The sequence below is a fragment of the Rhamphochromis longiceps genome, linkage group LG8 (assembly GCF_057381845.1).
Source record: "Rhamphochromis longiceps isolate RC_006_pf linkage group LG8, R_longiceps_female_GT1.1, whole genome shotgun sequence".
NCBI lineage: Eukaryota > Metazoa > Chordata > Actinopteri > Cichliformes > Cichlidae > Rhamphochromis > Rhamphochromis longiceps.
The window spans coordinates 25,187,690-25,661,243 of record NC_140564.1 but is presented as its reverse complement, the minus strand read 5'-3'; the positions used below and the strand labels follow the sequence as shown (position 1 = coordinate 25,661,243).

At 39.8% G+C, this 473,554-nt stretch overlaps 12 protein-coding genes across 25 annotated transcripts; 7 read left to right on the top strand and 5 right to left on the bottom strand.

Annotated features, from left to right (window-relative positions):
• Positions 1 to 5,606: 5,606 nt before the first annotated feature.
• On the bottom strand, positions 5,607 to 8,356 carry LOC146663789 (uncharacterized). The gene is made up of 4 exons (XM_085415315.1): positions 8,240 to 8,356; positions 7,171 to 7,313; positions 6,305 to 6,469; positions 5,607 to 6,230 (listed from the first exon to the last, which is right to left on the bottom strand). The coding sequence occupies exons 2-4, from the start codon at positions 7,225 to 7,227 to the stop codon at positions 6,141 to 6,143; spliced, it is 312 nt and encodes a 103-aa protein (XP_085271441.1). The 5' UTR covers positions 7,228 to 7,313; positions 8,240 to 8,356; the 3' UTR covers positions 5,607 to 6,140.
• Positions 8,357 to 19,921: 11,565 nt separating this feature from the next.
• On the bottom strand, positions 19,922 to 77,791 carry ptprea (protein tyrosine phosphatase receptor type Ea). Of its 6 annotated transcripts, XM_085416715.1 has the most exons (23): positions 77,679 to 77,741; positions 61,388 to 61,444; positions 51,922 to 52,176; positions 36,648 to 36,725; positions 35,948 to 36,038; positions 35,396 to 35,469; positions 33,249 to 33,293; positions 31,892 to 32,028; positions 30,928 to 31,018; positions 29,553 to 29,629; positions 29,375 to 29,411; positions 29,173 to 29,270; positions 27,460 to 27,579; positions 26,270 to 26,433; positions 25,833 to 25,968; positions 25,533 to 25,682; positions 24,599 to 24,692; positions 24,332 to 24,408; positions 24,070 to 24,204; positions 23,726 to 23,851; positions 21,645 to 21,796; positions 21,367 to 21,502; positions 19,922 to 21,240 (listed from the first exon to the last, which is right to left on the bottom strand). In XM_085416715.1, the coding sequence occupies exons 4-23, from the start codon at positions 36,718 to 36,720 to the stop codon at positions 21,166 to 21,168; spliced, it is 2,088 nt and encodes a 695-aa protein (XP_085272841.1). In that variant the 5' UTR covers positions 36,721 to 36,725; positions 51,922 to 52,176; positions 61,388 to 61,444; positions 77,679 to 77,741; the 3' UTR covers positions 19,922 to 21,165. The 6 variants fall into 6 exon arrangements, with proteins under 6 accessions (XP_085272841.1, XP_085272840.1, XP_085272842.1 ...); XM_085416714.1 differs by lacking the exon at positions 61,388 to 61,444 and having other exon boundaries at positions 77,679 to 77,791; XM_085416716.1 differs by lacking the exons at positions 61,388 to 61,444; positions 77,679 to 77,741 and adding an exon at positions 67,367 to 67,388.
• Positions 77,792 to 78,980: 1,189 nt separating this feature from the next.
• On the top strand, positions 78,981 to 80,629 carry clrn3 (clarin 3). The gene is made up of 3 exons (XM_085415314.1): positions 78,981 to 79,282; positions 79,724 to 79,909; positions 80,053 to 80,629. The coding sequence occupies exons 1-3, from the start codon at positions 79,051 to 79,053 to the stop codon at positions 80,328 to 80,330; spliced, it is 696 nt and encodes a 231-aa protein (XP_085271440.1). The 5' UTR covers positions 78,981 to 79,050; the 3' UTR covers positions 80,331 to 80,629.
• An 18,372-nt stretch (positions 80,630 to 99,001) lies between these two features.
• foxi1 (forkhead box i1) lies at positions 99,002 to 100,890 on the bottom strand. The gene is made up of 2 exons (XM_085416713.1): positions 100,166 to 100,890; positions 99,002 to 99,883 (listed from the first exon to the last, which is right to left on the bottom strand). The coding sequence occupies exons 1-2, from the start codon at positions 100,761 to 100,763 to the stop codon at positions 99,348 to 99,350; spliced, it is 1,134 nt and encodes a 377-aa protein (XP_085272839.1). The 5' UTR covers positions 100,764 to 100,890; the 3' UTR covers positions 99,002 to 99,347.
• A 13,855-nt stretch (positions 100,891 to 114,745) lies between these two features.
• Positions 114,746 to 318,815, bottom strand: dock1 (dedicator of cytokinesis 1). 2 transcript variants are annotated; one of them, XM_085416710.1, is made up of 52 exons: positions 318,601 to 318,815; positions 294,312 to 294,395; positions 293,953 to 293,993; positions 293,761 to 293,816; positions 292,869 to 292,965; positions 289,917 to 290,065; positions 289,178 to 289,313; positions 286,908 to 287,065; positions 286,574 to 286,655; positions 285,936 to 286,071; positions 284,688 to 284,760; positions 282,086 to 282,225; positions 280,574 to 280,699; positions 278,961 to 279,085; positions 276,000 to 276,098; positions 275,495 to 275,567; positions 269,462 to 269,565; positions 268,708 to 268,891; positions 254,531 to 254,628; positions 252,774 to 252,863; positions 251,900 to 252,000; positions 251,679 to 251,807; positions 249,726 to 249,834; positions 245,162 to 245,232; positions 243,626 to 243,732; positions 236,968 to 237,095; positions 232,048 to 232,143; positions 178,390 to 178,491; positions 176,520 to 176,614; positions 162,301 to 162,379; positions 161,220 to 161,320; positions 155,968 to 156,026; positions 155,125 to 155,273; positions 153,281 to 153,366; positions 150,650 to 150,806; positions 149,925 to 149,965; positions 149,480 to 149,570; positions 146,771 to 146,890; positions 145,496 to 145,585; positions 144,662 to 144,766; positions 139,143 to 139,284; positions 137,316 to 137,397; positions 135,439 to 135,523; positions 132,628 to 132,714; positions 131,076 to 131,252; positions 128,668 to 128,751; positions 123,321 to 123,458; positions 121,084 to 121,226; positions 120,417 to 120,615; positions 118,213 to 118,387; positions 117,478 to 117,629; positions 114,746 to 115,628 (listed from the first exon to the last, which is right to left on the bottom strand). In XM_085416710.1, the coding sequence occupies exons 1-52, from the start codon at positions 318,641 to 318,643 to the stop codon at positions 115,533 to 115,535; spliced, it is 5,670 nt and encodes a 1,889-aa protein (XP_085272836.1). In that variant the 5' UTR covers positions 318,644 to 318,815; the 3' UTR covers positions 114,746 to 115,532. The 2 variants fall into 2 exon arrangements, with proteins under 2 accessions (XP_085272836.1, XP_085272837.1); XM_085416711.1 differs by having other exon boundaries at positions 282,086 to 282,165.
• insyn2a (inhibitory synaptic factor 2A) lies at positions 191,696 to 222,682 on the top strand. The gene is made up of 4 exons (XM_085416712.1): positions 191,696 to 192,182; positions 203,099 to 204,332; positions 210,478 to 210,549; positions 222,445 to 222,682. The coding sequence occupies exons 2-4, from the start codon at positions 203,104 to 203,106 to the stop codon at positions 222,626 to 222,628; spliced, it is 1,485 nt and encodes a 494-aa protein (XP_085272838.1). The 5' UTR covers positions 191,696 to 192,182; positions 203,099 to 203,103; the 3' UTR covers positions 222,629 to 222,682.
• A 1,904-nt stretch (positions 318,816 to 320,719) lies between the features above and the next one.
• On the top strand, positions 320,720 to 339,446 carry lg8h10orf90 (linkage group 8 C10orf90 homolog). 5 transcript variants are annotated; one of them, XM_085416706.1, is made up of 12 exons: positions 320,720 to 320,828; positions 321,181 to 321,288; positions 321,407 to 322,174; positions 324,711 to 324,774; positions 326,993 to 327,084; positions 328,994 to 330,215; positions 332,516 to 332,668; positions 332,994 to 333,118; positions 333,488 to 333,659; positions 334,547 to 334,610; positions 335,577 to 335,664; positions 337,415 to 339,446. In XM_085416706.1, the coding sequence occupies exons 3-12, from the start codon at positions 321,593 to 321,595 to the stop codon at positions 337,451 to 337,453; spliced, it is 2,601 nt and encodes an 866-aa protein (XP_085272832.1). In that variant the 5' UTR covers positions 320,720 to 320,828; positions 321,181 to 321,288; positions 321,407 to 321,592; the 3' UTR covers positions 337,454 to 339,446. The 5 variants fall into 5 exon arrangements, with proteins under 5 accessions (XP_085272832.1, XP_085272834.1, XP_085272835.1 ...); XM_085416705.1 differs by having other exon boundaries at positions 320,731 to 321,288; XM_085416708.1 differs by lacking the exon at positions 332,516 to 332,668 and having other exon boundaries at positions 320,729 to 321,288.
• A 942-nt stretch (positions 339,447 to 340,388) lies between these two features.
• Positions 340,389 to 420,071, top strand: adam12a (ADAM metallopeptidase domain 12a). The gene is made up of 23 exons (XM_085416703.1): positions 340,389 to 340,887; positions 353,018 to 353,139; positions 357,871 to 357,944; positions 379,521 to 379,599; positions 384,589 to 384,665; positions 386,661 to 386,847; positions 393,528 to 393,593; positions 394,183 to 394,254; positions 394,656 to 394,825; positions 395,820 to 395,904; positions 397,433 to 397,581; positions 403,854 to 404,031; positions 407,920 to 408,009; positions 408,189 to 408,384; positions 408,477 to 408,585; positions 409,111 to 409,309; positions 412,438 to 412,515; positions 414,126 to 414,234; positions 414,459 to 414,594; positions 414,853 to 414,967; positions 416,077 to 416,337; positions 418,070 to 418,245; positions 418,328 to 420,071. The coding sequence occupies exons 1-23, from the start codon at positions 340,782 to 340,784 to the stop codon at positions 418,395 to 418,397; spliced, it is 2,904 nt and encodes a 967-aa protein (XP_085272829.1). The 5' UTR covers positions 340,389 to 340,781; the 3' UTR covers positions 418,398 to 420,071.
• A 1,195-nt stretch (positions 420,072 to 421,266) lies between these two features.
• On the top strand, positions 421,267 to 428,618 carry dhx32a (DEAH (Asp-Glu-Ala-His) box polypeptide 32a). The gene is made up of 11 exons (XM_085416702.1): positions 421,267 to 421,771; positions 422,388 to 422,581; positions 423,827 to 424,199; positions 424,289 to 424,528; positions 424,613 to 424,706; positions 425,062 to 425,211; positions 425,773 to 425,964; positions 426,147 to 426,287; positions 427,712 to 427,902; positions 427,990 to 428,177; positions 428,420 to 428,618. The coding sequence occupies exons 1-11, from the start codon at positions 421,511 to 421,513 to the stop codon at positions 428,616 to 428,618; spliced, it is 2,223 nt and encodes a 740-aa protein (XP_085272828.1). The 5' UTR covers positions 421,267 to 421,510.
• Positions 428,323 to 432,650, bottom strand: bccip (BRCA2 and CDKN1A interacting protein). 2 transcript variants are annotated; one of them, XM_085416698.1, is made up of 7 exons: positions 432,467 to 432,649; positions 432,109 to 432,183; positions 431,941 to 432,021; positions 430,941 to 431,030; positions 430,637 to 430,824; positions 429,867 to 430,035; positions 428,323 to 429,651 (listed from the first exon to the last, which is right to left on the bottom strand). In XM_085416698.1, exons 1-7 carry the CDS (start codon positions 432,605 to 432,607, stop codon positions 429,481 to 429,483), a joined length of 915 nt encoding a protein of 304 aa, XP_085272824.1. In that variant the 5' UTR covers positions 432,608 to 432,649; the 3' UTR covers positions 428,323 to 429,480. The 2 variants fall into 2 exon arrangements, with proteins under 2 accessions (XP_085272824.1, XP_085272825.1); XM_085416699.1 differs by having other exon boundaries at positions 429,489 to 429,674; positions 432,467 to 432,650.
• A 237-nt stretch (positions 432,651 to 432,887) lies between these two features.
• On the top strand, positions 432,888 to 436,107 carry uros (uroporphyrinogen III synthase). 2 transcript variants are annotated; one of them, XM_085416700.1, is made up of 10 exons: positions 432,888 to 433,011; positions 433,466 to 433,537; positions 433,625 to 433,708; positions 433,799 to 433,895; positions 434,032 to 434,106; positions 434,964 to 435,038; positions 435,145 to 435,228; positions 435,359 to 435,444; positions 435,523 to 435,621; positions 435,720 to 436,107. In XM_085416700.1, the coding sequence occupies exons 2-10, from the start codon at positions 433,475 to 433,477 to the stop codon at positions 435,840 to 435,842; spliced, it is 786 nt and encodes a 261-aa protein (XP_085272826.1). In that variant the 5' UTR covers positions 432,888 to 433,011; positions 433,466 to 433,474; the 3' UTR covers positions 435,843 to 436,107. The 2 variants fall into 2 exon arrangements, with proteins under 2 accessions (XP_085272826.1, XP_085272827.1); XM_085416701.1 differs by lacking the exon at positions 432,888 to 433,011 and adding an exon at positions 433,027 to 433,171.
• Positions 436,108 to 436,248: 141 nt separating this feature from the next.
• Positions 436,249 to 440,524, top strand: mmp21 (matrix metallopeptidase 21). Of its 2 annotated transcripts, none has more exons than XM_085416697.1 (7): positions 436,249 to 436,637; positions 436,745 to 437,666; positions 438,196 to 438,335; positions 438,441 to 438,582; positions 438,719 to 438,973; positions 439,063 to 439,235; positions 439,675 to 440,524. In XM_085416697.1, exons 1-7 carry the CDS (start codon positions 436,485 to 436,487, stop codon positions 439,978 to 439,980), a joined length of 2,091 nt encoding a protein of 696 aa, XP_085272823.1. In that variant the 5' UTR covers positions 436,249 to 436,484; the 3' UTR covers positions 439,981 to 440,524. The 2 variants fall into 2 exon arrangements, with proteins under 2 accessions (XP_085272823.1, XP_085272822.1); XM_085416696.1 differs by having other exon boundaries at positions 436,251 to 436,637; positions 438,716 to 438,973; positions 439,675 to 440,522.
• The last annotated feature ends 33,030 nt before the right edge of the window (positions 440,525 to 473,554 follow it).

Here is a 473,554-nt window from a genome sequence, read left to right as displayed (position 1 = left end):
GCACGATAAGCATTTTCCTATCACACACTGCTCCTTTGGCTGCAGTACTACTGTGACTTTGAGGATGTATTTAGGTTAGGGAAGAAACGATATTCTATGTGTGTTGAATTTGTGTCACAGGACCCAGATTCACTGACTGACTGATTGTGTACCCCACTTGTTTGTCCTCTGCTCAGTCCAGCTACATGTCTGTTTAGTGCAGTTGTGTTGGACTGCTGATCTTTTTGGCGAGAATTCAAAAATTCTATAAGTTATTACAGTTCAAATACTACAATATTCCACATTTCATTAATGGCTGTATGTCAAATTATGGTTGAATTTCAACACCAGCCACCAGCTAGTTATCTTAACATAATGAAAAGTTATATTGAAAACATCGGCAAAACCACACCAGGTTTAAATTTGAGTAGCATAGCTTTGGCAGAGCTGCACTGTGTCCAGTCTTTATTTTGTTTAGATTCCTCCCAAAATGTTTTCTCTGACCACTTGCAGCTGTGCTCTGTAATGATTTGATTCCAACATGTACGTCAAGCTTGTGCAGAGTACACACATTGACTTGTATCAGAATGACCAGACCTTCATGTTCACCTTCTAATTTCAGGAGTCTCATGGTTTGAGAATGTGTAGCTTCCCTGCTTAAAGTGAAACCAGCTGGAAGTGAATGATCACTGCTGTTTGAAGTATTCCATTCAACGTGGGAGCAATAAATATATATTTTTTTATCTCATATTCCATAATCTTCAACAGCATGAAAACTAAAAGAAAAGGGAATACGTTTCCTGAGATACTGTCAACTTGTTGACCCGTACACGCAAAGTAGTAAGGTCTTTCACAATACATTGTTTACCAATTTTACAAATTGCTTGAAAGTTTAGAACAATAATTCAGAGACAGACCACAGGATGAGATGGGAAATAGGAGCTTAAAATATTTGTTAGTCCACACATTAGTTTAGCAGTCACCGAAACATGACAATCAATAAATAGACTCCCACTTTTGTAATTTTTCCGTCAATGAAGCAGCACAGTAATAAAACAGAATATATTGCATTCATTAAGAGTTGACATGTAATGAGGGTCCCAATCTAAGAGCAGCTCCTATAATTAGTTTGGTCTAAAAAGCTAAAGTGAAGTCTGGTCTGTTCTGTCTGTTATGCCCCAAAAAAATTCAGTTTCTGATTTTCTCTACTGGCTGAGTGAGGCCAAAAGATAGTTTACTCAAAACTGTGGAAGTGGAGTCATGCTAAGTCAGGAGTCAGGAGATCAGGTAGACGGGGGCCAGACGTTAGAGCCTGAAGGTTAAAGGTCACAAGGAGGAAATGCCAGCTATTAAATAGCCCGAGCAGGGGCAAGTTAATGACACCCAATGTCTGTTGTGGACAAAATTTATTGAATAACCTAGGTCTGAAGTTGTGGGATTTGTTATCTCATTTGGTTTCATTCTGTTTAAGTTCTCACTTTATTCTTTTCCCCCCTTATCAGAGAACTCTAGGTCATTTGTTACTTTAATGAACTGCCTAATCTTGAATCTGTCTAAACCTACTGAACTGGCTCCAACTAGGAAACCAGTAAGGATCTGTGATTTGCTAAAGAATGTTTCTCTCTCTCTCCATGTGTGTGTTTCAGTTCTTTCTACTCTGGATGGCAGGTGCCTGCTTAGGCTCCTCAAAAGCTGCAGTGTCTTCCTCTGACCTTTTACTTTCTGCTCTGATGTCTGACCTTCCTCCACCTCATCCCTTGCTAGCAGTAAGACTGACCCCCGTTCCACACTGAGTGAAATTCTTTCTACCTCATCCTGCCATCTGCTTTATGGAGTATAGACACTGGTTGAAAATGTGAGGTAGGAAGTGCTGCTGTCCGGGAAACAAAGGACACCGAGTAGAAGTTTTGTTTTGGAAGTTTTTGGTAACATTACTGTGCATTTTTGAAACTGTACTAAATCAAAGTCAAGACTCTCAGATTGAAGAAACAATTTGAGTTTAATTGAATGACTTTATAAATATAGCATCCTGGTTGTAATTACCTGGTTTTAAACAAGTCCTTATTTTAAAACTACCAGCAAAAACAGTTAAAATTACAATTTTGGCTTCAGTATTTTACTGTGGGGGAAGTTGAACCAAGCTGTCCTTGTCTGCAGTTAATGTTCTACACACAATAGGAGTCTGTAATGTTTTAGTTCATGAATCATTTTGTTGGGGATTTTGGAGGTTAATGGGGCACATTAACCATTTTTGTTTACAAAAAAGTTTTTTTTAAAAAAAAAATGGTTAAAGTGCCCCACTTCAATAAAACCATCAAAGATGACTCCTAGCACTTCTAGTGATGTCAGCTTTAAATCAAGATATATCGTCTGTCCTGTTTGATACAACAAAACTGCAGTCAATATTATAATACAACAGGAAATGAGCTATTCTCTTTGTGGCTGGTTTGCATTTTTTATTACAGTGGCAGTCTAAATTCACTGATATAAAACAGTTGTGGTTTCTTAGCATCAGATTCAACATACTTGATCATACTTATTTTAAAAGGACATCTGTAGCAGTTAAAGGTCTTAACTTGGTTATTCTAAGTCATTTTACTTCAGTGAGGCAAGAGCTGGAATGAATTTCCCATAAAACATCGTGCCCTCCCTTTGACACATCTTAATATCAAGGTCCTCTGATTTCAGAGTGTCACACCTATTCCTCATTATGTGTTAAATTGAACCCAGATATAAGCACTCTCTGGGAATGCCAGTAAGTCCACTCCTTTATGTCCTCTGACACTGGGTGTAGAAAGTAATTTAACATAGTGTTAGCTAGGCGAGGAGGGTGGGGGACAGTAACAGTTTGATCCGGGTTGAAATGAAAAGAACGCCAGGAAGAGGTATTTAACACAAAATATATTTTTATTATAATCAATTAACTCAATATTCATATAAACAGTAACAACAAAAAGAGACAGCAACGCTGCTTTAATGATAAATCAGACAGGCCAACCCAAAGAGATGGTGACCACTTCAACAAAGAAAAATATAAGGCTTCAACAGAAAAAGACAGCAACGCCGCTATTAGCAATAACTAGGCAGGCCAAACAAAATAATGGAGGCCACAGACACTTAGGGAAAACCACTGCTCAGTTAAGAGCTACTCACAAAGAGCCACACATGGTGGGACTGGTCACACGCAGCAGGCCTTTTCCACACCTAGACCAGTATCACACACTGACCAGCACAGAGGAAAACCACCAGAAACCTCTCCCCACTGCTCCTACCACTCCACACTGTAGGCAGGCCACGCACACACCTGGCACTCAACACAGCAACACCAGAGAACACCACCCTCCCACATCCAGCCCATCCCCAGCTTATATAACCTCAGAGAGGTGATTGCTGACTGGGCCCAGGTGGTAAATGAGGCTGATGAGCAGCAGCTGTGCCCTGGGGAGAGAAAAGAGCAAGAGAGAGACAGAGGGGTGGAGCAAGAGAAGAGGCGGAGAAAAACACCACAAGGGCTTCGGAGCGTGATGTCACGGGGGTGGGCGTGGAAAGGATTTTGGCCCGATTCACCATTTTGGGGGTCTAAGCTAGGAGCGATAGCATAGCCATGGTTCGTACTTGCTGTGTGCTCGGCTGCAATGTTCGATCTTACGACCGGCACGGGAATAAGGTTGGATTGTCTTTTTATGCTTTCCCAACCTGGAAGCAACGTGAAGGAGCTCATGTATCGGATGTTACCAAACGAAGGCGTCTAGCCTGGATAGCAGCCGTGAGACGAGCTGATATCAAGTTCTGTTATGTCTCCAGATATCAGCTGGTGTGCTCACGACATTTTCATTCCGGTAAGTTCTAAATATGTTCTTATCACACTTTATAGCTGAATAATATTACCGTTGATGGTCTCGGAAGTTATAGAAATTGCGATCAAACATCGAATGGAGTGACTTTGCAGACATATGTGCTATGTAACGATTCGCTAATTGTTTCGCACAACTGTAGGGAAGCCTGCCTATGAAATGGATCAAACATACCATTCTGGGCTCTTGTGTTGCAGTCTTGTGCGTTCCTCAATAGCTTCTGCCTGTTCTTCAGTTACTTTAGCTGTGTTTATGTACTTTACGCAGTGCAGTTGTAGCTCGGTAAGGCCAAGGGACTGTGCACCTGTGCTGTGCAAACACGCCAGAGACAGTGGTAATGTGGATGACTGTACAGTGTGTGATGTGTAGTATTTCTCCAATCCAGACAAACACACTGCTTTATTGTGTTTTTGAAGTGTGTCTAACACTGGTGACAACTCCTCAAACGTAGCAGAGGGAATCTTTCTTTTTGAAGGACGGCTTCTTCTGCCTTTCACCACAGACGGTCCGTTTATATTTTCATCAAGAGGGAGGACACTGATTGGCGTTAATAATTTGCCCGATTATCAATGTGTTAATTTGCATCTACTATACAATTATGGGCACATAATATGATAACGATATTTTAACAGTTCAATGATAAAGATTTAACATTAATTATGGTGGGGGGTGGAAAATGGCTATTTCACTCGATGCACTCCAGCTGACTTACCTTGGTATGAATGACGACGTACTCAGATTTTGGCGGCTTGAAAATAGCCAAATCTTGCACCCAGCCATTTGTAAATTGGATATGCGCCTCCAGTGACTTGTAATTACGAAACTGGTTCGCAGTGTAAGCACTTACTCCACAAACAAGATAGGTGAAGATATCGGGGTAGGACAGTGGCGGTAAGTCGTCTGGGTCTTTACTCCACTGCCGTATGTCGTATGGGTCCAGATTTGCGATGCACTCTATTTTTTTCAAATACCGCTGCTTCGCCTCTGGACGCAATCGATCTCTATACCGTCCGTTTTCTTTCGAGCTGCTTTTAAGCATGTTTCTTGTCGTAGTCGCCGTTCCAATACAGTGTATTTGTTTGGATCGTAGACCCCGAAAATGGAGCTGCGCTTCCACAATGCATTGCGGCGTGACGTCAACTCCGAAGCCCTATCAGGAGGCCCAGCTACACTGAGAAAAATAAAGGTGCCAACTGGAACCAAAAGTGGTTCTTTAGAGTGATGCCATAGAGCACAGGTGTCAAACTCTGGCCCGCAGCCTAATTATATTTGGCCCGCGAAGCCATACCAAATTATTATTAGAGCTGGCCTACTGGTATTATACAGCTAATATATATATTGTTTAGTATTAAGCTTTGCTTGTTCCATATTCAGTTTTTCAGCAAAACTTGTTTGAGTCCATAAGAAAAGATTCATTCTTATATCTGGAGGAAGATTTTTTTTTTTTTTTAATAAATATTAACGTTAGCCCGCGACTTTGTTCCAGTTTTGAATTTTGGCCCACTGTGTATTTGAGTTTGACACCCCTGCCATAGAGGAACCTTTTTTGGTGCCATAGAGGAACCTTTTTTGGTGCCACAAAGAACCTTTCAAACAATGGTTCTTTGAAGAACCATTTCTTTCAGTGGTTCATTGAAGAACCATTAAAGGTGCCCCAAAGAACCAACAAGAAATGGTTCTTTGGGGCACCTTTAATGGTTTTTCAAAGGACCTTTTTAAAAATGGTTCTTTAAAAAACCATTTTAAATCTTTCAAAATAAAATGCATCATAAATTGAATTTGAGCAGGGTAAAATAAATACGAGCACAGCATAGACATATATTAATGGTTTGTCATTTTGTAGTTACCAAAAGACAAAAAGGCATTTTAACCCTCAGCACAACATCACTACTAATACATGTCACATATTAGTGTTTTAAACAGTAATAATTAAATATATTTGCTATACTATAAATAAATATAAATACTATAGCTACAGATAACACAACAAATAATACATGTATTGTTTAATTAATAAAACATCAGAAAGTGATAAAACACATTAGAAATAGCAATAGCTTCATAACAGACCAATAAATCAACACATTTTAATCAGCAGATGTTTGCATGTTCAGTAAAAACATTTCAACAAGTTTATGATTAAAATGATCAATGAACTTCAGCCTTACGCTATGTAATGGACGTTTCATGTTGTACTCATTGTCCAGTTTAGGACAATGTCTCTGATGTATGTATCATATCAAATATATGTCATATCAAAACAAGCCCACACCTGCAGTTGTTTCAGTTTTTCACTGGTGTTTCCTGTCAGCTGGTCAACCTCACATCCATATCAGCCAACCAAACGACAAGTTCCTCCCTTTGTGCTTCAAACCCCTCCCACTCTGAGACAAGGAGCTGAAAGAGAGAGAAAAGAGTCAATTATAAAGAAGAGAGAAAAGTGAAACCCTCAGAAGGTCTGACTCGCATACCTGCAGTTGACCTGTGATGGACTCCAGTTTGGCGTTCACGTCATCCCTCGTCGATGCCAACAGCCGAGTCTGCAGGGTGCCCTGAAAGAGCTGAGTTAATGTTCGACTCCTCCTGGTCAGGCTCTCCAGCTGGATGAGCAGAGGTCTCCCCTCTCGCCGCCGCCTCTGAACACAGAAACACAAATTGCATCTGAAGCAGGAGGAGCAGATTTTTTTTGCTATTCTTTTCTAAATCCAGGCTTGATCACGTGGAGGTATTTGGAAAACTTTTTTGGCCAGTGGACGACTGTTGTCTTGCAGAAAGTCAAATCAAACATATGCGATACACAATCAATTCACAAGAACACATTATAAAAAATAAATCCAGTTCTTGCCTGATTTCAAGTGAAATCTGCATCAAATCAGGGTGACAGAAGTAAAACAAGTGCACAAAGCCTCACTTTGTACAAGCCTGCTATTACAGTTCTCCTCTATGCAGACGACTTTCCTGTTTTCAAGGCACAACTTGGATCTGCTGTACGAATCTTATGGATACACACTAAATGAAACAATAGTGTGCATGACTCCAGATTCTGATCCCTCATCCTAATATGGTCCCAACATAGCAACAGCAATAAAGCAAATGTTGAGGCTTCAAAATACAAAGTCCATAAACCAATGGCTGACATGGGTTTTATCATAAGGGTGATAAATATACAGATTTCAGTCTGTCTTAGAGATTTGATGTTCATTTACCTGCAGATGCACTATACGTGCCTGCTCCATGGTTTTTCACAACATTTTGCACATCACTATTTAATACAGGAAGTAGGTGAACTAAAACAAGTCATCTTTCTTTGTGAGAGGACCATATTAATGAAACAAACCTCAATGACATCATAGGGATCCCTAAAGATGCTCCTGCTGCTTCTCTTCCTCCTCATCCTAAGCTTCCTTCTCCTTGTCCTCGCCTTCCATCCAATTGTAATTCAACCTAATTGTGTTTCTCCTCTTCCTCATTTTGTTGGAGCTGTGAACACAATGTGAATCTGGATTAATTTGTGCAAACAAGAAAAATCTACAGCTTTTTGGTCAGAGGTGCTCTTGTGATTTAAGCCGGGTAGAGTAGATTTATGTGTTGATGCTACCTGCTTCAGCTCTGGCTGCTGAGTGATATTTATACCCTGGCTGGATTACAAACTTTAACCATGTGCTGAACTTTGGCCCAGCGTTGATACCTCTTGTTAGTATAACGACCTCTTCTTAGCTTGTATGTATGATGTATGATGGTGGATAAATGAAATATACAAAAAATTAACTGTATTACAAAAGAACATCTATCTTGGAAACATCAAATGACTGGAGCATAACTTGTCAACTAGTCCGAAACTAAGTTATGCAGGAACAGTCAAAGACACACCTTCTCATGTCACATTTCTATTCATTTCTATATAATTCGATTAGACAATAAAGAGTTATCTAATCTAATTATTCATTCAAAACTCTTATGCATAGCTGTATTTTATACAGCTCATACAGAATTCAAAGTACAGGTTCATGTGAGTATTTAGTGTACGGCTCAGATCTACAGAATTTCAGAGTTTCTAGAGCAGACACAGAGCTCACGCCACAACAGGCTTCAGGCGCCATTTCAGTGACTTTAACAATATATTAAATTTTAATTTCGGTCTAGCTGACATTAAGTTATGTACGCAGCACGCAATTGAACCACATATTTTAGAAGCCAAAGGTTCAAATTAGCTGGGAGCACCTTCACTTAATTATAACAGTGGTTTTGTTAGGAAAACAGTTTCTGTATACCAGATACTAAATTGCGCTGACCTCAACGGCTAACTTATCTAGCTAATCGCTACTGTTAGCACAACATTAACAGCAAGCTACAATGACGAGTAACAAAAACAAAACAGTAATAAGGTTTTAATGAAAATGTTTTACCTTTTCTAACAGTCCCAGAATCCACAGCTTCAAAGTCCAGCAGGTACTGAAGACTGTTATCCGTTTCGCTGTCACCGTCCGTGAGTTTTTTTTCCCCAAAAGGTCAAGGCCCGCCGCTCGCACACTCTGTCTGCGCATGCGCATCCCAACGACCGACCCCCTCCGTCCGCTCCCGGGAGGTTATAGTATGACGTGTTCTGACGTCACTCTCCCTGTCATTTATTTGGCTCGAAACACATATTAACAAATTGCTCAGTGATGAACAACTACTCAGATCATTTACCTAAGCTGTGCTTTGTCAAAACGAAGTGTGTGTTCATTACACTGACATTCTGTTCTGCAATTGTTATTTACTTGTATTTTATAATTTGACTTTACATACTGCTGGGTGGTTTGTAAAGTTTACAATAACTAGTATTATCATTATGCTATATTTTCAAAAATATATAATAATCTCAAAAATAATGCCTTGGAGTAGAAAATAGTAATGCTTTATTAAAATTTAAAACTAAAGTACAGTATTTGAATGTGTGTATTGTGTCTACTGTTTGTTAACTCACCATATTTATAATGTGTTTGTGGGGTTAGGGGTGTGTGTGTGTGTGTGTGTGGGGGGGGGGTTAGGGTCTTTAGGCTTTGGCCCCCACCCCTGCCACCAGTATATTTTTAAGCAAATATTTCTAACTTTTATTTGAATATTCAGTTTCCTACCATCTTCTCTTAAAGGGTAATTGCCAGGTAATCCGCCCTCCCCCTTCCCACACACATGCACGCAAAGAAAACACACAGTATAATTCACAGCCTCGTTATAGTGAGTAAATATTTATGCCATTTACACCATCAAACTTAGATTGCTAAGGATGAAGAACCTTTTGTTCTTTAAAGAACCATTTGTAATAGCTGAAGAACCATCCACAAAATAAAAAGGTTCTTTGACGTATGATGGTTCTTTAAAGAACCATGAAGACATCTGAAGAACCATTTAAGAACCATAATTTTTCTGAGTGTAGGGTCGTAACACATAGTTTACTTTAGTTACGTTTTTCAAACAATTTTAAAGTTTTAACACAAATGATGAAGATGTGATTGATCACAGGGTTTTACAGAAATTTAGAATAAACATTTTAGAGATTGTAGCTGTTTTTTTTTATACATGATCTTCCATTTTCAGAGACTCAAAAGTAATTTGACAAATTACTCGCCTCACCTGATTGACAACTCCCCTCATTATTTAGTGATAAATAAAGTGTTAAAGTTTGAATGTATGGTAGCTGTTCACTGGAACTGTCAATATGTCCAAAGACACGCAAGTTTTGATGAAAGTGAAGAAAGTGATAGCAATCTGGTGACAGCAACAGAAATCTGGTTCCTTATGTTACATTGAAAAGAAGGAATGCACTTTGTAGCTCAGAAGCACCAGAAGGCTTAGAGGAGCTAAAGTAGGTGATCACAGAATTCTGTCCACAAATTCATTCAAGTCCAGGAAAATTACTTGGGACAGTGCTTCAAAGTTCAAATAGATTGTGACCCAAAGTAACCCAAGAGTTTCTCAAAGCAAAGGAATTGTATATTCTTCAATGGCCAAGTCAGTCACCTGATCTCAGTGCAACAGAGCATAGTTTTCAGTTACTCAAGACAAAGCTGAAGGTAGAGAGACCCACAAACTAGTAGAAAGTGAAGGTGGCTGTAGTGAAAGTCTGGCAGAGATTTTCGTGGCAGCAAACCAGTGATGTCAACTGGTTCTTGACCTCAGGCAGTCACTGACAGCAAAAGATTTTTATCCAAGTATTAAAAACAATCCTTGTATTTAAAGTCATGCTAGTTTGTAGGGGGTATCTCAGAGATGGAAAAATAACATTCAATATAAGACTGATGGGATGTAAATACGATGGACAATGAAGGAAGTGGAAAGCATTCCGAAGTGGCACCAAGAAAACAACACAACAAGAAATGTGCATGGAATAGATGGAAAAGAAATGTAAACTCCAGCCTGTTTGTATGTTTGTTGGTTTGTAATTTTCTTTACTGTTTTTTTTCTTTTAATGTTAACTAAAAGTAATTTTAAGAAATTTAAAGTTGGAAATAAAAAAATCATGCTAGTTTATCCACTTACTTTGAGGCTTTGTATAAAAATAGCTGACGAAGCTAATGTAATTATATTTATTACAGTTTTTCTCAGTCACTTTGGTGCGTTTCTCAGATCAGAATTGAAATTCTCATAACTATTAGTTCAACCTCCACAACACTCAGTCATTTGTGCACATCATAGTAGCAATTTCTCCTCTCTGAACAAACTGCAAATGATTTTGGACATGAATCAGTTGTTTCCATACATTTCCCTGCTGCTTTCTGACATTTCCATTTGCTTATGTCATGTCAGTCAAAAGTAATCATACCTATGGATGCTGAATAGTCGTTCCCAAAAAAACTAATAGTCATACATCCATTGCTTGAGTCATCACACACAAAATTGTTGAACTAGTTATCACATGCCAAATATTGGCCATCTGTCAAGCAAATCCTATACCTTTCTGTATCATTTTCCCTGGAAATGTCTCCGAAATTGAACAATTGATCTCGGGTGAATTACAGCTGTCACTCATGAGGAGGCGTGTGAAAGTTTAGTTGTAACCAATGACAAACAACTTGTTCACTGTCAATTATGGATGAATCCTGTGAATCCCCAATTGGCAAGCATATATAAACTGCGCAGGAGCTAGTGTGTACCATTTCTACACTTCTGTGACACAAAATGGAAGGTCAGCGCCGTGGAAGAGGGGTGAGGATGCGGGGAGGAAGGGGAAGGGGAAGAGGCAGAAGAGGCAGATATAGGCGGATTCCTAATGAAATAAGGGCTACAATTGTGGACCATGTTGTCAATCACGGCCTCACCATGGAGGAGGCTGGTCGAAGGGTGCAACCCAATATTGGAAGAACTACTGTCAGTTCAATCATTCAAACATTCCGTAGGGAAAACAGGTATGCAAACAGTAATACACTGTACTGTACTGTGCCATCTCAGACACATCACATGTTACTGTACTGTATTTGCAATTTCACAAAAAGTTCACTCTGCACCACATAGGATTGTAAGACAACCTCGCGGAGGCGGAAGAGGGCCCCTTTTTACCCCACAGCAAGAAGAAGCCATTTGTGCAATGGTCATTGCAAACAATGCAATAAAGCTGAGAGAAATACAAAGCGCTGTCATAGAGAATTACACGGTATTTGGCAATATTGAATCTGTTTCAATTTCAACAATTGACAGAGTACTCAAGAAAAATGAAATCCACATGAGCAAATGGCCCTGCTAGCAGCCATGGATGCAGCATGTGACGACATCACAGCAGGGTCCTGCAGAGGATGGATTCACCACTCCAGGAGACACTTTCCTCGCTGCATTGCGAGGGATAACATCTGTTGTGATGTAGATGAAAATATGTGGCCAGACAGACAGGAACGTCTGGATGTGCCAGAATGATTTACTGTACTGTTACATGTGCTGTTTATTGTTCACATTAGTGCACAGCTCTACCAAATGGGTGATTTTATGTTTACATGTATTCTACAGTGCACAAGTGACTGTAGCATATTTTTCTTTTGCACAATTCTGTAGGATTACAAACACTTCTACACAATGGAAATGTGAAACGTACGTATTCAGTGTCTCAGTTACTCCCAAGACTCCCATAACATCTACAGTGACTTTACTGCACATTTCAGATGGCTGTACAGGTAGGCCATAGTGCTGTCGTCAGCATTTTCAGGTGTCACCAATTGTTTTTGCAATGGGAAACACTGAAATTATAAACTGTCATAGTGGAAACATGACAATGCCATTTGACTATCTTGTTCATAAAGATGGTGTCAAGACTTTTCATTTTGATGGCACTGACAGTTTCATTGACATGGATACTTGCTTTTGAGGTATGGATAATCAATTCTGTGCATGTGACGTGCTTTTGCAGGCTATCCACTAGGTTTTGCAGTTTACACTAATTGTTTTGGGAAATGCACTAACTGCTGTGCAAATGTTAATGGTGTTCTGAGAAACGCACCAAAGCGACTGAGGAAAACTGTAAACTCAGTTAAAGCTGAGAATCGTTACTTCAGTAACATCTGATGAATTGTTAAGACTGTGCTGAATCTTTTGAGGGGGAAAAGCAAGCCCAAGCTTTCACCAAAATTTTGATGGTGCCCCTTTTCCTATTGTTTACATATGTTTTGAGACCAAAGCCATGGGCACACTATTGCCTGTTACCTATGTAGGCAGATTCTCATGTGGTTTATTCCTCTGCGATATTTCAGATGACACACTTTTAAGAATGCTTCAAAACACAACTCTAGTGCTCGGTGACAAGTTTCTTCTTTATGATGAATTTTTTAGTAGAACTCCAACATACTGTCCCTTTCTGTTGGTGTATTCACTAGCACACAGATAGATAGATAGATAGATAGATAGAGAGAGAGAGCCTCAAATGGCTTTTACTAACCTTTCCAACTCTGTTTCTATTTCTAAACATTTTGGTTCCAAATTGGGCAGCTGGTTCATCAGTGCATCCCCTGGAATTCCTAAAAAAGAAACTTGAAAGCATATTAGCCTGATATGGCAGAGGAAGGAGTAGGATAACACAAGTAACGCACTTTAGAGGGCATCGTGTCACATTAGCATTCCAGTAAGAGCTATCTGATTGAATTACAGTCAGACTGTTTTGTTTTTTTCTGCAGGAAGACCCTGTGCTGTGAAGGAGAAAAAAAAGAGGAAGAGGGTGTGTGAGAACAAATCTAACAGCAATGCATTATCAAGCCAGTGAGGATCCCGTAGGATAGACAGATGCTCTCCTGTCAGACAGACAGACAACAGGATCTCCGGTTCTTTCCTCAGATATTAATGGTACACATCAGAGTAACTTTGTGCTGAACATTGGGTGGGGGTGGGGGGGGGGGTGTCAAGATGTCTGTCCAAATAACTCTGGGTTAAATTCCCAGATGATTAAACATTCAACTATTTTGCTGGCAATAACAGAAATGAGTAAAGAAAATCAACAGAATATTTATGAAAGATAATTCATAATTTTATTGGAGGGGTTATATTGGTTGGGTTTGATTATTGGGGGGGTCGTAACCCCCTAACCCCACTGGAAATTATGCCCCTGATGGTACAGTTTCCGTGGTTTACCCTGTGCCTGTCTGTTTTCATCAGACACGGCCACACTGACGCTACAGAAAATTGCGTTCTAATACAGTTGCTCCAAGATCTTAAACAATGCTACTGTAGCATGCGAAATTAAACCAGTCTCCTTTTTTTACTTTAGCTAAAAGGGATTTCATTCTTAACAGTGTTAGAAGTATAGCTTTATGAATGAGAAAGTCGATGGCTAAAATTTGTTAATCATACTTGCCCTGTCTTTTTGTTTAACACTACGTTTGTTGAAATTTGTGGTTTTAAGTAGAATATCTTCCCACTATGTACCATATTAGTATCAGTTACTTTTCATTTAGTGGCAAAATTTTGATTTATTACTTAATCATCACTAATTAAAGGGTGAATACAGTGATTACAATTTTTGTGACCGTCATTGTTAGCAGCTTTTAGCCTGTGGTTGACTGAATTTTTCTGTTGTACATTATTTTCTTATTGTTTGAGAAATCTGAATTTAAAAAAGAAATTGCCTATTTATCTCAGTTAACTATCTGTTTCAAGTACAGCTCCAGGTCACAGTCCATGACAAACCAGACAGCTTTGAAAATGTGAAGGTACACTTGTATTCATATGTGCCCAAAATAGCTTCAATGCCATCTGATGTGCCATCAGATTTCTTTGAATTGTACTCAGAGACCAAGGCATTCCTACAACCTGTTTGTGGTTTGTGGTGGCGTATACTTTGCCTCCAACAAATGGCCTTGCTGCCTGCTGGTTCCAATCCGGTGCTCTTTTGATGTAGCCAAATTTCACTCAGAAGGAATGTTTTTGTTTTCGAGTGCCTCTTTAGCTTTCTTGGCACCGTGTTAGCATTGGTCAACAGCTGGTACACTAGAGCTGGAGGCTGTTAACAGACCAGCTGAAGCCATAATATGAGTATTTTTTTCTACAATATTTATTGTTGTCATTGTTGTTGGTTTATTAAAATAATCAAATCCCTGTTGTTATTAAATGTGCTTTATAAATAAATAAATGAAATGAAATTACAGCATTTACATTTATGTTAGACTACTTTTAACTAAGTGTTTTAGCCTACTGGTTCATGACATGTGTATTAATTTAACTCTATTGGAAGTGAAAACTTCCTTTTATATTTATTTAATGAAGGTAACGGTGGTCCCCGTGGTAATCGGAGCACTAGGTGCGGTGACTCCCAAGCTAGGCGAGTGGCTCCAGCAGATCCCGGGAATAACATCGGAGATCTCTGTCCAGAAGAGCGCAGTCCTGGGAACAGCTAAGATACTGCGCAGGACCCTCAAGCTCCCAGGCCTCTGGTAGAGGACCTGAGCTTGAAGGATAAACCGCCTGCAGGGGTGTGCTGGGTGTGCTGGGTGTTGTATATATGTATATGTATATGTATATATGTGTATATATATATATATAAGCTCTGACTTGTATTATGTGTATGAGTCTGTGGTCTGGGAGAGTCCTGTAACTCTCTGTCTGCAAAATACAGTCAATAATGTTGGGCAATGAATTATATAGTTACTTCTTGAAAAAGATAACTTAGTTTTGCAAACAACAAAGTTTTTTGCTGTTCACCTAAAAATGCAGCCAAGGAATTTTTTTTAAAATAAACATTTCAAACTATTTACAGAACAATCAGGTGTTCTGCATCAAATCTGATGCCACACAAATTATTTGGGTCACTCCAAGAAATAATTTCTGTCCACTATGAGATAAAGGAGAACAACAGCCTGATACCTGCAGGCCCGAGATGTATCACTCCTGGCAGAGAGTGCTTTCAAGCACTTTCCTTATAAAACTCAGTTTTTACCGTTGCTTCCCACAGTAAACATAAACAATGATAATATTCAGGGGGAAAAAAAACATTGCATATATTTTTATCATAACTCTGGTTTTACGTGGCCTCAACACAATTTAAAAACTGCTATAAAGTCCACACTTTTTCTGTCAATTGTTCCGTCTGTCCTGCTCACATCTCCAATGGTTGTACACGTTGTCATTAACGTGGCTTCACTCCACATCAGCCACACCGCTTTGTTAGCTAAAACACTGGTGTCGGCACATAAGGACGCTGTCATAGCCTGTCAACAACGTTGATTAGCTGCGTATATACTGTAGACACTCACTGTCACCTCTCTCCTGACCTCCTTTGACAGTGATTTTAACCACAATTTTGAGTCCTTGATTTATCACTTCCTAGGACCTGTTCCCACTGATTATCAATTTCCAGTACTTATGTATTTTGGCATAGCATACCAGCCTTTTCTTCCTGTTTTCCTTGCTTAAGAATGGTTTCTTGACTGCTGCTTGAGTTTGAGTTTTAAATACTGTTAAATTCAGTTGTTTTCCACCTTTCCTTCTGTACTTCCTTTGTGGAAAGCATTAAATACCCATAATTTACCATAATTTCTATGAAATGCTGAAATCTCATTGTTGGTTCAAAGAGTTGCTTTGTTCAGGAGATGTTTTCAAAGGAACTTGAGCTTGTTTTGGACAAAGTGACAGAACTAGTGACAAGACTTTTTTTTTGACACGTACTCAGTATAATCAGAAGTTATTTTCCAAAGCTACATATGAAAGCATTTCAGCAGAGAGGTCACATCTCATGTCATCCTGCTTGTAAATGGCTCATGTTCCATATTATACTAGAAAGAAAATGGAAGGCACTGTGAATGACAAAATAGAATTAGCTTGGGGTCAACCAAAGTAATGGAGTCAGTTAGGGGGTTAATACATAATTCATGTGACTTCTTCACTCATCCTGACCTTTTTTGGGCAGCAACTCTTCCCGCTGAGGATTGTTACCATGGCACTGGTTGCCCGAGGAAGTTGTCAACAAAGAGGCTTTTTGTCTCTTGTGTTTTTTTCTGAAGGATAGGAAATGTAATTGTTTGACAAAAATAGCCTAACTTTACTCCTCCCTGAATGACTGGTGACAGCAACCTTTTGCTATGTAAGCACACATACAGAGTTTAACAAATTTAAGCAACCACCACCTTGTCCAATATTTATGCCACAGCTGCTGTAAATTAACAGTATTGGAAATTTAAAAAAATATTTTATGTTTCTGTTATACCTCTAGATCCATCTTGCATCTGGATACAATGTGTAACATATTAGATCAGGTGTGTCATCTTGATTATGAGATCTATGACTTGAATATTAGACTTCCCAGAGCTTTTCCTTTAAAAAAAAAAAATTTAAAGAAGCTTCTAACTAGCAAATGCACATTATCTATGTTTTATCAATAATACGGCAGATGGGACCAAAATCTCTATTTGAAATGAGCACATCTTTACCAGTGTTACAGAATTATACTCCAGAGGAATATGTGTAGCAATTGGGTGTAGTGATCATAAATGGTGATCAAAAACTGAAGTACCCAGAACGGGATCAAATAAAAGATGTTTTAGAGATTCAATTAAACATAAATTTGTAGACAGCATTCAGAGAGTTTCCTGGTTAGATGTTTTATTAGAAATGGAAAATGTTAGTGAAATTATTTTTGCTGTTTTTGGTGAAATATCATACACCATGAATGCCAGAAAGTCGGAAATATTAGCCATATATATGGCTAATATTTCTACATATTCAGATGATGCAACAGTATACATGTGAAGTCTATTTGAAATTATTGGACCATGCATGGCCCTCAGACTAAGTTGGAGTGCATTTATCAAGAGAAGAGGTGCTTTATTACAATTTTCTTTTCACATAAAGCGGAAATCTGTGTGTAACAGCTTACATGTATGATGTAGTAGAACACAAAACATTATTTACTGTTAGATCCCAAGCCAGCTGTGTGTCAATAAAGATACTGTTATTGTGCCACATTTGTAAATATGCATATTGCTCTGGGTTTTCTGCCGTGTGTGAAACTGTAATGAAGTTATGCACTAGGGCTGCTGAAAACCTTGCCATGAGTTATTTTCTAAAGAAATGACAGGCACATCGTTTCTTGGCTTTGTAAGTGATGGAGGAGCTGCTGTGATTGGCCAGTAGAGAGGAGCTGCTGCAGTTGTGGGTGAAAAGATAAACCGTCATTCACTGCATCATTAAGAGAACATGCTTCTGTGATGTTGTAAAACATGTTAGAGACCAGAGATATTTTCACAATGACTCGCAAATTCCAAAAGTCTGCTGTTGATCTCAGGAAGTGGGTGTCTCCTATAGAGATTTACAACTGTGTGAGGAAGAAGAAGGAAATGACGCACTGAAGGAAAGCAGAAAAAAGTCTCCTATCAAAGCAGACCATTTCTACAGAGTGTAATAGTAATATTAATCACATTATCAGTATTATTTCAGGACTTGACTGCAAACACTGAATGAGGACTGAGTAAAGAACAATAGGACAGAGTCAGAGTGTTGGCACTGTGCTCACAGCTTTGAGACATCCAGCCAGTTGTGCACTCCTTCTGATAACATCTCCCCCGCTTAGTCCAAATAGAAAAAGAAAAATGATGAAAAATATTATTGCTTTAATACCCACAATTATTTTGTACAGAAATGCACATAACAGCATAGAGGGATATGATTATTCTAGCCCCAAACTAGTAACCCGGGAAACCCAAAAAATTTAATTTGGTGTAAGAAAAGGAAAAATAGTTTTTCAAATGTATGTATTTGCTATGACTTTCGTAACTGCAGGTAGAAATTGTTAACATGAATTGATATCGCAATAAATGTATAATTTTCACAATGCTCACCCTGATATGGGGAATAATTTGTGTTGTAAGGAGCTGTTTTGTTTGTTTTACATATGTTTTTGGTATGGTGTTGTATGCCTATGTGTAGCTTGTTGTAGTTTCTTTTTTGATGATGTGCAGTTACAGTTAATGGGGATCAATGGCCCCTTTAATTAAAAACTCTTTACATATAGATTGAGGCGTACTGCCCCCTGTTGGCTTAAACTAAATATACAAGTTAAAAAAAATCTGACTTTTTTCATTGTTTATAGAATGGAAGTGTAGGAAGAGTAAGGAGGGACAAACAAAACCTCTTTGTTACTGTGTATGTTTTGAATTAGTTTGAGGTTTTCGCTTTCTTTTCTTAAACAGTCTTTTGTATAGACATTGACATTACAGTTTTTCTCTGATGTTTGCATATTAGTGGCTAGTGTTCGTCTGTGGTATGTCTCCACTGTTGCTTAAAAAGAGAAGGTAAACTGCACACTTAGAAATTTTTATTGTCTTACGATTCACATAAAATGGCGTTAACGTCATGGCCTTCCTGTATGTTGCCTTCCTGTCATCTTGAACTAATCAATCCATGCTTCTCTGAATTAAACAAGGAATTGTCTCTGACAACTCAGATCAGCAGTTTCTGAAATACTCAGACTGGCCTGTCTGGCACCATCACATTCAGAGTCACTTAAATCACCCCTCGTCTATATTCTGATTCTCAGTTCACACTGAGTGCCTCCCACGTGGTTGGCCGAGTTAGATATTTACATTAAGGAGCAGTTGAAAAGGAGTACCTAATGAAGTGGCCAGTGTTTATATGTTTTTCCTGCTTTAAGTAAAAATGTATGCTGGGAAATGCCTATTGTTGTGCAGACATCCAGGGCTCTAGGAACCAGTCCAAAGTGCTCTATACAACATGCCTCAATCATACGTTCACATTCATACAAGAGTCAAACATTCACACACATTCCTTCAGAGAGCAACTTGGGGTCAGTACCTTTCCACAGGATATTTGGCATGTGTACTGTAACAGCCAGGGATCGAACCACCAATCTGAGTAGTAGATGATCTGCTCTATCTCCTGAGCTTGAGCTAGGTAGATTAATAGTTTTTGGGTTGTGTGGGGTTTTTTTGTTTTGTTTTTTTAGAAGTAAGATACAACATATAATTATGTGTAAAAACCATGGCAAATAGTTGATATGAAAGTTATAGTACTAATTTACAGTTAAAGTGCAACTCTGTTATGTAGAGTGAATGCAGCATTTTCTCCACACAAATATCGCATTAAGAACACCCCGCTGTCACTGATTCAAAAGCAAAACAAACAAACCAAACTGGCAGCTTAAGCTGTCTCCTGTGTATCTCACCTAAATTTGAAATGAAACATAAAAGCTGTTGCATATTGAAGACATTTTTTTGAGACACCCGCAGCATTTTCAGAAGATTTTAATATTGCAATTTGCATTTCAAAGACACTGAGAGTCAAAAAAGGGATAGGCAAAGGCAGAGCTGTAGGTTAAACAGCCTCTCCTCGAGTTTCTCAAAAAGGGTGCACGGACAGAAAAGGAGCTATGGGAAAAATAGACTTGGGTTGTTTCTTGTGCTTAACCTCACATCTCCCACAGACATATACATTTAGCGCACGAAAATATGACCAATCACTTGACAGGTTCTTGCTGTTCAGCGAATTTCACAATGTTAGCACTTTGTCATGTCAGCCTATATTTACATACAGCATCAACAAAATTGCTAATGGAGTACCAGATGGATTTACCTCAGAAAAATGCACAGAAAAGCTCAAACATTCAGATACTTTCAAAAGACTCAAACTCCACTGGACAGTTTTTATTTAAAACATTCTGCTTCCTCATTTTTACCACTGTGCCAAAACAAACCAATGGAATCTAAAAGATGTCAAAGAAGTAGACGTAGATATAATGGGCTGTTTTTGTTTCTCTGGCATTAGACAGGCACTGAAGCACCACATTGGTATATTGTGGTTTTTGCCATTACAGGACTGAGGATTAATGATGAACTTCTATTACTTCCCTGTATAGTGACTGTGCATCGTAAAATTATACTGCAATTACTACATTTGGAGACCACACTTCCTGTCTTTAAAAAGTACATATGGCACTAATTTGTGTAAAACTCTAGTCTAAAATACAAATAAAGCAGTAAACATGCTCTTCAGTATTACAGGTTCTTGGTAAAAGGCTTAGTTGTGTGCTTGTTAATGTGCAGCCACTTTAGCAAAATGCTTTTTGCTGTCTACAGACAAAAGGCAGACTCTAGTTATGTTACATCCATGTTCACTGCAGTTACACGACCTTTTGAGGTACAAAACGTTAAAGTTTAAGAATCTTTTGCGATTCTGCTACGTCTGTTGAACTTCTGCCTCAGTCCATATTTTAAAAAAACAAACTAAAACCTATGTATCGTCACCTCAGCCTTTGGTGCGTAACTTTATGCCCTCTGCATTATGGTTGATGTGATTCATTCATTCATTTTCAGACACCGTTTCCATTGGAAAAAGCATCACAATCGTGATGGCCATGTAGCTCGAGGAGAATGAAAAACAGTTTCAGTATCACCTCTAATCTCAGAAGTCATCAAAATGAAAGAATGTATGTGTACAATTAACTACAACATAAAACAAATATTAACATTCCTGCCATCTTCTCCAAATAAAAGAAAGGAATGTCATTGTCAATACATAAATACATTTACAATAACTACAGCTTTTAAAAATATTATGTGGTCAATCCAAAATAACACAAACATTTAAAGTACAATATTATACAACAAAACTAAAATCGGACTCTGAAACAACACTTCATGATGAAGAAATGATCATACATGTTGTGAAATATACATTATTAATCTAGCTTTTTCATTTACAATTCTCATCGACTGACATACCATATATTACAGCGAGAAAGGAGCTGGAGTTAATGGTAGGACAAGTGCATAGCAAAATAGAAGATTATTTTAACCAAGTTAAGGAAACGCATAAAACTGACAAACTGGCTTTAGAAAACAACATTTAAAAACCGTGTTTAAGGCAAATCTCATCATTTAAAATTGGCATAGTCTGAGAAAATGTCAACAAAGTCTTGTACCACCCTGTAGCAGAAGTCATATTGTTCCTGTGGGACGGAAAGAAAACAAAAAAGATGGTTAAAGATGGACACATAATTGCCTACAAAATCAGCGACACTCGAGCTAAAGCGAGACATTTTTCTAGTGCTTTTAAATACTTGGGAACCACTCACCACTGTTTGGACCATGTGAGGCCTCTGCATGCGTAAACTCTTCACAGTTTGAAACACGTCCAGCAGGCCTTCTGCCTTGACTCGCTCCAAGATATTGCTCAGTGCAATGAACGTACCTGTTCGCCCTGCACCAGCACTGCAGGACACACAAAGCACGAACAGTGTTTGCAATGCAAAAATCCTTCTATATTTTATATTGTCAGATAAAAAAGAAGACAACAAATGTGACAAGGTAAGTGTATATAATATTTATATGAATAGAGTTCTATGTGTTGTACCTGCAGTGTACAACAATGGGGTGGTTCCCAGACTGCTGCTGCTGTTTCTGCACTGCGGCGATAATGTCGATCATGCCTTTCCCCTCGGCCGGGATTCCGATCTCTGGCCAGCCGTGGAAGTGGAAGTGCCTGATCATCCTTGTCTGCTTCTCCTTTGAGAGGAAACCCACAGGCGGTTGAGAGATCATAATATCGTTCAAATATGATTTATTAGCAGCATATGAAAGCGTAATGGCAAGTGTGACGTCAGTACAGGTGAAACGTGCAGCAGACGAGTGGTGGACATATGGGTGAGGCCCAGGGAGGCAGGAATGTACTACAAAGCCTCTGGGAGGTGAGGCGGGTCGAATTAAATAAAATATATGAGATGGGAGGCTCCCGCTTGATAACCCTAAACACTTCCTATCCTTATTTTTCCCTCTGGCAGCCCAGAGAGCTCGATATACTCACTTAGAGATTTGTTGCTGTTAGCCAATTGTATTAGAGCCTGTCTAGCTTTACAAAGATAAAAATACTTTCAACTTTCTAAAAAAAATCCTACTCATCTTTTAACTAACACTCTACTAAGCAACTAATCTGTCATTTCACTTGTTGATATCTTTATACCATTTTCACTCACATCTGTAGTTTAAATGATTTGAAAATCATTGCAATACAGCAATTTAAAAAATATATAGTACACCTTTATTCAGTTGTAAGGTTTTATGTATCAGGACATAATAGAAAAAAAAACCTTGTCCGTAAGAGGTTTGAAAATCGGGTAAATACAAGCATACATGACAAAACATCAGCAGGGATCTTAGGTAAGCAGCTGCTGCTGGGAAGGGCTATAAGTTCATTTACAAACACTAAACTACAGTGAGAGAGATTGCTGCTGTTATTGGTTTTAGCATTTAAAACACTCGATAAATGAAACGAGACAATACATAGTTTGTCCACCAGAGGGTACACACATATTCTCTGTAATTCATAACGTTGTGTCAATAAAACGGTAGTATTTTTAAACTGCATCACTATATCGTCTTAGTAAGGACCAATGAATGAAACAAATCTGTTTGTTTCACGTCTGTAAAAGGTAAAAAATTATCTTCAGATATACTGACTTTCTTAAAAAAAAGAAGAAGAAAAAAGAAAGAAAATCACCAAATCATTATCGGTATCTCTCTGTCAAACTTTAGATCACAACATTCAACACAGCCACCAATCTTCCCACCAGTGGATCTCCCAGCAAATTCATAACATGAGGACATCTGCCCAAAAGCTAAAGCTGGAGCCACATTAGCTCATGCACAGCAGATATTCTAAAAGTGATTGGCTTAAAAAAAAAATCATACAGAAAGTGTATGATTGATGACTAAGAACCATTCTGAAAATGATTCTTAGTTATTTTACCGACTGTTTCTACAGTTTGGCTTAGTTTTCTTTAAATGACGTGGTGTAAATAACGTGGTAGTGTTCATCTGAGGTCCTATTTGCCTAATTTTAAGACGTGCTAATGGCAAGATGCTTTTAATTATTTATTTTTTAATTTTATATCCTTATCCTTATTTATTTGATACCCCTGAGCCACAGTCGCCCCGTGGCTCAGGGGGTTGGGAAGCGCATCTGTAACCGGAAGGTCGCCGGTTCGATCCCCGGGCTCTTTGTCCTGGTCGTTGTGTCCTTGGGCAAGACACTTTACCCTACCGCCTACTGGTGTTGGCCAAAGGGCCGATGGCGCGATATGGCAGCCTCGCCTCTGTCAGTCTACCCCAGGGCAGCTGTGGCTACAACCGTAGCTTGCCTCCACCAGTGTGTGAATGTGAGAGTGAATGAATAGTGGCATTGTAAAGTGCTTTGGGTGCCTTGAAAAGCGTTGTATAAATCCAATCCATTATTATTGGGTAAGAATTCAGAAGTTGTAATGGAGTTATGTTGTGTTGTGACACTTGTTCAATTTTCATATTCTAAAAACCAATTATTTTATATAAAGGAATTGCATGAAGGATCAATAAAAGCCTTTATTTCACGATAACTGATAAAGATGCAGAGCAGGCGTGTTACATTTGCCTGTATTGATAGGACAGGTTTAATTTGCTTACCGGAACAAAGGTGAGTACCAAGTCTCGTAGGCTAAAGGTTTCACACAGGGTGTCTCCCTTTAGCTCTACTGTGTAGTCTCCATAGGAGACTGAGTCCTCTGTCGGCCAGTACTGGCAACATTTGTCCTGCAAAACAGATGAACATTTGTTTACTCACAGCGATGAATAAAAGAAACTGTAGTTTAACAAGTTAAATACTTCATAAATATGAACTTAAATAAATGTACAGTTTCGTGACAAAGGCAGGAAATCAGAACTGGGACGTTTTATGTTGTGTGTATTTATTGTGTTTATTAAAGCCATCAATCATAGCTGGCTTGCAGCGATTAGTTACTGCAGCTTACCTGCTCCCTCTCCTGGAGCTCAGTGAGCATGACTATGGAGTGACATTTCCACTCCCACACCATTCTCCAAAAATCCTCCACTGTGTGCTGCAGAGGGCCCTGTGTGGCAATGTAGTAGTCCTTGTGTCTGTAGCCCTGAGTCAAATCAAAATATAAAGGACTTTATCAGTATAATATAAAGCTTCATCGGTACAATTATTTGTGTTAACACAAATACCTTAAAACCTCAGAAAGACCAAATTAGGAAATACAATATGCTCACATCTATAAAAGACGCATTGACATAGTCTGTGTACTCTTGACCTCTTCTCATGGAAAGAATTACTCTGTTGAAGTCATCTGAAATGGAAACAGTACATCATGAACACGCAGATTAAACTCAAAAACATGTTTACATTAGTAGTATGGTATTGTAAGTATTGCAAGGGACAGAATTAGAAAAACATTCTAAAGGCAGCTGCAGGCAATGTAATCTGCAGCTCAAAATTTGACATAAGTTGGTTATTTATATGGATTTCATCTTACTTACAGGGAATAATTTGCAGAACTCTGTTCTTCTTCATGTTGGCTGGGAGGTTTCCTGTTCTCATGTTCTCTTTCATTATGCGCATGTTAGTCAGTTTCTAAACAAGGAAAATCTAAATGTTACAACTTTATAAAATATTCACCGTCCTTTGGTTTATGAATCAAAACAGGGGAAATAAACTAAGCTGCAGTATTGATGATAAATCATAATGACCATTCTGTAGCACAATTGAATTCTCATGCAGCAATAGAGGAATGTATGCAAGTCAGGTTTATATGTGCAGTGGTGTGCTGATTTTTGTTTTTTTTTCTTTCACATATTTCAGATACGTTTAGACAAAGATAACCAAAGGAAATAAAAAGGCAGTTTTACATCATGATTTCATTTATTAAGAGTAAACCAGCTATCTATGTGTACGTGTCTTGTCTAAACCTAATAACGGACTTTGACCATTTGTGATCATTTGCAATGAGTTGGTCTTCTTTGCTGATTTTGAAGAAGAGTGGTTTCAGATCATCAAAATTTGCTTGATCTGTTTGATATGAAACATGTGACAAATATGCAAAAAAAAAAAAAAAAAGAAAGAACTGGGGAAGAAGCTAAGTACCTTTTGACTGCACTATATGTTCTTAGAAGTGATATGACTGAAGGGGATTGAAAAAGCTAGAATTTCTTTTGCATTGATTATTAGTGTATATTTTTAGTGCCTGCGTGGGCAGGTTCATAGTTTCCAGAACCTTCACATGCTTCATAACATTTATGAAAAGTGTTTCAATAACTGACAAATAAAAAGCTTAATAAGTTAAAATGACTAATAAAGAAACAACTGCATTTTTGTTAGGTTTTCTTTAGAGATTTCTAAGTTTAGTCTGTAATATTGTGTGAGCGTTTGTTAGATGGGATCCTTTATGGGTCTGAATGTAAAAAGAGGTTCTACCTTAAACTCTTCCTCCAGGCCAATCCGATCACCATCATTAAAGGTGTTGTGCAGTTTCTGCAGATGACCTTCCAGAGAAGAAACATCCAGTTCTGTGTCTCCATAGAGGTAGTATTCAAGCAAGGCCTGATAGATGAATGAGTACTGCATCTGGAGTGAAAATACACACAGATGAATAACACACACTATGCATGGGCCTAGTTGCAGATGATTTACTGTAAAGGATAATTCACATGTCCCACACACATGCCAGGTGTTAGCGTTACGTCATGTGGCTAACATAATCCTTCCCCAACTCACATCTGTCTGGATGAGTTGCGAGCGCTGCTCTCGTATCTTGGAGACAAACCCAAATACGTCAATTTTCTGCTCTGCGTGCATCATTTCAATCATGGCATCTATTACAATGAAGGTTCCCGTCCTCCCAACACCAGCACTGGAGATGGAAAACAAATGACACACTGAGCTGAGTGAACCATAATCCTCAGCTGACACTAGCACGTTAACAGACATCAGGAGGGAACAAAGCAACATCTGTGCTTGTAAACACATGTATTGCAATAGTCACTCCAAATGTTTCCATCTTTAGCAGAGAGATTGCTTGCCCACACACATACAAAGGGGATTTTTAAGCATAATACACTGATCTCCACAGAAACAAATTGGATAATTAAAACCATTAGGAGTAAACAGTAAAATACTGAACATTAGGCTACATTAGCTCAGCTCTCGCATACCTGCAGTGGACCACAATGGGCCCAGCGAAGTCTGGATTTACTGACTTGACCTTTTTGAGAAATTTGAGCATTCCAATTGGGGAGAAAGGAACTCCAAAGTCAGGCCAGCTGGTGAAATGGAGCTGGGTGACCAGGCGGGGAGTCTTAGCGGCGTCACTGGCCTGCTAAATAGACACAAGAGGGGGGGAAAGCCATTATCTCTTGTTGGTTGAGCATTCTGTTGAAGATCATTATCAACTCTGTCTTACTCCCAAACCAGCTAGGGAAGCAAAAACAAACCCAATAATTGTTCCTCTAAGACGAATTTGGGTCAAAGTGGTCCGACTGTTTGACTTCATATTTAATGTATCATCTAGTAAGAGTATTAGAGTTTGGGGGGATTTATATATTATAATGGTGCACTGAAATCCTTGCAGCAGTCTAGAGTAATTTTAGTTTTTCATATACTTGCAGCTTTATCATTTTCTGTTGGGGATCTTTGGATCTGTTACAGTGGCTCCAAAATAAGTAGAATGTCTGGATAGAGTTCTACTAAGTTATGGGAAGCGTCATAAGGCTTTAGTGTATTACTATGTTATTTCAGCATATGGGTAACAGAACCATGTTACCCCTAAGAATACTTGGGAAAACTACATTAACATGACATTAAATGGTTAAAAGTAGTTATTAAGTATATCAAAGCAATATCACAAAAAGTAAGTACAAATCTTTTCCAGTTTCATTTGCTACTCCAATCTGTTAGCGATGTAAGTCTCAAAAGGGGAATTTCATTTATGTTCTGTGGTTGCATGACAAAGTGCAAGGTTTTTGTGAAAGTGTTAAGAAAACTGTACGTGAGATTTCAGTTCCCAGTACCACTTAGCTCAAGATTGGTTGTTTTATGGGATTGGTAAATCTGGATGGGTGGTGATAAATACAATATATTGCTGTGATAATGGATGGATTCTGGTTTATTATGAGTGGTGGAACTTTGTTTAATTCTAGCCAAGTGTTGCTGACAAGTGCTACTATTGAGTGTTATGTATTGAGTTTAAAGACTAGACAGGAAGCTGTTAACGCTAACCAGCGTCATGGTGGCAATTGATTTTATCCATAGTTCTGGATATATTTGCTATCAGAAAAAAATAACCACAATTTATAATGTATGCATACTATGTGCAATAATAACAGAGTCAATGGTCAAAACTTACATATTGCACACAGAACTTGCGTATGGTGTAATCCACCAGGACTGTGAAGTCATCGACCGCTACCCTCACATTTCCGTAAGTCCAACAACCCTGGTCTGGCCAGTACTGGTAACATTTGTCCTGCAGAGAGATGATATCCATTAATATTAGTATTCATTTTTACTGATCTACATAGCAAAACTGATTCTCTGGCTTTTGCCATCTTAAATATAAAGCTGTGTCTTTGTAAGTGGTGCAGTGATGGAAATTAACACGATTAGCATGTTTTTGATGGCAGGAGAAAACCAAATCTCCCAGAGAAACCTGGTTCAAACCCAGGACCCTCTTTCTATAACCACGGAGACGCTGTGCTGTAATGAATAAATGATCAAAGCAACTGTCTGTGACACATCTAAAAAAGTTTCCTTTATTAAGACAAACGGGTAACTTGCATGACTTCCGTCTGTAAGCAAGCAGTTAGTATATGAGAGCGGTGAAACCACTCCATATCTATTTTTACTTGATTATGATACTACCTTGGACGACTTTATCTCACACGTTATATGACAGCTGATTTGAACACATTAACACCCTTTTTAATACTTCCCTATTTTTATCGATCCTTTGTTAATAAAGTCGCCTTTGCTCACAGTAAAAACACTTCAAGTACTGTGCTGTGAAAAAGTATTTACCCGCTTCCTGATTTTAGTGTTTTGCATATTTACCCTACTTCAGATCAAAAAAATCTTTAATGTTAGACAACAATAATCCAAGTAAATACAAAATGCAGTTGTTAAAATAATGATTAAAACCTCATTCCATTTATTAAGGAAAAAAGCTATAAAAACGTACCTCACCACGTGTGAAAAAGTAATTGAATCAAGAAATACCTTAAATAGAACCTGTTTAATAAAATGTGGTACGCTGAGAGCATCATGCTACGATCTAAAGAAGCATATATCAGTCTGGAAAAGGTTACAAAGCCATTTCTAAGGCTTTGTGACTCCAGTGAACCATTATTCACAAGTGGAGAAAACTTGTAACAGTCATGAACCTTCCCAGAAGTGGGTGGCCTACCAAAAGTACTCCGAGTGCACATCGCAGACTCATCGAAGATGTCATAAAAATATCCCGAGCAACATTTAAAGAACTGCAGGCCTCACTTGCTTCAGTTAAGGTCAGTGTTCAAGATGAGGGAAGATATAAGAAAGACACTATCCAGTGCAAACGTTTTGTAAAGTTTGTGTACAGTTACATATTGTATAAAAACATTGCAGCATTTTCTAAGTAGATCAACAGTCAACCATTTCTCACATAGAGCCAGGTAGGTTTGGATAGCTTTTTTTTTCCTTAATAAATTCAAAACTACATTTTGTATTTAATCCGGTTATTTTTGTTTAATATGGAAATTTTTTGATACAAAACATGTAAGTGCAACAATAAGAAAGTAAAAAAGAAATCAGGAAATCAGGAACAGGGAAAATACTTTTTCCCTTAACATGTAGCAGAGAAACAGGCATCAGACAAGATAACATCATCTGACACCACCTTTGACCACAACCAATGAAATCTATATTTAAATGTGCTTAAGGGAAACTTTACTTTTCACTTCCCTTGTCCAAAATGCTGTTAGAGACGAGAGTTGGTGGAAGAAGCAAACACTGTAGTTATAGCTGTAGAGACCACATGACAACTGAAGCACTCCCGTTATGAACAACGTTTAAAATCACTTACTTCTTTTCTTTCTTTCAGATTTGTCAACATAACAACGGTTGATACTTTCTGCTCCCAAATCATCCGCCAGAAATCTGCTACGGTGTCTTCTTTTGGACCTAACAGATCCCCCCCCAAAAAAAAATTTAATTAAACCACAATTTAAAACTAAAAATATATATAGAGATAATTATGTCATGTTTCTAAATGCCCTATAGCTTACCTTGTGCGCCTATGAATTTGTTCTTTTCCGTGAAACCCTATTTTTTTAAAAATCAAAAATAAATATAGGATTAATAATCTTCACTGTTTTTCACCTGAAATGGTAAAGATCAGACAAGTATTTAAATGCTCAAGAGTTCAAGCTCAAATTCACTATTTTGGCACAAAAAAGGACTCACATCAATATAAGAGGCATTCACATAGTCTGAACAGGGATTTCCCTCCAGCTCTGTTAACACCACTCTAGAATGATCATCTGCAATGAAAAGTACCACAAATTTAGCAAAAATGTAACTTTTAAATCAGTTTACAATGTGTATCATTACTACATTATTAAAAATGATTATAAAATATATATATTGAGAAATATACTTTTGCTTTCTTGGAGATGGCTGGATGAGAAGATTAAAGCATGTCTGTGCAGTCTGAAGCCACAATCAGCAGACTGCCTGACTAATTTGGCATTAAGCCTTTAAACAAGCAGTAACTTTTTTAAGGCTCTTCTGGTTTACTGTCATTTGTTTACACTATTTGTATATATTTACAGCAGACCCGTATTCCCTTAAACCCGGAGAAAGCTGAAAATGCTGCACTCAGTGTATGTTCAAGTGATTCCCAATGTCATCATTTTGGTATTTGGTCTCCATTTAAGAAGGCCTGAAACAGTTTTCTCTCAGTGGAGTCTGTTGAAGTACAGTGACCTGAGTGTTTTTGATGGAATTGGATGTTTTGGCTCTGCAGAGACAACGCAGCTGCTTGTTGATAGCACAGAGACGTACTGTGATTACTGATCTGCAGAGCTAACACAGCAAGGACTATATGAAACGCTATGACATAAGAACCGTAGAATGTAACCACCTTTGTTCTTACAAATTTGTTTACCACTTCCCCTTGAAATTAAGCAATTATTTATATTTTATACTATTCATCTGTGGCTCTTGGGCAAACCTAGTCTCATTATAAATTCTATAAAACCTGTATTTCACAAATCTGGCTTCCAACAATCACTAATCTGTCTTTAACGTGGTCATAGCTCTGACTGTGTCAGCACAGCAGCCCCTCCAACCTGCTGTTCAAACTTTCAGTTTGCAAGGTGCAGCCAATCATAATACAGCTGGGTGGGGGGTGGAGCTACACCAAGGCCAAGATGAGGATGAGGATTATTCTGAAGAGTCCAAAAATAGAAACATGGCTCCGTAAAAGTATAGGAAGTATATATTTCAAGTCTTTGTGATAGGGTGACTAGAAGGTTTGTATTAAAATAAGTGGTAGCTCTTGCCTTGAAAGCAAATGAACATGTTTCCATGGAATTCAAACCATTTATTTAAGGTGAAGAACAGTTTAAAAAAACCTAAACCGTGATGCATTGTGAAAATACAGCAGAAACCGCAAGTAAAAAAGATTTGTGATGAAACCACTTCATTGCAACTGCACACACAAACTCTTCTGAAGAATCTACTGTAGCAAGGGAAACAAGAGTGTTTGAGGCATGTGACACATGGGACAGGAAGCTTGTAGGTGTGACTCAGAAAACTGAACAGAAAGTATACTCACAGGGAAGGATGTTGGGGTATCTGTTCTTCTCCTTATTTTCTTCCTTGTTTGCTTCTTCGTATGTCCCTTGGGGATTACCCCCTGGCAAGGACTGCAAAATAAAATGATAGTTTTGAATATACGCGCACATAATGAAAAATGATTCGTCAGCAGCTCACGGCCAGTGCATTGTGTTCTGCTCTATGCAAGGCTTTGTTCAGCCTTAGTGTAGGCACTTCCTCTGCTGCCTGCCATAAACAGTTCTCCATTAAAAGCTGAGAACTTCAGCTTCCTCTGTCTGTACTGATAAACCATCTAAATGAAATCATACTTCAATGTGTTAACATAAAGCATGAATCATACTCTTTATTTTGACACAAATTCTAAATCATAGACACATATAGACGAAGGGGTATTTTTTCCATCTGTGTGGGTGTATGTATCAGACCAGTATCAGATCAGTTATGTGTCATGGGAGGTGCAATAAATAAAGCTCCCGTAGTTTTCCCTGAACAAAAATACACATGTAAGTCATGGTTTTGAACTCTTGCTCACATATGAACATGGAGAACATTACAGTTATGGGAAAACCCTTTCAGTCCAGTTTTGGATAGTTTGTGATAGTTTTGTTGCCACAACACAGATATGACCAAGTTTGACCATTGTAAATCATTTCACACAGTGTTACTGAGTAACACTGCGTGAAGGTTTAAAATGTAAGTAACTAAATTTCACTGGTAAATCATGCATAGAATTAGAGGTGGGGAGGCACTTGCAGTGTGTTTAAAAAAGGAAAAAAGTGAACCAATATTTCAACAGACCTACAAATGCACATGAATGCACCATAATAGCCCTGCCTCACATGCCTGATGTAAGCATCACTCTGATTGTTTAAACCACACAAAACTGCTTTGTGACTACCGTTAACTACCGCTAATCTAACTTCCAGGAAAAAAATAAAATAAATAGAAGTGGGGCGGCTTACATTGTACTCCTCCCTGAACAGCTTGCCATCATCAGCTGAGCGGAGCCTGTATTCCTCCTCTAGGTGGTCAACTGGGATGGGCAAGTATGTCTTGGAGGCAGAAGAGGATCTGGGCAGAAGAACCACCGTCTGTTGCTCTGTGGGGAGAAGAGACAGTGGGTTTATCACCCAACCTAAGCTGATTTCTTTGTTTGGTTTTAATATTTTGCCATTAAATTATTTGTTGTGTTCAAATAAAATTTACATTAGCATCATTCAGCTTAGTATTTAAAAGTTGTCTGCTATTAATAAATCAAATTGGTGTCACTGTGATATTTAGCTATGTTAAATGAGTAGTTGAATGTAATTCAATGCAAAACATTTGATTTGGTTTATTTAGAAAAGTGGTTCCCAACCTTTTTGTCATGTGGCAAGGGAATCATATCTCAATTACTGATTTCACTTTAGGGGGTTACTTTGCACAACCTATATAATATTATGCAATATACTAGTTTCATATGTTTTTTTCTACAGTTCACCGTATGATTACCACTCTAATTTTATCAGTAATTTTAGGCAAATCATTGGTTTAACTAATAGCTAATACTTTATTTTATCAGATCTCATTGGCTAACTATTTTGACTGTCTATTAGCTACTTTTAGACACATGCTGTAGTTACTTAAACACTTTAAATAGCTAAAGCACTTATTTGCTAGTGTTACTTCCATAATTTCAATGGTATACTAGCTCCTTTTAGCTGACATCTTGAATGTGTATCTGTTAGCTGCCTTTAGCTGACTATGTTGACAGCTTAATTATTAGCCATGCATTTCAGCTCTCGCTAACGTTATTTTCAGCTGTAATTTCAACAATTTGTCTACTTCTTTGTGGTATTATGACCATTTATCCACTCCTTTTAGCTGTTTACACTATTCTAGCCTATTAAATAGCATTACATATTCTGAAGACTGTCTGACGCTATTTAGTAAAAGACTAGACTAGTTCAGTCTACAATAGCGCACCTTGGGACTGAAGCATATCTGGTTGGGAATCACTGAATTAGTTTACTGAACTGCTTTACAATGAATCAAAAAACAAAATCATGACCAAACTGCTTTTCACCCATATGTGATGCTGGTGCGTGTTTGCTAAACAGGAAACAGAGTGCAAGTACTGGATGATCACCACACATCAGACATTAAAACCCAAAAAACCCAAAAGGAACCCCAGGGAGAACCCATTTACACCATCCCACAGGTTTGCCAGCGCACTGGCAAGGCATTCTGTTAGCGTCACAATTTGCAAAATACAGACTGGAAAAGTACTGAGAGAGGGTTAGTAAAAGGTTCCTGATACTGCCACCCTGTATACTTGACCTGGTGGTATAATGGTGTATAACGACTCAGTACTGTGTCCAAGCTCTAAAACATAACACACACATCACATCACTTGTAACACAGACATGTACAGAGGACAACACAGCACTGTGATCAAGCATTGCATTTCATTCATTGTGATAATGTAATCCTCATAGATGTACTGTGTACAAATAAAAAACTTGTATGTATATACACTCAGAGGCCACTTTGTTAGGTACACCTGTTGAACTGCTTATTAACAAATATCTAATCAGCCAATCCCATGGCTGCAACTCAGTGCATTTAGGCATGTAGAAATCCTTAAGACAATCTTCTGAAATTCAGGAAGAGCATCAGAAAGGTGATTTCTGAGATTTTGAACGTGTCATGGTTACTAGTGCCAGATGGGCTGGTCTTTTCCCTCACAACCATCTCTAGGGTTTACAGATAATGGTCCAAAATAGGAGAAATTATCCATTGAGCAGCAGTTCTCTGGAGTAAAATGTCTCATTTATTTAAGAGGTCAGTGGAGAATGGCTTGATTATTTCAAGCTTATAGAAAGGCAACAGTAACTGAACCACTTGTTACAACCAAAGTACACAGAAGATCACGTCTGAACGTACAAAATGTCGAACCTTGAAGCAGCTAGACTACAGCAGCAAAAGATCATATACAGTGTCACTCCTGCCAGCTAAGAACAGGAAACTGTTACTACAATTCACACAGTCTTACCAAATTTGGACAATGGAGGATGATGAGTCTGGACTTCAATGATATTTGGATGGTAGGGTCAAGATGGCATAAACAGCATGAACAACAAACACAAACAACAAGCATGGATCCATACTGCCTTATATCAACAATTCAGGTTGGTAAAGCTGTGTGGGATATTTTCTTGGTGCAGTTTGGGCTCCTTAGTACCAATTACCACTGTTTAAAAGCCACAGTCTGCCTGAATATTATTGCTGACCATGTTTATGCCTTTATGACCACACTGTACCCATCTTCCAATGGCTGCTTCCAGTAGGATAACATGCAATGTCACAAAGCCCAAATCATCTATAACTGGTTTCTTGAACATAACAATGAATTCACGGTACTTAAATGGCCTCCACAGTCACCTGATCCCAATTCTGTTGCAAACGTTTGGCATGTAAGAAACAGGAGATTCACATCAGCCAAAAAGTCAACAACAACTGTATGATGCCATCAGCAAGGTGCCAAAATCAAAATGCTTCTGGCACCTTGCTGAATCTAATCAATGAAGAATTAAAGCATTCTAAAAGCAACAGGAAGTCCAGCCAAAGACTAGCAAAGTATACCTAATAAAGTGACCAGTGAGTGTATAATGAATGTAGACAACAATAAGCGATAAAATTTAAAAAAAAAAAAAAAAAAAAAAGCAATACAGTGTATATTTTATAGTTTCATTATACAGACATATTACTTTAATTAATCAATCTTTCAAATCGTGTAGAATTTAGAATTAAAAAGCAATTAAGTACTACACTTCCCTATCGAGTGAAAGTTTCAGTTTCATATAAAATACTTTTGTAATATGACACCGTTTCATGTTTAAAATTATTGTGATCGGCAGCAAGATGTCAACAAGATATAACAACAAATTTGGGGTGTGTTGTGTATTTTGTTTCCCCTTAGCTCAGTGATATACTATTTCCCATTTGGATAAATACAACATGCTCTCTACATTCCTCTGTAGCGTTAGACAAAAATATACTTCCAAAAGAAGATTGAAACATGTTCAGTGAGTTCAGCAAGTTTCCTGTAAGAGCTGATAGGTCCTGTCATGTGGTACTTTACATGAAACTATTATGATGTCGCTACAAGTTGTCAAAAACTGCTCAGAGAGAAGAACTACCCTTTGTACCAATAACGTTCCAAACTAATCTTACATACGCTGTCAAAAAGCTATACAAAGTGGTAAAGATAATAGAGCGTTTTGTTTTTCACATCAACCACAGGAAGTTTAAAACAACCACAAGGCAATGGTGGGACAACCTGCATATACAGTTACAAATATAAAACCTCTTTGCAGCTCCCTATCGATGCATATCTTAATCTCTAGCCTGTTTTTCACTTTAAGTTTCTGTTTCTATGCACCACGTTTTAACTCTACAACCTACAATGTGTCTCACAGTGTTACCTTGTTCCTCCAGGATGCCATTTGGTATCTTCTTGTCAACTGTTGTGACTACAGCTTTCCTCTGGTTTTTTAACCTGCAAGGAAAAGAACAGAGACGTTACCGCGATGTAAAACACAAGAAAAGATGATGACATGGTAAAATCATCTACGCTGTTTTCGTTTAACCAAAGTTCTTCATTGTAGTTAAATTATAACATCTGCCAAAAGATAACCTTGGAAAAAAAGCTATCCAACCTACCATCTGAAACTTGAGAAGCTATTTTTTCTCATTAGCTGATGTCAAGGAGAGACAGAGTTGTAGTCTGAATGCGGTACAGAATTTGTTATTCACTCTGTTAAGTTGCCTACTTCTACTGTCACAGTCTTTTCTGTTCGAAGCATGAGAGGGAGTCAGCCTACAGCACTTCCTGACGGGGCTCCGCCTTAATGACTAAAGGAGGAAGTGTTTGTCACCGGAGCTCTGCCCCTGAGCCTGGCTAATAGCCAGTGAGTGAAGAGCAGGGAGAGGGATAAGGTGAAGTAACTGAATCCCAGCAGGGTGGGAGTTTTTACCTGAGGAAGTACCAGGCTAGCAGTGCGATGATGAGCACCAGCAGGGACACAACCAGCACAGTGGAGATGATGTATTGGTTACCTGTGGTTTCTGTTTAAAGGAGAAGGAAAGTCACAGCCAGGGGTCATGTAACACCACCAACAAAGAAACAGGAAGAGGGGGCAAGACTGATAATATATGTGCCTGTGTGCGCAAATGCTCTGCAGCATTCATGTGTGCATCACATGAACTCATCACATAAATACTTGATGAAGCAAAGCACCTCCAGTAAACTCTTGTGGCCACAGAGCTGATTTAATAACTGGCCTTAGCAGTATTTTGTCTATAGAGATAAGCATCAGCATATTTCATCCTCCTGGAGTGTCGATCAGAAAACAACAGACTCTTAGAGTGGCGACTCAACCAAGAGTCACAGCCACACAGCCGACCATTATCTGTGTTTATAAAGATGTACAATAAGCCTTAAATTACTGTCCAGGGTTCCTGAAGTTCACTGTGATCTGGTAATAACAAGGCTGTGTAAGAAAAAAAGGCTATTATCAAGCTGATGCCTGCATTGCAGAAGATGCATTATAATTATATCTTATGGAAAAGCACCGAGTGCAGTGTGTGGGGATGGGATCTGGTCGCTGTCACAGATTGTTGAGTGCTGTGCAGTCTCACAGATTAAGGTAGAAGTGACCTTGTTTGTGCTCTTACCGTCATTACTGTTGTTGTTCACTGTTGTGGAATTGTTTGCTGTTGTTGTCGTGACAAACAAAAGTAGAACCATTGTGACTGCAGAAAAACAAAATGAAGACGGATATTAAATTTAGTGCCAGACATGCCTGCAAACTCAAGATTCATGTGGATGTGGGAGTTGGATAATATCACTATTCAGAGGAAACAAAAGCCATGGTTGGTTGATATGAGGCTCATTTCTTTATTCATGACCGTTGCTTTCAGGAATGTGCTCATCGGTGCAAAGTTCGCTGGGACACAATGGAACAACACACTCATATCCTGGTCATTCATCAGTGCTGTCATAAAAACCCCAGTGTAATGCCAAACATGTCCACATGGTGGCACAATAGACCAGTTTTTTTTTTTTATTGTTCTTTGTTTTGTTTTTTTTAAATCTGGTAAAAAAAAATAACATAGTTCCTTAATAAATCCAGCAATAAAGCATCCAAAGGTAATACACAGGCCAAGGAAAAACACATCCTTTAAAGCTTTCATTTAAAGTAATTTCATATGAAAGGGGTTTCACATGATGGTTAAGGTTATGGCAGCACAATTATTACAACCATTTCGACTCATCAATGTATTTTCAGATTAGGAAAGAAGTTAGTAGTCTTAACAACTGTTTTCCTTCGGCAGTTTCCAATGCAATTCAATTCCAGGAATAGGGCTTTAAAGTTAAAGAAACCTCCCACAGTCACACCCCATGTGTGCCAGCAAAAGCACTAGATGTCATATGACGTTGAGCTATAAATGAATGTCCTATCCAAGTTGAGAGTACGATCACGAGGCATGAAATCAAGCGACGCACACCAAGAGGTTTCACAAAAAACATTAGATACTCTTCCTTTTGTCACCTTCACTGCTCGCAAACGCAAATGTTTGTTCAAATTCACAAATATACAAGACTTGCACACACACACAGATTTTCAGATTGTCCTTGTACAGTGACATCCAAGAGTCGCAACTGAATTATCTTTTTGCCATTCGTAGATGGAACCAGATAATTTAATTGATTCTAATGTTTGAGCAGTCAGACTGGATTCACATCGGACTGATTTAAGCACCTCTTTTTAAAAAAAGGAAAGAAAAAAGAAAAAAAAACTACTGGTGGGATTTAAAAACCAATAAGCCTTGAGATGTTTCCACCTTTAAAAAGTTTTTTTTTTTCACCAAAGCATTCCAAAAGTTGGAATTTCAGCAAAGGGCACCAACACAGAGCTTCTATCACACCATAATGAAGTGTGCGCTTTCTCTCCCCAAGGCTGCAGGTGTGCCTGGGAGAGAGAGCGTATGTGTGTGTGAGGTGGAGCTTTGCAGCTGCAGTGAAAAGAAAACCCAGGCCAAGTGCATAGTCAATGAAGACACTGTGTTGAAGCCTCCACGCTGTGCCGCAGTGTCCTGTAATGGGTCCAGGCAGGACACCAAAGGAATGCTGAGGCAGCAGAGCAGAGACACTGACCACAGTGGGGAGAGAAGGCGCAGAAGGTCCAGGTCAATAATATTTCCTGGAGCAATTAATAAACCCTGACATGTCAAGCCCCTGCTCTGTGGGGAAGACTGATGAGAGAATTCTAATGAGAAAAGAGGAAGAGGAGGAGCCCCTCCCCACCCCCGTTTCTCCAGCTCTGTCTTTGCTCTTATCCCCCTCTTTAAGGTCTTCTCTGCAAATGTCACAGGCTCGGATGAGGGGGGAGGTTATTGAGTTGAGTTTGTACAGTGTGTGAATCCTTGGGGTAGGCTTGGTGTATCTGTGATGTGGAAATAGATTTGCAGCACCATTTGGGACTTTCCTCTACACAGGCTGCACTGAATTTTATGTATCCTGCTTCTGTCTGTTTGTGTATACGATGGCTCAGCAGGGACACCCAGCGGAGTGCTCACAGCCAGGCCTATGGCTGTGTCTTGTGGTTAAGTGTTGCTGCTTCTTCTAAGCTTCTCCCAGTTCATGGCTCCCGTATCATCTCCAGAGATGTCACCCTGTCGTGTTTTTGCCTCCAACCCCCTGTGTGACTCAACTACTCCTTTGGGACTACATGCTGTTCAGCTTCTGCTTTCCAGCTTTTCCCGTCTTGTCGGTGCAGTGGTCTCCTGTCTGACCTCATTAGCATCTTTGAGGAGATCACCAACTTCCTTTCCTCTCTTTTTGTGAGGACATTTCTCACACTATTATACTATTAATAACACTACCGACTATTACTCTGGATAGCTAACTCAGCAAAAAACAGCTGTCCTTTAGTTAGGGTCAGATCCTAGTCAAACAGTTATAATCACATTTTGTGTGCTCTCATCTGTGTATTGTCCTTTGTGCATTTACCACTCAGCAGCTAGCCACCAACCGTTAGCCATAAAGAAAATAGGTCATGGGAGATGGAAGCTTCGGGGAGGGGGGGCATCTTTATTTTATTATAGGAGACATGTCCAACTAGCTTTGGGGAAGGGGATTGTCTTGGCCAGCTAGACAGCTACTCATTTCAGTGGCATGCATGACCCAGGTTACCGAAGCATAGAGTTACCTCTGTGGCATATTTGCTTATCCTGGGCTACAGAATGGAAGGCATCAGCTATAGAAAAGGAACAACTTGTGTAGATGGGATGTGATAAAAGTAGAGGATGAGATTTCTAATATAAATCAATGCAATATTAGTTAAGCACCATCTGTGTATGTGCTGGAATACTGGAAAAAGAAATGCTTACTATATATTATGTATATATATCTATGTATAATAATATTATAAAAATAAATCACATTTTATGCTTACTCTAGTATATTCCATTTATCCTATCTGCGCTGCTTTACCACACACATCTTTTTAAAAAAATGAATGCTACATATAGTGGACTGGGCTAGTGGACACTGACAGGAAAGATAATGTCATTGCTCATATTCTTTGACAGAGTGCAAAGGCTGATTTCTGGCTCTAACTCATGTATCTTTCTGTGGTTTTGTGCAACTACAGGAAATTGTTTAATATGAGGCACACTATATGAGAGTAAGTTAAAGAGAACATGGAACATGTAATTTACAGAGAAGTTACAGCAGGAAAAATCAGTATCACATCAAATTTTTAAGCTCGCACTACTTTCTTGATTTTTCTAATAATTTGTTTTTTTTGTTGCTGTTTTTTTTTTTTAAATCTATTAAGAAGTTTACGGTCACTGTCAAAACCGAACCTTATTTCCTTAGCATGCCTACATATTAGTGGGCACAATCCTTGTTTCAGGAATTAAGTGCATTTAAGGCCAATCTGAGACAGCAAAGTCCTTTAGGGAAAAATGTCTTTTTTGCGTTTTCTCTACCACAACTGAGCAGGGAAACGCTAAACAAGATTTTGTGTTAACAGAACTATAAATTTACCAACTAATTTTAGGCAAACTTAAATACAAAAGACCCAAATTTGACATTTCTCGTAAAAATCCTGTTAGGAAGGAATTACTTCACAGCTGAGTTGGTTCAGGCATCTGCTTTGAAGGCTTTCTAGCAACATTTCTTTAGAGATTTTTCAGGAAACTCTTTAGAGGGATTACATATCTAATTTGGTCTTAGAATGCCTTGGGATCTCAGGAGGAAATGACAACCATTGCTATGACACAATATGTCTGAATAACCTCGCCTACAGCACTTTGGTCAACCTGTGTAGTTAAATGTGCTTATAAATAGATTTACTTGACCTGACTGTTTCCTGTATATGTTCGTTGCCATATAAGAAATCATTTTATCATAATACCATAAAACTGATTCACCTAAAAGTCACCACTATGGAAACTGTTAGCAGAGACCTTTGGCACGTGGTGTGCACTGTGTGAGTCACAACTGATTTGACTGATTATACCCTGCTTCCTCTGAAAACCAGCGTACTTCATAACATACGCACACATGCCCAGATATCAGTAAGACAAATCACACAAATATAAAGATCTTCATTCTAACTCTAAAAATGAAAAGGAGGCCCCCTGGTTACATGAGTGGTAAAAAATATTGTTGTGAGGCAACAAGATCAATGACCCCTGGCTATGAGCTAACAAGGCGTGGGAACGTGATAGCTGGATTGTGTTCACATCTTAATAATGCGTGGCTACAAGATACAGATTCTGTTGTTTACAGACCACAGCTGGAGAGCTCTGTAGAGATAATATCGCGTGAAGCAAAAACATCTTGTGGCGACACGGCAATATTTTCCCTATTCATGTCACCAGGGAGGCTTTGTAAAAAGGCGATGTGGGAATTCTGAGTCATGGTGAATCTATTCCCAAATCAGTAGTCTGATAAATGTTTTTCCCTGACACAGTTGTGTTTTGGAGGATGAGCTATTGCTCTCTGTGGAATTGTGTTTTCCTTGTGGTGTGCTCCATGGTCTGCCATTCTTTCAGTCTAGGTTAAAAAAAAAAACACCACAGAAGTGACATAATGATACCCCTGGTCTTCCATTGTCTCACTAATTAGCCCTAGGATCTTAACTGTCAGAAAGACAAGCTTGTTACAATTAGAAGATAAGACAGAGAAATTGGCTGTCCTTGCATTTGACAGAAACGGTGTTCTCGGGACTGTCAGTTCTACTGAACGTGGCTTCTCTGGGCACAGAGTCTCTCTGTCCATTCAGATACATCAGCTTGGGAATTCAGAGAATGGGTTGTGGGTGTAGGGGTGATGTGACAGGCTGAAGAGGCGGGAGGTACACTGTGTCCTTCGAGCAAAATAATGCCAGACTGTTTACCCTTTAGGCCACAAGTTTTTTTTATAGCCAAAATCTGCAGGGCAGATTATTAAAAAGGGGAAAAAAGTTATCTCAGGCCTTCTTTTCATTGCTTCCTGCACAGTCCTGCTAAACTTAAACATTATCAACTTATTTATAACTCAGAAATGCCCTATTTAAGACTACATTTTGGGAGAAAATTAAACAATCAATACCAATCTCATGTCTGTCAGTTAATTTAACCTTCTATCACAAAGGTTAGCTTAGCTAAAGACAACGGGAGAGACACTGTGCACACCACAGTCGTGCAGGTGCTAGTGTCGAGCCAGCCTGTACTTCAAGAGATTTGATAACCAAACACCACACAGTAGATCAAACTTTGTATCCAGCAATTTTACCAGATTTTTGACACAAAATACATGAAACGTCTTCAAGCTTGAATACAGTTATTAGACATAGTGCAGCTCGGACTAAATGTAAGTAAGCATGTAGATAAAAAATTTAAAAAAAATCTACATCCACCAGTTGAGTCCAACTAACACAATTTTCAACATCCATGTGGACATTTGACAGCCCGATGGTGTTTTCTTCTGACCAAGTGCACTTGTACACTGAGATTTTATTTTACAATGCAAAGTAAGAAAGCCCTTCAGGTATTGTTACAGGAATGTCGCCTTGTCCCTGGTGTCCACAGCTGCTTTTGTACGTGTCTGCATCAGTGTACAATACCCACTTAAAGCCAACACTCTGCTATCTGTGACTTCACACTTAAAAGAAATCTTCTCAAACTTCCTACTAGAATATTAACCTGTGTCACAAAATATCAAAATATTTATACTGAATGTACTCATTTACACAATAAATACGACCATAAATATAAGTAGGTGATACTTTCTTATAATAAATTCTGGAATTTAGAAATCAGTAGAGCTCTGTGCTGGATGATAATAAAATAAGTAAATTATATGCATATCTGCAGAATAATGCGCTTTGGGTTTTTGCTCTGTGCATGTGTTATTGTGGTAAAAAAACATCACTAATACAGACGCGGTTAGCAGGGGGCAGTGCCAACACACTTAAATTGTGGTTGTTACAAGAATAAAAGTGATCAGGTGACTTTGTGCATTTTCTTTTTTCGGCTGCTCTTTTGCGGTAGTACCACAACAGAACTCAACAAACACTATTCATCCAGAAAGCTGCAAGACCTGTCCTGTGTGACATGCTGTGGTTAGTTCTGTGTCTGTGTAAAGTTTTTACTGTAATATTTTGCCATCGGGGCAGAAAGGTGCAGAAAAAAGGAATAGGTGTGAAAATAAACGGTGATATTGCAAGTTGTATGATTATGTTTCGCGGTGTTTGTGGACTGAAACCTAGAATAGTTCAGCTGCTCTATCAATTTTAATCATTTCCTAAAATGTTTATTCTGTAGTGACAACCCAGCTTTTGGCGAAATGCAATAAAATGTTATGGTGTTTGGGTACCTAACTTATAGAACGTCATAAAGCCCCTAAATGTGCAGAATGCAAGTGTTAAATCAACCAGTTTTGACCAGAAAACACGGTCAACAAGTTGACACTTTCTATTTGAGTAAGTCGGCCTGTGACACGTCTCGCTGTCTCTGTGGTCTCAGTCACTGGGGAGCTGCAGTGTATAAACCTGAGCTGGGTTAGCTATTTAAAGGACAGTGCACTACATTCACAGCATTGACAGAGGAAATGGTGCTGGAGTGTCCATCTGTGCACACAGATGTGCAGAGGTTTCTCGCGCAATGTAACCTAGTTACACAAGGTTTTCAATGTTTTTTTTAAAACTTCTGCTTCTCTTTGATTTCAAGACAACATACAAGGTTTTAAACTCTGACTGCTTCACGATTTACTCCATGCAAATGTTTAAAATGAAACTGCAGGAGCCCGGTCTTCTCCATTTTTGACCCATTAGAATCCGGTATAAGATTTCAGTTATTATACCACCAGTTTGTTCCAATATGTATAAAGGTGTTGTTCAAATTGTGTTTCCATGGCAACCTGATCAGCAATGCTGCCACCAGCGTGGCACCTGTTGGATGTTGCACATGTACGCTTCATTTTTTTTTTTTAAAGAAAAGAAAATCCTGCACAGAGGCACTAAATGAAAAACTGAAAAGCTGATGTCAATCCAGCCTTTTGTTTCATAAAGAAAAGTGCCTTTTAGTAAAAAGTGTAAGAGAGAGTTTTAACATTTAACATGCCCAGACACAATTCATGACCCCTGGTTATGGGCACTTTTATTTCTGTTTCATATTTATTTAACGTTAAAGTCTAGACACTGATTTACATATTTGCCTGCAAGTCTTACTAAAATACACAAAATCTCTGTCAGTTTTCTCAAGACTCCAACATGATCAGGAGTTAAGCAACCAAATCTGGCACAAATCTTAGGCACTTGAAGGTTCTTATCCATAGCAGATATTATAACATCATGTTGCCTAGCAACCACCTACTACTGTGTCATGTTATAAAAACACTGCATTGTCATTTATCATATCGCATTTTCATTTCATGGCAATAAAATCTCATTTACACCCACAAAACTTGAATATTATGATATCTGATATATTAGTATGCCGCCACATTGCCTGGCAACCACATAACAATGGTTGAAAATTGCTAAAATGATGTTTATGTGGTAGAAGAGGGCAGGATCATTCAGTAGTAAATGAAAATATTCTGATTCTAACTAGAATCACCTTTCATGTGTGCTAAAATGCAAATTAATAGCATTTTAATGAGGTCAGGTATCAGTCAGTAGAGGTCTAATGAAGGCTAATGAAAATTAGAAAACTGGGGGAAAAAGTTTCATTTACTGGGTGTAAATTTAAGTTCTGTTCTATACGGAACTTATGATAAACCATACGTTTATCTGATTCCTTGATCAGCTACAGATTCTAAGTCAATTAAAAGTTGAACATGTGTCAAAACTGAAGTATAACAGCATGAAAAAGGGAAAATGGTAAAGCCATTCACCACACTACTGGTCCTTAAAGTATGACAGTCTAAAGTTGCAAGTGTTGCAGCACATCTAAAATCCAGAAAATCCACAAGGGACCCACCCAATCTTACATCTTCACTCCATCCGAGATAGAGTTCCTTGCAAGATTACCAGCTTTAATTTACTTTTTATATAAATGAATAAATTACCTTGAATATGTAACTATACATACTTGATCAATTTCAAACTGAATTTCTATTGTTACTGTGGCCCACAAGGGGGCCCCGAGTCACACTTTTGGAATCACTGGTCTAAATTACACCAACTAGGTTCAGTGCAACCAGAGACAAGTAAAGATAAAGCCATTTATATTAATGTTATTAGTTTAGGAGTAACAAGCAGTGCAGAGTAACAAAATGCACTTCAAAGAGTCTCTAGTCAATCAAGGACATGGAATGATTTCTGGTTTATATTAGCACAGTGTGCTAAAGGTATCAAGATAAGATAAGTCCAGCTTGGTTGCTCACTGTCACTGTATATAAAAGATGAGTGTAGCCATCATGACATTGCCCAAGTCCTCTTTTAAGCTTCAGCTGACTGGCGTCATCTTGTATTTGTGAACACATGTCACAAGAAACAGGTGACTCAAACTGAAAAAGCAAGGCATACTGCAGGCTCATACAGGAACAACTGTCAATCACATGGTAGGCTCACCCTTAAACATAACCTTCTTTACTGTAAATGTGACCATAATTTACAAAATCAACACAATTTTGTATTAAATGTTAATCCTAACTATGAATTGTGACCATAAATACATCAAGGAGGTGTTTCCTGAGGTAATTTTATCAGACTTCAGTCCAATGTGCCTTCTCTTTGCAACCCCTGGCTGACCATTAGAAAGAATGCACGTTTGAGACACTGGCTATAATTACAAACCATTCAGCACTGAATGCATTAAGCGTCCATCAAGTTTAAGAGATTATAAGATGCAGTTCAGTACTTTGACACACTCTGCGGTATCTCACACTATCTATAGCACCATTTTACAGTAACAACTCTAGCTCTGCAGCACTGCTCTCTTTGCAGAGTGGGTTTCTCCCCTCTTGTGTTCCTAGCATTGTCATTAATCAGTTTGTGCCTCCTTTCCCAAGGCGCTCAGATGCCGTGGTAGCGGTAATGACCTTGGGGACCCGCTGGCTCCACTCCGCAGTGTCAGCCTTCTACCTCTATGTGAACAAATGTATCATCTCCTACAGAGATCCAAGCTGTGTGAAAAAGCTTGCACTTGTTTATCCTGTTACGTATAAATGCATAAGGCATTGTGTACTTAGCAAAATAGCAAAGAGAAAACCCTGTTACCCATTGCCAGGGGAAGAGAGTTATAGCTGGTTGCCAGGTTGAGGCCAAAATATCCTGCTGACTGAGACGTGGCCGTTTCTATGCCTGACCCTAAAGCAATGCCATTAGAGTGCCCTACCTAAAAATAAGAGCTTTTATCTGCTACATATTAGTTAAAAATAACACAGAGTGAGATCAGAAGCGATTATTGATAATCCTCTTAAAAACATTCTGGTCATAACATATCAGAGTAGCTCAAATTTAGCATAGGACTTGATGTCTCCAGTGTTTATAGCATTTAGAAGCTGCCGTCACACTCTGGTGAGGCCTTGAAACCAAGAGCATAATTGGTAGTAAATATTTACTCCAGTCTGGTGTCTGCAGCATACGCCACATCTGAGCGTACACTTTTTGAGTCTCATTTAGTCAGCGTGTTCACACAGCCATACGTGTCACACACATGCACACAGTCACAGTTAATATTTTCCAAAGAGCCAGTGGGTTTTTAATCATTTCAGATCCACAGATTTGCACGCCTGCACAGATACTCTCCATGCATAAGTTTCTACACCAAATCTGTTAACAATTGGCAGGCAAGGCGACACTGCCTGCCATGGAATACAAACACATGGAGCTACAATAAGGATACATGGGAAACACATGTGCCGGTGCCCGTTTGCGAACCACCGCGTCAGAAATAATTTTGCTAGTGGTCGATCATCAACAACATGTGTGTCTATGCGTTTGTCTGAGCAGGTGAAAAAGGCGCCCTGTGAGACTCTCATCATGTCCTCCCAGCCCCTTATATCTTCCAACCTGACAGAGTTGAACACCGCAGCATCCATCTTTCTCCCATCCTGACACCTCTGGGATGTACCTCCTCCCCTCTTTCAATTATTCGGAGGCAGGGCAATTATGGCCTCGAATCAGAGCCACCTATAGTCTGAGTAATGCATGGCAGCTGGGCTGCAAGTGACAAAACGGGCTTGTGACACTTCTCATTGCACAGCAACTTGGTGATTATCCCCTCTCTGCTATGAACAGGCAAAAGACATGCAGAAGGAAAGAGAGACAAGAAGATAGGTAGCAGCTAGTCAGTAATATGACATATAGCAATCTTTTTGTTAACCTGTAGGGCCATTAAAAGCACAAAGTGTAACATATAGTGGTCAAATAAGGACCTAAATTACTGTATATGAGGCAACCATTTGTTGGGTTCTTTGTATTTGAGTGTATGCTCGGCCTACATTACTTGAAAATACATGACTTCCAAGATAATTATGGTATTTATCAATCTGCATCCATCATGAGAGTCAAGAGGTGATTAAGCGGGGAGAAAGCAGCTCCAGACTCCATTCAGAGGCTCTACATGACGACATATTTAGAGCTCATGCTATATTATGTTTGCTTTTAATAGAAATTGTCTTATACTGAGATACTGTTTAGCAGTGGAAAGCTATTGCTGTCATACAAAGCTTCTGCACGTCCACACAATAATAATTCAGTTAGATTCTCTTTTATGGGTCTAGCTGTTCTGATGCATTTAATAGAAAGAAATCAATTGAGAAACTTCAGCCTTTCTGAGTCTAAGCCTCAGCAGTTGCCTTTATTCAGCAAACATCTCAGCAAAAGCTATAAAGAAAATGATGACTACCGGTCACATTATGGAAAGTTAACCTCCTTAACTGACTGTAAATTTGTTTTGGGAGGTTTTATGGTCAATAAAAGTGATTAGACAGGTGAAGCTGTAGTTACATGTGGAAAAACAACAGCTGAGTCAGATGCCATCTGGGAATCAGGTTTTAAAGAGTAATTCGGCCAAACAGACTCCTTCCCCTGACAATGTATGCCTCATCCCTATGTCATGTTATCCAAGCGTAGAAATAACAGGCAATTGAAAAATCCTGTGGGAAAGAGCAAACCCACTTCATTCAGATGAACTCAAATAAAGTGCAGTGTTAGTGCCTGTAATGATGAGTCCACAAAGCTTTTCTTCTGGTATGGGAGTTATTTAACATCCGCACGGACACAAAGACTTGGATTAAAAACAGACCTAGCTCTCAGAGGAAGAATGCCCTCCAGAGAAGGGGGTGTTCTTGCACAGAACCCCATTTTTTCAGACACAGACAGAAAGATAACCACACTCCTTTGGGATCTTCACAGGGCAGACAAGATCTATCCCCCAAAATATCCTTTCATTACCACAAGAAGGACGGGGAGGAGGGAGTGAGGGCAGCAGTGGAGAAACAAGTGATAAGCACTGCTGCGGGAGAACAAAAAGCCACTTGATTCTGAGCGAGGAAAAGAGAGGAGGGACCAGAAGGGATAAGTGAAAGGCTCACGCTGAGAGGATGAGGAGCCTGCCTCTGCTGCTCTGCAGAGATTGAGCAGATGTGTCTGCTCGGTGCAGACGCAGACCTTAAAATCCTTCTCTTTAGAACAATCCTTTCAATAAGAGACACCATGACTGTCTTTCGGTTTCTATCATGTCTCTTGACTGTCTGCAGGAAGAGCTAAATTTTACTCTTGCACAGTTCCAGTTGCCATAGCAAAATTGCTCCTCAATGAGAGATGTTATTCATCTTCAGGAATAACAGTCAATTGAACCTGGTGACAAACATATAGAAAAACAAAACACACCAGTCTTTTGTGGCATAATCCTGAATTTAGAAAGTCAGAATGTGCACTGACTGCTTTCTTCTTCTTAAAAAGAAGAAGGCAACACTCTTCCTTTTAAGAGAAAGTAAAAGAGGAAGCGTACTAATTATGTTACCCAAACTTGAACCTAACAAATTTTCACAATCCTCTTTCACGGGATCACTGCCTCTGCTGAGCATATTATGAGCACCACTTTGTTGATTAAGATTGTGTAACCTTTTTGTTTGGCCTGAATCCTATAGAAATATGAGTCATTCACTGAGGCCTTGGGCACCATAGTGAGCCTCATTGTCCTTGCTCCTAAGCAGGCTTGTTGCACAAGTGAGCAAACACACATACACACACACACGAGCCTAAGTCGAAAGCCTCTTGGAGAGTTCGCTCCCGTTTGGAAAAAGGAAGTGCAACATCCAGTCTCCGTATTGCTGACAAAAGCTTGTTGAGACCAGGCCAGTATGGTAGCTATCCTGTTGCTAATAACTCTTGACAGAGGTATGACAGTGCATCAGAAACCATAGAGGTGGCCATGACATACTGGGTATCACTAAATCTTGGCAACAGACAAACACTTTTGATCAGCAGGTCACAAACGTAACAAATAGGTGAGATCTCGGCTTTGCTAATGCCTACACCCATGAAATGGGTCGGACAGCTGTGGAGCATTACTGATAGAAGTTTACACACTGTTTGGGAATAATTTCCATATCTGCCTTTTTTCAACTTTGAACAAAAACAATGCTCTGAACCAGGTGAAAACAAAAGTCTATGCACAATTATTCTATGACCATGGCCTGTTTTTCAATCGTGAAAAGACATTTGAAAGCTGAAAAGCTATAAGAGACTGTAGCAATGTGTAGCTAGGGGGGAAAAATGCTTTGATACAAGTTGAAAGGGCATTACAACCTTCCAAGAAGAAAAAAAACGTCCTTGCCGTTATGGAAGCAGTTCAAAAGTTCCTATAAAATGCAATTTTCCTCCTTCAAATCAACTCTGGAAGGTTCAGATTCCCAGCACCTGACACGTACAATCTGGGTCATACTACTAATAAAAGCTACTGTTTTCGCACATAATTCGTTGTGTATGTAGGGCTACATGTGTGTGCATGTCGGTGCTTATGTGTGTGTTTCTGCAGTGTAAGCACATGCTGTCCTCCATCTGCTGTTTGATAGAGACTGTTTCCTTTCCTGTGCAGCCAGCCAACCAGCCGGCCTTCCTGTACTGCTCTGCTCCAGAGAGGAAACGGGAGCAAGAGAGACACACACTCTTTGCAAACTCGCTGGATAAGATACGTGCACATGCATTTGCAGCTGGAAGCACAATGATGATTTAACCACGCATTGTACCACAAAAACGCATGTAGATAGTCTCTCGATTCTCTCTCTCTCTCTCCTTCCTCCCATCTCAGGCTTGTCTTCCTTTCTGCCCTTGACTGTATTGTTCTCCTTTTCCTTATTTGAATCACCATTACTCACTACGATATTTCAACTGCACAAAAACAAAGCAGAGTGCCAAATAAAAGAAAAGTCAAAAGCATGGATTTTGTGGCGCTTTTGCAGCTGTAAAATCTGCAGTAAGTTACAGGATCTCCTCTCACTTAAACAACTGAAAATAAAGAGCTCTGCTACTGCAAAGAGGTACAAACAGTTAACTTTACCTGACATATTTTACCTCACCAGATAACAGGATATTGATCCTTTTTCTTTTTTACTTATCACCAAAAGTTTCTTGTAACTGCTTCACTCATACTGAGCAAAGATTTAAAGCGGTGACCTTTGATTTAAGTGTCTAAAATGTTTGTTTTTACACTTTCGTGGTGGTTCCCCCCATGGTTTACCTTTGTGTGCATTGTGTCTTTGTTTTACAGTAAATAAGTTCTATATTAATTTAATTTGTGGTTATGAGTGCATGACTATTTGTCTGCACTGCTGTGTGCATGTTGTACACACATGAACTAGATGGGCAAGTAATGAAACACATGTGTGGTTAACCAGCCGGTTACCAGTCAGTCTGATTCGAATCCCTGGCCTATCGATTGGTTCACGTGCACCAGGTTTGCTAAAAACTTTGGTTCACGTGCACCAGGTTTGCTAAAAACTTTTAGCATCTTTATATCTTATATTTTTATACTCGTGACCATTAACATGTGCTGTCTCTATTACATATGGTTTAGCTCACTGGGTTGAGCAGGTGACTCATATATAAAGGTAATGCAGAAGGCCCCGTTGTGGTCATAACACATAAGTGGTAAAAGCAAATAAAGCCCTAAAAATATATTTTAAAAAATGCTACTGGTTAGCTATCTAATATGAAGAACATTAGATGTTGCTCTTCCATATGTGGTTAGCTGCTGGAATACTAATCTTGGATGTGTTTGCAAGCTTCTGTAGTTAGCCAGTGCACCTACAAACATAAATCTATTCTACTATAATAAAACTTGAACATTGTAAAAAAAAAAAAAAAAAAAAAAAAGCTTAGCTTTTTGACTTCGTAAAAGAGTTTTCCCACTCGTCCTCTGTAGTTTTTTTGCCTCGTTAAAGGCTCTGTTGTTTGGTCTGTTTTCTTTACCCTGTTTTATGCATCTCACCACCCCTCAGCTTTCAAGCTTTGTGCACAATACAATATCAACTGTGAGCCGCAGGACTTAATTGTCATCTGTATCAAAGGTGGACAAGACCCATTCCTTTTTGTCTGGATTCACTTCCATGCCTGTCTTCATTAGTTCTCCTCTCATGCCTTAAGCAGTGAGTCTTCAGTGTTAGCACTGCGGACTTTAATGTCACAACATGATTCTGCAAGCAAAAAATATGAGGTTCATAATACTTTTTAAAGGGCAAGACAATCAAATCTAACCAGAACAAGGTGCTAATCAGGTTTCTCTTATTATTATTACAAAAAAGTGACTTTGATTCGTTCCAGACTCCTGGTTGCATGCAGGGCTTTTCTTGCTAAGAGATTCTTTTTTCCCCAAAGACATGCTTGTTAGGTTAATTGGTGATTCTAAATTGGCTGTAGGTGTGATTGGCTCTCTGCATCTCTCTCTGTGAGCTCTGTGATACACTGGTCATCTGTCGAGGCTATACCCTGCCTCTCACCACATAACAGCTGGAACAGGCTCCAGCCCCTCCTGACGTTCACTCATTGCTTTTAACTTTAGGTGAAACGATTGCACTTATGTGCTTAGTCTACTCCCTAAAGTCCATTTTCAGGCAGAAAAAAAAAAACCTGGCAAATTCATACTGAAAATACAAACGAAAGCATTTTATACTCTTTATATTCATACCCTTTTAATTTGCACTAAGCTGACCAGGCTTTAACAGCAATGCACCATGGTGCCACTTCCTGTTTGCACTGTTTACTAGCTGACGCAGACAAAAGCTGGAGCCATGAATATCCAGATTGAGGAAGTCACGGAATGGCCAAGATGCAATGCAGTAAAAGGTCTATTAATATACAAAGAAAATGAAAAGCCCTGTACCAAGCAAAAGATGTGAAACACTAATCTCAACAGTGAAAAGATTTTTTTTAAACATAAGTCAGCAGCTGCTATACAGTACAAATGGTCAGATTGCAAAGGTCACAATGTGCTGAATTACCTGGATGAGTTTTAATTCAGTGTAAGCCTTTCCTCGTATCCATAATAGCAGGTCACATGGTTCTGATCGATTCGAGTGGTCACATTGTTGTAGTTATCTCCAGGGAGTAGTTAGACAGAAGAAGGCATGTTGGAGTGACGTGAATCCCTGGATCACTTGTGGGTCTCAGCTTTTCACTTCCAGGAGTTTATCAAGCAGGAGTCAGCCAAAATGTTTGAGGAGCAGCACTGTAAGCCTTAAAGGGATTCTCACCACCTTTATTTTAGGAGAGAGGGAGAAGGACACAGAATACATTAAACAACTGACAACAAAGAGAAACATGAGGACGAGAAGCTAGAGGATGAGGAAGGGGTGATGTAGTTCCAGTCTTAAGCAGAAATGGTATGTGGCAAGCAGGAGAGCACAAATTTCAGAGGATAGCCTCCTCAAAGTAATGAGTATATGGTACTGTATATAGACAGTAACACCTTGCCTTTCATCCATAATGATGCTATTTAGCTTTGATGTAAATTGAGAAGAAAGCATGAACACTGTCTTCATAAAAAAAAAAAAAGAAGAATGGTGGAGATGGCACAAAGTCCAAGACAGTGGTAATGGATGGCTATGCACTGAATCCACACACACTGGGAAAAACTTTCATTAGTTTATTTTTGGGAAGTCCCATTTTGCAAGCCATCTATAATACAAATTACTCTTTCAAAACACTTGGTATCCCAGCTCACCTTATTTGCAAATTTAAAAAAAAAGGCTCCACATCTTTTCTATATGTGCCAGAAATGGAGCATAGGTTTACATAAATCCACCTCCTGTATGTCTGCCAACACATTTTTAACAATTTCAGTCTGAATGTGTGAGAAAACCCTCCGTTACCCATGGGAGACCTGAAAGGAGGGTATAAAGAAGGAGGGGAGGATGGGTGAGGAAATGGGGACAAGGAACATAATTTATCTAACTGAGAATCTGGGGGAAGCTTTTTTTTATGTGGAAACCTTATAAATAAAGTTTCACCTTCAGCTGAAGGATTCTTGGATAAAACTTTAATTCTTAAAAATCACATTTCTAAAAAAGAAAGAGAAAAACACAAAAACACAGAAGAAAAGAAAAGATTTCAGCAGTTTTCACTTGATAGCGATGGGGAGCATGCATGCCGAGTGGTTGCTATGGTGACTGTCACGTCTAGCCGTGCGAAAGGAAGGTGCGGATGGAGGGGTTTCTCTCCCTCTCTCTGGCTGTTACAATAAACTAATAGAAACATCTCCTAAAGCCCTATCCTTGTTCTGCCCTTTCCCACTGGAAAACAGGCAGTCAACATTTGCTGTAATAAATGAATTGCCACACTTCAGGATTCCCATGATAATCAAATAACAGCACAAGCCAAAACATCCAGATTCAGGAAGGACAAAGTGGAACAGAAACCAAATTCCGCCCCCAAAAAGGAAATATCATATTGTTAAGTTTGCACAATATAGTTTTAGATTATAACAAAGTTCCTGGGAAGCACCATGAGAGACTGCTTTAAATCTCATATCGTCTCAAAGTGCATAAATAAATAATATAAGGTCTGACAGTGTGGAGCCAGATCAAGAAAACTGTTGAATAATAGAAGAACCTTCCTGTAATGCAATCAGATGCAGTGCATCACTGAGAGCAAAGGACTGCAAACCGTGAAAGCTGCTAAAAGCAGAATACAAACGTGTACAACTTTGTACGTGTAAAACTGAATTACTGTGAAAAGCAGTAATACATCAAAAATTTTGTGTCAGATACAATATTTAACTCAATCTCTTACGGGGCACATGAAAAAGGCAAAGTATGCATAGTTGTGACAGGTGGGGGGAAATACGATGAAGTGAGTCAGTCAATCGTGCGTGCACATTTTATTATTGTTATTTAAAAAAAATGTCTTGTTCTCCACTACAGCTGCAAAATGAATATCATTTAAACTAAAGCAAGACCAATATAACCAATTGTATTTAGCAAGCCAGGTTGTCCGTGATGACTGCATACAGCTCTCACTTCGTCAAACAGCGCATGCGATAAAACAGCCCATAAATAATCAGTCGTACTTGTCAGATAAAATATGCTAGGGTACGAAATCATTTGCACACCTAGAGAGGTATAAAATACATTCTGAGCTCAATATGCATTATAAGTAAACACAGCCAAAAGGTCATGTGTTCCACAAAGATACGCAAACAACAGCTCGGCTACTGGGATTAAAAGCAAATAGAGTTAAAACTATAGTCAAACAGGAATATATATAGAAAAGAAACTTAATAAAAAAAATCATCTTCCACTCTGATGTTCATCTCAGCGAGGAACAGATTGTGCAAGTGCAACATATGTGCTTTTCCTGCAGGTGTAAGATTTACAGCTCTGCACCAAATCTCGCATACAGCTGTCATTTTCCCTGCCAAAGCCTGTTAAGTTCAACCCAAATAGAACCAAGGTGACAAACAGCAGGTCAAACACAGATGGACACCAATATGTATGTAGCAGACATCTTTGACTCATCTACCTCTCCAGGGTTGTGGTCAATCAGATTAGAGCATCACACTGAGATTTCCGAATACACTAACACAAATCCAATTATAGAGATAAGCTCTGCGGGCAGCTACTCCCATCACACACACACACACACACACACACACACACACACACATACACATAGAATGAGAGAGGAGAGAGATGTCACTTCACCCTAGCTGCTATCGGGCCCCAGCATCAGTCCAGCACAAAAGTCCTCTCTGACCTGCCACTATGTGTCACTTCCAAAAACACAAAGCCTCTATGAACAGTTCACAACTTTCCCAAAGACTGATACAGACTGATTCATTTCCAAGCAATAAGGAAAATATGACCTTTGTGTCACGGTTCTGGGTCAGTTTGACCCAGTATTTTGAGTTGTTATGTTTTGGTTCATTTTTGAATGATGGATTGTTCTTTATGTTTCTCTGATGCTTTGTTGGGTTTTATGATGAATCTGTGTTTCAGTTATTTTGGTGTGTTTTTGCATTATGGATTGTTTTCTTATTCTCTTGTAGTGCTTGTGGTGATGATGATGATGATGATGATGATGATGATGATGATTTTCATGTTTCTGTTTATCCATGTTTAAGGATTTGTTGTTTCATGTATAGTTTGAGTTGCATGTGTTATATTCTGTCTGCCTCTCTGTCTGCGTCTTTGTTTAGTGGTTTCTTGTTTCCTGTTTTATTGTGAAGGTCTGTGTCTCATTTGAGTGTGTTCAGTTCTACTGCTCCCCTGTCTCGTTAGTCCAATTTCTCCCAGCTGTGTCTCCCTCCTGTTGCCCATTCCCTGATTACCACCCTGTGTATATTAGCCCTGTTTTTTCCTGTGCTCAGTGTTGTGTCATGCCATCAGACTTGCCTGTGTGTTTCAGTTTCTAGTGATTCAGTGTCAGTTCATGTTTTGTCACCAGCAATAAAGCTGAGGTTTTTGAGTTTCAATTTAGTGTCTGAGTCCTGCATTTGGATCCACCTCTCCATCCGCCTGCACACAGAGCCCTGACGCTTTGAGTATTTTCTAAGTGCTACATAATGGAAATTATTAAAAGACGGTGGTAAACTTTAGAAGTTAAGGCCTATAGGAGATGAGAGCAGTTTAGCAGCTGTTTTACAAAGTGTTATAGAAATGTAAAAGTGAGAAGAGTGGCAAGGTGCACTGTGATTTATGGTGTTTAGAGTCAAACTTGAAAGGGACTAAAATCAGCCTTTATGAGAACTGCAGCAGCAGAAACGATAATGAATGGCACTTCAGAAATAAAAGCATGTGTGCCAGCTCTCTGATCTGTTATGAATGGAGCCGTGTCCCTGATTAGCCGTCACCACACTGTTGCCTTAATAATCCAGAGCAAGAGGTCAGGCAGGAATGAAGAGTGTGATTTTGTTATCCGATACTCCCTCGCCTATCTGTGTCACTTCCAAACACACCGGTGGATCTTGGCATCCAGGTTTGATGAGCACCAGTAAGTGGCCCTCAGCCAAAGTAAGCAGGATATGAATGTGATAAGATCATATAGCAGCTCTTCCAAACTTGGCATTTGGAGTTATAATCAAGTATCTCAAAATTTCCTAAAGGGGCCAGTCAGGACTAGATCCTTTACAGACAGACTGTGGATGACCACATTGATACTGATATTTATTTAGTGGACAGCTAAATGAGAACTCTGATTTAATACGCACCTGTGGCTCTCTCAGATCGATAATCAATACCGTGATAGGGCACTAAATTACCCAGAGCTCAGAACAATTGAGCATCTGTGGGGTGAGATGGAAACAATGAACTTAAAGCTGAACTTAATATAGCAGAAAATAGGTTATTTGCAAGATGAGGATTCGCTGAAGCAAGGCCACCTTTAGCAGAAACTAACACTAACCCTGTGTGTTTGGTCTGCCCAGATTTTCCACTTCATGAATGATTATCCCTTCATTTAAACCTTTTATTTGGGTCCCACATTAGAAAGAAAGGGACATAAGTGAATGTAAATATGAAATGCCAAAATGCACACAGAAACCAAAATCAGACAGAACTGAAAGAAAATACAGCATACTTTGTTGAGATATGGGTCACGACCGCTAATTCATTTTTCCTTTGATTTCTGTGGAGATCTTTGGTGTCCTTTCAGATATTAATTTAAGATATTTCTAATCAAATTAGTTTCACAATGACATACGTTGTTTGTTTTTAGAGAAATTTCTGAGCATCTATTGGATGCTTTGCCCTAACAAAGAAAACACAATCAATGGATGAAACCTAATAACTGTATCTGGCTTTTTACATAGGGTAGATCAAAGTTTCCCCTTCTCTATTTGGTGACTGTGGAGTAATGTTAACTAAAAAATATGAAAAAAACTAAAATTCGATGAGGAAAAAAACTTTTATTCAACTAGAATAAAAATACAAATTTAATGTGAAAAAAAAAAGAGAACTGAAAGGATTTTGTGATAGGAGGAAACAAGGAGTCAGGTCAAATTTGTTATCACAGCTCGCCAGATGAGGTGCTGATGGGCACGTTCATTGAGACTTAACTGAAACTAAACAAAATGTAAAACAAAAAGTCAAAATGAAACTAGAACTGTAATACAAATCAATAATAATTCTGTGGTGCCTCAGTTTTCCTGTTCTAAGCTGAGAGAATAGGCACTATATATATATATATATATATATATATATATATATATATATATATATATATATATATATATATATATATATATATATATATATATATTTATATTGTGTGTGTGTGTATGTCTTCTTGACCATGTCTACATGCCTAAAAGCATTGAGTTGCTGTCACATGATTGGCTAATAAGAGATTTGCATTATCCTTAACAAGCCATTTAATATGTGTACCTAATAAAGTGGCCGGTGACTGTGTGTACACACATATGCACATATACACACAGACACATCTGTGAGTAAAATTTACATTTTAAATGAGCAAACTGTTTATATGACTCTTTTTAATTGTATTTCATTCGCCTAAGCACCTTAAATTATGGATTGAATTGTGCATTTAGCCCGTCTGTAACAGCAAAAAAAAAGAAAAGAAAAAAAGGATCAGTCTGGACAGCCTGTCAACCAAATTTTCAGCCACACAACCCAGACACAACGTGACAGACATAACAGCTGCCCAAAAAACCTTTACAAATCCTCAGTTCATTATAAGTACAGCATGTAAAAACAGTTATTATTTAGCCTTCTATCCAATAATCCGACACACATCGCCACAGTGGCAGTGTCTGTCTTCCCTTCCTCCTCTCACATCCTTCCCAAAGTTGCTCTCCCAGGAGCCTGGGAGCACCTCAGACAGAACTGGGTTAAGATTATACAAGATCCCAGCTGAGAATTCCCTGCAAAATATAAACTCCGTGAACCCCAAGTGGTAAATATTCATGAGAAACAGAGAAACAGTGGTATTCCAGCACGAGAGGGAGCAAACACATCGCCACACACAGGCATCTACAAACCATCTTCTAGTACAGACAAAGCCTAAAACAACCGTGAACAGTAGACTGACATTATAGGGCATGTAAGAAACATATACACCTACACAAGGGAGGAAAAAAACTCTTGAGGATTTCTCATGCTGTGTGTGTGTGTGTGTGTGTGTGTATATATATATATATATATATATATATATATATATATATATATATATATATATATATATATATATATATATATATATATATATATATATATATATAACGGTGTATATATAACGGTATATATATCTGGCTACAGCACAAAAGCCACAAGTCATGTCTATCTGCGCAACCTTGTCTGGGAACTGAGATGTTTCACATGCTAGAGAGGAAAAAAACCACCAACGCCTACACGTTTTTCGCAAGAAAACTGCCAAAAATAGGGAGTGGGAAGGAATTTTTAAAATGTCTAGCTGTGATTTAATATATAACAATAACTGTTCATTTATCCACTTTACACTGTTGCTACTGAAAAAGGGGGAAAAAAAACATAGTTCAGGCTGTCTATCAGATGCCAACATAAAGATATGGATCAAATCAAATCAAAGTATCCAGTAAAGAAAGTCTCAAAAGAATAACTAGTCACTATTTTTAATTAAATTTAAAAAAAAAACAAAAAATCTTATGTAATCATCTGTGGTTACTGCGGGGGGGAAAACCATATGAGTGTGTACGTGAGCCTTGTAAAAGTCTTTTAAATGATTAGTAAGAGGCACAAGTGCTATATTTATATCTAATCTGCTGCATGTCTAGAATACCTTTCACAAAACTAGTGAAAGGTACATTCTTGATGTGGTGTGCACGTACATAATCCTATCCAAAACCTCAACACCACTGTCCAGCTTGTGGGGTAAATCTAACTCTTTTGACCACTGGTCAGGAGTACTCCCCAAGCATCACATCACTGTCATTGTATGCAGCCGACTCAGAAAACCTGCAGTCCACAAGCAGGAAGAGAAACAACAGATCATATCCTGTGTGTGAACTGTGGTTTACAGCAAAAAGTGGGTGGGGGTGTGTAAAATTAGCTGGACTGTGAGAACTAAAAAGAGTGAGGTTGAAAGAAGAGACAGAATGGCCAATCAGATGAAGGAACATAAAAGAACATGGGGAGGAAAAGCGCTAGAGCCATTATTGGTTCAGCTTTGAGTGACTGTTGAGTGTAAAAACACTGACTAAACTAACACATCTCTGCCTCAGCATTGGCTCAGCTGTACAGCATATGAAGCCACGTTATAAAACCGAATAGCTCAATAAAACTGTGTACTTTTGAGCTATGACAGTAATATTTATTTGTGGGTGTGCCACACAGTCATAGGCCAAGAATTAGTTGTCTAAGATTACTCATGTTGTAATAAAATCGAGTTAAAAAATACCAGACGAGTGACAAAAAAAAGGCTAAATTGTTCCAATACACACAAGCAAAATCCTAGGGGTTTAAAATTTACAGACGTTTCATCATAATGATCCACTTACCTCAGAAGGAAAAAATAGCTTGACTTTTAGCTGCTACATACTGCACAATGTTCACCGTGTATACAGGCTGCATACAAAGGCTGTATATAACAGCTTGTACATTTTTTGTAGCATCTAGTTTAGCGTTACAGCCAAAGTCATCATGGTTTTAGAAGTAATGAACATATTGTAAGCTTTCTTAGCAATGAGCATATATAGACTGTGTGCAAACATTTTTTCTGGCTTTTCTACAAACATGGACGTCATTTGGGTTTGCTATGCTTTTGGAGACAGACTCAACTGGCCATTCAAGTTAGTACACTTAGTGTTACCAAGTGGGTGCAAATATTCAGTTTATTACTGCAATCTGGGTGAAAAAAAGCTGTCTGCTGCAGTTAAACCAATGCCACAAGAACGCTTAAACTTTTTAAAGTAAAGTTTTATATAATGTGATCGATTGTTTATATAAAAGGTTCTGCTCATAGGCACTTAAATGATTTCCTGCTTGGATACCGATTGATCTAATTGGCCTCTTCTGGATGTGGCCCATCTTTCCTCTGTCTAAGCTAAAAAGATGAAAGAACAGCTGTGGAAAGCATGGTGTAATAACCTGCAAACTTAAAAGCACTCAAGTCAACTGTGGGATCACCATGCAACAGCTGGACACCCCTATATGGTCCTAACCAAAGTGTGTTTTCAGACAGGAAGTAGGAGATGATGGAAAGAACATCCTGGAAATCTAAGTCAACAGGATATGGATGATTTGCAGGATAACGTTCAATGCACTCAGGAGCAATGAGTAGCCTGAAAAAAAGTTCTGAAACCTCTTTGAATCTTTTTCTTCAAAAGCATCAAATCAGCTGATCTGGTTTCGAGCAAAGCACAAGTAAATATTGCAATCTAGTCATCAGACGGAGATAACCTTGCATCCCCCACCCTACTCTCCTTCCAGGAAGGAGTGATGTAAATGTTCTGTAGTGTGATCACTTGACATGCAACATGAAACGTGTAGGAGGAGATCTGCCCCAGCCTCGAGGGCTAGCAGATCAAATATGCAGGATGCATGGACCACAATGTCAATAATCCTGAAAATAAAAATAATGATAGTGTTGCATCCTGATATCCCAAACAGACCTGAGAGATTTCGGCCTAGTTCTTCAGGGTATAGCATTTACTGGTTGCCACAACTTAATTAATATCAGAAATAGGATTTCTTCTTGGATTGCAAATCATACAGATGCTCAGATTACAGATGCAAAGCCACGGCATGTTACTTTATGCTGTTTTTTTTATCTGTGTTGCAGTGACCTACAGGGAAACAAAGAGGTGGGAGAGGGGCTGCTGTACCCTCTTTAACAGGTAACAGGAAATTGGCCATTCAGCATATCAGCTACATTAGCTGCTCCAGTCAGCCTGCAGACTGATGGATGGCAAGTCACACTCGAGCTGCGACACCATTGATTTCCTCCTCATAAAACCCAAGACTGCTGATTCAAGATAATGCTACATTTTTAAAGGCTTTGCTGTGATATTGCTGCGATAAATTCAGAAGATTAAACTGATAAACAAGCTCAGACACACTGACCAATGAGATTTATTTCCAGTATAGTGATTTATTTGTCTGGTGCTGTTCATTATTTATTTACAGTCTATCATCAAATGTGTACTTTCATTTCTAGTGTGCTTTCTGCTGACTTCTAAAGAGATTATTCACAAGGCTGGAACATTCCTGCTATGAAACACTGGTGTTGTTGTCAGTAAACTGGAATGTTTCCTAGTAATAAACATATCGAGAGCCTTCATATTGTGTACTCCCAGTGAAGTACAGTCCCACTTAATGACATTTTTCACAGTACTTATCATGTCACAAAGTATTATGCTTCCACTGAGCTTCCACCGATTAAAAACGTCTTAATATTATCAGAAATATAACACAATACTTTGATTTTTACAGCACAATAAATGAGTGAACTCAGTGGTATTGGTCGTCTCCTTACTGCAGTGGTCTTGGTTTGATTCCAGGCCTGGTCAGTGCTGCATGCCGCCCTCACCCTCTAAACCATTTCCAGAAACAAAAAAGGCAGTATGTGGTGAGTGCAGACACTCTTTATACAAGCACCACAGAAGCTTGAGGTTCACTTCCTGACAGCAAGAACATGAGCTCATTTGTTTGCTGTGTTTCATGTAGAATACAGTGCAGTTCAGTGTGCGTTTCATTTTCTAGTGCATGGACAGTTTTTGTGGTTGCAGGTTTTGAGTCGAGTAAAAATGCCATTTATTTGATTAAGGGAGACTTGTTGTTGTTGGATGCTCGTAATAAAAACAGCCAAAGTTTAAAATAATGTAGACGTGATCGTCGTGAGCTAACTCAGTCTTCATACTGCTTTGAACGCTCTGTTCAGGCATTCTTTTTGTTCATTGCGCTCTTTAACATTACTGCGTGTGGATAGCTTAATTTGGTCAATGGTTCCCTTAAAGGGTAAACGGGTTATTTTGAATCATGAAAATATGCTTTAGTGGAGTTTAACAAAAAAAATAGGTTAAATATGACCTTTTATTCTCAATTTTAAGTGTGGAAAGCCGTTTTTATGAATACCAACGTGAAAACATATTGTGGCTAGGCACAGTGTTATTACTAAGTTGTACCCAGTCATCAGTCTTGGCTTTATTAAATAGGATGTTATAGGTTGCGGGCTTGTCAGACAGTCATGCTATCTGTCACAGGGATTACTGGTGTGAATCGTTGCGAAGAGCTGTAAACAAAAGGCCCCACGTGCACAGCTCTGAGAACAGAAGATAAGAAAGTGTAGGAGGGATTCTGGTTGGAGGGGGGGGTTACTGATCACTGTGCCAAGCTAGGAGCTGTGTGATGGATTTCGCACACATCTTCTCATCTATCTCTGAATCCCTTTGTGATGAACAAAAAGCAAAAGAGCCCCCTTCTGAGTGCATTCTGATGAAGAGGAGCACTATTTTACCATTCATGTCATTTGCCCTCAATGCACATTGTGCATGGGTAAGCAAACACACCCCGTGGTGCTACGGGGTACAATTAATGTTTTTCAGGCACATGGGTCTCATGCTGGAATATTTTCAGGAATGGAAGAAAACCAAGGACATGAAGCATTTCTCAAAGCTGCTAAAATTCAAAGTGAATCTATGGATATATCTGGCAAATCCAGCAACAACATAGAGGTGCATTGTCTGTCGGTATCGGCAAGTGCAGCATCTTGGCGGTACAAAAATCTGAACAGAGTAACGCTTGCCAAATGACATAAGCTGAAAGCAAGCCCCCTCCATTTTTAGAATTAGTGACATTACACAAGCAAATAACAACAGAGATGCCATGTCAGCCTCTCTGGAGGGTCAAAAATGCACGGATTAGACTGTCATTAATACTGAATCTGGATTATAACAATCCTGAGGCAGCTCAACTGCCACAGATTACTTCTATCCCAGCAAGGGCAATGACAGACAATGGCACTTTTTGTTCTCCTAGAACTGACAGTACCGCACAGTAACAAAGAGAGACTCATTTCTAATAGGGTCAGGAGTGATTAGACAAGCGGCAGAACTGGCAGCTCATAGAGAGACCCAAGATCTCCCAAAATCCACTAGTATCAGACAAGATTTGTCAGATCGATTGATGACCTAACTACAATTAGCCTATTAATGCAGCTTGCCGTTGTAAAACAAGTTAAATTATCAGCCTACCCTTTGAAGATGTTTTATTACAACATGACGCTGTAGTGGAAACAGATTTAGTATTAACACAACACATCTTTGCAGGACCACTTAGCTTTGATACAAATGGCACCCGTCTGTCTAGACATCATCACATATCTTGTGATGACAGCCCACCCATTTTGGCTATTGTGATTGCAGTCATGCTTTTGATGCATTATTTATTAGCCTCCCACAAAAAAGTCTAAGAATTTTACCCTCAGTTCTAATAAACTGAACCACAAATTTAAACGCTGAAGCTGATTACAGTGTCGTAACGCAGTTGTTTACTTTTCTACATCTTTAAAGCTCAGAAATATAAATGACACAAAGGTCGCCTTTACAAAGTATTGTGTTGTTCTGGCATAAACAGCACCCATTTTCCTTTCTTATGGCTTCAAAGAGACATGTAAGAAGAGGGAACTGGGAACAGGATAATCTCTAGCATTAAAACAAACTCTTGTTCTAATATCTGGGACTTCATTAGCATTCTTTCACTCAAACTAAAAGGCGTTGTTTCAGTGGAAGACACAAGATAGAAGGAAACAAAGTGGAGATACAAAGGGTATCAGAGGGAGTTGGTACAAAAAAAGGCATGAAAATCTAAAGCCTGAGGAGGTAAAGAGGGGGAAGTGAGACAATCTCAGAAACAGACAGAGAGAGACAAAAAGAAGGAAAGAAAGAGGGAATACAGATCAGTCAGTGTGACCTGTCCTTGCCCCACAAAAACAAATGACATCAGGGTGGCTGCCAATCAGCTGATGTGACTCAGAGAGGCTGTCAGAATTCACTCCAGCTTTATTTTCCTGTTCCTGACACTTCCCTGTAACTTTTATAAAAAGGAGACAAATGGGTAACTGTAATCACACTGCACATTATTGTAAACTGAACTCAGCTAACAGTGTTTTAATTACTGAATTTTTAAAAATCTGCCTTCTGATAGAATCTAATTGTTTCATTACAATAAAAACCCACAGCCTTTTTATTCTTTGTGCAAAAATATAGCTTATGTAAACCAATCCGGCAACCGTTTCACTCCAATTCATGAGTAAATGCAATTACTCTGGTTAATGTGGCTTGCTTTAATTAGACGCATCTTTGGTGACAATGCAAAAACCATCACAAATGGCAGCGCACCAGGAATTCTCAATGACTGCCATTTAGAAGCCGACAATCTCACCGTCCTCTTATTGAGTGGAATCACTGTTTAGCTTTAGAGCAAACCAGAGATGAGAGGCCGGCTTTTGTTTACTCTTGTAAGGAATCAAGGACACAGCATTTCTAACGTTTTGTGCAAATCATCACAGAAGCTTGAAAAGTGACAATTATTCAGGCAAGGCTTAGCAAAACGATCCATTTTTGTTGCATTCTGAACTTTTAGCAATTTAATCGTAAATATCAGATCTGTATATTTGTGTTATTATTTTGTAGCTCGACTATGAGTTTATCTGAAAGTTCAAAATTTGATTGTGTATAAATGAGATGTGAACAAAACCCTTTGTTTAAATTGGAAAGGGAAATCCTCTCAGTGCTACACACTGGGGAATGCAGATATAGAAAAAAATCATTTCTTGTGAGAACCCAGAGGTTGAAAGTAAAACATGCCCCTGCTAATCAAGTTCTCCTCTGCTCCAGAACAACAATTTGAACACGTTTTAATAGTCGGTTTCTATAGAAACAGATCAATGCTGATTTCAATGATAAAATGCAGTTGAAGCCCTTAAGAGAAAGTTTTACTATTGCAACATCTTTCACTAGAAATAAAATACAAATTAATCAATTCTGTAATCCACTGCGCCTGAATTAACATTTCAATGAATACAGTAGGGGGCATCATTTCCTTGAATGAAAAAGGTTTTTTTTTGTTTTTTTTAAAAGCAAACGCCTGAATCAGCAACTTTAACCGTCTTCTAATGATATGCAGTGTGTTTGAGAGTGAGATAGATGATGTGCTACAGATATCTCATCTATACTTGACAAACTGGGTGTGCAAAAGTGAAAGAAAGTCTAGTGATAAGGGCCCACAGTAGAATATATTTACTGCATATTAGTAAATCCAGACAGCAAAACTGTGTGTAATTATGACATATTTAGTCTCCTTAAACAATGTAATTTGGAAGTGTGAGTGACAATTAAACTCTCTAAACTTTAGAGAGACCAGCATATGCCATTTTCAAATACGGACTGCAGCCCTGAACTATTCTAGATGTCACCCAACAGAGGTGCTGAGGTGTGAAGATGTGAGAAAGCAAATGTCACGTGAGGTTTGATTGGACATCAAACGGTCTTCAATCTGCAAGCTCCCCAGCACCAAAGAGTGCGTGTAAGCCAACTGAACACAATAATTAATTATCAGTTGAATTACCAGTGAGAAAGCAATGTTGTGTGCGCAGTTTCCTGCACATCGTCTTGCCAGAACTATCACCTAAACCAAAACTGAAAGTTCATGTGTGAAAAAGAGGTTGTTCGATTTCTTATTTTGATTTCTCAGCAATCAAACTACTGTAATGTCAAATTTAGAACAGGGAAAGTTGCAACTCTTCACATTTAAAAGCAAATATTTGTGCTTTTTGTGCAATAAAGACGTCAAAATTGGTTCCTTATAAAAATGCTTATGGGGCATATGTAGATTTGCCAAGTGCTAACTAACTGTATACATAATTCTCCCAAAAAAAACCCACAGAAATGAATTCAGGATCAAAATGTAAAAAGGCTGGCATCCCCATGACGTCTCTGGGGGAGGGAACCCGGAAACAGAAACCCCCCGTTGACATCACCCCAGCAGGATTTAAAGGAAACCTAATTGGACATATGCAAATGAAAGATGTGTTAAAAATTCCTCTTTATCATTGGGGGATGCATTTTGGCACCAGTTACCATAGCTCCATAAATTTCATCTTCCCCAGCTTGGGCTTGTTGTATGATGTCAAATGTGCATCCACTCCCTATTTTCTTTCTCTCTGCGTCTTCATTTCCCTTCACAGCGTACACCCAACCCCCTTCCATATTTTGACAAGAATCAATTACAGACACAGGAATGCAGGATGAAATGTGTGGCCTGGAGCATGTAGGATTTTATATCAGACCCCACACCGGTATGGTAGTAACGACAAGGGTGGGGAAACTATAAAAACAACCCTCTGCTTCACCTTGATTACCACGCTAACGTTTCCAGTAGCTTGATATTTCTGGTAGCCAGAAGTATCAAGCTACTGGACGTGCACTAATGAAAAACAACCAAGCAGATATGTAGGAGTTTTGGCTTTTTTACAGGATTAAAGTGCACAAGCGCCGAAGGACCAAACACCTGCTGGTGCAGCTACACATGAGAAACAGTGTGCCACTCAAGCTGAACATGATGAAAATGGACTCCAACTAGTCTGCACTAATGAGTTTTTGCAATGAAGCTGAAGGCATCTCTATGGCTAACTAAGCAGCTAACTAGTCCCCTGCTGTGGCCCAGCTGCTGGATGCGATAGTACAGCGATGAACTGGCAGAAGTACAGAGCTCTTTTTATTTATTTCCTCTTGTAATTTAGCCAAGTTGGACAGACATCACTGATGGCTCAGAGCGCATGTGTCAGATTTGGTTCAAAATGCTGCTCAGCACACAACAGACTCAACATTTACCTCGTATCAGATTCGGCCCAGCAAATAAACACCGCAGCAATGCAAAAAAGGTTAGCATTTCTTTGATGGCATGCTGTGCTTCAAAGAAAACCAGCAGTCCTAGCCTCTCTTGTCTTCCTCCTCATCTTACAGTAGGCAGTCATAAAAGACTGCAAATGAGGGGGTTTCTCAGTATGTTCAGAGAGCAAGGCATTTTCCCTCTCAAGGGAAGACAGATCTGATGATCAAATCCTTTCCTGTCTCCTTGTTGAGCCCCTCTCTCTGCAACGGAGCGCATTTCCCTCTCTAATGCCAGCCATGTGTCACCCACTACTGCCAAACTGTTTTGATAAAAAGCCTAACTGCTGAATGTAGGAAACAAGGAAACAAATATTAGATAAAATCCATATGTTCAATATCTAAAACAATAGAGTGGTATAACAATGATGAAAAGCAAACAAACACCCTTTTCCACTTCTTTTAATGCATTTAAGCCACAAACATCCCCAGGGAAAATAATATAAACTGTGAAGCATAAATGAGGTCGTGTTTTCAAGTAGGACGAATGACATTTGCAGCCGAATAACAAATTTGTTATTTTGCAAAAATAGGCCATATAGCGTAGCAGCATTAAAAATACATACCCCTATGGTGTATATTTGTCTTTTGCTTAGTCTCCAGATGCAGAGAGAATGAACGTGGGGAGGAAGAAGTTTCGAACAATCCTCAGTTCACCAGCGGTAAAATAGACGTTTGTGTGAAGAGCCACCCACTGACTAGGCTTGGCCCACAAAGAGACTCACTGTGAAACTCGGCCCTGAGACACATCATTATTATGATCACCCTGATCTCCAACCTCATTTTACTCCTTGCCATGATTCTCCATGAGAGAAACCACTCTGCTTTTTGATGACTGACTGTGATCCCTGCTCCCTGTTAACTGCCACACAACTATCTAGCTCTATGAGACATTATGAAACAGGCAGGCCACGAAAGCAAGCCGCCAAATACAGGAGGAAGCAGTCTGCTAGCACGCATTGCTCACTTATTATCACCATATGTTGCAATCACTGTATCTCCAGGGCTTGTAGTGCATCAGTGAGTGAGGTTGTTATCAGCTCTAGAGCAAATGAAAAGCATTTCCTTTACATCCAAGTTGTTGGCTCTGGAATACGATATGCATTTTTTGAAAATGATGAAATGTCATTAGAGGGGGATGCCTTAGTTTTACTTTCCATACAACAGATTTTTTCAGAATAAAAGCATGCTTTTCCTAGCCAACAGAATGTATTTAAACTAATGACATATGAAAAAAAATACACCAACATAGTGTTGTTTTGTTTTTTATTCTCACAAAAAAACATCTTTTTGAGAAAAGGTGCAGACAGAGCTGAAATAACTATCTAATCTACCAATCAAGACACTGAATCAGCAACCATTTTAGCGATCAGTTAACAAACTGAATCATATTTTAAGCAAAAAGGTCAAACATTTGCTCTTTCTAGCTTCTCCTCTTTGAGGCTTTGCTGATCCTCTTTCCATTTTTCTGTTTTATATCAATAAACATCGGAGGCATGATCTAAAAGACAAAGTCACATTGTAATTTGTATTTTGTGTACCAACATTCTGAAGCCCTGAGTTTAGCTATTTGACTGTTGCCCACCACATTTGGATGCAAACATTTGACTGACTGTAGCACTTGGTAGCTGAATTGTTAGCAAGATGCATTCTTTACTTCGTATAATATTAAATCTTTATTCTGGTGTGTGGCTACCTTAATAGGTTGCTACCACTTGGCCAGGCAATGTAATTCTGAAACACATCACATTGCCTGGCCAACTGGTAGCAACTTGTAAAGGTAGCCACATACCCTGAATCATATTCTTCTTTCTATTTTATTGTAACTTTTAATTGTAAGTTACAAAATAAACATCATGTTGTATGAAAAAGACTTTTTATTGAGCATATAAATGTATAAAGAAGGTGTTTACTGAAGTTATCATTTGTGAGATATAGCTACTTTTTGTAAAGTTTATAATGTAACCCAATGTTTATTTTAGGTACCCAGCATTTAAAAATAACAGATATTTAGCTTAAACACAACAGTTAACCTGCTGATTGAAAATAATGAGTAGAAGTCAAAATAACCAGTTATAGTTTTATAATATCACGAATAAACATTTTTAAATTAGATTCTTAACTTTTACAGCGATGCGATTTGTGGTTCTGTGGCTTGTCTCCACTTTTGTATCTCACTTGGCATCGAAGCTGACAGTAATTATGAAAAACAAATGTCCTTTCATTGTAAGCAAATGGTGTAGATGTGGCTTTGTCTGTGACTGAGCACAAAAAAGCTTTGGCAGCGTTTGGGGGAGTGTTATTGTTGACAGTGTGCTTTCCCAGTGGGAAAACATACTGCATGACCAAATGTTGCAATGATCAGACACAGACAGTACGGCACAGTTTTGCTCATTAGCATAAAAATCTTTCTGGATACAAATCAAGAGAATAGACATGGAATTATGAGCTGCAAGTCATTCAAAACACTCTAAAGTCTAAATGTTTCAGCAGTTATAGATTAGATTTCCATAGCTGAAGGTCAGTGGGACAAAGTCATGTCATGGCACGTATTTTCTTACATAGATGAATCAATGCAAACTACCCCCCTAGAGCACGATGCCTTCTATACTCTCACATCTAAATTATTATTGATGCCTTTGCAAACTGGTGATTTATTTTCTAATGGAAAACATCTCATGTGATAACACCTCAAACAGCTATAAGCACATTTTTGAGGAGCAGACCAGTGATTATATTACCCTGTAGAATTGTTACAGAAAGGCTGGAGTGAAAATATAGCACATGCTTCATGCTTATCAGCACAGACTACATGTTGGCTAACCCCTGACTGTTGTTTCACTGCAGCATCGAACTGCTGAAACTCATTTCAACACAATCATCATAGTCAAAAAAAGAAGAAGCCTCGACACTATCCAGCCTCCCAAAGTCAAAAGTTAAAAGGTGCTTTTAATGAACGAGATCCAGCCTTGTTCTACACTCCACATCTTTTCAGCTCGACACAAAAACTGACAACCCAGATATTGAATTAATGCTCGTCTCTGTCACTGGAGGCCTTCGTGATGATCAGCACATTTGCAATTTTTACAAGTCTCAGCATACCAATGTTAAAAAGAAACCCAGGAAAGGCTGTGACTCTGAAGGAATAAAATAACAGCGTGACTCTGATTTTTTTTCTTCACATAGTCAGCTAATAAAAAATTACTTGTGTGTTAAAATAGTTGTTCTGTAGTTGTTGTGAAGCGATCAAAGAAAATAAGCCATCCTTTTAAATTACCCCATTGTATTTGGGTGAAATTGTTTGCTGGTGTTATTCCAGTGCCGTCAAACTGCATCATATTTCTGAAAACACACAATGAAAATATTGAAGGACTGACATAATGATCACAAACAACTCCCTGTGCAGCAGCCTTGAAAGAATGAATAGGAAATGAGCTTCTTTAGTAAGCATCCATTATTCATTAAGCACTGTATTCCTCCATGTCGACACCCTCTGTAGTGACACAGCCAAACCATTATTTCCTTATTCTCACCATCACTCACTCTTTCTCTCGCACCAGTTACACCCAGCTTTCATGTTATCGCCATACGATCAGCACCCAAATGCTTTACACTAGATAAACTCTACAACACGCAACAACTAGTAAACTAACTGCACTTGATGTTAGCTGAAAGAGTAGCACCCGGCAATAATGTTTTAGTAAAGACAAGAGCCACTGCAACTGAGCAGTTTATGGCGATGCAAAAGAAAGGCTATTGCATATGCTGACATATTGCAGAGAATAAACCTACCTGACATTATACAGGACTGATAACATAAGTCACAAGATCGTGTGAGCCCTTTGTAAATTGTGCTGCAGAAGAGATGAGATAAGTTAATCATGCTTTCTATATGCGCTATCATCACATGCGACGCAGCCACTTTTAGACTCAATTAAAAGCCACTTAAAATGCATCTAAGCAAAAATATGGAAGTTCAGTACAGGTTGAAATTTAAAAAGAAGGTAATTCCAGATACTATTTAGAAACATCACTAATCTCCACACACAGACAGGGGGAAGGTTCAGTTTTGCGTTATTCTTTTTCTTTTTTTTTAACTCTGGAGACATTGCACATTATCATAAACATCGAGCTATAATGGAATGTGTAGGTGTAACATCTGTGGACCCAAGATGACTGCATCTTGAATCACGCTAAGAATAAACAAACGAGCCTGGAAAGATATCCTCAAAAGCCGAGTCTTTTTTCTTCTTAGCTGCCAATGTGAACCCAGCCTCTACGCTGCCCTTTGTTTTCCATCGAAAATCTAATATTTGTTTTTCCAAGTCATCCATTCGGATAAAGTAAAATGGACTGAACATGTTTTAAGCCAAGAGCGGTATATGTTTGCTTTCCCTTCAGCTAAGTCACGCCACAGTGTGCAGGGAGTTAATCTCTTCTGGGCTCCACCCTACCTGCACTGAGCAGGTCACCGATTTAGGAAGCCATTTTTCAGCTAAAAATGCTTAATTTTTATGTTAGAATCATATCTTAAGAAACTGGCCAGCTGAGCCTTGTGATTATTAAAAAATACATTTTGTCCATCTGCTGCACTTCCTGCAAAACACAAGCCAGCACCAGCATAAAGACACTTAAAAGATTACAGAAATATGTGTATACCATTGTCCAAAAACCCTGTCATCTAAAAGCGTTGTGGTCTACTTTGTAAAGCTCTTATGTATCAACTTCCATAAACACAACTAAAAAACTATGCGTTGTCTGGGGTAGGTAACACCCGCATTACTACTTGTGGAGTGACATAATTCTGTATGTCCCTGGGCTATATTCTCTTATTCAAACCAGGTGGGCCGAACCTAGCGGTCTGTATCCTAAAATGAATAGTAAGGATCATGAGATGGTTACATAATAATTGTTTTTGCACAAACTCAGTTTTAGTTTCTCCTGAGGCTCCATCTTTGAGGTAAAAAGCTTCCTTACTGATGCTTACAATCCAGGGTCATGCTCAGGATGTAACCTGTGATACACCATCACAAGTAGACATTATTTCATACTAACTGCTAAGTTGTGTTTCCTGTCCTTGAATTTTTCCACTGCTGTTTCTAAGAGCACAAAGCCATCACAAACCCCTGTTAAATTAGCAGGCTAAACAGTTTTGCTTGAAAATGACTCACATGATTAATCAGTTATCATTATCATCATGCCAGTGAATAATCATTGTAGGTACACATAATTGAGGTGCATAAATGAGACAGGAAGCAGCTCTTTTAGTGATTTTGTTTTTTTCAAGGGGAGGGCCTAAATAATATAATTTTAAAGTCTCTTCTTTTGTGTCTCATGTGTTCAGCTCCACTGTTTTTTTCACAGGGCCAACTTACAATCCTCCTTTGAACAGAGGTGAGTGAGCTCCGAAGCATCTGAAAAGAGGCAACTTTGATCTCTATCCAGCTGTTTCAATGCTTCAACTATCCAGCTGACTCTTTAACACAGCTGACAGTAAACAAAAGCAAATTTCCCCAACTTCAATTTGGCCTTACAGGGACGCTAAAATACTTAGATTCTTATCTATCCCACTGAAGCATCTGATCAGCCACAAAATCCATTCTTGAGCATGGCAACAACATCCAAGACTGAGTCATAAAGATATCTTCAGCCACAAAAACAACAAGGAGTCATGCAGCAAGAAGAGACACAAGCGACTTAGAGCAACTTAACACTATATGAGCAAAAGTATTGGGTTAATCTTTGAATTCAAGTGTTTTCTGTCTAATTGCCGCATGTGTATAAAATCAAGACCCTGAGCATGCAGTCTGCCTATGCAAACAATTGTGAAAGAATGTGTCATTTTAAAGAATTCAAAGAATTTGAGTGTGGTACTGTAACAGGATGCCGTCGATGCAACAAGTCAGCCATAAAGTGCCAGACCATATAATGTTACAGAGCGGGTTTGCTGAGTGCTGAGGCACATTGTACGTAAAACGCTCCAACACTCTGCTAACTCAATAACTGAGCTCCAAACCTCGTCTGGTATTAACATCAGGAGAACAACTGTGTGCTGGGAGCTTCATGGCATGGGTTTACATGGTATATATGGACTTTGTTAATTCTGCACTGGGGGCATTTCAGTGATTACAGCAGCACAAGGGTCAGGAAGAAAAAAATCAATTAGAGATATATTAAAAATATAAAAATAGAATAATTAAGCAGACTAGTGTACCATACTATGTACAAATGGTTACTATATAAGACAAAATACACTAAAATATCTTCTTTTTACTTGCACATAAGGTGCAGTGGAAGTAGTAATGGATACAAATGTATTTTTTAGCTTCTATTTATCCTATGTGGGTGTTGCACAGTCTGACTGCTGTCGGGATGAAGGACCAACGAAAGCACTCTGTCCTACAAAGTGGCTATAGCAGTCTACAAGTGAAGGAGCTGCTCAGGGCCTCGTCTCATGCAGTCTCATGCAAGGCATGAAGGGTGTTGTCTGTAATGGACATCAGCTTAGCTAACATCCTCCTCTCACCCACATCCTCTATATAGTCTAGAAGGAATAGCCAGGACAGAACTTGCCCTATTTACAAGGCTATTTTCCTGTCCTTCTCTATGCTATCAGCTCCCCAACAGACAACAAGATTGCAGAAGCCGTCATTGTGTCGTAACAGGTCCTCAATAATGTCCAGAGAACCCAAAAGACCTCAGGCTGCCCAGCAGATGGAGACGACATGTGGCCATGCCATGACGGACTAGGTCCTGGAGATATGATACATAATGTGTAGTGTACTGGGCATTGCTGTGTGATACCCAGTACTTTTGCTCATATAGTGTATGATTACAGAGAAAAGACAACAATAGCAAAACAAGATTTCTTTAGTAGAAATCCATTGCCAGGGAAAGTAGTACACACAAAAATTGAAAAACAAAAACAAAAAGCAGACCAATCAGGAAGTGGACGTGGCTGTCTGCATCACTGTTTACAAAAAGTCTGCGTTTCAGTCAGACAAAAACAATCTTTAACTTTTCAGACTAAACGTAGGCCAGCAGCATTTCTGACAAGTCGCTCTTTTTTAAGGATGCCTAAAACACAGTAGTGGTGTGTATACTGGGCCAAAATGTACTGAAAGTTACACACTTTAAAAACAAAAGTATGTTAGCAAGGCTGTACCCTGAACTACATGCCAAATTAGGCTATTACAAAAAAAAGGAGCGGCAACCTTGAATGTTAACATGATTAAATGTTTTTCACTTATTTTAAAAAAAAGATGTTGAGTCTCTTCGTTTCCTTGCAGCTGTGCTGGTCTGGGGTGTAACAGATCAGGTGGTGAGGACTGTTGTGATTCAGAAAGATACAAGTGCAGGTACCAGTTTGTTCAGCTTGCAGTTTGTCTGCCCTTGTAGCAGCCACGTGTTTAATCCATGTAACAAGGCCTCCTTCCATGGAAAACCCTTTGTGTGTCATTTAAGTCCCAGCTCACTGAGGTTACAGGCCTGGCTGTATCCTACCAAAGCCCTACAGCAGGAAGCAAAACACCACTAACATGCCGTTTCTGCTTTTTTAGTTTGACTGTTATGTCAGTGCTTTCAGTTACAGTTTGCTTTAACTGTCGATTGAGCTCACATCTAAAAACAGAAGATCTATACAGTTAATCCTCCCCATTACTTTTCATTTATGTATTTGGATGTAAAATGGAATAGCAGGGTTAAAAGCAAGGGTTAATTTTCCATCTTCTCTCACTGCATGACTAAAGATATGTTTTCTCATTATTTAGTGTTTTCAGGATGAAGCCAACATCTAGAAGGAAGACTGCAGGGTTTGAATTCTGCAACATTCGCCGCAAGCACAAACAAGCCTACGATTGCAACATGCTGCAGCTTAATGGGATTCAATAAACTTCCACCAAGGAAAGCAGAAAAAATAGCAGGTTGGATACAAATACTATCTGCATCAAAAGGAAGATCTTACTGTGACAATTCCCATGCCTAATTCATTAGCCCTTTTTCAAGGCTATGATCATTTCCGCTGGCAAATATCTGATGAGTTCTGGGTCAGACCAGACTCATCCCTAAATGTTTCAACTTTATACCAATTAGTTCCTTCTCCGCCTACTTGAAAAGAGCGTGAAAAAACATGTGCTTGAAAAAAAAAACCTTCAAGCAGAGTGCAGTTAATGTATTTGCAGTCTAGGAGAGAGCACAACATGATGTGTCAAAGTTAAGCATTTCCAGAACTTAAGAGAGAAGTGGCAGATAGTTGAATTGGCAATTTAAGGTTTATATCCAGCAAGCTGTTAGAAACTACAGGTATGGACATCACACTCCTACCCACCTCACTTTGGATTTCATTAATCATCACATCTGTTCATTTCACGCAGCACACCCACACTAAAAGGCACTTACATTCACCACATTCCAACATACCATGTTTTCAGTTCTATCTATAGCAGAGCAGAACTAGAAAAGAACATCTTGGCGGTGATAAAAACACCAATTAAATGTAAGCTGGCAATAACTGCTGCAGCTAGTAACTGTTGAGTAGTTACGAGACCAAGGCGCTATTACAAACAACATATACGCGCTCTCACACTTATTTCTCGAGATATAACAAAGAAGGAGGTACAGAACATACCACGGACAGGGCCTTTTGATTATGCCAGAGATTAACTTACATCCGGTATCCTTCAGCAGAGCAAGTACAAATTACCCTCAACGAATAGCGTTTCGCTCGAGTCAAATATGAATAGCAAGAAGATGAAAGCCAAATCAATCTGCCAGCAGCACTCAGCAGTCAAATGTTATTTCTTCCCGCGGCCTTACACAGACTCATTTGTCTTGGCGAGCACAAACTATTTGTTTATTTCATTGCATCCTCATTAGCTTCTGCCAGAGCAGTGTCAGAATCTTCCTTGGGTCTATGCTGTATAATTTAAATGAAATTCAGACACAGACTGTCTACATAAGAGACAAAAGAGAAGATAAATGAGCATTAAGGAGAACATGTTGCATGACAGCTGCATTAATATTGAACCAGCAGAATGATGCAAGGTGTGTTACAAAATAAAAAGAAAATGAAGCAATACAGACACATTACAGTTTATTTTTCAAATTTAACAGAGACCCTTTATGCGTTTTCCTATTTCTGTCATACATATAGAAGATATTCATATTAAAAAGCTGTCGGTATGTGCAGTTAATCACGAAGAATAAAAAACCTCGGCCTCAGACTGCTCTAGACAATCTGTTTCTGTCATCCCAGTCACAAAGCTCCTGCTGGGAGCAGAAGTCCTGGCCACTAACAGATCAAACCTTCTGTTTGCAACGGGCGACCAATCAGGAAAAAAAGCTGGCTTAAAAGGAAGAAGATGAAAGTTAAAAATGGCTTGTTTCAGACAGCGTATGACCTAAGGGTTTGCACCAAGGCCTTATATAAAGTGAATACAGAATACAGTGCAAGAATCGAGCATAATACCTTCCCTCTAAGAATTTTTCTCTGGTTTCTAGAGAACATGTAATTGATTTGTCTTTCATAGTCTAGTAGCAAGAAAATCTTGGTAGGTCCTCAAAGAACTAACCTTTGCTTGACAGAGTATTCAGGTTTGTCTGGCAAGATCCTTAAGCTCCTTTATGTTGTAATGAACCAGATATTACAGACATTTGTTATTTTCGATACTAATCCAAGTTTATTCTGGAGGCGGCTCTACTCAGGCTGTAGAACCTGGCTGTGTCAGGATGACTAACAGACTTAATACAAGTAACAGCACCTCTATAAACTTGGCTAATGTTATGGCCCAAAATAGTGTGTAGTGACAGTACAGTGGCAGCTTGGTCCACTGTAGGCCAAGCAAGAAATGAAAAATGTGACATGAAAAGCATGTAGAATTAATTTCAGTGCAAGACTACAAATCTGTTTCTGCGTGGTGTTTAAACTGAAGTCCATCCATCAGTACAGGATGTCAAAGTGACCGCTCCTGTTGAAGGTCAGCAGAGCACAAACTCAATTGTTTCTCGGTTCATTTAATTTTTAATTTCCATGGTCTGATAAGAATCAAATGCCAAATACAGCACAGCATCTTCCCCCTTGCATTGAACTGGCAAACTGCCACAAGCAATCTGCTCCGGGGATGCTTATTTTTTGCTGGCCCTGACCTCTAACCTCCCAGGGGAGAGTTCTTCCCTTTGGGGATTAATGTCATTTCTGGTGATCATTACATTAAAACCAATGTTCAAATGCTTCGGAGCCAACAGAGCATTCAGCAACCAAATAACATTAAACTTGAGTCAAATTTTAACCTGACTCAAAAACCTGGGTCCTCCTATGACTGCAAGTCTAAGGAGACCATTCATGATATCTGAAGTAGTAATGCAGCCGTGGTCACCGACATGTTGAAACTGGCACAACTGCAGCCCACGTAAGAGTCAGCTAGCAAGTATGAAGACAAGAATGATCATTTTTATTGTTATGGTTTCTAAATAAAAACATGACGGTTAAACAAGGTAGAAGGGGGAGACTAAACCCCAAGACAGGGGATCAGGATAAAACTCCAAACGCTTGATCCATTAACCCATATTCACTGACGCACCGGGTTGACAGAAGTCGCTGCAGGTTGTCAAAAGGAGAGCTCAGAGCATTTAAGCACACGATAAACATGGTGACTTCTACGAGGAATTCACTCACTGCAACGGTAAAGCTGAATGCGCACCTGAAATGGACGCTAAATGTGAAAATTCCACGCGCTGCTGTGCGTAACGGACAGGTAACACGGCGTTTGACGTGACTGGGAAAATGACTGAAAATTTGGATGTTTCCCTCACCTCCTCGATATACAAGTGTCCGGGTGCAAAAAAGACGATGCAATGCCATAAAGGAATCTCATCACTCACCTTAGATGGCTTTAATATTCAGTCCTGAGCGCAGATTGTCTTGGAAAAGCCGAGGCGACGCTTCAGTGTTGCCGCCTGTCACCGGGAGGGAGGAGTTTGTGTTTACTCCAATATAACAGAGCTGTCAGCAACCGCACGGATCCTCTCTGTTTTTGGCGAAGAGAGGGAGCCGCAGTCTGGCCACAAACTTTATTACAACGTGTGTGTAGGACTTCTGCATTACAGATTCACTTTTTTTGTTTGTTTGTTACAAAGTCGTGTGGTTCCTTCTGAAGGTGTGCTTTATCTTAATAGGATTACATTTTACAGTTAATACTAGAGATGAAACGAGGGGGATTTGTGATTTAAATAAAGGGAATGAATTATGTATAATTTTTTGAACTGCAACAATGGGTGATAGACCGACACAAGAGTCTTTTGTTAATATGAGCAAATACACGTTCAAAGAATTGAATGCGTCATGGTTTAGGGGAATGGAAAAAAATGATTCTCTCGATCATTGTAGCTGCTTATCTGTCCTTATCAGGAGGCATGTATCCCTGCCCTGAGGTTTATAGCTCCAGTCATACTGGAAAAGCAGAACACTCTTCCTGTCTATTCTCAGAAAGCAGCAAATAGCAAAAAAAACTGTGAAATGTGATCCACAGTGAAACACGCTAATCTGATTTCTCTGTAATTTTGACATTTTATATAGTGTAAATGTGATTTATAATCTGTGACACTCCCCTGATAGCTTTAGTGCTTTATTGATGACGTATGCGTGTTATTAAGTGACAGCCCTCTTCCAGTAATTTTCTTTCTCATGCAAGATAAATAATTCATCTGCAATAAGTTTTATTGCCCTGCAATATCAAGGAAAGGACTTTGAAACCAAAGGCTGCAAACGTTTTTTTTAATAAGTCCAGCAGAAGGTGTGTGAAGTTCCTGAATTACAGGATCAAGAATCCTTGAAAGATTTGACATATTTCTTTTACATGTTTTGAAGTTGTTGGGTTTTGTTTGGCTCAGATCTTCAGATTCATCATCTGCACTTTACAATAATTTACTTCAAAAACAAATAAACTGTATATTTCTTCTTTTCTTTTTTTTTTACATGACAATGGCATGGCACCAGGATTATTGTTGGTGAAACAGGTGTCTCTACTATGACAACCAGCTCCATGTTTCCCTTCAAACCAAAGGTCGCAGCCATAAACATGACATTTTATGACCAGCTATCTATATTCCCCTCCAACAAGGAAGGTAAATGAGAATTACTTAGAGAATCTTTAGAGGCTCAGAGGACCTTGATCTCATTCTGTGGCTTCACCAGAGCTTTAGAGAAGAAACTCTGGGATTCGTGTTTAACTAGTGTAACTGGAATACAGTGATAATGCCTTCCACAAAGAAGACTCTGCATTTCATATCAAGTGCTTTGGCTACATCTATATCTGTTGGGCTTATTGGATATGGCATGTCAACAAAGTGGGTTATAACAACCATGGAGTGCGCACGAAAGGCTACTGGTTTGTACAATGGATCTGCTGAGATCACCTTGGCCCTTTTTGATGGAATATTAGAGAGATCCTCCTGCCCCCTGTTTGGAGCTACAGATACATTCCAAGGTAATTTTCAAAAGTTCAACCAACTAGAAACAGACTCAAACAACAAAGTTCTCTCATATATCTCCACAATGGTAACTGTTTTTATTTTAGTTTAATAAATTTCAGTCGCTGACACATCCTACCTTCAAGCAATGGGGAAAATTAAATTTAATTTGATTAATTTTGACCACCAGCTTCTGGTCTTACTCTAGAATCTGTGTCGCTCTTAGTGTGCATAATGAAAAGAACACACTGTCAACAGTTTTTCCTTCTGACACAAGCTGTTATGATTAGAAGTCCCAGACAGATATCTCAAAATAAAGACAAATGCTATCAAAACTTCCATCGTGAAGGAGAATGAAACTGCTCGGGCAGTTTTACCAGCCTCTTGTACTCAATAAACATGGAAGTTCAGTACAGCATTAAATGTAGGACCATAATAACATGTGTTTCTGTGTTTAGTGATTCCTACATTGGCAGGAAGAGAAGTTGCTTCAGTAGTCCTACACGGTCTGGTTTTGTGCCTTCTTGCCCTCTGTCTGCTGTTTTCGGCATGCAGCATCCTCATCTCTCTCTACAATAGTGTCAGCAATCCTTATGAAACCTACATGGGGCCTGTTGGAGTCTACATCTGCAGCTCTCTCAGTGGTAAGTGACTGATATGTTATAGCAGTAAGCATGTTGCAGTTGCACAAGCGGAAGTGCTGGGGCATTTCCATGAAAAAATAAGGTGTGATTTTTGTTCTATTCTTTTGTTTGTGATATTTCTAATGCTACTTATTCTCCTGCAGCATGCTTGTCTGTGATAGTCCTCATCCTGTTTGTGGTGAACATCAGTGCGACCAATATGGCAGAAACCTTTGTAGAAAAGTATACTGAGGGTGTTCCAGTAGCCCTGAAGGGAAAGGCTTCAGTGATGCAGGTAGGATATTACCTGGTCATCCCTTACACAGTGCTCTCTCTCATTGCCATCGCCTTGATCTACACATATGAACATGCAGCCTACACACGCAAAAAAGAGCAGCAGAAGCCTACAGAGGATGCACCCATGGACTTAACAATGTATTAGTGCAACAGAGACCATGGAGTTTTCAATACCACTGATATATTAAAGACTTTCTCAAGAAACCTACTGTAATGAAAGATAACCAACTGTGGTTATACACAGTAAGGTCTGGATACACGGTAAAGCCTTGTTCATTGTATGATAGATTTATAATATTTAGTCTTACTATATCAGGAATAGTCTGGTTGGATCAAGTACCTTACACTTAAATGTCATGTTTTGAGCAACAATTATGTAATTTCAGCATTTTGATCAAATTTGATATCAAGGTATGACAGTGCAAAGTGTTTGCTGATACAGTAAAAATATTACCATGTAAATTTCTTTTCATTCATATGTTTTTGAAATTCCATTCTTAAAAAATAACTATTTATTCTGTTTGTTTGTTTTTTTTAATTTTGTGTAATCTTTTTGGATTAAATGTATCAATTTAGTTTGTTTTTTCTTTTTAAAAAAACCATCATTGTAATATAATCATCACAAAACATGCTTTACAGATTGTCAGGCAGACAAAACCTCAATGATTTTACTGTGTTCTGTGTCCATTAACATCAGCTTGCAAAATAAAACATTAGAAAACATGAATAAAGTGATGAGATTGGATTGATTTTACTTGAAAAAATGAATTTTTGCAATTTAATGTTATGCATTTACTGCGGTACTGCATTACAGATTCACTACGAACAAGCAAAATGATTACATTTATTGGAAAAATCTAAAGAGCGAGTCAAAAAAAATGGATGAACCCACTGAGGGGGGTTTTACTGATGTCTGCTGCCCTCTATCTCTGAAATTATGTAATTGCAAAGAGATGCCAACAAGTCAACAGTTTCAACCGGGAATAAAAGAAAAGGGATTTGTTTTCAGTTAAAGTCTCTCATTTGCTATTATGTATTGCTGGCACAATCATTTGAAGGCTCGAATTTATCTTTAGAAGGGAGAATTAAGGCACACCCAGTCTACCCAACATGGATTAGACCACTGGTACCCACCTTTTCATTGGTTCTGGTCCACAGACCTGCCAATAAACTTGATAACTGAAAAGCAGCATGTGTTCTGTGATACTTATTTCTTCAGTCAGTTTCTATATTACCTTTGGTTCTCCCTGTTTCAATCAACTGCATTTATCTAACTACTGTTTCCACTTGGAGTCAGTGTGAATATATATTTACACCGCACATAATTATTTATTCTACTTTCCAGTAAATGTGCTTTGCCAGCAGGTAACTACACAGCTACTTACCTTCTGAATTACTACAGAAGCCATATGGATTACCTTTCTTACCTTCATCAATTCATGGCTCACCAGTGAAGCGGTGCTTAAGTTGAGCCCTTTAAACTCCAGTGATGCAATGCATCTTAACTGTATCCTTTTCCACGTGAGACCTACTACAGAAACCCCTGATGAGAGATAAAGATTTATTACTCAACTGTTTAAAACATTTCAAAGGGCTGGAAAAATCGCAGCCGATGCTGACCAACGTATTGATGGTTACAAAGCTTGCAGATTTTGTAAAAACATAGATCACAGATAGATCTTGCTGAGAGTTGGCGCCTATTGTCTCCTGGATCTTCGGGCATTCTCACAGCTGTGATTCACATGGCTGTGTTGACATGAGAGCAAGGGTGAGGTGTCCTGTTACCGTTTCCCCTGTCCCATCACTCAGGGCCTAAAGTCTGTTTGGACATGCCCTTTGCAGCACCTCTCAGCCCTGCAACGCCTTCTATCTGCCTTCAAAAGAACCACTCTTCCTTAAAGTCTCACACTTCAAGGGACCTGTGGAAGGATGCAGCAATTTGCTTTGTTGTCGTCAGCGCGAATATGTATTAAATTTCATGCATTTGCATGCTTTCTGCAGAGACATGTCAGGCCTGACAGAAATTCTGTTAGTAGAGCAAGAAAACTCACCATGCTTTTTGAGGTGAAAAAAGCCAGTTTTTAGTCTAAAAAACAGTCATTACCTTTCAAATTGTAGCTTATGTTTTATAACATGCCACCAAATAGCTCCTGCCAAATATCCTTCTTGCAGAGTGATGTAGACTGACTTAAACCTGCAGCTGTGACAAGGACACAGTGTGAAGTTGCGACAGGTTGTGTTCTCCAGAGGAAGCCACGTCAAAGCATGTTTCAGCACAAAACCGCCTGCTGTGAAGATGACAAGCCCTTCACAAGAAAGCACGGATTTGCCAGCCATTAGAGACCCTTTTAGTTTATGTTTTACTTTAACTCTGACAGAATGCAATAAACCTGTCTTGATCTCTAAAATGATCATTTATTTATTTAGTTAGTTTCAGTTAGCAAATATATATACAGCTTCAATCACACTTTCACTTTCAGTCATTTCAAGTTGATACACAGTAGAATTCCTCAGTTCTGAACATCAGCTGGTTTAACAGCAGCCAGAGGAGAGATGTTTAACTGTAACTATTACTGCTCTTCCTCTTTGTGCACTGAGGTGTGGAATAGCTACTAATAACGGATTCTTCTTGCCGTTTGCTGTGCAAACACTGACTGAATAAAATCAGTGATGGACGGTAATCTCTTCCTCTCTGCATACTCTCGGTCTCAGAGCTGACCAGAATGGATAAACCTGGGATTAGGCAGAAGCCCTAAGCCCTGACCACTCACTCTGTGTGATAGGATTAAAGCAGAAACTTTTGTACCTGTGAAACATTATCCACTAAGGTCCTGAATTACAGAGGACTGTGAAACAGACACCTCCAGCTGCGGGGAAGTGGGGTCACACATTCAGCCATGTCGAGTAAACGGTGGTAGGCCATAGTAGAACGGGGGAAGGCCTGGCCACCTTCCACTTTTAGGAACATATTGCTGGCAAGTGAGCAGTATGGTGAATACATGTAGGAGTATAAAACTTTCTACTCTAGTGAAGAACTCAAATAGCTTTATACAACATGTCATATTCACCCATTATTTTGTGCAAGAATTTTTTTCTACATCTAAGATTAAACGTTCACACACACTCAAACCACCAATCTTCAGATTAGCTCATGACCTGCTCCACCTCCCGAACCACCACCCCAAAATAATAATAATAATAATAATAATAATAATAATAATAATAATAATAATAATAATAAGAAGAAGAAGAAGAAGAAGAAGAAGAAGAAGAAGAAGAAGAAGAACCACCAAGTGGTACAAACAAAATAATAAAGCTTATCAACCCAAAAAATAGAGTCATGTGCCAAGACTCGATTATTTGATGTCGTGATTACAGTGGCGTGACTTTTTTCCCTCCACTGTGGCAGTAAGGTAGGTGTGTCTATCAAGGTGTGCCTCCCTGTTGCATTTCTCTATGATGTAATGAACTTTTATAGCGCTGGTGGATCTGTAATAAACTGTATTTTATGAATTTGTTCTGTCGACACAGAAAAGCAGCTCTATGTGATTTCAAAATTGTTTTTTTAATGAATTTGGACATAAGTTGGATTTTAAGACATTTTAATGGATGCGCATGGCTTTGAGTCTGTCTTGCTCTGATCATAAGGTGTTCTCACACTCAACTCGACTGTGTGATATTGGAAGGCAGGCTGGTTTCTTACTTATCTCCATCATTAATCTTAATTTGTCAGAGAAGGCTGAGGTGAAGGTGGCGGGAAAAAAGAGAAGAAGGAGGAGGAGGGCTGAAAGGTAATTGCACCCCTGCTGCTCCATTATGGTGTCATTCCTCTGTTAACAGAAGATAAGATCTTCCCCAAATCACCTGAAGCCAATTCTCCACTTTACCTGCACAGACAGAGAAAAGGAGAAAAAGACAGAAAGGGTTTTTGGCTCAGTCTCGCCCAAACAGCGATGGAGACAAATTGATTTAGTCACTCTGTGTAGAATCTTACTCGCCATTTTGTCTGTATGGTATTTGTATCTATACCTACAAGATGCAAATTGTTGACATGTTACAGCCAGAGTGATGGATGGATGCAGGGTTGACCACTTTCTCTGCCCCATGCCGCATGACACTATGGTTGATTAATGTGGTCTTGATTGGCGGGTGCGATCACTGGTTCAAGGAAGGATGGATACATTTAACCTACTGACACAACACGAGGTTCAGTTGAATTGGAGCCATTTGACCCAGACACAGAAACAGTTAACATCAAAAACAGTCAGTCAATCTCATAGGGCTTTTTTTTTTTCATTAAAGAACATGGCAGGACTTTCAGATACTGTTCATCTACTGTAGGTAGGTTTTTACCTCCATATGTCCAGTTTCCACATTTTTTTAAGGACACACTGCACACCGTGACAGGATATGTTAAGTTTTTGGCTAATAGTTCTTTGGGAATCAACTTGTTGGTGCAAAAATACTCTTTTATGTCTGTAAAACTGATATCTTTAACAGGCTGCTAATAAGAAAGTATCTGCAGATTCTTTTGAAGGTTCTTTGATAAGATGTTTTATATCCCTTGAGTATGGTGTCTAATTTTTCCTTCTTATCCTTGAATGATTCGTGATTCATTCACTGGCAATGACATAACAAACGAAAACACATTTTTCTGAAAATGGTCAAGTACAACGACTGGAATAAAGAAAGAGTTAAAAAAAGAGTCAGTGTCCAAAGAAGAAGTCCAAAAGACTTTAAGAAAAAGTATTTTTTAAATTAAAGGACAGTCTGTTTCTGTGGAAATAAAATATGAAGAGGTGAGTGGTGGCTCAACTTTTGCACGGTACTGTGTATCTGTCAAGAAACTTTTCTATATATATAGCACACATTGCTTCTCTTCCAAAAGTCACTGAATTTTTAAAACAAAATATACCAAGTCTACATAATCACACTTTTTACACAGGAGGAAAACCTTTCAGGATAGTGAGGTACTCAAGCACAGCTCAAGGGGGCAGCATACAATAACTAGATCAACTGAATGAAACAAACCCCTTGACACCTTTGTTACCATAGATGCAGATTTGTAGCCAAATACCCGGGAATTGATTATGGGAATAGTTTTTAATTGTTATACTTTTTGCATGAAATCACATTTAAGAGTAAATAACTTCAATTATATATGTGGAATAGGCTTGTGATGTTCCAGAAAACATGTGGGATCTTAGCAGTTTTTCATTTCCCTTCATGTTTTCACTTTTGAGGTTATTCTCTTTCTCAGTGAGATATTACAAGTCTTCTGTTTGAAGGAGCGGCCCTAAGAGTCACTGGAGTGGGACACAAATCCATAGATCATAAACACTCAGCTGTAATTCTGACACTCCGTCACAGATAGCAAGCTGCTCTCCAATCCATATGGTCATAAAATTACAGAGATTCCAGCAGTCTGCACCCTTGGACAGGACATATAAATTCTCGCCTGCCTTACAGTATTTTCTTACCCTGGTTTGGGAATGAAACACTTTTCTGTGCAAAGAATCTGTGCAGTTTAGCCAAAAAAAAATGTGCAAAAGCAATGTAAGCTTTAAGGTAACAAATAATACATGCAGGGAAAAAAGTTGTTTCTTATATTTTTATGTCCAAATAATAGTTTAATTTGGGTTTTTTAATCCATGTTGAACTGTCAAAGCACTCAAAATGTCATGTGATCGGCTCCTGTCAAGGCTCTCAGAGCCTCTGAGTGTGTTTTACAGAAGCCAGATGGGGAGAAGTACCAGAATAAAGTGCATCAAGTGCCCCCTATTGTGCTTCATGAATGGATTAAAGGATTTGCAAAGGTCTGTCATAAGGCCTTCAATCATTGCCACACCTGCCTGAAATTTACAGCACCGACTGTAGGGGGAGGGAAGAGCCTTTGCGATGTTGTCACAAGGAGTATAACTTAATCTGTCAAGTCATTCAGCTTAACATCAACACCTTGAGCAACAAGAGCAGAGATTTAAACCATGACATAAGACACTGCAGATTATCACAGCGCCTCGGTCGATGAAGTTCATGTTTGGGAATGTTGCTGCAATTCAATACTTTCACACTCCATTATTCATCAGGTTTTCCACATCTCGTCTGCTGAGTTGCTGTGGCATTTTAACTTGTGATGCAAAGCCTTGAAAGCTGCAATCACGCGTCTGTCTTTCTAAGAAACAGAGGTTCTTTGAATAAAGTCGAACTTGATATTGCTTTTTAAATTTCTAACTTCTGCATAAGAAACAATGCAGCTTCTCTTCAGGAGACAATGTCCCGTGTCAGATGTGGAGACATGGTGTCTGATCAGAAATCCTCAGGGCTGATTGCATGTACATGAAACAATTTGTCAGCCAATATAACCGACTGACCTCCTGCTGACCACAGCCATGACCTTTATCCACTAAAAGATAAATGGGGCTAAATTTAATATTCTTTTTGAAGTTATAGCCTCTCCAGAAATAAATAAACTCTTATATTTCAATGTGAAACAACTGACATAGACAAAGCATAGACAGCATGAAGCAATTGGCTGTATGTAACCTGTTTCCCATTCTACCTGAGCTTTTCCTTCACCCACTCATTCCCTGATTCTCAGCTCTGTCTGAGCTATCAAGCAAAAAGCAAAATGACGTTGGAAACCGCCATCTTTAATATACAGTTGCAACCACCATCTTTAACATACAGTCTTTGTTAAGAATCAAGAGAGGTGGCTACGTGCAAAACAAAAAAGTTCATCTGTAAGTAGGTTATTCGAAGCATGTCGAAGCACAGTTTTTACATATAATACCAGACTGATCAGCCAGGCCAATGTTAGTATTTTTAACAAAAAAATGCAATAGGTATGAAGTGATTTGCAGTGGTTTGCCCACCAGATAGCAATGGCAAATTAATTGTTTAACATGAAATCTGTAACTTGGTTCTAAAATCTAAAAGTGCTTCTCTGTGTGTTAATGTCATGACACATGAATATTGGATTTTTGAAACAATTCCAGTGTCAGCTTCAAAAATCAGTTGCCCCATGCATACATGAAGTGAGGCATGAAAAATTATGCACAGGAACATGCACACAAAGCACAAAGATTAAATAGGAAAAAACTCAGCCATGCGCAAAATATATTAAAAGTAGTCTAAATAAAAGCTGGATTTTTTGTGCTTTTCCCTAAAAAAAAAAAACCAGCCAAAAGTAATAATGGTGGAGATAATGCTCCCTGACCTTTCTTCACCCTCTGTGTCAACTCATCACCTCCTAGTTGGATGTCAACGAAGGGAAGAAGAGCAGAGAGGGGTGAAGTGGGAAAGAGGTAGAAGGGGAGCGGGCTGGCAGGAGATGGATGGGGGTGGGTGAAGGGATCACCTTGCCAAATCCGCTGTGAAGGTCTCTGTTCTGTGCACTTAGTGTAGCAGCCGGAGCCAACACCTAGCAATGTGTAGGTCTCCCTGGGGCGACACTCAGGCCCTGGCCTCCCTGCCATTGTCATCTGTCCGTCTCTCAGCCAGTCTCTCCGTCCACAAATCTTGCCTGGAGGAAACTTACTTCCTCCTTCTGCATTCTTCCTCCCTCCATTACCCCCAGGAGGAGCAGGAGATGTGTTGGAGGGAACTCCCATGCAGGGTCAAGGGAGTATCGATGTCGAATCCTTAATGTCCGCATCTTACCACTAATTAGAAAATCTATCAAACAATATCAGACATAATAAACGAGAAAAAGCATATCCTCACATTATTTCAGCTGCTGAATATATGCCAGTGACATAAGAGTGATAAGATGTAATCACACCTCACTGACTGGAATGGCAAATATGTCATCGTCCTGAGACAGGGTCTAACCGGGCCATTTCAATGAGTGCACCCATGTCAGGGTGATGTATGGATGCAGTAACACAACCTCTGTGAAGGCATAGGGGGGAAAATGCTGCACTGCCAACCTGCTTCTCAGATCCTGAGCAGGAGAATGGGGGCTGCATGTAAACATTTAAGACGCGTCACTCATTTCTCCTCTGGTGATTTATAGCCAGCCTGGATGCTCACCCTACCAGTACTTATGTGTAAAAATCTGACAGAAAGCCCCACTAGGGGTCTAAATTTATTTAAAAACTTACATATAAATAAAAGTGATGAAAATAGACATCAGATAGCTAAATAGAAAGGTCAGTCATTCTGCTTTTAACACTCTGGATTACACCTTCAGAGGTTTGTCTGACAAAACCCTGCCCTTTGGCTGGTTATACATTTTGTGAAGCTTGGTTCTCTTAATGGAAATGGCTTGGGAACTCATTTGTGAGTAACAGCAAGGGAAAAAAACTAAGTCCTGGAGGAATTTCTTCCCCTGGGGATCCTTAAGTGATGTCCATCTCCTCTCAGTCATTCAGAGCTGAAACAGGAGAATGTGCCTGACACTTTGAGAGCTCTTAATCAGGATCTCTTAAGAAATCTGTTTTATCAGAATCCCACTGTGTGTTTAAAGATTCAGAAAGGCAATTAGCCATGCAGATAGTATGATTTTTTTTAATGTGCTTACTCCTGTTTTGGGGATGTTGTCCTGTCAGTGTGCAGAGTGCATATTTGCATTGTGAACAAAAGGCTGCAAAAGATTTTCCTGAAAAATAAAATATTGCTCTGTGAAAATTTTGAATGCAGTGAAAACATCACGTATTAGCAGTCGGATTCCAATTCCTGGGAAGTACAAGCCATCCAATTTGCATAAGAAAATTAAATCTTTTAAATTCCGGTTTTCTGAATGTAGTTTTAGTTCACAGCATAAAATAGTCAGGAAAAATTGTTTACTGTTTAAAAACTCATTTAAAGAGAAACAACTGGGCAAATCAATAGCTTTATAGTTACTCTAATTTTAATCAGTGACACAACCTGCCCAGCAGAGGTCCCCAACCCCTTTCCTCCCTCTAAACAGAAACCAAAAACCTCTCCATGCCAAAGCAGCATAGAGACAGAGGATCCTAAAGCACAATAAAATAGGAGATGTATGGGAACCATTGAGGTAGAAATGTCTGCAGTGATTTATCCCAGCGTGCCTTTCCCAGTTTCGACTCAGACATGCCTACATGTGAAGATTTAAATGTGAGATACAGGTGAGGAAATTCAAGATGACCCCGACTGAAACTATGAAATATGGGAGCATAAATGTACATTCTGTCAAAGAGGGTAAAATATCATGTGGGTAACACATACTGTACCATAGAATGAACCCCTGCCAGCTCCTGGAACAGTGCCCATACTGTGATCTGGGAGTATTTGCTTGCTGTATTCTCAAAAAGTTGCTCATTTTATACCCCGCCCCACAGGATGAATCTCTAGTTCATTACCTGGATAACACGAGCAGAAAAACAGTTTAGTAGGTGACTCCAAACATTATTGCCTGTGCCTTTTTAAAGGCTTTCTAATCCTTTAAGTATGACACAAATACTTAACAAAGGAATGCTTCTTCTCTGTGATTAAGCACAACCCGCTGAGAAGAGGCTTCTACTTGCCATAAGATGTCAAAATAATCAGCTCAAAATGCTCAGGAGCTGCTTTGCCTCAAAGAGCTGGTCATGATTTGTGACAAAGCCAGAGTGTGTAACCAGGAAAACAAGGACGGTGCGAACCAACAGTGATAAAATAAACAGCCAAATACACACTGGGTGAAATATATAGCTTATATACAGGTTTCCCAATCTTTTCTGACAATTTATAGAAAAAAACTGATTATTCATGGCAGTTCTGATTTTGATTGTCACATTTTTCGAAGTTCCTTTTTTCTCTTGTTCTTAACTCTTTATTTTGTGTTTTTTAACAGGTGCATGAAATTGACTCATTTTGCAAGTTGAAGTCAAGCACATAACATTTTACATTATGAATGACTTCAATTCTAAACTGCAGCAGAGGTGACCATCACCCAGGAAGGTTATTAGAATATAAAATTTCTCAAGCCATCCCCTATGTGAATCTCCGATGCCGTTTACTGTAAACTAAAGTCGATCCTGACATGCAGGTGCTCTTCCCTCTAACTGTGTTGTAGGAAAGTGAGAAAAGGACTGCATGTAATCCACACCTGAGAGAGGAAATCAGATTGTCTCAAAATTGAAATCATCACTTCATACGCAGATCTGTTAAGCAATGTCAGGCTTTAATTTAGCCTGAGAATCTTCTTTCCCAGATATTCATTCAATAAGTTCATATCTGACTTATTTAACAGCCTTTCACGGCAGAATGAATGAGCACTTGGGCTCTGTTGGAAAGCCTTGAGATATATGATATTGACTTTGGCAGAGTAGTGTAATCAAGTAAGCGCTATATATCTTTTCTTGCACTGACAGTTTCCCCTGCTCTAGCATGAGGCTGGCTTTTAATCAGAAACAACAGCGTACATCCGATCAGGCTTTTCACACCAGAACCAGGGCAGTGTCATGCTGCTACAACATCAACATTATCTCAAAATACCAGTTTTTGCCCATAATATCTGGAGCATTTTTGGGGTTATCTCAGTAAATGAGCAATCCAATTCATGGAACACACACACACACATAGGCTTTCATGCATCTGCAGTCAAAAACACATGCAATTATTGCTTCTATTACATCCATGAGCAGCATGCTTCATCTGAAGATCATTTTAAACAGTCTGCTGTCTCTGAGGTCTATCTGTGCACTTTAGCAGGTGGCTCTTTTCATTAAACCTAAATGCCCGATGGCTGTGCTGTTCATTAAAGGCTGTCCAGTAATATGGGCCTGAGATGATTGCCCCTGCAGTGGTTAAATATAGTGGTTGGACAAGGCCTCTACCACCGTGTAATGAAAAAAGTCAGTAGAGCCGGGGCTATTACGCTGTCAGCGCTCATACCATTACAGACCATTAAAAACATCACAACTCTCTGATTCATCCTCATTATATTTATTGGATAGATGGCTTGGTCTAATTGTAAAAGCAGTCCGACCCCTGCATAGTTCAACATGTGTCATCTATGTGTAGCCATGCAGGCACTCTGTGTTACTGAATAATAGCACAGAGGGTCTGATCAATTCAAAACAAAGATGTGCAATTATGATATATTTAGACTTTTAAAGATGTGGAACTTGCACCGTTTTTGTGTTCATTCCATAAAACAAGAGAACAAAGCTGTAAATTTAGTCATTAGTGCTGGACCCACATGAGCTCCCAGTGTTGACATGTACGCACAGGGCAGTGTGCCTGGCTTATTTAACAGAACGGAAATTAACCTCTTGTCACCTTCCCTTAATCACAGTCTTTCCACAGCGCTATGCATCCACTTTTGACACTGCTGGACTACAAGGGCTACCTTTTCCAAAGGGTACCTTAAAAATCCAGCTACACATGCTTCAACACCAGAGAAGTCCTGAGATATACCCAAACAAAGCATCCTCTGACTGCTCATTTGTGAAGGTCGTTAAAGTCTAATCATATTTAAATGACTCTCAAAGAGGCGTTTGAGCAGATCACCAGTATGCAGATGGGGGAAGAGGGGAACTTGCCCTCCAGGACTTGTTCTTTTGTCTTACCTCCTGGTTTGAATCCCCTGTGGGACTGTAGACATGTCATGACACATCAGCCTGCAGACAGAGAGCTACCTGACTGGGACAGGGACTGATACTACAGCAGACAGGCAGACTACCTTTATAGACACCCCCTAGATACACCCCCACCAAGCCACCTACACACACATACACTCACACACATTGCGATTTAAATGTTGAACACAAGAGCTATTAGCATAATGATAAGATGTAGTGACACCTCCCTTTGAATTCTACCAGGTAGCCTTGAAGCCGAGTGTAATGAAAGGGATAATTATATAATTTATACAGGGAGGGTCACTGACAGCTAAACAAAGCTATTTGGCTAAGGTCTGACCTACCTAATTAAGAAACAGTCCCCGTCAAATCTTTGACAGGGACATCAGTCTTGATGTCCCTGTCAAAGATTTGATCACTGGCAGTTTAAAATACATAAAAATGAATGTTGTCCAGCAGTTTTTAATAGCCCATAAGACACATAGTCTGCATATTTTTTCTAATCCAAAGAAAACTACTTAGTATTTTTCTGGATTAAAGAAGCCTAAAGAAAACAATATTACGTTGTCACAATCATTCACTTATTCATTGGCTTTTAACAGCTTTCCAAATGTTTTAACGACAATTTCAAATCCTACTTCACACTGAGATTCGTGGGGGGGGGGAGCCCCCTTAAAAGCATACACTATAGGTTATAATGCAACATATAATAAAATCACTAATGACCATGAAACGTCCCCACTTTGTTACTCACATTTAATTTTATTAATTATTTTCAAATGGTATTGATTTATTTTTCTTTTATTTGAAGATAGAATTTTATATAAATCACATTATGAACACACCTTAAGGACAGAAACAGGAGTGAAAGTTTGGTAAGTGTATCACTGAGACTTTTGGCAGACAGTAAAAGAAAAAATGATTTTTAAAAAGCTGCTTCCTGTGTTTTATTGGATAATACAAAATGTAACTAACGGATGAGAAACACCTTTGTTGATTGTTTTGATTATTTTTTCATATTATTAAAACCAAACAGACCACAAATCTCAAAATTAACTAACACTGCAAGAAAAACACACACACAGCTGACTGAAAACGACACTGTGGGATTATCTAAGTCCTACAAATCACTAAATGCTTTTTTCAAATCACAAAGTATAATTATACTCCGACTCTCAGCACAATCCACTGCAATTTTTGTAATTTATGCCAAGCTCTCCTCTGTGTCTCTAAGAAAAGCGAGTATTTCTTTAATGCTTGTTTTTTTTTGTTGTTGTTCGGCTCCCCTAAGATAAATGTGCTGTAGTCAAACCAAGGGCATGAGAATGGCCCATTAAATGGCACAATAATCAGCACACCTCTCATCGTCATTAGTTAAATACAGCCCTACCCTGTCAATGTTTTAATTGCTCCTTTGTGTCCCTCAGATTATCTCAGGCTTGTAAAAACCCATTTTCTCTCATGCTGAATAAAAAACGGCCTCTTTGTTAAGTGGGGGCATGTCAACACACTTCTCTGGATGATGTTGGCCTCTCGGCTCTGCTGTCAGCATCGGTGTTGAGCGGACAGACACACATAAAAACATGCATGGGTGTGCGTGTGCGTGTGTATCCTGAATTATGTCACAGTGCTGGAATGCCATCGCATGACAAAAGGGAAGAGACTGTATTAAATGAGTTAGAGCTACACGGCATTGGAGCAAGACACACACAAATAACACAGACACACACAATTCGCTTGTTACATACAAACACAACATGGGCAGCAGTGCCACACTGTCGGCAATTTAGCGTGTTAATTGAGAAGCTTTTGCAGCAGAAGCAGAGAAGACTCTCTATCCCGGCAGCATGCATGTCGTGTGTTTATAGTTGACACCCAAGCTGTTTGGGGTTGATAGACTTCAATACCAGAGTCAACACATAGCACTTGCTGTGTGCTGATGCTTGTTTAAACACTTATCTGGCAAACATGTGTCTTCTTTCTGCTTCTTGGATTGCTGCTGCACAAGCCAAGCTGATTTTCATATGACTAGTGTCTCTCTATTTCCCCTAAACAGGAGAAATAGAGGAACCCACACAAATAGAAATCCACATATCACTTATATTTTACAGTATTAAAAGAGGGAACAATCCTTGATCTGTACAAAAACTTTAGTGTGTCAAGAATCATCAGCAATAAAACAATAAATGTTGATAGGAATCACTGACTGTGCGATTGAGGTGTAATTACCTTCTTAAGGGGGTGATCAACCTATTAAAGTATTACATCTTGTTGATTAAAGCACTTTAAAAGCACGGCCTTTCTTTCCCTCCCCTTTAAGATGATAGCAGCTGGCTTAGAAGAGAGCCAAGGCCTTGAAGTGTGGGCTGGGATTAGTACCATAGCAAACACAAAAGGAGCATTTGAAGGGGGCATGCCTGTCTCTTTTGAAAGGCTATCATTTAGAGCCTTCAGCCATAGATCATCTGCAGTTTACATGGTGAAAACTTTAAATGTTGATCATACCCATTATTTGTCTCTGTGAGGGGTGCGTTTGATGGTTTAGGCCAGGGAAGGCTCCAAAGGTCTCCGAGCTTCAGTCTGTCTCCCCACTCCTGTCTCTCTATTGGTATGCATCCCTCACAATAGAGGCAGGAGGCAGGGGGTCTCATTAGGGGCCGGGGGAGAGCTGTTCTGGGAGGGAGCAGTCGATGAATTCCTCGGGGCAGATGCACCATCATCACACAGCAGTGAAGCTGAAGAAAGGAACATGGGAAGCAGGTGAAACGAAATAATTCTCACTGGCGTTCTGCAAACTTTCGTGCAGCAAAACACAACTCGCAAAAACACAAAATGTCTTGCGGAAAGACGTGTCTCGAAATACAGAGGTACTCCAGGTGGGCTGCGTCTTTTAACAGCGGGAACTTCCTCCGATGTGACTTTCAAACTGAGAGATGGCTTCCTTTAGAACTACTGACAATGACTGACAAGTGGAACAGAGGTAGCTATTTTGAGGGTCCCCTGAGTACCAAATGATGACCTGACTTCCGTCTTGCCACCAAAAGTGCAGGCTGGAGTAAGTTAAATGAATTCCCTCTGGGTAGCTACTTCCTCTGTTATCTGTCACCACTTCCTGTCTGTAAGGGGCAGGTAATGACAGCATGCAGGTGCTGCAAGCCGGGTGGTATCACTACAAAGTGTCAGAAGCACAAAACATGCCATTTTTCCCTAAAACAATATTACATTGTTTAATTTCTTGTTTAAATGCATCCATGTGCTCAAGCAATCACAATTCCAAGTTTTTGTGCGAGGTCAGATGGACCCTTATCATGTGAAAGTAGTCCCTAAACCAGGCTAAAATGATTACACATTGGCTGTTACTCAGATATTTGCTCTGCTGCACTGCACAGAGAAATTGATGTTCCACGAACCCTGGATATTGTTCTCGGAAGGTCACGGTTTGGAATTTCATGTAAGTGATGAATGGTTGCAGATTCACTGAGAGGCTTATGAGTAAGTCTTTCAGTGTACTGAGATAATCAGGAAATATAGCTGAAAAAATATTCCGCTGTGATACTTGTAATTTTTTTCTTCTTTAATTACTTAAGGTTGGCTTCAAGCGAGCCAGAAACAGACGTAAAACTTGTTAGAAGCATCAAATGATTGAAGCAAGCTTTCTTTTCTGGATTTCCAGCAGTGTGTAAAAACACTGCCATGGTTTGTTATGACAAAGGTCACGGATAAAGGATGATCTGCCTACAGTTCCCTAATGCGAGAACAAAGACTTTTTCAAAATATATTCCAGCAGTAGAGTGAGCAGGGGATAGGTTACATTGTTTTGGGGATAGGTTTTCCAGACAGAGTGATGTGAAGACAGGTCCTGGCTGTGGATTTACTGGGACTCGTTCTAGTCTGTTAATCCTTGTATCTCTTTGACTCTTTCAGCAGGTTCCTCAGCTGGAAAGCCTCATGGGGCTCTGAAGTGGCTTCCTTTCCTGTGTTCGCCATTAATTTTCAAATGAGCCAGTTTCCACTGCTAGAAAAGAGGAAAAATCAAGATTAAAATAATCTCAGGAAACTCCATGCACGTGAAGAAAAATACCAAATCAACATGGTGCAAAAACAAGTTGAGAAAATCTATTTTTCCCATCTTTGATAAGACTTAACAGCTGCTTATAATATACTAAAATCAGATTTTTTTACAAAATTAGAAAAGAAATGAAAAAAAAAACTACATGAATACTTTATCAAGTGTGGTTAGAATAGTTGTCTTGACATTTTCAATGTGCTCTCAATAGCTGAACAATTTGCACTGAGATGACTCTTGTTCTGTATAAAATCATCCATATGGCTGCTCAGCCAGAGCCAGGATCCCATGCTATTAGCGGCTCAAACATCAGTCTTTTTATGGGCCTCAGACGGGGAATGATGAAACCAAATCAGGTCATGCCAATTGATAGACATTCTCCTCAGCTATCACTTGCACACACAGTCCTTTTAAAGTAAAGTCTAGAGAGCTGCCTCTATCTTTACAGGTGTAGCGTTGCTTCCCCAGAAGCTGTCATCATATTGTTCAATGAAATATTTAACTTCCTCAAGAGATTGAGCTGTAATATAAGAAATCATCCCTATAATGCCCACTGACTGCTACAAACAGATGTGAAATTTCAAAGTAGACCCAGACTCTGTTTAGCCCCCCCATGGACGAGCTATCATGTTCTTCACCGAGGTCAGACGCACAGTCTCCCTTTTCAAATTATACCCCTCAGATTTGTCTGTTAGGTAGTGTTATATGGGCTGTGGAGAATTAAAAGGCTCTGATTTTATTTGAAATTCCCGGTGCTTTACAAAGTAATCATTTCCCATACAAAGTACATCTAAAAGCTACGCTAAACCTCTAAACCACAGAAGTAAGCCTACAACACATGGCATGGGAAAAATAAATAAATAAATAAATAAAAATGGCAGATTATGGGGAGATTAAAGGTTGTACAGCTTGTTATCTTTGTGTATCAGTCGAGATCTTGGTTGACAGCTGATGGGAGTTATCTGGAAATGATACATCACTACTTCATGTCCCTCACTGACTACTGTCCCAGGCAGCAGACATCAGCACTCCTGTTGTGATTTTTACATTAAATAAAATTAAATGAAATTAAAACAGGGGAATATCTTTATTTATGCATTTATTTATGTAACTCTTCAGCTGGATTCATCGTCATTCAATAAAACACAGTAAATGAAGAAAGCTTCCCAGTGTATCTAGTCCCATATAGAGAAAGAGAATTAAAATAATCCAATGTTGAAACACTGACTCCTTCAATTATGAACCACCCTCACCTTTCGAGACATGACCCTTTGAGGATGGAACCCATCATTATGGATTTAGCCCACTAGGCATGGGGATTGAGGCCACCCTTATGCTGAGGCATTCTCCTGAGTCTCAGTCTTTATTCCTGGAGCAAGGAGCCCTCAAGCAGGTAGACATGGCCTGACTGATATTCATGTGGGCCAGGTAAATGTGCCCTTCAGGCATGGGGCACTGGAGCATTACTTTTCTGAGAAATGGGAAGGTGAGGCAAACTTGGAAAGCAAGGAGATGTACTCTGCAGTTTGCTGCATCCACACTCATATGGTGGTGCTTTAATAGTAGTTTCTGAGAAAGCATTAATACTAGCCAGACCACCATGGAGAAATACTCAAGTGTGCACAACTTTATATGCAAATGTTAAAATGCAGTTTAGCTGCCAAAAATACTCAGAACATTATATTTTATTCTAATGATGCATTAATGGGTAATAATGCTAAACTACTTTATATACTGCAGGGTAGCTTAATATAAAATAATACATCATTATTTATCAATTGGTTGCTCTAGTGGGGGAAAAAACGTATCTTAATACAATTTTAAATAATACTGAATTACTGAGTCTAAGAAGTTGAGAACAGAACTAAGGGATCAAGAAATTACACCATGAACAGAAAGGCCTGAGAATATAAAAGGCTCTATACTCTATTCACTAGATGTGATGAGGATTTCAACAGAAAACTTGTTAGTGTGAGAACCTCCTGTATGACAAAAATCCCCTTTGTCTGATCCGTGGCCCTGCTCCACAGATAATGGAGCAAAATGTGGCCTGAGGGAGATAATTTGTTCCCAGATCTTCAGGTCGCAATATTTTCATTTGAGCCCAGGAGGGGACCTCTTGAGTTGCCAGCTTCCATTGTGTTCCAACAAGGGGCACAAAAGTATTGTCAATTAATTTTTCCAGACCATGGAGCGCCTGGGTGAATTCAATTATCAACCAATTAAGAGGTGTTTCCTTTTATTTACAGACTTTGATTCCGTGCGTATCCATATTGTTTGAAAATAAGACAGACAGACGGGTATAAAATCACTTGAACATTTTCCCCGCATGAGTTGTTTAATAGCCTTTCCCCCCAATAGCAGCCTTTCTGTTGTGTCCCCTGGGTCACAAGCACGACAAAAGCGCATTACATGCTGCTGAACTCTCTCGTCAGTTGTTTGGCGGATGCTCCTTCACAGTGCTCTCCAATACAAACAAAAAGCCCTCACACAGACAGTCGGCCTTTTGCGTGACAAGACTTTGGGAATAGATGGAGACAGGTGGAATATTCAGTAAAAGAAAAATGAAGGTTGAAATCAAGCAGTCTCAGTCTGAGTCAAATCCAGTCCAGACAAAAAGCTGAACTTCTGAACCTCATGGAAGCAAGCTAAAGGTCTGATTACTTGTTAATGGGTCTATTGGAAGTGACAAGCGGAAAATATCTCTGTCTTACACACTTTACAGCTTACAGCTACTTGACTTCAGATTTCCTGACAGACCATCAAATATTTGTACAACTTTATGCTTTCATGGATTTGAGAACCTAATGAGGTTTTGTAAAGCTTTTTTAAAATATATTTATATATATATCTGACTGAGACTCTGAGCAACAGTGAAGCAGGCGCTCCAAAATACTTTGAACTTTACATCTACAAACAAAGCAGGGGCGAATCACACACTAATAAATAATGGCCCCATGTGCTGATGTTGATACATCATCAATGAATGACCCTACAGCAGACAACATGGTGTCCAAGGAAACACATAAATGTATTTATTTTGAGGAAAAATCCAGAAAAAGTCTGAAAATGCTTTGTACTGCCAGATTCACGTGGGGAATAAAACATAGTAACTCTCATTAATTATATAGAATTTCATACAGTCAAAGCCTTGACTATTTCTGACTAGTGCATCCAGCTCTCCAGAGGAAAAACAGGAAAATGACACATAAGCCTTGAATATGGAGTTCAAATAAATGACTTTTATTCAAACATAGAGGACACAAGTTTAAATAAAACACAATTAAGTCTAACATACATGGTTCTTCTTATGAAAATAATTTCTGTACATAGGCATCTTCTTTAAAGACTAACTGGTCCAATCCAGCTGCTACAGTGTGTTGTTTTTTGTTTTGTTTTTTTAAATCTACCCATCAGATCTCAGTGGGAAGATGCACTGACAAATTTTCTCAGTTTGAGAGAGTCACTGTGATAAACACCAGTTTAGTTCCAGTAGTCATACTACAAGGTGGCCAACCACACCAGAAAATTAGTATTAACGGGTGGTTACATAAGAACTGTGAGCAGTCTACACCTCTGTTCCTTCCCGGTTGTATATGAGGTTATTCACACTGAAATGGTTGGAGAGGCTCTGCACTGATGTGTAATAGTTCATTCTGCTGTTGTCAGAGTTCAGAGGAGAGATCACAGAAGGCGAGTAGGAGCCCAGTCCAGACATGCCCTCTCTGGGCTGAGATAGTCCCCCGACGTGCCCGGAGCCGTAGTCTCCACGCTCTACGCCCCGGGCCCCGTCGCTTCCCCCGCTGCTCGCCAGGATCGAGTTCACGCTGGATGAGAAGCTGCTGAAACAGGGGCTGTGCTCCGCGGAGGGAGACGGGGACGACTTGGGCTCAGTGGAGGCCGGAGAGCCGTGCAGGCTGGGCGGGGAGGCACTCAGGAGGCTGGCAGTGTCGGCGAGCTTGTGTGCGCCGTCTTCAGATTTAAGTGGAAGAGCTGTGCTGTCAGCTCCGTTCAAATCTGATCTCCTCTTTCTCTTACGCCTGAAGTTCCCGTTGTCGAACATCTTCTCACAGTTTGGGTCAAGAGTCCAGTAGTTTCCTTTACCTGTATAAGAAACAGAAGAAATAAAGAAGGGGGGGATGAAAAACGCTGACATGCGAATACTTTGAATTCAAATTTGTTCCTGCTCACAACTGAACAGTTCACTTGACTTTTCACATTAAAATCTAAAAATAAATAAATAAATAAATAAAAATCAATAATTAAACGTCTCTGGTATTTCAGAAATACTTTTGATAAAGTTTACAAACAAAAGTAGTAATGATTCTCTGATATATAATCACAGAAAATTATGAGAGGTTTATAAAAAAAAAAAAAAAAACTCACCAGGGTCATCCTCGTCCCGTGCCACTTTTTTGAAACAGTCGTTCAGTGACAAGTTGTGGCGAATTGAATTCTGCCACCCAGCTTTGCTCTTCTTGTAGAAAGGGAAGTTATCGGCCACATACTGATAAATCTGACTGAGAGTCAACTTTTTGTCCTGGGCATTTTGTATGGCCATCGCTATCAGTGCGGAGTAAGAATAAGGTGGTCTAACCATTTTGAAGAGCTCCTGCTGGCTGGATATGGATAGCCATCCCAGGTCTGCTCCACCAAACCCGGTGGGAGGCGGTAAGAACTGCCTCTGGTTAGACCCGTATCCAGACTGAATATAAGACGTGCCGTTGTTCCCTTGAAGATAAGGAGAAGAGTTGATGCTCGGTCCGTTTAGCCATAGGTATGGGTTTGTAGAGGGGGACGAGTACTCTCCGAGGCCGTAACCGGAGGGGTGAGTAGGCGGCCTCTGAGTGTGATGGTGATGCAGATTCTGCTGGTAAACGCCGTAGTTGTCGCAGTACACGGCCATGTCCAGGAGCTCTTGGGCGCTGTGGTGCTGAATAGGGCTGCTCTGTGGGTTAGATGGTTGGTGTCCAAAAGCATTCATAATCCGCCTTAAACAGATTCCCCAAACCTAATTTCGTCTCTGTGTCTCTCCCTCAGGACAGAACTTATTCGGAGAAGCAGGAGTATTTATGCGCAGCGCCCGGGTCCTCCACAGGTAGCCCATTGAAGAAAAGTTTTGATTTGGTCACACCCCCCTTCTCTGTCTTGCTACACCCAACTCACCCAATCTCCCTATCAATGAGCATCGATACTTCTTTTAAATGCAGCGACGAACTTCGTGTTAATTGTAAAGTATGCCCACATTAAGGAACGTTAGTGGTTTCGAACTTTCTCAATAACGACGCGTAATTACGCACCGCTGCTTAAATTGGGTGACAGTGTATACAGACGTTACAAAAGGAATCCTTCGCAAATAATCCAAAGTGAAATACAAAGCACGGTTGTGGCACGATGTTAATAATTGTTCCTTACTAGAATAATATTTTTTATTGAATTTTCTTTAATATTGTGATCAAAACTGCAGGTCACAAACGTATCTCGTTTAAATCAGTTTCGTTTAAAACTTGGTATCCGTGTCAGACTCAAACAAGGAAGTTCCACGTGCTTAAAACTTAAAAAGAATTTTGTTTGCAATAAACACTTCACAAGTGCCACAAGTTTTGTGTCAACAAGTGACTCGTGGAAAGCATACTCACTGCAAGCTCCCCAGGAAAACGGGTTATAGCTGCACTGCGAATTAGGAACAATTATATTTCTAATTATGTCATTATTTAATTATTCTGCATTATCAAAATTTGACTATATTAGGCTACGGGGGCGGGGTCACTTTTTTCTACTAAAATTATTTTATAGGCACTTTTGAGAAAAACAGGAATAAGGAAAAAAAAACACATTCCATTCACTTACATGTACATACAAGTATAAAGGTATATAATTCTACCGAGAGAAGCACACAGAAACTAAAATCTGGTCCAGAACTAACTTATTTGGTGTATTTGCTTGGAGGGAAATCACCTGGTGGTGTGTAGCCGACCCAGACGGGGGGCTGCAACAGCAGGCAAACGGTCCTTGTTTCGACTGACGGGAAAGTGGAACAACTTTAACAGCATCGATACTACAGGCGTCCAGAATGTGAGGTTATTTCCAGTTTAAGTGCTAAAAATCAAAACCTAACTGCGCAACCATGACAGACAAATCTGTGCTGCACCATTTATTTCTTAACACTGTGTTTAAAACCTTTCTGGAACTTAACAGGCCAATAGTAGCTGAAATCTATTCACTGCAATAATTCGCGTTCGCCTTTTTTAAATGATAAAAGTAGCTCAAGAGTTTCAACGTTTGAGCTGCGATTTCTTTCATAGCTCGCTGACACAGCCGAAGTTTGAATTTCAAGCGAATCTAACACGTTTTTTTTGTTTTATTTTTTTTGTTATTGTTAGATTATTATTTCATCTGAATTCTTTAGTCGCAGTTTGCTGCCGGACTCCTGCACTAATCGGCAGAACATTCCTCCTCTCCATGACCTTGATGTAATTGTTTGGCTCCAAGGTGTTGTCCCGACCACAGGCTTTACAGCAGTGGCAAGCAATTGGCTCCACGGGGGAGGAGTGGCATTTAACCCCCAGATGAAAACAACACAACCTGTTAGGTGTCTAACGAGTACAGCTAATTACTGCTGACTCGAAATCCCAATCTCAAAAATTCAAGCAAACTCTGCAAAGATCTGTATTTACAATTTACAGTACCTTCTGGTACGCCGTGACGTAATATCTGTAAGTGAATAATTGGGTTTTTAAAGTGCCACATGTATGACTAACACTGAAGATGTCAGGTGTGGCTCGACGTGACAACCTAACCTCCCTAATCCCCAACCTCCATTCGGTTGTAAAATAATAATGCTGGGCCTTTTTTTCAGGTTGGGGGGTGGAAGGGTTCTTTTGCTCGCCCATGTCTGTCTTCATCGCCTGTTTCCTCAAGCTTTGTAAGGTCATGGGAGCTATTCTCTAGGATTTCGTGTCAATCATGGAAAGGTCAGAGAGGAAAGACGGAGTCACACAAGCTTCAGTTTAAAATCTGCGCTGCAGGTGATGGGAGAATGGAACATTCTGCTTCTTCTCTATTCGCTCTGTTTCAGCACATTTTACCACTGCATTTGCAGCTAAACACATGCTGGGAGCAACAAAAGCCTTTGGGGTTATCTGCTAACTGTTACCGGGCAAAGATGCACTTAAGACCATTAAAAACACAAAAGAATATGATACAAATATTAATTTTGACTGTGCAAATAAGGTGACTTTGTGCAGGCGGGAGCTTGTCCTTCTCAGCGTCTCCCCCTAGTGGACGAGTGAAGCAAAACTAGCAATAGAACTGTCGGTTTTAGTGCCTATTAATGTGCAGCCCGCACGCCAATGCGAAAATAACAGGCCTTTTTTCCCTTCTTGCTGAATACTTTGCACAAAGCTTTCTCTGACAGTGTGCAGGAGATTAAATACAATTTAAGTGTTCTGATCTCAAACTTGGCAGACAGAGTAACAGTATGGCACCAGAGCATCTTTCACTTCTGCACTCAGTGGTCTTTTTTCTTCAACATGGCACATCCACTGCAAAAAAGCATTTATAACAGGATCTCTAGCGGAGGTTTGTGCTTTTTCTCAACTTCACTTCTAGGTTTTAAAAGGGTTAATAGGGGATAACTTTAAGAACAATGTTGCACTGTACCATCTATCTATCTAGTTTATATAGCACCGAATTAGCTCTTGTTAGCACATAAATGTGAAAGTGTCTCAGGATATTCACTCTCCTTATGTGGCCCAACTGGGAGAATCTGTTTTCTTTGTAATTACATGTTCATCTCTGCGAAGTCCCCTCTGACCACTTACTGTTTGGCCCTGACAGTCTGCCTCCAGGAGCTAGGCAGGCAGTCTAGAAGATTGCACGCTGAGAGAAATACAACCAGCTGGGCCTTTAGATTCAGTCTCCTCTGAACCTCTGATTTACGTCTCTACTACTGATTACATCCTTGGAGAGAACAGACTTTTCTGGTTTCTGAGAGCCAAAATCATAGCTATGCTGGGTTCACTGTCAGCTGCAGGCAGCTGAGGTATGCTCTAATCACTGTATCCTAGCGTGGTGTATAAAATATCTAAACATATAACATATCTAAACTAGGCACAGTTAGAATTTTGTTAAATGTGATTGTAAGCAGGAATTCCAACTGTTTCTACGACTACGGTTTCACGTCGGTTGCTAGTCTTGTCAAGACTGTTAATATCGCCTCATTATATTAAACAAGGCTAAGTTGATGTCACTTTGGTAATTGCTCATCTAAACAGTGTTTAGATGGCTGCACTAACTGTATTCTCCAGATGAGGGCAGCATTACCTTAAACATGGTACAGTTCAGCATTGCTAAACAAACCAAAACCACATCAGTCATGCTGTGCAGCCCTCTGGAAAGCAACATACATCAAACCCCAGAATCTGATTAGTGTATTGATTTTAATGGCACAGAACCCAGGAATTTATTGGGGAAGTGATGAAAACTGTTTGGAACATAACTCTCTGAATGCACTTTAATGGGTTTTTTTCCCTCTGACATTTACAGTTTGACAATTTTATTTCCACTGTGTATTATGTACATTAGTACACACAACAATAATACACATTCTGCATGGGAAAGTTCAAGAAAGACAAACGTAATTGCGCTTAAAAAACAACACGGGATTCTGTGTCCATCATGCAACAATTCTTATTAACTACTTTTGCTTGAATATTACTAACAAAATTTAGATTTACCATTTCTCAAAGCTTTTTCAGAGTAAGTAACTCTGGTACAGAAAGATACAGGTGAGTTAGAATGCAAGTGGCAACCTCTGACTCTCTGGCTCCAAACCCAATCGACTCCTGTGTCAACATGGCCAAAAAAAAAGAGTATAGTTACAGCCTCGTAGGAAAAAATGGTTTCGTTGTTTATAACTAATATAATTATAACAGGGAATAAATAAAAACAAAATAGTTCAAGTTTTATTATCACTTAATGCAGGAAGGGTGATCACTTTAACTGACAGGTGGATGTCTAAATATGCATCTGCAGATGGCAGCTCTCTGCTAATGTGATTCACAGATCTAGCGAATGGCTCAGGGTGAGGTTAACTGCTCTGGCAGCTTTTCCAAGACACCTGCATCTGTATGTGATGCACCCTAACATTTAATGCACCTTGCTAAACTAGCACGCTAGCATTAGCTAATAACTTAGCACTCCACCCTTTCATCATAATATGGTAATTTTAGATGCAAAAAAATAAACGTGGTAATAGTCAAGATTCTAAAGCTGAAGCTTTAAATTAGGGCTTCACAAATTAATCATGACGACTGTGTCCATCTTTTATTTACAGTTTATGCTTTAAAGTTGGGCGTAATCACTGGCATGTGTGAAAAGCAGATTAAACAGTGAAAAGGGAAGAGAGGTCCCAGCTCTCAATAGAATCTCAGTTGCTAGTAATATTAGCTGGAATCCATGAAAAGATTTATCTATTTGATTTTTATGAAACACTTGTGAATAACCTCAAAAGTATAGACACAAGATCACAAGTCCAAATGACCCAGATTTGATTGACTGATTCAATTCAATACTCTGTCATGGGACAACACGTCTGTAGCACTTTTTAGTTATTTCCATGTGAAGCTGAAAATGGCAGGGAACTCTGCTTTCTCATCAAACCACTTCTCCACCCCCGATCTCTAGGTATGTTTCCTAGCAACACATCCTTCTGACTGCCTGGGAAAACCCAGTGCTTCATAATAGGCTCAGCTAATATAGATCAGCACCACTTGGCTCTCTCCCTCAAATCTAGATAATAAACGTGTGTACTGAATGTACATTTTGTATTTAGTGCTGAATGCAGCACAAAATAGCAGCTGCACTTACAGCCTGAGATTTAAAATGCCATCAGTTCTCTCCTGTGCTCTATATATTCACTGTCGACTGGTCTCACAAGCGCTTTTGATAAGAGTGATGGAGTGTCTGTCTGGAGTGTGTAAAGTTGGAGGCAGTACAGAAAAACAGCATTAAAGTGTTCAATCAAAGGCTTGTCTCATGGCTGCCAGTTCAGGTGTTTACTTTATAAAGTTTGCCCACAGATCAGAAACATGCTCACAGGAGTGTGTTCATTCCGTTTAATTAAAAAAAAAAGAATACTCATCAGTTTCCTCAAGTCCACAGCAACGTTCAAGATGCTTTTCTTCTCTAACTCAGAAGCAAAATTGTTGCAAACTGATTTTGGTTCTATCAGCTATCCAATGACAGAATTTAAAATTTACTGGTAGAGGAGTCCGTTGAGGTTAATTGGGTTAATTTGGCCATGAGGATGAAATACCTTATTGTGTCTCATAAGCAGTCCAAAAGCTCAAAACACACACACACACACACACACACTCAATTGCAAACTGCAAACTTTTACATGTGAAAGCATGGCTCTATTAAAATGTCTCACGTTTTTACTTCAAAGGTTAATTAGTGATTTAATTGATTCATGTTTCCATAGCTATCTCATGCAGCTCTAATTTAGAGTAACAGAGACATGCAACTAAAACTCTGTCTTCATATAATTAACATAATAGTAGGTTAATTCTACGAAGGCAGGCAGTTAAATTATGTTTTCAAAGAAATTAATCCATTCATTAATCCACAGTAAACATTATACTGATGGGAGTAGTTGCAGTGACTCAGTGATGATGCTTAGTTTCACATTTCTCCAGTGCAATGGAGAAGCTATTACAATAGAGCAGCAACACCACACCACTTGTTCTCCTGACACAAGTGATATTTGCTCTGTCGATGAACACAATTCATTCAGTCAGTTTACTGAGGCGCTCAGTGACAACTCTGCAGAGATAGAAGCGGCCTTATGGTTCTTGCATGACGCTATCTGTGACAGCTACATACAACACTGCACTGTCATGTCGACGTCTATCGACTGCTGGTGAAGTGCCATGTTTGTTTACAAGGAGGTACAGCACGCAGCTTTAAAACTAGAAGGCACTGGGCTTCTATTCAGGTTTAGTGTTATAGAGACAATCGTCTACACGTTTACAACGATTTCACGACATTTCCTTTTATACTGGGAGGAGACTGCTGAGTTGAGAGTTGACCTGATGATGATCATTGAAGCTCTCCAAAAAGGAGGTTAAACCAAAGAAGGTCATTGCTGAAAAGGCTGGCTCTTTGCAGAGCATATTAATGGAAAGCTGACGGAAGGGTGCGGTGGGATGACCGCAAGCTTGAGAGGATTGTCAAACAAAGTTGATTCAAGAACTTGGGGGAGTTCCACAGGGAGTGGACTGACACTGGTGTCAGAGCAGCAAGAGCCACCACACAGGAAAGGAGCTACAGCGTTCACATTTCTAATATGCAGCCATTCCTTGAACAGAGGCAAGATCAGTAGCATCTTGCCTGGGCTGAGAAGAAAAAAAACTGGACTGCTGTTCAGTAGTCCAAAGTCCTCTTTTAAGATGAAAGTAAGTTTTTTTGCATTTCATTTGAAACTGAGTTCCTAGAGTCTGAAGGAAAAGTGGAGGTGTTTGAAGTCCAGCGTGAAGTTTCTGCAGCCTGTGATGATTTAGCGTGCCATGTCATCTCCTGGTGTAGGTGATGGTTGGTCCACTGTGTTTCATCAAGTCCAAAGTCTTCATAGTGTTTACCAGAAGCACTCCATGCTTCCACCTGCTGACAAGCTCTTTGGAGATATCAATTTACTATTCCAACAGGACTTAACACCTGCTCACAGTGCCAAAGCTGCTAGAAAATGGTTTGCTTACAATGTTATTATTGTGCTCGATGGGCTGGTCAACTTGCCTGACCTGAACCCCCCAAGAGAATCTCTGGGGCAATAAGAGGAAAATGAGGAGTGCCTCTTTAGCTCACTGGGTGAGCAGGCGTTCACATAGCAAATGTCAGAAAGCAGCAGCCCAGATTTGGGTCCGATCCACAGCCCTATACCGCATGTCTTCCCCCTCTCTCTCTCTCCCCACTTTCTTGTCCATCTTCACTATCCAATAAAGGCAAAATACTAAAAAAGAAAAGAAAAAAGAAAGCTATCTTTAAAAAAAGAAGAAAGAGGAAGACCAGAAATGCTACCCTACATAAAAAAATAAAAAATGAGCTGAAGGCTGCTATGAAAGCCTGGGCTTCAGTAATGCTTCAGCAGTGCCACAAGCTTCCACGTCACGCTGCAATGATGCAGTAATTTATGGTAATGGAGCCCAAAGTTAAGTATCAGAAGTTTGGCTTTTTGTATTGCAAATCCTTTTTGGATACTTTGATCTTAGGAGATGCTCTAAGTATTTTCATGAGCAATAAGCTATAATCATCAAAATTTAAACAAAAGATATTTCATGTAACATATAAGGTAACAGATAAGGAAGGTAATAAAAATACCTGAAGTTGACCTTTTTTTAAAATAAATGACAAGAAAAATACACTTTTTCACCATTCTCAGTTTTTTTTAAATGCACTAGCATTTCTTCAGGCAGTGGTAGAGATATTAGAGATACTTATGTCCCTAGGGGTTCCTAGGAGTACTGCAGTGGTTGTATATTTTGTTTAAATAATTATTAAAAATTGTCTGACAACCACTGGCTAAGGCAACTGGAAGATTTGACATTTTTATCCATAAAGTAATTCCCATATTACCGATTATTACTCAATGTTACCATAACTGCCACGCTCGAAACGTTCTAACTATTGGATGTCATAAAATTATGAACAAACAACAAAGGTTCCCTGAGGATAAATCCTAAAGATTTCACATCAGAACTATCAGTTGGCAGATGCTTTATTTTAGAGTGAAATTAAACTGATAAAGGTGCATTGTGTCAGTCTGCCACTGACATGGCTTTCCACTCTCTCTGTAACATAGACTGTATATAGAAGATGGACTAGCTTGAAAGTAATTATAGCCACGTTTTTCTAAATAATTTCATGCTAAACAAGCAGCCCTGCTTATAAACAGATGTATATTAGTGTTTGTTTTTTATGAATTTCTGTTGTCAATAAAAAAAAATCATTTTGTAGAACAGAATAACTAACTTAATTTCCTAAAAGCTTATGTTATTAAAAGTTAGACACTAACCATTTCCATTAGTGTACTTGCACCGGGGCTGCATTTAGGAAAAAAATAATCATATGTAAACTGCAGACAGTTGTGATTGGATATATCAGTGGCTGCTGATTTATGGAAATAGTCTTTTATTATGCAAAGGAAACATTTAGAAGGAAGCATGCACACTTGCTGCCTTCTGGCAAATGACAGTGTGTCAAGAGAGAAGGAAAATATACACATTATTCCTGGCTGAAATGACAAATGAGATGGGGACAGAGTGTGTTGTAAATACATTGCTCCTGGAGAGGAGCTAGCTCATAGCTCTCCCCCAACAAAGCCTCTGGAAATCCTCTCAATTAAGCGATGCATTTCCCCATGCTTTGAGGAGAGAGAGGGTGAAGCATAATGGCAGAGCACAAATCACCAAGAGCCTATTGAAAAAGCTGCCAGTTAACTATGTAATATTACCACTGCTGAAATGCTTCACCCTTTATCCCTTTTCAATTGCAAGGCTAGATATTGAGTGTGCACTGGGTATTCTTGATAAGTGAATTATATCACTGATGAACCTTTTTATTCCCACCTCACAGATTGGAGTGAATGGATTTATCATTGGAATCCAATAACCAGGTTAGAGTGACTATTTAAAAAAAAAGAAGTATCAGGCCCTCATTGGACTTGTTCAGGTTTTATTGTTCTACAACTCTGAATCAGTGTGAATTTAATAAAGTGATGACACTCAACCAAAAATTGTTTTAATCCCAGGAGGAAAAAAATGTTATCTATATCAGGCAAAAAAATAGATAATCAAACGATTGCAGCAGAGGCACAGTCATGAATTTTACACGTGGATGCAGCAATACTTTAACCATTCTTATCAAGAAAAATGATTCAACTACATTTTTACATTATTTTTTTACACAAGTTTTATTAATTAATTATGTGAAATGTATTCAAAAACAAACAAACAAAAATATTACATAGACATGGGTATTCACAACCTTTGCCAAGACACTTAAAATTGAGCTCAGGTGCATCTTTTCTCCATGGATCATCTGTCCATGTCTGTATAAGGTCCTGTATATGACGCTGCATGTCAGAGCACGAACTAAGCCATGAAGTCCAAGGACTTATCTGTAGACCTCCAAGAGAGGATCGTGTCAAAGCACAGATCTGGAGAAAGGTACAGATTTATTCCTGCGTCGTTGGAACCTTCAGTCCCCGTGAGCACAGCGGCCCACCTCATCTGTAAATGGAAGTTTGGAACCACAAGAACTCTTCCTAGAGCTGGCTGCCAAACCAGTCTGAGTGATTATGGGTAAAAGGGCCTCAGTCAGTGAGGTGATCAAAAACTGATGGTCACTCTCACTGAGTTTCAGCATTGCTTTTTGGAGAGAAGAGAGCCTTCCAGAAGGACAATCATTTCTACTGCATTCCACCGATCGGGCCTGTATGGTCAGACACAAGCCACTCCTCAGTAAAGACACATGGCAGCCTGCCTGGAGTATGCTAAAAGGGACCTAAAGAACTCTCAGACCATGAGCACCAAAATTCTCTGGTCAGATGAAACAAGTATTAAAGTCTAAAGAAAACCAGGCATCACTCATCATTAGACGGATACCATAGTAACAGTGAAGCATGGTGGCGGTAACATCATGCTGTGGGGATGTTTCTTCAGCAGCAGAAACCAGAAAACTAGTCAAGGTCCAGGAAAAGATGAATGCAGCAGTATGCTAAATTGCTCCAGAGCACGCTGGATCTCGAACAAGAGGACAAAGGTTTATCTCCCAACAGGACAAAGCATGTAAAAAGGTAGTCAAGCCACAACAAACAAATGACTTTGGGATCACTCTGTAAATGTCCTTAAGTGGCCAAGCCAGAGCCTTGAACCTGACCGACTCTTTACAGAGATCTGAAAACAGCTGTGCACTGATGTTCCCTATCCAAACTGATGAGCTTGAGAAAAAATACTTTTAATAAACAGGATTTTTAGGTTTTGACACACTCTAGCAGCGATGCTATGCTTTTTATGTGAATGCATCTATAGTACCACCTGCTCTTTCTGAAGACACTGGTTCAACCTGAAGTCTGACTTCAGGCTGTGCAGTTGTTTTTAATCAGTTACTTCACTGCACCATTTCTCTAATTGCAACTTTCCTATTTTTTTTTCTCTTAGCTGATGGAATTTTCAAGTTTAGCTGTTGCTATTCAACCTAAAATCACACGTCACTTGGATGTCAGCTGCAATCTTTATTTAACAAATGAACGCACCCGCACTTATTGCTCATACGTGTAAGTGTGTCACATTGAAACTGAGCCAGGAAAGGACGGTTATGTAAGTCTTTCACAGGAGACTGTTTTAGGTCGCAGTAGATGGAGGATAGGTGTAAATAATAAATGCTGGCTGAACTGCAATTAGCGGCTTCATTTTCAGGCTACTCGAACTGAGCTATTGTTAATGTTCTTATTGACTGCATTTGTGTCATTTAACAGCTCTGTGGCCAACACTCAAGCGCACTACACGTTGGCTTGCAGCGATCGATCGGATGGTTTTAAGTCTCCCTATACACCCCTTTAGTTGTATATGGAATCAAATTAAACAATCATTTTAACAGTTTGACATTCAGATTATCATTTAGTTGCAGATTCCTTTATTTCCTTTAGGAGTTTAGTGGCCAACACTATTGCACTTTCTTGTAGGCAATGACCTGCTAGGTCTCCCTATACATTCCTTTAGCCATGTATGGAATTGAAATGTTCTTGTACCTTTTCTCTGATTGCAACTAGTGAAACCATAAGTCACAATGGGAAGAAAAGTATGAAGGTAATGCTTCTTAAAGAAAGAATGTAAAGTGTGCTCTTTAGAGGAAATGGAAGAAATAATGACAAAAGAGGTGAAACAATGAAAGATGATATGATTGCTATCACACTAAAGCCTGCATTTTTATTGAATATTACTTTCCATTTCTTTCTGTCATTGTAGAACAATTTATCATCCTGACAGCTACTACTTCCAAATGAAGGTCATATAGTTCACATACCTTGCAGCAAACCTTAAATCCAGAAATGGTAACATACATGTGTGTTAAAGTCAAAATGATTTTACTGGTCAATTATGTGCAAATATGAAGATTGGGGGAGTTTGTGTGAGTGAAGAATTATGTAAATATGAATATTCAACTTATTTCTAACCCATTAGGACACTGACTCTGTAGAGGGATTCATACTTAATATGTTTATTGCTAAAGCATTTAAAAGCAACTGATCGTGGGTGAATTACCAACACATTAATAAGACATTTCATAGTCTGACAAAATATGTTAACACCACCCATGAGCTACAGTTCTACAAGTGGTCTCATGACTATTTTTCCCAGAAAAAACTCTGAGGGAAAAGATGTCATTCAGTGTTCCTAATTAGGACAGGCTTTGTAATCCCCAACTTTCTGAAGATAAAAACACCTTCAAACAACAGATGCAATATTTCTCCTCAGGCACACGCCCACTCACAAAGTGTCAGCAGAATAGGAAAGCAGAGGAATATGAGCCACCTGGGGCAAGCACTTCAAAAAGGTCCCACAAGCTCATTTTAATGTGCAGACAACAGGGTCTGTGAATGTTCTCACCAAATGTGAGAATTAAGGTGCAACAACACAACTTTACAGCATCTGTGAGCCACCGGAGCAAAATGAGAGCCGGAAAAGAAAAAAAGGTTCACCGTTAATAAAAAAAATTACAAGACTGAATGCGCTGGGTGAATGTCGACTTACCGTGGAATGAAAGATAATGTAGTGAAAGCCATTAGATTTCTAGTACTACTTATACACTGTAGACTCAGGAGCTACATTTGTTTAAATGCTATTTCTAAATGCAAATATCTCATCAGCCAATTATGTGGCAGGAACAGAGTGCATTCAGGCTTATAGAAATTCAGAAGTTCAGACTGAGCATCAAAAAGGGAAGAAAAGTGATTTAAGCGACTTTGAACATTGTGTGGTTGTTGGTGTCAGACAGGCTGGTCTGAGTATTTCAGAAACCGCTGACCTACTGGGATTTTCCCACACAATCATCTCTAGGGTTTACAGAGAATGGTCAGAAAAAGAGAAAATGCCCAGCGAGTGGCAGTTCTCTGGGTAAAAATGCCTTGTTGATGTCAAAGGAGAAAGGGCTGACTGATTTGAGCTGATAGGAAGGCAACAGTAACTGTTAAAAAAAACCCACTTGTTACAGCCAAGATATGCAAAAGAGCAGGAAACCAGAAACTGATGCTACAATTCACTCAGGCTCACCAAAAAACGGACAATAAAAAAATTAGAGAAATGTTTCCTGCTCTGATGAGTCTTGGTTTATGCTGCGACATTCAGATTGGACGGTAAGCATTTGGTGTAACATGAAAACATGGGTCCAACAGTTCAGGCTCCTGCTGGCCGTGTAATGGTGTTGGTGCTGTAATTGGCTGGTTTCTTGAACATGACAATGAGGTAACTGCCCTTAAATGGGATGCAATAGAACATATCTCAAAGGTGCTCTATTGGAATAAGATCCATAAGCGCATTTTGGGAATGGGAAATTCACATCATAGATGTGCAGCTGACAAATCTGCAGCAACCGTGTGATGCTTTCATGTTGTTATGAACCAAGATCTCTGAGGAATGTTTCCAGCACCTTGTTGAATGTATGCAATGAAAAATCATGGGAGAAACAAAACACAAAGATGGTCCAACCTTGTACTAGCAAGGTGTAACTAATAAGTGATTGCCTAATATTACTTTTGTCTTGTAATAAACGTTTTGGTGTAAACAATGGAAACTCTGAATCAGACTTAACATGACTGAGTTGATTTTGCACTGCTGGGAGTCAGTCTCAGGACACCAGCAGTCGACTTGTTAGTGTAGCTAACAGGCTGAAAGATATTAATATTATTGGCGTCATATTATTTATAACATAATAAGGATGAAAACTGGTTGGAGGGGCACCCGGCGAATTTTTGCACTTTACAACAAACACGACTGTTTTTTAAAATTCAGTAACTATTAAAACTTCTTTCATTGTTAAAGAAACAGGAAAACAACAGTAATTATCAATGTCTAGGTTATTAAAATGATTAATAAAATTGTCACAATATGACCTTCCAGTCTGTAATTTGTTGATTAAAACAGCACTCTATAACATTTGATAAAGAACATTATAACAACAGTTATTTCCTTAAACCTGGGCATGCTGCCACAAGGCTTTATATTAAGTTATTGCACCAACACCCAGAAGAATGCATATTATTAATGTAATTAAAGCGCAATGTAATTTAAAGCTGCTCTCCAAGTAATAATTATACACCGACTTTCCACTCCAACTATTAATCTGGAGTCACAATATATTAAATCTGTCCAGGACAGAAATCCCAGGAAGTTTCAAGGATAGCCACTTATTTAGATGACACGTCATTATACTCGAGAAGCGTGGAAACCACCCAGACTAAAAAAGAAAGAAAGAAAAAATGAAAATCTTGGTGTGCCCTTCAGCAGCTCCCATAAAACGAGAATTCAAGATCGTACGAGGCAGGACAAAGCTGGCAGCTGTTGTTTGCTGGCTTATTGACGCGTCGCCACTTTCAAACACGGGTCACATTCACACATTCGGCTTCGAAAACAGAAACGATCGTTTAGCGAGAGGACAAATTATGCAAATGAAAATGCATTTGAGTACATGTAAGCGGCATTTCCCGATAACACACCACTGATAAAGAAGTGGCTGCGGCGACGGCTGTCAATTAAGCAGGAGAAGCAGAAAGCTTCGTTACTTAGTGCTCAGCTGAAGTGAGGAAACATACAGATTGCCAATTTGTTCAGGATTTCTGAAATGTGCAAACACTCGCGTCTATTTTCAGCACCTCTCGCCGCGCGCAGAAATAATGAGGAAGACATCATCTTTTAAAAATACATACATTTGAAAGTTTATTCAGAAGTCATGTCAGTAGTGAATTGGGAACAGTCATTATTACTGAAATCCAAGGTTACAGCAATCAAGGACAAGATCTGAACAATGATAACGTGGTAGGAGTTAGTTGTATGTGCACTCCAAAATTTTACCAATAAAATCCATCTTTTTTTTTCCACATACCAACTTTGTAAAGCCCCTGTCAATTCAAAACCTACAAGCCCTTTTTTGTTCATATAAATGCCACTTAATCTAATGACACGTTAATACAAAAAATCATAATCAAGTCACATACAAAAAACCTGAAATAAAATAGTCCTATATACAAACCTCTGTACACAGTGGGAATATGAGTAAAGAGGGAAATAATGCTTTAATGAGCCATTTGCTCTCATATATTTGAGAGTGGGTCAGTACTGGAAAGCCGTTGGTCCAAGCTCGTCTGTCTCAGCACAATGTCACAATAAAATTTCGATGCGGCATTGTGTCGGTCCTAGACAGCATCTGCAAATTCAGTGAATGCTTCTGTGCAACATGCTCCCAGCTGCAGACTGCATCATCGTCAAACAGCAGGCAAAAAAAACATAACATAAAAAAAGAAAGGAAAAGAAAAGATGGTACGAGGGGGCGGGCTGCGGTGAGGTATTCATCTTGTCAAGCTGGGACAGGGAAGCGAGGAATGTGTGGGTAAAAACAACCACTTTTCTGGGGTTACTGTTGATGTTGTTTTTGTTGCGTTGTCAGTGTGTTGTTTGGTCCTACTGTCAAGTTTCTTTGTTTACTGCACAATTCCTGAATCGATGGAGGCCTGTTTCCTGGTGGTCTTGGGAGGAGGTGGAGGAGGAGTCTTGCTCGGAAGAGGTGGCGGAAATTGCTGCGAACAGACAAAACGGGAACGTGAAACCTCGTTTTTGCAAAATAGTTTTGGATTTAAAGCGCAAGATTAGCATGTTCTATTGCTCCCATATTATTTTTTCTTTTACAAGAGGTTAATACTTGGATCATCTTAAATAATTTATTAAACACAAGGCTTTGATTTATTAAAACAGGTCATACCTTATCTTACAGCCTGCATGGCTCTACAAATGACTGAAGAAGTAAGATAGAGTTTACAGAGCAAAGATTTCTCACCTTCTTTTACAACACACATTATTTCACCAACTCAATCCTCCACCCTGATTGCATCAAGCGATAAAACTACTATATAATGATAACCAACGATAACAGTTAAGCACACAATTATTCAGACCCCACTCCTGTTTGTATGCTTTGTGAAGGAAACTGAAACTTGTTTTCCTGCCAAAGGGCTCACCACATTTCACTGTGTCCCTGTGTGCAAGTCTTTTTTTTTTTTTTTTTTATCAGAGCACAAACTGCATAACTACAAAGTTTCTCCCTTTTCCAACTGCTGCTTTGTAAATGGCCAAATGTACCTTGAGGTTTATAGGCTTCAGCATTGGATTAGTAGCCTCTGAGGCTAGCATTATATCAAGACTTTGCTGAAGTTTAGACCCTGAAATCTGTATTCAATAGTCGAATAGACGAATTCTTCAAGATGGAGGTGATTCTTGGATAAATGCAACATCTTAGCACAATTTTCTGGACCAGGGTTGGGGACACATTGCTTCCAACCTTGTTGAACAATTTCAATGTTCTTAACAGATGGGTGTCCTTATGATCTTGGAATTGCCAAGTCTTATGTTGCTTTTACAGTCCCACTGACCATTTGAGAAAACTGTCATCAGGCAGTAGATATTTTCAGTTACAGCTAAAATATCCAGGAAAAAAACATTACTTTCTTAAAAATGCCGTGACATTTTTAAAATTGTTAATACTTAGAATTTTTGTATTATTAATTAATTTGAAAAACTGTTGAACAATTTGACAGAAAAATTGGATAACATTTTAAAACAAAAAGAATTAAACGGGGAGGTGGTACGAATAAAGATTAGTGGCTAGAGATCTTCTGGTGTGTTGAGATAAGTGAAAGGTGATTTCAAGTCTTATTTAATCCAGATGGAAAATGTCTCAGCTGTTTAAGCCTGTCTCTCCACCTGAATTCTCCTCCTCAAACACCTGAGTTCCCAGCAGAGAGTACAGACAAGGAGTAATGCAAGTCAGTGACCTCACCTCTGCCTCCATCAAAACTGTAAATGAAGAATGGCTGTCACTCAGTCTCAGGACATCTGCGCTCACTACATTACTGTCAGCTTGCTGCCACACGGTGTGCATGTGGCTCTGTTTTACTACCTGTCTGTGGGCCGTGACAGTGGATAAATAAGATTAGTTAACAGAGTGGTGAAGCTGGCTAGAGTAGAAGTCGCCGAGCGTGGAGAGATGAGCCGCTGATTAACAACACGAGGGCTTCTGATGGATGTGAGAGGTAAAGTAATCATCCAATCAATCACGTCTGAGCACCAGGGGCAATGAGTATAAATAACACTGGGTGGACAGGTGGGTGTGGGCTCTTGCTGCTAACTGACTGATGCCTACACTTTTCTGTGACACACATTCTAAAAAATGACGGACAAATCCACAACGAGCCCAAATGTAAACAAAAAACACACATGCACGAACTCGCACACGTCAGCACAGGAAGTACACGAGCAGGGGATAGTGGAGGAGGCTGACCCAAATGTCAAGTGCGTGTAGCGGTCGCTTGTTTCATTACAAGTGCCATGCATCATTAAGAAGCTGCTCTCAGCTCTAATTAAAACACCTACTCTTTGATGTGGAGGGGGTGGTGGAGGTGTCGAGGGACTCGTCAAGTCTTGATTATCTAGCAGGTTGCCGTAATCAGCTGTGTTGCTTTTCAAAGGCAGCGGAGGAGGGGTTTCACCTTTGTCAGAGCAACCCATCCCGTTCAGCTCCAGACCTGTGCAAGAGGGCACTCATCAGCTCACATTCGTCATTGAACTACATTAGAATATCTTACACAGCAGGGCTGGTACCCAGAAGAGTTCAAAAAGGGTCCATTTCTGAGAAATTTATGTTGATTGAGACTAATTAATTTTTTTTTTTCAAAGAAACTAGAAGAAAGGGGACTTAAATTTCGGAGACAGTCATTACTTCGCACATTTGAGGGGAATTTACAGTACAGAACAGTATACCTCTACTGAATAATGGATTTTCTGGCTCTGCAGTAGGTATGGAGTCCTATGAAACATCTATCTATCTATATATATCTATATATATAGATATAGATATATCTATATATATAGATATAGATATATCTATATATAGATATATAAAGACAAGCGTCTGTCATCAAGATAAAGACAAGTGTCAGCCTTAGATTTGCTGTATGGACAGAAAATGCTAATGGTAATGTTACCGTGAAACTACTTGGTGTGCGAATATACACACAGAAACCCCTAAAATACTGCAGTTACAACGTGTCACGGTAAAAAAACAGAAACAAAAATAATGCTGAATGGCAGCAAAGTACGACGTCTTACTGGAAACGGCATGCAGGTTGTAGGAAACTTTGCTCCTTGGTGTAATGGGTGGGGGGCACTGTGAGGAGGAGCTGGAGGAAGAAGTAGGGGGTCCAGGTGACACAGAAAGACGGCGGTCTCCAACAATTTGATTAAGGACTTGGCTTCTTGGTCTCTGGGGCCGCAGAGGGCTTATCTGTGTGATCAGACATAAAGAAAACAAGATATCAGTGTGATATTACAGCGGGCTCAAAGTAAACAACGAAAGTTACAGAAGTCAATAAAATAGAACTGAGAATAAAATTTACTGACAAGAGACTTTTGATTAAATATCATAGGGAGCCAATAAAAGATCCCTTAAAGGGGAACATTTTATTTTCACATGTGTGTATATACAGCCATATTGAATGGGCTATTTGTGAAGGAAAGCAAAAACCATTCAGATAAATGTTCTTGTTGGACTGCAGGAACTTATTTGTGGCTACAAATAATTGTTTACATGCAAGACTGTGTTTTCTCCACTTTGGTATAGCAGGAATTTGAATATGAAAAGCTGTATCCTGAGGGCTATTCCACTCTGTAGTCGACATTAACAAACAACTTTGTAATTGGCCAACTGAAACAGTCAGCCACAAGGGAGACACTAAAAGTAACACACTTTATTCAGGGATTTAATTTTCTCTTGAATGCTGAAGATGAAATTCACATTGTGGGTGAAAAAAGCAATTTCTTGATTCCAGATTATACTTTCACACCGAGCTACTACATCCTAGTATGTGGTAATCACCGGAGACCAATAGGTTCTCTACCCTTGACCCCGGGGGCATGACGCTCGCATCATGAGCCAGACGGCTCCACTGTTGCCAGGGGCTTCTTTTGGATTCCATTCCTGCCCTTATCTTACTGCCGTTAGCCAGGGAGCATTCCCACTGGGCAATGAGAACACAGTGATACCACTCGGCTGTAATGGACACAGCGGTGGTGAAGAGGGACATGAACACAACAGAGAAAGAGAGAGGAGAGGGGGAGAGATGAAGATATGAAGAGTAAAAAGAGAACTGAGGGAACAGTTGAGAAGCAGAATTGTGAGCTACAAAGACCAAGTCAAAGATTTGAAGAGAACAAAACATAACTGAAATACTCTTGTTTGTAGCTTCTCTTACTCTACATGAGAGGGAAGACAAAAAAAAAACCAAAACACCTTCACAGTAACACCAAAAGACACAGCAGGGATATTTCTCTATTCTATGGCCCACTGATGTTTGCCGTGCGACATATATAGCACAATGTTTTATGTGCAAGTGGAAAAAGACGGGTTATGATTGCATTAGGTGATCACATGTTTACTTGCCAAACTTTTCTGGATTTTTTTGCCTTTAATACTTTTCTCTTAGAAGGTTTAAAAGAGTATAAGGAAGGTTGGTAAAAACAAACGAAAATAATTTGAAACCACAGTTTTCACCTTGCAGTTGCACGTCTCCTCCAATCGGTGAAATTGCACTTACATGCCTGTTTTCCTGTGTGAACTTTGGGGGAAACAAGTTGGGATGTTTTCTACAACTGTCTGTTTTCACCCAGCAGGAAGCAGTCCACAGTGATCACACCACTTGAAATACTCTGCGGTCTAGGCAAGCGAGGTGCCTGGAGAGTATCCACAGCTCGCATCACATCCATTTTCTATTGGTGATTGCACTGGGCTGTTAGCTACCTTTTTTAGCACACTGGTGCAAAAACATCATTTGGTCTTCCTACTTGTGAGCTAGCAGGTTAAAGACGGTCGTCGTTTTAGAAATCTGTTCTCACCCGGATCTATGTCAGGTGACAGCTAGAAAAGAGACACTTTCTATTTGGGCGCCTAAAATTAGTGTCACCAAATGAGTATCTGATCAAATTATAAATACAGTTAGAATTTCTCCTTCTGTTCCTGATTTATGAAGTAGCTGAATAACAACAAGAAAAGTGTTTTGGGAGCACATTATGATGTCGCAGTGAAGTTGACCCTCGGCCTTTTGGATATTCAAACTTCATCACTTCCCATTTCATTCTATTTGACATTTATGTCTTATTGGGTCATAATTAGCCTATAAATTCTTAATTTATCATGCCTTGTGTGGTCACAGTAACCTCTGACCTCAAACTCCAATCTATCCCAGAGTCCAAATGTTTGACACAAGCCAGCAGAGTTACGAGAATGACCGACCCAAACAGAAGACGTAAAAACGTACCGTCTCTGACAGTATGACAGCTTCAGCTGGCTGCAGAGAGATGTCCGCTGTTTTCATCTCTTTGTCAAAGACCTCCTGGTGCTTACTGTTCCTCTTCTCCTTCTTCTTCTCTTTGCGGTCCTTCTCGGGTTCATCACGGTCTAGTTTGTCCTGAGACTTGGTGTGCAGCTTCTTTGGTAGAAGAGGCTCCAGCGCAAAACTGAATAATAATAATAATAATAATAAAAACAATACATCAACTCAAACAAAATGTGTTAATTTGTATATCCCGACTCATGCCAGAGAACATGTGGGAATATTCCTTTATCAATAGTAATCAGTTTCAAAGATCTACACAAATCTGCTGCATGCATGTGTTTTATGTACATTCTGATTAAATAACAAACAGAGCTAATAGCGCAAAGAATACTTCAGTCACAATTTCAATGTGAAGTTGTTAAAGTTTCAACCTGCATGTGAACTGGAAGAAAGAAAGCAGATGCATTTTTCAAGCACTTTCTCTGAAATTCTCTTAGATAAGAAATCAAAGTGGCACCTCTGTGTATAAATGACACGATTTTTCTCCCCCCCAAAAAAACAACATTGATTCCTGCAAGAACAAAAAAACAGAACGAATGCTAGAGATGACATAATTTATGCCCCAAAGAATAGTGAAGCATGGTGTTACCCATCTGAGCCGGGCCTGGAGGGTGAGTTGTCAGAGGAGATGGAGGTGACTGAAGCTACTGACAGTGGCCTTTGGGAGGAGGGCATGGTGAAGGACCTCACCATGGAGGGAGGACGAGGTCCCCGCCGTTCATCTGCTGGAGGCTGGCAGCAGAGAAGAAAACAAACAAACAAATAAAAAACAGAAAATTATTTAGTTTAAATGTTACTGATTGCTTTGTAGTTACTTAGAAAGTGCTCGGTGAATAAGGTAGCAGTGGGTGACAAATTACAGGAAATCCCAGATTAAAAGAGTAGAGAAAGAACAAATATATGGCATGGTACAGAGGAGCAATTACCATGAAATCATCCTCTGTGGTATATATAAAAATCCTGCATGGGGGCTCCTGAATCACATTTTTTTCCATCAAAACTACAAGTGGAAATGATCTAAGTGAGCAGGAGAAGGCCTACACTAGACCCACTTCTCCCATTAGATGGAAGGGTCACTGCAAATCAATACTAAGCAAGAAAATGACAGGAATCTTCTTCATAGTCACTAGATTGCAACCTAAATGAACACCTAGGGAGAGATTTTGGACTTTGATGTCAGGTGGTGCTCATCATAACATCAAATGAGGGGGAAAATGGCTTCCATCACTGCAGCAAAGAATTGTGAAATCAATCACTTTATGTTGGCTTTCCCCTTTAATTTGTCACTCTTTCACTAGCTGGCAGTGATTATACTTTTGTATAATCACTGCCAGCTCGACCATTTTGCAGTCACTCGAATGGTCAGCACCTCCATACCAGGAAGAAAGGTGATAATTTTTTTACACAGCATTAAAAACACTCCAGCTGCCAATAAAACCGCCCACAATATATAGCTGGCTTGTGACAGGAAAACTGTAAAGCTGAAGGTCTTTTGCAGTTTTATCCTAAACCGATGTCCAGTACAGAGCTCGTAACAGAGCCACTTATCTGAACATACAAGGTTAGCGGTAAAAAGAAAAAGAAGGAATCTTGTAGGACTATTAATTTTTGCTGAAATCTGACAAAGGAAAAATCTCGCAACAGCAGCTCTAACAAAGGAACCTTTTGCATTTAAAGAGTCTTTTCAGCCAAAGAAAGGGGCCATCACACACCTGATAGGGTAACCTCATTATCACACCCTGGAAAGAGATAGCTTTTCTCTTGTTTGAAAGGTCACCACCCTCTTACTTTAAAAATGGGCAGGTGCCCCGTTACCTCAGGCAAGATTGAGTGAAAAGCTTGGTCAAGCAGCAATTAAATCTGTAAAAGAAGAGAGAGATGGAGGCTACCCCACCATGCGCGCGCACACACACACACACACACACTAACTTCACAGCTGACTGGAGCAAAAAGAAAAACACACGTGACACACAACAGCAAACTAAACTGTGAATTTGCCATTTTTATCACGTCAGCCCGAGCATCTCGACTTAGAAATCTCACCGAATTGTTTCGCTCTATTTTCTGGTTCAGACGCCAGATTATAAAAGTTTGGAAGCACTTTATGACACAGGAAAATCCTGTAAGTCCTAACAAGAGTCAGTCCTTCTCAGTTGCCATGTTTGTGTGCAACCTACACCTGTATCTGTTTTAATGACAAACCAAAAAAGTGAATTGTTTGCACCTCGTTTTTGTGTCATTATGAAAAAAATATATGCAAACATCTTGTCTGCTTTCCACAAAGATGGTTTTGAGCACTCTGAAAGGCGTTTATGCATCTATGGACATGTTTTGCCAACACAGCTCTGTGAGACAGAATTTGGAATTTGAATGAAAATGAAAGCGTCATTCGAAGATGGACATTGTTTCTTTGCAACTTTAATCCGGGTCAAGAAAGCCTTTAAATTTTCTGGGAATACACCCGTAATTAGGTATATTCTAATGACACAAACCTAACAAAATACTAAAGAAAGAACATGTAATTTCATTAGTGCTACCTTTTGAATATTAAAGACATGAATAAATGTACAAACTACAATCTGACCACAGAAAAAGGAAGATCAACATCCTACATAATGGATGTATGAGAGATGTAACAATAACAAATAATATTATAAAATATTTCAGAAAGTCCATCTCACAGAAATCGTTAGCCAAGCACCAGAAAGAACTGCAGATCCCATTAGTCCCTGTTAAAATTAGCACACTGAGCTACAAAGCACTGTCTGTGTTTAAAGAAAAGAAAGAAAAAAAAAAAGAAGCTCTAGTACAGGAAAAAGCTCTTACCAGAGACTTTACCCCATACTGTTTCTCCACCTTCTCCCGCAGTTGCTTAAAGCACGCCTCCATGCGGTCATGAAAAGGCCTCAGTGCCTCTGTGACCTTCTCTCCATGGATCCGAACACCTTCAGCGAGATGCGGAATCTGGTGGAAGAAAAACAGCAGCGTGAGACAACTTCATCAAACACACCCTGGACTGCAGAGATGAGAGATCAGCTACATGCTGCTTCTTCCTTCAGAGGAATGCATTAGAGTCTGTCATTAACTTCATAAACTTAATTTCATGCACATGTCCTTTAGCTCATTGCCCTCTTGGATGTGCATATTCAGCACCAGCAGTAAAAGTACATCAGTAATTTTGCATATGCACTGCAAGCTTATCCAGGTGGAAGCAGGAACATGTTACAGAAAGCTGTTGCCATGACACTACCGCCGCCTTCCTGACCCCACCAACATCAATGCAACATATAAATTAAAACATGGCAATGAAAACAGGCATCTACTTTGTTTGGTTGGATGTTTTCTTCTCCATATCTGATTGCAAAAAACAGTATAATGCATCCTTTCAGGAACACTGCTGCCTCCCACTCTGTAGGAAGCTGGTGAATAACAAAATCTAAACACATACCAGAAGCAGCTCAGGTAGAGGAAAAGGGAGAAAGACAGGCAGTGAGCGAGAGTAGGGGGGAAGACTGAAACTGCTGAAAACTAGTAATTAGGAAACCCCAGTGCCACAGCTCTGCTGACTAAATCTGGTAAGAGGAGGACGCACCATCCCTTGGGAGAGTGACCATTTGAGTGTTATTTTCCTCTCTGCTGGTTAAAATCACAGGTTGAGGGTTTTCTGTTTTTTTTTTTGCAGAGGTGTTTCATGCCATCTTTGGCAGAAAAAAGCAAAGATGTTATAGTCAGCTGTGTTAACAGCAGATCCCTTCTCTCCCATAGCAACTGTAAAAATATTACTTTACCGCGTTACCTCTATAAACGAGAAATACAGTTAAAGCTGAAAAAAGGTGTTTGTAATTCCCCTCTGATGAATAGCTTAAAAAAAAAAACTGCATTAAACGGGATTTAATTTCAACATCTGCATTTACTGATCCCAGTCAGACAATGAAACAAATTCACCTGAACAAATGGAAGAAATAATCTGTGAGACGTGAGACATATTGGATAGGTGGGATAATAAAGAAAAGTGTTTGTGTGTGTGCTAACCTGACCTTCCCTAGCCTACCCTTCTTTATATTCCCCGAGGACAAACTTCCTCCCAGGGCATATCATATCATGAGCCCACTTCATTCAACTTGTCCAAAACACCAATGCACTTTTGTGATGCAATGTTTCATAATACTCCCCAAATCATTTATATTTTATTTACACCCATGTCAAGATAAGAATTTCTGTCAGAAAGGAAGATTAGCAGCGCAGAAACACACCTGTTAAAAGATACTAGCCACCTAGCTATATGTTCTCAGGTATGTGATACGATGTGCTAATAAACAGCATCCTGTGATATGAGAATCACAAAACCTTTGGCCCGAAAGCATAAATGAAATGGAGGTCACAGACACCATGCAGGCATTCCCCCTGTTAGTGAGCACCTGCATCATCACCACTGGGATCTCACGGAAGAAGGAAAAGATGCGTCTGGGTATGAAAAGGCGAAGGGAAGGAAAAGAGACGCAGAAGGTGAAAAAGGTTAAGAGAAAGGAGGGGGGAGAGGAGTTTTTGAAGGACGAAGTGTTGTGAGATGAAAAAGCAATGAAAAAACACAGCGAGAGTGAAAGCTGAGGCAAGATTCACGTCTCCCAGGATACCCACATCTTTTTATAGACCTTTGGATGATTGAGTGCGGCTGAGTTGAGGCATGGCAACAGATTTCTGCTTGGTGGCTGCACAGCGATAAGCTCATTGCGGAAGACACTTAGGCTCAAGGTTGTCAACACACACACGTGCGTATATGCGCACACAAACACACACAAACTTGCGAGTCTAATTACATAACTTAACTTTTAAAAAAATGCTTTTAATCCTCTCCGGCTGTCTAAGAGAGATATCTGTTTATCAGTTTCACAATTTGGCATATCAGTAAGAGATATCAGCTCTCGTGATGCTAAGGTGAATGTCATTATTAGAAACTGGGGACTTGGTTCTGCATTCATAAAAAGCCAACACCAAGTTCACGGTAAACATTATCTTACAGAGTCATGACAATACAAACTGTAAAAACTAGTTTACTTCATGGAAGAGGTACATTTGAGTTATTTTACGGGATAAAGAGGCAAAGCTGAGGTGTCAGAGATGACATGCTAGTTGGGGAGGCTAGGCAAAGCTAAGAGTGTTGTTGTTGATCATAAGTCACAGTGACAATAACATGTCACTAACAGTGCCCCCTTTCATGCAAGCTTTGAAAATAGCATTCATTAATATATTAGAAGACAATCAAAATGGCACGAAGGATATTGACATGTGGGTAGTTTGAGTTTTCTGCCCCGATATTGATAAATGACGGTAGCAAAAACAGTGGAAGAGTGTATCTAAACCAACACAGCAGTTTGTAAAACTACAGACTGCTTGCAGAGAAGGTCAGACGAACTGAGCACAAAGGAGTCACGAGTACAAGAAAATGAGTGGTTATTAAATAGAACATGCACAGTTCAAGCCTAACAGCATGACTTTGCTGTTCTGTGAACACAGAAACTAGACACAAGCGTGTCTAAAATTACATAGAGGCGATACAATACGGCAATACTGAGGCAATGCAAATGTACAATTGTGGCCACGTCTGTCCTTTTTTAACCCCCTTATGACAAAAGATAATTTTTGTCAGAAGCTTTAAAGGTTGCAAAAATAACCAGGACTATCATGAACCTATAACAGTTTATTTTTAATAATTTTTAATAATTTTTAATGTGTCCCGAATTCACATATTGTGCCATCATAATTAGTGGGCTGCAGCGATTAGAAATCACGCTAGAGCCCCATTTATAAACAGGCAAATGCCAGTATTATCAGCTGACAGCTATAAATGAAATGGCACTGTGGTTTAAACCCCCCCCCCCCAAAAAAAAAAAACAGAGCCTACTGTTCTTAACTGAACCCTGTCATTCAACTGCCTTTCTGATTCACAACAAACAGACTTCTGAGCCACACCCCGCGGTGGTAGGACAGCCACGCTGACTTCGAGATGCTTGGTATTAAAGCTGCGATGACATATTAAGACCTTTCGTGAAGGTCGCGCAGGTCTTGGAGACGTACGCAACATTTGGCGAGTCAGACAGACTAATAAGCAGACTCCGCTTTATGTGAGATGAAGCGACCAAAAGAAAAAGGCTTCTGTTAGAGGGTCCTATTAGGAAACAAGCCTGCCATTAAAAGATGATGTTTTTATGCTAGTGAATACAATGTTGATGCCCTGATGAAAATTCCCCTGATCGTTTAGCTCCCCATAAACAGACTGAACGATGTAGAAGTGAGGCGTTTCAGGAACTAATTTAGGCATCTTTCCAGAGCCAATTATAAACATAAACATTTCTAAAAACCCTACTTCGTACTTGCCAGGGAGTTGTTGTTGTTGTTGTTGTTGTTTTTTTACAACACCTATTTTCCTGATTTCCACTTGCTCATTTCTCTCTAATTACTAAATGAGGACAATGGGTATTTCAGGATAGCAGTGCACAACGGCTCATTTCTACCCGTTTAGTTTGCTCATTGGAGCCGGCTTGCCTTCATTTGTCTCATTTAGATGGATTCAAAACACAAGATAAACAAGCCTGCAGTCTCTGGCAAAGAGACAGCTGACACCAATTCAAATCTGCTTTAGTGATCGCTCTAAAGTTTGTTGTGGGTATGTTTGGCATAGGCTTTCCTCTATGGCATGTGTGCATTATGATTACACCAAATAACCTCGAAATAATTTGAAACAATGATTTTAAGGACACTTTTTGAAATGGCTCCTTATCTGAGTAGTACCCTGGAATTAAAAAATAAAAGCCTATGCCACAAAGGTAATCACACCAAGATTACTGCTTGCTGCCATTGCTTCATGATAAGTATAAAATTAACTGATAGGTCTTAGAGATGAAATCCAGCTGCTTGCTCCAACCCTGTCATGTATAACGCCTTTGTGATATGCACAACGTTCCAGGAGTGATGAAGCAGCAACATGCTTATTTTTAGGTAACCTGCCGCTGCTGTGTCAACCTCTACTTCAGTCAGCGATTTCCTACAGATCCCCACGTACGCGCCACTTGTATGTCTAAGTAGGCACACATGGAAAATTGTATTTTTAAAAAAAGTCTTCGCTATACAGCAAAACAATTATGTGAGCAGCATCATCAGTGTCAGACGCGAGGTACGAATACAAGATACATTCTTCTGTGTGAATCACTGAACCATGTAAAGTCAAAAGGCACAACAAAAACAAAAGAGCGTTCCTTTTTAGAGTCGGCGAAGTTCCACCAAAGATGCGGAGCACAAAGTCGACCTATTTTACAAACAACTGAGAGAGGTACAACTTTAGGAAATTAAATGATCTTTCTCTTTCCTTGGAGTGAAGAATAAGAAGCAGACTTTTCTTGTATCTGTTCAGATCCTGGGTGAACCATAAGGCAGGAAACCACAACTTCTTGAGTATTAAAGTAACCCACAGTTCAGATCCAGAGAGTTATACTCTATTAAACAGGATGTTGCTTTCCAGCAGTCCTCGTGTGCATTTCTTGCCTGCTGCATGTGCATCTCGCTCAGTGTTGCAGTGATGCTCACAGAGGCTCACATTTCCCCTGTTTGTAAGAGTTACTGCACTGAAAACTACTGCTACTGCACAAACAATAATGTATGTTCAGCTGTAAGTTTCACACTGATTCATTTTTATTTTTTATGTATAATCACTTTAATGAAGTGTCACACATAAATGCAATTTTACTTTAAATTTCAAAATCACACAGCGTAATGTCTGGAAGGCTGTAGATGGTGGTGCAAGGTTTGAACATTTCTGGTGTTGATTCCATTAATAAACTTCTCTAATAATTTTAACCATAGTGACTTGCCCAAAGCAAATGAATGCAAACCAGTGCCAATGATGTTAAAAGACTGAGTGGGATGAATGCACATTTTCATGCCTCCCAAGCTCCTTCACACCATCTAATCCATACTCAGCATTTTGACTGCCTGTCGGCCATGTCTTCCTATGCTCTTTACTTGTGCTATGGAAAAAGAATGCAAAGAATGTAACATCGTTTAAAGTAAATAATTTCAAACAAACTGGCAAAAGCACTGTTCCCTGAATCCTGGACCCTTATGATGCTTTGCCATTTTCACCTACGTGTCCCATGGCTCTTCAGTGGTATGGTCTTACCTGCCAGGCGATGAGGTCCTTTAGTTTCTCTATCTTTTCAAGGTCCTCTGGATGCTCCTGGATGTACTTGTCATTGAAAAAGGCCTGGAGAAAAAAAAAAGATGGCAGACAGAAAAACACTGGAGTAAGTATGACTATATAGAAAGGAGGAAAACCTGGAGTAAAGTTAGGTAAAGGTAAAAATGTAAAGATGTTTGCAATATAAATAAAAAGAAAACTGGGAGGAAATAAAGATGAAACAAGGGTGAAGCACTGGGAAGGTCTGTTAAGATGTGAAAAATGTAGTCAAGACAACCATCTCTCATCCACTGCTCGCACTATTTCACTGAGACGAAGGAGTGACCTGAGGGCAAAGAATTCCCGTTGCTTCTCCTCTGACTCAGAAGGCACCCTCAAGACCGGTATAACTCTATTTCAGGTAGAGAACCCAATAGGCTATCGCTTTTTAAAATAATCAAAAGGGTAAAAGGGTTGTGTTAAAAAAAACTGAAAAAAGACCACATGAGCCACTATAGTATTTGGATTACACGTGAAAAATGATGAAAAACAGGAAATAGTGAAGACTGAGTTGGGCTTTTGGAAAAGGAAAAAATAATGGATTTATGATGACCTACAAGGAACATGATATAAATAAAAAGGTATAAAACATTAACCATCATAGTGATAGGGATTCAAGAATTTGCAGCAAGCATACGATGATAAGAAGTAGGAAGAAGTAGAGATGCGCTAATTGCAATTTTCTGATTCTGACTTTTATTTTTCAATTCAGATCAGGAAAAAAAAAGTTTAAGCTTTAGAATTTAGGCAACAAATTACAGGATGTTCAGTTACTTAAACTGCATTAATGCTGTGCTCTTACTGAGTCTGCTGGCTTGTTGCTGGCTCTGAACTCTGGACAGCTTTAGCCACTTGGCCTTTGCTTACTTCTTAAAAATGTCAGTGCTCATCTGGGTTAGGGTGATTTAAGTGTCTGATTAAGTTTGTTGTTATGAATGTTTTTGTGGTGGCCCACATGTAGTTTATCTTGGCACTCGGAGACGACCAGCATGGGGCAGCGAGTGATGCTAAACAGACCAGTTACTAATCAGATATATATCAAGCTATATATATATATATATATATATATATATGTATATAAAATTGTAGGTTGTGTATCCTTCAGGTGTTAATGGGGTTATTGAAAATGTGTATATGTGCGTATGTGTGTATATACGTAGGTATGGATAGATAGAAACATATATGTGTATATATTAAAAAAAAAAAAAAAAAAAATTACACATAACATATAATGTAATTACAAGGAGGTATTTCTGTAGTCTATTGATACTAGATAGTGGAAAAGGGGTGGGATTAAATAAGCTTATGCTTCTTCCTGCTCCTTTTTGAACATGGACGTTATTTGGAGTTGTGGTTGCTCGTTTTCCTTTTGTTTGCTTTGTTCATTTGTCTCTTTTAATTCTATTTTTTTTTTTTTATACTTTTTCAACATGTTCAAAATAAAGATTCAATCAATCAATCAATCAATCAATCAAAAGCTAACTGGTCAGTCACTGGTCTGGAAATGAGTGGGTTTTGGTACTTGGTACTCTAATAATAACACCCAATTCACATCATATAATATAACCTGGAAATTAATGTGTTTTTATTTGAATGAGTTTAAAACATACTTTGATGATCTTAGAGATAATTTAAAGACACGGAGTACCTTTTTATCCTTAACGTGTACTATATGCAAAAATATATACTATAAGCAACAATAAATAACATAGGCATTCCTCTTGTTTCGTTTTCAGAAAATGTTTTTCTTTTTTTGGAAAATGTGAGATGATTCTGTGATGATGATGATGATCATAAGACATGTCTATTAGAATTCTTTATGGCAGTTACAAAGCTAGAGAAGTGGATGCTTAGCTCAGCTTACGACAAAGAAGGAAAATGGGGAAACTGTTAGCTTAGCTTGTTCAAAATATAAAAATACCTGACTAGCACTGGTGTGTAAAACTGTAGGCTAATGAAAAAAAATAAGTGCTTTGCCTCTCAGTGTATGAACCTTATATATCATGCCCCTGCTTCTGTGTATTGAACTGTCTCAAGGTCATCTTAGGGTCATCTTTAGTCATGTCTGCTGTGGTAGGCTCCTGCCAATCTTGCCCAGAGAGATAAAGGGGCATCATTTATTTCAACTTTACAACACCTAAGGCTAGAAACCGAGTCTTAAGGTTGTGCACTGGCCCTATAGATTTGAGTCTCCTGGTTCTAGCTTTATGTTTAACAAACCTTCACGGCATTTAGAACAAGATAAAATAAAGCTTCATGAATTGTGGAAACGTTCAAATTAAAGATTTGGACATGAATGTATAAAAGTTAAGATGATTTAGACACATCCAGAACTATTTTCATTTGTCTACCTTCTCGTAGTTGGTAAAACCTCCCATGACAGCTGGGTCCACAATCCCATTCAACAGCATGGAGAGCGGGTTGATGGGAAGGTTGGGATCATTGAGATGCCTCTGTACCATGCTGCTGATCTTCTCATTGGTCTGCTGCATTGTTTCAATAGCATTTTCCAACGGACTGATCTCCTCCTGTGTAGCACAGAAGTTAAAGGTGATATCAGATATTCCCAGCGCTTATTCGCCTGTTTCAGTGCAAATACACATACTGTACACTGCTTTCATCCCTGCGATTACAACAATCAAAGGGAAACATTTTGTGTTATGAATTACAGAAAGGTTATAAGAAGATGGGCTGAGGATCGCTTAACTACACACATAAATCAAACAGAAACAATTAATAATTTTTGATCACCGTGCCCATATACAAACCTGGAACTGTCAAACGAAGATGGATAGTGTGTTCATGTACCAGAACTTCAAATCCCATGCCAAAAAAAAAAAAAAAAAAAAAGACTAGCAATTTAGAGGAAAAGATGAATGAAGTACTTGGAACTGTTGTCATTCATTTCACTACGGTGTGAAAGCTAATTTCGACACAATCTATTTAACTCCACATAGGGGCAATCTCATCTCTTGGATGGATGAAAAAAATCACTTCATTGTATTAAGAGTTTAGAGAAAACATGCATGGACTGTTAAGTAAATGTCAGAATTAGACCCAAGCCAAAAAAGTAAAGATGTTGTACAAGCGAGACAAATCTCCAATCTGCTCCGGTATGTCTCAGGCCAGCTCGATAAAAAGAATTGTCAGATGGAAGGATTAGGCCTGGTGAATCTCAGCCCAGTCATTAAGCTTTAAATAGAGAGTCTGACCTCAGGGACCTTGCCTCTCCCTGGCTCATCTGGAGGGCAAGCTGCTCCTGACAGTAAATTCTAACTCTGCCTGAAGGAAGAGGTGTCCGCTCCGAATTAGTGTGACAATGGAGAGTAAAACTCTGCTACATGGACTCAGGTGTTTGGGAGGTAAAGGAAGGCTAATCGCACTAAGTAGTGCATTTGTTTTGGGACAAACTAAAAACACATGAAAAAAAAAAAAAAGCCTGTTTGGACTCTTAATTGACACTATAATCTGCCCTTGTGCTCATGACTTATATGGTGCACTTTTTTTCCCCGTACTCGGGGATGAACATTAAAAAAAAATCACTGATAAAGTAATTACATTTTGATAAAGCTTCAGTCAACACTTAGGTCCTCTGCTGTTGTCTGAAGGGTTTTCAATACTGTAATCCAGGTAATTGTACAAAAAGTGAAAGGAGAGCAAAGCCTGAACTGTTCTCCAGTTATATTTGTGCTGTGTAGCAATTTTCAGTAGAAACAGGAGTGCCTGGTGAATCAATGTGGGCCATCTGGCAGAGAGAGAACGTGCCCTGTCGTTAGCCCGGGGAGTGGCACCCCTGCGTCTATACTGCTTAAGTGGACAAATCACATTGATTGTCTTTAAGCAAGCCTGCAGATCCTCATCTGATTAGGAGCCTTGCTTGGCACACAGGCCCTTCATACTCACAGTGGAGACTGACTTGACTTCAAACCAGCGCAGGATGCCAGGAAGTTTGTACGCTGTAGAGTACGTGGTTCTCTCAATCCACATGTTCTGCAGACACAAAGACAGACACAAAATTGGAACACAGTTCAAATCAAGATAATGTGGCTCTTTAAACAGATCAAGCTGCAGCTGTGCCAAGATATCGCAATGAAACAAGACTGCTGTTGCATAGATGAGACTTTAGTGACGCAATGGATTTGGTTGGAAGACGGCTCTACTGCCTCCCCGTCTGGATCGGAGCTCATTTGCTCAAGTGCTCAAGGGCAGTTCCAAAAATGTTGAGACAATGTGTAAAATGTAACATTAGAATAAAAACAAAATTTCCCTATGGGGACTAACACGCACACTTTACTTTAAAAAAAAAAAGAAAAAAGAAAAAAAAGAATAAAAACAAAATGCAATGATTTCCACATTTCATATATCCTATATTTTATTCACAACAGAACATAGAAATCAAATGTTTATGCTGTCAGTGCTACCAGTCACCCTCCTAGTAGATGGTAAGAAATTTCAGAAAAGTTCAGAAAATTGACCCCTGACCTTGAGAACAAGGTCACTGGAATTTGAAACTTTCTGAGATTTTAAGTAGACTAATCTATGGTATCAATTAAAACATCCTACGTCACCTTATTCTCAAATTATTCTCAAACTCGGGTGTTGAGCCTGCCTGCCCGCACATTCAACCAGGTGACAATGACAACACCCCATTATCCACCTTTTTATGGCTGAAGAAAAAACAAAGAAACTCATTTTGTGTTTGATGGCAGTAAGACATTTTTTTAAAAAGGCACAGGGCCAACTGAGGAGATCAGATACTGGATTTTTGGGAGAAGAATGTTCCGGTCCGATATGGATTCTAGCTGCTCAGCAGTACTGGGTTTCCTCTGTCGTAATTTTCCTTTCATGATGCACCAAATGTCTTCAGCTGGCAAAGGTTCAAGGCTTTTCCACTACAAAGCAACACTATTGCAACAGATGCAGTATTGTCTTACTGAAATATGTAAGCCCGTCCCTGAAAAAGACTTGCAGTTACCTTTCTGCACTGACCGTGGTCTACAAAAGCACCAATGCAAACCACTAATGCAGGCCTTTCAACTGAGAATCGTGCCTGTTTTAAATGCACCTGAGAGCTTGAAAATCAGACATCCAATAGTGATGTTCAGTCTTGTCATTTGTCCCAGAGATTTGTCCACTTTTTCCTCTATCTTTTGATGATTTTATGTACTACAGATAATGAGATATTTCAATTTTTCACAATTTTTACATTGACGGGCATTATTCTGTTTTTCAAAAATGTGTAGATGTGTTTGTTTTTTTGCAGATTGGTGAACCTCTCCCCATCTTTACTTCTGAGAAGCTCCGCCTCTTGGGTTTGGGCTTGTGCGATTTGCAAATCACTGCATTCTGTTATTTATTTACAAACACATCAGCCCAACTTTTTTGTTATTGGAGTTGTAATATGGGATATGATATGAAATTGGATAGCTTCTAAAGCATCAAATATTTATAATCTCAAATAACAGTACACATTGAGAAAAAGAACTTGCATGGCAGGGATCACCTGCAAGTGAGGTCTGCTCCAAATGTAGTTTCCAGCCTCTTTTTAACAACCAACACATCTGAAAAGAAAACTAATACTTCTATTTAAATATTTAGAGACTGCGTTGTCTTTAAAATCTACTTACTACTCACTCAGGAGCATCTGCAAATGACAAGGATTTGTGTTTATTGACATGCATAATAGATGTGACAGACACAATATGTCAGGCAATAGATATCCATAATCGCTCTGTCAGGACAGAGAAAGTCCAATCAGTCTGACAAGGGAAGCAAGTCTAAGATGAGTGAAATTCATCACCCTGTTCTGCTGAAGTGACGCCACAGTAAACACAGAGGAAAGCGTGACTGGCTTTAATTTGTCGTCCTTGTTATTGCTACCTGGTTATTAAGTGCGCACAAAGAATAACTCTCTAGATAAACTAAAAAACGACTTGACAGTAATAGTTGCATTTACTAAACTGGAGATAGATCACTGTCAGCGATTTTATTTTGTTTGGATGCTCTTGTTGGCACCACCTTCTCCTGTGTTCAAAGATGAATAAAATCCTCCGTCTATCCCTCCTCTGCGGTGTAAATTCTTCTGCCTATGTAAATTAGCTCTATGTTCTGCGGTGCTATTGATTTTCTGTGCTGAAAATATCTACGTAAGTATACGTGCATCATAAACTTGAAAGATTTCTCAGTCCTACGCTAGTAAATTTCAAGGTGGTGGCCGTGACACAACAGCAACCTGATGAGAACAGGCAAAAATGAAAATCCATTTTCAGCTCGACTCCACTTGCCACATCTCAGCATAAAACACTGACAAGCTTTTTGATTCGGAGGCTACTAACCTACCTACTCTAATTTAACCTACTTAAGTACATTATCTTGCAAGTGTGCAACTTGCAAATGGAGCTGAGTCATTTGTTCCTGGGAAATTATTTCATAAATTTACTTGTATTTTTTTCCTGTGTTTCATCTCTGAATGTGTGTAAATGACAAAGAAAAAAGATTTTTCTTTCTTTGTCAGTATAACTGGAATTCTTTAACAGTTACTGGTTGGTACACATTTTTTAAACCTACCATTTCTACCGCTCCTGTAAACGTAGACTCACATGTTCTACTGTAGTCCAGTAACACAGTCTTTATGTTAATTTTATGTCTGAAGTTAACCAAATAAATGGGGAAAAACTAAGTAACAGTAAACAAACAGAAAAAGACGGGAATTACCGCAAACTCATTGTCGGGATCCTTCTCTCCCTTCCTCACCGGCCTGGAATACTGGAATTTATGGACTTCATTTACCGTGTAGAAGCTGGGGAGGGAGAAAAATCAGTACCTGAGTAAATTAAAACTGTTATGGGCAATCCACAGCTTGATTCAAAGGTTGATTGCTTTGCTTCAGGTCAAACACAGGACAAACCGCCTCCCAGGGCAGCTGTGACAGGAATTATTGTGATTTGCATTTGGCTTTTGACTAACTATCCGAGATATGGCCTCATTGTGGGAAATAAATTCATTTTCGGCTCCCACACATAACTGGGAGGCCCTAAAGTTAGCCTGAGATGTCAGACATGCAGATAAGCTGCAGCACACCTGACAGGGGCACATGACTAACAGGGAGGAAATTTGCCAAATCAGGTTAACAGACTTTTCACAGCAGGAAAATGATGGTGTTACATAGTGGCTGTGGATACATGGCTTCCCTTACACAGGCTCATTACTTGCTTTCTTCGGCCCACCTTCATCTGTCTCACTTATTGGCATAAAGAGACATAATCACAGTCTCCTAGGAAAATTAGTACACCATATTGCATTTCCCATTTCCAAAACCACACCATATGGTTCAAAGCGTGTGAACTGGCTTTATTAGCAAATAATTATAAAGAAAATATGAACTGAATCAGTGCCAATCCAGAGCCACAACCCTATAATGATTAAAGAAATGGCGATCAATGTGTGCAGATGGGATGCTTGAACTTTTTCTGTGAAGGACCGATAATCTTTTTGATGAACAGACCACAAAAAAACAAAAAACCCATTTGTGACTACACAGAAAAGCTGGACTCAGGTGCCCCAACATTTGAGCCTTTTATGTTATACCGAGGACCAGATGTTCCCGTCTATGCTTACTCGCAAAGGGCAGCACACTGTTTAATGAACATAAGACCTATTCCCAAGTTAGCTGAAAAAGTTCGGCCTTCACGTAAAAAATGAAGCCTCTGAACTTCTGCTTTAATAAACAGGTTATTAAAGCAGTTTAAAATCAGCCGCGTTACCCCAATTACGCCTTTTACATGTCTTTAGCTGGCGGGCTAGAATTGATGGAGTAGCATAGTCTGGCAAAGCAAGGTCAGATTGGGGTATGCTTTGCCTGCTGCTGTGACCCTGTGGCTCAAACAGCTCAGTCTCATTGCTATGCACCACTGATCTTTTCACTGAATGAGGGAATAAATGAGAGAAAATGGAGAGAGGGGGACAGAGAGAACAGCACTGCGAGAGTTGAAGAAGTTATAGAGTTAGCTGAAAACGCATCATGGAAAGTTTATATGGAGCAATCCTCTGTCACTGCGCAGGTATATTTGCCTAAAGGCTTTCCCATGTAAATGTCTTCTTTTAATTATGCCCATTGATGCGTTGGATGGCATACCTAAGTGAATTTGCACAGCTGAGCGATGCAGCACATGGCTGGCGTACAGAATGTGTACAAAGGGGAGCATGAGGGCCCAATGTTTGCTGTGGCCCTGACGCGCCACACAATGGTATTAATGATGTCAGAGGAACAATGTTGTACTTGGCACAGTTGATAACAGCAGATGGCTGCTGAAAGGTAATAACCACTAGAACGACAAGAAGGTCAAGCGCTGTTTGTTCTACAGAGACCCACATTTAAATCAAGATTTAATCGCCTTTCTCCATAGCATAAGTCAGAACGCCACACGAAAATGCGAATGCACTTGGACTCGTGTGTCACCACAAGCTCGCTGACCCGTTTGAATGACTGGGGGCAAGTAAACTTGGCTTTGCCAGATTGAAATTAATCTTATGTGACTCTGAGTTATCCACTGTAACTGTGAAGAAGTGAAGAGCAGGGACTTTGTTATTACCTGAGTATTTGCTCAGAGACAGACTTGTTTTGAAACTTGGCAGGCAGGTCGAGAATGGGCTTCACGGTAAAACACTGGATGTCTTAAGCAGAAACATCAAGGAATAAATGAAACTGTTGTACACACATCACTGAAGAGAAGTTACTCAGAAGCTGGTGGCGATTCAACCTTATAGTTAATACTGCAGTAATTTACATTTTGCAGTCTAGCTCTGTTCTAGGACTTCGGGAAGAAACGCCCTCACAGAACACAGCACACATCAATGGCAATCGCTATGCTGTATATCAAGTCAGAAATGATACGAAATGGAGAAGCTGGGGTGGAGGTGGATTTACAAAGCATCTTATAACTGTATGCAGGCTAATGCAGTTTAAACAACATGCCCCGAGCTTTCATCTGGCACTGAGGTCAGCTAATCTGTCGCAACTGCTGACTGTGCTTGACAATTTGTTGTAATGTATTGCTACTGGAAAAAAAAGATGACATAGTAATGACAGTAATATTATTAACCTTCTGGACTGACCTATACAGCCATCTGAAAAAGATAGTTTTCAGAGCAGTTTTCGCTGCAGCCCTGTGAAAAGCCAAGTACACCCAAAGCACTTTTAAAAGCAATAACATTTTTTTTCATAAAAATTTTTTTTTTCTGGACTTGAAGTGTTTTCTCCAAGTATTGACTTCATCAGCCTCTCAGACCGTTGTGGAATTTTGTCCCACTCTTCTTTACAACATTACTTAGGCTTATTGAGGTTTGTGGGGATTGCATTGTGCACAGCTCTCTTAAGATCCTGCCTCAACATTTCAATCTATTTAAGCCTGGACTTCGGTTGGGCCACTGCAACAACACAATTCTTTTCTTTTTCATAGATTTGCTGCTGTGCTTGGGATATGACCTAATTTTGGCCAGTCATTTGCTGTTGGACAGGTGGCCTGATATTTGACTCTTGAACCCTTTGACGAGTTCAACTAAGAGACTGCAAGGTGTTTGGTTGTTCCCAAATGTGGTGCTGTGCATTATAGGTGAACACCTCTAATCTGGTCTTGTCCAAAGGACATTGTTCCACAAGTTTTGCGCAAATGCAACTTTGCAAACCTAAGCCATGCTGCATGAAAGGCTAGAGGTTTTCCTCTGGCAACAATTCCAAACAAGACACATTTGTTCAGTCTTTTTCTAATTATACTTTCATGAACTTTAACATTTAACATCCTAACTGAGGCTTGTAGTGTCTGAGATGTAGTTCTTGGGATTTTTCAATCTTTTGCTGTGCACTGCAGAGTCTGATCTTGGGGTGAATTTGGGGAGACATCCAGTCTTTGGAAAATTGTAGCATTGTGCTAAAATAGACCTGAATGCTCCAGACCAGGAAACTGCACAAACTTTGCTTTTACAAAGGTGATCACACGCACCACATATGTTTGATTAACAGCACCTGCCCAGCTATTTAATTTACTCACATTCATACACTGGTGAAGGCAAGCTACAGTTGCACTGCATGAAATAATGTGAAAATGTTACTTTTCACATGACTGTAATTGCATCATGATTCAGTCCAATTTGTCATTCACGTTAAATGGGGTGATGTCATGAACTGCCAGAATGTCCGTGGTTCACTTTGCTTAAAAGCTAAGAAACCTCTTCCTGTGCAAGTATGTAGCCATTCTGTGGAAAATAAAAATTATATACTCTTATTCTGTGCACTGATATAATTTAATATGGTGGCTGCACTAAAAAAAAAAAGAAAAACAACCTTTTGAAAATTACGCCTTAAAGTTTAAAAAAAAATAAAAGTAAAATAAAGATTTGCTTAGTAAATGTGCTAAGGATACACTGTCCAGAGGAAGACTTTGTGTCTTCGCTGGGTGGTGTCGTTGTCTTCATCTTCTCTGCATTGGGAAACTGTGTCAGGAGACGTGCCTCGAAGTCTTCTCGCCGCTCATACTCCTTCCCGCGGTAAATGAACATTTTGTTCTGAAGGACACAGAAGAAGACACTAAGATCGTAAAAAACATCTTCATGAATGCATAATTCGAATTTACATTTGCAATATATATGCATGAGGTACACTACTTTATGAATATGAATATATATTTAAAGTACACACACTAATAGTACACAAAGAGCATGCAAGACCATGACGAAATGAGAAAAGCACTTTGATTTGCAAATCTACTTTGCCTGGTACTGTCGCTGGGTTCAAATGCATCATCATAATCTCCATTTTAAACATTTGGAAATGCACGTGACAGAAAGTTCTCGGAACCGATTCAGTGATTCGGTTAAGTGAATCCTAGCCAAGATCAGAATTGGCTTGCTTGAGGAGTATTTCTGTTTAACCCAACTGACATACAAATGCATTTTGCTGTGGGCTCTTTCTAACAATAACCTCTAATGTGGTTGAAACATTGTAATGTTTTTGAAGGCAGACACAGAGAATTTTCCCGTCAGATATTAGTGCAGTAACATGACATGTCATCTTTGCATTACAGCAGTTAAGTGTCTTCTGGAAACCATGACGTGGTGCACTGGATATGAGGCTGAATATGACTTAGTTTATAAGCATAATAAGGAAATTAGACGACAGACAGTTTACAAGTAAGGGTTACACATAGGAATATAAGTCTAGTAATTTCTCTCGCATAAGCCATGGCACAAGAGCTACATGTGTGCTATCTGTTCTCATGCACAGATGGCAGAGCACATTTCTGTTTCAGACTTGCGTGAGAGTCTTAATTATCACGTTAGTTTCTTCCTTATCCTCTCAGTTTCACTGTGCATGTGCAACCCCTCTGAGCAGAATGCTGCAGAAAGCAAAGATTTAAAACTTGACACTGCCCTTACTTAGGCTTCAAGAACAATAAAAATTAGCGAACCTCGTGAATGACTATCCATAAAAGCCAAAGAATACACACAGTGATACATAGGCACTTTTCATTTATTAGTGAGATGAATTGCAGGGATGATAAACACCTCGGGCACAAAAACTTTACAAAGACAATCCAAGTTGTTTTGTTTTTTTTACTTTAATTTGTCACGAGTCTGCATTTCTCTAAGACAGATTAAAATCTGGACGAAGACAGCTAGTCTTTCTCCAGCACTGCATATTGTTTTCTTATTCATAAGAAGACAGCAGATTCGCATTATGCTCGTTGCGCATTCAGGTCGTGTGAACAGTTATCTCAATGTCATAATTCTCCTTTTCATTACCCTCAAACCCACACTGGCTAGTTCTGGAAAAGAAAACCACTTTCAGTGAGATAATGAGTCATACTAAAATGGTCTTTTCTTTCTGGCTAGTGGGTAAAAAGCAATTTCCAACGGTCAAGTGACAAAACAGCAACAGGTCACATAACTTAATGCCATGGACTTTAAATAAAATTCATGTTGTCAGGATTTGAGGTCTTAAGGTCTTTGTGTCATACCCCTCTTTACAAAGAAAAGCCAACGGAAATGGATGGATAGTTCCTTTGAATCTACTACATAGATTGGCATATAAACTGATGAAAAGGTCATCTTGTTTTAATCCAAAACAAAAATAAATTATAAGAGAAGAGTGCACGGAATGCTCCTAGAAATGCATGAGCCATGAACGTGCCTTCAGCTGCTTGAATGTGCTCAGAAGTCTGTCTGAGGAACATTTTGACTGATAGAACATGACAGCTCATATCAGAGTGTCTCCGAATGTGGAGTCTTAGGATACATATTTCAAACCAACTCTCACACCCTCAACCACTCTATAAGCTGAGCTGTCACAGGAAACTTAATACGGGGATTAAGTAAAGTTTAGGACTGATGGGAAGAGAAAGGAGAAAGGAATAAATAAGTGAGGGAAACAATGGTTAGAGGAAATACTAAGCATTTGAAAGCTGAAACTGCTCCGTAAGGTTTTTTTAATATAGAAAATAAATATAACAAAAAAAATGAAATGATACAAAGCTTTTTGGAAAAGTAATTTTCAAGGTTAAAAAGACAACTTTGGTTAAATATTCTGGTCTTGATCTTTTTGTACAATAATATAACCATTTATACAATATAGACCTATTGATGAAAACAATCTAAAACCACTCTGATATTCTTTTGTAGCACACAGCAACTGGAGTCAATGACCTAATCGAGTCTGATGTTTTAAAATGTTATCTGTAGCCTTTTACCACTAGCACCTTAGTTACTAACTATATTAACAACTAATAAATCATAAGCAGTTGAATTATGTACTCTTGCATAAAATCAATTAGTATGTGGGAGGGAGGTTACGAAATGTCTTCATCGAGGAATTTTTTTTTTTCCCCCTGAGGACACTGCAGTGCTGCAACAAAAAGCAATACAAGGCGTGACTGATAATTTGGGGTCCTCCTTATCATATTGTCCAACATTAACACCAGTATGAATTATCACATGACAAAGTGTCATATCATCATTCATATAGCAACACCATATGTTTGTGTTCCTTGTCCAGAACTCCAATGAGACAAGCCCAGGCATGTCTGAGAGTGAAAGCAGTCTCAGCTGCTGATGACAATTTAATACCTAACAAAGCAGCTCCTTCAACAACATCCAACTCTGCCAAATATATCCAAAAAAGTGTTGCTTGGAAACAACAAACTTGTTTTACCGCTTTGCTTTTACCGCAACCAGGCTATTAAGTGGGGAAGAAGGAATACAAACAGCTGGTGGTGTATGACCCAAGAGTAAACAAGTCTTGCTAGCTGCGCTCCATTTGAGAGTTTTGTACTCTACGTGAACACTCAAAGCGCTTTACACAACATGTCTTATTCACCTATTCACACCTATTCGTACAATCACATTTTTCTATGCTTAAGTGCTTTCTGGCTAACAATCACACTCCGATGGATCCAATGGAGAGTAACTCATGGTTAGTATCTTGCCCAGGGTTCCCAAAGGAAACAGTTAAAAAAGTTGACCCAAAATACAACATTCTGGGTACAAAATACTTTGTGGTTACATTTGGCTTATGTTGTGTCACTCCATATATTATGTCCCTACTTTTGCACTATAATGCTTCTGCTGCTGGCACCTTATGGTATTAGATTCACAATTCAAATTAGGCAGTCTGTCATCAGTGACAGTAGCTCATTGGGAAAGACGGATGGAAAATTGCATTTATTTTGTGTGCACTAATAAATGCTCTCGCCTGCAAGGTGCACTCATCTATTTTTGATCAGTATTCTTTTCTATATTGACATAAAAATCATTATTGCTCATTTCCTCAACATATTGGGATATAATTTTGAAGCTATCTTGCCAAACAATAGAGAAAGCCTTCTTCTATAACTGTATTTATCCATTAGTAAACCTCATCAAATTTCCAATATACCTACACAGAAATCCTTTAATATAATTATTAAGTATTTCAGGATGGGCCCTTATAAGAGAACAATGTCAACGCCATAACAACATTTAAAATGTCATAAATCTTTGGCTTTTTGATGTTTAACAAGTAAAAAAAAATTAACGACAGTGGACTAGTAACCATGACCAGCTTGTAAACTCTTTTGCATCTAATGTAGTACAAAGAATGCTCCACCTTTTTTTTTAAAAAGATGGAAGAATACAAATGTAAATTAAGTGTTGGTTTTTATACCATCTCTGGTTATTTCAGGTAAGGGCAAACATGAAAAAAGAATAAAACAGAGAAAGAAATAAGAGCTCCAAGCTATCCTCAAAGGTTCTTTAAAGAGCCTGTTAGATTAGGCCAGTGCAGCTTGCCCTGTCTATAATGGAGTTTCTGCCCTACCAGATGAAAGGGGTTAGACGGGGGGGCTGCGGAGATCGGAAAGTAGCCAAAGCCCTTGAGAAATGGCTGTTCTTCATAATAGAATGAAAAGAGTATGATCGGGGATCACAGTTCTTAAAACTAGAGTTTTATATCATCTTATTCCACGAGGACTTTTAGGCCATTTAGTGGCTGATTGTACAATAAAATGTCCTTCAGTAAGATGCCAGATGACAGTCTGAAAAACAGCCATAACAGGTCATACATTAAAAGCAAATTTAATCAGCACTGTTACTTTTCTTCTTGCAAAAAAAAAAAAAAAATCTCAGGCCTAACATTAAGCTTACTGTGACACAGCAACACAGAAAAAATGATCTAATATAGATTACATTTAAAATGAAGAAGAAGAAAAAAAAGACAAAACACATCATTGAGCAAGTGAAATGAAATAGAGGGCAGATATGCACCCAGCAGCACCTCAGACACTGTGCTGAGATATCAAACACCAATTAAACACGTATTTAATCTCTGATATGCCGTGATCAGATTGGCACAAGGCCAGCCGGGACATTTACAGAGGAAAAAGAGATCAATTCAGGTTAAGCAGCCTGCTTTACTTGGTAGATGTTATAAATAGGCGGCGGATTTTCCATCAGCTCAGAAAAATCAGTGTTCAGTTCTGGTGGTCATTTTAGAAATCAGTGTCTCTCATTGTGGTGCCACCACTTTAAAGAACATTTGCAGCTCCATCTGCTTAAACAAGCTTAGAGCTGAACGTAAGGGGAATGTAACCTGTGATTCAGCAACTGAAAGCAATTTACAATGGGACCAGACAGCCTTTTTCACTCTGTGCTGGGTACATGGTTTTGTTGTGCAGGTGGTGATGGGACACCTTGAGCGGAACTTCACCGGAACACCATCTTCCCGACACTGTGATGCTCGTGCTGTTGGAAAAATGGTGTCCAGCTGTAGTTTGGCAAATGGACTTAAGTGCTTTGCTTGCCGTCTGATCAGTCTTTTACTACAGACAAGATTTTTTTTTGGCTGTTCTTCAAAGCTCTGCAGTTTTTACAACTACTCCTGGCAACTGCAAATGCAGGCAAAGATTTTGAGTGGACCGGCTCACAGTGACTTACACAGGTCTCTTAACACTGAGGAAAAGTGATACATGGTGAATGAAAGCGAGGCACACATGCTAGAAGTGGGGGATAGAAACTGATGTATTCATTCATTCTTGCTTTTGTATCTTTCTTAGCTGTCTGCCTTTTTCCAAGAGAAACGTTCCATTTTCCCACACTGAAGGGGATCCACTCAGCGCATAATTCTGATCTACTCCGCAACCCACACATGGAGCAGCTGCCTATGATTCAGAGTTTGTCTCAGTGAGTGAGTAAGTTAAAGCCAGACTAGGTGGGGCTTTGAACAAGTGAGCCTCGCCACAACAAAACAATATTCATGGGAGAGATATGTGTGAAGCACGTATGTATTGAATGCTGAGGCTGAGAACCAAGCAGGCACCGGTAAATCTATTAAATCTATTGATCATCTTTTTTTGACAAGTGGCTCACCCACATTGTGCTTATCCGCCTTGAGTATGTCAGTGTATATACTCACACGTAGGAAGGAGGGGAACCCGGTGCCATAATAGCCTACAGCAAAGTAGTCTGGTTTAGGCCGGATGACCTTCACTATATTCTCATAGAACTGCGCCTGTTTCCGCTGTTGAGAGAATCAAAGATAAATTTTAGACGCAGGGACAGCACGCACATGCATTTTCCTTGCATATTTTACAGATGCAGTTGTGTTTTATCTCAAACTAGTGGTAAATTTCTCCCTTATCCTTTTTTAGTCTCAAGAGATTACAAATTAGACATACTACAGTAATATTTACATCACCTGTATGTATCTGTGATATATGAGTAACTATAGTCATTATACACAGTGTGCACAGTTATTAGACAATCAGTCCAAAAGAATTCAAAATCTCAAACTTGAATATTTAACTTTCTTTGCTATAAAAATTGGTAACACAAAAGGAAAATAAAAGGTTTGGCCTTTCCAAAATATTAACCCTTCCTTTTTTAAACATCAGAATAATTTTATAATCTTCCACCTAAAATTGCAAAATAACTCCAAAGGGTTTGTATGATACTTGTGCAATAAAGGGTTAACCCAAGTTTTTAGTGCCCCTTCTTGTCTGTAGCTGTCATGTCTTTGTACTTCCAGACACGGGCTGCAGGTCTTGAATATCAACATTCCTGATGCTCCAGATTTAAATGGTTTTTTTTTTAAAAAGCACTCTGTAGGGCATTTTGATCTTTTTGTCACTTTCCCTAAAATTGATTAAATCCATTAAACATGCATATGCATAAGGTCAGTATAATCTCCTAATAATGTTGCAGTTTGCAACTTGAAAGTAAAGCTAACTAACAACATAACATTACTTACCAAGGATGCACTGAGTTGTTCAAAATCAAACATTTCATTCTCGTACTGCTCAGCCAGCTCCTTTCCCAAAATGATTGCCTCCTCCCACATCTAAATGATACATAAATAGTGAGAAAAATAAGATAAAATAAATAAAAATCAAGCATTCATTCGGTACCGGCTACTCTTTCCCAGACAAAGGTATTACGGTCCTTCTAAAATAAATTAATCCCTTCAACTTGTCACTTTTCCCCCCATTTCTCTGAAAGGAAAATCCAGAACCTGTCCTTAGAAGCAGAAAATGTGTCATCATGCATGTTTCCTTGACTCAGTACAGTGAACTGTGTCACAGGTACATGTGAACCAATCAAACATGTTGAAAAGCTTCTAAGTGGGTTCCTGACAGACTAGATTGGGCTGAACTGATATAGGGCAGCCTGGAGGTGGACCAAGTCCAGACTGCTATTCACATTAGCCTCCCATCAGTGAGAGCGGTGGTGGCAACACCATCTGGGACTGCTTTCTAGATGACACATCTGACACCCATGGTACTGTCCTCAGTTTAAACTCCACTCTCTCTGGAGTGCTGATGTATTCTTACAGCCACTGTAACACTTACTGATCACTCTGGTGGGTTTGTATGCGCATGTTTGTCCACAGCTCTTTCAAACTGTTGTCTCCCTAGCCACATCTTGCTGAGTGACAGCTGGCTGCAGAACCAAAAGTGGCGACTGCACCCCAACACTCATGACACATGCAAAGCTTTGGGACATCATCTTTGAGAAGCTGTGGCTTCAGTCCTACGGATTCAGTTCCAGGCTTAGCTTGCAGGTTGAAAAACACTTTTCTCCTTTGGAACAAATAACAGGCAATACACCAAAATAACACAGCAGCTCTGGTCCTATGAAGCTGGAAGATTTTTCTGGCTAAGGCAGACGAGATGGCATTCAAGTCCCTGACATGCTATGAGGGAAAAGGAGAAAAGGGAACAGTGAAGAGAAATATAAAAGAAAAGAGGTTTTAAATGGAACGTGTAAGAGCTACATTGTGTGCTCGGATACATGCCTTCATCCATAAGAGCAGAAACTAAAAACAGGGGATTATCACTGTATCAGTGCCTGTTCTGCAGAAACAGCACATTAAACTTCCATTCAGTCTTAAAAACCTGCCTTTTCAAGCCAGGAAGGCTATTTAGCTGAGACGACAACATCTAAAAATAGCATCTCAGGAGTCGAGGAAAAATCATTATGTCCACTTATGCTTATGAGTGTGAGTAACTGTGTATGGATGCCTTACCTTGCCCTTGTCGAAGTAATTAATAATCTCCTGGTAGAGATGGTCCTTAAGCTGTCCTTGAGTGGTGGCCTGGTAGCCGTCTCTCTGTGTCAGGTGGGCTGCACATGCCTCATCTGACCACTACAGAAAACACGTTAGCACTGGGGTCAACACTGTACAATACGATACAGAGTAAAAAGGAAAAGTGACAAGAAATCAATTGCTGACTTATATCCAGTGTAAATGGGTTAGAGTGATGTGTGGTTCTTTTTATAAGCTGCTCTGTACTTTGACAATGCAAGATGGAAACAACTCTGCAAGAAACCCATATCAGTATATACTGAATGAATCATTGATGGCATCAGTGCAAAGTGTAGCATTCCTGTGGCTAATGCTTAGTGTTAAAGGGGAACTATAAGCACATTCGGAGATCCATATTTACTGAGTCACACAAAGCAACTGAAGCAGAGTTGCATGACTCGCAGTTCAGAATAACCCTCTCTATCTTATACTGGGCCTCGGTGCTGCCCCTTAGCTGCAGCCGTTTTAGTGCTTTTCCTTCTGCATTGAAGCCAAATGTCTTCTGAGTAGTTGTACCTCACCAACAGAACTTTTGAACATGATGTGGGAGGGGGAGCTGTGCTCACAGCCGGTGCCTGGCAGAACCATGTTAGAGATGTTCAGCACAACAGTGTGTGTCTGAAACAGAGTTCTTAGAAGCCTGAGCTTTTGCCTCATAGGTTCAACTTGAACATATGCTGACCTCAATATCTAAAACCTAGATAAGAAAAAGCATATCAACCCCCCCCATAAAAAGCATTTAGAATGAGAATCTACAGATTAGTGCACCAGGAGCTTCCAAGGGTAGAGAGAAGCTGGGCTTTTACTACCAGTGTAAACACTAGATACAACTGAGTCACACACTTACTTAATCTTGTTTAGTAGAAAAGCTTTTTCATTTTTAAACAATGAAAGAATCTTTTGTTCTTATTGTTGACACACTATAGAGACTAATAAGGTTTCTGACGGCCTATAGCATCTTGGCAGAAAGACAGACAATCTGATTGGCCTCTGTGTACAGCAAGCGTAATCCTATGATTCTGTCAGGGCTGATTCATTACTGGCCAATTTTAATTGGTTTCTATGGTGTTGTGAGTAACCTGAAGAGTTAAGATCTCTGACCAGGTTTTTTTTTCTTCCGTTATTGTGATAGCCACATTTGAATAGCAAAGCTTCAATATTTGCATAGCCTTCACGGACAATGGGTGAAAAATAAATTGCACCACGTTGCTGTGGTATAAGGAAGGATTCTGGGAAGACTTGGCTTACGTTATTGATCCTTTAGTGCTGGACTGCATTTATATGTTAAAAAGGATCTCTGGTAATTCATGGACGAGCAGTGACCCCGTATCGACAAAACCCAAGTGCTGATACATCTCTGACTATGAAGAAAATGTTGTGAATTCATCAATGTTATTACACTGCTGCAAGTACTCTACTGGGACACTAATTATAGCCAGTCTTACTCTATAAATGCTGGAGGATACAGAATTATATATAAATCATTCCTTCTCTGGAATTTTGTAGTTCTCCCTCTGCGTGTTAAGGTTCCATCCAGGTACTCCAGCTTCCTCGTGAAGTCCAAAACTGTGCATGGTAGGATAATTGCTGAATCGATGTGTGCGAATGGTTGTGTTAGCCCTGCGATGGACTGTTGACCTGTCTAGGGTGTACCTTGCCTCTCACTCTATGACAAATTGAATAGACTTCCCTCTTCCAGACAATTACAAATGGGATAAGGGGTTAAGAAAATGGATGGATGGATGGCATTCCCTCTCATTCATTCTTGTCTACACAGGCCTCGACGTGAATAAAGATCAGTCACTTGTAGATGAGCAGAATCATAACAATAATAATAATAAAACATAGAACTCATGCTACAGATGCTACTGTGACTCCCGAGTGAGGAAAATGTGATTTAGTCACAGCCTCCTCTTCCCTGACGAGACCTGCACAAAGACTGAAGCAGCCAGCTATTTATGCAAAAACAGATGAGATGTTGGATGCATCCATTTTGGATAAAAGGCAGAGAGGAACAACTTCAAATTTAGGGTGTACCAAACCCCAGCTGGGAATAGACGCTGCAGTTCTTTGTATGAGGAGTTTTGCAAGTGGATCCGGTGTATTTTTGGCAGGAGATAGAAACTTTCAAGGCTATGAGCATGACTACTAACAAAAAGGTACTAACATAAAAGAAATGCTTCTTGATAATCTATAAATATTTATGTGCTCAATTTAAGTTGTGTCAGAAAGATGCCCTTTTTGCACCTTTAAGTAGGGATGCCTTGCACTGATGCTTGAGGTGATGATGATCGCCAAAGTACACATTTATCTTCAAGTATCCAGGGTGGTTGAAGCTACCTTTGTCTCTGTTTTAGAACATGAGCAGGTTTTTCTTTTTAATTAAAGATCAGATACTAGCTGTGACTTGCACTGGCTGTGCAAATAAAAGGCTGCTGTGCAAATTTGCCTCCTTAAAAGGTGTCGCATGTGCCACATTGGAATTAAAGGGATACAGCCCAATCAAGTCATTTGCTTGACACGTTAACCCTACGTTTAACATCTGCCTGACAGCAGCTTAAGAGTGGTTCAGTGTTTCTGTGTGCAGCTTCAGATATTTTAGAGAATGCACGTTAACATTTATTTTTTGTTGGCCTTGTGCATGGGTACCTTAAGCAGTTTTGCGTGCAGAAGCAGAGTATAAGCAGCCTCAGTGTAGTTGTCGCACTCTTTATGGAGGTCACACAGCTTGTAAAGGTACCTGGCAGTGAAAAAAGCAATGATTTATGGGTCATGACAGGGTTTTTTTTCCACACTTTAACAGACAGAGGGTTAACTCTGCCAGACGGATGTGTCTTAACAGGCTCTTCTAGTTCAAATACCGCTTGAAAAATAGATGGAAAACTGACAGGTAAGATTGCAGACTGGGAAACATATTTTATCAAAATCAAATATTTTATTCTGGGTCTCTGGAGACCTACTTTATTTAATCTTTGGGAGGCAAAAATGTAGCTCAACTAAGACTCCTTATTACATCTATGTTGTAGTGTTTAAAATGCCTCACAGGGACAAAAACGCTTCAAATATAACAAATGGTTAACACGCAGAAGCTTACCTGATGTACATTTCCTCTCTGTCTATTTCCTTGTAAAAGTTCTACATTGTGGAGAAAGACAAAGCATTAAAACGGGCTTAAAAGACATAGCAGATTTCCACTGAGAACTATGGTTGCATTCTGTTTAACTATCTAAAAAGAAGTTACTGGTGGATTATTTTAAAAATTAAAAAAACAAAACAACCCCCCCCCCCCCCCCCCAAAAAAAAAACCCCAACAGTATCAGGGCTTGTAGCGGGCACACATCCAAGCACCTAGTACACTGACTGGCACTGTCGTATTCACTGTCACATTCTCAGTGAAACCAAAGTTATTTAAAGTGCAGACTCGCTCAGATAAAATATGAAATATAGGCCATATGTCTGTAGTCTTTTCAATATGCCTAGTCATGTGAGCTAAAAGTGACATTTTGGTGCTTCCAGATGAAATGTCACTTTAAAGAACAGGGTGGTTTAGATGAACAGCTCAGGGATAACACTTTAATGCACTGACATGTCGAGATGCCTGCTACTGCCGTCTGTATGTAATTCTACATCATTACGGTGTTTTTTACCGGCAACAATAACCTATGACAGACAACCAGGCGCTGATAACACAAACAATTACCTGTATTGTTATTTATACATTTCATGTGTATCATTTCACGCAGGGGGTTCAAATCTAATTATGCATGTATCACCAGCACTCGGCTTATGCGCATTCAGGATTGAAAGCAGAGATCTTACAAGCACGTTGACAGTGCAGCTCATGCGGTTCTCCTTGTTCTCGTCATGCATGATGGTCCTGTAGTCCAGCAGCCTCTCCAGCAGACGCACCACCAGAGTGACGAAATTCTCACCCGTCCTGGCCAAGTACTTGTGCTTCCTGCAATGCTCCAGTAAGCTGGTGTTTGTGTCATGAGGTTGGATGGGGACACAGAGAAACAAATGTGAAGTATGTATTAAGATGGTCTTTGACAGCTGGTCTTTGAAGCTGTCTATTTTACACATTAAAACAGAGTTAGCATCTGCTCCGAAAGCAGACATTATGCAGGCAAGCTGCGATGGCAAGTCCTGTGATCGTCAGCACACTGTGATTATTTTGAGAAGTGCTATGTTGCAATTAGCATTATCTAACTTGCGAGAGGCTCAGGCATTTTATTTATTTATTAACCTTTATTTAACCAGGAAGATCCCATTGAGATTAAAAACCTCTTTTTCAAGGGAGACCTGGCCAAGATAGGCAGCAGCAGATGTCTCACAGTTACAGAAATTACTCAAACACAGGCAGCAACAACACACATGCAACAATAAGTGAAAGAATACAAATAAAATAAAAATAAAATTCAAATAAAATAAAAAGTCAGTTAAAATGACAATCAATCTAATTGAAACAGTTGCATGTTATGGACTTGGCCTCAAGGATTCGTAGTTTAGATTTAAAATCACTTAATGAAATGAATTCAGTCATTTTCCATTCCTTCTGCAGTTTGTTCCAGGCCGAGGGTGCTAAATGGACAAAAGCTCTTTTACCAAGTTCAGTTCGGGCAAATGGAACAGAAAGCAACAAGTAACCATGCGGACGAAGAGAATACCGACCAGCATGTTTCATTACAAGCAGGGAACATATATAAGAAGGCAGCAACCCAAGTATCGCCTTATATATAAAACTGTATAAATGAGAGTTCCTCCGACTTACCAAAGCAGGCCATCCTACCTGAGAGTATAACTCACAGTGGTGAGTCTGAAATTTACAGTTAGTGATGAACCTCAGAGAAGCATGATACACAGAATCAACCATTCGAAGACATTGAGCAGAAGCATTCATATATAGAATATCACCATAATCCAGCACAGGCAAGAATGTTGCAGCAACAAGCCGCTTCTTTGTATTAAAAGAGAAACACAACTTATTTTGAAAATAAAATCTCAGTTTTAACTTCAGGTTTTTCACAAGATTCTCTACATGTGGTTTGAAGGTAAGCGAGTCATCAATTAAGATTCCCAGATATTTATAGGTGTGAACCAACTCTATTTTATTACCTTCAAGAGTGGTTACTGATGGGATTGTTTGGGCTCGTCTCCTTGATTTAGAAAACAACATGAGCTTTGTTTTGTCTGCGTTGAGAACAAGTTTAAGCTGATGTAATGAGTGCTGGACAGCAGAAAAGGCTTTCTGCAAGGAGTCGATGGCTTGGACAAGAGTTGAACCACAGCTGTAAATAACTGTATCATCAGCATAGAAGTGCAAGTTTGCATCTGGCACATGTAGACTAAGATTGTTTACGTAAATGATAAATAGAAGGGGACCTAATACAGAACCCTGTGGCACTCCGCTGTGCACTGTAACAAAGTCAGAACATAGACCGTCAGATTTAATGCACTGAGTCCTGTTACTGAGGTAGTTTGAGAACCATGCCACTGCTCTCTCAGAGAGTCCTGACTGGAAGAGTCTAAGTTTTAAAATACAATGATCAACAGTGTCAAATGCTTTTGACAAATCAATAAAAAGGGATGCACAGTGTTGTTTTTTATCAAGTGCAATAGTAATATCATTTACCACTCTAATTGCAGCTGTGATAGTACTGTGATTCTTCCTAAAGCCTGATTGATATTCAGATAAAATGGCATTGATGTGCAAAAACTCCTTTAACTGCTCACACACAAGAGCTTCAAGAACTTTGGCCAGCACAGATAGATTAGATATTGGTCTGTAATTAGTTAACACTGCTGGGTCGCCCCCTTTTAATAGAGGAACAACAAAAGCTGATTTCCATACTGAGGGAATTTTATTCATGTCCAGTGTGAGGTTGAAAAGTGTTGTGAGAGGCTCTGCTACAAAATCAGCTGCCAGTTTCAAGAAGTAAGGATCTAGTAAGTCTGGCCCTGGAGATTTTCTAGGATCTAACAGTTTAAGAGCTTTACAGACCTCCTGCACAGAGAAAGGAACAAAGTTAAATGGCTGACCAGTGTACACCGGAAGGTTTGTGCCAGATTTTACAGAGACTGGGTTCAGAGAGTCAAACAAAGAGCCAGAAGATATAAAGTGCTTGTTAAAACAATTCATAATCTCCTTCCTATCATAAACAGGAACAGAATCCTTAAAAACATAGGTGGGTAGAGCGTGGGAGCTTTTACTCACTGAAAGAGACTTAATGATTTTCCAGAACTTCTGTGGATTATTTAGGTTCTCAGTGGTGACAGACAGATAATATTCTGTTTTAGCTTTCTTAATAGAGGAAGTACATCTGTTTCTTAGTTGTCTGAAAAGAAGCCAATCACTGGGGTAGCCTGTTTTCCTCGCTTTGGCCCAAGCCAGGTTACGCTCATGAATGATATAAATGAATGGCATAATCCTGCCCATTAATCAGCACTTACATTTTCTGAAAGAGAACTTTGTACTGCTCGTCTCCGCGGCCCCCTTCCACCTCGTGATCCAGCTTGGTGATGATCTCGTTCTCAAACTGCAATTAGACAGAGCAGGCGTAAATAATCAGTGTAGCTAATTTTTCAATTCATTAACGCCATCTCCCTGTTGCTCTCTCTCTCTCCAACAAACCCAGCTGTGAGGGTTTACGCTTCAACTTAAATCGGCCCTTATTTGCAACAGAACTGGCTGTGAGCCGGTTCCGATTTTCTTTATCTGTTGAAATTCTATTAGGACACAACTGAAAGTTGCATCATGAGACACCTTGCCTGTACTTTTTGCTCTTTAGTTGTTGTATCTGCTGACAGTGATGCATGGATCTATTTTTCCAATATTTGTATGTAGCAGCTGTATAAAAAAGTGAATTTCATTGTGCTGAAACAAACCTTTTTTCACTGACTTTTTGATTTACGTGTGTCTTGGACATGAGTAAAGGAAAAAAAAAAAGTGCAGCAAAGTAGAAAAAGATATGAATGCTGTTTTCTGGAAAGCCAAGGACTTATAACACACAGAGAAAGAGAGAGAACTAGTACAGGAAATATACTAGTTCTCACAATTGTAATCAAAACGTTACTGATCACAATTCATTGAAAATGATAGGAAAGTAGCAATCGCCCAAAATGATCCTGATCCAGACAGAAGATATAAAAGCTTTGCACACTTTCACTATAAAAGGACACGGCTGTGCAACCAGTAAAAATGATATTGGAGTGCTTTGGTTTTCACAAGACTACAATAGCGAGCAAAGAGACATTTGGAAAGTGCTGTGTTTCTTTACTATGATAGAAGTGAAGTACACATCACGTATTTCGGCAGCTCTCAGAAAACATCCCAAAGCTGAAAACAGCCTGTGAAATTTTATGACAGAACAGCTGTAACCAAATGGATTTCCTCATGCAGAAAGGCTTAATTTTGGATTGTAACGAGGCATACCATTAAGTTCCACTTACCATGGCTGTTGATAATCGCAGCACAACAAAATGAGATTTGCAGAATTACAAGTAAGCTGTGGGCTACAAAACTTCTTCCTTACTTGTGTTCTACCTTTGTATTCCTTTATTGTTTCGCTTCATCTAAAACCTTGTTTCCAATAAGCAAGAAACTCAGTTACATCTTTCCGAACTAAAGTTGGGAGGTGTGCACCAGTGAGTGAATACTTCATAAATTAAAATAATATTTCTTCATGTACCTGTCCAATGAATTTGAAGATTTTATCATCTACAATATTAATATTAGTAAAAGATGAAAAACTAAGAGCATCCAGAAAATATCTTGTAATATGTACTAAAAATAAGAAAGAAAGCCAACATCAATAGGTGCGATAATTAAAAAAATAAAAATAAAAAGTTTCTTTTTCCCATATATACATGTGTAGGTGTCTTCTATGACATAGCTGATTATACGCACTATGCACTGCATATACACACTCACGGGCCAAGTTATTAGGGACACCTGTTCAAATGATTGTTGATGCAAATATGTAATCAGCCAGTTGCAACAGCTGGCAATAACTCCATGCATTTAGGACTGTAGACACAGTCAAGACCATCTCTAGGGTATTTCAAAATTGCCAGTGAGTGCCACTTCTCTGGGTGAAAATGCCGTTTAAAGAACAAATCTTTAAAGAACGTTTCCAGCATCTTTAATCTGGAGGCTTAAGACGACAGGTCCAACTAGGTAGTAGAAAGATGTACTTAATAAATTGGCCAATGAACATGTATATTCATTTTCATCTTACATATAATCTTTTTTTTTAAGTAAAGATGAGCTGTAGTTCATGTTTTAAATGACACACCCGTTGGAAATGCATTGTGAAGTGGAACTCGCATTGCATCATGTCAAAGAAGATGGGGATGGTGGCCTTTCGCAGCTCGATCTCAGGAACTAGTGTCATCTCCAGGATAGGACCCACCATCTCCGGAATGAATTTTATCTTGTGGGGCCCTTTGAGAGGAAAGAAAAAAAAAAAGAGAGAGAGAACAGAACATGTAAGTGCAACCTAACTGCACAGCTCATTTGCAGAATTTAAATTTGACAGAACAAATAGCATAAGTGAGGTAACAAGGCATAGATAATCCTTAATCCAGATTTAACAGTTGCAGTTTCAAACAATAAGGAAATGTGTCTTCTGATGTTTAGCAAATCTCCTCTCATCACATCAGTCAAGCAGTAAATAAGTGAAAACCAAACACCTTGGTTAAAAAAAAAAAAGCAATGGGTATAATAAGGCCAGAAAATGAATCAATCGAATCTAGTGGAAAGCTCTAATTAGAATCAGAATCAGAATCAGAATACTTTATTGATCCCTGGGGGAAATTATTTAAGAGGATCAGATGGTGTGGGTTGCAATGAAACGGTAGACATGAATGCCAAAATCTTAACACTCCAATCCCTGTATACAACAATCTCACTCCACCGAGATCTGACTGCCGTGTCTCTCTCTTACTGCACAAAATAACACTAATTAACACACGACTGTTAACATATACCTTGCAGGATTGACATGTTACTTGGTTGGCAGATAATAATAAAGATAAACTGAGAAAACACTGCTTCAACAAGTAAATTCATGCATAAAAGGGATTTTATCAGTTGAAAGTGAAACATCGATAGCGACACATGGAATGAGCTTAGTTACCTAGATTGTACCACATATCCCTGATTTCAAAGCCAATCTGTCTTCTCATGTCCTGGTACCTGAAACACAAACAAGGTATAAATGTCACATTGGCTGTTGTAATATCCACAGAAGATGAGAAACTCGATATACGCAGTATAAACACAAACAGTTCTTTATGACTATTTCAACTGCCTAAAAAATGCAATATACTCCAAATTTAAATAGCGGTCCTGTTTCATCTGTGCCGTCCTGCGCCTGAGTCAAAGTCAGTGTTTGCCGTAGTATGAAAATGTGAACTGAATTGAGAGAAAGATCATGAAGGAGAAGTGAATAAAGTAAAATCAGAAGTAAACAGGCCTTCTTTAAAGTGTCCAGGTCACAGTTTTCAACATCAGCTGTGACAAAGTTAAAAAAGTACTTCATAGCCCTGATGAGGGCTTTTCGGTCTGATCGAGGTCCATATAGTTTATGCAGTGACCTAGCTTAACACAAAATAAATTTATCTGAAATATATAGTAAATAGTTTCCCACTCTCTTCCTGCAGGGAGCTGAATAAATCAATCTCTCTCATCTATGTCTGAATGATAATCGCTTCAAAAGCATAAAATTAGACTGTCATAATGAAATTCATAATGACACAGATTCATTGATCTGGGATCATGGTGAGTTAGTTTAGTTTTGTTGTTCCACAATGTTCTTTGAAATACAAACACACCCTAATGAGATGTTTCCATGCAAGTTCGCAACATACACAGAAGCTGACAGTAAGTTAGTCTGTCTTCTGCTCTCTGTACATATTTGAAGACGGGGAAAAAAAATCCAAGGATGATGACACAAGGGAAAGTGTTTGATCAAACAATCTTTGTTGGTGCTAGTATTTTTAGGTCGACTTTGTGTGTCAAGAGCCCTTACATAAAATAAAGATTTGCAGAAGAAGCTAGAAGGAGAGCTCTTGCCCTGACTCTTTGTCTAGCTTGTGCGTATTGTGGGCTTATAAGCTGATCAGCTCTGCCACGTCTGGGTCATGAACCAATCTTCATGGCAGTTTGGTGCCCGTCTTCGCTGCCTATCGTACTGTCCTTAGGTCACAGAAAGGACATATAGTGAAGTAAAAAGGACAGAGAGGAAAAGACAAAGCGTGAATGATGGAGACGCTAACAAGAGTGGAAACAGCAGGCAGAAGGGCAGAAAGGGTATTCTGAATCCGATCACCTGAATCAAACTGAATGGCTCTTGCTCCTTTGACAGACTGAACATTTCATAGGAGAATAAGCCAATCCTGAAACTGGTTTAAAAAAAAAAAAAAAAAAAAAGGCCTGCAGCATTTTCACAAATTTGGTATCAAAAGGTACCTTAAGTACGGATTCTGGTGACATCCCTACAACGTTCAGACCAACACAAGTAACTAATATACCGCGGCTCTGTTTGGATGCAATGCTAAACCATCATAGTATCTGCTTAACAATCCTGCGTGGTTGACCCCTGCTCTGATTGTTGGTATGAAAACCTGTGCTGCGCTGCCATGTTTTGTTTTTGTTTTGTTTTTTGGGGGGTGTTATATTTAAGCAAGAATCGAGATTTAATTGTCAAACAGCACTTGCAGATAATTACAGATCTCCTGGGGAATGTGGATAAAACAGAAAAAAATATATTGACGTGACTGAAACAAGATTGTGAGATTTGAAAAATAGCTGAAAGGTCTCAAATAAACTCAAAACCCCTCCTTGCCTAAGTAGAATATGGGTTCCATCTAAGTGGAGTTTGCATGTTCTCTGTGCATGTAAATGGTTCCTGTGGCTACTCCAGCTTCCTCCCATAGCCCAGTGACATGTACATTTGACTTACTGCTGATTCTTTCTTATATTAAATATATATCTTTATTAGATGTAGTAGATGTGGCAGTAGCAGACTTTGGACAAACTTTTTGTTTCAGACCTCCAGCTTTTCTGTGCATTTTGGATCAACCACAGCTAGCAAAAAGAAAACCATCTGGAGCTTGCCACTATTTGCTGACTTGATGTAAGCCTACATATTCACTGCCAAACAGCCTTTGAATTTCCAACCGTACACACTAATGTATTTTGACAGAATCCTGAAAAAGCAGCTGCATCACCTCTTTACACACTGGTTTGGGTCAAAACAATTTACCATACTTATTTGTTAAATGGTAGAGCCCGAGGATTAATCCTCACAGTTTTTGGCAAAGTTATAAAAATAAATCAATTTGCATTTTTATGTATCAGGTATTACATGTTTGACTGTTTTTGCATCTTGTTGGGGCTGAAATATAGTCCTGTGTATATCTGCGAGTATGACGGCTCACGGCTTGCATGAATCAGTCGTAGGAAGTGCGTTTCTGTTCCCACATATGGGCGTTCAGATGACTGTGCAGAAGGCAGCGTGTCCTCATTGCGGCTGAGACAGATGTACGGTGCTGTTCTGTCACACTCCTGTAGGCAGCGGACAGGCAGCTATGACTGTCAGCTGTCAGACCCTACAACATATACCTGTCAGCCAGGGGCAGAAACCTGTAGGAGAGGTTAACTAAGAATAAAACATTTGGAGAGAGACAGTAGTGTGTGACTGGGGGCTCCTTGTAGTTTGTGTTGTGTAATGTAATTGGGTCACAGGGCAAACATCAAGGCAGAGAAGAAAAAAAACAAAACAGTAGAGGTTGTGACTAAAATACAGAGAAAACAGATTGACAAGCAGAGCCCTATAAGGGCTGCTCAGCTGTGATCAAAGCTTGAAGCAAAGGAAGTGTGAGATATTCACAAAACCTGTCAATACGATGCTCCTTCTCCTCATCACTCAAAAGTGGCTATTATGACAATGACATTGCTGCATGCTCATTTATGAGTACATGTGTCTGTGTCTCCATGTTCTCTGCGTAAGTGCATATATTTCAAAGTAAAGGGGAAATGATGGTTAAAATTAATTGCACAGTTTCTGCCAATTATAGCCATTATTAAGACATAAACAAATATCAACAAGGATTATAATGGATTTTTAAGGTCAGACAAATAATTAACACCCTGTTTTATTGTGGCAAATTGTTTAAAAAAATGTCAATAACAATATTTTATTGTACAGAAAACTTAAATATTATTTTTCTCTGCCAAAGGATTCTATTATAGTTGTGAGGTTTTATCAGTTAAGTCAGAATGTATGCAAATTTGTTAGAAAATCACCGCAAATCTTGCTTTATTTATCACTTTTTACTATGTAAATATTTATTCTGATGTGTTTATGCTTTTATTTTGTAGTTTTAAGTCTGTGACTGACAAGTTGCTATGGTATCACCATGCAGTTTCCCCTCAAATACTGCTCAGGGTTCTTGAAAACAAGCCAAAGCCACAGAGGAATCCACAAAGGTGACGTCAGTGGCTACGTCCATCTTTTATAATCAGCAGCCTATGACTACAATGGGTGTTGGGAATGATGGTTGAAACTAAGAAAAATAAGACCCAGACTGCCATAGATATATTTATCCTCCCACTCAGGGCATGCAGACATGTAAGCTTGTTATCTGTGCCTCGGTGGTCTGAGTGTGAGAATGGCATTAGGATTACACAGGCTCCAGTAATGGAGCAGAACTTCACAAACAGCACTAGTAGATGTGTGATGCAGGGACAAAAAAAAAAAGCCAATGCAAAGTGCTAAAGAGCTGTGCTTCACAAATCTTTGATTTCACCCCTCTGCTCTCTGCTTCTGAGCAAGGCACAATAATTGGTATTGCAGGGAAAGCTTACAATTCAGCCACAAGCAGACAAGGATACTGGATGCAGAGAGGTAGAGGCTAAAAAAATTGAGCAGTAGGTGGAGGGACGGTGGAGAAAGAGAGTGTGCAGGTAGAGTTGTAAAGACTGTGGGAAAAAAATGACAATCCCGATAATATTCCTGTTTTTTTGCTTAGAACAAATCGAAAAAGACTTGGTGGGGGTGGCTTGGATCTTGCATTGTGTTTGGCTGTTGTGCTGCATAGAACATTGTTTATTATCTATTGGGAGTTCACCGCGGCCAATAATAAAGCACTGACAAACGAGCAGTCTGCCTGTCGGGCGTGAGCCAGCGTGATGTATATTTCAGTGTCAAAAGCTCCTCAAAATGAAGATGAGAGCCAATATGCGCTATGTCTGCCCAGAAAACATTTACACATTTGGATGCATTATCACAGTTTCTGAGAAACACTAATGTAGATGAATGGCTCTTTGTGGATAAAGGGAGCCGGATGAACACGAAATGAATAGCTCCCTGAATTTATAGCTGAAAGCACAATTAAGTAGATTTTAGAAGCAGTAAAAAGGTCTAAATTTCAAGGATTTAAACGTTCAGCTATTTAAAAATTATGGGCGGTATAATAAGACAATTTTATTTCGCCTTCAGTTTCTGTCTTCAACAAATGAAAAAAACCCCAGAAGAGTGATGACCTGAATATCGAACATTACCCAGTAACTACATTTTGAATGTAATATATGCCTCTTCCTAGCCTTGAAAGTTTTGCAATTTTACAACATGGACAATGTAAGAATAATTTAGTCTGGATGTTGTTCATAACGGCTCTTTCTTTCATGTAGCAGCCAACAGCAGGATAACCATGTTCTTACCATTAGAAATACTTTTTTTTGTGGTGGCAAAGGTGTCGCCAAGGTACAGTGTGCAAGAGACAAAGACTAATGACACCCACTGCCTCGCTCTGAATTCAACAACTGTTACCTGATTTTTGGGACTCTGTATTTGGGGGGCCGGAAGGGTAAACACTAGCTAATGTCCGACGTGACTGATTTGAACATTTGTATTCTTGCAAACAGCTCTGCTGGGTAATGTCGACAAAAGCAGCAGTACTAAAACAGCTTTATTAGGCCTGTACTGCCTCTGCCAGAACCACAGGAAGCCGTGTTTGCACATGCACTACAACCTGGAACATTTTTAGATATCACCCTGCTGGGATGTATGTGAGAAAGCACATGTTCAGATTGGTCAGAAATGGCTTTAAACCAAACAGCTACCCCAATATAAAGTCAATTAAGCCCATAGTTAAATATAAAAACTTAGGTAACTGTCAGGGGAAATGCCAGGTTTACCACGGTGTAAAATGCCCTGTTGTGCACTGCATGCGAGAGAGTTCAACACTGGACAATATCTGGGTGTGAAAATAGTTTATCTGATGAATTATACATAGTCTTGTCATGGTCATGCTGGGGAGGGAACTCGAGCTGTGCTGGTGGGAAATTAGGGCATCGTGTTTTTTTGAGAGTGTTCATTCTCACCTGTGGAAGATCTTAGCTCTTTTGTCACTTGAAAAGTTCTCTAGCTGCAATGACTCCTGGGTAAGGAAGGCCACAGCCAGATGAAAGTAGTTGTTCCACAGCTGACCCAGACACAGACGGAAAGACAGGAAGATTGCAGCAAAAGAATAGTTCAGAATGTCTGGTTACAGTTGTTCCAAAACAATAACAGTAACAGACTGGATTAAATAAATAATACAATATATTACAAAGTTTGGACATTTTTAAGAAATAGCTCTAACAACAGTCTTATCCAGTACTATGCTACGTGAGCAGGAAAGCATTGCAGTTTCATTACACTGCAATGTAATGATGAAATGGAATCTGTCCAAGTGGATGAAGAGGGCGCTGATTTAGGCCAACATCGTCTAGAGAACACACTACATCAGACAATGACAGAAGCTAAAGTGCAATGGTGTCTGGCTTTTTTTTTTTTTTTTTACTGCCAGCCCATGCATGAGTATAAAACACAACTCTTCATGATGTTGATAATTTCTAAATTCTCTTTGCCCAACCCATGTGCATTAAGCTATGGAGAAAACCCCACAGCTTTTTCCTTAAACCATAAAGAGGCCTCCGGCTCCAAATGCTGTATGCAATTAACAGTAGAAAAAGACTGTTACAATGACCAAGCTTTAAAAGCAAAGCTCACAGCAGTTCAGTTGTTGACAACATTAACATTTTTCCACATTTCAGACATTTAAAAAACAAGTAGAAAAAGCTGTTCAATTCCAGGGTGAGCAGGTTAAAATATTCAGAAATGCACATAAAATTGCTGGCCATTACAGGGTAATTGATGTTCCCTCTTCACAATTTTTATTTATTTATTTTCTTATGTCTGCTGCCTTCAGTGATCTTTTTCCAATTCAGAAAATCCAACAATGCGGCATCTCCAACAGCCCCAAGATAAAACTACAGGCTATAAGAAAAATGCCACAAAATTATTCCTAAAACTGTTGGGTAATAGTGCTTAAAATGTCAGTGCTGCCTTGTCTACAAAAAACATTATCTTGAGATGTGAAGTGCTGATATCAAGATATTTATTCAATGGTTCAGTTCCTACCTGTAGCTCGAAGTTGGTTTGATCCAGAAACTTCTTGTTCAACACGGCTGCATACTGACTGATGGCCCGTAGGAACACTCTGCAAAGATAAGAAGATTATGCTGGCTGTTTACAAAAAAGTTTTTCAAGAGTATAGAAGAAATGTAAGTAGCTTTTTACTGAAATTCAGCTTTCTAAAATTATTTCATAAAACTGCACCACCGAAAAAACATCCACCTGATTAAAATGATCAGCAATGCTTAACAACGAAAACATCTGAGAGAAAAAAAAGAAAGAAAAAAAAGAGGAAAGTGTTAAAAAAAATGCAGGATGCCCTCAACAAGTATGTATACTAGTCAAAAAAAATAAACACCAGATTGTGTTTGGAATAGATTTTAAAGAACATAACTATAATAACTATATACAGGATGATTAACATAAGATATGGCTTCTTCTGAAAGGGATGCAAGCTGTCACCCCTCTGCGAATAGACTGCACGTGTCTATATCTGGTGTTGAGGAATCGCTCTCCATTCCTGGATGAGCACAGACTATATAATGCAAAGGTCACTGGTTGTGGCTGTATCCATTGAACATGTCAATTTTCCCAGGTGCCTATCCAAACACATCCTTGGCCAGCCTTAGTGACAGACATATCACTAAGGGACATGAAAATGATTTCAAACTTGTATGTTACTTGTATGTGACATGCATTCTACAGTGGGGCAATAAAACTGAAAAGGTCATGCCCACTTTACTTGGAATAAAATAAAATAAAAAGCAGAGTAAGTAAAACGTATTTTAATGTGATGCAATTCATATTTGTGAATTATTTCTTCATCTGAGTTTTGCCTTCAGAAGTTACCTGTTGTTGCCCTACGTGCTGCGCTGGTCCTGAAACTCAGCATGAATTTAACATTGTTCACTGCAGAGTTACCCAATATGAACTCATTTGTTTTAAAGCTGTGACCACACAAAGAAAGAAATATTAACAGTATGCACTATCACGAAGAATGGATGTTTGCTCTTGTGAACAAATGTGTGCTTATAACAGAATAGCCAAGCAGGTTGAATCTCTCTCTCTGACAGACTGAGGTACAGTAGGCTAGAGGCACCGGTGAAAAAACATTTGATGAGTAGATCTTAATGAGAACACTGTCTGATGGGTTAATCCACTGTGATGCTGCAGAATTAAATGTTAATAACTTAAGTGGCATGAAGCTTTTAGAGGGGAATTATGACTGCTACTCGCAGAGTCAGAGGTCCATCCGCTATTTAACTTAATTTCCTGGTCGAACCTGCTACACAACAATGTGTGTACCATCTCTAAGAATTAGCAAGCAAGAAAAAAAAACAGTCTAACACAGCAAATTCAGTAATCTGGCTCATTTCATTTAGGGTTTTCCAAGCTTAGTCCTTGTTTCAGCTATTGCGAGCACAATTACAAATCAATAAGACAACAGCAACAGCTGATTGCCTGCAATAGTGGATGAAGATATATCAGATTGGAATAAAAATGGCAAGGTGAAGCAAGGACGATTGTTATGCCACTTGAGTGGATTGCATCAGGGTTTCATGAGCAGACAATAAAGCAGCATTAAGATGTAACGCTCGTGTAACTGACACTGGCAGGTAAGCAGACATCTGCTCCACAGGCAGCCCCGAGAGAGCCTTCTGCTTTTGTCATTGTCCAAGCTAAATCCTTACTGGAACTGGGTCTCATTGTGGGAATTAGCAAATCCACATCCATTAGCTGCTTCTGACTTTAAAATTCAGTTCTGTGGCAGTAAGAATCTTTGGGCTGGAAGGTCGAAATTTCATTGCTGTACAGACCGGGCCGGGGTTTCCCACTGCCCCAAACAGCTGACCTTGAACAGGAATAACCATCACTGTTAAAACAGCAATGTTCTACGACCCGGGGTATTTTAAAGTTATACAATATTCATGTTCCACATTTATCTCCATTGGTGACTAAATGCTATCTGGGGCTGATGTGTGATACACATTACGAGTGACCTTAATCATTAGCTGGAAAGGTTAACTGTCATTGAACACCTTTGGATATGCCATTAGAAGTCCATTTCTTTGGCTCTCTGCCCTCTCAGAACACCCCCGCCATCTCCTAAGCACTGAGACAGCCTATTACCACCCTGTCTGCACGAGCACATGCACCCTCTCTGCACACCTCACTCAATTTTCTGCAGCTGTGAACATGCCAATATAGTTGATACACTTAACACTGGACCAACGCTAAAATGGCTTTTCTTCCATTGCATGTGTGGGCAAAGAAAACACTTAGTGCTTAATGCTTTTGGCTAATTTATGACATTATTTTGTAGATTACTGGGGAGCCCCCATTTAAGCTATTAATTTAAGTGAAGAATACTACTGTATAAACAAAAACAAAAAACAAGCGCTTATTAAACATTTATGGATTGCCCCGTTAAAATAACACAACTTAAATGTTTTTTTCCCCCTTTTCCATATGTATTTCTTAGAGGCTTGCAGCAATAACTAATGCAACTCAAAGTTGCATGGGTTATTAGTGACACATTTTCCAATTAAACTCAAGAAAAAGCCAGACTGGAGTGTTTAAATGGATGCCTACAGGCACAACTACAGCCCTACATGACCTATATTTGCATTACACCAACTACATATTAGTGGGACAACAAGACATGGTAATTGCAAATTTACTAATCACAGGCTGTGGTTTGCATTTAATTTTGATGAAGGTGAGTTTATAATAGGTACAGGGCATGAAATATCCTAAACACCACATCTGCCGCTTTGTAAACATGAGTGATGTAGCAAACAGTTGTAAACGCTGGGTCAAACGACAAAATAAAATACGAATATCCGGGATCTTCATAGTTTTCAGCAAAATATGGCTCGGCATGCAAAAACGCAGTTGTGCCCAACCACTCCTTTTTGATCTCCCTTTCTGATCAAAGCTTACCTTCATGTTTCCACTACACCTGCATGATGATCCAGGGAATATGAAGTTTCTTGGGCTTGAAACGTGATTAAATCGTACTAACGTATGCTAACATGAACTGCTTCCCACAAACAAGTTCGCACAATATTGTAGACTCCACTATCTAAAAACCTATTTGAAGCCACCAGTCTGCCTCTGCACAGACATATAATTGGCTTTAACGAACAGACAGGACAGTTCCTCTGTGAGCACATCCTGCCATTAATTAAAGTGAAAAACCTAATGAGGTGGATGAAAATAGAATATACTCTCCCTCACAGTGGGTTCTGACTAAGACACTCCTGACTAAGACCATTTCAAAGAAGATTAAAGGAATTTAGGCCTATTTTCTTTAGTATTAAGTGTGTGTCTGTGTGTGTATTTTATATATATATAGTGACATTAAAGATATGAAATATCTAACTATAATAAGATAATGGTCCTTAAAAGGAAATGTGATAGAGTAATAAAATCTCATCTCTGTCTGTATTTCAGTTAGTCAGTGAAGAATTATTATTCATAAAAATGAGTAATTTCTGTACAGTCTATAATTAATTGCCATATTGATTTCAGGGAATATCCTTTGTACCGACACAGCAATCGGAGTGTGAATCATGAGTGTCTGCATAGTACCATTAAGTGTAAATTATACCATCTGTTGGTCTGTTGTGCCACAGCTTTTTTTTCCTAATCTAAAAAAGAAAAAAAAGCCAAATTCTTGTAGAAGAGCTTTGGCTGATTTAAAAAACAGTAATGGTCAGTCATTAAGCAACAGAGAGAAACAAAATGAAGACAGACAGTGACAAACCAGTCCTTTATAACTTCATTACAAATACAATACAAACAATGGTGATTTGCATATACACTACTACTAATCAGTGACTTGTGTCTTTACTTGGCTAAGAACTTATACTTTTCTTGGAATACTGCTACAACTTTGTAATTCCTATAAAACAGCTGGTCCTTTTGCTTTTTTTCCCATTTTTTTCATGTTAGGCTCAGTAGGGAAAATCAGGGTACCTCTAATCATCGGCAAAAGAACAAAAAACAAACAAACACAAAAAAAAACAAAACACAAGACCTCCTTAACTTCTGCTTAGGAAGACAAAAACATCACTAACTTTTTAATTAGGCAGCGCAAGGGCAACACAGCACCTCCTACACAGTCATTTTGATACAGTACACATACTGTATCATTATAATAAATATGGTCCATCAAACTGTCAGCGTCAGAAAAATACCCCCATTACTGCTGAATGATGGATGTGCTGTACATTTCAGCAAAACAGAGGATTTGCTTTTTATGCCATTGTTGCCTTTAAAAAAATAACAATCAGGTAAGTTCCTGCAGCTGTGATACAATGACTTGAGCTCTGTCAGATGATCTGCAGCACAGACACCTAGCTTAGGTGCTAATGAGAATTTATCAGCAGATCATGCTTGGTAATTGAGTTCAAAGAGCATCGCCGATAATGATCATGAGCTATTTGCATAGGTTTGCTGAATAGACGGCCTATCTGCCTGTGCTCTGAGATAATGCAAGGTCAAAAACCTTCATTATCTGTCCAATTAATTAAATTAGATTACCTTTATTTCACATACCTGATATAATATCAGATCTATTTAACTGTCATTATATTTTAACCCAATTTTCTCTTCTGTGTGACAACTTCTCCTCTAATGCAAAGTGCAGCTGACTCTGGTTAAAATTGATGTCCTTTCCAATAGGTTGTCAGAAACCAAACAGCTCACCCTAGGAAAGCTTTAATGACTCAGAAATATCACTGGGGTGAGTCAAAGTATCGCTATCATGTGTTAGACCTTACATTCAGAATGAGGGAAAAACTTTGCCACTCCATTTGAATGTTTAAACCACTTCTCTAAGAAACTCTTAAAACTACAAGGATAATGGTGTAAAAAAAAAAAAATCAATGCATCAAATATAAAACTCAAAATCTGGATTCACAAATCTGAAGTAGTGACTTGTAATTGCCTGAAAATGTTATAAAATTTGTCATAATTTCAAGTTCTAACAATCAACAGCTAATCAAATGAGAATTAGAAATATTACAGAAGTAATTAAAAGCCTTGACCCAGCCCTCATTTCTTTATATTTTAAACGCCATTCTTTATTGGGATTTCTAAAGTGGTCTAAATACAAGGATTTTTAAATTTTATTTATTTTTGTGAATCCACTTGACATTGACCTATGAATCATTCGAGCAGACTCAAAAGATGAACCACCTGCTGTATCTTTAGACATTTCTTTCTTCAGGAGTGGAGAAGGATTTTTTTGTTTTGCTTGTTGTTTACTTATTAAGCCTTTTGTATCAATAGGTAACTTCACATCTGAGCAGACAAGTATCACATGTGGAGTTCCCCAAGGTTCCATCTTGGGACCCCTTCTGTTTAACATCTACATGCTCCCACTGGCACAGATTATAAATAACAACAAAATAAACTATCACAGCTATGCAGATGACACACAAATATATATCACAATGTCACCAGGAGACCGAGGCCCTGTACAGGCTCTTGGTAAATGCATTGAGGAAATCAATGACTGGTTGTGCCACAATTTTCTCCAGCTAAACAAAAACAAAACTGAGGTAATAGTCTTTGGCACCAAAGAAAAACGATTACAGGTCACCAGAGAACTTCAATCTATACATCTAAAAACCACAAACCAGGCGAGAAATTTGGGTGTAGTGATGGATGCAGACCTAAACTTAGAAAAACACATTAAGACAATAACAAAGTCAGCTTACTATCACCTCAAGAATATATCAAGGATAAAAGATCTGATGTCTCAACAGGACCTGGAAAAACTAGTCCATGCATTCATCTTTAGTAGGCTTGATTACTGTAACAGCATCTTTACAGGTCTACCTAAAAAATCAGTCAGACAACTACAGCTCATTCAGAACTCTGCTGCTCGAGTCCTCACTAAGACCAAAAAAGTGGACCACATCAGTCCAGCTCTGAGGTCCTTACACTGGCTGCCTGTCCGTCAGAGGATAGACTTTAAAGTTCTGATGCTGGCCTATAAAGCTCTGAATGGTTTAGGACCAAAATACATCAATGACCTCCTGACCCAGTATGAACCATCCAGATCCCTCAGGTCATCTGGATCCGGTCTTTTATCAGTTCCCAGAGTCAGAACCAGACACGGAGAAGCTGCATTCAGCTTTTATGCTCCTTATATCTGGAACAAACTCCCAGAAAGCCTCAGATCAGCTGAAACACTCAGTTTATTTAAATCCAGGTTGAAGACTCACCTGTTCTCAGCTGCATTTGAATAAAGCACCAAATCCACACTTTAAGCTTAAATTTCAAAACTTACATTTAACTACTGATTTTATCTACTGTTCTGATTTTATCTGTTTTGATTTTATATACTGTTGTTTGTTTGTTTGTTAGTTAGTTAGTTTATTTGCTTGTTTTAATCAATTTTAAATCATGCTTTTTATTTGTTCTTGTTTCTAATGTCTCTGTAAAGCACTTTGAATCACCTTGTTGTTGAATTGTGCTATACAAATAAACTTGCCTTGCCTTGCCTTGCCTTAAAAATTGTGAGGCAATTGGACAAGTGAAAGGCAAAAGAAGAAGTGGCAGGCCTAAAATACTATCTACATTAGTCAAACAGTATCTGAAAGTCATGTCCTTAAAAAACAGGAAGAACTGACACATGACCTGAGAGATGTCATTATTGAAGCCTGGGGAACTGTTCCTTTCCTTTAAAGAAATTAGAAAGCACAGTGTCTGTGAGCTGAACTGAAATCATCCTCTGACCTCCAGGAAAAAATAAAAGCCTCTTATAACTTTATTTTATTCATTTATTTATGAATGAAAAGCACTGTGCTTTGAATTGACAGCATGTGCATGTGCTATTCATACATATGTCACAAGGACAGTATTAAGAAACTGGTACAGAGTACAGACTAAGTAAATGTTTGATCTGATGGAGGGAGATATTTGTGTTCTCACATACAGCGCTGCCAGGTTACTGTTGAGAAAAGTTCAGGGGTGCAGTTTATGTGTGAAAGCAGCTTTAGTTTAGTGTGACAAACTGAAATATGGCCCTCATGGTGCTATCAGATAAAAAACTCAGTGTTTAAAGATCTGTCTGGATGAACTCGCAGGCCAGTGAGGGCCTGTCTGTTATGCAAATAATGTGATAAAAAGCTGCAGTCCCTTTGACTCTGCAGCACCAGGCAGTATGATGTTAGTGTTGTAGCAATCAACCATGCAGCAGCCTATAAACACAGAGACCTGAGATGTAACAACGACAGCATGCGCTGCCTTTCATCCGGGGGAAAATTTTGCAAGGAGGTGAGAAGATTACTAATGAGGTAATACAAGCAGGATTCAACAGAACTCCAGACACTGGTGAGCACAGAAACTTTGTGAACTGGGGTCAGGCAGTGTTGGCAAAGTTCATGTTGAGCAATGATGAGATAATGAGGCACAGTTAAATTTCTCAAATGAGTCATGAAACAATTATAACGGATTTTAAAAAGCAAACTTTTTCAACATTTTGGCTTATTTTATGGTTTAAAAACTACTGATATGCCTATATAGATAAAGAAAATTAGATGAAACCTTAAATGCTTCTCAGGCCACAATGTTTCACTCAGTATAAAATACTGACTGATCTGAAATATATGTTCCATAAGCGTATCAGTGTTTTAAAGATGACATGGGGCCTGGGCATGTTAGCAGATGGGCATTCATGCTATGGGTACGCTTTTAATTGATGCTGAGTGCAGTGTGCAACAGGGCTCGTTTGAATGCCAAAATAAATACACATCATTAAATGAGGCTATTAAGTTTGACATATTGTTGATCTAAAGACAGAAGTAATTGTGCGAAAGGCGCAGTCGTCGGGTGTACTACAAACACGTCAGTTATGTTCTGAGAGGACAGACATAGATGAGGTGCAAAAACTGGCCTGGGCAAAGGCTGATCATCGAGCAGATACACACAAAGTGCCAGACATCAACACAAACTTCAAATAGTGTACTCTGACTGATGTGTGAGAGTGGTGTGCCTGACATGTAAACAGTAAATCCTTGAGTGTATATCAAGATGTAAGATCACCTTACAGTTTTTAACGCATAGAGCAGTATAACATTATGCAGTACATCAGGCAACGCTATATCATGAAACCATATGTAATGACACCGCAACAGATTGTAGATGTCATTAATTCTAAACTGCAAATGAGGAAGCAGACAAAAACCAAACATCGGAGAGTGACTGCGTAACTTCCACAGATTTAACAAAGCGGCATGGTTTGAAAGCTATGGAAAGGTCAGACCTTTCTTTTCAGCTGACAACACTAATGCTGTGAAAAAGAGTGTGGACAGGGTGTTTGGAAGGTCTGGTATAAAACATCTATGTAACGACATACACTGGAAGATTTATTCACCAACTGCTTTTACTTTGTAAAAAATCTTCTTTGAAATTGCATCATACTATTAACTAAAATGACCAAAACAGTGAAGATTATAAAGAGATTACTGTGCTCAAGACCACTTAAACATTTTCAAGAAAGTCTGGCTCTGTGAAAGCAAAATGTAAAGAAACAAGGGATGGCTCAAGACTTTTGCACAGTGTAGTCAATTGGAAAAATAAAGACAGTGCCAGGTGTGACAGGTGTGAGCTTTGTCTTTAAAGACAGAAACAGCATCCTTATTTCAAGGCTAACAAAAATTTCAACAACTGCTGAAACTGACTAAGGGATGTTTTAAAAGAACCCTAAAATTTCTCTGCAACTAGACCACAATCAATTCAGAGGTTTTCAAATAGCATTCGTTAAATAAAATTGTCTTTACAACAAGAAGATTTCAAATCAGACACCCTCAAAACCACAAGAACTGTTATTTTATTTGGTGAGTGCTGATTTATACATGGGGACAAAGGCGACAACAACATCAGTTTCAGTCTTTTTAAAGCCCTTCATCCTTCTTCCCATAGACCTGCCCTCAAGGACTAGGATTAGTCTTTAGTCATTAGTCAACTCCAAATGGCAACCATCCAGCTCCAGAAACCCGATCCTAATGAGTCTGTGTGATGGAGTAGGTTAGAGTTAAGGAGCTGCTTCTTTAACTTGTTGAGGCTTTCATCTTTTCATCTGCCTTGCAAGCTTCTCAAAAAACCCATTCATCTCAAAGTACTATTCTTAGTCACAATTAACACAACGCCACAAATCGTTGGTCTTATTTTGTGGAATTAACTTTTGAGAAGTCCATCTAATGTTAATTCAAATCACAGCATTAAAATATGATGGAAGTAGCCCTCTGAGACATGAAGGGTATATCATATATTCAATTGTGTGTTGCAAAAATACAGAAGACAGTTTGGTTTTATCTATATACAATGCCCTTTAAAAATGTAAATAAATATATATATATAAATATATCAATTGATTTAGCTATGGCTCTGAAAAATATATCACCCAATTTGTTAAATATGTTTTTGTTGTTGCAGTAATTAGAGAGTTTAGAGTGTTTAGAGAGTTTTTTTTGCAGTAATTACAGCTGATCAACAATTTTTACTCAATCTGTTCTCAATCAAGTCTTCTGGTTGCTTCAACATTCACAGCTGTTCAAGTGCTGTGTCTTACAGCTGAAAAAAACACTGCCAGTGCACATTGTTCTGGACGTGATTCTCATCTCATTAGTGGTGCTATCACGATGTGTGGAGAAGAAAGAGCTGTCTGCTGGTGCTGGTGAGCCACATGCTGAATGCGGCATGTGCAAACTGCTCAGGAACCAGCGGTATATATTGTATAAAAGTCTTGAGCCACCTAATTTCTTTCTATTTATAAAGAACTTAAAAGTTAATGTTTGGTATGACCTCCTTTATTTTCTGCTGTAGATAGTTTTTTCGGCTTTGCCACTTTTGCCATCGAGTTGTCCATCTTCCTTTACTTTTTTAAAGGACACACTGCACACCAACATCCAAAGACAAAATTGGAAAAAGACATTCAGAAAGCCAGGAGATCTACTGCTTAATGACAGGAAAGTCAGGGTCCTTAGAAACAAAACAAAAAATGAGGGGTGGCTCGAGAGTTTTGCACACATTTTCAAGCACTTGACAAAACAGCAATAAAGTAATTTTTTTAAAGGTCTATTTTAATATGAATGGCAAATTAAAGCACTTTATTCCTTATTTTAGTCATGGTAAACCTATGGATAGATATCACCATAATCTTCAGTTGCCCTCAGGACTAAAAAGCTCAAATATCACAAGGTAATTGTTCTGAAGTTATGACACATTCACTGCATATTTTAATATCACCTTTATCATTAATCATTCCCAGAAGCAGCAGGAAGCTTTTTCAGACAAAAAGTTCTAATAGACCCACTGCACATAACCTGCCAAAGTAGCAGACTGACAGAGTTAAAAATGAACTAGTGAATAAAGCTGAAGAGAAAGACTTTCTTTGTTGAGATGTTGGTGGAGACCAACAGACAGCTATAAGGACATAAAATAAATGAGTTCTGCTGAACTGGAAAGTTGTTTCATGTCGACTGATAAATAAAAGGCAACGTCAAATTACTGTTGTGTTAACAAAACCAATCTGACAATGATTCTTGGGTTTTTAACTTTAAAAAAAAAAAGGTTTTTCTGTGAGATCTTCTGGCTTAAAATGGCTTCTCTTAGAAATTCCACTTAACCCCTACCCCTCTTGTCCTCTTGGAAGTTTTTCCTTAGAGTTGCTGACCCACTATTACTCATTCAAGTCATCAAATGAGCCACAGTGTGGAAAAAAAGCCATGGGTCATTACTGTCCACGGGGCCAAAGTGTGAAACCCCTGTAAAGCAGGTGGTTATGGTTTAGCTGTCAATGTAAGTCCATGGTCACTGAGGTCACATGAAGTTGTAAATGTTGGTGGAAACAACTAGAAAGGGATCAAATGAGTGCTCCGAAGGCTTGGTGCTATAAGCCACTACCTCTGCTTACAGTGAATATAGATGGTCTCTTTTTGTTCATCAAAAGGTGTCATCCAAACAATGAATGGTAATTTTCTGCATCTTTCAAATGTGGATACGTTTTAGATACTGTGGGGTAGTGGGCTTATGGAACAAGACCCAGCAGCCACTAGCCACTGTGAGCTGATGAAGAACTGTGAGCTACCAGTTGTATCCCTATTGTTGGCAGATTCATGCCGTGTGCAGCATAATTCAGATCACAGTTTGCAGAATGATTTAAAATGGCTAGTTATGAATGAATATGATAGTGGCTTGTTTTCCTAAACTGTCTGACCTGCACTATTAAACTATAATTAACCCCAGTAACAAAAGTTTTAATCCACCAGGACTGAAATCTGCAAGTTTATTTGTTAAAAAACACAAAGTAACTTCAGAACACAGATCGAGATAAAGACATGGTTCAAAGTTTGTGGAGGATGTTATGAATTTAGTCTGTCTTTAATCCTGTACTCAGAAAAAGAAAACAAAAAAGGAAGGGCACATGAGGTATACCAAATACTCCCTTTTCTGTTAGATTGTTAATGTAAAACATTTACAGCTCTCTTATGTCACCTTGAGTTCTCAGTGTGAGGAGCAGGAAAAAAACATTGATCAAACACATTCTGGAGGATGGCGACAAATAAAAGAGTTTTTCTAATTTGCGGCAAAGCTAACACCTGCAGTATTCAAACAGACTCGAGTATAAAGACTGTGAGATCAGCCAGACATTGACAAGCTTATTTTTCATTGAGCTGAACAGCAATTTAACTCCAGCAAGTGGCTGAATATATAAACTAGTATTCAGAATTAATCTCTTTCCAGCTATTTGCTAACAGGCAAAAGCTTGTTGGGTAAGATTCTGCTGAGGCAGGAGACTGAGTGTGAATCAAAGATTCAAACGCGTGCTACAAAGTGTGATCTTAGATTCAATTGCTCAGTGAAGCTCCTCACACCCCCAAAGCTGTTCCGAAAAGTAAAGGATCACAATCGGTATGGAGTGTGTGAATAAGCTTGTGAGACCAACACACCATGGCGTCGACTGCTGGTGTGCTTTGCGTGTGGCTCAGTAGGGTCCAGCACTGAGTTATTCCCTGGTATTTTTGCTCAGGTTAAAGCAGAACAGATGTGATTTTCACATCTGCGGGATACCGGGGAACACGCTCATGAAGCTATGCCAAAGACTTCAGCAATGTGACTCAGGTGGCAGACAATGTCTGTTCTGAATTCCAAAAGGAATCTGGCTTGCAGCAATCCGACGGACTAATGAAAGCACAAGAATCTAAATTGAAAAGCAATGCAATCTCTAGTCAAATGTCCTCGCTGGCAATGATGTTGGAATGGTTTTAGAAAGATTGGGCAGGGGGTGAAAACTGCTCACAGTAAACTAGAGGTTGCTGCTATGAGCTCTGCACCTGCCATAAATGGCCACTTTCAAGGTGCCCAAAAGGATTAAGCTCGAAGCATTGCTATACAATTCTGTTTGTGTGAGATGCATATTACCTTAAATGCTTTTAAAAACTGGTATTTTTGATGGCATTGTGGAAGAAAGTACAAACTTTCGCAATTCTTAAAACAGTTGGGATGCTGTGTAAAATGTTAATATATGTTAATATAAACAGAATGCAATGATCACTTAAGATAGAAAACATGTTGAATGTTTAAAGTGAGGCATTTTACTATTTCATGAAAAATATGAGCTCATTTGGAGTTTAATGACACCAACACATCTCAAAAACATTGGGATGGGGCCACCAAAAGGCTGGAAAAGTAAAAGAAACAAATGGAGGAAGATTTTTCAGCTAATTAGGTTAATTGGCAAGAGGTCAGGGAGATGACTGGGTATAAAAAGCAGATCTTGGAGAAGAAGATTTTAACAGAAGTGAAGATGGGCAGAGGTTCACCAATCTGCAAAAAACTACATCTACAAATTTTGCAATAATTTCAGTTTCATGTTTAATGATGTACCACTGACATGAAGTATCTCAACATCCACAAATAAAACTAATAATAAAATGATTCCAGGAAACCTGGAAAAATCTCTGTACACAAGGGACAAGACTGAAAATCAGTATTGGATGATCTTGATCTTTGGTCCCTCAGATTACATAAAATGACAGAGGTGGGTTGCTAAGTCCTACAGAGCTCCAAAACGTCCTCTACCACTGATATCAGCACAAAAGCAGAGGGAAGCTCCATGCATTGTGTAGGTGGCCCGTTTTGTGCATGTGGTGTGTAAGATTTTAAAGGTTGTTTTCTGAAGCTAGAACAGGTAGCTAGTTAGCAGATGAATTACAAAAACATTATCCTGGTGGAAAAAAGTGAGTCCAAACCCACTTTAGGCACCAGGCTGTAAACATGCTGATTTTTGCTGTGAGGATTTCACCAAGGGGCTCTACAGGGATCAGCTTACGTTTCAAGCCAGCATCAAGAAGCCATCCGAGGAGAACGGCAGATTTTGGCACATCTGCATTGGCTATCATCTCTCTAACTACGCCTTTTGTTTCTTGTCTTTTTGTTTCCCCTGTCAGTTGGGACTCAGACAGTATTATAATGCTAAATTTAGCAGAGTAATCTGTCCATGGGGAATTTGAATGTAGAATTTAACCAGCGATCATGATAATACATGAATGATGGTGGAGAAGGGAGAATTTTCTTTGTCAAAAAAAAAAAAAAGAAAAAAGATTCAAGCATTTCATCTGGCAGCTGTTTTGGTATCACTGTATAATAGAGCTCAGCAACTCATTCTGATGTCGTGTTTTTTTAAAAGTGAATATTTTATATAAATTAAAAAAGAAAAACCTAACTGTTGGCTATGCTGACTTTCCTTATTTAAAAAAATCACTAAGAAATCCCCCAAAATATACAAAGAACTCTAAACTTAACTGAAAGCTACAGAAAAACCCCACTACTGACTAAACTGCAAAGCATCTAACTTTGCTTTAAATTTTTAAAATTGCATTTAAAAAAGGTTTGCATCAATAACCCAGAAGCCTGCTGCAGAACAGCACAAAAAAAGCAGAGAGATTCTGAGACTAAGTTTGGAGATTAGCAGCGTATACCAGAGCATCTATAATTCATGTGATTGTTTGCGGCTGCGCTGACTGCTCATCTGATTGCTACACTGCTGAGGCCTTGTGCCGATATTTGCATGAAGAGAAAAACATTTGAAAATATTCATACCCGCTTCCGACTGCTGTTCCTTAGCAACCGTAGTGAAGCGAGTTGAAAGCAGTATAGTTTATGGTTTGTGTTTGCGTGTGCATTTCCAGCAGTGTCGTACTTACTTATTTTGCATCATGTTCATTATGATCCAGTCAGAGGGGTAGACATTTTTTCCAATGAGATCTTTGAACATGATAAATGTTTCCATTAGGAAATCCTGTGAAAGAGAGAAAGTTTTCAAAATGAGAACTGCTATTCTTCCTACTTCCAAGATAAGAGTAATCTGAAATGAACGGTTTGTCGTCCGTGGCTTTCAGGCAGAAACGGGTTTTAGATTCGTTTTAAAGGTCAAGGTGACTCGTGTATTTCTCTTTTGCAGGTAGCACACAAAACTAATAATCCAGTATTTTGTTAATATTACACAACTAATATTCATCAGATATCTGGGTAACACCTACAATGACCATTACCATTTAAAACATAGCATTAGTCATATCTACTCTGTCTGCACTCCCTAACTTTACATGTTTTAAGGGTTACAAAGTCACAATTAAAAGGCATCACGCACTCACCACTAAGATTATTGGATTCACCAAATATAAGCCAATCACATGGGAGAAACTCAATGCATTTAGGCGTGTAGACAGGCTTAAGTATTTCACAAACTGCTCATCTTCTTCCACACACATCCGTCTCTAGGGTTTACGTAACTTCATTTGTTGCTTATTTTATGTACTGCCTGTTAATATCAATTTAAAAGCAATTCCTACTACTGCTTTATATAGTTTCTTTGTTTTTTTAAAAATTATTGTTTGCATGACAGTTTAACATCACCAGGGTTGCAGCAGAAAGAACATGGGCTGAAATAGTTGTACAAGCCTTGAAAATACATCAAATAAACCCATTGATGTAATGGAATACACGGCTGTAATTACGTTTAGCTTCACTGTGCTTTATTGGTGGGCCAGTGATATTGATAAGCCTATTAACTTGCACCATCAGCAAATTCTTTTTTTTGTTTCAGGTTACAGCTTTCTTCTCCGGAAGGAATAACCAGCGCTACACAGCTGTGCATGTTTACTATTGCCATCTGGTGCCGATGTCCCTTTTTATGAGTCTTACCAAATTAATTGTGATTACAATTGTTATGTTCAGTGACGCCACACAACAAAAAGATATCCTCATCTGGGCTACAGCCAGCATCAGGATCTATAAGTGACCCATAGCCGAACCATCTTCAGGTACCACAAACCTGCAGAAAGATTCACGTTCATTACAGTGATTCCTTACCCTGCTATGGGAACTGGATAAGGAGTCCCAAACTGGATTTTCTTCTAAAATCCACTGAAAATATTACATTTAAGCCTCAATAAAAAAACAAAAAGCAAAACATGCAATTAAAATAAATAGTGCTTTTAAGAGAGAATGGGATGTCAGTGCATGCCAACTCAGTCACACGAGTACAAAAAAAGTGATTTTTCAAATTACAAGCAATGCCAACGTATCTGTCAGTGTGCGTTTTATAAAGCTTCACCTGACTCAGATTCGTGTTCATACGATGAAAAAATCTCCAAAGAGCAAAAGCAAACAGAGTGGAGTAACTGAATGCTAATCTGGCAGGAGATAGGAGAGAAAGGCTGCTTTGAGGGCAGAATTATTCTGAGCTGAAACCCATAACCTCTGCGAGATTTATCCCTCCTCCACAGCTTGTTGGTTGCAACAAGTGATCATTTTCCCTCAGGAGCTACTATCACCAAGAGGAAGTGCAATACATGTATCGGCCCAAGTGCAAGGACTAAGAAAAATTCAATTTCATACTTTATTGCAAAAGAAATTGTATTTTTTCCTCTATAAAAGCTCTAATCTGACTTTTGATTTCTAGATAAGACAGAGCAAAATCATTCTGAAGCACAGGCAAGTATTTTAAGTTATAAAACGACAATGTGGCCTGAAGATCCAGCAGACACAGAAACACTGACAGAGTGTACTTACCACTACATCACTCCTTATCTTGCCAAAGGTGCTGATCAGATGAGCATAATGATAGTCGTCCATCTGCCTCAGTACGCCAGTCATGCTGGCCACGAAGCTTCCCTGGAGAAGAGAAAGTAGTGCATTCAATACACAATCAAGTTTAAATTGAAGGATCGGACAGAAAGAGTCTGTCTTTGATTTTTTGGCCACTGACCACCTGACTTGACTGGATTGGATCAGAGTACTGAAGCAGGCTTGGCCTCCCAGGTTTAAAAAGGTAGGCACCCTCACCTCATGGGTGATCTCATTAACCTGCTGCCCTCCACTCGTCAGCTCTTTGTCTCCACTGATTATAATACCCATGAGGTCCCCAAAGTGCCGTCATTCATTTGCAGAGCATTATCCTGCCTCTGGTTAGTACAGTGTATATGTGCTGCAGAGAAGAGATAAGTGGATGGCAATGTGTGCAAGACTAGGTGAAAAGAGGTTGCTGCTGCCAGTCAAGTGTCATTCCTTTGATGTGAATAGACAAAGCCAGATACACACTGAAAAAAAAACAAGTGGAAGACGACTGGAAAGGCATGGTTATGAACGGCTAGAGTTCGTACTGTTTACAGCTGACAGACTGCACAAGAAATTCACATAAAAAGATGGATTACTCAAGAGATTTGTACAAAGGATAAGAATAATCAGCTACCAAGAGACCAATACAAGAACAAAAGAAAACCAGTAAGACACTAAGAGAAGATGTTTGTTGTTATCTAACAAAAGATTTGGGGCTAATTAAAAGGAAATCTAAAGAAAAAGTTACAGAATTTGCTTAAATACTTTTGAAGAATAAAAGCATACTGTAATGATTTACTGTTCCCACAGTTTTACCTCAACCAGCTAATCAAAAATGAAAAGAGAAGGTAATTAAAATTACTCTGAAAAGAAAGCATGAAAGCACACCCAGCTTAATGAATATAAGGTCTGATAAGCATTAAGATACACAAGCAGGAAGAGTGACTCTTTATCTCTAAAGTCTGCAAAAATAAGTAGAATGCTGGCTAAATGAGACGACTTATAGTGCACCCTTTTCGTGCATATCTTTATTTAAAGGCAAAATCTTGCACGAAACATATTTCAAGAACAATTCAAAATAAGGCCAAGAGTAAGGTCTTCCTGTTTGACACTTATCTAACTGGCAGTAAAGCAAGCTGCACGAGACACAGAAAGACCTTAACCAGCAGTGAAATCACCATGTCTCCATAATCTATCATCACGTGAACAAACTCCTGATTGGGATTTTAATTTGACTACCTCAGTGAAGCGAGGAATGGTTGAGCAGCTCTAAAGCAACTGATATAACATTGCTGCTTCATGGTAGTTAATCCTCACAAGGCTTTGCTAGAAAACTTCTCCTTGAGCTTTAATTAGGCCTGACCTACCAAAGCACAAAACACAGCTGAGCAGAAGGGATGCTCGCACACACACAAACTCCTGTTCTTACCTCACCTGACCTGTCTTACCAATTCTGATTTTTTTCCCCCCTCTTTACTTGGATTTTATGGTTATTTTTTGCCTTAATATCCATATAATATATTGTACTGCATTTACATCATGCTTATAATAGCTAACAACATTAAGATAATAATGCAAAGGCACCAAAATAATCCTCAAATGCAAACATCATGTTTACTTCGCCTTCCCTTAATGCTATGCAATGCTGTTGACGGTTTCACTTCTCCTCTCTGTAACGCTTCACAGAAACCATGTTATATTAAAATGGAAATATTTCTCTGACACACAGAGGACCAGACTCCTCCATCTGTGAGGGCATGTAAGTTTCAGTTAGTCTCAGTTCTTCAGCACTGACGAGCACATTCAGACTAAGACTGATTAGAAAGTACCAAAGAGACAAGTGTACATACAAAGTCTACAAAGTGTATGAAGTGCCTAAGAAGTGGTTCTCTTGCCCGTCTCTATCTTTGTATGCTACTAACTGAGGAAAAAATGTTTCTGTTGCTCAATCGTATTCGGGAGTAGATACATGGATGGGTATTCCCACATACTGAGTTATAGATGATAATGGCCTTTTTTACCTCCAGAAAGGAAGTTGTGGTTTTGTTCATTTGTGTCTGTTGTATTTGTCTGGGTTATGGAAAGTGGTGGAGATGTGGGGTATTGACAAAAGCACAATCCATTACAAAAATACATTTTATTGGAATTACACATTATATGCATCTGTAATGCACTACTGTTTGAAAATTCAGTGACCAAAAGGTTAAGATATATGGGACAAAATTAAAAGGACAGTGTGCAAAAACAAAACAAAACAAAAAAAAAAAAAAAACACACTACCTAATGCTTACATAAGTACTTCATATGTATTGCAGTTGCACTTGTTCTTGTTGGAGACCTGCTGTCAGCTGCAGCACCACCTTAAACAGAACCTGGAGCAAGGTGAAAGGCTGCTTCATGTGTTACTACACAATGCTCACTGAAGCTGCAGAACAATATAAGGGTAGTGTTGCTAGCTGCAGTGGAAAAAGGTTGGACTTTATTAAATTGAAGTGAATTTTTTCCTTGAGTATAAAAAGACTAACTACTCCATATAAATATATGAAAGGGAACAAAATATGGGGAAAACATGCAATATAAAATATAAATATATGTATATGTAGCGCAAATAATTATTTAAGTGCTGTTGTAGTGCAAAGGTTACATGAGCTATCTATAGCTATGGGAGACCACCCAATCATTTATTGATGACAAAATCCTTATAAAATGCTGGTGCAGTTCAAATTACAAAGAAGCAGTCATTAAAAAAAAACAAAACACGTCAGCCTCCTCTACATGCATAAATTAACTGGTAATTACCTGGCAACAGATATTGAATGATGCTGTGGAGAAAAACAAAAGTAATCTAAAAAGTAGTGTTTTTACTTCCAAAGAAGTAATGTATTACTCCAAAAAATGATGACTTGAATGTTTTTTTGACTAACAAACCCAACACTGTTTATTAGAGTTTGCTAATAAATGTCACAGGAGCTTCAAAGCAGCCAGCAGTCACTGATGCATGCTCCAGCAACACCCTAGCCCATACAGACTCAAATGGTTGGATGAGCTGGAGGATATCCCACATTTGTTCTTTTTCTTATGTTCAACTGTGAATGAATCTCCAAGATAAAGAGCCTTCAGCAATCCTGATGGAAAATTAAATACAGGTGAGGAATCTTGCAACCATATTTCCAAATTGCCGTGGTACACAGGGAGAGGCCCTCCCAGCAAAAGAAATACAGACGGCTCTCTGTGCAGCAATTAAGATCTAGATGCGAGGCAGAAACATGAGTCACACCAGCTGTTAAGGCGTAATGCGAGCAATGGAGATGTGTGTTTGGAGGGAACCAGGAGGTCTCTAGAGGCCAACCAACCAAACTCTTCACTTTTATCACTGGGATGAATCCAGTAATGTTACCATGACAACTCTTTTATTTCATATAGGGGGAGAAAAAGAATGGAAGTAAGTCGAATAAAGCAGCGTTAGAGAAGAAAGGTTCAGAAAAGAAAAGAGAAAAAAAGTGTCCCTCACTGGTAAGAAGTGGGTCGATCTTTTCTGATTTTGTTATAGAGGGGAGAAGGTATGTGACACACTGAGGAGCACCAAACAGACCAGTTGCAGAGGAGGAAGTGATAGAAAATGCATTTTACTGGGCTGCTTGCCTAACGAAACGAAGAACAATAACCACAAAAAAATAACAAGACTAAGAGAAAAGAAACTGAAAGGTTTAGAAATGATGAAATATATCTTTTTGCATTTTAGTTACAGGGTCACTTTAATTATGTGACACGTCCGGCATGTTTTGTGGGGTTTGTATTCAAACTCGAAGGCTGAAATTATTTGAACTAAACACTTTATAAAAAGGAGTTATTTTATGATAAATATTCTGGGTAAAATGACACTCTGTATATTAATGAAAATTGAAATCAAAAGGATTTGAAATCACGAATTATGCTGAAAGCTCTTTGAAGCAGTGTAGGCCAGAAAAAAAAAAAAAACTATTACCAGGATGAAAAATGTAAAAACAACAGTTTGGCATTTGCTATTTCTGGTGAAGAGAATGTAAAAGTATAAGAAGTAACAGTAGAGCAAAAGTAAATTCATAACACAACACAAGTTAATGTCAAAGGTTTGTACATCAGCTGGTTTTTGCAAAACAAATCTCACAATCCAAAGCCTGTTTGAAGCTAAGATAACAGATGAAAGAATTTATAGTGATCTGCACTTTGTATTATATCTAAATAACATTTTTTTTCTGGCTGTTGATTTTTTAAACAGTAATGAGATGGATAGTTTGCGTTACAGTCAAATAATCAGGAACAAATTATAGACAACCAAAGCCAGAACGCAAATGGTATCACAGAGCGCTCGGATCAAAAGGACGACATATCTCAAAAGTATCTAAAAGACAAGCAGCCCATCCAATTAAAATACTACCCAATTATAAGTTAACCATCTTTCTTATGAAATTTAACATAATGATAGCTCATTAAGTGAGCTGGGTGCTGATAATAGAGCACCGTCATTACTGATCAATCTCTCCAATATAACATTGTGCATGCTAGCAAGGCATTTTTTTTTTTTTTTTAAATCTATAAAAGGAAATATTAATCTCATGGCCTCAAACTGAAAGGAACCATAACTTTTAGCCTCTTCACTGAGCTACTGCAGGAGATGATGAAGCAGCAGAAGGACAAGACCAAATTGTTCATGACGCTTATGGAAACAGTCATTTAATGGCCGCCAACTGAGCCGTCAATCTCAATTCATTTATCTACTGAAACAATTTCTCAGCCTGAACAACAGTCAACAAAAAGTTTACAGGTGATATCTATCACTGAGTCTAGGAGCTGGAGATTTCCCAAACCCTGCCTCCATATCTGTCTTATGGGCAAATGAAACAGATTCTTAGAGGAAATGAAAAAGCGGTGATTAGAGGGCAGTGCCTGATCCATCATATGCGGCTCTCTAGCTTGCATCTCCCTGATAATTCATCTCACTTTAGCGCCTGACAGCAGAGGAGCAAAAATTGATGTTTGCTCTGAAGGGCTGCCCTATTAACAGAGCATTGTTTTAAGCCTTTAATTAAGCCAGTGGGGAAATGGCACAGCGGTATATAGAGTCGTACCAAGAGCCTCAACGAGTCTCTGAACGAGGAAAAACTGACACAATAGCAGAGGGAAAAAAAAGATGAGAACGAGGGGTTGATGACCAACAGGGATCCAAATTACTCCCTCCTCCTCTCCATTAGATTCAAGCTTGATGCAATATGATTTTACTGGCTCATTATGATGGAAATTACAACAGCACAAAGGAAACCTCGCATGGGCACCATGCTATTTAATCTTATAAGAACAACACCTGTGCAAGCAGAAGTGATTTGGGCTGCTAAGTCACGGAGGTTGTAAGGAAAGTGCAACGCACCCAACGACACACAAAAAAGATTCCAGTTTAAATTCTCCCCAATTTGCCTCCTCGCTCAGAGAAAGCATTAAGAGTTGCTGCAGATGAGATTCAAACATTTCCAATGAGGTGATTTTGTGAGGAGAATTCAAATTAAAAGATGACTGGCATCAGTAGTGCCTGACAAGAGAAAAACAGGTTAGAAGGAATGCAAAAAGATAGAGAAATCCAGAAATTAGCTTTGCGTCAACTATATTTAAAATGTCCAATTAAAAGTTTCTGTTATTATACTCATATTATGATTATAGGTCATGGATTCCTTCATCACAAACATATATTATTCATGTTCTTGAAACTAAATATACGTAAATGGAATCGAAAAAGAACAAAGGACCAAAGACAACAGCACTTTTCACACTGGTCTGTCAAACGCAGGCAGAGCTGACACATACAATGTACTTGGCCACCGCTACACAATTCAGCTAACCCGCTTGGCTCCGACATCAGGCCAACAAGGTGGCAGGCAGGAGGGTCAGCCAATGGAAACAAGTTGGAGAGCCAGCTGAAGCCATTCACACTTCATTTGGGCTTTTTTTTTGCAGCAGCAGCAGTGGGTTTGGTTCAAGTTCAAGTTCAACTTTATTGTCACTTCAACCATATACAGTTTAAAAATACACAGTGAGGCGAAACAACGTTCCTCCAGGAACCAAGGTGCTACAAGACAAGTTAGTGCAAAAAAAATAATAATATATAATATATCAAACAATGCAGCACCAGTTTTGGCTCCGGAGTGGCTGCTGCGTGCTACTGCCGCGCCGCCATTTCGATAGTTCGATAGTGTTGGTGCTTGGTGATGTCCAGATAAACACTTGACAGTAGATAATATGTGCAGAAAACCTGGGCAGCCAGCCATGAAAGTGACCCGTTAATTCATTCATTCAGATGGGATTCGGCTAAGACAAGCTTGAGGAAGCACTTTCACATCAAAGCCAATACACTTCCTTGAACAGACAACTTAATTTATATAGGGAACCCCACTGAATGAAGGCGACTTTCTTTGACAAGAAAGCCCCGTCTCTACTGCCAAACACGCATCATCCACCGAAAAGGAATGAGATCTTACCGACCATTGCTTGGTCAGTGTGACAGATTCGGAGATGAACTAGAGCACGAGTGGGATAGCGAAGGTCAATAATATGTTGCCATGTTTTGATGCCACGAGACCCGAAACTGTTTGCTATTAAAGATTAAAACCAGCTTTTAAAAAGATGTGGTTGAAGACAGTCCACGATTTCAATTGGCTGTTGGTGGTCAGTGAGCCTGAGGCAGAGACAGAAAATCAGACAGATTTCTGGAAGAAGCTTTAAAGCTCACAATGCACAGTCTGTTCGAAACACACCACAGATGCCCTGACACTTTGTTTAAAAATCAAATGTTATTAAGGATGAAATGATCGAAATAATCAATGTGTAAAACTGTATATAGGGTTTAGAGGTGACTACTAATCTAAATTAGTATGCAGTATGCTATATGGTAATGTGTAGTTTAAGAACAGGTAAGGTCTTCTGTCAAAAGACTTGATCAAATTTAGTAAATAAGGATTACAATGAAAGGAAAAGAACCGAATCAAACAATTGTTCCACAAGGTAATGCTAACAAAATGTTTGGCAATTAGTGTGAGAGCAATTTGACCTGAGAAAAATCATTGAGAGTAGTGACAGTAAGATATCCGGCCCTATCGAATCAGTGACCTCTCTGGACAAAGGTATGACCACAAGGTGAGGCAAATTTACATTAAAATGTTAAAGCAAAAATCCACAATTTATGTAAATATATTCAAGTACGGTGATAGTTCATTGCATTTCACTGCTCCTTCCAATCTATGCTAACATTTGGTTTTTTCATCACTTTGTCTCTTCTCACAAGGTAAAGTTAAGTTGTTCTCTGAGGTTTTTGAATAGAAAAAAAAAAAAGAGTACCGTATACATAAATTGGTTTGTGCTTATGTCTTCCAACAAACAAATACATACTCATAAATTTAGAATCAAACCATTAAAAGTACACAGAAGAGGGCATCGGTTTGCAGAAGCTGCCATGTTGCCATGTCCCATCATCTTGAGTACAGTGGCCGAGATGGACATCGTCGTTCCGCCTAATCGAGTTATGTATGTTGCTAGAGACCAGCCACATATGCACAACTTCTAAGTTAGTTTTGTAACATTTATGTAATTGCTGATGCATGCTCAATCATTCAGGTAAGTAAATCGCAAAAGATTGATTCCTTTCATCTGGATGTAGCACTTGGATGAGTGATAAATCTCAGTTTAACAGCTGGTGTTAGGCTTGAGTTTCCTAAAAATCACAGTAGTAGAAACACACGGCCGTTATGGTGTAAAGTCTAAATTTTAGTATCAATGATCTTTCTTGGATGACCGAAACACGTTTGTACTAATGCAGCCACCGTAGCTAGGACTTGAGGAAGGGTAAGAAAGTTGACTGCAAACTGCAATCTGCTGACATCTAGTGGTGAGATTTTATACAATGTACCTTTAATGACATCATGTGATGTTATTAAAAGGTACAGTTATTTGGTAGCCAAATTCTAGAGATATCAGCGTCCAAATCCAAAGAAATATTAAAAGGAAAACAGAACTCTATCTAATGAAAGCAAAGAGTAGATTTTACTGCAACAGTAGACAATCACAGCAAAATTACAAATCACACAATCTATAAATCTATTTACAGGCTAAGCAAAAAAAACTAGGTCTGGATTTTCCATTGATCACAGTCCTGTCTATAGTGTGCATGTAAGGACAAGGACATCAAACAGGAGGCCCCTGAGGATTTAGCTTTGAGGTAATGAAATCAATACGAGAGGAGAGTCACTCCAGCGACTTGTCCTTTGCCACCAGTTTATCCATCTGAGAAACAGTTTGCTTACACAAGCAGATCGCAGAGCAGATTCCAATAAAAGAAAATGGCAAAGCCTATTCTGTTCCTACTAACAGTAGACATCATCTCCCAGAGGAGTTCTACCCATTAAACAAATGCCATTACCCTGGGTTCAAATCTAAAACACTTTCCAAGAACTGAGATGTTCCAAGGTCAAATCTTTACAAACATAATGCAGCTCTTTGTGTTAAACTTGCAGGTTTTCGCTGCTTGGCTGAGCAGTAACAAGGCTGTGAAGCAGATGCTTTACTGTCATTCCAAAACAAGAACCCAGACTCATAAAACCGTGCTGTGAGAGCAGCGTTCAGCACCTGGAAGGTGCAGTCAGTCGGGAGGCAGGGGTGTCTTATGTGACGTTGCAGAAAAGTGAGATGAGGCAAAGGGGGGAAAAAAGAATAGCAAAACTTTCTTTTGTGTGTCATAAAGGACTTTGCGGCGAGAGCTGTGATGCCGTAAGTCGGCGATAAACAACGGGAAGGAAGTCTGATGAATGTAAATGTGAACTGAATATAACTGTCATACACATCTCCCCTTTTTATTCTATAAAAATCTTTGGGCCTGTTCTGCCACAAATGACTGAGCTGTCCACTTGGCTCATTAGGCTGAAACTGAACTGTGTTCCTGCTGTCAAGGATAAAAGACATTTAACGGTGACACAGGAAGTATTTCCATGATCAAATAAAAATCATTAAATGTGATCCAGTACATGAAAAACAGTGTGATAAAAAAAAAATAGAATAGCTTTATATAAACTTGCTTTTACTAAATGAAGTTGACTAAATTATAATTCTAATTTCCAGCCTAGAAAAAGATTGTTACAAATGGATTCATTCAATCAGTTTGGAATGTTTTAAATGTATTTCTCATTCATAAAACATCCATTTATTAAGAAAAATGATGGATGCATTTATTGAAGCGTTCTTACAAATCAATGTTATTATTTCAAAACGTTTTACAACTGTTTAAATTTCATGTCATATTTTAAATTTTCTCCTGATCATTGATTTCTAGCCCTCAGTAACAAATGTTGACTTCACAGTTGCATGAACGGAGAAAGAAGTGACTCTTTACCCTGTTTGGTAAGGAAAGATGTGTGCCCTTTATTTGCTTTTGGTACCTGTAATATATATATTTATATAAATGCTCACACATACAGACACACGCACACTTACTTCACAGCAGCTGCTGTCTGGAGAGCTGCAGCTCATTACCATGGTACCTGAGGCTTATAGCAGAAGTTGGGTTTTCCCTGTCAGTGACAGCATGAGCTATGGCTCCAAAAACATCCGACCAAGCATACACGGCTACAATTTTACATGATCAGGGTTTCACCGAGTGTATTATTTCCCTCCTTCCCCATTATGGTAACTAAATAATACAAAATGCACCACAGATCCAATTAAGCCTAAATAAAGCTGCATATTCCCTTATGAAAACTGGTATTTTCCTGTGACAGATGGATAAATACCTGAAAGGGGAACGGGCAATAGAAGCTCTGTAATAGGCAGTTGGGAGGGAGGGAAAGCAAATGAAATTTTCCCCTCACACAAAGAAAAAAGCTGTAGGGAGGTGACAGAAGGTGAATGGACTTGCAAGAAAACTCAAGGGTAACACATGACAAGCATCAACATACGGATGCCAAGAAACTCAAAAGAATCAAAAACACAGGTGTGAAGAATGACAAATCTCAAAAACATCGGTCTGTGTGTGAGGTAAGGTGGCCCTCAACAAAGCCATTCAAAGTTGGAATTTATTTCTGCTCCTGACAAACAAAGCAAGGCTTCGAGGATATGAGGTAAAGATGTGCATATGCACTGTAAAAACGATAACTAGCAATTGTTGATTTCACTAAAGTTTTTAAATTAAACTGACTTAGAAATAAAACTTTCCATTTACAACCTAAAAAAGCTTGTCTACCCAACAAATTTCTTTCATTGTTGTCCTAACTAAGATTTTCTAGACAGCATAACAAAGATTATCAACTTTTGAGCAGAGTTTCTGAGTCAAGTTGGGAACCAGTGGGAAACCCCGTAGATGACTGGCACATGTGGTCTGAACAAGTTTGAACTAAACCAAACGGACTTTCAACTGAGCCTGAGCAGACCTGAGCTGTGTGATAGTGGTTTACCATGTGTTCCAGACTAAAAACCTCCTAAGAAAATTTGAACCATCGTGGCTAGATTTGGATGTAAAATGCAATTTTTCGACCATTGAGGATTTTCACTTCTGCAGTTTTGGACAGGTGCTGGAGCTGCCAACCATTTACCCTAGCAGGTAAGCTAACTACATGTGTTATTAAGATTTTCTACAAGCGCCTAGGCTGCATCCTCCTGAGGACCCGGGAGGATGGAACTAGTAAAACACTGAAAAAGGCCAACTATAGCATTTTTAAGTTATCTAAGTGACTTAATTGACCCCCCCCCCCCCTTGGCTAGCTATCGAGCTGGTGGGTAACAGACGTCTCCGAAAGCGTCGGAGCACTTTTGCAAGTATATGTTGTCTTAATAAACTGAACAGATATTAGCAATTTACACAGCTACATTAACGCCTGAAAATATCTTAAAAGTTTATTTTGTGACCCAGAAAGAGTAATATTAAAACTAATTCCACAGATAGAATTTGCACATGCGCAATAAGGATCGGGGAGTCCGATCCGTAACTTTTTTCTCTCGTTTTTTTTCTACATTATATTGAAATGTTTCAATATTGCAAACATTTTAAGAGATGCTTATTATAAGGAGGACGTATTTCTCGGACGCATTTAGAGGAGTCCACTATGAATTTGGGCAGCCTTCGTTGCGCCGCTGTGTCGTAATCGGGCTACAAGCAGCCTCTGAAGGTTTTAGCTCAGAGAAAGACTTCAGTAGATTCATTGCTGGACATCTCTATAATGACTTTACTGTGAAATGGGAAAATGTTGTATTTTGTTTCTTTCGAAGGCAAAAAAAAGAAGATGTTTACTTTATAATAAACTTATTAGTTATCTTAGCTAAATTTTATTTTCACAAATGCAAATACAGTAACAAAAAACCTAATTTTAAACATTACTATAATGATGTTTTATGTTACATAAAATTGATTAGTGGATCACTTAACAAAAAGGCTATGAAAACTATTACCATTTGTAGTAATTACAAATTATTTGAATGTATGTAATTCTTTGTATTACACCCCCTGGCATATGTTAATTTTGTTCTGATTGTATACATGTTCTGTATACTGTTTCTTAATAAAGTTTAACATTTAAAAAAAAAAAAAAGGTTTTAGCTCAGAGTAGTGGCCAGTGCAAAAAGTAATGTTTAATGTTAAACACTCTGAAATTCAGACAGACATCACTAAATGACGGTATCTCACACTGGCTTTTTACAGCACTTCTGCCATGGTAAAACTTATTAGCTTATTACCCGTTTTGTAACCAGTTTCAATGTTATCTTTGCATGAAAACGTTATGTTAACCTTGACAACAAACTGGGCCAAGCACGCGTTGTCATGGAGACTCTTTCATGGGTCGGTGTAGGATATGTGCGCCAATTATATGACAGTGATATAAGTATGCCCTCAACATTGATTATCCAAAGCAGATGAGTTTACCTTTGAAGCAATTCAGGGCATCTTTTTTGAACTCGGTGGCTCTCGATGCTCACAGCGCATAAGGTCTCTAAAAACAAAGCTTTTGCTGTGACTGTTAACGGGGAAGCCAGACATGAGTTTAACTTGTTCTTAAACATGTTCAAGTGCATTGTAGAGTCATGTAAAAAAACAAAACAAAACCCAGTAGTTCAACCCCTTTCCCTCTATATAATCGTTCATTTTACCTGATAGTTCACTGTTCATTGATGGTAACATTTCTAATAACTTTTGACTTCTGTAGTTCATCATAGTGAGCCCATGTAAAATGTCAATGTCTGGGTACAAAGGCAATTGTTTGTTGCACTACCCTATTTAGTGTGCAATAGTTAAGTTAAGCTTTTACAGGACAGTCAGGGTGTGAACGTGAATGACTAAGCTGCTGGACACTTTTCTTTTTTTCTGGACTCTGGAATTTTAATGTCTCTGCTGGGGTGCTCAAAGCACCCTAAAGAAACTGGCAACACGTTTTTTTCTGTTTGTTTGCTTTTTTTACAGAAATTCACCCCACTGCCCATGACCTTCTGAAATATACTGAAAGCACTGTTGAAAAAAATAAATACGTTTTTACATAACATTCAGTTGTGCTTTGTTTTATTCTATATCTGTTTGAGTGTTTTTTCAAGTACGATAACAGCATACATTTTTCTTTATTAATATTGGTAAATTTTCAACTCACTGGAGTAAGAATTGTATGATTATTCAACAAGAATATCTGTGTTTGGTGAATTTAGGAATACATGGCCTTGGAGGGAATGATTGTATGTTAATTCAACAGGAATATCTTTGTTTGGTGAAGGCAGAAATACATGGCATTGAAACCAGAATTTCTTTGTTAGACTTACAGGATTATCCTAATTAGGTGAACAAGTAGATCCAAGTTGGCAGAACATGAAAATATTAGTTAAGTCAACTACAGTTGGCAGAAGTTGAGAAAACTCAAATCTCTTGCATCATGTTGCCTTGAAATTTTAAGTTTTCTCAACTTTTTCTTTTTTACAGTGTGGTTTTGTGATGTCACTGATATAACTGCTTTATAAGATTATAAGATAAATGGATGGTGCACGAACCTGATAGATGTAGCCAAAACTAAAGCTCTACTTTCTCCACTGCAACCTCCCTTCCTCCCTTTGCACTCTCCATCTCTCTTTTTCGCTCTCATGTTCCCTCCCCCTTTCACTTAATCTCTCTCTCTCTCTCTCTCTCATTGTCTCTCACTCTCTCTCTCTCACTCACTCACTCACTCACACACACACACTCATACACACACACACAGGCTCAGAGGCAGACAAACAGAATAGAGGAGAAAGCCAGAGAGCAGAACTGCGGCGGCACGATGGGGATATTCAGCCTGCGTGGGCTCCGTCGCTGAGCCGTCCGGAGTTCAGCCACAGTATGTGTGTGCCTGCTCGTGTGTGCATGCATGCATGTGTGAGTGAGTGAAAGCCCCTGCCGACACCGTGTGGAGAAAGGGAAGAAGACGAAAAGAGACCGGGTGGAGAGAAGGGGGGAAAAAAAGAAAAAAAGAGGGGGAGTGTTGACTCTGTCTCGGGCTTAGAGGAGGCTCACGCTACTGGATCATAGACGCCGATGTGCAACAACTACTCCCAACTACTGCTGCCCCTGCTCCACCTGCGTGCCACTGCCTGACTGTCCTCTTTAACTTCTGCCATGGCATAGCCTCCTCTTCCAGCTCGCTTCTGATCTACTGAGGAAACAGGCATGCATGGGCACAACCAGGGATCTAGGCTATCACATCCTTTACGTCAGTAATTCACAGTCTGAGGTAAGTTGCTCTTCTCTGCTCTTGTCCTCTCCTCCATTTCACCTCTTAGTCTGCATCTGAAAGGGGGGGGAAGTCTGCTCATATAACCTATGGAGTGGGAAATCCAAGAAATCTGCTTGCTCAGAGGAACTGAGCCCTGGATAAGCCATAAGGAATATTTTCAGTCAAAATGTTCTCTTTAGTCAGATGATCAAATATCAAATCTGGGTGACAGATGAAAGGAGGTAAATCTCAGATGGATTTTACACTCAGATGCCTCTGCTCGGGTGAAGGGAAAATTCAGGGAGCGCTTATGGAATGTGCTGGTGCTGACTTTAACAGACAATTTACTCACTTCGGAAAACTTTACACATGAAAATATTTGAACTATTGGTTAATTTTGCGTCTGGAGGGAGGGGAGGGGGTGGACTAAATGCCAATGCTTGCTGACATTTATCAGATCTCGAAGGTCAGTTTTTCATTTCCAAGAGGATTTTGATCCACATTTTACCTGACTGAAGCGGCATACAAAGCTAAAACAGTGCTTGCGTATGAGGAATTGCATGATGCTGCATTTCCTCTCAGCTAAGTGAGCTGAGTTACATAAAACACGCCGATATCGATGTTCAAATTAAGAATTTGTGAATTATTGCATTAAGCTGCTTTCCCACGTTTGGCTGCAGCAGTGTTTTAAAAGCAGGGAGCATGCAGCACAGAGAAACACGTAGTGAAAGCTGGGCATCACACAGCTGGCTGCATCTGATGAAGGACCTCCAATGGACACTAATCGAGATTAATGGAGTTGGTGAAGTCACCATCTCCTTAAAGATTATTGGTGCATTTGTGTGTGTGGGGTGATAAGATGTTGGCACTGGGTTGCCGGTGTTTAGGGGGTGAGAGGGAACAAGGGCTGCCAAGAGCCCTCACATCTCAACTGTCCTTCAGTTGCCACACAAAACGCATGTCAGTCCCACTCATTCCTACAAACCTCTTGCTATCGCTCTCCGTCTCCCCTTTAACCACAGCTCACATCAGCGCTCTGATACAATCTCCTGTATGCTCTATTTCACTTTCAGCAGACACTAAGAAGAAGACAGAGGGAAACAGATAAAGATGGATGGAGAAAGAGAAAGAGATATAGAGCGAGGGGGAAAGAGACTGTCTGCAAGGAATAGCAGAATAAGGCAGGAGAGGATATTGAATTTCTCTTTGCTTTTATAATTCCATTATATGAAATTACAGGGTAGGAATAAAGGTGAGAGTCCAAAAAAAGCAAAAAAATATGATTACTTTAACTGGCTGTCTTACTTTAACCTTGACGCTTGATGTCTTTATGAGACCTGGGGGATGACAGTCTAGGAGTAATGGATGCGATGGCCAAACGCTTCAAAGCTAGTCTTTATTTCTAGGAGACATCAAGCAACACTTCACCTTCTAATACTACAGAGAAAAAGAAAGAGGGACAACTGCCACACGTAAACACACGAGACAGGAGTACGCTCAGGCCATCACCTATGTCCTATCAGTGCAAATGCAGAGAGGTTCCTGGAGATTTAAAGCTGGAACAAAGTTAAAGCTTTTACGTGTGCACACAGAAAGGGAGAAATGGCAAGGGAGGGGAGGGGAAAAACACAAAACAAAAAACATTAGAGGTGGCCTGCAAAAAGTACACGCGTTTCCAAACGAGTGGTGAAGTGTGCATTCACCTCCCATCACCCCGCTCACTGGGAGGGGTACTCATTCATCCAGAAAACAAATGACTCTCCTATAAAAGAATGACTGCTTTTGGAACAAGCCAGATGTTACCTTTCATGTGCTAATAGGATTATTCATTAAGAATGAGTATTTTCACTGGGAGGACCACAGCAACGTAATGCAGTTTGGGTGAACTGTGTGTGTGTGTCGCTGAAGATGGGACTGTGTGTAGATATGTGTGGCTGACTTTGTACATCACATGAATACAGAAGGAGGCACTTCACACCTGATCTCACCTAAGTGTTGCTGCAAGTGTATGTGTGTGTGAAACATGTGCTTTCCTATTCATCTGCAGGAGAAGAGGAGTTTTTTGAGGCAAAAATGAGACAAAACTTTAAAACCAACAACTAAATATTGTGTAGCTGCCCTTTGTTCTACCAATTACAGCTTCACCTCCTCAGGGATTTAAAAGGGCACCTCTTGGGGTAGGAAATGTTCAGTGTTATTGGAAACTCTGCAGTTTGAAGGCCCACTCAGCAGCTGGGGATGTGCTGAGTCTGATGGGTGATGTCTGCATGAGTGGTATGTGTCAAAGTGCTATCCACTGCCAGGATCAATGTTTCCCAGTATAACACTGTACTAGAGCTGGGCGATATATCGAGTTTTTAAAAACATATCGATATATTTTTATACGAGATATAAGATGTGACAATATCCTTTATATCGATATAGTCTATGTTACGTTATAATTATAGTTGTGGAGCCGCAAGTTTGCCTCTCTTTCGTCCACTTTTGTCTCTACGCAACGTTACTCCGCCTCGCCTTCACTGAAGACAACTCCCCCTCCTACCCCATCGTTTCACGTGCAGGCAGCGACAAGACGGACACGGCAAATCTCCGTTAACGAGTTACTGCGCATCGCCCCATGCGTGGGGCTGGACGGCGTCAACGTGCTAACGAGCTAAACATGCTAACGAGCTAACCGCGCTAACGAGCTAACCGCGCTAACCCTAAAATCCTTTCATTCTCTCAAAAGTTGATAGCGCGCCTTATGTATGAATTCTGGTTGTGCTTGGTGGCCGCGAACCGATTTTATGTGGTACACGGCGTTCAGCAATCTGTCAAAAATGTTTGAGTACGACTTTGGTAAGCTACGGAGCTGCACCGCTTGATAGATTGTCGGCGCATTACGGCTACCGAGGAGCTTCGCGGAGTGATACGTACTGTGCATCAACGTAATATTACCGTATTGTGTGTGTATAAGGACCATAAATGGCACCTGTAAGAGACGTGGTTATGAAGCGGATTTCAAACTCCAGGCTATCAGTCACACAGTAAAACTTGGGAACAGAGCAGCTGTAAAATCTGTCTGTCTTTGTTATTACGCTCAGCGTCTTTTAGTTTACATTTTGACTGCACAATTGTGAGCTCTTTGTTTAGCACAAAAACAACCTTGTTTTCTTTTATTTATGGAGCATTATTATTTAATGAATGCTCATAATTTAATTTTGAGTAATTTTTCATGTACATCTGTGCTGTATGTTAATAAAAGTGCCTGTGTGACATCTGGGACACAGCTTTGACTAAGAACTCTTTTTGTTCTTACTTTATGGCTTAAAAAAAAGATCGAGATATATATCTTATATCGCCATCCAGCTAAAAAATATCGAGATATGAATTTTGGGTCATATCGCCCAGCCCTACACTGTACTGTAACAAGACGAGGAATGTTATTCACTATGGTGATCAGTGGGGGAACTACAGTGATTTACAAATCATGTAAAACCTGAAAATAGTGGAAGACAACACACCAAATATTATAACATTTTATTGTTTTTTTTAAATATAGCCTTTTGAATTTGTTGCGAGCGGCATGCTAAAAGAAAGAAGAAGCTGGGACAAGGCCATGTTTACTACTGTGTTACATCACCTCTTCTTCTTGACAGTGTTTTGTAAGAGCTTGAGAACTGAGAAGACCCTCTGAAAGAGAAATATTTTCCTGTTTTCTCCTGATATCAGATTTTCTCAAAAGTTTGGGGTCTCGTTCATCATTTTGTCATAACTTTTTCATAACTTTAATTATTGTGTGACGCGTCTGGATTCGAGGCCAGTAACACTAACAGACCATGGTGTTGTAATGCATGCCAAATGAAACTCGGCATTGTTTTGCTGAAATCAGCAAGGACTTTCCCTTAGAAAAAGTATATAAATTTGTATATGTATTTATATATTATATGGATAAAGTTCATATTTAATTAACAAGTCTACTAATTATGAGAAATTACCTTCTCTTGTTTTTATCTGGTGTAAAACAGGTTTGACCAACATCCCAAAATCCAGATATTAAATTTTCATTTACATAAAAGCCCCAAATTTTGACCTTTATAAGAAAAGGTAAGCAAATGTGTTGTAAACATTTTAGGTTTTGTTGTTAAAAAGGTTTCTGTTCACCAGCTAACATCTGTCAAAAGATCGTATGCACAGTTCCTGCTGTATCCAGAACAGTTAGCAAAACCACAAATGTCCCAAGTATTTAGTCATTACCTTAATAGTTATTTACACTGTCACTCAAACCAACTTGTTTGCCTCATCACACGTCAGTGCTGTGAAATATACCCTCACAAAACCTTCTTTTTTATGTGAAAATCCATAAAACATAAAACTTTCTTCAAAGAACATATCAAGTTTCACTTTCTGTGACACTGCTTTGATGTTACTGTCGTCACAATATTTTTAAGATTCAGTTGAGCTGACCAAATGACACAAGACAGAATGGCTTTAGCTGTTGTTTCCTCTGTGGTTTCTGACTATTCTTCTTGATGGATCTTTCTCCATGGTTTCATCTTCCCCTTTCATTTCTGTCTCTATTTTACCCACGTTCAATCTGCAATATCCGAACCGAGTATAAGCCCCATGTTCTTTCTATCTGCACCTGTTTCTTCTCGTCTTTTCCATCTTCATGTGTAGCTGTGTATATGTGTGGGTATTTTTTTCTTTGCTAGGGATGACAATGAGGAATGTGAAAGCAGCAGGGGAGTTCTCTAGTTACCCATCAGTTTTGAAACCTCAGTCTAGAAGGCAAAGAGACAGAAAAACACACAGAGAAAGCAACGAGAAGACGAGCACAAAACAGGGGGATGAAGACAAAAAAAAGAGATCTAATGTTCTGCAGAAAGGTGGTAAAGAAAAAAAGGTGATGAGGCAATGATGTATTGTGATTAGGCCGGGCAGTCTCTGCAGTATAGATCCTGAGGTCTGATCTCCCTCTAGAGTAGCCTGTGACGTACAGACAGACTTTCTGAGAATTAATCAAGGTCCTACCTGAGTGTGCACAACGCAAAGCCAACTAAGTACAATTCAGCAGGGACAGAGTGCGTAAAAAATAATTAGGATACAAAGTCTGGGGGCTACAGGCCGAGGATAAGAAGATCCACATAAGCAGCAGGCCAGCATAGAGTACACTATGTTCTTTTGTGAGAGTTATTCCTAGCACCATACTTAAACCATGTGTATATAATGTCTTACTTACACATGGTTTACTTTGGGATCATTAAGTGGAAGAAATAAAAACCTCAATGCATAAAAATAACATATGTATTGCAAACATAGCTTTTTTTATTGCAGAAATATAAAGTAAGGATATTGTGATCAGCGTGGATCAACAGCAAATCTGGATTGGTTCGGTCACAATTTCAGGATTCTGGCATCGAAACAAATACTGCAGTTAAGATATTATTATCATTGCTATTGGAGTAAGCTAAATCATTTTAAATCAGCCATTTGGCTTGCGGTCCACTTTAAGAAGATCTGGTTTTAAGCCAAGCTATGTTATCCAAGATGATGGGTGTAATTTTAGTTCTCCTTAAACTCAACATGATTTGTAACCAGGAGTGAAAATACGCCTTTATATTACGCTTTAAGATATCCTACAGATAGTATTTATTCATTGCTGAAATAATAATATAGATAATAACTAATGTAGAAAAAAAAATAATGGAAGGAAGCATCATTGAATTAAACATGCCTGAAACCAATCCCATAAAATCCAGCCATTTCCAGTGCAATGGCACAGCAGTAAACTACTGTTTACTTACAAAGGATTTCCTGCATGTGATGCCAGGAAAATGCACTTCCCTAATATTTTCCCTCAATACCAACTTATTGTCAAAACACCCAGCCGTCAATCCTCCTCACATCCCACTCTATGAACAAGGGTACAGCCAAGCCTGCTCACATGACACGGCACAAAGAGACAGAAAATAATAACCCAGCAATAAACCCACACTGTCAAATAACCTTACCAGTACAATCTTTTTACTGCGTAATCCGTCTGCTCTTAAGAGGCAGATCAAAGAATTTGCAAAACACCACTAAGCCCTGTATAATTATGACAGTGGAGGGGGGAAAACAGGGAAACAAAGCAGGAGTAGATGGAACTAGATTAAAGAGTTGAAAATGTCCATGACTGTGATGATACTGCCACTCATTCAGCAGCCTCTGAGATCACAATGACTTTTAATAGTGTAAAACTGCAGTGCAATTCAATACTAAACTTCAAGCTCATACAGTCTGAAAAACTCACAAAGCACACAGCTATATAAATTAATATGTACATAAAAAGTACTATTATTGATATTCTGGGAAGGCTTTTTTATAAAATGTGGAAAGCTGGCTGGAGGAATAAACAGTCATTCAGCCGTGGGAGCTCTAGCAAGGTCAGCCACTGATGTTGCTTGGGTGACAAGGCCTGGCTTTCAGATGGCGTTCCAGTTCATCCCAAAGGTCCTGAATGGGGTGGAGAGCTGAGTCTGTGTATGCAAGTTCACCCCAAAATGAGCAAGCCTTTCCTAGATCAATGCTACATACAGGGAAGCATACTTTACAAAAAATATCACTGAACTGGAGACATCAATATTTCTCAGAATTGAAACTAAGTGCTCTAAAAAGCCCCACCGTCTCAGAGTAAAAGGATATAGTCATTTACTATATGAGTAAATAGCTTAGAGTTGTACTACTTGTTCCAAGCTGCCAGGAAAATATTTTTACATTCTCTGCCGAGCGTATGTTTCAGCTGCACGATTGGAAATCCCTAAAATAGAAACATACCATTAAATGCTTAAACGAGATAGGATGCTTACATTGCTGCAGCTAATTGACATGTATAGCCGCATTTCCAGCGTTCAATCGATTCACCGGTTTTGTGATGCATACCATATTAATGAATTTTCCTGTCAGTAGAGCAGAAGCGATAAAACAAAATTAGTCAGGCTCGAAGTTAGGGTAAACATTCAATCCCCAGGCTGAGTCAGGACACGGAAATTTCCACCTTTTAAAAGATGTCCTCCCAGGGAGCAAAAGCAAAATTAGGAGGCTGCCATTCATCAAATAAGTGACTTGTATAAAGTTTTAAATAGGGCAAATATTGGGGTTCCATTTAATGTAAGGTGCACTGTGTAAGCGAGGACGTGCTCTGAGCGCACCACTTCTCTTCTTCTATCTAACTTCTTCTATCATACCACGATAATGAATTGCATTACTGCAGTAACCTGGATTGTCCTCGAACCATTACAGAACTTAATATAATTGTTAAACGGAAGAATATCACCCCCAGACTAGCAATGCTCAACGGGCTCGCTTTTAGCCAAATGTGATTGTGTCCCTAGAAATTCCAAATGGTGACCTAAAGGGCCAGCGTGACAGCTATGACAGCAGCGCTGCTAAAACCAGGTCAAGTATTAAAATGTCAGTGTGCTTTGCTATGCGCATGTGACCTTGTGAGGTCTGGGTTTTTGATTATTTTTTTGGGTGGGGGGGTCTGGGTAGAAAATTGTGGGTCACTTCACCAATTAGCTTCTAAATAGAAAAAAAGGACCAGGGCCACCATATGAAAAGAGGCAGTTGTCACAGCCTTGTGTGCTGAATCATCCTGTTTATGCAAAAGGCCAGAGGGTGGTGTTGCAGCTGGAGGGGAGATACGAGTGCTGCTGCCCGTGTCTGCACCCAATGGGTAACAAATCAGATACGGGGAGCCAGGAAGACATCATTCATCCTACGGTGCTGACATGTCAAATATGATCAAATGTAAATGTGAACATGAGACAATATCACAAAACTGTACACGTTGTCATGCCGCCGCATAGGAAAGGAGGAATAGAGAGTAATAGAGAAGCAACACTGTTGCTGTTTGTGCTGACAAACTACATTCCTACCTAATGGCTCAGAACAGGGTGACATCTTGAAATGTAATCATACATAAATTTGCACATATTAAATATAATGTTTAATTTAGACCTAGCTAATACCACCGAAGTATTTATTGACCTCATTTGGAGAGAGGGAATGTAGGTTAGCGATTTAAACTCTCTTTGAAAATGTCATCCACTGAACAAACATGGAGAGGTCTCTTGACAGTGATGGAACACAGCCAAGCGAGCAAACAGATATATTCTGGGAATAAATGTAACATGGCAAGTAGTCAAAAGAATTAAAAAAAAAATATTATCTGCCTTTGTTCAGTTGCTGGTTTTTAAATGTGGGATAAACAGGGTAATAACGAGAGGAAATAATTCACCGGGAGGTGCTGTACCGATTCTTCCACTTTACATTCCTGTAACTTCCTGAATGTTCACAGCTCAATCAGCCTCATGGCAAAGGGGTCAGGAGCCTTTATGTGATTTACACTTGCTATAATTGGACATTTTGTGATAACAAGTGTAACACTTGTTTCCATTGGTAACTGAACAAAGATCTCCCTGGCTTCTTCTTGATCATTTCTCCTTTCCACATACTGGAAAAATATTAACAAAATGTCTATATATATTTTTTTTTTTTTTTACCCAAAATTATTTTGTTACAGCAGCTTATATGTTATTATAAAGAGCGGCAGCAACAACAATATAACAAAGTATTTAAAAAATAAAACTAAAATGAATTTTAAATGACTTTTTAAATGTGGTAAAAAGTATCAGGAGACACAACGAGTGTTGTATGAGTGCAGGATTGGAAAAAATTTATCGTTTCGTATATAACTATTACACAAAGATTGTGATATGATCAGTAGAGAGTAAAATAATCATGTTTTTTTCTTATAATGAACTAATAGTTCCTGCACTGTACCTATAAGCCTGCAGCTGAGGAACAAAAGTAAAGAAAAACCATTTACTGGCACCCAAAAATCTGGAGCTTTTAGTACAAACATTAATTGTGTCCTGTCTTGATTATTGCAGCTCATTTCACGTGTACATCAGTTGGTCCAGAATGGAAAACAAAATCAAAACAAAAAACCCCAAAAAACCTAACACTCGCACATCATCCCTATTTTTCCTTCCCTTCACTGGGTTCAAGTAAAAATCAGAATTCATTTTTTATTAATAAAACAAATATTCCCAGGTTCCTGCATGTATAACAGAGCTACTAAGAACTAATTGCAGTAGTTTTCTTCTGCAATCATCTGATCAGGGTCTTTAATTATCGCATGTTTTTTTCTTCTTTTTTTAATAAAGCCAGAGGCGTACAAACGTTTAAGGTTAGAGTTCCTAAATTTCCTCGGCCCATCACGTTGGCTGAATCAGCTGCTGAAAACTCCCCTGCATATCCTTAATCTCTCAATCATTATTTTTGGCTACAGTTTAACTCTAATGTCTGTGTGGACCTATGTATGTAATAATAATAATAATGTTTTTATGGTTCAGGTTATATGTAGCGGCACCAAAATGTATATTTAAAGCCTTCTATGTGAAGGGTTACAGAAATCCTTTCTTAAAAGGGACACTGGGGCTAAAATTGTAGTATCCATGACCTTTGACATTCTGCTCTTGACGATGGAGAATTATGAGGCAATCCCGCTCTGCCTTTGCGTGAAGGGCAGGGAGAACTATCTCTCTCTCACATCCTGCATCCCCCCACCTTACATTTTTATCCAGTTGTCTGCATTTATTGTCTTTTGTTGTCTCTTACTTGCTTTTTAGTCTTTTGTTGTGGAGTATTTTATAACATCCGCTCTTGAACGATGCACAGTAAATAAAAGCTACTCCCTATATACCCCTGTTAAAGAAGACAGTGATGGGGGGAAAAAAGAAAACTGTTCTGTAGCTCCCAGCTAAGTAGACAGACAGGTTTGAAATAGGAAGTCATTTGCTGGTGACAGAGAACAGTCATGGCAGATAAGCTGAGAAGGATAATTGGCCTATCTGATTCAGCATCTATATGAGTGCGTGGAGCGTTTCCTTATTGTAAATGAGGAGGCAGAAGGTGAAATATATTTCTGTGAGAGCCTCAGAGGCACACTGCAGAGTCACGATCCCACTACCATACCTGTGGTACTAAGGAAAGATAATTCGTTATCTCCGCTTGTTTCTCCTCAGAGGCTTGTTGTACAGCGTTCTGACAAAGAGTTGTCTGTTTGCAGATGTCAACCTCATGTTTTTCTTAACATTTTCTCAGTTAAGTCAGAAAAGAGACTACTTTTCATATTCAGGGAATTAATTATTAACTATGAGCAGGAAAGGTGAGGCAGTGAAGAATCGTGCTGAAGCTAATAAACCACGGAAAGGAAAATCAGACATCATCCTTATATATTGTAAGCTCGGTGATTGATACAAACCCAAAAGGCGAACGCAACTAGAGCAGCAGATACTCATAAATGTAGAAAGTGGGGTAGGAAAAGGAGGAAGTCGTTATGAAAGACACTTTAACTGACAATGATAAACGAAGGAAAATTATTTAAAACTGGAGTTATTAGTTTCACAGAGGCGATTAAATGTATCATGGAAATTTGATAGGATAATTTTTGGGGAACCCTTACAGCCTAAACTGAGTTGTGATTCAGCAAATAAACAGTAAATAACTGCCAAGCATAAAAGAGCCATGAAATCGGGCAATAAAAAAAAAAGAAATAAAAAGGGAACGAAATCTGCAGTACATGCATATGAAAAACTGACTTCCATAGTTTAAGCTGCACCTTTAGCTCTAGAAGAAAAGAAAGCATATCAAATATCAACCTCAGCTTTTCAAAGATATTCACTGAAAATGTCTATTTGTTTCATTTTAATGTGAAGTGTCTGATAAAAGCTTTTTTTAAATCATATACCTTTAGCTCTATTTAATTACACTGTTTCCTCCCTTCTCCCTAAGCTAAGAGAGAATGTGTGTTTTATCAAGTGGGATGTAATAGTCAGGCAAGGGTCTTTGTCTAAGCCCCTCATTACTGATGATTAACAGTGTTTCTCCTCTATGCCTCTCAGGAAACATGGTGAGCAAGGAGGGTGGCAAATGCATGCTCACCAACTCAGAGTCTGACTCGGAGGCAGCGCCCGTGCCCTCCACTTCGCTGGCGCTGGAGGTAAAGTATTCCCTGGAAGCCAATCGACAGGTGAGGAAGAGAAACAAGGCCTTGCAAGTGCGTTTCAAGGACATCTGCGAGGCGCAGAACGAGCAAAGAGAGGCGGAGTTGCAGGCAGCGGGGAAAAGTGGCAAACCAATGTCATACAAAGTGGCATACCGCAAATACATGACTGTCCCTGCACGCAGATCGATTCCTAACGTCACAAGGAGCACAGGTGTTCAGACGTCACCCGACCTGAAGAAACGGTATCAGACGTTTCCCTTCGAGCGCAAAAAAGGACATACCTTTAAGCATGTGGCGGCCGTGGAAACTTATAAAGGTCAGAATAACGGTTTTATCATGGAGGTGAAGCAGTCTAAGGCACCTGAGCAGGGTTTAGATGAGGAGGAGGAGGGGGCCTGTGGGGGGAGCGGAGTCCTGAGGACCAGGGCTCTGCTCCATACTAATGAGTGCATTGCCACAGTGGAGCAGCACACTGCACCTGATGGCCTGTGCTCTGATGCTCTGCTGCTCAGTTGCACTGCAGACACAGACTGCCTCGCAGACACACCGAGAGGAAGCGGACCTGGAGCACAGGCAGAGTACCAGCTCTGCAGCATACCTTCCAAAGCCAGAACAGGATTACAACACAGGGAGGCCGACACAGACCGCTCGGCCAAGAGGCAGCTGCTCAATCTGGAGGAAGGCTCATCCCGAACCCTGCCGGACAGGGCCTCCAAGGTTACGGGCCCCATCGCCTGGAACTCCCTCACCCAGGTGGAGTGCCTGGACAGTCCGTCTGTACGGAGCAAGCGAAAGAAAGGCCTGCAGCTCAACGGGCTGTCGAGTGAGACGTTACCACGATCCCGTGGAGGCTGTAAAACACAGGCACAGTGCCACACGGGGCAGTTATCTGCCCGGCCTATACGGGGCATGGAGGAACCTCTGTCACCCTGCATAGGCGGTGAGGCTGATGGAACACCAACCGACCAAACGCAGGAAGCCTGTAAGCAAATAGTGCCTATGAATCAGGACGGGGACGTTAAAGCACAGCTCCAGGCCATGGAAAATCTCATCAGCTCCAGCCAAGAGACCATCAAGGTGCTGCTGGGGGTCATCCAGGAACTGGAAAAAGGAGAGGCCCACAGAGAAGGGTAAGCCATCTCACTCGAATCGTGTACAGATGCACGATTATTTCTCCCTGCTGCAGATGCACAGTACCGGTCCCACGCCAAGGCTCTTCTCCAGATTGTAAATTGGTAACACTGACTGTACAGAACTGAGGGAGAACCAATTTTATGCTAAAAGGCCAAAGATCGATTTAGCACTGAAAATGACTCAGTGGCCAACCATGGCTGAATTATGGAACTACAGATGTATTACAAAACACGCAACACAGACAAAACAAACAACAAAAGCATCTATTGATTGGCTTAGCAAGAGTTGTCTACTTAACGTACACTGACGCGGGTCTTATGTTAGCCACAAAGGAATGCTATAAATCTACAGATAAAAACTGAGAGAAGAATATATTACAAAACAAGAGAAACATAACACGTTCATGATTCAGTATCAACAACAAAAATACAATGTTGGTGTGACACATTATTTCTTTATTACAGTAAAAATCTTATAAGTGTGACAGCTGCTCAGCAGAGCCTTGACTGAGGCACCAAAAGAGCATTATTGTAGCTGTAGTGATGTGGCTTTCACTTGGATGTGCCCTGCAGTGCTATTACAGTGCAATGCCCTTTTGTGACAATTCTCCTTAGATATGGTGCAGCTGCTGCATTACGTACATGCTTTAAATCACATGTTGCCATTGTGTATGTCACCTTCATTCACAAACCCAGTGCTAAGCAACGCTCTCTCAGTTTATTGAGTAATTTAACACTAAAATGCTCAAGACATGAATATTATTCTAAGCAGGGCATCAAATTACAGAATGGCATTAAATTTAAGATTGTTTATTACTTAAAGAAAATACTAAACGTTTAACGATTGGCTTTATCCAGCAGCAGACTATAAGTTTATCTAGAAAAGTCCAAGGCATGTGAAAAAGCCACAGCCTGTGAAAAAGCCATTTACTGTCCAAAAGATACTGAGTATATACAAAAGGGCTGCAGATAGACAATCCTCTATTTCAGTGGGTTTGATGCTATCTAAAGGGACGAGGCAAACAAAATGGGCAATTTGTTGGGAGAATTGCTGGGGCTCGGCACCCAGATCCCTATCTGTTTTGACCAGTAGCCGTGTTACGGCATGGAGCGAGAAACCCCATGTAATCAACATATCCAAAACACACCTGTCAAGCTTATAAACAAGGAGGACACAAGTACAAGTACTTCCAAGTGTAAGAAAGCAATTCTCAATTTCAACTTCAAACATAGCACGTAGCATTTGCAACCCTCTAACGAGGCAATTATCCTCCTTCAGTCTTGCACAATGCAACTTTAATCTCCTAGTTGACAAACTTAGAAAAATGCGATTGAAAAAGTTAGCACACGCGTGACATAATGCGGGACACTACTTTCAATGCGTTGCCGAGCACATCTGACTTATCAGGTGTGTCTAAAGTGGCAGGTGGGAAGTGGGGAGGTAAGGAGAGGAGAAGCTTTTCATAGACAAAAATAAGTGAGCACTCTTTAATGGCACCATCTGTTCACATACACAAAGACACTGTGTTTTCACATTGTGCTTCCTACATTAAGCTAAAGCCAGTGAGCAGTGTAAGCCCCGTGTAATCCATCCAAGGCTAAGTGAACTTCTATTTATCTATTCAAGCATAGTCATCTTTGTCCTGTAAATACAGTATTTCTGTATTTCAAAGGTCACTTTTTTCACACAATACACCAGCTGTATTGGAGCGAGTTTGAAGCTAAAAGTCAGCACCATCTTTCCCATGTGCAGCCAGGACCTTCCAGATAACAACAATCTGCGATGTACATTACATTTACAGAAATATATCGCATGACAGCATCCTCTGAGGGTCTTGTTAGTGCAAATCTTAAACCAAAAGCACAGTAGAAAAATCACTGTTTACTTCTTAAAGAGAAGCTACAAAAGTCTGCCTGCTGCTCTCCCCAGTGAGTTCAAGAGGCGGAGAGTGCAGCAGGCAGCAGGTGGGCACAGAGCTTTCCATCAACCCAAGAACATGGCAGACATCAAAGCCTTCTATGTGCCTTAAAATCTAGCAGTGATCTTAAAGAAACTACAATTTGCAAAACAACATATTTCTTGAAAGAAAGACATAGAAGGCTTTTTTGTTTTGTTTTTTCCTATTGGCTTGATGACTTTTATCCTTTGGTGAATATGAAAGTTAACCCTTTTTTGTAACTTCTCTGTTGGTACTGATGTTTCAACTGGAGTGGTTTTATCCCCATCAAAAGTGTTACTTCCTCCAAAAAACTATATATTGGAATAGCAATTCCAGTGCCTCAGCATTGAAAATGACTTCTTCGACTTGGCTATTAACAAAAAAATGAGACAGTTAGGGAAGAAAACCACTAAAAACTTGGGACTATAAAGTCTGACGAGACTGGGGATGAGAAGCTATTACAAAGGGAACACTCTGAAAAGCACAAACACACACAGACACTTGTCCCTCGACTACAGTTTTGCCCAGAGCATAGAGCGTGACAGTGGGAAGGATTCTAGAGTACATCATTGGCTGGACCCAAGAACACAAAGCTTGGGAATAATGCTGTATCATCAGATAGTGCTGGCAGCCCAGACCCAATTAATCACACTCATGGGGACTTGTTGCTAGCGTGTCTATTAGCACTGTGTATGTGTGCATGTTTTTATGCCCCTGGAATCCCACCCACTCGGTGACATTTGGGAGACTTCACGTAGTAGCAAAATTGAGGGAGGTGTGTAAATATACTGTTAATGGCACTTTTGGCTTCGCGCTCCCCAGGGAAGCTTGCCGAAATGAGCTCTACTCTCTTATTTTCTCCTATCAACTCAGTGTGAGAGGGGGTGAGGAGTTATGAAAGATTGAGGGGGAAAGAGACCTAGACAGCATGAGGGTTAGAGAAAGACAGAAAATAGGGGAGTCGTTCAAAGGGCACAATTCAGTTGACAATGTAACCCATCAGTTGTTTATTGATTGACTCGTCTTGCGAAAAGCGAGCGTGGCTGTGGTCTTCCTCACTGCACTGCACTGCACTTCCAAGCCTATTATTACAATTAATCCCAGTTGCAAATGTAAACATGTAAACGTAAATCTTGTATCACTGCATCCATCCCATTTCCCGAGTCTGGTACAGTCTTAAATAACAATATTGATGTCAACACCTCCAATATACCTGTCAGAGCACACAGCGCAGAAAGCAGTGCAGTAGATAAGGAGGGGAAATTTATGGTAGGGCTTTAATTTTTATTGGTGCCGCAGCCTGTGGGTAGCCTGGCAAAAGTAGTAGTGAGAGAAATGAAAAACGGCTATTCTACTGCAAAGATGAAAGCTGAGGATTAAAAGCAAAAGTTACCCATTAGAAGTATGAGGAATGGAACACAGTGGCTTTAACATTAAGGTTCACTTGAGAAACCAGACATGTGTAACTGTCTGTGAAAGCATCATCACATCTAAATAAACCTCACAAAGAAGAAAAAACATCTTCTCGCTAATCTCTATTGGTATTTAGCTGATGTGTTACTTGACAAAACAATACTGTTGAAAGTTCAACAGCAACATCTCTCTCCAGAAACAGTGCCCCCATTACTGAGACTAATCCACAGACCCCACTCTGAGCAGTCTCTCTCTGTTTTCATATGTTTTATTGATTAAACTGAGTAACAAAGGCCTTTTTTTGTCTGGAAAAATGTGCAGCTGTTCATCACTGGGATGAGCTCTAACAGAAAGGGTGAAGAGAGAAACCTTAGACATCTCAAAACCTTGACAGATAAAAATACCTGATCCACTGGTAAGCAAGTTTTAAACTGTGTTTCAAAGGTTACATGCCTGTGTACCACGGCGTTATTGATGCTGGCACTGATATAACCCGAATAAGCTGTTTTGGTTAGCAGGAGAGTGGTATCTAATATGCGTGATGACATACAAATACCTGCCAGTGATTGATGAAGAAGAGCACAGCTATTAAAAATTATGCATGGCATCTCTATGTGGTAAACAGAACTGTGCAAAAGTCTTGAACCTCTGCTCGTTTATTTCTATTTTGCTTCTATGGAGCCTGGTATTCTTGTCATTTTTAAAAGTAATATTGGGGGAATGGTTCTTCAGGGTTTCCGAAGATCTTTCAAAGTTTTTCTTTGGCTGCTTTTCCATTCATTTTCAGTCCAATGGTTATACATGACTACTTTCCATTTTCAGAGCAATGTTTTGCTTGCTAAGCTACTGAACGCTGGCCTGTGGATCATTCAAGGATAAAAAAGGCCTTTAACCCAAGGGATGATCCAGTGTTGTGTCTACACAAAAAAAGACCTTATATTTGCCAAAGACTTATGTCATATATCATCACATACATCTGTATGGGGCGCTGAGTGCCCTTAAGAGATTAAAGGAAACTGTAAAAAATGGAGAATAAAAGAAGAAGTGGAAAACCTTGAACCTATTTTTTTTTTAATTTGAAAGTCATGTCCTTAAGAAAAAGACCTAATGATCTAATGGTTAGATCATTAGGTACGGAGGACAAAGGTCTTAACACGGATTCTCTAAAGCCATCTGTAAAACATGCCAGTGATGCTGGGGATCTGGCTAAAAAAAAAAAAATTGTGGAAATCTAGATCTTCATTTTTCATCATAACCATCAGCCCAAACACGCTGCCAATGCAGTCAAAGCATACCTGAATAGAAAAGCACACAACGAAACATTACTGAAACAGTGTCGCATCACTTTGAAAGAGTAGAGAACAAAAGGAAGCCAACAAAGAAGATCTTTGAAAGTCCTTCAAGTAACCTGCAGAATTACTCCCAAAGACTACTATAGAAATTACAGGAAAAGGGAAGGGAGTTCAGGCTGTGTTAGAAGAATAAAGGTGGACATACTAAGTTATTGACTTCCAGGCTTGTTAGAATTGTACAATCTCGGCTGTTGCCTTATATAGTTCCCTATATGTTTACATCTTTCAATTCATTCCTGCAATGTTTCACCCTTTTCTACCCGGAATCTAAAGAAATGAGCAATGTTTCAAGACTTTTACAAACTGCTTCTTCTGATGCAGAAGTTTAATTACCATAAAACCAGAATTGCCTTCTTTTCAATAGTGTTGGTAAAATCCAAAGTTGCATCCATTCTATTATGTCATGAATTACAAGAACACCATTGAAATCAATACTCTACTCACATTTACAGATGCCAGAGAAATCCTTTAAGCTTACTGAAGCTCTTAACTCAGGCCCATCAGTTAACCTTTAGAAAATAATCTTTAATCAGCACAATCAGCATTTCCTGTTTTATGTTGTTAAAACATCTGATAACAATATAAAGCATATCATATAATACAGTACTTTAGTTTTTAGCCTATAAAATTGAGGCAAACTATAAAACGTCAATGGGTCGCATTCTCAACCAAAATTGTACAATTTCATCTCCTTAGAGGACCTAAACGATTCTGTTACTTTCAGATTATAACTCAGATTGTTTGCTTTACAAAAAATATGCTCCACAGAAAGGATTAATCAATGAAGGGATTTCTTTCGCGTGAGTAAAAAGGGTTAGCGTACAACGTAGGAGGAGCTCATCAATTCAGCAATAAAAAGTAATAAAGACCAAGTTTAAAAAAAACATTTTTGTGTTAAAAACCTTTATTCATTTTGGTAAAAACTGACTAAAGATTACTTAATTTATTAGCCAAGAACCATTTGGGTTATAAACGCTGTTTGATATATTATGAGTTTACACTTCTAATCAACAGTTTAAATATGTGTTTCTATCACAGTGTACATAAAATAATCAGCCGATTAAATGATAATTACACTAATGTAGTGTTACAGCCCAACAGTACTTTTGTTATTACTTCATGAAAAACTCCAATATAATTGGAAGGTATTTCAACAATCCTGAAACAAGTCTATAATGAAAATCCTCTTTAAACGCTGGTCAAAAACTCACCCTGTGTACCCTTTAGCTTTATCTGACTACTAATCAGTCAACCACAAGTAATGGCTGACACCGTGCCCTGGCTACGGTCAGGAGGGCAGTGTGACTCCTCATCATCACCCTCATTTACTTCGCTCTCGCTAACGAGGGATGACAAATAAGATGAGAAAGGAAGGTGTGAGGGAGCAGCCTAACAAGTCCTGTAATTACTCATTCACGACTCTTATCTTCCCCGCAGACTCTCCTATCGAACCGGACAGGACACGGCCAACTGTGACACATGCCGGAACAGCGCATGCATTATTTACAGGTTAGTAGCCATTCCTCTTCAAAGACACGATGATCCAAATGCGCCCTGCTCTTTCTCCTTGAGGGAAAGTGAACAGGTGGAAAAGAGACACCACAGAGAGGAGGGGAAGGGCTATTACTAATGTGAATGCTGCTAATGAGCGCATGGGGACATGTGACATTTACACGCGACGCTGTCCATTAAGCTATATGTCTTCTTCTGATTCTCATACTGTCCCTTCACACTGCTTCATTCACTGAGTAGAGGGGATAAATACAATGGAGCGTGTGAGCACAGGGTTGCAAAAGGTGAAATTAATTACCGTCCACACATCATGAAATATCATCACAGTGCGCTGTTTCCAAGCCAACTAAAAATCTGAATGACTTAAATGTAAAGTTCAATTTATTTGAAAACTAATATACGTGTGCAAAGTCAACCAGGCGAGAAAGTATCTTCTTTTGAAGACACACGTGGCATAACTTAATTTGGAGGCACTATGCTTGTATGTTAAACAATGTTTAGTTGCTCTGTTGGAGGCTTCAGAATATCTAATTCTCATACAAAAACGCTAAATTCAGCGATGGTTCTCAGATATAGCCTCTAAGAATCATGAATCCCTATACACAAACTCACAACAAGCCAGCTAAAAGTTATTGCAATACTTAATTAAAGCCCAACTTTGAAATAAATTGCAAAGATGCAGTGCCCTACCAAACTGAGATTGCTGCTAAATTTCATTTATTAAGTCTACGTGAGTCCTTGTAGGGCATGACAATTAAGTCAAGCTTGTACCATGTTCTTACACAGTCAGTATGACCCCCATGAAGGCTCTTTACTCACAGTTAGAATGGCAAGACACAAGGTTAAATTGCGTATGCGCATGCAGCTTAGCTGTTTCTGTTTTTCAGTGATTACAAGAAGTAAGCTGACAACGGTCAAAACGAGCGAGATGGGGAAGAGATGGAAAAGAAAGGAGATTTAAAAAAGTAGGTGGGTGAGAGGCAATCAATAAAAGTGTTTTCAGTGGTCACTGCTGTTCTACTCAGTCTACTTTTCTCCTCTGAGAAGCCATTTATAATCATTTTCTATCTACTGCTCTCAATAACTGATAAGGCTCTGGCCATACTTCAATCGGCTCCTGAAAATCAAGGAGCAGGGCATAACTCTGTTCCCTCTGATGTGTGAGATGAGGAAGGGTGCATTGCAACGTAAAATATTTTAGGATCCCAGCAGGTCCTCTGCATAGCCGCAGGGTTGACAACAAGAATGGTGCTTTAACAACAATTCAATGACAGAACGACGGGGTGATTTGAGCTGACTGATGGCAAAGAATTTGAAGGACACAAGACAGAACTAATTAATAGGCAATGGTTTAAAAAATGAATGAAATAGAACTGACTCCTGAGATGAGATTTCGCTCTTATATATAGTTAATATGTACAGTGTCAATGCAGAGCTTTGCCCATGGAGAATAGGCACCCCTGTTCCCTCTAACACAGGCTCTTTCTCCACTCTCCATTCCTAAGACAAGACCACAAAGATGTTTGCTAACCTTTGCTCTCAATCTGCAAGCAACAAACTGTGTAGCAAAATGCTTAATTTTAACAAATAAAAGCAATTTCCCTGTAAGGCTCTTAGAAGAAATTACCTTTCCTATGATGCTTGCACACTTTTGGTTTTTTTTGTTGTTTTTTTTACTAAAGTCATCACATCAATGTGATTTCTAATGCTCTGGTGTTTAGATGTGGCCGATATTTAATCAGTGATGTGCTGACAGGTGCAAAAGTGAAAAATTTCTTTAAAAAAAAAAAAATTGAAATGACATTTGTTTAATTTGATTGCAGTGTTCAGATTGGGTATTTTTATTCTGTTTGCACTTTTAAACCGACTATAATTCAAATTTTAGGCTTCTGTAAACGTAGCTCCTGGTGTGTATATCAATGTGACCTCAATTCCCACTGAAGATATTAAATATGCAAATGCAGGTTGCAATAAAAGCTATGATTAAGTGTAGCCATTTGAATATGAGCCAATTATACATACGAGTGAGTTGTTCAAAATAGAACGCGTATGGAGATTTTCAATACTAAAAAAGCCCAAAGAAAAACTGATTGTTCTATAAAGTTGACACAAAGTAAGGTCAGATTTTCCCTCTGATTTTGCAGGTGTTGATCTTGCAGAAAGACTGACAACTGTCTTTAACGTCAAATATCCACATTCGGCTTCCTAGATCTGCCACAATTGACTGAAATTCTTCACCTGCGGAGGAAGTGCAGAAAAACACAGACTGTATATTGGAAAAATAGCTGTCAATAAAAATAAAAAAAACCCAGGAGGCTCATTTTTAACAAACCCTGTCTGGGTCTGGCAGGGTTTTAGCTTGATGAAGGGCAAAAATTTTTTAAATGTGATGTTTAAAATCTGTTAAATTGACCCGAGTTCTTCTTTAAGAGACTCGCTTGGCATGGTAAATTGTGTTGATTAGACACAGAATCAAATATAGCAGTTGTATTCACACAGGCGGGGGGATTAAATGGCAATCTAATTACTTAGATCTCCATGAAAACAACCTCTCTGGAGGTGGAGGAACACAGGATAGGAGGCAGAGCTGTGAAGGAACACTGTGTATAAGGGAAGAATAGTTGTCTATGATATCAGGATTTCTCGTGAGTATGCTGGAGTAAACTCCTAAATGTTAATGTGATATACCTGGTCTCGAGGCTAGAGTTGGAAATATGGATACATAAATCATTTTAACGCCAAGTAAGAAGCCATGCACTCTTCAACGTAATCAATTCGTCCAAGAGTATCTGGCATCATCCAACCCAACCTTAGCATAACAACAGCACCAGATCAATATGATGCTGCAGTCTATGGGCATGGACTTCAAACAGAATACAAAAGCTGCTATAGTCTCTTGTCCTTGTCTGGTCCCACTTTCCTCGTTTTTAACCATCTTGAACTCGGTCGGTCTCTCTTTCATCCTCCCTCAGTAACTTTCTCAATCTCACTTTTTCTCCAGAATATGTTATCTCCTCCACACAGCTAACAGTGTGTAGTCAAATGAACTTGGGGATTCAAAGCTTAATACAATGTGCATGACATTGAAACAGAATGAGGAAAAAGGCAGAAAAAAACAATATTCTGTCTTGCCTATTACAGTGACGTAACATCTGTTACTGAGAAGGGTTAGGAGAGAGGAGTTTGGTGGGGGGAGTTAGAGACTAAGCATGAGAGTAGGGCTGCCCAAAACGATTATTTTGATCGTCGACTAATCAGATCGTGCATCCATTGGACGTAAAACGTACAGCTTATTGCACCAGCATGCATCTGCTCTTATATAACTATCATTAGCTTACAGCTTTAAGTGTTTACGGTATGTGCTAACAAAAAATAAAGACAAGATGATAGTTTATTAAATTTGAATGAAATTTGCAGATTGTTTCGGTGGAGTTTAATAAACTCAGCCGTCTGCTCCTTGCTATCTAAAATATAACGGGACACCGGAGTATATTCTCGAGCATCTGTGTAAAAACTATAATTTTAATCTCAGCCAAATCGATTTACTCAGGAACAAATAAAATACCGAAAAAAGCCAAACAATAACATTTTAAAGTTATCCAAGTGACTTATATGTCATGTTTAACCTGAGTAGCAAAAGACGGCGGTGGGTTGAAAAAGATTTGCCGGGTGTCCGGTGTTCTCACAGGCTCTAGTGAGCCTAGCCCCCGGCTAGCTATCGAGCTAGTGGGTAACAGATGTCTCGGAAAATGTCGGAGCGCTTTTGAAAATATGTGGTGTCTTGATAAACTGAGCAGATATTTGAGGTTTACACAGCTACATTCTCGCCTGAAAATATGTTAAACGTTTATTTTGTGACCGAGAAAGAATAATAAGAGTAATATTAAAACTAACTAGCTGCCGCCATTGTTGGAAACTGAGCTGTGCTGCGCTATGAATTCTGGGACACAGTTTCTTCTTCTTCGGGGTTTAACAGCAGCTGGCATCCTTGTACATGAGGTGCTGCCATCTTCTGTTTCAGTCCGTTATTACACTCTTAAATCCTACTACTTATTCCTGCATCTTTTGGGATCTTACAAAGCTTCAAACGACGCGTCGACTATTAAATTAGTCGTAGACAATTTTGATAGTCGACGTAATCCTGACTAGTCGACTAATCGTGGCAGCCCTAAATGAGAGACAAACACAGAAAGAAGCTGGATAAAAAGACACCAATGGACAGGATGGTGCGGAAAAGTCGGGATTCGAAATGCATTCCGCTGATGCTTCTCGACGCAAAAACCCTGTAATCTCATTTTCCTCACATTGCTTTTATATGGGTTAATGTGCTGATCAAAAACAGAGATAGATTTAAGTGGTTGTGATTAAGGAAGTCGATTTGGGAGGTCCCCATCACTGAGTTACATTGTTAACAACAGACTACAAATATTCCCCAACAGTTAAATTTTCTCATTAGCTTCCGAGTCCTGCAATTAATTCTGAAGCAGAGCATTACAAGTGATCATTAAACTGACTATCTGATGGTAAAACATTCTTTGAATAACACTGTGCAGTGCAATAAGATAGCAAAAAAAAAAAAAATCAACAAAGGAATGGGCTTTTAAAAGGAGGACAAATATCCAATCTATTGTGCGAGGCTATGAAAATCAATTAAGCATCGCTAAAGGCTGAAGAGCTGATTACATTAGAACATATGGAAATTACTGAGCAGCGAGGCTGTCCTACCGCACAGCAGTGCTGGGGGAAGATATCTCTTTTTCTGCAAGCATAATGATGTTTTCCAACATGGTGGTAAGCCGGTTACCATAGCTACAAGAGTGATCCTCGGTATGACAGATAGTGTGGAGGGACAGTGAGGACAGTCAAGAAGAGCACATTCACACCCAGAAAAGATAAGGGGAACAAAAAGAAAGGCAGAGTGAGAATGTGTAAGAGCGAGGGGATGAAAGAGACAACGAGAGATAAAGACCCAGACGGATAAAGGGCAGGTGAGAGGTTTGTATAACAACGAATAAGTTAAAATGAGAGATTATGTATTGTACGTGGAATTGGACAAAATTCTTTTTCTAATATATATATATATATATATATATATATATATATATATATATATATATATATATATATATATATATATATATATATATATATATATATATATATATATATATATATATATATATATATATATATACACACACACACACACACACACACACACTGTAGAGAGGAAGGAATGGGAGTAAGAGAGGAAGACAAAGATAGAGGAGGAACAAGTGAGGGACAGAGGTTAAAGACTGACAAGGTCCGAAGTGCTTTCTTCAATTTGTTCTGATCCAACAACCCCCTCCAGGGAGTGGCAGATAGGGGACAGTAAATGCCAACAACGTCTCACTTTTTGCTTTCAGCAAAAAGTCCAAATGCGGAGTGACGCATGGGGGCCCGTGACACTTTTATAAGGCAATGCTGATAACTGGGCTGGGTAGAGACTAATAAATCTTTCATTACAAGGCCTTTTGAGTAGGTTTCAAAGATGAGATGATTATCTTTTTTTTCTCTCTTTTTTTTCCAAATGAAGTTATGCTGATTTTTTTTTTCTCTTTTCAGTGACATTTAATTTTCCTTGCTATGCTGTTCCCAAGCCACGGGGCACTTTACATCTACTTTGTATGATTCGCCTGGCTCCTGAGAGCTGCGCAGATTCAGTTTCACACAAAGGCTAAGTAACAACACACAGCTACAAGGATGACTAACCAGAAACTTTTGATTGTTCAAATATGTATGCTGTTTGTGGGGATTAGTCTGATTACATTACATTTACTACGTGTATTACTCAACTTTAAAAACGAAATATTTAAAAAATATCAGGCTTGAAAAGGAATGAAAACACTTCATAAGCTATGTTGAGTACAGCATTGTTAGTTTCTATGCTGATATTGTCAACTGGTACTGCATCATGTGACTTTATACGTCAGTGCAAACGCTCCTCTTTTTAAAAAAAAAATAAAAATCACGTTCACAGCATTTAAGTTCGACTGGGTAGTGTCCAGGGTGGTTGGGGGTGTTTTCTAACAAAGATCATTCATTTAGTTTCAGCTTCCAATGAGGTTCACAGTCAAATCAGAAGACTACAGACTTATAAAGTAGTGTTGTGTCTATGGATGGTGATGGTCAAAACTACTGACGACGGCTCGTAGATCAGGGCGATTTTTGTGCTTTTTCTCCACTGACGCAATAAACTGATATAATTATTATGAGGTGTATAATAAACTGAATCTTCCTCATTATAGTTTCTGGTTGCACTTCCACATATAACAGGAACTTGCAACCCAGACTTACTTGGGCGTGCGTGGCTACGCATCCACAATTCACGCACGGACTTCTACAAGCTTTGAAGTTAATGTGCGTCTGTGTGGAGAGGTTACACTGATCTATCGTCATCATCAAAAGAGAGACAACAGCAGGATATCTGTGACTGCTGGTTTGATTTTTAAATGTGTGCAAATGTGACCGTTGAGACTGTAAAGTGCAGAGACACGTATTCGTCTCCTAAACTTCCTGTCTCGTCTCAGTATTAAAGTCTGTTAATACTCTTTTAGCTGGTCAACTGATACCTGTCCATTAGGTTAACTAATTACGATAAAGCTAAATCAATCAGTGTTTTAAGTCAACTTATAAACGTTTCTTCTTACTGGATGAAAAAACTCCCAATGTAGATGTTCCACTTTAGCTCATTTGGAGGTTTTTTGCCTTGTGGCCACATATTGTTATTATGGAAGATGAATAGAGCCACCACAATGGGTGTGCTTTAACCTCCTCTGCCATCCAATAGCGATGCCACAGGGGGACGAGAGGATGGAATCACCCAACCCTACTATAAAGACTTTTTAAATCAGCGGTCCCCAACACCCGGGCCACAGACAGGTACTGGTCCGTTAGTCGTCTGGTACCGGGCCACGAGAGTTGAGGTTTGTGTGTGAAATTTATGGTTTTCAGGGTTTTTATCATTTACTCGGTTTCCCTTGGTCTTTTCCAGTGTGTTATGAATTTTAAATATTTACATGTTACCATAGCGACAGAGAGCATTAATTGGCAGAGAGGAGGATGTTACTCACAATGTTGTTGGCGCATTTCAGGAGGACGCTGCTAATAAAGTTACACAATTACACAGTGAATTCACGTTTACTATTTTATTTACAAAACACCACAGTTTTTGTCTTGGTCGTATCAGTTTATTTTGTTGTATTTATCTGCGACACCTTAAAGGCCAGTCCGTGAAAATACCGCCTGACATTAAACTGTTCTGTGGCGCAAAAAAGGTTGGGGACCGCCGTTTTAGATATAGTCTGCATTTAGATTATTTAATATGTGACTGAAACTGGAATTTAAGGTTGACTTATTATGGTCATTTCCAACTTGATTCTTTATTCTTGGGGTCTACAAGAATAGTTTTTCAGAGGGGGCAGGTTACAGCCAGAGTGGTGGGGCTGAAATGACCTTGCCCAACCTGGTCGTCCCCGTTCTACGACATCATAGAGAGCCAGAATAGAGAAAAATCTGAAACCTGAGCATTTGGCTTTCATGGATTACTTGATTGATTATTTTAACAATTTACATGTGTTAAAGTTTAGAATTTAGAAGCACAACCTTTAACCAGATGGAAACAGCTGTACAAAGCAAAGATTGCTGCACATAAGTATCTTGATCTGTGCAACATGTAATGTACAGTGTCCATAAAGAGCATTAATTAACTCTTATTATTGTACCAACAATACAGCATAATAATCGGCATTTTAATCAGGTTAAATGGCTACATGTCCATGTAGGACTATCACCTGTAGCCATGGATGTGAAGCAACAACCGCCTCAGCAGTATTAGAGGCTTACGCTGAAGAGCAAGGAAAATCCTATCACTGCTGCTGTATATGTGTGTATGTGCATGATTATGTGTATGTGTAGAAGGAGAAACTTATCCACAGAAAATGACACAGCATTGAGCTAGAGCACCCCCTTCCCTTAAAACTCCAAGGAGATCTGTTTTGCTGTGCCTTTATCGCAGCAATAACTAAAGGTTTTTAAAGACGTGCAAAGCATGCAGGGAAATGCTCAACATTTTGCTTCATCGGTGTCACCCCCACGTTTATTACATCTATGCCACTTCTATCTGAGCTGCAAGAGCCTGTTAATTTAGTGGCCTATGCATCTTGTTTTATATGCATGTCAGAGTTTGACAAAGTGAACTACATTTGGGAACTATTTTTATGAATGGATAAAAATCAAATTTTTCAGAATGAATATAAAACAACTGTTATGACCACTTAAAATTCATATATAGGAAATATTCTTGGCAAACTTTAAAATCTACTCTGGTCTAGCCATTTGAGGCCCAAGAGGCCTCGAAGGAGGACTCTTTAAATGGTACCTGCCAACTTTGAAGCTCTGGGCCAACTGTATGACAGACATGGAAAAGTTCAAACAATGTGTGCAGGTGTAATCTTGCTAAAATAATATCAAGGCACGTGCTGTTGTACTTTTTCTATGTGTTCAAAGCACAAAATCTTTTTGGAGATTTTACAGAGATGAATAAAATCCCTCAGGGATAAAATCTGAGCATCGAAAAGTAATTGTGAGCCAAACAAGAAACAGTCTTTTTATGTCCTGGTCTAAACATTTAGTTCAGGTCCTGCACGTTTTTTTCTTTCTTTTTGTTTTGTGTTTTTTAATAAAGGCTCAGAGCAAAACAAAGAACTGCATATGATTCAGCTCGCCTTTTAGCTGTTTATGCACAAATCTGAATAAATCCAAAGGTTGCGAACATGGATTGATCTGACCTTTTGAGTAAATTTGTTCATAAGACAGTTTAAATGATTTTAAATATATGCGCTCCTTCTTTAAACGTATCCCCAGTGCATTTGCTTGCAACACGGAGCTGTTTCCACATGTAATCATTTGTGCACACAAACTTCCACTAATTTCACACAGAAACACGGATATAGATTTTTACCAGTGTAATTAGCAGCCAGTGATTTATTGATCAAAGTGGCTGCGCTTTCCCTTTTATATAAAAGCCTAAAGTCAAAGAATTATATAATTCTGAGTGTCTGCTTCACTTGAGTTGCTCATATTTGCAATTATTGGAGAAAGTAATGACATGCAAAGGAAATGTTTGACTCTTTTGTGTGGACAAGTAAATTCCTCATTGAAACTGTGAAACTGTGTTGACAGATAAAGTTGGTGAACTTGAGGAGCACGCTAAGGAAAGATTTTTTCTTATATTTCATTCAAAAAATGCATATCAATATAAAGTGCCTTGAGGGGACTGTTGTTGTGGTTTGGTGCAATACAAATAAAATTGAAATTGAACTGAATAGATGTGATGCAGGTCTGGAAAACAGTACACCAGACAGAAGTTAAATGCATTCTGCACTACGGTCCACCAGTGTCAAACATCAGTCTGCTGAAAGATCTCCCATCCTTGCATTCCAAATTCCTTTATTTGCAAAATGTGCAAGAATTTTCTTATCTGTTTCAAATCTCTCCAGAACACGTTCATGAAATTTTAGCTGTTTTTTGACTTCTCCATTCCACTAACCTTCATTTCCTTTTCATAACCACAACCCAGAACATTTGTACTACCAGGAATCACAGATCACATAAAGGTTCTTGTCTGTTTTTCTGCTCAAAAGCTTTTTTCAGATCATGTCAAACACATATTGGCCCAAAATGACTACATTTTTTAAAAGTAGGTTTTGCTTAAATGTTCAATATTGTTAAATGTTAAATTTTGTATAACAGAGGCTTTTTCTTTTCTCTTTTTTTTGCTAAAATATATTGCCTATAGATATATATGTATTGTTTAAATGGTGATTAACTGTTTTTTCAAATGTGTCAGAAATTTCCACATGAATGTCTCCTCATAAAAAAACTCCCCACAAATGTCACTTTACTACAGAGACTTGATTTAAGAACTTATTACTATTTGACTGCACTTTCAGAGTCTATACGGCCAATAATGTGCAATTGCAATTCCCCTTGAATACTAATAATGATCTAACTATGTATCGCTTCAAGTCTTAAATCCCAACAGATGCATTGTACTTAAATCTGAGCAGGCAGCCTGCTGCTATTATGCAAGTCTGTCTATCAGATTTGCCACCAGCCTGACTTATGTAGTGGCTGACGAAGGCTTTAGCAGATTAAAGCACAGCTGAGGAAGTAATCTGAGTTTCACTTTGCAGCACCTAGCAGTCAGTTTGCAAGTATGGGATTACAATGACGCTTGGTCCAGATAAATACCCTTGAACCCTGAGTAAATACAGAGTGAACCAACAAGGACAAGAAAAAAAACAAAAAATTAACGCATTCGTTATAAGCACTATTTTTTTCTGGTATTGTAATACTGAGCATGGATTGAAGCGACATAAAACAAAGTGACATCCTCACATCAATACGAAGGCTCTCATCTGAGGTCCAGCTAAACAAATGATCTTCAGTTCAACATCAACACCAGAGACTGAACTGAGAGTGGGAAAAACACTAATGGACTTCCCTGTCGCTCTATGATTCACAATGAGAAGGCAAATAACAAAAGAAAGACAGAAAAAGAAAAAGCAGTGGGCCAAAATGAGCAGCCAGATGCAATCAAGAAATGTCTAAATTTGGAGGTTTTACTGGGAAATAAAGATGAAGCAACCAGGAAATGTAGGTCGCTTTACCAGGCTGAGCAGTGCTGTGACAGATGCCTGCGCAGGGGTCAAGTGAGTACAGGCCATAACTTTGATGCTTAATATGGTTGTCGGGGGAATGCGACAGCCAAAAAATGTCAAGATTAAAAGAAGCACTAAGGGCAAACCTCAACCCTGGTTTCAAAGATGATAAAAGAAGAATATAAACAATAAAAGGCATTAAATAAAAGCCAGCACTCTAATATTAATGAATTATAAGAAATGAACTATACGACTTGGGTAATAAAATCCCATTTACATGGTATTCATTTCAACGATAATATGATAAAACTGCCACACTTATCATTCTTTCCCTGCAATTCATTCATTATGATTAATTTGGCAATTGTGTCCTAGAAAATGAAGATTTGGGCTACAGTAAAAGAATCAAGCAACGGGCGTAAATGGGCACAAAAAGGAGCTTTCTACAAATCTGTATCCAAAACTGTTGCAATTTTGATTCAAATTTAAATTATAATAGAAGACAAAGCTTTCAAAGTCTGTCAGACCATTTATTTATCATTTCTTCTGATTATTTTAATATTGAGAAACACATGCTCACTTTTACTTTGACACATTTAAAAAAAGCTGGATAATTCATCACCTCTTCTTTTTAAAACTCTATAAGCATTTGATGTCGTTTTAATTTTTCCCCCCCATTCTTTCTTGATCCACTTACAGCTGCTCAGCACTTCAAGGCCTCCCTTTTCATAGTCTTTGCATCTTAATGCATGCAATGTCCTCAATGAGGGACATGTCTGGACTGTATTTAATACATTCATAATAGTTTGTCTTAATAGAAGAACTCCGTAATGTACTGAGTAGCCGAGTAGCTGAGCTACTCACACATATGAATGTGTGGGGCTGCAAACCTTCAAGCTTTTATGGTGCCTTCCCACATGTACATGTTACCTATGCCATGGTTTATAACTGTGTGCTAATAAGTATTCAGCTGGTCTCCATCCACTTCAGCCCACAGGATGCTTTGTTGATGAAATCTCAAAAAAATAATTGTCCCATTTTGATTCATCAAAAAACTCATTCAGTCCGTCCCAACGTAAATGACTGTTTAAATTGGAATTAAATGCCCTGGAGACAATGTTGTTAATAGCAAGCCAGCAACTGGCAGTCATTTAAGCTAACACCTTTCTGTCTTTGTTCGCTGCAGTGTTGAACTGGATTTCAAACAACAGGAGGACAAGCTACAACCACTGATGAAGAGGCTTTTCCCAACAGAGGACACCCACTTTCCCCCCCTGCCTTACCCTCAGGAGGCCTTCACCTCCACCCCAAAACGCAAGTCCAAAGCTGACTCCAAGAAACACGCTCGCTGGAAACTTTGGTTCCTGTGACAACAAAAAACCATGTTCCCCTCCACCACCGTGCACAGGATTTAAGTGTCCATCCGATCATCCGCTTTTGTTTGGTTTATTCATCAACTTCTTTTATATCTATTTGGATGTAGACCTGGTATTAATGGAGACCTTGACTGGATACCGAACCCTTTTCTGAGATGACAGGATGTTTAATGAGACACGAGTGTGGATCCCACGGAAAATTCAAAATGTCATGCTTACCAAAAATGGATTCTGAGTTATTTTGAACTAATTTCTTCAAACAGGGTGTGAAATTACACCAAGGAAACATATTTGGAGATCGGCAAGGTGAGAAGATGAATTTGATTTCCCGATGTCTATTTGCATATATATTTTTTCTTCTTCTAGCTGACGTCAACGGGGTTCTGTTCTGTAATGGTTCTGTGCCCTTCACATTTCCATTCATCAGTTGGGACTTTCTTCCCAGCCTCCAGGAGAGGTTGGCAGATCAACCATAATGCTCTGAGGCCTCCGTAAACAGCATATCACTGTACTGCAAAGCACAATTAGAACTGTTCAGGATACATTTTCTCCAGAATAATTAAAAAGACCTATTTTGAGTAATAACTCACATATGTAGATTGTCTACTAACCATGCAGAGTGAAGACTTTCATATCTATATAAAGAAGAGACCTAAAGGACAAAATATCAGAGATGTTTATTGGAGTTCTACAGTCAACTTTTTATCCATCGCTAAAATGTCTCCTTGAATCCACTGACTTTGAAGAAAAAAAACAAAACAAAACAAAAGAAGAAAGAACACTTATTTTCTTAATATTTGCAAAGTTAAACATCCATGTACTTTTTTCTATATAAATATATCTATATACATTCACTTTAAGATTTAGCAAAATGTATTTATTTGAGCTGCAGTGACGGGAGCTGTGCAGTTCAAACACTACAGTGCAAAAGGAAGTCGATCATTTTACAATTCTCAACTCGTTTCCATGCATCGCAAAGTTCGTACTAACCTCACGTATGCATATGGTCATTAAACACCAAGAAAAGACAAAAACCCATTCATTGGTATAAAAGCATAGACACACAGAGAAAACTGTTACGAAACCAACTATAATAAACAGTTGGTTTTCAGCACACGCGAAGGGTATCAGAGGATAGCTTTGATTGTATTGCTGCAGTATCCTGTATCAGCTACTATAATAATACTAATAATAATAATGGATTGGATTTATATAGCGCTTTTCAAGGCACCCAAAGCGCTTTACAATACCACTATTCATTCACTCTCACATTCATACACTGGTGGAAGCAAGCTACAGTTGTAGCCACAGCTGCCCTGGAGCAGACTGACAGAAGCGAGGCTGCCATATCGCGCCATCGGCCCCTCTGGCCAACACCAGTAGGCAAGTAGGGTAAAGTGTCTTGCCCAGGGACACAACGACCAGGACAGAGAGCCCAGGGATCGAACCGGCGACCTTCCGGTTACAGATGCGATTCCCAACCCCCTGAGCCACGGTCGCCCAATAGCTACTGAAACCAAGCCAGAGAAACTGAATGTGCCACTTCTGATCACAACCAGGGCTTCTACAGTGCAGGGTGGCAGGCTTATAGCCTTGCATGCTTTTTACAACCTTTGAACTTTGCAGGATATTTTCTAGCTTTTAAAACAATTTTTAATGAGATTGACAAAATCCCCCCCCCCTTTCCCTTTATTATTGTTATAATTAGTTCCTGCTCATTGCTTTGCATCTATTCGACTGTAAAGTAAAAACCATGTGCAGTAACTCCACAGCGGGTTCAACAATTACGTACAGCCAAAACATTTACTACACCTTCATGTGAAAAAGTGAGAACATCCGATAAGAATGATTCGTTTTTGGACGGATATGGACGGACAAACATTTTATCCTCTTTGAAATAGTGCTCATTAACAAAGGTGCTAATCTGAAATTTTTAAAAAAGAAACAGAAACATACATGCACACACCCAAGTGCAAATCGGTCGAATTTACTTTCTATTAACACACCAAAACAATTTGGGCTTCCGGGTTTGTTGTCAGTGATTAGACCCTACACAGGCTTTGTGAGGGTATGTTGATTAAGGTGCCACAAAGCAACAATCTCTGAGCAATCTATGAGAACCACTAAATTTTAACTCTTGCAGCGTTGAAGTGCTCATGTCTACAATCATGACATGCATGAGAGATATGTCAAGAGAGCTGTTTGGCCACAACAGTAGAGAGAACATTTTTGAAGAGAAAAGCCTTTTACAATATGTGAATGCGGGTCGTTATGCTTCGAGGACACTTTGCTTGCTGGGACTGGGCAGCTCACATTATCTCAAGTGTGAATTCTTTATTATATCAAAGAATTTTAAAGGAGTATTTGAAGATACATGAATGAAAGTTGAAGCTGAACTAGAAGTGGACCTGAAAAAGTATACATAAAGTGTATGGAAATGGTCTTTAATCTTACTGAAGAATGTGAAACAGGCAGAACAAGTTCAAACATCAAATATTGTTCATTGACGATTTGGCAAAAATTTCAGTAATTCAAAGACTTTTAGATGATTACTGCCTTGCTGACCCAGGCCTAGAAACCAGTCCGCAACCCCCCCTCCAATCGCTAGGGAACAGTGTGTATTCTTTGACTTGCTGATGACTGCTCGCTGGAAGTTGCTGCCCGACACTTGGTAAAGTCTATTTCCTGAACCAACAACCAAAACATTTCAAAAGGCACAACTTTTACTTTGAAATCAAATGGCCTCTTTCCAGTTTGTGCCACACTTTTCACAGTTTTATTACTGCTTGGCAAGACGTTTTTCAAGTCTTTACAGCCAAGTCGGCGTCTTCCATGCACAGTAAGCGACCGCGGCAACCTGAAAGTGACCAATCACAAAGAGGGTTTTGGTGCAGCACTGCATATCTCCATGCACCGTGACCAATTTCACGCTAGCAGCTGCCAGCAACCTTCAGAATAGACACTTTTTCCTAGTGAGCAACGGTTGCCCAGGATATACTGACCAGACTCGGCCTGTCCGGCCGATGGCAACTCTAGTTTCTTAAGGCTGAGGATGTACTTGTGTTTAAACAGATAACAACATATTACTTTATATTTTATTGTATGTTTTTGGTTATCATGTTCTTTAAGTATACTACCTTTATCTGTAGGAGCCATTTCAATTCAAAGAGGATCTAGTGTGTGCTGGTCCAGATATTTAAACAAGTAATCAGTTTCCATGGGATGTTCTTACTTACTCACATCACTGTATGTAAATATATATTACACAATATCAAATAGTGCTAAAAACATTTCAAGTGTGGGATAACAGCCAATATCTAAAGAGAAAAAACAAAAACGTAATAGCTGATCACTCTAAAAGACACAACCACTGCCCTAGAAGACAGGAAATATGCCAAAGTGGTTTCAAGGACATAAAAAATGTACAACAACAATATCCAGCAAACTACTAGCTATCACTGGCTTGACCTTCACAAGCTCCAACATGCTGCATTTTGTTAGTTACATATATTTCACAACTTCACTCTTGTATATGCTAGGTTGGTTTCTTTCAGTAGTTATACTGTAGCATCAAGAGAGAACTAGATGTTTATCTGTATCTTAAAGAAGTGCAATTGATTTATTATGTGCAATACTGTGTCTTTTATACAGTTTTTTTAAAAAGACAAAAATAAAGATATTTAATATGCAAAATATGAAAAAAAAGAAATTAAAAAAAAAGACATCGACAAAGCTCTCGAAATCTGATCTGGACCGAGTTTAATTTGTGGAGCTATAAGCACAATGATACTTTTTTTCCTACCTTCTTCAGTCACATTATAAGTAAAGGATTAGTTTCCCTAACTTTTAGCAGATGCTTTGGAATAGGTTTGCCCAGGCTTGATGGGTCTGCACTGTGAAATTAGATCACAGCATCTAGAAAGATGCAGTACTTTTGAACAACTCAAATTTTGAATAAAGCAGCACTCATATCCTAAGCAACCAATCTGCATTGGTTGCTAGTACCAGGGTTTAGTGGGGAAATGTGTTTTGTAATTTAGATGAACAATCCCTGTGAAAACCAATTTCTGACTGCACTGCTGTGGAAAATTCTTCGCTAACGCACTGATATCAACAGTGGACTGACCAGTACTGACCAGTGTTGATAAAGTAACAGTATTGGCCTTGTTGACCGACTTTAACATGCGGGCAAATCTACAAGTGAGGGTTGGTGTCTTATCTATTGTGTTGGATCAACTTTAAGTTTGCTAAAGAAACCCTGATTAAGATTTCAAACTCTTTAAAACAGTGCAGCTACCCTTTTTTAATATATCATGTAAATTTACTTAGTTTTATTCTTGGACGAATAAAGAATAACAAAAACAGATCGGTATCTCAACTGTCAAATTTAACATCAGTATCTGACCAGAACACTTGGTACAAGATAAGGCTGAAATCATACATCTCTTTAATGTACTATGGTGGGCTGAGGCGAGAGGAGAATACAGCAGAAGGGTAAGCAGCAGTGTTTTGTGCACAGCCAACCTGCTTGGGAACCAGTCTTTGCCCTTACCATCCTCACTCTAATACAGATTTTGTTTTCGGGCATGTCCGTGTGCTCATGCATCTGCACCTGCACCTAGAGCTGGGCGATATATCGAGTTTTTAAAACATATCGATATATTTTTATACGAGATATAAGATGTGACAATATCCTTTATATCGATATAGTCTATGTTACGTTATAATTATAGTTGTGGAGCCGCAAGTTTGCCTCTCTTTCGTCCACTTTTGTCTCTACGCAACGTTACTCCGCCTCGCCTTCACTGAAGACAACTCCCCCTCCTACCCCATCGCTTCACGTGCAGGCAGCGACAAGACGGACACGGCAAATCTCCGTTAACGAGTTACTGCGCATCGCCCCATGCGTGGGGCTGGACGGCGTCAACGTGCTAACGAGCTAAACATGCTAACGAGCTAACCGCGCTAACGAGCTAACCGCGCTAACCCTAAAATCCTTTCATTCTCTCAAAAGTTGATAGCGCGCCTTATGTATGAATTCTGGTTGTGCTTGGTGGCCGCGAACCGATTTTATGTGGTACACGGCGTTCAGCAATCTGTCAAAAATGTTTGAGTACGACTTTGGTAAGCTACGGAGCTGCACCGCTTGATAGATTGTCGGCGCATTACGGCTACCGAGGAGCTTCGCGGAGTGATACGTACTGTGTATCAACGTAATATTACCGTATTGTGTGTGTATAAGGACCATAAATGGCACCTGTAAGAGACGTGGTTATGAAGCGGATTTCAAACTCCAGGCTGTCAGTCACACAGTAAAACTTGGGAACAGAGCAGCTGTAAAATCTGTCTGTCTTTGTTATTACGCTCAGCGTCTTTTAGTTTACATTTTGACTGCACAATTGTGAGCTCTTTGTTTAGCACAAAAACAACCTTGTTTTCTTTTATTTATGGAGCATTATTATTTAATGAATGCTCATAATTTAATTTTGAGTAATTTTTCATGTACATCTGTGCTGTATGTTAATAAAAGTGCCTGTGTGACATCTGGGACACAGCTTTGACTAAGAACTCTTTTTGTTCTTACTTTATGGCTTAAAAAAAATATCGAGATATATATCTTATATCGCCATCCAGCTAAAAAATATCGAGATATGAATTTTGGGTCATATCGCCCAGCCCTACCTGCACCTGCCTCATGTTAGTACAAACAAGTCTTGAAGTGCAAACATGAGGTAAACCAGCAACAAAGCTCTGAGCAAAACCCCCACAGATGCACAGTCACCCTCACACTGATGCATGAAGTAACGCTGCTGAAGGTCAGCGCTAGCCACAGCCTGGCCGACTCCACCGGGCTTGATGAGTGACTGCGTATGCCCAAGAACAGAGCGCAAACACGACACCTACTGCAGTTTAACATTTTGCATTCTTACTTAAAAGTCTTCTGTGGTCTTAAGGTGACAAACAGCAAAGAAGTCCCAGCGGTTTATACAGTCCTGACAATCACAACACATCACAACATGGTTTGTTGCAGGCTCAATAAACCCAAAGGGATGCGCAGTCGAAGCTTCAAAACAGGTGAGGAGACGCGAGGTGTAGCGAGTGATAAGTGCATGTTTGAGGCATTATGATGCAGTGCCATATCTCACTATGCTTCTTTTCTGTAAGAGCTCTGCAGTAGTCTGGCCAGCAGAAAAAAGAGAGAGGAGAGGAGACAGAGCGGTAGATGCAAGGAGGTGCTAAGAAAAATATTTGAACAGAAAAATATCCAAACACAGAGATAAAGCGAATGTGCAATACCAGATTCTGAACTAGACACGCATACCTGGAATGACCGTGTCGCAATTTACACTATCAAGTCAGTGAGTGCACGCAGCAAAGGAAAAAAGCTCTAGCACCTATAGCTGGTCAGCCCCATACTGTCAATCAATAACAGAGTCCTTCCCCTGCAGCTTTCCAGTTCGTTCCCTCTGCACACTGCAGGAAAATCATGAGGATAACTGTGGAGCACTGCAGCTAAGTATCACTACAACATGTTTTGAGTAGTCTTGAGAACTTGAGTCCACAAAAAAGTTCAGCAGTGGGTTTTTTTTTTTTTTCTTGACAACATCATGGGAAACCTAGCTGTCAAATATGTACTCAAGTCTTTTAATCAATTCTGTCAGCAAGCATATTTAGGTATTTCCTAAACCATAACAAAATTATGCAAAAACTAGTAAAATCTAACGTAACACATTTATACAGCAAAGTTGTATTCTGTGGTTTTGCTGCATGGAAAATATAGATTTCTTTTCTTTTTTTAAATACATTTGCAGCTTCCTATTTCTGTCTATCTGCAAGGCTTCCTATTCTCGTCTATCCAGGAACTTAAACTAGAAGAAATAAGAGCATAAAGAGAGAACCTGGTGCTTTCCACGGAAAGCGGCTAAATGTTTCTGCTACAGCCATAATCTAAATGTATTCAATTCAAGGATTTCTTTCAACCTGTGTGAGGGTGGACATGAATGCAAAGATACAGCCTGCGAGATGATGCTATGATGCTGTGTCCAAGTTGCTAACAGGTGTAGCACTGCAGTGACAACACGCAACAAAACCAACGCCCCCAAAGTCGTCACTGCGTGCTTTCTCATCAACATTCTGTGTCCACCGCTGCCAGGAGAGAGCAGAAAGGGAAGAGAACGAGAGACGGGCGGGAGACAGAGTAGAACGTTAATGCATAAATCTAAATGTAAGAGGCTGCCACTCAGAAGAACAAGGTCGGTGGTTGGATGCGGTGTTGTGTGAGCAGCAGCGTGCAAGCTGCCTGCAGAGTAGGCATCTGTACCCAGAGGCAGCAACAACAGCCCTCTGATTAGAAAGCAACAACACTGCTAGCAGCACTAACTGGGTCTCATAGCTTTTAAAAATTCACGCCCACCTTATTCATCATTAAATAATCATTTGGGGACTTAGTTCAAATGCAATTTCTGTCCCAAGTACTATATAATGTATAATGTGTTTGAGTAAAAGAGCCTTAGGCTTTCATGTAACCTCTAAATCCCACTGAGTAAAAGGACACTCTGCACATTGATGCAAAATCATATTCAGATGCTTAAAATGTCAAGGCAGTCAAGTGCAGATGCTAGCTAGCTATAAAGGCAGCCGCTGACAAAAGGTCGGGGTCGGTAGGGACAATAAACCCGAGCTGTGTTCGAGGAGCAAAGTAAAATAGAGGCCAGTGGCAGCATATGTATACAGAGTAGATCGTTTCAACACGGGCCAAAACAGGTCGTGGGTAGAGTAGTTTGATTAACTAGAAAGGAGGTCGGTCTTCCACAGCACATGCCAGCACTCGCTGTTGGAAACAAGAAACCCGTTTCAACTACCCCACAGGTGGACACCAAAATAGATGCACTTAGTGTAATACTGTGAAAAGGAGGCCTGCATATGCCTTCATACTGACAGCCTTTTAGAAACTTGCCACTACAGTGGAAAAACAACAAACAGGAAATGGTGTGAGGAGATGGTGAGCTGTTCAGTTTACCCAGGCTCTAACAAAACATCCACAGAGATCAAATCCATCTTCAGATTTAACTTTTAAAACTGTTTGACTATGAGCTAGGCAGGACAGCGCACTATTTGAATAGCTGGTATAACAATGAATCGACTAGAGAACTACAGTGGGAGAGTAAGTGGGAGCCCTAGACGCCCTCCAGGCAGCTGGTTGGGAGAAAATGGCCAGTGGGACGGCCTTAGCTCAACTCGCAGCTTCATTAGCTTGACATTATTTAGTGTGATGCATGCTTAGCAATCTGTTACACAACGGAGGGCTTCCCATCTATGGGATTAGCTGGTGCATAGCCGGAATAGTTTTAGAAGAGAGAGAGAGACAAAAGAAGCAGTTAGTGAATTTCTGCTGCAAAAATCCCTCGCTGCAACCCAGAAAGAAAGACCCAACACAGGAGATGAAGCGTCGGGGCTGTGGACATATTACAGCACTATGATATAACACACACATACACAAACACACTAGATGATCACTCAGTGGCGACTCCGGGCTTTATGGAATCATTCTCTGCCGGCGTGGCTCAGTTACTGGTAATAAAAGCTTCCATTTAAACAAGTGATGGTGAATCCTGGTGCTCCCCGATGGAAGCGGTGTGAATATTTGTCATTACTAAATGTCTATAGGCTCATAAGAAAATGTCTCATCACTAAGCTGTATTTTACAGAGCTGTAAGAATACGAATGTCGATCATGAAAAAAAGTCTAATTTTCAAAGACGATACAACACATCTACACGCAGCTCTAATAAAGACATTATTCAAAAGGAAGAAAAAGAACAAGTCAAGCAAGACAGAAGTTCACATTTCTGACTAAAAATACAGTTGTACTAATTGGTGTTTGGGACTGAAGAAAATGGGTGAAGCCTTATTCGCACACATCAGACAGACTACATATTTACAGGATGACTGATAAGTGCATTAATTGCTACCAAGCTCTGGCTGAGAGAGTGATGGGAAGATGAATGCTAAAGGCAACGGTGGGGTGATACAGTGATTAGATTACAGCACAGAGCACCAGAAGTGTAGTAATAAGTGAGGATAAGACACACAAGCAAAGCAAAAGGAAAACACACACAGACACGCCGGCGCGAAAACAACCGGCTGGAGAAAGATATGAGCAGATCAAAGCCTCTCTTAGACTGAGGGAGTGTGAAAGCAATCTGCCAAGGTAGGCTTTACCTTTAATGATACTTTTGGATTGGAACTGTGGTTGCTGCGTGACTGTGGGAGTCAATCTGGTTGCGGTACATGTGCCTCTAAAATTGTGTGTATGTATGTGTATAAAAAAAAACAACCACAAAAATCAAACACCGAGAGTTGCGTGCTTAGCGTGATATACTGCCTGGTATCCAAGCAGAGAATTACACTTACGATATGAGGTGAATCGCGACCCATAGAAATGATTGTCCTGTTAACGGTCCTCAGCAGCTTCTCCATGATGATTTGGACGTGCCACTGGGTGGGACCCTGTACATAACACATGAATAATATCATCACTTAAAAACAGAGGAATAAAAAAAAAAACATAATAAAGTGAAAGAATATGGAATATCAGTCCAAACTTATGAGGCCTGACAGAAGCTCAGATTTCAAGGGAATTGTGGTCATTCGGGTGAACAGCTAGAAAAAAAAATACATGATGATGAAAGTCTTGAGCCATCAGTAATTCCTTTACGTTTTGCTAGGATAATGGGAAATAGGTGCAAATATTAATGGAAATATAGTATGTAAGGGAAAAATAGAGAATGTAAAAATTAGAGATGGACCGATACTGACCTAAATTACTGGATCGGATATCGGAGAGAAATAAAAAATGTAATCCGATCCATTAAATATCAAAAAAAGCACCTCACAAAACTTGCGACATGGCATAACTCAGCTCATAACCGTAGCACGTCGGAGCAGTATGCATCAGGTATAGAGCGGCTGTGGCGCGCAAGACCTGTCAGCGGTCTGGTTGAGCATTTGGAGCCTCGCTACCAATCCAGCATTTCATCTCCGAGAAAGTTATCCCAGAGAGAAGTAAAGCAAGTGTGTAAGTTCATCTCTGAATGTTTGTAAAGCATTCCAGCGTTAAGCTTAATCACCGATATATGGAGCGACTGCCTCTCTCTCCCTCCTTCTCCTGTTGCTACTTCAATGATCAATGATCAGCTGATCGGCTTTTCTCTCTTGCTTGTCTATCGCCCACTTCGCGCCAGAAAGAGGAAACCAGCGGCTGAACAACAGCAGCACGTTTAACCTTGATAAGCTGTTGTTAGAATTTATTTAATATTACTTTCTACACCAGGATCCTTTTCTACGTAGCTGACGGCTGGTAACTGTGCAGGGGCGGATTTAGCAAAGTTTAGCCAGGGGGGCCGATTGTGCCCCCTTTTCCCTGTTCATGCCCTAAGACATACTTTTCTTTCTTATTCTCATTTAAAATGTCGAGCTTTTAATAAATAATTATCTAAATCTTACACCCAAAGTTTTAATCTGATGTAAAATGTATAGAAGTCCATTACTGTATATAGTAACTATTACGTCTAATATACCCTAGTAAGCTATAGTACTTTTTCCTTTGGGAAGGTACGATCTGTGCAGTCTGCAGTTCTGTTGAAGAAAGATGTTGAATCTATTTAAATATTGTAGAAAAATAATTGATTTCTCTGCATTTTCTTTCACACTGCATCAAATTAAAGTTGATTACGTCGATTAAACATCATGAGGTGGAGGGTGGGTGGTTCCCTTTTTCTTTTTTTTTTCTTTTTTTGCTGGGAGTTTGCAACCCTATTAGTTAGGTTGCTTACTCCGGTAAAATACCAGAATAGGGAGGATGGAGTAGGTTTACGTTTATTAGATTGATCAGTATTGCTGAACTATGAAATATTTTGGGTGCAGTGTATTTTTTGCATACAGGTATAACAGAATAGCTTCAGTCTCTTGTTTTTTAAAACTTGAGTATGAACCTATACAAAATGCAGCAAGATATTTAAAAAAAAAACAGTTTTATTGATTAAAAAACACACTATATCAGATTCATATCGGTATCGGCAGATATCCAAATTTATGATATCGGTATCGGACATAAAAGAGTGGTATCGTGCCATCTCTAGTACAAATATAATGAGCTAGAAAGTCAACACCACCTTATTCTTCTACACACCCTTAACACTCTTAGGGAAGCTTTCTTGCAGTTTCAGGAATAGTCCTCCAGGCTTCTTGAACGACATTCAAAGCTCTTCTTTGGATGTTGGCTTTTTTGTTCTGTCAAAATCTGACAGCACTTTTCTGCATTCATAATTCCATCAGCTAAAAACAGTGACCGAAACGCAGCCTCAAACCACGACAGAGCCTCCACAGTGTTTTACAGATGGCTGCAGACACTCACTGTTGTACCTCTCTCCTGTCTTCTTTCATACATACCGATGACAATTTGAAGCAAAAAAGTTCAAATTTGTATTCATCGTTCTATAAGTTCTGCTGCCACTGATTTTCAGTTCAGTTCTTGTGTAATTTGGCATACCTCAGCCTTTCCTCTACATTTCTCTTCCTTAAGAATGGCTTCTTGACAGCCACCCTTCCACTGAGACCATTTATGATGAGATTTCAGTGAACAATAGATGGTTAAGCTGAAGGGCTAGATGCATCTCTCAGGTCCTGTGGAGGGCTTTTGCTAGATTCTTTTTCAACACCATCCATCTGCCGTAGATAGCTCTTTTCCTCAGTCTTACCCCTTCTTTTTTGTCTTCCACTTGCCCAGTTTACTCAAATATTTCAAGTTGTCAGCTAATAGCTCTTTGGGAATCACCTCCTTGGTGCAAAAATACAATTTTATACCTGTCAAACTGTTATCATTGGTATTTTTCATAGACTGAACTAAAGAAATGTCAACAAATGATGTATTTTTGTGACAGGCTGCTAGCAACAAAGTGCCTAAAGATACCATTTAAAATTGGTCTTTGCCAAGTTGTCTCTCATGTCCAGACCCATCGTTTGGGTTAGGCGCCATTTTTACGCTTAGGTCAGTGTGAAGTGGCATAACAAAATTACAAATCGTTCTTTGAAAAGTAGCTATGCAGCAGGACTGGACTGAAAATGACTGATAAAACAACCAATGTCAAAAGTTCTTTTTTTCTTCTACACGAACATCTGGGTTCTTGGAAGTGAGAGGAAATGAGAGATGGCACAAGACTTTTGCACAGTACTTCAAAAAACAAGGAGTAGACCATGACTGAGATAGGAAATTTAAGAGCACTAATGATATTTGGTCAGTTTGGAAAAAACTGAGATTTCGGCTAAGTATTCTTCTTCCAGACTTCCAGAAACACAAAGAGATTGCCCTAACATGTGTTACGTGCAGTTATTACATGAATCCTTACTAAGATGTTATGACAATGCAGTTTTAAAATCTTGTTTTACTGTCACACCAAGTCATGGATTATTCCCCGACTTTGATCAGATCGCCTGGTTGTTGTTATTGCTGTCTGTACCTGGCGTGGGGGAGTTTTTCGAAGGAGGCTTATCTTTCCAACACCAGCCAAAACTTTCAATAATTTAGATTATCCAGTCTGCAGCTGAACAACTCACAAATACTGTATGCACACAGTGTTTGTGAGAATAAACTGGTTCAGCCTGGGTCTAGACCAGTGTCAACCAAGCAAATGCAGAGCATGAATGGACTGGGAAGTTTTGTTTAAACATCAAGCTATGTAAAAGAGGCCTATGCAGTTAGATACTTCTTGCTGACAAGGCATAAATTGTTTGATGAAATTTAAGTAGACAGACATATCTACAGAGGATTTCGCTCTCTGTATTTTTGCGAGCATCTAAGTCTCTGAAAGCCTTGGTTGTGCTGATCAGCAGGACAGATACGACAGAGAGCAAGACAGTGAGAGGATTCAGCAATTTGTGAAACAGCAAGAGAGGGGTGTAAAAACCAGAGCAAGTGGGAGAGGTGGATAATCCCTAGCAGAGTGGAGTGTGAGAGGCTGAACGGTCGTGATCAATGACGAGAGTCTGAGAGGGCCTGAGGGAGGACATCAGGAGTCTGGACATGGAAGAGGATCAAACGCACTCGTAAAACAGTGTGTGTTTGTGAGCATGTCTGCTATCATTTGAGCTTTTGAGGTAAGGGGCCGATACCCGTGTGTGTGAGACGCGGACTCAAGTTTAAAACTTTGAGAAAGAGTTTTGTGCTTAAAAAATGAGCCGATAGAAAGTGCGAAACTGTTTGATCGGCTTAGAAATAAAAATAAGTTGCATTTCTTACTTTTCTGAAATTAAATAATTAAATAAAAGTAATGATTTTAAGGATTTGTACTGTTCATTATAGTAATGACCTGGCTGTAAAGAAGCAAAAAAAGGTAAAGTAGCACTGAACAAAGAATAACTCACAGCTGTATGCATGTGGCAACTAGTCAAATTCCAGTTTACATCCATTTCTCCCTCTAGTCCCGAGTTACAGCATTTAATAACAGCCAGAAAGCGTTTTAGTCGATGTGTTATGATGGCCACAGGCAGTCATCTTTGACCAACAAATTCTAATCAGTTCATTCTTGAGACTAATTAAAACACAGTGATTCTGAGATATGGAGAACGGTGTGGACGTTTTTAGCCAGTCTCCATAAAAATGGACAACCTGAAAAATCTAACGCCAGCAGTCACAGCTGTCACTGGCACCGAGGCAGAGAACACTTAACTTTTACTGGTTACAAAACTGGCTCTGTGACCAACACTGATACTGCTCATCATCACATGGACCACATCGCTTTATGGTTCTAAACTAGAGGTCAACTAATATCAAGGACATTTATGTTTGACAAATGATTAATTTAAAACAAATAAACTTTCAGCATTTTTTAATTAAAAAAAATGCAAAAAACTAAAAAAAAAAAAAAATACTGATAATATGAAAAAGACTGTATACAATAACTGGCTAGGCTGATAATGAATAGTCCCTCTATTCCAAAGCACCACGGAGATAACTAGAACTCATTACAATGCTATTGGATAAAATTCAGTGTTGAATGGCCTCTAGCAACCCATAGAAATGAATTACTGAGCACAGCCACCTCTACATGTTAGTAAATTAATACTGTTGTAAAACGTGCTCCTTCCAGAGCATGCAGGGCAATAAAACGAACTGAGAACAGCATACTAATAAAGAGTTATTAAGTACAATAACCACAGTCAAAAGAGGTTGTTTTTTTTTTTTTTAATGGAGGTATTCCTAGATTGCCTTATTACGCTACTGTTTATTCAAGAGGGAAATAAAAATATGTAAAGCTCCAGAGTTGAATTACTCACCACATCTTTTCTGTAAAGCACCTCCAGGATGTCACTAAGCAGCTGGCAGCAAGCCTTCAAGTCCTCCCGCTTCTCCAGGTGGAACTTCAGCTGGTCCGTCATCAGTGGCAGCAGGATCTCGCGGCAATCTGCAGGGACGCCGATAAATACACACATCCGTGATGACACTCAACACATGGAGCAGATGATAGATCGCACGAAGCGGTACAGCATATGTTATTGACACACTCGATGCAGAAACATGTAGCTTATTAATGACTCTCCCACATCTCCGAGGAGTAAATTAAAACAACATACATTTATTAATTAAACAACTGTGGGGGAAAAAACTCCCAAAATCCCAAAGAATAGCTATGCTCCTATTTGACCTGTTGCACTTTTAATCCCTTTTATTGTTCTAAAAAAGAAAGCTGTACTTGTCGCAGGGTCACCCTGGTTTTTTTGTAGTTCAAATACATTTTTAGTTACATGGAAACAGGAAGTACTTGACAGCAACACAATCAAAACAAAAGCCAGTTGCAGCCATAATCATTTTGCAAGACTAGTCAGCCATGAAACGTCTTATGTTATTAACGTCTTATTAAACCACCCCTTAGATTACAATAGTAAACCTAAAAATATGGATAAACTGGCTAAACTGGTCCATAAAAATTTAAACCAGAAAGATGTGCAGTCGTGAAAAAGTACTCCAATACTGCTTCCACAGGAATTAAGAAGGTAAGTAACAGTCATACAGTACTAATCAAATGCACTTGATTAGCTGTGTAACCACAGTTCGCTGGTCAGAAGCATTCAGGTGTGTGTTAGCACAATGTCTTGCAATCAGTCAGCCAAAAACTCTGCTGCCTTCCAAAGTCAAATGTGAGGCAATCTGTCTGACAGGTAAAACTTGGCCAAAATTGGTTCATGTAACAGAACAATAATGCAAAGCACAACAGAATGTCTGACTGGGCCATTGCAGCACAGTGATTCTTTTCTTTTTCCAAAGTGCTGACTTCAACCCCTGTGAAATGCTGTGGTGGGCCTGCAAAACTCAATGAACTCAAGCAACATTGCAAAGAACAATGGTCAAAAGTCCTAAACAATAATGTGAAAAAATTACACAGAAAACAGCTTCAATTCTGCGGCAACTCTTGTGAACTGTGGACGGAAGGTTGACAGACACATCTCAATGGCATAAGCCCATCTGACCGATGGCTGGGTGAGCTAATGAAAGAGGCATTGAATGATGGTGTCAGTGTAAATCTTTGGAGTTTTGAAAAGATAACATATGAGGACTTTCACTTAACAGGCAAAGTTTTATGTGAGTAGAAAGTTATTTTCTGCTTGTTTGCACTAATTTAATAGTAACACAGCAATTAAGAGGAGCTGAAAACCATAACTTTCTCTTTTAACTTTTTTTTTCTTAACTAATTTTGTTGTCAATTTGGACACAGAGTACAGAAGTGATGAGCTGACATCCATTGTACTGCTGGAAGGTAAACCCGAGGCAGTCTGCTGCAGATTTATCACATTTTTAATTGAACCTCATTGGTTTCATTGCGAGTTTGTGTATGGATGTGTGGGGATCACATTTAAAGTCAAGGGACAAACACTGGAGTTATCCTGGTAGTAATTAAAAGAATCAGGGCCAATTAATCAATTCGTAAAGTAAATATTTAACAGACTTATGAAGTAGAAAGCAATCCTACTGTAGCTGTCTGTCTGCTACAACATATAGCAAGTAGAAATGTAAACTGGTAATCCCTATGAGACAGTACTGAAAAAAGACATATTTTCTACAATGAGTACACTAAGTGAAATTGTCCCCAGTGCGGTTGTAGAATCAGGCAACAATTGTGTTCTTCAAATAAAAATCTTTATGACTTCAAGATGGAGAGATGCTGCTGCTCTAAATGGCCACCAAGCAATGGATTTTATTTCAGAATCAATACAATCTCTTTGCTTCACAGATAACTTTAATAAGACATTAAGCTGGAAGAAAATAAACTTGTTACTTTGCTGCACATCAAAACACACATAAAAGTTTCCATCAATGCTGCACGTAACCTAATGAATAGCATGAACTACTGTGACCTCTTTCTGAATAATACCCACAGAAAGTGAACAATCTTTAGCATTTTCTGACCTCCTTTACTAAATGTAGTGCGTGTCTAATTGGGTAGTATGTGATGATTTCATGAAGCCAAACAACAAAATTTCTGTCAATACAGCACGACAAAGCCACCTTTGACAGAAGCGAGCGTGTCTTCACAAGCGGTTTGTTTTTGGTAATACTGAAATTAGCTGTAAGCCACAGACCCACACAGAAAGCATAACGATGCTGTTTTTTTAATTAACGGGTAATGAATGCACTATGCATAACTAGCAGTGTAACAAAAAAATCCTCCTGGAGAATCAAAAATGTCATTTTTAATTTTACAGGGTCTGATTAGTGCATCAATTACAACCTTATTCCCTGCTAGCAATCTAAGAGATCTCATGTAGCTGCTGGACTGAATGGCTGATGGACTTTGAATGGCTTTTAATGATTCTAATGTAAAAAATAATTAAGCTGGAGCTCCTCTTTGATAATAGTATTTAAACTAAATAGTGCTCCAAATACAGGAAAAGAAGTGATGCACTGATGCAATTCATTTAGATGCAGTTTAGTAGTATAATACTTTCCAAAAGTCTTGAGTCACCCTTCATCTCTTTATAATTTTCCTGGAAAATAGGAATTAGGTGAAGCAATTTATTGAAATGAACTCTCTTGCAATTTCCTTAAGTAGTCTTCAGGAGTTGTTTTCCAACTTGTTCTTTGGAGTTTGGCTCACTTTTGTTCTGTACTCTGCAAAGATTTATTCAGGTATGCATTTACTGCTTTGGCAATATGTTTGGGATAATTAACACACTGAAAAATAAAGGCACTGCCAATGAGACGGTGTCCAGATGTTACTGTGTTATAGATCAAAATCTGATGGTTCTTTTCTGCATTTATAATTTTGTGAATTGAAGCTCCCCATGCCCAAACCATGACAGAGCCTCCACCGTGCTTTCCATATGACTATAGGCTATTGTTCTGTCTCTCTTCTGCACTCCTCTGTACACACTAACGACAATTTGAACCAGAAATGTGACACGCATCACTCCATCAGACCTGTTAACAATGATTTCTTCTTAAAAATGGCTGCTCGACATCCACCCTACCACTGAGACCATTTCTGATGAGGCCTCAGTGAGCAGCACATTAGATTAGGTTCTGTTTTTAATGCTTGAATGACAGTAGCCTAACAACAACAACCAAACACATTCCTCTAAGGAGGGAAATCTACATGGAATACACTGAAAAAAACAAAACTATTTCCAAAGAAAAACTTCTAAAAAAAAAATGCAAGAAAATCTGGCTCCTTGGAAACAAAACATAAAGAAATGAGGGAAGTTTCGAGACTTTTGCACAGTCCTGCATCTCATTTATAACATGCCAAGACATATCACATATCAAGACATATCCATTGTTTGGCACAAAAGATTGTGATTAAAGGTTGAGCTGGCAGCTCTTATGGTATTCTGCTCTATTCACATAAAGCTTTTAGTTTTATAAACCTCAAAGAAAATGTATGGTGAAACTGACAATGGTGCCTAGAGGGAAAGGATTTTGGTGCTTCAGCCACCTGATACGATTTTAAATATATCTATTGTCTAGATTTTTGTGTGTATCTGCTTAAAAACTTTAAGTGCTTTAAGTGGACTGAGTGGATTATATCAAGCTAGGCCATGAGTGTTTTCCTCAAACTTCCAGTACAAACAGATTTTAGACGCTACAGTAATTTCCCCCTTTAACACAGAGCAAGAGAGCAGCTGACATATTTGTTCTCTTACAATGAGCCAATTTCAAAGCGATTTATGCACCCATCTCACACGCTCCTTTTACATCGTCAGCACTGAAGGTGAAACAACATTTTGCCTCCAAAACTTACACAAAAAAAAAAGAATAAACGAATGAAAAACTTTCTAAATTAATGCAGTTCTCATTCGAAGCAAAGATTTGTATACCCATACCAATTCCATTTCACACAGAGAATTTCAGACATATATATAAAACCCTTGGAGAAAGAGATGTCCTTTTTATTCTCTAAAGTTGTCATTTTGAACTGAATTAAGCCCACTGGGGGCTAAAATAAACTAATTTAAGACACGCTTTTCAGCAAAAATAGTTAATATGTTAATGCCTGTGCAGCCTGCAGGAAATAAAGTATTTTCATGCGTGAACGCATTCAGATTGCACTGATAGAAAATGTTAAGAAAGGTAAGATGCATCTCACTGAGCCTTGATTTACTCCAAGCATTCCAGTACATTTCATTTTGGGTTTAGTTGGCAAGAGAACCTTTTATGGACCACCTGGGAATAGGCACTTATTACAGCTTACTACACCACCTTAAAAACTGTCTGGCTAATTCGACTGCTTGTCGCATACTGATGGAAAGGACACATTTTCCTGGCAACTAAGCCCTCTCTGTGAGTGCTTTTGCACAGCTTGAAACCAGCTAGCACCTCAGAGCCTACTACAGATGTTCAAAGCACCAGTGCAGGAACTGTTGTCAGAATCGAGCAGCACACATGCTTTTAAAGCAGCGGGATGATCCTTATCTACATTATAGCAACAACTCTTCCCGCTGATCAGCAGTCCATTCGCAAACATCGGGGGGGCTTGGCTGTCCATGATTATACCAACAGATCAATAGTAATGACCAGAGGACCATGCACTGAGCACTGGCCTTCAATAGTTACTTACCGACACAGAGACAATTTTATGTTTGTAAAGTATATAAGGAGCAGATCATTAAGCTGAAAGCAGTGACATTTACACTGCATTATGCTCAATATCAGACATTAATGACTAGGAAAAAACACAACAACTTCCTGCTACATCCCACACAAAGTGTCCCCCTCATCATCTTTTCCTGTACGGCCATGCTGAATTGAACAGCGGCAGACAAGCGCACGTAGACTTCTGCACTATAAGTGTGTAAAAGCAGCAACCTACAGAGATGGAAAAGGTAAAGAAACACATAGTTGCAGATACTCAAATTGCTGCTTGACGCCGTCTCCAAAAATGAGTCAGTCTTTATAGGCTGCAATGTCAAAATACCCAACTTTACAACAGATATAAGCATCTTTATACCCTGGAACAGCCAAGGTCTTGTGGGTTTTTTGTTGTTTTTATAACTCATCTCTTAAATGTTATTAAGCCGCCAGCTGTCCCCTGAGCTTCAGTCACCAAAACGCCACTAAACCTCCTGTGGTGCCTTTTATTTTAGCATTTGAATGCTTTTATCTGAGTAGTAGCTCAGCAGCTCATTGTTTTGATCAGTGAAATGCTGTATTTCATTTGTATTTTTCTTAGTATTAATTAGCAATTAATTATCTACACAATCTACAGATGTAGCTTACTATCAAAACTTGCTACCCCCTCCTGAAAATATGATCACTTCTGGCTTCAAAATACCAACAAGATAGTAGTAGGAAAGCATTGTGTACTAACATGCACGATCTGATATCCTCGTGTTGGTGTTGTTCCCAGATCATCATACTAAATGTTGCTCCAGGATCAACATTGCAAGTGACCAATCAGAATGTTGTGACGTCATACTTTTGCGACTTCGGGAAAAACCGGCGTAAAACAAAAAACTGTACTTAAGCTGCGAGAAACCGCCTCTGTCCGCCGATCAACGGACCCTAACCCTAACCGTAACCCTTTAATAAACAGTAAGCAGAATTGATATTGTCCTTGCAACACTGGAATTTCATAAATGCACGAATGGCTTGGCGCGCAAAAGAATAACGTCACAACAATGTGATTGGTCACTTGCAATGTTGAACCTGGAACAACATTTTCATGATGGTCTGGGAACAACACCAACACGAGGATATCAGATCATCCGTACTAACATAGTGGCTAAATTAATCTAATGATTGGTGGCTAACTATTTTTCACTTCCTGTGGTCGCTCTCTGCCAACTAAATTCAATTACTACTGCTTTATTGAGACAGGGATTTTATCTTTAGTTGAAATCACAGGTCAGTACGTGAGAATGTTTGTCTCTAAATCAAGACCAAGCCAAAAATAACCCCAGAACGCACGGTGCCTCTAGCAAAACTCTTGGCTCTGGAGCATCTCTATGGTTCAGCCTCGTCTCTGGGATGCCACAGGCTAGCCTGTCTGGAGATAAGCATGTTTCTAATTAGCCACCTCTACACTGTGCCCTTCACATGTGACATTACTACAAAATGACCAAAATAAACAATAGTATGGTGCTCAAGGGTATCATTAAAGTTTTGGTGTAAATACATGACTGTGTCGTAGGGAAAGGACAAAGACAGGAAACAAGACTGAAAACTGATTAAACAATAAAACAGAAATAAGGCCATGACACTCTATGAAGATGGGAACCCTGAACATCAGTTCCAGTCACATCTAGGTGACTCAAGCTTAACTTGTTGCAGAAAACAAGAACAATTTCTACTCTACTCCACTCTACCAGAGACCCTTTACTGTGAGCCCACACAAGGCTGCCTTGGGGAGGCAGGTGGTGTGTGTGATAGCCTAAATTACCGAACCATGAGTGAATTTACTGAGGAACTATGGGTACAGTTTTTGTATGTGCGCGCTCTCACCGTGATGATTGAAGAGATCGCTGTGTACGATGTCAATCAGGCAGTCCAGCTTCTGTTTTACCAGGCGACCCACAGGGACTTTAAGGATGAACTCTGTAAACAGCTTGCTATGGAGACACAAAGAGGACAATATAAATTAAAAAACAAAACAAAAAACAGTCCAACTGATTAAGCTCGTCTATTTGTTTTCTCTAGCTTGGCTTGTAGCTGTTAAACGGCATGTAATGTTGCATTAACTAGGTTTTTATTTCTTTTTCTGGGGCATTGAACACAGTAAACAAGATTTAGATAACTGAGTTTCTTGGGTGAGTTTGGATACAGGAACTTTCTTATTTGGGTACGGCACTTCTGTTTTGCTGAAACATTTTCTACTTTGTTTAAAGGTTTCATTATATCATGCGGTATTGCATATAACTATTTTTCTTAAACATACTGAACAAAAGCAAGTCCTAGAAATGCTTTGAAGCTTTCAGCGCCACAGAATAGCTTCATCAGTGGATTTTAGTGAAATGGATGACGACGTTACTTAAAAAGCTAATCACAGTATGCCCGCATATGTTCTGCGACGCGTCTAATAAGTCTAAAGACGTGGGTGCATGTAGACCTTTGAGTTTGTTCCTATGACTCACATTGCCATTATTCTGAATGTCTTCTGATATTTAAGACGCTTGAATGCAAATGAACTCTACTGAACTAAAAATTTATAAAGTCATTAGTATAACCTAACTGCATTGCAAAAACACACAAATGAAAAAAGAAAATGAAAAGATACATAAATCATAAAAAGGTTTTCCTTACAAATAACACATTTATTAATCAAAATCCACATTTGAGCACAGATACAAAACATGCATAATGTTTTTCCCCCATAAATGAAGAAGCTTAATGCTCATTATGCTGGCAAGCTATGCCTCAAGGAGGGGAGGCAAGGTTTTGGAAGTCGATGAAATAAAATGTTCTGTTTGGTCAAACATGAACATGAATTAATTATTTAATCCATGAGCATGTTTGTATTTTATATAAAACAGTATTAAGCTACAGCTGGCGACATGCGCAGTAGACAACGTAAACTTAAATAGACATTTGAGTGGAGAGTTTCCAAGGCAACCTGAACTTCTTTAAGCAGCAACCATCAGAGCACAGCTAGTGAATGTTGAGTTTTTGAATAAAAGCAACTTAAGGTGGAGAGGCAGATAAAATAAATAAACTGTGCTTTTGAAAAAGCACAATATTCCAATAGCCTGTCTTAACATAATCTGCACATGAAATTTTAACAAAGCAATCGAACTGAAGCAAATGACTCTTTTTGTTTCTTTGCAAAAGGCAACGGATTTAAGCATTTTTCTGCTCTGCTCTAGTACTCTGTATGATCCTTTATTACAGAACTCCCACATAGAAATCTTGAAGTTCACAGAGAACTGTGTGATCTGTTTAATGGCATGTTCACTTGTATTAATGTTTAAGTCTCTTAGATAGCTGTTGGTGTCACTTTAATGACATTAAAGCTTAGGAATATGTAACAAAACATGAAATTACCTTAGTTCCTTGGGATCAAAGACCAGCTTGACATCATTGACGATAGTGGGAATGTATTTCAGTGCAGCACCCTTTACGAGAGGAACAAAAAGAAAAAATATGACAAAATCATTTCACATCTTAATGCATATAGCATGCCCTCAGTGAGCCACTAGAGGAGTCAATAAACAAGAGTTTTAATGTGTCATTATTTAATATTTGCAACAACCTACCAATACCAATTGAAATCGCTTTCTCTCTCATGAATGCGCACACACATGTGCACATTTTCTGCCATATACATTACAGAGATTGGAGGTTAGAAATTAATTAGACAATTGACTGATAAACAGTTTCATGGACGAGCGAGGATGGATGTTTCTGATTTATCTAAGGGATTTAGAGTTGACTTAGTAACACAACCTTCAATATACGACTAGAAGAAATGGAGAAGAAAATGGAAGAGGTTAAAAATCCTAAATAAACCTGACAGAGAAGTTGCAGGAACTTTAGGAATAGCCAAATCAAAACTCTGGTACAGTGTTAAAAAGAGGACTAGGTGATGGCCATGGGTTCTAGACCTCAGGCAGTCATATTGAAATACATTGGATTTGAGCTTCTGAAAATGGAGAAGTATAAAAATGGCTATGATCAATCAATTTTCAATTTTGACTGTTGACCTTAAATCCAGTGTGGTGGCATAACATTTTAAAATGGCATCATTGCCCAAAAACATATGGACTTAGCCATAACCATGTTTTACTTTATGGTAAATTAACAAAAATAGGATCTAAATTTGTCCATCAATAGTGTCAGTAAGTCATCAAGCACATGCATGCAAAGGCTAGTAACATAACTGCTATGCTTAGCCAAAACAACAACTTCTTCTCTAACTGACTGCTGCTAAACTTCAGCCAGGGTGGGTTGTGTCTTTATACTGCATTGGTGCATTTCAGCCATTGTCTCTCATTGCAATGGGGTTACAGGTGTAGCACATTGGATATTACAATCCATTGGGTTTTTTCCTAAACTGTTCATGGTTTATTCCTGAAAACATGTGGAGGAATAATTAGCAATATTAAAATGAGGTTGGCAAGAGAGCAAATACTGACTTTAGTAAATGATTTCTAAATATTGGATTTTGTTAAGGACACATTTTTGAACAGCAGAGACTAACTGCAAAGTAGGATTCAGAATGATTTTTTTCAGGGATATAATCATGACTTCCAAACAAACTCCTGCTGTCATCTTAATACGATCTCATCTTATTAAGTATTCTATATTTCACATTCACCTCTCTCTGCAGGGAGAAAGAATTAGGCAGATTTCAGTGGTGTTTGACTTTGATTCAGTTGGCAATTCAGCCTCTATTCTAATAAAAAGTCATCTGCATCTGTTAATGCTTTGTGCATGTGCATGTGTGTGAGAGTAAGAAACAGAAAGAGAGAGAATGTGTGTGTATTTATTAGATTTTCAGCTGCATGTGTGCTGGTCTGTCCAGATGTTCATCAGTACTCCAATTTTTTTTTCCAGAGAGGCATAATGGGACTACTAATTAGCTTCCACCTGTCACAGTGCTTTCACAGGGGTGGATTTGGGAAGAAACCAGGGTTCCTCGGTTTCATGGCTGTTCCTCAAGATCAGTTTTTAATTTACTGACAGTAAAGCTAATATCTCACCCAATTACACAGCAACTGACTCCTAATTGACTCCTGAGCTCCTCATATGGTTGAGTGTGCACATGGATATACTGTAGGTGTGCCAAGGTGCATGTACCCTGTGATTATGTTATCTCTAAAAGCATAGCCGTGGGTGCGCACAAGTGTGCACGAGTCTGTGTGCGGGTCTTTTAGAGTATCTACACAAATAAACAAACATCCTTATGTATCTGTTTCTAATCTGGGGTCGCCGAGTTTGAGGTCAGAAGCAAGTAAATATGGGGGAAAAAAGAGTGTTTAAAGGTAGAAGGAGAAAGAGAGTGAAATAAATACCTTAAGGAGCAGCTAAAGAGCAGAAGGCCAGAGAAGACCCAAGCATCAGGACAGTCAAGGTCAGAGTGAAATATAGGAAAAGGAAAAACACAAACACACACAAAAAGGTATAGACAAACAACAGAAATTAACAAACACACTTAAAAGTACAGATGCAAGAAAAGCCAAGTTGTATATTTCAATAACTTCATTGTGTAATACACCCTAAACCTTCTTCCACGAGTTAAGAGTTCTTCTATAGTTCGTGCAATATATACATTTATCCTTTTTATTATCTTTTCATAATTGATTCCAATAATTACTTTCAAGACAAGTCAGATAATGTTCTGAAGATGGAAACTTAAGCCAAACATTGCTGCATGTTTCGAATTCCTAGGAATTTGGAATAAATACAATCTCGGTTATGATTATGAGTCTAAAATCAGGAAATATCTGACCAACCAAAAGGAAAAAACACAACGTTTTTATTGACATGTTGCTGAGAACCCCCCACCAAAAAAACAAACAAAACAAACAAACAAAAAAGCAGCAGTCTATAAATGAACTGCTGTATGAGGCCACAGCTAGCATGCAGTTAGTCATCGTAGCTTAGACAGGAAACAGGTGGATAACAGATAGTGTGACTAAAGATAGTACCTCTAAAACGCATTAACAATATCCTGTTTATTTAATCTTTTCAGAAGGTTACAACTGTGAACTTGTGACTCTCCAGTGGATTATGTCATGAATTATATCTTAGTGGGAACCAAAAATAGTCAAGCAAATAACCCATTTAAAACCTCGACTGTTTCTGCTTTGAAACGTGCCTGTATTATGCCCGTGTACAGTCTTGTGATTTTATTTAGGAAATCTGAAATGTAGAATGGCTTTAAAGCTTTAATTATTAAAAATAAATACAGTTTTAGTTATGTGTTTCTTTTTGATCTCTGACCTCTTTTCGATCTCTGACCTCTTTTCAAACTCGGTCTGACATCCTCTGTTTCAATCCTGAAAAGCCAGCTCAGCTAAAACCTGAATTATTGGTGTGATAAAACAAGTAAATGGACAGCTACAGAGTGCTTTTCACACACACATTCATACAAGCATTTTTGTCTATTTGAAAGCGCTTTATTTTTCTGACTCTGCATCAATTTCAAAATCCTAGGTGACTTCCTTCTCGACGTATCGCATTCACAAGAGTTTTGGAAAACTTTAACCTTGACCTTGAAAGTCCAGGCCACTGAGATTTGAACCTGTTGGAGATTTTGAAGCTCCTACGTTGCTTCGTTCTCGAGTTATTGCATTCACAAACTTGGGTGTCCACGTCACCTGCTCACGACAATACCCCATCAGGCTGAGGGGTACACTGCAATCACAAGCTGATATATCCACATGTGGCTCAGTAACATGAATGGCCCACAAGCGCTGGTATTGGCTCCCAACAACATTTGGGAATGCTCTTAAAGGTGATGGTGGATCTGGGCATCCCTGAGCTCCTGGATAGCCTGTGGCACTGGCAATGTCCATGGCATTAACGCCTTTGTCATCAAGGGGCTGCCTGTGCATTCTGATCACACGATTCTGAACTACATAAGGTCTGACAGTGTGGCAGCAACACACCTGCTGATTTTGGTGTTCTCTGACAAATGGCAGTTGAGCTGCATTGGTGCTGGACCCACTAAAAGATGCAGATGAGTCTAGCAGTCTGTTCAGAAACATGCACATGACCAGACTGCAGGATGTCAATTTGTAGGGCCCTGGCAGTGAACCTTCTGCTCCTGCTTCCAAAAAAAGAGCAGATACCGGTCCTGCTGCTGGATTAAGGCCCTTCTACATACTATCAACAATGACAAAGAAAAAGCAAAACTAGAGAAAACCAGTCAGGAAGGACAAAGAGATAGCAATGGTCTATGGTGAGACCGTGTAGCTATTTGGACCAAAACAACTGAAATGAATTCACAATGGTTTATTCTTTCTATCTGGACAGACTGACATCCCTGAAGTGCGTGTTTTCATTCACCTTTGTTTGACAGCACAGTGATGATTGGATATGGAAAGCAGAGAAAGTGAGTCAGGGAAGACGAGCTGCAAAGGTTAGACTTGAACCCAGGCTGCTGCATCAGCTTTGCAGGCACCAGTGAGCTAAACTGGCACCACTGATATCTCTAAAGTTTAATTGACTTTGAATTATACTATGCTGAATCAATACTTCCTTAATTCCTCTGTATCGTCCCATTTTCTCACAGCATATCAAGAAGTCATTAATTACTATAACTACTACTTTAAGTGGCTAGATTATCTTTCTCAGATTCTCAGCTCTAACAAGTTCACATAAAAAGAAAAATCTGCACAGAGACACGTGAAAAAGACGTGGAAAACAAACACAGTGCACAGAACACAGTAAGCAGCAATGATCTGAAGGAATGTTAGCATTAATATCTAATAAACTGCTGTCATAGTTTAAATCTAACAAGGCACATTAATCTCCAATTACAGAATCTGTCATCCCAAGATAATCACATCAGATTTATTTACTATTCACAGTGCAGCAGATGATTCTTGGCAGTGAGGTTGAGCAACAGTATGCAGTTGGACTTGAGTGGTAATCAGCCTACCTTCACCATGCCAGTGTTCTCTGAATTACTGTTCATCATATCATTAAAGGATGTGAAAAGGTTCCTCAAGGACTCCATGAAGTCAGCCTCTCCTTTGTTCTCATAGAGCCTGGGAGGAGATGAAGTAGAGAATTACACTGGCAGATGATCACAAGGCTGTTGTGCGTTTCATCCCTGTGTAAACAGCCCCACCTGCACTGGAAATGACAAGGGTTTGATGCTTCCCTGTTAAATCATTAAAAGCAGCCAGCAGAAAGGCCCTGTTTTATCAATGCAAATATTCCTGGATCAGAACCAGAGACATCACTCTTGCTGCCAGCCAGATTAGCATTTAAAACAACATGACAAGACCCCGAAGCACCTGCCTGCTGTCATGCGGAAACAAAAATCAGAAAAATTAATGATCTATGCTAATGACTTTCCCAGAACACTATACAAGGAACAGAAAGCAAATGTCAAGCAAATATTAGGGTTCAGTGGCTTTACTTTCTCATATTTTCTCCAACTCGAATTACTAATGTTCCTTCCGCTAGCTTGGTTATGTGGAACAAATGCTGCCCACAGACTGTAGCAACCAAACGCCAATGATCACACTACAGCGACAGAAAACGCTTTCCCCCCATTTTTCCAAGTGCATGGGAACACACAGAAAGAAAGGACACATAATCCCTCAAAGATGAAAATCCTTAGTGCTCACAGAGACCGTAAATCTTAACAAAACTGGTCATTAAGTGGAAATGAGCCGAGCAGCAGCAGCGGCTTCAAATAATTTAGCGTTGCAACCGCTCAGTTTTAGAGAAATAAAATCAAAACTCGCAAGAGAAACTAAAACTGTGCAAGGTGAAATGGAGGTAAAGTGTTTAAATTCCCACTCCATCAGATATTACTGGCCTTCTGCACAGACGTGGGTTTTGTGTGGCTACAATATCTCAAGGGAATGGATGTATTACATGGTACAGGATAGCCACTGTTGAGGGCTTACAGAAATCGTGGGATTAGAGGCATCCGTCTCAGAGCTCCCGCAACAACAATTACTTAAAGCCGCTGCTCACCTGCAACACTAAGGAGCTCAGTGAGCCCTGGAAAGCTATAACAGTCGAATTGAATGAGGTGGGGGCAAATCTACAATTAAGGTGTTCTTCTGCACTTTCATAAAAGTTCTTCACTGACCCACAGTGAAAGGCTAAACATTTGCTGATGTAACCTTGGCACCTTCTTGTTAGGCTCCATCAAACCTAACTTTAAAGTTCATAAGAATTTAAAATGATGGCTTGCAACCAACCAAAGAAACCACTCCAACAAGAGCTAACACAAAGTGGGACCACCATAAAGCTTGAGTTTTCTTTTTCTCTCTCTCAGATATCTACGAAAGAAGCCACTTGGCACAAACTGGAACATAGAAAAGAATGGCAGTGCTGTGTTCTGTGAGGTAAAGGACAGAGTGTCCTCTAGACATTGGACAGAAAACCAATCAAACTCTGCACACTTAATTAGTCCAGGATCATACATCAGGCCTTCAGCCACCAACAGCTTTATTTCACGACTCTCGAATATTATCATTCATTTAACGTCCCCACAGCCTATTATAAATACATCCATAGAAATGACCTCATCCAAAGACCATTGGCTTTTACTTGTTTCAACTTTATTACACCGGAGCTGAGGTGTGCTGCAGAGAACTCGGTGTTACAAAACGCATTGCTCTTTTATAAAAGACGACTGAAGCCAAGAAATTATTTAAAGGAACAGCAGCAATTAAAGAGAAAAAACTATAAATTTAGAAAGACCATCTTAAAAAGTTCAAAAGCTTTCTTGTACTTTGATAAGACAGCTTATCAGACTCATACTTGAGCACAGTTACACTGAAAATACTCTTCACAGTAGCTTTATAACAAAACTGCATGCATTATGATGCAATGTTACACTTTGCAAAAAAAAAAATACCACACGTACTGGTTAAAGAGGACTCTGGATCGGACGATGAACTTGAAGATGTATTCCAGAGCTTTCATGGCCTTCAGCAGCTGTTCTGTCAGCTTATCTGCATTGTCCACGTAGTTTTTCAGAACTTTTGTCAGCTTCCTGCAAATAGAAACACAGAGTATGGCTAATGTGTTAATCATAAAGTGGAACACGCATGTTTATAAATGTTTCTGTAAAGAAATTAAACTCACGTGTATGCCAGTGTAGCACTGAAATGCTTTCGAATGTAGGTCTCCAGAACTGGATTAAAGTGCTGGAACTTTCTGTCGGCTATAAGCCCAATAATGAACACCTATCAAACAATAAAGACATAGTTATTAAAAAGTAAATTAAACGCACCAGGAAAGCCTAACTTAATAATTCAGAGCCCCCCAAAACTACCCGTCTTGCTCAATATATCAAAACAGATTGGGAAATTAAGCAAGGTTGCATTTGGGCAGAAAACCATTTACTTTCAATTCTCTGCTCTGCAGATAATCTAGGAACTCAACAAAAAAACAATTACTACCAGCTTTCTGTGAATGACAAAAACTGCTCTTTTGAACTGCATGCTAGACAAGTTTCAGGCTAATACTTTGAATCCCATTATCTGCAGCCCATGAGAGGACAAGGTTAATAATCATAACCTGTTTTTCCCCCAATGTAAAGTCTTTTTTATACTATATATTGCAATATGCATGTGAGCATGTTCAATAAAAATGCTTCACAGGCACTAAGAATTCATGCAATTCAATGCAGCAGCTATCGAACATCAGTGGCAATGTGTGGAGTTCAATGTTAACGTACAGCAATGGAATAAAAAATTTTTAGAACTAAAACAATATAGCCAAAAAAGCAACCAAAAATTGCTTTGTTCACTTTTAAGGGCAGAAAACAGGTAGCTGCATACAAATTAGGGTACCAAACAGAGCAGGGATGCCTGTCAAAAACCATTTTAACACATGAAGTATTTCCCAAGTTATTATATTTGCTTCTGAGCTCCAAACATGTCCAAATGTTTATTGGCGCTGACAGGGAACTCTATTATAAATTATGCGCTGCCGTTACAGCGGGATTCTTCCTTACCAAGGCATCAAACACCAGAGTATCAAAAGTGTCACTGTCAGAGTTTTCCATCATGATGTTGAAGAGAGCATCCAGAGTGTCTTGCAGAAACTAGAATGACAGATGCACGGCATGTTATGGCAGGCCAACAATGAGGCGTGTCATTCAAAAAATAAAAAATAAAACATGCATATGCTAAGTCCTAATCTCACAGCAAGTCCACACGGTTCTGTCAAATAAACCGAGTCAAGCTGATCATGATTTCTTTCCTCTGGCATGCACATTCAGTTTGTGTCATTAAGGTGATAACTAACATTAGGACAAACTAATTCATCCGACGTTTAAAGGAATGACAACAGCTAAACCGATTGTGAGTCTTTGGGAGATTTTTAACTTTTGTGTAGGGAAAACTGTGCAATAGCATTTTTAGGTTTTTATATAGACATTATCCTATAATGATTCAAAGCAAACTGATAAATAAAAATAGAGAAATACACAACAAAAATATGTTTAGCACCCCGGCCCTAAATACGCCTCTATCATTTGAATGGCGCAACCAAAGTGGCAAGTGAACTCCTGCTGTGACGGTTCCATGCTACCCATTACGCACCCTTTACAGCTGTTAACATACACCAAAATAGTTCTATGAAGAGAGTGATCATTTCCCTGTCAGCAGCACCTCCAGGAACACTAACTATATACACCCTTCCTCTCTGGGGAAACATGCTCCATTTACTCAGCCAATTCTGCAGCAATGTAAAAACAGATGTAAAAGTGTCGGGAACAGAGCCATCACTCTCTACTGCGCTTGGTCTGTCATCTCAGAATGGATGAGATTCATCATCTTCTCAACGAGAAACCAACACATTGTACGGTATGCGGCGTTTAAAGTGAAATTCGGTCTCACAAAGGCTGGACCGCATGACAAGGACAACGGCGCAGTGACCTTTTCGCTCAAACGGTGTCACATTAGGGAGATGGGAAATAAAAAACAGAACAGGAAACATTTTTTAAAAATGTGTTATGAACATATTTGTGCTTTATGTTAACTACAATGGGGGAAAATGAAATGATGAATAAATAATGTATACTCTTTTGATAAATAGTCTTTTAAATGCCAAGATGAAAATGCTATCTAATTGCCCACCGACAGCCTTGAAGCGCTTTGAAGCAATTGAGTGCTAATGCGGTGGTAATAATAATCACACTCCTGTGGTTTAATGAACTAGTCCAGCTGTGGTAGACATCTATCTGGCCTGATCAAAACTGTCTAGGTGAAGGACTTCTTTATATAGGCTCCAAGCTGCCAGGCACCCAACCTGCCCCTGCAAAACTTTCTCTAAATAATGATTATTCATCTGCCCCATGCTGAGCACTTAAAGGCCCTGCCTAAATCTCTGACAGCAGGTCATCTCCTCCCTGTCTGTAGACAGTGTGGGGTACTATGCACTCCCTCCTTGCTAAAGCCATTAAAACAAAAGCAAAAAAAGTGGCAGCCAACTCCTTATGACAGGCAGCGACATCATTTGTGAAATTGCTGCCAGGAAGCTGTAGCTTTCAGGAAGAGTATGCATCGTTTGTGACTGAATGTTTATTTGAACAGCTGTTAAGATCTGTTTTTCGTCCATTTGTGCCGATCTCTGTCAAAGCAAAGGAATTAGGTACATTTGCAAGGCGATGAACATTGCAAAAGAAAGTGAGACGCATTTATTTATGTTTACTTAAGCTTTGACTGAAAGCGGTTTAACTCAACCGAGCGGTAATTTTGGGCCTCTGACCTTCACAACCTCGCCACCCTCCACCTTCATTAGTTGACGTAGATTCTGCTGCAGAAGGCTGGTGTTGGAGCGCCACTTCAGCAGCCCAAGTAGGTCCACTGGAAAAAGACAAAAGGGAAAAAAAGCTGTCAACACAATGCATAGCTTTCACCCAGAAAATAGTAATGGCGGGTAAGGAGACTGTGCAAGAAAAAGTCCACTATTTGCATTTAATGAGATTAAGGTCTTAGCATGTTTTTCCAAGACGTCGCCATAACGTTCACATCAGTTTACAAATTTCCCAAACACAAGGTTAGCAATTTTGTCCTTACAAAAAAAGGAAAAAAATCCCTTTGAAAATGGACAGGTGCAAGAAGTGGACAGAAAACGAGTGAAAAAGTTTGGCTCCTTGGAGACTAAATATAAATAAAATTAGTGTTTGCTCAAAACTTATGCTGCGTTTGAGCCATTCTAGATTCTGCCGATCTGGGTATCTCCGCCTCTGCAGCATAAATTTTGGCTAGGATTTTTAATTCGAGTCCCAAACATAAAAAATGTGCATTAATAAAACAGTTCATATTGTCGTAACAACCTTATTATTTTGATTGTGTGGCTGTATGATCTACAGAATCCCATTAACCCTTTAAGACCTACCATAGAACTTAAGGTTATGTATATAACCCCGGTTCTCTGAGTAGCATGAGTGAGTGTCTCACTATGGGAACGCCTCCTGCGTGACCTCATCAGAAGCTCAAATACCATTATGCCAGCCCTTACAGGCTGGCTAGGTGACGCCCATGTCAGGAGGGGCCAGTGCCTCCCTATATAATAGGCTGACATAGCATCAGATGTCATTCAAAACAAGCCCACCTCTTCCTCGCTTCCATAGCAAGGAGGGCGGTCTGGTGAGACACTCACTCATGCTACTCAGAGAACCGTGGTTATATACATAACCTTAAGTTCTCTTTCATAGCATTCGTTTTGTGTCTCACTATGGGAGAAATACTGACTCCCGGATTGCCAGACATGCCTGTTAAGAAGACAACTGTCCCCAACAGCACTTCACAGGGGAGAGGCCCCCACCCGGGAAGAGCCTGCACTGAGGACTGAACGCGCTAGGTTAGGTGCTGTCACATCTAACCTGTAAAACCTAGCAAATGTATGAGGTGAGGTCCAGCATGCAGCTGCACACACCTCCTGAATAGAAACTCCCCTAAAGAGAGCCCATGAGGTCGCCAGACCTCTAGTGGAATGCGCACGTAAGCCAGCAGGGGGCTGAAGGCCCCTGCTAGTATAGGCCAAGGCAATTGCTCCTACTATCCAATGGGAGAGGCGCTGTTTAGACACAGGCTTTCCCATATGTGGTTTAGCCCAGGAACGAACAGCTGGTCACTTTGTCTGACACTCTGGGTTCGGTCCATGTAAATGCGCAGAGCACGGACTGGACACAAGGTATGCCGCTGTTGCTCCTCTGAGGAGAAAGGCGGTGGGCAAAAGGCCGGCAGTTCTATAGGGGAACATGTGCCGACAACCTTCGGGACAAAGGCAGGGTTGAGCCGCATACAGACCCTCGTATTATCCGAGGAGAACTGAATGCATGACTGATGCACTGAGAGAGCGTGTATCTCTCCCACACGTTTAGCAGAAGCTAAAGCAATTAAAAGAGCCGTCTTCAAGGACAGAAATTTCAACTCAACCTGTTCCAGGGGTTCAAATGGGCAACAGGAGAGCGCAGCCAATACTGTGGGAAGGTCCCACGATGGAGCCAATGGCCTAGACGTAGGCAATTTACGCCGTGCACCCTTCATGAAACGGCATATTAAGGGATGCTGGCCAACAGTCTTTCCCTCAAAACCAATATGGCAGGCTGAAATCGCTGCCAAATACACCTTGATGGCGGAGAAGGCTTTACCCCTATTAATCAGGGCCTGAAGAAATGACAGAATCACAGCCACAGAGCACTGAAAAGGGATGGCCTGTGATTCTAAGCACCGGCCTTCAAACACACGCCACTTATGCTCATATAGCGTCCGAGTAGACGATGCTCTAGAACCCTGAATAGTGTCGATAACACTATGAGGGAGCCCCACCGTGTTCAGGTTAAACCACTCACGGGCCAAGCCCACAGAGCCAGCCTCTCTGGGTGGGGGTGGAATATTTCCCCCCGTGCCTGAGACAGGAGGTCTCTGCGTAGTGGTAACAGCCACTACGCTGTTACCACTCAGCACAGCTGCTGAAAAGTCTCCGCCAGCCAGTGTTTCCCTGGCCAGTGCGGGGCTATCAGGATCATATAGTGACTTCTCTCCCTCACTCTGGCCAGGGTTTGAGAAATGAGGGCCACTGAGGGAAAAGCATAGAGGAGGGTTCTCGGCCACTCGTGAGCTAGAGCATCCACCCCGAGTGGAGCTCTCTGAACGTTCAGCGAGTAAAACAGGGGACACTGAGCATTCTCCCTGGATGCATAAACGTCCACGGTCGCCAGACCGAATCGCAGCCAGATCTGCTTCACCACCTCCGGGTGAAGCTTCCAGTCCCCATACAGCGGGTTGCCCCTGGAGAGAAGATCTGCTCCAAAGTTCAAGATCCCCGGCACGTGAGTTGCTCTCAGTGACAGCAGGTGAACACTGCTCCAGACTATCAGTCTGTGTGCCAGCGTGTGTAACTTGGGGGACCCCTGTATGAGAGCATTTGTGTGACAAGTCGCTCCCTGGCGGGTTGGGGCTGCCACCAGCCAATCGTCGATGTACGTGGCCACCCGAATGCCCTTTTTTCTGAGCGGGGCCACTGCTGCCTCGGTGCATTTCACAAACACCCTTGGGCTCAGTGAGAGACCAAAAGGCAGGACTACAAACTCGTATGCCATCCCCTGGAAAGCAAATCTCAGATACTTTCGGTGTGGGGGATATATGGGGATGTGGAAATAAGCATCCCTCAGGTCGATTGATGTGAACCAGTCGCCCGCTCGTACAAACCGTAGCAGCGAGGCGTGCGTCAACATCCTGAACTTGTATGTCCTCAAATGCTGGTTCAGGGCACGGAGATCCAGAATGGCTCTCATCCCCCTCCCCCTTTCTTTGGCACAAGGAAATACCTTGAATAAAATCCGCTGTGCATTTCCTCGGGAGGGACAATTCTTATAGCTCCTTTGTCTCTCAAGGTGGAAATTTCCTCCAGGAGAAAACTGGCAGACTCGCCCGGAGCACGAGAGTAAACAATTTCTTCGAATTGTGGTGGAGCGACACTGAATTGCAGCCTGTAGCCCTTTTTCAATGTCCTCAGCACCCATGCTGACTGAGTGCAGGTGGCCCAGCTCTTCATGTGGAGAGACAGAGGGCTCACTGGCCACTCCACCGAATATGGCGTTTTGGCGCCCCCTTGTGGTCGCTGCGCGAAACATACGTCATTTCGGCGTCCCGTCACCTCTGTCACAGGCGAGCGAGGTGACGGGCTCATCTGCATAATCACAGCTGTGGAAACGCGAGTCTCCACGGGCTGCGTTATGGCAGACGGTGCTCCGTTTTTCAGCATGTTTGATTTTCTCATGTGTTTTGCAAGACTCGACAGCGCCCTCGGCAAACTGCCTGGATGCGCGTATCGGGGCTTTTTTAATACAGAATGCATGAGAGAAGTGCTCGTGAAACAACACTGCGAACTTTGGCTCTCTTTCCCTCTGGCGGGTCCGGTGACAGGAACGCCGGCCCGAGTCAAGCACTCTGTGTGGAACATGTCCCGTTGAACTTGCTCTGGAACGGAGCTGGGAGGCGGGAGGGTGGCCCATGAAGGGGGGAAACTGGGTTCGCTCCCGCCTAGAGGGGAGGCTGTCAGGCCGGCCGCTTCTTCCTCCTCACGATCGCGGCAGCGGGGGGAGGAGGGGCCGCTTGAGGTCTGGCCTGGGGAGACTGCTTCCGAGTCCATGGATTCTTAGGGGCCCCGGCAGCCTGGGGGGCTGCTTGCGTCTTAGGCACTTTGGGAATCCTGAAAGCGGGGACCGGGCGAGACGCTGCCTGCGCGAATGACTGGCGCGGCGCTGCTGGGGTGGCGTGCTGGGCCCTCCTCGGCAGGCAGAGTTTCAGAGCCTCATCATCTCTCTTTTTCTCCTCACATCTCTTCTGCATGGATGTAACAGCCGCACCGAAGAGACCGTGAGGGACGACAGGGGTGTCGAGGAGTTGCTCTTTTTCCTTAGTCGTCAGGTTGGTGAGCCCGAGCCAGCGTGCTCGCTCCTGAAGAACCATGAGGCCCATGGCTCTCCCAGTAGCCTGTATGGCTACCTTGTGGAGGCGGAGGACGTGGTCAGTTATAACGCAGATTTCTTCCCACACTGTGGTATCTGTGTTAGCTGTCATGCCCTCTTCTAGCTCAGCTTGGTAATCCATTAGCATAGAAGAGGCGTTGTGGGCTCTTACTGACAGAGCCGCTGCCTTGTAGCACTTATCTGTAAGGCTAGACTGGAAGCGGTCTGTTTTGGAGGGGAGAGATGGGGCCGATGAGGACAGAGACGTCTTCGGGTGAAGATGGCTCGCCACCAACGGCTCCACTTGTGGCATCCGGCGGAGGCCGATAGACTCCATCCCCTCACAATCCAGCAGGGAGCTCCCCACGATGGGGTGTTTCTCGCTGCAAGGTTTTGCTTTCCACGTCACCGCTATCTCATCGAGTAGCTCAGGGAAAACAGGCAACACATGCTTCCCCGTCTTTTTCGCTTTCGGCAATTTCTTACCGTCAAAACGAGACTTTACAACCTCTGTTTGTATGGCGGGCCACGGGATGTTGAGCCTAGCGGCTGCGCGCTTGCACATGTCCTGCATGTCGAGATCCAGGGGAGACGGCGGTGTCGGTTTTTCAACCTTGCCGGTAGCCGAGGGCTTTGGAGCCCAGCTGATGCTAGCCAAGGAGGTGGAATCTTCCTCCTCGCCGTCGTCAGACAGCAGGAGCTCCGAGTCAGCCGACTCATCTCCGTCCTCGTTAGCATCTCCTCCCCAGGTGACTCCAGCATCGCGGAAAAACACACGATCTCCGTGTGCCTGCAGCGACGGGAAAGCGGTCACGATGGGCTGAGGGTTTGCCTCTGCCCAGCTCGGCCCTGGCGTTGTGGCCAAATCATCGGGCATCTCAGTTTCTCCTTGCGCCGCAGCAGCCTCACACAACAAAGGGTCGCCGCCCGACAGGTTAGCCTGGCGAGCTAGCCTGCGGCGGAGTAGTTTGCGTGGGAAAGCCACGCAGTGGATACAGTCGTGTGCAGGTGTCAGGGCAGCCTGAGCGTGAGATAAGCCCAGGCATGCCGCACACACGGGGTGTGTATCCCAGGCAGAAATCTTCTTGCCACAAGGACAAAGTTTTGCAACTTCGTTGGCCGTCGTAGCCATGGTTAGCTAGAGGGTTGCGCACGTTAGAGAGACTGACACTGAGTGCGGAGAATATTGCTATTCCTCGCTAACGTGGGTTGAAAAGTGTTGCTACTTTTCTACAGGTATTGCTACCTAATGTGTAAAACCGCTAGCGTCGAAGGATATTGCTACCTGATGGTGAAGCTAGGGGTACCTTTATTAGCAAAGTGTTGCTACTTCGCTTTCGGAAAGTATTGCTACTTCCCTGGGTGAAAGTATTGCTACTTGGCACCAGCACTAGCTACAGAACAGTATTGCTACTGCTTGTATGCTAGTGGACAACTGAAAAGCTGGGAACAAAGCGCCCGGCGACCGAGTTGTTTCACTCGAATCTGTGGACAGTTTAGCTTTAGCGCCCAATAGCACAGTTGTCTACAGGCTTCTGTGAGAAGCGAGAATGAAAGAGAACTTAAGGTTATGTATATAACCACGGTTCTCTGAGTAGCATGAGTGAGTGTCTCACCAGACCGCCCTCCTTGCTATGGAAGCGAGGAAGAGGTGGGCTTGTTTTGAATGACATCTGACGCTATGTCAGCCTATTATATAGGGAGGCACTGGCCCCTCCTGACATGGGCGTCACCTAGCCAGCCTGTAAGGGCTGGCATAATGGTATTTGAGCTTCTGATGAGGTCACGCAGGAGGCGTTCCCATAGTGAGACATGAAACGAATGCTATGAAAGAGAACCAAGTCCTAAACCAAGCTTATATTATATTTTTACATGCTGTAGTGCCATTTTTGGGAGCATTTCAAGTTGCTATACATCAATACAACCATTATAGCCCAAATTTTAATAATATGTCTGCATTAAGTGCATAGTAATTACATAAATTGCAAAAAGGTGCAATAAACTACAAAAAAAAATTGAAAATCGTTTTTGTTTTTTTAACATATATTTCTAGTTAGAGAAATTTAAGAGGCTTATCCCTCAAAACTGTAAATACAAAAAAGTTGCACAAAATAGTTTCCCACCACAGGAAATTTATTTTAAGTGTCTTCATAGTTTTATTTTTGAAATACACCAATTTTTATATACTGCAGGAAAAACGAAAATAAATATTATAATGCAAATTTGAAAAAAAAAAACAAAAACAAAAACAAAAAAACAGCATATGCATCAAAATAAACTATTTCCAGCAGTGCAATATGAGTCCTAAGCATCCCAGAAACGACACAGAAAGTCATAAAGTCAAATATAACTTTTAAAAACACCAGTATAGGCTCATAAGGCCCTGATGGTAAAAAACTACATTTCCGCAAAATGACGTCACTTCCGGTTTCGGCCAGGACATGGCGGACATGCGATAGTTCGCGCTGATGGACGTAAGAAGTGTTACAAACAGCTGATCGGATCGGCAAAGCGTGTTTCTGGAATATTATGTTTTTGTTGCTGCAAGCGCTTTTTATGCAGTTTTTGCAAAGCCATATGTGAGCCATATGTGGAAGGAAACCGTGACTTAGGACAAGCTGATGGCATAAGATGTAAGTACAACTCCTCCGGTTTCATATGCAAAAAAAATTATTGCGCTAGCTTACGTGGTTGCAGTGCTACCGAGATTTAAAAATAGTTGCGCAAAACAGAGCATGCCCGCTCCAACCGGCTTTAAAGGGTTAAAAGCAGCAAATATGGGCGAAACCAGGAGTAAGCAAAAAACCAAAATAAACAATTTATCATTTAAGAAAAGTTTCCATTTAATGTTAATTTTAATTCATTTTATCGTATAAACAGATTTTTCATATACATTTTCTCAGGTATAATCCTGAGAGATTCCCAGAAACATCTTTATAGTATATTCATGATGGTTTATTAGCTTTCATGAATATATACTATATTCAGCCTCATCTGACTGAAGTGAATAAGAAGAATCTCTTTGGCATTCTTGCAAACCTAGTCCCTAGGGGCTGCCTCTCCCCGTTCGCCATGGCTGATTGGCTCAGGAAGAGTCAATCAGCCATGGCAACACAGTAATGGATGCCCATCATCTGTAAACCTGACAGCCTATCAGGGTTCAATCACAAGAACCTGTCTCAACTACCAGGGTCCTCCGTCCCCAAGGAGATATAGATTTGGAAATTGATGCTTCAGCACCTCAGAGATAAATGGAATAATGTGAGAATAAATCATCAGGCAGCTTGGTCCCAGTGGGGCAGTGGTGTTAAGAGGCCAACTACGTGTAGCACATGGGGCTGTAAGGCACAGTGTTGTGCGGGTGGGGGGCAATCAGTTTTGTTCTGGAGAAAAATACTGAGAGCCTTTTACAAATAACATCTGTCTGAGAACGGATGTCTCCACAGGCAGTGGGAATTTAAAAGACTGTGGAAGTAACTGGCAGATGGAGAGCAGTGGAATAATTAATTCAGAGAAAATAGGTTACATTGTCAATGCGCAACTGAAATGCAAAAGACTTCACATTACCATTTGAAAGTTTGTTTACGGAACTCCTTCACAAAATCAGTTTTGTTCACTTTTAAAAGCAAACACAACCACTAAGGAGTCTTGATAGCTTGTTCTTTGCCGTTAATAGTGACAGCCTTGTATGTAGTCGTTTAAACGTTTAAAAGTACAGGCTTCTTCAGCGCACTGATGCTGGAGTAGCTTCAATACGAACATGGATTCCATAGTTTTAAAGCTGCTTTGTTCATAAAAATGTGTTTTCTTTCCAGCAGAGGTGGGAAGAGTATTTTAATCAATTTCACTGGGCTAGGTTCTCTCCCACGTGTGCTGTCGCTGAATCTCTGCTCTGTTTAGCGAAGCACACTGTAAATGCCCAGGGAAGAGCTAGGAGCCACTTCACGGGAGCTCACAGCACTGGGAGGCCGCCTGCATAAATCTAGCTTAGTTAAAAAGAGTGTTTCATCTCGGATGTGGGGATCAGCAGTGAGGAGCCATGAGTATAAAGCATGCAGTCTGTTGCAAGGGGCATTTCTAGGGCTCCTTTTTCCCTTTGCAAGAATAAGTGCTCAGGATAAACTGCTGGTGAGCGAACAGGCATCACAGCCATTCATACAGGCACTTTTTTATAAGTGCTTTCCATCTAATAATTACACTCTGGTGGACGGATCCGAAAGCAACTTGAACCTAAGGGTTGAACCACCAACCTTCTGATTAGTAGATGACCTGCTCTACATCCAGAAACAGATCTTACCGCAATTACATTACTAATCATATTAATTATACTGTCACATATTCTCCAAACGTAAACATCAAATTGCTGTTTCAGCAAACCAACAGTCAAAACAACCCGAAATATTTGGTTTGATATTGTATAAAACAGGAAACTGCCAACACATCTGATGAGCTGGAATCATGTGATCATTTCATTTACAGAAATGCAGAAAATGGGACAGAGATGACTATTGGACAAACACACCTAGATCTTAAAGAGCTTCTGGGTTTTTAATAAAGAAGCCTGAATCTGGTATCATGGGAAATATTGTGGATAGATTAGCCACAATATCAAAACCAAAGACAGGTAAGTAAATAATATTGATCCTCTAATAACAATGCAATGTTTCTGCTGTTTCTTGTACACTTTCTTTTTTTCTGTAGAAGGGATATTGGATGGATGGGTAAAAAAATAAATAAATCATATGACAATGGTAAACTAAACATGCGGACACAGGCAAAAAAAAACTGCAGTAATGGCTAAAGGAGCCTGCAAACAAGCCCAAGGCATTGACCGAGCATCCAGCCTCCCTGGATTCCAACTCAGAGCATCCGTCCAAACCACTGAAACGAGCCACACAAGTTACTAGACCCAAAGCAATAGCTGCCAATGTCCTCATGCCACCTGCAAATTCTGCATCCCTAATGGATAAGAGCCTACACAATATAAATGAGGCGGTTTTAATGTTGCGGCTGCTCTGTGTACAGTGCTTTATTAAAATAGCTGGAACCTTTTCCTCGAGCTTTAGCGTGGGATGATATATCCCATACAACACACAGCTGCACAAAGTTTAATCAAACTTTGTGCAGCGACGAGGCCATCTGATCCCCAAGCACCCACCGGCACCTTGCAAATTATCAGCACAAAGTGACAGGTAAATATGGAGAGCGGAGCTGCTCTACAGGAGTGAATCTACAGACCAGGACACATACTCCCCCTCCCCCCCATCACTCTCGCACAGGGAACGAGATAAATCAGAAAATGGCAGGCAGGGAGGAGAAATAGGAGCAGAGAATAGTGCTGATTGATATATGCTGCATACTACGCATCTACATAACAGCTGAGACAACCATTTGAGCCACTATCATTACTTACAGGAGAGGCAGGCTCTCCTGTAACTGAGACGACTCATTCATTGACATCACCACCCCCTGAGCCGAGTAGGAGGGCACGCACAATTGCATTTAAATGACAACTTATACCACAGACTAAACTTAATAAGCTTCAAAGGGAACATTACTATAACAACATGCGACACCCACCGCTTTCACACATTATATGCAGAAGCCCTCTGACAACAAAAACCTCCCGTTGTCTTAGAGAAATGCCCAGAGCCTGTTGTGGGGTCTGCAGTGATCCCATTAATGAGGCTTTATAAATGTTTGCTGCGCATGCTATTAGGTTGTATCCTGGACAATTAGCTTTATCGGCATTTCACGTCTTTTTTAGACTGCAATGATTTAGCACAAAAAGCGCTAAAATCATTACAAGTGTCACATAAAGCCTGTGCTGCTGACAGGTCAGAGATTCAGCTGTAGTTTTTAAATTGCCAGCACGCCAAGACCATGCATCGTCGTTCAGAAAACAGCTGATCTCACCAAGGCATCTGTCAAACTTTGGGATAATCTCCCTCTGAAATGAATTTTTTTTTACCTAGTAGTCTTAATGTTTACATGCAGATTGTTTTTCCCCATAGTCGGGCAGTCGGATAATCACCAAGCTGGAAACATCTCTACCTGAAAGCAAATATTGATCCTACTTTTCAGGAAAAAAATTTCTGGTTCAGCTTTGACCTAATGTTTTGTAGCTTTATGTGACCTCTGCAATGAGAGAGTCTTACTGCCTATTTGAGTGCTTTAGCTTCACCACCTCATAAAAAGGGTAAAGCTGCCGTATTGCTGGCTTGATTAGAGGTTCTATGGATATTGTAAAGTATTGCACGAAAGTCTCGAGCCATCCCTCATTTCCTCATTTTTTGTTAGGAAAATGGGAAATACATACAGTAATTTACTGAAATGCAAAAACAGTGTTTGGGCACTAATCAGCTGTTAATTAAATGATCTTTCTTCCCGTTCTTATGATCAGTTTAAACTTGCAGGTTTTCTTCACCATTCCCATATTTCTAAATGCACTGAGATGCTGCCATGTGATTGGCTGATTACGTATTTATGTTGTGTTGGCCAGTGGGGTTGGGGATCTCGTTAAAATTGATAAGAGGCCTTTTTGAAAGACGTTTTAAGATTTTATATTATTAGTCTTTGCGTAAGGCCACTTATTCCTGAAGGGAAGTTTTAAATAATATTTCAAATCTGAAGAAAGCGAAAAATGGTTTACAGTGGATTTTCTTTTCACAGGCCTACACAAGGATTATTCAAAGGATTAAAGACCACAAACACACATGATCTTGCTTCAATGATTTACTCCAAGCTTTTCTCTTCATTCTGCCCTTGTTTGGAGGTTTAAAATGATCTTTTTGTTAACGTGAATACAAAAACGAAAGGGCATGATGCACTCCTTATTTAAACAGGGCATTGCTCTTGGCGAGTAAAACAATTAATTTCAATTCAAGTCAAAGTTACCCTGCAGTGTGTCTGTTACTTATTTATTTCAGACTGTGGCCAAAAACACAAAAGAAGCTTTAATTGTGGCTCTAATTAAAATTGTGATTCATTCTTGCATACAAAAAAAAAAAAACCCAAAACAAAGCAGCAAATTACAACCAGTGAAAAAGAAATCAAAGGAGACATTTAGGTTGGTTTGGTTTAGCTCTGTGAAATCAGAGCTAGAAGCATCTGACCACTCACACAAAAGAGAACAGCTTTTCACACAATCTAACTACAACGTTATGAACACAGCTAAGAAATACCAGCATGCTCAAGAGGGTTTACGCTGACATCTGTGGGGATTTATAAACATGCAGAAAGGCTGGTGGGAACACAAGATGCTAAAATCCTTAATCCATGAGCCACAGTGGCAGGCATGAGGATTTCCCAAGCTTAATAAGAGTAGATCTTCACGGGGAAATAAAAAGGCTGTTGTTCGCTCAACAGAGATGAACTGGAATCTAACTGAGACTGACTGGCGTACTGAGAGTAAAGAGAAAAGAAAGTACTTTAGAAGTAGGAATAGAGAGGAGGAAAACAATTCCTGGCGCTCAGAATGTGGAAAAGGAAAAACCAGATAATGAGAAAAAATGTTTAAAAAGCTGAAGCTAAGGCATCCTACATTAAATGATGTTCCCATGATCCGTTTGTCAAAGCCAGAGGCTACGGTCCATCGGTGGTTTCAAAATTCAGGGTCTACCTGGCTAAGATACAGTAAAGAAATCCTTCCTCCCCCCAGTGAGAGCTCTGTTTGATGTGAGCAGGCATTTCATCAAGCTGGAATTGTACTTCTCTGTGCTACAACAAAAGTAAATCCACATACGTCGCTAGGATTTTCTCTCATGTGTGCTACTTTTGTTATACAGCACCTCAAGAAAGAAGAGATCAGAGAGCAGTGGTCAGTAAAACCTACTCATGGCCACTTCATTAGGTCATCTGATCTCCCGCTCGTTAATACAAATGATCTAAGCACCCAATCAGGTGGTGGCAATCCAATAGTTTAAACATGAGGACATGGTGTAGAGAACCTCTTTAAGTTCAAAACAAGTATCTGATTGATGAAGAAGAAGGGTGATTTAAGTGCCTGTCAACGTGGCATGGCTCTATTTCAAAAGCCGCTTCCATACTTGGATTTCAACACAACCACGTCTAGGATTTACAGGGAACGGTTCAAAAAGAGAGACTATCCAGTGAGCAGCAGTGCTCTGGGTGAAAATGCCTTGTTGATGGCAGAGGTCAGGAGAATATCCACACTGCTCTGAGCTGACAGGCAGGAAGCAGTAACAACAGTAATCACTGCTTATTACAACCAAAGGATGCAGAAGAGCATCATTGAATTTACTGAAGAAGATGGGCCACAACAGGAGAGATCACACTGGATGCGACTCCTGTTACATGAGCAGGTAATTGAGACTGCACTTCACAGATGCTCACCATACCTGGACTATGAAATATTGAGAAAGTGTTGTCTGGATGGTAAACAACATAAAATATGGATCCATCCTGCCTTATATCAATGGTTCTGGATGTTGTAGGTCAGCGGTAACCAATCCCCGGGTCCGTGAGTCATTTGGTACCAGGCCACGAAAGTTGAGGTTCGGGTGTGAAATTCATGGTTTTCAGGGTTTTTATCGTTTTTTAATCGTTTTTATAGTTAACTCGGTTTTCCCTGGTTCTTTTCCCGTGTGTTATGAATACATCTTTTTTGGGGGGTACCGGTACTGGTTTTATTTTGTTGTATTTATCTGCGACACCTTAAAGGCCGGTCCGTGAAAATATTGTCGGACATAAACCGGTCCATGGCGCAAAAAAGGTTGGGGACTGCTGTTTTAGATGATATAATGACATGGGAAGCATTTTCTTGGCACATTTTGGGCCAACTCGACAATTGCTGCCTATGTCGATCCCATTACGACCACAGTGTACCCATATTCTGATGACTCCTACAGCAGGATATCACATCATCTCACAAAGCTCAAATCATCTCAAACTGGTTTCCTGAACATGACAGTGAGTTCACAGCACTCAAATGGCCTCCACGGTCACCAGATCTCAATCCAGTAGAGCACCTTTGGGATGTGATGGAATGGGAAATTCACATCTAAATGTGCAAGGTGCAAATCTGCAGCAACTGTGTGATGCTATCATATGACTATGGACCAAAACCTAGCACCTTGTTTAATCTGCGGCACAAACAATTAAGGCAGTTCTGATGGCAAAAGGGGGTTCTAGCAAGGTGTACCTCTTTAAGTGGCCAGTGAGAGTATATCTGTATATCAGGCAGCAGGAACGGATTAGCCAATTCACACTGGAATAAACAACTAACTAGATTCATTATTTTTAATTAGGAAGTTATTTATTCAGCTCTACTAGAAGATTAATTATGTAAATTCTATTTTGAAAGTGCAACAGTTGTTACCTACCATAGCATGGAAGAATCTAATGAAAAGAGGGTTAAGAACAGTCAACTGATTTCCTTTATTTGCTTTAGTTGTCGAGTTAATCGCAAACAGTGGTCCAGACTGAAACGCGCCAATGACAACATTTTCTCTCTTGATTGTTTTCAGTGCTGTTTTCTTTGATTTAACAGTTGTTGGGAAGCTTTTATTAAGATAAAGTAATTTCTCTTGAACTCAATTAATATTATACTGACTTCCCCACATTTCTTTTCAGCTCCGCTGGATGCGTTTGTGCAGGGAGGTGTGCTCGCTGTGAGACTAAGAGCAGGGAAAGTAGAAACTATGTGGTAACTATGTGAAGCTAGTGCAAATCAATTAGGTGAAAAACAGAGATCAATAAAGGATAAAATATATAAATATGGATGGCATGGTTAAGACAAAGACAGCGACTATAAAAAAAAGCTTAATTTAAGGATTCAAAATGTCACAGTAGCTGCTTTCATTTTTTTATATAATATCTAAGTTGTGTTCCATGTGTTTACTGACGTTTTGATACGTTTTCCACAAGAGCATAATTTTTAGCTTAAAAAAACAACTTGCGCAGGAAAAGAGACAAATATTCATTAAAATATAGCAGCTGTTACCATTTTGGGTAAGTTTGGTAGAGCAGACCAGGGTGGAAATCTGAAAGGAATCCTTGCTGATGGTACAGATGCCCAGGGTCTGGGTATTTTTTCCAGTGGTGGAGTAGCCTTTCTCTTCCATCTCCAACTTTGTGGAAGGTAGGTTTAGGTACAGAGAAGAGTCCTCTAGCTTCTTTACCTCCGCCTGGTTTTAGAGAACAAGTCTCAGTCAGTTTATTGGTAGAAACCCCAAATTACTGTGTACACATTAAAACAATGTTGCATTCTATAGCTGTGGTTTTAATGGATCTCCCTTTGATATATATTATCAACAAAACAATTTGTGTGTTTTTCTACCGAGCTGTTGCATGTGAGAAAAATATCATTCATTTCCAAATGCAGGGTTGACTGACAAAAACAACAATCCAGAAAACATGACAAGACAAATGTAACAAGATTGATTTTTCCCATATGAACTTTTTAATTAACATAAATGGGCACCGTAACACAGAGGTATCATTATGCAAGGGTTTTTAATTGGAAAGTACTCTCATTTCCTTGTGCGGGCTGATGTGTACCAGCTACCCAATTCACATACAAAGCACTGATGGCAGGCTGTTATGATGACAGTCGCCGATACAATAGGGCAGTTTTTCACCTACAACTTATTTCATGGTCATTTCACAAGGAGAGCGGGCTGTCTGACGAGTAGGCAGCAAGAAACAAAGACTAAGTGTGTTTATGGGATGTTTTTGTTTTGTTTTTTTACATTTACCTTGTACACGATGAGATCATGCTCACCGTCCCTCAGAGTGGTCCCGTCATACCTCATCAGCTTCACAAAAGACAAGGCAAATATCTTCTCCGATTTATCTTTGGCTGTGGAAGAAAAAAGAAACACGCAAGCAATAAAGACAACTTGGTTATTGGTGTTTACGTTTGAGACTAAGACTGCGTTCATATATACAGTTCGCTTTTTTGTACCGTTTGCTTTTTGTCTCATTTTGCAAAACAAAACACACCGCATCTTTCGTACGTGTGCAATATGCTTATGTGAACAGTGTTCGTCTTCGGGAACAAAAAAGAGATCATATTGCAGTAAACCATGCAGCACTGCTGACGTTACAACAAGTCATTAACAAACCAGCAGTCTGAAAGAAGTGATAATCCAAACGCTAACCTCAGCACTACACACCCTGAGTCAGCTCCTGAGTTAGCACAAGAAACTACTGTTCCCCTCTGATGTCTTTATTAATGCTATGGCTGCATCTGTCCGTGAACTGTTTATTTTTCACCCTGAAGTGAAGCAAATGTACGCGCGCCGCCTGTTGAGACCAATTATGCATAGGTTTGAAGGACTTGTGCATAATATAATGCGAGGGATGTGGGAGATGCAATCACAGTTGGTTGTTATATAACAATATGTGACTTAAAATAAAATAAAATAAAAAAACCTGCTAATTACAAAAAGGAATATTGTTCAAGTGGCAGGCTTTGGATTAATGTACACTTGCTGTTATCAAATGAATAAACACTTGCACTTGTGCTCTGCTGCAGCTGTGACCAATTTGTATAATCCTGTAAGAGTGGAGGAAAGATGCTCGTGGTTTATGTGTGCAAGTGCAGACACATGTGTGATTGGGAATGTTGAGTGGAAGCGCTGCATAAACAAGGAAGAGAGTTACGACTTTGTCCTGTAACCGGGACTTTGGATGGGGCCACATACATCATCATTGCGGATCAACAAGCTCGGATTTACACGCAGGGAGACGTGATTCATCGAAGTATATATCTTGCATTCTATCTGCATAAATCCCCTCATTGGTTTGCTGCCCGCAACTCACCGGTGAATAATTGCTAGGCTGAGATGAACCAGTGGAGGGAGAACACTGTAGGCATGCCATCCAATAATACCAAGTGTATTAGTGACTTCCTAAAGGGCACAGAGCTGAAAACTCTTAATTTGGACAAAAAAGGTCACTTTCAGGACAGAGCTACTTCTTTAAACCAATCGAAGTCCGATTTGTGTGCAAGTTTCGCAAACTTCCCCCCTTAAGGTGGGCTGTCACTTCAAATTTAGTTGACTAAACTGTTCCACATTTTAAAGCCTACCTGACTCACGAAGCAGAGGCATAAAGACAGATGAAACAAAAGTGAAAAGATGGCAGGAATCTTTTACAGCTACGGCAGCATCTGTGACAGCAGCCATCAGCCTGATGAGGCCTGACAATGTTAGAGTGCTACTCTGACGTACTGTGTTCGAGCTGGCCTAATTCTCAACCAGAGGGCTGAGATACTGAACACATGAGCTCCACTAGTGGTCTTGATGAGCAGCTCTGTCACTCTGTGTATCCCCTTAAAGTTCAGCTCTAGCTAGGAGCACATCGAAGGAAGCAGGAAGGACACGGCCACATGACAGCGCAGGCAGGCAATACAAAGGCCTGACAGCCTAAATCTGCACTGCTTTTCATCACAAACTAATCACATGTAGAGAGGTTAAGGAACAAAAATCTATGCCCGTACACACGGCTGTTCCATCTTTGTTCACCCTTTCAAATATTAATATTAATATAAGAAAGTGGCTGATTATAGCACAGGTAATAGGTATGCTAGAAACCACACAATTAAACCAGGTTGTTCCCACTGAGTTAAGTGCATGTATGATCATCAGTGGAGCCCTGCAACAGGTTAAGGTTGCGCCAGCTGACAGCTGATTATCAATAGCTTGCAAGTTAGCGAGCTTGTACTCCCTTTAAATACTTTAAATGAAAATCATAAGTATTATCAAATTCATATTAAATTTAATATGATATGCTAGAGTTTATTTTTACATCTCTAAACAGCATAGCATTTCCTACAGGCGATTATACAGTATCTTTTAGAAAAAGAGCTTTTGTTAGTCAGTCTTTTCTTATTGAGCAGCGCAACATACTGTCATAGTCTAAAATAATATCACTTTACGTCGCTGTTTTTCACTGATTGTCCACTGATGTGTTTTTTGTTTTATCATTCATCTGTTTCGATCCCTTATATGTGCCTAGATAACCTTAGATCTTTTGTTTTCCGTTTCTTTCTATTAGTGGCATCAATCTGAAACGGTATGTGTATTAAAATGAGCCTGTATGACTAAATCTGGCACATTTACATAATGGACCTAAACGCTCATGTTAATTAATGTGCACTGCTCCTTATATATAACAATAATTATATCAAAAACACTTGCAGAACAGTCATACAGCCACTGTCAACACAAAAAAAAAAAAAAAAAAAAGAGTTTAAAAGGTTAATAAGAGCAATGCAGGTTTGGACAGTACCATTTTAGCTGTTCAACTGATAAACACACACTTATGTCGCTTTGATCATCAGGTCAATTACTCCTGGCCCAACCTAAGTTTAGGCTGAAGACCAGAGGCGATCGTGCCTGTGCTTCAGCTGCACCTTATCTTTGGAATAGCGTCCCCACTATTCGTGCCTTAGACTCTATCCAATCCTTCAAATCACAATTGAAAACATATTTAACCTGGCCTTCCCAACCAGTTAGTACCCTCTAATCTAATTAACTTCTTAGTTGATATTTTGTATCTATGAACTGACCTTCCTTCTGAACTGAGGTCCGATACCTATTTTTACCTCACTCTTCTGGTCTATTAGTGCATCGCTTCTGTCTGTGCTACTGGTAGTACCTGACCTGTATTTTGTTAATTGATTTATTTTGATGTGATGTGCTATACAAATAAAACTGTATTGTACTGTATGGTACTTATGGTCAATAATCAACGCATGCAAATGAACCTTTCCTGCTGATGTTTGAAGTGGGGAAAATAAGCTTCCCAATGTATCACCCTTTCTCACTTACCAGCAGCAGTTGTGCTTTTGCATTTGGGCTACACAGCACACATTACTGTGGGTGGACAGCACTACCTTACCCAGTGCATGCTCAAAAATATTCACATAATCTCCCAAATGGCATATTTAAGTATATAAAGAATGTTCCCACACTGTAACCAATCACAGTATGGCAAAGGATTAGACACGTGAGACACGGATCAGTGAACAAAGCGTCATAAAGATTTAAAACAGTGATCACTATAGAAATGCACTTTAAAGTTTTCAGCGTAGAGAAACTGGCTGATAATCTAGTAAGTATCTTGAACTCAGACACTCCCAGTAATAGAAAAAAATATAAGAGAGATTTTACTCTGATCTGAGTAAGACTCGACCGTAGATTGCAGTCTATGGCCAACATGGATGACAGATCACAAAAACAGTTATCTTTAAGGTAGTCTTATGAGATCTTAACGTGTCTAAAGGATGGAAAACATTGGAAATTAATGAATTCTATTATGTGCTTTGATATCGACTGTACAAACGAGAAAATCTAACGGTTTGTTGGATAGTTCCTTCAAGCACAGCAAGAGTGGATGAGTAAGGATTTGTTTCATTGAGCATATTAGGTTCAGAGAGTCTGACCCAGACTTTACGTTAACTTCCTCTGTGAAATGAAAAATGAGTTTCTTCACTCTTCGGGTTATCGAGCTTAGAGTTTTCCCTTAATGCCCTCTCTAGATCTGGATCAGACCTCTGGTACAGTCTGCGGTATGTCTGTGATATTACGTGCAAATATGCTAGTTTCAGGAGGTGTTATTCTGCTCTTAAAAGCAATCTATTGCAAACTGAGATGAAAATTTAAGTCGTACACAGCGACAGTGAGGCAGTGAGAGAAGTTGGTCAGAAAATTATAGAAATACATGCCTGCACGGATGGATACAATCTTAAACATGGATAAAATTAGATCAATGTACATAGGAATATCACCTTTACACCCAACATAAAATAAACCCTGGTCTCTATACTGTAAGCACATTCACCAGCAGCAGCAGTTCACCATGCACAAATCCAAAGAATCCAGCTATTACACCTTTTTTAACATGTCGCTAGGGCTGGGCGATATATCGAGTTTTTTAAAAATATCGATATATTTTCATACGAGATATAAGATGTGACAATATCGTTTATATCGATATAGTCTATGTTACGTTATAATTATACTTGTGGAGCCGCAGGTTTGCCTCTCTTTCGTCCACTTTTGTCTCTACGCAACGTTACTCTGCCTCGCCTCTCCTTCACTGAACACAACTCCGCCTCCCCCATAGCTTCACCTGACAATGACAAGGCAATGATAAGATGAAAGCGGAAAATCTCCGTTAGCGAATTACCGCGGATGGCCCCGTGCGTGGGGCTGGACGGCGTCAACGTGTTAGCGAGCTAACCGCGCTAACGACATGCAGCCCGGAGGGGCTGCACGGCCTAAAATCCTTTCATTTTCTCAAAACTCGACAGTGCGCCTTATGTATGAATTCTGGTTGTGCTTACTGACCACGAACCGATTTTATGTGGTACACAGCGCTCAGCAATCTGTCAAAAAAATTTTAATATGACTTTGCTAAGCTACGGAGCTGCACTGCTTGATGTCGGAGGATTATGGCTACCGGGGAGGAGCCTCGCGGAGTGATACGTACTGTGTGTGTATAAGGACCACAAATGGCACCTGTTCAGAGACGTGGTGCAGCTGTGAAATCTGTCTCTTTGTTATTATGCTCAGCGTCTATTAGTTTACATTTTGACTGCACAATTGTGAGCTTTTTGTTATGCACAAAAACAACATTTTCTTTTATTTATGGACCATGATTATTTAATAAATGCTGATAATTTATTTTTGAGTAATTTCTTCATGTACATCTACGCTGTATGTAAATAAAAGTGCCCGTGTGACATCTGGGACACAGTGTGACTAAGAACTCTCTTTTTGTTCTTAACTTATGGCTTTAAAAAAAAAAAATCGAGATATATATCTTATATCGCCATCCAGCTAAAAAATATCGAGATATGAATTTTGGGTCATATCGCCCAGCCCTACATGTCGCTATTGTCAATTGTCAGAGAAAAGTTGAAGTTTGGCGGAATCAGCATGTCCCTGCAGTCCCAGAGTCACTTGAGGTGAGCCAGTTTCTAAAGTAACCGTTACACCAAGATAACAGCAAGTCAGAGTTTCAAAGGCATGTCTCGTAACAGCATTAGTCTCCAGAGAAGCAAGGTGCCGAGCATGACAAGAAGGCTCTCCAAGTGGATTATAAGCCAGCGTTGAGCTCTGAGACCTGGCAATTTCCTCCAAACCACCTGCATGCAGGTGAGAAGCAAACAAAGCAAGAGGATTTTGGAAGTAGATGATGACAGCAGCTGCAGATTAGCGAAAGGGTATACTTTCCAATCCTCACGTCCTCCAAGTTCTGCTCTGCCTTCTGTGCCATTTGAGCTGATTGCTTTGTATATACTGTATACACCTGTCATGCTCCCCAAACCCTTTTTCCTGCACCACTCCTGTGGCTGTAGGAAAGCTTTGCCATGTGGCAGGCAGATGGGCTGGCAGAACTACCACTGCCAGGCTTCCCTGACCTTTACACCCCGAAAATGAGAAAGGGTGTAAATAAAACAGAAAACAGAAGGGCGTACAACGCTGGCTGCATTCAGCTAGACACTGGTCCCAATAAACAAATATGTCCCCTCAGGCATTTTTCACATCCCAGCCATAGTCTCTGACAAGCCACTCCATGATGCTGCTTTGTGCGGGGGACAGACTAATACCTCTGATTAATGTGACAAAGGGTGAGCTTCAAAGTATTTATCACTGTGCAACACATCTGCTTGGTTTGGATATCTTCCATTATATTTGCTGGGGATAGATTAGGAGCCAACTGTGCAGTTGGTCATCTGAAAAACTGATTATTCACAAGCTGACATTTATACTCACAGTCCTGTGATGAGCGGTGACGAAAGGTGAACCGCAAGTGGCTCCGGTTCACGTCTTCAATGGGAATAGCAACCTAAGACAAAGGACGGAAGAGGATTGGCTGACAGCCAGGAACATAAACACACACACTCACAGAAAATAAGGACAAACTGAAATCAGAGTGAACTCTAAACTTCCTGGATTTTATGCTGTACAGAAATTAGCTCACATGTTGCAACACTTTTGCAAAAAAATGCTATATAATTATATGGGATTTCAGGAATTGAGAGAAAGTTTGCCTTTCTTTAAGTGTGATGAATAACTTCACTCTTCTATACAGTTTTGCACCACCGCATTTGCCACTAAAGTCTTGTGATAGAAATTACTGGCAATAAAAGCCTGCGGCGTAATGAAAAAACTTTGGAAACTACATGAAGGGGATGGTATCAAGGTAAAGGTAAAATAAAATGATTTAGAAGAGTAAAGAAAAAACCGTTAAGTGGCAGAAGTAAGCAGAAAAACAAACCTTTATCGTTTCAAACCAGCGGGGCTGCTTTACTTGGTAGTAGATAACAGACTTGTACTCATTGATCCCTTCATCTCCAGCTCCGGGAAAGATCACATTCTAGATAAAAGGTAAAAGACACAGAGCAATTAGGTAGTCAGACAATATAACTGGTTATCTGGTTATCCTTGCTTAGCTTTTAGTTCGCATAAAGTGCTATAGTTGTGATGGGTGAACTGCTTTATCATCACTCTGTCAAAATATTGGCACACTCACAGTATGTGGAAAATTGACTAGCACTTATTTCATAAAGCAGAGCCCCTGGAGCAGAAAGCCTTAATCTAGCAGAATGGCCTTTAAAAGTCTGGATGCGCTTTGTGCATGAGCACCTGTGTGCTGCCTGTCAATCTCATGACAGCATTGTGGAAATAAGAAATAAATTAGAAATTAATTATTTAAGAAGGAGCAGCAGTGGCTCCCATGCAGCAGGACGTGGAAGGAAGCCAAGAGCAGGGAAGCAGACCAGCTGGTGCTGATGGATCCAAACGTGTAAATTGGTCTTCCTAGCGGGTCCGCTGCGTTTCTACAACAGGTCAGGGTGCGTATGTAAAATACTACGTGCCCCACTTGAGGATTCGCCAAGAGGGATGGAGTGACAGCGGATGGTGCGCACGCCTTGTTTTCGATCAATCTGTGTTCAGCCAGCCTACCTCTTTCCTCCCACTACTCCAGCTGACTCCCTGGCCTGCTAGTGTACTGCTGCTGAAATACTCCTACACTAATGGTTTCTGACAACCAGCAATTATGAGGAATAACAGACCTCATCTCCCCCAGCCATGCTGAGCAGATCTGGGGGGCAGGTGGTAGCTCTAGCAGTGCTGCTCCTTCTCTAAGTGGCCAGGGTTTCTGACAGCTCCAGATTTCACAGAGGGTGAAAGTGGCTAGGGTCTAACTACAGGTGAGAAGAAGTTCTGGAGGGGTGCTAATCAAAGTCAAAGGTAATAAAAAGTTACTGTCCAGCCTCCACAAATCCTGGAGGATTTGGAGGAAAGAGGAAGGATGACAAACACCAGAGGCAGAAAGTCACACGGAAAGAGAAGAATGGACAGAGAAGAATAGAGAGGATCAGAAGCCTGAGGGAGGCAGAAATGAAAAGAAAAAAAACACACAAAAAGCAAAACCCACAAATTTAACCTGTTAAAAAACTCTGTGTGAGGAGAGAGTTATTTCAAGTGCCTAGTACATACATATACATCTTTAAAATGAAAACAAGACATTTTTTATTTTGGAACAAAAGCCGAAAAACCAAGTTTCATTATCAAGAAAGAGACTTTCAGCCCATCAAATCCATGAAGGGTAAGGAAGAATTTAACCACTTCTTGCATTTCTTGCAACAAGGGAGCTTTTGCAATGCAACAGCAACATGGTGACAACACTTCTAGATAGGATCGATCTCTCTTGATCTTTGCTCTCTACTGTCACTGACTTTATTTATTATACCGCAAAGGCTCAGACAGCCTTGAACACAGACCTTCAGCGAAACATAATGACACAGGGTGGGAATTCACACATCAAATTTGTATCCGCTTCAGCTTATCATAGCTGTATTTGTCTCATACTAGGTTCTTGCTTCAAAAAGTTGCAGCGTTTCCTTCTTCTAAAGAAACTTTAACAGCTAAAAATGTGAAACTTGAGGAAATGGTACAATTTTCCACCACCATTCTGCTCTAAAAAGCTTGAGACACTATATAAATGTCTTTTATGTCTTATATGCTTCCCTAATCTATTTGAGAAATCTCTCTTTATCGCACTCTCACTAAAATACACACAGTTTTGCTTCATCGAGCGCTACAAATTCGAAAAGTCTCTCTCTCATACCTGGCTGCATTGATTTGTATAAAATTCAGTTTACTTGATCGAGGGTTATGACTCAGTCAGTGGCTAAAATTTAGGTATGACTGATTAAAGTCGATGTGGTTTATTAAAACAAATCTGCAATAAGTCTGCCGCACAGCATACCAAAGGCCAATCCAAAAGTTAAGTTACTTAATTCAAATCAAATTCAAAGTAACTGACAATAAACTAGAAAACAGATGTTACCTGTATTGTTGCTGTTAACTTCTTATATTTGAATAGACTTTAAGAAGTCAGTAGTGTATATGGGGTAGGTTCTCAACTGCTGTTTGAGGTTAACAACTGCTAATATTTAGAATTCTTAGAATAAGCTTGCACCTACATTAAGTGTTGGTTTCACTCAAATGTCATACTTGCACCTCCCTGCAAGACCAAATGATCTGCTTTGTAGGTGTAACAGCTTATCTATGCATCTTATATATTCTGATGGGTATTCAAAAAAAAAAAAAAAAAAAACTCAACAAGTGCACATGAGATTCCAATCCTCATTCTATAAAAATACAATTTATAAGCAGAAGCTACTCAAGAATTGATTATTCCTCTGATGTAAGATTAATTAACAGATTTTTTTACCAAGCGCTGCAGATTGCATTAAAAAAAATACAGATTTTGAGACAGCTTGCTTACAAACAATTAGACAGGGGAGAAATGATCCCTCTAACTTCATTAGCAAAGGTAATTAATTATACCAGAAGAAAAATGCTGATTTCACATCATCATTATGCTGCCCACGTTGCCTGTCCACATGCCTGAGTTTGTTACTGGCTCTGACAACGGCTGATTTTCATGGTAGTGAGCCAAATTTTAGGCTTCTCCATCAGCCACAAAGCAACAATATTACAACTTGTAAATCCTGACAAGCAGCAAAGACATACAGTTTCCCTGTGTATCACTCTTCTTTATAGGAGACCTGGTCAGTTAAGCGCAGTGCTGAGCAGTGTGAGACTAAAGGAAGCCGGGTAATATCACAGTCTGTCTGAGAAACCACTTGGTTACAGCACTCGTGTCCTGAATGCTGAGAGCACAGGAAAAATACCAAAGCAGTAGGTTAACATTCCTCGGTCGTACCTCGAGCTTCTTGCCGTCCTCATCATAAACCGACATGGTCACCTCAACGTTTTTGGGGGTTGTCTTACTCCCTTTGTCAAAATCCCCCTGAACCAGAGTCACGTAGATGTCGTTTCGCACATCCCCTTTAGGAAATAAAGAAAAACAAAAACAAGAAATGAGAAACCACCAACGCTTCGACGCTTCTTAGGGCTTCAGTTTTATCCTTTTCAATAATATTAATATTACAGCAACACTGGATATTATATGTATGTCTGACTTTGCCCCATTAAATAAATAATGTCTTGGGTTTTTTCTGTATTACAAATATTTTATGAACTGCAACCGTTTTCAGTAAAGTAGGACACTGGATAAAATCTAAACAAAACACTGATTTGCAAATCAATTAAACCCCATATTTAACTACTTTTTTTTTTAAATAAATACTACTACTATAAATAAATACTTTTAAATAAATGTTCATTTTGAGTTTGATCCTCTTTTTTTATAAACTGAACAGGGACAACTGAAAATATTAAAAGAAAACACCTGCTGGGTGAAAAAATGACAATTCATTAAATTATTTAGTAGCATCACTGTGTATAAAAAGAGTATTATGGGAAAGGCTCACTGCTCTGTGGGAAATACTACAACAACTTAAGAATTTGGGATCTCCCAGGTAGCACTGCATTAAAAATGCAAACCCATTGTGAGTTAACACATCGTTTCCTTGCTTCCACTGATGCAAGTTTAAACTCCACTATGCAAACAATCACATATCAAGAAGACGCAGAAGAACCGGATCCTTCTCTGGGCCAGAGCTCATTCATGATGTATTGAGGTGACATGGAAATCTGTCTTGTGATCTGACCAATAAAAATATGAAAGCCTTTCGTCTCTCTTTGAAGAGAGCATGTTATCAGTGCACATGATGCTATGAGGGTGTACTAATGCACAACTTGTACAAGTTTTGGAAGCACTATTAATGCTGAAAAATCTATTTTGGAGCTGGACGTGTCACCTTCCACATTGTGTCTTTTTCATGGTGGTGAGCCTAATTTCAGGTTACTCCATCAGCTACAAAGCATCAATATTACAATTAGTAAATTCTGACAGGCAGCAAAGGAATACAATTGTGCATCGCTTTACTTTATTGGAGACCTGATCAGTTAAGCGCCATGCTGAGAAAGCACAGTATATCACAGCTTGTCTGAGACACAGGGTTGCAGTCCTGGCCTGTCACCAACTGAGAACATTTGAAGAACTGTGAAATGAAAAATACAACAAAGGAGGCTTCAGACTGAGTCGCTTCCAATCTTATATCAAGGAAGAATGTTGCTCTAATATGAAATGTGTAGCCAGTCTTAAAAATCCTTTAAGGGTGTTTCGCAAAAAGAATATCAGAGGTGATGCGAGACGGTCATACACCTGCCCTCGTCCAAATGTTTTTATTAAATATTGTCGAGCTTCTCAATTAAATATGGGGATTCAATCATTTCGGTCTGTTTTTATTTACATTTTACACTGAATCCTGACTTTTTTCTGTAACAGGGTTATGAACCCCACTGAAAGCATTCAGCCATTTAGCCAGGGAACTTTCTGAGGCAGGCAGCAAAGGGGAAGCTTTTTAAAACCTGGCATAATTATCTCAGGGAAGCCCATCTTGCGAGCCACGGCTGTTGATCGGTCCACAAGGTGAGGGAAATCCTTTCTTATCTGATGGATGTCTCCAGGAAGCAGCTTCAGAGTGACCCACAGGCCTGGTAATGGAAACAAGAAAAGGAAGTGAGGCATCAAGTAAAGCAGTATGTCATGAGGAGACAGGTAAAGAGGCATGAATCAACTCTAGGGAAAGTGATTCATTTTTGTGCGTTTTGCTTGGTTCAAAGTTGGGTGTGATAAGCTGCTGTGACTAAAAGCTACGACACAAGTACGGTTTTATTGTATTAGAGAGAAAATCTCTGAACTATTTATAGTCTATATTGTTTTCATTTCATCTGTTTGTACCAAGTCTTTTAATTTTTCTTTTTCTTTTTTTTAAACAATCTGACACCAGTAGCTGCTCTGACTTTCTTCTGATTGGGAGAAATCCTTGGCTCTTTTTCCAAAATGCATGGCAAGCCAGTTTCAGCTCTGTAAGCACATTTAAAGGTGGCTTCACTCACTCTTAATATTCTCTAGGGGGGGAGAAAAAAAAAAAGACCCACAGAGTCACAGCTTTGAAGAAGAAATGACTGAATGGATCAAATTAAAGCAGTCTGTAGTGCCCTTGTTCACAGGCCACAAGAATGAGTGGTCCTTGTGAACCTTAGAGACTTTATTCACTTACACTTTATGGGCCCCTTATTGCTATGAGTGACAAATCCCTCACTAGGTTAGCTGGAAGTCTTTTGATATGCGGACATGACCGAAACAGCTGCTGCGAGTACTCCACTGTTCTTCCCAGCGAGGGTCAGGGCAGACCTGACATTTATCCAAGTACGTCTTCATTGGGCGTGACAACACCATGGAGACTGTCATGTTATTTCCCCTCCTCAGCAGCACAAATCCCTCAGATGGTGAAGGTTGTTCTTCTCAGCACAGATGTCGAGTCCTTGATAAGCGCCATTCTTCACAAAAGTCTCAACAGCTTAATTAACAGCTGGATCGCTTGGATACTGTAGTCCTGGCGATGAGACCGACTATTTATAGTGTGAGCAGTAATTTATGGTGTGAGCGCTAAGAGTAAATTGTGTTTTTCATTAGCAAGTGGAACAGTTTTACTGCCTTGCAAGTATGTTGGGGTTAATAGTACCTTGTACAAAAAAGATCTAAAACAAAAAAATAAGGCTTGCACTGACTTCAAAAAAAGATTTTTAGCAGCATCTGATTTAATCAAAAGATAAAATAGATTTTTTTCTCCTGGTTCATGTGAGGTGACGATGGCAAGGACAATTTGACAGAAAACTGGGCTTTTTTCTGATGTTTTGAATTAAAAGAAAAATTCTTGACTAAATGAAACCCAAATGAAAGAAGAAAATAAAAGAAAGAAATAATAATTTTATAACAGTTTTTCCGTCGCCTGTACAAAGTGTACAAACGCCCGATGTAGTGAGGCGAGTTTCTTCCTTGGCCTCGGTTCCTCTATCAGAACTGTTGCACTGTACCTTGGCCCTTGTGATTGACCTCTTTGGCGGTGATAACTTTGTTGATGACTGTCTGGAGGAAGTCATTCTCCCCTGCCACCCTGGGTGAAAAACGGGAGATGTTCAGCTGCTTGTGGCGAATGGCGTCATCCAACGCTAGCCTGCAGTACGTACACACCAGGCAAACACCACGGAGAAGGAGAGGTGGCAGGAACAGGAGGAGGAAGAGGAGAAGGTGGAGGAGTGGGGCAGGAAGAGCCATAAAGTGATGGTTGTAAGAAGGGGAGTGGGATGAGGGACAGACAGAGAGAAAAGAGAGACACACCGAAGAGTGATGCGAATACCATGACAGACACAAAGCCACTTGTTAGCAGTTAACAGCGAGCCAGGATGGGTCATGAAAGAAACACAAAGAAAAATGATCATTTAGGAAATTAAGTCCAGTCAGTATCCATAGAGCAACAGTATCAGAGTGAATGCTGACTTTCCCAAGTTTGATCTTGGTTGGGTTTTTTTCCCTTTTATTTTTAAAGATGCACCCCCCCCCCCTAGAAAACCCCAGAAAAAATCCAATCTCAGAAACAAACTCTGCTTAGCATCAGAAAAACACTCAAATATAAGTACCAAGTATAACATGTTTTGTACTCCGTAGGGCAACAAATTCATTGAAACAGCTGATGCACAGAGCATAAAAAGTAGCAGATGTGATCTGGGAGGCACCACATGTGTGGCAGCTGTCACAGGAAAGTGTGTTGTGAGCAAAGATGGCGTCTGCTGTGTAGAGGCTTCTTAACAAGCAGAAGGAGATGAGCATGGAGAAGACGACTGTAGTGATGCACGGAGGAAGCAATAAAGAATCTCTGCCCCTCGCACTGTTTTCAGTGTCTCCCATCTTAAACCAAAATCAGCCCGAGCAAGGAAGATGAATAAGCAACAACAAACATTTGCACATTCAGACACTGAATTCACTCAAACATTGTACAACAACCACCAAAAGACAGATTTTGACTTAAATTTGCATTTCTAAAATTATGTTACCTTTAACCTTCAAAATGTCAAAACTGAGTGGCCACTTGATTAGTTACACCACTGGTTGTTCATACAAATATCTAATCAGACAAACACATGGCAGGAACTTAGTGCATTTAACCATGTAGAAATGGCCGAGACGACCTCCTGAAATTCAATATGAGCATCAGAACAGGGAAGAAAGATGATTTAAGAGACTTTGAACATGACACGGTTGTTGCTGCCAGATCTGATGAGTCTTAATTTCTGCTGCAACACCCAGAGGGCAGTGTCAGAATTTAGTGTAAACAGCATGAAAACATTGATCCATCTTGCCTTGTATCCAAGTTTCAAGTTCTTGGGACACTTTGGGCTCCTTAGTGCTAACTGAGCACCGCTAAAACACCACAGCCAAGTATTGTAGCTGACCATCTCCGTCCATTTATGACCACAGTGTACTCATCTTCTGATGGCTGTTCCAACAAGACAACGAGCCACGCCCCAAAGCTCAAATGACTTGAAAATAACAAGTTATTTGTACTTCTTGGCCTCCACGGTTACCAGATCTCAATCCAGTTGAGCACTTCTGGTATGTGGTGGAACAGGAGATTTGCATCATGGATGTGTAGCTGACAAAGCTACAGAAACTGTAATGCTATCATGCAAATTTTGCAGCACCTTGATGAACCTATGCAACTAAGAATAAGGCAAAAGGGCTTCTAAACTGATACTGGCAAGGTGTAACTAATAAAGTGGCCAGTCACTATATGAACTTCCTGGAGCCCAAGAGGATGCCTTTAAATTAGGGACTTGGCTGGCTAACATCATTAATCTAAAACAGAGAATATCCGTCAATTTCAGTATCTCACAATAGCTGTCATTCTTTTTCCTGCCACTCAACTATCGTTTATTACTGAATTGACATGTCAGTACAGCTTGTTTGTTTTTTTACAACAACTCAATTGAGTCTCAAATCTAATGTCTGTAAGATTATTGCCAATTTAACCTATTTAAATTTCTGTTTGGCTGCCAGAAGCTAAATCACACCACTGTGTCACGTTCTCTAAACGGCTCCCTCGCTTCCTTGAAAACACATTATTAAGCTTCTGTTTCAAAACTTGCTCTGTTTTTGAATGGCAATTATTCACACTTGGACATAAATAACTCCTTGTAAAACCTCCTCTAATTTCCATGATTTATGCTCACAGATAAGCCCATTAAGTGAGGTGATCAGCAAGCTAAACTGCCTGAATGTGAGGCATTTCAATTATGCAGGAAATCACGTTAAGAAAAAAGGTTGCTCTGCCTCTTTACACTATCCTACAAAAATGGTAGCAGTTAATGAGATTGCCTTAATTGAGTCAGCGGGGAATAGGGGAGTGTTACAGTCTTAAAACCCCTTCTAATCTGGCGTCAAGGAGACAAAACTTGTAGAAAGAAAAACGACACTACCTTTTCGGATATACAGTGTATACCTAAAATAATGGATGAAATTTTAAGCCATAAAATGTATCAGTCTTGCTTCTTTTATTTATTTTTTGGCAAGTTTATCCAAAACTTAAAGGACCTCCATGTTAAATGTGATTTATTTTGTGCTTCAGCACAATGCACTTACGGCTGAAATGGGATAAAGTGCTGCTTATCCTCGTCGTCCATTTTGCCTGTTATGATGTCAGTGACATCCATTACTGTGGAAAAAGGAGAGAGGTGGGGGTTAAAACGTTCTCAAGGCCTGCAGAGTGTAGCGTGGCTATGAAAGAGATCCAGAAAACTGCATGGTGGGCCACATCAGGGGGTAAAAGCTGTCTCAGCCAATGTTGGGATTTTCTTTGATGAGCACTAATTAAGTCAGAGGCTGAGCTGTGAGGAGAAAATCTGAGTAGTGGTTACGATGTGCACAAGCCTTTTGAAGCTTAAAACAAACAATGATTAAATATGAAATGAAGTTTCTTTAAATAGCTGTTACAGCGAAATGAACAGGAAGATCATAAGGTGACATAGCATACGGCTTTGAGTAGAGTTATCACAATATGTCAATAAGATACCACCGCAAGGATGCGAGTAGCAGCCTCATGGTGTAATATTAAACAGAATTATGTTAGATGCTAGAATGATGAGTCCTTCTTTACAACAAGACGCATGATTATTATTTTTTTTTTTTCCAGTTTGCTTTGTTTGCGCGTTTGAATGCAGGCATTTGAGTCGGAAAAACCTGACAGCAGAGCTTGCCGACGAAACAGGAAATGCATTCTCAAGTCTGTCTGTTGGACAGACCAACTAAAGATAACACAAACATAAAAATGACACTGACGCCAAAGTTTACAGCAGGTCATCTTAGCTGTGTGAGAGTCAGCAAACCTTTATAATTGTGCCTAAAAAAAGAGCGAATCTCAAAAAGCGTTCCATCACGCTGTGTACAGCGGCAAATAATGATGATGTCTAAAGATAGGCCATCATAAATCAGGCTGTCATTTACCTTCCCCTCAAGTGGCACTGGAAAAAGGAAAAAAAAAAGACACCAAGAGAGGGGCGTAATTTTCTCTGTTGGATAACTGTGGGCAAAATGGCAATCTAATTAGTTTACGATACGCCTGGCAGCTTGCCAACAGGCAATAAATCAAAACTTTCTCTCTCTCTCCCCCCCCCCCCCCCCCCTTTCATTTAGCTGGAAACCTCTCAATTTTACCCAAATATATTTACTCAGCCACGCAAGGCACAATACTTACTTTTACCACAATGCAAAACAAGAACTGGTACACATTATGATATTCAAGCAAAGCCGGGGCTCTATACAGAGCAGCTTATTTCACGCAGATCTTTAGAACAATAGATTATCATGAAGTCTCCGTGCTGTCTTCTGTACCTGCCACTCCAAAGGGTCTTCTCAGACCTGACGTCAGCTTCTTGGTGTTGTTGTCTCGTAGCTCCATCCGTCCAACTCTTACAATCTGACACACGAAGCTGATCTTTTCTCTCTTCAGATCTTCGCTACCCAAGTCCTGAAGAGGTGTAAAGGAGAAAAAAAGTTCTAACAAAGCGCCTTAGAGTCACTACAAATCCCGGGCCGTTTCAATCAGATTGTACAACATAGGGATGAAAATCCTCTGGAAAACACAATTGGATTTAAAGCCCCATCTGACAGCAGCCTTTATCTGATCGATTAATAGCACTTTCTGCGGTGAAAATGAGTTTACGTAAAAGCCAAACATTTTACCGCAAATTGCTTCAGCAACATATGTGATTGTGTCCACAGATTCATTTTTCCAAACCTTGGAAAGTCCTCCCAGTGGGCTCACACTGACCCTTCTGCCCTTGGGCGTCCATCAGATAGAGGTCTTAGTAAATACATACAGAAAGCTGGGCTCTTTCTGAGAGAGCTTAACAAATACAGGCTCTGCAAACAGGCTCGCACGTGCTTCGTAACATGGCTGAATAAACAGTGAACTACAGGCGAGTGTGCGCACACTATAATCACATGCATTTACACATCCAAACACTCACTGTGAAGACTGCCCGCAGATTATGAAGCTGGTCGATGTCTTTTACTAGGCCACAGCTTGACCATTTTACCAAGTAGTTTTCACTGTAAGGGAGAGACGTCAGGGGGGAGGAGCATGACGTTCACAGGTGAAACAAAAACAATACAGTGAATTCAGACACCGAGATTAACAGCATTAACATCAGTTTCCTTCAGAGCTACAGAACCTTGAATGTTAATCCAGACATTAGTCTGCTTGACTAATGCTGGAGGCATATGTAACACTCCTCAGCTGAGCAGCTCAACACAATAATTTGCTGTCACAATCCTGAAGCGTGAATAAATGAAAGGGTTTACCTGATGAACTTGGACTCCACTGGGTCGTAAAGCGACATGAGCACCTCTGCATCTTCGCCAATCTTACACACCACATTCTTCAGAGTCACAAAGAGGGCGAAAGCTGGCGTGGAAGCGAACTTTGCTTGCCTCGTCAGATCAATATTCTGCTTCTGAGACTGAGAAACAGAGAAACGGAGGGGAATCAGCAGTATCACACGTTGTTCATGCGCAGCAGTGTATTGAGAGAGAAACAGTGCTGATGCCAGCTGTACATTGGATTAAGACTAGCCACTGTGGTTGGTTTTTGTTTTTTTACACACACACAAAAAAAAATCTAACAAGTTAAAAAGCTCCTAATATCTTTCACATTGAATAAAGAGGCCTTTACATTTACTTGATCTCCAGGACTGCATATACAGTAAAAGAACCTATTCCCTAGCGTCCTTCAAAAATATGCTGCGGTCACGTCATTAATATTCATCGTGTTGACCTGGACACTTTCTTATTGGCCATCCATATGCATTAAAGACCTCCAAAGGAAAGGTCACGTACGATGAGACCACATAACTGCAGGGCACTTAGTGGCTGGCACTCCCTACATACTGCAAACTGACATTCAGGTGTGGCACACCACTGATAAGCCAAGTAAAATAGATTGGGAATCTGGCACGGCTCCTGACTTTCTAAAGAAATCAAGCATTTTAGTGTACCAGGATTGGCTCAATTTGTCCTACTTTTAATCCAAAGTTGTTCAAATGCCAAAACCCCATCGCAGATTGAATCAAAGTGGTTTAGGTCATCTTTTTGGAAAACGGAATGGTAAAACAATCTGTATGGATGTGCATCAGTACAGATGGGTTAAAAAGAGGCAGTGACAGTGTTATCATACCAATGGCTGATGTGTTTAACATGTTAACCCCTTTAGTTTAGCATTTTATCATGCTATCAAAACACACACGCACACTTTAGCAATAAACACAAATCACAGGGAATGTCGCTGTAATTTGTCATTAACTGAGGTACTGGATACAGTGAAACATCCGCTTCAGGTGAACAGTCTATAGCAGCGGATTTTCACAGACCGGCCTTTAAGGTGTCGCGGATAAATACAACAAAATAAAATTATATGACCAAGACACAAACTGTGGTATTTTATAATTATAATAATAAACACAAATTCACTGTGCAATTGTGTAACTTTATTAGCAGCGTCCTCCTGAACATTGAGAGTAACATCCTCCTCTCTGCTCCTTATTGCTCTCTAATCGCTATGGTAACGCGGAAATATTCCTTTCAAAATAAGACACACAACTTCAACACGGGGAAAAAACGCAGGGGAACCGTGTTAACGATAATAACCCTAAAAACCATAAATTTCATACCCAAGCATCAACTCTCGCGGCCCAGTACCGAACGACTCACGCCTGGGGGTTGGGGACCGCTGGTCTAAGGCACACAAAAACTACTGGTAACTGAATCAGTAAAGATTATCTAGTAGTTGAGACTGGACCAAAGGGGTGTACCATGGAAGCTAAAGTCACATCACCACTAATCTTAGCCATTTCGTGGCTAAAATTACAGATATTATTTTGGATGAAGAATGGCAGATATTATTGCAGAAGACCAGCTCATCATCTTTTACAGTGACATAAAAAAGTAAGTAATAAAAAGAAAGATTGAAACAGCTGTGCCCAAACTGCACAGAAAACCAAACAACTTTTGTCAGATGTCCTTACTGTGGAAATCTGTGATTACCCTTCTTGTTTTTATTTCTTTTTTAATGCAAACACTATAATCGTGCTTGATTGACCAGCTGAGATTCGATGACGCAGAAGGAACAAGATCATGATGTGATCTGTGTTCATTCACACTGTGCGCTAATGGGCATTTGCTAAGCTTTAATATAGTATCTGGATAATAGAGCTGTCCCAAATACCATATTCTGGGCCTTGGAGGTTCAGTAGTGCTGAACAAGAACAATAATAATCATTAGGAGTTGCTAAATGAGACTTAACTAGAGATACTGGTGCTGTGCTTTGATTTCTGCTGATATCAGAAGCGGGACAGCTAAACTACATACCAACAAAAGTGTTTTGTTTTTTTTAAACTCCCTGGATTTGTTATATTTGCTAGCCACTTAAAAAAATAGCTGCTGCTGGTTTATGAAAAGTCACAAAGTTGGCAACAGTAAATTTCAGAATCGAAAAACTTGCAAATTAAATGTCTTTCCAACAAGCAAATAACAGTAATATATTCAGTTTTTCTCTCTACTGAGTTTGTCTGTTTACCTTCTCCTCTTGGATCCGGTCCTCAATTTGTTTGGAAGCTGCCTCGTGTGCCCTGAACAGGCTGATGGTGCTGGTGAGCTCTGGGTCCAGTATGTTCCCATCTTTGTCTCTGACCACCAGATCAAGATCCAGGTACCTTGCATAAATAGAGGGTAGAGTTAACAAGCGCTCAGACCCACCAAGACAGTGTGCATTTGTCAGAAAGGAAACAACACATTTTATTTATAAACATGTACTCCTGTCACCTTATTTCCTGCCCAAATTCTACTTCATATTCATAACCTCGGCTCCACTGTTTTCTTTCGAAACCTATCTTTCTGCTATGCAGGGGAGCCAGAAAAAACAACAGTATATGTCTACATATACTCAGTGCTGCATTTCATCAGCTGATCACTACTTGCTTCTGAGGGAAAATTCATTTCTCTACCTGGCCAAAGGTTCAAAATTTCATCACAGGAGCAGAAAAGAGCTTCACGATTTTCATTTCCAACTGATTTTCTAGGCCCACTGCAGATAGTGCAAGAGCTGTCATTTCATGATGGAATACAGTGCAGTTTGCTGAAGCTAAACCCCATCAGTTTGTTCTCAAGCTAAGTGATGACCTGTCATTTTCTATTGACTGACACTGCTGACCTCTTCCAACAAGACTTGTTTTTTCCGGATAGATTTGAGGATAAAGGGATATAAGCCATAGGGAGAGAAGGAAAAATATAAAACACTCTCACAGCTGAAGACTCACTTGTTGCCATAGTCTATCTTGGAGGTGACTTTCTGTTTGAGCTCACTCAGCTCGTCCTGTGGGAGGGTGCCGGACAGAATCTGTGAACGCCATTCGATGAGGTCGTAGATCATGTCACGGACACAGTTGAACATCTCACGCTTGTCTCCCTGTTAGGCAGAACAACAATGTACAGCTTAGACACATTAGGAAAAGCTAAGAAAAAAAGTTTGAACTCTAGTAGAAACTTGCACCTCAGTTTTTGGCTATAATGTGGTGATAAGCACCAGCCAGGGCAGGGAAGATGATGACTTAATAAAAACCTTTTTTGTGTATCCGCAATGTTTGTTGAAAGTGTGTCTCTACACTTTTGATATACTTATTTTAGTTTAAATGTAACTTTTATTTATTAAAGAAGTCATGTAAAGACTGTATATATAAGATGGATGTAGCTTCCAGGCATAAAAAGTGAAGCAAATGTAATGACCACTAGAGGGCGACTCCCATGGTTGTAAAACAGGGGTGTCCAAACTCCGATCCATTTTTAATTGGCCCGCAAATAATTTTATAAATAGAATAGAATATGGCCCGCACTTCAACTTTTGCTTAAGTGTATTGCACTTCTTAGTTTTAACACCAGGGGGAGCTACTGTTGATCAAGGCAGTTGCTCCACCAAAAAGGACAATCACAGAAGAAATGTACCCCAAGTTACTAAACATGGCAGAACCAAAGAAGCGAAAGGTAGAAAGTGAATGCAGAAAATTTCAGACACGGTGGGAGAGCGAATATTTCTTCAAAGAATTCAAGGGGAAGTGTGTCTGTTTGATCTGCACTGAAACTGTGGCAGTTATGAAAGAGTATAATGTACGACGTCATTATGAAACCAAACATCAGGCCTATGCATCCTACACTGGTGCTGAGCGAGAGGAGAAATTAAAGCACAGGGTAGCTCTCCTGCGTGGTCAGCAACAGTATTTTTTTCGTGCTCAAAAGGTCCAGGAAAAGGCTACAATAGCCAGCTATGAGGTCGCCCAACTCATCGCAAGACATGGCAAGCCTTTTTCAGATGGAGACCTCATAAAACACTGCCTCGTTAAAGTCACCGAAATAATGTGCCCGGAAAAAGTGCAGGACTTCAACAACGTCAGCATGTCCAGAGATACGGTTGTGCAACGCATTGAAGACTCGTCAGCCAACATTAAACTGCAACTGTCTGATAAAGCTGTGCTTTTGATTTTTACACCATCGCATGCGATGAGAGCACCGATGCCACAGACGCCGCACAGCTGCTATTTTTTTGCGGGGAGTGGACGAGAGCACGAGCGCTTTAGGTGAGTAAAAACATATATTCCACAGTACCCGTGTGTTAATGTGCAGGTACACATGCTTCAAATATCAATAATGCGCATCAATTCTGTCACTACCGTGCTTTTGCGCACAACTTTCTTATATGCGCTTTTCTTGTTAACACACAGAGTACACACCGCTGTGCACAGCGCACGCACATGTAGTCAGCTGATCTCATCTGATGCAGATTTGCTCCTTGATCAAGTGACATTTGTCCGGATTTTTGGCACGAGTGGCATACGATCAGCACCGCAGCTGGATGGCCCGATTTACATACCCAGCGCAGCTGCTACTCACCAGAATAATTTACTAAAATATATGCACTCCTGTTATTAAGTCCAGTTCAGTCTGTTAATGTTGATAACGGTTTCAAACGAACGTTAATAGGTGTGTTGCTAAGCCTAATAACTTAAATAACAAACTTGAAATGTACCCGTCCCATTTTCCCCTTTGTTGTTTTTTCTCTGTGCTGTAAATCTTCTGTCTAAGAAGAAATCTGAGGCTGCTGTTCTGAGAATGAGCTACCAAAGCTTTTTCTGAATAAATCAATAAAGATCCATTTATGGAAAGCTGTGATGAAGGCAGTTTCGTCTTTAATTATATTCAACAATATAACATATTTGACCACTTTTAAGTGATTTTTCTAACTTTAATACACTAAAGTTAAGGTTATATACCTAATTTCTAGTAAGTGGCCCAGCCCCTCCTATATTTTTATGTATGTGGCCCTCAGTGAAAAAAGTTTGGACACCCCTGTTGTAAAACAACACCGATTTTATAGAAGTCTGTGGAAGGATAGCCCTGCCCTGTCTATCGCCCTAGTAAACAGTTTCAAGATTAGTTTATGGACTGAATCGGTTTAGATTCATGTTGAATATACAACATCACTTCACCCTATAAGTTATAGCCCTCACTCGTGCCTAGGAACACGATAACATTTAATGTTTCACACCATGTGATAAGTTGCTAGCATCTGAGCACTCAGCATCCCTCAATTTTTCAGTTAAATGCACACTTCAGTCGTCATGTCCAGTTTTAAAACAGCAAGATAACAAGAAACTGCTGAATGTTCCCCTGGCAACCACACAAAGTTCTTGTGACCTACGGCGACTGCTAAATGACGAAATTCTAAGTGCAATTTGCTAGGGGGTTGGTGTTGGGGAAATACACTTTTTTTTCTTAGTAGGGGTCACCTACTGGCCTCTAGGTCTGTGTGGCTGGGGATTTATTGGTACCAAGCAAACTGCTGTGTTTATGGCTTCATAACAGGGCTTTGCTAACCAATAGGTGACGGCACAGTGGCTCCATTTTTCTTTTATAGTCTTATACTTTTATGTTTTTCTCTTACCCATTTTCTTTTATTTCTATAGATACAAGTGAGTCCAGGTAAGCTGGTTACAAGCAAAAATCTGTTAAAGCCACTGAGTCAGCATAAAATAATAGATTTTTTGTATTTTACAGGAAATCCTCCAAATAGTATTTACCAATAAACATGAAAATATGACAAAAAACAATTGGTGAAATAGAAATAAACACAAAAAAGGGCAAATAAACCATAAAATAATGCACATTATCATTTTATTAATGTGTGTGTGTTTCCACTGGAGGAGCAAAGGTTGGCTTACCACATATAAGTCCCTCCATATTGTAGCCCACTCCCGCAGTGTCGTGGTAACCTCTTGAACCAAGGGCAGCTCAGTGGGAATGACTGTCTCCTTTTGCCTGCAGTGACAAAGAATTATTTTATTTTATTTATTTATTTTTTTTACAGTGATTGTGTCCCGTCTGCCCTTTCCTCTCCACATTAAGGCCAGGATTATACTCCCTTACACACAAAGAGAGCTGCAGATAGCATGGACAAGTAGGTATTCTTGTTATATTACTCCATTCTGCTCGGAGTTCTCTTGGAAGTTCTCTCTCTCAGTTAGCTGTATTGTAGCAGCTGTAACAGGTGGATAAATCCACACAGTCACGTCATCACTTGGACCCAAGTAGACCATTAAATAGTCAAGGACGCACAAAGTATAACATAGGTATAAGATTCATAAACGGACAAGTTGTGTGAGAAGAAGAGAGATTTCAGCGTCGAGCGTAATCATCACATATATGTTCCTTATACTATATCAGTAAAATCCAACTATTAAAAACATATCAGTGCCTAAAGATTCTCAATTTAATTCAAAGATTCTGAAGTTTGGGTTTCATCTTTGTGTTGTGCTGGTGAAATCAAAGAAGACAGACCAAAACAAAAACAGCGCCGCAAGTTGTGCCAAAGCGAACACACATGTCACATCACATCAAGCGCAGACCTTTCCACTGAAACAACCTCCGAGGGTGTCTACAAACAACTTGCACTTTATCTAGTCCCTAATTTTCTCAGCAGATCTATCAACTAAAAAACTTGTTATGTACTTGCTTCCTGTTTGATCTCTGGTGCCATCTTTAACACTGTTTGTTGCTCCTGATAAATATAATATAATAAAGAAGCATTCAGAAATTTGACTTAGCAGTACTGACCCGCTGCCCTCGACCGTGGCCTCTTTCAGGTGTATGTAGCAAGCGGGAAATATGCCCTGGAAGAGAAAGAGATCGAAAAGAGACGTAAGTGTAAAAGCCGAAAGAGCATTTGAAGAACTGAAAAACTGAAGTTGTAAAGTTCAAATGTGTAAGTAGCAAATTTAAGTGTTTAAAATGTAGTTTTTTGCTCACCTTTTTGGATTTTCTCCTCAGCCTATAGCCTCTGTACCAGTCTAATAAGGAGAACGGTTACAAACCATGTTACACAAGGAGAAAAAAACCCTCCTAAAACAAATCACAGTTTGCTCCACTAAACATTCTTTTGTTTAAATAAAGGATGACACTAAAGAAGGAAATAACAGTTCTTCCACGATGCAAAACATCAGACCAACTCATGGGTCTGGGATTACTATCGCCTGCCTTTACAGCAACTAAATATCATTATCACACAATTGATTCTTAGAAATGTACAAAAACTTGACAGAAAAGCCGATGTCCAATGTTGTCGTGTCAGCTCCGATTAAACGTGGCATCAGTAAGCCTGTTCTCACCTTCATATGTCTCAAGTATGTGCACTGTGTCTCCGATCTGCAGTGACAGCTCCTCCTCTCCCCGGGCATCGTAGTTATAGATTGCTGGAGAAGGACGAGAGAAGACAATATAAGAGGAGGAGATATTACAGCAGGAGGAAAAAGGCAATAAAGTGTTTGGCTCCCTTGTGGCGCTAATTGTGTGCCACTGCAATGTGTAGTAGAGGCATCACACATATACTGGATGTCCACCCACACAGTCTAACACAGTGATGCTTGGGCCTGGCACCTTCAACGCTGTAATATCAACACATTTTTTTCCCACCTACTGAAAACAAACCAATAAATATGGATAATGCCAAAACAAAAATGATGACAGTAACTTTATGGTGTTCCTGATTTATATATATTTGTTTTAAACTGCTCTCAAACAACAAGAAGATGATTTATATGTTAAGAAAAATATACAGTGCTCTCAGAATTGTCTGAAAAATGACAAACATAACCTGTCAAATCATATGAATTTATAACAGAAAAAGTTGTGTTGGGTTCTACCGGTTATTATTCAGTTATGTGTAATGATTAATAAAGTAACCACCAAAGTTTGAAATGATTTGTATGATGCAACTTTAAAGAAAAAAAAATGTTAAAAGACCAAGAGAACGAATGTGGACATTTTAACACGCAGATCAAAAAGCAAATCACAGATCCTTTGAAATTTCCAACAAATCTATTGAAGTCTCCAATGCTTCCAAGAAAACAGAAAACATATGTTGTAGGGCAACAAAATAACATCAGCTTGGCAAAAGTAAATCTTCCTATCTAATGTCTATTTTATACCCAATTAGGACATTAAAGGACTCGTTTCTTGAAGTCAACCAATAGAGCGCAGGCTATTAACTCTAAAGCCACTGAATCCAGTGCCAACACACACACACACACACACACACACACACACACACACACACACACACACACACAGTCAGAGCTCCATCAACATGTCAAGGTCAAATTATAAAGACAATAAAATCCTGACTGTTGACACTTGTTCTCTCATTCAGTGAGCAGTAAACAATATGTCACTGTCAAACAGCCAAGCCCAGCACCTGTCTGTCTAAGAGTGCACAATTGCCCCCCACCCCCCCACACACAGACACACTGCATTAAAAATTAAACTGACAGGGGCTGTGGAGACACATGTTTGTGTGCATCTATAGGCACGTGTGCATGTCCTGCTGAGAGCAGGCACACCGAGGTGCTTCAACAAAGGTTTCCAGAGGTGAGTGACTGCTTAATTAAAATAGACCCTCACTGCAGGCACTGGAGCCTTCCCAGCATGCCGATGGTGAAGCAAGTGAATCAACCATTTCCTTTCTCAATTACCTGCCATCTGAAGAGTTCACTGTACTTCATTAAACTATCACACAGCATTTTAGCTCTTTTTATGTTGAAAAACAGTCAGTTAGCAATTTAAATACTTCTGGAAAGTCCAGGTCATTTTCAGATAATTTGCAATTAATGATAACTGTGATATTATTGGGATTTTTTATTCTGTATAAGGTAAAAGCATTAAAGAACACAATTAGTGATTTATGCCAGATCATAGTTACAAAGCAGCTTTGATTATGCAAAGTTCAAATTAGCAGTATGTGTGTCAGCTAGAATATAAGTCGGAACATTTTATAACAATCCCCTTGGTCCTGTCCTATTCTGTCACATGTTTTCCCTACCTGCTGGATCTATGACACCTTTCAAAGCTGGATCTCCACCTGCTTTGGAAGGCACTCTAACCCCACTGTCTTGGACCGAAGCTGGCTGGAGATGCGTATCCGCTTTATTGCCACTCAAACCAGCTTCTCACTTAATTGTCAGGATGTGATATTCGTTACTGAGGCTGGTGATTATATTGTTCAGCTATTCATTTGTCACAAAGCACATGGCAAATAAAATATCTGCAGAGAAGCAACGAATACTCTAAACGTGTGAAAAGCACTGAGGTAATGTGGCAGAGAAAATGACAAATTCAGACGTTCAGCATGTGCACGCAGCCTTAATCGTTACAGTGCATGCAGTAAAGAACCTCACTGCATCTAGAGGGCATAAAAACGCATGTGTACCCATTTGATTCAGGCCTGTGTGTATTTGCATGTACACGTGCATATCCACGGTGCATTTTGCGCATCCCAGAACAATCCAACGAGTCCACTGAATCTACCAGAACATGACCCATGGGCTGACAATGGAGCAACAAAGGCCCTAGGAAATGAATTCAATGGTACCACACTGAGATACAAAAGGCACCAAGAGGCCTAGAAAGCAACAAAACCTCAAAAAGGGAGGTGGGATTAATCTGTGTCGAGGCATCACAGAGTAGCCCAGTCACTCCGCATGCACTGCGCGCTCAATTAAACTATCATTAAGAGTAGCTGGAAACGTCTGTAAAGCCATCAACTGCATATGTATGTTTGTTTAAAACTAGGCGAGAGGGCCAGCTGATTCAGCACGAGCAGCAGGTGATCCGAGGGAGAAACAAGACACGAACCGCTCCAATAAAAAGATAAAGCATGACATTTTATCAGTAAATGAGAACTCTATAATCAGTGCCAATGAGACAAGTTTAATAGAGTTTAGAGAGTTGGCAAAATCGTCACTGGGCAAGAGGTACAATTGTAAAATGAACACAAACAACACCCTGGGAAGATGCTGACTGAGTGACGACCATCAAACTCTGACATGAGAGAAGATGGTGCAATTGAGCAGAGAAACTAAAATGCTTCTTGTCACGTGAGGATTGGGGGGGGGGGGGGCGGCTAAATGACAGCTCTGATTACTCATAAACCTGTATTTGCATACTCGAGTAATCTGATGTCAATTAGGAAGCAGTGAGGAAGAGAAAATCCATCAGAGGAAGAAGACGAAGAGGATGGGGAAGTGGACCGTATTCTCCCTAGAGTGTGGCATGCAAATGATTTTCTGGGAACGGGATAAACAGTAGCATCATTTGGACGGGGCTCATTACCATACATAACGTTGTGCATAAGGCTGTGCAAACTCGGAGAACGTTATCATCATAGGAAACAAGTGAGGAATCAGATTACAGAACTCTCCACTTAGCCAGCAGTCTACGCCCTCTACACAATTATAAGCAGCATCGTCTAAAATTTGGACTGATTGTAATTCTACACTTTGGACTCACTAATAACTGGCACTAATCCACGTGAAGCACAACATACCATTACACTCAAACGATAACACAGTATGCTGAGGAAGGAGGGGTTTGAAAGGAGAGGGGAAAGGAAGTGCACGGAAAAGTGGGAAGAGACTGAGCCTCTTGATGTTTTGAGTAAAATCCCCATGGGCTGTAAGCCCACAGAGAGAGACAGCCAGGAAGTCCCAGACAACAGAGAAAGACAAGTGTGGAGCATAAGGCAGCTCTCAGCACCGGAAGGGCTTGGATTATACAGCACTGGAGTCAATGTGCAACTTCAGAATAAAAAGGCCCCCAGGAACTTATCCAATTTTTGTAACATAATTAGGGTTAAACTGCCATTAGTTTGTGTAAAGTAAAAGAAAATGAAAACTACAATAGTAGTTTTTCATACTTAAACACAACCAAACAGGAAACAGTAAGTGCAAAAGGAAATAAATCACAGCCTTCAGGTTCCATTGTAGTAAGTTTCAGCTTCATAACATCCAGATTCGATAAACCAAATACTAAACAACTAGCAGACTTTAGTTATCATGTTACTCTCTCTCAACAATCAACTGTTAACTTCAAGGCAAGTCCCTTCCTGTGCCTTTTTGAGCATGAGAAGCCAAATAATTAGCAAAGAATGTGAAGCAAATCGTTCCAGCGAGTCGTTTTGAGTGGCAACAATGACAAACTAGGCAGGGCTCCATACTTCATTGTTTGAAACCCACTGGAACCTACTAGTGGTTGTACTTCCTTACTTTGAAAGTTTGTGTTCTCTGACAAAAGAATGCGACCTCTGTCATGTTCAAAGTGGACCTATTATTGACATTTCTAGCTCTGTATTTTTTTATTTTTGAACTTTGCTTGAGTAGCTTTACGCAATTGACAGTTAAAATAATAAGTTCATGATTGATTTCATACTGGGCCAGGGCACAGCGCCACAGTTCATCTACTGTCTGAAAGAGGACACTGTAGCTCTCTTTATGGCGCCACACCTTTACACACCTTTAAGTCATCTTCCTTTTGACTGTGTACCTCTCACTAACAGAAGGTGTTAGTGCTGCTACTGTCCAGTGACAGGGATAACAGTGGCACCTTTGCATTCACACATACATCAACAATTTAGAAACAGCAAAAACCTAACGTGTTCATCTCTCGAATGCGGGAAGCTGCCAGAACACCTGGAGAAACCTAACCCAGGCCCAGAATGGCAGGCACAAATCTCTTTACGTTTACAGCGATCACCCCAGCACCAGTGATAACATCTATCTATTAAAAAGACTTTCTATAAATACATTCAATACAAATAAAAAATGTGGACTGTGAGAAAACAATAATATACACTGAAATTGAGCATGACAATCGGGATGAATAAAGAGCACTTTAATAAGCACACAGTGGGCTAAGAATAACCTTTTCCAGGCAGCAGGACTGAATAGAGGATGATTATTATACTCCTGCCGCACTACAGGTCTCCAAGGCAAGACGGAGGAGTCAGCAGAGAGGGGTTTAACACACGCAGTCTCTGAAGGATATATATATATATATATGACCATTCCAGACTAACTGAAGTGGTCTGAATGTAAAATGACACAGCTCTTACTAGCTAAAAGCATCAGACTACATTATACATCTGACCTTATAAAGCTGATGCAACTCAAGTTTCTGTGAAGCATCACCTCAGTGCACACAATGAGACATACCAGACCTCAAATAATAATATTCAGCATCAAACGCAGCCAAATTTAAAAAGAAAATAGTCGTTCATTTGCATAAACATCAACATGTCTTATTGGTGGTGTAATAGTAATAGTTTAAAGCAAGATTTCAAATACTAGAAACTAGAAACTGGTTCAGTGTCCAACATCTTGCATACAAATTGTTTCTGTGAACACATCTTCAGAACACGGGGTGTCCTGGAGGACATGGCAGGAGCCGAAAACAAGCATGCCTTCAGATCAAGCTTGTGTAGTCATTAGTATGGGCGAGTATGATCCAAGCGAGGTGCTGTTGCAGGTGTTTGCTGTGTTTTCCCGACGAGCCCAGTTGGTGGTGAGATGCAGTCGGCTGGAGCGAGCACTGCTGCAGCAGAGATCACAGGTATTCTTCGGGGACCTGCCATGTGCTATTAAGGTAACGGGGAGAGCACCAGTCTGGGGGAAGGGGCCGAGGACCAGGCCTTTGTACTGCATTTCTGGAACACCTGTGGACTTCATCCGGCAGCTCCTCTGTCTGATTTCACCAAGGCTGACAATAATACACACTAAAGGAAGCGGTTGTTCTAAGTAGTGACTTAGAGCATACAAATGAGTCTCAATCTAGTACCAAATGTGCAAATAACTCTAAATAACAAAAGTAAAAATGGCTCAAAGGCAGTTTTCGTGTGAACAGAATAGCATTTAAGTTTTCATTACATTTTAGCCAGAAGAATTTATTATTTATACGCTCGAGCATTTCCATTTCCATCTTCACAGCACGTTGCCTTGACTGTTTTGTTTTTTGAAACCTGCTTCATTTACATCTGTTTACTAGTTTCCCAATCTTTGACTTTTCTTGGCAAGTTACTGCCACTTTTAAAATTAGAGAAAAATGAAAAGTCAGTGGGAGGAATTTGAACCGTGTTTACATGTACATACTTGTATACACATGGTGCAAAAACAAAGCCTCCTTCTAGCATTCCTAAATTCACTTCAAGAATAACACAAAAATTCTGAATGTATTTATCTCTCATAAATGTCTACGCTCAATATCTTCAGTTCATGGGTGTATGAGTGTTTTGTCCACAACTTGTAAAAACAGTAGGAAAGGGGTTGCTCTGGCAAACTGAAGATTAAAGTGCTAACTGTAAACTTCAAGGCCCCCCCATTTCAGATCTAGCCTTCAGCCTTTGTTGCCTGGACTTACCAATCTATTCCTTCCTCTAATTTCCTCCCTATTGAGTGCATTAAAGGGAATCAAAAAAGGCCAAAAGCAAACATATATGCGACAAAATACACTGATGTTATGAAATAACAGGAAATCAAAAAGTTATTTTTAAAAAATCTGCTTCGTCTGACCGCCTTTCCAATACACAAAGATATCTATCTTGAGTAGTATAATAATAGTGAACAAACAAAAAAAACCAAAACAAAACAGGAAGTCCTAATTTGAGAGGCCACTTCTATTGGTCAACATCCTCCACTCAAATTTAGTCTCAACCAAGTCTGTGTATAAATAAATGCACATTAAGTCAAAAGGGGAATATTAACAGTATAGTCATAATGCTGAGAGCGCTCATGTATATGTTGTTTCTTTATACAAGTGTCACCTTTGCAGTAATTTAAAGCCATGCTAGTTTCTCTCCACAGCTGTTATGCTGTGCGTGAGGAAGAAGGGCTCAATCTATTGTGCACATGCAGTACAGCAGCAGAGAAACATTTCTGAGTCTGGTAGAAGTGCAGCTAGTTTGAAACTGGCAACCCTCTGGAAACCTTGTGCAGATATGACTTATAACAAATAACTAAAGCCTTATCATATAAGGGAGTCTAATAATATTTCAAGCACTAGACAATTAGAGGAATTTTCATTGAAGTGAAATAGAAACCTTTAAGTATGCTATTAAAATATACTGTAATATAGTGGGATTTGGCTGAGGTAGTGAAATGCATTCGGTCTCTCAGTGGCATACACTGAGAAAGAAGACAATCAACTATACAGCATTTTATAACAATCAAATGACAGAGAGAGAAGCTTTGTCAGTGACATACAAAGCAGGGAAAACAGGATAATTAATTTCAAGTCCCTCACTAATAGGGTTTAATAAGAGGTTTAGGCATTTAGACAGAAGCCTGATGATTCTAATTTAGGGGCAAATTCAGACAGTGATCTTAGGATTGTGAAATACCAACAAAATCACCCTGTTTTCTTTGAGCCCAATTATATACAGCAGTCATTAGGCTTCATCAGCAGTTCGAAACATAAGATAACACTGTTGTAACTAACCTGAAATGAATACAACAGCAGTTAAGCTGGGAAACAGGAAAGGCCCGGATCTTTCTCTCCGTGCTAGAGCCACATTTTTACTCCCTCTGGAAATCAACAGGAAATGCCACTTGAGATATTACTGTATCACAATAGATAGGGCCCTTCCAGTAGGCAAGAAGGAAATACTGATGCTATTTCTGACTACAGGAAGATTAACAATGCCGTGTTAAAAAGGGGGTAGCAGGAGAAACAGAACACGGTAAAAAATTGCGACGATGTACAACTGGGGAAGTGGACGGGTGTGTGGCATGAAGAGTGAAGTAAGGTGAAGGGAAGAACAATCTGAGAAAAGCACTTGTGCCAGTTTTGGATGCCAAGAGCTATAATACCTTTTGGCAGCGCTTACAACCATGTGCCCAGCTCCAACATAGGCCTTGGGGTGCAATCTAACGCAGGCTGATAACTCAGCATCCACTGCCTCTGTAGAGCCAAGTTATTCCTTTAATTGAAAATCATCTTCCCAATACAACAGGGAAAGAGCACAGCACAGCTCATTACAGGGCGCTGAGTAAAGCCTTGCACAGGGCTTCTCAACAGAGTGGTCTTTGCAACACCTCTGCAAAGCAAACCCTCCTGCCCTTTGCACATATGCCTCAGGAGCCTTTAAACGAATAATCAATAGTAGCACTTACAGGTTGTTTTTACAGCTTATCAAGGACAGTAACATCAAAAATCACTTGTTAAACAACTGTAAGAGATCACAGGATAGCAGTTATTCCATCCACTTAGCCACACTAAAGCAAAGACAGATGAAGTAAACTGGCACAATCCACAAAGTTGTTTTGTTTTTTGCACAACAAGCTATAGCTAATTGTTTCCTGCCCTGTGTTACATCTCTTGTGAAATGTATCCTGATGATGTATAATTACCTTCAAAGATTTGGAAAACGCTCTAACTGAATCATCAAGTTTATTTTCAAACCTCTTTGGCAGCAAAAAATGTGACTTCACCTCACTGACAAGCAAATGAAACAGTGCGTCACCAGATACTAGCCACTGCATCTGGGCCCGCAAACAGAGCACAAATATGCGTGACACGCAACAGGAAATGCCTACAACCTGTTCTTCACACTGTTATTTATAATCACCGGCATGAGGCTGTGCTCTGCTAAAACAGAAGTCAGAGCTCACATCAGCATAAAATCAATACAATGGGATTTCCAATAGATAATCAGAAAATCAGAACACACTAAACAACTGCTATTAACTCCTAACATCAAAACATCAACTACTCGTACAAAAAGCATTCCTGCAGAGGAGGAATATTCAAGAGGTGACTGGTGAATGAGCAGAAACTGCAGTCCTACATTCAGCTGTAGAAAGTAGAAATGCTGTACTTTAGTTCATGCGTGCTTCCGAAAATTCTATCTGCCAAATTGCTGGAAAAGATGAGCGCAATTAACTTCCAGCATAATCCACAGAACCACCAGCTCCACCCAAGGATCGGGTTTAGTCACCCAGCAGACCACTCTGCTCTGTGGTTGCAATACTTTCTAAATGAGCAGACACAGTGTACAAGTTTATTATTATTATTATTAAACAACCAGTGCTGAACAAAGTAAACCTACTTTCCAAATTCGAAAGTGTTGACTAAAATGCTCCAGATTATTTGTAAAGCTATTTGATGTACTGTATATGTGGATACGCTATAACAGGACGTCTAAAGCTTTGTTTTAAAAAAGATCATCATTAATTATGAAATTATGAACAGCTATGCTACTACGTTATTTAAATTATAAAAAGGGAGCAATTGAAGCAAAATCCGAACACAAATTCTTGTACTATGCATTGCGTATTTAAAATAGTTTGTTCTGTTGCCACATTTTCAAAACCCTGTTTTATCCACTTTCACTATCTCACTAGTTACATGGATGTTCAAAGGTGATGGCTTCACAAATGACTAAGCATGGTTGGTTTCATGAGTAGGGGAGGTATTTATAACATCACTCCAAAAAGCTTGCAGAAGCGTGGCTGTTATTTTTTTGGTCCACACACTGTATAAAGTAGAGATAAAATACAACATTTTGAGTGTTCACACATTTTACAATTACTCAGTGTGATGGATTTGACACTCGAGTTGTCGTTTTTGTCACTAAAACTTAACACTTAAAATCCTGTTGTCCTTCTGTGTGACTGACGACAGGTTCTGATTGCGCTTAGAATAAGAAGAATCACATCAATTATAGTGTATTTCTGTATTTCTGAAAAAGTCAGTAGCCTGAATATCCGAGTTCCCAGCCAGAGGTTTTCTGTGGAACACTACCTCCAGTTGGATTTCCCAATCAGATAGTTGAAGCTGCCCAAAGTATCCCAAGTTGACTGAACGTAAAGAGCAGTAAAACTGCAAAAACTTTTACTCTGTCCTGCCGCTGTTGTACATTTGTGAGTCGTAAAATAAGCCGCTGAGAAAGCGCTGACCAAGCTATGTATTAAAGTGCTGCAGCAGTGTTTTTAAGCACCAAAAAAGAAGCACTGCTCTGTTCTGCTAGGGATACCTGAATGGCTCTACCTTGCTAAGAACCATTCTCCAAATTTACTTCCAGAACATTCCAACTCGCAGGTGATGCCACTCCCAGGTGTCTGGAACGTGGCGTTAGCTCCAGAAGAAAAACTTCTCCAGATCCACCTTGGTTGCTTCCACCCCCCCGCTGCCTCGTCAGCCAGACAGGAGGAGCATCTGCAGCTATAGTGAAGCACTCGGCCTATTCAACACTGAAACCTTTTCACAATTAGCAAGAGGCAGAGAAGAAACGCTAGCCCCACTAGTGAGAGCAGCAGTGGCTCCTATTATCCTTACAGCATGAACAATGCGCTACTTGTATAATCCAGCTCCGAAAAACAAGACTCTGCAAAAGGGTTATTAACGGAAATGTTATCAATGAGAGTTTCGATGATAGCTCAGACAGTGTGGGGGGCATTACATAACAGCAGCTTTTTGGATGGCTGCTGAGGAAATAAACTGGTTGGTTGTTCTTTGCTACAAAATGGCACTATTAAGCTTTCATAAAGAAAATGAAAAGAAGCCCAATGACGCACTTTCTTTGGTCAGATGAGATAAAGATAGAATTTTTCTGATCAGATGGAGTTGGTTTGAACCTAGCGTGGGCTGCCACAGCCGATGAATGGTCCTAACAAAGCACAGAGGTAGAAATGTGATGATACTGGGCTGGCTGAGTGCAAAAGGTAAGAGCACTATGGATGTTGGATAAATATACTAGCTGACATAATAATGCCCAGTCTCCGGGAGCCTGACAGAAGAGGAATATTCCAGCAAAGCACAGTCCTAAAACCAGACAACTCCCTTAGTTCAGTAAAGGACAGCTGAAGAAAAAAAAAAAAAAAAACTGTCTTTGAAGAATGACAGAACTCCTCTCTAACTTGTATAACACTGGTATCCACCATGCAGCAGAGGTGGATGCAGTCTATCATCAAAAAATAAAGGTAAACATATAAAAAATAGACAATATAAAAGATCTGAAACTCTGTGATGAAAGGTTTATTCGGTTTTGCTGCACGTGGCTCAACACGCTCGCACGTCAAAAGCTGGCTGAAAAGTGGCCATGAACAAGAACAGGGAGACGTAGGAATAAAGAAAGATAAAACCACACGAAAAGTACAGACAGTGGCTGCGCTGGATACTTTCATTGTTTTTAACTCTCATCTGACTTCAGCACTTTGTGTGTTAAACTTTGTTCATCTTCAAAGTGCTGCAGTTGGCTGAGGAACCAAGCAAGAGAAGCCCATTGACCCGTTTCTTGCTCCAGTCTGCAAAGCTCTGTATAGACTCTGGACCAACTCGTAACCACGTTCAACTCATAAGACAGCATGAAAAGCTCGGTGCACAATAGACTGCTGCAACTGGTGTTTCCCAAAGTAGACGATGCACGACGATGTCTGTGCAATCAATGTAGTTCTTATCAATTATTGCCAAATCCGTTTTACATCACCATTCATTAAAGTTATTGCCTATCATGTTAAACGAGGTGGTCTTTGTTTTGAGTAAAATCACCTCCCTACACTAATAATCACAGTGGGAATATGTAATAAAACCACAACTATTAGAAAACCATTACAAATAAGGCAGTAAACCTCACTAAGGCTCACCATTAATGTTTTTTGTCACTTTGGTTACGAGCTACTAACATCTGCGTCTAAGGTTTTACTTCAAATACACTCAGCCGCATTTAAAATCTAGCAATTTTATTAGATTAGCGTTTCTTTCAAGCAAACTCGAGAATAAGCAGCACAATTGTTTTGTGAAAACGAGGTTTAATGTCTGGGAATAAAAAGTAGAGGAAAGAACTGGAAGTAAATGCAAGACTGTCAGCTCAGTTTGTGTTGAGTATTCTTAACATCTGACCACTCTAGCCCAGGCTTTATCCTGCCAGAATGTAGAGCTCGCAGTTGAGCCGAGGATGTGCCAGCCTACCAGTGGGTGAGCTGACACTCAATGACCTGTCTGTTTCAGAGGGTCAAGCATGGGCTAAAAGGATCAGCTCCCTGAGAGAACTCACTTGCCTGCATCTCAAAAGACAGTGTTTATCTTAAGCTTCTAAGTTAACCACATACAACATACAAGCTGTTCAAGTCTCATAAGCTAAAGCACATTCTCCACTTAACATATTTATCTTACCTAAATAACTTCCTCAGAGTGAAGTCTTCGAGTGATTACAGTGTATTGGCTTTGAGACTTGTAATCCCAGACGCTGGGATTCATTCATGGTGAAAATCACAATGCTCAGCATCTCCGATGCTATCGTGGTTATAAAAAATGTTAGCATTAATGTCAGCTGCAGTTCATATTAATGTTGCATTTGTCACCTTTAAAACGTCCCGCGGGTGGTTTTGCAGGCTTCTAATGGAGGTGTCAGGCATTGATTGGGGTTGCAAACGGGCTGGGGTTTGCAGCAAAAGAGCCTTTCTGTATGGCTGGCATTTGATGAAATGGTCTTTTGTGTGTGTGCATGTGTGCACCCGTGTGTGTGTGTGTGTGTGTGTGTGTGTCTGGCTAAATACTTGATAAAGCCAGAACCTCGCAGCTCAGATGCTGGCGGGCCCTGGAGGCAGTTTGAGATTTCAGTGAGTGGCAGCTCTACTCTGTGATCAACCTTTAGGGAGTTAGATGAAGTTGTCTCACTGCTGTACCTGACAACTCTGTCTCCTTTTGTTTAAAAAATGAAACAAGACGAATGAATCAAAGTGTCATTTGGCCATCGCATCATTCACCTGAATTTCACAATTTAAAGTCCTTCTCCTGGCACTGATTAAACCCCTAAAGATCTCTCGCTCTTTACCAAAATTACATATTTACAACACAATAAAATCAAATGCTCAAATGTGGATGTCAGCTAAAATAGTACACGTGCTCTATCATACTGCGTTATTACAATTTTTACTCTAAGGTTGTGCTTTACACAATAACAGAGCTCTAACACCCAGAGTAAAGTGAGCTGTCGACCATCTTTGCGGTAGAACAAAGTGATGTGAAATTGATTGTACTGCATTTGCATCCATTTCTGTAAGTATTTGATTAACCAAATGAAGCACTTTGAGGATACAGCTAGACAGACGTATATGTAAGCAGTTCGTATATCCTGAGTCAATGATCAAAAAAGCAGCATAAGAAAGACGGCAATGGTTTTCAGTATTTTAACACTGTTTCACTTTATAAAAAAGATGCTCATTGTATGTTAAGGCTTCTGTCTTGTCCACAGCACAGGCTAAGCTAAAAGTCTAACCCAGTAGCCCACAGACTGGTTGCTCAGCATGTTTTTGCGATGCCACCTGATGACAGTCCCCAGCTAACATGTCCACAATGTTCTGAAAAGCTCCATGTAGGCTCTGAATAGGACCTAGAGTATGCAAAGCCATGCCGGTCCACCTATATGCTAATTATTCTTGATCTTGTTAATGTCAGCCACTCTTGCTGATGGATTATTAAATGTGAATAATCATTAAACAAAGATTCTGTGTAAGACAAGAGTAATAAATAAGGAACACATTTAAAAATAGCACTGAAATAAGTATACATATGTATATTATATATCATATATACTCCAAATACTTCATTTCTGAAAATATTTAAAGTTAATTTAAGTTCGTCAAGAAAAAAAATAAAGGTTTCAATATGTAAAATAAAACGTGAATAATAGGATTGAATGAAAATCAATGAAAAACTGATTAGTCTTAAGAAAATGCCATTTTAAATATTAATATCTATTAAGAAACTCAAACTAAATAGTGGTATTAAAATGACCTGCCAAAGCATTTACAGTCAAAATATTTCCCATTAGCTGGTTACTAAATATCCTTGTGGAAATCCCTGACAATCCTTTGAATTGATTTCTTATACAGTTAATAACTGAGGCAAATAAATGCTTTATACATTATGTTCTATATTAATTTTAGCCAAGTGAATTTAAATGATGTAATAACAAATGTCCACATCAGTAACCTTTGTTTCAAACAGATGTGTTACACACCATTAACCATCTGTCAAGCTAGCCAAAGCAGCACAGCAGGACTCCTTTCAGACAATGCACATGCTGCTTGGCGTGTCCACAATCAATCCTAAGTGTGGTGGAGAACCTGTTTATGTAACCAAGCCGAAGGATGAATCCAGACATGTTCAGCAGCGAGCGTTTGCACGTCTTCGCTGCCTCTGAACGGTTGCCATAAAGTCAAGGCAGAGTGAAACCATAAACCATTTTCAGACATCGAATACTTCACTATTCTGGCTTAATCGGTATGTTAAAGCTTAGGCATAGGTCACTTCTCCTTTAATGATCCTTGTGGCTTTAATTGGGTCATAACCACGAAATACACGGAACAAGTAATCACGCAAAAACATGAACCATGGAAATTTGTTACATGCAATGCATGCCGTCAGAGTTTTACTACCACAGTCACTATATTATGATAGTGACTTAGACAAAAAGAGAGGTTACATCCTATATGCAATTATAGGAAACCATCTATAAACAATGAGATTTAGTAAACTGTAGCTTAAAGAAGAAAACTAGCCTAAAATCTAAAGTTTATCCATTTTCTTAACAGATTATCCATCCTAGGGCTGCGGGAGCATTTCCCAGCTGTTATGGGGCAAGAACCAGGAAAAAAATCCTGGACAGGTCACCAATCCAGCACAGGGACATAACCACACACTTCTATACCCACACCTACAGCCAACTGACCATCACCAATTAACCCAACAAGACTGTCTTTTGACAAGCTTGTGAGCTGTATTTTGATGCACTGATACATAATGAACTTCAACAAAGAGCATGAAAGTCCTTTTCAGGCTCATTTAGCCAAAATCCACTTTACAGTCATTAATGAAGCATGTGACTTGTCAGAGACTCTGCCTTCATCTTCACCCTAAAGTAGTATTTTATACACATTTAATTTATACTACAACAGTAGGGCAAAAATCAAATCAAATCAATCAATTTCTATAGCACAAAATAATACAACAAAGTTGACCAAAGTCAAAGGAGCTTGCAAAGAAAAGCGTCTGGACTTCTTTAAGTTGCTTGAAGACGTTTCACCTCTCATCCGAGAAGCTTCTTCAGTTCTAAGGTCAAATGGTGGAGAGTCCCAGATATAAACCTAGTGGGAGTTTCCCCCCACAGAGGGACAAAAGGACCCCATGATGACCCTCTAATCGCCTGAGCCAAGGTGTGAAACTGGGCGTGGGTCCCAATCAGCCAGAGTTTCGGGTATGTTCATTGTGAAACCTGGCCCCACCTTATCATGCGAATTCCTGAGGTCAGATGGCCCAGGATGTGAGTGGGCGTTAAGGCGTCTGGGAAGGGATCTCAAAACTGGATTATAGATGGCAGAGAGTTGGTGTCGTAAACCCCCGCCTCTGTTCAAAGATGGTCGCTCACAGTGGACATAGATGGCTTCTTTCACTCCTCTTTCAAACCATCTGTCCTCTCTGTCCAAAATGTGAACATTGGCATCCTCGAAAGAGTGTCCTTTATCCTTAAGATGCAGATGGACTGCTGAGTCTTGTCCTGTGGAGGTGGCTCTTCTGTGTTGTGCCATGCGCTTGTGAAGTGGCTGTTTGGTCTCTCCAATGTAGAGGTCTGAGCATTCCTCGCTGCACTGTACAGCATACACCACATTGTTAAGTTTGTGTTTTGGCGTTTTGTCTTTCGGGTGAACCAGTTTCTGTCTGAGCGTGTTGCTGGGTCTGAAACACACTGGGATGTCATGCTTGGAGAAAACTCTCCTGAGTTTCTCTGATACACCGGCTACATAGGGGATGACAATGTTGTTGCGTCTGTCCTTCTTATCCTCCCTCGCTGGTGTCTGGTCTTCTTTTCTGTGCCTCTTTGCTGACTTTAAGAACGCCCATTTAGGATAGCCGCACGTTTTGAGTGCTTCCTTTACATGTGTGTGTTCCTTCTTTTTTCCTTCAGGCTTAGAGGGAACATGTTCTGCCCGGTGGTGTAGGGTCCTAATTACTCCAAGTTTGTGTTCCAAAGGGTGATGGGAGTCAAAGAGGAGGTACTGGTCCGTGTGTGTGGGCTTCCGGTAAACTTCGATGTTGAGTTTGCCGTTCTCTTCAATGTGCACAGCACAGTCCAGGAAAGGCAAACAGTTGTCCTTTGTGTCTTCCCTGGTGAACTTGATGTTTTTATCCACAGCGTTGATGTGCGCAGTGAAGGATTCCACTTCTTGTGTCTTGATTTTGACCCAGGTGTCGTCCACATATCTGTACCAGTGGCTGGGTACTCTCCCTTTGAAAGAGCCTTCCTTTCCACTTCCTCCATGTAAAGGTTGGCTACAATAGGTGACACGGGGGAGCCCATGGCACAGCCATGTTTTTGTCTGTAGAAGCCTTCGTTGTACTTGAAATATGTAGTGGTGAGGCAGAGGTCTAACAGTGTGCAGATCTGATCAGGTGTGAAGTTGGTCCTGTCCTCCAAGGAGCTGTCTTCTTGTAGTCGTTTTCTGACAGTCTCCACGGCCTCCGTGGTGGGTATGCAAGTGAAAAGAGAGACTACATCAAAGGACACCATGGTTTCATCTGGATCCAGGGTAAGTTTCTGGACCTTGTCGGTGAAGTCGGTGGAGTTCTTGATGTGGTGTGGGGTGTTCCCCACGAGAGGCGCAAGGATGGCAGCAAGGTGTTTAGCAATCTTGTAAGTGGCTGAGTTTATGTTACTGACTATGGGTCTGAGTGGGACAGCTTCCTTGTGGATCTTAGGAAGTCCATAGATGCAGGGTATGGCATCCCCTGGGTAAAGGCGGTGATATGTAAGGTGGTCAATAATTTCACAGTTTCACACCTTGGCTCAGGCGATTAGAGGATCATCAGGGGGTCCTTTTGTCCCTCTGTGGGGGGTTACTCCCACTAGGTTTATATCTGGGACTCTCCACCATTTGACCTTAGAACTGAAGAAGCTTCTCGGATGAGAGGTGAAACATCTTCAAGCAACTTAAAGAAGTCCAGACGCTTTTCTTTGCAAGCTCCTTTGACTACGATGACCTGGATGACTGAGAACCTTCACAGACAAAGTTGACCAAAGTGCTTCACAGTTGGTCAGAGCAATAGCATAAGACAGAATAAAAAAGAAACAGTTAAAAAGGAGGGCAGGAAACAATATGACAATTGTTTGAAACCAAAAAAAACATAAGCTAAATGAAAGATGATCAGTGATTATGCTCTTCCAGCAACTTAATGTCTTTTGCACTCTCCGACATGCATGAAAAGTTATTCAAACTCTTTGACACTTAAATGTTAGTTAGACTTAGTTAATCCAGGATTCTAATCACTTGTGGAGACCGTGAGCATGGAGCCTGTCTGAACGACACGTGTAGTTGCTGTATTACCAGTGGAATGCACTAGTGCCTGTGCAGACAAGACACTACGGAAAAAAGGTGATGTAAATGCACAGGGAAGTCTGTGTGAAGCCTCACTGAAACTCTAACACAGGAGTAACTTTTGAGGAAATGTGACCAGGGCACCCATATATGAAAGGAACGCAATTTTCCTAAGTGTTTACATAGATACAAATACAGATAGGCCATTTAAATGTGATGTTCCACAAATGTAACTTTCCTATCACCAATGGCATTCAAAATTTTCAGCAACCATGGGTGTGTTCATACATTTAGCTAAAGGAAGTTTGTTTTTATCTTACTGAAAACGGACATATCTACCAATGTTTATGAAACACTTTCCGATGACTACAGCTCTAAGCTAGAAGTCTTTGCGTCCTTGGATAACAAAGTAACATTTGACAAACAGGTATATGTAACAGGCATCGTGATGATTTGTGAGCATCTGTTTTCTCCAGAGGTTCCAGAACAAGTCAATACAGTTTGAACCACACTGGCAAATGGCAATATGACAGGATGCTGATGATTTCTGACTCATCACATTCATACACTCGTTTCATTTTCACCACAGGAACTCCAAGACTTGCAGGAAAGTTCAAACGTGTTAATCAGTACAAATAGAAGTTGAAAAACGTTTTTAATTTGAAAAAATTCAGATGTGTGTAAATCCAAGGTTAACGTTACCCAACCTCACTTTTTCTCCTCCGCTCAACTGGGCCGTCCCAAAGACAGCAACACTTAAAACAAGACGTCGAAGCGCTCTAGCTTTGTCTCGCTGGTGAGCCAAGATGGAATAGCGTGGAACCACTTAGCTATGCACTGATTGAATAGGCCAGCTGTCATTTGTCTTATCCACCATCTCACAGCAAGCCACTGGGGGCTGTACTATTAGAACTGCCTCACCAGGCAGCATGAGCCATAGTTAATATATAATTCCCTTTCAGAATGAACAATAGCAAAGTCGTACTGACCTCCAAAGAGAAACCAAGAGGATGATGGGCAAAGATTTGGCTATGTAACATCATCTAATTAATACTAAGGAAATATAGAGTCAATGAACAATACACCTTCTTTTTTGGGGGGGGGGGGTGGGAGGGGTCAAAAAGCTTCGCATACTACAAAAAGCCAAATAACAGAAACCTACTGGGAGAAACGCTTTACCTAAACCAGATATGAATCATCAGTGTGATCTAACTGGCAGCCTCAAGCTTTGCAGACATCCAGGTAGAGTTGGCTCGCAGAAAGAGGAAGATGTTCTGTTTACAGATCTGTAGGGCAGCTCAATAAATGCAGTACAGCTGTATTAAATGGGGAGAAAAACTTCAGCAGGATGAAGTCCCAGGTGGAGGCTGTATTCTGCATTCCGCATGCAGACGAAAACAAATAATCTGAAAGCACGATGCACAAACTCATAAAATTGGAATTAATGGTGTTAGCTTAGTATTCAGTCTCCAGGTGACTGCTCGAGAGAGTTAGTTGCACACTCCTCAGAGTCAGCACAAATAAAAAAAAAACAAAAAAAAAAAAAACCACTTGTTAGCATACAACCCAACACACACACGCAGACACATTGGTCATGCTGCCAAATGGATAGGTGAGACATAAAGAAGGCATCACACTGCCAAATGAACTTCTACGGTTCAATGTATAGATGGTTTACCACAAAGAACTTTCCTCTTTAGAAAAGGTGAGAACGACGTTTCTTAAATGGAATGTAAATGACTGCAACGGCTAAAAACAGGAGGATTTTTTTATATATATTTCACACCAAATAGCCGCAGCGAGGGCTACGCAAGCAGAGTAAAATATGAGAAGTGAATTTTAAAACATATGGTTGCTATTCATGAAGCAACCCAAACTAGCCTTTAATTGAGGCCATATTTGTCCTACTGCTTGCATGACAATTCGTACACAACGACTGCATCTCTATTTTCTGCCACAAGTGTGTTACTTGTCACTAACCTATTCTAAATAAAAGCAATCTAAGGCTGTCAATCTTCCACGAAACAGTTCAGCTATACCAGTCATACCCCCCACCAGAGCTTAAATTTAGAACTCGGCGGCTTATGTGTCCACTTGTCCTTTTCTGTAAGCGTGCAATCTAACCTGCAGGAATCAGCACTTCCTTTTCCACCAAACCTACAGCTGAGTAATTGCAGTTCACATGCATTTGTTTCTGCTTCGTTTTCTGAACTGCTCTTAAGTTAGATTAAGAGTTAATTTACAAAAAGAGAAGCATCAACACGTGGAAAACATTTCTCAGGAAAGCGCATGCTTTCATACACCATTTGCGCTGAATTCTCAAAAGTGATGTGTGAATCCAGTAAATAGTCCTCCATAGTGTTCCCTGGTTAACTTTCTAGAACCGCAACCCTCTGAAGTCTCTCTTAAGGAACAGAAACATCCACGATGAAACAGAATTAATGAGACAACCCTTGAAATTAGCATCAAAAAGTATTTCCGGTTAATTCATCACAGAAATGGGAGACAGCTAAACAACCTTTCCCTAGGGCCATGTTAAATCATTTTCGAGATGCCACCAGAATAACTAGGCTTCAGAACTCCTCATCCCTTTAATTTATGCTGGGCTGGTTGGCATTTGACAAGGAAAGCACTGTGTACTGAAAATTAGCTCAGGGTCAAATGAGATATAAATGTAAGTGATTGACCTTTCTCCTCTTTTAAGTATGAGCATGGGTCAAAACGTAACTCTACTACTTCTTTTTATTTCACTCCATCATAAAAAAAACCAACACAAAACAAAACACAAAACTAGTCTAATCAGCTGAGTGACGTCTAGGCAAGTTTGCAGCATTCTGCAAATGCCGCTGAAGCTGAAAACATTGTTTAAAGAAGGAAGTTAATCTAATGCCTCGGGGCAATCGTTATCTTTACAAGAAACAGAAAAAGCTATGTACTCTGCTGCCTGTAGTGAGACAGGGGGAATTCTAGAGGCGTTATTAACATAAAGCCAAGGTGCTTACACACAGTACAACCAGGTCCAATCAAAAAGGAGTTTTGCCCCAAATTATGTCCATATACAAGTGGAGAAAAGATTTAAGACTAGAAACACAGTTATACTCTGCAATAGCCTTGAGCCTCTGGTCATTTTTTTTTTTTTAGACTTTTCATTTTTAAGTGGTCTTGAGCAACAAGGTTTTTCTTTGGACATTAGCTGCTTTTTAACACACTTTCAGTCCAGTCCTTACATCTGACCATTGTCAGAGGATTTCTTTCTTTCTTTTTTGTCTTTAAACCGCTTAACAGTGACCTGTGAATCATTCAAGCATAAAAAAACCTAATTCAAGGGATGAACCAGTGTTGTGTCTGCACATAACAGACAAAAGAACCAATCTTAAACAGTATCTTTAGGCAATTTGTCAAAAGCAACACATAATTTGCTCCAGTTTTTTTTCGGTTGAATCTATGAACAATGTTGAAGATAATACATTATGACAGGCAGGTATTCCCCAAGAGCTATTAGTCTACGTTGTGTGGAGTGTCCTTAAAACATCTGAGGAAACTGGACGAGGGGAGAATAAGAAAACACTGGTGGTTTTGTCCTTTTCATAGAATCCGTTTGATTATGAAGGCTATCAGATTTTGATCCACTATAGCTTCATTTTTCATTCTTCAACGTCTTGCTAATGCAGGAAAAGCATGCCTGGATAGAAAAAACACAACATGCACACTGGCAGTGATGGATTGGCCTCCCCAAAGCCAGAATGTCAACATTATTGCAGCATGGGGGTCATCTGTATATGTATATGTATATCATCCCTAGTGTTTCCATGGATGCACTATGTTTGCACTATTGTAAAATGTTATATTTTACAATATGTGAAGTTACGACTTCTGCTTAGCAAGATGCGATTTGCACAGCATTACTGAAGCTTCTGACACCTAATTCTTTCATAGAAAAGTTTTTTTTCGTCACTGTTCTTTGTGATAATGACCTGTAGTGTTGGCATTTATTACCATGAGATCAGAGAATTATGGTAGAATTAAGGTAGAATTATGGTAACCGTAGCAGAGATGAGAGCAGAAACTGCTCTGAACACAGGTTGAAGCACAGCTGAAGATGAGGTTGCTCTGCTGCATGCTGAGATGGATGCAATGGAGTCAAAGAATAAAACTTAAAAGGATAAACTCCTTCACTCTGAGGCCACTAACCTTGCCACAGGAAATTGAGCCACACCTCCCTTTTTTATTTCCAGATGGGTCCATTAGTCAACTGAAGGTCAGGTGACGAGAAATCAAAGTTTTGTTTGGCAGGTTAGTACAATGTGAATACTCAAAAGAAAGAAATCACAGGAAGTGAAGGCACTCAGTCATTAACATACATTATGGCTTACAAAGCTGCTACCTGCTCACTATATTAGTTACATATGTTTAGCAGGAACTCTTAAGTGCACAATCCTTTTAGGAGGACATGTTAGTGCCCTCAGACAGTAACCTGGAACCTCTGCAAGCAAACATTCACCTTATTAACAGAGATCAGCTGTATAATTCGAACCACATAAAGGCGTAGTCTAACTTTATCTTGGTAAATTAACATTTTAAAGACTCACTTTTGAATTTTCTGTAATGTAATGTCTTAACAATGTTACCTATAAAGAGTCCACTTTATCTAAATGATAAAAAGACATCAAAAGTTAGTGTTTGCAGTATATAAATCATTTTCATGTATATTCATGAAGAATGATTCACCTTTCTGCTAATGGTCTTAATATCCCGAGCATTAGATTTGTTGTACAATCATTTTTTCAGTTTTTAAAAACACCTTCACATCCAGTTTGGTGTGGGTGTAGCTGCTGCTGCTGCTGACAGACTCTGGAGGAACAAGCACATTGAAATATGCCACTTCAGATGTGTTCACACTATAAGCCTCAACCCTAACGCAAATCATCTGTTCCCCTTTGTTGACAATAACAATGGACCAATCCTGTAAAGCTACTGATGTAGCATTTTTTTCATCACCAAAGTAACACTTGTTACCAAGAAGACGATAAGAGCGTGCTGCCCAAACAACTGACCAGCTGATCCTGAGACTAGAGCCATACTGCTATAAAATTTAAGAAACCCACACATTATCATTACCCAACACGGATATATTACTAATATATTACTAAGTTTTACATGCAACAAAAACGGCTGGTTTACTAGAAAGCTCCTCTGGTTTTGTTCCAGGTTTGAAGTGCTTCGCTTTCCACGCAGTGAAGCATAACGATGAGCAGAAAGCTATGCAATATGACACCGAAAAACAAAAACAAATGAGAAAAACAAAGATTTATTTTGTTTCTGGTTATTATTGACACAAATCTAACATGGCTTTATACAAAGACTTGCTTGCATAAATACTGTAACGTGAATCGACCAGTATGAGGACAAAAACATGCGTAATCACTGCTATGCTCTATGCAAGAAGACAGTGCCATTCATTATTAATGCTTTTGTGGGAAGACAAAAGGAGACACTTTTCCCACATACACAAACAAAGCAGTGAGACCATTATGAGAGTAGTAAATGGTGTGAGAGAAAAAAAAAGTTTTGCTGAAACAGAAATAGGTCCTCAGTGAGCGCTGCTAGCATAAGGTGTCTCACCGACTGCTCATTAGTGCTACTTGGTCAACACATAAAGTATTAAAAGTGCAATGGCTGTGCACCCAACCAATACTGTGCAGCAGTGAGGTGGCAGCTGCTTCTCTTTTTACTAATGACTCATCCACTCTTGCATTCACTGAACCCTGAGAGAATTTTCTCCATGGCTTTTGAAGAATCTCAACTTTCAAGAACCGTTGCATATTTGTGACTAAACAGACAAGCATTAGCATCAGAACTGTAAACTTGTCACACTTCAAACGGACCAAAAAAAATAGTGCTTTCACGTAACTGGCTGAACTCATCCATCAGTCAGCTTCAGTAACCCTCATACAGCTGCAAGCCCTCAGTCCCACTAATGGACATAGCCAAAAGTAATTCAGTATGTTGTGGGACATTAAAAATAACAAACTGGGGCACTGGTTTGGCTCACTGGGCAAGCCCAGGCAGCCCAAATGCAAGGCCCAGGTTCAAAATCGCCCCCAAGGACATTTACAACGCAACTTCCCCCTGGTTTTCTTCCAGCTTCCCCATCTTCTCTCCACTGTCCTTACAAATAAAGGCTAAAATGAAAGATTTCTAAAGAAAAAATCTGTCCTGTGGCACAATGAGCAACTTTAATCCATCAAAACTCAACAAGTCATGCAACTCTTTTCTTATATTCTGTGCATTACAGATTTCATCTTACCTCAACTTCCTCATGGTGGTTTTTTATTTTTATTGTTCCCTGTTCCATCCCACAGTCAAGTGGAATTACCAAAGAAATTTCAAAGCACTTCTTTTTTTATATTGCACACCTGGATAGGTATTATTCAAATGTATCTAAAGCCAAAAAGTAAACATGTGAAAAGATGTGGTTTGTGCCATTAGTGTCATTTTTAAAGGCTGCATATTAGTGCCTAAAGCATGGTAAACCTGGTAAACAAAGACAAAAAACATATCAGTAATATAATTCTAACATCTCCTGGATGTATCTGATCAAGCCTTTTTCCTACAGGAAAACATAGCAAACGCAGCCCTTGTAGCAGTTTCCCTTTAAAGCTAAGTTTTTCTGCATATCATTCATAGTTACAGTTACTTTTTGCGACGAGGTTCGATACTGTTGAGTAAATCCCCCCTAAAGGAGATGGTGGAAGCTAAACGGCACAATGCTCTTCAGCCAGGTTTCAAACTCTTAGATGAGCTGACAATAAGCAACTAACAGCGAAGGCTTTCCCTGGTACAGAAGACGAAAACACAAAAGCAAGCATCAAACTTCACAGTTACAAGTCCAGCGTAGCCTGAAACTAGCTAGTTAGTTTGTAGCGGAGGCCCCATAACACAGGAAACACCGCCGTACTAGGCGCGCCTCTAACAATTCCCAATCCACACACACGCGCACACACACACAGTCCTCTTCCTCACAAAAGACAGACAATCCTTGTTTTGCATTTCATGCAAACCAGCTGGCACATTCCCCACTCGTAATATTTGCATTCCACTAGCTTTTGGCAAATTTGACCACGAGATCCCGCGTACAACCCCACGGATGGGAAAAACTCAGCCGTTCGCTTTCTAATCACAAATCTTCCCTAACTTGTTCAATCTGAGAGCAGAGAGCTAGGGCGAGCTAGCGATGGAGCATGCAAGTTTTCTTACGTACCAACTCCATACTTTTCCTTTTTAGTGGGCACCCAGCGAGACATTCTCAGTGTCGAGGCTTCCTCGAGTTGTCGCTCTGCCTGTTAAAAAAGGTCCAGACGTGACCTCTTGTTATTAATGTAGACTTCTTTTTTTCAGTTTTCTCTGAGCTTTGGGGAGATACTCCGAGCAGCCATTTTCCACCAGTGACAGGACGCTCCGCAAGGGGGAGGAAGGGAACACAACTTTTTCACCCTGCAGGCGTCCTGTGAAACTCGCGGCGCTGGTCGTGCTGTGACGGACGCTGCTACATGACTACTGAGCTGCATGAATGATTAGATGATTGCAGGTTAATCTGCAAGGGCGTAGAGGTATTATTATATCATAAAGTAGTTATAATTCAAGGTTGATGTTAATTTATTTTTTGTTATTTTGTTTCAATATCCACATTACGTGGCTACAACGTTTATGTTAATATAAAAAATTTGCTAATTGTATAATGCAACATTATAAAAAGCCATCTGAAGACTACTATATGCAAATGTTATAAGAAAATCAACTTTACCAACAGGGGACTGAATTAATAAATGCGATGATAACTACAGAAGACTAAACTTAATAATAATATCACTAATAGTGATAGTAACATCCATTTGTGTCAGGTTGAAATAAGTGCTTCATGTGCTTTAGAGAGTCACTGAAAATAATAGAATAAACGCACAAATTAAACATGCTGCAGTCCTAACGTTTAATAGTTGACTGTAGCATTGGGAGACTTTTTTATTTTTATTTTGACCTTAGAGTGCATGGTGTTGAGGTAAAACACGTTCACAAATACACACACTATATTCATCTGATTGACTCGACCGCAGGTTTAAAATACATGCGGTCAGCGTTGGTTTCCTTCCTTGTTTGCGCTTAATGCTAAAGGCGACCGTGAGATTTCTGAGTAGCAATGCGCCGAATTAAGCAATAGAAGTGGCCTCTTAACCTCCTAAGACCCGAACTCTTCCACTGCATGCATTTTTAATTTGTCTTTGATATTTGGTCACATTGGGGCCCGATGAATGTAAAAACAAAGAATTACCAGATTTATTTATTTATTTTTACCTTATTTTTGTTATTAATAAAAAATAAGAGCCACATATGAGGATATTCATTTAAAATTGTGATAGAACAGTAGCAGTATAATGTCCTCATAAGTGGATACCAGGCCCTTGTAGAGCAAATTTCAGTATTTTGTTGTAAATAACCCAAAATGTGACGTCCCCATATGTGGACGCCAGGTCCTAGGAGGTTAAAGCTGAGGGTGCTAAACAGATGATACAGAAGTGATGCGTCTGCTTCACACGCTCGAATCTGCTCAGCTTTATTTATCTTTTCTGCACAACTGATGCATCCTACTCTTAGATGCACAAGTCTCCCAACTTATGATGACCCTCCCACGGTTCACTATCCCACAAACACTTTTCTCCATCCCCTTTGCTTTCTCCCTCCTCTTCAGGTTGTCATATTAAAGTCGTGCCAGCAGAGGGGGCTGCCGCTTTCAGACTTCTTCGCCTATGAAAAAAGTTGCCTTTCGTCTATCTGGTCAAATTCTGTCTTTTACTCAGTTGAGTTTTTCCATTTGTTTTCGTGTTATCTCCCAGGCTGAGCAGACAAAATTATGCAAATTGCTTCAAATCATTGCATTTTCATTCTACATGCGGCTTCTCAGCTTAAAAACGTTCCCTCAAAGCAGGCCATTGCAAATGATAGACATGACATCTCTGTCTTATCTTTGTCTTTTTTTTTATACATTTGGAAAATGTAATTCCACCCAGTGATACTGAGTTGTTTTGAAAGCCATGTAGGGACTGGTAATCCACCGAGAACAGTGAAATTCATTAAATGTCAAAGCGGGTGCCAGTTTTCTTTTCTTTTTCTGTTTTTTGTTGTTGGAAGAAGTTGCATCTTTGCAGATCTGTGTTTAAAGATTAAAGATGCCCCTGAATAAAATCTGAAGCAAAATCTTTCTCCCAGCAAGTTTTCCCAACTTGTAAATATTCTTCTCTCGTGCATTGCGTGACATCATGTGGGTCACAGTTACTTACCCAAGAAACACTGGGCCATTTTAAGACAGTCTTGCTAAAGTCACATGGCCTGGATAGAAGCTTGAGGATAGCAATGCCTCATCATCAGCCACCAACCACGAGATCACAGGGAAGAGACGAAACAGGGGGAACTGAACAAAGAGGATTTGCCAAAGCAGTAAGTGAGTCGTGGATTAACATGGATAATCTGCTCATTAGTGATGTTCTATCATTTGAAAGGACTCTTGAATGTCAGGAAGTTTGCCTTTTAAAATATTGAATACTGTATTTGGCTTGCTGTAACCTAAAATCAGATGGTTTAATCCCTTCAAGATGAATGTTAACTTTGTTTAAATGGAGCTCTTGTTACGTCAGGCATCACATCAACAAGTGTTTGTTTTTCGGCCCGCCTCTCCCTCTGTCTCTTCCCATCTTCCTCTGTGTATTGGATGTTGAGCCCTTGTGCTCAGTAACTCTTTTGTCCTCCAAACATTCCCTTATACTGCTACTTGCTGCTTGGCTGGAGACAGTACCCGCTAGCACCTACTTTATATCAACAAAGGCAGTGTTTACTTCCTAAACACTAAAGAGTGAGAAGAACTGGATTCAAGTGAAAAAGGACTGTACGTCATTGACTGGTGAGTAACACCACCATCATGGAATGAAATTGATAATAACTGTTGTGAGTCTTATAACCTAAAATAATATATCTGAAACTCTAATTCTGAACATTGTTCTCATATGTTCTCAAAACAGGAACTGTGACAAAGATGACCTTGATCATTACTGTAACTGGTGATTCCTTGCAGTGCATTTCTAGGATGACTCTTGTCAAGAAGTTGGCTTGAGCCGGGAGTTTCTCATTAATACCTCCACAGTAAACGGCTTTTGTTGAGGAGCTGAAACTTGAGAGCTGTGAGTGGTAACCTAAGCTCCAGAGGGATGACTCTCCGTAGGCCAGCTGCCCACCTAAGGAGGACTCCAGGTTGGAGGAGATCAGGAGATGAGTCCTACTGGGAGAGCTTGATGTCAGAAGGGCCCGCTGTTTCTCATCCACCACGTGCACCGCGGCCCCAGAGCGCCATTGAAGGTGGCCAGCTGGACAGCTGGCTAGAGCACCTGCAGGCTATGCAGAGCAAACTTAAAGCCCCAGCTCATAATCAGGCTCGAGGGTTCAATGACCGAACAACATCCATGCCTGTTCTGAACAAAGAGCCAACTGGACGTGCTTGGAGACACACGGGTTTTCCCTCTTTCAGCAGGGTCTCATCTTCATGTGAGAGTTCAAGCCTATGTGACAGCTCGCTGGGCAGCCAGGAGTCCCTCCAGACTGGGGTTTTTTCACCTCCGGAGCGCAGAGGAAGCTGGGAGAGAGCCCATATCATGCAGGCTCCAGAAAAGGAACAAGCCGAACTTAGTTATCTTTCTCCAGTCAAAATTGGATGGCTGCCAATCCAAAGAAGAGTGATGATGGTTGCAGACACTTGCAACCAAAACCAATTTTTGGACCATGCTCCCGGCCATGTAAGACACATAACACCTGGTACAAAAAAAAACAACATTTGGCAATAGAATATTTTATGAAATTCTTTTATCTGCAGTTAAATTAGTGAGGACTGAAGAATGCAGAGAATTTGAGCAGTTGCACTCTGCACCTTTCTGGAAAACCAGTTAGAGTAACACAATTCTAAAACAAGCACTGGCAAAGATTTAGCTTGGATTTGGCTTTGGCAACATTTTGAATTGTGGGACTTTTGCATGTTAGTGTTGTGTATGCTCATGAAAGTGACGCTGCTTTGTGGCAGGCACTGTAGAGTAAAACACACAGAGTGCCACAGAGAGCCATTTGTAGTCAAGTCTCTGTTACCCAGGAAGAAGGCAGTGCTCTGGCATCCTTTGAAAACAGCTTACTCTGCAGGAACTCAGTGCATTCTCAAAAGGTTTACGACTCATTTGGAGCTATGTGCTCTGTGCCCAAAGAGAGAAGCAAGTCAATGTACAGAAATAATTTAATAGGAGCATCAGTAATCTGATAATATGGCTTTGAATTGATAAGTTGGTGTGCTGTAGAGATCTGACTGAACTGATGCATTAAGCAGATTCCTAGACTCCTGACTGATCAAAATGAGGTTGTTTATATTTTCAGTTGTTTCCACTCTAAAAAAAAAAAAAAAAGCTTTGAATGATTGTGGTTAAAACTTAAAACTTTAAGGGAGATGTGCTTTATTTAAGAAAATAGATACTCTCATGGCTGTTGGTTGACTAACTTTGGTGCCAGTTAGACTGAAAACCAGAGGAATCAGCTAACCTGATATTGTCGGACAGACATGGACTAGCTATACCTTTTCCCTTTTCAGTCTTTCTGAGAAAACCTGTTAGCTAGAAGTTGGCTGCTGTGATAGCATCGTATTTACCATGCAGGTCTTAGTCAGTATACAAAAATAGACATAGCCTCTTTGACTGAAAACATAAGCAACTTTGGAAGTGCTTTAAACATGGATCCTTTCTAATGGCCACTGGAAGCAAATCTTTTGCTAATGAGAATAAATCTGGGAAGTTTATGGGGAAAACAGACCGTTTTTTTGATCATCTTCCCAGTAAATATATTCCCGTTGAGCTTATGGTGTCGTTTATTAGTTTGAAATCTTACTAAATATAACATGATGCACATTTTGAACATTTTGGCCACCATTAGCATCCAGAAGGACAATAAAGGTGGGTGTGCTTTAGAGCAGGTCTTCCTTGTTAGTGACACCTCACTTAAATTGTTAGTTAATATTAATCTCTGGCTTTCTTTTCATCTTCCTCCCATTGCCCCCCAACCAGGGATTTTCTCTCTACTATTGTAGGGTCTTTTCCTTACAATATAAAGTACCTTGAGGGGACTGCTGTTGTGATATAAATCAAACTGAACTGAACTACCCTATCAAAGTGCAGACAGATTAAAATCCACCTGACATAACATCTCTTTTGGAAAAGCTAAGATGCTAGCAGCCAAAACACTTCAAAAATGGGGCTTTGCCTTTTCCCACTCTTTTGAATGTATCAAACACTGACCGAAAAAAAAAATCTGTACTCCTAGACCAGTGGTTCTCAAAGTGTGTGGTGCGGCCCACTGGTGGGGCACAGAGTTCTTAAAGGTGGGGGGGCAAGTTACCTGGCAGAAAGGTCATGCGGAACTAATGTTTAGCATCGGAATCACTTTTATGGCAGAACAGAGAAATTTGCGGCAGTTATGTTACTAATATGCGGATCCGCTGAAAAGCTGCAGCTGCATGTGTAAGTCGCCAGCTGCAATAAAGAAGTGTACTAAAAAGTGCGTGCATGTGGTCGGGTCTGTCATGCATGCATGTCATTTACAGTGGTGCCGATACCCAGGACTGGGTCACTTGAGACCCGACCAATGTTCGCACTTTTCAGTACACTTCTTTATTGTAGCTTTTCAGGTACATCCTACACACATCAACAACAACAGGACCTAGTTCATTCTGTTTTAAGCCGGCGAGGCGTGATTGGGGATGCCGCTCAGGTGCGTCCGCTTCCCCGCAGCCGCAGCACAGACCACGCCCCGCCACAGCTCTGCAGTCAAAAACAGGCTCGCTGCAGCCACTAAGAGTGAATAGTATTAAACTCTCACTAAATTATATATTTTTCATCTCAAGTTCACACTTTTCTGGATTACTTTTTTTATAAGACTAAAACTGAACTTTATTTTTCCATGTTGGCAATTTTCACATTCTGTTTAACTTGTTCCATTTTTGCAGAACTGGTGCAAACTAATGAAGCAGTCTAATGACAAAAGTTACAAATAGTTGTTTGAAATGAAAGTTGTTGGTTTAAAACAAAAAATACTGAAGGATTCATTGGGAATGAGTTTATTATCTAAATAAAGTTGCTGCTAGGCTTTTCTGTCATTGTTTTGTTTAGATGGGGCTGAAAATATTTCTTCGTGCCATGTGGGGAATGATGTAAAAAGTTTGAGAACCACTGTCCAAGACGGTTATTACTAATGTAATAGTAGTTTTTTGTAATTTCTCTGCCACACTCTTTCTTTTTCCAGCTGAAACTGAAACAACCCATCACTCCAACATTTCAGAAGAATCAAGCAACACCTAAGGCACAGAGTACGTATGCAATTTGCCACTTGTATAACAGATGGGCTTTCAGCTGAGTGTAGTAAAACAAAATTCAGTTATGCAAATCTATACATTATGCAAGTGTTATAACTGAAAACCATACATAAAATAAAAGATTTAAAAAATGTAAAGAGTAGGCTATTTGTCTGTCACCAAGAAACGTAATTAATGGCATAATAAATATGGTCATAGGGTAACTATAGGGGCTGGGTTAGCTAGGAGGAGAACAAGAGCTTATTTCAGGGCTGACTTGCCACACAGTTTACTTGCCTGTAATCAGCTCCTTGCAGCAGTGTTGCCCCTGTCCTTTTTCAAATGTTCCACACCGACTGGCTGGATGATCACTTTAAACGACATCTTCTAAAACAAAGTCAATTTCAAGAACAACTGATCGTGACTGTTGTGCCACGGTGTTCTGGCAGTATTGCAGGCAAAGGAAATGGGCACTATTAGGCCTGAAAAGCTGATGAAAAAGAGGTAGGGGCTGGCATGGAAACGAAAGGGCAGAAAGATAAGACTGAGAGATGCTGACTGACTGGAAAAGTGGCCGTGTTAATCTTTGAGCATGACATCTAGCTCCATCTGGATTTGATCTGAGGTTTGATCTTTCAGCCTTGTTCTTGTTTATACATAGATTATCCTGACAGGGCTCAGGCTCAGAAATCAAAGTAATCCATTCATGACTTCGATAGACAGCATATTTTCAAAGATAAGTAAACCTCATTAATATCTTATAAAGGCCTAATTAAGCTGTGCCGATTAAGGTGGCATGACATTTTGTATTTTTTATTATTAACCATTTTCAAATAGTCTTTGATATAGGTTAGACTGCCTTTTCACAATCCAGCTGTTATTTACCGTTTAGTTATAATTTCTGTGCAACACATACTTTTTCTAGAAAAACTGCATTTAACACATGGCTTTTCCCAAGGTTTTCTGAAAACAATAATAATTACCTCTCAATTAAATAATCCGTAAATATAGTTCAGTTGAACAAAATAATAAATAGTCAGGGGCACACAATGGCTGAACTCAACATCAATCACCACCAGTGAGTTGAAACAGGAAACAACTATCTCTATGAAGGTCTGCATCCAAATTTGTTTTATTGCTAGTCACTTTTGCTCAGCCGCCAGTGGATTTAAGTACACAATTTCACACCTGAAACCAAATGAATTTTAAATCGCAGTTATTCCAATAAGAATCAACTCAGTTGCGCCGGAACTAGAAAATGTATTTCTCGTTATTTTCTCTCTCTCTTTCTGGTTGTTGCTGACAACAGAACAAGCAGAAATAGTTTTAATCAGAGCTGAGGTCTCATTGCAGACATTTAGTGCCCTCTGCCTCCATAAAAGTCACATTTAACAAACTTGAAATGGTCTGGTGTTAATGAGCAAATGATAATAAAAATTGGATTGTGTGCTTCAAGGGCCTTCGTGTTTGGACAGGGTGGTTAATTTTCACCCTGCTCACACTTACTTTTTCGATAAAACTCATGAGGATGATGAATAAATTGGGAGGGCGGGAACTCCAGATGGGTATTTGCCATATGGCCTTGCTTCTTTATTTTCCTCTGGGATATTAAGGTCAGCTGTTGATTCAGGGAAATGGCAATTTGAGCTCAGCTAGTAGAGGTAATGAGAGAAGCTTTTCAGGGTGTTGGGGTGGGGGCTTTCTACAGACAGAAAAAAGCTATGTTACGATTAAAGCAGGTGAAAGGAGGCGTTAGAAGGGCCAAAGTCCTTTAGGAAGTCGGAAGACATTTGTCTTTAGGTCTTGTTTGCAAAGCTCTGCAATTTTCACCTGCGCTCTCATTTTCTCCCTCAAACGGAAAAAAGAAGAAGAAACCCAATACAGATTACACGCACAAGGGTTATCCCAAAGTGAGAGCATGTTACCATGGTAACAGCAGCAGGTGGAAACGCAGTCAGGGTGGCAGTCAGGGCTGAGAGGCAGACCAGTCAAGTTGCTGTGTCTCCTGGGTAAGGAGACAAGTGACTCTGGGGTGGTGCTAAATTCACTTTGCTGTGCCAGTGTCAATTATTGACAGTGTCAACATTGCTCTACAGTCACAGGAATGGATGACTTGCATGTTTGTGTGTGGCAAAGACAGAGAAAGAGAGAGAGAGTGCGGGCGAGTTAGGACGTGAGAGTATGTGTTGCAGAGACTGTGACAGTGGATCATTTGTTTTGCCTTGATACACAGATGCAGAGGTGGAGAGAAGTCACGTCGCTGCCACTGCTCTGGGTGTGAAGACGTGGCAGACACCTGATCAAGGCGCTCCTGTTATTAAACAGGTAACTGATAGCAGGTTTTGAAATATAAAGTACCACATAGGTTAGGAGACAGTTTTACAAAGGAAGGATATGATGATGATTGTTATTATTGTGCCCATTTATGGCTGGAGATGCAAGGTATTTCTTTTTATATAATGAAGTTTTGTTGTTGTTGTTATCATGCTCACATTTGCTCTTTTGCTTAAACCAGAATCTCCCATTTCTAACCAGGATTGGCTATATACAAACAGCAATGTGTGTGTGTGTATATATATATATATATATATATATATATATATATATATATATATATATATATATATATATAGAGAGAGAGAGAGATAGATAGATAGATAGATAGATAGATAGATAGATAGATAGATAGATAGATAGATAGATAGATAGATAGATAGATAGATAGATATTGTTGTTGTTGTTTTTTAACCTTTATTTAACCAGGAAGTATCTCTCGCAAGATCTCTTGCAAGACTGTACTAGGCCTGACATATAAGAGAAATAACATTTTTACATAAATAACATTTTTTTCTAATGGCAGGAGAAACTAGATTATAGAATTAATCCCTTAAAGGATTTCTAAAGCTAATTTATTGAACTAGAGCTTAAAAACAGACAAATAAATGGAACAGTGGAAGGAGAGAGAAAGAGAGAGAGAGAAATGGTTGCAGTCTACAAATAGTATCTGACTTGATCAAGACAAAGTTAAGAATGAATGTCATGAAGTGATCTCTTTGTTCTATGGATCTATAAAGTTGTGCTAGATGCTTTTTCTTTCTGGAAAATTGTTTTGTTTTTCCTTAAAATTTAGCCATAGAGTGCAATCGCTATAGTCACTTCAAATCAGGTAAAAACTCCCCAACATTGTAGATAATAATCCTGTGGCACAACAAACCCCTATGAGAAACCACTTGCCAACAGTGAGGAGAAATAAAAACTTCCTTTCAGCAGAAATTTCTGGCTGCTGAAGCCACAAGTTATTGCTAAACCAGACTCTGGGAAGGTGTCATCTGCTGTGACTAGTTAGAGTGAGGGGGAAGCAAAGAAAAAAATGAAATCCAAAGATACAACAAACAATATAGGTAGAAACAGTCAGCAGGTTGTTTAGGCCCATAACAACAAATCAGGAACATGAAGCTGTGGATTCAGTTAAACCTGCAGAAAATACAGGAAGGGAAAGAACACAGAGGACAAAAGCACATACTACAGAAGAGAGAAGGCACAGTAATGTCATAAGGAAACCAAGGTTAACACAGTTTAACAGGTAGTCTTTACAAACACAGCACAAAATCATGGTCAAAGCAGTGGTGTGGACTTCCTTAAAAGAAAACTGAAATGGCTAAACTCCTTTATGGTTTATGCACCTTTGATAAACGAGGGAGATATGTCTTATCATTTAAAAGAGGGACATATCAGTGTTTCTCCATGCTCCATAAACACCATCAGAATGCTCCAGCCTAAGGACCAGAATCTTTGCTTTTCGCCTGTTGAGGATAGAGTCTCATTGTTATTCTGTGAGGGATAAGTCACGCTGTGTGCTGGCTTTGCCTGCTGCTGCTTCCATTGCCACTGGGGCATTTAGTGTGTCAAGCATGGGGAGAGTCATCTGACTAAAGAACAAACAGCAAAGCCCTGAAGAAAGACAAGACAGTTGACCTGTTGTTGAAATGTAATATTAGAAAGATGTCATGTTGTCAATATTTTATGCCAAGTTATGTTTCATTTTCTCCATATGCCACTTAAAAGCAGCAGCACAGACTGAATGTAGATGAATGTGAAGCACGTGTTTTAATGTGTTGATGTATGACAAATCATTAACCATAAGACATCATCAACAACAGTAGGGTAGGACTGGGTTTTCATATATAATTAAAAAATGTTATCACATAAAATCTCATTTGTCCACACGCTGTAGGTGCCAGAAAAGCCTAGCTTTCCTGCTAATGAAGGGGACAGACCTGTCGGCTGGCAAGCTCTGATAAGGGGCTGGAATACCAACAGGGTGTCAGCTTTCCCTGGAGGCAGTAAGACCATTGAGCTCCCCACAGGGACCAACTCAGACCCTAATAGGAAATCCCTTTTGATGAAAACAGCCAGCACAGAGGCCCTCAGGCATCCTCTGCTGAATCGCACAACTTCTGCAACAGGCTATAGTCCGCAACCTTCAGACATACAGACAAACTCCGCTGTGGGAATCTTCATCCCTCAAAACAAACCTGGCTTCTCCTCCATCACCATCTCCTCCAGAAAAGTGAGCAGAACAGCTAGTCTACCTGGCTCTGATACCAGCAACCACTCTTCCCAGTCACGTGAGTCTCCTTCTCCACGCAACAGCTTGGACCACCAGCCCATGGACCCAAACTCCAGGCATTTAACAGTGCAACGGAAAGCCACTATAGTCAAAGTAACAGAGAAAAGGGTGATTTCAAGTCCTGTATCAAACACAAACACAGCACGGACACCACCGGGAAGCAATGGTCTGGACACAGTGGTCCACAGAAGGAAGGCCACCATCATCAAAGTGACAGAACACAGAGAAAGCTACAGTCCAGGCAGACTGAGGGCCAAACACCCAGAGTATAGACACAGCTATAGTGAGGGAACATATATGGGCAACAACACATGGAGTCAGGAAAATCATTCACAAAATAATGAACAACCTTCTTATCGTCATCTGAATTTTATCCCAAACTCTGCAGCACCAAATACATATACTTCAGATCCAGAGAAAAATGGCTCGCGGCACAGATCCACACTGAGCCTTTTCCTAAACAACCCTCCTGGTGTAGCAGCACCCACATCCTCAGAGATTTCTCCAAAGCCTGTTGGACAGCGATCGGGGAGGCTGCACAGACCACTGAGCTGGTATGGCAATGTGATTGGACACACTGAGACAAGCAAGGAGAATTTGACACAACCATCTGCCAGGAAATGGAGCGCTGGACTTCCAAAAGAAACTGATGTCAACCCTTTGAACTCGGACAATAGTTTCATCAGTCCTGGAAAAGCAGTGAAAAGACCAGGTCAGCTTGTGGCAGAGACACTCAAGTCAAAGGCCGGTGAAAAAGAAAGATTGCCTCTACCAAGAAGCACTTTGCAGGCAGAGTCCTCCAGTCTGACTCTCATCAAGGCCCCGGGTAGGTTTCTCTGTCCCACTTTGGGAGCCTTCTTGTCAGCACACATACTCCCTCAGTCTCTGATCTCCATTTTCAAAGGATGGCAATGTCTAAATATGCACTTCCTTTGTGCCATTTGTGTGTTCTAGCTTGAAGTTATTACACACCCGCCTAGGTTTGATACAGTCTTTCACTTTTGATGTTTTATAGGCATTATTAGATTGCAATGATATTACTTCTTGATCTGCTGACACGAGCCCAATTGTCACTCACGGAAGATGTCTTCGCCTGTGTCAAGCAACATCAGCTAGACGCAAAGGTGCCCATCAGCACCTAGATATGCATTCTCATTTTCACCTTTTTTTCATTTTCCCACGCAGGCCTTTGCATGCATAATCTATTCCTGCCCCCTTTTCACTGGCAGCACAGGGAAGGAAGGGAAATCACAAGCTGCTAAACATGGTGAAAATGAGGTATTAGAATGTGTTAGAATCTGGTTTGGCGTTAAAGCCCTGCAATGCAGCAGTTCTATTTGTATGTGTTTCTTTGCGCTAATCAGGTTGTGATCGGGCCATCTGGGTGCCCAAAATAAGTCTTAAAAGTTTTCTGCTTACTTTAAAATAGATCTAACATGCATTTTCTCACCTTCTGTCATATTTACAGTTTTGTGCAATAGTCTTATGCCATCACCGTTTCTTTATATGCTCAGAAAATAGGAAATAGGTGCAGTGACTTTTTGACAACATACATGGAAAAAAGGATGTAAGGCAAAAAGAGAGTCTGTAAAATTGTAACAAGCCTGAAAGCCAATATGTCGTATGACTACTTTTATTCTTCAGCACAGCCTGAACTCTCTCAGACAAGCTTTCTTGTCATTTCTTTAAGTGGTCTTCTGGAAGAGTTTTCTGCAAGGCTTCTTGAAGGGCATTCAAAGATCTTCTTTGGATATTGGCCGCATTTTGTTCTGTTACCTGTCAAGATTAGAGATGGGAATCCATAAGAATTTAGGGATTCTGATTCCATTATTGATATCACTTATCAATGCGATTCCTTATTAATTTTCTTATCGATTCTCGTTGGGATCTCACTGGCTCCAAGTAACCACCATTGCTAAGCAGCAATAAATAAATTACATTCATGCAAATTAATTGCATGCTGTGGGTCCAATGTTTGTGCATGTTTGTTGAAGTATTTCCCCTCTTTGTTGTGATCAGTGTCAGGAGTCGTTATTCAAAAACGTAATTACACATACTTAAAAGTAATGCAGTACGTTTTAGGGTAGCAGCACTTCAGGAATATCTTGTTGTTGCAAAAAATAATATTTTATGCCAGTCAAACTGTGTTATCATTGTCATTTTTCATAGCTTCAGCAAACAAAGGAGAAATACTGTGTTTTTGACAGGCTGCCTGCCAGTGACAAATTGCCTAAAGATCCTATTCAAAATTAATTCTTTGCTAAGTTGTCTGTTATGTGTAGACACAACACTGGTTTATCCATTGAGTTATGTGTATTTTTTAATCCTTGAATGATTAATAGATCAATTTTAAGTGACTTAACAAACAAAAAAAAAAGCAAAAAAACCCCACAAGGACTGGACTGAAAGTGAGTGAAGAGCAGTCAATGTCAAAAGAAAAACATTTGAAAGAACTATTGTGCAAGGCCACTTTAAAAAGATTACAAGAAAACTCTGGCTTCTCAGAAGAAAAAGATAAAGAAATGATTGGTGGGTCAATACTTTTACACAGTGCTGTATGCACACAGAGAGATGGATACTACTACTAGATAAATATTACCACTAAAGTTTTGAATAATGAAGCTAAAGTTGTTACAAGTAATCTATACGAGCCAAAAGCTTTGTCCTCACACTGATTCTAATTCCTTTCTGCCTGTAGCATTATATTAGATCCAAAAAATATTCTTGGTAAAAAAGCAAATAAGTGTATTTTCCAAAAATCTCAAAATTTCAAGTTAAGTCTTCACAGTGTGCAGTTGTTAAAAGACTCAGCTGAAGCTATCTTTTGGAAAATCTGAATATCCAGGTGAATAAGTAAGAAGATCAGGGAGTCTTCTGCTGAGCAACTGTGTTTCTTGATTCATGATGTCTTTTCTCTGTGTGAAATTATTAATTATTCTTTAATCACATTCATTAAGAGTGTCATCAATTAATTACAAGGCCCTAGGCAACATCATTTAAATTCAACGTTTGTTACAGTCAACCACCAAATGAGGCAGGATATTATACAGGAATGATAGCTCCGAAACAGCCACTGTCAATGTTTTACTCACTCTTCAGTTACATCAAAGCCCTTTTGGATTTCAGATCCCCACTCCCAACAGTCTCCAGAGGAAGTGACTGCCCTGAATGCGGCTGCGATCATAGCAAATATCAAACTCCAAAGACAACTTAGTAAGGAGAAAAAACCAAGTGGCGATTCTGAAACGGATTCCACTGCATCACCCCAGGGAAATTCTGGTATTATTACTTCTCTCTTCCTCTAATTATATATATATATACTCATAATACTCACTGTATAAAGCATTTATCTTCATTACAATAAAGTAAAACTATTGGTGGTTCAACATTTTCCCCCCACACCTATACATCCTTAATTTTATCAATACTAATATGGTAAAATTCCTTGACTTATACATACTATGCCAACCTGGTTCATTCCAGTAATTAATATGTCATGGAGACCCAGGGGGCTCCTGAGGAACTGTGCATTGCAGTCAGGCATGTGAAGCTAAGCCATGTGTACATGAAAACCCAAAGTAGTTGATTTCCTCTGTCTTGATAGTGACAGATGAGGGAGAGCGTGCAAAGCAGCATCCTAATCACAGCCGACGCCTCAACCGGCCTCATGCTGAATTTGTTCCACTGAGTCTAGATGCTGAACAGTCATCTGAAGCTGTTTCTCTTCAGGTGAGTTTATTTTCTGTGCTAATAAAACAATTTTGAGAAATTGATTTCATTTTCTAAATAAAAAGTCCAGAGCCACAGTGTAACCAGCCAGAGTAACTTTCCTCTCCTAAGAGTTTTTGTTTTAGGTTTACAGAACTCACAAGGCAAAACTAGCCAGTGTTTTCTTATAAAGGTTCCAAAAACAATATAAAGAAACCACTGTAATACAATTCAATATCAACAAAAAAGAATGACATATTTATACTGGCTTTAGGGGTTTTTTTTCCACGACATGCCTCACCGTGTATGCTCAGGTGCACGGGGAGTTTGAAACAAGGGTTGTGCTTAAATGTTTTCTCAAGAAGAGCAATGTATTTGTGGTTTTGGCAGGACGCGTTGCAGAGGTCTAGACCAGACTTCATTAGTCGTTCCCAAGGTAGAGTGCGAGAGCTGGAGCGAAAGGCACAGGAGAGAAGGAAACTGTCAAATTCAGTAGGCCCACAGTTGGAGAAGGCACCCAGGCAGAGGAGAGCTCTCAGCACTGGGTCTACCTCTCTGAACGGTAATGCACTAGCAGCCAGCCTCACTTCTTGTCTCCAGTGTACTGTCCATTGTTTCTGTGCAGCTGCACGACTACACGACGATTACACGACTAATCATACACGGATACAGATTTAGACAAAAAAGGGGGGCAAAGGGGTGTTTGTCAGTCAGTGCTGTTTTTCTGAATTCGTGAAAATATTTCTTTTCTAATTAAAGTTAATAATAATATCTACAAATATTTCCAAATCCACTACAATCAACAACAACCAGCAAATATTACATTAAGATTTTGCAGTAGCTTCTTCAGGAATTATTTAATTGAAATTATGAAATGAAAAACCTGGATAAGTACGTTTAATAACATAGATAAAATGTTAAAGTAGCTTCATGCATCTTATGGATTACATAACAGACTGATATCCTAAAGTAAATCACCCTGATACACTTTATTACATTTTCTTTTCTTTTGAATGTAGTTAAAGATTTTGGAAACAGAAAGTGGCACACCTGGTGAAACTTTGACTAAATATAATAAAAGCAACCTGAAGTAAGATGTTAAATAAATGGTTTTAAAGACTTAGCAGAGATTTTATGGCTCTCTCTGCCCTCTACAGGCTACAACAGAAAGGTGCACCAATGTCAAAATACCAGCTGAGAAATCAAAATGATCAGTGGTGTAATTACAAATGCCCTGCAGAATTTGACAGGTGCAAATGTGATGGTGCAAAGTGCCTTAAGAAACAAAAAGAGAAGGTTACATACTTTTTAAAAAAAGATAATCTTATATGTTCAAATTCAATGTGACATTTTTTATGTTCAAACAAAAAGGAAGTGTTTTGTCTATTCCAACTTGTGTAAAAGAAAGACTGACTGCAATGCTTTGCCCTTGTGTGTGTGTGTTTCTAGGTAACCTTTTCACTCACAGAGAAAGAGCATTTTCTAGGAAAGACATGCAGCCCAGATCCAAGCTGTGAGCGCCATCTATGTTTTTACTTTGGCTCACTATCAGATGCTTTTACTTTTTAGGCTTGTATCACTCCTGCATTTTGAGCATTTTTTCCTTAGGCTTTGTCTTATTTTCCTGGCAAACTCACAAAAAATTAACAAGCTGACATAGTTATATACATAAATACTGAGCAGATGTTTTTGCACCACCCCTTTTTCATTTATATATGTATATATATTTCTGCTGAGCCACTTAACAGTGACCTATGAATCACTGAAGCTTCAAGGTATACCTTCGAGGAATAAACCAGTGTCGACACATAAGAGCCAACTTAGCCAACCAATTTTGAATTGTGTCTTGAAGCACTTTGTTACTAAAAGCCTGTGGAGGCTCTGGCTGGCAGGCAGTGCTTTTAGGTTGGGAATCTTGTCAAATTATGTCATCCCACTAAATTTTGATCCAAAAAACCAATACCATCTGTAAAGCGTCTCATTAGAAACAGCTTCATTTTCAGGATGACAATGATCTTAAACACACTGCTAATGCAATAAAGGCCTACCTGGGCAGGTTGGCAGTCTGTGGCAGGGTCAAAACAGAGCAACAGACAACCATTCGCACCTTTGACCAGTTTAGAATCACAATTAACCTTACCCCACTAACTGTATATTTGGACTGTGGGAAGCCAGAATACCCGCATATAAGTGTGACCCCCCCACAGGGACACATTTAAACTCCACGCAGAAAAGTTCTGGACAGATGTTGGATTCAAACCCAGAGTGCTAACCACTATGCTATTGTGCTGCCAATGTGGCACATGTTTGTGTAAATCTTCAATAAAATTTCCGATTTTGCTACCAAATAATGACGAAATAAGGGGTGGCTCAAGACTTTTGCACAGTAATATAGTTCCTAATAAATGTTTTAGGTTTTTTTTTTTTTTTTGAGAACCGCAGATTCCAGATCTAAAACACCATTTTTATTTTTGTACAGGACACCTGCAGATCTCAAGAGACAAAAAGAAGAAGAAAGGAGGGAGGTCAGTTTGAACAACAGATATCGAGCTGAGCTTTACAAAAAGGTAAATCCTCTACCTATTTTTCACAAAACAATCACAAATGAATCTATCAATTAAAAAAAATGTTTAAAAATCAAAGTGACTTGATTTCTGTTCAGGAACGCAAGAGAATAAATGTAATTTGACATCTTAACCAAAAAATAACAACTTGCTTTACTTTTTTCTGCTTTTTTGTAAAACAGTACATTTTAAAGTTTGTGGATAACAACAATAGGCAAATAAAAGATGATCAGTTAATGAGACAACTCCACCTAACATGAGTTTAAACCATCTAATTCTAGTTGTCATCTCATTAAATATCAGCACCAGACGTTGTTACAAACACATATTTAGGTAGAACTTACGTCATCAAATCATTGAACATGGAGAATAAAGCAAATAACTCCTGTCTGGTAGTTATCTGCCCGAGACACTGAACAGAACATTAATAGCATGTATGACCCACAGGCAATTGAGCAAGTAATAACACACCTTTCCCTTACAGCTCAATTAAACCTTGGAAAGAGTGAAACATTTTTGCAGTAATGACAAACACTTAAGGGTTTCTATGTTAATAATGCACCCTTGTCTCTCTTCAGAACGATGCCGCTGTTGAAAATAATGCAGTAAAGTGGGCACGTAATCCATTATAATTAGCTGAAAAAAATGGATTTGAGTGGGTCGCACGAGGCTGAGTTTAAAGGACTTTTTTGATGCAAATATCAGGGGGCATATCACATTGTGGGGCCCTAATATCAAATTATAACAGATAAAAAGACCCACAGTTACTGATAAGGTTTGTCATTTGCTTTTGGAGGTCTGGACAATGTTTTGGTTTGTTTTGAAGTAGAAAATTACACTTTAGTTATTGCATGATCCACCAAATATTCAGTGTTGCAATAAAAATCCAGCTATAGGGAGAAATATCTACTTTTAAATGGTTTACCTTTCAATTTTATACAGTTTTTAGAGCACTAGCTTCAAGCATGTAGCAATGTAAAAAATTCTTTACATAATTAAATGTCTGCTCTGATTGTTTACAGCGAGACCTACAATAGACTGACTTTTTACGCCATTGCATGATTACTTAAACTTTCCTTTACACTTATTTTCCACTAGAGGGCGATGCTGCCTAACTTTTCTATTTTCTTGCACGCCTGCAAAAGGTTCCGTGAGAAAACCCGATCTTAAAAAACGCACTTCAGAGGCATATTTGTCATGTTTAGCGATTGCTAGCGAGCATTCCTTTTTTTGCCATTTTATAGTCAATAATTCTGACCTTCTATAGAAGTGAGTTTGATTTAGAGGAACTGTAGTCTCTCTTTCTCACCCTGCACCCCACACCCTGCCTCTCATTATGAAGAGAGACTGTGAACAGTCTCATTGTGCTGAGTGTATGAGCCCGTGTTCCTCATGAAACAAAAGGCCCTTTAGTGGCAGAGAAATCCACAGCGCAGTGCCACCATTCAGCCGAGCCTGCAGACAGAGTGGGTGCCCACACACAGCTGCTCCTCCCACACTGCTGCTGTGGCAGATAATGCAGGGAAGAAGGGCTATGATGCCAGAAGATCCAGCGGGTCTTGAAAAAGGAGCTGGAAAGCTTAACAGTTTGGGTGAGAGGGTGCCATGTACCAGGAATCGGTCCTGTTTCTGCACATGACCTCTGAAAATTAAGGAGCATGCTAGGAGACTTTTGTATGGACCAGATTGGTTGTCTGTATATAGCCTTTATTTTGTGATATGCGTCAGCCACTTGTGTGTTTTCTTGTTACAGAAACTGCTGGATCAACTTCTTCAAAGGAGCAACAACTAAACAACTGAACACATGGATGAAGATGTAGAGAAAGGCATAAAAGACTGAGACAGTGAACTTTGCCCTTTGTCAGTTTAGTTTATTATTTTTCTAGAACCTGTTTTCTTATGTGGATTAAAAACATATATTCTCATACAAAGTTAAAAAAAAGACATTTAACCTTAATGCAAATTTATTGCACTTCCTGATCAAACAATATGTAGTAAGCAAAATCAGCATATCTCACTATGTGACCTTATCACAGATAAATCCAATTACATATTTGTTCATTCTTTTGCTCTTCTATGCAAATCTGGTAAGGATGTCTTTCTGTGCTTGCTTAAAACTGCTTGAAAAGCGAGCAGTGAACACACACACGGTCCTTATGGATTCTAGAAACATCTTCAAATCAGCAGTGCCTGCTGTTTAAATGACCTTTCTATGCTCTGTCACGTGGTTGTCCTAGCCACCCTTGTGGTATGCAATTTCAAATAAAGGTTGTTGAAGGTCGAAAGTATGAAATCATGTCTGGACAGTCTGTTGTGGTTTTAATCAAACATCAGCCTCGCCGATATGGTTTCGATTAACTTCTGTTTATGCAGTTTGTTGTCTTGTTTGCACTTGATTGCAAGCTGCCTTTGCTTTGAGACTACTCCATGTAATTGGATGCAGAACAAGCGTCTCACTGTAGCAGTGGCGTCTTCTGACAGTCACTTTCACATGATACCATGTGATGTGAAGCAGCAATGTAAGACAAAATCATCCATTATGCTTCACAGTCCAATCCGGGACAGTCTTTATCCGTCGTCTTCATTTAACATCCAATGCTGAAAGAAATGTGAAGTGAGCTCTGCCACCATTCGATGCCAGATGGAGGAATGTGACCTCGTTACAGTGGAAGCCCCCCCCCCCTGTTAATGGACAGTTCAACTGAATGGAGCCTTTGTCTCTGTCATTGTGTCATGATGGACCAAGCCTCGCTGTTGCATATTCAAATTTGTGTGTTTTGATCCAGAATGAATATGCAGTGAGCGAGGGGTGTTGCACAACAACGTGATGATTCTGGGTAAAGCAATGTGTCAATATTTATTTTTAGAACGACAGACAACAGAGCAGAAGACCTTCTCATTACTCTCAATTGTCATTTTTCCTCATTTGTCTTTAGGTTTGTGCTCCTCCGTAGTCCAGTCGTTTCATCTGTTGTAATTTTCATTGGTGTGTAGAGAAAACAGATGGTTGCTACTATTTTTATAAACCTATTTTCATGTCTGTGCAATTGCATGTGTGGGTGTATTTGGACAGTGGGAGTGCGTTAATAACACCATTCATGGTGCACAATGATAATAATTTGAGACTAGAAGGACACTTGTGTACCATGGATGTTCTTTAAAGAAGATAATTGATCGCATGCATGAGGCCTTAGTCAAAGATTACCTTATTTTACCCTTGCAACTGAGTGTCTGCGTATAAAAATAGCCGTTATGAAATTATTCACACATCAACTGACTCTTATTTGATTCTACATTTATGTGTTTTATATCTGAACAACTTTTGTGTTTCAACTTTTGTAAATGTGCTTTGGGAAGTGAAATTCTTTTCCATTTTGTTTCTCCCAAAATCGTTTTCTCATTGTTGCATAGGTAAGATGGAAGGACGTTCATTAATCATCTGTTCTAGCACCAACAGAGAGCCCTGCTCTGCAAGCACCCCTTGGTTCTTAAAAAGCAAGCAGAGTGCTCCTCAGTATTCATTTATTTCCATGTTTCATCTTGGAGGCAGAGTTTTGAGAGGTTTCTGTGTGAGGGTGTATGCTTTCACACTGCGTTAAGATAACAAGTGGATACGGCGCAGTGACTTTACCTTAAGCCTTAACGCTGGAAGCATGCTGGAGCCCTACCTGAAATGCTAAACAACCCGATGCGGCGCACTGCAGAGTGCACATCGCGAAAAGCATAATTGAGCAGAGCGCTTTGGGTCTATCAGATGGCTTTCTGGCATTTTAAAATGTAAATGTGATGAAGTAAAACCACTTTTTTGTGGCATGCGCACGAGTGAGTCTGTTTTTTTTTTCTGGCTGAGTAACAAGTAATTGATTTACCTTATAACACCTTCCCAGGGAGGCTATAGTCAAATGTGGCCTTAGTGTGTGCTGGTCTGTTAAGCTCCCTGGGTGAAGTTGATCAAGGAATACCAGGAAAGAGGAATGAAATAACCTGGTTTACCTTCAGAATAAAAGGGTGTCTACGTCTACAGCAACGAACGGTGGGCAAGAGAGGTGAAGAAGAGAATGCAGGCAGGTAGGAGTGGGTGGGGACCAGTGTCAGGGGCGATTTGCGACAGAAAGATAATAGTCCCAATAGGTTGGGAGTGACCAGAACTGACAAGACTAAAAATGAGTATTGGGACACCTCAAGTTGAACGGTTTGGAGACAAAGTTAGAAGCATGGCTGAGATGGTTTGGACATGTGCGGGGGATGGATTGTGGATAAACTGGGCAAAGGATGTTGGAGCTGCCAGGTAGGAGGAAAACAGGAAGAGTACAGAGAAGATGCAGGGGGTTCGGGTGACACAAGAGGATGCTAGGGTGAGATGGGGGCCGATGATTCACGATAATTAAGAACTTCAAAATAAAACCTTATAATATCTCTCAGCCTGTGCACTTGCCAGACTTATGCTTTAACAAATGCATACAAAATTGGTTAAATTGGATTCATGCAGGTTTTTGCTGTAGCTTTTGGAACACACTGTGTTCAAAAGGATGGCTTTAAATGAAACTTGAGGATATAAATCCAGTAAATTTTTTCCATCAAAAGAATCGATTTTGCCCTAAATTATTTATTTATTCTCCATGGAACTGTTGCCTTCTTGTTGAAAAATGGGACCGGAAATTGCTTGTTTTTTGCGTCTAACTTGACAGCCTGGTTGCCATTTGTGTGCCCTGGCGGTGGCTTTAGGACCTCGCGGAGCGCATCATTGAAGCACATGGTCGCTACTCATAAGACAACACTCCTCGCCAGTAATTGCTGTGGAATTGATGTCATTCCAGTGGGGCGACTGAGAGACAGCAGCGGCTCGTGCCTTTGTCAATATTTTCATCGCTCTCCACAGTTTTTACTTACGCGCGAGCGGCTTCGCACTTGGACATCTTTGAATGGGGACGAAGTGAGTGGACTCGAATCAGCTGTCTTTGGGATTTCCTAAAGCACCGGTCATATACTTGATCACATTTCAGGAAGTCGTTTCATTTGTGGGGAGGCTCTTGCACATCAGCTGTTGTTGGACTGGAACTGTATGATGGTTGCGCTGCAGTGAAAGACAGTTGGCTAGTCCCCCTCCACGCTTCAGCATCATGAACCCCGAGAGCTGGAGTGTGAAGTTTGTTATTTTGATAGCACTTCAGGCTTTAACTGTCACTTTGTCGGTGTGTGACAGGATGCTCTTAAAATCTGTCAAAGGTAAGAAGGGGAAAGAAGGGGTCTTGCCATATGTTACCAGGGAGGGTATACTGAAAGTCCGTGCGTAAAAGTAGCAGATTATTTTCCTGTGTTTTCTTTTAAACGCGAAGAAAAAGCTTTTTTTTTTTTTTTTTTTTGTCAGTTTAAATGACCCTGTAGCATCCGTCTATATGCACTGTGTTTCTTGTGTATATGTTTTCCCGATTCATTCTGTTCTTCATTCGTGTCTCCCTTTTGGCAGCGTGGGATACATCGTGTTTTATATATGCAGCTGTTAGTTGCTACATCAGACCGACAGATATGTAACACATGCTGGGGTGCAGGGATACATCTTCAAGTACAAAAACTTGCTTAATTCATGGTTCACACTCATTCTCTCCATGTGTGAGCAGCAGAACATGATTTTTTTTATTTTTTGTTCCAAGTCCACCCACTGTGTACCGCAAAAAAGAGGAGCTGCTGTATAATTGATGGTGCTGAAAGTCTCTTTAGTAATCAGTTGTAACACTTTTGGCGTTTTGCTGGTGCTTTTAAAAGCATACTTCAAGGCACTTTAAGCATACTTCACTTTTTCAATTCCAGGGTTTCTCTAGTGTTAAATTTAAAAATAAAAGCCCATAGTTGATTTGAAGTTAATCAAGTGAGAAGCTTTTATGAAGCCTGAATTATATGTATGGGTTCCCAGCAGCAGCATGACAAAGGGGCTGTACTGAGGAGATGTTCAAATGTGAAGTCAGGTTGTTTTTATATACTAGTATGTGCTTGTTTGTTTGTTTGTTTGTTTATCTGGCATTGTGACTGCAAGCCTTTGGGCTCGTGTCATCTGAGTCACCAGCATTCTACGCCCTAGGTGAGATTCAACAAGGATGCCACACACAATAAAATTGCAACTGTGGTGAGTCGAGGAGCTGCATTTCAGTAACTTCTAAACACACTGACAGTCACGACACTCACTGTGTGAATCCTGGGAATTAATTACCAGGAAGGGCAAATGTGTGAGACTGGGATTGAAGTATAAGGAAGTTGTTCATTTATTCATCAACAGTTCATCATCATCAGACGTTAGCCTTGATGTGCATTTCCCGCGGGGCCGGGCTCATCGAAAACCATCATTGTCAGTTGATCGGTCTGTGAGAGTCTGAGACTGTCTGTATCGGCAGAATATTACCAGCTTTTAAGTAATTTGGGCTGATGGGGAAAATTGATGGAGGGTATTCTTCATTACAACCCACAAAAAAGTTTGCAGCCATGATTTTGGTGGTCCCTTTAATCATTAAGACATTTCTGACCAGACAAAACAGGCAAAACAAAGATGGTATATTTCACTTTCTAAACTTGAGAGGGGTTCTTTTTCTTCATGATTTCTTGGACAAGTTGTGCAAAAAATAATTTTTGTGATCAATGAAAGTAATTAGTTGTAGCCTTACTTAATGCAAAGCATAATTAGTGAGGATAATTACTGCTCATTTTCATGTGGCTCTACTTCGTCTCTAGACTGTGGGTTTCATCCAAATCTAAGGCAGCTGAAGGAGCGACTCAGTGCAATGTTGTGTTTGCATACATATTTAATGACACCCTTCCTTCAACTTTCATGTCGATTTTCTCCCTGTCTGTCTTATGCATGTTCCTGTCCTGGCTGGGCATCGTTTATGAATTATTTCCTCCCATTGGTTGACACATTTTAGTGTCAGTGAGTATTTACGAGCCAGATGTACTGCTTCGGCCAACATGACTGCCTCTGCCTTGAGCGCTGCATGCAGCTTGCGTGCTGCACCCTCTGACAAACGAAAGCTGAGCTGTGAATATATTTTTGGACTGTAGTAAAAAATTCCTTTAGCAAACAGTGTCCTCCCCTAGAGTGACATTATCACCGTGATGTGACCCATCTCAGGTCTAAGGCATTTAGTATCTTCTCAGTACGAATGGATTCAGTTCTTCCAGATGAGTTGTTCAGGATATTTAAGACCCAGGAGACTGGTAAGAAGAACTGGCTGATCTGTAGTTGTGCATCAAGACAGATTGATCAACCAGTCGTCGTTCCGCAGTGGGGATATTTGTATATAAGAGGGAAAATATCTGGACTGTGCTCATGTGGCCTGACCCTACATGTGTTACATTAATTTCTTCAAATCTGCCGTGGACTTGTTTGACCTCTCCAGCAAACGTTTAAAACACGAGCTGAAACCTGATCCTGGCTCTGGACTTTCTCGTTTGGCTTTCACACCCAGACAGGTCAGAGTTCGACTCAGCATGTCATTCCCAGAGTCTGTCTTCCCTTGTTTGGTCAGAGGTCAGTTGGCTGTGATATGTCTTGCCAGTGTCAAATCTGTCCGTGGTAATTCAAGTTCCACCCCATCAGTATTTCACCCCAAAAACATCACGTTATTATATACATTACTCTATAAAAAAAGAAAGAAATCATACTAGAAATTATCTTACATAACCTGGGAGCTGCTGCTGGACTCCTAGCACTCCTAGCGCTCATACTGCCTGGGTGTTTGGGCCACAACTGAGAACAGAATGGCTGCGCAGAGGATAATTATCACTGCCCTAAAAAATCATCAGCCTCCCTCTGCCACCTCTGAAGGGCATTGGCAGATCCTCCTGTCTCAGAAAAAGCAGGGCCATTACAGGTGACCCCTTGCACCCCGCCCACCACCTGCTTGACCCCTTGCCCTCTGGTCAGATCCCACGCCTTCAGACTCGAAAGCAACTTCTTCCCCTGTGACATTCGGACTGTTAAAAAACACTATCCCCCACACACCGCCTCTGCCCACTTACCTGACCAATCTGAGCCGTGGTCTGAGTAACCCACATCACTCAGGCCACTCACATACGGACTCTTTTCAGACTAAGTGCATTGCACTACTTCGAAGCACTTTGTGTAACTTTGTCTTGATTGTATATATTTCTCCTGTTAGTTATTCCTGCTGTCTTACTATTTGTGTTTTATTCCTGCACAGTTGGCTAGGAGCATCCATAATGTTGCTGTACATGTACAATGACAATAAAGGCATGATGCATGGGTGTAAAACCGTCAACAGACTATAGCTCATCATGCCTTGTGGCACCTATGCTCAATGTTAGCCAATTTGACTACATTCAAATTACAGCTTGGCCTTTATTTTTAACACAGCTATGCATTTGTAAAGTCTGAAGACTGCATCTCATAGAGTTGTAATGCTAATTCTCTTCCTACCCTCATCACTCACTTTATTAGTCAGGGTTGGACTCCCGCTTTGGCTTTAGAACTGCCCTAATTCTTGATGGCATCGATTCAACAAGGTGCTGCAAACATTTCTAAGATTTTGTTCCATATTTACATGATAAAAGCACACAGTTGCTTCACATTTGTTGGCTACATATCCTGTTCCACCAAATCCCAAAGGTGCTCTATTGGATTAAGATCTGGTGACTGTGGAAGCCTTTTGAGTGCAGAGAGCTCATTGTCATGTTCAAGAAACAGTTTGAAAGGGTTTGAGGTTTGTGACGTGGCATCTTGTCCTGTTGAAAGCAGCCACCAGAAGATGTTTATTCTGTGATTATAAAGGCATGGTCAGCAGCGATACTCAGGTAGGCTGTGGTGCTTAAACAAAGCTGATTTGGTATTAAGGTTCCCAAAATGTTTCAAGAAAATATCCCTCAAACCATTACATCACCACAACCAGCCTAACTGTTAATAGAAGGCAGGATGGATCCATCCTTTAATGTTGTCATGGCAAACTCTGACCCTACCATCTTAATATGGGAGCAAAAATCTAGACTCATCAGAACCTGGTGGTAATGTGTTTCAAGTGTTCTTAAGTTGAGTTTTGGTGTGGTCTTCTGCTGCTGTAGTCCATCAGCTTTTGGATTTTGACGATTTATGCTTTGAGAGAGGCTCTTCTGCATATCCTGATTGTAAAAGGGGGTCATTTGAGTTTCTGTTGCCTTCAAATTCCTTTCTGTCACCAATCTGGCCATTACCTTCTGACCTGTGGCATCAACAAAGCGGTTTCACCCAGAGAACTGCTGCTCTCTGGGTATTTTCATTTTTTCAGACTGTTCACTGCAAACCCTGGAGATGCTGAGTGTACGTGCATCTGCTAGAGTTAATACTGGTTTTAGGTAAATGGTGATACCAGTAATTAACTTGGCTGTATCAAGCATTAATGCACTGAGCATTTCAGAAATGAACATACCACACTCAAACATGCAGGAAACATGCACATCTGAGTAGCAGTCATCATCTTCCTTTAAGGTTTGAAAAACAGAATTTCTTTTCCTTATCTAGCCACCTGCCAGATTTTACATGCCCTGTTCCTGTCACAAAAGGAAGCAAGCTGCAATATGTTTCTTAATGGGCGCACATGTTAACAGGAGCTCGACAGGTCACCTCCTACCTTGGCCAGTTTCTGACAAATTGGCTGCAGTGAAATTCTCCTGTTGCCGCTTGCTTTGTCTGTGTCTGTTCGAGTTCTGGTTCATAGGTGGAGCTGTGATGTATTTTTAAGTGAAGCAGCACGAGCCGCACATCAAAAACTGAAGACAGTTTGAAGCACAACCTTGACCAGTCCAGCCTTGTTAAAAGTTTGGGTTGGTTGTTTTTGGTTTTCATATAAAAAAGAAAATAGTAGCACCTTTTTTAAAAATGTAATTTGATACACCTTCAATTGTTTCTGTGTGACAAAACCTCAAAAGCTGTACAAATTACACTGATACGACGAATAATTATGTGAATCCTTACATTTGTATTTGGGAATGTCAAAAGAGTGTGTGTGCACAAATTACTAACTTGAGTGCACAAGAGCAAGTATGATTTAGTAATGACTTTTTCCCTTCATGAAACCTCCCAAGAAAAAACGAATGTTTTGCACTTTTGCCATAATGAATTAGTTACATGAACATAATTGATGTATATTTAAATCTGATTTGCATTATTTTCTGTTGACGCGCTAATTGATTAATCAAATAACCATGCCAGAGCCATTTTGGCTTCGTCAAACACTTAAATGTCAGTCCCTGCTGTTGTAATCCTTGAGCTATATGACTTGTTAGGCGGCTTTGATTGTGCGCCAGGCATGTGCTTCCCATGGCAGAAAGGTCTTCTAGGGAGTTGTAAATGAAATCTATCACAGGAACCATATTAACAAGCTTTCACGCAGCTCCACTTTAAAAGCTACCTGACTCTGACCTTCGATGCTGAGGCAAAGCGTCCAAACCAGGCAGCAAGCACAATCCATGCAGCAGGGAGGGACTGGGAGGGAGGAAGGGTAACATTGTCACCCAGCCGGAGGTGTAACAGCACTGGTTTCTCAGACAGAGTTAACCTCCTGCTGAGCCAAGGGGAAATTTTTGCTGCAGGACCATCTATTTCCCATAGAGTAATTATGTGCTGACATCAGGGTAGTGTGACAGTAAATGAGTTGAGTATATGAGAGAGAGAGCATACAAAAGAGCTATTTACCGGTAGAGGGAGCTTAGTGTTAAATGATTTGGTTATGACCCTAAATATACACCCCAAAAATGTATCCTCCATTAATGACAACCATTAACAGCCTACGTTGCTGTGGCTCTTGACACATTGCTACCTAATTAGATTTAATTCAAGGAGGCCCTGTTTTCCAGTATGTGTAGATTCCTGTTACCATGATGTCACATACAGGTTTCTTTGCTCCCTAATGCAACCCTTTGGGTGTTGACATAATGACCCCCCAACTGAGTGAAGTGTTTACCGTGGAGTCGAGCCAATATTACCAGGCACTTTTCACCTTTGCTGAACAGTCTTTATGAATTCAGAGCTGTGGCTCCACTAACAAATTACAGGTAACAAGCAGAGGATTTGTCGATAAAGTGGTGAGCGCGATCTTAAGGCCTGTTTTTGAAATGTGGCACTTTCTTGGCTTTCTCTTTTTCATGTGGATCCAAGTACCAATTACTTTTAGCATTTATATCTGCTTCTTAGTGTAAAAACAAAACAAAGAAAAAGCCTGACAATAGTGACAGTCCTTCGTTTCAAGAGCTCAAAGTGGGGCGGTTGTTCAGCTGATAGGGATATTCTTTCTACAACGAAAATGAGAGAACCTAAAAAAAGAAGCCAGTCTTGATTTTTGTTTTTGGAACGATTTAGAGAATATAAAAAATGTGAATTAATTCTGAATATGCTTTGATTTTACTCAGCTGGCTAACCACAACAAGCAGTCTGATCTCATCTTGGACTGTTGGAATTTGAGATGGGCATTTTTTGTTCTTGACACGCATAAAAGAAACTTAGAAAAAAGTCAGTAATGCCACGATAATAATTCGCCCTGGACCTAGAGAAGATCTTCAAGGACTCAAAGAGATAAGGAACACGATCAAAGTTCAGTGCTTTTGAGTGTCAAGGTCATTTACGAAAAAGTGTCTACTTGATGGATCTTCCTTTCGATGTATCGTTCATCATTCTGTTCCCATTCTCTTTGAATTAGCATAAATTGCCCACTCTGATTGGGGATAAATTGAGTTCGTGATATGCTTGTCAATCACCCATTAATAAATGAACAATAGCCATAGACCTAGACATTAACCAATTTTTTTTCTTCTTCTTTCTTGCCCCATGGCCTGATGTCAGAACCAATTTTGGGCTTAGAAACTTTTCTGGATCGTGTCCCCAATCCAGTCAGAGCTCTGATTAAAGACAGTAAGCATCTGCGGACACATGCTCTTGATGCAGAAAAAAAGTGTTCTTTTTATTTGATTTGCTTTATCAAGAACACATTTCCATATGGATCCAAGGACATGACATTTTCATGCTTTTCCCCCCCTCATGTTGTGTCATAGTTCCACATGCAGAAGGTCGACTGAACTCATTACTCTGTTCTAATTAATTAATCCCACATGCTCCTATTTCACGTCCATTTTCTTGCTTTTCCATTGTAGTCTTAGTTAAGTCACCTATACGGCAGTTTAAAAGTAATCCATTGCAAGTATTCAAGCATTTAAATACACCCTGTACTGTATTACTTTGTACTACTACTGTTAGAATAATAGTCAAGCAAAATTTTATTGCAGTAGCTGTTCAAGATGGGGCTAATGTTTCATTACTTTACATGACATTAGACATTTTAGTTGATTCTGCTGTTGACTTTGCCTCTGGGGGCATTGGCCAGTGTTTTAGGGGTCCAGGGTAGCCAAGAGATATGTGTAAATCTGTTCCAAGACTTCCTGTTCCATGTGTCAAGTCATTGCATTGTTTATTTTCACACTGTAAATAAAGACACATTTAAGCTGAACTGTCAGATAAAAGCAGGACTTTCGATCTGCATGCAACCAAACACGTTTAAATGTTTTTGGTCCCTACTCGTGAAATTACATACCGAAACCAGGAAGTTACCAGTGCTAAAAAATGCTATCTCTACAGATTTTGGATCTTTCTCTGGTGGACAAAAGTAGAAAAGTAGAAGCCTTAATGATTTTTAAGTTATGTCACGATTAACAGCAGCCTAGAGCTACAGGTTATGCTGCCTATAAAAAGTCTATCAACTCTATAAATCTTTTTTGTGTGTGTATGCCAGTTTTGGCAGAGCAGATAAGCTTCAGGGCAATAATTGGTTACAAATTGCAGAACATTTTTGAATTTGAATTTTCTACTGTTCCAATATGCCCCTCTGAACAGCTTCCACAGCAGGACCAGCAATACCAGTAATGCTTAATGTTTAATGCAATATGTAGGCAAAATGATGGATACTGTATACCATAGGTTGCATAAACGTAGGGTGTTGTTACATTGTCAGAGAGAGCCATGTTTTTGTAATGAGTAATATTACCACTTTGCAATCCTAGTGAATATGGTTTCCAGATTTAGACTGAGATTGTTTTCTTCCTGCTGTTCCTTATCTTTATTGTGTAGAAATACAAAACTTATCACTGATACAAGTAGAATCTATATTGGTACATAAATGCTTATTCACTATGCACTGATTTATGGCATTCAGTGTTGCCTAAACTGTAGTGGTGTGAAGGACAAGGAGCTCAGATGGTACTTGACACTATGGTGCTTGAGTTAATGTTGCTTGGTTCACACCACTATAAACTTGTCTAAAACAGTTGTGGATGCATGTGTCCTCTTCACTTGTTTTTGTACCGTTGATGGGGTTTTGCTTGTCAAAGAGTCTCCTTGAGGCTGTCAAAGGCGTTGTTTTTCCCATTTCAAATCTTAACATTTTCAAGATCGGAGAGAATTGCTGTCAAAGTCACTTTGGAGTGTGTCCTTGTGGGCTTTTGTTGTGCCAGTCATCAGGCTAAGAATGGCTGTCATTTGGATTGCTCTTGATTGATGTATCCACATATGTGAAGCCTGTATCCCATCTCAGTGCGGACCTGCATGCATGTGAGGGGCACGGCCTCATCAAGTACGCAGATAAAAAGAACAGCATGCCATTTGTGTTGGAAAAACCACAATTGTTATGAATACATTATTATATGGTTGTCTGTCAAAGAGAGAGTTGTGGTTCCAAACAACTGGGCTCTGGGATATAATAAAGAGGAAGAATTGTGTTGATTTGTTTTAGTGTGATGGATAGAAGGAAAAAGGGAAGAGCTGGAGTTGTGACAGGCTGGTAAGAATATGTCTGAGATCTGCTAAGAACTGAGGAAGGTCATCTGTTCCCTGCGGCCAGCAGCTCAAAGGCTGTGGAAAAGCATTCTTTTAGGAGCACTGACAATGCCAAGAAATGCTTCACTGTGAAACAGCATCAGGAAAAAAGTACATTTAGACTCTTTAATGTCTAGGATAAAACTGGTCTTGTGGCTGTTCTTTCAGAGATGCATAAATGAAGCCAAAATGTTAAAAAGTGCAAATTTTACAACCAGACTTTTGCCCAGTTTTAGCACCAGTGATTCTGTTGCTCTAGATCAATAAATCAGTGCTTTCTGCTCAAGGGTCCCTAAGATTATCAATGCAGCAGGAAAACAAACAACGATCTTCCTTAGATTTCTAGAACCCTGGAGGGCGCATGGCTCTACAGTTGGAAATTGAAAGGTATTAAATATAGGATGGATGGATTGCTTTGAAATTTTGTAAAGATATATTTTTTTTGTCTCTAGCGGGGGAATATTTTTGACTTGACTACCAAAAGGTTTAACTTTAAACTTGAAATATCTGTCTTTTAGATGGATTGCCACAAGATACCCTACAGGCTTGCTTTGCACTTTTCTTTCTGCACCATAATGAAACTGAATCTGCAGTTTTGAGTACAGTATCTTTTGTCATTGGATCAACTGTGCATGATATAAAGTTTGCATGTGTTCCCCAGCTACTCTGGCCTCCTCTCAACAGGGTTTATTGATAGAATCGTCAGCAATCCTTGACCGAAGTCTTGTTAAAAAACTTTTTAAAACAACCTCTGTGCTTTGAGGGTCGGGAACTAGAGTCAAATTTATCCCAGATTCAAATCTTTGGTGCACTTGAGCCACAAATCGCTCAGTTTATTCTTAGAGTGAATATTCTGCACCTTCCATCAACCAGTCAAACACAGTAATGCTCTGTAAAATAATAAAACACTGACTACACATGCTCAGTATGTAATAGATTTTTGGTTATTTTTCTTAAGAACGCTGCTAGGGAAAGCCAGAATTATTGCTTTATCCAGTCACGGATCTGTATCACGTTTCTGTCACCCGCAGGCAAATACACACACAGTCATATTTCTCAGTACACAGGCACACCTCTCACCTAGCATTGACTTTATTGAGGCAATATAAGTGGTACAAGCTCTCATTGTGTACACTGGAACATAAAGGAAGGTGAACATGGCCAAAACTCTGCTTTATTAAGACCCCTGTTTACACTCTCTGTTATTGAGTATATAAATAAGGCATTGGGATCTGGTGCCACTTTTACCGCTCCCTTAATGCTTCTAGTGGCTCTTATAACATTCCAGCTAACAAAAGTCACTTGCACATTGCATACACTGCAGTCCTGTCATGCTTCAGTTTTACCTAATGTCTTTCTCAAGCATGTGGAAAAGAAATGAGCCTGCAGACTATTTCCACTAATATAATGCCATTCATAAAAGCAGGAATTAAACCTCAAAGAACACCACATTTGCAAAAGGGTTATTCACTTGTGGACTTTGAAGTCAAGGAACCCAACGCTGTATGGTTGTGAATCTCGTCTCCAAAGATGATGAGGCTCATGCATCAATATAAATCAAAAATCGGCTAACCACAATGTGAACCTGACCTTTCTCTGTCAAAGCTTTCCACAGTTTTCCCCCTTGTCTCTTGTGTTTATTTGTCCATACCTTCCTTAGAGGTTGTCATCTGTTCCCTTACTCAGCATGTCCACCTCCCCCAGACAGTGTGGTTTTCTGGGACTAATTAGAGTAGGAGTGCTTCTCTTGTTGTTCTGTGTATTATGCCGTTCCGTCCTTGCCCAAGCCTGCTTCTCATCATCAGGATGAAGTTGCATAGAAACTGCTGAGCAGGTCACCTCTGGCTCTCTGCTATCAGCTGGAATGGGTCTGTGATGTATTCCAGAGTGGTGGTATCCTCAGAGGGTAACCAGAACAAAGCTCAGCTGGGGTGTGTTGTGCCTGACCTGGCTTACTAATGCTGGATAATAGGCAGACTCAGCAATTTAGATGGGTGAGTCATGTGTAGAGAGACAGCAGGGGACAGAAACCTCAAAAGAAGCGCCTTGAATCTGCTGGAAATAATAATCAAGGATGAGTATATTCCCTTGAGTTTGCTTTATGTTTATGTGTGCTTAGAATGTTATTCAAAATTAAGATGGAGTAAAGTTTCAAGTTCAAAATATTATGCACAGACCGACCACACGCATAACTTTCCACAAACGCACTGACATCAAACTCAAACTAAATCTGTCTCTCTGCTGTTTGGAAGTGCTCAATGGAGTATCACTGGGAGAAAACAGAAAGCAAGCAAACAATTGATTTAGTATGTTTGCTCTGAAACAAATGGTTCTAACAACCCCTGCTGTTTTAGTAAGAGACCCAAGCTGAAAAATAACTTCCCCAATGCGGGGAGCTGATTACTGCAGGAACCCTGTTAGCAGTGTCCTCCAGAGGCTCACTATTGCATTCTGGCTCAGTACGTGCTCATAATGTACTATTTAGAAAAGCTGCAGCTTCTGTCTTGCTTAAAGGTAGTAGACTTGCTCGGGTAGTGGTTGTTTTCCCGCCATTTCCTGTCGGCTCACTTTGGGGACGTGAGTATTGGATTTGGAGACGGATATATTCTTAAATGACTGGCAATACAGCAGCACCCCAAGTGTTGTAGCCATTCGGAGGCTCAGTTAACACCCTGTCAGAACAGTGAGAGAGGAGATAAAAGCGTGCTGGGAACAATGCCCCAAAGCTACGTCTAATCCCTGCGCTGCATTCTGGACACTGGCCCTGTGTTAGGAGTTATCGCAGCAGCAGCAGCAAGTCAAGCCGTCTTCGCTCAAAACTCTCCATTAGTCAAGAACTACGGAGATTTATGCAGCTCGAGTGTGAGAGTGGGTGGTTACGGTTTTGCCACAAGTTAACAGTTTTCATCGCTTGATGTCTGAGAGTGCCATTTAGTGTTGTTGTATTTATGTCTTTATGGCAGAGGAGAGGGGCTCCATTCTACTGATGGTCTATAAAAAGAAGACAAACATATGTTTGGGAACAGCTTAGATATAATGGAAATGGCATTTTGTCAGCGTAGATAATTGTTAGCTATGAAAAACAAATACATTCAGGGAGCATTAATTGCACGCTGTGGTGCAGAAAAGTCATCACATATACAAACGCTGTGATTCTGTTGAAGTGACACTTTATATTACAAGGCAGCTCCACTGTCAGGTTGTGCTCTGACTGATGCTATTAATGAACACCAGGCTCAGGATTTAATAGCGAGGAGGAATTCGCTGTCAGTATTGTTTGAAGAAAATCAGTTTTGAAAATGTTCCTCTAGTTTGTGAACACAGAACACAATGTGGACATTGTCTGTCTTTCTTTCTTTCTTTCTTTCTTTCTTTCTTTCTTTCTTTCTTTCTTTCTTTCTTTCTTTCTTTCTTTCTTTCTTTCTTTCTTTTTTTTGCAGATACTGAGAGAATTTAGAATAAAGAACACTTTGAAGTTTTCTCTGCATTCTCACTTGGTTTTTATATTTTCTTTTATAGGAAATCCTCCGAGCACTGTTGTTCCACACAGACCGACAGCAAGGCAGAAACACTATGGGACTACAGTACCTCTTCAGCTTGTTGGAAAAGACTGGAAACCAATCAGCCAGCTCAAATCCCAGGTGGACAATAGTAGCCGTTTATGTTTTTATATTTTTTTATTTTACTGTTCGTCTACTTTTCAGCATCTGTTCATCGTACAGTGGATCAATTGTCTTTGCATATTAGTATTACTGTGTCACCTGTGACCTAGGTGTGTTTTTATATATGGTGTTGTGTAAGCCTTAAGCCACATCTCATTTCTTTATATTTTGCTAGGAAAATGGGAAATGATATACAGGGCAAAAACAAGAGTTTGTGCAATTTTAACAACCTTGAAAGTCAATATTTGGTATTACCACCTTTATCCTTCAACACAGCCCGAACTCTCTTAGGTAAGAAGTCTTCAGAAATAGTTCTCCAGGCTTCTTGAAGGAAATTCAAAGCTTTTTTTTGGATGTTTGCTTGCTTTCCTGTCAAGATGATCTACCACTGCTTCAATGCATTGTGGTCCAGGTTCTGAGGAAGCTAATCCATGACTGATAGTGATCCATTGTGTGTGTGTGTGTTTTTTTTTTTTTTTTTTTATATTCAGGTATGCTTTTACTGCATTGGCAATATGTTTGGGATCACTGTCATGCTGAAAAATTACATTTCCAATATTCCATATTGAGAATATTTGAACCACCTGATTCAAATGATGTTCAGTCCACTTCTTGTTTAATTTGGCATACCTCAATCTTTTGTTTTCCATTTTCTGTCTTTAAGAATGTTTTTTTGACAGGCACTCCTCCAAAGGGTCAGAGTTGAGTCTTTTCTTGATTTTTACTTGTTTTTCTCATTTTTAAGGACATGACTACATACACAGTTTATCTGCTATGGATAATTTTTTAGGTCTCCAACTTCTTATTTTGTCCTGTACATTGTGGCTGATAGCTCACCTTAATGGTGCACAAATCATATTTTTGCCTATTAAACTGTTATTCTCTTTCTTTTTTTTATTTTTATTTTTTAATAAATTCAATGTGCCTAAAGGTGAACATTTTTCTTTTACTAAATTTTCTGTTATGTGTAGGTGCAACACTGGTTTATCCCTTGATTTGCATGCCTTTTTTACACTTGAATAATTCATAGGTTAGGGTTAAGTGCCTTAAAAAGCAAAAGTACATTCCTTTTAAATGGTGAGGTGAGGAACTGGTCTGAAAATGAATACAAAAATCAGCCAATGTTCAAAGTCTCAGGATCAACTGACACCTATCAAAAAAACAAAAGTGCAACTCGACTCCTAGTACACTAAAGTTATATGGAAGGCAAAATGATGGGGTCATTGGGGTCAGTTTAACACAGCTTTTCCATATATCCCAATATATTTTTGCATGCTTCCATTATTTTTTTTACCATACAAAAACTAAACGATTTTACAAAAACCAACGACTACCAGCGTCAAAATTATTAGTCTCTGTGATGTTATTTGTGCCTCCATTTTTTGCTGGGTAACAGTCTGCAGTCCTTTTGTCCTGTTGTAGTTTTCAGCAAGTCTCGAACGTGCCTCCTGAGCAATCCAAGCCCATTCTTCTTTGTCCTACTCTCAAGCTCCTCCAGATTTGATGGTGTTCTTGGATGGACCTTCACCCTGCAGATTTTCAGTGACATTTAAGTCAGGGCTTCGTGTAGGCTATTTTTATCATTTTAAAAGACAAAGTGATAATCCAGACTCACTTTTGCTGCAGATTGCTTACAGTTTTAGTTCATATTCTTCATGATTCCTTACACCTTGAAGAGATTCCCAGTTCCAGATGCACTGTAGCATCCTCACAGTATAATACTTCTACCACCATGTTTCACTTTGGGGACTATTCTTCTAGTTGTACTCCTCTTCTCCAAACATAATCAGCATTTCTATGGCCAAAGAGCTCTAGTTTCGTCTCACCTGACCAAAGAACATGCTTCAAATACGCATATTTTTTTCTTCAGAATGTCCTTAGCATACTTCAGTCTGCCTTGAAAGGATCTCTTCTGCAGAAGTGGTGTTGTGTTTTTCCTCAGTCTGCAAGCTCAGTCTATTCTTGTGCAGTGTTCTTGTGATTGTCTACTTTGAGACTAAAACTCCTGAAGTCATTCACTAGTGTCTTGGCAGTTGTTCTGGGGTCTTTAGTCACATATCTCACTATTTTTCTTTCCAGAGTCATTGAAATCTTTCACTGCCAACCTCTTACTACCTCTGCCAGGCTTGTGGCTTTCTTTCAATTTCTTGATCATACTTTTCACTCCAGTTCTTGACACTTGAAAACACTGTGATAACTTAGTATATTTATCTTCTGCTTTGTGAGCGTCAACAATTCTTTTTACGAAATCTAAACTGATTTCTTTTGGTTTTGGCATGCTCACTTAAGTGACAGCTCCAAACCCTGGTTTGAGTTTTTATACCGTGTGTAAAGTGGAAGATAACGCTCATTTGTAACTTGTTGTTACAAGGTTTGAGCATTCCAAAGTTAAAGCACATCATTGCACAGCAGTTGTTTCTGTTAACGCTCAATAAAAAAAATCTGTATTTCAGGTGGCCAGTAATATTGAACCTAGTATTTTTCGTGTTATTGTATGCTGATTGCAATGATTTATGCTTTCTGTAGTAAACTGATATGTGTAGAAATGCTATGTTGAATACTTATCTGGAGCTATGATGCATACTCTGCATGTGCTGCAGAATATTATTAACAGTATCATATCAAATTCAAAATGATTCAAATTTGAATCAAATTGATCTGGAAACTAAATTAGCACAGGTATCTTTTCTGCAGTAATCTATGTTCAGAGGTAAGTTCACTAGTACCCATGCTACAGTATTGCTTAGTATTGTTTAGCAGGTTTGTGTTGTTGGGAAACTAGTACACTTAATCAGATTGAGAAAAGTAAAAACTTGGGGTGGCCAGAGTTGTTTATATAGTAAAATGAGTTATTTTAGCCTTAAACAGATTTTTGTAGATATAAATGAGATGGTATTGTAACGACGTAAAACTGATTTTTTTCTTTTTAAGTATAAGTGTATGGAACGTCATTTTAGCCTGTTGCTAGGTGACTGCAAGGCAACATGGCTGACCTAATAATATCTGATATAGATAAGAACCTTCGGTGGCCTAAGACCTATCTGTGTGCTAGGTTTGGTTGTTCTAATCCTGGGGGCTAGTAAGATGACATAGCCTGTCAGTGCATGGCCCAGGGCCTCGCTGCTGGATCTCCAACCAAGTCTCTGCAAAACTGACTATGAAACACAACTGAATATGATATTCTTTTTTTTTTTTTTTTGGCTCGCCTAACTATCTTGACAGTTTTTTTTTTTTTCATCTCCTATTAATGTAATCTGACAAGTAACATTGCTTGTGTATTTAACAGATAGTCTCAGTGTAGGAGTCATTTAAATTCGATGCAATCTGAAGTGAATTTTAAAAAAAACAAACAAAAAAAAAAACAGATCACTTACTAACAGATCAGGAACAGCAGTCAGGTAAAATATATTTAAATGAATTGGATCACATACAGTCAGCATAATCATAATCATTTCTTTATGTTAATATTTCAAGCACAGACAGCTGTTCGAATTCAGCATCTGAGAATGGAAGAAAGCGCTAAATGACCCGCTGGAACATCGATGAAGTGTTTGAAATGTGGGCTCCTTGGCTCAGTTTGTTGATATAATCCTAGACTATACAAACAAAGTACGTGGCTGCAAGCAGACATAAAAGCACAAAGCTGAGCTAAGCTTCCAGGTTGTGTTATTGACTGAATTCATTTGTGCATTATTTTGTTTTGTCTTAACCAAACGATCAAGGTGCCACAATATTTCTTAATGAACACTCGCCATGAAGGCGAATTTAAGTGCAACTGCCTAGTAACAAATCCAAATATCCTCTGCATCATCTGTAATTCATCTGAAGACAATGATGGTTGTACCCATTATATAGTGTAAGCCTAACCATGTGTTTGGAAAAATGTGTTTGCAGAAAATAGCGGAAGGTTTAGTCCCACAGACAATATTACTGCCTGAAACCTTAAGTGTTCTGCTTCCACATCCTCTTATGATCCACTAGACATTCTTCTTCATGGGGGGTGATGGATGACTTAACCCAGAGAAGTGCTCTTTGCTGCAGTTGACCCAGATTGAGCTGCATGCGTCAAATGTGTTTGTGTGTGCTTGTTGTTGCCCTGGCAATTTGGAAAATGTGAGGCAGAGGAGGATTTCTCTTTTTTTGTGCTTGTGTGTATGAGTGAGGGTATCACACTAAAAGAGAGAGGTTGTGTGTGTGTGTGTGTGCACGCATGTGTGGGGCGGAGGGAAGACAGGAAGGCACGTTTGTTGCACAGCGTGACTGACAGAAGTGATATATATGACCCTTCATCTGACTCTAACAGAGACGCACGGTGTTGTAACTCATTGGGTGTGAACACTCATGGGTTTCTGCAGGATTAATGTCAAATGCAATAGAAGCATAACGCTAATCCTCTCAGCTCTTGTTCTAAGATACAAAGTAGCTTCGTAAGGATTTCCGACTCCTCTGATCAATTGAAAACAGTCGTCTTGCATCCTTTCTCACAGTGCTGGGTGATTCAGTCAAAGTTTCATTCTGATTGGAGTAAAGTTTCTCGTGTTTTGGGGTTGGTTTTTTTTCATTATACTGCCACACAGCTATTTTCTAACTAATGCTGCGGCATTTGAACAGCAACAAGTGTCACAACAAGTCTTCCCTCAATCAAAAATCTGTGTGTGAGAGTCCAGAATTAATTTTTCCTATCTCCTCTCCTGCTTGTTGTCTCTTCAGAGCCACCCAGCATCACTGAAGCTCCTGATTGAAGTGGAAAGTGAACAGCTGCTCCTGGCTCTAGAGAAAAATGAGTAAGTGTCCCTCTTTTCATACATGCCTTTAGCTTACAACTGCGTGGTTTCTGGAGTACAAATAGGTGGCATATGCGGTGCCCAGGGGCTACAACTGGGGATCTATCCAAAGAACAAGAGGGAGGAAGTGTCTCTTTGCGCTGTGGTGTGGGCATGCCAGGGCTCTCTGTGCTCGAGTCTTTTTGTGTGCTGAAACAAAGACTTGAAAGATAGAAATTCCTGGAAGCATCAGCCAGACTGATGAAAACCGGCGTCTTCTTCCTTCTTCTCCCTCTATCTTTTCATTTGATCTATTGGCATAAGACGGGGGAGAAGGAGGCTTTGTTTGAACACCGCAGACACCCAGCGCTCTGCGTATTAAGATACTGTCAACATGATGTCAGTTAAGGGACTGGCGAGGAGGAGTAACATCATTTGAAAGAGATGAGGTCATTGGCGGAGATAGATTTTGACAGAGATGTAGCTGTGGAAGTGTTAGGAGGAATATTTGTCATCTTTGCATTTTTACAGAAGGACTCATTCAATGTGGCCTCAGACAGTCGGAGTTGAGCGTACTGCTGAGAAGGATGGGGCGTGATTGATGGAGCAATATGTTTTCCATCCAGCCTGCTGCCACACATGAGCAACCAGGAACAAGCAGAGCTGTCTGTGTGATGGAGAGAAAGCGGGCGAGGGAAGCTGAGAGAGAGTGTGAAAGGGTTTTTATACCATCGTTAGCCATGAATCTCACTTGTTTTCCAGACTTAATATATGTAAATTCCACCTGCAAACTGTGGGACAAAGCTTTCAACACTAGCTACAGCAATTTTTATGGCTGCCTGCGCTGAAAATATTTTTTTATTGGAAATCACACTCGTTTTTTTTTTCCTGTTGAATATTCATGCTTTGCACAGGTGGGGATTTTGCAAAGCTGTCTTTCAGATTGTCAGATTTTCCTCCGCTATATTTCATTTTAAAATGGAAACAAAGCTTTTCCCACAACCAGCAGCAGTGGAAACACCTTACGTTCTCATACATCGCCCATCTGATTTTCATTCGGTATGACTGCCATCATTGTCCTGTGGCTTGAAATGTAAAGTCCTGTGTTAGTTTCAAAGCCATAGCCAAGAGGAACAAACAGGGATGATGGAGAGGTGCAATCTAGATCTTTCTAATGAACTTGAGCATGATGGAACGACTTTAGTCAAACAAACCTCCGTGCTTTCCAAATACCAATCTGTCACAATGTACTGTCAACGCTTGCAGCAAGTCTCGAGAAAAAGGTTTAATTACTATCAATGAGTGTTCTGTCGCAAGTCAAAATAATACTTCATCAAAAAAATAGCTACTTAATGCCATATATGTTTGACAAGACAAAACACACACAAAGGACATGAGTTGAAAGAGACGTGTTGATAAGTGTGTTGGCTTTGGTCGGTGTCGACAGCGAGAACAGAACCTGCTGTGCTGACTTTTAGTGAAGGTTCTTGTCTGAGGTTGCTGGCAGACTGGCTCTACGTCGCTGATGAAACCCAGTTGTTCAAACACAGCCGACATCTGTAGAGGTAGGGAAAAAAATGTTCCAGGATGAAGAGATTTGAATTAAGCACCCAGATTTCTCTATTTATTTTTGGGGTTTCTTTTCTTTTTCAGAAATCTGTTAATAAATATTGCTGGCTACAAAACATGATTGAGGTTTCACTGCACGGCTGAATGTGATCAGTTCAGCCGTAATGATAGGTGAACGTGATCTGTGTGACAGAGTAGCGGTTGCTGCCTTTTTCACAAAGTTCATCAAATGCATTTTCTTTCACATTTTTTAAATACGTGTTGCAAAACTTAAGTCAAAAAAACACATTTTTGCAACTATTACCGGGTTGTTTTTCACTTAAAGATTAAAAACATATAACGTATATCTTCATCCTTTTTTTTTAAGGTGTTAGCCCAGGAACCCAAACCTTTAGACACAACTGAGCCAACGGTACGGTAACAACTCTGGTGTATAGTTAAAAAAATGCAGCTGTAACTGGCACCTTGTCATTTTCAATTACTGTATTAGTTTCAGTCAATATTTAAGAGGATCTCTGGTGTTTCTGTGATGGTGAGTTGCGTAGTGTCTGTGGCACTGATGACATTTGGAAAGCCTGCAACATGATGAAAACTCTTCGTGATTCTTGAAATGTGTTGTGCGCGGCGGTACGGAAAATGCTTTGGTGTCTGCTCTTTGGCATTAAGGGCTGCGGAAGCACGAGACACCGACTTCAGATATTCCTACAACATCCCCGGACACACTCACAAAGCAGCCTGTTGTCAGGATGGAAAGGGCGCTTGCCGCCTGGAGCAAAATGTCAACGTGTGTCAATGTGTGAACTTGCACTTTTAACTGCAGTTCAAAAACTTGCTGCCCGAGCGCACTGTTGAACTAAAATATGTAAAGTAAAAAAGAAATGAAAGCAGAATGAAATAAGCTCCAGACTGCTACCTATTTGATTTAGATTATGCTTTTGGATGTATGCACATCAAATAAATTTTTATGTGGATCAAGTCACTGAAACATCCAGCAGGTATTGCTTGCAGAGGGATTCCATCTAAAATAATATTAGCAGTGGTAAGACATTTTAAACATCCCCCGCTGCAGACAAATTAAAGTCCCTACAATACAGATGTTGAACATGATTTACATTTCCCACCTGTGAAAAATAATCTGTTTTTATGTGAAATGCATATTCAGCAGATGAGTATCGCACTGCAAGCTTAAGTGATCGCACTATTTGCCCGGTGGGTGTACATCATTCCACATTTTCTGACTCTAAAAGCTCCAGTTGAACATGATGAAGCAACACATTGTTTCATTTACTGCAAAGAGGTTGGCTGTTGAGATGCCACTAGGCATCCTAGACTCGTCTTCTTGGATCGGTTTTGTTAATAGGAGACAGTCAAAATGAGACTTGGTGTTGTCTTTGTTTCTTATTACTAGAAGGTTAAAGACCTTAATTACAGGCTGTGGCAATACTCAGAGGGAAAGTAAACAGAATGCACAGCATATACTACTGTATATATCTCATTACTATTGCATATACTCTCTGTTCTCATTTCCTTTGTCACTGTTTGAAGCATTCATTCAGATTCTTGCCTTTGCTGGGTGAGAGAGGCTTATGCACATTTAGTCTAGTTGTGACAGTTACTGAGCTTTGACCTCAGCGTATTGAACCACTTCTGGTCAAGCTGTTATAGCAGCTCTTGCTGCTTTGTGCCTTTGAATGTGAAGCCTCCAGGCATATCAAGATGAGTCCCAAGCTAAGCAGGCAGCATGCTCTCCATCCATATTTCCCTTTCTAAATGGACTGCAAGAGACTGAAAGAAAGCCTGGGAATGTTTTTGGTTGCTTTCGCTTGAGGTTTCTCGCTGCTCATCATGGCTTATAGCCTTGAGCATAATGTGCTTGGAGGTTTGCTATTCATCTTCTGGAGTCTTTTGTGTTGTCAGACAAACAATCACAACGGAGCACACATCGATGCAGATCCACAATCCTAAAACTGGCCCTTTCCCTGGACAGAGGGCAGACAGGAAATGTTTCCTGGCTGCAAACTTCTTCTATCACTCTGGTGCTTGGCAAAACAAAAGAGACAGAGTCCAGACACAGTTTGTCCTAGTTTGCGTATTGGACGTTAAGATGTTATTTGATTCCATGTCTTGGACTGGACCACTGCTGGCCTGTGACCTGTTGCTTCTCTCAACGAAGACATTCTCATGTCTCACTGAAAACACGGTTAGGAATGGGTCTCTCCTGGGGAGCTGAACAAACAAAAGGCTAAAGACTCTGCATAAGTGTTATTGTTCTCGTCTAAGCCACACACAGATTGTTTAAGGAACATCAAAACCAAAGATGCTCATGTGTATCAAATCGTCGCTCTTGCTATAGAGCTAAGATTGAGACAAAGAGAGCATTAAATCTTTCACCAGTATATACATGAAACGACATGGATTATTTTTTTTCTCATTATGATTTATACAAGACTAGAATGTGTGAAATAACGACATCTTAACGATAATGTTTCTGAGTGCACCTTGCAGATATACTCTTTTTTTTTTTTTTTTTTCTCCATGACAACTTTTTTCTTAAAGGTGATTTTTCTTTTTTTTTAATGATTGATGCAATATTTGGCAGTTTGTATTTCACTGCAGCACAGATGAATGGGTAACTATAGTCAGCTCCTACACTGTATTTTTTTTATTCCCCCCTGGTAAAGGTTGAAAGAATAATCCTAAACTATGCTGGCCTAAGTCTTTAATGCATCACCCTGAATGATCATCTCAGGGATGAACAAGAAAACCTATTTTTAGCCAATGAAATCGGGCGACATCATCAGCGGCGATGACGATTCCAACGCCAGTGAACGGCGATGAATTTTCATCCGTGACTTGATTGACTTTAGATTTGATCTTTATGTGCATTTAAATTGCTGTCTGTTTGCTGAAGTGTTTTGTGTGCGTAACGAACTGTGCATTTGCTCAGGTGACGATTTGATCTAATTGTAAAAGACTGTGTCCCGCTAAGCCAACAACCAGTGATTGAAACCCAGTGATAACCAGTTTTCTTGAGCAGCACTTATACTGAAAACCTATTAAATTTCTCCCTATTGCTACCTACGGTACAAAAGTGTGAAAAAGTAAGGTGGAATTTAATTTCATTAGGCGATACCTAAATACATCTTCCCTCCTGTTAATGCTGCATAGATCCAGTAAATGTATTTTTTTGAAAGAATGTGTCTCATGTATAGACAGAAATATACATGAGCTTTCTTTTATCACTGAAACACACAAACACACTATAGTCTAAAATTCATTCAGAACCAGGAAACCTTTTTCTCAGCGAAGGATGCACTGAAGCTTAACTAGCCTTTGTACCTTTCTTGTTACCCTTGCGGCTGCAAGGCCATGATACATTGTGATTCATTAGTTTCAAAGACAAGCCTTGGAAATAGGCTCATCTTTTCCAGAGCCTGCACCTTTTAACTACTTCCTTCAAAATGGAATTTTTTGGAAGGAGCTTCCCTCTTTTGAATTACCTTCACAGAAGCTCCAATTATTTTCAAGCTCAGAGCTGTAATTAATAACTTGGACTCAATGTTCCTAATTAATTAGAAAGTTACACTTGAAAGGTCTTAGAAAAGCTTGTTTCTTCTTTCAGAATGGGAAAAAGAAAATGAAACTGGCTTTTGTTATGATTATTTCTGTATATGTGTGTTTTGGTGATCTTGAAACCTTTCACTCTGGTCTGTAAGCTCACTTCAAAGCTCAAGGTGCAACAAGAACTGGGACCATTCACCAAATGCAACCTTGTTCCTCTCGAGTTTCTTTGTCACCTTTTTTTTTTCTTACTAAAATGTACATGACATCTAAATAAAGGCTGATATTTGCTATGTTTTAAGATGTCATTTGTGTCTGATATACTGTAGTTTTCCCCCTGGAATTGGAATAATTGGAGTTTCAGTTATCAAGGTTCAACTCTACATGTAGACCGTTTAGCGCTGTGATTTTGAAATGTCAAAACAAAAATTCACAATAGCAAAGGACACTTTTCTAAGTTGTGAGGGACGTTTTCAGTCCTTTGCTCTAAACCCGGAGCATTTTTCCAGATAGACCACAGGGGTCTCAAGGCTCCAGCTGGTAGATCTATTCCTTAGCCCCCCTCCTCTCACCATCAAGTACACAGCCAGCTGAAACCTTCTGAAAGTAGCAGTTTCTCTCTGGCGAACAAGCCGTCACTCCTCCTTAAAGAACTTATAGAAGCTCCTGCAAATAATAAAGATGCCTCTACTTTTAAATTCGGACCAATCTGGTTTGGTGTCTCTTGGTGATTGCAGATGATGGATGGGGAGCATTTCTTAAAAATAAAAACTTGGTTTCTTTTAACTAGTCGCCATCCCGTACAAAGGAGCAAAGATTTTCTGAATGCTGCTTGTGTGTAGTGCTCAGGGTTTTGGAAATACATGAATTGTAAAATACTAGACAGCCCTGATCCTGTGTTTTGTATGACTCTTTTGCAGCTAATCCATGAATTGAAAGTCTTAACAATAACCTGTTCGATTTTACCTGTAAATGCCAGCCTGTCATTTCAAACAGACTCCATTGCATCTTTCAGGATAAGATTAAATAAAAATGAATGAACAAAAGGGATTGTTAAATATAGACTAGGCCACGTGTTTTATTTTCACACCTATATGCAATTGCATTCTAACATTAAGAAAGTATAATGTAATTTTCAGCACATCTCAGGTGTCTTCTACTTTCAGTTCTCCATCCATCTTGTGAATATGTGATGAAAATCACGTCCCCTGAGTATCAGCTTAATCAAATTTCAGCCCTGTTTAACAGCACCATAGCTTCATCAGATATATTAGCATATATTAGTTTTTACGTCTTGCATTATTGAACAGCAAAGTTACATTTTTGTTTTGATTAATTTATTAAAGTACAGCATTTGAGCAATAAATTATTTGGTGATTAAACTCAGATAAAGCTATATAGCAGATTGGACTCCAACAATGATAAGAAGTAGGACAGGACCCCCTAGAGTTTAGATGCTGGCGGTGGCGGAGATGAAGCAGGTGGAGGCATGACTCTCCAGCTGATCAGGATATGAAGGGGGCCACACGAATCAAAGTCTGGAAGGCAGAACTGAGGTTGAATGAGTTGCAGAAGACGGGCAAGTAAATGACTTGGCCAGAGTGATCGCGGCAGAATTGAGTTTGACAGTATGGGAAAGTGGAAGCGATGTAAAGATTAGATCAGCCTGAACACTCAGGAATGCGAGAGAACCAGTGAATGCAAATCTTTCTTACTGAACTTGCACATAAACTTCATGTCACAAATGTACTGAAGGCTTAAATGGCACCAATAGGTAATATGACAATTAACCCTGGAGAACCCATGGGGTCAGAGCCGACCCCATTGGTTTTCTAGGGAAACCATGGGGTCAAATTTGACCCCATGGGTTCTCCAGGGTTAAGATGATCTCTCTGTAAAGGTAAAAATCCGGCAATAATCTAGGACTATTACCACTTTGTAGACACAAATGATGTTGTATTATCACTTTATATTAATGTTGCAGATGTGCAGGATGTTATTATTTTATTTACAGTTGGCTAATATGGCTATTGGGCAACTCTTAACATTTAGACAGATGCCCAGGTTAACAAGGTTAGCATTTAAGATCATTTCATACTTAAATGGTGTTGAAAATGGAAGATTTACTGACACCTATTGTTAATGTGTTCAGGTCTAGTTTAGTTCATATATTTTCTGAAGAACATATATTTAAAAAATAAGATGCAAAATATCCAGTGACCTAACCTTCTGCGACTGTTATCATCCTTAAGTAGCCACTTACAACTTATTGGGGAATCCTAATTTTTCCCTCGTGACCGGTGGTCTCTAGGTCTGTCTGCCTGGGCTCTTTATTCACTTGATCATACATTGTCACCATGACTGTCACACATTGAAAATGTTTAGTTAATGCCACATTGGTAGTGTTTGCAAATGTGTAAGATGCAGTCATGTGAATCTTAACAGCCAGAAATCATTAGAAATATCTTTGATTACAGAATTCGCAATATGCAAAAAATAGAGTATTATTAGAGCACAATTGGAGGATTTTTTTAGTACAAAAGCTAGCTTTAGTCTTACTTTTCCAGGTTTCTTCATCTATGCATCTATCTTTTTTTGTTTGTTTTCTTCTCTTGGCCTCTAATTATCTGTTTTTCTTTCTACCTCTGCTTCACAGCTTTTCCCTTTCACCTACTTAAGCAAACTGTCTTCATAAATTCTAGTGAAATCTAATTTTCTCAAGGCTCAGGGGTGCCAAAGAGAACAAACAAAAGCAGCCAAAGTTTTTGACCTTTGTGGCTGCTGACCATGAAGATATGCAACCCGAGAGTCATAGTCCTGGCTTCCATCCTCCTCCTGACAGACAAACAGATTTGCTGGTTTTACAGTGTGAGTTAATGTCAGCTGGGTGGGAATGCTCACTGTATTTCCTTACTTCATCCTCCATCCTGTTCTCTCCGTTCTCACAGTCCAATGACCTTCCTTTGACCAGTCTTGCTTGTGTATGGGGTCACTGGCTGAGCGAAGATGCCACGTGTGGTCATCAGTCAGACGGTTGGATTTTGGCCGTCTCCTTTAGCTGATCCAGGGTTTTTTTTTCACCCCCTTCTGCTGCCTTGCACATGTTTAGACAGAGCAGAGTCCTTGTGAAAAATGAATGCTGAATGAAAAGCAAAAACAGCATTTGTTCCAGTTGACTAGCAGTGAAAAATACCAGCAGCAGTTTCTCTTCCTTGCCCTACAAGGTAGCGTGTCTATTGAGAAACTTGTGGTAATTTGTTTAGTTTAGTTTTTTTTTTTTTATGTTCTCCAGTCCTGTTTTTTTTTTTTTTTTTTTGACTCATTTAAAACTTCAAGACTACACAAGTAGCAGTGGGAAACCTGTGTAGGAGTTAGAGCTCAGATAGCTCTTTTATCACTAAATTTAGCTTAGTGATAAAAGGAAATGGTGCAAAGAAAGTCAAGGACATGGAGCAAATAGCAAACCCCTCTCTACACGTCATGCAAAAAGCAGATGCTTTTGGCTTCACATCCCACTCGTCATTAACAGTATGACTCCAGGTTGTTGTGGTGGACACACAGGGAGTTAAAGAAAGTATGGGGAGGATGTGTGAATGAAATGGAGATCTCTGGTGTTCTTGCTTTGCCAGATAGGTTGTGAAGGCAATTCCCCCTCATCTTTTGTACCAGCCTTCCTGTCTCTCTGATAACTCCCTGTTGGCGTATGGGACACGATAGGGTCTCCTTTGGTTGGCCCCTGTACTCCTCCTCACTCACTCTCACCCAATCCCTCAAGCACTGAGAAGTGAGCTGCCAACAACAATAGGAGCTGCTAGGGTTTGATAAAGAGGCTGTGGACTGCTTTGGGGTGCAGGGACCCAATGAAATCAAAGCTGGACTCCATGACACAGTTTCCTTCAAATCATCAGCAGCGTTTCTGAGAAAAGGGGTCAAAGGCAGGTTGTAAATTCATATAGGGTTAAGCAAGAAACTACACTTGCTGACTAATGACGGGAAATATCATCGAGGACACTGAGAGAACATCCTTTATATTTTTTCCCTGCAATTTATTTTTTTTTTTTATGCAGTTAAGCAACAGTCAGCAAGTTAAAACAATGGATTTGGAGAAATGAATGCGAAAGGTAACATCATGCAAACTTCACACAAGACCAAGTTAAATTAATTAATAAATTATGAAACATTTAAAAAAATAATAATTTTAGTGTCTCAATCATGACCTCATAGTTTCTATGAGTCTGACTGGCCCTGCTCCTGTGATTGATTTTCCTCCAAATGTGATTAAAATGTAATAAATGAGTGATTTGTGTGGTGGCAGATCTGGTATACTTTCCCTTTCTTTGTGCCTAATGGGTCATTGATGTTGTAAAAATGAATGGATCCCAGCTGTGTGCTTCATCTGAAAGCTCTGCTCCGTGATGGGATGTTTGCAGACAGTGTCTTAGAGCCAATTATGTTCCACTTCCTGCGTGCGTCACCTGAAATACAGGAGTATTATTCCCCCAATGATCAATGGACCATGGATGATTCAGTAAGGCGTTATTGGAAAATCAGTAACCAACCTTACAAACGAGGTAAAATGATTTTGAGACACAATAAAGTCTTTTATCAGTATTCGCTGCAGAAAACAACTTTTTCTTTTTTCTGCACCAACTGTGTGACTTTGCAGAAGGAAGCGTCCATCTGCCTGTGACAAGAGACTGACAGCATGACAGGATGTACAACATTAATGGTGCTGACCCTCAGATAAGCTGTAATGTTAGCTATCTGCACACTTCCTTTGGTTTGTGTATGGAAAGAAAATAATTCCTACATGAAACTGCTGGCAGCAAGATTTGAAGATTTTCTTTAGTAATGACCTCTGGCGTCATTGCTGCTGATTTTTCTAAATGTGTAATAGGTACTATGAGCCCTACAAGGCAAGCGCTGTCTCCAAAACTGAACAAGCCACACCAAAACAACTTTGATGGATAAATAGCACCAGAGGCCAGAGGGAAAATACTTTGATAAATAATTGGATTTTGATGCGAACTGTCCATTTAAAGATAAATGAATACTTTGCTGTACGTAAGATCGCTTAATAAAATGGACATAAAATAAGACCACACCTTTTGGCAAAGATTGCTGATAATTCAGTTGCTTATTCGCTCTTCTAACTTAAATTTTGTAGCTTTAATCTTGCAAAGGACCCCAGGGTCACAGTGTATAAGCAAACCCACTTTAATACATCACTTTTTCTAGACAGAGTGAAGACATCTCTCTCACTGACAGATATCAGAGGGGTGAAAAACAGGATGGGAGGGAGAGTACATTTGTATTCAGGTCTTAATTGTTTGATTTCCCTTAAGGGAATGCACGGCAGAGGAGAAAGGCACGAAAAGTATGTGGTTGTACAAGTACCGACAGGCTTAATTAAATGAAATGCTCCTATTTTCTGTGTGCATTTACCTTGTGAAAAGAATGATAGGCTTGATTGTTTGAAGTTCCCTTGTCGCTCATTAGTCAAAGCACAAGGTTGCAGTGAATATAGATGCATGAGCTTTGTGCCTTGGGCCAGTTCCCTGCAAAACATTGGAAATGATGGGAATGCTCAAAGCTAGTCTGCTTGTTTGACCCATCCCGAAAATGACTTTGCATTCACCTCTCCACGGTATCTCCTCTTATTCTTGGTTTTCACCCACATAATAATCAGAAGAAAAAGCCAAGTAATAAATGATGTAGACAACAGACAAAAGTCTGTTTCACAGTTAATTGTTTTGGAACTGCACATAAAGCCTTTTGTTTACACTTGAATATATTCACAGAAGGGAATATAAATTAAACTGCATCCATCTCCATCTGTTAGCTTTTATCATTTCCTGGTTTTGCAAAACACAAAAGGACATGGATTGCAAAATCTCTAAAGGGGTGTTTCACTCAAAAAAAAAAGAAAAGAAAAAGATTTTACAACTTTTTTGATTTTCTTGCTCATTTTTCTAGTCCAGATTTTGCAATATCAGTCTGTTACATAGTTGTTTCCGTTTTAACACGAAACAGCTAATCTTAAATTTTGTTTGTGGTGCACACAATATTGTGGAAAACACATTTTCTAGCAGCTTTGTCCTTTTTTAATTTTGTATAACCTGTATATCTAATTGAAAAGAACTATTATGGGAACTGTTCCTGTGGTAAAATGTAGTTCCAGTGAATGCAGCTGGCTGTAATTTGCTGTTATTGGCTCCTTTTTGACAATTTTGTTTCAGAGGAGTTTTTAGGAAAAACATTAAAGTTCTATAATTCATTCATGATTTTTCCAATGCAGGATGCTCTGCATAAGTAGTTTTTAGAAATCGGGCAGAAAGTGTTGTGGTTTGCTGATAGTGTTGAAGGAAAAGAATGTGTTGCATGATCTATAAGCCATGAGCCTGCTGTGTGTGGAACACGAGCGCAATCTGCAGCTATGCCTGGATGTGAAATGACACACTCGCACGCACACATGGACGCATGCACACAAATTACCACATAGATGTGCATAAATCATGTTGAGCTACCAACACATACAGTCATTACTGCACACAAACAGGGACACGCTCTTTCCATCTCTCCCACACCCCCGCATGCAGACACATAACGGGAGCTCGTCCTAGGGGAGAAGGAGCGGCAGAGCAGAGGCCCCGTCTCTGCTACAGAGGAACAGAAGCCCTGGGGGCAGATGGGAGTAGAAAGCAGGATGAAGGATCTCCTCTCCACTGATCCACAGCAACAAAGGCAATTGGAGAGGCTGCTGCTTAGGCACCTGACATAATTAGTTTCAGATAACAATGTCACTGGCCCATGCCAAAGAAAAGAAAAATAAAAGACTATTTTTAATTGTTTTCCTGCAGTTTCCCTTTGGTTGTTATCACTCATTTAACTGCAGTCATGACGAATACAAAAGATTCATATATATTTTCGACCCGAAGTGCAACATTTAGTCTTTTTTACCGCACCAATCAGTTGCCTTTAATTAGTCACATGTGATTACTTTTCCGTAGCCCTCTGGGATCAGCAGTATCATGAGGAATAAAATGACTATTTATGTCTTTTTGGGAGAAATAAGAGAGTCTTGCCTCGTTGGAACTCATGACTGAGCGGGTGATTTTAATATTCCGGGTGGCTGTTGTCATAGATACCATTTGTTCCATTTGGCGCGTGCATGAAGGCTTTTGGGTGACAGAGACCGTGGCATAAGCAAAACAAATGAGAGCCAGATGTGTCTTGACGTTACATGTCAACAAGTGACAAATGATGAAGAGACAAAAGAGAGAACGGATGCATAAAAACAACAGACTACATCTGAATCAAAGTCGAACCTTTCTCCTAGTTATCCTGCTTGAGACTGTTTGTAGTTGAATTTTACAGCACACCTATGTGAAGACGCAGGACTGTGCAACTGGGAGGAAATTAACCGTATATTTTTTATGCATTTCAGACAGGAATATTGAGGTATATGCCACTTAACACCCAATCTTGGAACCCATCAGCTATGGTCTGATGACTTAGCCTCTGGGGGGCAATGGCCAAGCGCCTTCATTATTGCCATCGGATTTCTAGAAAATGTATAACTGATATCCAGGCCAAGACTATCTGTCCTGTACTGTGCTACAGTCATTGTATTTACTTATTTAAAAAATAAACTGATAGCCAGACAATAGAGATGGCTTTGGAATTGCATTCGGACTATTTAACCGTATAAGGCCAAAGCCTGCCTTAATGTGAGTGGTCAGTACTGCTCAAAATACAAACAGAAGCCAAGAGGTTTCTGGCACCCAGAAATCTTTCCCCTCTGCTGCTTAGCCTGCAAATTTTAATACAGATATCTTTTTAATACATATTACTTCCCATTGAACCACGGCTTAGTGAAAACAGTAAATACACAGAGCTGCTGCATCAGTGTTTTCTGAATCTGAACAGGATGCAAATGTAGCATTGTACAGCCAATAGAAAACACGTCTTCCTACCTACAAGTAGAGCCTGACTCATAACTATTAACTATTAAATGAAACGTCGTGCATGTGTGAAACACTCTTCAGCCATGTTATGAGTGTTGATGTTGCATAGTTTGTCCATGCTGACAAATGTTGGGAAAATCTGTTTATGTGTCGTGTGTCTGAAAGGGAAAAAAATAAAGCTCGGCCTATATATGAGATGGTTAAAATACCAAATATTGGTATCGGTTTGTAAAATTTTGTACTGGTCAGTTGTAATGGTTTACACACATGCTTGGCAAGCAAAAGGTCACATGTTCAATTCCAGTATGGCACAAATCTCCTTTAGGGTTGTTCTAAATCAAACATGCGGAGCTAATCGCTGTAGTTTTCCTGTAACAATAGAGCAGCTAAAAGTAACTTTTACAGTTAAAGTAAACTTGATTTCATTGGGCCATTTTTTTTAAATACAGGTCAGTGAACCTTTTGGTTTGTATCTCATTCTGTTCTAAAACTGAAAATGTTCAAAGGATTTTCTGCAATTATTTTCCTGATTAGTTTTAGTCTGGATCATTATCTTCACACTTTATCAAAGATACGTGTTGCATTTCTGCCCTAATTCCAATTATCTCATCTATTGTTGGGGTGGTATTCATCATTCCCTTTCTTTAATTGGGATCCTGTGGAATAATCCATCATGCAGACATTGCTCAGAAATGACACTTTATTGATTTCACGGGGCGTGCCTGGACTTAACCACATCAATCTCCAGGTGACAGTCACTGCAATAATTGCATGCCACTGCTGCTAATGGCTCTTCTGTTTGACCATCTTGCTGACCAATTAACCACCCCTGGATGCTACACAGGTGTAAAGAATAATAATGAGGCTCTTATGATGTGGTGAAGCTGGGATGAAGGCCAAAGAGACCTGCTTGGTGTAGAAATGAATAGGATAAGCATTCTTATTGTACCCGGAGGGCAACTGGCCTTCTTGACACAATCATTTTTTGGTTCTTACCTTGTCGTGTTTGCTGCTGGAGCATTGGTCTTGAGGCCAGGAGCAGCACTGTGCAGCATCTTAACTCTCTACTGAACACGGCAGGCTATATAAACACAGCTAATACCAGCCGTGTTGATTTCTTTTTTCTGTTTTTCCGCTTCCTCCCCCTTTCTTAAGCCGTAATCATTGGCTGGCATGCTCAAGTGGTTCTCTTCATGACATGCTTCATGAAGGTTAGGAGTTGTATTGAGTACAGGGCAAGTAGGGGGAATTCATGCTTCTCTGCTCTACTTGGCACCAGCCTGCAACACCGCCTGATGTCAGACACATCACGGCCAGAAAGACTGGCCCTCTTCACTTGTTCATGGAAAAAGAAAATCTAACACTGAGACAAGGTTTTTTTGGTGGTGTTGAGGGAGTTGCACTGTAGTTTTTCATGCACACAATCCCACTTTCCCTTGACTTTTTCCAAGTGAAACTGGGTTCTTGCCATTTGCCACATAAAAGCAGTGGGACATTATAACTCCCACAATCCCTCACAAGTCTTTCAGTTGAAATGTAATGTACTAATTGGAGGTCCCAGATTAAGTTTTATGAGAAATGTTTCTCTTTGATGGCGATTTCATTTGCTCTAAATGTTTATCTTTACATCTGTTCTAAATAACTTTCCGTTAGAGACTTTGGTTTCCAAGAGCTTTAGAGCAACTTGCCCTTCTGAGGCCTAAAACCTCACTTCTCATCTATCATAGTAAATTCCAGGATTTGATTTCTACAGAAGTCTCTTATTAGGTTGTCTGAGTTTAATGAGACATATCGGAGACTGTGACTGGGAAATTCAGCTTGTTTTGCCAACGTCGTAGTCTTCTCAAGTCAGTTGAGAGTATTGAATTCATGTAACACAAAAAGGGAAGTTACTCTACTCTTTCCTTTTCCTTGCTTAATTATACTGGCTGCTTTAACTAAATGGAGAAGTGAAAGAGCGTTTGTCATCCCTGACTGAAAAAGAGACTGTTTTGTATTTTGCCAAATGGAACGCTTTTCCCATATTTCTTAATCCAAAAAAACGGTTTTCCAGGAAAACCTTCCTTTCTCACAAGAACAATTCTCACTCTCAACTTTTGTTGTTTCTCCAAGATTTTATCAAAAGTCTCCAAACAGTTTGAAGTCTTCTCTCCGCAGTATTTTGCTGTATTTTTTTTTAACAACTTGTGTGTGACTTTAGCTCAGCTCTCGATTTGCCTGTATGCTTTGACATTTAGTTGTTGCCATAATCACATCACAAGTTTTCAGTACAAGTCTACAGTTGTGTGTCATAATCAACAAAAAAAACTGGTGCTTCATTAACATATAAAAACTCTGAAATGTTTTCTCCAGCATGACTTCTAAGCAGAATGTTTGACATTTAGGACCTTTCTTTTGAGGTCAGCTTTCACCCACAAATGAGACTCCCTCTTCCTGTTGATTGATTAGGCTCTGGCACCGATTCATCAAGTCTGTTTCAATTAATGTACCTCACATACCTCCCCATTTTAGACCCCTGGCATGCGAGCAGAAGAAACCCTGATGAAGAAGACCGCATGCAACAAAAATGTGGAATTTATTGGTACATCACTGTTGGTCAGCAAGCCTCGTGTTTTCTCAGTTACATTTCCAACCAGGAATGTGTTTGAAAGGTTAGTCCTCTATTTAAAAATTCCCTTTATATAAGACTTTGTGTATATCCTGACAGAAGAGGCTGACAACGCTGAACAGAGATACAACATAGAAAAAAAATATATAATTTAATGCAGAAAGAACAGGAGTGACATTTAGTTGCTGGCATTCAGGATTAGTGTGAAGCGACTTCATTGTCTTTCTGTCTGCAGTGTCAAAACTACTGACAAGCAAATCCAACTCTATCCTCACCTAATGCATTTTCTTTCAGAAAGTTATATGGATGCAGCATGACAAGGTAAAAACATGACAGTTGTAATTATGTGTACCTGTCGAACAGATGCAGAGAAGTTAACAAACACATCTCTGGTTTGAGTGTTTTGAAAACAAGTCGATGCCGCAGTAGCACAAAGTCTGTGATATTTTGCCTCGCACTGTGTCCCATTTTGAAGTCGCTGAGCCTTTGTGGTTGTCTGGTTCTCAGGCTGCCTGCATTTTCAGACTGATTCTGTAGCTTTAATAGCCAGAACATGAAAACTTGTTAACTCATAGCGCCTCTCCCTCATTGCTGACTCCCTGTCACTCAAGCAGAGCCCTGCTGGAAGCCCGTCCTCTGGGTAATGCATTTTAAATGGGAGGGCGTGACCCTCCTCTCTCTCCATTTGCCTATGCCTCATTAACTTTGCGCTGATTGATAAACAGTGAGCTGCTGCTGCAGCCACGCGGGGCGAGTGGCTCAGACACTTAATGCAGTTGGGTGGTGGTTCATTGCTTGGCATGGATTAGATGCACCCATAAGTATTGTCAGCTGGGTGACATGCAGCGGAAGGCTTTTTGCACTTTGAAGACTCATTGTTGTAAAACCCATTAAAGATCTTTCTTATGTGCTCTTCTACTTTTAGCACTTTATTATGTTCTAGTCTCTTTACTACAAAACCTTCTTATGTTCATACAGTGTTTATGCTTTTCTTGTATTTCTCCAGTTTTTGATTAAAAATCCCCACCTTACACTTTGTGTCAGTAATGAGGGACAAAAATTCACAGTCCTAGTTTTAGCACTTAGGCATATTACGCTGATATCTTCCGAAGTTACACCCATTTTAAAACAGAATTTTCCCACTTCACTTTGCTCCACTGCATCATGTATGCTTTATATTCCTGCTGCTAGCACCATTTAAAAAAATTACTCCACTGATATTGCAGTAATATTTCATCCGTGTTCTTCATGACAACCAATACTAGATTTTTCCAACTTATTTTAGGGAGCAAGAAAATTCTGCTGTGTATATATCAGGTGACATTTTTTGTGTTGAGCCAGTGTGCTACTAGTACAAGTCCAAAGTCCAAGTAGATGAAGAGGGTTTCATCAGGAACGGCATGTGGAGTAAAATCGTAGCTAAATTAAACACGCTGATCATAAGAATATGAGATTTCTCTACCAGATCGGTTGGGCTCAGGTTAACAATGACTGCCTTTGGTGCTGTTGGCCAACAGGTCGCCAGTGGAAACTGTGCTACTATTGGCTGCGGAAAAAGGAAGAGGAGGATGCTATGGCAACCTTAAAGAGAGCAGCCGAAAGTAGAATCTAATATGCAGAGAGATCTGGCAACATATCATCCCCATGCTGGCTCCTGGTCAAGTCACACATCCTTCTTCTCACTTAGAAATCCCTCAATTCCCTGGCCGGTCAGTACCTGTTCGACCTCCTTTAACCTGGCATACAAATCTAAGTTATTGTAACTACTACTTTTTTATATAGAAGAAGAAAACATTTCCATATCTCCATATAGGTCTTCCAACTAAAAGTCAAAGCTTAAAAACATCACTAAGATCAACAGTTTGATTAGGATTCTTGGAGTCAATTTGTAATTATCCAAGATGCTAAACTCAGACTGATACTCTTGTTAGTAGACAGACCCTCCCCTTTAGCGAATCTGCATGTGCACTGTAGCTTGTATCTGCTTCCACTTAATATTATGATATATAACATCTTCTTTCATTTCAATGATGATCATTTTTAACAATTATCTTCGCTATATTTCCTGTAGCTTCTACTAGGCAGTCTTGCAGACATTAAAGGTTAGGTTACTAAGCAGTTTAGATCATTTCATCTCATGCTCTGGGTGTTAGTTTCATGATGAGCTTTGCATTAATAAACAGATTTGTTCTGTTGTCAAAAATAGCTACTATCAGTTTAAGAAACATAACAAAACAGAAATCTTTTCTGTTTTTCATGGTCTGGAAAAAGCAACTAGGTTTCCCCATGTTTCTCATTTGCTGCAGCTTCTTCAAAAGCATTCTGCAGCAAGACTGCAAAAGCATATGAGGACATCATAGTCGTGGCATAGCTATATTGTCTTCCTGTCCATTTTAAAATTCAGTTTAAGATATTACTGATTTTTTTTCATGCTCATAATGGATAGGCCCCAGTTTATATCATCAGTCTTATGATATAAGATTTACATTAATCTCTTAGGTCTCTCAGACCCACTGGTACACATCTCTTACATGTCCCAAGGGCACCCCTCAGACAACAAGGCGACAGAGCCTTTGCGGTCACTGCTCCATCTTTGTGGAATCAGTTTCTCTGCTCTTAAGCCTAGGCTCAAAACCCACCTTCATTCTCTGATTCTCTGGCATTTCAGCCTACTAATCTCACATTTACTGTTGCGTCTACTCCCAACCGGTCACGGCAGATGGTTGCCCCTCCCTGAGCCTGGTTCTGCCGGAGGTTTCTTCCTGTTTAAAGAGAGTTTTCCTTTCACACTGTTGCCAAAGTGCTTGCTTATAGGGGGTCATATGATTGTTGAGTTTTTCATTATAGGGTCTACCTTACAATATAAAGTACATTGAGGCAAGTGTTTATATATATATATATGTATGTGTGTGTGTGTGTGTGTGTGTGTGTGTGTGTGTGTATAAAAAGCTGTGTTTAAATGTTTAAATGTTCTTTGTAAAAAGATTTCACCAGCTTGAACATTAAAGTCTTTCTTTATTGGCAAATATGGGCCAATCATAGCTGTCAGCTGATATTATAGTTTGTACACTAATGAAAAGCAGATCCTGTCCAGTAATTTATCTGTAACCAATCTCAGACCACACTGTATATTTCTTTCTTTTTTCTTTTCTTTTCTTTTTTTTGTTGTTGTTGATGTATTGTTGCATGAAACCGATGTGAGCTGAAACTTGCTTGTCTTTATTTGGAGATATTAATTGGATTCCCTCTGTGTTTAAATGGAATTGTGAGCAGCTTCTGTTTTAAAAATGATCCTCACTGTTGCGGTCAAGGATGCTCCGAACTCTGAGAGAGTCAAATGAGTATAAATCAAGGGCTACAGTACTTCAAAAGTGAACGACTATTCTCTTTGTTAAGCAGTCTGGTAAGCTTAGGTCCTAACTTTTCTGTTACTTACACTCTGCAGTGAGTGAACCCTTAAAGGATTTCTCCTGTGATTCTCCTGTGTTAGGAAACCACTAATTCCCTTGCGCTTATTCATCGAAAGCCACAAGAACGTAACATATGGATGACACATGGAGGTCTGCAACATGTTTTTTCATGCCAACACTCAAGCGGCGAGGCAAATGCATACGCGCATTCACCACATCATATTGTCTGTTGTGGGCAGATGTTGAACTCGTGTGTTCAACTGAGTGCATAGACCTAATTAAGACTGTAGAAACACATCATTTTATTTGGCTCTCTCCTCTTTGTCCTCGCTTTGATCTAGTGATTATTACCAGTTCATTGGCTCTGTAGAGGACTGGAGGGTGGGGAAGCATTGTGTCTCATGCTGACAGCTCCCAAACAAAATAACCCCCCTACCCGGGTTGTTACAGCTGAAACTCCCAGCTGGGTTGTCAGTGGTGAGGTCAGTAAGAGGATCCAGCTGCCTGCTGAGGTTTGTTCCTCTGCTGTGGATTAGCACCAGCCAAGCATCTGCTAATGTCCTGGAGAGTAATACAGCACATGTGCTCACTGTATGTACAGTACATGGACACTCTCATGTTTGTTTGCACAAATACTGAGCACAAATGGAGATATGTTCTCATCAACACAGGAGGGGGTGCACACAGTTTTTTTGGCTCATTGATTTCTTTCTGCATGTGATCCACAGCACCCCAGCTGAGTATCCTTTCCTCCACCAGAGAAAAGCCTAGTGCTCAGGAACCTCTCTAGGTGGGGTGAGAAAGGCAGCCAACATCATAATAAGGCTGTGATGGTATTTTCTTTGTCTTGCGGTAAGAGGAGAGCACAACCCAGAGGTTATCTGGTGTACTCATGCCATAATCTCACCCTGTTGGCTCATAAAGGCCACAGGAGGCTCTTTAGGATTGTGGGTTTTTGTTTCAAGAGAAGTTGGACTTAAACTTTGATTCTACAAGTAGCTACTAGGAACAGCACAAAGCATCTAAAATCAAAATGCTGCATTTTAGTGTGTTTTAAAAATGTATAGATTTGACAAAACATAACCGTTAATGTCTCCACAAAATCTGACATCTTAGGTGTGTAAAACAAACATGTTAATCACTATACCACAGAGCCATTAATGCTAAAAAATAACCATAGACTTAAAGATGACCAATGTGAAAGTGCCTTAAACGTGCATCCTTTCTGTTATCCAGTAGGGGGCTCTGGCTTTTAAAAAGAAGTCAAACTGCGTAGAAGTCTATGAGAAATTCTCACTTAATCTATAATCTCAATAAATAGTTTATGGCCACAATCACCAGATTTAAGTCTTATATGATAAAATATGATGCGCATATTTGAAATTATAACAAGCGTATCATTATAACTAGTGATATGCTAATTGCTTATTGGCTGTCCTAATGGTGATTAGGACCAAAATTCTCAAGTTAGGCTTAAAAATATGACTTCACCAACTCATGTGTGATGTCTGTGTGATTCTGCCAGGAGCTATAACTTGACTGAAAAACATAAATGAAATGTAAACTGAGTTTGCTACCAGCCATGTAGCCTTATTGTTGACAGAGATACTGTAAGTAGATGCTTTGTCAAAATTAGAGGAAAGAAGGTGGCAGGTTCCTCATTTCCACACTATTGCAATTTCTTCTGTTTCCAGTGAATAACAATCAAATTCCATCCTGTATTTTCTACCCGTCTTTGTGTCAAATAGACAATCCTTATAAAATATTAAGTGGGTTGGTAACAGCTTTTCTTTTATGATAAAAAATCCTCTAAAAGGCAAAATGTCTTGATAATAGTAAAACATGCAGGACTCACTTACACTGAAGCATTAAACTAGCATGACTGTTGGGTCATAGGTTATTTTTGGTTTTAATTTATAGGTTAAAAATAAATGAACTGTGATGGTAGACTGAGTTTTACAAGTATCTCAATACACCTCTTCATTTTATTGAATCTGTATTTTTATTCTCAGTGCTAACTTATACTTTTTGCTCATTTTTTATTAAGTGTGGTTATACCTATATGGTTCCTTCATTTAAAGCACAGTGTTATTTATTCCCAGTCGTTAAAAAAAGAAAAAAAAAATCAACTCATGACTTGCTGTTGTCTGCAATGTGTAAACTAATTATTGTTCCATTTATTTCACATGGAATGAGTTATTGATTGATATTGAATGCGTCTTCATGGTGTTGGGAAAGTGAATTAATAGAAAACGTCACTTTGGCCTCTTTTGAATGTGTTTTTTTCCCCTTCATGCCTTCTTCTCGAATCAATTTATGCTATCCTAAAGCAGTTTAAAGTTTTAAATCAGACTGTTTATCTTCCATGCAGGTCTGGCTGTGGTTGAATGGCTTAAGACATTGTGATTGATTTTTTGTTTTTTTGGATGAAGCCCCCAAGGGTCAGAGCTGAATGTTTGTTGTCTTTGTTTATCCTTTCTAGGGGGCTCTTTGCAAGTAACTATACAGAAACCCATTACCTGGAAGATGGCAGCGCTGTCACAGGCGTTCACAACTTCACGGTATGTTTCTTTTTATTTTCTGGGTTTGTGGGTGACAAAACAAAGTGATTGAATTTCGAACATTCTTACATTTTCTTCTATGTTACCTGCCCAGCAGCTCATATGAATGTTGACCTTTTGTGAAACTCTTCCTCTGGATAGACTCTCCTTCGCTGTGCTAATATTAGGGTCCGTGAGAAAGTAAAGGAAACTTTGATATAGCAGTTAGAACCGCTTTTAAAACCACCTGGAATTGTGCAGTCATGCGCACATAGAGGACAATCCAGGTGAGTGGGGCCATTTTCAGCCGACAGATTCATATTTGATGAAATGAGAAGGCAGATAGAGGTCAGAAAATGCACTCTGTTTTAGGCAACAGCTCAGATCTTTCTTTCTTTTTTAATGGATTGGATCAAAACAAATCCTAAAGAATTGTTTGTTATGAAGGAATCTAAGAAAGATTGAATTGGTGATCATCTAGGTGCAATCTGAAAGCCACAGTGACCATGAAATATTAAGCACCTATCAAGCATTCATGAGTTTCCCACTTTGAAAATTAAGAATATATAGATATGAAAATATATCTCTAAAGTATAACAAATCACTTGTAAATGTTAACCATGAAGAAATCAATTTAGACATAAAGGGATTACATAGAGAAAAGCAAAGCTTCTGGTTGGTTGCATGATGCTCCCGTATGAGGAACACACTGTCTGCCAGTTCAAATTTAAACTTTACTTCAGCTGTGACTAAAATATTTTGACCGTTAGATACACAGCGTGTCTAGTGATCACCAGACAGAACGTCTTTCTTTGTCAGTGCAGCTTTACTTCCTCTCACTTGGCTGTGTTGACTATGTGTGGTTTGATTGTATTATTTGAACGTGCATGTGATGTGAAAAACAGCACAACAAATAACAGTCAGGACTACATGCGAAACAGCAGAGCAAAGCATGAATTTGTCTGCACTGACACAGACAAATGTTTTCTTATGCGAGCATATGGCCAGACAATCTGTCAAGCAGCTTTGCTACAACTGAGGTAAACACTCACCAGCCACTTTATCACATACACCTTGCTAATACAGCCTTGGGCCTCCTTTTGTCTGCTTAATTCTTAATCTGCAGAGTCAATAAGATGCTGGAAACATTCCTCAGAGATTTTGGTCCATTATTGACACGATAGGATCACAAAGTTGCTGCAGATTTGTTGGCCGTGATGCAAGTCTGCTGTTCCACCACATCCCAAAGGTGCTCAATTGAATTGAGATCTGATGTTCATGGAAGTCATTTGAATGCAAGCAACTCATTTTCATATTCAAGAAATGATTTTCGAGACGGAGCTTTGTGACATGGTGTGTTATCAGAAGTTAGGTACACTGTAGTCATGGTCAGCGTCAATGGTTTTGGTCAACAAAGGATCCCAAAGCGTTCCAAGAAAATATCCCCCACACTATTACACACCATCATCGGCCCGAATTGTTGATATGGAAGGTTGGGTCCATGCTTTCATGTTGTTTACACCAAATTCTGAATGTTGCGGCAGAAATTGAGGCTTGTCAGACAAGACAATCTTTTTCCAGTCTCCTTTTGTCCGGTGTTTTGTAAAATTGTAGCCTCAGTTTCTTGTTCTTAGCAGACATGCATTATACCCAGTACTGCTGTAGCCCATCTGCTTCACAGTTCAACATGTTATGCAGCAGTTTGTCTTGACCATGTCTAGATACCTAAGTGCAATGAGCTCCTCCGTTGTGGCTGGATGATTAGACATTTGCATTAACGAGCAGTTGAACAAGTGTGCCTAATAAAGTGGCCAGTCAGTATTAAAAACAGAAAATAAATGTTTCTTCATATCCGACACAGAAGGCATGATTGGGAACATATTCTTGGCACAAATGAAACCTCATAGAATTGAAGTACCTTCTTTGTTCTTGGCTTCAGTGCTGTAATAAATATTGTTCATATTCATTAAGCTCAAATAGGTTTTCTCCAGCAACATTTGTTCTGCTTTTAAATGCTGCCGGTCTCTCAAATTTTCTATGGATCCATAAATACTCTAAAATATTACAAATGGATGTAAATAAAATATTCATCTTTTGAAAAGGTTTTTTTTTTTTTTTGAGGTTCAGAAAAAGAAAGGCTATTATAGCACAGAGTAATGAATGAGTTTGATGCTGCTGAACCATGAGGAGCAGTTTCAGTCCCTATGAAATAAAACTGCCACCAGCTTGCTTGATTTCAGGGATTTGATTATCAGCAGTTTGGAAAGCAATTTAACGTTGCATTTTCATTTCGATAACAATAAACGGTCTATGAGGTCTGTGTGTAAAAGGCCTAGCAGACTTATAGCTGAAATGCACAAAAAGATGAGATTATTATATTCGGTAACGTCCAACCCACACAGCAAAATGATTTTCCACTCGAGACCAGAGTTGGGTCATCCCTGGCAGGACTTGGCCAGCTCATCAGAATTGCTGCCATTCCAGAGCACAAAGACAATGAAGGAGTTGTAGTGGAGTGTGAGATACAGAGTCCGCAGCTGTGGGTGGATAAATAGCTTCCCATTTTCCATAGCTATCCATTAATTATAAAAGCTGCATAATGTTTATGTGGACAGAAAGAGTAACAATGATCATAACAATAAAAATGACACACAGAAAATAAAGAATAAATGTCTATGTTACAAGTTTTGTGTGACTACAGCCGATATACAAATAAAAATTTGGGAGAATGGATGAAGCCAGACGCAGGAATGTGGCATTTTGCCTCATGTTTGCATTTCTTTTGTGGAGACTTTTGTGGAGTCTGCAGTAGTTGATTAAAAGTGCAGACACTTCTGACCTCCGTCCCTTCTCTCATTCCTCGCTCATGACCACAGCCAGTTCTTCATGGGAGGATCTTTTTACTGGAAACAACCAGATCATTCGAGACTGATCTGTAGTTAATTTATTTGTCCTGCCGGCAGGGAGGAGACTGATATAGTGATCTGGGCAAGGGATCTTGTGGGTTCAGTTCTGTGTCAAAGGCAAGGTACTGCTGGGAGTGACTTGAGTATGAGTCAGCTCTCCCACCATCGTTCCCATTATCTGTTTTACACAGTCTCCCTTTCTCACTAAATCTAAGTCCACGTACAATCCAATAAATACATAGCATGTAACAAAAGTCATCTACTGGGAATATGAATGATTTCCATGGTTATTAAAGCAGTAACAGAATAATAAGATTGTGGTTATAATAAACAATGTAATGTTCACACCCAGGATTTCCACCCACAATAATCTGGATTCTGGTTATTAATCCTCTGTATTTCAAATATGAATGCATAAGCACTTTCCTGTCTTCCTGCAGAAACCTTAGGAACAAAAAGTCTATTCATATCCTTTATATCAATGCATCATAGTCATGATCTCATCAAAGAAACATGAGGTGCGAGCATTAACTGAGTGTACTAAATCCAGCCCTACTCCTCTCTGCTAAACTATAATTTCATATTTCATGTAATGTGCTTTCCTGTCCCTGCACCTTTTTGCCCGACTATAATGGATTGCTCTCTTTTCTGTCCAGTCCACCATCAGAAAGTGTCCGCATAAAAGTTTCCAAGGTTTCGGTCCACTTCTCTTGTGAAATACGCTGCACAAAAGTACCGAACCACCTACGCTTTACACCTACAGGAGCTGCTCTGCCATGGAAACCAATGCCATGAAACTCCCAGTGGACAGTTTTTGTGTTGCACTGCAGTTGATAGTGAAATATCTAGAAACAAAAGAAATCTCCTGAGCCGACTTGCTGCACCAGTGGCATCCTAGTAGAGTGCCATACTTGTGAAGAATGACCCGTTCTTTCGCAGGTGTTTCCAAAAGCATGCTAGCTAGGTGCTTGATTTTACACACCTGTGGCCATGGGGACTGAAAACACCTGAATTCAAAGATTGAGAGTTATCCACATAGTGTTTCACATCTTTATTGTCTTTTTAATACTTTGGAGGCAGCAGAACAACTCGTCAACTGGCATATAACATGTCAGAAAAGAAATTACCTCCACCCAATAGATATTGAACAACATTAATATTCATGAGATGCTTCCTTGCAACTCAGTGTTTATAAGCCCAGTGAAAAACAATGCTTACACCTAATAATTCATGGTGATTTTGTCACTGCGTCTAACCCCTCTTAAAGAGTTAGTTGCATATGAAATATTCATGAATGTAGTTAAAGGGATTGAGTGCATTTTACATGTGTCAACCAAAATTAAGGTGATGGTAAGACTGAAAGATGCTATTTGGTAAGCCCTTTTCCTCTAGCTATTCGGAGAAGTGTGATATTAATTGGATTATCATAACAGAATTACTGCTAAAAGTGCTGGGATTCAGTATTAAGCAAGGATTGCCTTTAATGCCAGAAACCCACTGAGACACTTGGCATGCAAATTCAGCTGCCTATAGAGAGTAACCACCTCGAAGAAGGCCAGACATCCAAATTTACTGCCTGAACTCTATATTTAGAGGCAGTCAAAGTGGGGTGGAAAACTCACATTTCCTTGTTTTCCAGAACAGGGTGGCAGAAGGACCTCACCTGAGCAAGGCTGTCTAGCTGTAGCAGAAGGCCTGTTTTCACTCTAAACCAGACGCTTCCTCCACACCCTCTAGGCCTTGTTCAATAAACACAGGCTTAATTCACTTTCTTTACTCCCTGCTGCAGCTTGACAGGTGGTCCGTGAAAGTGGGTACCTGGGAATACGGCAGAAAGCAAAGCTTGTGCTGGGAAATGTGGAACTCAGATTTCAACCATCATTAGCCTGTGGTGATGAGCAGGAATGGCTTTTGCTAAGCTGGCAAAATACTATTCCCTTATAGTTAATTTACTCGTATTTCACAGTTACAGTGTAACACCTGGGGCTGATTGGGGTGAACTCTGCTTAAAACCCGACGCCTGTTTTGTTTCACACGCTGCTGCTCTATTCCTTCTGTGTTGAGTTTAAAATCCTATTGTTTTGTTTGTTTTGTGCTCCCTCAGGCAAACTGCTACTACCATGGTAAGGTGGAGGGTCATGACAATTCGGATGTGAGCCTCAGCACTTGCACTGGGATTAAGTAAGTGTGCCAGGCGCTAGTTTGTTTCCCATTTTTTGACATGACACCACTGGTGTAAAAGCTTAGTGATACATTCAACAAGCTAACCCTGATCTCTCTGCTTTGGGACCTGTAAAAGTTTATACTGTAGTGCCAGGTGTCGCTAGAACGGTACATAGTGTAGATTTAAAGTCACTTAAAATATGCATAAAATGCAATATGCAAATATGCAAAATTGCTTATCATAATATAATGTTCTATACACAGTTTGATTGCTTTAATTTGTTTTTGTTTTTTTGTTTTTTGTTCTCCACATTGCCAAAAATCCCTCAGTAGCAGTTTTCTATTACATCTGAGTAATAAAGTGGTAATAGTAGGGTAACAAACAGCGTAGTTTAGCGTAATAGCTTGGTAACAATTTGATAAGCTGCTAGAAATAAGAAGGTAATGTCTGTGAGTTTGAATTTTCACATAGTTATAAAATTGTAATACCCTCATAATAATAAGGTAATATCGGTTGATGTTTTAGTATACAGTATTTGGATAGCATTACTATATTATAATGTTTAAATTAATCCTGCCTTAGCTTCCAAGCATTCTGCTTTGCTTAAAAGCAAATATGTAAATATTATGTTTAATGCTCTGGATTATTAAATGGAAACGTCAGCATATTTTATATCTGGATGACAATAGATAACATGTTAGGAAAGAAAGAAATATTTAAAATGTCCAATACACAAAAATAAGACGTCATCCATGTTCTCCCGCTCATCCAATTCAGTGTTGTGGGGGGCGGGGCCGCATTTGTCACCGATTAACCTCTAACCATCCAAAGATCCAGCCTCTCCTGCAGCAAGTAGCACCAAGCCGACAACTTGTATACTGACAAATTTGAAGTTTTGAAGGAAGAACAATGGTAAAGCAAGCATGATGTAATTGACAGTTCTTTGAGTATTGTCTTATTTAAAAAGATGCACTGTTATATTTTGTGTATAGAGTAAAATAATTAATTTATCTTTTTCCTATTATGCCCAAAATGACATATTGGAACACGTTATTAATGTCTGTCATTAGAAATAAACCACTACTAAATTCACTTGGGGTGGATAGCTATATTCTGAGTACACCACACCTCTAACCCCCTCAACTAAACTGTTGAAGCTGGAGTGGTACATTTTGGGCGAAAACTCTTAATAGCATTGGCCAAGTTTTAAACAAGCTCCCAGTTTAGCTGCACACATCAGCTTCCAGGTAAAATTTGGGCTGTGCACAAGTTTTTGTCTGTGCAAAGAGGACAGTTACAACCAATAGTTATGATGCATTAATGGCTTTACTCCAAGTTTTAATGGTTTAGATTATGGCTAATTTGTTGGTTTGTTTAAAACCTCTCAGGCTGCTTAATTTGTGTTAGTAAATACTGAATTTTCTGCAAACCATGCAAACCAAGGTAAAACCCCATGTATGTAGTACTGTTGCAAATCTTTAAACCTGACATTCATTAAGGTTTTTAAGGCACGTGGAGGATTTCAGTCTTGTCGAAGCGCACTGCAAATGTCAGTGAGGAGTAAGGATTGCAGCAATATCACTGGACACAATCAAGAATGTTTTCATGAAGCAGCCAGATGTCGACACCCTCTGCAGAGGGATATGCCTGATTGTGAAGCTCATTCTGCTGACCTCAGTCTTGATATTTATTCATTTATTTCAGTTATTCTTAAACCTGTCTGCATAATAATAACAGATCACCAGAACAGTTTTGACAGGAAGCTACACAATTCTTGACCTGCTCACAGAGACAAATAGCTCCCCATTTGTGTTTGCAGCAGTCAGGCTTGGAGTTGGTTCAGCACGAGTTTGTGTGATTGTGAACATTGTGCAAGGTTTACAGAATCTTACAGCTTATGCACAATGGGTACACTCATCGCTAATGACATGTCATCTTGGTCATCACGTTTGATTATTTTTTATTGCATTGTCGATATTTGCACCTCTGATAGCCTCTTCCTCGTTCTGCAGGGGTTTTATATCTCTTGGCGAAAGATCCTATGTACTGGAACCATGTGCTGATCGCTCTGATGGGACTCACTGGATTTACACAGCTGAACACCTCAATTTTGCTCCTGGCACCTGTGGCCATGATTTCAACACGACCTATTCATCTGCGCACACAGACGGCAGCCCATTCAAGGCTTTTAGCACAAGGGTAAGGATTATTAAACACATATTTTTTTTCTACAGCTAGTAAACTCTCAGTATGTAGTATGTGATTTTATTTTCATTCAACAAAGGTACACTCTCAGACTGGGTCATGGTTTGAACTTTAGATCCCTGGCCTTTCAACCTGTCTTTTTTCTTTCCTTTCCAAATAAGTCAGATCGTAAAATCAGGCAGAGCAGAGAAAAAGTTTTAGCTTTCAGCCTTCTTTGTAGTTTAAACATTTAACTTCAGTGAAACCTAAAGACGTAGCTTTAATAGGACTAACTATTTATACCTGGATAAATTATCTAGTAATGTACAAAAGTCGTGAGCCACTATCAATTTCTTTATGTTTTTTGGGGAAAATGGGATTTATAGGAACACATGTAAATACAGTATATAAGGCAAAACCAGAGTTTGTACAGTTCTAGTGAGCTTTCTGGTCAGTATTTAGTATGACTACCATTCTTCTTCATCATAGCCTGAACGCCCTTAGGTAAGCTTTCTTGCAATGTTTAGTCTAAGCTCTCCAGAGTTCTTGAAGGATAGTCGAACCTCATTTTTGGATGTCGGCTTCCTTTTGTTCCGCTTTCTGTCAAGATGATCCCACCCTGCTTCAAATATATTGCAGTTCAGGCTCTGGGGAGGCCAGTCAATAACCAGTATTTTTCCATTGTGTGTGTTATCTATCTATCTAGGTATGCTTTTACTGCATTGGAAGTGTGTTTGGGATCAGTGCTTTCCAGATGGTATTATATGGTGGATCAAAATCTGATGGTACTTTTTTGCATTCATAATTCCACCAATTTTCCTCCAATCTCCAGCACCACTGGCTGAAATGCAGTCACAAACTATGACAGAGCCTCCGCCATGTTTTTAACTTGTTTCTAGACACTCATTGTTGTACCTTTTCCTAACCCGCTCTACAATATTGAAGACAATTTGAACCAAAATATTTCTAACTTCCCGATAAAGATTCATCACTCCATAGTACCACTGATTTTCAGTGCAGTTAATGTGTGATTTGGCTACCTCAGACTTTTCTCTCAGTTTTCCTTCCATTAGAATGGCTTATTTACAGCAACTGTTCATGCTGAGATCATTTCAGATGAAGCTTTGGTGAACAGTATGTGGATTAATTAAACGACCAGATGCATTTCTTAGGTCTTGTATCAGGTCTTTTTTTATTAAATTTCTTTTCCCTTCCTAATGACATGACTTTTGGATGCGGTTCATCTGCTGTGGGAAACTGCTTCACTTGCCATCCACTGGTTCAGTTTCCCGAAATTCTTTTGAGGACACAATGAACACCATGCCAAGATATAAGTTTTTAGCTAATAGCTTTTGGGGAACCACCTTATTGGTCCAAAAGAAAATCAAAGATAATTGTGTTATCTTTGGCATTTTTTGTAGATTCAACCAAATAAATGGAAAGAAACTTAAAATGGGCTCTTTGCTAAGTTGTCTGCTATGTGTAAACACAACACTGGTTCATCCTGGTTCATGGTTGAGTCCGTTCAAGCCTTTTTAGGCTTGAATGATTCATAGGTCAGTGTTAAGTACGTTTTTCTGAACATGGTCAGGTTCAGCAAAATGTTTAGATGAGATAAAAGACCTTTGATAAGGCCTGAAGAACTGTTGCTAAAGACTACTTTAAACAATTAAAGAAGTCTGGCTCCTTGGAAGCAAAATATATAGAAATAAGAGGTGATTTTTTTTCATAGCACTCTATGATATATTAACCCCTTTAAAAAATGTCTCTCAAGTTCTTTTGTGCAGCCTCTTTATGGGACTGATGGTTATGACAGTATGCTAAAATTAGTAGTTAGCTATTAAATATGTCTTCACAGAGCAGTTACCACAGGCAAAACTCTCTCTGTTTCATAGAGAACATTACAGTTCCCAGTAAGAAATTAACACTTTGTTTTTTTGTTTTTTCTTTATGCATTAAGATGATATTATAATCACGTGAGGCTCTGAAAAAGATGTAAAGATGACCAGCTGCATCAACTAGCTAGAGAGAAATATTTCAGTTTGATTTTCTGGACTTCAGAGAATATAAAATGCAGAATTGAACAGTGACAGGATATATATTTTTGAAGCCGGTACTTGTTCTGACAGATGCTCTGGAGTGTGTTAGGAGAGCAGTTTTAAAAAAAAAAAGCCTGTGAAAAAAGTACATTCGCTGTTTAGCAATAGCATTTGCTCTTAATGTGAGATGAAACTGCTGGGTTGTGCTTACGGCCTCCAGCAGGACCATCCAGAATTAAAGAGATTGCTTTTAAGAAACCCCATCCCACTCTGCCCCCTGCTACAACACTGAGCATAGAGATAAATCACAAGGGGCACGGCCCTGGGGAGTTTCTAACCTCAGAAAGCATAAGCTTTACAGATGATGAGCACTGATAAGTGAAAAACATAAACTCCAGTCATCTTTATCTTTGGGGTGAGGTAAAGCAGGAGTGGACAAACATGGCTGATTAAGCAGATTAGTACAGGGAAGGACTCGGATATAGGTGGTGCATAAGATGAAACAGATGTTCCAGTTGGAGGCTAAGCAAACATACTAAAATCATAATGCAGAAAAAATGTGAGGGACTTTCCAGGGCTTTAGTTAAAACTGATTTTTATTTTTGCAACCATTTCATTGAGATCAGTGTGGGACGCAGACCAAACATATGGGTATACTGGCTGAAACATCCTGTGTTTTCACATTGTTATATTTATTTATTTCTCCGGTATTAGGGATTTTCTGATGTTTTATTGTAGAGCTTGATATCTGCAAATGATTATAGCGCTGGCTTTAGTGGCAAGCATTGTCTTAAATCTTAAGAGGAGTACAAAGATTTAGCACAAATGAACAAACCCTGACAACAACGCAATTTAGAAGTTCAGATGGATTATACCCGTGTGAAAAATGAACTTTTATTTGTTTTATTGGATCAAAATGTTCTCATTTAAAGCACTATGTCCCTAACACTCATTATATGCTAAGAGATGCCAGAATTAGAATGCAAATCATCTCCACTAAGATGCAGTTTATTCATCAGGATGTCGAATGTCGCAACCCCATTGTCAAGTTAAAAATGTGAAAACAGAGGAGACAATGTTTTAGACATCAATGTCTAACTAATGGCGAAAGAGCTTAGCAAGCAGTCTTGTTAATATAGCAAAGAGTATGGTAATAAACAGAGTTTAGTGTAGCAAAGAGAGAAGAAGTACATCAAAAAGCACAAAGCCTTATTTGCTGTACTTAGCAGAAGGCATGCAGGTTCATCTCAGCATGTTACACGGGGGCACAGAGGTGTGCACTGTAGCTTTGATAAACTGCAAAGTACCCTGCTTGAGGGTCTAAAGATTAAAAGGTGTGTTGACAAGAGTGCCCTTAGATGATGAACATCAGATGAGGCTGAAAAGGGTAGAGAGATATGATGGCTTGCTGAGAGGAACAGCACGTCTGCAACATGAATTCTAACAAGGACCCATGTTGAAAATGTGACTATCCATAATGACCATGATTTGAGTGTCTTGTCTTTCATGCTTGAAACAGATCATAGCACATGGATGAGTCATGTCTGAAGTGTGCTTTAATTCATATTAAAGAACTATGAGCTTATACATGCTAGCCTAAACTAATTACAGACATCACATCACCTCCTTTGGTAGGTTGAGGGTGTATACCACATCGGCATCTGCTGCCCTGTAGATGCATCCTTCTTTCACTCCATTACCTATAGGTTGATTATCTAGGTTGAGTTTTTTTTATGCACACCAGTGGAAGTTTCATCAATAAAGGGTGTGTCGTGCAGATTTTCCAGATATATGTTAGATAAGATAGATGCTATAAATAGGATAACAGGTTTGTTTTCCACTTTAGATTAGCAGTGTTTTCCTCTTCCAATAGCAGTTTCAGTTTTATTTTGATAAAGATGCTAGAAAGTATCTTTTGTACATTTAGACCTATGACTCTAACTGACTGGATTCTCCTCCAGAACAACATTGCTCTTCACTGAGTTGAAAGAACAGTATTTGTGTGTATTTTTCCTCCCCAGTGGCCTCCTAGAGACTTAATCACCATAGGGTGTATTTAGAGCACACTTGCCCATCCTGGCTTATCTATGGAGGAGGCAGATAAGAGCAGAGAGGATCCAAGCTGCCAGGCCAGCAAGGATAAAGAGGCTCAGGTTGAAAGAGGGCCATGGTGTGAAGTCAGAACCTTTAGCTCGCAGGATCTGCAAGTGTGTGAGTGGAAAGAACAAGATTGTGTGCATGTGTGTACCTATATGCAGGTGAAACAGACTGTAGCGCCGCGTGTTGTATCAAATAGTTGATGCCAAAGCATGTGATCAGTATGTACTTTGTGACCACAGGCTGTGAATTCTTTTACAATTGGATTTATAGAAGTTGCATCATCATCACAATGGTGATTTTATAAGTTTCATTTCATAAATATTAGATCAAAATTTTAATGAACCAATTTATGCCCAAACACTAACGACATTCCATTCAATGTTTTTCAATTTACTGCTAATCAGCAGTAATGGTAATGGTAAATAACCTAAATAGGACTGGACACTCCTGTTTAGTATTAAAATGTCAGCCTAACAATTTTAGCAATAACAATTTTACCTTTAAAAATCCTCAGCCAGGCCATTATTCTTTATATTTTACTTCCAAGGAGTCAGACTCAAGTACTGTTTAATGCTTATTCAAGCATTAAAAACTGCACCTAATTTAAGGGATGACTCCAATGTTGTGTCTAGACATAACAGAGATCATTTCTTAAGGCATTTTGTTACTAGCAGCCTGTCACAAAACACACAATTTGTATTCTTTTTCTTTAGCTCAATCTATGAAAAATGCCAAAGGAATATAGGTTCACAGACATAAAGTAGCATTTTGTATTAATGAGGTGATTCCCAAGGAGCTATTAGCCAAAAACTTGGCATATCTGGGCATGGTGTGCAGTCTGTCCTTAAAAACATTAAGAAAATTGGGCAGAGTGGAGTGGAAGACCTAAACAACAATCTACAGCAGTATTTACTGCTCTCAGAAATCCACAAAGACCTGTCAGAAAACGTTGATCCAGCATCTGTTGAATAAAGGTGATCAACTAAATATTGATTTTTAAGCCTTTTTTTCCTTATATTTTGTATTTCCATATACATTTATAAACGTTTCAATAAGTCGCTGTACTTTGTTTTCTCATTTTCCTACCAAAACACAAAGAAATCAGGGGTGGCACAAGACTTGATGCTGTGTCTTAAGTATACTCGCTGCTGTAACTGATATTATTTCAAAAATTTTCATTTTAGTTTCACACCATTTTCCTGTCTATTCAAAACAGGTTGAACACTCACAATCTCTGACCACACAAAAAAAGAGCTGAATATTCAATATACTGTATATAAACGATGGGTGTAGCTTCCCTGCCCAGTGACTTAACCCTCTGGGGTCGACGGACGCGCTGGCGCGTGGAAAACTGGACTGATACACCTGATACATCTGATACATCTGCAGGTCTGACAACAGTCAGACCTGCAGGATTAAGGCCTGTGGTATTCTCCTCTGTCTTATAATGGACAGAAACTCTTTTTTTGGAGTGGCACAAATATTTTGTGTGCCTTCTTATTTGATGCAGAACACCTGATTGTTCTGTAAATAGTTTTAAATGGTTATATAAAAATGCCTGAGGCCTTGGCTGTATTTTTAGGTAAATAGTACCATATAACTTTGTTGTTTGCAAAACTTGTGCATAATTTTTAGAATTGTGCAATTTCTATTTGCATTTCAAGTTATGAAAATGATTCATTAGACATGTTTGCGGTTTTTACAGTAAAAATATACCTTTCTTCTACTCAGATTTTAAATTTTTTGTCTGAATTTAGATCAATTGTGCTAATATAGTATGTCAAAATGAAAAAAGAACTCCAATTTCAGATATTTGAGGTTGTGCTGAAAATAATGATTCCAAACAAGGCAAGATAAACAGTTTTTAAAAGTGAAATATAAAGGTAAAATCAAAAGTAGTCAAAAACGGCCAATTATACCCTGGACCCCAGAGGGTTAAACCTGCATTCTTTATAATAACCATCTGGGGGAGAATCCTCTGGGTGCAAAAAAAAAAAAAAAAAAGCTGGTAAAATCCCCATAAATTTGTCTGAAAATTTTATTTTATATCTATTTAGCAAATCAAAAATCTTTTTACGTTTTATAGAGAAAATCTATTCATTTCTTTATATTGTGTGCCAACAGACCATGCAGCACTGCACTAAACAAGCAATAGCGATTCGTTTGGAGTGTTATCAGATTTGTGTGACCTTAGTGGCTCTTACTGGGTCAGATGTGAAGCGTAGCTGATTGTTTTTTGCTGATTTTCATTTCTGCTGCCTTTTGTGTAGAGTGCAGTTCAGGTGAAAAGCCATCTCCAGTGGCCACCTGCTGAATTTAGGCTGCCCTTTCCAGAAAGCTGCAGTAAAGTGCTCCTTACTAACATCCTTCTCTCTCTACCCTCTCCTCCTACTCCTTTCTTCTCATCCCCTGGTTTATTGTTTTGTTATTTGCACCCTCCACCTCCTCTGTCATTTTCTTTTCTTGGATTCATATCTCCTGTTCCTCCATCTTTCATCCTTTTCTGCTTTCCATCCAACTGTTGCCTGTCCACTCCCTTTCATTTATCTCTTGCAGCATAAACGCCATGCCCAGACTACAACCAAGTATGTGGAGCTGATCATTGTGGCTGACAACCGAGAGGTAAGCAGAGGTCAAACGTCTCATCATCCTCTTCATCTTCCTGCTGACTTCCAAAGTAAAGAGGCTCAAAGACCAGATCCCAAGCTAGCTTCCTTCCTCTTGAGACACAGATAAGAAGGCGCCACCACTGCCTTTGTGTCAGCTCTGATGTGTCCACTCGCTCCCCCAATTCGCTCTCCAGCTCCATCTACATCCTGCTGCATACATCACTGACCACTTGACTCACAAATGAGACCGTTCCTTATGTGGGCTCTTAGACCTTTTAAGAAAGCTAAAAGAAGAAACAGTTTCTCACTAGTTTGAGACACATGGGTCAAAGTCACATGCTTTAGAGCCTGAATAAATTCTGAATATAATACAAAGCAGTTGAGGTTATCTTTTCAGCATAACCTTTACCGAGGAGCCTTTTGATGATAACAGCTACAGCAGCAGTGGCAAGAATGGGGGTTAGAGCGCACCCTATGAAGACATTTCTACAACTGATACAGTGTTACACTATAATGCGATATGTCCAAAATACTATCTTTGAGGGTAATAAGCATTCAAGAGGGCAGCACTTTGCTTCATTCTCTCTACTTGTATTGTTCAGTTTCAGAAGCAAGGCAAGGACATGGACAAAGTCAAGCAGCGGCTGGCTGAGATTGCTAATTACGTGGACAAGGTAACAATTGAATCCAAAGAGGGAATGCAGTGGTGGATTGTGATTTATTAGAGGTCACATTAAGCCTGGTGAGAATTGACCGACCTGCGGGCAGAGGTTGATTGGATTATGAATGGATGATCAATTTCATAACTTGGCTGGGCATTTTGTGATGCAGCCAGTTTAATAGATTGTGCCGTGGGTGGCTGTTAAACACAACAGAAGCAAAAAGCTGATTTATTCATCTGGAGAGCCATACGCTGATAAATATTTAAGGACTTATACAGAGCCACTTTCGGTTTTAAGTGACTTTTTCTATAGCATTTGTGGTTAATAGGTAATTTGCAGTAAAGACAGTGGCAAAAATATTAAACACATCTATAATCGCATCCCTCTCCCTGCTTCCGACTCCAAACTGTTAGTTCTACAGGGCTCTGAATATCCGTGTGGCTCTCGTGGGGCTGGAGGTGTGGAGTGATGTGGACAAGTGTCCCATAACCCAGGACCCATTTACTACCTTGCACGAGTTCCTGGACTGGAGAAAGGTCAAGCTGTTGCCTCAAAAGCCACATGACAACGCCCAGCTAATCAGGTACTGTAGCATAGAGATGCAATGCCTGTGTTTAGGATAAATCCTTTGTATGAAAGGTTTTCTTTATTCGCAACTAAACAAAAGATGCTTAGTAGTACAGTTGATGGTTATTCTTTGGAGCTACCCAGTTTACTGGGTGGTGTAGAGTTTCTAAAATAAACACATGACTACAAAAAATTGAACTCCCACCTTTTAAAACATCTGCAAAACCCGTAGCGCACAACATATTTGATTTTTTTAAATACACAACACAAAATTATAAAGTAAAAGGTCATTTTTAACCATTATTTATAGCCTACATTGTCCACCAGTTACAGAACGACCCATCCTACGGTATGTGGGTAGATGCTAGCCACACAGACGCTGTCAAGGAGACATGATGGGTGTTTGGGTCTTTACACAGTTGTTACCCCTCTCATTTGGTAGATGAATGTTAACAAAACAACCACGGCTAAAAAAGAAAACATTCAGAGAACAATGGCTCTGTTACAGCTGCCAGTGAAACAAATGTTAACAGAAACATGAGGTGGAATTTTTTAACGAATATATCATTTTTAGTCAGTGGAAAGATATTAACAGTAGCAGTGTTACAGTAGTTGTTGGTCTGTCAGTAAAAGACTTAAAACTGTAAGCTGAGATGTGTGGGCATTTATCTAAGGTGATGTATAATTTCACACAGCTGCTAACTTGGCCGTATGCTCCCGATTTTGAATAAAGCTTTAGCTTATTTGGCATTCACGACAAATTAGAAGCAAATGAAATGCTTCCTGCCCTTGTATGAAAGCCTTAATATATGTTTTTGAAATGCAGCTGCCAGAGCACATTTGCACTGGTGGACCCGCAGCAGTCTTCAAAACATCATCTTCTGTTACAGGAAACGCCGCATATTGCTAGTGGTCAGAAATCCTCAACGGCGCCTTTGATGACAGAAGTGTGAACACATGCATGGCTGCATATTTGAGCAATATAGTAACCATTGTGTTCTCATTTTCAGTGGGGTGTATTTCCAGGGAACCACCATTGGTATGGCACCCATCATGAGTATGTGCACAGCGGAGCAGTCAGGAGGAATCGTCATGGTAGGCTAATAAGTGTGTTTTTAAGAAGGGTATGAGGAGGGTATACATGGGAAACGCCACTGAATCGCATTTAATACATTTTAAGGGATCACAAGCTGAATGAAAATGCAAGTCATAAATAATGAATCATTACAGAACTTTAATGTGTTGCATTAGCACAAGTCATCCGATTATTTCAGTCTTAAAGGCCTGGCTGGCTGGTTAGGTTTGGTCGCCAGATGGTTCTTCACTCTTGTCCTGCAGATGGTAAAGTAGGGAGTGGATCATTAGGATAGAACTGTGTACTGTATGCACACATACTTAAGGCTGTAGAAATGGGGATTAACCCCCAGCCACTGATGACCGTGTTTGACCGGGTTGTGTCTCTTCATTTACCAGCTACCTCTGAACTCATTAGTTAGGCTTTCCCTGTGGGTCTCATTGCTCTCTCTCCAGGCAGTTAAATCTTAGACATGTCAGACATGAGGAATCTCAATTCACCAGCCCTAAATGTCATATTCATTTCATTGGTGTGGTGAGACGAAGCACAGACGGTTGCGTGACGTGCCCTCCTGAGCTCCTCAGCCTCATCTGTTGGTAAATGAGTCTGAATGGGGTTTTTCCAGGAAACAGAATCCAACTTATTTGCATGAATCTGGGCTGCACATTTGGATTGCACTCAAAATAGCTGACTGTTTCTTTCAAAAGCCCCCAGCAGAGCAGTTCAGCAGCCTAAGCTTGATTTGCACAGTGCTACAAAATAACGTGCTGTGACGAGAGACTCCAAAAGTGAGGTGGTCTGACATGTACAGCTTTGCATCCATGATAGCCATCTACTGTATATTATTTATATGCCCTCTTTGTGGGTTAATGCTTTGAACACCTTGCAGAAAATCCCCAGCAAACATCAGGTTTCACTCTGTGTGCCACTGTAGATTCATCTTTACTGTGCATCTGCTAACACCGTCTATTTTTAATTTCTGTCCTGCCAAAATTGAGTGTCTGATTTTCACCGAGGCCGTTTGTTTTTTCTTTGTCTTCCAACCTATTTGCCGAGAGGATGTCTTTATTTGTGAAGATGAAGCAGCACATCTGCCTCTGTCAGAGTTTGACGAGCGAGCTGAAGGTGACAGCCCGCAGTCTGCTTTCATAGCTCATTTCTGTGCCTCAGTGTCGAGCAGACGAAATGCTCTGATAAGCACAGATTCAACAGAATTGTTTGTTTAATCTTGGCAATATGCAATTACACTCACTTGTTTTGAGTAATGTTTCTCCAGTGGCTCCTGTGGGGAACAACAATTTGGCTTGCGTTAATTTTTTTGTTATTTGGTATTTTCCTCGGAGAATGCAATCAGAAACGTCTGTTCTTAATTAGCTTCTGCTATTGTTGCTGCGACAGATCTGTATACTGAGCAAATTTAATAATGGATATTGCTTCATGGATTCATGCCTAGCCTGGAAATACAGAGATAGCGCTGAATCACGAGGTAAAGAGGTCTGAGGGGAGATGAGGTAAGACGGCACGTTTTGTGATTGATCTCTTTTGCAGGACCATTCAGACAACCCCCTGGGTGCTGCAGTCACTCTGGCCCACGAGCTTGGACACAACTTTGGGATGAACCATGACACGCCAGAACGGGGGTGCGGCTGTAGAGTGACTGTGGATCGTGGAGGCTGCATCATGACTCCCTCCACTGGGTGAGTCACAGTTTCAGCTCCACCCCATCTTAAAAAACACAGGCACACATCTAAAATACATCATTATAATATAAAACTATCACTAATTTAAATTAATGTACTCAGTAAGTGTCATCAAAAAACCCTGATTGCGATCTTATGTAAACATAATTCCACATGCTCTTCCCTTGTAATTTATTGTTTGCTGAGCAGTAAGCAAATTATGCCAATTAACTGTTGGGCCATTGGGTTTATGGCAGATTCAACAGCTGTGCTAATGCCCCAAGGCAATATGACTCACTCCGAATGGGAAGCCAGTAGTTCAGTGGCAGTGCATGGCCGTGACAGCACAAGACACTGACTGACTTATTCCCTGACATAATGCAGATGATGTCTTGCAGACTAAAGATGTGTACTGTACATGTGGAAACAAGAAAGTTGCTCATTAAGAGTATCTGAGTGACAAAATGGCTTAAAATTCAACAGCTCAATTACATCTAATTGCTCACCATAGTCTTGACATCTTATAGTAGACCCAGCAGATGCAGAGGACGTTCTGAGAAGAAACATTGGGGTGTCTGTTTCAGCCAAGGCCTTGTGGTCTGTGGGAGCCTCCGACTGGTGTTTATGCTGGAAACATCCCTCTCTATTTGGTTTGGCCCAAGCCCATGAAAAACACCATAACAGTATTCCTTATTATAGACTTAGAAAACAACCAAGTCTTAAGAAGTGTAGATTTACATTATACTCTGATTGAGGGTATTCCTGGTCAAGGTCTTTGCCAAATATGGCAACAGAGTGAATATATTAAAAAGGGAAAGAAATGTTTGTTGAAGTAGAAATAAAATGGTTTTGTGTTTCCTTTGCTCGCCTCCTCTTGTCGTCTGGCTCTCCCCTTTTCACAGACAGTTACAGTGAGGCTATTCTTTGATATACATGCAACTTTAATGCTGGAAAATCTCTTAGCAGCCCCAAGTAAATAATTGAAGACCCCTGAAAACGGTAGTTTTAATGTAGGCAAAACCCACCACCTTCTCCTTACTGTTTGAATCTGAAGTTGCATGTAGCAATGATGAACCTCTCTGAATGTGAAAAAAGGTTGTTTGTGCCACACTTTAAATAAAGGCAAATTAAATAATACATGAATATTTAGCATGTTTTTCTCCACGGAGACTGTTTGCTTTTTTTTTTTTTTTTATTATTATAGCAGACAAAAGAAATAAATTATTTAGTCCTTGGTTTTAAAAATAATCCCCTCTACTCCTCCTCTTTGCTCAATATTTCTGCCCTGCTTTTTAATCCAGGATTAAGGAACCAATACATTTAAATAAGGATGTTTAGGAACTCTACATTCTCTCATTCTGCCTCTTTATTTATTCCAGGTCAGTACCATAAAGTTTCCCCCATGGGTCCAGTTCAAGGCCCCTGCAGTTGCTTAAAAGCACTATATTTCTACAAACATTTTGCTAAAATTACCCGAATTCTGTTTTTCTTTTTAGAGAGAAAATCAGATATTTTTACGAAACCGTGTTATCTTACACACCTCTACTCAAGGCCTGCTCTGGAAAGAACTGGCACAAATGCCTGTCTGATTATCAGCCCCTCCATTCTGTAATTGAAAGTACTGGCAAGGCTCGCCTACACTCAGTCAATCACGAGTACCGTTTTTTTTTCATAAGTCTCTTTTGTTTTAGTTAAATGGCACAGAGTAATTGTAGGTTCACAGGAACATTGTTGCTTATATACGGGTGCCCTTCAGACTCTCCTGGCCTTGCTGTGGCTCCAGGAATAAGGCAAAGGAGATAATGAGATCCAGTTTGTCATTGTTACTGTGGGGTAGAGAGTGTTTGTGGGGTAGATGATGGGGGCGGGCAATAAAACTGCAAGCTGACCCAGTGCCAACTACACATCTGCACAGAGGACCGCTTGTTTCCTGTTCACACTGGTCACGGCCATTTGTTGCGTCCTCCTCTCTATCCATCTCTGCATCCACCCATTAGCTCTAAATGAGAACACGCTGGTATTTCTCATCCTTTGAGATTATATCTCCTCGACAAACGCACAAACACAAACACAGCAAATGAGCTCATCACTCTTTTGCGGACATATGAGCACGTGCGTGTGTGTGCACAAACATGAGAAATCCATGTTTTTGAAAGACTAATGCAGAAACTACAGTTGTGCATTAGTCTTCCAGTCCTCTTCCATTTTATTCCGTTGTGTCCGAGCTCCAGGTTTGATGATCTGGTTTACTGTTTATTGACCGGTTTTTGTGCTTTCATTCAGAAAGTGCAGCTTTCTGGATGGAAGCTGTTTATCGCAAGGGCCATAAAGTAAGATGTTGAGCTCATAAAACATACAGCAGGGTGTGCAGGACATGAGAATGAAAAAAGAGAGTATAGACTACATTCTGACTGAACAGCAGCTTGGCTCAAATCAAAATGGGATAGAGCGTCTTGGTTTTCAAAAATAAAAAAGATGAATGATTCTCATAATTTTAGAAAAACTGACATGTCATTCTAGCTAAAACATATTGGCTCTTAGGTATATGCAGATAGCACTGATTTTCTGGGCATGCATGTCCTTGATATGTTCTGAAAGAGAGTGTGTTGCAAAATGACTGTAATACGAAGCTGATATATATGTTTTGTCATTAAATAATTAGAAATCACAGAAAGTGAGTCAAAGGCATGCCATGGAAATGTGACTCATGCCCCACTGATGAACAGGAACTCACTAGTGTGCCTTGTTTTAATTGGCTCCGTGGGGAAAACAGTGCTCTTCAGTATCTACAACAAGGCCCTGCTGACATGGCATCAAGGAGTAACAGCAGATCATATGACCTAATGGCATCGCTTAGAGCTCGGGCTCTACTTGCATTAAGGAATCTGTAAAAATCCATATGAAATATCTGGTGAAGCAGCAGTCGTTTTGTTCGTCAGTTGTCATGTTCAGCTTCAAATTTTCTTTGTTCACAATTGTGCCAGAACATTAGGTCTTCCTTAAATGTATGTCAGTAATAGACTAATTTGGTATTTTTAAAAATATTCCCCCTGGATATTGCAGAAGATCTGATTCATAACCTCATCGCTGTTTCGTGGCTGAAAAGATGCAGTATAAATTGAATTTTTGTGATCTGAACTGCAAGGACGGAAAGGCTGTGAGGAAAAAGCCCCGCTGAGCTAAATTTGGGTCTAACAGCTCTCTGAATTTTAATGTGATACGTTGCAACTAATCACTGGTATAATAGGGTTTGGCTTTAAGGTCATAGTTTACAGCAAACGCTCATATTAAGATGACGCTCGTGTGTTGGTTATTTTATGTTTTAATAAGAAATATGTAGGGAGGCAGGACATTTTGTCAGATATATCTTCCTTTAAAGATTACTTACTTCATTCACCTCTTCAAACAAAACAAACAAACACAAACAAATGTCACAGTTTATCTACCTTGTTGTTGGAGCAGCAAAGCTTCCAGCTCTGTATTGTGCGCTGTGCAGAAATTATTCCTTATCATAGACCGATCCCCACTCTCTCCATTTGCATCGATGTTGCTACACTGTAGTCAGTGATTGTTTTGTACTCTCTTTCAACCATCAAATGCTGGACCTCTGAAGCTTAGGAGCCAACTGTCAAACACTGACTATAAGTCGGAGATGAACCAGAGAGCACAAAAAATATTCAATCTATACTGGAATTAGAGCATGAGTGGGTGGGAAACATTGAGTTCGATAAGACGGAACAAAGATTTGTCGTAAAGGCAAGGCAATTCGACTTAAACCAAGACAAGAATGGGATCAGCTGGGAACAAGATTGAGTCAAACTGGGTCTTTTGGCCGAGACGATGAGTGGTTGTCTTCAGCATTTCCAGTTCACCGTATGCACCAGATGTGCCAGCCATTACTGGCCTTGGCAATGGCCTGCTAGCCCTGAGGACTGCAGCTGCTAAATGCCATCCACTGTAAATCATTGGTGCCTCTGCCTTTTCACAGTCATTATTCCTCCTCCTACCTCCAGATTGTTAGGCTATACCAATTATTTGTGTATTGCCTCTCATAAAGAACAGCTGGATCCCTGAGCAGCTCGTGTATCTCAAGAGTTACAAAAAGAAAAAAAGACGGACGTGAGAGTTTTGTCATGCATTGCACAGGCTGGTAATTGAAGAGCAGGGCTGAGTTCATGGAAACTGAATGAATGCAACGAAGGAGGGGGTTCAACTTTTCAACGGGCAATTTTGGCTCAGGCTTTGGGGGCAAGGAGGAAATCAACAACAGCAGTTGCTAAGGAAGTGCCCTGCTTGTTGAACAGCAGTCTTGACAGCTGTTGATCAGAGAGGAGGAGGAGGGGGAAAGAGGGCACAATTATGGTTATTACTACAGCTGTCTTTAATGCTCTTTCCTTTCACCATTTCATTTCATTACAAAGCCACTCTGATCTTTTGCTTTAATCCAGAATGTCTGGAGATCTGCTTCGAGGTAACCCACTTTTACCTAATGCAACCTGTGAACGGGGTGGGGGGGTCAGCAGCGAGGGGTGATGTAAGCCGCCTCCGCACATGTTGGAAATCAAAGACAAGCCAAGAATGAGGCCGTGCCAAACATTCACAAAGTGTCATGACATATTTAGAGCTGTATTAGATGTGAAAACCCAATCAGAGGGAAACACAATTTGAAAGAGTTGCCAGCATTAAGTTACACAGACGTTTCTCCTTCTCAGAAGTCAAAGATTCCAAAGAGTAAGTGTTTTATAGCTTGTGTGCAATACAGCCAGTAGGTCTCAACAGCTCTACTACATTCATACTGACCTCAGTGAAGTGAAGAATTGTGGGTTGTTTGCAGTTGTGACATTTCCTGTCAACAATCCACCAGAAAAACCTTTAAAAATTACATAAAAATATCATCAAATTAATGCCAGTAAAGTTTTACTAATCTGGATTTCATGTTTGACTGTGTCTATAATATTAAGTTGTTGAGCACGTTGCTGCTGTGGCCAGGTTCAAGATAGATGTGTTTTATATGGTAGAAAAGGTCTCTCTTTCCCATGCAAAGGAAAGAAAATCAGGCTTTTAAAGCCACAGGCACGAACAGGCACGTGGGTGGCAGAGGTGGTAAAGGGTCAGCATTAGTGTTGATGGCATAAATAATAAAATGGCACGATAATAATACATTTTATTTAAATGACACCCTTTTTCAAAAGGGCTTTTACAGACTAGCAAGAAAGCAGAATAAAGCCGATCATTAAGGTCCAACAAAACTAGATAAATCTACGGTGAAGTTGGCGGGGATAGGTACAAAATGCAAGATACAAGATGACAATTTAAATAATAAATATCAATAAAAGAATAAAAGCAATAGAGCAGAAACAATAAACAATGAAGAAAGACAACGATAAGAGAATAATGGAAAACTGAGACTGTGAGAGATGGCTTCACATAAAAGAGGAAGTGATTTTTAAAGAGGTCACTTATTCAGTGAGACTTATCTGCTTATCTCAGGCGGGTCTCTCCAGAGTCGAGGGGGCCCTGATGAGAATGTACATTTTAAAAAAATTCAAGGGTCCTTCATCACACCGGTTGAACGAGACATTTGGGTATCAAATCATCCACGAATTGTCTCATGCATGTACTTATCTATGAAGCACAGCACTGATATAAGTTTGAAGATTACGTATATATTCATCCATTCCAGCTTTGTGCTGAGTTTTATTGTGTCAGTGGAGTATTAAAAATCTCATATGGTGCTTTTGTATCAGGAGTCACAAAGAATGAGATACAATCTGGACTTATTCATGCACATTTTACACAGACGCTGTCATCTAAGGCACTATATTATCACAGAAAAGCTCAATAAAGCCACATGAGGTCTTTAACAAAGCTTTTGGCAGACACAGACACGGCCGAGTGCTTTCCCCACGGAGCAGACCACCCTCTCTCTCTGTTCCAAAAACAATATTAAAAACACACAATCCCCTATTCCTCCTAAATTTATGGGTGTTGTACGTCTTGCAGAGGACGCACTTTTTGGGTTGAGTGTTCATAATCCTTTTCTCATAAAATATGTCTAATCAGATCTCCCACTCTCCATGGAGAGAGAAGTCACAGGGGCCCTGTGCTGTTCATATGCTGATGGAACTTTGGAGAGCTCGCTGAGCTCTAGTGGTTAATTGATTTTGTGATTAGCAGCAATTAGCCCTGATTACATTAGACTAAAGAGGGCTCTCGTGGGGGGATCTCAGTTGTCTTCTTGCTCTCTCTCTCTATTTGTGTGACTCACGTAACATTTCCTTCACTCGCAGGTATCCTTTTCCTACGGTGTTCAGCAGCTGCAGCAGGAAGGACCTCACGGCTAGTTTCGAAAAAGGCGTTGGAATGTGTCTCTTCAATATGCCAGAGGTCAAAGTGCTGTATGGTGGGCAGAAATGTGGCAACGGCTATGTGGAGGAGGGAGAGGAGTGTGACTGTGGAGAACTGGAGGTGAGGGTGCTGTAGGTCATAATAAAAAAAATAAAAAATGTTTTTATTTTCAGGTCTCTTGCAGCTTTTGCCAAAAACTCTTAGCTGCTACTCATAAATCATTGTTAATTATGTTTTCCATTCTACATCAAATTAAATAAGGAGACATGCTAGAGGGGCGTGCTGCCCTGACACTAGTAGTTCGCCTCAGCTTCAAATCTAATGGCACAAAGCTTTTGTATTGCAAACACATTCTTCTGATAATTAGGTTAAAGATATGAGTATGGATTAATTCAATCAGTGGAAAGAAGACATGTTTGCGAGGGTTGATGTCTAATTGTGATACAGTACACTGAGAAGAAGCACTGCTGACAGTTTCACACTGTCAACTAGTGAATTATTTAAATGAATCTGCATTGGCATGCACATATTTAATGGCAGTGCATGTTGCCAACTATTACAACTGCAGGATGATAAAAGAGATAATCGTGATTCGGCTGACAATTAGCAGAGGCGAGCTGCTTATCGAATTATGAAATATGAAGGCGACATCTATTGTGATTTAGAGGGATATTTTGAATTACATAATAGCCTAAATGAGAGAACGCCTTGTTGTCTTTTGTAATTTGTTTATGCTTTTGCGCCCCATGAGTTCTTTTGTGAGCTGCTCAAGTTTCAGTCAGGGTCACACTGAAAGTGGCCTTGTCCTTAAAAACAAAGCGCTAACATAAGCTCCGCTGACCTGAGCCAGCAACAATAATAAAGCTCTCCACAAAACTGAGCAGAGTCATGCCAACTCAGGCCAGATCAGAGTTCTCAGCCAGCACCCCTCTCCGCCATTAAAAAGCCTCATTAAAAACTCTGGGTCCTGCTCCTCACAATCACTGGCTACTTCTTTTCAGCGTGACTTCTCTGCCTCTTTTTGGCCCAGGGACCATGGGAAAGGCCCTTAATGGTTTTCAGACTGAAAGAAGTTTTGGAAGGCCCATCATATCAGCTGTGTCCCCTGCCAGCTCCATCCATCCACTTCCTCCCAACTCTTGCAGCATATTCAGACTATAATGGCAAAAGGAAAAGAGCTGACCCTCGGGGGTCCAGACAACCTGCATGAGATCATATATGCAAGCACACACACACACACACACACACACACACACACACACACACACACACACACACACACACACACACACAGTGCATATCGTATATTCTGAGTCTTGATTGAATTCTTGCTTCCATGTGTATTGGAAAGCAGTGTTACTGATTGGTGCGGTGCATGGGTCACGATAGAGGCTAACAGGAAACAGATGGTGCTCAACAGTGAGATGGGAAATGTTATTGTAGATCTGCCCTCTCTCTCTCTCCCTCCAAAATGCCTCTGGATGCTATCTAAGTGACCTAAACCAACCAGAGCAATGAAATAAGTGATGGCATGCTGAGTGACAAAAATGTAAACAGAGCATGTCAGTCATCGTATCGCACCTGCTCTATTTCAGATAAATGGAATGGAATCTATAGCTGCCCCTAAAAGTGCGTGATTAAAATATTTTTTTAAATTAATGCACTGATTGGGAACAGTCCCCTCTTTTTTTTTCATCAGCCTCCACATCTGCACCTGGAACGTTCTTGGGAAACTGGACAAAGTTGGAGATGCCTGTAAATTTATAACCATAGTTTAAAAAAAAGGGCATATTTGTATGCTGAGCTTAAACCTCCTTTTGGCAAAGGCTTTTTCAAAAGCTCACAAAATCGTTTTAAATGTGTATTAAAGTGAGGTTATATTTCCACAACGCTTTGATCTATCGCAACCATGCCACAGATGTTTTCTAGTCCATCCATCCATCCATCAATTTTCTGCTTTATGTCTGGGGTGGACACCCTTATTTCTCTGTCCCTGGCCAGCACCTGCAGCTTTTCCAGGGGAGCACTAATAGGTTTAATATCTCTGATATATCCTGGGTCTGCCCTACACCTCATGTTCAGGATGTTTTACAGTCTTCACCGAAATGCCTCAGCCTCACAAAAGTTGTCAAATGGAGTTTAATTTTTCTAAACCATAATCGTTATTGCTAAAAGTATTAACTCACCCATCCAAATCATTGAATTGAGGTGTTCCAATCTTTTCCATGGCCACAGGTGTATAAAATCAAGTACCTAGGCAGGTACTCTCTCAGGCGCTCAGTGAATTCCAGCATGGCACCATGATAGGATGCCACCTGTGCAACAAGTCCAGGTGTGAAATGTGCTCACTACTAAATATCCACAGTCAACTAATAGTGGAATTATAACAAAGTGGAAGTGACAGGGAATGACAGCAACTCAGGCATAAAACGGTAAGCCAAGTAAAGTCACAAAGCGGGGTCAGTGGATGCTGAGGCTAATAGTGCGCAACTTTCTACAGAGTTAATAGCTACAGACCTCCAAACTTCCCGTGGCCTTCAGATTAACTCAAGAACAGTGTAGTGTGGGAACAGTTTGGGGACAGCCCCTTCCTGTTCCAACATGACCGTGCACCAGTGCACAAAGCAAACGTCCATAGCGACATGGATGAGGAAGTTTGGTGTGGAAGAACTTGACTGGCCTGCACAGAGTCCTGACTTCAATCCAAAAGAACAGCTTTGGGATGAAATAGAGGAGAGGCTTTTAGAGGAATGGTCAAAAATTCACACGAACACACTCCTAAACATTGTGGAAAGACAAGCCTTCCCAGAAGAGTTAAGGCTGCTATAGATTCCTTGCAGAAGTGCTTGGCTTATCAATACTAAATATGTACCTGATTGTTTGTTTGTTTTTTACTCAAGCTAAAAAGTGAGCAGTTTGGAATGTTGATTGCTGAAGTTTCACTTAAATATTCCAAATAGTTGTATATAAATTAAGATAACCTTTGCCTATTTAAATTATCGAGCCAGTTTAGTAAGCAAAGTAATTACTGTAGATTGCTTACATTTGTATTCAGAAGAATTGCATCTGAAAATACGAAGAATACCTGAGTGAGCCTTATATCATGGCAGCAGAGTGTGGGTTAAGTTTTTGATTGCTATTGTCACACCTGCCTGAACTGAAGTGGAGTTATTAGCTGTGGAAGTGTTGTGCAAATCAGTCTTTTACAATTTGCTTGTAAAGTAGCATCGTCTGTGTTTATATAATCTAAAGTTTCATTCATTTAAACTTACGTCTTTCTTTGTTATCTTCTCAGACATTGTCTTAGTTGGATTCTTGAGCGTTATGCTAACTTAAAAAAGTATTTTGGCACTTGCTTGCTTATTTAGGGTTTCTGCAGGGTGTGTCCTTTTCTTTTCTCAGGGAATGGGGCGATTGTGGCTCAAGAGTTGGGAGTTCGCCTTGTAATTGGAAGGTTGCCGGTTCGAGCCCCGGCTTGGACAGTCTCGGTCGTTGTGTCCTTGGGCAAGACACTTCACCCGTTGCCTACTGGTGGTGGTCAGAGGGCCCGGTGGTGCCAGTGTCCGGCAGCCTCGCCTCTGTCAGTGCGCCCCAGGGTGGCTGTGGTTACAATGTAGCTTGCCATCACCAGTGTGTGAATGGGTGGCTGACTGGTTGTGTAAAGCGCTTTGGGGTCCTTAGGGACTAGTAAAAGCGCTATACAATACCATTCTCTCCTGTTCATTTTACTATTGAGTTCAACATGGTTTCTGGGGTCTGAAAAAATCCTGTCAGATGTTTTTCGAAACCTAGAAACTGCTGTTTCCTTTCTTCACTCAGGTTTTTTTTAGTTGCTACGTTACACAGTCCTGCTAGGGCTGCATCCCCTCTGATAACAAAATTTGAGTTTTTGCTCTGGGGTGAAATATGATCTCTTTGTGCTGAGTTAATTCTTCTTCACTTTTGTTCCCTCTTATTTACTTTTCCTTTCTCTGCTTGTCTTCTTTTACTATTCTTTTCCATCGGAAGGAATGTATGAATCCCTGCTGCAATGCCACCACCTGCACTCTGAAAGGAGATGCTGTTTGTGCACATGGACAGTGCTGCCAGGACTGTCAGGTAATATGTGTTATAGTATTTCAGTACAAAGTATTTTTACAGACATCTTACAAAAAAGTTATTTTCTCTGATTAACTTGATTTGACATCCTTTAATCCGATGTAGTAGAAATGTGTTTTTTGGCGTAATTCACATTTCTCTGGGCTTCACTGTGGGTCTTTGTCTTTGTTGTCGTGTAGCTGAAGCCATCAGGCACACTGTGCCGTGAATCCAGCAACTCTTGTGATCTGCCTGAGTTTTGCACCGGTACCAGTCCTCACTGTCCCTCCAACGTCTACCTTCATGATGGCCATGGCTGCCACAACGTGGACGGCTACTGTTATAATGGCATTTGTCAGACTCATGAACAGCAGTGCATAACACTGTGGGGCCACGGTACGTGAAAAATCCCCCTTGCTGCGTCACACTCAACAGTTCAACAATTGTTGCGATTTTTTTTCTTTTTATGTGTTTAATGCATCTTGCAGGAGCCAAGCCAGCTCCAGGCATCTGCTTTGAAAGGGTCAACTCAGCAGGAGACCCTTATGGCAACTGTGGCAAGGACACAAAAGGCTCCTTTGCCAAATGTGAAGTGCGGTAAGTCCTGATGTCGCCATAGAAACTAGTGAATGTATTCAATAGCATGTGATTTATGGAATGCAGTTAGGAACATAAAGCATATTGTACCTATTTCATAAAAAATGCATATACCTCATTGAAATAGGAGCACTTTTTCAATGCTAGGCACCACTCTGTGTGACTGAATGAGGCTGACACAGTTTTCTCAGTAGTTAAGAAAAATAAAGCAAAAATGCCAGATTGGTGTCTCAGTTTTATGAAGCTTTTTTCCCCCCAAGTAGCTGATCCATTAGATGATAGAAAATAATCATTAGTTGGAGTCCTAATTGAGGGTTGCAGAGTCATTTGATGTAATGCAACAAGTTCTGTCTCTAAAATCTCAGTTGTGATCTGGAAACGGCGTAAACGAGCTGCCTGTTCTTCAGTTTCTTTAATTGGACAGAAGGAGAGAGAGGAAAATGAAAATAAAGCTCCTCGTATCCACAAAACAGTGACATGTAATTTAATTATTGTATTGTTATTCCCCTTGGTGTTTGTTTACAGAGATGCAAAATGTGGCAAAATCCAGTGTCAAGGAGGAGCTAATCGCCCAGTAATTGGCACCAACGCTGTTTCAATTGAAACCAACATACCCCTTCAGGAAGGGGGAAGAATACTGTGCCGAGGTACGCATGTCTACTTGGGTGATGACATGCCTGATCCTGGCTTGGTCCTGACAGGAACCAAGTGTGGAGATGAAATGGTGAGAGCTAAGGCTTGTGCTTTCAGTCTCATTACATTTATCAGTTATGATTAAGTAGATGTTGCTATTTCTATGAGCAGTTCATGAAAGATGCCTATTGTGCTTTTCATATCTTCTATCATATATACTGTTACAACAATGGATCCTCATGTTTAATAATGAGGTCAGCATATGTGCAGATAATCCCTATGGGCCAACATTTCAGACTTCTGAAGGCTCTAAAAGATTAGTTTCAGACAGGTTGTCTACTCTCATCTCAAGGGCACAGCACTCCCACCTACCTGCAGTTCAGACCTTCTGTTTGTGAGGACCAGTCAACAGAGGTGTGGACTCGAGTCACATGACTTGGACTCGAGTCATTAATTTTATGACTTTAGACTTGACTTGAAAAAATGTTGTAAGACTTGTGACTTGACTTGGACTTTTACACCAATGACTTGGGACTTGAATTGGACTTGAACCGGTTTACTTGAAAAGACTTGATATTTTACCCCAAATATAAAATTTAACATGCATATTATATAGAGATTGAAAATGTGACGTCATTCATGGGTAGAACCGCAAAGGATTCTGGGAACTCGTGGCAAGCGGTACTATCGCACGCACACACAGCGATAAAAAGAAACACAAAAATGTCAAGAAGCTGTTGTATTATTAACTGCAATAGCCGGTCGCATGACAGCCACATGTTTCCGAAGTGACAAAGAACGGGTGGCCTGGATTGCAGCCATTCAAAGATCAAATATAACGTCCCAGAACACTCCAGCTCACAGGTTAGTCTGCTCCAAGCATTTCCACAAAGGTCAGTCTGCTGTTGTAGTTAATACGTCATTTTCATAACATAATTGGTGATATAGGTTACAAGCAAGTCTGGCGCTGAACAGAAATTGTCGCGCTATGCTCCTTTGTTTATTGTGCATAAATACTGAATTGTCCTGACACAATATTGCGTTTCGCTTCTGTTATTATGGTACATTGACAAAAACATATACTTTTATTCACAGGATAAAACAGGTTTTTTGTATCACTAATTGTCCAGTACGATTACAGCATACAATATTATTGTCACTGCTACATTTCTGTGATGCTACCAGAAATTATTTCCACTACTAATTAATTACCGTTGAGCTCAAAGGTCCTATTAATAAACGGTTAAGGAATGTGTATTTATGACGACGATTTGTGAGACTGGTAAACTTATGATACGTACGATGGTCTTTACTTTCTACACGATGCATTTCAAGGTCCTGCACCCATCCGTCGGTAAACTGTACCTGGGCTTGTTGCAGTGACCGGAAGTTACTAAACTTCATGAGTGTGTGCACTCATGAAGTTACTAAACTTCATGAGTGTGTGCACTCACTCCAAGAACCGTATGATTATAAATATGCATATAAATATGCTACGATGAGATAGCTGACTTCATCTAACTAGCAAATGTTTTCCAGGCTACGTTGGTGATGCAGTTTTTAAAAAAAATGATATTTAAAAAAAAAATCATTTATTTATGTATGATATTTTTGTCATGCGATTTCAAAGCCGGTCCTACAACCGCATCCAAGAATAACATGCAGCTTATCTCAGAACTGTCGGTGAAAATTATTCTTGGAGCTAGGTTTAATTGAGCTGCATTTTAAAGAGGTGCAATTTCACAATTTGTGTATATTTTCTAAGTTCACTATTTTGTCATGTGTTGAGAAAAACACAGATTAAAAAATTACATGGTCTAATATTTACATTTAGCATAACTGCAACATGCTTTTTTTCGTTTTTTTTTTTAAAGACTCGAAAGGACTTGAAATTCAAAGTTTCAGACTTGTGACTTTACTCGGACTTTTACACCAGTGACTTGAGACTCGACTCTGACTTGCCTGACATTACTTGAGACTTGACTTGAGACTTGAGGATAAAGACTTGAGACTTACTTGAGACTTGCAAAACAATGACTTGGTCCCACCTCTGCCAGTCAATCAGAAGAATGTAGCCTATATAAAGGGGGAATGGAGCTTAAATGGCTTGCTTTATCCAGTGAAAGAACTGGTAGATCTTTTAATGAACAGTTATAAATGAAAGAGAGGGTGATTTTCTTTTATATTAAACATCATCATTGTAATCAAGAAATGAAATAACATCAAATCAAACCACTGAATGTGAAAAACGGTTGGTCCACTGTCCTAAAAATGTATGCGTTAAGGTACATACCAAAAAAGGAAAAGGAGAAGTGCTTATTAACTTCCAGTCAGGGTGGAGAACTCCATCCAACATAAACATGCTGTGAAAAAAGCACAAAAGACATACATGGAAAAAGGTTACCAAAATAAAACAGGAAGTGGCTTGTAGTAAAACACAGGAAGCACACTGAATCTGCGTCCCAATTCTTTGGATGTATAATTCGGAAGAGTGCCTAGATAGGTTGCAGTCCCTGATTTGGGTTGTAACTACAGACAGAGACAAAAACAGAGAAAACGTGGTTCAAAATCATAACAACAAAAACAAATATGAAAGTAATAGCACCAATGCTAATCTGTAAGTCGATATAAACACAAAACTTATTGCTGAGAAATAAGAGTGGAGAAGGGGTGGAGTGAAAGGCCATGACTAAGATGTTTTGAGGAGTTCTTTAAGCCGTGTCCTTTTGTCATTTCAGACTTGCACTGGCTCAGACTCTTAACTGACTTAACATTATTCAGTCTATTTGGCATCTCCTAGTGTTCATCAATCTAGCCATTGGTCATTTCGCTGATACAGTTAGTCCATTTAGTCTAATTTAGCTCTCTATGAGCCTCGACTCTTAAGGAGGATCTACCCTCCGCCCTCATCTGCAAAGACATTACATTCTGTGCCCGCTGCTGCCAAGCTCATCTTCACATTCTGCTGTGCTATACTCTCTTTGTTTCTGGTGCCTTTAAGGAGACATATAATACATTTCTGATACATTCCCGTCAGTGGTGACATCGTTTTATTTCATGCTATACTGATTTACCGCTGAAGTGCCTGTCAGAAGCAAATTAAAAGAAAGGGCATAGCGCCTCTATCTGTTTTTACCTTAAAAATGAAAGGGTTTGGAAATTTACTGACATTGTTTTTGAGCTCACACTGTTGATTTTTCGTGTCGTTTTCTGCTTCAGATGTGTTTGAATCGTCAGTGCCAGAACGTCAGTGTTTTCGGTGTGCACGATTGTTCGGCCAAGTGCAGCGGTCGAGGGGTGAGTACAGTACGTTTCATCCTGTTTCGCTGTTTGAAAAAAAACGATGTGATAGTTGTCAATCCTAAAACAAACCGTATTCCGTCTTCACATCAGCTCGTTTGGGCTGTAATGTGTTCAGAATGCCCAGTACACACTGGCTAGAGAGCCATTACACTGCCTTGCAATCAATCACTCTGAATGCTGAAAGGTTCAATCAATTAGACATAATGATTTCATTTCTGTTCTGCGTAAAGGGTCATTCATCATACCATCAGGCAGTCTTCCTTGTCCCGAAAAATCTGTTGAAATCTGAAGGCCCGGCTTTGTTTGGCCAAACCCTCGGAGCAATGACACACAGTCTGACTTTGAGCTGGGGAAAATAGAGATTAGATTTTTCTTAAATGCCACCCATCAAATGTCTACGGGTGGTCCTGTTAGAGATGAAATGTATGGCTTTGTAGTATTAAATTTCCTGGTGAAGCCCAGAGGCTTTGGCTGTGACTGTGACTGTTTAAGTTGCTCTTTCATCAAATGCATACAGACGAAAGAATTGCGACTGTCTGTTAAAGTGAAACGTGTCCGGGTGTTATACAGCGATATTTGTTTGTGTAGCGCCATAAGACATGTCTATGAAATTTTAAGGAATGTTTTACTTGCTGAAATAAAAAGAGACAGGGCACCTCTGCATGTACAGATTAGATCAAGATGTTGCCTTGGAGAGAGGCCCTCACCTGTTCCATATTACTCAGATAGGGAATCCTCTTAGACTTCACCATTCCTGCACGACAGGAAGAGGGAGAGAGAGATTATAAAAATGTGGTTTAAGAGAAAGGGTCTGCTCTGAATTTTATACCAGACATTTTTGCTACGCGGAGCCTAGCAGGGCTGGCTGTTGGTCGATTCTGTCTGCTTCATGCGGCACATAAAGAATGGAAATGATTTTATCATCTGTTCATTCATCAGTTTTCGACTGCTTATTTGGGTCATGGGTGTAGGAGGGCATCGGTTTTAGCAGATCTGCCCAGACTTCCCTCTGCCTGGCCATTACCTGCAGTTCTTTCAGTAGGCATTGCCAAGCCAGCAGAGAGATGTAATCTCTCCAGTGTGTCCCGAATCTCCACGAAACACTTCACCTAGGAGATGTCTAGAAGGCATCTTAGATAAATGCCCAGACCTCTTCAGCTGGGTAATTTTAATGCAGAGGAACAGCAGTTCTACTTTGAGCCCCTCCCGAACGACTGAGCTCCTTACCCTATCTCTTAAGGGCGAGCTCAGACACCCTTCAGAGGAAGCTTATTTCTGCCACTTTATATCTCAAGCAAAAATCCCACATTTACTTATTCTATCGTATTAAATTTGAGAAATTGTTACTTTGCTGTAAAGTAAATGAAAATTTACTACTTCTTTTTTCGGCAACTCAATTTCTAATTTCTGAGATTTTTTTTTAACATTGAGAAATTTACTATGATATTGTATTGAATCACTCTGCATCCCTTTGCATAAACATAACTCATTTGTAACCGATTAAATTTAAGCAGCATAATAAATGTATGGAGTGTAAAAGGTGTTAAAAATAGGGGGGCGCTTGGTCTCATATAATAGTTAACTGTCCTTTTAATATACTGTAGGTGTGCAATAACAACAAGAACTGTCACTGTGAGGCTCACTGGGCGCCTCCCTTCTGTGACAAGGCAGGTTTCGGTGGGAGTGTGGACAGTGGTCCGATCAGGCAAGCAGGTAAGTCAGTAGCTGTTACACCACAGGAGTGATTTATTACATTTCAGGTCATTAAATTTAAAGGTTTTCAGAGTGTCATTTTTCAGCATTTTTACCATAATATACAATAAATTGTGGACTTATGTTTAGACACAAACTCCATGTGAGAAATCCTGAAATTCTGAAGTAATAATGGAATAAACTTGGAGAATACTCCCAAAACTTTTGTGTGTGTTTCTGAGCAGACAATGGGAATCTGACAGTGGGCATTCTGGTAGCTCTACTCGTCGTCCTGGGTGCCGGTCTGACCATGTGCATCAAGAGAAAAACTCTACTGAGACTTCTATTTACAAGCAAAAAAAATCCAATAGAGAAGATCAGGTGTGTTTTCAGCCCGTAATAGTGGAATGATTTCTAGATATAATGCATCTTTTTTGTAACAGATCAAGGTCCGTAAATGAAAACAACAGGTGCCATTGAGCGGGCGAGTCTTTATGATTGGTCACACTGTGAATCCAATTACAGTGGTGAATTTACTTTTGATTGCACAGTTTAAATTATATTACTATTGTAACTGGTGTATGATTAATATAATAAAGTATTTAATTACAGATATATAATTTCTCCTTTATATTACAGATCAGTAAGCGCCGCAATCAGTGGACCAACAGCTCCTAACCAGCCTCCATCAGCAAGCTTAACCTCTCCATCCCGACCGGCACCGCCTCTGCCTCACAGTGCCACCATCTTCAAGGTCACTAGATTGCACACATCTGCTTTTGACCGGCCGATCGCATACACACCAATAGATGTGGCTCTGACAAATGGAGGATCAGCAATAGATTATCCTTGCTGTTTTATTTTTCCTGGAATGCCGCAGCTGTTTCGACAGCGCACATCATTCTCAACTAGATTGACGTGCTGTTTTCACACAAATGGCAGCTCATTCAAATCCAATTAAATCATCCTTTTCCATATGGACTTGTAGAGGAGGTTGTGATAATGGAGTCTGTGGCGAGCAGCATGTTCAGGCACTCTAATACATTTCATGTCATTAACAGCTGTCTGTTAAGAGAGAAACTGATTCATCTGCACATGAAGAATGTTGATGCAGCTGCTTAGTTGACTTCTAAAGCCATCTTGTTGCTCGTAATTGCAAGGCAGAAACCGCATTTTGCTGTACTTGTGTGCCTACATCGCTGTATGCCTTTACCTCCCCCCCTACATTATTGCCCTGACTTAGTTTGTAATGGGAAGTGACCCGTGATCGATCGAGTTAGGGGCTGCTGAAGGATAAGAGAAACTGTGTCAGAAGAGCCTTTTGTGTTGCAGGGTGGCACACAAGTGGAGTAAGCTGTTGTGCATTACCATGAGATTGGTGTTTTCAGTTAGTGGCATGTGGTTTTCATTTGGGGTCAATGGTAAAAAGAGAGAGGATGTAAGGCTGTTTGATGTAGGCACAGAGCAGGTGAGGTCATTTTCCAGTTGTTGGGAGCTGCATTAAACTGCCGCCTGAATGCATGTGTGCCTGCCTTTGTATGTCTTATATTGTGTTTAAGCTGTGCACATCTGGACAGGTTTAAATATCAAGCAAGACTCATATTTTGGCTCTTTAGCTGTGTTCATCTTTTAAGAAGCCCAAGCGAGTGCTCATGGGATAGTCGTGGTCTTTTCCCTTTACGAAGTCACCTGATGTCGACTCGGGGGAATAGAGAGCAACTAAGTGGGAGTGTTTGATTTATGTATCTTTGAAAGCATCAGGAAGGACAGCAGAGGAAGAGGAGGAGATTATCATGATTGTTTCTGATAGGAAGCAGACGGTTTCTCTTCTGACAAACTCTTTCAACTTTAATCTCTCTGTAGCCTCCTCACCGAGGGCCAGAGGCGGGGCTCCCACCGGCCCCCTTCCCTCCCCACAGCCTGCATAGACTGCCCCAGTGCCCTCCAGTTCACCTTAGCCACCCAGTCCCTCTTTCCCTTACCGTGTCCCTCTCCCCTGGCCCTGGGCAACCGAGACCCCCAGTCCCTCCTCCTCACCGAGCCCCTCCACCTCACATCCACGTCGCACCCAGAGGGGCGTCATTTCACAGTGCATCACACCACAACTCTTGCAGGATGGTCATGGTGAGTGAATTTCCTGTTTCCTCAGTTGGAAACATTTTATTCGATGATGTTACTTACTGTAATTTCGCCACCGCTGTGTCTGGGGAGCTTTTACTCGCTACCCAGGCCTGTAATACCCAACCGGGGAAATGATGATGTTCGATGCACTTTCAAATTGCTGTTTTTTGATGTCGACTGTTTTCATGGTTCTTTCGTGTGCTATAAAAGCAGAGGCATGTTGACAGTTATGCACAGTCACATAAAATAACGAGGTTAGCCCAGGAGCTAGTGCCATCCAAGCAAAGCTTGAGCTCTACAACAAAAACCACAACATAAATAATAAAAATGGAGCCAGACTCACAGGAGGGGAGCGTGTGAGGGCAGCAACTGCAAGGAGCAAGTATGTACAAATATCACAGGGTGGCAAACTTATTGCCACTGTTATTGCATGGGCTTTAGTTATGGCATTGCAGGGTTTCAAAACTGAGAGGAACAGAAAGCCAAATAGTAATTCTTATTTGACTTTAAACTGATTTGATTTGTACTCTTGGAGGTACTCAAGCCCAAAGAGACAGAAGTAAAAAGAGCCAATCTAAATGATTTGAGTGTTTGAGTGTTGTTAAAAAGACAGAAACTGATTGGAGATCATTGGTGCACGATTCTTTCAGGCTCAGATGAACAAGGTTGGATCTCAGACAAAAATGGTCGGCATTCATTTCCAGCCTTGGCTGCTTTTATGTTTCGGTTCTGTAACATTGAATATTATCGAAAACGTTTGCAAATGTCACCTTTGCCTGTGGAAAAAGCATAAAGGTCATCCATTGTTACTAATTGATCAAGAAAACTGAACATAATTGAACCCCAGCGACCCCAGGAATACTGCCGAATTTCTTTTTTTGCATTAAATATCTATAATGTATTTATGTTGAAACTACCATATACATAAAAAACAAATAACAACGTGAGAAAACAAAGATTTAATCATATAACAAATGTCTTCCAGGTGACAGTTACAATAGGTGACAAATGCTGTGTATTGCACAAGATGCCAGAAAAAACACACAGAGACACAAAGCACAATACAGCGTGCATGATAACATCTTCTAAAAAGCAGATTGATAATATACAGTATTGACTGCTGGAGAATTTTTAAAAAGCACCCGTCGATTTCATAAAAGCTCATACACCTGTTCAAAATGTGGCGTACAGAAGCTCTTGGCTGTTTTTACTTTAAGAAGTAGGCCCTCTCAGCTGCTCCTATTAAATGGCAAAGTGATTCCTGTTGGCAGCAGGCTTCATCAACTGTATCTTTAGCAGCTGTTTGGCAGCTCCAGGATGTTAACAAAGAACATAAGTCATGAGTGAAATCTCTCTGCTGCGGGCTTTGAAGCACTGTTAAATGTGAGAGCTCCACCTGAGGAAATGAGCGGGGTTTTAGACAGACTGTTTTGTGGGTGTGTGAGGTCTGAGGTTCATCCCTGTTGATCCTTTCTCTCTGTGGTGTTTGTGGAAATGTCTCCTTAGCCCAGGAGAAGAGTAGGGAATGAATCATGATCTCTGTATTCTAGAGAAGATTTAAACAGCATGATAGTTTTCCTGTTATTAGTTGGTTAGAGAAGACAGCGTCGGCGCCTCAAAGAGAAGCTCAAAGAAAAGCTCAAAGAAAAGCAGGCATTGGCTATAATTATCTGACTGTTAGTGCCACCTGGTGGTGAGTTTCCATCATTATTTAAAAGTGTCTGTCCTTTAATAGGAATTGGAGAAGCCCAGTCCTCCTCAGAAACCTCTACCTGCTGATCCAAGGGGGTCTCGACTGGTGCGAAGTCCCTCTGTTCAGCAGAGCCAAACCGCAGGCCAAGGACCTCCTAGTGTCTGTGGCCCTGTGCCTGCCGTACCCAGACCTCCACGTCCTATCCCACACCTCAACAGGTGGGTTCAAACCTTACCTGGATATATTTAACTCGCTGAAACATTTTTTTTACTTTTTTTTTCCACTTTTCTCTTCCTCTAGGCCGAGTCCCAAGCACCCCCCAACACTACCAAAGCCTTGCATTATTGCCAACGTCAAATACAGCAGCTGAGATTTTGGCCAGAAGGGACATTGTTATGATAAGACTGAAAAGATTTGCACTATGAAAACTCTGAAAAACCTTAAAAAGGTGGTGGCTTCTCTGAGTTTTGAATCAGGAGACCTGCCGTGTCCCTTTTGGTGCTCTGTCTCTGAATGGTGCTACGAGTCTGAGCTCAGGTACATGTAAAGTATTTATATTCAGTATTTATTGCCACGCAGTGCACTGTGCCAGACACTTTTAAGACATGGTAGCAACTTTGAATTTTGAATTACTTGTTTTCGTTTCGCGCCTTCACATCAGCCGACGTTTATGAAGGAGAGCGATCTGTGAAATTGTGCCAACGGAGACGCTTTTGTGGAATGTGTTTAAATGAAGGGAACCCTTTACATTGTGGTTTTGTTTTGCGTCATAAGTGAAGAATTTCAAAAGAGTTGTGCAATGATAGATGGGAGCATCAAACAACATTTGTAGTATTTTTTTTTTTTAATCCACTGGGGTTTTCTTGAAGGGTAACGCTCTGCATAGCAACTTTGGGCCATCTGACAAGGCTTGAAACAACTGCAGCAAAGGAGATTGTGATATTAATACAACAGATCTTTGATGCGTTCTGCAATCAAGAAGACGGGTCGTTTCTTGGCTCAAAAATGAAATCCAGGCCCGTTCCTTTTTCTTCGTCATTTTTATCACGGAAAGGTAACAAATTCAACTGTGAAATGTCACTGATTTGCCATTTCCTTTTCATTTGCAAGGCCCAATATGCACTCTTGAGGGATCCGGGTACAGAGATCTAAAATGAGCCAAGATCAAGAAAGTATCCCTCAGAAAGAGTAAACCTATCTGAAATATTTGCTTTGCTAAAGGTCATGTGTGTTTTTAATTTTTTTTCCCTTCTATGCTTGCTGCACCAAGGACTAGATTAAATCATGGAATCACTGATGACTTGCTTAAAGGTGTTCCTCGCATGTAAACAGCCAAAGTCTGGCTGCAGTGTTCATATGTGCATTTTAAGTCATGTTTTTATCTAACTGGAAAGGACAGTTTTACTTGATAAGAAAACATTTTTAGATTTCATTCTGCCACAGAAATGATGTTTAATGGTTACTCAGTATATGCTGACTCACTCAAGTGTATCTGGGCTTCTGTTCATTTTTTAGTTTTCCTTTTTTTTTTTTTTTTAACATTTCTACTTTACATATTTTAGATAATCTTTTAAAAAATTAACACTGTTTTATCATTTTGGTTTACTTAATGTTTTTGCTGGATTGCAGTGCATCATATATAAATACATATATACATCCACAATGAGCAACATTTCCTTTGAGCACCGCTGTTGTTCACAAATATGTCTGCTAAAAACTGATATGGATAGAATTTTGTTACTTTTGATACTCTTTATAATAATGCACTAGTTTTACATGCATTGCTTTATTTACTTTGCTTTTTCAATGCTGTCTGTCTATGCCTAATAGAGACCTGTTTGTATGTTACATTGTATGTTCTTTGTATGTTGTGTTACAGGTGAGCACATTTTTTTTTCATGGAGAATTTTTGTTAAGGATTGTTCTTTAAGGCATCATATGTAAAACAAAAACAAAAAAACACTTAAAGTGTCTGTGTCTGATCATGGTATTTTAAACAATCAGTATTAGTAAACCTGTTTTTTACACTGAAAACATTTGTTATTGACTTTTTATGCTTTTTTTTATTACATTCACAGAAACACAGGCGACACTTGAACTCATCAATTAAAGATTCAAAACTGAAAAAAACAATGACATGTTCATTCCACAAGCCTGAGCCAGTGTAAATACAAAAAGATTTCATCCAGCTTCACATTTCAAAACCTCAGTGTCAGAACCCTCTGGCACTTTTTATGCTTAATAAACCAATTTTAAATTACATTTCAAATAATAAACATTATAATAAGGGTGATCTAACATTTTAGAGCAGCATTTATTTTCAGAAAAGTCTAAGGCTTCATACTTGCTGTAAAAGCTTATCTCATTTTAATGCTGTGAGCCTTTTTCTTAAAGCAATTTGACAAGGTCTCCATAGGGGATAGAAATAAGGCTTAAATCAATAGAACTGCTTACTATCAGGATTCGCTTGCAGTGATGTGGTGGAGTTAAGTGGTTGTGTGTAATTAAAAGGATACTGAAAGGAAACTTTGGGGAGGAAATCTCTTGTTGATAAGAAATTGAGGCCGCGCGCTAACGAAGACAAATGTTTCTGATGAGCTTTTGAAATCAGCCTCAGCCAGCATTTTCTAATTAGTCACATTTTATTTGTCAGTGGGTGAGACGTAGTGTCACCTCAGTGAAGTGTCTAAACATTGGGTTTAAAAGCTTTAAATAATGATCAAAATTACTGACATATCTGTTTTTGGCTGCTCTCAGGAGCTTTAGCTCTATTTTTTACAGATTTGCTGTTTATCAGGAGCTGAAATAGTTTCATTTATTACTCTGATAAAGGTAAGGTGATTTGTAAATGAACGCCAATTATGTAAGAATATAATTGTAACATTAAATAAAGTTAAAAATGGAATTCCAGCTAACATTTAAATATAAAAACAATAATAATCATCTATATACAGCCTGCTGACTACTGCTGAAATTCTAATACACTTTAATGAGCTTGTACCTTTCAACGTTACATGAAAAGATATTTTTAGAGATATTGTTACTGGTGGCAACAACGACGCCATAAGTGTCCTCACTGCTTTACACGTGATTTCATGATAATATGCAGGCGATTATGACAGTCTCTCGGACGTGCTTATTGGTGCATGTGAAGCTCTACGCAAATCAAAACACGTGTGAAACCACGCTGAGATGAAATTACGCACCGATGGACATTGCGCGCACCAAGCTCCAAAGTGGACAGCTGCGAACTTTGAACAGCTTTAAGTAAAACATTAAAAACAAAAGCCTCAGCAAAAGGATTCTCTCACCTTGTACTCCGTCCAAATACGCGAACATAGCGTGGGATTTTTGTTTTTTTAAACGCCAGATGGAAAGGCACGCAGTCTGTTTTTCTATGCTTCCGATTTGAGAAGAATGGACCTGTAGTTGGAGTGGAAGAAGAAAACTTAATGCGCACTAGTCCTGATAAACCCGTATGTCATGTGGGAGGAAAATAATTTGGCAGAGCCGAACGTTTGTCCTGACCGTGAAGAAAGTCCCGCAGAAGACACTTTTGGATTTGGAGATGATCTGGAGTTAAATCAGTTCGATGGATTGCCCTTTTCCTCGCGTTACTACAAGTTACTGAAGGAGAGGAAAACTCTGAGTGTGTGGAAGGTCAGATGTCAGTTTGAGGATGCTCTTGCAAACAACCAGCTGGTTATTGTGTCCGGGGCAGCAAAGACTGGCAGGAGTACACAGGTAAGAGTGTAGTCAGTGTTATTATTATTTTAGTAAGGAAATTTTTACATTCAATTTATGAACCTGGACTTATGTACAGGATGAATGTGGAGCTTCATAATAATGGGGCGTTTACCAGAGCATAACCTACATTGTATAAATTACAGATGCTTAATCCAATGTTCCCTGCGATTTGATATATTTAGGACTACCGTTTGTCACTCAGTGTTGCCATGCTTGTGTGAACAGAAGCTGCCCAGCTCAGCAGATGATGTTGTGTCACTGTGAAGCTGTGTAAACTCCTGTCTGCCTGACCATCAGTCTGCACAAAGGCTCCAGCAGGGGTGTTAGGGGACCTCCAGCTGCTAAGCCCTGATCCGCTGGAGCCGACACATGCTGCCAAAGCAGTTTTGCATTATGAGCGATAATAGCATAGGATATCTCCTGTCACAGTTTGTTTTGCTGTGTGCTCAAACAAAAGCTGTTGGGATAATCTGAAAAGGACTCTTGTGAGTGAGAAAAAACAGCTGATGTGGTAGAAAACATTCTCTTGTTTAATATTTGAGGTAGTACTGATGTCCTGAATCATATTTTACTATAAAGACTTTTTAAGCTTTTATCAATGATCTTCTTTCAGATCCCTCAGTGGTGTGCAGAGTTCTGTCTGTCTGCCCAGTATCAGCATGGTATGGTTGTGTGCACTCAGACCGGCAAACAGCAGGCTGTAGATCTGGCCTTGCGTGTCGCTGATGAAATGGACGTCAACATAGGCCATGAAGTTGGTTACACCATCCCTCTGGAGACCTGCTGCTCCTCTGACACTGTTTTGAGGTTTGTTAATGAGCTCTTACTGTGTCTATTTCACTGCCAGCAGTGGACTATCATTTGAATATAATCCACAAATTTCCCCTTTCATTCTTAAATTTTTTCCTTTCCTCTATTCCTTATTAATTGATGGAAGCTCACTGCTGACAAAGGACAGAGCTCATTCTTGATCTAAATAAAGTCGACCAGTTCAAAGGAAATTATGCGCATATCTGTATAGCCTAATATTCAACGACTCTTGTTATGTTATGTTATTGTCCCAAATGTCAAACACTCAGTAGTAGAATCCTCCGAAATATTGCAATATTAAACTGGACAAGTGGAGGACAAAAGAGGAAGTGGTAGACCTAAAGATATGTAAATCTTTAAGAAGACCTGCCATAACGCTTGAAAGATGCGTCTGACCCTTAGTCGATACTAAGGGTCAGACGGCAGCCAACATCCAAAGAGGAGCTTTGAATGTCCTTCAAGAAGCCTGGAGAACTGTTTGTGAAGCTAACTTAAAGAAATGACGTGAAAGCTTGACTGAGAGAGTTCAGGGTATGTAGAAGAGTGAAGGTGGTTGCACCAAATATTGACTTTTAACCACATTAGAAATGTACAAACTCTGTTTTTACAGTATCCTATTATCCATTTTCCCAGTAAAATGAGATGTGTATATATAGAGAGAAATGAAAGATGGCTCAAGACTTTTGCACAGTACTGCATCTAATATATCAATGCACACTAAACACTTTTTGCTTTTGAAACTTGTGCTGGGCTTTGCACATGATCTAGTTTTAATCAAGTAAATGTTAGTAATAGAAACGATCATCTCTGAGTGTTATTTCCTACAGTGCCATGTGCAAATGACCCCTATTCTCACTTATTTTATAGAATATGTGCATCATTTTCACAGCATGGTGTAAAGCTAAAGAGCCAGATAATATTTAGGAGTATGACACGGAGAAATGAAAGGGAGCTAAAAGAGGGTAAATACTGGTCTCACCAGTCAGCCAGAGATCCACTTTACATAAAAGATAATATTACTGCTAGATGTTTAAATCAGCAGCTGGAAAAAAATTAAGACTTAAAACTTAAAAGGGTTTTAGCTGTTCCCAAGTGTGTGTGTGTGTTGGGGGGGGGGGGGGGGGCTGTGCTGTGTGTACTTTTAACTAACAGGCTCAAGCAAAATGGTGGCAAATTGACCGTATCTTATTCCTGTTTTATAAACCTCTATTATTAACCCTCCTGATCACTTTGGTTTATCAGGTACTGCACTGATGATATGTTGCTGAGAGAGATGATGTCTGACCCTTTTCTTGAGCACTACGGGGTCATAATCATTGACCAGGCCCATGAAAGGACGGTTGGCACAGACATTCTGTTGGGTCTCCTCAAGGACATCCTGCTGCAGAGGCCTGAGCTCAGGGTGGTGGTTCTCACTGTGCCGCCCATGACAGACAAGCTTCTGAGACATTATGGCAGTGTCCTGCATATCAGTCTAGAGTCCTCATGCACTGCTGAAGTTGTGCACAGCAACAACGGCAACAAAGACTACTTCTACTCAACACTGAGACTCGTGCTGGAGATCCATCGGACCAAAGAGGGTGGAGATGTTTTTGTATTTTTAGGCTCAGCTGAGGTAAAAGATTTTATATTTCAAACAGCTCTTTGACTGTGCTAATGCCTGTTGTGATCTGGTTTAAATTTCGCTCCCACTACTTCCTGCAGGAGGTCCACTGTGCCTATAGTATACTCCAAAGAGAAGGGACCAGGTTGGGTGGACAGTTGGGACAAATGGTACTTGTAGTCCTGTGCTCAGGCCAAGGAGGGCTACTTCCTGTCCTGCCTGAGCAGTCATGCTCCACAAAGTCCAGAAAGGTTTTTCTCAGTACCCGTCAAGGTGAGGATGCATGGTGGGCTACAGAGTCTGTCAAATTTGTCATTGACACAGGAGTCCAGAAGAAAATGGTAAGTTAATTCCAAAGTGATGTAGCAATCTTAAATGAGCATTCCTCTGATATTAATTAGCACTGTTTTTACTTTTATGTAAAGGTGTACAATCCGAGAGTAAGAGCTAGCTCAGAGGTCCTTCAACCCATCAGTCAATGCCAGGCAGACATTCGCAAGCAGCTGTCTGGACCATCAGGTATAAGGACGATCTGATATGGTATAATGTCATGTCATCTCCTCACTTGGCAATACTTAAAGCAGTTATCTAAAAAGTTTCTTCTTTGAAAAAATGTAAGCTGCCATCTTTGGTAACTAAATCTGATGCTTCTTGGGTTAGAAACAACAGAAAAGACTAAAGCAGACTGGTTAATTTATCATCCTTTCATTCATTTGGATAATTTTCATACTTGCAGATTTGGACATATTACAATATTAATTAATATTTGGACTTAAGAAAGCCAAAGAAAAAACTTCCCAGCATTATTTTAAAAAAGCAAAATAAACAAACACAAAATTTAAGTGCAACGGTTTTACTGATTTTTTTCCTCTAGGTAAATGCTTCTGCCTGTATCCAGAAGCAAGCCTAACTTCTGCAGAGAACTCCCCACAGATCTTGGAGTCCAACATTACACCGACAGTTCTTTTCCTCAAAAGGATGGAGATAGCAGGCCTTGGACAGTGCAGTTTCATCGACAGACCAGGTAAAATATCTGTCCAGAGGTGTTGCCACTGGAACACATGCAGGACAACAAGAAGTTTTGTTCTTTATTTTAGTTTTTACTGGTTCCCACTAACAGCATCTCTCTCACAACCCAAGCCAAAGATTCGCATGTGGGAGGTTTTTGACTCAGGAAGGGCTCTGTGTAGCTGTTTGAGCCCAGTCATCCATGACTTAGCTGAGCTGACAGCCCAGCTACTAACCATTGTCTGTGCTCTGACCCACCCTAACATGAACAGAAGAGGCCAGCTCATTAACGATTACACAACATGTCTCATGTATTGCAGTGCCAGATGAGCACAATGAAAAAGAAGTCCATGCCAAAAGTGCTGTAATATTTTTTTGAAAATATGGGACAAAAGGCACTTGCTATATAAATTATATTTTCTCTATAGGAAAGAAATAAAAGCCGAAGGCATTTGATTTGTGATGAGTGTGTCTTTGATTATTCAGATGACACAAGTTGCTGTTGATATTTTATCCCCCTTAATAGATATAGCAATGAAATGTGTGAAATTTTAAAATATTCCATTTGTTGTTGCAGATCCAGAGGGTCTCATGCAGGCACTGGAGGAGCTCGATTACCTTGCAGCTTTAGACGATGATGGCAACTTGTCTGAAATTGGCATCATAATGTCTGAAATCCCTCTGGAACCTCAGATGGCCAAAGCGCTGCTAGCATCCTGCGAGTTTGACTGTGTGAGTGAGATGCTGACAATCACAGCCATGTTGTCAGGTACGTACGTTTTAGATTTTCCCATTCCAGAATTTAAGATTAGTTACAAGTGAGGATCCTTTGACTGGTTTGTAGAATCACCAGGTGGACAGCGTAGTATTGGCTCATCTGCAGTTTCTGATGCTCTTTGGTGAGAGTGGTTTCTCTCAGTGAAGTCGACCTTGTTTGTTGTTGTGTTTTAGCACCAAGCTGCTTTGTGGAGCCGCCTGCTGCCATGAGCCACGAGGCAGTCCAGTGTCACAGGAAGTTCCAGCACCCTGAAGGAGATCACTTCACCCTCATAAACATCTACAACGCCTACAAACAAAACCAGAGAGAACAATGTAAGACTGTCATTGAACAGAACCAATCTATTCTCTTCAAGAGATAAGTCTCATCAGCCACTTCATTATTTATACCTTACAGCTTTATTTCTTCATAGCATTGGTTCAATAAGGTGCTGGAAACATTCCTCTGTAATGTTCAAGGAACAGATTAAAGATGATTTGAGCTTTATTTATTTGAACATTATCCTGCTGGAAGCAGCCAAGATAATGAGCCAGTACAGTGTGGTCATAAAGGGATAGACACGGTGAGTAACAATACTCAAGTAGGCCGCGGCAGTTAAATGATGCTTGATTGGTTGTAAGGGGCGGAGAGTGTGCCAAGAAAATATCCCTTAGACCAGCAGCCTGGACTGTTGATGCAGGGCAGAATGAATTAATGCATTCGTGGTGTTTATGCCATCCAAATTTCAGAGCGGAAACCAAAGCTTAACAGACTCAACATTCCTAGTCTTCCATTGTCCAATTTTGTTGAGCCTGTGCAAATTGTAGCAATTTGGTTCAATTATTTTTTGCTCTTAAATCTGGTGTGGTCTTCTGCTCCTTCAAAGTTCAACATTTGTGCATTCAGAGATGATCTTCTGCATACCTTGGTTGAATCAAGTGCTTATATGAGTTACTGTTGCTTTTGTATCAGGTCGAAACAGTGTGCCCCTCACTTGTTGTTACTGTTTTGGCCATTCTTTGTAAACCCTAGAGATTGTTGTGTGGAAAAATCCCCATTTTGGCAAAATCAGCAGTTTCTGAGATATTCAGACCAGCCCGTCAGGTATAACAACCATACTACATTTAAAGTCACTTAATCTTTCTTCCCCATTCTGATGCTCGCTCCGAACTTCAGCTAGGTCACCTTGACCATGCCTAAATGCCTAAATGCATTGGGCTGCTGCTGCCATGTGATTTGATAAATTAAGGTATTTGCATCAATGAGCAGGTGGTGAAACAGGTGTACCTAATGAAATAACTGATGACTTGATCTTTGTTCTCTACTGTGGTAAATTAAAACTAGATTCAAAGACTGTGTTATCCTATGGGACAGATGTTACATTTCAGTTTCATGAAGAATTATAACCAGATGGATCAGAATAAACTATCTATTCTAAAAATTAACGCAAAAAACAGTTAAAAGAAGACATTAAAAATGTTTTTAAAAAAAGCTAAAATGTGTATGTTAATGCATTCTCATTTAAGCCCAAGAACAAACTTTCGATTCCGAGAGGCAAACTGCTTGAAATTTTAGTAAATCATATTACGATACTCTTGAATTAATTAATTAATTAATTACCTCCACATTGTCATTTTTCCACTCAATCTGATCTATTTAAAAGGCATTAGGAATTAAACTGTTTTTACTGTGATAGAAACTTGACGTAAATACTGCTGACCACAGCGCTTCTCTCTCTGTGCATGATGTTTTCTCCCAGATTTGACTACTGAAAAGTGGTGCCAGGACTATTTTCTAGATCATTCTGCGTTGAGGACAGCCGATTCCATTAGATCAGAGTTGACTGACACACTGAACAGAATTGAGCTCCCCATTTCTGAACCCTCCTTTGGAACCAAGACTAACACTCACAACATCAAAAGAGCTCTGCTGGCTGGATTCTTCATGCAGGTACAGAAAAACAAAATGTCAATATCAATGAATTTACCTCCAGCAATTCAATTGTGTTCAAGTTTACGAGGCCTGTTCTTTTCCCAGATTGCTCGAGATGTGGACGGATCAGGCAACTACTTCATTCTTGCACATAAGCACATGGCCCAGGTGCACCCACACTCCTGCTACGGGGCTCAGTCACACAAGCTGGGACTGCCTGAGTGGGTTGTTTTCAATGAGTACATCCTTTCAGAAAACTGCATGAGAATAGTCTCGGAAATTTCCCCGCAAGCGTAAGTCAATTGATTTTTACCCCAAATCCCCATCAGAACAGTTGTGTACAGATTAGAACTGAGGTCTCAAGGATTACCTGTCGTGTAGTGCAGAGGTAAAACAAACATGTTTATTACTGCAGTAAGCATGAGCCATTTGATCTCATTTTAATTTGAATATTTTTAATCTCTTTATCTACACAATATCTTGTGTTGACACAAATGTTTTACATTTAATATTGGTTTTCAAATTTCTCTTTTAGGTTCGTTGAAATTGCACCACTGTACTTCTTCTACAATCTGCCCCCTAGCGAAAGCAAAGATATACTGCAAGACATGTTGGACCCACAGGGATCCAAAAACCGCAAAGAGAAGAAACAGGAAGCTGCAACAACAAGTGGTGACGTAAACAGTGGCTGTGCAGCAGTGACACAGACGTATGACAGATGTATGATTCAGTAAACTGAAAAATCACAAATTTAGACTGCAAATGCATGAATGCTTGTAAGACATTTGTATAATTAATACAGTAAAGCTTAATTTATTACATTAAATTACTCATGTGTACTACCCAATGTGCTTACAGTGCTGAGAAGGCAAAGATGTCTGTGCTGTAAATATAGAAAAGTTTGCAGTTTAATAGTTGTGATCTAAAAACAATGAGTGAGGGGGTTTTCCGCAACACTGCTTAGGTGTGGACTTTATGCGCACTGTCATTTGATATACCTCACAGGCAAAAAAAATATGTTCGAGCAAAAAGTAATTTGTCTCCTATGTACTTCCCTATTATGCAAAGTTGTTGTAAATGCCAGTATACCTTCACATCCAAGGATCTGATTTTAAAGCTGAAATACGTATGAAACAACTTGCTCAGAAGAACTGTGCTTTGCCCGTTTATCTTAGAACGTACATCAAGGAAAGTCTGCTCTTGAAGGGATGAAACACGTAGCTGAATGTTAAAAACCACATACCTACAGAGTTACAATACCACTCATTTGCTCTGTAGCCATTACTCCCATTCTTCTGTTTACCACAACTTAACACCAAACTCATCTCATTTTGAAGTCTTCCTATAAACACCTTTGATATGCAGTTGCATGTAGTTTCTTCCAGTATTCAAGTATGCGATTATTCCCTATGTCTTTACAATTTGTACAAACTGTCTTTAAAATTTCTAAAAATGGGTAAACTATCGCCCTACATATTCTAAATATGAATACACGCATTCCTAAAGTCAACTGTACAAAAATTGAATATACTGAATGTTTTTCAGAAGCTTGAAAGCTGTCACTGTGTCCATAGGTGTCTTGGTTTATTGTGAAGGTCACACTGATAGATATTCTTTGAGTTTCTCCATGATGGCAGGCATTCTGTCTGTGGGTATCAGCATCACAGTCCTAAAAGGCTTCATGGGCACATCCGTAAATGACCACCTCCCACTTAAACAGGAGTCTGCCTCTTCTTGGACTGTGTAGTGGAACTTCAAGATGGCTTGCTGTAAGGCAAACACGGACCAGGCTTGAAATCAGAGTATAAATATATTGAATAGGTTATCAGATGGCTGTTTAAATAAATATTTATCTGAAGTTTGACATGAGTTAACGAAATGCTGTATTATTACCCAGATACTGTTAAGTAAGTAGCCCTGTGTATAATAAATATTTAGTTAAAACCTTGAAATCTGTGCAGGTTTTTTTCCCTCCGCTTTACCTCATAAAAGAATTCCTCCTCTGCATTGACAAACATGTATTCCTCTTTGGGAGCTCCTCCTGTGGCTGGGATGCTCTTGGTCTCTTCTCTACAGGTCTTGCTGATAATCAGGCAGTAGTGGCACCTCCCACTGGGCTTATTTGTCCTCTGAGCTTCAGCGATTTCTTCCCTAAAGGACCGTAACATGAAAATCTTTTAACCCACACAAATGGATGTTTTTCCTAGTTTCTATTAAAAATAAATACAGAATGGAATCATTTCCAAATCTCACCACCATATTTTATTAATAGAACACAAAACATCAAATGTTTCATAAATAAAATAAAAAAAGTATTTTGAATTTGATGACCGCAACATGTATTAAAACGTTGGGATGAGAGCAATAAAAAGGTGGAAAAGTAAGTGGTATTAAAAAGAAAAAGCTGGAATCATTTATAGCCAATTAGGTTAACTGGTAAATATCAGTTCCCAGATGTTCAACAGTTGTTAAGAGGGGATCCTACACTATAGTAATCATGGACCTGTCCCAACATTTAAGATGTGTTGCTGCTAATATATTTCATGCAATACTAAAAAGGTCTCAGTTTAAACATTTGATATATTTCATACATTCTACTGTGAATAAAATGCTGATTTATAAGATTTGCAAAGTATTGCACATGTTCTGTCTTATTTCAATGTTTTCAAACACCATCCTGACCATCTTCTACCTGCTCTCACTCCAATAACAAAACACTAAAGATGGAATGAGAAGGTAAAGCAGAACTTACTGGAGCTGTTTGTGCAGTGGAAGGGCAATCTGTGGAGGCACATTGATGAAGCGCTCACTTAGCAGCAGCCCCACAGGCTTGCTGTTATCATTAAAGATCTTCTCCAGCTGTTCTGTCACAATATGAGAAGCATTCTTCTCACACTGATCCACAATCAGCTCCTTCACCTCCTCCACACATTGTACACCCTGTGAACAGTTCCACACGTAGGTATGACAATTTATATTTAAAAAAACAAAACAAAAACACTGACATATTCCAGCCCATTCAAGACTAATTCGTTTTAGTTTGCTAGTCATCTGACCTTTCTCTCTGTGAGGTTGAGCATGGTGATGAAGCCAAACACTTCATTTGGGTCGTCATCATCGTCGCTGTCTTCGGGCACCTCAGCTTGCTGGAGCATAGTAGAGAGACAAGTAAATAAACAGCTGCTAAGAAATGAATGTGAATGAGCATGAATATCAAGCTTGGGTTTTAAATGATTTTTTTCCCTGTTCCTTTTCCTGGTGGAATGATTGCACAACATAAATCTTTTAAAAAAGAAAACACTTTGGTGCACAAATTTGAATTTATTCCAGCCTAATGTTGCCATCCACTTTGTACAATGTAGCAATGCTGTTAGCAGCAAAGCAGCTCCAGAGCATCATGCTGCCACCACCATGTTTGAAAGTACCGGTATAGTGTTCTTAGGTTCAAAGGATTCTCTGTGGACAGTGAATTGACGCTGGTGTTCCAGCAGTTTCCAGTTCACGGCTTGAACTTTGGTGGTTCCTGAACATCCAAAACAACTCATCTCAGGGTGACAGTTTAAGTCTTTGTCCAGATGTTGGCAAAGTAGTCCCACATTCGAATAACTGCTCTAGTATTGCTGTTAAAAATAAACTACCAGTTGTAGTAAATAATGATTACAAATAAGATAAATAGGCCTTGGCCTCATCAAGTCAAGACACTGTATAACCTTCAACACCCCTAATCAAAAATGTAAATAAATGTATGTATATATTTCAGCCCTTTGGTTCCTCATGTTTGCTTCTGATCCCATTTGGATTAATAAAACTCCAAAAGAAATTCAAACATGCACTCCCAAATGCAGTTTTTTTAAGTCATTAAGATGTGTGCAGTATGCATAGTTTGCATTAAGATGAACAGTTCAAAGAAATCACTGAAAGCCCAAATTTTCATGACATATATTTCCTTGATCATGTATGTAAACTTCTGAGCACAGCTGTTTTTGGGTTGAAACTGGAGAAATAAACAAAAATAATGAACAAATCCTTTTTATATTTAACTACCGAGTTACTCACCTTGACGACACTTCCAACATGATTTTGTTGGATGATGATGTCTGTCATCTCTGATGTATTCACATGAGCTTTTAAGAAAAGCTGGATCCAAACATAACAGAAATGACGTCAGTGACAGCTGCTTGCACACAGTATTTGAAACGTGAAATAACAATAGTGAACCCAAACCTGCTGCAGCAGCTTCTTTATGCCGTTGAAGTCATTGTCTGAGATGGTGTGAGCTTCAAAGTCTACAACGACCTCCTGAAAGCGTAGAAGTCGTAATTGCAAGTTTTATTGTAACCCATTCTCTGATTAGTTGTGCGAAACTTTCCGATATGAGTTTCACAGGGTTAACTTATTACAGCGTATTCAAGTACAGTATCTTCGAAATAACATTTTCTAGTATATTAGTTATTTCTTTTCTCACATGATTAACCAAAAAAGTATTTTCATGAGCATTCCCGTTCACATTAGCCCTACTGCTGACTTAGCTAACTAGTTAGCAAGGCCATGCCTCCCTTCTAAGACGTGTTTGTTCTTTTACCTCATTAATTTCCTCATCTGACGCCTCACTGTCCTCTTCTCCGGAATCGTCTTCCTCCTCTGGATTCTCATCGGAGCTGTTGTCACTTTCCTCGGGTTTTTCACCAAAACCTACTGCCCTTTTCTTAGCCAATGAAGCCATGCTGCAAACTTAAAACACACGTGTCTACTAAGTGGGCGGGGCAAAGACTAGCAACTATCAGCTACGAAACTAAAACCCTGAAGCCGCCATTATGGCTCCACATATACACGGCTTGCCGCTTATTAAATCCACATTCAGAGCTTCAATGTCGGCTTGTCGCCTGTTGGTGAAATGGAATAAACCATTCTATAAAACGGGGACGAAAATAAATTCAGATGCCCCCGAACTCTTTGTCACGTGTAGTAGATATTAATTTAAATTATTGATACTATATTTTTAAATTAAATAAACACATTCTTGTAATATTACTTGTAATACGATTATTTTACAAGGTTAGTAAATTAGACAGTGTTCTGTCTCCCCTCCTCGACCGTGGATGATGAAAGTCTGAATGAACACTAGAGGTACATAAATTTTGCCTAATATTTCGTCTTTTTCACCGTTTGTACTTCGTGTCACTGTAGCTATACGCGGATAAAATATTCGCTTCTATCACACTTTATCACAGACAGGTTCTGTTAATGGCTACCGTAGATAGTCTGTCATGCACCGTCTCTTGCTAGGGTAAACAAGAACACTCTTACGGAAGAAGACACTAAACATACACTTTCAACTAAAATGGCCCATTCGCTTAATTTATTCGCTGTTCATGTACAGTCTTATGATCGTGACTCAACAACAGTCTTATCAGCATGTGACCGTTTTAGGGTGTAACGTTGCTTAAAGTGCCTTCACACCCACTGTCCTCAGTGTTTTTGTAGCTTTAAGCCTGTGACTTTACATTATTGCAGACCTTAGTAAACCTATTTTACCTTAGTTTGTTCGGAATTAACCATCTTTGTTATTTTAATAATCCAGTGTTTCAAGATGCGTGTATTGCTGCTTAAAGAACCAAAAGATGGAGAGTCTGGACCTGATCCCTATATTAAGGTACACGCCCTTTACAGTTAAATCAACTAACCTTTAACCAGTTTCTTAAAATTTGTCAGTTGAACAGTTATTATTTTCACTCCGAAGGAGCTGGAATCACGAGGACATAAAGGAACCCTACTTCCGGTGCTGTCTTTTAAGTTTGTGTCATTAAACACTTTGACAGATAAGGTAAATTGTTGTGCCATTGTCCTTTCATTAATTCGTTCATTTTAACAGTTTGCATATTCAATGGATTTATGTATTTGTTGCTTATTCCAGCTTTTCCAACCAGAGAAATACGGTGGGCTCATATTTACCAGTCCAAGAGCAGTGGAGGCTGTAAGGATGTGTTTGGAAGAGGATGAAAGAAGGGAAGGTGATAAACATTACTTTTCTCCAAGCTTCTGTATATCATTGATATAAATGACTTTTTTTTGGTAAAGATCTTAAAAATACAAGTTAAGTTTGTGTAGTACATTTCTTTAATGCCCAGTGTATGTTGTGCTTTTGAGAATGGCACAAAGCAGTGAAAAACAAATGGAACACCAAGTCCATCTATGTGGTTGGGAAGGCCACCGCTTCATTAGGTGAGTCACATCTATGGACAAAGGTAATTTCTCCCAGAATCCTCCTTTGCGTCTTGAGCTCCTTGTAAACTTGTGCTAATTGCACCAGAGTGTGTCGGGCACCTGGTGCTCATAGTGATGTGTGAAATGCTTTGTCTACCTTCAGCCATTTGTTATACACAAGTGACAGTTTGTCGTTAGTGATTGTTCTGTGTCTTTACAAAACAAGCAGGTGCAACAATTTCTACATGTGTGCTTTAGCTTCTTCTTTTCAGTAACATTTGACAGTGGGTTTTTATTTTGAGTCTCTCAGTGAGTTTCTAATTTAGTTATTGAATTAGTTGAAACGATTGAATGTGTTTTCTCTGCCACACTCTTATGTCAGTATTTAGCAGACTGTGCAAAAGTATTGAGCCACCCTCATTTCTTTGTATTTTACTTCCAAGGACTCAGACGTCCTTGTAATTCTTCAAAGTGCTCTTGAGTTACTCATCCAGGCTTTCAGAAAGTCTTTCAAATTTGTCTTTTGACATTTGCTGGTTTTTCCACTTATTTTCAATCCAGGCTTTGTACTGTGCCATTTTCAGAGGAATGTGGTTTGGTTGTTAAGCCACTTAACACTGGCCTATGAATGCATCAAGTATAAAAAAATGCACCCAAGTCAAGGAATGAACAATTGTTGTGTCTACACATAGCAGATAACTTAGAAAAGACTAGACCGTAATGTCTTTTTAGTGTTTTCTGCTTTTAAAAACATCGCTGCGCCTATTTCCCATTTTCTAGCAAAATATAAATAAATGTGGGGTGGTTCAAGAATTTACCACATTACTGTAAAGCTTATCAATTTTTTTCCTTTTCATGATTTTTATCCCATACAGTACAGAATCTAGGTCTGAACCCTTTGGGAGAGGACACAGGGACAGCAGAGGTGCTATCACGACTTATTATTGAACGTACGGCGTAAATTTGGAGTCTCACATTCCTCACAGTTTAATTTTAATAGTAATTTTATGATTGCTCTTATTACTCATATGATCTCACGTATAATTCCCGTCATAGGAGAGGCCACCAATATCCCACCGCTTTTTTTCCCCTGTGGCTCAATCAAAAGGGAAGTCTTGCCCACGGCTTTAAGGGAAAATGGTAAGCATTCCCCCTGTTGTGCCTGACAATTAAAAGTCAAGGTGATAAAATTCCCATTGGGATTATTCTAATTATAAAATAATAATTGCACTATCTTTATCACTGTTGGGATCTGTTTCTTTGTTTCCAGGAGTGCCCCTAGAGACATTAACTGTCTATCAAACAGCAGAGCATCCCAATCTGGAGAAAAATCTAAAGAACTATTTCAAAGAGCAGGTAAAGTGTCATTCTTATTGCTTGTATTTATTTATTTGTTTCAATATAGCAGCTGTTCATTTGTTTGTGTGCTTATAGGGCATTCCAGCAAGCATAGCTTTCTTCAGTCCATCAGGAGTGAAGTTTTGCCTTGAAGTGGTGCGGAGGCTCTCGGCTGAACAGCTGACTCAAATAAAGGTGCATCTTCCTCACAGTCATACACAGATAGATTTAAATAATGCATGAATCTGAAGTGCTTAACAGAGCTTTACTCACATAAATGTCTTTGTTTCCAGTTTGCAGCCATAGGGCCTACTACACAAGATGCAATAGCAGCAGAAGGCCTTTGTGTCAGCTGCACTGCAGAAAAGCCAACAGCTGAACACCTGGCGATAGCGATAGCTAAAACTCTGCAGTGACCAGCTTTTAAAATCCACCTGCCTCATCTTTGGTGTTTGTTGTTATTATACATGTAAATATGTACTGTTATTTGTGTATTTTACTGGTTTACTGCTCATCTTTATTGTTGTTGGACACATGATTCTGCTATTTTTGCACTGAAAGAAAAAAGTTATTTTTTGCAGCACCAGAGCCAGGAAAGTCTAAGATAAAATTATAATTAGCTTTATATGATGTAAGAAAATGACTGAGAAAATAAAAGGCAATCATTGTGATAATATTGAAGGTTTTGTCTGTGGTAATTGCTTGTGTGTGTTTGTGTGTTTATTTCCTGTTCAACACAGTGCTTGCAGGGGTCATCCCTGTCTTTTACTGTCCACATGAAAGTGAAGGTTTTAACATCTTTCCACGGATCAGCTGCAGTCCATTTAAAACCACTGAAGCTTGTATAACATAACCACAGAGAAAGAGTCAAATTGAACAGTTGTAGATTGTAAAAGTTTACTTTTCACGCAGAGGTGAAGAAAGCAGGTTACATCTGTAGAGTCACACCTCTGAGGGGTGTGGAGAAGCAAAGGATTTGCTTATAAAGCAGCGTTGCTCCTCACTCATCATCATCTCATCTTGCATATAGACCTGGGAGTACACCGCTAAAGGACACGATGCTGAATTTAATCCAGCTGATATTTATGTTCTTTTTGACCAACATTAGCGCAACTGATGCAGAGAAACTTTTCCATAATCGGGATCATTCTGATACACAGACACTTAATTCTCACAAAGCTCAGGCTATAACAGACAAGTACACAGCTGAGGTATATTGTTTTTTTTTCTTCTTTTTTGACTTCCTGTGTTTCTCAAACGTCAGCATCCATTTAACCAGACGCAGGATTTGTCTAATGTAACCCGTGTCTTGTTTTAGTTATTTCTCTCTAGATATGGATTCATCAAGCCAGTTAACTGGGAGGAGGTTCGGTTTGAGGATTCAGACACCTCTTTCAGTGGTGACTTCCTCGACGATCTTCAAGCCACAATCCAGGAGGGAACCTCAGCGTCTTACTCGAGGGCTGCTCATCGAGCTGGTGATCAGCAGGGCTATAACCGTCAAAATGAGAACCAAGCCTTTATTTCAGCACTTAAAGAGTTTCAGAGGGTTTCAGGTCTGCCTGTTACAGGGGTGTTTGATGAGGCCACCAAGTTAGCAATGAACAAACCAAGGTGTGGAGTCCCTGATAAAGAGACTGGTCTGACCATCCCTGTCATCACTACAGCACCTCAGAGCAGTGGTGACTTTGATTTTGAAAACAGTACCACTGACAGTTTTACTGAGACCAACAGGAACAACACAGCAAGTGACATAATCAGTGGCACTTCTTTAGGTACTGCAAATTTCTCTGAAGACAACATATTAAATTTTAATGATACAGACGGTGTGTTCACAGCCATTTCCAATGACACCAGCATGAATTATACAACGGAGCTTTTAAAGATCACTTCCCTAAACAGCTCGCACGACAGCAGACCGGGCAGCCAAACGGGGAATATCAGTGCGAACGCGCATCCGAGTGAAGCAGTGAGACGCAAGAAGGAACCTCTCGCAAGTCTCATATCCAAAAGCAGGCGGAAGAGAGATTTGACTCCAACTGGCCACATGGCTTTTTCCAAGAAGGTGTTAAACTGGAGGCTGATAGGAGAAGGCTACAGCAGCCAGCTGACTATTGACGACCAGAGATACATCTTCAGACTGGCTTTCAGGATGTGGAGTGAGGTGTCGCCACTGGAATTTGTGGAGGATACACATGCCCCATTGGAGGATGTTGACATCAGGCTGGGATTTGGTACAGGTGGGTTTTAGTCAATGTTTATTTGCTTCATTGCAGCATGAAAGCTACTTTTGGCTGCTCCTTTATTCACAGGGGCCACAGCAGGTAGCTCCGCATGTCTGGTTTGGCAGAGATTTATGCCAGATGCCCTTCCTGACACAACCCCAAAAGGATTTGTGTCTTCTCCTGAGATGACACTGGGGATCTTTCACTTGTTAGGTGGATATGTAAATCACTATTTTTCTGAATAAAATGTGGAATGTTTAGATTTGATCCTTCACATCACTAGTCTGTGAAGGTTAATTTCTCATTTCAGGATAAAAAAGTTAAAGGATGTTATCTCCTTGGCCACATATATGTTTAAGACTAATAAAACATCTGTTAATGAGGCTTATTAAACACAAAAACTAAGTAAACCACCACCAGTCTTCTTAGACTGGCCCTTCTTAGGGTCATGTGTATGTATGTCTGAAGAGGATCATTAATGTTTCCACTGTACCTCCTTTTTGTGCCAAATAACATATTGCATCGTTGTGAAATTCTTTCATAGGAAGGCATCTGGGATGTAATCAGAAGTTCGATGGCACTGGTCAAGAATTTGCCCATGCTTGGTTCCTGGGTGATATACACTTTGATGATGATGAGCACTTCACAACTCCCAATGTTGGCAGTGGAATCAGCCTTCTCAAAGTAATTATATTACCGCACGATCAAAGGAACTGCCAGATTGAAATAATTCCAGTGATTAACAACGCATTGCTCTAACAACGCCTTAAAAATATTAAACCCGTTCAGGTAGCAGTTCATGAGATTGGCCATGTTTTGGGTCTACCTCACATATATAGACCCGGATCCATAATGCAGCCCAGCTATCTACCGCAGGAGTCCAGCTTTGAAATGGACTGGATGGACAGAAAAGCTATACAGCAACTCTATGGTACATGGTTACAGCACCATCTAGTGGTTACTTATACACTCTTAGAGAAATGCACTTTGCTGTATTTTTGCCCTAATTGTCTGACGCAAACCCTTTTTTTTGCCCCACCTGTTGTGCTTGCATTTGACACCAGGAGGCTGTAAAGGTCGGTTCAACACGGTGTTTGATTGGATCAGAAAGGAGAAGACACCCTATGGGGAGGTGGTGATCCGCTTTAACACCTATTTCATGAGAGATGGCTGGTACTGGCTGTATGAGAACAGAAATAATAGAACGCGTTATGGTGATCCAGTTCCGCTGCAAACTGGCTGGCATGGGATCCCAATGGATGGAGTAGATGCACATGTCCATGTCTGGTCCAGGAGAAGAGATGCTGTATATTTCTTCAGAGGTACACTAAGTGGAGAGTTATACTGTTTGAAAAGAGTTAGTGAACAAATGAATACTTGGTGAAAATGTAATTAACTTATTTATCTACAGGTACTCAGTTCTGGAGGTATGATAGTGAGAACGACCAGGTGTTTGGACAAGACTCTGAAGGCCACCATTATCCAAGGTTAATCTCTGAAGGATTCCCAGGGGTGCCAAGTCCTATTGACACAGCCTTTTATGACAGGAGGGACTCCCACATCTACTTCTTTAAAAACAATCTTGTAAGTGCAATATTACCTGGCTGTCAGATATTATTACACTAATACAAGAGCAAAGACATGAGGTTCAGTAAGAAAGTAAATTAGGAAATATTCATGAAGTGCTTAAATGACAAGCTGGAATGATGTGGTTCGATATTAAAACACACAGACCATTATACATTATACATTATTTAGACTTAAAATGTGGCTTAGGCTTAATGGTCATTAATCAAACTGTTTCCATCTGTGGTTTGCAATCTAGCAATACCGATTAGCAGAACATGCAGATATAAAAAGCAGAGTCCTGGAGAAAACCCAAGCTAATTAATTGTTTCTTAGGATTATGAGGGAATGTCTTCAAGCAAACAAATGCACTAAAGTTCCTCTGTGAATTGTTTGCATTGTATAATTGAATTGATTTCTGCATAACAAAAAAAAGAGCAATTATCTCTTTGAACAGGTGTATGCATTCAGCATGGAAGCCAACAACTTGGCAAGAGGGTTCCCAAAAAACATCAGAGATGTTTTCCCTCCTGTGGTGAACACAGACCATCCAGATGGCAACATTGACGCTGCCTACTTCTCCTACACTCACAATGCCATCTTTCTACTCAAGGGCATACGCTTCTGGCAAGTAGTGGGCAGTCGTGATCGCTGGCGACGGCCCTTTCTGCCACGAAATGGCCTGCTGCCACATAAGGAGGTGGATCAGCATTGGTTTGATATCTGCAATGTTCATCCCACTGCACTCAAACTAACCCGCTGAGAGTGTTGCAGCAGAGATGTGATAGAGCTTGCTAAAGTTTGCATATGTGATCTACTGATTTCGTTTTATGTACACATATTGTCAAGCTGCAATAACTGTCTAATTTCACGGAGACAACAACAATTTTGAATTTTGTTGGCTAATTTTCACCGAGGTGTGTTATTTATATATGTAACAGCTGCTCTTTCATTCCTTTTCTCTTTTTCGGAGCAGTGCTGAATGCATTCTGCCACAAAAACAATCCTAAAGGACTTCCTATTATTGAGATATTCAGAGAATACATGTATGTATAATGTAGATAAAGCCAATAAATGTTTTGCTGAGCTGCTCAAAATGATATTTGATGTGCTTACTGTAAGTGCACTGTGTAGGAAAATGCTTTCAAATGGCAAATGTGCAAAATAACATTAAAACAGGCTTGTGCGTACTGTGAAGTGACTTCTTATGTCACATGTAATCTTAAGAAAACCTCTAAGAAGATTTGTGGTATTATGAGTGTATAAAAATAGAATTTTGCTCAAAGTGGAAGAGCTGGTTTCAGGGTAAAATTACAGATTGAAAGCATCTTTCCTTTGACGTAACAATATTGAAGAAAAAAAAGACATCAGATTTGTATCCTCGGATTGTTTCTTTTTGGTACAGTATGTGCCTGGAAGGGATACAACATTATTCTCTCAACTTAGATTGATGATCGAGGTGTAGATATACAGTACTAGTCCCTATTGGCACGACTGGATGATTTGATAATTCTATATTTGTACGAAACTCTCAATTCCTGTAAATTATACTTGTAGAAATCCACATCTGCCTGTAGGCATGAAAGAAAGAACGAAAGAAGTGACCTGGAAGCCATGAAACTTCGTCTTTATTAAAAACCCTTAAAAGTTAAGAGCAACTCTTCCACTACAATAGGGTTTTTTGGCTGAGGGAATCAGATAACCCCTATCAATAACAACCTGGAGGTGGTGGAAAACAACTATCGAGACATCGTATTTTTGAATGCCCTCTCATTATGTAAGACACACTATCAATCAAAAGAGAGCCTTTTGAAATGCGCACTGAAGTAAAACGATTGAACAAGGTGCCACAATACTGTTATATTTTATAATAATGATTTGAGCATGATGCAAAGAAACAGGCATTGATTCTGTAATCAATATGTTACTTGAAGACGCTTATTAATTCAGCTCATCTTAAGAGATTAGGCTCCTGGTGGGCCCCAGATAACTAGCATTGTGCTGCAGGCGCTCTATAGGCTATATTAATAAATTAAAGTAGAAATCAATTACAAGCAAAGGAACAAAATGTTGCGGTAAGTGGAGCTACATAGAGGGTTATCATGGGATGATGAGTGTACTCACACAGCTATAGAAGGAGCTTCTCTGTCTGCTCATACCTCTGCTTGTTTTTTGAGATAATGTTTTGTTTTTTCTTGTAAGATTAAAGAGATTTCTGTGATTTAACAGGATTAGGCAACATTTTAGTGATTATTATAAACACGAACTTCATATTTAAAACGCAAAGTTAAAGAAAATTAGAAAATAGTATTTATTAAAATACTATATTGTAATATTAACAATCAAGAGAAATCACTTACATATACCCAGGGTATTGTTGTTTGAATAAAATCAGCTTTTATTCTGCAAATCTCAGCATAAAATATGGACACAGGAATGTTGAATTCAGTACATAAGATGATGCAGTGCAGTGCAGCCATTTGATCTGTTTGTTTATCCCATTATGAGGCACCATACACCTCCTCCATCCTGGAATTTCACATGCAGCAAAATCCTAAATACAAACTGTTATTCATGCATTCATATGGTCCCCAGCAGCTCACTGATCTGTGCTTTTGCACTGATGGTACTGCCGTTGAAACTCCCTTCCCTACACCTCGGGCCTCTTTGAATGCGACTATGATAAATGAGATCAGTCATGCTGATGAAGCTGCAGCAGCCCCAGAGAAATACAAAAACCTGTGTCGTTGCAATTCACATGGGAGGCACTTTAGAAACTGGAGAATGGGATGAAACTCCCGCAGCACATCCATATACTGAAAATCCCCAAACTCTTCCAAGACATAAAAATAACTTTGAATACTGTTGCCTTATTTATATGTCTCCAAGGGATTTTTTTTCTTAAAACATGGAAATAAATGATTTCTGGTGTTATTTCAAATGAGGATCATACAATTATGTGTTTTTGCATTTGTCAAGGGATTAGTTCAACAAGCTGTTGCGTGTAGGTTGTGTGTTGCATTTAAATGTAGAGATTTTTGTCTGTGAGTGTTTTAATGATATCCTTGCTGTCCCGTGTCTGGGGTTGAATTAATAATGAGTGCAGGAATTTTATCACTGTTAGTGTGTTCATAGAAAAATAACAAATGTCACATCTTGTTGGAGCGAATGGTAAATACAGTCTCTTTAAAAATGGGCTTTATATTAATTCACCCAAAAATCTTTCGTGTCCAATTCACCACCTTCCCTTGTAGAACAAAAGGCTCACCAAGTTGTAGCCTGATTAGAAAAAATAATGATAAAGTATTGATTGCTGTCATGGACCTTTTGAGCTTTTGTATAGTATTTTCTTATGGGTTTTTTGTTTGTTTGTTTGTTTTCCATTGGGGGGGAGGGGGGTAAGTTTAAGCTTCTTTATTCTTACTTTTGAAATGCAGTTTCATTTTACCTTTTGAGTTTCCCTGTTTTGTGTGTCTTACCTTCTGTTTTACATCCTGTATCATTATTTATGGATTTACTTCACCTGCCTCTTCTTCCCCAGCTGTTTCCATTCTCCCTTATTACCCTTAAGTGTATTCATAGCCCTGCCCTTCCCTTCAATCCTTTGTCAGAGTGTCTGTTTACCTTCTGTTGTGTGTGCGCTTTGTGCCTTCTTTGGGATCTATGCCCTTTAGTCTTATCTGCTTAACCTTACAGTACCTAATACCTTTGGATGATAGCTCAGTACTAACTGAGTATTTTGCTCAAGTACAGGTTTAATCTGCTTAATCTATTTATTCTACTATTATTATTTATTTGAAAACTTGTATTTCTTATTATTTTGCAGATTAATCATATTATTATCAATTAATCTATCAAGCAACATCTCAGGAATTAAAACTGAAAACAGCTGAAATATGAAATAGATAAATGCACATCAGTGATTTTTTATTTACCAGTAACTATGATCCATTGATCCAAAATAATTTAGGTTTTATTAATCTGGAAAAAAAACCCTCAATTGTATATTATAAATATAATTTGGGGACTTTTAAGCAGTGCACAACAGTTAAGCTGCTTAAGTATGATAATAATTATTACTTAATTAAAAGGTCTAAACACTGTTTAAACCAATTATCCGACACAAAGGGAGATTTCCGGAGTCACTTTTCACATAGCAAATCTATAATAAGACAATCATCAGAAAATCATAGGCAATCATTTTTATGCTAGTTTTCTTCACTGATTTTATTTGTGATCAAATCTTCGAATTTCCCAGTGTCTTGACATCAAATAGCTCAAGCATTGTGTGACAACAATCAAATCAAAGACAAAGGCAATGCAATGTGCAAAGGCTCCACACCTATTCATTTCCGGGCAGGTTTTCTTTTATTAATCTGTTCTCAAAGTCAAGGCGACGCTCCACAGGATACATACAAAAGCGGAATTGTGCTCCTTATCATAAGTACGCTGCTATGATTGATTGAGGGCTCTTATGGTAGTTTGAATAGGTTTTTTACAGCTATTAACATGCAAATATTAAAAAAAAAAACACAACAACTTTCAGAATAAAATATGAAGCTATTATTTCTTCTTATTCTAAACAGCAAATGCAATAAGAGCAAGAAGTCAATCTCCTGATAATAATAAATTTGCTCTGAGGTATTTACATTCCCATCCTTCCAATTACTTATGCATCTACGCCAGCATTTAATCTTTGTCAAACTGTTCTGCACCTTCGGCAGCCTATAGCTTAGCACCTCCCTCTATGAAGTGAAGTCTGGTGTAAATGCTCTGTTAAAATGTTAATCTAGTAACATTATATTGTGCCTTGAAGCAGTTAAACTTATCTTCCAAAGTTGCAAAAAAGAGCCCAGCAGAGGGCAACCTCAACACACAGTGCACTGTTGTCAGCATCCATATGAAGTTTTTTGAGGCATCTTTGTGGGTTTTACTGGTAGCGGATGCATGTCTCTGTTGCATTTCTTTCACTCCTTGAATATGTCAGATATATTTTAACAGCAGAAAAAGAAAAGATAGGATTTATTCCACGTACTGCAAATGTCCCCCCCACCCCTTGTCAGCAACCTACTGTGGAAATTTTGACGTGCGTGGGGCGAGAGTGCATCCTGAAATGACAGTTTATGGAAATACAGTTTACCTGGTGTACACACACTCTGTGCTATGTTTAAAAAGGGAATTTGTAGTTTCTGCCAAAGATTTCCGACGCCACGTTGAGGTGGAGTGCGGATCAGCATTTATTCTGCAGTAATAAGCGTGGAATTCAGACTTTCCTGAAAAGCGGATTTTCAGTTGAAAGTTGTTTTGAGCATTAACTCTGAGTGGCATCGTTAACAAGGCTCTGGTGTGTTTACAGTGGTTCAAAAAAATCAAGCACTCGGCAAGAGACAAACTACACACAGGAATGCACGGCGATGCTCACAAACATTGACTTTGCAAATGCATACACATGTACACCCCCATTACAATTAAAACGTACAAACTCATACACACACAGATGTCCTCGTACACGTCTCTCTTCCTCCCGTCCATCCTTTCTGCTTCTCTTCTTGCCTCCAGATGAAGAAGTTTGGCTCAAAAGAGAAAAATACTGACTGAATCCTTTGCGACTGCTTCTCAATTTCAAATTTAAATCATTATTTCAAAGGTTTTATCATCAAATAGTTTGGCGCAAAGTGCTCCTCGCTAAGGATCTTTAATGTAGTAGAAAGGTAAATAGGATGTTGAATTCATAAACCCAAGCCTTCATGCTCTCATTATACTGTGGAGAAGAAGAAACTCCATTTGTGTGATTGAAAACTGTGTAAGTGTGGACTAAAACCATATTTTTATATGGCAGAACAAGTATCTTTGCCTTCACATTTCTTCTTGTTTATACATGCAAGCAGGAGTTTCTATGCCAAATAGAAATAGTACAGTAATTACAAATCTTCTCTAGAGAATACCCCATGTATCAAACAGCCTAATTTGAATGAGGAATCCAAATCATGCAAGTGTAATTAAGTATTGTGTAGCCTCATGCATAATGCAGAATTTAGGTATTGACTAAATACCTGATAAACAAATACTGTGAGTGTGGAGGAGGATATGTTTGTCATACCACAAGCAACCTTCCCAACAAATCCAGTCAGTTCGCTAATTTGCCTCCATATGTGGCAGGGGAATCTCCCACCCGCTGCAAACTGAACCTTGACCTTTGGCTAAGGAGGAATTTTGGAGACAAAACAAGACATGTCAGTCTGAGTGGCAACTGCAGGTCAAGGGGGGAGGGAGGAGGTTCTCTTATGCATGGCCGCACAGAAGTGACTACCAGGCCACCACTTTCATTTACAAGCCTGGGAAAGTGACAGGAGTTGTGCGTGCCATGGCAGACAAACAAAGGGAGGAAATAAGAAACGTAAAGCAGTCTGAATACTGGGCTAGAGGCAGATAAGAACACCTAATCCTTGAGCTATCTTTGTGTTTTATTGTATATTCAAGATGCACTTTAAAGGAGGAAAAAAATCTCGCTGTGCTGATTTTTTTGTACTGGAAGTATTTATTCAACACAAAGTGGTTTCTCTGAAAACTAACATTTGTAGAATCGCAGTGTGGGTGATCAAATGTAAGAAGACACTGTTTCTTGAAATTAAACTAATATTGCTTGGTACACTTGATAAGTTAAACCTTTGCAGAAACCAGACGTTTAATTAGTCTGAAAGGAGTTATGCACTGTTGCTGTTACCGAAAGCCTTTTGATAGCTACATCAGCGGCAGCAGAGTTCTTTTATTCGGTTTCAAACGTCCTCATTTTACAGCGATCACAAGTTCCAGCTTCACACATTCACACAAAATATGGTGTGATGTTGTTACAACCTGTCAACAAAATTGTCTCCAGTCATTTTACAGCCACATCTGCTTATAAGACTACTTGCACATTCAGAAGAACCAAACAAGCAATTTGTCAAGTGGTTGACAACTGGATTTTGGCTTTCCTCCTCACTCACTCTGTTGCTCCTTTCACATGCAAAACACCCACCACCTTTTAACCATCATCTGTACCTCCTCTATCTGAAGATCGAATCCTGATTTTATCCTCACCTCACTTCCCCAACCCCTATTTCTCCTCCTTCCCCCTCTTGCCTCACTTTTCTACCAGAGGAACAGATGGGGTGGAACTCAGGGGAGGGGGAATGATGGCTGGGTTTGAATTTAACAGGGGGACAAGGTTGCTACACTTTGTGTTACATGCCAGTCCTGTTTTTGTGTCCAGGTTTCACTTTCAGCTTAAAATTAGGTTGGAAAACATTAAATGGGGTGACTAAAAAGTCACTCATATCATTGTAGACGTACACAGAAGTTAAGCTGAGTTGCAGTTCCTGCTACCTGGCCCACCCAGGCTGATGGTTCACTGGATAGATGTTTTAAGTTATAGCAGCGGTCCCCAACCCCCGGGCCTCGGGTCCGGGAGTCGTTTGGTACCGGGCCGCGAGAGTTGAGGCTCAGGGGTGAAATGTATGGTTTTCAGAGTTTTTATCGGTTTTCAGCGTTATTTTGTTATCGTTTTTATCGTTTACTCGGTTTTCCTGGGTCTTTTCACGTCTATTATGAATAAATCTTCTTTTTTTCGGTACCGGTACTAGTTTTATTTTGTTGTATTTATCCGCGACACCTTAAAGGCCAGTCCGTGAAAATATTGTCGGGCCTAAAATATTGTCCGTGGCGCAAAAAAGGTTGGGGATCGCTGAGTTATAGCAACTCCCTGCAATTGCTATACATCTGCATGCCACTTTCCAACCCAGCCCTACCTCATGATCATCATCTACTAAGAGTTCACATCCACTAGCTCGCTGGGGCCTTTCTGCATTGACTTGTCACATTCTCCTTGTGTTTGGATAGGTTTTCTCTGGATTCTCTGACTTCCCACAGTCCAAAGATGTGTATGTTAGATTAACTAGTGATTCTAAATTGACTGTAACTCTGAGCATGAAAGGTTGTCCCTGTGTCTGAGTTAGCTAACACCCTACTGGGGTACACCCTAACAAGTTGTCCAGGGTGTACCCTGCCTCTTGCCCTATGACCTCTGGGATAGGCTCCAGGCCAACCTTGACACTAAATTGGTTAGTAGAAGTGAATGGATGGATGCTTCAGTTTTTAGTATCCCAGCATTGAAGATGCTGGTTCACTGTCACTCACCCTTAAGGATACTTGAGCAGTTCTTCTCTCTTACCCTGATAACTGAAAAATGTCTCTTGTAAAACAGGTATTTTTTCTGATAATCTCACCGACCACTTTCTTGTAACTTTCGATCTGTGTTGTTACAATGTTGCCAAAGGAACACTTTCAGATGTCACAAGTTATCTATAGAGTCCAGTGTTATCGTAACCTTTACAGGATTATGGTCTGGAGCTAGAAAATTATTGGCAGCTATGTGAGCAAAGGGCTGGTATGTTCTTACTTAGTCTTGGTAGTGCTTCGGCTCTCTTTCAGCTGCCTCAGGAGCACTCCCTGGGCTTGCCACCCTTAACGAAGCCCCTAGTCCACGCAGAATACACTACCCCTTCACACAGACGCTGGAAAGAGTGAACGACTGCCACTTTAACCCAGAGATTCTATTCTGAGGGAGCTCTGCCATAAAAATAACACAAAGCACCTTGCACATGATGAAATATCTCTGCAATGTTAAGTCTCTAGTTTTTAATTTGTCAGTAAATGTGTAGTCAAGTCATTATCTCAAAATCTTCTCCTTCCATCCTTCCTTCCTCCCTTACTTCCTGTTCTTTTTGTTAAATACGTGTTAAAATGTCCTGCGCTCATACAATATATAAAAGATGCATTTCCTAGCACCTACTCACTAAACCCAAACAGCAGGATAGCTGTTTTGCAGCATTGCAACTGAAACCTATTTGAAAATAAACCTCAGAGTTTTTCCAAACAGCTGCCATTATTCATGAATGTCAGCTAAGGGGTGTATTTCATATGTCACTGTCAAAGAGATTATATTATGTTACAACCTCTGGCTGGTGTCGGTAACGTGTTTTTAATGTACCAAACAGTGCATCAATAAAATAAATATTGCATGCTTTTCGCCTTGAAAGATGCGGTGTATATTCTAACCTATGCTCCAGGAAGTGTCGTGTGTCAACCATGAGAGAATTATGTCTTAGAGGAGAAGCACTCTCCTCCTTAATGTTCATGCATTACATTTTGGAATACTCAGTAGACGGGAATCTTGCTGGGAGCTGGAGTTTGGGCTTTGGCTCACTCTCATGTAGGTCACACCTTATAATGGCAAATTTAAAAGTTCTTGCCACGACTCTGTTTAGAAAATGAGAAGGAGGTCCCCTGTGTGCATGTGTGTCACGGATTTAAACGGTACCATTTCACCTCCTTTCTGGAGTGTTTTGTTTGATCTAAATGAGAATTCGGAGAAAGTGGAGCAGCTTGTGAAGGAGCAGTGAGAAATCGAGACTGACGTTGCCACCTCATAGCCCTGAAATTGTGTGGAGTAGTTGTGCCAGTGTCTTTGTTTGGAGATTAATGTTGCGTCAGTCACATTCTTTGTATGAGGGACACTAGCCAAACTGCATGGTGAAATCTAGCTACATCAAAAACACCCATTTTGATGCAGAGGAAAATAGGAGAGCAGCATTTGGAGGGAATCATAAATTTATCTGACATGCATGGGCTCCCGCTGTTATGAGGTATTGATATTCTGCCAGTCAAAGCTTGCCATTTGTGGCATCATCAACCTCTGTCTTTTAACTTTGTGTGCATGTGTCTTTGTATGTAGGTGGAACATTGCAGGGTTTTGTTATGCGTAGTTGTACACACAGAGTACTGAATTAGAAGGCCCCTCTTTCCATTTTTTTCCTCCCCTTTTCTGCAGGCTTTGCTCAGGGGCATGACACATTTCTGAGGGGCTTTGGATCCACTGGCCTGATAATTCCTTCAATTATTAAATGGTTGGCTGGCAGATGAAGTGAGGCCATGAATAAAGCAAATCTGCGGGCATACAAACTCTGACAATACAAACACTGTACGGCAATCATTTCCTCTGCTCGTCCTTGAAGATACACTACAGTATCCTGAGTCTGTAATTATAGAGATTTTCCTGGGCATTGCTTTGAGTCTCACCACCTGTAATGGCAACAAAGTCAGTAGAGGGTCAGAATCATACACTGAATCTCAGCCAAACTCCTGCAGGAGCGATCTGCTTGTCGGGTCAGCTCTGAGGGCTTTGTCTCTCTCTTTCCGCACTGGTGTTTGTAAAATCAGAAAAGGGTTTTATCGGTGCACGCTCATTGTGAGTCAGAGCATCGAACATGCATCAGATTGTAGCTCTTTTCTTGTCAAGAGGTATGATGCCTGTGATAGAGCTGTGGCGCATAATAAAAAGCTGATCTTCTCCGACACACTATCCTAACTTAGATCAGTCAAGTGTAGGACAAAAGCAAAAGAAGGGCTGCTGTGCTCCGCCCTAATGAAGTTGTAGGTCTTGTTCCTTGCTGCGCTCTGTTGGAGAAACAAAGCTAATCATAGTGAGAGCAGCCCCAGACTGCTACAACAGAGGGACCAGGTGCTTGTTCTTTTTCCCCCCTTCTTCTTGTTTTTCTTTTTTTTTTTTCTCTCAGAGCACCTGCCTTTAACCATCTGCACCTGCTGTCTGTAATAAGACGACGGTGCAGCACTCACAGCACTCCCTGGATGTTCGACAGATACCACAGTTCACTGCGATGATGCCTCAAAGACATACAGAGCACACGTATCTCTTATCTCCTCCTGGGTCTCCGTAAATAAATAAAAAATGGGGGGAGCTGACCTTTTTGTTGCTCCGACAGGAAACCGAACTTGTCATAGCAGAAGCAGAGATTTGGCTTTTTACAAGCAAAAAAGGTTAAAACACCACAGCTTCAGATTGGTGCCACATATAGGAAGCACTGGCCCCTTTTTCTTCTTTTTTTTGCTCCTGCAGTGCCTCATTGTTGCTTGATTTTAATCTCCTCAGCAACAGACTCCTGGTGGATTTGGTTCACAGGGAGGTCAAGGACGAGCCAAACACTCCACCCTCTTCTTCCAGCAAAGCTTGGGAGGAAGAAGATAGACCTCAAAAACTCAGTACTTAATAAACACACCTTCCCCACAGATGAGAAGGTCAATTCTGCTTTTCTTCAGTGTAGACTTTTACCAGGAAAAAGTTCTCTGCCTTCAATCATTAATGATATAAAAAAAAAATTAATTAATAAATCTTGCTGCGGATGAAATTTTGGACAAAAACCAATATTTTTAATCTATCAAGAAAAATCCAAATTTAGAAATGAATAACGAAAACGGGATGCAACAGAAGATGAACTGTGTGCCACGCTGCGCCTTAGCCTTTCACTCTGTAGCCTTCTCTTTGATGTGCGAGGTGGAGAAAGCATTGCACCTGAGGGAAGTGTGAGAGGGCGATATGGTAGAGAGAAGGGGAAGGGGAGGCTGCAGCACTGTGAGCCACTGCCAACTTACTTGAGTGTCTATCCACCTTAGCCTGGTATAACCATTGCCAGCATTATTGTGCCAGACTCTGCTCTTCCAGATAAATAAATGCTAGACAAATTTCTCTTTGTTAAACCTGTGTCAACTGCTGCATCATAATGAAGGCTGTTGCTGCCAGAGCATGTGTCCAGCCAGTAATGATCCTCCTGTCTGAGAGGACAATGAGGAAAGAATGTATTCATGCAAACGGATCCCTCTGCTGCTCTGTAGACTCTTTCTTCCCGGACTGTCCTGTCTCTGGCGTCATTGTGCATTTGTAAACACAGTAGTCCAGTTACTGTGCGCAATTATCCTTAAACGTATTCATAGGAGATCTGGACTGTAGTCATTCTAATCATTATTCTTATTATACCAACGACTTATCATTCAGCTGACTCCAGTATAACCCCCAGTTAGCATTTGCTTGCACTCAAGAAGAGATTGTTAAATTTAAATTGCAGCATGGTAGGAATACATCGCATCAGTGCTTGACAAAATGCCAAATCTGGGTGATTTTATGTCAGGGATCTGTCAGGGCTGTCTTAGTATCTGGCTCCAACAGGGACCACTGCTTGTTGAAACAATAATACATTACACTGTGCTTCTTTAAAATCCTCCTCTTGGTTAAAAAAAAAAAATGTTCGCTATTCTCACAGGACTCTACCTAATTATGCATGGAAGATGTCTGAGGGCTGTGGGGGGAGGAGGTGAGAAAGGATGGCTACTGGTGGACTTCGCATGGCTCGAGTGCATTGCTGAAGGCAGCCAAAGACTTTGATACCTGGCAGCTGGATCTCCCCGGTCCCGATTAAAATTACTTTCAGAATATCATGCATCATTACGACTGAAAAATTGGCCAGATCACAAGGTTACTGTGATAATGAGGAGAGGACGACAAGGTAAACTGCTGCAGTGAGACACGGTTTCAAATGTGACGCATATTTACCTCACAGGGTTTTCAAAAGGGGACCACATCTCATTTTCTGGAGGGCGACCCCTTTCCAGAGGTCATATCCAATTAAACAAACAAAACGAATGCAGAGCTTTTCGGTAAAATGCAAAGAGGCGATCCCCAGACTGGTGTAAAAATGCAAAGACTGTCCAAGAGGATTTGATCCACCCCCGACTCCACGCCTCCACTCACTCGTGTGTAATATCCTTTCTGTCAAATATGTATGTAATGAGAGTGTAAGGAGTACTAAAACACATTGCCCTCATAAAATGCATTTTTTACACTGCTTCATATGCAGCCATGCATTTGATGAACATTTAGCAATGTATGAAAGAGAAATGTGATCTGAAATATAAAAAAGGTTTTTTTTTTATTTCATATATACGTTGATTTTTATGTTTTTACCTTCTAAGTTTAATCGTTCTTACAGTTTATACAGTGGCATGAGATTTGTTTTTTATTTAAAAGTACACTCATGTGTTTCTTCACATTAGCTATGTGAAATGAGAGGTTTTGTTCACCAGCCTGTGAATTCTCCTCAGTTTTTTAGTCTAATTTAAGCCCACAAATATATTGTTTGGGTTTCTTTATTTTTTTCAGCAACAGCAGCTGTAAAAAAATAAAAATTAAAAATTAAATAAATCCACTGTTTAACCCAGAATATACAAATAAGCTCAGCCCACATTCCCAGTGCATCAGCTGATCTCAATTCCAGCCCACAACAGCTGATGGCTCAGCTAAATTCTGCTCATCCTGTTAAAATCTCATATAGGAGGCATCTGCCTACAATGTTGCTCCCTCTGCAAGCCGCTTAACAACCCATCTAGGTGGGCTGGAGGTGTGTGATTGCTTTGTTACCTACAGAGAAACAGGAACTCAGGCTGGAGTTATACAGTTAAGGCTAGGGGGATGGGGACTAGATGATGTTATTGACACGTGAGTCCACTCAGGAACTCAGGAAAAACATAAGGCAAAAGGGCATTGTTTGCTCTCAGTTCTGGCATCTAATCATCAATACAATTACCTTAAACGTTAAAAAAAAATGTAACTATCTTGTTCCGTCCATGATCATTTCCTGTTGAACTTGTGACATTTTCAGCACAATGGGACAACAGGAAGTGAACAGGCTCTGACTAAAACTGGTATTCAGATATAATTCTTATTGAAATTGAATCTGCTTTAATATAAACATATTTTGTACAAGAAAATGACATTTTTAATGTTACTTTGTTCGGGGGAGTGTTTTGTTTCTTTTTGCACAATTTATGGCAACTTATGTGTGACCATAAAGCCAAAGGCAGACTCTACACATTTTGAAAAGTTAAATTCATTTTAATGTAACGCAGGTAAATAAGACGTGATGACTCTGAAATGAGACCCCCGTCTCCTTATCAGCAGCTGACCAGAACAGGCATGTGTCTCCTCGTTCTCGATGACCAAAGTGTGTTTTGGTAGCTGCCTGCTGCTCCTGCTGCTGTTGTTGCTCCTTCAAATGACAGACGCTCTGATTCAGTTTTTATTACTGAATCTTACTCCGGTAATGAAGTTGGGACTGTTATGTTTCTCTCATTACCTTTTCATTAAAGATATGACTAGAAAATGGGGTTGCCATGGAGATGGCTCCATAAAGTCTCCAAGCTGTATGCAGGGCTGCATTGTTTACTCTTTTGCCAAGACTGCTGTCTTCAATAGGGAACGAAGACTTTTTTTTAAACACCCCTCCACCCCCCACGCACGCACGCATACACACACACCCACCCTTACCGCTCCTTCATCATTTTTCCTTTCTTTTATGGATCAAACAATGACCTGATACAAATAGCGCATTCTTCAGTGGTCCTATTTGTTAATGCTGAGAGGTTCCATTAGCTTGCTCATTGCTCCCAAAATGATAGATGATGCCACTCGGTGAAATGAGTGAAAGGAAAAAAAAAGTGATTCACAGGCTGTAAGCAGTAATTTACACAGAAGACATTCAAGAAAATGGTATTGAGACATTTTGTCTAAATGACGGTTGGACTTAATGTCTACAAAAGCAGCTGCCAGCCTCCTTGAGCACTACCTGCAAGGCAAGTAGTGTCACTGGTTCATATAAGTAAAAAGTAGCTGACATTCAAAAGTGCATGTTAACCCATCTATCCAGGCATCTAACCATCCTTCACGCCGTGTCATCCAAAAACGCTTTGGTATCATATTCAAGATGTAATGGCGCCCAGAAGCAAGGTAAATAAACGAGGGTAAAGACGGAGTCACAACCTTTTCTCCTCATTCATCAGCAGCATTTTCCAAACCATTAGCCCTGTCATTGCTTCCTGTACTTTTCGTGTCTGCTGGCTGGCTTCACCTCAGTACTGTGATTAGTTCAAGCAGGATGCCCGCTCATCGATTTTGCTCCACTGGGTGTTAGTTAACCCTCTGCCAGCTTTTAATTGCTTCTCTTGCCTGTTAAAGCACTACACATCTTCTGCAGAAAAAAAGAGCTTAAGATTGATTTGTTGTTTTTTTTAAAATTTGCATGCAGAATTGTGCCTTTCGGAATATCTAGATGTATCGAATTGTATCTACGCTATCAAGGAATACATGTTTTACTTGTATCTAAGAATAAGGTGATTAATTGAATGTGTTACCTGCTGGCAGTAATTTCTTTCATGCCGAGAGGTGGAGATAAAGACGGAGAACAGATGAAAGAAGAGAAACGCTTTGTCTTTCTCATGCGACTCTACCTCTGCCTTTCGAGCTTATTGTGTTTGCCGAAAATAACATAAATCTAGTGTGATTGACAGAGAGATGATAGTTGCAGTAAACAAAAGGTGCTGCACATACACGGAGAGACGAGGAGAGCGTGGAATGGGTTTTTGAAAACAATAAATCACAACTTGCACAAAATTCATGCTGCAACAAATCTCATTTGAGTTTCATTACTACCCCTGGATCCTTCATTACGCAATATGTATCTGTTTATATCATGAAAAAGACATTTAGACATAAATTATAAAGTTACTAGAGGACTCTTTTCCTTCATTAACTCAAGCTGTTCACTGACAGTAAAACATTGTTTGCAATGGATTTATATTTGTGAACAGAATTTTTCATTTTACACAATCAGCCCTCTAATCACACCTGCGCAAAGCTAATCTGTAGATCTAACCATTTTAATATCGGAGCTCTACTTTCTGATCTATGAAAACTTCTTTTGAGGACCCCATAAGCAATCGGTTGCACGTGCCCCTGGCTTCTTGGAAACCAACTGAGAACTGCTGCAATAAATGATCCCAGACCTGCTAACAACCCCGAAAATGTATATATGTTTGTCATGGTTTGATATTAATCCACCCATAAGGAACAGTTTGTTAAAGCTAGACAGGAAAAGTCGGCAGATGCTCTGTCATTAAGACACGAGAAACATCATTCACAACGAAGGATGATATATATGTTTTTATATTGTATCTGAGATGAACGCTGTATGAAATTCTAGCAGTGAAAATGTCATCTTGTGAACAAATGGCAGAAAATCATCTGCAGCAGGAGGAGCCGGTGTGTGCTGATGGATTAAATTTAGCAATTTGTGGAACAAACAATTATTTTAAATGACTCAATATTTGGTTGGAAGCAGCACCTTCTCTATGAAAACAACATTTGTAAATGAGACTAATACATTTTATCAACATGTTGACAGAAGTCCTAGAATATGGTTATGAGGGCCTCATAAAGGCAGCCAAGCAAAACTTCAATACTTTGCTAAATGCCCCCTTGGTTTTCTACTCCCTATCATTATTTGAATGCTTTTTGAAGGTCTTTAATTTGCATCCTAATGCTGTGCCCTTGTTCAATTTAATTTACAATGCAGATACAGAAGCGATAAGTGTGATGGAGGTTCATCCCCCAAGAAAAGGAAGAGAGAGAGAGAGAAAAAATAACAATAAGGGGAAAAAAATAATCATTTTACTTTTATATGTCTCTCATATGAATTGAGCTGATAAAACATTCATATTAAGCGAAAAACCATTCACATCAGCAAGTGCATTATTAAAGAATACATGTGGAGACATAAAATAATCATTTCTGAAGCTGCTCAGAGGAAATTTCATATACATCTACCGTATGACTAAGCTGCCCCTTGTTTCACGATTTGTTTATCTGCTTTTTTGCTTCATGTCTACATGTTTGCTTAGCAGTAATTTATGTACTCACAGTCAACATTAGTACATGCAAACAAACAAGACAGAGGCGCACATTTAGGGAAGTGGCAGAGCTGGCGCAGAGTGAAAATGACAATGGTGTCACAAGAAACAGATTGGATTTGGGCATTTTGGGCCTTTTTTCCCAAGGAAAGGGTGTAAAAAGTAGGTTGCAATGCTGGGGGTGTATGTGCCCAGCCCCCAGGGCTGTTACAAAAAATATGGGGCACTCTCACTCTTTCTTTCTCCTACACACACACACACTCTCACACACACACACACACACTTCCTTTCTCTCTCTTCACCTCCCTGTTTTTTCTCCCTTCCTCATTATATCTTCAATTATCAAGTCAGGAGAGAAACTCATTATTTTTGGAAGTCAATGCCCATACCGGTGTTCTTTTTGACACAACACAAGAGGGGTGCAGACAAAGTCCATTTGTCAAGATTCCAATCTCTTAATACCATTAGCTAATTGTGAGAATAATCATTTTAAAATTACACCGAGGAAAATATGATTTTATATTTTCACTTTTAAGCTCCTAGAATTAACTACGCAAAATGATCCTTTTATGATCCTGTGCAGCTGTATCATTAAAGAGCAGGGAGTAATTACTGTTGGCTGATTTCACTATTTGATGCAGCATTTTAATTGTCTTACGGGACACTTTTCACAAGCCGTGACCAAGCTTGGCGGCACGTGACCCGACTCCGGGACTGTATCTGATTTCATTATTAGCCCCAGTTTGGCTGGCTTAGCCCTCATATGTACCATGAACACCTTTACCCATGGGTGGCTCGAGTTAATTACTTCAGCCAATAATGCCTGAGATACCACCTAATAAGCATGGAGAGTTACAAATTATGATGCTCAGTTGACGTGTTGCTTGTGTCACATCAGTATTTGGGGGTGCTTTAAAAAAAAGATGTTGAACTTTTGGCATAGTCTTTGTTTCTGTGTTAGCTTTGTGTTCTGAATTGATTAGCCAGTCGAACTTACCAAAGTCATTAATTAAATTTGCTCCTAGTCTACCTAGATATAGATTCTCCCTCCATAACAGAACAATAGAAGTGAAATGTACTGTGTGTGTGTCTATGCATGTGTTTTTACAGAACTGCCTCCTAATGAAAGATGTGCTGTTGATTTTTGGGAGATTAGTAGACCACACCGTTAGCAGTTTCCACTGAAACTGCTGTGAACAGTGAAAGCTGCTGATTAATTAAATTACCTGTGAAACTATTAACTTTAGTCACGAGCGCCAAATGGCAGGCTCTAAAGATCTTACACTTTCCTAAATATACATTTTTGTTTGTTACACTGGCTTTCCATAAAAATGTGTCTATAAAGTCCAAGCAAAGATGACACAGACGAAAAAGAAAAAAAAAAGCTGTGCCCACAGGCTGAGTAGTACTATTTCTCAGGAAAATTAAGTTCCCGTTTAACATCAGCCAACAAACACTGGAAAATACCACCATTTTCCAAATGATGCTGCCAAACCCTCCATTATTCAGACAGCACACAGGCATAGTGATCTAGAATAATGCCTTGTGCTCTCAAAGTGTCTTTTTAAGAGCTTTAGTATGAGCCCTCTTGCACTTAGCGAGGTTAAGTTCAAACTGTCTAACAGTTAGCATGTGCAAATGGGCACAGTTCACCGATGTGCAGAGGACGCAGGCTGTTTCATGGCGATTAGGTGTATCTAGGGTGGTAGGTTTGTGACTACACGTGTGGGTTGGCAGTTGGGGGAAAACTTGAGACAATGGTCCACTTCATGAGCGTACACTGTAGAGAAGCCCTCCCACACAGCCTTTGTTAAGCGTTCTCTCTTGAGCTGGCACTCCAGCCTCCCTGAGCCCATTGACTCCCCCTGGATGCTCTCCACAGTGTTTCCTGGGTGAAATATAAGGGGGCCTCTTTAATACTGTAACATCCGTATCCATTCCTTTCACACATGCCCCCCTCTCAGTAAACTACAGCCAATACAATTTAATCCCATTTTGTAGGCAACTTAAATTCATCCAATTTCACAGATTAGGAGTTGTGGTCTCTCTGCAAAATTTTGCTTGGTTGCATTCTTGATGTTTCTTTAGCTTTCATTTTTGACACACTAACACACAAGACACACAACTAGGGCAAATTTTATATAAATATATATATATATATATATATATACATGTTCATATTATCTAACCTTTCCACTCTTTAATCTGTGCACTAATTCTTATGAAGGCCATATAAACCGCTTGCATATTAGTGTATTTTCCATAAGCCTGCTTTATTTAATTTCAAAGACCTTGTTGGAACAAGTGTTGTTTCTATAACAACCATAAATCACAATGTAGCTATAGGGTCCACATAATTAAACTGAACATATGAACATATAGCGCGAATGGGATGCAAGTCTTATGTAGCATTTTTATTTAATTACAAAGTCTTAATTATAAAATTGAAAAAACAGAAAGAAGATGAATTGTTCTTGAGCGTATTGTGCTCGTCGTCGCAGCCCCTGACAGAAATGGGTACAGTGTCATTTGTTAAAGGCTTTCTTGTGTTTCTGTGAGACAAGCCTCTTTCCCACGTTATAATTTCACCTTCTCTGATGAAAACTTTTCATTCCTCCTGCCAACTTAAAGCCTGCGTAGGGGTCATAAAGTAGCTTGATGTGTAGTGCACTTCTAAGGGTTTGTTTGCTCAGTGGGAAATGAGAAATGCAGTAATTCTTTCAAAAACTATACAGCGCAAATAGATGTATTGCACAGAAGGATGATGGAAGAGGTGAGGGGGAAGGAGGGGGGGGGGGCGCAACCTCTGACAACAGAGACTGGTCTGTTTTATGAAAACGAACACCGATGGTTTTAATTTACTGACTGCATTAGTCGGCTCCTCTCTAACCAAGCTTGGTGTTGTCTGTTTGGCAGCAGCAAAAGTTATTAATGGTGCAATAACAGGAGGCAAGCCTGGGCACAGAATATTCTATTCTTTCTTAGATTGTGTAATGATTTTCCACAAGCGAGAGTGCTGCCTGCTATTCCTCTTTGCAGCTTTCTTTTTAATGGAGTGATGAGGGGAGGAGGTAGCAAGAATGCGGTCCTTTGGGTTAATTGACTTATATCCTTCACACTGACATGCCTTGTAAGCATGAAAAAAATGTTTGACTACCAGAGAAGATATGAACCGACATTCACCTACTTCAGTGTATATGTATTATATGTCCTTTCCTTTAACACGAACTGTAGCTAAAATAAAATAAAAATTGAAAATGTTGTGTTTCCGGGGGGTGGTGGGTGGGGATACACAAGATGCCTCTTTGTGCATATGTTACATGAAGCATAAAAGCATAATAAATACAGACAGGCCTAACGCGCTCTGTTACATATTCATTTTCTAATCTGGGAGCATATTTGTGACCTTGCATGTTAGCAGATGGATTCAAGAAGTCAAGCGGTCATTAGAAATTCAAACCAGACAAAGGAAGTGAGTTCAGTAGGAGATTTAGATGATGACCTCCTGCCTGGAGACTTGTTTTCGGTAGCTCGTTCAGGTTTTATAATGCCAGCTCTGCAGGTTATGTTTTTAACCACAATTACTGGCCAATTGTCCAAGTCTGTTCTGTGATTTATGGGTTTTAAAAAACAGCGTACGAGAAGGTCAAGTCGCAGGGCAAAAGTGGTTGGCATTACTGACATGTCCTCTCTTTTTTATCCTCTCAGGGAAACTAAATTTGCCTACACTTCAGTGAAAGATAAACTTTACATTGATCTAAATGTGCGTACAACCCAAGGTTAACACTTCCTCTACTCTGTACTTTTAATGCTACTGAGTATGAATCAATACACGCTCAGCCCCCTCTCCTCTCCATTTTTTTTCCACTAGTCCTCATATTGATTCCATGCATGAGCCTGCAGAGTTATCACAAAGCAAATTGCACAGACTTGAATTTGACAATCCCTTTATGAGGAGCGCTTCATTGATTTCTGGATGGTGGCTCTGCTTGGCTCCTTTACAGAGGCGGGAGGGAGGGGGGGTGCTCATTGGAAAGACACACAGCACGGCTTATTCTAATTGCCTTATTGCCTATTGTATTCTGGTGGAAGCTTATGCAGCACAGCGTCACAGGGAAGAAAGTTAGTGACTATTGCTCACATGTACAGTAAAATATACAGTGTGTTCTCCACCTTTTTCCATGGGCATATTTCAGCCCTGCTGGGAATAGCTCTGAGTTGCCACTTTTTCAGGATGCGTCGTGTCAGCGAAATCAGTCCTGCAGTGAGAGGCTTGACACTGCAGTGACAGCGCAGCAATATTTCTCCTCTTGTTTCAGGACATATTACCAGCAGCATGACATCAGAGGACTCACTGTGCACCTAGACCCCCTTCTTACATGCACCACTGCCCCTACAGTCCTCTGGGTAAAAGGTGCTGCATGCTATGTGATTCTAATCATCTTTTTTTTGTTTTTGTTAAGTTAAAAAACAAAAAATCTGACTGGGGTTTCTGTGTGGAGTTTGCACGTTCTCCCCGTGTCAGGGTTCTCTCCAGGTTCTCCAGCTTTATCCCACAATTCAAAGACATGCAGTTAATTTGGGTTAGGTTAACCGATGATTAGAAATGGTCCATAGGTGTGAATGTGAGTTGGTTGTCTGTCTCAGCCCTGTAACAGACTAGCAGCCTGTCCTGGGCACGCCCCACCTCTCACCCTGTGGCAGCTGGGATGGACCCGGTGACCCTGAATTGGATCAACAGAAGAAAATGCATGGATAATTTGGGGAGTTTGTTTTTTTTATTTATGAGTAATTATCTTTCTCAAAATACCTTATAGCTGTGTTCTTTCATTGATTTATTCATTTGTATCTTACATTTGAAGTACGTGTGAGTCTAAAGCCATTGAAATGGGCCGCCATTAGTTTTTTTTCCTCATATAAAGAAATTATTCACCTAAGGCACTTTCCATTTTTGAATTGATAGGCAGGTAAAAGGCATATATAAATGGCTCACAGTATACAGAATGAAGAGTATAATATTATGAGACATTGTGTGTCTGTGAGGCCACCTGATGCAATCCACCTCCAGGGTTAAGAGTTTATCCAGACCTCCAAGGTACCATATATATTTCTTGTTTACTTCTCTACATACAGTAGATCACTTTGATACAGAAATGGCCACTAAAAGCCACTCTTCTGCCTCTGCAGAAAGTGGTATTCATCTCTGCGATGTCCTTTCTTTTTCACAAGGTTTTTAGGTCTTCGGTGTAAAGAAAAAGGGGAGGGGGGGGATTCTGCCTGCCTCTGCCTCCTTTTTCCTCCGTGTGGAATAAAGCTGCATTTTGAGGGGGAGTACTGTCATGCATCATACACCAGGAGAAGCAGGAAAACAAACAGGGCCAGATTCATCAAACAGGGGGAGTTACTCAGCAGGGTGGGGGAACGTTGGGTGTTAATCAAAGTTGAACAGCTCAACTCATTTTATTCCCAGCGGAGAAAGACGGATCGAGGCGGGGGAATAGCAGAGACTGCATAGTGTGTCTTGTCTATGAAAGCAGTGCATACGAGATGACATAAAAGTGTGAAGACATAGATAATTATGTTAAACAGTTGAAAAATCCTTCCAGTTTTCTAACTTCAACTGAGATTCACGTTGCAAGGATTCATTAAATAAGCCCAGCTGCAAATTGTGAGTACGCAGTTTAACATATTTTCAGCTTGTGCGGCACAACCTAGTCACTCTGGCTTATTTGTTTCTACGTCCTGCAGACTTTGATGTGGCCTGTAATCTTGTCCAGTCTATTAGGATATTCAGATCGAAGCGGAGAGTAAATTAGTAGAGAAGCACTCGTCCAAATCGTGTCTTTTAAAAAATAAAAATAAAAGTAAAAAATCTGCAGTCCCTAATTGGATGAATGGATTTATTTTGTTTTTGGAACATCCGTGGTGAGGCTTCTGTTTAATCTCCGCGGGCCCCTCATCCTGCTTCCCCACCCACTCACCAGATTGATTGTATCTCATAACAGACAATGGCATCAATGAATTCAAGTAGTTTTTCCCCCCCTCTTGGGTAGAGAAGAAAGAAAATCATTTGCATGCAGGTGACATGTTCAAACAGGGCAAGGCAAGATGAATCAAAATGCAACTCAACAGTTTCCCTAATGCTTTGACCTAATTATGCACCCATTTTTCCTGCCTACTTTTTTCCCCCCCTCCACATTGGCTAGTCATATCAAATCCAAAAACATGCAGGATTGGTTTTGATGGAAAAGTCTCTGCTGATTCACTGATTCTGTGTCTGCCTTAGATTAAATTTACTGGAAGATTTGATGTCTATAAAAGAATGTGCAAGATCAAATGCTTAACCATAAGCTGCGCAGAGACCAGACGAACCTTTTCCCTTTCTGATCAGCTATATTAGTGAGTATTTCCCCTTCAGGATGCTCTTAAGGTTGGACATATCATCTTACATCACACTAACCACAACAGACAAATCCAGTGGGCAGAAGACTATACTTGCGCAGACCAAATGAGCATCAAAGAGCATCAGATTTATGATGGTGGAGTATTGATCCCAGAGGAAATTAAAATCATGTTTATAGGAAATTACTTAGATAACCCCACAGATGCTGTCTTACCAAGACGAATATGAGCGCGAGCATTGTGCAAAAGGAAAAAAAATCACTGATTTGAGTGCAATATTGAACCTGAACTATAAAATATAAGTGACAAGTTAAAGTACAGGTTCAAGCTTAATGCAGTGCAGCTCGAGAAAACACATGCAAATACAGAAAGTCCAACCTGCATACAGAGGAACAGGCTTTTCCCCCCCCAAGGGGCACTAAAAGGTGACAAACACATTTGTCGTTGTGGCACCTTAAAAAGTCACTTAAATCTAAAACCAGATGGCAGAAACTGTGTCCTGGCCTAATAGCATTTCCTGTTCCTGTGTGTGGTATTTGCTTTATTTAGTTGTGTTTTTTGAATTAGCAGGGAGGGGTTCCCCTAAAGGCAGCGTTAAAGCGTCGGAGAAGATGTTTTTCTCACTTTGCTTGTAATTTGCCTGCTTGCATGTGTTTTCTCAAATCATAGTGCAGCAAGGTCTCAGGGTCACCGCACTTGTCTGGACTTTTGGATAACAAAGCAGCAGCTATTTTCCGGCACAGAGAATACAGTCTGAAATGTGACTGCTTGTAGGCTTTTGTGTTTATTAAAAAAAAAAAAAAAGTTGTAGACACTTAAGCTGCACTCATGAAATCCAGGAATGAAATTTATGCTTAAACTAGCTATGTGTGCTTGGTGGAGTTTTTTCTTTTTCCTTTTATTCTGTGGCCGTCTTATTGCTTCTTTCCAAAAGCCGTAACACACCACTGAAAGAAAAGATTCATACCATGGCGTGTTAACCTAAATGAGAAGAGTGGGAGCTGAGAAATAAAAGAAAACGTTCCAGTCATTGCCACCACCCTGTACTACAGTCTAGGCCGACATTAACACTGAAATGAGAATGACCTCATCATACGTTCAGCCAAATCATCATAAGTGACATGATATTAACTCTGCCAGACAGCTTTATTTTTTTTTTCTCGGGCAGTTCTCCATTTTGCTATAGTTTGTGGTTCTGTGCCCTTGTTATCTGGCCCTCCAGACTCTACTCTGACTGTGAAGCAGAGGAGCAGAAAGATGGCAGTAATTCATTTTGTGCCACGCCACAGGCAACGCTCTTTTTCCCTTCTGCCCATTACCTCTAGACCAGACTCTACGTCTCAGCAGGACACCGCTTCCTTCCGCTCTGGCCCAGACCCACGGTACTCCAGGGGGTTGAGGTTAGTGGACGACCCACTTCAGATTCTGTCAGCGCCACCCGCAAGCATCTGAGGCACTCCATTCTACCTCCAGGAAAACTGCAAAAACGATGGCAGGCTCACAGTCAGTTTAATCGAAGAAGCAGTGCCTGTTTTCTCTTCATTTATCTTCATATACAAGTTGGAACTCCATTTTAAAAGACCTCTTAGACTAGACTTGTTTGTACAATCACAGCCATATTGTGGCACGTGTGTGTGTCTGTGTGTCTTTTCGAGCTTTTTTGCAATATCCAAAAATAGCATTGTGTTCTACTATGTTTTATAGTTTTGTGGTAAGCAGGAAGGCATTAAGTATTTTTCTAAGGTAAAATATTCTAGTTTGGAATGGAATAAGGCTCAATTACAGTCCAATTCTTCAAAATGAGAAGATGTGCATCAAATACAGGATGCCTGGATGTTTTTGAATTTAGAGTGATACATTGGAAAAGCACTTTTTTTGCAGTATTGCCACAAGACCTAATTTGTTCCCCCGGCAGGCATTTGAGTTTTGTTGTTTTTTTATCTTTATTTTGACATGTTGTTGTTCATGAGAAGATGAGGAGAAATATCTCATTAACAGGCTCTCTCCTATCTCCCTTCATAAATCACTGACATGGAAATGAAACTGTCCTGACAAAAAGGGAGATGGATAGAGGAAAACAAATGCAAAAACATTACATGTACATTCATCCCTTCGCCCTCCTCGTCGCTGCTTCACACGCAGGCATTTCAACAACTGGAACAATTTCTGAATCGACAATTAGAAATGCAACAAAAACCTGAAGTGATTTAAAAGAGGATAAAAAAAATCTAAGAGGGCACTTGTGCTACACTGCAGTGTTTTCACAGGATGGCAGCTTGAGTCTTGATTCATTGATTCTTTGTTCAAATGTGACAAAGCCACAGATCTCTGATTACTGAGACAATGATTACATTTGTCTCGTGTTTGTGCAAGGTTTTTGCAGTCTCTTTCAAAAAACCACACCTGCATGGGTCAAAAATACAGACATATTTAAAGTTTTCTTCTCATTCTCTTCCTACGCTGAGCATGGGTAAATTATAAATAATATAACTTATATATCTAAGTTTTGGAACAATGGTAGTAAATAATAAAATACTCATAAGCTCTATCTTGTTTCTGCAAGAACCTAAAAAAATGAGGAAAAAAAGAAAAGGTTTGAAACCTCGTGAGTTGAAAAATGAAGCTAACATTAAAACACCCCAAAATTTTGGGCTTCTTGATTAAAGCTCCCTCCAAAAGCATAAGCAAAGAAAATTCAATACTAACGTTCACACCTTTACATGAGGAGGCTAAAAATGAGGTCACAGTCTTGTCCAAGAATTATTTTTAGTTCTCTATGTTCAATGTTCCCCTTCTTGACATGTGAACAGGAGGTGACTCAACCTTTATTTGTAACTATATATCACCTATTTATACTATAAGGCTTAGTCTTCTGTAAAGTAAGAGTGTGGAAGCTTTGACAGAAGGCTATATCTGCTAGCTCTAACTCTAGAATCGGACCTCACAAGTTTTTTTGTGGTTTTGTTGCATTTGGGGGCACTTTTGATTCAATTATACATTTTATATATTCAATTTTTCAATAATACAGCTTGTTGTGCAGTTAATTGTAGTAATAGTCCAGACAGGAATTGTGTTTGTAGGTAAGCGAAATTGCTGTCTGGATTTGTTTACAAAAATGGAGTTTGCATATATCTCTAGCTAATTAGCATTAGCAAAAAAATTGGAACTCCACCCACTCATGCAAACGTGGTTACTTTTAGGACTTCTTGCTCCTTCCATCTTTTGCAACTTTGTGTAAAAACCAAGCCGTAGCAATATTTTTTAATTACGAGTGAAGTTAAAGCTGTTATGCTGCTAACTGAAACGTTATCTTTAGCTCAGCAAGACACAGCAAGCACAAGTGGCATTTTAATTGCCTGTTTAAAAATGAACTATAAGAAAATAATGTCAACCCATCTATGGTGTACGCTACTTCTCGCCCTGTGAAACCTGGGATAGGCTCCAACTTTCATTTGCAAAAAGGCAATAAACCAAAGTGGACTCTAAAGTAAGACCAACTGCAGATGAAGTCATTTGCAACAACAAGCAAATGCAGATTGAGATGTCAGCCAATGGGATCCCAGGGGACAGTTCAATTCACAGGTACAGTATCCACTGAGAGAGACGAGAGGTAGGCCCATGCAGGTGAGTCCACAGGCAAGGGTGTAGAAATGTTTCAGGTGATTATGTTTGAGATCGAAACTAAGTAAGCTAACTGCTTGCTTAGTTTGCCTGAGCATTGGTCTTTTTTTATTCTGAGAAAGAGGTTTAGGAAGGTGAGCAGGCAGGTGAGGTGATCCGCTAAATTCTCCAGTGAAGGATTTCAAAGAGGGAGGACCAAGTTGATGAAGAAGCCACTCTTCCACCAAACAGGGAATGCTGGGAAACAGGGAAACGCAAAGAAAAACTAAAAGGCTTAGAAAATCACATGGAAGAGCCTGTTAAACACTCAAATGTAGCAAACAATCTGACAGAGAGTGGACACTGGAGATGGTCATTGACTTGTCAGAAGATGGATGGATGGATAGATGGATATCACTGACCTTTTGAACACGGCTTCTCTTTTGTCTGACCATGATATTTTTTGTTTTGAATATACCCTGATGTGTTACAAATATATCCTCTTCCCCTCACGTTCATTTATTTTTGAGTCAATTTCCTTCATACACTCCAATAAAATTTTAAACTACATTGCATCTGACAACGCTGACACTTCTATCACTCTCCCAGACAAGCATAATCAACAATCTTTGTCAATTTTGTTGGATTTAAACTCACAGATTTACCCAGTGGTTGTTACACAAGGGAGTCCGCAGCCCGTTATCCAGTACACCTTCCTCAAGGAGCAGCTGACATTTACTAGTGTAAATCTGTCATCTCAGGAGCTATCTGTATGCCACAGTGTTTTGTGGGGAGAACTTTGACTTTGAGCATGCATTCGTTAACAGTGTAACTCAATCTGAGAAGTGCTTCAGCCTAGCGATGAAATCTAGAAGATTGCAGCTGCGAAACCAAGCAGCTGATGAGTCCCTGAGGAGGTCAAATCCTTTTGCACAACTGAAAATAAGCTCTGATGCGTATGCAACCCTGCAACGGGCAAATCTAGATATAAACAAAGTCCTTAATTGAGATAAGTAGCTGCATTTACCTAATCTTGACTATTTTCGGTCTTGTCCTAGTAATTATAATATCACTCCACAATGTGCAGGTACACTTGAAGTAATTGCTGGGTGTGGGGTAAGCCTTGATGAAGTGGGATGCTGATTGGATAAAATATAAATCTTTTGATCTCATGTAAAGGTTAAGAATAGTGCATCAAATTTCTCTTTAATTCTTTTTTTCTTTTGTTTTTTCAAAGCAAAAACTCGTTTTTGGAGTTTCATCTGACTGAAATAGAAAATGAATATTTCTTTGATCTCTGAATGAGAAAAAAATGCCAAAAGCGATCACCAGCCAACAGGGAAAGTACAATAACCCAAGTCTAGTAAATGGTGTTCTAGCAGAAGGAGAAAGCAGAGCTACACAATACAGCTTTTGCGAACAAATGCAGAGGATTAAGTAAGTTTCCCTTTGAGAAATTAACTAGTACAAAAAGTGGAGATAAAAGAAGAGACAGAATAACAAGGCCTATTCAGAGGTTTAGCCATGCATTAAAAATCATAGTGTTAAGCTTCCTGACAGATGCTAATGAAGTGATGTTTACATTTTTGATTCGCTGCCTAAACAAAGGTAAGACATGCTCTCAGAAAACAGCAAACCCTGCAATCCAAACACATCCATTGAGTCTGTCACCAAAGACATGACAGCTTTCTTCCCTTTCTTTAACAACAATAAGCAGCTCATTTCCATATTAATGAGAAAAAAGAAAGGCAAGTGGATGAAGGGGGGGTGTCGAGCACGGAGGGGGCGATGTTGCTTCTTGTTGTCTTGGCAGCTATTGACAAAGTCTTCAAATAGGTTGTTAATGACCAGCCTAAAACAAAGGGAGCAGCCTGTGGAGTAATCATATCAATATGTTGTGTATGTACATCGTGCTGAGTACTGTCGCCATATCTCCTGTGTGATTGCTCTGGCGTAAATGTTTTTTGCCACACATTTAGATATACGCACGTGTTCACACAAGGACACGTGCGTGCACGTGTATTTGCCGATCTATAGACAATGCGAAACATCTTTAAAAATCAGACATCCTCATCACACAGGAAGTAAGCTTCACTACACCCAAAGGGTAAACACCAAATTAGCAGAATTAGAGTACACAAAGCCAAATTGAGAGGGGGGAGGGGTGTTACAAAAGATCTATTGGATCTCTTAGCACCGATGCCACAAAATGTAAACTGTTTATGAGAAAATGCTGTTGTCTTGACCTGCAAAGTAAAAACTGTACACTTCGGATTGGGCCATAAAATCCGACTTAAAGAAGGGGGCGGGGTACCGTTTTTACACTGGGTTCATTCAATATGTCACAGAGACTTCTAAGACTGTGATTTTTTTCTTTATTTGATGTGAACAAATAAGTTGGGTCAGACCACAAAGGTATTTTAACCACCTTGAAGAAAAGAAAATTTCAGCTTAATTTCATGATCCAGCATTTTTGGATCTTGCACCACTGAAAACTACATGTCTGCGTATTTCAGTTTCAGTTTTAGTCTAAGCATAACAGTAGATTCTTTAAGGTATGCAAGAAGTTGTCATCAAACTATCAACATCACTCAACGTATGCAAGAAAATGTACAAATGCAAATATCTGCATATTTCAGTTTCTTATATGACTTAATCCTGGATTCCCCTCAAGGATATCAGACTCACACTTGAAAGAGATGAAAATTTAAAAAAAAAAAAAAAGGTTTTATTCACAAATTACATCATAACTTATTATAAATAATTTTGTTGTAATCCATGTATCAAAGTCCCAAAATGTAAATTGTGGGATCTCTGTAATTTGTTCCCGTATTCTGTGTAATTTCTTAGGAGGCATTCGCCAAGGCAACACTTGACTCCGAGAGGCATCTCCTAAACACAATCTTCCAGTTCATAGTGCATGTCATTAGCCTCCTAAATTACAAACATCATTAGGGGAATTGAATCAGCTTAGCATCCTGGGGGGGCTCAGTCTGCTGTTCCTACATGGTGAGCTCATTCTGAGTGTGGTGTCAATCCTATTTCACAAGTTCAAGGAGACCCATTGGGGGTCTGAGCCGTTCACCCCCTCTTTATTCTTGCATGGTGAAGCCCTGTTTCCTTATTAGCAAAATAAAAAAAAGAGGTTGTAGGTGGGTGGGTGCGTGGTGCAGCCTTCATATATGTTGAGCATGTAGGAGCAATGATGCATACTGATCTTTGCAACTTAAACAAGTGCTGGGGCATGCTTTGGCAGCCGTGCATGTTATTATTGATTTGTTTTTATTCATTAGAGATAATAAATATATTTTACAACTCAACCAAAAAAAAGAACCAATACAAAAAAACAGAGAAATCAGACTGTAATAACTTACCAAGAAATGGAAAGTGTGGCGATGAGCAGGTGCATGAAAATTGCGATTGAGCTGAGTACGTGGGGAAAATCCTTTTGAAAAGAGTCTTCAAGGTGGAAGTAAAGTACCAAGGGAAAGCAACTGATTCATAGGAGGGGAACTGAAATATAGGAGGGGTGACTAGAAACACAACATGAGGAAAAAGAAATTTAAATAAATTCGCCCCTCGAACCTCCAGTGCAACATGGTCCTTGTACTCTGGAGCAACAACTAATTCCAACCGATGTAAAAAACATGGTGGGGGTGGTGTGCCTTCAATAATTCATCTGGAGATTGAAAGATGTGTGTCTCCAGAGACCGTAGTGTAGATAGCATGTTGCACAGCTCTCCAGGGGACTCGCCATGAACTCTGCATGTGAATTTGTGAGTATGGAGATTGAGTTCAGGGTTCAACATGAGAAGGTCTGATATGGCTCTACACTGAACCCTACCTCCTCTTCTTACAGCATAGAATAAATTCCTCCAGTACTCAAAACTCCCCACAGATCTCCACCAATCTTTTATGTTGATGCAGTGGTGGATTCGATGTGAAATGCAGATCACAGTTTTTTGCATGTTCAACAATAAAAAAAAAAGTAACATGGCACTTTCCTATTTGTTTACAATGTTGCTTTAAAGGGGATCTGATAGCGTGCATCCCTCCAGTGTTTTTTTGACTTGAGGCTGTCGATTCTTTTGTTAAAATGATAAAAGAGCACAATAAAATCTTATTGCTGGCTCTGATTTAACTTTAAGTTTGACAAAGGAAAACAGAGAGCATGCAGCATGAGCAGTGGGAATGGAAGATTTAAAGAGATTTCTGCTTCTATATACAGATTACATTAGCTGCTTGTGATTATTGTATGCCGTTTTGCAGTGGGTTGTCATTTATTTGTAAATGTTTTTGCAGCCATGTAGTACGGTGCTTTGTAAATCCTTTTGAATTTTCTATGTTTCTGCATAAATATGGCTTAAGGCATCAGCATTTCTTATAAGTAAGTAAAGTACAAAGACAAATGAATTAAAGGTTTCCAGTACCGTCGATCAGGCTTGCATACTGGCTTGGAAGAATTTTAGCCCACTGGTGATGTGGCGGTGAGCTTCCTCACATAAACTGCTTGCTTCGGGGACTTCCTCAACATTTATTCTAAATTAAGAACAGGACTTTGACATCGCCGCTCCAAAACTTTTCAGGATCAACATTTGTGCTAATGGTTGCTGCATGACTCACCTTCTTTTGACATTCAGTTCGAGAGCAGTTTTCCTTTAGAATTATATATAATTCACAATTCATTTGTCCATCTATGATAACAACCTGTAATGGCTCAGATGCAGCATATCAGAGGCTGTTCTAGATCTTGCTATTGGGGAGTAACAATGGTCTCACATTTCCTTCATTTGTACACAATCTGTCTGATTGTGATACATAACAGGCAAAGTCCAAAGATGGTTACAGATGGTTTTGTGACCTTTTCCAGCTCAATGAGCATCAATTCCTTTTCTTAGGTTCTCTGAAATCTCTTTTGTTTGGGCCATGATACATTTCCACAGACATGTGTTGTGAAGGACAGACTTTAGGGATTCTTTAGAGGCCTCATATTTATACTTGAACCTCATATTAAGATAATTTTCAACTGCGATCTACAGGCATGCTGCTGCAGGAAACAAGGTGGGTTAGAAAGATAAATAACACTCAATGGTTTTTCTGTAAAAACACCACTACTTTGTCATTTTTAATTAACTGGGTTCTGTTTTGCAACTTGTGCGAAACGTTTTCAGGTCAGCTTTGTAAGGAAAAATAGAAAATTATTAAGGATTTCCAAAGTGGCACTACTGTAGATGTGTTTCTTCCTTTAGTGTGAAAATGGAGTATCTGATATCATAAAATAGTCACAGTTTTCTGCCACCATTTTCCGTTTTTCCAATTATCTCACCGAGTTCGGTTCAATTCTTGTCTTCTTGTGCTATAAGCTGCCCAGCCCCCACATATAGCCAGTGTTCTGACAAAAGGTGGGCAATCACTGATGGAGAGACCAATAGAGAAGGGAGGTCAGGCAGAATAGAGCAATAAGAAAGTTAAAAAAAATGGCTTGCTCTGTAATGTAATGAGATTGAGAATGAGATATAGAAATGCATTGTGGTTTCTTGAATCTGTAGCAGCGTTCAAAATGTTTATCAGAGGCAACCTCTTCATGGTTTAATCATATGAATCAATGTGTGTCGTTTGTGCAACAAGTTCCAAAAAAAAAGATAGTAAAAATCAATCATGTGCTGTCCTCCATGCGCCCCACGCTTTCACAAAAAAACTGGGGACGTGCTCTTTGCTGTATATTCTTGTCAAATCAATTGAGCATGGGTGAGTCCAGTGTACAGCACAGTTAAACCATGTCTAGGACTAAATTAAATTCTCTGCCTTTACAAAAGCCATGGCACTACTTGCAGAATAATCACTTTAGAGAAAGCAAAGGAACTCCTAACATAATCAATATTGGGTTGTTGAGATTTGTACAACTCCTTTTCTGTAAAAACGCTCCCTCTACACAGAGCGAACATAAAAAAATCTAAGTGTGTCTCTCCTTAGATCTACAAGGTTTACCCTTCCTTCACCTTTTACTCACTTGGCTGTGCTGTTTTATGAGCTTTCAGTCAGCAGCATCCCACAGTGATCCATACTAAAGAGCACCATTAATCATCGGTACAATGTAATGGGGTGAAACACAAATATCACAGCCTTGTACAGTCTCCTATAACATCTTAGTAGTATGTTAAAGCAATTCCATAAATTATACATTGACTGCAGACTAAAGCACTGCTGGTACATTCATAATTCTGTGTGGTAGCATTGTATGGAGAGAAAGAAAGAATAATTTTGACATATTTGCTTGTAAAATTTTTATCACCCTATGAAGTTGGGTAGAATTTATGTGACAGGCATGCAACATTTTGTCATCCATGTTAGTGGAAGTCGGGGTCGGTGCACTCAGACATCGCATCTAGTTGAAATTTGGGCCACACACAGATAATCTGGCTCTCAGGCAACACTGGCAGACCAACAGCCAGAACTGACTGCTATGGCATATTTTACAGTTAACGCCAAGTATTTGAGATTTGATGTGCCAGCGATTTAAAATGAAGATAAAAGGCAAAGAACTTCCTAAACTATTCATGATTGGCTAGATGCTGGTTTTCTCTGCCATTTGGCGAAAGACAGGAATTTTACAGGGATTTTATTGTAACTTTTCAATGAAAAAGGCTGAGTGGTGCACCAAACAACGCTGATCAGAGCAGTGAGATGAAAGTGTTGTGGTGGTGCTGTTAAGTGATTAAGATTATGATTCCAATATGTTTGATTTGATCCCATTGGTCAATGCCCTATTCCTATTGCTTAATTTTAGCTACTGCAACTATACTTAAAGCCGGATCAGGTGACCCTGAACCCTGAACCACCCCTTTCTTATTCTACTATTGGTTCAGACTTTTGCAGGACAGAGGTTTGTTCCTGTTAAAAGAGAGTTTTTTTCCTTAGCACTGTCGCAAAGTGCTTGCTTCTAAGGAATCATCTTAGAAAATGCAGGGTAGAGCAATTTAATTCAGTCTTATTCATATAACGCCAAATCAAAACAACAGTCACCTCAAGGTGTTTTATATTGTAATTTCTCAATAATAAAGAGAAAACTCCAAAAAACAACCTTTTGGGTAAGCACTTGGTGACAGTGGGAAGAAAAATCTCCCTTTCAACAAGAAGAAATCCCTTGCAGAACCAGGCTCATAAAGACAGGATAAAAGACAAGGTGCAGAACAGAGTCAGATTTTAGTTTTGAGCCGAATCTTGAAAGATTGCATTATATTATTGATCATATGATTTGGTACTATAAAACTAAACATGCATTGAATTGACTAGCACTCTACTGTGATTTATATAAAAGGTGAAATCATCTTTTTTAAAAAAAAGAAAAATAATAACAGCAGGCCACGGAACCAAAACAATGAGCTCAGAGAAACTGAACTACACTTAAAAACAATATAGCCTCAACACAGTGATAAAAAAAATAAAAAATAATAATAGTTGGTACAGTTTTTAAGAACTGAGAAGCAGAAGTTTGACAAAAAAGCCACATATAGCAATACATCAGATAGTTAACTTTTAAGAGTTCTTGAACTTATCTTCAATGCTCTGAGCATCACAATTAAAAAAAAAAGGCATTCCCCAAGAAAAGCACTCCTCACCTGAAACTAAAACTATCTCAGTTTTAAAAACTCTTTTAAAAAGAGAGAGAGAGATGCGGTCATTCCAGAGGAAGAAACCAAAAATGA

Bases quoted from the DNA above. Each gene is read 5' to 3' on its own strand.
- LOC146663789 (XM_085415315.1), bottom strand. From the start codon at position 7,227: ATGAGGAGGAAGAGAAGCAGCAGGAGCATCTTTAGGGATCCCTATGAT. The intron at 6,470-7,170 runs GTTTGTTTCATT...TTCTGTGTTCAG, and splicing joins ATCCCTATGATGTCATTGAG to AGGCGGCGGCGAGAGGGGAG. The intron at 6,231-6,304 runs GTATGCGAGTCA...TCTCTCTTTCAG, and splicing joins CCATCACAGGTCAACTGCAG to CTCCTTGTCTCAGAGTGGGA.
- ptprea (XM_085416714.1), bottom strand. From the start codon at position 36,720: ATGGTTCTACTTTTGTTTGTCACGACAACAACAGCAAACAATTCCACA. The intron at 29,630-30,927 runs GTGAGTATACTT...TTTTCATTGCAG, and splicing joins ATACCCCAACATCCTTCCCT to ATGATCATTCTAGAGTGGTG. The intron at 25,683-25,832 runs GTGAGTTGGGGA...TTTTCACTCCAG, and splicing joins CGCAACTCATCCAGACAGAT to ATGCAGTACTCATTCATCTA.
- clrn3 (XM_085415314.1), top strand. From the start codon at position 79,051: ATGCCTTCCACAAAGAAGACTCTGCATTTCATATCAAGTGCTTTGGCT. The intron at 79,283-79,723 runs GTAATTTTCAAA...TTCTGTGTTTAG, and splicing joins AGCTACAGATACATTCCAAG to TGATTCCTACATTGGCAGGA. The intron at 79,910-80,052 runs GTAAGTGACTGA...ATTCTCCTGCAG, and splicing joins CATCTGCAGCTCTCTCAGTG to CATGCTTGTCTGTGATAGTC.
- foxi1 (XM_085416713.1), bottom strand. From the start codon at position 100,763: ATGAATGCTTTTGGACACCAACCATCTAACCCACAGAGCAGCCCTATT. The intron at 99,884-100,165 runs GTGAGTTTTTTT...TTTCTTATACAG, and splicing joins ACGGGACGAGGATGACCCTG to GTAAAGGAAACTACTGGACT.
- insyn2a (XM_085416712.1), top strand. From the start codon at position 203,104: ATGGTGAGCAAGGAGGGTGGCAAATGCATGCTCACCAACTCAGAGTCT. The intron at 204,333-210,477 runs GTAAGCCATCTC...TCTTCCCCGCAG, and splicing joins GGAGAGGCCCACAGAGAAGG to ACTCTCCTATCGAACCGGAC. The intron at 210,550-222,444 runs GTTAGTAGCCAT...TGTTCGCTGCAG, and splicing joins AGCGCATGCATTATTTACAG to TGTTGAACTGGATTTCAAAC.
- dock1 (XM_085416710.1), bottom strand. From the start codon at position 318,643: ATGTCTCGCTGGGTGCCCACTAAAAAGGAAAAGTATGGAGTTG. The intron at 282,226-284,687 runs GTAAGTGCATTG...TACGTACTGCAG, and splicing joins CACTTTATCCCATTTCAGCC to GCTAGCGTTGGATGACGCCA. The intron at 269,566-275,494 runs GTGAGTATAAAT...TTTCTTCCACAG, and splicing joins TCACCGCTCATCACAGGACT to CCAAAGATAAATCGGAGAAG.
- lg8h10orf90 (XM_085416706.1), top strand. From the start codon at position 321,593: ATGACTCTCCGTAGGCCAGCTGCCCACCTAAGGAGGACTCCAGGTTGG. The intron at 324,775-326,992 runs GTACGTATGCAA...CTTGATACACAG, and splicing joins AGCAACACCTAAGGCACAGA to ATGCAGAGGTGGAGAGAAGT. The intron at 327,085-328,993 runs GTAACTGATAGC...CACACGCTGTAG, and splicing joins GCGCTCCTGTTATTAAACAG to GTGCCAGAAAAGCCTAGCTT.
- adam12a (XM_085416703.1), top strand. From the start codon at position 340,782: ATGAACCCCGAGAGCTGGAGTGTGAAGTTTGTTATTTTGATAGCACTT. The intron at 394,255-394,655 runs GTAACAATTGAA...CCAAACTGTTAG, and splicing joins TTGCTAATTACGTGGACAAG to TTCTACAGGGCTCTGAATAT. The intron at 408,010-408,188 runs GTAATATGTGTT...GTTGTCGTGTAG, and splicing joins AGTGCTGCCAGGACTGTCAG to CTGAAGCCATCAGGCACACT.
- dhx32a (XM_085416702.1), top strand. From the start codon at position 421,511: ATGTGGGAGGAAAATAATTTGGCAGAGCCGAACGTTTGTCCTGACCGT. The intron at 425,212-425,772 runs GTAAAATATCTG...TTGTTGTTGCAG, and splicing joins CAGTTTCATCGACAGACCAG to ATCCAGAGGGTCTCATGCAG. The intron at 425,965-426,146 runs GTACGTACGTTT...GTTGTGTTTTAG, and splicing joins AATCACAGCCATGTTGTCAG to CACCAAGCTGCTTTGTGGAG.
- bccip (XM_085416698.1), bottom strand. From the start codon at position 432,607: ATGGCTTCATTGGCTAAGAAAAGGGCAGTAGGTTTTGGTGAAAAACCC. The intron at 432,022-432,108 runs GTTTGGGTTCAC...GTTTGGATCCAG, and splicing joins TAAAGAAGCTGCTGCAGCAG to CTTTTCTTAAAAGCTCATGT. The intron at 431,031-431,940 runs GTGAGTAACTCG...ACTATGCTCCAG, and splicing joins ATGTTGGAAGTGTCGTCAAG to CAAGCTGAGGTGCCCGAAGA.
- uros (XM_085416700.1), top strand. From the start codon at position 433,475: ATGCGTGTATTGCTGCTTAAAGAACCAAAAGATGGAGAGTCTGGACCT. The intron at 433,896-434,031 runs GTGATAAACATT...TGTGCTTTTGAG, and splicing joins AGAGGATGAAAGAAGGGAAG to AATGGCACAAAGCAGTGAAA. The intron at 435,039-435,144 runs GTACGGCGTAAA...TTCCCGTCATAG, and splicing joins ATCACGACTTATTATTGAAC to GAGAGGCCACCAATATCCCA.
- mmp21 (XM_085416696.1), top strand. From the start codon at position 436,485: ATGCTGAATTTAATCCAGCTGATATTTATGTTCTTTTTGACCAACATT. The intron at 437,667-438,195 runs GTGGGTTTTAGT...ATTCTTTCATAG, and splicing joins CAGGCTGGGATTTGGTACAG to GAAGGCATCTGGGATGTAAT. The intron at 438,583-438,715 runs GTACATGGTTAC...ATTTGACACCAG, and splicing joins AGCTATACAGCAACTCTATG to GAGGCTGTAAAGGTCGGTTC.